This window comes from Balaenoptera musculus, chromosome 1, assembly GCF_009873245.2.
Source record: "Balaenoptera musculus isolate JJ_BM4_2016_0621 chromosome 1, mBalMus1.pri.v3, whole genome shotgun sequence".
In the NCBI taxonomy this organism is placed as follows: Eukaryota; Metazoa; Chordata; class Mammalia; order Artiodactyla; family Balaenopteridae; genus Balaenoptera; species Balaenoptera musculus.
In genome coordinates, this window is record NC_045785.1 from 22,000,092 (window position 1) to 22,534,420 (window position 534,329).

At 42.8% G+C, this 534,329-nt stretch overlaps 16 protein-coding genes, 1 long non-coding RNA gene and 8 other non-coding genes across 57 annotated transcripts; 16 read left to right on the forward strand and 9 right to left on the reverse strand.

The window, feature by feature from the left end:
• Positions 1-22,228: 22,228 nt before the first annotated feature.
• On the reverse strand, positions 22,229-61,096 carry PTAFR (platelet activating factor receptor). Of its 2 annotated transcripts, none has more exons than XM_036842395.1 (2): positions 61,005-61,096; positions 22,229-25,455 (listed from the first exon to the last, which is right to left on the reverse strand). In XM_036842395.1, exon 2 carries the CDS (start codon positions 25,437-25,439, stop codon positions 24,381-24,383), a length of 1,059 nt encoding a protein of 352 aa, XP_036698290.1. In that variant the 5' UTR covers positions 25,440-25,455; positions 61,005-61,096; the 3' UTR covers positions 22,229-24,380. The 2 variants fall into 2 exon arrangements, with proteins under 2 accessions (XP_036698290.1, XP_036698201.1); XM_036842306.1 differs by lacking the exon at positions 61,005-61,096 and adding an exon at positions 47,111-47,181.
• A 4,914-nt stretch (positions 61,097-66,010) lies between these two features.
• Positions 66,011-89,135, reverse strand: DNAJC8 (DnaJ heat shock protein family (Hsp40) member C8). Its single transcript, XM_036826932.1, has 9 exons — positions 89,026-89,135; positions 86,274-86,375; positions 76,391-76,447; positions 73,802-73,868; positions 73,190-73,284; positions 71,580-71,651; positions 68,843-68,934; positions 67,887-67,962; positions 66,011-66,829 (listed from the first exon to the last, which is right to left on the reverse strand). The coding sequence occupies exons 1-9, from the start codon at positions 89,101-89,103 to the stop codon at positions 66,707-66,709; spliced, it is 762 nt and encodes a 253-aa protein (XP_036682827.1). The 5' UTR covers positions 89,104-89,135; the 3' UTR covers positions 66,011-66,706.
• A 2,069-nt stretch (positions 89,136-91,204) lies between these two features.
• On the forward strand, positions 91,205-93,295 carry ATP5IF1 (ATP synthase inhibitory factor subunit 1). Its single transcript, XM_036874612.1, has 3 exons — positions 91,205-91,369; positions 91,464-91,555; positions 93,024-93,295. Exons 1-3 carry the CDS (start codon positions 91,283-91,285, stop codon positions 93,166-93,168), a joined length of 324 nt encoding a protein of 107 aa, XP_036730507.1. The 5' UTR covers positions 91,205-91,282; the 3' UTR covers positions 93,169-93,295.
• Positions 93,296-94,610: 1,315 nt separating this feature from the next.
• Positions 94,611-96,992, forward strand: LOC118899960. The gene is made up of 3 exons (XR_005021015.1): positions 94,611-94,770; positions 94,913-95,096; positions 96,453-96,992. It is a non-coding gene; the product is annotated as an uncharacterized LOC118899960 (long non-coding RNA).
• Positions 96,993-104,794: 7,802 nt separating this feature from the next.
• Positions 104,795-122,922, forward strand: SESN2 (sestrin 2). Its single transcript, XM_036862035.1, is given in 11 exon segments — positions 104,795-105,294; positions 112,087-112,152; positions 114,021-114,218; positions 114,605-114,787; positions 114,899-115,111; positions 115,696-115,846; positions 116,145-116,263; positions 116,620-116,672; positions 116,674-116,808; positions 120,130-120,274; positions 121,052-122,922. Coding segments are annotated over 11 exon segments (1,413 nt in total). The 5' UTR covers positions 104,795-105,231; the 3' UTR covers positions 121,139-122,922.
• Positions 122,923-144,561: 21,639 nt separating this feature from the next.
• On the forward strand, positions 144,562-145,017 carry LOC118894944 (protein S100-A11-like; the record flags this gene model as incomplete). The annotated part of the gene is made up of 1 exon (XM_036851771.1): positions 144,562-145,017. A coding segment is annotated over one exon (387 nt), but the record flags the coding sequence as incomplete, so codon positions are not given.
• A 5,858-nt stretch (positions 145,018-150,875) lies between these two features.
• Positions 150,876-158,121, forward strand: MED18 (mediator complex subunit 18). Of its 4 annotated transcripts, none has more exons than XM_036829892.1 (3): positions 150,876-151,480; positions 152,081-152,223; positions 157,204-158,121. In XM_036829892.1, exons 2-3 carry the CDS (start codon positions 152,151-152,153, stop codon positions 157,755-157,757), a joined length of 627 nt encoding a protein of 208 aa, XP_036685787.1. In that variant the 5' UTR covers positions 150,876-151,480; positions 152,081-152,150; the 3' UTR covers positions 157,758-158,121. The 4 variants fall into 4 exon arrangements, with proteins under 4 accessions (XP_036685787.1, XP_036685794.1, XP_036685801.1 ...); XM_036829899.1 differs by lacking the exon at positions 150,876-151,480 and adding an exon at positions 151,513-151,824 and having other exon boundaries at positions 157,204-158,112; XM_036829906.1 differs by lacking the exon at positions 150,876-151,480 and having other exon boundaries at positions 152,190-152,223; positions 157,163-158,112.
• Positions 158,122-162,768: 4,647 nt separating this feature from the next.
• On the reverse strand, positions 162,769-162,894 carry LOC118887406. Its single transcript, XR_005017991.1, has one exon. It is a non-coding gene; the product is annotated as a small nucleolar RNA SNORA40 (small nucleolar RNA).
• Positions 162,895-167,975: 5,081 nt separating this feature from the next.
• LOC118883289 (protein TEX261-like) lies at positions 167,976-169,411 on the forward strand. The gene has a single exon (XM_036829925.1). The coding sequence runs from the start codon at positions 168,065-168,067 to the stop codon at positions 168,647-168,649; it is 585 nt and encodes a 194-aa protein (XP_036685820.1). The 5' UTR covers positions 167,976-168,064; the 3' UTR covers positions 168,650-169,411.
• A 20,394-nt stretch (positions 169,412-189,805) lies between these two features.
• On the forward strand, positions 189,806-304,687 carry PHACTR4 (phosphatase and actin regulator 4). Of its 10 annotated transcripts, none has more exons than XM_036849467.1 (16): positions 189,865-189,957; positions 230,643-230,697; positions 231,104-231,157; positions 274,196-274,223; positions 275,183-275,353; positions 275,993-276,073; positions 281,947-282,111; positions 282,623-283,018; positions 286,794-287,397; positions 288,784-288,971; positions 290,062-290,215; positions 296,042-296,097; positions 297,318-297,379; positions 298,692-298,829; positions 299,451-299,527; positions 302,380-304,687. In XM_036849467.1, the coding sequence occupies exons 2-16, from the start codon at positions 230,665-230,667 to the stop codon at positions 302,393-302,395; spliced, it is 2,223 nt and encodes a 740-aa protein (XP_036705362.1). In that variant the 5' UTR covers positions 189,865-189,957; positions 230,643-230,664; the 3' UTR covers positions 302,396-304,687. The 10 variants fall into 10 exon arrangements, with proteins under 10 accessions (XP_036705431.1, XP_036705394.1, XP_036705415.1 ...); XM_036849493.1 differs by having other exon boundaries at positions 274,196-274,219; XM_036849536.1 differs by lacking the exon at positions 230,643-230,697 and having other exon boundaries at positions 189,806-189,957.
• Positions 304,688-310,889: 6,202 nt separating this feature from the next.
• On the forward strand, positions 310,890-342,432 carry RCC1 (regulator of chromosome condensation 1). Of its 10 annotated transcripts, XM_036864023.1 has the most exons (13): positions 310,890-310,996; positions 312,009-312,042; positions 313,716-313,782; positions 333,394-333,475; positions 334,034-334,141; positions 334,942-335,129; positions 335,311-335,490; positions 336,319-336,415; positions 336,530-336,652; positions 337,157-337,312; positions 337,563-337,682; positions 338,029-338,181; positions 339,127-339,302. In XM_036864023.1, the coding sequence occupies exons 4-13, from the start codon at positions 333,403-333,405 to the stop codon at positions 339,300-339,302; spliced, it is 1,374 nt and encodes a 457-aa protein (XP_036719918.1). In that variant the 5' UTR covers positions 310,890-310,996; positions 312,009-312,042; positions 313,716-313,782; positions 333,394-333,402. The 10 variants fall into 10 exon arrangements, with proteins under 10 accessions (XP_036719918.1, XP_036719910.1, XP_036719887.1 ...); XM_036864015.1 differs by lacking the exon at positions 310,890-310,996 and having other exon boundaries at positions 311,003-312,042; XM_036863992.1 differs by lacking the exons at positions 310,890-310,996; positions 312,009-312,042 and having other exon boundaries at positions 312,049-313,782; positions 339,127-342,432.
• Positions 311,695-311,898, forward strand: LOC118887173. Its single transcript, XR_005017907.1, has one exon. It is a non-coding gene; the product is annotated as a small nucleolar RNA SNORA73 family (small nucleolar RNA).
• Positions 313,442-313,642, forward strand: LOC118887176. The gene has a single exon (XR_005017908.1). It is a non-coding gene; the product is annotated as a small nucleolar RNA SNORA73 family (small nucleolar RNA).
• A 1,113-nt stretch (positions 342,433-343,545) lies between the features above and the next one.
• LOC118899301 (tRNA selenocysteine 1 associated protein 1) lies at positions 343,546-367,788 on the forward strand. The gene is made up of 9 exons (XM_036860802.1): positions 343,546-343,681; positions 344,201-344,298; positions 349,898-349,997; positions 350,602-350,654; positions 352,709-352,840; positions 354,168-354,287; positions 358,622-358,784; positions 359,005-359,038; positions 366,267-367,788. The coding sequence occupies exons 1-9, from the start codon at positions 343,655-343,657 to the stop codon at positions 366,401-366,403; spliced, it is 864 nt and encodes a 287-aa protein (XP_036716697.1). The 5' UTR covers positions 343,546-343,654; the 3' UTR covers positions 366,404-367,788.
• On the reverse strand, positions 348,505-348,940 carry LOC118899317 (alpha-hemoglobin-stabilizing protein-like). Its single transcript, XM_036860861.1, has one exon. It carries the CDS (start codon positions 348,938-348,940, stop codon positions 348,686-348,688), a length of 255 nt encoding a protein of 84 aa, XP_036716756.1. The 3' UTR covers positions 348,505-348,685.
• A 148-nt stretch (positions 367,789-367,936) lies between the features above and the next one.
• Positions 367,937-368,010, reverse strand: LOC118887444. Its single transcript, XR_005018003.1, has one exon. It is a non-coding gene; the product is annotated as a small nucleolar RNA SNORD99 (small nucleolar RNA).
• A 680-nt stretch (positions 368,011-368,690) lies between these two features.
• Positions 368,691-368,817, reverse strand: LOC118887337. Its single transcript, XR_005017981.1, has one exon. It is a non-coding gene; the product is annotated as a small nucleolar RNA SNORA61 (small nucleolar RNA).
• Positions 368,818-369,045: 228 nt separating this feature from the next.
• On the reverse strand, positions 369,046-369,176 carry LOC118887320. The gene has a single exon (XR_005017972.1). It is a non-coding gene; the product is annotated as a small nucleolar RNA SNORA44 (small nucleolar RNA).
• A 514-nt stretch (positions 369,177-369,690) lies between these two features.
• On the reverse strand, positions 369,691-369,826 carry LOC118887256. The gene has a single exon (XR_005017939.1). It is a non-coding gene; the product is annotated as a small nucleolar RNA SNORA16B/SNORA16A family (small nucleolar RNA).
• Positions 369,827-377,641: 7,815 nt separating this feature from the next.
• LOC118881727 (ras-related protein Rab-42) lies at positions 377,642-379,125 on the forward strand. The gene is made up of 2 exons (XM_036826905.1): positions 377,642-377,880; positions 378,678-379,125. The coding sequence occupies exons 1-2, from the start codon at positions 377,642-377,644 to the stop codon at positions 379,099-379,101; spliced, it is 663 nt and encodes a 220-aa protein (XP_036682800.1). The 3' UTR covers positions 379,102-379,125.
• Positions 379,126-385,054: 5,929 nt separating this feature from the next.
• Positions 385,055-388,120, forward strand: LOC118895004 (ras-related protein Rab-39B-like). The gene is made up of 2 exons (XM_036851899.1): positions 385,055-385,334; positions 387,843-388,120. The coding sequence occupies exons 1-2, from the start codon at positions 385,055-385,057 to the stop codon at positions 388,118-388,120; spliced, it is 558 nt and encodes a 185-aa protein (XP_036707794.1).
• A 684-nt stretch (positions 388,121-388,804) lies between these two features.
• TAF12 (TATA-box binding protein associated factor 12) lies at positions 388,805-416,305 on the reverse strand. 3 transcript variants are annotated; one of them, XM_036835017.1, is made up of 7 exons: positions 416,192-416,288; positions 402,471-402,555; positions 401,514-401,765; positions 399,746-399,823; positions 396,531-396,645; positions 390,745-390,833; positions 388,805-389,282 (listed from the first exon to the last, which is right to left on the reverse strand). In XM_036835017.1, exons 2-7 carry the CDS (start codon positions 402,540-402,542, stop codon positions 389,247-389,249), a joined length of 642 nt encoding a protein of 213 aa, XP_036690912.1. In that variant the 5' UTR covers positions 402,543-402,555; positions 416,192-416,288; the 3' UTR covers positions 388,805-389,246. The 3 variants fall into 3 exon arrangements, with proteins under 3 accessions (XP_036690912.1, XP_036690916.1, XP_036690926.1); XM_036835021.1 differs by lacking the exon at positions 416,192-416,288 and adding an exon at positions 401,924-401,955 and having other exon boundaries at positions 402,471-402,532; XM_036835031.1 differs by lacking the exon at positions 402,471-402,555 and having other exon boundaries at positions 416,192-416,305.
• Positions 416,306-419,822: 3,517 nt separating this feature from the next.
• On the forward strand, positions 419,823-419,956 carry LOC118887390. Its single transcript, XR_005017988.1, has one exon. It is a non-coding gene; the product is annotated as a U11 spliceosomal RNA (small nuclear RNA).
• A 14,838-nt stretch (positions 419,957-434,794) lies between these two features.
• GMEB1 (glucocorticoid modulatory element binding protein 1) lies at positions 434,795-465,299 on the forward strand. 9 transcript variants are annotated; one of them, XM_036872401.1, is made up of 11 exons: positions 434,862-434,878; positions 440,867-441,009; positions 441,199-441,356; positions 447,941-448,053; positions 448,838-448,962; positions 450,000-450,103; positions 452,580-452,737; positions 454,368-454,499; positions 455,859-455,996; positions 459,313-459,435; positions 462,039-465,299. In XM_036872401.1, the coding sequence occupies exons 3-11, from the start codon at positions 441,229-441,231 to the stop codon at positions 462,737-462,739; spliced, it is 1,722 nt and encodes a 573-aa protein (XP_036728296.1). In that variant the 5' UTR covers positions 434,862-434,878; positions 440,867-441,009; positions 441,199-441,228; the 3' UTR covers positions 462,740-465,299. The 9 variants fall into 9 exon arrangements, with proteins under 9 accessions (XP_036728320.1, XP_036728302.1, XP_036728334.1 ...); XM_036872386.1 differs by lacking the exon at positions 434,862-434,878 and adding an exon at positions 437,046-438,252; XM_036872411.1 differs by lacking the exon at positions 434,862-434,878 and adding an exon at positions 437,046-438,252 and having other exon boundaries at positions 441,202-441,356.
• Positions 465,300-475,750: 10,451 nt separating this feature from the next.
• On the forward strand, positions 475,751-506,176 carry YTHDF2 (YTH N6-methyladenosine RNA binding protein 2). The gene is made up of 5 exons (XM_036849950.1): positions 475,751-476,138; positions 476,633-476,657; positions 477,226-477,305; positions 480,195-481,781; positions 505,328-506,176. The coding sequence occupies exons 1-5, from the start codon at positions 476,112-476,114 to the stop codon at positions 505,349-505,351; spliced, it is 1,743 nt and encodes a 580-aa protein (XP_036705845.1). The 5' UTR covers positions 475,751-476,111; the 3' UTR covers positions 505,352-506,176.
• The last annotated feature ends 28,153 nt before the right edge of the window (positions 506,177-534,329 follow it).

The following is a 534,329-nucleotide window of genomic DNA, read 5'->3' on the forward strand; positions in this document are numbered from 1 at the left end:
TATAAGTTCAGGCAAACTGTCAGCCTTTTCAGATCCATTTCCAAAGGCTTCCAAAGGAAGCAGATGAGGTTTCTAGAACTGCACACCCAGAAATGGCACAATCCCAACACTTTCCCCATCTCAGAGGACAGCAGAGTGAAAGGAAGAAAGGGCAGGTTTTGGAGTCAGATTTGGAATTTATTCCCCAGCTGGTTGTATGACCTCGGAACAAACCTCAGTGTCCTGATTCAAAAATGAGCATGTGCGTCTGTGATTTTAAGATACATGAAGTGCCTACAGAACAAAGTGCAGGGATTTAATGGCAAACAGACACAGACAAAGCCCTTGCTCCCCTGGAGCTTACAGACTAGTAGTAGTGGTTGTGTTGGAGAGAACAAGTATTAATCAAATGAGTAGACAAGTAAACAGAAAATTGGAATTGTGTTAGCACTACCTAGGTGAAATGCAGAGTCTATAATGGAATTCACTGACAGTTTACAATGGGAGAATTTGATCTAGTCCAAGAGGTTGAAAAGGGTCCATGGGAAATATAAAAGATGAGTTAGAGGTCTGGCAGACTGCACAGAGTATGCCCTGGTTAAATGATGAGAAAGAACATGGCAAGTTTGAGGAAAATAAAGTAAAAGACCAATAGATTCTTGAAGGGAGGCAGGACTAGAGAAATAGACAGGGAGCAGACCCCACAAAGCCTTAGCTACCATGGGAAGGGTTTTGGTCTCTCTCCTAAGAGCAATGGAAAGCCAGTGAAGTGTTCTGAGTGGGTGAGTTAAATGATCAGATTTGCATTTTGGAAAAATAACCCTGGCAATGGTATGGAGAACAAACTGGAGATAGGTCATAATGGACCCGAGAGACTAGTTTAGGTGGCCAATGCAGAAGTCCAGGCAAGAAGAGTTAACAGTTTAGACAGAGGTGGTGGCTTGGAGTGGAAGGTGAGTAGACTGAGAGAAATCAATGAATTTAAGATCAAGAAGGTAAAACTGAAAACACTCAGTCAAACTCCACTGAAAGGGTTTTGACAAATAATAGGTACCATTCCCATTCAGTGGAGGGTATTTTTGTGTTTGTTTTTTGCTTGGTTTTAATGATTGTTGTTGCTACAAATAAAATTCCATCAAATAAAAAGAAAAAAAGAAAAGACTCAGTCAAAGATTGGATTGGGAGGAGGGAGAGGATAGACATTAAGGATGATTGTCCAGGTTTCTGGCTGCCATAACTGGAGGGAGGGTGGTGCCATTTACTGACTTGGGGCCTGGTTTGGAGTGAAGCTTAGAGACATCTTGAATTTGGAGGGCCATCAAGATAGGCAAGTGGAGATGTCAGGTGAGCATTTAGATAAATTGGTCTGGACTCAGAGGTGTTTGGGCTAGAGATGTGGATATGTAACCATAGTTGGTAATTATGCCTTGGACTCAGTGAGCTTGCCTGGGGAGAGAATATAGAGTGAGGATAGAAGAAGTCTAGAGCTGAAACTTGAGAAACAATATTTAAAGTCAAGTAAAGCAGAGAGGGGTGGGGGAGGGAAGGATTGGGAGTTTGGGATTAGCAAATGCAAGCTACTGTATATAGGACGGATAAACAATGAGGTCCTACTGTATAGCACAGGGAACTATATTTGATATCCTATAATAAACCATAATGGAAAAGAATATGAAAAAGAATATGTATTTGTATAACTGAATCACTTCGCTGTACAGCAGAAATTAACACAACATTGTAAACCAACTATACTTCAGTAAAATGAAAGAAAGAAGAAAGAAAGAAAGAAAGAAAGAAAGAAAGAAAGAAAGAAAGAAAGAAAGAAAGAAAGAAAGAAAGAAAGAAAGAAAGAAAGAAAAGCCATGGGACTTCCCTGGAGGTCCAGTGGTTAAGACTCCATGCTTCCACTGCAGGGGTGTGGGTTCGATCCCTGGTCAGGGAACTAGGAACCTACATGCTGCTTGCATGGCCAAAAAAAAAAAAAGAAAAATAAATAAATAAAGTCAGGCAAAGAAGGCTGAATCTGCAAACGATACAAAAGTGTAACCAGAGAGGTGGTGGACAAAGCAGAGAGAGTAGATACTTATTGTCTTTGCCTTCCAGCATGCACTCTGTGGTAGGCAGAATAACGCCTCCCCCTCACCCCATTTCCCTGGCCCAAAGATGTCCATGTTCTAATTCCTGGACTCTGTGAATATGTTACCTTACATGGTAAAAGGAGCTGCACAGATATGCTTAAATTAAGGATTTTTGAATGGGGAGATTACCCTGGATTATCCAGGTGGACCCAATGAAATCACAAGGGTCCTTATATAAGGGAGGAAGGAGGGTCAGAGTCAGAGAAAGAAACATAACAACAGAACCAGGAGCTGGAGTGATGTGGCCATAAGCCAAGGAGCTAGAAAAAGGAAGGGAAGGGGTTCTCCCCTAGGAACACAACCTGCCATCACCTTGATTTTAGCCCCATGAGACCCATTTCAGACTTCTGACCTCCAGAACTATAAGAGAATAAATTGTGTTGTGTGAAGCCACTGTGTTTGTGGTAACTTGTTACATAGAGCAGGAAATCAATACATGACCCCTCTTCTTTTGACAACAGTACCCCAATTTTGCTTTGGGGAAAGCAGCTCAATTCTAAGCCTATATAGTCCAAAGAAGCTACCTCTAAGCTGGGGCTCCAATGGTGGGGTAGGTGACATAGCCTAAGCCAGTCTCCCATTCCACCCCCTCCCATGCCAGCCACGTTGATCAATCAGGATTGGGCATATGATCTCAGCCAGCCCCATCAGAGCAAATCTCGGGATTTACGCCAGGGCTGCTGGGGGAAAGGGCCTCACTCCTCTTTGCTGAATGTGAAGGAGGAAGCGCGCAGCCCTGGGAGCCACTGGCAGCCATCTCACAACCAGGGGAGAGAGACTGTCTGAGAACCGAGTCCATATGGAATAGTACAGCTGAGAGAGGGAAAAAAAGAGTAACCAGATCCTAACACAGGGCTGCTGTTCACCTGGTACGCACTGGAATGGCTGATTATTGTTGAAATATTTCTGCTGGTAAGTAAATGCTGCCCAGAACCCCCTGGGAATAGGAGTGATTTCGCCACTTCCTCCTAGCCACCCTTCTGCAATCCCTGAACTTCCCCATGATCCAGTAACTAACGAGTTAATGTCAGAACCAGCAGGGGACTTCCAGAACACTCCCTGTTACTTCTATTCTGAGGGTCAATGACAAAGCAAGGCCAGTTGTTAAATATTTTGAATGTCATTCCAGTCCTCATACTATGGTTTGAACCCCTCTATTCAACTGGGTCCAAACATCTACTCCTGGACTATTCTGGAGTTACTGAGACAATACGTTCTTTTGATGTTGTTGTTGAAACCGGTAGAAGTCAAGGTTTCTGTCACTTGATAATCCAAGAGACGCCACACTTTTCCAACCGCTCTCCACTCCCTGCCGTGCGCCACTGCCTTGAGCTCTGGGCTCCTATTAAGCTAGCGCCGCTGTCATCTCCTTTCCATCATGATCATCTACCGGGACCTCATCAACCATGATGAGATGCTCTCTGATATCTACAAGATCCGGAAGGTCACGGGGAGTGGGGTGGGGGGCTGTGTCTGGAGGTGGAGGGGAAGATAGTAGGACAGAGGGTAACACTGATGACTTGCTCATTGATGGAAATGCCTCCGCTGAAGGCCAGGAGGGCGAAGGTACCGAAAGCACAGTAATCACTGGTGTGGATATTGTCATGAACCATCACTTGCAGGAAACCAGCTTCACAAGAGAAGCCTACAAGAAGTACATCAGGGACTTCCCTGGTGGCGCAGTGGTTAAGAATCTGCCTGCCGATGCGGGGGACAGGGGTTCGAGCACTGGACTGGGAAGATCCCACATGCCGCAGAGCGACTAAGTCTGTGCGCCACGACTACTGAGCTTGCGCTCTAGAGCCCACAAGCCACAACTACTGAAGCCCGTGCACCTAGAGCCCGTGCTCTGCAGCAAGAGAAGCCACCGCAATGAGAGGCCTGTGCACCGCAACAAAGAGTAGCCCCCGCTTGCCGCAACTAGAGAGAGCCCGCGCACAGCAATGAAGACCCTACGCAGCCAAAAATAAATAAATAAATTTATTTAAAAAAAAAAAGTATATCAAAGATTATATGAAGTCAATCAAAGGGAAACTTGAAGAACAGAGATCAGAAAGAGTAAAAACCTTTATGACAGGGGCTGCAGAACAAATCAAGCACATCCTTGCTAATTTCAAAAACGATCAGTTCTTTACTGGTGAAAACATGAATCCAGATGGCTTGGTTGCTCTGCTGGACTACCGTGAGGATGGTGTGACCCCATGTGTGATTTTCTTTAAGGAAAGTTTAGGGACGGAAAAATGTGAACAGATCTGGCTGTTACCTTGGATCTATCACCTATCGTCATAACTGGCCGGCTGCTGCTTTTCATCCACACAACACCAGGACTTAGACAAATGGGACTGATGTCGTCTTGAACTCTTCATTTATTTTGACATTGTTTTATTTGGAGTAGAGGCATTGTTTTTGAGGAAAAAAAACACAAAACATGTCATGTAAGTTGTCTAAAAAACAAAATGCAGGGCTTCCCTGGTGGCGCAGCGGTTAAGAATCCGCCTGCCAATGCAGGGGACACGGGTTCGAGCCCTGGTCCGGGAAGATCCCACATGCTGCAGAGCAGCTAGGCCCGGGCGCTACAACTACTGAGCCTGAGCTCTAGGGCCCTCAAGCCACAGCTACTGAGCCCGTGCACCACAACTACTGAAGCCTGTGCGCCTAGAGCCCATGCTCCACAACAAGAGAAGCCACCGCAATGAGAAGCCCGTCGACACAACTAGAGAAAGCCCGCACGCAGCAACGAAGACCCAACACAGCCAAAAATAAATAAGTAAAATAAATAAAATTTTAAAAAAACCAAAATGCATTTAAACTAAACAAAAAACAAACAAAAAAAGAGACCCCACAAACACCAGGAAATGTGAGGTCACAGAAGCCAGGCAATGAGAGTTTTAAGAAGAAAAGAATGGTTAACAGAGTCAAATGCTGCTGAGAAGTGGAAACACTGAAACCTCATAAACATGTAAACCATTTGAGCCCAGGGCAAGTGCTGCCAGAGGTGGCTCCTCTCCCCTCTAGTCTCCTACAGCTCCATCCAGAAATATTCATATAGGTTAGATTTAGCTGCATGTAACAGAAAATCCAAAACAGCAGAGACTTAAACAGGAGAGAATTTTATTTCTCTCTCAAATAGAAGTGGCCCAGAGGTAGGCAATAGAGGGCAGGAATGGTATGCCACCAATATCACGGGCCCAGGCTCCTTGTATCATTCTCTTCTACCATCATGGCAAAGAGCTTCCATTTTCAAGGTCACTTCAAGGCCAAAGACGGCTGTTGGAGCACCAAATTCCAGGTGAGAAGAGAAAGGAGGGACAGGAAGAAGAGGCTCACTTAGCTGAGTCAGCTCCCTTGAAGTAACATTTCCAGAAGTCCTATCAGCTCTTTCACTTACATCTCTAAAGTAAGTCAGAAGGAGAAAGACATGTATCGTATAATATTACTTATATGTGGAATCTAGAAAAATGGTACAGATGAACTTATTTGCAAAGCAGAAATAGAGTCACAGACGTAGAAAACAAACTTATGGTTACCAAGGGGGGCAGGAGGGGTGGGATGAACTGGGAGACTGAAACTGACATATACACAGTACTATATATAACATAGATAACTAATGAGAACCTACTGTATAGAATACTGTGTATACTGCACAGGGAACTCTACTCAATACTCTGTAGTGACCTAAATGGGAAGGAAATCTAAAAAACAGTGGATATATGTATATGTATAACTGACTCACTTTGCTATACAGCAGAAACTAACACAACATTGTAAAGCAAGTATACTCCAAAAAAAAAAAAAAAAAACCTCTTTTACTTACATCTCATTAGCTGGAACTTAGTCACAAGGCTGGCTCCCTGAGGCTGTAAGGAAGTATAGTCTTTTTTTTTTTTTTTAATTTATTTGTTTATTTATTTATGGCTTGTGTTGGGTCTTCGTTTCTGTGAGAGGGCTTTCTCCAGTTGCGGCGAGTGGGGGCCACTCTTCATCGCGGTGCACGGGCCTCTCACTGTCGTGGCCTGTCTTGTTGCAGAGCACAGGCTCCAGACGCGCAGGCTCAGTAGTTGTGGCACACGGGCCTAGCTGCTCCGCGGCATGTGGGATCCTCCCAGACCAGGGCTCGAACCCGTGTCCCCTGCATTGGCAGGCAGATTCTCAACCACTGCGCCACCAGGGAAGCCCCGGAAGTATAGTCTTTAAGCTTGATGCATTGTTACTTCCAATAAAATAGGGGTTCTGGGACTTCCCTGGTGGTACAGTGGTTAAGAATCTGTCTGCCAATGCAGGGGACACGGGTTTGAGCCCTGGTCCGGGAAGATCCCACATGCAGCAGAGCAACTAAGCCCGTGCTCCACCACTACTGAGCCTGTGCTCTAGAGCCCGTGCACCACACCACTGAGCCCACGTGCCACGACTACTGAAGCCCGCGCGCCTAGAGCCACCACACCGCAACGAAGAGTAGCCCCTGCTCGCCACAACTAGAGAAAGCACGTGCAGCAACGAAGACCCAATGCAGCCATAAATAAATAAATAAATAAATAAATTTATTTTTAAAAAATAGGCGTTCTTCTGTTTTGGAGTAGGGAGAGAGTAGATATTAGGTAACCGGCAGTATTGCCGCAATTAACTGCTCACATTCGATGGCCCATGTAATGGTCCTTGACAGGTTACAAAATGGTTTTGTCTCCATTGCCTCCCCCTCACCTTCTAACACATCTCTGCAGTAGTTGTCATCACCTCCATCTTTACAATTGGAGAAAATGAGGCTCAGAGATAGGCATTCAGTTACCTAAGGCCAAACAACTAGTGATGACAGAACTGGGAGACAAATCTAGATCTAACTCCAAGGCCAGGGTTCTTCCGCATTCCCCATCTTGCCTTCCTGAACAATTTTTGGCTGCTGCTGTAGTTAAAATTCATTTGTTGTGAAACATCCATAATGTTGCAGGCTGTGAGATCAAGTATTGCTATAAACAATGAAACAATGAACTGCAGAGAGCAATGATCATCTCCTCCATTTCTAGTCACCCCCTCCCTCTCCCTAGTGCCCACAGGGTACATAATAAGCCTGTACCCTGTGGGCGCTATAAGTTACTGCCCTCCCTGGACAACCCCCAGCCTGGGGCAACATCAGTGCCAGTTGAGGAGATGCGGTAGGGGTATCGGCAGTTAATCTGAGGAGAGACGGGCTTCCTGTCATCCAAGAACAACCAATTTGCATTCCAAGTGTCAAATCATCCTCTTCCTAGGAGAGAGAAAAGAACCAACATTTACTATATCCATTTTACAAATAAGGAAACCAAGGCTGGGGAGGTGAAGTGATTCACCCAGGATTGCACAGCCAGTGACGGAACTGAGATTCAAAAGATTTGTAGCACTTGCTAATTTCTGTGGTGTAAATACTCAGTCAAGCTACCAACATGACGTCTCTGAACACAGAGTTGGGAAGAGATGCTCACAGTAGACCCTCACAAGCCAGGATGACCCAGCTCTAGCACCACTGAATAGCAGACATAACATACTATTGCATTTTTAACACATCTGCCACTTGCTAAAGTGTGAAGGCAGAGACTTTATCTTTTTCTGTCCCCACAGCACATGGCAGAGTGCTACCTATGATGGGCAATCATTAAACGTTGGGGAATGAAAGAAGGAAACCCATTCTCTTTTTTTTTTAATTAATTTTTATTGGAGTATAGTTGATTTAAAATGTGGTGTTAGTTTCTGCTGTGCAGCCAAGTGAATCAGTTATCCATATACATATATCCACTCTTTTTTAGATTCTAGTCCCATATAGGTCATTACAGAGCACTGAGTAGAGTTCCCTGTGCTATACAGTAGGTTCTCATTAGTTATCTATTTTATATATAGTAGTGTGTATATATCAATCCCAATCTCCCAGTTTATCCCTCCCACCACCCTTCCCCACCTTGGTAACCATAAGTTTGTTTTCTACATCTGTGACTCTATTTCTGTTTTGTAAATATGTTCATTTGTGGCATTTTTTTAGATTCCACATATAAACGATATCATGATATTTATCTTTCTCTGACTTACTTCACTCAGTATGACAATCTCTAGGTCCATCCATGTGACTGCAGACGGCATTATTTCATTCTTTTTTATGGCTGAGTACTATTCCATTGTGTATATACATATATATATGCCCACACCCATTTTCTTTTCACGAGGCCATGCTGCCTCAGACGGCCACACGTACCAAAAATATTACATATGTAGAGAATTTTACTGACTAAGCTCTTTCACACACAGTAACTCAGGCAGAGTTTGTTGACTGTGTCTCAATTTCTGCCCTGCCAACCGGTTCATCTGTACCATTTTTCTAGGTTCCACATATATGCGTTAATATACGATATTTGTTTTTCTCTTTCTGACTTACTTCACTCTGAATGACAGTCTCTAGATCCATCAACGTCTCTACAAATGACCCAATTTCGTTCCTTTTTATGGCTGAGTAATATTCCATTGTATATAATGTACCATATCTTCTTTATCCATTCGTCTGTCGATGGGCATTTGGGTTGCTTCCATGACCTGGCTATTGTAAATAGTGCTGCAATGAACACTGGGGTGTATGTGTCTTTTTTTTTTTTTTTAAAGAAATTCACGTTCTTTTATTTATTTATTTATTTATTTATGACTGTGTTGAGTCTTCGTTTCTGTGCGAGGGCTTTCTCTAGTTGCGGCAAGTGGGGACCACTCTTCATCGCGGTGCGCGGGCCTCTCACCATCGCGGCCTCTCTTGTTGCGGAGCACAGGCTCCAGACGCGCAGGCTCAGTAATTGTGGCTCACGGGCCCAGTTGCTCCGTGGCATGTGGGATCTTCCCAGACCAGGGCTCAAACCTGTGTCCCCTGCATTGGCAGGCAGATTCTCAACCACTGCGCCACCAGGGAAGCCCATATGTGTCTTTTTGAATTATGTTTTTCTCTGGGTATATGCCCAGTAGTGGGATTGCTGGATCATATGGTAATTCTATTTTTAGTTTTTTAAGGAACCTCCATACTGTTCTCCATAGTGGCTGTATCAATTTACATTCCCACCACCAGTGCAAGAGGGTTCCCTTTTCTCCACACCCTCTCCAGCATTTGTCGTTTGTAGATTTTCTGATGATGCCCATTCTAACTGGTGTGAGGTGATACCTCACTGTAGTTTTGATTTGCATTTCTCTAATAATTAGTGATGTTGAGCAGCTTTTCATGTGCTTCTTGGCCATCCATATGTCTTCTTGGTAGAAATGTCTATTAAGGTCTTCTGCCCATTTTTGGACTGGGTTGTTTGTTTTTTTAATATTGAGCTGCAGGAGCTGTTTATATATTTTGGAGATTAATCCTTTGTTTGTTGATTCATTTGCAATTATTTTCTCCCATTCTGAGGGTTGTCTTTTCATCTTGTTTATGGTTTCCTTTGCTGTGCAAAAGTTTTTAAGTTTCATTAGGTCCCATTTGTTTATTTTTGTTTTTATTTCCATTACTCTAGGAGGTGGATCAAAAAAGATCTTGCTGTGATTTATGTCAAAGAGTGTTCTTCCTATGTTTTCCTCTAAGAGTTTTATAGTGTCCTGTCTTACATTTAGGTCTCTAATCCATTTTGAGTTTATTTTTGTGTATGGTGTTAGGGAGTGTTCTAATTTCATTCTTTTACATGTAGCTGTCCAGTTTTCCCAGCACCACTTATTGAAGAGACTGTCTTGTCTCCATTGTATATCCTTGCCTCCTTTGTCATAAATTAGTTGACCATAGGTGCGTGGGTTTATCTCTGGGCTTTCTATCTTGTGCCATTGATCTATGTTTCTGTTTTTGTACCAGTACCATGTTGTCTTGATTACTGTAGCTTTGTAGTATAGTCTGAAGTCAGGAAGTTTGATTCCTCCAGCTCCGTTTTTTTCCCTCAAGACTGCTTTGGCTATTTGGGGTCTTTTGTGTCTCCATCCAAATTTTAAGATTTTTTGTTCTAGTTCTGTAAAAAATGCTATTGGTAATTTGATAGGGATCGCATTGAATCTTTTTTTTTTTTTTTTTTTTATGGCTGTGTTGGGTCTTCGTTTCTGTGCGAGGGCTTTCTCTAGTTGTGGCAAGCGGGGGCCACTCTTCATCACGGTGCGCGGGCCTCTCACTATCGCGGCCTCTCTTGTTGCGGAGCACAGGCTCCAGACGCGCAGGCTCAGTAGTTGCGGCTCACGGGCCCAGTTGCTCCGTGGCATGTGGGGTCTTCCCAGACCAGGGCTCGAACCTGTGTCCCCTGCATTGGCAGGCAGATTCTCAACCACTGCGCCACCAGGGAAGCCCGGATTGCATTGAATCTGTAGATTGCTTTGGGTAGTATAGTCATTTTCACAATATTGATTCTTCCAATCCAAGAACATGGTATATTTCTCCATCTGTTTGTATCATCTTTAATTTCTTTCATCAGTGTCTTGTAGTTTTCTGCATACTGGTCTTTTCTCTCCTTAGGTAAGTTTATTCCTAAGTATTTTATTATTTTTGTTGCAATGGTAAATGGGAGTGGTTCCTTAATTTCTCTTTCAGATTTTTCATCATTAGTGTATAGGAATGCAAGTGATTTCTGTGCATCAATTTTGTGTCCTGCAACTTTACCAAACTCATTTTAGTTTCCTGGTGGCATTTTTAGGATTCTCTATGTATAGTATCATGTCATCTGCAAACAGTGACAGTTTTAATTCTTCTTTTACAATTTGTATTCCTTTTATTTCTTTTTCTTCTCTGATTGCTGTGGCTAGGACTTCCAAAACTATGTTGAATAATAGTGGTGAGAGTGGACATCCTTGTCTTGTAATTTTCTTTTTTTGTAGTATCTTTGACTGGTTTTGGTATCAGGGTGATAATGGCCTCATACAATGAGTTTGGGAGTGTTCCTTCCTCTGCAATTTTTTGGAAGAGTTTGAGAAAGATGGGTGTTAGCTCTTCTCTAAATGTTTGATAAAATTCACCTGTGAAGCCATCTGGTCCTGGACTTTTGTTTGTTGGAAGATTTTTAATCACAGTTTCAATTTCATTACTCGTCATTGGTCTGTTCATATTTTCTATTTCTTTCTGGTTCAGTATTGGAAGGTTATACCTTTCTAAGAATTTGTCCATTTCTTCCAGGTTGTCCATTTAATTGGCATAGAGTTGCTTGTAGTAGTCTCTTAGGATACTTTGTATTTCTGCAGTGTCTGTTGTAACTTCTCCTTTTTCATTTCCAATTTTATTGATTTGAGTCCTCTCCCTGTTTTACTTGATGAGTCTGGTTAATGGTTTATCAATTTTGTGTATCTTCTCAAAGAACCAGCTCTTAGTTTTATTGATTTTTGCTATTGTTTTCTTTGTTTCTATTTCATTTATTTCTGCTCTGATCTTTATGATTTCTTTCCTTCTGCTAACTTTGGGCTTTGTTTGTTCTTCTTTCTCTAGTTCCTTTAGGTGTAAAGTTAGATTGTTTATTTGAGATTTTTCTTGTTTCTTGAGGTCAGCTTGTATAGCTATAAACGTCCCTCTTAGAACTGCTTTTGCTGCATCCTATAGGTTTTGGATCGTCGTGTTTTCATTGTCATTTGTCTCTAAGTATCTTTTGATTTCCTCTTTGATTTCTTCAGTGATCTCTTGGTTATTTAGTAACGTATTGTTTACCCTCCATGTGTTTGTGTTTTTTACGTTTTTTTGCATTTAATTCATTTCTAATCTCATAGCACTGTGGTCAGAAAAGATTCTTGATATGATTTCAATTTTCTTAAGTTTACTGTGGCTCGATTTGTGACCCAAGATGTGATCTATCCTGGAGAATGTTCCGTGCACACTTGAGAAGAAAGTGTAATCTGCTGTTTTTGGATGGAATGTCCTATAAATATCAATTAAATCTGCCTGGTCTATTGTGTCATTTAAAGCTTCTGTTTCCTTATTTATTTCCATTTTGGATGATCTGTCCATTGGTGTAAGTGAGGTGTTAAAGTCCCCCACTATTATTGTGTTACTGTCGATTTTCTCTTTTATAGCTATTAGCAGTTGCCTTATGTATTGAGGTGCTCCTATGTTGGGTGCATATATATTTATAATTGTTATATCTTCTTCCTGGATTGATCCCTTGATCATTATGTAGTGTCCTCCTTTGTCTCTTGTAACATTCTTTATTTTAAAGTCTATTTTATCGGATATGAGTATTGTTACTCCAGCTTTCTTTTGATTTCCATGTGCATGGAATATCTTTTTCCATCCCCTCACTTTCAGTCTGGATGTGTCCCTAGGTCTGAAGTGGGTCTCTTGTAGACAGCATATATATGGGTCTTGTTTTTGTATCCATTCAGCCAGTCTATGTCTTTTGGTTGGGGCATTTAATCCATTCACGTTTAAGGTAATTATCGATATGTATGTTCCTATGACCATTTTCTTAATTGTTTTGGGTTTGTTTTTGTAGGTCCTTTTCTTCTCTTGTGTTTCCCACTTAGAGAAGTTCCTTTAGCATTTGTTGTAGAGCTGGTTTGGTGGTGCTGAATTCTCTTAGCTTTTGCTTGTCTGTAAAGCTTTTGATTTCTCCATCAAATCTAAATGAGATCCTTGCCGGGTAGAGTAATCTTGGTTGTAGGTTCTTCCCTTTCATCACTTTAAGTATATCATGCTACTCCCTTCTGGCTTGCAGAGTTTCTGCTGAGAAATCAGCTGTTAACCTTATGGGAGTTCCCTTGTATGTTATTTGTCGTTTTTCCCTTGCTGCTTTCAATAATTTTTCTTTGTCTTTAATTTTTGCCACTTTGATTACTATGTGTCTCGGCGTGTTTCTCCTTGGGTTTATCCTGTATGGGACTCTCTGCGCTTCCTGGACTTGGGTGGCTATTTCCTTTCCCATGTTAGGGAAGTTTTCGACTATAATCTCTTCAAATATTTTCTCGGGTCCTTTCTCTCTCTCTTCTCCTTCTGGGACCCCTATAATGCGAATGTTGTTGTGCTTAATGTTGTCCCAGAGGTCTCTTAGGCTGTCTTCATTTCTTTTCATACTTTTTTCTTTATTCTGTTACATGGCAGTGAATTCCACCATTCTGTCTTCCAGGTCACTTATCCGTTCTTCTGCCTCAGTTATTCTGCTATTGATTCCTAATAGTGTATTTTTCATTTCAGTTATTGTATTGTTCATCTCTGTTTGTTTGTTCTTTAATTCTTCTAGGTCTTTGTTAAACATTTCTGGCATTTTCTCTATCTTTGCCTCCATTCTTTTCCCGAGGTCCTGTATCATCTTCACTATCATTAGTCTGAATTTTTTTTCTGGAAGGTTGCCTATCTCCACTTCATTTAGTTGTTTTTCTGGGGTTTTATCTTGTTCCTTCATCTTGTACATAGCCCTCTGCCTTTTCATCTTGTCTATCTTTCTGTGAATGTGGTTTTTGTTCCACAGGCTGCAGGATTGTAGTTCTTCCTTCTGCTCTCTGCTTTCTGGTGGATGAGGCTATCTAAGAGGCTTATGCAAGTTTCCTGATGGGAGGGACTGGTGGTGGGTAGAGCTGACCGTTGCTCTGGTGGGCAGAGCTCAGTAAAACTTAATCTGCTTGTCTGCTGATGGGTGGGGCTGTGTTCCCTCCCTGTTGGTTGTTTGGCCTGAGGCGACTCAACACTGGAGCCTACTTGGACTCTTTTGTGGGGCTAATGTCAGACTCTGGGAGGGCTAACGCCAAGGAGTACTTCCCAGAACTTCTGCTGCCAGTGTCCTTGTCCCCACGGTGAGCCACAGCCACCCCCCACCTCTGCAGGAGATCCTCCAACACTAGCAAGTAGGTCTGGTTCAGTCTCCCCTGGGGTCACTGCTCCTTCCCCTGGGTCCCGATGCGCACACTACTTTGTGTGTGCCCTCCAAGAGTGGAGTCTCTGTTTCCCCCAGTCCTGTCGAAGTCTTGCAATCAAATCCCACTAGCCTTCAAAGTCTGATTCTCTAGGGATTCCTCCTCCCGTTGCCAGACCCCCAGGTTGGGAACCTGACGTGGGGCTCAGAACCTTCACTACAGTGCGTGGACTTCTGTGGTGTAAGTGTTCTCCAGTTTGTGAGTCACCCACCCAGCAGTTATGGGATTTGCTTTTACTGTGATTGCACCCCTCCTACCATCTCATTGTGGCTTCTCCTTTGTCTTTGGATGTGGGGTGTCTTTTTTGGTGAGTTCCAGTGTCTTCCTGTCGATGAATGTCCAGCAGCTAGTTGTGATTCTGGTGTTCTCGCAAGAGGGAGTGAGAGCACGTCCTTCTGCTCCGCCATCTTGGTTCCTAATCTCAGCCATTTTTTAAAAAATAACTTTTTTGTCTTTTTTTTCCTTTAATAAGTGTATTTATTTATTTATTTTTGGCTGCGTTGGGTCTTTGTTGCCGTGCATGGGCTTTCTCTAGTTGCAGCGAGCGGGGGCTACTCTTCATTGTGGTGCACGGGCTTCTCATTGTGGTGGCTTCTCTTGTTGTGGAGCACGGGCTCTAGGCACGTGGGCTTCAGTAGCTGTGGCATTCGGGCTCAAGAGCGCAGGCTCGGTAGTTGTGGTGCACGGGCTTAGTTGCTCCATGGCATGTGGGATCTTCCCGGACCAGGGCTCGAACCCGTGTCCCCTGCATTGGCAGGCGGATTCTTAACCACAGTGCCACCAGGGAAGCCCTACTGTAGCCATTTTTAAGTGTACAGTTTAGTGACACTTACAGATTATTGTGCACCGATCACCACCATCCATCTCTAAAACTTTTTCGTCTTCCCAAACTGAAACTCCAAAGCCATTAAACACTAACAACTCCCCATTCCCCTCTCGCCCACCCTTTGTAACCACCATTCTACTTTCTGTTTCTATGAGTTTACTGCTCTAGGCACCTCATACAAGTGGAATCATACAGTATATTTTTTTTGACTGGCTTATTTCACTTATTGTAATGTCCTCAAGGTTCATCCACACTGTAGCATGTGTAAGAATTTCTTTCCTTTTTTTTTTTTTAAGGAATTTTTTCTTTTTTTAAATTTTAATTTAATTTATTTATTTATTTATGGCTGCATTGGGTCTTCGTCGCTGTGTGCGGGCTCTCTCCAGTCGCAGCGAGGGGGAGCCACTCTGGAGCATTGTGGTGCACAGGCTTCTCATTGTGATGGCCTCTCCCATCGCAGAGCACGGGCTCTAGGTGCATGAGCTCAGCTGTAGTGGTTCACGGACTCCAGAGCGCAGGCTCAGAAGCTGTGGCGCATGGGCCCAGCTGCTCTCTGGCATGTGGGATCCTCCCGGACCAAGGCTCGAACCCATGTCACCTGCATTGGCAGGCAGACTCCCAACCACTGTGCCACGGGGGAAGCCCAAGAATTTCCTTCCTTTTTATGGCTGAATAATATTCCATGGTATGTATACACTGCATTTTGTTTATCCTTTCATCCCTCAGTGGACACTTGGGTTGCTTCCATCTTTGGCTATTTTAAGTATTGCTGCTATGAACTTTGGTGTTAAAGTCCCTACTTTCAGTTCTTTTGGATATATAACCAGAAGTGGAATTACAGGGTCATATGGTAATTCTGTGTTTAAGTTTTTGAGGAATTACATGCTGTTTTCCACAGCAGCTGCACTGTTTTACATTCCAACCAGCAATACGCAGGATTCCATTTCTCCACAGCGTTGCCAACTCTTGTTATCTTCTGTTTTCATCTCATCATGGTTTTGATTTGCATTTCCCTAACGATTAGTGATAATGAGCATTTTTTCATGTGCTTGTTAGCCATCTGTATATCTTCTATGGAGAAATGCCTATTCAAGTCCTTTAACCCATTTCTTTTTTTTTTTTTTTTTTAAATTTATTTATTTATATTTATTTTTGGCTGTGTTGGGTCTTCGTTTCTGTGCGAGGGCTTTCTCCAGTTGCGGCGAGCGGGGGCCACTCTTCATCGCGGTGCGCGGGTCTCTCACTGTCGTGGCCTCTCCCGTTGCGGAGCACAGGCTCCAGACGCGCAGGCTCAGTAGTTGTGGCTCACGGGCTTAGTCGCTCCGCGGCATGTGGGATCTTCCCAAACCAGGGCTCGAACCTGTGTTCCTTGCGTTGGCAGGCAGATTCTTAACCACTGTGCCACCAGGGAAGCCCTTTAACCCATTTCTTAAATGACTTGTCCGTTTTTTATTGTTGAGTTGTAGGAGCCCTTTATATATTCTGCATATAAATCTCTTATCAGATATATGATTTGCAAATAATTTCTCGCATTCAATGGGTTGCCTTTTAACTCTGTTGATAGTGTCCTTTAATACCCCATCCTTTCTTTTAAGGAACTGATTCATCATTTCCTTCCCAAGGCCCAAATCCCCTGACTCACGCATGTGTCAGGTCTTCTTAAAACACTCTCTGAATGTATTTTATTTTATTTTTGTTTTTTTATTTATTTATTTTTGGCTGCATTGGGTCTTCGTTGCTGCGTGCGGGCTTTCTCTAGTTGTGGTGAGCAGGGGCTACTCTTCGTTGCAGTGCACGGGCTTGTCACTGCGGTGGCTTCTCTTGTTGTGGAGCACAGGCTCTAGGCACGTGGGCTTCAGTAGTTGTGGCTCATGGGCTCTAGAGCACAGGCTCAGTAGTTGTGGTGCACGGACTTAGTTGCCCCGCAGCATGTGGGATCTTCCCGGACCAGAGCTCAAACCCATGTCCCCTGCACTGGCAGGTGGATTCATAACCACTGCACCACCAGGGAAGCTCTCTGAATGTATTTTAGAATGACCTGGGAAGTTAAATAAAAAGAAAGCCAGGCTAATCACACTCTGTTCCTCTTGTTAAAAAACGAAATTTAACTGAGTAGATTATAAAGATCTTATTGGCTTTATTCAATGATTCATGAATCAGGCAGCACCCCATCTAACAGACAGAAAGGAGCTGCACAAAAAGAAAGATTTTTATAGGCAGAAAGGAGCAGGGACAAGGAAGTTTTACTAGAAAAAGCAGATTGTTTGTGGCAAGGTCACCTTCCTTTAGGGGCCAGGGAAGGCAAGCGTATATCAGGCAGATGACCTCACTAGTGCTGATTAGGTAATTTCAGATTGACTGGTTTAAGATTCCATTCCTGGGAGAGGCTGAAACTAATCAAGTTAGGTATTAAGTCTTGGTTTGGTGACTTGGGGTTTAGCATAAGTGACTCCATTTTGGGTCTGTTGTCTTGTTTTTAATACTCTTTTTAATGGTTTCACAATTCTAAGGAAAATTCATATGAATATGCAATATGAACTTCATGAAAAGGTGTCAGGGAGGTGGGAGGAGATGGGGAGAGTGGAAAAGGAGGCTGCATGAACAACACAATCTATCAGGACAGGATGCAGCGTTTACTAAGTACTTATTCTGTGCCAGGCACTGTTCTAAGCAAATTTAAATCCTCAAAACCACCCTATTGGGCTTCCCTGGTGGCGCAGTGGTTGAGAGTCTGCCTGCCGATGCGGGGGACACGGGTTGGAGCCCTGGTCTGGGAGGATCCCACGTGCCGCGGAGCGACTGGGCCCGTGAGCCACAACTGCTGGGCCTGCGCGTCTGGAGCCTGTGCTCCGCAGCGGGAGGGGCCGCGATGGTGAGGTGCCCGCGCACCGCGATGAAGAGTGGCCCCCGCTTGCCGCAACTGGAGGGAGCCCTCGCACAGAGGCGAAGACCCAGCACAGCCAAAAATAAATAAATGAAATTTAAAAAACAAAAAACAAAAAAACCACCCTATTTTGTTGACAGTAAAATTATTCCCATTTTACAAGTGAAGAAACAGAGGCCCTAAGAGGTTAAATCACAGACTAGGTGGAGCCAGAAATTGAACCCTGGCCATGCAGACCCAGCGGCTACTTTACTGATCACAGTGTGACACTTTGTAGGCTTCGGAGTCGGAATTAATCTGCATTCAAACTCAAATGACTAACAAGAACATGATTACAAACCCATTAGTAATCTGAGAGAAATTCAAACTGAAAATAAGTTTTTACTTTACACTTACCAGCAGTTTGAAAGTTGGACATCAAGTGTGGGTGAAGATTTGGGGAAATAGAAACTCTCATGTAATTATGGGTGGGAGTATAGCCTGGTGCAACCATTCCAGAAGAGATTTGGCAGCTCTTCACCCAGTTGAGTATGAGTGTAGCCTGGGACCTAGCACTGTCACCCCTGGGTATACATTCGGGGAAATTCTTACACTGGTCCATAGGGGAATATCTGGAAGGCTCTCCTCACAGCATCATTTGTAGAAAAGGGAGTTGAAGGCAATCTAAGTGTCCATTGCCAGGGGAATAGGTAAGTAAAATGTAGATGCACATGATGGAGGACAAGACAGATGTTTACATCAATGAACCAGATGTATACACTTCAACATGGTTACATCGTAAAAGCAATGCTGAGTGGGAAAAAAAATGAGACACAGAATGAGGTCCATAGCCCAATTTACGTAAATCATGCCTTTTATGTAAATTTTAAATGAATATGCATGAAAAATAACACTACATTTTCCAAGGATACATAAAAGTCAAAGATATGTATTGAACGTGCTAGAGCTACCACGGAGGATGGGACTGGAGAATGGTGATGAAGGAAAATAACATGCATTCAGATGGAAAAATGGATGAGAGAAGCATCTTGCAAAACGGAGGTTAAAAAAAGGATCTATGCATCTCAGTTCTACCAAGTTATTGCTATGTGACCTTGGATAAGTCATTTCCCTCCTTGATACTTGTTTTTCTTATCTGGAAAATAGGAAGATATGAGCCTTCACATCCTATGTCATGAAGGATGTCTGCAGAGGAAGTCAATGTGATAGAATGGAAAGTGCATAGCCCTTGGACATGACCCACCTGATTGCTGTGTGGCCTTGGGGAAGCACTTCACTCTCTCAGCTTCTGTTTTAAATGAGGTGGTCTCAGGCCTCACTGAGAAGGGGACATTTGAGAAAGGTCTTGAAGGCGAGGGAGTGAGTTGTAGGGATATCTGGGGGGAAAAGTAATTCAGGCAGAGGAAAGAGTCAGTTCCAACCATAGGTAAGGACACGACGTTCCTTTCACAGTGCCTGCCACACGGTCTGTGCCCAGCAGCTGTTCACTATTCACTCACCCCCTTCCCCTCCTCTTGCAGAAATGTCAGGATCCAGGTGACCTTCTAGCTTCAGTGACAATGACACTCTGGCTTCGGAAGTTCTTTGTAACACTGCGTTCACATATACCATCCACTGCAGGAGTGCCCTCTCTAACTGACCACAGGAGCCTCAGCCCGGAAAAAAGTCATTGCTGCTGGGGCTTTGGCCTGCATGGGGAGCACAGGAGCCCTCAGACAGCAAGGCGGAGCCTTCACCAACTGCTCTTCCCCTCAAGAGACCCCCACCCCAGCACACATCAAAGCTAAGACAGTACCTAGAGGGGCTTGAGTGAGGGTACAGTCAAACAGGGAGAGGAAAGAAGGGAAGGGACCCATATTTACTGAGGCAGATCTGGGTTTGAATATTATTCTGCTGCTTACTGGCTCATGTACGCTTACAAATCACTGAAGCCCTCTAAGCCTCAATTCCCCCATCTGTAAAATGAGCATGAAAAATATTTCTGTACGGTAGTTGTGAGGACTCAGTGAGATAAGATTTGTGAAAGTGGCAAGCAAATATCTGGGGCTCACCAAAAAGTAGGCCCTTTCTTTCTGTACCAAGTACCTGGGAGGTATCCACTGCCTTATTCAGTCAGCTCAGGTCCTTATTTATTTTATTCATTTCTGTGGGGATTGAATCACCTAACTTTCATGGAGGGTGTGAGGTTACAGTGAGGCAGTAGATAAAAACTGTGGTTAGGGCTTCCCTGGTGGCGCAGTGGTTGAGAATCTGCCTGCCAATGCAGGGGACACGGGTTCGAGCCCTGGTCTGGGAAGATCCCACATGCTGCAGGGCAATTATGCCCATGAGCCACAACTACTGAGCCTGCGCATCTGGAGCCTGTGCTCCGCAATAAGAGAGGCCGCGATAGTGAGAGGCCCGCGCACCGCGATGAAGAGTGGCCCCCGCTTGCCGCAACTAGAGAAAGCCCTAGCACAGAAACGAAGACCCAGCACAGCCAAAACTAAATAAATAAATAAAATTTAAAAAAAAAAAAAAAAAAAAAAAAAAAAAAAAAAAAAAAAACTGTGGTTAGCATAGTTACTGGACCAAAACAGGTACTCCATAAGTATTTGTTGGATACCTAGATGGACAGGTGGATGGATGGATGGATGGATGGATGGATGGATGGATGGATGGATGGATGGATAGATGACTGGGTAGATGCGAGGATGGCTTGCTGATAGGATATCCGGGAAAACATGATTTGTATTACAGAAATACCAAGTCTGCACAAAAACCAAGTGTTTTAACAAGAGGGTTTTATTATATCTGTTTGTGGCCTCAGGTCTTAAGCACAGATATAGCATAGATGAGTAAAAATAGGCATAAATGTGCCTAGTTCTAGTCAGCTGTGACCTACACTTACCACTCTTGTGTCTATGATTCATCTGGATGAGGTAAGGGGCCAGGTCTTGCCTGAGCCAATGTTCTCTAAGTGAGATCACTGGTCGTTCCCTGGGGTCAAGGCTGAGATCAGGGGAAAACACAGGGTGAGGACTTCGTGATGTCCAACATGGGTTCAAAATCCTGACTGGTGATGTTTCATTAAAAGAATTATAACTTAGCTTTTCCGGTAATCCTGTCACCGTTGCAAGAAGGGAGAGACACAAGTGCATTCCACGCTATGTAACTTCTGCAATCACATGGCCCCTCTGAGCCCCATGTTCCTCTTAGTAAGATGAAGGAATTGGACCCTACCAGCTTCAAAATGTTCCGATCCTCTGAAAATCCCTGACATCTTTTTTAAAATATGGATGTAGAACTCCGGAAAAATATATATTAAATTTCTTCCTTGTCTGTCTGTAGAGAGTCTTCTTAAACCCTTTCACAATAAGTGCATGTATATGTCAATGTGTGCTTATGCTACACCCTGGGGAAGCAGGAAGCTTTGGAGATAGACAGCTCATTTCTAGGCGTCATGTGAGAAATGTGGATACACTGATGATTATGATTCAGTTCCTGCAACTATACTTTGATTAAAACAATAAAAGATTCAGTTCCTGCCCCCAGGGTAGGAAAGAATACATTGAAATGGATAAACTTCAGTAGTTATTAAAGTATAAAAAAGTTGCACCCTCCCAGACCTAAAATGCTGCTAGGTCAATTAACCTGTCTGGAGGAATTCAGGAAGGCTGCCTGGAAGAGGTGTTCTGGGCTAGGTCAAAAAGAAGAGAAAGCATCTGAGAAGGTCACAACCAGGCAGAGGTCACAGGGGGAGTAAAGGTGGTTGTATCCAGAGTGGTGAGGCAATCATCAGAGCCGTAGCATGAGCTACAACCTAAAATACTCCGCCACCTCCCCTGGGCCTGGATGGGACTGAGACCCTGACTTGTGTGTTGGGGCAACATTCTGAGAGAAGCAAGGGGGCAATCACAAGATACCAACTCGGAACTGCCTGTCTCTTTATTGAGCACTAACTGAATGCAGACCCCGTGCACTTTATATACATAACAGCCATGTTTCCTAAAGTGTGCTGTGCAACTTGTGGGGCATATGAGGTGACTGTAGACAGGACACCAAGAACATTTTGATTTTCTTTTTTTTCTTTTTTTTTTAAATAAATTTATTTATTTTATTTTATTTATTTATTTTTGGCTGCGTTGGGTCTTCGTTGCTGCGCGTGGGCTTTCTCTAGTTGTGGCCAGCGGGGGCTACTCTTTGTTGCAGTGTGCGGGCTTCTCATTGCAGTGGCTTCTCTTGTTGCGGAGCACAGGCTCTAGGCGTGCAGGCTTCAGTAGTCGTGGCTCGCGGGTTCAGTAGTTGTGGCACGCGGGCTCTAGAGCGCAGGCTCAGTAGTTGTGACGCATGGGCTTAGTTGCTCTGCGGCATGTGGGATCTTCCCGGACCAGGGCTCGAACCCGTGTCCCCTGCATTGGCAAGCGGATTCTTAACCACTGTGCCACCAGGGAAGTCCCTTGATTTTAATATTTATGTTTTGTGTTTATGTTTACCTTCTATGTGTGGCAGGTGGCATTTGTTTTCATTTACAATTTAGTTCTAAAGCATCCTTTTAAACAGGTGAAAGTTTTAAAAAGTGACTCAATTTAGAGAAATATATTTCTTGAGTAAACATACAGATGGTACATGGATATTGCAAAATTTACGAGGGGAGTACACAAACGGCTGGAATTCAAGAAACACTGTGCTTTAGCATACAAGCATTTATCTCATTCAGAACTCTTTTGGTTGCAAGTAATAGATAATCACTCAAATCAGCTTAAGCAAAATAAGAAAATGTATCTTAACAGGGAATCTCACAAGGACCCAAAGGAAGCAGCGCAGATGTTGAGCTTCGAGACGGGCTGGGCCTGGAGGAAGGGAGCCAGCAGGCCCCTGGAAGCACTGCCCCTCCTCTCTCCAGGCCCCTGTGGTCCTCCCTGGTCTCTGCTTTGCTCTGCACATCTCTGTCTTCTCTCTGAGCAGAGCCGTTTTCTCTACTACATTCATGCAGGTGCCTCCCTCAACCCTGGCCCGCTGGCCACACACACACACACACACACACACACATACACACACACACACACACACACACACACAGCTCCAGAGTTTAAATGTGTTCCAGTAAGTGGCCTGCAGAGCCCGAAAGAGCATCCCTGAATCTTGCTACTTATTCCCAAGCGAGAACCTGACTGGCCCCACCAGAGCCAGACGCTCACCTCTCATCCCTTCAGCTCCTATCGGAGGGTTAGGGGGGAACAAATTCTCAGAAGACGGGAGAATCTGGGATGAGCAGTCAGCCTGACCAAGAGGTTTCTGCTCCTCATAACTCTATGAGGCCGGAAATTCAGTTCACAGGCCCTGGGCAGGAAGTGACAAAGCCACAGCTTGAACCTGGGTCTGTGTGACACCGAAGTTCAAGTCCGCTGCACTATCCACCTAGTCACCACCTGCTAAGTCCAGCCCACAGCTGCCATCCCAGACCCAAGCAGGTCTCTGGCCCATTGGGAGGCATTTATCAAAATCAGCCCAGTATGCGGGAAACGAGGATCCCAGCTTTGTGGGGTCACTGGCTGGAAGGGAAGATGATTTCTGGAAACCAGGGAAGGCTCCTCCAAGCCCCTGGGTCTGAGGCTGTCAGGTTCACACTGCAGGTGCTCAGGGTGCGAGAGGAGGCTCAGGCATCTAGAACTCCTCGAGAGAAGTTTTCACCTCTCTTCTGCACCCAGAGCTCAAAGTGCCTGCCTGCCCTTGGGATTCTAGTTGCTCTTCTCAGCTCGTGGCAGCTACGTCAGAGGGGCCTCGCAGAAGGTGAGGTGGGGAGCGGAGCTGACGGGCTCCTTCCGCTCTGGAGGCCTTCCTGCAGGCACTTCTCAGCCTAACCGTCCTTTCCCACGGAAGTCTCTGGGCATCACAGTGGCCTGGAGGGCCCCAATTCGGCTTTGAGGGGACTTTGCCCACCCATAGTGGGTGGCTGTCCTGCAGGAGTTTCTTCATCGGGGTCCCTTGTTGAGACAGAAAGTGGATGTGGGTGTTGTGTCTCTCCCGCTGCCCCAGAGCTGCCCCAGGCCTGAGGTGAGGCCTGTGCGGAAACACACATCTGTCCCAGGAGACAGGCTCCCCATCCTAGCTTTCGGTCTCTGCATGTTTTATCTTCTCTGCTCACCACTCAGTACAGGTTGTTGCATGACTCGGGAGAAGGTTCCACCAAGCCACTTCCCCTAAGAAGTGTCACAAAGACCTTGTGCCTTTAGGTAGAGACTGGGTGGCACCATCCTAGCTCAGAAGTCTGTCCCAAAGACGGTGCCACACGGCGAGGGAAGCATCCCTTTTCCAAAACCCCTTCTCTGACTTTTTAGTGATAAAGGGAGTGGTTGCCCAAAACTTTAGGACTTACGCATTTGGGACTGCTGTCCTGCTAGGGTGAATGGGGTGGCTCAGTGTGAACCCCCAAGGACCGCCCCAGCCCTGACACTCTTTCCAGAACTATCAGACTCAGGCACTCAGGATGAGGTTACCAACCAAGGTTATTATGGCATGTGCCCAAAGGTGGCTGAAAGGGCTCATTCAAGTTCTGGATTTCCCAGCAGTCTGGCTCTGCCAGTATCGACACGTTGGTGAGGTAACCTCCATACCTAATGGGCCACCACTGCCCAGGGAGGAGGTGCCAGGGCCACATCAGACACCCCTTCCTCCCCCAGGTCACTCCATGATGTCCATGGAGGATAGGCCTCTGGGTTCCAACAATCCGGGACTAATCTTTGAGGGAATTGACAGGGACATGTTTGAGCGGCATGACCACTTCGGTGCCTGTCTCCATGGTGGTCCGGGAGCATTTCCGGCTGCTGCGCATACTGTAGAACTTCTCCGTGAGGTGCTTACGGAACTTCTTGGTGAGGAAGCAGTAGATGATGGGGTCTAAGACACAGTTGGTACTAAGGAGGCAGAGAGTGACCTGATGTGCATCATTAATAGCCTGGTGGAAGTTGCTGTTCTGGAAGCCCAGCTCAGCCAGGGTCCAGGGCAGCTGTACAATGTGGTGGGGCACAAAGCAGATGATGAACACAGCCAGGACCGTGCAGACCATCCAGAGTGCCCGGCACTTGACCTCCGCACTGCGCTGCATCTGCACCGGCTGTGTGAGCAGCGTGACGATGATGACCAGGTTGCAAACGAGGATGATGAGGAAGACGAGGAAGAAGCTGAACACGAGGAAGACGTGTATGATGAGGACCGGGATGCTGCCCTTCTTGTAGTGCTCAAAGCAGCGTGTGACGTTGCCCGAGCCAGTCTTGTTGGGCACTGTGTTGGTGGAGTCCAGGATGAAGAAGTAGGATGCAGCGGCCACAATGGCCACCCAGATGATCAGGGACAAAAGGATGCCACGCTTGCGGGTGGTGACCTGAACGGTCTTGATGGGCTGTGTTACAGCCTGGAAGCGGTTATAAGTGATGACGGCCAAAAAGGCCACTGAGCAGTAGGTGTTAATGAAGAAGAAGCAGCCAGCCAGGTTGCACAGGAATTCAGGAAGAATCCAGTTGCCCTCGTTGTAGTAGTAGATGATCCACAGGGGCAGGGTGACCAGGAAGAGCAGGTCAGCCATGGTGAGGTTCACCATGAAGATCTTTATCTCATTGAATTTCTTGGAAGGGTACAGGCGGGCAAAGACCCACAGCACATAGCTGTTGGCGAGGACCCCCAACACAAAGATGATGCTGTAAAAAATTGGGAAGAGGGTGTATCGGAACTCAGAATCCACACGAGAGGAATCATTTGCCTCCATCACTGTGGGCTGGAATGGGCAGCTGGTCATAGGATCCTACCTGTGCCTGGAAGACCACACAGAAATTCTGGTTAATGAAGGGCTAACAAGGGACTATCTTATTTACTCAGTTCCAAGACTCCCATTTTGCACATTTTAAACACTCTAAAGTTGATGGCGTTTTCCAATTAATTGGCAATTTTTTTCTTCCTACATAAAATAATGGTGTGTTTTTTAAATGAATGGCCTCTGACAGTCAATAAAATCAGTGGCAATTCAGTTTCTTTTCTCTTGTTCCATTTAAAAATATACTTTTTTGGGCTTCCCTGGTGGCGCAGTGGTTGGGAGTCTGCCTGCCAATGCAGGGGACATGGGTTCGAGCCCTGGTCTGGGAAGATCCCACATGCCGCGGAGCAACTAAGCCCGTGAGCCACAACTACTGAGCCTGCGCGTCTGGAGCCTGTGCTCCGCAACGGGAAAGGCCGCGACAGTGAGAGGCCCGCGCACCGCGATGAAGAGTGGTCCCCGCTCGCCACAACTGGAGAAAGCCCTCGCACAGAAACGAAGACCCAACACAGCCATAAATAAATAAATAAATAAATTTATAAAAAAAAAATATATATATATATACTTTTTTATTCTCTAGCTTGTTTTGACTTAGAGTTTTAGATAATCTATTCCTGGTGATGAAACAGATGGAAATTTAAATTTTTAAAAAAATTTAAATTCTACGGTTTTTAATTTCTGACAAAACTTGAATATTTTTCTATTGATGAAATTTGAGATAAAAATTTTGATGGTAAAATGTCTTATGTTAAAAAATAATTCACGTGCTCATACGAAATCTAGAAAATACACAGATGTATATTAGAGTCACCCAGAGAATGAAATAGTAGCTATATATTAGAAAGGATGAGTTAGATCTGATTGCACTGCCATGTAAAGTTGTCCCTGGATAATATTGTTAAGTAAAACAAAACAAAACAAAAAAGTTGGTATGACCCCGTTATATACTTGTATATGATATAGAAAATGATCTAGAAGGATACCCCTCAAAGCGATGACAGTGGTGAAACCTCTGGGAAGGTGAGGTGGGCTTGGTTGGAAGTATAATTACTTTACATTTTTTTTTGTTTGTTTAAACTTTTTAGGAGTGTGCATTGCTTTAGTAATTTAAAATTTTTAAGTATAATTTTAAAAGAAAAATATATAGTGGAGAAGCCCAATAGACAATACTTTAACCAAGTAAACAAGAGTAGCATCATCATTAGTAAGACATGTCAACATCATGTACCCCTGGTACGATGTACTGACAAGGACACAACACTACTTCTGTGGTATTCTTGCCAAAAATGCATAATCTCAATTTAGCCATGAGAAAACATCAGACAAAGCCAAATTGTGCAACATTCTACAAAATGACTGATCAATAGTGTCAAGGTCATGAAAGACAAGGAAAGACTGAGGAACTATCATAGATCAGAGGATATAAAGGAGACATAGGACAACTAAGTGCAAAGTAGGATCCTGGATTGTACCCGGGAACAGAAATATTGTTAGGGGAAAACGGGTGAAGTTCAAATAAGGTCTATAATTTAGATAATACTGTATCCATGTTCATTTCCTGGTTTTGATCATTGTACTATGGTTTTATAAATTGAGAATGTTGGGTGAAGGGCATATAATGAACTCTTTGTACTATCTTGCAACTTTTTTGAAGGCCTAAAATTATTTCAAAACAAAAAGGTGTTTGTTTGTTTTAAGTATGGTTGACCCTTGAACAACACAGGTTTGAACTGTGTGGGTCCACTTATACATGGATTTTTTTTTTGATTAATACAATACAATACAATTAATATAATACAGTACAAAAATACAATACTACACGACCCATGGTTGGATGAATCCACAGATATGGAACCCCACAGAAGGAGAGCCAACTGTAAAGTTATAAGCAGATTTTCAACTGCAGGGAGGGTGGCGCCCCTAATTCCTGTGTTGTTCAAGATTCAACTGTACATGAAAGAAGATTAAAAGTAGCCATAATCGCACTACCCAAAGTCTGGTTCATTTTCAACAGTTCTTTGTCCCCATCCACTGTCCAGAAAAACCAGTTCCTCCCTCCTCTCTTGTCCCTCCCACTATGTTGCCATCACGTGAGCCTGGAAGCCCCTCTTATGTTTGTGTTGCAGCTGAGGGGGATGGGATGGCAAGAGACTTGGGATTAAGCAAGGCCCAAGGCTCATCACATATCATAGTAGAGTGAAAAGAGCAGGGAATAGGCAGTGAGAAGCAAGGAAGACAATTAACACTTAAGAGCACCTCTTTTGGAGCCAGGCACCCTGCTCAGTGCTTCCACACGCATTACCTCCTTTGAGTCTCGCACAAGCCCTTTGAGATAGGACGTAAGATCCCCATTTTACAGAATAGGAAATGGAGTATAGAGTGGTTATGTGACTTGTCCAAGGTCACACAGCATTAAGGGATTGAGCCAAGATCTCAAATCTAGCTCTGTCTTCATTTGTTCATTCATACATTCAATCAAAAATATTTCTGAACACCAGCTGCGTGTCAGGCTCACTGCCAAACACAAGAGAGGCAGGGTGAACATGACCGACAGGACCCTGCCCTCAGGGAACTTAGAGTCTCGTGGGGGCGATAGACAAAAACAGTGTAAACAAACATAGCTGCTATACGAAGAAAATAGGGTGCTGACATGGAGGAGAAAACAGAGATCTACTTTTTTTAATATAAATTTATTTATTTATTTATTATTTATTTTTGGCTGCATTGGGTCTTTGTTGCTGCACACGGGCTTTCTCTAGTTGTGGCGAGCGAGGGCTACTCTTCGTTGCAGTGAGCGGGCTTCTCATTGCGGTGGCTTCTCTTGCTGTGGAGTACGGGCTCTAGGCACGTGGGCTTCAGTAGTTGCAGCACATGGGCTCGGTGATTGTGGCTCACGGGCTCTCGAGCGCAGGCTCAGTAGTTGTGGCGCATGGGCTTAGTTGCTTTGTGGCATGTGGGATCTTCCCCCACCAGGGATCAAACCCGTGTACCCTGCATTGGCAGGCGGATTCTTAACCACTGCGCCACCAGGGAAGTCCCAAGATATCTACTTTGAAAGGAGGTGACATTTCCATTGAGGCCTGAAAGAAGAGCCTAGGAAGAGAGTTCCAGGCAGAGGGATCTGCATGAGTCTAGCACTGGGGCAGGAAAGAGATTGGTAGGTTCCAGGAACTGGAAAAAAGGCCACCTGATGGCCCTTGCCCTGACCTCTGGCTGCCACTCCACCCTCATCTCATGCCACCTTCTCACCAGGCTCCAGCCAAAATGGACTTCCCAGGTGGGTCTTCAAACCCACCCAGAACTCTCCTGCTTCAGCCTGTACACATAGCCATGCCACTGCCTTGAACATGCTTCCCTATCCACACCCCACTGCCACCTGGCCAACTCCAACTCATGTTTCAGACCTTAGCTGAATTTCACTTCTTCAGGGAGGTCTTCAGTGACCTCCAGGTCAGGTCAGGTCCCATCTCAAAGCTCCCGGTACTTCTTCTTAAATCTTAGCACAATTGTAATCGTATTCATGTTTGTATGATTGTTTCACACTCTCCCACGTGACTGTGAGCACCGGCAGATCAAGGACCTTGTCTGCCTAATCAGCACTATTCCCAGCACCATGAATCGATAAATAAAAGGAATGGGTAATAAGCCTTGTTAATTACACCCACCCCTTAGGGAGCCCCAGAGCAGTGGAAACACTTGAAGAAGTCTATAGATACTTACAGGTGAGTTTAAAGAAACCACTGGCTGTAATTAGAATTTTTCTCTTGATTGAGAAAAATTTTGTTCTTTGTTCTATTTAGTATATGGTGGTGGTTTGTCTATGTTAATTAAATAAATGTAGGTTCCATTATTCCAAGAAATCATTGCGATTCCTTTAAAAACAAAAAACTCACCCTCAAGTCGCACTGTGAATTACATAGTTGATTTGAATTACATACTTTTATTCTGCTTCCTCAGCAGCAAATTGCTAGCTTCTACTCAGCTGGGATCTTTTCTACTCCTAAAGGTGACCCTGCCATCTGATCCCAAAGGTGTAAGATAATAACCCTCAAAGGGTGGTCCATGTAAACGAGGGATGAGAGAGGAGGTCTATCTCTGAAAATTTTCAGGGAATCCATGAGGTCAAAATGATCATCATAATAATACCAAGACATTATTTGTCTTTTTCACTGAGTTGACTGACATTTGCGCTGACAGTACAAAAGGGTGAGCAAAACTGCTGGCTCCTTAGCACCAATCAAGGCAGGGACACCAAACTACCATAGGAGTCATATCCTTCACAGCTATGCATTCAGTGTAAAAAAATTAAAAAAGAAAAAGCCAATTTCACTTTATTTTTTAATTTTTTTTACAAATTTTTAAATTCTTATTTATTTTTGGCTGCATTAGGTCTTTGTTGCTGGACACAGGCTTTCTCTAGTTGTGGCAAGTGGGGGCTACTCTTCGTTGCAGTGAGCGGGCTTCTCATTGTGGTGGCTTCTCTTGTTGTGGAGCACGGGCTCTAGGCACGTGGGCTTCAGTAGTTGTGGCTCGAGGGCTCTTCCCGGACCAGGGCTCGAACCCGTGTTCCCTGCATTGGCAGGCGGATTCTTAACCACTGCACCACCAGGGAAGCCCAGTACACATCTTTTTAATAATCTGTGTATCGGAATGGGAAATACACATGAAACATCTCTGCTGCAAACTGGAGTAGAGTGGTTGTCTTCAGAAAAAGAACCAATGACATTGTTTGAGTTGTGAGCTGAGCTGTTTTTTGGATCATCATTATCACTTGAAAAAATGACTGGCAAACTATGGCTTTTCAGAGACTTGGGTATCTGGCAGACTTTTTCCCAAAAAGTCACTATATAAAGTGATCCTGTCACTTCAAGGAAAACCAATGATGGGATTTTGCTGCCATGATTAAAATTTGAACTTTCAAGAAAAGATCAAAATTTTTGGAAAATCTGTATCTGCCAGCATGAGCTTGACAGCTTTCCAATATCAAAGAATTTTCTGATGAGATTGGTAGTGATATTAATTAATACAATTTTTTGATATCTTATAATGAAAGGTCAATATCTGGAAGACCTGTATATCGCAGTGAACCAATATTTTTCAAATGAGGAAAGTATGATGTTTCAAAATTACATAGAGGTAAAAGATTCAAAGGGCAAGATAGACCAATACATTGCCTTGTTCACGGATGACAAAAAGTTTGTTGATGTGATTCAGTATACATTGCAACTAACTTTTAAGAAACTACCATTTGTGGAGTTCTGATGTAGAATCAAAGAAGAGTATCACCAATTATTTGAAAAACCCATTAAAATATTCCTCCCTTTACAAATACACATACATCTGTGTGAGGGCAGATTTTCTTCATATACTTTAACCAAAACAACATATCACAATAGACTGAGTGTGGAAGTGAATATGAGAATCCAGCTGTCTTCTATTAAACCCAACATTATAGAGATTGGCAAAAAAAAAATGTAAATCAATGTTACTCTTCTCCCTAAATTGCTTATGTTTTGAAAACTTTAGTTATTTTCCACTAAAAACATTATTTATGTTAACATGAAATGAGTTTATTATTGGGTTTTACATTTAAAAACAAAAATTTTTAGAATGTCTTAGTTTTAATTTTGAAGAGGGTAAATATTGGTAGATATACCCATGTAAACAAAAGTTCTCTGGGGCCCTCAATAATTTTTAAGAATATAAAGAGATCCTGAGACCAGAAAATTTGAAAATCAATGCTCCACAATCTCAGTTCACCACCCCGCCCCGTCCCCCCATTTCCTTTGAGCCTAAGACGCCCATTCATCTGGGACTGGCCTTGTTTCTTTTTCCTGCTGGACCCTCGTGCCTTGCCTTATGGGACCCTGTTCCTGGGGCCTGAGAGGCGGGGGTGGGAAGCAGCCCACAGCTGGGAGGTGTGTGGTGCTCACCTGGGTCTTTGAGGAAGTCACATCCCTATCCACCCCCAACACCCTATCCCCACCCCTAAGTAAGTCCTGTCCTCTTCTTGGGTTTAGGCTCCAGCACAGTGGAGTAGGGACAACTGTCCTCCAGAAACTATCCTTCTCCAGGCAAAGGACTCCACTCAGGACATCCTCCTGGGCCCTGCCCCTTATACCACCCCTGCCCAGGCCTGTTGAGAAAGTCTTCCCATGAGGATCAGGATTTGAATAAGGCTCACAAGGTGCTCACCTGGGTGCAAAATTTAAGGGAGCGCCAAAACCCTCAGTAATCAAGGTAAATAATATTTGGATCATTTGAAGATCATTTGCAATCATTTGAAGAATCAAAATCAGTATTACTGATGCTTCCTTTTGCCCCAGGCTCTAATACGGCCCTGCCTGGCACTATTATGATCCTGTCTTCATTTAAACTTTTGGTATTTTGTTCATCATGGATTTTGGGGGGTTTGGGGGTTTTTTTTGGTATTAATTGACTTTTTTTTTAAAAAATAGTCTCACCATGTGAATGGGGCACACACAGAATAGCCCAGCTCACCCATTCAGTCACTCATTCATGCCTTCACTGGACAAGCTCACTGCTGCCAGCCTGGGCAGAGTCCTGAGACCTCTGAGAACAGACCTCGTCTTTGTCCTTCAGTGGCTCATAGGCCATTTCTCAAGAGAGAGATTCAGAAATAGATAGGTGCTAAGTGTTAGGATGGTGGAGGTTCTAGATGTCAGGGTCATTCTGAGCGGTGCCCGTGACCCAGACTTGACGGTCAGGAACGACTCCTGCTTATGCTGAAGGAAGACAAGGAGTTAGCCAGATGCAGCTGGGAGAGAGGAAGACGTCTGGAAGAACAGGAGAGGATGTGCCTTGTTCTCAGGGAACTTGAGAAGTTTGGTTTGGCTAAAACTTAAAAGGTGGGTGGGGTGGTGGTGAGGAGAGACAGGACCTACAAAGCAAGCATCAGTCAACTGAAGTAGAGTCTTGCATACTAGGCTAAAGGAGTTTGTATTTGATTCTGCTGGAAATGGGGAGTCATTGGAGGATGTGGAGTTTCAGGTTTATGGAATATGACTTTGACGTTGTGTACAGAATGAATTGGAGGGGCCTCAGGTCAGAGGCAGGGAGATAACAAAGAGATAACTGCAACTGTCCAGAGCACCAAAGGGAAGCTTGGAACATGGCAGAGTGGATGGAAATGGATGGCTGTGAGAATGATTTGGGAGATGGAATGGACAGAACTTACAGATGCATGGGATAGTGGTTGAGAGAAAGGGAGGAGACACGGATGGCCAGGTTTTCTGGCCCAGATGACTGGAGCTGGGTGGTGTCTGTCTTCACAGAGATGAAACAGAGGAGGAAGAGTGTGGGGCGTAGAGGATGAACTTCGTGGGGGCCATATCACAGATGGAGTGCCTGAGAAACACCCAGGAGGATCCAGGGTTACACCCTGAAGAGCCCAACATTAAAAGAGAATGGACTTCCCTGGCAATCCAATTGTTAAGACTCTGCGCTTCCCTTTCGATAAAATTCAACACCCATTTATGATAAAAACCCTCCAGAAAGTAGGCATAGAGGGAACCTACCTCAACATAATAAAGGCCAAATATGACAAACCCACAGCCAACATCATTCTCAATGGTGAAAAACTGAAACCATTTCCTCTAAGATCAGGAAGAAGACAAGGATGTCCACTCTCACCACTATTATTCAACATAGTTTTGGAAGTCCTAGCCATGGCAATCAGAGAAGAAAAAGAAATAAAAGGAATCCAAATCAGAAAAGAAGAAGTAAAACTGTCACTGTTTGCAGATGACATGATACTATACATAGAGACTCCTAAAGATGCCACCAGAAAATTACTAAAGCTAATCAATGAATTTGGTAAAGTAGCAGGATACAAAATTAATGCACAGAAGTCTCTTGCATTCCTATACACTAATGATGAAAAATCTGAAAGAGAAATTAAGGAAACACTTCCATTTACCACTGCAACAAAAAGAATAAAATACCTAGGAATAAACTTACCTAAGGAGACAAAAGGCCTGTATGCAGAAAACTATAAGACACTGATGAAAGAAATTAAAGATGATACCAACAGATGGAGAGATATACCGTGTTCTTGGATTGGAAGAATCAACATTGTGAAAATGACTATACTCCCCAAAGCAATCTACAGATTCAATGCAATCCCTATCAAACTACCAATGGCATTTTTCACAGAACTAGAACAAAGTATTTCACAATTTGTATGGAAGCACAAAAGACCCCGAATAGCCAAAACAATCTTGAGAAAGAAAAACGGAGCTGGAGGAATCAGGCTCCCTGACTTCAGACTATACTACAAAGCTACAGTAATCAAGACAATATGGTACTGGCACAAAAACAGAAATATAGATCAATGGAACAGGATAGAAAGCCCAGAGATAAGCCCACGCACATATGGTCACCTTATTTTTGATAAAGGAGGCAAGAATATACAATGGAGAAAAGACAGCCTCTTCAATAAGTAGTGCTGGGAAAACTGGACAGCTGCATGTAAAAGAGTGAAATTAGAACACTCCCTAACACCATACACAAAAATAAACTCAAAATGGATTAAAGACCTAAATGTAAGGCCAGACACTATAAAACTCTTAGAGGAAAACATAGGCAGAACATTCTATGACATAAATCACAGCAAGATCCTTCTTGACCCACCTCCTAGAGAAATGGAAATAAAAACAAAAATAAACAAATGGGACCTAATGAAACTTAAAAGCTTTTGCACAGCAAAGGAAACCATAAGCAAGATGAAAAGACAACCCTCAGAATGGGAGAAAATATTTGCAAATGAAGCAACTGACAACGGGTTAATCTCCAAAATTTACAGGCAGCTCATGCAGCTCAATATCAAAAAAACAAACAACCCAATCCAAAAATGGGCAGAAGACCTAAATAGACATTTCTCCAAAGAAGATATACAGATTGCCAACAAACACGTGAAAGGATGCTCAACATCACTAATCATTAGAGAAATGCAAACCAAAACACAATGAGGTATCACCTCACACCAGTCAGAATGGCCATCATCAAAAAATCTACAAACAATAAATGTTGGAGAGGGTGTGGAGAAAAGGGAACCCTCTTGCACTGTTGGTGGGAATGTAAATTGATACAGCCACTATGGAGAACAGTATGGAGGTTCCTTAAAAATCTAAAAATAGAACTACCATACAACCCAGCAATCCCACTACTGGGCATATATCCTGAGAAAACCATAATTCAAAAAGAGTCATGTCCCACAATGTTCACTGCAGGTAGGAACAGGATGGTCAAGATGTAGGAGGAGGACCAGGGGACCACCACGCAAGACCCGACAGAGGAAAGTTTCAAGAGTGTGGCAGCAAGTGGCCAACGGTGTGAAAAGCCTCAGCGAGATCCAGCACAATGAAGACAGGAAAGCAAACATTGCACAGGGCCACTCAGAAATCTATCTCCCTGATCAGATGGACATAGTTTCCTAAGCATGCGTTCAGGAGTGAATGAGAGGCAAGGAAGTGAAAATGTCAAATTCTCGTTCGAGAAGCTGAGTTAAGCAAATAAAGGCTGTGTGTGGACCTTTGTGTGTATCTTTTTTTTTTTTTTTTTATAAATTTATTTATTTTTGGCTGTGTTGGGTCTTCGTTTCTGTGCGAGGGCTTTCTCTAGTTGTGGCAAGCGGGGGCCACTCTTCATCGCGGTGCGCGGGCCTCTCACTGTCGCGGCCTCTCCCGTTGCGGAGCACAGGCTCCAGACGCGCAGGCTCAGTAGTTGTGGCTCACGGGCCTAGCCGCTCCGCGGCATGTGGGATCTTCCCGGACCGGGGCAAGAACCCGTGTTCCCTGCATTGGCAGGCGGATTCCCAACCACCGCGCCACCAGGGAAGCCCCCCTTTGTGTGTATCTTGATTTAAACAAACTAACTGTAAAAAATATATATATACATTTCTTAGACAACTGGGAGAACTCAAACACAAAGTATTAGATGGAATTAAGAAATCGATGCTGGGAATTCCCTGGCAGTCCAGTGATTAGGACTCGGCACTGGTCGGGGAACAAAGATCCCGCAAGCTGCAAGGCACAGCCAGAAAAAAAAGAAAAGAAATTGATGCTAATTTTGTGAGGCTGTGATCGTGATATACTGGTTATACACTTTTAGATTTTTAATTTCTTATCTATTATACACACATACTGAAGAATTTATAGGTAGGATTACACAATATGTCAGTTTTGCTTTAAAATATTCCAGGAAAAACATGCCGGTGTGCTAATCTCAAGTGAGAAGCAGCTTCCCAGGAACCCAACCTGCGACAATGTGTACTCAGGTCCGTCCTAACCCAGAGCCTCCCCAGTCCACACAGCCCTCACAGGAGGCCCAGCAGAGGTAGGCCTCTTCCTTTCAGATACAGGACCAGAATCAGTGTGGACGTCTTGGGCGGAACCCCTGCCTTTGCCAGTAGCCTCGTCCTTGGCGCCTCCAATACCCACCACCCAGGCCCTTCCTACTTCTGCTGCCTTCTCTCCAGTCACAGGTCCCCAGGTGACTCCCACTCCCTTGGCCCTCATCCCAAACATAATGCCCAGATGTCCCTTTGCATCAATAGAACCCTTGAAATCACCCAAAATGTAACCAGCCTAGTCTCTTCTGGGTCTGGGGGCTCATACATCCACACCTTCATTCATGCTCCCCTCCCTCTCTCTGCCCAGCTGACTACTGATCATCCTTTAAGGCTGCTCAGGCCTCCTTTCCTCCAGGTAGTTTTTCTTAAGCCTCTCCGACTCTTTCACATCCTGCCTCTCCCCCAAGACCTGGTTAAGTGCCCATCCCCTGGGCTCCCAAAGCTCACTGAAATTGCCTGTGTGTGTCCTCCTGCCACTAGGCCTTAGCTTCTTGAGGAATGAGACCATGTCCATTCATTCACCTGACACCCTGCTGAGTGCCCGGCACTGTGTTGGGGACACTGCAGGAATAAAACAGGCAAGATTCTGGCCCTTGAGGAGCTTATAGTCTAGTCATGGAAAACAGACAAAAATAAGTACAGAGATAAATGAACAAGGTAATTTCAAATTGTGATGAATTCAATAAAAGAAATAAAAATAGTGACATGATGAAGATTGGATAGAGGGCTACTTAAAATAGAGTGACCAGGGAAGGCTTCTCAGAGGAGGTGACATATAAATGAAACTAGAGGCAGATCTACCATGAAGCCAAGGAATTAAGCTTTAAGACCCCTTCCTAGGCCTTGTTTCTAACTATATATTTATAATTTGGTATCTCTTAAAGAGGGGCCCACATATTGTATAAGCTTCAGAGTCCTACAAAACCTGTGTCTTCCCCTGGCTAAAATCTAAAGAGTGAGAAGGAATAAGTCAAGCAAAAATCTAGAAGAAGCATATTCCAGGCAAAGGGTATCACGTGCAAAGGGCCTGCAGTGGGAATAAGTTCATCATATTCTGAGCTAAAAATAAATGTGTCACGTTCGGGGAACTGAAGGGTCAGTGTCCCCAGAGAAATGGGAAGAGTAAGATGAGATCTGAGGGCAACAGACCCCAAATCACTCCTACGCCATGGTAAGGAGTTTGGGTTTTATTCTATAGACATCAGAGAGCCGCTGGACTATGTCAAGCACATGAGCAGCAGGATCTGACTCTCTCCAGCTGCTGGGCAGAGAATAGGTGGTAGAGGACAAGAGTGGAAGCAGAGAGACTATGTCAGAGGCAAGAGATGGTGGCGACATGGACCAGAAAGTAGCATTTCCAATTCCTCTCTCCATCCCCAGCACCCAACACAAGCTTGGCCAGAGTAGGAGCTTAACAAACATTTGTCTAGTGAACAAATATCTAGCAACTAACAAGATTGACTCTTTTGTGAGGGCTGCAAGAGGGCTGACCCAAGAAGATGGTAGAGGCCTGATCTCTCCAGTGACAAAAGAGCACCAGTGGCTGCCTGCCCCCCAGAGCAGCCTCCAGACAAGGCAGAGTGAGCCCTCTACAACCTCATTACTCAAAGTGCGGTCCTTGCACCAGCAACATCAACATCACCTGTGAGCTTGTTAGAAATGTAGAACCTGACTCTACCCCAGACCCGCTGTTTCAGCATCTGTATTTTAACAAGATTCCCCGGTGATTCGCGCGCACACTGAATTTTGAGCAGTGCTGTGCCTCCACACACTGTCAGCCACATACTTGCCTGTTCTAACACCTTCCATGGCTCCCCATTGCCCAGGACCAAGTGCAAGCTCCTTCCCCATCTCATCTCCCACCAGCCTCTACTACCACTCGCCCTCTACTCCAGCCACAATGAACTTCTTGCTGCTTCTCTAAAAACGATTTCTCCTCAAACCTCTGTGCCTTTGTACATGCTGTGGCCCCTACTGAGAATGCCTTTTGCCTATTGCTTTACCTAGCAAAATCTTACTCATCTTTGAAGACCTAATCTAAAGAGTGCTTCCTCTGGGATGTCTTCTCTGTTTGCCCCAGGCAGAATGAGTTGCCTCCTTCTCTGGGTTGCCATGGTACTGGGCACATTCCTCAGCATAGCATCTGACACTGTATGTTGTAAATATTGATTTCTGTGGATGTTTCCTCGCCAGGCTGAGAGCTTCTTGAGGGCAGAGACTAGATCTTTTTTATATCTTTATCTTCAGTGTCAGACATTAAAGACTGAATGAACGAATGACCAAGCCCTGACAATTATTCAGAGGAAACTAGTATGAAGGAAAGGTGTCCAGTCTCTCTGGGGGGAAAAGGCAGGGTAGGGAAAAGGCCTCTGGAGTCAGGAAGACCTGGGTTCTTAACTGGCTCTGCCATTTACTTGCTGTGTGACCTTGGGCAAGTGACTTCACCTCTCTGAGCCTCAGCTTCTTCATCTGCAAAATCTTATAAGCCAAACAATGTTTCCAAAGATAAGCATGCAAAGTAGCCACAAATGGCCAGGCCTTCCTCTCACTATTGGCCCAGTCACTTGGAGCCAGGGGAGGGGACTGTGGATCACCAGTGACCCCAGGGACTCTAAACCACATACTGGCTTTCCTGCCAGCTCCAGACAGGGTGTTGGGCTAATGCCAACAAAGCTTTCAGCGCCTCAGGAAGGGAAGGAGCATTCGGAGGGAGAAGGAAGAGGCGACTCAGACCACTCAGCTTAACACGTGGGCAGGGCTCCCTGATGGATCAAGGCCGGGCAGCAGGCCCAGGCCCAGCATTTAGCTGGGGGGTGGGCTAGGGGGGCATAAATATTTATGGAGACAAGAAGAATTCTACCATCTGTATCTCCCACCCTCTGCCCTGCAGAGTATTCAGTCCCAACCCCCACTGACTGCCATTCCCATACTGTCTGCAAACAATCCCAGCCCCTAGGGGACCTAGAGAAAGGGCTCCCATCCTCAGCTGGACAGTCAGAGGGACCACTGAGATCTGGGCAGAAGGAATTATGTGCTGATTACTTCCCCAGTGTGGACTGTGGGTTGGGACGTTGGGTTTACCAGTCAGACTGGCCCCTAACATTTGTGGGGCCATTTGGGGTCAAGAGTACAAATGTCTAAATATTTATAAGCTATAAATCAGTCATATCTAAATTCATGCACATTCCATGAATCAGCAGCTCCTCGCAGCCTGGCAAGCCTGGGAGCATGGGAGGGGCACTGGCTCCAAGTGGGTACTCCCTCCTGGATCCAAGGACTCCGTGCTCTGTGGGGGAGGGCATGACTGGAGGGGAGCCAGAGCCAGCTCACCTAAGCTCAGGGCACTGGACATCATTCACTGATTAAACAAACAGACACCTCTTACCCATGATCATATTTCCTCCTCAAATCAGCCTTGCAAGGTGAGTTTTACATAATGCCCATTTTTCCAGCAAAAAAAGTGAGGTCAGGGAGGGAAACAGACTTGTCCACAGTCACATAGCTGGGAAGTGGCCAGTGAGATTTTGAACTCCAAGGCCCATCCTGTCTCTCCCAGGCCAAGCTGTGGCCCCTGGTGGAAGCAAACCACCCCTTGGCCAACTCATCCACTCACAGACCTGTCCTATTGCCTGAGAACAGGTGCTTCAGAGGCTGCAAGGCCCCGGGGAGAGTTGCCTTCGACCTGGGGCCCTGCTTTTACCTTTGCTCCCCAAAGTGGGGAATTGAACAGGGCAAAGGCAGGGGAGGGACTGCTCTGCATTCATCTAACTCCTGCCAGGCAGCGTTGAAGCTGGAATCAAATCCTGGTTCAAACACTAAACTCACCCCATGACTCTGTGTCTCTGTCTCTTCACTGGTAAAATGAAGATTTAAAAATGGGCCTAAGAGAAAAGGAAATTCAGAAAGTAATCCCATTTACGATACCATCAAAAAGAATAAAATACTTAGGAATAAACTTAACCAAGGAGGCAAAAAACTTGTACACTGAAAACTACAAAATATTGCTGAAAGGAATTAAAGAAGACACAGATAATTGGAAAGACATCCTGCGGTCATGGATTGGAAGACTTAATATTGCTAAAATGTCCATACTACCCGAAGTGATCTACAGATTCAATGCCCTATTAAAATCCCAATGGCATTTTTTATAGACATAGAAAAAATAATCCTAAAATTCATAAGGAATCTCAAAGTACCCCCAGTAGTCAAAACAATCTTGAGAAAGAAGAACAAAGCTGGAGGCCTCACACTTAATGATTTCAAAACATATTACAAAGTACAATAATCAAAAGAGTGTGGTGTTGACATAAAGACAGACATGAAGACCAACGGAACAGAATAGAGAGCCCAGAAATGAATCCCTACGTATATGGTCAAATGATCTTTGACAGAGGTGTCAAGACTACACAATGAGGAAAGGATAGTCTCTTCAACAAATGGTATTTGGAAAACTGGATATCCACATGCAAAAGCATGAAGATGGACCCTTATCTTAAACCACATACAAAAATTAACTCAAAATGGATTAAAGACCTAAACATAAGACTGGAAACTATAAGATTCCTAGAGGAAAACCTAGAGGGAAATCATCATGACATTGGAATGGGCAATGATTACTTGGGTATGATACCAAAAGCACAGGTAACAAAAGGAAAAATAGACATTTGGAACTATATCAAACTTAAAAACTTCTGTGTAGCAAAGGAAACAATCAACAGAGTAAAAGCCAACCTACCAAACTGTAGAAGATATTTGCAAATAACATAAGGAATTAATATTCAGAATATATAAAGAACTCTTACAACTCAATAACAACAAAAAAAATTAAAAATGGGCAAAGGACTTGAAGAAACATTTCTCCAAAGATATACAAACGGCCAACAAGCATATGAAAAGATGGGGAGGGATGGATTGTGAGTTTGGGATTAGCAGATGCAAACTATTACATATAGAATGGATAAACAACAAGGTCCTACTATATAGCACAGGGAACTATATTCAATATCCTGTGATAAATTATAATGGAAAATAATATGGAAAAGAATGTATATATATATATGTATAACTAAATCACTGTACTGTAGAGCAGAAATCAACACAACATTATAAATCAACTATACTTCAATAAACCAAATTTTTTAAAAAATTGCCAAGAGGCAGGGGGGGAAAAAAGCATATGAAAAGATGCTCAACATCACTAATCATCAGGGAAATGCAAATCAAAACCACAATGAGATATCACCCATTAGGATGGCCTCAATCATAAAAGTAGAAAATAACAAGTGTTAGTGAGGATGTGGAGAAATTGGAACATTTATGCACTCACTGTCGGTGGGAATATAAAATGACACAGCCACTATGGAAAACAGTATGGAGGTTCCACAAAAAATTAAAAATAGAACTCCCAAATGATCTAGAAATCTCTCTGGGTATATTTCCAAAAAAAAATTGAAAACAGGATCTTGAAGAAGTATTTGTATACCCAGGTTCACAGCAGCACTAGTTACAATAGCCAGGAGGTAGAAGCAAACTAAATGTCCATCAACAGATGAATGGATAAACAAAATGTGGTATATATGTATAATGAAATACTATGCAGCCTTAAAAAGGAAGGAAATCCTGTCCTATGCTACAACATGGATGAAACTTGAGGATATTAATAAGTGAAATAAACCAATCACAAAAAGACAAATACTGAATGATTCTACTTATATGAGGTTTCTAAAGTAATCAAACTCACAGAAACAGAAAATAGAATGGTGGTTGCCAGGGGCTGGAGGGAGGGAGAAACAGGGAGTTGATGTTCAATGTGTACAGAGATTCAGTCATGCAAGATGAAAAAGTTCCAGACATCTGTGGTATAACAAGTGCATATAGTTAACAATACTTAAAAATTGTTAAGAGGGTAAATCCCTCTTACATGTTTTTTACCACAATAAAAACAATTTTTAATGGGTCTCAGAGATGGCAGATTTGAAAATACATTGTATAATTTTAACTTGGACTCATATGGCTCAGCTTTTTTACTTAATGGTTGTGTGACATTTGGTAAAACTGCTTCCCCTCTTTGGGCCTCATCTATAAAATGAGGACAATAACACATCTACCCTATAGAGCTTTTTGTGAGCACCCAGCGAGATAAAGGATATAAAGTATTTGGGAAAGGACAGTGGTTAACACCAGACTGGCGTCAGACAAACCTCCATTCAAATCCTGTCTCTGTCCTGGCTTCACGACCATGGTCAAGCTTATCATTCTCTGAGCCTCAGGTCCTTCCCCTGTAAATGGAGCTGATATATTTCAAGCACATAGCTCCCAGCATGGTGCGAAGATTCAGTGAATAATGTAGCACAATTTCAGATATTCATGATCAACAGCTCTAAAAAGCTGTATCTACAGGAAATCCAGACAATCAGCTAATTAGATCAGATCAAATGTTTCTCAAAATAGCACCACTGTCATTGCAACCATTCACATCTAGCTCATCCCAAGTTTACCCCAGCTTGAAGCCACCTATATCAGACTTCCAGATATATCATTAACCCTGAAAACTTCTGGGAACCAGTCACATCTTTTAATGGCAGCTAGAGACAGTTGGCAAAATGCTATCAGCCAATTCTTGCCCAAGACAATTTCACCTCCATAAGCCTCTGTTCACTCATCTGTTTAAAAAAAAAAAAAAAAAAAAAAAACGAATCCTAACACTACATCATAGCATTTTTGTAAGGATTAAATGGAAAATGCCTGATCCATAATAAGAGCTCAGTGAATGCTGGTCACTGTTAGTCTTACTTCTCTACCCAAGAAAGGGTTAGAGGCGCCACCTCTGGTTCCCGTAACACATCACATTTCATTATAATGGCTGTTGATTTCTCTTTCCCTTCTGGGCCTGGGAACTCCCTGGGTACAGGTCCTCAGGCATTACACACACACACACACACACACACACACACACAGAGTCACATTGTCCCTCATCCTTCACTTCCAAACCCTCTCACACCAGCCTCAGCCACTCACAGCCCTTAGATTCCCTGGGACCAATAACACACCATAGTTCAGGGACTTCCCTGACAGTCCAGTGGCTGGGACTCCGCGCTTCCACTGCAGGGGGCACAGGTTCAATGCTTGGGGAACTAGGATCCCGCATGCCATGCGGTGCGGCCGAAAAATATAAATAAATAAATAAATAAAATAAAGGTTTAAAACACCATAGTTTAATCATTTCCCTTCTGTGAGTCCTAGTTTTCACATCAATAAAACGGAAATGATATCAACATTGACCTCACAGTATAGCTTTGAGGTTGAAAGCAGTTAAACTTCTAACATGCTCAACAAATGAGTTACCTCCTACTCTGGCCTCCCCTGATGCTTGACATTTGTGCCCTGGCTTGGCCATGCCTCTGTGCTTCTGGTCATATCCTCTAAAAATTCCCCTCATGGAGTGGTTTCATTACCATTTGTCCAGGAAGCAGAAGGATTTGAGGGGCAAATAAAGGCAGCAAGTTTCCTGACCTCTGGGGAATTCTGCACTAGGCTCCGCATGGTTTCCAGTACAAGGAGGCTAGCACCACGCTAGGTACATTTATTGGTGGATGAATGGAGCTCATTGTCTGGGGAGAGGTCAGGGACAGGGTCTAGGGCCCCAGAGATGGGGGGTGGCCTGGGCATCAGAGTTTCCCAACTTTCTTTCTCACTTGGGGCCCACCTGATCCCAGGTTTATATATTATATTGATGAGACTCAGTCTCTGCTCATCTGGCCTAGGACATCCCTGTGGAGTTGGGGGACCCTGAGGCTGGCCTGAGTCTCTCCTTCTGGCTCCAAGATACCCAGATAGTATCTGTCTGTGAGTCACCCTCCCCCACTTCTTGCTTCCTGGAAGTCAGCCAGGGCAGGGAAGAGGGGGCACCCAGGGAGGTGCTTCTTCCTCTGGGCTTCCCCAGCAAGGGCACACCTCTGTTATACCAGGAATCATTCTGACATCTTTAGGGGCTGGCCCAAGGGAAAATGTAGGTTACAGGACACAGGCCCTGTGGTCACACAGAATCAGATCTGCACCTGGCTCTGCTCTTTCCTAGCTGATCTTCAGCCCTTGAAGCCTCTCTTTCTTCATTTGCAAAATGGTGATAATAGAACTTTCCTCACAGGGTGAGTTATAAGTGCAAAATGAAGCAATTGATGCATGTGGTTATTGACCAATAACTGTGAGCTCCTCCCTCCCCCTCAGAAAATGTTTGTTGAATGAATGAATGAATGAATGAATGAGCAAACAAATCAGCAATGTACTAAAGCAGCCACATATCTCCTCCTTTGGAAGCAGCAACCAAGGATGGCTGAAGAGAAATACGAATTACGATCAGGAATTACCATCAGAGGATCTGGGCTCTGTTCTCAGCCAAGCCACCCACCACCTAGAGTGAGTCTCTCCCCAGTTCTAAGCCTTGGGATCTTCATCTGCACACACCCCTCCCCCACCAGACCTCAAACACTATTGTGAAAAGGAAGATGGTTGGGCGTGATAAAGGGTTTGGTAAACAGTAAGGCATTTGGGGAATTGAAACAGACTTTATAAACTGTGAAGAGATCTGCAGAAATTTTTGACATGCTTCTCCCATCAGCCAGCTGAGCTCAGCTCCAAACTTAGACCCTGAAGGTCCCCTCCTGTAGAATTGAGAAGGGGGGAGGGGCTGCCGAGTGATGGTCTTCCCCCCACATAGTCTCCCCCACCACCATCTCATTCACACACACACACACACACACACACACACACAGAGAGAGAGACACACACAAACTGGCTCTGGATTCTCTTTGGCTTAAGACACAGGGAAGAAAGGAGGACCAACCTCTCAGCTGGTTTTGCTGACGATCCTGCTTCTGGGAACTGCTGGGCTGTCCTGGGCCCACCTGCAGTTGGTCATGCCCCAGGCACACGTATAGCCATAGCAGAGCTGGGACCTATACGTGTAGCACGCGTATAGCACACGTATAGCATATAGCCAGAGCAACTCCCCAGTCCGCCCCACACAACCACAGGCACACATGCACGCACAAAGATACACCAGAGGCTTCTCTCTCCTCCCACCATCCTTCCAAGGAACCCAACAGCTGCTAGTCAGAGACGTGGCTGCCCCGGGGGCCCAGCATTTGCCCTTCTGGGAACGGGCTCCACTCCGAAGCCAGACACACTCTCCCAGGACCCATCAGGGAGTGCTCCCAGGCCATAGCTCAGCTGTTGCCCACTCCTGGGTCTATCCATGGGGAGCAGGAGACCAGTATGGGAAAGGAGGGGCTGCCACTGGAAAAGAGAAGCATCCCCTTCTCCTCAACAAGGGTGTGTTCACAGGCTTCGGGTAGGGAAGAGGAGGTTTCTCCACAAAACTCTCCCTATAAAAGGCCAAAAATAGCCCAGCCTCTTGTCACACACACCCCCCCACCAGTCAAGAGAGGAAACTCAGTCCTGGAGGCATATTTTGTTATTAGCACCATAGACTGTGACTTTCTTACCCAAACCTTCATTGGACAGACAGAGAAATTGAGGCCCAGAGAAGAGAAAGGATTTGCCCAAGGTGACAACACTATCGGGGGCAGAGGTGGGACCAGATGCTGGGCCTCTGGCTCACTGTCTATCCTCTTCCAAGTACAACATATAACTTTATCACTCACTATTCAATTCATGTTCCAAGATTATATGACATGCCAAACTCTGTGCGAAGGGTAAGGATAAAACAAGGAACAAACAAATCCCTCCTCCTTGAGGCATTTACAGTAAGAATTATGGTGTCAGTATCAGCAGTAACACATTGGCTCACGTTCATGCAACATCCTACGATTGACAAAGCACTTTCCCACCCAGTCTGTTACTTCATCCTCCCCACAAACTCACAGGTCAGTACTTAAACCCCAATCTGCAAAGAAGGGAAGTGAGGGTCCTGAGCTGTCCAAGGTCCCAGCTTGTAAGCAAGAGCTGATGCCAAAGCCCCAGTGCCCGCCGCAGGCCCAGGGCCATCTCTGCAACTTTGGAGTGGGCTTCTTTCTTTGGCTGGGTTGTCAGTACCTAAAGGCAAGGACATCTCTTTCTTTTGCTTCCCTGGCACCTACACACACACACACACACACACACACACACACACACACACACGCACACTCTAAGCACCTGGAACACTGCTGTGTATTCAGTCAAGAGCTAAATCAGAGCTTCCTGAATGCTTGGGGAGAGACTCTGCTGGTCCCCTCATTCTCTACAGGTGAGCAAGTGTCTGGGCAGCAGTCTCCATTCACCACACCCGCATCTGGACCTGCCAGTGAAGGACAGGGGCTACCAGCCTGTGCTCTGTCCCTAGCACCTGGGACCTGACGGGGGAAGCAGGTTGTGAGCCAAGCACTTTGTACCAGCAACCTGGTTATCCTCTTCATCATCCCCCTGGGAAAACCCAGCATCTAGTGAATTCCTAAGTACGCAGCGCTGTACCAGACCCTTTTCCTCTCCTGATCTTCATGCTGGGGAGACGGCATTATCCTCATTTGACAATTTGGGAAACGGAGGCACAGAGTGGGGATGTGACATGGTCAAGGCCACACAGCTAGTAAAGCAGACGGCTTCCAGCCCCTGAGATCTAGGTAGCCCCCTCTCATCACCATCACCACCTCCCAGTGAGGTCTCTGAGGCCACTTCAGCACTGCCTCGGCCTTAGAGAACCAAAGAAGGGAGCAGATTCCCTGGGAAAGTTTGGTCACGAGGAATTCCTTTTAAGCAAGAGCCTCTGGGCCTGAAGAAGATGCCAAAACATTCCCTTAAAAGCAGAAACACTGGGACTTCCCTGGTGGTGCAGTGGCTAAGAATCTGCCTGCCAGTGCAGGGGACAAGAGTTCAAGCCCTCGTCCGGGAAGATCCCACTTGCCGCGGAGCAAGTAAGCCCGAGCGCCACAACTACTGAGCCTGTGCTCTAGAGCCTGCGAGCCACAGCTACTGAGCCCGCGTGCCACAACTACTGAAGCCCACGCACCTAGAGCCCAAGCTCCGCAACAAGAAGCCACCACAGTGAGAAGCCTGTGGGCTGCAACAAAGAGTAGCCCCCGCTCGCCGCAACTAGAGAAAGCCTGTGCGCAGTAAGGAAGACCCAACGCAGCCAAAAATAAATTAATTAATTATTTTTAAAAATTAAAAACAAAAACAAACACAGAAGCACTTGTTTGCTTAGGCGCAATCTAGGGGTCATGACCTTGGTCTCCCGAGGACATTGTCACACACCTCCTCCTGGCCCGGCCAGGGCTGGGACGCCTCTTACCTGTCCTGGGGCAGCGGCTGCCTCTGCCAGGTCTGGGTGTCTGTCTGCAGCCCCTGCCTCTGTGCTGTCTGGAATTGCAGAAGTGAGGAAACAGAGCACATCACTGCCAAGTCACCCCCAGGAGGAAACGTCATGACCCCAGGGCCCCTCCAGCGGATGCCACAGAAACCTCAGAGTTGGGTCACCCAGGCCCTGGGCGCTGCTCGGAGGTTTCTCGCAGAGAAAGCGTTAGGGTGGGGTGTGGGCAGCGACCACTGAGCCGGGAGCCGGGGAGGAGGAAGAGGAGAAGCAGACAGGGCAAGAGCAAGAGGGGCGAGAGCGTGCATTGGAGACAGCACAAGTGTGAGGGAGAGGGGAGAGCAGACGAGAGCGAGTAAACAGAATAAGAGAGAGAGTCAGGGCAAATGAGAGATGGAGGGAGACAGGCACACAGAGAGAGACAGACGTAAACACAGAGAGAGAGAGCATGAGAGGAATGAGGAGATTTGAGGACAAAAACCAAGGGAGTTACAGAGAAAAAGATGAGACAGTGGGAGCGCCTGTGTGTGTGCGTGTGTGTGTGTGTGTGCGCACGCACGCGCACGAGCATGAGAGAAAAGACAAAAGAAAGAGAAGGAGGAAAGGGAGAGGCAGCTGGAATATAAAGAGGATGAGAAGGGAGGAACTCGGAAGAGCTGCTGTGGTCAGTGCCAGGGCCCGGCTGGGCTCTCCTGGTGACCAAGGAGCACCAAGACTAAGGAACCGATGGGGACAGCGCCCTGCGGGGCTGGGATTGCAGGGGGAGGAAGACTCGTAAGCCCCGGCGCAGGACTTGGGCAGCGAGTGAGTTAGAGGGAATAGGTGAGGGTGAGTAGGTGTGGGCAACTGAGGAGGTGAACGCAGGTGAGTCTGTCAGTGAGCGTGCGTGTGTGTGAGTGTGCGTGTGTGTGTGTGAAAGTCCAGTGGTGGAGGCTTTTTGTGTGAACAAAGGTGAGAGATGGGCCCGAGCTCCCTGCCTCAGTTTCCAGTCTATTTATCCACTCATTCATTTAACCAATAAACGTTTATTGAGCCCTGCAGGCACCGGGCACTGCAGAGGACACTGTCTAAGGAAGCAAGCCCCTCAGCTGAGAGCCAACCCAAAAGCCTCCTACACAGGGTGGGAAACAGGTCTAGACAGGACCGGGGTCCCACAGCCGGGCAGGTGCAAAGCAGAGGTGGTAGTACGGGCTCCTGACGCCCCACGCGGGGTCCGGCCTCAGCTCTGCCCTGGGTGTCTGGACTGGCCCCCTCCTGCTCTTTGGGACCCCACTGCTGTTCCTTATCAAAGCCAAAAATGGACCTCAAAGGACAAACCACCTTTAACATGTGGCTCAGCCCTGAAGAACTAGAGCCAAAAATCCGCCCCCTCCCCCAGCTGTACCCCATCACACACAAGTGGACACACTCAAACCACCTAAGCACACAACCCTTGCACGCTCATGTACACTCAGTACACACCATCATGCAGAGATACTCGGTCATAATTACATCCCCCCACTCACCTGCACACTCACAAGCTCAGGTGTAACATCTGTCACCCCCTCACTCACAACTGCCCAGCGTCACCTCATTCCTCGTGCTCATTCACACACTCTCCTCAGATCCTAAGGTGTGGCCCAGGCCTCCTGGGAGGGACTTTGAAAAGGCCCAGTTTGGTCATCCCTTCTCGTCTCCCTTGGAGACATTTTGAGCCTTGAGCACCTGAGACAGGAGAGAACGTGGTGGTCTGTTCATCACGTTTAACCTTCACACAAGCTATCCACCAGAGCTGAGGTCCTAGCTCTGCTCCCCAACCCAGGTCCTCTTCCCCCAAACTGGCTTCACCTTCTCAGCCATCCCCCCCACCACCACGTTCCAGAGGCACAGAGGGACCTCCAGGATCAACCTTGACCACAGACTGAAGGACACCTGGCTCAACTCCAGGCTCACGCCTGGTTTTCAATAGGCCCTCATGTATGTGCACAGAGCAATCGCAGTTCAGCACTCTTTGAGATTATCAATAATCAGGGCAGGTAGGCGGAGGTTATTATCCACATTTTACAGATGAGGAAACTGAGGTTGACTCCTCTCTCTCACACCTACCTCATTCTGTTACCAATTCTGTCAGTTCTACTTTAAAATACATCCAAATTGGAATCTAATAAAGCCTTTAGATCCAATCTTCAGTTTGTAGGAAATACAGGCAACAGAGGAACAAATTAAAGGGCATTTCAGAGAAGCAATCAGCCAAATCCAGAATGTGAGACCAGGACAATCTACAGGAGAACTGATCCAGTTCCTTCGACAGATCAACCACGGCAGGGGGAGGAATGGGGAGGGGACTTTTAATCTAGGAATCTTTAAGAGATATAAAAATCAAATACAGGGACTTCCCTGGCGGTCCAGTGGTTAAAACTCCATGCTTCCACTGCAGGGGACACGGGTTGCATCCCTGGTCAGGGAACTAAGGTCCTGCATGCCGCGCAGCACAGACAAAAAAAAAAAAAAAAAATCAAATGCAACCTGTGGGTCTTGTTTGGAACCTGGATCAGTCAAATCAACTGTAAAAAGATACATGTATCAGTTAGGGTCCTGGAAAGAGATGGCACACTCAATGTGGGCAATCTGAGGAGGAAGGGATTACTTAAAGAGACGCGGGCAGGTCTAGAGAACCAAAAGGAATAGTGTAGTCGTCCAAGGCTGCCAAGAGTGGGGTGCCCTTTTCATCTGAAGGGCTGAGGAGAGGGGGTAGTTACTGGAACACAAAGAGGGTAGCTATTTGGAAAAGGCTGCCTGACAAGAACTCTGACCTTGCGTAGGCAGTTGTAGCTGGTCGTCAATGACCAGGCAGAGAGGGAACCAGGACATAAATACCCGAATCTCTCTCTTCTTCCACCCTCTGGTTTCTTACCAGTGCCTCCCATTGGCTGAGCCCAACCAGAAGCAAGGGAGATGGATAATGTTGTCCATACAGATCAGCCTCTGGGGGCACAGAGTTGGGTGGAGAAGGGTGGAGGGTGGATCTGGAGGGGAAAACAGAAGATATCCTGGACAGACACATTTGAGAAAATCAGGGAGAATTTAATATGGGCAGGATTTTAGATGGTTCTAAGGGATTTAAAAAATTTTATTAGAGGATAATGGTGGTGTGGTTATATAAGAAAATGTTCATATATATGGAAATAATTAGGGATGAAATTACAGGGAAATGGTTTAAAATATTACAGTAAAATAAGGGGAGAGAGAGAGAGGAGGGGAGGGGAGGGAAGGGAAGGATGAAAGGAACGAAGGAAAGAAAAAGAGAGAGAGAGGCAAAATATTGAATCTAGAGAATGAGTATTTTGTAGGCTGAATAATGGTCCTCAGAAATATCAGGTCCTAATCTCTGGAACCTGTACATGTTACCTTATGTGGCAAAGATTTTGCATGTACAATTAAATTACTGCTCTTGAAATGAGGAGATTATCCCGGAGTATCCAACTGAGCCTTAATGCAATCACCAGCACCTGAGTAAGAGAGGAAAACTTGATACAGACAGAAGAGAAGGCAATGTGGCCACAGAGGCAGAGTGACATGGCCACAAGCCAGGAATACCAGCAGCCACCAGAAGCTGGAAGAGATAAGGAATGGCCTCCACCCTAGAGCCTCTGGAGAGAATGCCAAAAAGAAAAAAAAAAGAAACTGATTTTGGAATTCTGGCCTCCAGAATTGTGAGAGAATAAATGTGTGTTGTTTTAAGCTGCCAAGCTCGTGGTCATTTGTTACAGCAGCTGTAGGAAACTAATACAGGTGCACAGGGATTTATTATACTCTTCCCTCTCTTCTTGTGTGTTTGGAAACTTTCCTAATAAAGTTGTGTTTGTGCGTGCTCAATTCACAACACTATCTATGAAATAGTCTTGCTAAGGAAAAAGAAACAGCATCAGCAAGTTCAACTACCAGTTTACAGGAAATAGAGAAGAGGAACAGATCATAGGGTACCCTCAGCAAACTCAGACAGCAGTGAACGCACAGAACAAGCAACCTGGTTTCTTCAACAAATAAATTATAAGGGAGAAAAAAGATGATGGAAGAACCGATAGATTATGAGAATTAAGAGGCATAGCAACCAAATTGCTATGTGTGAGCCTTTTTTGGATTCTGATTCAAACAAAGTAGACAGAGAGTGAGGGAGAGAGAGAGAGAAGCAAAGACAGAGAAACTTATGAGACAATCAGAAATTTGAACACATCAGATATTCAATTACGTTAAGGAATTAATGTTGATGGTTAGGTTAATGACTTCACTGTTATGTTAAAAAGAATTCTTATCCTTTAGAGAAACATTTACAGATAAAATTATGTATTTGGGATTTGCTTCAAAATAAAATGGGACATACCTCAACTGAAAAAAATGGGTTGATAATTGTTGAAGTTGGCTGATGGTACATGGGAATCCATTATACCATGAAGTGCACTTTTGTATGTATTTGTAATTTTTTATAAGAAAAGGGGTTTTTTGTTGTTTGTTCTTTAAAATAATTCAACACTTGTTTAGATTTTAGAGGTGAGAACAACAGTGAAAAAGAAAATTGTCTCAATGCTATATAATGAATAATTGTGTCTTGAGATGGACTTTTATGATAGCGTCTTATTAGGATGTTAGGTGCTGTATCTCATAAAATGTAAATGGAAGTAAAAACATTGTAATTGGAAAATTCTGTTAAATGAAGGAAAAGAATAACAATAAAGATGCTGACGTCAATGATGTACAAACTAAGTGTGAATAAATTAGTCTCATGAAACTTGAGAGTGTAAAGAAGTGCTCTCAAATTTATAAAATAGTAAATTATTGTCCAAAATGATTATGTCAGTAACTAAAAGAATAAATTAAACTGAGTCACTTTGCTGTACACCTGAAACTAACACAACATTGTAAATTAACTATACTTCAATTTAAAAAATAAAATAAAATAATTTTTTAAAAGAATGAATTAAATATTATAAGCAGGCATTTGACTCTAGCAGTCATTCTCACCAGGGGCTACTTTGCCCTCCAAGGACATTTGTCAATGTCTGGACGCATTTTTGGTTGTCACAAGTGGCAGGGGAGGAGGGGACTGAGGTGCTGCTGACATCTAGTGGGTAGAGACCAGCAAGGCTGCCAACCAACCTACAATGTACAGAACAGTCCCTACAACAAAAATTTATTTGGCTCAACATGTTAATACGGCTGAGGCTGAGAAACTCGGGATTATATCATCTACATTCTAAAGAGTTTATATATTCAAGTAGGCCTAAAAAAAACCTTTTGAGGGAATTCCCTGCAGGCCAGTGGTTAGGACTCCAAGTTCTCACTGCCGAGGACCCGGGTTCAGTCCCTGGTCGGGGAACTAAAATCCCACAAGACATGCAGCCAAAAAATATATTTTGGGAATCTTATCATCAGGAAAATAAGGGATTGCTTATTTAAAGAGTGACCTTGGGACTTCCCTGGTGGTCCAGTGGTAAAGAATCCATCTTCCAATGCAGGGGACACTGGTTCGATCCCTGGTCGGGGAACTAAGATCCCACATGCCGCAGGGCAACTAAGCCTGCGCGCCACAACTACTGAGCTCTCACGCCTCAACTAGAGAGCCCATGTGCAGCAAACTACAGAGCCCACGTGCCCTGGAGCCCACGTGCCACAACTAGAGAGAAGCCCAAGCACCACAACGAAGAGCCCGAGCGCCCCAACGAAAAGATCCCTCGTGCCACAATGAGCCGCATGCTGCAACTAAGACCTGACACAGCCAAAAGAATTAATTGATTTTTTAAAAAGTTATGAAGATTGGAAAGGAAAAGCAAAACTGTCATTTTCACATGCAATATGATTTACAGAAAAATTAAAGCAATTCCATGGACAAATTATTAGAATCAACAAAAGACTTCAGCAAGATTTCTGGATATAAAATCAATAATAAAAATCAATCATGTTCCAGGAATTCCCTAGCGGTACAGTGGTTAGGACTTGGTATTTTCACTGCCATAGCCCGGGTTCAATTCCACAAGCTGCACGGCACAGCCAAACAAACAAACAAACAAAATCAATCATGTTCCTATAAACAAGCAATAAACAGAAAATGTCATTTTCAAGACACAATTTATGATACCAAGAAAACTATCTTGGCCAAAGATACGTGTAAGGTCTTGATGGAGGAAATTATAAAATTATTGAAAAACAACTAAGAACTAGATGAATGGATAGATGTAAAATATTCATGCATGGGACTATCAGTATCATAAAGATGGAAGTTCTTCCCCATTTAATCAATAAATTCAGTGCCAGTTCAATCAAAATCCCAATAGATGTTAATTAACTAGATGGTGGGAATCCTTTTACAATGTTAGGGTTAGGGTTAGGGTTTACTATGATGTACACCTTAAATATCTTACAATTGCATTTGTCAATTATGCCTCAGTAAAGCTGGGGGGAAAATAGCATATGTAAAGCACTCAAAAAAAAAATCCCAATAGAGTTCTGCAAGGAACTTTACAAGCTGATCCTAAAATTCCAAATAAAAAAGCAAAGAGCCAAGACTAGCCAAGAAATTTCTGAAGTACTATGAGAACATACAAACAATAAGGACACATGATAGAATTTCCCCTATCATGTATCGAGTCTTATTATAAAGTTATAGTAGTAAGACAGGGTAGTATTGAGTATTAACAAAGGGACAAGCAGATAGACCAAAGGAATAGAATAGAGATCCCAGAAAGAGAGATCACAAATAGACATCACACATATGGAAACTTGATACATATGACAGAGTTGCCATTACAGATCAATAAAAGAAGACTAGATATTGGTGCAAATCGTTGGCTATCCATTAGGGGAAAAAAATAATAAAATTAGATTCCTACCTCACACCATATCCAGAATTAAATTCCAACTGGCATAAAGACCTAACTATGAAAAGCAAAATATAAAAAGTCTTGGGAGAAAATAGGGGACAATATCTTTATGAGCTAAGGGTCTGGGAAATTTTCTTAAATTAAGACATAGAAATTTTAAATAACAAAGAAAACTTTGATAAATACGACCATATAAAGTTTAAAACTGTGTATATCAAAAGAGACTATAAAAATAGTAAAGATGGGGCTTCCCTGGTGGGGCAGTGGTTAAGAATCCACCTGCCAATGCAGGGGACATGGGTTCGAGCCCTGGTCCAGGAAGATCTCACATGCCGCGGAGCAACTAAGCCCGTGTGCCACAACTACTGAGCCTGTGCTCTAGAGCCCACGAGCCACAATTACTGAGCCCGTGTGCCACAGCTACTAAAGCCCACATGCCTAGAGCCCATGCTCCACAACAAGAGAAGCCACCGCACTGAGAAGCCCGCACACCGCAACGAAGAGTAGCCCCTGCTCGCTGCAACTAGAGAAAGCCTGCGCGCAACAACAAAGAGCCAACACAGCCAAAAATAAATAATAAATAAAATAAATAAGTATATTTTTTAAAAAAATAGTAAAGAGACAAGTCACAGACCAGGAGAAGATATTTGTATCATATATATCAAAGAATTTTCAGGCATAATATAATATAAATTTCTAAAAATCAAAAACAAGACAAGCCCAATAGAAAAATGGGTAAAAGAAGAAGTAGGCAATTTACAAGAAAAAGCCTGAAGGCTAAGAAACCATAAAAATATGGTCAACATTTCAGAAAATCAGGAGTTCAAATTAAAACAACCAACCACCAGATTGGAAAAAATGAAAGTCTGCCAATTCCAAGTATTGGGAAGGATGTAAAAAAAATAGAAACCCTCATTACACTGATAAAAAGAAACTACAAATGGCACCACCATTTTGGAAATTAATTTCATAATAAAGTTGAAAATGTACATTCTTCCTCGTTACATACTGGAAATATTAATATTTGTATGTTTCTCAATGTAATCCTATACATATGTAAAAATGAACAGAGCTACATGTAATAACCTGGACAATAAACATAATGCTAAACTAAAAAAGCAAGTTGCAGAAGGATGCATATAGCATGATATTATTTCCTAAGACTTTAAACATTATTATTATTAGTGGACACAATACATATGCATCAACATATAAAGACAAATTCAGGTTATGACTACCTCTGGGGAGAGAGGGAGGGAGCAGGTTTAGTGAGGATACACAGGAGATTTCTATTATATCTGTAATATTCTAGTTAACTCAGCAGTAGGTGCATAGGAATTTGTAATAACGTATTTTTATATATAACCTAAGTCTGAGATTTGCCTAGATAATTTGGAGAATAAGTCAAGAAAATGCCACACTGTATATCAAGATTTACTATAAAGTTACAGTAATTAAGATAGGATGGGGAATTCCCTGGCGATCCGGTGGTTAGGAGTCTGCACTTTCACTGCGGAGGGCCCAGGTTCAATCCCTGCTCAGGGAACTAAGATTCTGCAAGTCAGCCATGCACGCACGGACAGAAAAAAAGCACAAGGATAGACGAATAGTGCAAACAAACAGAATAGAGAAAGAATCACTGGGGGAGGGGGATTACTACAAAACCAGAGGCCTCAGAACCCATAAGTCACTTGGGCAGCAGGTTCACTATGAGAGCCCTCTTGGGGATGGCCAGCCCTGATGCTTGGCAGCCCTGAATCCTCTTACTCCTCATCATAACCTCAGTTTCTCTCTCTGACTCTCTCTCTCTCTCTCTCTCTCTCTTTCTCATTTACTCATCCTCCCTCAAACTCTGCCTCTTAACAGCTGGGCCCCCTGAGCCTCAGATTCTTCATTTGTAAAGCAGGAATGACACCGCCAACCTCATCATGGCATTACGTCTGTAAAGGACAGTGCCGGGCAGCTAGTCCTCATTCTCCTCCCTCCTCTCCCTCTTCTTCTCCCTCATCCTCTCCCTCCTCTGGTCAGGGTTGAGTCCCACCTGCTCCCCCTCTTCAGCCTGGGCACACCTTCGACAGCAGTGAGAACAGCTCCCCTCCACCAGCTTGTAAGAGGGGTCACCTCATCCTGCACTGGATCCTGAAAGGAAGACTCAGGGGTGTGGTGGGGCCCCCAGGGGTGAGATAAGGGGGAGAAGATCCAGGTCCAGTGGAATCAAGGGCAAGGGTCTCCCTGAGGATTTAGGGCAGGAGTGGACTTAGGTCTTAGGTTGGAAGGAGCCTTAGACCTTCCGGCCCCACTCCTCACCCGGGCAGATAGAGGAGGGGGAGGACATGGGAAGCCCCCAGAGTCTGGGCACTGCACTTGGAACTCTTACTGCTAGACTGCCCTGTGACTGTTGTTAAAAGAGAGGTCAGGGGCTTCCCTGGTGGCGCAGTGGTTGAGAATCTGCCTGCTAATGCAGGGGACACGGGTTCGAGCCCTGGTCTGGGAAGACCCCACATGCCACGGAGCAGCTGGGCCCGTGAGCCACAACTACTGAGCCTGCGCGTCTGGAGCCTGTGCCCCGCAACGGGAGGGGCCGCGATAGTGAAAGGCCCGCGCACCGCGATGAAGAGCGGTCCCCGCACCGCGATGAAGAGTGGCCCCCCGCTTGCCGCAACTAGAGAAAGCCCTCGCACGAACCGAAGACCCAACACAGCCAAAAATAAATAATAAATAAATGAATAAAGTACCTATAAAAAAAAAAAAAAAAAGAGAGGTCAGGAATTCCCTGACAGCCCAGTGGTTAGGACTCCACACTTTCACGGCTGGGGCCCCAGGAACCCGCATACAATCCCTGGTCGGGGAAAAAACATCTCGCAAGCCACAAGGGCAGCCAAAAAAAAGAGAGGTCTCCAAGGGGTAACTCGGGGGGGTTTCCTCCAGACAGCAAAATTGGGTGTTTTGAGAACAAGGATCAGAGGGAGTCTTTTCACTGTGTGTCCTTTTATATCTACTGAACTTTTAACTTGCTCATTTGTTACCTCTTTAAAAAAATTTTTTTTTTATTTTTAATAAATAAAAAAGAAGTGGAGGGACTTTCCTGGTGGTGCAGCAGTTAAGAATCCACCTGCCTCAGAGGGCAGACAGCAGAAGCAAGAAGAACTACAATCCTGCAGCCTGTGGAACAAAAACCACATTCACAGAAAGATAGACAAGATGAAAAGGCAGAGGGCTATGTACCGGATGAAGGAACAAGATAAAACCCCAGAAAAACAACTAAATGAAGGGGAGATAGGCAACCTTCCAGGAAAAAAATTCAGAATAATGATAGTGAAGATGATACAGGACCTCGGAAAAAGAATGGAGGCAAAGATCGAGAAGATGCAAGAAACGTTTAACAAAGACCTAGAAGAATTAAAGAACAAACACCTAGAAGAATTAAAGAACAAACAAACAGAGATGAACAATACAATAACTGAAATGAAAAATACACTATTAGGAATCAATAGCAGAATAACTGAGGCAGAAGAACGGGTAAGTGACCTGGAAGACAGAATGGTGGAATTCACTGCCATGTAACAGAATAAAGAAACAAGAATGAAAAGAAATGAAGACAGCCTAAGAGACCTTTGGCACAACATTAAACACAACAATATTCGCATTATAGGGGTCCCAGAAGGAGAAGAGAGAGAGAAAGGACCAGAGAAAATATTTGAAGAGATTATAGTCGAAAACTTCCCTAACATGTGAAAGGAAATAGCCACCCAAGTCCAGGAAGCACAGAGAGTCCCAGGCAGGATAAACCCAAAGAGAAACACGCCGAGACACATAGTAATCAACTTGACAAAAATTAAAGACAAAAAAAATTATTGAATACAGCAAGGGAAAAACGACAACTAACATACAAGGGAACTCCCATAAGGTTAACAGCTGATTTCTCAGCAGAAACTCTACAAGCCAAAAGGGAGTGGCATGATATATTTAAAGTGATGAAAGGGAAGAACCTACAGCCAAGATTACTCTACCTGGCAAGGATCTCATTCAGATTCAATGGAGAAATCAAAAGCTTTACAGATAAGCAAAAGCTAAGAGAATTCAGCACCACCAAACCAGCTCTACAACAAATGCTAAAGGAACTTCTCTAAGTGGGAAACACAAGAGGAGAAAAGGACCTACAAAAACAAACCCAAAACAGTTAAGAAAATGATAATAGGAACATACATATCAATAATTACCTTAAACGTGAATGGATTAAATTCTTCAACCAAAAGACATGGGCTCGCTGAATGGATACACAAACAGGACCCATATATATGTATGTGTATGTCTACAAGAGACCCACTACAGACCTAGGGACACTTACAGACTGAAAGGGAGGGGATGGAACAAGATATTACATGCAAATGGAAATCAAAAGAAAGCTGGAGTAGCAATACTCATATCAGATAAAATAGACTTTGAAATAAAGAATGTTACAAGAGACAAGGAAGGAAAACCAGACAAAGATACTACAAAAGAAGAAAATTACAGACCAATATCGCTGATGAATATAGATGCAAAAATCCTCAACAAAATACGAGCAAATAGAATCCAACAACACATTAAAAGGATCATACACCATGATCAAGTGGGATTTATCCCAGAGATGCAAGGATTCTTCAATATATGCAAATCAATCAATGTGCTACACCATATTAACAAATTGAAGAATAAAAACCATATGATCATCTCAATAGATGCAGAAAAAGCTTTTGACAAAATTCAACACTGATTTATGATAAAAACTCTCCAGAAAGTGGGCATAGGGGGAACCTACTTCAACATAATAAAGGCCATATACAACAAACCCACAGCAAAAAAAAAAAAAGAATAAAATACCTAGGAATAAACCTACCTAGGGAGACAAAAGACCTGTATGCAGAAAACTATAAGACACTGATGAAAGAAATTAAAGATGATACAAACAGATGGAGAGACATACCATGTTCTTGGATTGGAAGAATCAACATTGTGAAAATGACTATACTACCCAAAGCAATCTACAGATTCAATGCAATCCCTATCAAAGTACCAATGGCATTTTTTACAGAACTAGAACAAAAAAAATCTTAAAATTTGTATGGAGACACAAAAGACCCCGAATAGCCAAAACGATCTTGAGGGAAAAAAACGGAGCTGGAGGAATCAGACTCCCTGACTTCAGACTATACTACAAAGCTACAGTAATCAAGACAATATGGTACTGGCACAAAAACAGAAATATAGATCAATGGAACAGGATAGAAAGCCCAGAGATAAACCCACGCACCTATGGTCAACTAATCTATGATGAAGGAGGCAAGGATATACAGTGGAGAAAAGACAGTCTCTTCAATAAGTGGTGCTGGGAAAACTGGACAGCTACATGTAAAAGAATGAAATTAGAACACCCCCTAACACCATACACAAAAATAAACTAAAAATGGATTCGAGACCTAAATGTAAGACAAGACACTATAAAACTCTTAGAGGAAAACATAGGAAGAACACTCTTTGACATAAATCACAGCAAGATTTTTTTGATCCACCTCCTAGAGTAAAGGAAATAAAAACAAAAATAAACAAACTCGAAAAAAAAAAAAAAGAATCTGCCTGCCAGTGCAGGGGACATGGGTTCGAGCCCTGGTCCGGGAAGATCCCACATGCCACGGAGCAACTAAGCCCGTGCACCACAACTACTGAGCCTGTGCTCTAGAGCCTGTGAGCCACAACTACTGAGCCTGTGTGCCACAACTACTGAAGTCCGTGCGCCTAGAGCCCGTGTGCTGCAACAAGAGAAGCCCCGCAATGAGAAGCCCACACACCCCAACAAAGAGTAGCCCCCGCTGGTCGTAACTAGAGAAAGTCCGCACGCAGCAACAACGACCCAATGCAGCAATAATTAATTAATTTAAAAAGAAAAAAAGAAGTGGAGTCCGAGGTCAGACTTACTTATGTCTAAATCCCGCTGCTGCCTCCTAGCTGTGGCATATCGGGGAAGTTTCTTAACCTCTCTGAGCCTATATCGAAACATAGCTGCAAAATGAGGATAATGGTATCTATCTACTTCATAAAGGTATCACATAATTAAATAATACTTGCAAAATCAGTGAGCGGTATGTCTGACTCACAGTAGGCATGGGATAAATGCTAGCCAGTTATTTTTATCATCAGCTTGTGTGGAGTCCCAGGGCCACCAGGAAGCTGCACTCAGACACCTGGGAAAGGTGGCCCCTTGCATCATTCTCCATGATGTGACCCAGACCCCCAGCTCTGCTCCTGGCTGCCCCCCAGTACACAAACAGGGTCCAGAGGGTGGGAAGTGAGAAGTGGGGATAATGTTGCGGACTGGGCCCCAGCCCCTGCCCCAGCTGAGCAGTACCACCCAAGGATCTTGGGGACCTGTTTCGGGATGTGAGGAGTTTCTATGATATGTATGTGTGACCGCATCGATGTGTGTGTGTGTGGAGAGGTTTGTTTGCCGTGAGTGAGTGGAGGGTCTTTTAAGTCTAGGCTTCTTGTGTCCTGCAGTGGTTCATGTGTTCTGTGCGTCAGTGCTATCGTACATGTTCTATGTCTGTAAGGATGTGCATTTCATCCTGTGAGTTACGATATACATCCTACAAGGGACTATTGTGTCAACTGTGACAGTGTGTGTATTGCATGTAGTGGGTGGGGTCAGCGGATGTCAAGGGTCTGTTATATGACGTGTATTTGTGAGGGGCCGTGAACGGTGTCTGCGGGTGATGAGGGTGTGTTTTCTGTGAAGTGTGTGAGGGAATGCCACGTCTCTTGGTGATTGTGTGTGTTAAATGTCTATGAGGGGTGAAAGGATGTGTGCTGTGTCTGTGACTGATAAAGGGGGTTGTGTGTCCACGAGGGGGTGCTGATGGGGGGAAAATCTGACATAACCCAGCTCTGCGGACCCCTCCGGAGCCTGACCCGCCTCAAGGATTCTGCAGAGCAGCCGGACAAAGCAGCCAAACCTGACCTTCCCACCCAGGCCACCAGCCTCTTACCTGAGAAACTGCAGGGACAGTGGTCAAGGAGGCGACAAGAGGCCGAGGGGGAGGTTGGGCCTGCCGAGAGCATGCTTCCTGCCGTCTTCTCAGGGAGCTCAGGAAGCGAGCAAGGAACAGGAAGGAGGCAGAAGGCGGGCCCAGACCCAGGTGCGTGACTCACTTTACAGCTGCAATCCCCGGTTAGCAGTGGCAGATGAAGGATTAGGGAAGCCCTGCCTGTAGGCTCTGCTGGGTGAGCGCAAGGCCAGGAAGCCAGCTCCTTGGGTGGGGCCCCAGCTCCAAGGTCACCAAGAATACTCACACCCAGCCGGGACACGCTCTCGCTCTCTCTCTCTCTGCACACCAGCTCAGCCAGCAGCACCGGGCTGGTCCATCTAATGCAGAGGCCCTCTGGGAGGAAGGGCCGGGCCTGGGCTGGTAGAGAAGGGAGGAACTGGGTTCCTGGTCTGAGGGGAAGATGGGCCCTGACCTAGGGAGGGCTCAGCCCTGCTTCAGGAGCCCGAGCTTCAGTGGGTGCCGCCCCAATCCTGCGAGCCCCACGATGCTAGAAAATGCCCAAAGCTGCTTTCAGAAGATACCCCTGTCTGAGAGGACGCACAGCCAGTCTTGCCCACAGGAAGTCACGGTCCAGTGGGTGTGACAACCTGCCCACAAGTGCCCCCAGCCAAGGAGGAGACAGCCTGCCCTCAGGGATGCCCAGTCTGTTAGGAAAGAGAAAATTCTGCCTCCTGAAGCCAGCCCCGTGTGAGGGGAGATGCAGCATGCCAGCTCTCCTGACCCCCAGTCTGAGAGGGAAGATAGGTCCTTTTTCTGAGGAGTACCTAGTCTGACCATGGCAAAGCACCAGAGTTCTGTCAAAGCCTAGGACTGTGCCTGGGCTCCGACTGCACATTCTGCACTGACAGTTACTCCTTATCTCCACCTCCACCTCCCACCCCACCTCCCCGAAATATCAGATTGGGCTCAGCAGGAAGCAGAGGTGTCAGGCCACAGAGAGAAGCAAACTGGGCCCTGGCATAGGTGGACATTCTCAAATACCAACTCTAAGAATCTACGAGACCGGGCTTTGACTGCCGCCTCTGGCCTTCAGCTGGAGCCCGCTCGGAGCCTCAGCGTCCTGGGTCAGTGACAGCCCCACATACTCCCTCTGTTAGACCTGGCATGACACCTGGGCACATAATAGGAACTCGGTAAGTGAAAAATCACTTTATTTACCCAAGTTCCTGCCTGGTGTCCCAGAACTGGAAGTCAAATCCTTTCTCCACATCAGACTCCGTCGGAGAACTTGTTAAAAATGAAGGTTTAAAACAAAAGCAGGTTCTCAGATTCTACTTCAAGAGAGATTCTGAATCAGCAGCAGTGCTAGTCATGGGGCCGAGGAAATGAATTTTGAACAAGCACCCAGGTGATTCCAAGGTAGGAAGTCCATGTTGCAGGGCAGGCTTGGAAGGAGCCAGGGACTGGGCAAGGAGAGCCCCATTACCTAAGAGCTCCTTCTAGCCATGCTTACCTGCTCTGAGCCACAGGTGTAGGGCGAGGGTTTTGGCATCTGTAGCAGACCCCAAGCTCTCCCCACCCCCTACCTCCCGGCAGGCTGGTTGTCCCTGCCTGACGTTCCAGTGCTGGTGGGGTTAACCCGGGAGTTCGTTAAAGATCCAGCTGTCTGTCTCCTCCAGCCTGAATCCTGAATCACAATCTTCAGGGAGACCAGAGAATGCTTTTTTGTGGGTTTTTTAAAAATATTTATTTATTATTTATTTTATTTATTTTGGCTGTGCCGGGTCTCAGTTGCAGCGGCATGGCGGGATCTTCATCGTGGCACGCGGGCTTCTTAGTTGCAGCATGCATGTGGGATCTAGTTCTCCGACCAGGGATCAAACCCAGGCCCCCTGTGTTGGGATCGCGGAGTCTTCCCCACTGGACCACCAGGGAAGTCCCGAGAATGTTTTTTAACAAGTTTCCCAGGCGTCCTCCATTTTCTGCTCTTCCACCCAATCTTGGAGCAGGGACCACCCTGCGGGAGGAGGGGACGGAGAGGAGTACCCACTGTGCACCCCGCTGTGCTGGGCAGAGGGTTCTCTGATCTCCTTAACCCTCAGGGCAACAGATTTAAGAGCTGATGGAAGCTGAGGCTCAGAGAAGTTTCAAGACTCCAGTCTGCCTGACACCAAACACAGGCCTGTCGCCTCCACTTGCAAGGTTCGTTCTTTCTACAATAAACAGAATCTTACTTGAGTTCACGGAACAGGGACAGAGGAGCTATTTTTACCCTCATTTTACTAAAAAAGAGGAAGCTAAAGCCCAGAGAGGCAAAATGACTGGCCAGGATTACAAAGCCAGTCAGGGGCAGAGCAGGCGCTTGGCAAGGTGACTCCGAGGCCCTTCTGAGCTCTTTCCTCAGGGCCGCCGGATGTCCCCACTATTCCCAAATCAAATAATGAGGAGCGTGGATGACTTCCAGCAAGGGGACAGATGAAACAGATGTGCTAGGATGAATGTGGGGCTGCAGAAATGGAGAAGGAAATGGAGAGGGTGAACCCTGCTTCCCTGAGGTTCCGGCCAGTACAGGCCCAGACTCAACCACGCCCCCGCCACCACACACACACACACACACACACACACACACACACACTCTCTCACTCACATTCCAACCTCCACTGGGGCCTGTGACAGGGGCTGGAAGGGGGGGCCCGGCTGTGGTGGCCCCAGACTGACACTGAGAGGCCAGCCACAGGGGTGGGATGTTGAGGGGTTTGGGGTGGGATGTCTGGATTGATGCCTTCGGTGGTTACACCTCGTTTTAAAGGGACAATTTCCACTTGACACGTGAGGAAGTTGAGGCCTAAATGCCCGGCTGCTACCCTTACCCATCTGGCTCAGCCCACGGTAGCCCGCAGGCAGCAGTGAGCTGCCCACTGGGAGGTGTGAGAGTGCTGGGATCGGCCCCATTATTCACAGCAAACCACAGGAAGAGGAGTAAAGTGGCTCATCCAGCCTTCCGCTCCTTCTGGGCCCTGCCGCTCCTCCAGCCAGCCTTCCCCGCCCAAGGAGCCCCTTAACCTTGAAGGGGATGAACCAGCTGCCACGGAGACACCCTGGAGGCGTCTTGAGTAACGCAGCTGGTTCAATGCCCAATGTACATTGCCCAACGTACACCTCTCTCGCGGGTCAGGTCATCGCTGAAAAGATGGCTCTGAGCAGGGTTATGGGAATGGGCTGGGACCACTGCTGACTTTCCAAGTGGGTCTGTGGCAATCGTGTGCTAGAAAGGAAACGGGAAGGCGTCAGGCCGTCTGGGAAAAGGGGATGTCATGGCTGAAACCCAAATTCCTTATTATGACTTTCTCATCTCCCTGGTCTCACCTCACCCCACTTCTCTGCTCCAGGCATGACAAAGGGTGTTCAGTTCCAAGAATGCGCTATGCTCTTACTTCCAGGTCTTTGCACACACTGTTCCCTCTGATGGAAACATCTTCCCCTCTAGTCCTACCTCACTTATGCTGGGCGATCTCCCTTTTTTCCTTCCTTGCCAACAAGACTTTACTGGAAACAGTTGGTATCCAGTCCCAAGGGGCAAGTCCTGGTCTAGGGCCTGCCCATTCTCCTTTGCTGTTTTCCCGAATTTACAGTTAGAGGTGGCCACGTCGCGTATTTTGGGGCCAATGACACCTTTGGGGGAAAGTTTTGCTTCATGGATGACTTCTTTCTGCTTGGCAATTGATACAGGGTGTGGTGCAGTCACCACCTTCTGAGACTCTACACCTGGAAGATGACAAGCCCTCCTGAGAGGAGGGAGGAGAAGCCGAGTAAGAGCCTGGTTCCTCGGTGGCACTGCTGAGGTCATGAACAACACCTGAAACTGCCTGCCGCCAGACTTACGCGAGAAAATAGGCCCATTTGTTTACGCTAGTTATTCCCTGCAGCTGAAAACATCCGACTTTGAAAAGGTCACTTCCTCCAGGAAGCACTCCCTGGCTGCTAAGAACAGGATCAAAGGCCCCCTCCTCGGAGCGGTGGACACATCGTGCCTTTCATGATCTTTGCACCGGTTCACCATCCACAGGCCCCAGTAGGATGCGGTCGGCAGCAGGGACCCGTGGTGTTCACCACTTTATCCCAAAGCCAGCGTATCTGTTGAGTGCCTAAGCACACCAGTAGCTGATCACTGGTACAACCTCCTGGAGGACAAAGACAGGGCCTGGCCCTCACGAGCTTGCAGAGCTCTAAGGAAGGGGTGGGTGTGTACACACACACCCTGGAGTGAGGTGGGCGGCACCTCCCTGCCCAGGATGATCAGCATTCCCTCACGACATCCGCATCTGCGGGTGACTAAACAGTTCCCTCTCTCTGCCTCGGTCAGGTTTTAGCTAGAACCCCTCCCACCCACCCCCTGTGGTCTAATCATCTGCAGTTTGGACTCGCTTAGCTGCACTGGGAAGGACAGTAAGACACCCAAGCTTCTGTCCCCTCCCATAGAGAAGCAAGTCAAAGTTGCAGGATCTCTCGATACAAGACATTGTACCTCTGTGATTACTGGACATCTTTACTCATCTACAAAACAATGCAAAAGTCTGGCTTCAAGTCACCCAGGTTCTCCTGTCTTCACATTTTAGGTGTCACCTTTCTATTTTTCACCTTATGTCCCTCCCAAGGGCTGGTCCTGTCTCTCACAGCCAGCACGACACTGGAGTATATACCGTAAGCAGGATGCTTCCATACATTATTTCATTTAATCCTCAAAATAATCAGTATTTTCATTTTGCACAGAAATAATCCTGGCAACACCCACTGAGCACTATGGTAGCTACCTTACATATGCCGCACCTAATCCTCCCTGAAAGCTGCCAGTGATCTATATTCCCATTTGCAGATGGAGAAATTAAGGTTCAGCAAGTAAGGGGTCAGAAGCCAGGTCCATCCAACTCCAAAGCATTTTGCAGATGGGCCAAGCCCAACAAGAGGCTCACCCATGGAAAACTACCTGAGCAACAGTACACCAGTGGTTCGGGTATAAAATTTATTACACATACAGAATATTACCACTAACAAACGCAGACAGGCTAGGACACATGGTACTGGAGGGAGGATGGCTAGCTCTTTGGAAAGTGAACAGGTTTGGGTGACTTGGAGCCTCATGCCACACGGATTGGCCAGTCAGACGGGAAAGCACATGCCAAACACCACGGGACGTCAGGGCATCGAGTGACTGCTCTGTGTGTCCAATGCCTTCCCATCTGATCTGGGGCTTCGAAGGATGCCACACCCAGAAGCAAGCAACTGAAGGAAAGGGGCTTCCTAAGGTGGCCCAGGCTTGTCTCTGAAGTCATGGCAACACCATTTTAAGCAATATGTTTAATTGGATGATTTCCACAAACTATACACGAAGTTTCTAACCATCACAATTCAGTGAAGTACAAAACATTAAGTTACAGGCTGTGGGAAGAGAAGGCAGCACCAATGGTGGCACCTTCCAGATCCCGGTTGGTCTAGGGGTAGGGGTAGGTTTCTTTTTAAACCGAGCCCCTCATTTCAATGTACAAAAGAATTACTCTGATCGATATTAAATTGTATTGAAAACAAAATGGACTAAAAAGCAAATACTACTCTATGTTGGGGTGAAAATGGGAGGAAAGAATGAGTCCTTCAAAGCAGGAGGGGAGACAGGTGAGGGAAGGTTCTGTGGCTGTGACCCCAGGTGGTCACTCACGCTGCTCCATTTTTACTTTTGGTGGTCTCAGGAAGGTCCTGTTCTTCTTCTCTTTCTTTCCTTTTGTATTTGCTTGGAAGTTTCGCCAGCTGTCCACACGACCATCTCGACTTTCCTAAGCACAGAAGAGGTTTGAGGTGAGGAAACCAGTTAGGGAAAGGAAGGGCCTGAGCCTGCTGTGCCGTCCCCCTTGTAGCCCAGCTCGGCCCAGCCCAGTCCTCTGGAAGAATCCAAGAGTAGAACAGAGCAAGAGCTTTTCTGCCCCTTCCATGGGCCCAGGAAAGGGTCATACCACCCCTAGAAGGCAGGATAAGCCACAGGCTGGAAAGGAGGATGAGACGAATAATACTCATCACAACAAAGCCATTGTTTGCTGGGTACCTCTGGGCTAGACACTTACTGCACGCTATTCCTAACCCTCACAAAAAGCTGCGGTGTGTCGTGCCACTGGTATTTCACAAACGAAGGCACCAGGGCTCAGAGGCTGCGTCCTTTTCTCAAAGCCATCTGGCTTGCCAGCAGTACAGCCGCTCTTTCCCCCGGCACCTTCCTTCTGCCCCTTAAAACCTGGATGGAGGCGCAAAGCCAGCACAATGCCTGGCCAGCTGTGCTGGGAGGACCACTGGGATCCCTCCCCCTTACCGAGGGGCCTACTCATTTTCTCTCTCTGCATTCACTCAGTGGGACAGAAACAAAGCCATCATCGCTGGTTAGCCAATCCCTACCCCGAGTCCTAAATCTTACAGAAGATAAGACCAAACGCTGCTCAATTCAGGAAACTGGCTGAGCCCCTGAAGGATATAACCAGGATGTCAAAGAGGAATCAAGCCTTAAGTCTCTCTGCAGGCAGGACACCGGGGTTACAAGAACCTCAGTTTCTACTAACAGACCTCTAAATAGGGCGCTACTCCACGTTTACCCCCTAAATTAGAGGTGTAAACCATTGTTCCTGAGCCCACTTGGCAGCTGTGCCTATCATGCCCTTGCCAAGTTACGGAGCGCAGAGGTGGCTGAGCCAGGACTCAGTCCCCAAAGCCCCCGCTTTTCCCCACATAAGCCATTTCCCCGACTGTCCACCCCAGTCAGTCCTGGGAATGGCCAGGAATCAAGCTTCTATGCTGGGAAGTTTTCTTACTCTGGAATAAGAGTCCCTGGCCACCTTGGAAACTTACCTCAAAATTTTTCTGCCACTCCCTTTCTCGTTTGGCTTTTTCTTGAGCTTCAATCTCTTCTTCCCTTTGTCGCTTCCTAGGAGGAAAACCAGGCCATAGGATTTATATGATACTTGGAGACTGTGTTAACCATACAAGTTAGGCATTTCCCCACAGAAGCAAGCATATAAAGTAAACCAATTCCCTAGAGTTCTCCAAAGATGGCTGTCTGGAAAGGGCTCAAAGCACTGCACAAATGTCATTCTAAAACATGCAGATGAGACTGTGGGGCAAGATACAGATACCCCTGTCACAGAGATAGACAGACAAGGTCTTCAAAGCCCAGCCAACACTAATCGGAGGTTCCAGGGCCAGTCCCTGACAAAACCATCTCAAGAACCCAGGCCACCTTACTTCAGTAGAGTGACCATTACAATAGCAGAGGTTCTTGTTCAAGAGGATCTCTGGACAAAACCCTATCCTAAAACAAGGCCCTTTCACATAACCCCAACTAGCAAAACCTAGTTATTGCTAAACACCAATCAACAATACAAAATACATAAACTAAATTAACCTCAAGATTTCTGATGAGCAAAGGAAATCATACTTTCCGGCAATAAATCTGTTGTAAGTGATTACACTGTACAACACTACATACTCACCAAAGCTGCAGCCACTAGTCACACAAAAGGCTCTGGCCTGAATAACTGCCTACTTCACTCCAGGAAATCAGGAAGAAAACACACAGCACTCTTGATTATAAACTCCCTAAGGACAGGCCTATTCAATATTTCCCAAAAGTCAGAGAGAATTCCTTACCCTAGTGATTCAAAAGTTTGGCTGTTTCAGATAACTATTTTAGACAGTCTCTTAAACGATGTACTGTAACATAATTCCTTCATCAGGAAAATCTCCGAAGACCATCTTCGTTAATCTAGGTATTCAGACATGGCTTAAACGAATATACTAATATATACCTTTCATGCATCTCTTTGGCTTCTCTCTCTTTCCTTTTAATTTCCAGCTCAGCAAAGAGTTTCATGGTCTGTTTGTATACTGCTTGTTTGAACTACAAAAAAATTAAGAAGAAAAGCAAAGTAAATATTTTACCAGCAATTTGAATCAAATATTTTTTAGATGGAGCCCAGGACAAAAGCAGATTAGACCAGCAAGGAAAAAAGACTCTCCAGAGAGAACCACTTCAGGATGCTGGCTCTCTCCTGGGAGATAAATAACACATCCTCCTACGAGCTCTTTCCACTTTCACCATTCAGATGATACAGAGGAGCCTTGCTCTGGTAAAAAGCACCAATAAGAGAAAAAAAAAATTTTACCCACTTATCACAACCATTGAAATTTTGGAGGGCCCTTTCCTCCAAAGAACTTCCAAAAATAACTTTCATTCTTTCTTTTCACGCATATGTTATAATTAACTCTGAGCTAGGCACCAAGAGAGGTCCTGGAGATATGCAGGTGCTATCAGACTAGTCTCAGGAGTCTCCCGACCGTGGCAGAGCTACTAGTTGTCCCCTATCCTCGCCCCATGATGTGTTCTACCTTCTTGTACACTCCCTTATCTTAAAGCACATGGCCACCCAGCACAAAAGCCTGTATTTCCCAGGCTTCTCTGTAGCTAGGCGTGGCCATGTAACTTGTTTTCGCCAATGAGCTATAAGGAAAAGTGATGTAGCAACTTTCTGGAGTGTTCTTAGAGGGAGCACACTTATCCCTCCTGCCCTATTCCTCTATCCTGCTGTTCGTACACGGGTGAGGTGATGACACATCCTGGACTGTGAGATTGGAGGCAACACACTTGTTGGCAGAGCCACAGAAAGGAGGACACTGAGTCCTTGAGGGACACGCAGTCCAGCAGCCATCTTCCCAAAGACTACTACACAGGAGAGAAAGAAGCCACTGACTTGTTCAAACCACTGTCATTTGGGGTCTCAGTTGTATGCAGCTGAGCTTATATTCTGACTCTTACGTTGGCAGAAACAGGTAACACAGCATTAGATAGAAAACAAAACTCTTATCTTTAAAACTTTTTCCCCCAAATATAAAGTATTTTAAATATACAAAGAAATGTAAAAAATAACCCATCATCCAGATTTCATATGATTTATATCCTAAAATCAGAGACACTGGAGCAAGAGTGACATATGGAAGAAAGGGGAAGTAAAGGAATCCCCAAATTACTGTCACTTCTCTTTAATACTGATACCTGCCAGGCACTGCTCAATGAAAGCAATGCTGACAAACTCCAGCCCCTAATAATGACAAACATCAAAGAGGTGAAGGAATCTGTAAAGAATATTTCAATATTTTTAAAAGCTCCTGGATGAACAGTTTCTGGTGATTTTAATTTTTTATATTTTTCTGCTTTTTCCAAATTTTCTATCATTAGCATGTGTTCCTTTATAAGCAGGAAAAAAAGACAACTAAAAAAAGTTAAGGTTCTTAACAACTTAGGAGGAGCAAGGAATATTTATAAGAGGGTCTTCAGAAAAGACTAAAAAGGATAATTAAAGGGAAGGAAAGTAGGGCTGAGGAGAAAAAAACTAAAATACTGGAATGGAGTAAACCCAAAACAAGTGGCTAGTGGAAAAGACGGTCTAACAGTTCTCAAGCAGTGTTACCAAACAGAAGAGGGGACCAGTTGCTGTTAGTAAAATCACTGATGGAAGAAGTTGATAGGAAGTTTCCCTAGTAAGACAGCCGCTCCTCTATAAATCTTTTAAAATAAGCATGTGGATTAAGTTATTTATTGACCTAACTTGAGGCAAGATTAAGATGACTTAAAATTTTTCAGGCTAGTGAGGCAATCAGACACAAATATATAAGTAGAATCTCTCTCTTAACCAATCTCCACTGAAGAACCCATGGGATTAACAGATGCTCGGGGACTTCCCTGGTGGTGCAGTGGTTAAAATCCGCACTCCCAATGCAGGGGGCCCAGGTTCAATCCCTGGTCAGGGAACTAGATCCCACATACATGCCACAACTAAGGAGGCCGCAAGCCGCAACTAAGACCTGGCGCAAATAAAAATTTTTTTAAAAAGCAAAAAACAGATGCTTGCCATTTCCCTGGAAGCACATTATTACCTGCAGCACAGTGGGTACCCGTGGCTGTAGACAGCTGTTTACCAAGAGTCATTTGTGGTTGCTCCCAAAGCTGTCTATCCCAGTTGCAATTACTACTGTACTTATGTGATTTAAACATCACAGAAATTGATGAGTGTGGTTATAAAAATAAATGCTTGTTGGTTCTTCTAAAACTAAGTGGAATGCTTTAGAAAGAGTCAAACACAAGTCCCTAAAAATAACCGCTGTTGAATTAGGTACAGGTGAGACATCTGGAAAAGACTGAAAAAACAATCTAGGATTCTGCTCTTGCTTTGCTTCACAGGTACCTAAGTTTTCAATGTTCTTCAAAAGAAATTAAAAGCAGAAACTATGGATAATGCTCTGTGTATTTTATAAAATAAAGTCAACTGCGAACTCCAATGAGCAGACAAACCCTCAAAGGGAAGGCCATAGCCCTATGTCCAAAAAAACGTGGATTTTTCAAAAAGGAGAATGAATATACATTTTAATATTTTAAGTGAAAATGTTTCTAGCATGTACGCAGCATTCCTTAAGCTTCCCTCTCTTTAACCCACCAATCAGTGAACCCATTCACACAAGATGAGGTGGTTTTTCCCATATTTAACTCACCAGCTCAGGATCATCCTCCTCCACATTTGTAGGCTTTCCTTCCTTCTTTAATTGCTTTTTTCGCTCTTTCACCTAAAAAGAATTTTTTTCCATCAAAAAATGAGCACTCATACTTTGAGAATATCCATTAAGCTGCGTACATAGAATATGTGCACTTTTCTACAGGTATTAACAAAAGCTTTGCATTGAAAAAAGATGAGCCACTCCCCTCCCCTCCAAAACAGCAATGCAATCAAAGAAAACTAGGAACCAGGGGCCCTTTCTCTAACCTCATCTAAAATCCAACACAAGGGGACCAGCTGGGGAGTTGTCCCCAACTTATCAGATCCTAGGCCAGATCCAAAGAGCCTTTGATACACTGAACAGCTTATGCATTTATCTTTCATGGCTTGTGGTTATGTGTTTATAGCAAAACAAAAAGTACATTTGTCAAGTTTTAAAGAAGCTACAGAATTTGCAGCATCAAATATGATTGTTTTCTGGCATTTCTGCAACGGCGTTCTGGATAATTTTCACTGTGAAACCTCCTTAAACCAACGATCTTCACAACACATTAACTGATGTTTTCATCACTTTGGCCACCATTGAGATTCCCCCCAAAAATAAATATATCCATTCACAAAAGAATGACATTACTCCATTAAATTACCATTCAGTCCGGCAAAAAGCCAAGTGCCTTCCAAGCTCAGAAAGGCCCTACTGCCACCCTGTGGTCAGACAGCCTGAAGGTAGCTCCTTTACACGCAAAATACAGAGGAAGGGTAACTATCACAATAATTCAGGGACAAACTGTCGGGTTCTTTTCTGGTTTCTACCAGAATTTGGCCCTCAAATTCCAACACATGACCAGCAAGACACAGTTATGGCAGTCTGTCTCTTCTTTTTACTCATGTCCCTCATCTAAATTGGCCTCATTACTATTATTGGTTATACAGTTGTTACAGATTCCAAAGCTCTTCAAAGAAAAGGTCGCATCCATATTCACTCCCAATTGAAACTGCTCTTATAAAACAGCCTCAAGATTCTTGCCCTAGCAAGTAAAAAATTAAAACAAAGACCTTTCTTACCTCAAGGAAGCTATCTTAACATTTCCCACCACTCGGGAGATTTAGGTAATGGAAAAAAATAAAGACAGCTAAAACTGAATTTATTTCAATTGAGTCCTTCCCAACCCTGTTATTAATACAGACATGTATCTCGTCCTATTTTTTTTTAAATAGTTACTCATATCCCCTTGCCAGCCTTTCTCAAGCCCTTGTTTCAACCCTTTCACAGAGACAAGAATAAAAGTCCAGGGTTAAGCACACCATGGCTGCTCCACTGTTCCACTTTCAGAATGGGGTACTGCGATGAGACAGCAAGAAAAACCCTCTTTCCACAACAAGGGAAAGAGGTAGGAGCAGCGTCCTGAGCTCTAGGAGTGAATGCCAGATTCAGGCACGCACTGTTCATGACCACCACAGCGAAGTGGTGGAGACCACAGGAGCAGTCAGGCCAGTCAGGCCAGTCAGGCATTGCTATGTTAATGTTAACATTTACCCTCCTACAAGGCAAGGCGCCCAAGGCTTACTAATACTTCCTGTAAACACAGCAGCACTATAAATACTTACGGTGTGTTCCACGTATTCTTTTCCTGCCTGAATTACATCCAGGGCCCTCTTCTTTTGTTCCTGATCCAGTAGCAACTTGTAAGCTTTGTCCACAGCTAATGCAAAACATTGAAATTAACTGTTTCTGCAAACACCCTCTCAAAGTCTGAACTATACTCAGGCAGTGTAAATGGACTTGTGCCGTCTAAAAGCATTCCCTACTTTGTTAAATTATTTACTGTTTTTAAACGGATTTAAAAACATACAACTACAGCAATGATTTTCCTTGAGAGCCTTGGAAAAAAATTAAATATATGCTCAAGGTTAAATACACCACATCTAGATTTAACTCAGTGATCAAATTCTTCCAATTATTTTTTATGTTCAAAGGAAAAAAATGATCCTATGCAGTAACAATCTTTGTTGGCACATAAAAGTTTTAACAAACCAAAGTTAAGGTCTATTTCTAAACAGCAACATTCTGCTTTGAATGACAACCGTTCTACTGAAAACCACAGCTTCTTCATGACCAGAAGACAAAACTGTAACATTCTTTTCTTGATCCAGGACTAGGAACAGTTAGTCCCGAGCACTGACAATATGTTTCTCAGAAGCAGGTAAATATACAAATACCTTCAAAAGCCTTTTGTGCTCTGTCAGCATCATCTTGATTTTTGTCAGGATGCACCAATATGGATAACTATAATAAGAGAAAAGATAGCTTTGTCAATAAGAGGAACATTTAGTAACTCTTCGCCTGCACTGTGCCTCTTTACAACCAAAAGCTCTTATTAGGGCAAAAACTGCCAGCCAGAAGCATTTTTAAAAAATTAATAAATATCATAAAATGCCCAGAAGTGTTAGTCCTTAATAAAATTCAAGTACCAACAGGTAACTGCACAGATGGAAAACATTTATTTGAGAACAAATGTAAGCCAAGCATTATGAAGATGTTGTCATAATTTGGGAGGGGGAAGGAAAGAACAAAAAGTACCAAGTTCCTTTTATGTTTCTTATACGGAGCACTAGAGAGGATTAAACAGGTCTGAGATATCATCTCTTTCTTAAAAGAACTTCTAATATAGAACAGTGGCTCTCAGTTCTGGCTGCGTTCCAACCCTGTGAAGATTTTTAGGAATACAGCGGTCTACTTTCCAGCCTGAGACCTTCTGAATCAGTCTCCGGCATCTGTACTTTTTAAACCTCTACTAGACTGGGTATCAGATGATAGTAAGGAATTAGTGTTAATTTGTTAGGTGTGACAAGTAGTTATGCAAGAAAATGTCCTTTTTTTACTTTGGTGGGATAACTGCTTAAGTACTTAGGGGTGAAGTATCATAGTGTCTGTAATTTACAGTTCTGCCAAAAATACATATATAGTTAATGAAGGGAACTGTTGCATATAGATGGTGAATATACGGGCTTTCATTGCTTTATTCTTTCTTTTTAAAATATAACGAAAATTTCTTATAACAAAAAGTTAAAAAGCAAAAACCTCCATAGGTGATCCTTTCAGACAGCCAGGGTTAAGAACCACTGACCTACTATCACCGACAGACAGAAACAGTTTGAACAGAGGGACTGTGCTCGGGGATGACATCAAGTAGGGATCTACTGCTAAATCCAGCATTACTGGAGCCAAAATCCTGCGTTCCAATTTCAACTTAGATCACCTGCTAGCTGTGAGACCTTGAGCAATTCACTTGATCTATCTCCGCCTCAGTTTCCTCCTCTCTAAGTGGGACAATACTGTATACCTATATCTCACTGGGTTGTTGTAAGGATGAAATGAGATAATGAGTAAAGAACTTAGCATACTAACACACACTGGCAACAGCTAGCACATGAAGAGGACATACCATAGGCCAAGACCTACTCTAAGTGCGTTAGGTGTGTTGCCTCATTCAAATCCTTATAAAAACCCCAGGGGCAGCCACCATCATTACATGCATTTTACAAACGAGGTAACAGGGCACAGGAAGGTTGAAAGTAACTTGCCAGCGCTCACACTTCTTGTAAGAGGTACAGTCAAGACAGAAACTCAAGTCATACAGCTCCAGCACGTACACTCTTAACTATTAGGCTCTATTAATGACTAAATAAGAATTCTTATTGAGTTCTTCGTATAGCTACATAAATAGTCTAAAAGTTTTGACTATGAATTTGAATGACTGCTTATTGAATTGGGAAAGATTTCTAATGCATTACATTAGAAAACTTGATATTTTAGAAGAAGGGGAAAAAGTTGAATATAAGTGCAGAGAAGAAGTCAGGAAGCAAAAAAGCTATAAAGTTATATAATGGGAAATGACTGAGTAGGCAAAGATAAAAACACCTTGGCTTAATAGTAGATCAGAAGATGATTATGAGTCAGCAATGTGGAGGCAATGACTGTATTGAAAAAGCAAGCCTAACACTGGATATTAACAAGTCTGTCATGCAGGAGCTGAGAAATATATTCAGCACTGGTCAGGCCCTATTAAAATATGAAGTATATAAAAGATATAAGTTGAGGAAAGTTAAACAAAAAAGACATGAAATATACAGAAAATCCAACTTGCAAAGACATTACAGGGAGTATGATTATTCAACTCATAGAAGAAAAGGCTGGGGGGATTAGCTTTCAAAACTGGAAGGGTGTTTTAAAAGGCTACTATAAAACTCTACAGCTTGAGTTATTAAATATTAGAATGGGCAAGAATCAGAGGTTGTGGATCTCCTTTCCTAGAGAACTTTCTGAAAGCACTCTATATTAAACCAGGTATCTTTTGAGTATTCATATAAGTTTGCAAAAGATAAAATTATTGAGGAATAGAACTTTAAAAATAAAATCACTTAACACTGTTAAATGAACTTAAAAATAAAACACTGTTATGAATCTCCTAGAAGCCAGGGGATTTGATAAGTATGACACCATGTAAGCTCTACTACTCTACCTTGTACTTCTCTCTCTTAATTAAGGAACTGGAGAGATTCTATTTGGATGTAAAATTCATCCTATTCACAGGTAAGCTATGGTCATTAAATTATTTAAGATTTGTATGTCACTGTAAGTTTTTTTTCAGAGTTACATAGCCTTAAAAAAAAAAAAAAGATTAAATTTTGGCCCAAAAGTCATAACAGAATGTCCTCATAATAACCCTCAAGTCCTAAGAGAATCATGTGCTCAATACATTTTTAAAAGGTTCAAACTCCACCTATTACAGGAATATAGTATCATACCTGCCGAAACCTCTTTTTTATTTCTTCATCTGTCACTTCAGGATCTATCTGAAGAACCTGGAAGAATCAAAATCAAAACTGTAAAAGAGATTAAAAGAATTTATAGATTTAAGAGATGCCCAATAATTATACATTTTATAATCAGCATCTAGAACAGTACTCAGCATTCTAGAACAGTACCTAGCATACAGTTCTAAAAAATGTTCAAGAAATATAAATGAGTAAACCAGTAACAGAATAATAGCTATAGTGTTTCAGGGTTCTCAAATTAATTCAGTGGTTTCTTTCACTCCATCAGAAAAGTAATAAATTACCCTACACCCAGGGACGTGTTTACAGACCATGAGAAAAACGTTGCCTTTCTCCTTCATTATTAAGAAAAGTACCCACGCTCTACTTACCTTTGCAAATGTGGAGAAAGTATAGCAACTCAACATGAAAATAATTAGGCTGGCTACCTGATTTTTTTTTTTTTTAATGAGGGAGAACTGTAGATCTTCAAATAAAGCGCCCCCCCCCAGCTGATTTTCATCTCAATCAAGAAATGTCCACTTGGCTCCACGTTATAATTTACATGGCTCAACAGTTCTCCACCCAAAGTGGAAATCTGAGAGCAATGCCAGGGGTTCACTCTAGGAAAGTCTGATTCCAGCTCAGTAGAACTTAGTAGAATTGGGTACAGCCAAATGACAGCAAAATCTGTATTTTTTGAGCAACACTGTTTTAAAGATAAGTTTTATCATTCTTCTCCAACCCTGGGTATCCTGGTGTTGACATTCGTCATCAAGGATTCTGATTCCCTCACCACAAAAACACACATTCATTCAAACATTTACATAGCAGCTACTACCTGCTGAACATGCTGCTATACACTAGAAATGCAAAGATAAATAAGCAGGAGAAACATTTTTTAAAATTACCATATAATAAAAGTTTTTCAAAGAAGGCTTTATTATAAGACATACAATTAAACCAGAGGATTTCAGAGTGTAGTCCATGGATTCAACATAGCACCTAACATTTATGTACTTAGTATTCAAGGTGTGAAGAAGGTGCTGAAGGGCAGAGGGTAAGAAGGTCTGTTAGAAATTCAGAAAAGCAGGCCCCACTTCAGTGTGACTGAATCAGAATCAACATTTCAACAAGATCCCCAGGTGATCTGAATCATATTACAGTTTGAGATGCACTGGTAAGGAATGATGACAGAGGTCAAAAATAAGTGCACTTGAAGTTAATAGAACTGACGATCAGTTATTAAAGGGGGCAAAGAGGAAAAAAAAAAAAAGTAAGAAATCTTGAAAAATACACACCAGGGGCTTCCCTGGTGGTGCAGTGGTTGGGAATCAGCCTGCCAGTGCAGGGGACACGGGTTCGAACCCTGGTCCGGGAAGATCCCACATGCCGCAGAGCAACTAAGCCTGTGAGCCACAACTACTGAGCCTGCACTCTAGAGCCCGCGAGCCAGAACTACTGAGCCGCATGCCACAACTACTGAAGCCCATGCCCCTAGAGCCTGTGCTCCGCAACAAGAGAAGCCACCACAATGAGAAGCCCGCGCACTGCAACGAAGAGTAGCCCCCGCTCGCCACAACTAGAGAAAGCCCGTGTGCAGCAACAAAGACCCAACGTAGCCAAAAATAAAATAAATTTATAAAAAAAAAAAAAATACCAGAGAAATTAAAACTGAAAAGTAATCTGCCAAGCTTAGTCAGATGTTTACAGAGTCTTAGAAAAACTTGACAACAAGTAATGTCAAGATTTATAGCAAGCTTTCAACACATTCAAACAGCCCACCTACAGCAGCAGTTATTGGTAGGCAATGAAGCTGAATCACCCCTGCATTCAATAGACTTTTGAAGGTTACTACAAGAGCATACCCATTCTCAAACGTCAGGCATACAATTGGGGGTGAGGGAAAAGGAAGAAGAACTTTAAAACAAAGACTTTTCAAGAGTGAGTGCGCCCCATCATACCTTCCCAAGGGAGAAAGGAACCGGGGAAAAGTCACTCAAAAGGAAAAATGCAGCCACATAAGATTTACAGACAAAGGGAGGTAACTGTACATACACAAATATTCAGAGGAGAACCCTACCTTTCCTTGGTTCTGGGGAAAAGGAATGTACTAGAGCAAACCAAAGTCCAGCAAACCCAACAAGGTATTCAAAATGAATGTGAAAGGATGGAAATCATCCCACATTCACACACAAAAAAAAGCCTCAATAAAGCTATAGCCTAGAACTAATCATGCCAAATGTAATTCATAAACCTTGACTGGTTCCCAGGTTAAAAAATAAAATAGCTAAAATTGAGATTTTTTTTTAGGACAATTGGAGTCATTGGAGTGTAGACTTCACGCCAGATGATGTTGCTGAACTGCAGTAATGTGGTTTTTCCTAGGTGTGGTAATGGTGTTGTGGTTATGTCGAAATGTGTTCTTGTTTTGAGGAGATGCATGTTAAAGTACTTAGGCATGAAGCATCAATGTCTGCAGCTTACTTTCAGATGATTTGGCAAAAATGAAGAGGGTACGTATAAATATACACAAACACACACACATCAAAAGTTATTTTTCCAAGGGTCATATCATATGTGTACTGATCACTAGCAACATATATTCACTGAGTGCCTTCAAAGCTAGCTAATCCGACTCCTTTTCTATCATTAAGAGCTGGAGGTGCCATATGTAGCCATGAAACACAGTGAAGGCAATGGGCCTATACCTGCGGTCCAAACCCCTTTGAAGCCAGTTTTATACATTCAGTACAAACTTATGGAGCACCTGGGATTGCTAGATCCTGTGCTCACTACTGTTCTCATAGAATTTAAGGTCCACAAGGGAAGGAACAGACAAGTCACAATTCTTACCAAAATGATAAATACCATATAACCAATATGGCTCTAAGGAAGCACACAGGTCTGTTCAGATTCTTGGAAGATTTTTCTGAACTCCCACTGTGTCTCAGGCTTTGGGGATACTGCAAAGAAAACTCCACAGTCTTGGACCTCAGAGAGTTAATAAATCATCACACAGAAACAAAAATGCTTGACTGTGGCATTTATATAAGTTCCTGAACTCAAATAAACCGCCATAGTGTCCTTTAGGATCTTCTGCTTGAAAGAGGAATCCAGTCTTAGGTCACAACTGAACTCTCTGACCTGTTAATAATGTGCAAGTTCCAGAATCCTGTGAGATAAATACCTTTCTTTCCAATGTGCTAAACAAGATAAACAGAAAACGAAGTCTGTGGTGCTGCCTTCTGGGGCTTTAAAGTTAAACAGAAGGACTTCCCTGGTGGTCCAGTGGTAAAGAATCCACCTTACAATGCAGGGGACACAGGTTCGATCCCTGGTCAGGGAACTAAGATCCCACATGCTGCAGGGCAACTAAGCCCGCACGCCACAACTACTGAGCTCGTGCACCTCAACTAGAGCCTGCGTGCCGCAAACTACAGAGCCCACGTGCCCTGGAGCCTGCGCGCCACAACTAGAGAGAGAAAACCTGCACTCCACAACTAGAGAGAAGCCCTCGCGCCGCATCCCGCCTGCTGCAAAAATAAATAAAATAAATAAATAATAAATAAAATCTTTATAAAAAATAAAGTTAGGGCTTCCCTGGTGGCACAGTGGTTGAGAATCTGCCTGCCAATGCAGGGGACACGGGTTCGAGCCCTGGTCTGGGAGGATCCCACATGCCGCGGAGCAACTAGGCCCGTGAGCCACAATTACTGAGCCTGCGCATCTGGAGCCTGTGCTCCGCAACAGGAGAGGCCGCGATAGTGAGAGGCCCGTGCACCGCGATGAAGAGTGGCCCCAGCTTGCCGCAGCTAGAGAAAGCCCTTGCACAGAAACGAAGACCCAACTCAGCCAAAAATAAATAAATAAATAATATAAATAAAGGAATTCCTTTTAAAAAAAAATAATAAAGTTAAACAGAAAAAAGGAACATGAAAAAGGCAGGACTGAGCAGGCGCACAGGTTCATCTAAGCTTATGGAAGGAAGTAGGGGAGGGCCCTTAACCTAAGAACAATTGTAGAATGCATAAGAAAGATGTTTAGAAAATGGCTGAAGGTTAGAAATGCATCCAAATAGTGCAGTGATGGCAGGAAGGCGGGGGAAATGCCCCCTGGATTAGGATTCCTGTAATAAGGCCCATCAGAGTCCCTTTTCTACCTGCTGCTCAGGAAGATGGTATATAGGACAACTACTCACGTTTCAATTTATAGCCAAGAGGACAGCTATTACTGCATCACTTCTCCTTACTAGGAAAAAACCAGTCTGCTTACCTCTGGAGAAAAGTCTGATTCATTTAGATGTCCCAGTAGTTGTTGCACGAAAAAACAGAAGTTACTGATTTCCTAAATTGCTAGGAACACCTAGCTTGGTGGGGAGGATGCTGGACCCTGACTTAGGGTCAAAAACCAACTTTGTAAGAAGACAACTGGCGGGGGCTTGGGGCTAAATTAGGAGTTTGGGATTAACAGATACACACTACCATATATAAAACAGATAAACAACAAGCATCTACTATATGGCACAGGGAACTATATTCAATACCTTGTAATAACCTATAATGGAAAAGAATCTGAAAAAGAATACACACACACACACACGTATATATAGTATAACTAAATCACTTTGCTGTACACCTGAAACTAGCACAACATTGTATACCAACTATACTTCAATTAAAAAAAAAAAAAAGACAATGACAACCATCCTATAAAGTGGCCAGCATATTTGTATGAAAGAGAAAAGACAAAAGTTCTAATGGACAGTCATGGAGTCCTGCTCACTCAAACACAATCTGGCACCTCCCCAGGTTTGTCAACCTTACCATATTCTTTACACATTCAAACACACTTCCGGGGAATTCCCTGGTGGTCCAGTGGTTAGGACTCTGAGCTCTCACTGCGAACTGCCCGGGTTCAATGCCTGGTCAGGGAACTAAGACCCCACATGCCATGCGGCGAAAAAAATAAATAAAATTAAAAAACAAACACACTTCCTATAATCAGGACAGGAGCTATGGGGCAGTGAGTTCCACTTCCAGACCACATTAACTGGTAGGACAGTAAAATCCTAGCATTCATACTGGTCCCAACAATCTGTTACTCCTCATCAACAGATCTCCACAGGAAACACTAATTATCTTAAATAAACAGGTAAGTTATATGATCATGTGTCCCCTTTTCACAGTACATACTATCTCAATTTAAAAATACGACTAGGGACTTCCTTGGTGGTACAGTGGATAAGACTCCATGCTCCCAATGCAGGGGGCCGGGGTTCGATCCCTGGGAACTAGATCCCACATGCATGCTGCAACTAGGATTTTGCATGCCACAACTAAGGAGCCCGCTTGCCTCAACTACAGACCCAGTGCAACCAAATAAATAAATATTAAAAATATATATATATGACTAAACAGAAAGGACATACCATCAAATTCTTTATCACCTTTCAAACATATTATCTCCCCCACGCCCTCCCCAAAATCATATCTAAATACTCTTTAAGCTTTTCATCTTCCTCTTCCCTTTCAAATATGTTAAGTGGGGCCAGGCGAAGTAGACATCTACTTTGGGTGAGGAGTCAAGATAGCCCAGAGCGGAGTGTCAGAGCCCATCTGGGACAAAGAAGACAGTAACCACACGAGGAGTGTCGGCTAGTCATGTGGTGCTGGAGCCCAAACAGGGTGAGAAGAGCATCCACAGAGGGGTAACTTGACATAAAGTGCCAAAGTGGGTTGAGGAGGGCATCTCCATGGACAGGTGGCCTGCCATGGGGTGTCAGAACCTAAGCAGGGTGAGACTGTCAATATGGGAGGGCACAGGGTGCAGGAGCCCAAGCAAGGACATATCCACAAAGCCCAAGCCTAGCATGGGGTGTGGAAGCCTGTGCCTGGTGAGGTGGGTGCCCATGTAGGAGAGCATCCAACGTAACAGGGCAGCCCAACTTGAGGTGTAGGAGCCCAAGTACAACTGGCACAGAGAGTTGGAACGTGAGCAGAGTGAAGAGGACCTCCATGCAGGGGGCGCCTGGAGTGTGGAGTCAGAACGCAATAAAGATGAGGAGGGTGTTCCCAGAGGAAGGCAGCCCAACACAGGGTGTCAAGACCAGAGCAGGTAGGAAGGAAGCATGCCTGCTTGGTGGGGAGGCTGCTGGAGCCCAAGAGGGACGAAGAGAGCTCTTGGGGGTGGAGGGCAGGCACAGGGAGGCAGAGCCAGGTGAGAAACATACCCACACCAAAGGGTGACCCAGCACTGGAGTTTAGAGTTCAGGTGTGGGGAGAAGGGTTTTTGCACAGTGAGGCAACCCGGTGTTGGTGTCAGAGTGAAGCAGGGTGAGGAGGTCATTCATATGAGGGAAGGAATGGCAATGGGAGATCGAGATCAGATTCATACAGGAGGATCAATTAAGTAAATATATATATTAAAGACAGTGGGAGCCAGATTTCTCAGAGATGGGAACTATGAACATGGAAAGAAAAAAAACCCTAGAATAAACGCTGTGATGTTGGATTGAACTTTTATGTAATATATGTATGTGTATGTACACACACACACACACACACACACACACACTCCTTAGCTCTGTCTACCAATAGGGTCTGGGAGTAGTGACATCCCAATGGCAATGGGTATACCTAGCATCCAAATCTTGATTTCTAAATATCATTCTTCATTAAAAGGAATCAGAACTCCTCAAAGAAATGGTTAATTCCAGGCTGGGTCAGGAAAAGTACAAGAGTGCCTAGTAATCAAAGAATGATGAAGACATATCAAAAAGACAGGAAAGGCTTAAAAGTAACCTACTGGTCAAATTTGGGACATTTGAGCATCGAAATAAGTAATATCAAATTATAACCCACTGAATAAAATAGGAAACCCCAAGTCTATACTGACAAATGAATAAACTGAAACTTTGATAAGGACAGTATATTCACACATTCTCAAAGTACCTCCTCATAAAACACTTATCAATTACAAAGGAGAAAAAAGTTAACTTCATGAAGAAACCTAGTAGGCACCTCTTTAAGTGATCAAGTAATATCATTAATAACAGGATAAATCAAAATCATGTACCACTTTACAGGTTACAAAGAGAAAAATGCAGTACCACTTCTATGCGTTTCCTGTCAACACTGCATAAACTGAATCTAATGTGAAGAAACATCAAACAAACTCAAGTTGAGAAAGATGCTACAAAATAACTGGCCTGTAATCTTCAGAAATGCCAAGGTCACGAAAGTCAAGGAAAGACTGAGGAACTATTCCAGATTGAGGGAGACTAATGAGACATGACAACTAAATGTAACAGAGATTCCAGACTGGATCCTTTTGCTATAAAGGACATCATTGAAACAATTAGCTAGTTTGAATGGGGTCTGAGGATCATATAGTAAAATAAATGCATCAACATTTATTTCCTGGTTTTGATTGTTATATTGTGGTTCAGTAGGAGAATGCTGTTCGTTGGAAAATACACTAAAGTATTTCAGGGAGATGGGGTGTCATATTGACAACTTACTTGCAACCTTTCTGCAAATCTGAGATTGTTTTAAAATGAAAAATATTCTTGAAAAATTCTTCAAAAAAACAGAAACAATTGGTGAATCTTGAAAATACTATACTAAGTGAAATAAGCCAGACATAAACAGACAAACATTGTTTGAGGCACGTGGAATAGGCATTCATAGACAAAAAGCAGAATGGAGCTTACCAGGGGTTGGGGGTAGGAGGACTGGAGAGTTATTGTTTTATGGGTTTGAAGTTTCAGTTTGGAATGATGAAAAACTTCTAGAAATGGAGAGGGATGATGATTGCACAACACTGTGAATGTACTTAATGCCACTTAACTGTATGCCTAAAAATGGTTAAAATGGTTAATTTTACGTTATGTATACTTTACCACAATAAAATGAAGTGGAGAAAAGGTTTTTTTTTATAAGTGCTCAATAAGTGTTTTTTATAAGATGTAACAACATTCATTTCAAAGTTATTTATAATTGTGACAATTAGAAACTAGTTTAATTATCGTACAATAAAGGAATTGTTGAAATAATAATTGAGACTTTAAAAAGTGTATATGGGCTTCCCTGGTGGCGCAGTGGTTGAGAATCTGCCTGCCAATGCAAGAGACACGGGTTCAAGCCCTGATCTGGGAAGATCCCCTATGCCGCGGAGCAGTTGGGCCCGTGAGCCACAATTACTGAGCCTGCGCATCTGGAGCCTGTGCTCCGCAACAAGAGAGGCTGCGATAGTGAGAGGCCCGCGCACCGCGATGAAGAGTGGCCCCCGCTTGCCACAACTAGAGAAAGCCCTCGCCCAGAAACGAAGACCCAACACAGCCATAAATAAATAAATAATTAAATAATTAAAAATATTTTAAAAAGTATATAAAAATAGTTTATGTAACAATATAGCATTTAAAATAGCATGGGAATAGATAACTAATAAGAATCTGCTGTATAAAAAATAAATAAATAAAATAAAATTCAAAAAAATAAATAAATAAAATAAAATAGCATGGGGCTTCCCAGGTGGCACAGTGGTTGAGAATCTGCCTGCCAATGCGGGGGACACGGGTTCGAGCCCTGGTCCGGGAAGATCCCACAGGCCGCGGAGCAGCTGGGCCCGTGAGCCACAATTACTGAGCCTGCGCGTCTGGAGCCTGTGCGTCTGGAGCCTGTGCTCCGCAACAAGAGAGGCCGCGATAGTGAGAGGCCAGCGCACCGCGATGAAGAGTGGCCCCCGCTTGCCACAACTAGAGAAAGCCCTCGCACAGAAACGAAGACCCAACACAGCCATAAATAAATAAATAAATAAATAAATAAATAAATAAATAAAAATATTTTTAAAAGTGTATAAAAATAGTTTATGTAACAATATAGCATTTAAAATAGCATGGGAATAGATAACTAATAAGAACCTGCTGTATAAAAAATAAATAAATAAAATAAAATTCAAAAAAATAAATAAATAAAATAAAATAGCATGGGGCTTCCCAGGTGGCGCAGTGGTTTAGAATCCGCCTGCCAATGCAGGGAACACAGGTTTGAGCGCTGGTCTGGGAAGATCCCACATGCCTCGGAGCAACTAAGCCCGTGTGCCACAACTACTGAGCCTGCACTCTAGAGCCGGTGAGCCACAACTACTGAAGCTTGCACGTCTAGAGCCCGCGCACCACAACAAGAGAAGCCACCGCAATGAGAAGCCCGCGCACCCAACGAAGAGTAGCCCCAACTCGCTGCAACTAGAGAAAGCCCACGCGCAGCAACGAAGACCCAACACAGTCAAAAATTTAAATAAATAAAAAAATAAATAATTTATATATTAAAAAAAAACTTTAAAAAAATAAAATAAAATAAAACAGCATGAACTGCATGACCCTCTTTGTTTCTAAATAAAACTAAAAACAGTTGGAGCATAAACAGGTGTTTTCTTAGGTACGATTATACATGATTTTTATTCTTGCTTTTTCTATATTTCTAATTTTTATTAGAAATATGATTTACTTTTATAATCAGGAAACATTTAAAGTTATAAAACTAAGGAAGCTAAAAAGTGTATTTGCTTGTCTATAATCTTGTGAACATTTTTGGGTTGTTAGGTTTTTTTTATTGTGGTAAAACAGAAAAGTTTTAACAAACAAATTAAATCAAAGACCCTAAATTTACCAAGGCTAGCTATTCCTTCACATTTGAAAATAATCCATATATATTGGGTTACTAAAAGATGAGAGCAAGCTCTGCTCACAATAAACCACCAAAGTTCAACTCCAACTATGCATAGTACAAATTAGGTGTGTGCTCCGAGGTAAGCCTGCCTGCAGCTACGTAAAGCTCCCTATCAAGGGCCACAGCAACATCAGATACCTCACCTCAAATGGGTCAAATTGAAGTAGGAGGAACCAGGACGAGGTCAATCTTTCAATCTGATTTTTGGACGTGAGAACTGAATCTCTCTTCTCTATTTGTTTCACCTAAAATAAAGGGGATAAAAACCTCATTAGTAAAGCTCAGTAATGAACTCTGAATTGTCATCTTAACAAGCTACTCACAGACATGTTCAGTAAACATTTATTTGCGTGTCTACACGTTCAAGGTATTTTGCTAAACACTTTGAGAAATAATTACAACAGCTACCATTTACTGAATTTTAATATAATGTAAAAACTTTACAGGTGTTTATTCCCCTCAACAATTCTATATGGTAGGTACCACTATTATCCCCATTTCGCAGATAAGAAAACTGAGAGTTAGGTCAACTGACTTGTAACCAGCCAACCTGTAAACCAGATTTTTTCCCAATCACCCAATTTATAAACCAGAATTTTAAGCCCAACAGTTTGATGCCAGAGCAAGGCAACAAAAAGATTCAAAAATAAATAAATCACAGCCACTGCCTTCAAAGAGCTTCCCCTCTAATGATGAACGATATACTTGTGAATGTTCACATTAATTTACAACTTTTTAAGAAAGGAAAAATACAATTACACTGAAATGTACACTAAAAGCAGCATTAAAAAAGTGTGTGGGGGGGGCTTCCCTGGTGGCGCAGTAGTGGAGAATCTGCCTGCCAATGCAGGGGACACGGGTGTGAGCCCTGGTCTGGGAAGATCCCACATACCGCAGAGCAGCTGGGCCCGTGAGCCACAATTACTGAGCCTGCGCGTCTGGAGCCTGTGCTCCGCAACAAGAGAGGCCGCGATAGTGAGAAGTCCGTGCACCGCGATGAAGAGTGGCCCCCGCTTGCCACAACTAGAGAAAGCCCTCGCACAGAAACGAAGACCCAACACAGCCATAAATAAATAAAATAAATTAAACGTTTAAAAAAAAAAAGTGTGTGGGAGGGGAGCAAATAACTCCGCCTTTCTAACTCTAATAGAAAAATCCCTGACCTGAACACAATGCTAAGGAGAACAAGCACCAGGTAGTCCCAAGAAAACATCCTCGGTGCCACTGTCAGAACTGAAATTTTAGTTGGAACGAATCTCTGGCGTGTTATATATACCATCTTTATTTCTATGGCCAAAATGCATTTGGAAAGGATCTCAGTAACATAAAAAGCTAATCCATTTCAGCATCTTCCCTCTTCACTCTTTTGTAAAATAGCACGCCCCTCCCCCCACTCTCTTTTTCCCAGACTCATTTTTCCTCATAGCACTTATCACTACCTGACAGTATATTGTACATCTATTCATTGTTTATCCTTCTCAATAGAATGAAAGCTCTATGAAGACAGGATTTTTCTCTCTGTTGTTCACTACCATTTCTCCAGGACCTAAACAGTACACTAGACCATATCAGGTGCTCAATAAATATTAGTTAATGATGATTAAAGGGTCCTCCTTTAGACACTTTCTCTCATTAAATTAAACAAACCAGGATTGCTTTTTTTTTTTTTAACTAAGAAAGAGTAATTAAAACAAGTTCCACTATAACTGCTGAGTACTCATGAGAAGCCAGTAAACTGGTAGCAGTGCATTAACACTTTCAAGTGAATCAGACATTTTGAAAGCACAGACTATAAATGGACATACTAATTTGTTTTTAAACTTAATATTTTGGAGAAACTACTATGTAACAAGCACTGTTACAACTACCAGAGATAAAAGATGAATGTGACATGGTGCTTAACTCTCAGTAACTCACAGCCAGGTGGGGAGCAACTCCATTCCTCAAATCCATGCCAACCTAAAGAGGTCCACTTTCAGCCTTGTTTTAACTCTTACAAAGATACTTCTGCTTTATATCTCATGAAACTTCCTTAAACATTAAACCCTTTAACCCTCATTAAAACTCTTGTTTTAATATTACCTTTCGTTCTACAAACGTGGAAATTGAGGACTGCCAAATCAATGGCTTGAAAGAATTCTGTCACAGTCATGTTAACTGCCTTGCACGAATCCAATCCGAGGTCCTCTGACTCCAAAACCCATTCTTTTCTTTCATTTATTTATTCACCCATTTATTCATTCATTCGTTTACTCAACAAATATTTATTAAGCAACTACTATGTACTAGGCTCTGGAGATGCGATAGTAAACGAGGCTCACACCAAACTTACTCCCTCCCAACATGATACCGAGCTGTCATCTGCTCTAAGACCCAGCACAAATTATCTCACCTCCCTAAACCTCAGGTTTGTCATCTGTAAAAGGGAGATAATGCCTACACGGCAAAATGCACAGTGCCTAGCGTTCGCTAATGGCAGAAATAACTACCAGGAAAACTCACTACAGATAACTAAGAGTAGAGAGTGCTTCCGTTGATAATAAAAACGGGGGCCAAGCCGGTTAAGTCGCCCCCAGGAAGGCCCAGCCTCCCGGCCGCTGCCAGCCCCCGACTACGCGGACCTGGGGAACTCTGCGCGCGCCCAAGCACTTCGTTGGCCACGATCGCCGCCTCCACGCAGACGCCGGACCCCCGCCCCTTTCTGTCGTCCAGGGGATCTCCGCGCCGCAATATCAGGAAGAAACGCAAGCACACTCCCGAAGCCCCCACCGCCCCAAAGGCCAGACAGGAGGGGCTGCCCAACGGTCCAGGCCAGAAGGACCACTGCCTTCGCCCGCTGGGAGCGTAGCCCCATTGGGGTCGCCCCGTTGCCGCCATCCCTCACTCTGTGTTCACCTCACTGTAGAAGGTCATAAATGCCTCCTCCGTGCTGCCGCCGCCACCCGAAGCCCCGCTCTCTCCTGGAGCCGCCATTTCCCCGGCCCAGCCACCATGGACTCTTCTGCGCAAGCGCTACCTCCCGTCTTCTTACAGGTCCGCCTCTCCCCCTTGTGGACTCTTAAAGGGCTCGCAACCAGCCAGACACCTCCAATCTAAGTAAACTCTTCTTTAAACTGAGGTTAAATACACGTGACATACAATTAACCATTTTAAAGTGAACAATTCTGTGGCCTTTAGTACATTCACAGTGTTGTGCAACCATCACCCTCTATCTAGTTACAGACAGTTGCATGGCCCCAAAAGGATACCGGCACCTAATCAACATTTCGTACCCATATTTCCCAACCCTGGCAACAACCAATCTGTGTATTGTCCCTATGGACTTACTTATTCTGGACACTTCATATAAATGCAGTCATACAACATGTGACCTTTTGTGTCTGGCTTCATTCACTTAACATAATGTTTTCCAGGTTCATTCAAGGTATAGCATACATCATTACTTCATTATTATTATTATTATTTTTTTTAAATTTCTGAGATACTCTGGTTTCTCTTCAGATCATATAAATCTTCGTCTTTTACTTTCATTATTTTTATGGCTGAATCGTATTCCATCACCTGTGTATACCACAATTTGTTTATTCATTCATCAGCTGATGGACATTTGGGTTGTTTCATTCTTTGGCTACTGTGAAATGGTGCTGCTATGAACATGTGTTGAGTACCAGTTTTCTATTTGAGGGGTACAATTTCCTAGAAAGGAATTGGTAATTCTATATTTAAACATTTTGAGCAAACTGCCAAGCTGTTTTCCCACACCGGCGGAACCATTTTATATTCCTACCAGTGATATAGGAGGTTACAATTTCTCACATCCTCACCAATGCTGTTATTTTCCATTTTTTTTAATTACAGCCATCCTTAGTACCTAGAGGATCTTTTGCACAAAACTCAGCAAGACCTCAACTGGATGCCCAGCCAGAGATAATCAAGAAACAATAGTATCTGAGAACTAGAACCAGTTTCTGAAATGGGAATGGCACTTAAATATCTAGAAACACACAAAATTATTACTAGATAGTGGGCTTATGAGTGATTATTATTTCTAGCCTTCTGCTTTCGTGTTTTCCAAGTTTTCTAAAATGAACATCTGAAAATATGCCCTGCAGCTATTTCCTCCATTTAACTCATACAAACCAGGGCTGGTATTTTCCAACCAAAAGATGATCAATAAAACAGTTCAACAATTTCATGGAAAGCAAGAAGGTATTTTTATAATCATAAGATCTGGCCCAACCCTCTCAACTAAAGGAGAAAAAAGTGGGCCCAGAGGGAGAAAATGACCTAGGCAAAGGCTATAAAACTATTATCTTGTTCGCGTTTGTTACATGGCTTAAGGAAGGTCAAGGCAAAGCCGTCCCTAGACTCCTACCTATGCTCTTTTCCACTTCATTGCACCACATTGCCAAAAGTCCTGTTATCAAGCCCATTTGATAACATATCAATACATTTTGCAAATATTAATTCAGTGCCTACTTGATTGATCAAGGTCCTAGTAACTTCATAGAGCTCAAGGTGCAAGAACAAAACAGGGGGCTATGATAGAATGACGAAGGAGCTCAGAGAAGTTTTCTCTGAGCTGACGTTTAAGCTGAGACTTGAGAGTGAAATGTCAGTGCAACAAAAGAACATTGACCATATACACATACATTTAAAAAAAATTTTTTTCCCAACCCTAAATGACCAAGTCAGGGCATCCTGGACATAGCCGCCCACCCCCACCCCATATTACCCATCTTATTGATGCTAGTAGTCCAGGAAAGGGAAAGCTTCCTTTGGATGCTTAATAATAACAACTTTAGGATTGGAATCGTGAGGTGGGGATGGACGTCACGCCTAATTCTCATAGATCCGAGAGCCGAAATCTAAGCTTCTGCCCCTCTGTCTAGCTTTTCTCCTATCTCCTCCATTATTTTTCTCCAGTCCTTTGACCCTGGAGCCCTTGCTAGGGGTTGGCTACGAATAGGCCCGCCTGTCGGTCAGGATTCGCTGAAAACTACAGGAACCCCGCCTCTCCCTCTCGTGATTCGCTACTCCCAGGTTCATCCTGCCTCTCCAGCGAAACGATTGGCGGCCCGACCTGCAGCGCCGTTAGCTCCTGAGAAGAAGCTGCACCTCCGGTCACTGGAGGGGTGCTGCACTGACAGCAATGGCAGCCACGGCATTGGCGGCGCGGACGCGGTTCGGCGTGTGGAGCGTCTGGGCCATGCAGGGCCGGGGCTTCGGCTCGGAATCGGTACGTCGGCGGCGGTGCCTGTTGCCCCAGCCCTGAGCGTAGATCCCGTCTCTGCCGCCCTCACCTTTACCAATACCCCCGTCGCTCTCCGCAGGCAGACAATCTCGGCTCCAGTGCGGGCGCGGTCCGGGACGCCGGTGGAGCCTTCGGAAAAAAAGAGCAGGCCGAAGAGGAGCGATACTTCCGGTGAGGCCCACGGGACCCCGAATCCAGCCCTAGATCCCTCACGGCCTTCCAGTCCTTCAACTGTCAGTCGCCCCACCCATCCCTCCCTGGCGTCCTGGGGCGCCCCATCCCCCAGTAGAACTCCCGGCCCCTGAACCCATTACACCCAACACTTGAGGACCCGACTGTCGCCACCTGTAGGGCGCTTCCCGTGCGCTGCCGAATCCCAAGGCCTCCACACCCAAGCCGTTTCCACCTGCGGGTCTTCAGAACTCGCCAACCACCGCTCATCTGTTCCTGAATCATTTACCAACCCCCCCCGTGGAGTTTACCCCGCATCATGCCAAACGCCCCCCAGATTCCTCCCAGAGTGTCTAGATCCGACGGTTCCAATACATGCAGACCCCCTGAGCCTGACTCCCTCGGCCCTCACCCACCCATCACCCCAGGCCTTAGCTTTGCTAGCCCCACGTGGATGGATTCCCTGACTCCTCAGACCCTCTCAGCCATTTCTAGATTCCCCCACTACCACCTCTCCAACTGGCCTGAGCGAGTGGGTCGTACGAGCATTTAGCAGCTGCTCATGGCTGGAACCCGGTCCCCCACTCCTCGGAGACTTGGCCTGCTCCACCCAGCCCAGCTTTTAGGAGTATGGCGTGGGCTGGGCCTACCTATCCTGTTTACCAACCTCGAGTTATCTTACAGTGACTTCTATCCACAGTGAGGAGCAGCGTGGAACTAATCTAGCTTCTGCTTCTCCTTGACCTATCTTTTCTCTTCCACCCTCTCTTGCTCACTCTTAAGAATTACCACCATGGCACCTGCCGTACCAGAGAGACAAGGTGCAGCCCTTAGAGACCATCTAATTGGCCTCCTGCATTGTACTGTTATGGAAAACAGAGGCCCATATGTGGCCGAACCAACATTTGAATCATCCCTTCTTGAGACCTAAACTTGGACTGCCAAGTACTGCGAGAGACTGCTTCTTTTTTTTTTTCCCTTCATTTTGGCCTTTACAGTGGGTCTTGCAGTTCTCAGGTAAAGAAAGCCCTAGATTAACTGGGATAGGACACATATATTTGTCCTTTAACTATGCCCCTTCGTATATCCCACCCCCACCTTTTGCTCTTTTTCCCCCCCAAAAGGGATTCTGTTCTCTGGGTTGTTCCTCTAATAAGTCCCCCAGTTAGGGACTTAAGTCGTACCTCTCTGGAGTTTTCTACTGAATCTGAAAGGAATCCATCATTAGCGGTGGAATTTCAGGCACTAGCACCAGGAAAATGGAATCATTTTGGTCATCTCCTAAAAATGACACACCTTAAGATGGAGTATTCTTAAGATGGGGCTTGAGAGGGTAGAAGAGGATGACCAGCCAGACTCCCATGGGATTGGGACTCCTGTTCATTGCCTTAGGTATTTCAGATTATGCTTAGAGATCTCTTTGGGGTGAAGGATTGGGATTAAACCAAGAGCCCCTGTGTCCTTGTAGAGCTCGTGCTAAAGAACAGCTGGCAGCCTTGAAGAAACACCATGAAAATGAGATCTCTCATCACGTGAAGGAGATTGAGCACCTGCAGAAAGAAATTGAGCGGCACAAGCAGTCGATCAAGAAACTAAAACATGATGATGATTAAGTGCACACAGTTCCCTATAGCATGGCTACCTGTTATTGCCCACTTCTATTAAACCAGACATAGTTCTGGTTTAATTAATATCTATCTGTATGCTTCCAACAAATTATAATAAATTGTCATCAGTGAACTATGTCTAATGCCTTCTGTCTGAAGAGGGGTAGGGGGATACACTACTGAACCACTAAAATGAATCAGACAGGGTACCAGCAGTAGGGAACTTGGAGACAAAGCACAGTGTGATAAGTGCTGTGCAACATGGGGGGACCAATGTGACACGGAGAATGGAAAGGCCCCTTTCGCCGTCGGACACTAGTCAAGAGGTGTTCAGAGAAAGCTTAAGGAATAAACCTCAATCCAAAGCGTAAGGTCAAGAGCAGCCTGGAAAACAGGAGTGATTGCTTAAAAAGGTGTAATTCAAGGCACCATCAATAATCACACCATTTTGCATTTATAAAATGGAGTAGACAGCTCTTCATATGAACTAGTTATCCTTGTTCTAATTATCCTTGTGCAGGTTGAGAAGGCTGGAATTAGAAATCATGTGTTGCCTTGGCATCCAGGTGTTTTGACTCCTAATCAAATGTGTTAACAGCCCAGAATCAGAATTATTTCTTAGGTTATATTTTGCTTTGCCGAGTATGCTCTTGATTCAAATTAGACTTTAAGGCCTTGTTTAGCTAAATTATTATACAAACTACTTGTGTAATTCGTCCAGACAAAAAAAACAAAACATCAAGTGACCTATGGGCCATTGGCAAGACATTTTCAATTCTCCAGCTCAGTAGATCATTTGCCCCAGAACTGTGATGAGTCTTTTGTTGTAAGACCCTATTACACAAAAGCCTTTAGGGCCATTGAGTGATAACAGCTTGGATAAGTCATTGACCCCGCCCTTGCAGACCAGACACAATGGCTGTTTCCAAAACTTGTCCATGATGCTGCTGATGAAAAGGCAGCTGAACCTGTTAGCTACCTCCTCACTGTGGGACAGGCTGGGGGTGGTGGGGCATGCCTGGACAATTGGGGACGACCCTGGGTTATTCCACTATTCTTGAATATGCATTGCTGCATATCCTATGTATTCCATTTTCAGATTTCTAAAACATATTCATTAAAAATTATATTTAGGGGACTTCCCTGGTGGCTCAGCGGTTAAGAATCCGCCTGCCAATGCAGGGGACACGGGTTCGATCCCTGGTCCGGGAAGATCCCACATGCCACACAGCAACTAAGCCCGTGCGCCACAACTACTGAGCCCGCGCTCTGGAGCCCATGAGCCACAACTACTGAGCCTGTGTGCCACAGTTACTGAAGCCCGCGTGCCTAGAGCCTGTACTCTGCAACGAGAAGCCACTTCAATGAGAAGCCCATGCACTACAACGAAGAGTAGCCCCCACTCGCTGCAACTAGAGAAAGCCCGAGCGCAGCAACGGAGACCCAAAGCAGCCAAAAATAAATAAATTAAAAAAAAAAAAAGACTGAGGGACAGCATCCGAAAAAGCCTGGCACTGAGAGAGACCCTTGGTTCCTGGGGAACTGACAATACTACAGCCTTTCTATCTGCAGCCTGGAGGTAGCAATGGGGGAGGAGGAGGTAGTGTGGTAAGTTCTATGAATCTTCCCAGGGCTGATTTGGCCGTTTGTAAGCTGAATCAGTCACCGTTTCCTACTTCTTAGTCCTTCCTTCCTCCTTCCTTCTTTCCATCCTCTCTCCCTCCTTTGCTCCTTTCCCTCTTCTTTTTAGGTGCAGTCCTTTATTAGAGCAGAAAACTCCTAAGCCACTTGTACCCTACTTGCAGGAACTGGAAATATTGGAAAGGAACAAAAAGCTTCTGAGCAGGCAAAGGAACAAAGAAGTACAAGATGTACGCCAACACTTCACACGTTGGTGCCACCCGACACAACCTCTCAATTAGCAGATGCCACAGGTACCTCCTTGCTCATCATTCTTTTTATTAGCTTGAGGTAAAATTCACATAACATAAAATGAATCATTAACCATTTAAAGTGTAAAATTCAGTGGCATTTAGTATCTTCACAATGTTGTGCAAACATTGCCTCTATTTAGTTTGAGACATTTTCATCACCCCAAAAGGAAATTCCATACCCATTAAGCTGTCACTCTCCATTTACCCCTCCACCCAGCCCCTGGCAACCACTAGTCTGATTTCTGTCTCCATAGACTTGACTTGCCTGTTCTGAATGTCACATGCAAATGGAATCATACAATATGTGACATTTTGTGTCTAGCTTCTTTCACTTAGAATAAGGTTTTCAAGGTTCATCCATGTAGCATGTTTTAGTACTTCACTCCATTTTTTAAATGGCAGAATAATATTCCATTGTATGGATATACCACACTTTTGACTATCCATTCATCAATTGATAGACATTTGGCTTGTTTCCACCTTTTGGCTGTTGTGAATAGTGCTGCTAAAAACATTCCTGTATGAGTATTTGTTTGGACACCTGTTTTCAATTCTTTTGGATGCATACCTAGGAGTGAAATTGCTGGGTCATAGGGTAATTCTATGTTTAACTTAGTGAGGAACTGCCAAATTGTTTTTCCACGGTGGCATTTTGCATCCCCACCAGCAATGTACAGAGTTCCAGTTTCTCCACATCCTCACTAACACTTGTTATATCTGACTTTTTGACTCTAGCTATCCTAGTGTGTGTAAAGTGGTAGCTCATTGTGGTTTTGATTTGCATTTTCCTGATGACTAATGATATTGGCCAATAGGCCGTTTGTATATCTTCTTTGAATAAACACCCATTCAAGTCCTTTGCCTATTTTGAATTGGATTCTCTTCTTGTTGTTGAGTTTCCAGAATTCTTTATTTTATTTATTTTTTATATAGATTTTATTTATTTATTTATTTATTTATTGGCTGCATTGGGTCTTCCGTTGCTGTGCACAGGCTGTCTCTAGTTGCGGCGGGCGGGGACTACTCTTCGTTGCGGTGTGAGGGCTTCTCATTGCAGTGACTTCTCTTGTTGCAGAGCACAGGCTCTAGGCACGCAGCCTTCAGTAGTTGTGGCACATGGGCTTCAGTAGTTGTGACTCACGGGCTCTAGAGCGCAGGCTCAGTAGTTGTGGCACACAGGCTTAGTTGATCCGTGGCATGTGGGATCTTCCCGGACCAAGGCTCAAACCCGTGTCCCCTGCATTGGCAAGCGGATTTTTAACCACTGCGCCACCAGGGAAGCCCCCAGAATTCCTTATATACTCTGGATACTAGATATATAATTCACAAAAATTTTCTCCCATTCTGTGATTTTAGATGAGGTCCTGAGAGTGGGACCCTCATGACGGGATTAGTGCCCTTATAAGAAGAGACACCAGAGAGCTTGCTTGCTCACTCTCTGCCATCTGTGGACACAGGGAGAAGACAGCCATTTGCAAGCCAGGAAGAGAGCTCTCCCCGGTACATGAACATGCTGGCACCTTATCTTGGACTTCCAGGCTCCAGAACTGTGACAAAATTAATTTCGTTTTTTTAAGCTACCCAGTCTATGATATTTTGTTATGGCAGCCCGGCCTAAGGAAGGCATCAATAACATTCACAGAAATAAACTTCTAAAAGTTTTTACAATTAGCATCAAGAGAAATGTATTTGTTCATAGCCTTTGACTCATGAATTTGCTTCTAGAAATTTAACCTGGGGAACTAATCAGGAATATAATGCAATATTTTGTATGTAAGAGTTTTATCTCATTTTGATATAAAGTAGTGAAAAATGTCCAGCAATAGGTATTAATGAACAAATTATATGAAACATGAACATTCTGCAACCATTAAAAATTATGTTTAAGGGGAATTCCTTGGCAGTCCAGTGGTTAGGGCTTCACACTTTCACTGCCATGGCCCGGGTTCAACTCCTGGTCAAGAAACAGATCCCGCAAGCCCCGCAACGTGGTCAAAAAAAAAAAGAAAGAAAGAAAGAAATGTTTAAGGACACTAATTTGAAAAGATATATGCACCTCTATGTTCATTGCAGCATTGTTTACAATAGCCAAGATATGGAAACAACCTCAGTGCCCGTCAATGGATGAACGAATAAAGATGTTGTATAAATATACAATGGAATACCATAAAAAAAGAAGAAATCTTGTTATTTGCAACAACATGGGTGGACATTGAGGGTATTATGCTAAGTGAAATAAGTCAGATGGAGAAAGACAAATACCATATTATTTCACTTATATGTGGAATATTAAGAAACAAAAATAAATGAACAAACAAAACAAAAACAAACACATAGAGAACAGATTGGTGGTTACCAGAGGGGAAACAGGGTGGAGGAAGGGCCAAATGGGTAAAGGGGGTCAACTGTATGGTGACAGATGGAAACTACACTTTTGGTGGTGAGCATGCTATGGTATATGCAGAAGTCAAATTATAATGTTGTATGCATGAAACATAATGTTATAAACCAATTTTACCTCAATTAAAAAAAAAAAAAGAGGGACTTCCCTGGTGGTGCAGTGGTTGAGAATCCACCTGCTAATGCAGGGGACACAGGTTCAAGACCTGGTCCAGGAAGATCCCACATGCCACGAGCAACAAAGCCTGTGTGCCACAACTACTGAGCCCGTGTGCCACAACTACTGAAGCCTGCGTGCCTAGAGCCTGTGCTCCGCAACAAGAGAAGCCACCACAATGAGAAGCCCTCGCACCACAACGAAGAGTAGCCCCCGCTCGCCACAACTAAAGAAAGCGCACACGCAGCAACGAAGCCCCAACACACCCAAAAATAATTAAGTAAATAAATAAATTTATTTTTAAAAATTACTAAAAACAACATGACCTATCAGTAAAATCACGTTATTATGACCTTTTTAAAAATTAAGGAATATTTAATATTTTGAAAATTATCACGAAATGTAGTAAGTGGAAAAAGCAGGCTACACAACCATACATAATTTATATACTGTAAATATAAGCATAGGTTAAAGAATAAATATATAATAGTAATATATTATATTATATATAATAAATAAATATACACAAAAAAATAAAAGCCAACATGTTAACATTGATTCTCTCTTGGTAGTAGGATTAGAATTTTGAAGGGATTTCCCCCACCACCCCCGCTCTTCAAAAGGATCTTTTTTTTTTTTTAAGTTACAAACGTAATACATCTTGGCTTTTAAACAATTATTAAATAAGTGTAGTGTATTAAGTCTTATAATTTCTCTATTATCCCTTTATCTCAGAGGTAACTGGACCCTAACAGTTTGTTGCAAACTGCACATCCTTCCAGACTTTTGTTGCCTCTGTGTAATCACGAACATATCTATGACATCATTCTAAATGTATCACTGTGCAACTTGGTTTTTTGTTTCTTTGTTTTAACCTAACATTAAATCCAGCACACCTGGGCTTCCCTGCTGGCGCACTGGTTGAGAATCCGCCTGCCCGTGCAAGGGACACGGTTCGTGCCCTGGTCCGGGAAGATTCCACGTGCTGCGGAGCAACTAAGCCCATGCGCCACAACTACTGAGCCTGCGCTATAGAGCCCACAAGCCACAACTACTGAGCCTGCGTGCTGCAACTACTGAAGCCTGCGCCCCTAGAGCCCGTGCTCCTACAAGAGAAGCCATTGCAATGAGAAGCTCGCGCACTGCAATGAAGAGTAGTCCCCGCTCGCCCGCCGCAACTAGAGAAAGCCTGCGTGCAGCAACGAAGACCCAACACAGCCCAAAAAAATAATTAATTAATTAATTAAAGAAATAGAAAAAAAATTTTTTAAGCATATTTATAAAAAAAAAAAAATCCAGCACACCTTTTCATTTCACGTAGAGCACCTACAACAGAGCACGTAGAGCTGTCTCCTTCTGCTTCTTTGTTGCGTTATGTTCCCTTGTGTGGAAGAATCTGTTTATTACTTTAACCAGTCCTTTCTGATGAGCATTTTGGTCGCTTCCAGTTTTACACTTTTACAATAGAACAAAGAACAGGAGTAATACCAGGTTAGGGTAGAAAGCCTGAAAAACATTTTTTAAAAAAGGAGGGGTGGAGGAATATCATTTCGGGTTATTTCTTTTGTATCTTTATACTTTTCTGTATTTTCCAATCTTCTGCAATAATGTGTGTCACATAATTTGGAAGGGAAAAACATGAACTAAAACCAAAAGTTCACTAGAAGAAGAAAAGGAAAGAGGAAAAAAAGAAACGGAAAGCGAATGGGGTAGTCCCCGCCCCCTCCCACAGGGGCGGTATCGGGCGGAGGGAGGGGCGGGCCGCCGCAGTCCTCACCAATCAGAGCCCGGTTGATAAGCGGAGAGAGGAGAATTTGGAGACCCCCCCCCCCCCCGCTCAGCAATCAGCCTGGGGGTTTAGCTTCCCTAACCAGCCTGGAAACCAGCCTGGGCCTATCCTGAGTGCCGCTGCGGGCTGCTATTGGCTGCCAGATAAACCCCGCCCACCTTCCTGCTCATTGGCCGCCGTGGTTTTCATAAGAGAAGCCTGTTGCTGAGCGCAAAGAAGTAAGAGTCGCTGCTTTTGCTAAGGAGAGGCCTTTAGGCTGCAAATGTACTGGGCGCCCTTGGGTCGAAAAAGCAACATTACTAACCAACGTTTATTCAGTACCCGCTAAATGCCAGGCTTCGTGATCCAAATTTTTTAATTTAATGGTGATAACCACCTTTCTTGAACACCCAACAACCTACCAGTCACTGAGCTAGGTACTTTAAAATAAGAACAACAGTAACAATTTAAATGATAATTACAGTTTACTGAACACTTAATCTGCATCAAGCCTTGTTAAGGGATTTGTATGTATCAGCTCTCATCCTCACAATAGTCCCTGTGAAGGTAAACGTTATTGCCCCATTTTACATAACGGGAAGCAAGTTCAGAGAGGTGAAGTGATTTGCCCAGGTTCACACAGCTATAAACTATAAGAATTGGACCCTTCAACTCTAATATCCTGCTCCCAAGTACAACTTTTTTTGGGGGGGGTGGGTAACGAAAGGCTTTTGAGGGTAGGAAGAGGTGGAACAGGTTGGTGGCAAGGCCCTGGGGCATTGCTCCAGTGACAGGCCTCAGGGTGATTGTCTGAGAATGGGATATCTGGAGCCTCTAGGCCTGGAGGAGAGGGGGAAAGAGGGTGAGCAAAACACCAGAGCAAAAACACTTCTTTCTGGAAATGTGAGGCTCCTGGCGCAGTCTGTTGTGGTGCAGGTGGCCCTGGACTGGGGGCCCGGACCCCAAGGTTCTAAATACTGCTCTGTGGCCAACTTCCTGGGGAACCTTGGGCAAATGCCTTCTCTCTAGACCCCAGGATTCCTGCCTGTAAGATGAGAGTAAGCCAAAACAAGGGGAAGTGTTTTCGGGCTGGGGGTCTTTGGGGAGTCTGGTTCCTGGTGGCAGCAGAGGAATCCTCAGCAACCACACAGTCTTTACTTAGCTGTTGCCTGACCTCTTTTCAGGACCTGACGATTCTGTGAACTGAAAAACCACCTTTTTCCCCAGCCCGTTCTGAGCTATAGCGGAGTCCTGCCTGCAGGGTGCGCTGAGGGCTCACAGCCGACAAAACCAAACTGGAGCTCGTCGGGTTTTTTGTTTTACTTATTAAGAGGGGTGAACTTTTTGAAACCTTTTGAAGATTTCTGTCCTCAGGATACAGTCGATGAACCCGAATTATATGTATTGCCCAACATCAGTTCTTTCCACAGTGGCTCTGGAGGGTTAGAGCTAATTTCAATTCCTTTGTTTTCCAGATGAGGAAACAGATTCCAAGAGATGAAAAAAAATTCACTTTTGGGTCACATAGCTAAAACCTAGCACCCTAGTTGCCTGACTCCTGGGCAGTGCTCTTAGAAGGAGAGAGTTGGCTCTGTTTTCAAGAGTCTGTGGCTGTTGTGCCCCCTAATGCACAACTCCTGGGTACAGTTTCAATTTTGGTTGTATAGCTTGACAGCTCAGGACCTGTCAGCCAGAAGGACCTCCCTCAGCACCTAGCCAAATGCCTGCTTAATGAGTAATTAAATGAATGAATGTATGAATAAGCCACAGAGGTTGAGTCTGCTTTGGTTTTATCAAATAAACCAGCTGGAGTTGGGTTTCTTTCCTGAAATTCCCCCAAGGCAGAAATTATATTCTGAGATGGGAGGGGAGTGCGTGGCAAAACAATAAGAGCTCAGAAAATTACATCTGGACTGGTAAATCATAGCCCCAGATCTGGTCAGGGTACAAGAATATTCTACTATAGTAAAGTGATCCCAGAATTGGGGATTAGAAAATTAATTTAGGAAGAATAAATACAGAACAGATGAGAATCCCATTAGGGTTAAAATCTGCGAGAGGGTCTGAAGCTAAAGAAACCTCAGAAACATTTCAAATCCAACCTAGATGTATCTTCAGAACTGGAATGTGATTGAGGAATAAAAAAAGCTTTGGCCAATCAGTGGCCTCAACACAGCTGATGCAAGAGTGGAGAGTATGGCAACAGGAGGTGGATCTTTCCGAGCCAAAAATACAAGGCATGGGGGAGGGGAGGAACAAACCCAGGCAATGTCACCTGGCCATGTCCTCCTGGGCTGAAAGCTTCACCGCTGGACTTCCAGAGCCCAGCACAGTGCCTGGTACACACTAGATGGTCAATAAATGTTTAGTGAATGAAAGAGAGAGGGAAAAAGCCGGAGCCCTAACCAGCAGTTTTGCTCTGAGTGGAGTTAGTTCAGGGATTCATCTTTTCACTGGCTCCTTTTGCTCAGATTCTAAATGCCCTAGCCACCTTCAGATGATAATTTGGCTTTTCATGGAGGCTGTCCTATAAAGAGGGATGTACTGCCCCATCAATTATAGGCCACTTGACAATTATGTTTCTCACTCCCAATTAATATATTGGAATTCTGCTTTATGCATCAGTTCCTTGTGCCAGCCTGCTTCTTACATATTCAGGTCTTTCTCTCATCAGTGGTGCAGTGAGTTTCTGCTTTGGAGTCATCCCTGACTAGGTTTGAATCCTTACTCAACATATTACTAAGCCCTCTGAACTTTGTCAACACACCTCTTTAGCTTCAGTATCCTCATCTGTCAAATGGGGCCATAATGCCTACTTCATGAGATTGTGGTGAGAGTTACATGAGATAACAGATGTATTCTGGACTGTTGTTGGAGCTCAGTAAATGGTAGTATCTGCGTCCCTTCTGAGCTTTCCTTCCAAGGAGTTTGGGTCACAAAATCTCATCCAATTGAGAATATCAGTATCTCTTGCTTTTCACAAATTCACTAGCTTTGTAAGTGAAGCCTTGGGAATGATTTAGTCGCTTCCTTGAAGGTTCTGAAGGGTCATTCTACAAAGGAGAGCAACTCATATTCATTAATTCAAAAGTATTTCCTGAGGAGTCACTACATGCTAGTGGGGGATAGAGAGACACAGTTCCTGCCTTAAAGGAGTTCTGACACAGTCTGGTGCAGTCAAAAGAAGACATTGTATGACCTTGACACAAAGTTTTACTTTTCTGAACTCGAGTTTCCTCACTTTGCAAAAGTGGTCAATAATATATTCCATTGTTAGTTGGAGAGAAGGGGTAAGACATTCAGACACCATAACAAGGCTGCATCAAATTTGAAGGCCAGTGGTACAAAAAGGTAGAAACAATGTGCTGAGGAGTTGAACAGTAGGAGAGATTATTTTCAGCTGAGCTAAAGAAGCAATACTTTCTATAGGAAGTAGGATTTTGAAGCCTTCATTCAGGCCACAGTTACCAATAAAGGCATTGATTGCTGGGTTGGAGTTCAGTGGCCAGAGCTTTGCAGAGAAAGGCTTGAAGATCAAACAAGGAACGTGAAGGTGGCCAGTGATAGGGCTAGAAAGGTAAATTGAGGCAGATCTTGGCAGATATTGAATGTCAATCTAGAGGTTTGACCTTTATTCTGTAGCCGATGAAATACCAGTAAAGCTGATCTAAACATTGACATTACAGAGTAGATTTTGAAAATAAAAGCTGAATCTGACATATTGGGGTGGGGGGTGATTTCGAGGGGAATTCAATTCAAAGGAAGATTTAGTCAACAAGAACATGTTATTGGCAGGACATTGTGCTAGGTGGCATAGGGCAGAAGACAAAGATGTTAAGATGTGGACCCTGTCCTCAAGAAACTTATAATCAGGGGCTTCCCCGGTGGCGCAGTGGTTGAGAATCTGCCTGCCAATGCAGGAGACACGGGTTCGAGCCTTGGTCTGGGAAGATCCCACATGCCGCGGAGAGACTGGGCCCGTGAGCCATAATTACTGAGCCTGCGCGTCTGGAGCCTGTGCTCCGCAACAAGAGAGGCCGCGACAGTGAGAGGCCCGCGCACCGCGATGAAGAGTGGCCCCCGCTTGCCGCAACTAGAGAAAGCCCTCGCACAGAAACGAAGACCCAACACAGCCAAAAATTAATTAATTAATTAATTAATTAAAAAAAAAAAAAGAATTGGGCAGTGGACCTAAAGAAAACTTAAAAAAAAAAAAAAAGAAACTTATAATCAAAAGGGTCAGATAAGACATGTACACAGAAAAATACAACCCAAGGTAGACTGTGATAAGTGTTATAATAGAACCCCAGCCCAAGTGCCTGAGTTCATCAGAGGGTGAGATTAATTTACTTCTCCCAAGAGACTGGAGGCAGATGACCAAGTCAGAGGGTCATCTTTGGAATCCTAAGCCTAGACTCAGCAAGTCTCAGAGGGGATGTCGGAGGTCATCCAGTCCACTTTCGCTCCTGTCGGGATTCTCTGTCCCAAGTAAACAGTAACTTTAAAACTGAAACAAAAAGTGGAGCTCTGAAGAAAGACTGTGAAGAGGCTGTGGGAAGGGAAAAGAAGAAGACGAATTCAGCTTTGAGGTGCTGAGGTGCTGGTAGAAGCGACTTACTTCCAAATGGAGAGTTGAAGGCCAGGAAATGGATGAGATCAGGGAGGGAGAGTGTGCCTGGAGAGAGGAAAGATGAAAACAGTAACTAGGGGAACACCCACGTTCCAGGAGGTGGGAGGAGAAAGAGGAGTCAGAGAAGGAGTGGCCAGAGAGAGGTGAGAAAAAAAAAACAGTACAATACCTTGTCACAAAGTTTTTACAAGAGGGGGATGGAAGACAGGGTGGGAGGCCCCAAGGGAGCAGAAGAGGGGAAACTGCAGCAACAGGGACTGAGGTTAGACCTGCGGTTGCCATGGACATTTCAATGAATGAAGGCTTTTCCAGAGACTCCACAAATAAGCTGGATTCCCTGGGTCTGGTACATTTTAAGATGGAGCCTTCCCGGAGGCCAGAGGAACCGGGCTGTGTGCTCTGATCTCCAAAGATCTGGCGGTCAGCTCTGTAATTAGCACTACCTCTCCTAACCCGAACCAGTCCCTCCAGGAACTGAAAAGCTGAAGAACATACTTGGGAGGGATTTCACACCCGGCTCTCTGGCCCAGCCCGGTGAAGTCCCGTTTCATCATGCAGCTTTAATGACTCTCCGGAATGTCACTCTCGTCTGGTATTGCCAACAATCTGACTAAACCCTGTTGCAAAAGTTTGCAGCATTCGTCCGGGGCGGACTACAGCTCCCAGAGTTCCCGGGCGCTTCCCGGTGCCGATTGGCTGAGCCGTAGGCTCCTGAGGGCGGTGTCGCCCCGCCTCCCCAGGAAACAGGCACCTGATTGGCTGCGGCGCGGGGCTTTTGTGTCCCCGCCCTTCCCCAGGGACCGCGGCGGGCAGAGCGGAGCTGCTGGTGTCAGAGCCCGGAGAGCGCTGGCAGTTCCGCGGTGGGGATGCTGAGGAGCGCTGGGTTTGCGAGCAGCCCTGGCCACTGCGGACTTCCGAGGCGCTCCGGGCCGTGAAAACCCCTGCGCCGCGAGGCTCCCGAGGCCATTCACCATCCAGAAGCCAGACGAGCGGAGAGTCCAGCGCAGCGGCGGCCGTTCCCGGATCCTGGGCTTTCGGAGTGTTCTGGAACCCCGAGAGACACCCCGGGGCTCTAGAACCTCCCAGCGGCCCGCAGTCCCGGCTTCCTGCGCGCGTCGGTCCGAAAGCCCCTCGGGTGCACCGGCGGTCGGCGAGCCGCGGCTGGGTTCTGGCGCACACCATGATCGTTGCGGACCCCGAGTGCCGCGCCGAGCTGAAGGGCTACCTGCCCGGGGCCGGAGAGGTAAGCAGCGGCCGAGCGACGCCACTCTTCCCTTGAACCCAGAGCCGCGTCCGAGCTTCGGGCTGTCGCGAGCTGAGTCTGTGAGCCAACCCCCACCCGGCTCGGGGAGGGGGAGTGGAGCGCGCAAGCCGGATTGGGGTTGCATCAACTGGCAGCCTCGGCTCCCTCCGCCTCCTCCCCCTACCCCCGGGGCTGTAGAGCCCTCCAAGGCTCCTTTGGACTCCTGGCCAACGAGAGGGGAGCCTTCTCGACATTATCTTGGGTTTGGGCCCTAGTCGAGGGAGTCTTCAAGTCCAGGCAAATCCCGGCGCAGCGGCCCGACCACTCCTCCTCCCCGCCCCCTTCCGCAGATCCCTTCCTCTAGGCTGGGGCTAGAGGAACTGTTTCTAGGTAGGATATGTACCCGCTGCAGTGCCCCCGCTCGGGGATTGGAGCACTTGGGGCTGGCCAACGGAGGTCGACCTCGTCCCCCACCCCCACCTGCACCCCCGATTTGGATTGGGGGCGTGGGCGCTTCGGGGCCTTGGCGGGCTGCCGGGTACGCCGCGGCCAGAGCTCGGGGGAGAGGGGGAAAACCCTGGCCGCGACACCAGAAGCCAAGCGCCGATTTGGCTGTGCCCTACTAAGTGGTCTGACGTCCCAGAAGTTTGTTTTAGAGGGACTCTCTTTGCAGTGAGGCTGGGAATACGGCTGGACCCAATCTGACACCCCCTCCCCCATTACCACCGCCACGGACAATGGCCATCTTATTTATCACGCACCTACTGGATGCCAGGCTCCGGCTTTGCCTTTTCGCTGAGTCCTCAGGATTAAACTAGCAAAATATGAGCTATACCATTAATAGTAGCCCCAATTTACGGGATGAGAAAATTGAGGCCCAGGAGGGGCTATAGAGAGGCTTCCTTCACTAACCCAGCAGAATAGCTCATTCTTTGGCTCGGGTGTCTCTAGGATTTCTAAGTGTGCTCGACACAACGGAGAGTTTTGCTTGTTTCTTGAGTTTACAGGCATGGAGCCTGGCGCAAGTGTTCTTACTGGGGTTGGGAGTCAGACAAGTGCTAGTCCTGAACTGTGACCCTGGGAAAAACAGCTGCACTTCTCTGAGCAGCATGGTTTCCGGGGGTCCTCGGTTTTCTGTTAGCTTGTCACCTTTCCCTATCATGGTTTAGGAGCCCCAAGTGGAGGGACGAAAACTGCTCCTGCCACTTCTCAGTTGCGTGACTTTGACCAAGCTACATTATTCTGTTTCCTTCTTTATGAAAAAATGGAAATAATTTTATTTATTGGAGCATCTGGGCACTAGAGCAGGCGTGCTCCGGGTTCATGTTGCAGCCTTCCCACTTACTTTCTGTGTGACCTTGGCCAAGTGATCACTTCTATGATCAGCAACTTCCTCCTGTGGAGATTTGGTCATATTTCCAAAGGACTGTTGGGAGAATTAACTGAGAATACATGCAAAGGCCAACGCACAGTGCCTAGAGCATAGCAACTATGTCCTGTATCAAACACGCTAGCTATTTTTAGATTGTGGCCACAACACATATTTCCCTTTCCCCAGGGTGTCTCACAAGGGGGTGTCCGAGCCCACCCCTCCTGCCTGAGGTGAGAATTGGTCCATCCCTCTTTGGGACAGTGTCTGGGAAGTTATCTGGGGAGAAGAGTGTGTGCCAGGTGGACTGGGAAGGCTCTGAGGGTGTGGCCTTTAGATGGAAGCCAGCTGTCAACAGCAGGCGGGGGTGGGGGGAAGCTGGCAATGTCTGACCCCTTTCTACATATTCTCTCTCAAGAAAAGAGGACCTTGGGAGAATGTCTGTTTTAAGCAGAATCTTTAGAAGACAGTAGGGTGCTGAACTTACAGAGCCGGGTGCCCAAGGCCCAAGGGAAGTTGGACAAGTATGAACAAGGAATGTACAGTCCCCTCAACTCCCATCACTTCGCCACACACGCTTTCACCGGGTCAAGGCCTTCACACGCTTCACTCTAGTACTGGTGGTATGTTCTCAGAGCCCTCTTGGGCTCTAGAATCGCTTCCTGAAACATCACTGCCTCAGGGAAGTCTTTCCTTCCCCACCAGATAATTCCCCTCTGCATACCTGCTTCCTGTTGCCCTTCTCCATTGCAGGAGCTGTTATCCCAATTACAGTATAACAGTTGTGTAATCAGGAATTTCTTGTCTGTCTCCTTTGCTAGACTAGAAACACTCTGTAGGTCCCATCCCCAGCACTGTTCTTAGTACCTAATAGGTGCTCGTAACTATTTGCCCCTTGTTGGCTTAGCTGACCCTTGTGAACTGTGCAAGCTTTGAAGTCAGATCTGAGCTCCAAGAGAAACTCAGTGAGCTGTCTCTGAAGAAGGGATAAGAAGGCGTATTTCCCTCCAGATGGTTGTGAGAAATCGGCCAGATCATGGTGGGCATATGAGTTTATATGCACCACTCACACACCCCTCCCTGCAAGGCTGGAGATCGGAGGCTGCTTGGGCTCTGTCTCCCTCTCAGGTGTAAACCCAGGCAAGTATCTTGAGTTCAGCAGCCCACGGGGAGGGGAGTCTCTGCCCCTTCCCAGCTGGCAGAGTGACTTCAGAAGTCTCCGTAGCTGAGTCCTGGAGGTTGCAGGCTCTGGATAGGATACAAAGAATAAAGGCTGGGGCTACTCCAAGAGGCTGATCTGGGTGGTGGACAGAACCCTTGCAAGCCAGACTGAGCTGAATTCAAATCTCAGGTTGGCCTCTTGTCAGCTGGTGCTTAACCTTTGGAACCTTAATCTTTCCTTGTGTGCAGAAGAGACCCCCACCCCACCCCCAAACTGATGAAGATTAGATGCAACCAGTGTGCTAGTGAAAGGTAATATGAAAGCTGATATGAAAGGTAACTTTTAGTGAGCGCTTAAATCAAGAGCCAGACACTGAGCTCTGAGGTATTATCCTCTCTTTACAACTTGCCTGAAGCCCTCTTAGTTGAGTGGCCACCCAGACGGCTGTCTGACCTCAGTGTTCCTGCTGCCCTGTGTGGTCCCCTCAGTTGGAACTCATTGGTTTTTCCTCTGCCCCATCCTAGCTGTGTTGCCTTGGGTAGGTCACCCGCCCCCTCTGGTTTTCCTTTCTTTATCCGCATAGCCAGGGCGGGGATCTTGCCTTTATCAGGTGTGCTGAACCTGCACTGTCCAGTATGGTAGCCCTTAGCCACATGTGGCTATTGAAATTTAGATAAATTAGATTTTTTAAAATTAAAAATTCAGTTTTTTGTTGCACTAGTCACACTTCAAATGCTCAGCCACTGTGGCTAGGGGCTACCATATTTATTGGACAGCGCAGATAAAGAATATTTCATAATAGCAGAAAGTTTTATTGGACTCACTGTGCTAAACTCTGGGGTAACAACAGAGAACTAGATCCAGTGTGTGCTTTCAAGGTAAGAAACAAGGCAGGATGACAAGGGCTGTGATTGGGGCAGTGGATCCCCTGGGAATGTAGACAGGGAGAAGGAGCTTCTCATTCCTGGTGAACCCCAGAGGCAAAGCCTTGGGGCTTCTGAAACCTTGAGAAGTTTAGAGAATAGGAAGTTTCTGCAGTTGAGGAAACCTGATTTGTATCCTAACTCTGCTACCTCCTTCCTGGTTGAGTGACCGGAAGTGACTTGACCTCTCTGAACCTTATTCCCCATCTGTAAAATGGGAGCTCTGGTAGTAGAACTCCCTTAAAGTGCACATGAAATAAATGCTTCGCCAATGGTAATCAGCATTGTTACCCACCATTATTATTATTGACTTCCTACCCCGGGAAGTAGGGGAGGGCTGATTTGGAGGTGTCATCTCTTGGTGGTGGGCCCCTGCCCTGTCTGCTTCCTCTCAAGTTTTGGGTGTCTAGGTTGGGGAAGCATTCAGGGTACTGGAGCTCTGGATTAGAATCTACTTGGTCTTGCCTTCAGGGCTTTGCACTTTCTGTTACCTCTGACTGGAATGCTGGTTCCCTAGATCTTTATAGGCCCTTTACAGGCCCATCAACTCATTTAGATATTTGATATTTAGATATCAATTTAAAGGTTGTCTCCTCAGTGGCTTTCCCTGTCTACTAGGACTGAAATATTACACACACTCCCCCACCCCATCTATATAATCTATGATTTGAAATCCTATTCATCATTTGTTTGTCTTTCTCCTTTAGATCATAAATTCTGGGAAAGCTAAGATTTTGTCTTTTCACTCCTGTACTCTTGCTGCCTGCAATGTAGTCATCAAAAATATTTGTTGAGTGAACAGATTAATTCTGGTTCCACCTGGAAAGCACTTAACAGAGTGCCTTATAATTGAAAAAGTGATCAATAAATGGTGTGAAACAATGGCCCTCCCTCCCTGGCAAATTATGCTGGGCCCCACCCAATTAAATTAGAATTGCTGGGCCTTGGCATTGGTATTTTTTAAAAAGCTTCTCAAAGGGATTTTAAATGTGCAGTTTGGGTTGAGAGGCCCTTGTTTGAAATAACAATGAGGTTAATGATCTCTGACTTGTTAAGTGCTTGCTGTGACAGAGGTACTGAGCTAAGGCCTATGCAGGCAGTACCTCATTACATCCTCATGACTACCCAGTGACAGTAGGTACTATTACCCCGTAATTTGGTGAGGAAACTGAGGCTCACATAGCTAGCAGATAATAGGTGGTGGAGTTGTCATTTGAGCCCAGGCAGTTTGTGTCAAGAGCCCCTATCTTTTAACAGTATTCTATCGTCACAATCATCATCATCATCTTCATCAGGGCTGATAATGTTGGTAGATCCAGACCTATCATTTAAAGACCCACAGGCATCAGTTTCTTCCCTTGACAGCTCCTGGGGCAGATTTTAGAGTGGGAAGGGATTCCCAAAGCTTTTCGCTGTCCCTCGCTAGTACCCTGGTGGGCCCTCCCTGTCCCACCACCCCCCCCAACTCCCCCAGTTCCTTCCTGCCCTTCCCCACCACACCTGGCTGTGGTTTTCTATCTGTCCTTAGGTCCCCTGAGGGGGAGGCCCAGTTTGTGGAGTCAGCAATCCTTATCTCCCAGACAGAGCTGTTAGGTTTTTTTTCTCTTTGGTGAGGGAGGAGGGAAGGTGAAACGGGAGTGCTTGGGGACTGTGGTGGTTTCTATGCTGGACTTGGACCAGGCTGGCCTGGTAGATCCCAGAACTATGGGCTGAAAGGGGCCTAAGCAGTCAGCCCAGCTACCTTCTTTGTCCAAGATTAAGGCCCAGAGAGTCTAGGTTACTTTCTCAGAGTCACACAGCAAGTTAGTGGCAGCAGAATTGGTACACATGCCTGGGACTTTTGTACCCTTGTTCTTTCCTTTGTGGTCTTTCAGAGCCCCAGAGCTCTGCCTCCCTCAGGGGGTTTTTGGCTATGTGAAAAGGAAGATTCAATTATAATCTTTAGTCCCTGGACACTTGAGGATTAGCAGTAAGTCTACATTTGAATGAGGGGGGGAGAGTTAGAAGGACACCGTCTCTGTCCAGTGAGGGTATGACTCTGGTTTGGATAAACTGTTTCTAAGGCCAGTGCTGAGAGCCCCCTCCCAGGTATCAAAACAAATGGATAAATAAAACTGATGGTTTCCATAGAGGCTCCAATATACCCACGTCAGAATAGCCGCTACCATCAGCGTTTTACCGCCCTGCCCTCCACGCCTCTCTGCTTTCTCTGTTTTCTTCATTCACAGACTAGTGTGAATTACCTGGCTCTGTTCTCCACAGAATGTGATCTGATAGTAGGGAGACCTATATCAGACAATTAGAAGGCAACGTTTTCAGAAGCCAAAAGCATTGGGAATTGGGGGGTCACAGATGAGGATCAGAAGAAAGGTTCTTAGACCCTGGAAGACAGAGTTAGCTCTGCAAAAGGTGTGACCAGTGGGAGCATGGTGGGCCTGAGCCACTAATGGTCTGGAAGGCTACAGGAGGCGGAGGCAGGGTTTTAAGCCAGTGATGAGATTTGCACTTGAGAAAGTGCACTCTGGCTACAGAAAGTTTGCCCTCTTTAGAAACCACCAGGGTCATGTACTCACTAGATCTGCTCCTGGTCCCAGAGGTGGGGTTGGGGGAGGATGTTTTATTTATTCATTCGTTCTGTTAACTTGGTAGAGGATGGATAGGAGAGGACAGGGCTGTGGAGGCAGGGAGACCATTGGTGAGGCTCTGGGTGGTAGTCCACACAAGAGATGGTGGTAGTCTGTCTATAAGGTGGTGATGGCGGGAGGGATGAAGAAATGACCATTTGAGAGAGGCTGAAGCTGCACCATAGGAATTTAGGGGACTTGGTAACCTGGCTTCAGGATACGAACAAGAGGGGTTCTTCTATAGGTTCTCCAGGGCTGCCAAGAAGGTGGCCTCCTGGAAATGTGCAACACAGTGGCTGTATATTTCCCTTGGGGCTATATAGTGGGCTCCTGTGTCCCTTCCCAGTTCCTGAAGAACTCAGCCTGTGGGGTAAGCTCTCTTGGTCGCTTTACCCTTTCTTCACCCACCAAACTGGTATAAATCTCCACCTGACTGCTTCATGCAAGGTGGGCCAGAAAGGTGATTTTAAAAGCTCAGTGTGGGGGACTTCCCTGGTGGTCCAGTGGTGAAGACTCTGCGCCCCCAGTGCAGGGGGCCCGGGTTCGATCCCTGGTCGAGGAGCTAAGATCCTGCATTTTGCATGGTGCAGCCTAAAAAAAAAAAAAAAAAAAAACTTAGTGTGACCCCTCGGATAGGAGGAGAAAACTGGAGATTGAACTGTCTTCTTAGTCCTCGCTTTTACCTCCATCTAACCATGATGTGTTTCCTTCTAGGAGCAGAGGGAGAGCCGGGCTCGGCGAGGCCCTCGAGGGCCCAGCGCCTTCATTCCAGTGGAGGAGGTAAGCTTGGAAGGGGTTAGGAATTGTTGTTGGTCCTTGGGAAGAAAGGACATGGGGCACTGAGTGTGGGGGGAGCTTTGCTGGTCTCTTGAAATTGCAGGTTTGAAACTGCCCCTTCAGGTTCTTGACCCATTTAATCCACAAAACAGCTCTGTGAGGCAGGCATATCAACCCCATCTTGCTGGGAAGAAACAGGCTCAAACAGATAAAGTGATAATAACACAGCTAGGTAATGACCAAACTTGTGATTCCCAGAACAAGACTTGTATTTCCTTAAGAAGATAGAACTATGCATGTTTATCTTCTCATCCTTGACTGTGCGTGTATTAAAGTTTTTTTCAACTTCAAGAGTAATATGTGTTCATTATTTTTAAATTTCCAATGTTTCAGAAAGCTTTAGTCTCTTACAGTCCCACTCCCACAGAGATAATCACTGTAAACCATTTGCCACTGTTTTCCAGACTTTTTTTCATACAGAGCCAAGGTCATAGTTTATAACATGGTTTTGTTGTTGTTGTTTATTTGGGTTTTTGGTGGGGTTTTTTTTTTTGGTTGTTATGTTTTATTTTTTCACTTAATACAACAGAGACACCTTTCATCCACTGAGTCAGGTCATCCATTCATTTATTTAACAGATATCTATTGAATGATTAATGTGTGTCAGGCACTGTTCTAGGTGCTGGGGATACAGCAGAGAGCAAGACAGACAAAAATCCTTGCCATCATGGAACTGACACTCCAGTGTGTGCCTGGTGGTGGGGGAAACTTCAAAACACATGAACAGACAAATTAAAAAATAATAGTTTCCTTCTTTTTCTTTGGCCTTCAGTGAACAAAGACAAATGTTTCCTTGTCCTCCTTGCTCTCCTAAATGTGTAGGCCAAGCAGTTAATGAACTGTTAACAAACGTCTAAACCCTTCAGTTCCTTCCACCCTTTGTAAGTGGAAAGCACACAAGCACCCGCTGATTATTTATGTCGGTAGCCCAGAATTTTAAGCTCAAATATTGTTCTTATCTTTTATTTTTTCATTTATAAATAACCACTCCTCTTCTGTAATAAAGGAAAGAAATAGGCTTTGGGGTTGATCGGGAATTGAATCCTGGTTTTATCATTTACCAGATCTGTAACCTTGAGCACAGAATGAAATCTCTCTGGGTCTTGATTCCCTCATGTGTCAGTGGGGGAAAATAATAGTATTCACCTCACAGGGTAACTGGGAAGAATCAGTGAGATAATGCAGGCAGGGAACGCTCCAAACTCAGACCTGGCGTGGAGAAATCACTCAGGAAATGGGAACTATCTTGCATCCACCTCCAGTGGCTGCATGGATTTGCACTATTAGAATAGAAGCTCTGTGGGGAATTCCCTGGCAGTCCAGCGGTTAGGATCCCGCGCTTTTATTGCCGAGGGCCTGGGTTCAATCCCTGGTTGGGGAACTGAGAGCCTGCAAGGCACCCGGCACAGCCAAAAAAAAGAAAAGAAAAAAGAATAGAAGCTCTACAAAAGCAGGAGAAGCTGTACTTTAATCTCTGTGCCTGAGGCTTCCTATCTAAAATTGGAGAAAACAGGTCTCTAATTTCATAGTTGTGAGGATTAAATGAGTTAATATATGTAAAGTGTTTGAACAGTGCTTGGCACTTAGCGAGCATTATATAAGTATTGACCATTATTATATAAAGTGTCTAATAAGTATTTGTTTAATCATTTAATGAAATATCTTTTCCTCCCCTGTTCTCCTTTTTTTGGACATGGTGGTTGTCTTCAGTTCCTTGCTATTAAAATCCCAATGAATGCAATGAATATGTTGGTCTCTTTGGTGGGGAGGGCAGGAGGGGAAGCCATCCTTTCCTCACCTTTGCTTGGCAGGTCCTTCGGGAGGGAGCCGAGAGCCTTGAGCAACACCTGGGGCTGGAGGCACTGATGTCCTCCGGGCGGGTGGACAACCTGGCAGTGGTGATGGGCCTGCACCCCGACTACTTTACCAGCTTTTGGCGCCTCCACTACCTGCTGCTGCACACGGACGGGCCCTTGGCCAATTCCTGGCGCCACTACATCGCCATCATGGTGAGCCTGTCTGAGCCTGACTTTTGTAGGGGTGGACACATTGGGGGATTCGGTCCTCAGATCTCTTTGCTGGGGGCTTGATTCCACAAACAAGGAGGAGAGGCAGCATAGAGCAAAGCCCTGGCTTTATCTGACCATTCATCGAATTTTAGAGTTTGAAGAGAGGCATATTTAATGCCTGCTTTGCAGATTGGGAAATTGAGGCACAAAGGAGTCAGGTGACCTGCCCGAGCGAGGACAACAAACCAGTGGCAAAGCTGGGGTTAGAACCTAAATTTCCTGCCTCTCAGGCAACAGTGAGGCTTGTGATGTTCCCTCCATGGGGTACCCACCCGAGCAGGGCACAGAAAGAAGAGGGTGATCTGGGCTCTGTCCACCACCTCCAGGCCGCCGCCCGCCACCAGTGTTCCTACCTGGTGGGCTCCCACATGGCTGAGTTTCTGCAGACTGGCGGTGACCCTGAGTGGCTGCTTGGCCTCCACCGTGCCCCTGAGAAGCTGCGCAAGCTCAGCGAGATCAACAAGCTGCTGGCACATCGGCCGTGGCTCATCACCAAGGAGCACATCCAGGTGCAGTGGGCAGAGAGGCAGGTCCCCGAGGGAGCACGGGGGCCGGGCTGGGGCATGGCAGGCAGCCCAGGGCAGGCACTGAGCAGGTCTGGCCTTTCCTTTTCTCTCCAGGCCTTGCTGAAGACAGGCGAGCACAGCTGGTCCCTGGCCGAGCTCATCCAGGCCCTGGTCCTGCTCACCCACTGCCACTCGCTAGCCTCCTTCGTGTTCGGCTGTGGCATCCTCCCTGAGGGGGACCCCGAGGGCAGCCCCGCCCCCCAGGCCCCTTCACCCCCCAGTGAGCAGAGCACACCCCCCAGCAGGGACCCACTGAACCACTCTGGGGTAAGTCACGGGCCTCAGTCTTGGTGGGAGAGGAAGCTGGCATGGCCCCTGGTCCTTGGGTAGAAGACAGCTCCTCCCTATCTGAAGCTGCTTCCCTATCGCACACTGAGAGGCCTTAGAAAAGTTATTTGATTTTGAAACCCAGTTTCCTCGTCTGGGAAATGAGGATAAAGACTCGCACTTCATAAAGGGTTGTGAGGATGAGATGAAATAACCACGTGACTGGCCTCAGCATGGAGCCCCGTGGGCTTAAAGTCACTGACTTTTAGAACTTTAAAAATACAAAGTTTGCCTCTCATTCTATAAAGTGGCCTTATTTGTTTGTATTTTAAAAATACAGATACTTTAAAAAGCCCTTTCCTGTGAGGGAAGTTGATGCTCAGAGAAGCCGTGTCTATTTTCTAGCTCTTAAACATCACTTTGGGAAGCACAGGCCATGTGAGCTGTCCCGTGCAGTGGCTGGCACAGAGGAGGCACGGGGCTTTTACAATCACTCAGGAAGGCCCGGCATGTGGGAAAGACGTGTGGGGTTTCTGGGGCCCAGGGAGGAAGAGTAGATGGTCACCACCAGGTCTCTCCCGCAGGGCTTTGAGGCCGCCCGCGACGTGGAAGCTTTGATGGAGCGCATGAGGCAGCTGCAGGAGAGCCTGCTGCGGGATGAGGGGGCCTCCCAGGAGGAGATGGAGAGCCGCTTCGAGCTGGAGAAGTCAGAGAGCCTGCTGGTGACCCCCTCAGGTACAGGGTCACAGGCGTCCAGGTTCAGGGGCCGCCCCCTCCTTACATCATCTCTGCTGGGAAGCTGGTACCTCCATGCCCTGCACCTCTGCATCCACCTCCCAGCCACCACAGGCCTGACTTACCTCCTCCCCCAGGCCTGGCTCCTGCCGAAGTCTTGGTCCCACTCGATGTGGTGAGGGGCTTTCTCTGGCCCCCTACTCTGCGTTCCCCAGCCCCCTAATGGTGATTAATCAGGAGTGGAGGCCACTGTGCCCCATGCCTCGGCCTCACCATGACCTCTTTCTGACGTCCTCAGCGGACATCCTGGAGCCCTCTCCAAACTCAGACATGCTGTGCTTTGTGGAAGACCCCACTTTCGGATACGAGGACTTCACCCGGCGGGGGACTCAGGCGCCCCCCACCTTCCGCGCCCAGGTAGGCTCTCCCCACTGGTCTTAGTATTGCTTTACAAGCAAGCAGGGGTGGGTGGTTTGTGTAGTTAGAGATTTGGGCACCTTCTCTCCCTCAGGATTCCACGAGGGAGGTGGGAGACCCTGGATGTGCAGGGACCCACTTGTGCCCTAAGCTCAGGGAATCCTGATCACAAGGAGGAAGTCATCACCAAGCGGCATCCTCCTCCGCTTCTCAGGTCCAGACCAAGCGGCGGGTTAGATCTGTGGGGTGGAGAGACACATTATGGAGAGCCGAGGTGTGCTCCAGAGGATGGTGTCTCTCCGGCTAGCCTTGGGCCCCGGACATCCTCCTCACTGACCCCTTCCTGCGTTCCTCAGGATTATACCTGGGAGGACCATGGCTATTCACTGATCCAGCGGCTCTACCCGAGGTGGGCAGCTGCTGGATGAGAAGTTCCAGGCAGCCTATAGCCTCACCTACAACACCATCGCCATGCACAGCGGAGTAGATACCTCCATGCTCCGCAGGGCCATCTGGAATTACATCCACTGCGTCTTTGGCATCAGGTGAGTGCAAGACCAGGGCATGAGTGTATTGCAAGCCCTCAATCTGAGCTCACAATTGTTTCCTTTTTCTGTGTGTTTTTCTTTCCCTTTCTTCCTGCCTATATTGTTTTTCAAAGCAAATGTATTTCTTCGCTGATTATAAAAGATAATAGCCATGCTCATCTTTTGAAACTCTTTAATCCGACCCCCAGAGATAACTAGGGAGATTTTATATATATGTGTGTGTGTATGTATGTGTATGTGTGTGTGTGTGTGTGTGTATATATATATATATATATATATTGAGAGAGAGAGTTATATTTGTATTTTCATTCCAAGTAGCATTTCTTCTCATAACAAATAAAATAACAGAAATGTCAACAGGAGGGGATTTTAAATAATGACATATCCATTCAGTGAAATATTATGCAGCTATTAAAAATTATAATAATGGTTTATTTATATTAACATGGGAAGATGGTCAAACTGTATTGAAAGAAAAGAAAGCTGGCTACCAACCAGAATCTTCTTTTTGTTCCTTTTTTTTTTTTTTTCAACTAAAAGTGTGTACATGCATGGAAAATGTGTGGAAGGCTGTACCCTAAAATGCTACTTGATAATGGTTGTCTCTGTATAGTATATGATGAATTACATTTTCATTCTGTTACCTAAGTATTTTCTGATTTTTTTTGAGTAGGTTTTTTTTTTTAATTGATGGGATCATACTTGATATATTCTGCAACTTGCTTTTTTTACCTAATAATCTATTGTGAACCACCTTCCTTGTTGGTGTGAATAGATCTTTCATGCTTTTTAGCCACTGCATAGTGTTGTTATGGATGAAGTGTAATTATCCAACCATTTCCCTATTGTTGGATATTTAGGCGGTTTGCAGTTTTTCACTATTACAAATACCATGTGCAATGACTAGTTTTATACCTAAGTCCTTTTTTTTTTTTTAATTTATTTATTTAATTTATTTTGGCTGTGTTGGGTCTTTGTTGCTGCACGCGGGCTTTCTCTAGTTGCGGCGAGTGGGGGCTATTCTTCGTTGCGATGTGCTGGCTTCTCATTGTGGTGGCTTCTCTTGTTGTGGAGCACGGGCTCAGTAGTTGCGGCATGTGGGCTAAGTAGTTGGGGCTCGTGGGCTCTAGAGCTCAGGCTCAGTAGTTGTGGCGCACGGGCTTAGTTGCTCCGCGGCATGTGGGATTTTCCCGGACCAGGGCTCGAACCCGTGTCCCCTGCATTGGCAGGCGGATTCTTAACCACTGCGCCACCAGGGAAGCCCTATACCTAAGTCCTTGTAGGTAAACCCTAGATGTGAAATTACTTGTCAAAAATATACACAGAACAATTTTTTTATTTTTAAAAACCTCACTCTGATAATGTTGTGGGAAATTTAAAGAATTAAAGAAAGAAACAATTTCCCAAAATTCTACCACTCCACAACCACATCTACATTCTGAGATGTTTTCCTCCATTGCTTTTTTTCTTTCTTATGTAGTTGCTTTTGTATAGTTGAAATTATAATTGCTGTTTCGTTTTTTAAAATATATGCTTGATGTTTGTAAAGAGCCAGATTTTTAGTAAATTTAGGAAACAGATAACAAAAAGAAGAAAATAAAAATCATCCATAATCCCACCTGCCCTTATTATTGTCAAATATTTCTTTCCTGTCTTTTTTCCATGCACAAATGACCAAAACATATATAATTTTACAAAAATAAGACTTTCTTGTCTACTGTATTTATTTTGCTCAGTTTAATCAAATGAGAGCATATTTTAGAGAACACATGATTATTTTTTCTTGCTTTTCTAGTTTAGCTATTTATTCCAAGCATCAAAAAAAAAAAAAAAAAATCCCCAAAGTTTTAAAAAGGTACATGCTCCTTGTAGAAAAATGTGCATTTCTGTGCGTTACTAGCTGTAAATCATATTTCACTGAGTGGGTTGAGCTGTGCTTAATTGGCCAGCCTCCTTCTGGCCAACCTCCTTGGCAGGTTTCTAAGCCAGGGAAGGCCAAGGATGGACGGGCATCTTAGGGTGTGTGTGGCACAGGCTAGTTCCTGCCCAGCTGCCAGGTCCAGGCTCCTCCGCTCTCCAACATGGCCCTCACTCCTAAACCTTTGTCTACCAAATCTGTCCTCTAGTCTAAAACTGGTCTTCTGGGACTTCCCTGGTGGTCCAGTAGTTAAAACTGTGCTTCCACTGCAGGGGGCACGGGTTCGATCCCTGGTCGGGGAACTAACGGCCCACGTGCCGCGAGACGTGGCCAAAAAAAAAAATTTTTTTTTAATTAAAAAAAAAAAGGAAAAACCAGTCTTCCTCATCCACACTGATCTGTGATGACTCACTGGCTCACTGGACTAGGGAGTGACAAAGTGGCTTCTAGACTTGTCACCAACTTGCTCTTTGACTTTGAACAAGCTAATTGCCTTCCCCAGGCCTTAGTTTGCCCATCTGTAAAATGACTACCGGCTCCTTTTTCTCTTTCCCTCTTCCTTCTCCAGGGTAAATATTTGCATTGATCTCCTGCCCCATCTTCCATGCATGGCCTCAGCTGTAAAGTAGTGACTATGACCTTGGAGTCAAGCAGAGCTGAGTTTGAATCCCATTCCCAGATGTATGCCCTAGGGCAGGTGACTTCCCTTCTCTGAACCTCAGTTTCATCTATAAAATTGAGGCTGATGAAATACAATAAATTGTATACAATAGTTTTGTATACAGTAGTGTACAGTAGTTTTGAGGATGCCGTGAATACATGATCACATGGTCAGTACAGCATGCCCTTTGTACACACCGCCCGTCGCTACTACCGATTGGATGGTTTAGTGAGGCCCTCGGATCGGCCCCGCCGGGGTCGGCCCACGGCCCTGGCGGAGCGCTGAGAAGACGGTCGAACTTGACTATCTAGAGGAAGTAAAAGTCGTAACAAGGTTTCCGTAGGTGAACCTGCGGAAGGATCATTAACGTGGTTCCGAGAGCGCGGCGGCCGGCCCGCCCTGCTCGCGAACGAGCCTCTCTCCACCCGTGCGGCGCGGGACGGGAGAAGAAAGGGGGAAGGGAGGCGACCGGGAGGTCGGCACCTGGCGCGCGCGGACGGGCGCGTGCGTTGCGTGTGCGCGTGCGGGGGGCGCTGCCTCTGTGCATTCCCCTACGAGTCCAGTGGCCTGTGATATATGACATCAGCTGTTTTTCTAAGAGGAACAAAGTTTCTGGTTGCTTCCTCCCTTCTGCCTTTTCTTGCCACTCTCTGTTCCTCCTTCTGCAGGGTGGGGCTGGGGAGAGGAGATACTTGTGGGAGCAGAGGGTAAGTGATGCTCCTGGGGCCTTTCCATCCAGATACGATGACTATGACTACGGGGAGGTGAACCAGCTCCTGGAGCGGAACCTCAAGGTCTATATCAAGACAGTGGCCTGCTATCCAGAGAAGACCACCCGAAGAATGTACAACCACTTCTGGAGGCACTTCCGCCACTCAGAGAAGGTACAGCTCTCAGGGGAGGAGCAGGACGGAAGCAGACAGCCTGGCCCATGGAGGAGGCAAGGGGTGGGGACCCAGTGAGGTGCCCCAGACTAAGTCTGTTCTGCCAGATGGGACACCTGGGTGTATTGTCCTTGGTTCATGTCCTACTCCACTGTGTGGTTTCAGACTCCATTTACTCACCTGTAAAATAGGAGTGTGCTTCACAGGGTCCTCAGTGGCAGCCAGAAGGACCTGGGTTCAAATCATAACCCTATTACTTGGTAGTCATGTGACCTTGGGCAGGTCATTTTGCCTCTCTGAGCTTGTTTTCTTTACAATAGGAATAAAAACTGCCTGCCTTTCAAGGTTGCTGGGAGGATAAAATAAGAAAATGAATGTAAACCTCTGATCCCAAATAGATGTCAGGGGTAGCTGTTGTTTTTAGTTTCGGGGGATGAAGAGATTAGCCGTGATAGGGATAAATGTGCTTGAAATCCTAACACAGTCCTTGCACCAAGTTGCTTAGAGCCTTAGGAAAGGTCAAGGCATCTCTGTAGGAAAGGGAAGGATGAGGGACTTCCCTGACAGTCAGGTGGTTAAGACTCTGCGCTCCCAATGCAGGGGGCACAGGTTCAATCCCTGGTCAGGGAACTAAGATCCTGCATGCCACACAGCATGGTCAAAAAAAAAAAAAAAGAATGGGGAAGGATGAGTGGTCAGGGATAGTGGCAGTCTGGGAGGGAAGGGGATGGCGAGGAGTGACATCAGTTGCCAACAAGCCCTTGTTCTGTGCCCCAGGTCCACGTGAACTTGCTGCTTCTGGAGGCCCGCATGCAAGCCGCCCTGCTCTATGCCCTCCGCGCCATCACCCGCTACATGACCTGACTCGTGTGCAGGACCTGGGCCTGGAGCAGCTGACCCTGGGGGCATCCTTCTCCCTGCAAGGACTTCTCTGTCTGGAGGCAGACCCTAAGCCTGCCTGTCCCACGCCCGCCCACCCTATTCTGGTGGTGGGCCTGCGTGTGATGTGTAGCCCCCGAGCCACACCCTCCTTCTCACTGGAATGGACAGGATCATTGCACTGACTCTGGGATCTCAGCTCTGCCCCTGGGAGCTGGAAGAGGACTAGCAAATCTCCAGGCGCCAAGGCCCTTCTTCCTGCCCCTACCCTCAGAGGCCAAGGGCACAGGAAGGAAAATAAGCTGAGCTCAGACTTGTGTGCCAGCAGGCGGGGGCCCGGGCAGCACAAGTACTTTGGCCTTCCTGGCCTGGGAAGTCCCTGGCTGGCCCCCAAGGGAGAGGGGCAAACACCTCCAGGGACTGACACTCCAAGCGGCTTTGCCTTTCTTCCTGCTTCCTCATTCTCAGACTTCATTACCTCCCACCTGCCATTCATCCATCAATGTGAAAGTCAAGGTCACAGCTGGTTTGTGCATCCGGCTCCCCAAAAGCCTGTTCCGTTAGGCAGCCTGCAGGCCTTTCGTTCCCTGGTTGCCCCAGTCCTAGTTCAGTTCCTTTGACCTCCTTTGTTTGCCATTTTACCCTTTTCTCCCACACCTGGTGGTATGAGGCCCCAGGAGAGAGACCAAGCACATCAAACAAGCAGATTATCTCTAGAGAGTTTGGACTCTCTGTTGGTCACTTTGCCTTTAGAAGAGGAGGGAGTATTATATTATACATTCTCTGTACTTTGGGGGTTTTTTTGTGTTTTTTTTGTTTTTTGTATTTTGGTTTTTTATGGGTGAGGTTCTTCAGGGCCTCAACCCTACAGCCATAGTCAGTGTCTGAGAGAAGGACAGGGAAAAATCTGTCCTCCCCAGAGCTGCACCTGCCCTGCAGAAGCTGGCACCCCACTTTGCTATCTCCCATGGCTCTGCCACAAACATTTGCCAAAAAAGCAAGCCTTTCTAGGTGGTTTAGGTGGCACATGGCTCAGGGGGAGAGTCAGGAGACCCCAGGGTTCTTGTGTGGGCCCTGGCACTGGCCAGGTGACCTCCATTTCCACAGTTGCAGACTGAGGGGTAGTTTCTGAGATATTTGAGCCTTCACTCAGATTCTGAGGCCAGCAGCCAACTGCAATCCTTGCAGGATCTCGAGGGCTTCTGGGGAGCCCCCCACTCTTGTAGTCAGTCTCTTCGGGCTACCTGCCAAGGACCTCCCCACCCCCATCCCAATTTCTGTCCCTTCTTCTCAATTTTAGGTGGGTTGCTTGGAGGCAGAAGCAGCCAAGGACTGATCCCAGGCACTTTCTGTAGCAAACAAGCTGTGAATTATGACTTCCCTTGCTCTTCTTCCGGCAGTAAGTGCCTCCCCTCTGACCAGTTGGGAGGTGACTGAAGAAAGGCAAGGGCCAAGCTGCTGCTGCTTCTGACCCTCCTCTCTGGGGTGGGACAGGAGAGGAGCCTGGTCATTGTGCCACATTTCATACCCGTGCAGGCATGGGCAAGCGACTGGCACCCCCTTCAGGCCTCCAAGCCCTCCCTGCAATGAAGCTGGGCAGGAGAGAAGAGGCCCCGGCATTGGGGTTTGGATTCCAGAGGGGACAAGATGACTGTACACGTCCCCGGGTGGGTGGGGAGGAGTATTCAGTGTTCAAGTGCAGAAATCTTTGCCTTTGCTACCAGTTCTGTATGATGAGAAATAAAAGTTCACTGAGGTTTTGTTTTGTACTTCTTGTTAATGGGCTGTTTTTCCATTTCCTAAGGGTCATGGTTCACCTCTTGGCATAAGCAGGGAGCTGTGATTGCATCATGGACCTGACCTGCCAGCCCTTACCCTGCTAAGCACTTGTGCCCACGACCGCAGAGTTGGGAGTGGTTGGCACTAAAAGTCTACTTTTGTCCCTTGGGTGTCCAGCCCTGCCACTCATCTGTGGCTGGCCTGGCATTGTGGAATAATAATGGCCATCTTATTTTTCTCACTATGCCTGGCCCCAGGCTGGGTACTTGGAGTCATTTCTCTGAATCCGCAGCAAAATCCTGTAAGGGAATTGAGACTCAGAGGTCAAGTGACATTGCTGAGGCCGCATCAGTGGTCAGTGGTGGAACCAGGATTGCAACTGGGGTCAACTTGATCCTGAGGCCTTGGCCTGTGGCAGAGGGAGGATGTTTGAGAATTTCTGGGGGACCCTTTGTTTCTCCTGCCTCATCACATTACTCTTACTTGCTTCTCATCCTTCCCTCCCCGGCACCAAGGAGACAGATCCAGGCATAAGGAGTTAGACGTGACTCCAAGTTGTGCCAGTGCCATTTAGTAGCTGTGTGACCTTGGTCAAGCTTCTTAGCTTCTCTGGGCACTAAGAACTCTAGCAAGCTTATCAGAAAAACCACATCATGACTAAGAGCTAAGACCTCTCCTGCTGGCTTCCCACTTCCTCTAAGTACTGCCGTCATAAAAAGAAAACTGGGTCTCCTCCAGGAAGCCTCCCCTGATTGACTCTCCTATACCCTTTCCCTTCTTCATTTTTGCAGTGTTCCTATACACTCATTCTTCCTTCTGGAGTCATTTGATCGGGTATGAGAGAAAGTAAGTCAGACTTGGAGTACAAAACTTAGATTCTGGTCCTGACTTAGTCATTTATTATCCCTGGGAGGGGGAGGGTTGATTAATTTCACTGTGCCTCAAGTTTGCCAAAAAAAAAACGAGGGCAAAACATTTTCTTTTCCAGGTAGCATCATTGAGTGACTGTTTCCAGATGTTTTCAAAAGTAATCTCTCCATCTTCACAGCAACCCTGTGAGAAAAGAGTGGTGGTCCCATTTTACAGATGTGGAAAAGGAACCTCAAGTGAGAGTCTAGGGAACACTAACATAACAGACAGACCCAGGTTCAAATTCCAACTTTGACATTTAATGTTTGACCGTAAGCAAGTTACCTCAATTCTCCCTCCTCAATTTCCTTATCTATGCAACAGAATTAATACTTAGGGTCACAGGAGAGTTGTGTGGATTAAATAATGCATGAAAAGCACCTAGCACAGTTCAGGTACCTTGAACTAGTGAGCCATTCAGTATTCAGACATGTGCCCAACATCATGAAACTGAGATAGAATTTGAATCCTTGTCAGTCTGACTCCAGAACATCACTCTGGTTTTTTTTTTTGGCCATGCCGCACAGGATGCGGGATCTTAGTTCTCCAACCAGGGATTGAACCCATGCCCCCTGCAGTAGAAGCACAGAGTCTTAACTGCTGGACTGCCAGGGAAGAACCATCCAGAGCATTACTTTTGTCCCCAAACTCCCTATGCCCTCAGTCTGTATTTCTAAAAATCATGTTCAAGCTGATTTGCATGTGGAATTGAAAACTCTTGGCTCCAGTTTGGATCCAGTGAATCTGTTTTAGACTTCTGCAACCTGCAATCCAGGACCTAGGCATGTCTACCCAGGTTGGAGTTAGTAGAAGTTTCTGGTGACTTGATTCTTGGTTGGTTTGACTTTTGAAGCTATGCTTGGATTGAGGGCTGCTGAGAGTGGGTAGAAACAGGAGCTGGGTGAGTCTCCTCCATCAGGTTTCGAACATTCACCAGAGCCCTAGGACAAGTGGAATGGAGAAGTGGCTCACAAACTTTCTCTTCCTGAGGTTGGAGGCGACAGCTGCAATGCTGAAAAGGCCAGAAAAGGTCCTCACTCCCATCCCCACTCCCATGGCTGGAGACCTTGGGCAAGTCACTTGCCATCTCTGGGGAGAAGGTTAAGTACACTCACTGCCTGAATGCTTTACCTTCTCTTAAGTCAGCCCGTGTCATGCCCCTGGTTCTGAGAAAAACCATATCTCAGCTGGTTATAGCAGAAGAATTTCTTTCCCCTCCTGTCTGAATCACCTCTGACCTCAATGTTGGTTCCTGTTCAGGGAAGCCTTGAGCTTCTGCCCCAATTCTGAGTTTCTAAACTCACATTCCAGGGAGGAACCCCTTTTCTTGGCTCATGCCAACATTATCAAGTGTTTACTTTGTCGCAGACACTGCCGGATGCTGGCAGTTCAGCAGTGAATGAGACAGATACAGTCCTGGCCCTCATGGACTTTAAAATCCAGTGTTAAAGACAAACATCATACAAATACTTGTGATGAGTCCTGGACGGGGAAAAAAAAGCACAGGGAGCCATGAGAGCGTGCGGCAGGGGAACCGTTCCCAGAGAAATACCTCGGACATGAAGGATGAGAGAGGACCAGACAAGGATGGGAGGGGAGAAAGGGGTGCAGAGCAAAAAAGATTTCTGGCAGAGGAAACAGCATGGGAGAAAATTTGAAGCAGGAAGGCAGCCTGGCAGGGCAGAGGGAGCAGAGAGAATATGAGGAAGGGTGAGGTAAGAAGAAAGCCTAGGGCAGATCTGGCATATTAAGAATTCTGGACTTTATCCTATTGGCAATGGGAAGTCTTCAAAGGAGATTTTATTTATTACAAAACAGATGTTGTGGACTGAATGTTCATGTCCTTCTCAAATTCATATGTTGAAATCCTAATCCTCAGTGTGATGTTATTTGCAGATGGGGCCTTTGGGAGGTAATTAGGTAATGAGTGTGTACCCCTCATGATGGGATTAGTGCCCTTTTAAGAAGAGACAGGAGAGAGCTTGTTTTCTCTCTCACTTTCGCTCCACTATGTGAGGACATAACGAGGATGAGGGCTCTCATCAGGAACACAACTGGCTGGTACCTTGATGTTGGACTTCCCAGCCTCCAGAACTGTGAGAAATAAATGTTGTTTATGCCACTCAGTCTAAGATATTTTTGTTATAGCGGCCCAAACTAAGGCAATAGATAGCATTTATTAGAAGAAGGAGTGAAGAAAGTAGTAAGACTAATTTAGGACTGCCTACATACCAGGTCCTCCACTAAGTAATTCACAAGCATGATGTCATTTCATCCTCACAACAGCCCTATAGAGCCTAGTATTGTCTCCCTTTTACAGATGGACGTGATGGAATGGAGACTCAAAAATCCCCTCAACCGGACTTCCCTGGTGGCGCAGTGGTTGGGAATCCGCCTGCCAGTGCAGGCAACACAGTTGGAGCCCTGGGCAGGGAGGATCCCACGTGCCGCAGAGCAGCTGGGCCCATGGGCCATGGCTACTGAGCCTGAGCTCTAGAGCCCGTGAGCCACAACTACTGAGCCCGTGAACCATAACTACTGAGCCCGCGTGCCACAACCGCTGAGGTCCCCACCCCACACCGGGAGGCCACGACGGTGCGAGGCCCTCGCACCGCGGCAGGGAGTGGCTCCCCGCTCTCCACTACTAGAGAAAGCCTGCACACAAAAATGAAGACCCAAATGCAGCCAAAAATAAATAAATAAATAAATTTATTAAAAAAGAAAAAAAATCCCCTTAACCAAAAATGTTTCTCTGGTTCCCCACCTCCACCCTGAGTATACATCTTCCTCCTTTGGCCTAAGCTTACCTAGCGCCTCTGTTTTAGGAAGGCGTTTTTTATGTCTAATATTATAACCACTGTGGGGCTCACTCATCTCCCCACTCGACTGCAAACCCCATGAAGGCAGAGGATTTTTGTCTAGCGTGTTCACTGCTTTATCTCCAGAGCCCAGAGCAGGACCTGGCATGTGGTAGGGGCTGAATAAATAAAATAGGTGTGAAATACAGGTTCGTATCCACCAGGAGGCCTGGTCTAGTGCTGGATATGGGCAACAGTGTTCCAGAAATAACAGCCTCCCCATGTTTCGGACTCAGCCTCTGCTCTGGCTAGTTGACTGTTCCGTAGCCAGCTCTCAGACTCGCAGCGTCAATCTGGTGTCGGGGAGAGAGCTTGGACTTTGGAACGAGTCAGACAAGGCTCAAATCTGAGTGCAAGTCCATCTGGAATGAGGCAGAGTGTCAGTAAACAGAACCAAGTACCTATATGACCTTTGATAACTTTCTTTAATTTCCTCATCTATAAATGGGAACATTACCATCAAAAATTATTAGTGTCAAGATCAAATGAGGAACGTTCATAGAGTACCTGTTCAGTTAATCTACTTCCTCCCTTCAACGGAAGACAGGGATTGGGGTCAATGTTATTCTTTCAGATGAATAGGCCTCAATTTCCTCATCTGTGAAATGGGAGTTGTGAAATGCAAGATAATATAGAATACCCACTACCTAGACTGCTCCTCTCCCAGACCTGTGTGGGGGCTAGCTCTTTCTAAACCTTCAATCCTCACCTTTCATATCATCTCGTCAGAGTTCTGACCTGATCCCTGTTTCTCACCTAATTCCACCCTTTTCTCTTCAGCACCTTTCATAATCTTTATTGCTTCTTGCCTGTCTCCTTGTTCGCTGTTGTACCTCCACTGTCTGCCATAGTGTTAGGAGTTAAGTGCTCAATTTATGTGTGTTGATTGCATTAAATACTTATTGATAACTTATTCACCAACCAGGGACTGTTTTCCGCAATCCTAACCACAACCCTGGGACATAGGCAGGCAGGGATTTCACCCATTTTACAGCCGTGGAAGCTGAGGGCTAGCAATATTAATATTGCCCAGGAATCTGCCAAGCAAATTAGCAGGAGTTCTAGACTCTTCGACCTGTGCTCTTTCTACCACCCCTCCAATGAGGAAGGAGCATTGGAGGCCTAGGATTGGAGGCTGTAATATTTAGGTGAGTTACTTCCCTTCCTAAGCCTTAGTCTTCCCAACTCTAAAATGAGTAGAATAATCCTTGCCCTGACTGGTGGTTAAGGTGAGAATCAGTTGAAATAGTGGGCTGAAAGCATTTAAACTGAAAGCACTGTACTCATTTACGGAGGATTTTTGTTTTAATATGCAGAATCAATATTAACTTCAAAGATAAATCACTGTGGGCTGGGGAAGCCAGGGAACTTTCCTAGAAGTGGCAGCATTTCAGCTAGGTCTTAAAGATATGGAAGATTTGGGGAAGATTTGGGGGAAACAAAGCTCAGAGCCAAAGTCATAGACCAACAAAAGCAAGACCCTCCAGGCTCTCTAGGTTTTACTTTCTTCCCTTGGAGGTTGGTATTCTCCTCTAATGTGCATTTCTTTACCCTGTTTATTTTTCCTTTCAAATAAACTCATTAAAGTATAAGTTGCATGCAATAAAATGCATACTTTTCTTTTTTTTTAATTAATTAATTAATTTATTTTTGGCTGTGTTGGGTCTTCGTTTCTGTGCGAAGGCTTTCTCTAGTTGTGGCAAGCGGGGGCACTCTTCATCGCGGTGCGCGGGCCTCTCACTATCGCGGCCTCTCTTGTTGCGGAGCACAGGCTCCAGACGCGCAGGCTCAGTAGTTGTGGCTCACGGGCCTAGTTGCTCCCACGGCATGTGGGATCTTCCCAGACCAGGGCCCGAACCCGTGTCCCCTGCATTAGCAGCAGATTCTCAACCACTTGCGCCACCCAGGGAAGCCAAAATGCATACGTTCTAAATGCACAACAGTTCCTGAGTTTTGACAAAATTACACACCTACGTAATCACCGCCTAAATCAAATTCCCTTTGTGGTGCTTTGCAGTGAGTCCCCCAATCCCCTATCTTGTGTCGCCCAGACACCTACTCTCTGCTTTCTGTCACTACAGGTTAGTTTGTCATTGTTGTTCTTAATCACCCATTTCTTTATTAGTAAATCACAAAGTTTTGCATTCAAAAATTAGAACAAAAACATAAATGCAACAAAATGTATTACTTCACTAGGCTTAGGACAATATTTCATTCTAGGCATTTGCTAATGAATATAGTAGTCATTAGATAATTTGACAATAACTAACTGGAGAAAAGAATTAGTAATAATGGTAATTTGTCCATTTAGTGAAGACAGTTTGAACATTGATTAAAAACTATACCTACAAAGTTACAAGAGGTACGTGGATAACTTGATTGCTTCTTGAGAGATGATGGCTTACATGTAAGGCAATATTTTAAATTTAGTTTAAGTATTTCTAAAGAAAAGACATTTTTAAAAAAAGAATTGGACTTCCCTGGTTGTGCAGTGGTTAAGTATCTGCCTGCCAATTCAGGGGACACCGGGTTCAAGCCCTGGTCCAGGAAGAGTCCACATGTCGCAGAGCAACTAAGCCCGTGAGCCACAACTACTGAGCCCGGGTGCCACAACTACTGAAGCTCGCGTGCCTGGAGCTTGTGCTCTGCAACAAGAGAAGCCACGGGCTTCCCTGGTGGTGCGGTGGTTGAGAATCTGCCTGCCAATGCAGGGGACACGGGTTCGAGCCCTGGTCCGGGAAGATCCCACATGCCGCGGAGCAACTCGGCCCGTGAGCCACAACTACTGAGCCTGCGCGTCTGGAGCCTGTGCTCGGCAACGAGAGGCCGCGATAGTGAGAGGCCCGCGCACCGCGATGAAGAGTGGCCCCCGCTTGCCACAACTAGAGAAAGCCCTCGCACAGAAACGAAGACCCAACACAGCCATACATACATACATACATAAAAAGAATGTAAGCAGACAAGAATAGCATTAAAAAAAATAAAAAATAAAAAATAAATTAAAAAAAAGAAGCCACCACGACGAGAAGCCTGCGCACCACAGCAAAGAGTAGCCCCCACTCGCTGCAACTAGAGAAAGCCCACGTGGAGCAACAAAGACCCAACGCAGCCAAAAATAAAAATAAATAAATAAATAAATTTATTTTTTAAAAAAGGAAGAAATGAGGGAAATGATAAAGTTTTGTTTCAGGGTCTCTTATTGTTGAATAAGAAGACAATCATTATATCAAACAAAGAAAGAGTAAATCATCAGGAGAAGTGTCTGCTCTAAATTTAAGACAGTTAATGATGAAACAATACCTGGCCCATGTTATTGGAGTAAATTACAGCAACTCTTTTTTTAAAAAAATAAGATTTAAGGGACTTCCCTGGTGGTCCAGTGGCTAAGACCCCGTGCTCCCAATGCAGGGGGTCCAGGTTCTATCCCTGGTCGGGGAACTAGATCCCGCATGCCGCAACTAAATGATCCTGCATGCCGCAACTAAAGATTCCACGTGCCGCAACTGACACCCAGCACAGCCAAATAAATAATAGGTAAATAAATAAATAAAATAAATACGATGTTAGTACAGGTAAGTAGATACATAGTTATATCCTAAAGAGAATAAAGGTGAAAAGAGAAAGATGCTGAGGTAAACCCAGAGACTAAAAACTGTAGAAAGAAGTTACAACCTCTCAATTAGGAGAACAAAAGGCAAAAGGTGGTGTTCCCAGAACATTGGGGCTCAGAGGAGGGATGACCACATAACTGGCAGCAACTCTTTTCTTTTTTTTTTTTTTAAACTTTGTTTTTTTATAAATTTATTTATTTATTTATTTATTTTTGGCTGTGTTGGGTCTTCGTTTCTGTGTAAGGGCTTTCTCTAGTTACAGCGAGCGGGGGCCACTCTTCATCGCGGTGCGCGGGCCTCTCACTATCGCGGCCTCTCGTTGCCGAGCACAGGCTCCAGACGCGCAGGCTCAGTAGTTGTGGCTCACGGGCCTAGTTGCTCCGTGGCATGTGGGATCCTCCCGGACCGGGGCACGAACCCGTGTCCCCTGCATTGGCAGGCGGATTCTCAACCACTGCGCCACCAGGGAAGCCCAGCAACTCTTTTTTAATTTTTTACTTTTGTATATTTATTTTATTGAAGTATAGTTGATGTACAACATTGTGTTAATTTCTGCTGTACAGCAAAGTGATTCAGTTATACATACATACCTATATGTATGTACACATTCTTTTTCATATTCTTTTCCTTTACGGTTTATCACAGGATATTGAATATAGTTCCCTGTGCTATACAGTAGGACCTTGTTGTTTTTTTTTTCCGTAAATTTACTTATTTATTTATTTATTTATTTATTTATGGCTGCGTTGGGCCTTCATTGCTACTCGCAGGCTTTCTCTAGTTGCAGCGAGTGGGGGCTACTCTTCCTCGTAGAGGGAGCTACTCTTCCTTGCGGTACGTGGGCTTCTCATTGTGGTGGCTTCTCTTGTTGCAGAGCACGGGCTCTAGGTGTGCGGGCTTCAGTAATCGTGGCACGCTGGCTCAGTAGTTGTGGCTCACGGGCTATGGAGCGCAGGCTCAGTAGCTGTGACGCACGGGCTTAGTTGCCCCGTGGCATGTGGGATCTTCTCGGACCAGGGCTCCAACCCTTGTGCCTTGCATTGGCAGGGGGATTCTTAACCACTGCGCCACCAAGGAAGTCCCAGGACCTTGTTGTTCATCCATTCTATATATAATAGTTTGCATCTGTTAATCCCAAATTCCCAGTCCATCCCTCTCGCACCCCCCTCCCCCTTGGCAACCACAAGTCTGTTCTCTATGTCTGAGGGTCTGTTTCTGTTTCGTAGATAAGTTCATTTGCGTCATATTTTAGGTTCTGCATATAAGTGATATCATATGGTATTTGTCTTTCTCTGACTGTGTTCACTTAGTATGATAGTCTCTAGGTCCATCCATGTTGCTGAATAATGGCATTATTTCATTGTTGTTTATGGCTGAGTAGTACAGCAACTTTTTTTTTTTTAGTTTTTTTTTTAGTTTTTGAATTTTATTTTATTTATCTTTTTATACAGCAGGTTCAATTTTATCCACATCGGTGTATACATGTCAATCCCAATCGCCCAATTCATCACACCACCTTTGTTTTTAGTTTTTAAAATGTGAAAAATCAGCAAATTATATAAGAAAGAAAACCAAATTGTCTTCTCATTGTTCTAATCACATCAAACAGGTGTTAAGTCATCTCCTCAAACATAGCCTTGTATATGTAATTCTCCTGCTTGAATATCTTTGATGGATCTATTTTGCCATTCCTTTTAAAAAGTTTTTCTTTCAAGTACAGATTAGTTGCGCCTGTTCTATAATTTCATATAAGTGGAATTATACAGTATATATTTTTTGTGTATGGTTTCTTTTGTTCAGCCTAATGTTTTTAAAGTTTATTCATGAGTTTTCTATATTGGTAGGTCATTCCTTTTTATAGCTGAGTGCTATTTCATTGTATGAATATACCCCAGGCCTTTCCTCTGTTTATCAGTTGAACATTTGGCTTATTTTCAGTTTGGAGCTACTTATGTTAATCTGCTATGAATATTCAGTTATAAGTCCTTTTGTGGACATATATTTGCATTCCTCTTGGGTAAATACCTAGAAGTGGAATTGCTGGGTTGTATGACAAATGTATGTTTAACTTCACAAAAAACTGCCCAACTGTTTCCTAAAGAGTTTGTACTGTTTCACACTCTCACCAACAGTGTTCAAGGGCACAAGTTGCTCCACATCTTCTTTAACACTTGGTATAATCGGTCTTTTTCATTTTAGTCATTCTAATAGGTCTGTCATGGCATCAAAACTTTTACAGTGAGCCATACTGAGGTAGAATTTGCATACAATAAAATTTACCCATTTTAAATGTACAGCTCATTGAGTTTTGACCAAGGTATACAGTCACCTAACCATCACCAAAATCATGATATGGAATATTTTAATCCCCCCTCAAAAGTTCCTTGAGTTCTTTTAATATCAGTCCCTTCCCCCAATCCCATCCCCTAAGAACCACTGGTTTTGCTTTGCCACTATAGTTTTGATTTTTCTAGAATTTCATATAAAAGGAAGTATTCATGATGTAAGCTTTTGTGGCTGGCTTCTTTCAGTTAGCATAATGCTTTTGAGATTCATCATGTTGTTGTGTGTATCAGTAGTTTATTCCTTTTTATTGCCAAATAGAATATTATTGCATGAATATATCACAATTTGTTTACCTATTCACCAGTTAATGGATATTTGAGTTGTTTGTAGTTTTGGCTATTATGAATAAAGCTACTATTTGTGTGAGCAGAGATTTTTATTTCTCTTAGGTAAAACCATAGGCATGAAATTGTTGGGACATGTGGTAAATGTATATTTATTTATTCATTTATTTATTTATTTTTAATGGTAACAGCCACTATAGAGAACAGTATGGAAGTGCCTTTTTTAAAAATATATTTATTTATTTGGTTGCGCCATGTCTTAGCTGCGGCAGGCAGGCTCCTTAGTTGTGGCATGCGAACTTCTTAGTTGCTGCATGCACATGGGATCTAGTTCCCTGACCAGTGATTGAACCCGGGCCCCCTGTACTGGGAGCATGGAGTCCTACCCACTGCGCCACCAGGGAAGTCCCTGTATATTTAATTTTATAAGAAATTTCTGGGGCTTCCCTGGTGGCACAGTGGTTAAGAATCCGCCTGCCAATGCAGGGCACACAGGTTTGATCCCTGGTCGGGGAAGATCCCACATGCCGCGGAGCAACTAAGCCCGTGCACCACAACTACTGAGCCTGCGCTCTAGAGCCCACGAGACACAACTACTGAGCCCACGTGCCACAACTACTGAAGCCCGCGCACCTAGAGCCCGTGCTCTGCAACAAGAGAAGCCACTGCAATGAGAAGCCCGCGCACCACAGTGAAGAGTAGCCCCCGCTCGCCACAACTAGAGAAAGCCCGCGCCCAGCAACGAAGACCCAACTCCGCCAAAAATAATAAATAAATAAATAAACGTATTAAAAAAAAATCCACCCCTAGAGAGTACTACTGTTATTCTTTTGTAGAATTTATCTTCTAGATCTTCCTTCTATGTCGAAATATGCTAACAAAATGGCAACATAGTAAACAGTCTGTTTTACAATCTGTTTTCCCCCTCCGCAGTGTACTGTAGAGTCTGTTCCTTTAAATCAGTGGTTCTCACCCTGGAATGATTTTGCCGCTCCCCCCGCCACCCCCCGGACACCTGGCGAAGTCTGGAGACATGTTTCAGTTGTCACAAGTGGGCAGGTGCAACTAGCATCTGGTGGATAGAGGCCAGGGATGCTGCCCTACAGTGCACAGGACAGTCCTTTACAACAAAGAATTATCCAGTCCAAAATATCAAGAGTCCCAAGATTGAGAAATCCTGAATTAAATAATGTACATAACGTGTTCAGTTCAACACTTGGCACATATCAACTGCTCAGTAAATGAAAAACAAATAACTTTGGGGAAAATATATTTCCAGGAACAGGAATATGAATTTGGCAGATCCAGATTCCCCATGGTCCTTTTCCCAAATATCTAGCCACAAAGTTGCTACGAAGTGAGGAGACTCACAATGAAGTGGTTTTATCTCCACAAATTCCCCAGAAACCAAAAGGTGAGGAATACGTCCAAGACAGGACACCGGAGGCCTTGGACACTGGACTCCTCTGTTGGGGGGAAGGATGAGATGGCTCACACATTTCCCCTCCCCCACCAGGCAGAGTCTCTCTCGGCTGGAGTTCCAGCTGCTGTCTGGGTTGGTGCAAAGACCTCTGGGATGTCCCAGATCCAGAATTTACAGCCCATAGGCTCCTCCCAGTTTGCAGGAGTGCTGGGAAGACACATTCCAGGTCAGCAGGAATTAAGTGGGGCACCCCCCCACCAGGGAGGTGTCACGTGGTCTGATTACACAGGTAGGGTAAACTGAAGAGGGGCAAACCACAGTCCAGGGGAAAGCGGGGCCAAAGCAGAATTTGATTCAATTCAACAGAGCCAAGCATTTAGCAACGTTCACTGTACTCCTACTGTGTGCCAGGCACTGTCTTTCTCCAGTATGGGACGCTGTTTGGAATAGTGGTTAGGAGCATACATAGCCTATTTAGAAAAGCACATTTGAGTCCCAGATCTGCTAGCACTAGGTAGTTGCACTTTATAAGGCACATGATGACACACATAGTATATGTTCAGTAAATTATGTATGAGTGTTTCAGGTCTCACAAAAAGCTGTGAGGTAAGGACCGCCATCATCCCTATTTTACAAAAGAATAAATCAAAGCTCAAAGAGGGGAAGGGCTTTTCCTAATGCCACAGAACTGATTAAGTGGCAGAGGATTGCTGTGACAGACTTTTAGGAAATAAAAGGATGAATAAGATGTAGTCCTTTTCTTCAAGAAGCTTAGAGTCTCATAGGGAGCTAAAGACAAGTAAAAGTCTAATTCCAAGCAAAGAGACGATAAGAGAAGTGCTAATAAAGAGCATTCAGGTGGGGTAGGGCAGGGCGGAGGTCAATTCCAGGTGGAGGCAATCAGGAAGGCTTCATGGAGGAAATGGTAATTGAGTTGGTGTTCTTTGAAGATAAGTAGGCTTAAAAGTAGACAGCCAGACTCTTCCTTCAAAGTGAGGTCCTGAGATGTGTAACTACTGGGTTGGGCCACAGGATGCGTGCCTTTGGGAGCAGGAACAGGTGGTCTGGCTGAGAACATTAATAAATTGCGGCAAGACTACTTGTTTGATGGAAATGGACAGAGGTATGGTCAAAATAGTTAAAAACTGGAAGCGCATGGCATCAACTGATCAGAATGGATACTGAGTTGTAAACAACCCCCATGGCCACACTGTTGGGGACAAACTGAATACCATGCTAAATATCCTGGAAAGGATGTCCGCATTTACCTACCCAGCCTCCTTTATACTTTTTGGAAACGGCACATTCCTATTATGCTTTAGAGATTCACTTATCCTACTCTGATATCTATATAGTTCTGGTAGGCCCAACGCCACCTTTATATCTCCAGACGTGGGCACACAATGAAGTCTGGTCTAGCCAATTAGAGCGCAACAGTGACTGGTACAAAGATGGACATATAACCCAAGCTGGGTCAATGAGAATCCTCCCCAGCACATTTTTCGGAACTCTTGGGAAAAAAGGAGCTGTGTTTCACTAGGGAAGCTAGGAGAAAGGAAAGGAAAGAGGGAGCCAGACAGACACGGAGGTAGAGTTAGAGAGAAAGAGAGAGAAATTCTTTATGAATGTTTTTGAGTCTCTAGATCCAGAGATGCCTGAAGTCTTCACCTAATCCTCTTCAGTTACATGAGGCTGGTTTTTTGGCCCTTGCAACTAGAACTCTGACTGATACAATTATAAGAGGTCTCAAATGTCATTCTCAGGAGTTCTATATAGACTCTAGAGAGACATGAAAGGGAGGGGAAACAGCCAGCAAGAAAGTAAAAGAAGGCGATGTAACAACTACTGAAGGAAGCTCCCTAGAGGGTAAAGAGACTCCAAGTGTGGGAAAGGAGAGGGAGTGCGTACCAATCCCTCTTCTCAGGGAAAGAGGGCACCTGAGTTCTTGCCTTGAGTTAGACAGAGAATCCAGGAAATTAGTTTGCCATCATCCATTGCTTTCTTTCTGAGCCAGAACTTAAATACTGCTATGAATCCGATTTTAAGCGTGCCAAGACAAACCAGAAAGGCCTCGGTATGTTGCAGAACTTAAAATGTCATTCAGCCATTAAAATCATGTTATGAACGAATGTGTATGATCATGGAAGATGTATTCAGTGTTTCATTAAGTGATAAATCATACAAAACAGTATGTATAATACAATATGATCTCATTTTTTTTGTTTTGTTTAAAATATTTTCATAAGTTTGTAAGAAATAGACCTGAAAGACATTGTAACGGAGTATTGTTACCTACCCCAAATCTCTTTCTTCTTTCTTCTTTGTTCATTGAACTCCAAGTTTGTCCAGGTATTCACCTCTTAGGGAACGTGTCCCCATCCAGAACTGAGCTGAAGACTTAACTCTAAGCCAGTCAAGATAATGCTAGTGATAGTTTTAGGGGCAGCCATGTATCTGATCTTGTTCTGGCCAATAAGACAGGAAGGAGAGTCTGCTGGAGGGCTTCTGGGAAAGGTTTCAGAAAGAAAGAAACAAAGAAAGAAAGAAAGGAAGGAAGAAAAGGAGAAAAAGGGAGAAAGAGAAAGAAAGAAAGAAAGAAAGAAAAAAGAAAGAAAGAAAGAAAGAAAGAAAGAAAGAAAGAAAGAAAGAAAGAAAAGAAAGAAAGAAAGGAAGGAAGAAAGAAGAGAAGAGAACGTGGAAAAATTGGAACCCCCATATACAGCTGCTAGGAATGTAAAATGATGCAGCCACGTTGGAAAAGAGTCAGGCAATTCCTCAAAAGGTAAAACACAGAGTTGCCATATGACCCAACAATTCTACTTTTTGGTATATACCCAAGAGAGATGAAAACATCTGTCTACACAAAAAGTTATACACAAATGTTCACAGCAGCATTATGTATAATAGCCAAAAACAACCCAAATGTCCATCAACTGATGAAAGGATAAAGAAAATCCATATAATGGAAGATTATTCAGCAATATAAAGGAATAAAGTACTGATAAATTTTACATGAATGAACCTTGAAAACATTACACTAAGTGAAAAAAGTCAGTCACAAAAGACCACATTTTTTATGATTCCGTTTACATGAAACATCCAGAATAGGCAAATCTATAGGGACAGAAAGTAGATTTGTTGTTGCCTAGGGTGGGGACTGGAGAGTATATTGAGGGGGAAATAGTGAATGATGGCTAATAGGTGCTACATTTCCTTTTGGGGTGATAAAATATTCTAAAATTGACTGTGGTGATGGTTGCAAAAATCTATGAATATACTAAAAACCATTGACTTGTTTATTTTAAATGGGTGAATTTAAAATAAAGCTCTCAATAAAGCTGCTATTTAAAAAAGAGAGAAAGAGATACTTAAAGGAATTCTTTCTTTGTTCCACTACAATCTTTTGGAGCTAGACATTATGTCTGGATGCAGTGCTTGGAACTGTGGAGCTAAAAACAGAAATCGATACAAATGTTGAGAGTGGTGGAATTATTTATTAAGTTCTTACAATGTACCTGGTACTGTACTTAACATTTTATATGCGTAATATCGTTTGTTTCTCACAAAAATATCTGTAAGATGAGTAAAAACTGAGGGCAGAGAGGAAGAGTAACCTACTCTAAGACAGAGCTGATAAAAGGTGGAGGCATGATTTGAATATAGGGCCCAGGATTTTTTTTTTTTTTTTAGTATTTATTTATTTATTTAGGCTGCGCCGGGTCTTAGTTGCAGCATGTGGGATCTTTAGTTGTGGCATGGGGGCTCATAGTTGCAGGCATGTGGACTTCTTAGTTGTGGCATGCATGCGGGATCTATTTCCCTGACCAGGGATTGAACCCAGGGCCCCTGCATTGGGAGCTCGGAGTCTTACCCAACGGACCACCAGGGAATTCCCTCACATGCAGTTTTAAGATACAGTACAAAGAGGTCCTATGTACCCTTTACCTGGTTTTTTCTCCCAATAATAACATTTTGCAAAACAATAGGAACACTATCACAACATTGATACAGTCAAGACACAGACTATTCCATCACCACAAGGATTCCTCACATTGCCTTTTTATAGCCACACACAGTTCCCTCCTGCCTCTATCCCCTCCTTAACCCCTGACATTAGTAATCTGATCTCCATTTCTATAATTTTGTCATTTCAAGAGTGTTATACAAATGAATTGTACCAAGTGTAACCTTTTTTTTGGCTGCGTGGCATGCGGGATCTTAGTTCCCTGATCAGGGATTGAACCCATGCCCCCTGCACTGGGAGCGTGGAGTCTTAACCACTGGACTGCCAGGGAAGTCCCAAATGTAACTTTTTGAGTTTGGCTTTTTCTGCTTAGCATAATTCTCTGGAAGTCCATCCAGGTCATTGTGTGTATCAATATTTTATTTCCTTTCATTGTTGAGTAGTACTCCAAGCTGAGTGGTATTCCATAGGTACACCATGGTTTAACTATTCACCTACTTAAGGACATCTGGGTTGTTTCCAGTTTTTAACTACTACCAATAGAGCTGCTCTAAACATTCATGTACAGGTTTTTGTCTTAACAGAAGTTTTCACTTCTCTGGGATAAATGCACAGGTTTGCAATTGCTGGGTTGTATAGTGATTGTGTAATTAGTTTTTAAGAAACTGCCAAACTGTTTTCCAGAGTTCAGAGGCCAGGATTTTAATTACAGTATTCTATTGCCTGTAAATGAACTTCAGTAATAGTACCTTTTTTTAAAACCCCACAAGTTATTTTTAATTAAAAAATATTCACTGGGCCTTTACACACTGGAACACATGCAGCAAAGACTGCTGAGCTGCTGGCCTGGGAGAGGCTGAAGCGCTTAGTCTTTTCTCCAGCACGTAGTCTCTGGGGGCCCCCAGGTGCCAGGGTCAGTAAAACATGCTCTGGGCTCACCAAGTCCACTGGAAGGCCCTGCTCTGCCCTGGTGTGGTTGGAATTTGCCCTTTTCTGAATCAGGGCCCTTTTGAGTGTAAGTAACAGAAATCTGCTAAGCTTTAGGCTCAAAAGGGGAGTCAATTATGAAGATACAGGAAGTGCAGCTGAGCAGTGCAAAGGACTGGAGGTAGGAAATAGAAAGTTCCTTAGATCCAATCAGCCAGTCTAGGGGCCAGTCCCATGGTGCAAGCGTGACTGCAGGCAAACAAAATCATTAAGATCTCCGGCTCAGGAGTCCGTTGACTTGGGATGAAATCGTGATTCTACCACTTACAAGCTGTGTGACCTTGGGCAAGTTATTTAACCTCTCAGTACCTCAGTCTTCTTATCTTAAATTGGGGTAATAATAGCATCTAAATTATTGGGTTGATATGGGGATTAAAGGAGTTAATCTCTGTAAAATACTTTAAAATAGTGCCTGGCCTGTAGCCAGTGCTAAGGTTAGTTATTATATTATTATTATTCCAGTATTAAAGGCTCTTAAACTATAGCACAATGTCTGGCAAGAGTTCAATAAATGTTAGCTCTTAGTATTTTTTTTTTTAATTTTTAATTTATTTATTTATTTATTTATGGCTGTGTTGGGTCTTCGTTTCTGTGCTAGGGCTTTCTCCAGTTGCAGCAAGTGGGGGCCACTCTTCATCGCTGTGTGCGGGCCTCTCATTATCGCGGCCTCTCTTGTTGCGGAGCACAGGCTCCAGACGCGCAGGCTCAGTGATTGTGGCTCACGGGCCTAGTTGCTCCACGGCATGTGGGATCTTCCCAGACCAGGGCCCGAACCCATGTCCCCTGCATTGGCAGGCAGATTCTCAACCACTGCGCCACCAGGGAAGCCCTTAGTATTATTTTTGAACAATTTTACTGAGGTACAATTCACATACCATACGAGTGTACAATTCAATGGTTTTCAGTATGTTCACAGAGTTGTGCAATAGTCACCACAATAAACTTTAGAACATTTTCACTACTCTCCCCCCACAAAAAACCCTGCATCATCTCAGCCATCACCCCCCAAGCCTCACATCCTCCCAGTCCGAAGCAACCACTGATATAATTTCTGTCCCTCTAGATGTGCCTATTCTGATTATTTCATATAAATGGAACCATACAATATGTAGTCCTTTGTGATCAGCTTCTTTCACTTAGCATAATGTTTTCAAGGTTCATCCACATTGTAGCATGTATCAATACTTTGTTCCTTTTTATTGTCAAATAGTATTCCATTGTGTGGGTATATACCACAAGTATTCATTTTTATAATTAGTAAGACAACCACAGCCTTGGATTAGTTTCCTAATGCAATTGTAACAAATGACCACAAATTTAGTGACTTAAAACAACAGAAATGTACTCTTTTACAGCTCTGGGAGCCAGAAGTCAGAAATGATGAGTCTTATGGGGCTAAAATCAAGGTTTGGCAGAGCTGATTTCTTTTGGAGGCTCCAGGGAAAAATTCATTCCTTGCCTCTTCCAGCTTCTGGGGGCAGCTTGAATTCTTTGACTTGCTGTCACATCACTCCAATCTCTGCTTTTGTCATCACGTTGCCTACTCCTCTTTTGCAGTCAAATATTCCTCTATCTCCCTCTCATAAGGATACTTGTGATTACATTTAAGGCATACCTGGATAATCTCTCCATCTCAGTATCCTTAACTTAATCACATCTACAAAGTCTCTTTGGCTATATATGGTAACATTCACAGGTTCCAGAGATTAGGATCTGCATGTCTTTGGGGACCAATTTTCGACCTACCACACCCCTTGGTTAAAAATGTCTCTTTCTCTTCTAATATTAGGAAATAAATCCAGTAATCAATAGAATAGAAATGATACAACTGCCCTTGGGCATGTATCTGTGAGAGTGATACCGATTGCTTTTTCACCACTTCTGGCTGAGTGGAAAAGTGCCACTACAGTGTAAACCCTTAGCTCCGGAGGGGCAATTTCAGTTTGAAGTGGAGACAGAGGCAGATTTGGGCACAGGATCCTAATAACAACTTATGGAGTGTTTTCCATGTTTCAGGAAATTTACACCTTTTATCTTGAAAAGACAATTCTGTGAGGTGGGCATTACATAGAATAAGTACATTGAAACCTAGCGAGGGTAAGCCATCTGTCCAAGGTCACAAGGACAATAGGCAACAGGGTCAGAATCTGAACTCAGGTCTGCATAATGTGGACACCAAAAGCTCAGACCCTGGCCAAAATGTCAAGCTGCCTCTTGAGAAATAGGGGTTCCCCAGCCTCTAACACATTCCCCTCTTCATGACATTGGCCCTGGGTGGTTGTTAGACCAGAATAACAACCAGGAGATGTTGTCTACAACTCAAGCACCCCAGTTCAGTCATCTGTGACGCCTCAGGGACCAGAGTTCACAGTCTGTGCTTGACACCATCATCAGGGCTTTGACAAGCAACATGTTTGTCAGACACGATGTCCTTTCAAGGCTCAACCAAACAGCCCCAGCCTGTCTGCACTGACCAGCAGAACAGGCCCCCGGCTGAGTCACTGCCCAGGTTGTTTCACAACCTGTTTATGCACCGAGGCCTCAGAGGCAGGGAAGGTCACCGTGGATGGCTAGGGTCTTCTTGAGCTCCTGAACAGAATGGTGGCTCCCACTGACAGGGGCAAGGAGAGCTTGGCTCAGCCTGTGCACCCACAGTCCTCACCCAGAGGTTTCTTCAGTGTCTTCTAGGCTCACTCTTTGACCTTAGGTACAATCCTGAACCAAGGGAAGTTTCAACAAGCCTCAGTTCCTCATCTGTAAAATGGGAAATGTACACATGTTTAAATTATTGTGCACTCGACGTGCACCATATAATTTAATATTTATAGCAAACCAGTGAGATGCTATTATTTCATTTTACAAATGCAGGTACTGAGCATCAGAGATGTTACAACCCACAGCTAGTTAGTGCAGGGTCAAGAATAGACCCCAGGGACTTCCCTGGTGGTCCGAGTCGATGAGATTTCGCCTTCCAATGCAGGGGGTGCAGGTTCCATCCCTGGTCGAGGAGCTAAGATCCCACATGCCTCGAAGCCAAAAAACCAAAACATAAAATAGAAGCAATACTGTAACAAACTCAATAAAGACTTTAAAAAAGACATATGTACATCAAAAACTATATATATTTAAAATAAAAATGAAGAATCGACCCCAAATCTGTAGGACTAGAGAGCTTGGGTTCAGAAGGAAATAGCAAGAGTAAAGTCTGGCCACTGTTCAGGGATTGACATTCTATGCTGACTCATTTAGGCAAGTCCCTTCTGCTCGCTGGGCCTTGGTTTCCCCATCCATTCTGTGGGGTCGGGGAGAGGGAGCTGATCACTTTTTCTGTTTTGGCTGCACCACTCGGCTTACAGGATCTTAGTTCCCTGACCAGGGATCGAACCTGGGCCCTGGCAGTGAAAGCACTGAATCCTAACCACTGGGAATTCCTGGAGTTGATCACTTTTAAGTCTATGATCCTATGCTTTCATGTCAGCAGGTCTTTCCCTAAATCACCCTTTGGGCATGGTCTCTTTCCTGAACAGCCCATTCTGGGGGAAGAACAGACAACAGTGGTGAAGGAGTCTTCCAACTTGGAGATTTCTCAGAAAGTCTCAGCTCTTGCTTACAATTTTTTCATGACTTCCATTGAGCCGTGTCCACATCGGTAAAATTGGGATGACCACAGTACCAGCAATCCAGTCACAGTACATACCACTGTGCTAGGTGTGTCATGTACATGTCTCTTTATCTTCATAGTGGCCATAGGAGAGGATGTCACTGCTTGAGGTCATCGGCTTATAGGAGGTGGAGTTGGCATCTCAGCCTAGGTGGGGTATGTCTGCCTCTTTCTCCTTTGCCGCACTGCCCCTCCTCTTGCCTCTTACGCCTGATGGTGGGAGACTGGACTGAAATGAATGAAAAATACTTGGTGAACTTTACACTGCTGTGCACATGTGAACTATTAGGAGTCATTACTAGTTTTCTTTTTCCCACTGTAGTGGGGACTGGGACCTGAGTCTTCCACCATTTTTGCATCCACAGGGAATGCCAAGGTGGGACTTTCTATGGGTTCTTGGTGCGTAATTGCTGACTAATACAAGTCTATTCACGAAGGACAAATGGGGGAATCAATCAAGGATACTGACCAAGAAGGAAGGACAACAATGTCCTTGGGAATTAGCTCCCTGATTGACTTGGTCATTACCAAGGACCCTGTGCCCACTTCCTCCTTCACCTGTTCTCAGCTTTTCTCTGCCATCATGATTTTTGTCATTGCCACAGCCTCTATCTCCCTCTCATGAGGATACTTGTGATTACATTTAAGGCATACCTTAAATGTAATCACTCTTTCCCCCAAGGGAATGGGAAGACAGAACCCTAAGAGCAAGTAGAAAAGCCAGTGACACACAATTCCTTATCAGTTCACCTATTCTGACCTCCATTCTCACTTCCTTCCCACCTGTGGGGGCGTGTCATAGGGGTCACACACCTGTCTTGTCACCCCTGACGGCCTCATCCTCCAGCAGGGCTTCTCCTGGATTTCTGTTGTTCTTACTGGGTGTAACATTCTATTCACTCTTCTTTGCTTCCTCATGGGGTTAATTCTCTCTCCTACTCTGTTTTTTGATTTACCAAAATTTACTGTGTACAAACCCTGTGGTTAGAGTTGCTGTGACTTTCCAATTTCTCAAAATGGAGAAAGTAACTTTTTCCTAAATATTTGAACTTTTTTCTAAAATATTAGAACTTCTCACAATAAGTAGGAAATGCTCTTGTAACCAGAAAAAAAACGAAATTTTGTTCATTATTTTAATCAATTTTATTGAGATAGATATACATACAATTCGAATGCACCCATTTAAATGTACAGCCTGATGCGTTTTGACAAATATACACACCTCAGTAACCGCCACCACAGTTAAGATATAGAATATTTCCATATTCCAAAAAAGTTCCCTTGTATCTCTTTGCAATCAATCCTTCCCATTCCTTAATCCAGGCAAGCAGAGATCTCATTTATTTCACTATAGATTAGTTTTGTCTGCTTCAGGATATCTTATAAATGGAATCACAATTATATATTCTTTTGTGCCTGGCTTCTTTCACTCAGAATGTTTTTAGATTTGTCTATCAGTACTTTGTTCTTTTTTTTTTAATTGCTGAATACTATTGTGTTGTATGAATATATCCCAATTTGTTTATCCATTTACCTATTGATGGACGTTTGGTTTGTTTAAAGCTTTTTTTCTTTTTAAGTAACACACGCTCATCAAAAATTGGGGAGTTCGCGCCTCGCCGCTCTTCGCTCGCAGCCCCGTGTTTCGCTCCTCTCCAAACGTGGCAAAAATATCCAGCCCTACAGAGACTGAACGGTGCATCGAGCCTCTGATTGCTGTTTTCCAAAGGCATGCTGGAAGGGACGGTAACAACAGCAAACTCTCCAAGGCCGAGTTCCTTATCTTCATGAGTACAGAGCTGGGTGCCTTCACAAAGAACCAGAAGGACCCTGGTGACCTTGACCGCATGATGAAGAAGCTGGACCTCGACTCTGATGGACAGCTAGATTTCCAAGAATTTCTTAATCTTATTGGCGGCCTGGCCCTAGCTTGCCATGACTCCTTTATTAAGTCTACCTCTTCCCAGAAGTAAATCGGAGGAGCCTTTGGGCCTGGCCTCCAGCCTCACTCCCTTTCCTTCAGCCTCCCAATTATCATCTGCCCCTCACAGCGAACACATACCCTGAGCCCAGTGCACCCACCACCCCATGCAGGCCACTCCTGGTAGTAATAAAACATATTGTTTTTTAAAGCAAAAAAAAAAAAAAAAAAATTGGGAAAACAGGGACAAATGGAGGGAAAAATAATCTCTGGTCTCATTAACCAAAACCAATTATTCTTAGCATTAGAGTGTTTTTGTTTTTTTCCTCTGTGCATGGATGCTTTGGAGACTATATAGTTAAAATCATATCACACGTAGGATTTTGTAACTGCCTTTTTTTAGTTGACAACATAAGTATTTTTCACATTATTTCTTTTGTAACCATTTTTCATGGTATGTAATGTTTTATCACTAAAATGTAGGCTCTGTCGGGGTATGGATTTAGGTTGTCTTGCATATACTCATATTCTGAGAGCCCAGTACAATGCCCACCCGGCTTGTGGTACACCCATAATAAGTATTGACTAAACTGTATGCCACAGCTTGCCTTGCTATGTCCATATAGAGACATGTCAATTCTCCTTAAAATTTTCAATTGTCCCCTTTTTAATGTTTATGCCCTGCCTCCTCAACCAAACTATTTGAAGGCATTGTCTGAAAATATTTATTACACGCTCAGCACGTTGTGTGTGCCATCTGTACTCTTCACAGCAATCCTGTCAAGTGGATCATCTCCCTGTTTTACAGATTAAGAAACAAACTTAGAGAAATTAAGTGACTGGCTCAAGGCCACACACCAGTATGCAGCTGAGTCCAGATATGACCCATGTTTATTTGTTTTTAACCCATGTTTAATAGAGTCCGAATCCCACAATCATAATCGGAATAGTTAAAATTATTATTGATACTTGCTATTTGCCAAGTGTATCAGTCCATTCTCATGACAACCTTAAAGGGAAGTACTAGTTTCTCCCCATTGGAGAAATGAGAACATGAGCCTCACAGCGGCAAAGTACGTTGCCCAAGCTTACATGGCTAGACCGTGATAGGATTTTAACCCAAGTAGCCTGACGCCAAGGCCCATCTTAAATGCTAAGCACTAGTGTGTTAACCCAGGCCCTTTTGCTTCTCCATGGAGCTCCCTTGGACTTCTTTATCTCCTCTGGGCTGTACACAGAGTGTTCCCCCAGGAAAGGTTTGAGTTGATAGTGTATATGATGGCATATGATCCTCTGACCTAAAGAAGGGGTTAATGATGATGAATCTTAGGGGACCAGAAACAAAACCTTTTACTTCCAAAGATACCACACGACAGACTCACAATTCTCGCAGCTATGAGACTGGAAGAACACCACCTGCTTCAGAAGGCTGGTGTGAGGAGTAAATGAGTGATCCGGATTCACAGAAAGTGCTTACCCCAGAGCCCGGTACGGTACCCAGTAAGCCCACGCTAAAAGTGAGCTGTTCAAGGGCCTCTGTCTAGGAAATTCGAGACCCAGTGGGTTAATTATCCTCAGATAGAAAACAACACTGACTTCCCCAGACAGACCTGAGAGGGGAGAAACCCAAACAGACAGTTACAGTTCAGCTAAAATAGAGCTAATCTTTAATCTTTTATGGATATGTGTAATACATTAACTATTATAACCTATCCCCTTGAGGCACCTCGACACCTGGTCAACCAGAGGCTGGGGTTGGGTTGGCTGGCTAAGTGGGAAGGAGCAAGTAAATAGTCCAATTACCCTTTTGCAACAGACTTTCTTAGGTCTCCGCCTTGAGATTAAGAGGATGAAATGGCTGATGCTGCCTGTCGTATGAGGGTGGGGTAGGAAGGTGAACCCTTGAGTCAGCAGCCAATGAAGAATACTAGGCACTAAATAACCTGGGGTGTTTTACATGTCTCTCTGCAAACCAAACTCCTTAAGAGCCAGAATTGTATTATTTATTATTTGTCATTGGGTGTTTGCTCATGATGGTTACTATTAATAATGGTGTTGGGGTTTTCATAATAGGAAAAAAACCCAAAGGTGAAGAATTACTAAGGCTAGGTGTCTCTATGAATTATGAAATTGTAAGTTTCAACTACCATATTTTTTCGACTCTAAGATGTACTTTGTGTCCATGTTTATCAGGCTTTGTCTTATAATACATATGTACATGTATACGGAGGTGTTTCTCAACTGCCTGGAACTCTGTTTTTAAGTAAATGCTGTGGCTTAAGAGTAGCTAGTGTTCAAGAATCGAGGCGATTTAACAGTTCAATCTCCCACTCCAGGCAAGAATTCTTTCTACCATAATCTCTGCTTCAATATTTCCACTGGAAAGGAGTTTACTTCTCATCTAAGCAGTCCTTTCCATTACTAGACATCATCACAATGACCAATTGTTCCTTACATGGAGCCAAAATCTGTCTCCCTATGACTTCTACCCAGAATTTCTAGTCCTGTCCTCTGGAACTACACAAAATTAGTTAAATTTTTCTTAGGATGCAGAGTGACTTAGGACTGTAAGCAAAATCTCTGGAGGCAGACAGATCTGGGTTTCTGTTCCCTCAAGTACCATTGTTGTGAGGTTTAAATGAGATAAATATGTACAAAGTATCTGGCACCTGATGCTCAATAAATGTAAACTATTCCTCTCCCCTCCTCTTCCCCTGGCTTTGTTGTAATTTTATATACTTTAAGATAGATGTTATGTTCCACACTTCCAAGTCTTTTCCAAATTAAATATTTCCCAGTTCCTAAACCATTCTCCTCATGATAACTCTGATTCATTGCATACCAACAACATACAGTATGTGCCAGGCACTGCCGAAGGCCTAAGAGTTTAAATAACTTGCCTAGGGCCACATAAGCAGTAGCCAGGATTCAAACCTAGATCTGTCTGGCTCTAAAGCCATACCTTCAAATCTAGATCCCATAGCAGTGCTGTTCAATAGAATGTAATGTGAGCCACATATGCAGTTTTTCATATACTAGCCCCATTTTAAAAAATAATGAGAAACAGGTGAAATTAAATTTAATAATATTTAATATTTTATTAAACCCTAGCTATCAAAATATCATTTCAACCTGTAATCAATATATAAAATTATCAAGATATTTCACATTTTTTTCATAGTAAGTCTTCAAAATCCAGTGTGTATCTTACACTGATAGCTTATCTCAGTTTGAACAAGCCACATTTCAAGTGCTCGTGGCTGTAAACTGGTAAGCAGGCAGTGTGTCACCTAGTCAAATGTGTTGTGAAGAAAAATACAGCAGGGTATGGGGGAAGACAGGGCAGATAGTGGATTACAATTTGAAATACGTGATCACGGAAGGCCCCCCTAATAAAGATTTGAACACAGACCAAAAGGAAACAAGGGAGTGAATCCTGCAGTTTAGTGGAAAGGAGAGCTCCAGGCAGACTGCACAACAATTAAGATGGGAGCATCCTTGACATGTTCTAGTAAGAGCGGAGTAGATGGGGCGGGGGCAGGCACAGATGCAGATGGTCAGAGAGGTAACAGGTGATGAGGGCGGATCGTGTAGGCATAATGAGGGCTTTGGCTTTTACTCCGAGTGGAGGAATAGCATGAACTTATGAGGATGCTGGAGACAATTAGGTTGAAAAGAAACAGTTATACCTTTTCCAAAGGGCTATGCATATAGGAAGCAGCCATTCCTGGGGAAACACTAGTTTGTAACACTAAGGTTGATATCCTAGCATTGCAGATAACACAGGGGTAGATCTATTTAATTTCTATCAGGCCATTCTAGAAAGCTGAGTGTGCGCTACAATCCATGCTGATGGTCTGCAGTTCTGATGAACACTGGCCAAGAGTTAGTCTTACTCCTTTGAGCCCAGCCTAGTGATGGGTTAGGAAACAATGTATGGACTTCTCTCCTCCTTTGTTGCCACTAATTGTAATAATTGGGGAACTTAACTGTGGAGAAAGAGCCCATGAATTCAGAAGGTAGCATGGTAAAGAGATAGGTTTCTGAATGAAAGAACTGAATTTGAATCTGAGTTCTGCCATTTGCTGGCCATTTGGCTTTGGGCAAGTCTCTCTTTTTTTTTTTTAATTAATTAATTAATTTATTTATTTATTTTTGGCTGTGTTGGGTCTTCGCTTCTGTGCAAGGGCTTTCTCCAGTTGCGGAGAGCGGGAGCCACTCTTCATCACGGTGCGCGGGCCTCTCACTGTCGCGGCCTCTCCTGCTGCGGAGCACAGGCTCCAGGTGCGCAGGCTCAGCAATCGTGGCTCACGGGCCCAGCCGCTCCGTGGCATGTGGGATCTTCCCAGACCAGGGCTCGAACCCGCGTCCCCTGCATTAGCAGGCAGACTCCCAACCACTGCGCCACCAGGGAAGCCCCTGGGCAAGTCTCTTTACCTCTCTGAACCTCTTTTTCCTCCTCTGTAAAGTGGAGATGGTAATATCTACCTTTTAGCAGTATTCTACATATTTACACACATATAAAGTTGTGTATATTAACTGTTCAATAATTGGTAGTTATTGTGATGTGTTCAACAAAATTTCTGAACACCCACTACATGTAAAATACATTGTTATAGAATGTTTGTGTCCCCCTGCCAAATCCTTACGTTGAAACCCTACTCCCCAATGTGACAGTATTAGGAGGTAGGGCCTTTGGGAGTGGTTAGGGTTAGATGAGGTCAAGAGGGAAGTGCCCTCGTAAATGGGATTAGTGTTCTTATAAGAGTCCTGAGGGAGTTTGCTTTGCTCTGGTTTTCACCATGTGAGGATACAAGATGTTGGCAACCTGCAACCCAAAAAAGGGCTCTCACCAGAACCCAACCATGTTGGCACCCCAATCTCAGACTTCCAGCCTCCAGAACTGTGAAAAATAAATTTCTGTTGTTTATAAGCCACCTTGTTTATGATATTTTGTTATAGCAGCCTGAGCTAAGATACACATATATATTAAGAAAATACATGATTCCTCCCTTCAAGGTGTTTATAATCTATCTACGGAGATGAGACATGCACAAAATATATTCAATAAGATAGAATATGCTTGCTCAAATGAGAAATATAAAGTGGAATAATAATAGCTACCATTTATTGATTGCCTACAATAAGCCAGGAACTATGCTAAGTGTTTCATAAATATCTCATTTTATTTTTGCAACCTCCCTCTTAGAAAGTACTATTTTTAACTCTATTTTATAAAAAAGGAAGCTGAGGCTCAGAGAGGGGAAGTGCATTGCCCAAGGTTGCACAGCTGGGTAGTGGCAAAAGACAGAAGTGAGTTCCATCCTAAGCTCCAGGCCTCACATCCTTATCACAGAAACCCATCCCTATAACTCCTAAGCCTTGTCCAAGTTTTACCATATTGTTTGCCCATTTCTTACCCATTATTATTTTTTTAATTTAATTTAATGCTACTTTTCAAATGCCAGCTATAATTTGGGCAAATGTTATAGGAATGTTTTCAAGATTGTGAATGAGTGGGAGACAGTGTGGGTTACAGCAGGGGAACTGGAGTTAGAAGGGGCTGTATAGTGTAGAAATTAAGAGCATGGGTTCTGAAGTCAGCGGCTTAAATTTGTATCCCAGCCTCTCAACTCCCTCTGGTGTTATTTTACATTTTGTTGCCTAAGTTTCGCCATCTATAAAATTACCGTAATTATACTTGGGTCATAGGGCTGCTATGAAGATCAACTTTAAATTTCTGACACTTTGTTCATTAAGGATTTTTTTTTTTGCATTAAATGTGTAAAATATTGTGCATTAAAAATTTTTTATTTGTTACTGAGTTTTTTGGTGCCCCCTTAAATTTTTTCGGTCCAGGACAGTGCCTCAATCACCTCACTCTAGCTCACTCTTTGCCTGCATTTTATATGCTTGAACATAAGCAGCGTTCAATAAATATTCATTGAATTTACTTACCTCCCAATATTTTTAAATTGAGGTAAAATAAACACAGAACAGTGAACAAATACTAAATGTATTACTGAGCTCCTCAATTGTTCAGAACAGTCTGCTAAGCAGTAAAAGGTGTCTTTCCTTTTTATCTTCACGTACCCAACCAAAAGAAGTTTTGTTTTACAACAATCTCTTCTCTTTTTCTGCAGCTCTCTTCCCCAAGCTCTTTTTTCTCCCTGTCAGTTCAAGAGATTTCCTGGACAAAAACATCTCCAGGTCGTCACACCAGAAAAAAATATTTTCCTGGAGGACGGCCTATGACGTCAAGTCTCCCTGTAACTCCCACACGAACGCTCTAAAGAAAGCCGCCACCTTTCCCGAAGCATCGCAGTTTGTGCATGCGCCTCTGCTTGCCGGACAGCAGAGGGGATTTTTATGCCCTCTCGGCACCCTTACGTCGCGGAGTGGTGGTGTTGGCGGTTCGAGCGACGAAAGCTTTTTGCCGGAAGTGGGAAGAGGAGAGGGAAGTCTCGCCTTCTCCCGGGGTCTTCAAGTTTAGGGCTGGGGGCTAATTGTCGCTAAAAAGCTCAGAGGTGCTCGGGTGGATACAATTCCTCGCTTTGTGAGAAGAGGCTAGAACGCGCGCTGAGGTGTGTTTTTGGTGTAAGTGGGCACGCGTTGATGCTGGCTTAAGAGGACCTAAACCATCAATCAAAAGAACTTCCGCCTGGCCAGCTTTAAAAGGCGTTTGATTCAGAGAGGTGGAACGCATAGATTTTAGTCTGGTCTGGGTTCTGCCACCGACCTACTGTGTGTCCTTGGGCTCCTCCCCAAGTCTCAATATCCTCATCTATAAATTGAACGGTAGACAAGATTCTTTAAGTCACCTTTCAATCCGTCTATTATTGCAGGTCCATTTTGTCGTCTGAGCAACAAAGCCTTGGGGGTTAAATATCGTTGGCCCCGTTTTAGAAGGAAGACATTGAGTTCCAGGGTGAGAGACTTAGTTATTGCACAGAAAACGGTTAGAGATTTTAGACCTTGAGACTAAAAGATTATGCTGTAACTCCATGATCAGGTCTCCTTTGTGTATTTCTGTATCATCAGTTCCTGAAACTGGCCTATAGCAGTTACTCAAAAAGTTTTGAATGGATGGATGAATGAATCTTTTCATGTCAAGGCCAATGACCCAAGCAGATCTGGCGTCTCTCCACCTCTCTGATGTATTAACAAGTATAACTCTTCTCTAGGTGTATCCTGTGCTTTACTTGACGGGGGACTCCGAGTCCGGTTCTGTCGTTTTCAACTTAAACAGGTAACATGGAGGCACCTCCAGTCACCATGATGCCTGTCACCGGGGGCACCATTAACATGATGGAGTACCTGCTGCAGGGTGAGTGAACCAGGGAGCTTGTTTTCCTCTTTTCTGTTCAGCTTCCGCGGAGATTGAGAAGCTGTTCTACAAAGGCAGCCTACATAATTTCTGGCACCTTTTTTTTTTTCAATTTACCCTTAATTATGGTCACAAATACATAACATTAAATTTACCATATTAAACATTTTTAAGCATACAGTTCAGTAGTGTTAAGTATTTCACGTTGTTGTATAGCCGATCTCTGGAACTTTTTCATCTTGCAGAATTGAAATTCTGTTCCCGTTAAACACTAATTCCTCCTTTCCCCTCCCTGCAGCCCTTGGCAACAACCTTTCTACTTTCTGTTTCTAATTTTGACACTTTAGATAACCTCATATGAGTGGAACATCACAGTATTTGTCGTTTTATCACTGGCTGATTTCACTTAGTATAATGTCCTCTATGTTAACCCATATTGTAGCATGTGACAGGATCTCCTTTTTTTTAAAAATTTATTTATTTATTTATTTATTTTTTATTGATTGATTGATTGCTATGTTGGGTCTTCGTTTCTGTGCTAGGGCTTTCTCCAGTTGCAGCAAGCGGGGGCCACTCTTCATCGCGGTGCGCGGGCCTCTCACTATCGCGGCCTCTCTTGTTCCGGAGCACAGGCTCCAGACGCGCAGGCTCAGTAGTTGTGGCTCACGGGCCTAGTTGCTCCGCGGCATGTGGGATCTTCCCAGACCAGGGCTCGAACCCGTGTCCCCTGCATTAGCAGGCAGATTCTCAACCACTGCGCCACCAGGGAAGCCCCAGGATCTCCTTTTTAAAGGCTGAATAATGTTCCATTGTATGTATGTACCACATTTTCTTTATCCATTCATCTGTCAGACATTTGGGTTGTTTCCACCTCTTGGTTACCGTGGATAATGCTCAGTGAACATGGGTGTGCAAATATCTCTTCAAGATCCTGCTTCGAATTCTCTCAGATAAATACCCAGAAGTGAGATTAATGGATCATATGGTAATTCTATGATACTGTTACTAGCTTCATTTTATAGATCAGGAAATAGAAGTGAAGTAACTTTCCCAGATGAGAAGACTCAAGACCCAGAGAGGGTAATGATTTTCAGGAGGTCATACAATGTTTAGTGCAAGAGTTTAGACTTTAATTCAGATCATCCATTTAGTAACTTACTGTGAACAAAATAGGGTTGTTAATTTTCACTCCTCAAGCTGCGCCTCCTTCCGTCTTTCCCATCTCAGTTAGTGCCACTGTCATTCACCAGTTGCTTGAGCCATGCATTCAGGAGTCAATGTCCATTTTTTACTTTACCCCCACATGTAGTCCATTTCTAATCCTATTCATTTTTACTTCCAAAATATGTGTGAAATAAGTCTTTTCTAAACCTGCAGTACCACACCCTGGTTTATCATCCTTTGCCTGAACTATTTTAGTAACCCTGTACTTATTACATTTCTTCCACTTTTTTTTTCATTGCTTCCACTTTTGATTGTCTTTCTCTTCTCACACAACAGCTAGTAGTCTTTTAAAAAATTGTTTTAGTATTAAAAATATTCAAACATAAAGAAAGTAGAGACTAATATAATGAACACTCCATTTCTGTCATCTAGATTTCAGTTCCTGTCATTTTGCCATATTTGCTTTCTCTTTTTTTTTTTTTGCTGTTTTTAAAGACAGTTTCAGGGACTTCCCTGGTTGTCCAGTGGTTAAGACTCCACGCTTCCACTTCAGGGGGTGCGGGTTCAATCCCTGGTTGGGGAACTAAGCTCCCACATGCCTTGCAGCCAAACAATTTTTTTAAAAAAAACAACAGTTTCAGATCTCATAACATTTTACCCCAAAACATTTTCAGTATGCATCTCTAAAAAATAAAAAACAAGGATATTTTCCTTCATAATCCCAATACCATCATTATTATCTAAAAAATCAATAATGTATTTTTAATATCATCTAATGTCTAGTCCATATTCAAAAGTTTCCCCCATCTTGCCCTCAAAATGTGTTTTGTATCCAGGATATAATCACGTTTCATGCATTACATTTGATAACTGTGTCTCTTAAGCATCTTTTAACTTGGACCAGTCTCCCCTCATTCCCACTTTTTTTCCCATGACAGTGTCTTGTTGAAGAGTCTATACCAGTTTAACTGGAATGATCTTTTTAAAATGTAAATTCAGTCATCTCTTTCCCTGTTGTGCGGAGCTAATAGCTTCCCAATGGCCTTAGAATAGAATACAGCCTTTAGCATGAGCTGTACATAAGACCTGTGTGCTTTGGCCCATCCCAAATCCTCAGTTCATTATCATCTTCCATCTTGCTTACCACACTTCAGCCACACTGATATCCCTTCATTTCTTTGCATTCCCCAGGCCCTTTCCTACCTCTGGGCCTTTGCACTTGATTCCTCTGCCCTTATACTTTGTTCCAGCCCTTCAAAGTGCCATTTTATTTTTATCCCTCAGTCCTCAGCTCGGTTGTCCTTCCCTTTGAGAGACCTTCTCTGACTACTCCAAGCCCTCAGAGAGGTCTCCTCTTCTCCACCCCCATCAGTTCCTCTCTCCCATCTCCCTTTTATTTCCCTGTATTTCTGTTAAATTGTTTACTTATTTATTTTTTGTTTCCCCCACTAAACTGTAATCTCTGTGAGGGCTGGACCCCTACTTCCTAGCATGGTGCCTGGCATAGTATTCAGTAAGTATATGTTGAAGGAACCAGCACTTACAAAGCTCCTTAAATGTTTGAAGTATGAAAAAACACATGTCTGACACTGTCCTGAATGTAGGACACAACGTATCCAAAGCAGGACCCATTCCCTGCTCCCATCGTCATCTGTCCTATGATTACAGGGACCTGATCTGTTGCTTTCCCTCCAACACTACCCATTTCCAAAAATGTAGTCATTTGAGTCCCACTGTCAATACTTACCATAGTTACAGTAGTATATTTTTATTTACTTTAACAGATTTAGTCAATAATGAATATGTTCCTAGCATTGGAGTAAGTATCAGCAGTAGAGGAAGAAAGATGTTAAAAAGTCAATACATAATTGATATATTGAAAGATGACTAAAAAATTGAGGTGCTAATGCTAAAAAGTAAAGCAGGGAAGTGGAAAGAGATTGGAGGGAGATAATGCTATTTTATTTAGGGCAATGAGAAAAGACATCTCTGATAAAGTGACATTTGAGCAAAGATCTGAACAAAGTGATGGGGTGAGATATGCAGGTATCTGAGAGAAGAACATTCTAAGCATAGGGACTAAGGGAAGGGGCTCTGAAGAGAAATACATTGTCAAACACTTGGCATTTTTAGAAAACAGCAGGAAAATCACTGTGGTTGGAGAGAGTGATCTGGGAGATAGTAGAAGGAAATGATCAACATCAGGTAGCAGAGACCACAATTTATAGGGCCTTGTAGACCGTGGTAAAGAATTTGGGATTTATTCTGAGTGACGTGGGAAGCCATTGGAGGGTTCTGAGCAGAGAAGTGTCATTATCTGCCTTATGTCCTAAAAACCAGCTGGCTGTTGTATGGAGGAGAGAAGAAAAAAGCAAGGATAGAAGCAGGGTACTGCAAAGACCAAGCAAGAAATGAAGGAGACTTGGACTAGGTGGAAATGATTGAGTGAACTGGATTCTGCTTATATTTTAAAAATGCAGAGTGGATGTAGGATGTGGGAGAAAGAAAGGAGTCAGAGCTGATTATGTGGTGTTTGGTTGGGCAGCTGGAAGCAGAGAGTTGCCATTTACTGTGATGGGGAAAACTGCAGGAGGAGTAAGATTGTGGAGGAAAAATCAACAGGTTGATATTGAACATGTTAAGATGAAGATGTCTTAGGCATCCAAGTGGAGAAGTTAGGTAGACAGTTGGATGTATGAGTCTGTAGTTCATGAGATATAAATATGGTAGTCCTCAGAGCATAAATGATACTTAAAACCATAGGGCTGAATTAGGTCACTGAGGGAGGAAGAGATTGTTGATAGAGACGAAGACCAGGATTGAGTCTTAGGATCCTCCAATATTTTGGGAAGATGAAGACCCAGCAAAGGTGACTTATAAGGAATGGTTAGTGAGTTAGGTGAAGAACCAAGAGAGATTTGTGTCCCAGGGGCCAAGGGAAGAATAGATTTCAAAATGGGTATAATATAACAACCATGTGAAATGCTGCCAGGAGGAAGAATGAGAACAAAGGACAGTGTATTTCTCTGAAGCAGTTCATTCTCTTTTACTTAAATATATTACATAAAAAGGAAATGTTATATTTTTTCTATCAATGGAAAACTTTTGTTTTCTGAGACTAGAAGATAATTTTTTAAAAATTTATTTTATTTATTTTTGGCTGCATTGGGTCTTCGTTGCTGCGCGGGCTTTCTCTAGTTGCAGCGAGCAGGGGCTACTCTTCGTTGCTGTGCGCAGGCTTCTCACTGCGGTGGCTTCTCTTGTTGCGGAGCACGGGCTCTAGGCGCGCGGGCTTCAGTAGTTGTGGCACGTGGGCTCGGTAGTTGTGGCTCGTGGGCTCTAGAGCGCAGGCTCAGTAGTTGTGGCACACGGGCTTAGTTGCTCCACGGCATGTGGGATCTTCCCGGACCAGGGCTCGAACCCGTGTCCTCTGCATTGGCAGGCAGATTCTTAACCACTGAGCCACCAGGGAAGCCCCTAGAAGATAATTTTTTAAATAAATGACAAAACAGTATTATTATTCTAGGTAGATACTGTTGCCTGTTAAAGCCCAAAGCCTGCTGGAGATTAGCATTGTTAGAGAAGGCCTAACTATTCTAGTACCAAATAAGACAATGCAAAAAATTGAAAAGGGATTAACTTGTTATATAACATCTTGGCAGTATAACCCCTCTAAAATCTCATATACTGGGCCTGTGCTTTACAAAACACTGCACTAAACTGTTCTGATTTTTCATTTAAGTTTTTTTAATCTTTTGCTATTTCCATTACCCAGAATGAAAGATGGGACTCAATGGTACTTTTTTCCTTCTTCAGGAAGTGTTTTAGATCACAGCTTGGAAAGCCTCATCCACCGCCTTCGTGGTTTGTGTGACAACATGGAACCTGAGACTTTCCTTGACCATGAGATGGTATTCCTCCTTAAGGGCCAGCAGGCCAGTCCGTTTGTTCTAAGGGCTCGACGCTCTATGGATAGGGCAGGGGCACCCTGGCATTTGCGCTACCTGGGACAGCCAGAAATGGGAGACAAGAACCGCCATGCCCTGGTGCGTAACTGCGTGGACATTGCAACATCTGAGAACCTTACTGACTTCCTGATGGAAATGGGCTTCCGCATGGACCATGAGTTTGTTGCCAGGGGACACCTGTTCCGTAAGGGCATCATGAAGATCGTGGTGTACAAGATCTTCCGCATCTTGACACCAGGGAACACAGACAACACTGAGGCCTTGTCACTTTCCTACCTTGTGGAACTAAGTGTTGTTGCCCCAGCTGGGCAGGACGTGGTGTCTGATGACATGAGGAACTTTGCAGAGCAGCTGAAACCTCTGGTTCACCTAGAGAAAATAGACCCCAAAAGGCTCATGTGACAAGGCAGTCTGTCCACCACTGGGGCTTGTCCTCAGCTGTTACAAAAAACGAAGATGTTATAATTGCCCTATTTCACCACTGCCAGCCAGGCATTCTTCCCTCAGGAAGGAGGACAATGAGAACTTAGTTGGTTCTTTGCACTGTTTTCCTCATATGGCCAGTTCACTTTTGTGACAGCCTTTCTAAATTAAAGGCTAAGGATGACATGGAGAATCTAGATAATCCCTCTGCATAAAGAGGGGAAACTGGAATAAAATAGCTTTGGGGAATAAAAATCTTTTAATTGTTTTGCCATTTGTGTGTAAGGTTTGTAAAACAGAGACTGAGTTTGTATTGTGCAGTAATAAAGGCTATAAAGAGAAATGTCTATCATTCTGATTCTTTACCCCATTACCCTGCTAATTTGGGATGGACTCATTATCAACTGGAGCAAAAATATGACAGTTTTTTGTTTTAATTTTGATAGAGATGATAGTTTTTACCTTTCATAAAAGTAGCACATATTTGTTATTGAAAAAAATTTAAATTCAGACAAAAATAAGAAAAATAACCTGTTATTCAAAGAGATGTACTATTTTTATTTTGTTTTATATCCTTCTAGTCTTTATTTTTGGAAATTTATGTATATGAGATATACTTATTTTGGAAAAATATTGTATATATACTGGTTTGTAATCTCCTTTTTTTGTTTAATTTATCATTAACTTCTTTCCAGGACATTAGGCTACAATGTTTTTTGGGGTTTTTAAAAAATTAATTAATTAACTATTTATTTATTTATTTGGTTGCTCCTGGTCTTAGTTTCAGCAGGCATGCTGCTTAGTCACAGTTCCAGGGCTCCTTAGTTGCGGCACGTGGGCTCCTTAGTTGCAGCAAGCGGGCTCCTTAGTTGTGGCATGTGAACTGTTAGTTGCGGCATGCATGTGGGATCTAGTTCCCTGACCAGGGATTGAACCTGGGCCCCTTGCAATGGGAACATGGAGTTTTATCCACTCTGCCACCAGGGAAGTCCCTCTTCTGTTAAAAAAACATTTTTTTTGTTATTATTATGTGTCAGTGCTATCCTAAGTGCTTTAGGTATGTTTACTAATTTAATCCTCGCAACAGACCCATGTTTTACAGGGAAACTGAGGTGCAGAGAGAGTAATTAGCTTTCCCTGAGCTATACAGCTACAAATTAGCAGAGCTTGTATTTAAATACTGATAATTGTAACTGCTATTTTTATCCTATCGTTTGGATTTTCCATAACTTAATTGATTCCCCTACTTAAGGAATTTTAGTTTGATCCCAATTTTTTGCTTTTATAAACTGTCCTGTGATGCTAGTGTTTTTAATTAAATTTCTGTTGTTATCCATGATGATTCTTTAGGATAAATTCTAGGGAACTGCTGAGTCAAAGAGTGTGCCTTGTTTTAAGTCTTCCACCATGCATTGCCAGATGCCTTCCAGAAATGTCCCAGTTTTCCAACACAGTTGCCAAAAGTGGGTGTGACGGTGAAAACTTATTTTTCCCATTTGATGATATATGGTGACTGGTTTTAATTTTCTTTTAAAAATACTCATCAGGGCTTCCCTGGTGGCGCAGTGGTTGAGAATCTGCCTGCCAATGCAGGGGACGCGGGTTCGAGCCCTGGTCTGGGAAGATCCCACATGCCGCGGAGCAGCTGGGCCCGTGAGCCACAATTACTGAGCCTGCGCGTCTGGAGCCTGTGCTCCGCAACAAGAGAGGCCGCGATAGTGAGAGGCCCGCGCACCGCGATGAAGAGTGGGCCCCGCTTGCCACAACTAGAGAAAACCCTAGCACAGAAACGAAGACCCAGCACAGCCATAAATAAATAAATAAATAAATATTTTAAAAAATAAAATAAAAATAAATTTTAAAAATAAATATAAAAATAAAAATACTCATCAGTGAGGTTTAAATTTTTATATGTTTATTGGACATTTTTTTCTTATGTGAATTCCCTTTTCTTCATTGTTTGTCTTTATTTGTAAACAGCTTTTATATAATTTCCCATTTATCATTTGACTTTTAATGGATTTTTTAAAATAACAGTTCTGAGTGGGATAAATGTTGATCATTTTAATACTTATAGAGTTGTTTTTTTTTTTAAATTTTTGGCTGTGTTGGGTCTTCGTTGCTGCACTCGGGCTTTCTCTAGTTGCGGCGAGTGGGGGCTACTCTTCGTTGCGACGCACGAGCTTCTCATTGCGGAGCGTGGGCTCTAGGCGCGTGGGCTTCAGTAGTTGTGGCACACGGGCTTAGTTGCTCTGCGGCATGTGGGATCTTCCCGGACCAGGGCTTGAACCCGTGTCCTCTGCATTGGCAGGCGGATTCTAAACCACTGTGCCACCAGGGAAGCCCACTTGTAGAGTTTTTAATACACTGGAGAGAATTTGGCCTTTTAAAAATTGTTGGTCACTCAAAATTTTCATTTTCTTCTGGAACCTCCACTGAGATAATACCCCAGTTGAGGTATTACATTGGATAGATCATAATTCTTTTTGGACTTCGGTTTGCCACTCGAAAGATCGTATGAATACTCTGTTAAGAGGTTTTGGGCAAGTAACAGAAAACCTATCCAAAGCTGCCTTAAATGGTAAGGATGGTGTTATCTCATTTAAGGGTAAGTTCAAAGATAGGGTAGCTTCCAAGTTGGTTAGCTGGTTATTTCTCTGGCTCTGGGATCCTTTTCTTGGCTTTCCCTTGCATATTTTCAAGATAGCTTTTACCTCCTTCAGTTGCAGATTTCATGAGTAAATCTTGTTCCTCCTTTCATAGCATATTAGCAGGATGATTCAAGCAAGGCCCCTTTCTTATTTTGTAGTCTTCCACTTTATTCCTAAACTCTACTCTCATTCTATCCTATAGGCACCCATTCTGATATGTTCAATGTATGTCTGTGATGCTTGTCTTGTAAAATATGTAGAGTTATGTAAGTATGTTCAATCCACATAAATGATATTATGCCGTAAATGTTCCATTTCGGGACTTCCCTGCTGGCTCAGCGGTTAAGAATCCGCCTGCCAATGCACGGGACACGGGTTCAAGCCCTGGTCCGGGAAGATCCACATGCTCTGGAGCAACTAAGCCCGCAAGCCACAACTACTGAGCCCGCGTGCCACAACTACTGAAGCCCGCGCACCTAGAGCTGGTGCTCCACAACAAGAGAAGCCATGGCAATGAGAAGCCCGTGCACCACAACGAAGAGTAGCCCCTGCTCACCACAACTAGAGAAAGCCTGCGCGCAGCAACAAAGACCCAACGCAGCCAAAAATAAATAAATGTTCTTTTTCTTACTTTTTAAAATTATTATTGCTTTTGTGATATTCTCTTGTTGCTATACATAAACCTAACTTACAACTTTGAACTTGCATATGCTTTCATGTTAACAGTAATATTAGTACTTAAATAGTGCTTAACTCTGTTTCAGATGGTTTAAACGTTTTAACTCATATACTTCTCCCAACAACCCTATGAGGTAGATATTATTACTACCATTTTGTAGATAAGAATGAGGCGCAGATTACTCAAAATTTTACTTCTGTTGTAAGTGGTGGAGCCTGAATTTCAATTCCAGGGGTCTAGCTCCAGGCTCCAGGTACATAACCACTGTGCATCCACCATGTTTTACTCATTCACTCTTTTGATGATAGAACTCTAGATTGCCTTCAACTCTCTATTACTATTAAAAATGCAAAAATAGGGACTTCCCTGGCGGTCCAGTGATTAAGACTCCACGCTTCCGGGCTTCCCTGGTGGCGCAGTGGTTGAGAATCTGCCTGCCAATGCAGGGGACACGGGTTCGAGCCCTGGTCTGGGAAGATCCCACATGCCGCGGAGCAACTGGGCCCGTGAGCCACAACTACTGAGCCTGCGCGTCTGGAGCCTGTGCTCCGCAACAAGAGAGGCCACGATAGTGAGAGGCCCGCGCACCACGATGAATAGTGGCCCCCGCTTGCTGCAACTAGAGAAAGCCCTAGCACAGAAACGAAGACCCAACATAGCAATCAATCAATCAATAAATCTTAAAAAAAAAGATAGTGGCTAGTACAGCTGTTATAAAACAAAAAACAAAAAAACTCCACGCTTCCACTGCAGGGCGCATGGGTTCGATCCCTGGTCAGAGAACTAAGGATCCCGCATGACATGCTACACAGCGAAAAAAAAAAAAAAGCAAAAATAAGCACGTTTGTATATTGACGTAAATATTCCTCTTAACTATGCAATTGGGCGTGCTCAATTTGCCAAAAATGTCCAGGTTACTTTTCAGAATGGCTGTGCTAATTCCTATCACCAGTACACAAGAACTCATAGCCACCAATCTTCGGTGTTAGCATCTTTCTCATTTTTGCCAGTTTTCTTTTTCTTTTTTTATGTTTTTATATATGGCAAATTATTTAGGTCAATAAATTTTTAAGGAATTTCACACGTTCTGATTCCTTCCACTGCCGATCACCTTAGTTCCTCCAGTGTTTGAGTCATACTCTTCAAGATAGCCCTTTCAAAAAGAATTTTTGCTCAGTCCACAGTTGTTATGTCAGTCAGTCAGTCTCCCATTCTTTTAGTTGGGCTTCTTTGATCTCCAATGGAATATGGACATACTTCAAAATTCCCCACCTGTGATCTTTGGGATCCAATTTCCTCAAGCAATTTACTTCTGGACCATGTTTAGGGTCAGAGGAAATGGATCTGCCTGCTTCTGAATTTTAGACACCCTCTAAACATGCATTAAGTTCAAATCATATTCACTCCTAAGCTATCATAGCTTAGAACAGTACAGATCGTTGGGATATGCCAATACCTTTTTAAAGTCCAGACACTGTGTTCTCAAGATAAAAGCCTAAAAAAAGGAAGTCATCTTTGTTTCATGTCAACCTTAGAGTACTAAATCAGCGTAGCTGATTATTTCCCTCATATCTTAAGCTTTTAAATTAACAATTCTATAGTCCTGGAAGCAACTTTTGTGTTTATCAATACCCCCACCACTTGAATCTGTTTCAGGTACCATGTTCCTTCTTATCTGTATCAAAACTCATACTGAACAATGAGTTCTAGGTTGCAAAAGAGGATTTATTTTTGCACCCATCTATAAGTCTTTGTCTACAGATTAACAAAAACAAACGTAAGTGCTATTAATTTTTGCCAGTCTGGTGGAAGTAAAGTGGCAGCTCTTGGCTGTCTTGATTTGCATTTCTCTGATTATAATTAAATTTGAGCCTTTTTTTTCTTTTTTTTTTTTTTGTATGCTTAGTATGTGAAACTAAGGTATTTGTATATCCTTTGCTTATTTTCCTATTTGATTTCCTGTCTTGTTGATTTGTAGGAATTCTTTGTATATTCTAGACATTCTTTTATTTGTTTTAAACACTGCAAATATTTTCTCCCAGTGCCTATTTATATCCTTTGCCTACTTTTTTTAAATTTGATTTCCTGTCTTCTTAGTTTGTAGGAATCGCGTGTATATTCTAGACATTATTCCTTGTCTGTTTTAAACATTGCAAATACCTTCTCCCAGTCTGCAACCTTCATGTTAACTTTGTGATGTCATTAATTAAGCAGATGTCCTAAATTTTGACCTTAGAATTTGGAGTCTTGTTTAGGAAATCTTTATTTACACCTGGGTAACAGATTTTCCTGTATTTTCTAATAGTAGCTTTATAGTTTTAACTTTCACATTTATGTCTTTAATCCATCTGGAGTCCACTTTTAACATAGTTTCAAGTAAAAATTCAGCTTTGTTCTCTATACAGGGAATTCGTTTTTCTATAACTGTCAGAAAAACAATCTTTCCAGTGTTTTGTGATGCCACCTTTATCACATATTAAGTTCCCATGTATATACTTTATTTATAAGCTCTCCATTCTATTCCATTGATCCTTTTCTTTGTTTCAGTGCCAGCAACACAATATTTTTATTACTGTGGCTTCGTGGTAGAGCCAGTTCTACTAGTAGGGCAGGTCTCCCTACTTTTATTTCCCTCTGAAAATAGACTTAGCTTTCATAGACCTTTATTCTTTCATATTCATTTTAGAGTGGGTTTTAGTTTCTCAACATTACTACTGGAATTTTTATTGGAATTTCATTGAACACATATAGATTAATTTGGGGGAGAACTGACATCTTTGCATGGAACACTCCCTCACCAGAATTCAATGTGGCAGGCTTCCTTCACCTCTTTCAGGTCTTTGCTGAAACATCAGGAAAGCCTTCCCTGACCATCCTAAATTAAGTAGCACCCTCACTCCTCATCACTCTTTCTTTCTCTTATTTAATCTTTTTCATAGCATTTATTACTATCCAACTTTAGATTATTTAATCACTGCTTCTCTGCTAAAGATGTAAGATTCGTGAGGATAGGTGCCCTGTTTTGTTCTCTGCTGCACCCCTAGTACCCAGAACAATGCCTGGTGTATGGTAGCCACTCTGAATATTTGTTAAACAAATGAATAAAATCTTTACACTACTGAAGTTATCTGAATTATGACATTTATTCAGGCCTTCTAATGTCCCTGAATGGAGTTTAGTTTTTTTCCTTGATAAACTTCTTAGGCATTGCTTTGTGGTAAGGGAAGTTTGCCTGCCATTCCAGTAAACAATAAATGTTGCCTGCCATCCAGGCATCAGGCACTACAGCCACCTCCCCACACCCACAACAGTGCACCCTGAGGAGAATTCAGGATAGAGGAAAATAGGAAATATTCTGTGCTCTGTATACTGGCCCTAGAGAGTTAAGCTGCATATCTAAGGAAAAATTTCAGTGAGCCCAGAATCTTGCATCTTCCCATATGTAGAAAAGCTCTAAAATCACTAACTTGAGATGTTCGTTTTTTGTGATTAGCAGTAATCTTTTAATGTTCGTCTACACGGTTTTTCAGCAAAAACTCTCCTATATATCCTGGCTCCTCCCTTACCTCTTCGGAGTAGTTCCTCAGAGCTATCTGAGAGGCTGTCTCCCAGGCTCTAGTCCTCAGGTCCCGAATAAAACTTAACTTGCAACTTTTAGGTCGTACGTTTTTCTTCAGTCCACAGTTTTTAGGCCAATTACTATAGACCAGGAGTTGGCAAACTACACCTGTGCATGTCAGCCTGTGCTCTGGTTTTGTAAGTAAAATTTTATTGGAACATCCACATTCATTCATTTAATACTGTCTATGGCTGCTTTTGTTCAACAGTGATGGAGTTGAATGGCTGCAACAGAGACCACATGACCTGCCAAACAGAAACTGTTTACTGTTTGCTCTTTACAGAAAGAGTTTGCAGATCTTTGCTATAGACTTTAGTTTAGTTGCTACCATAGATTGTGTTATATTTTTTATTACATTTTTAAGGTGGTTATTCCTTATAGAGAAGAACACTATTGAATTTTGTAAGATGATTTCTGTTCTTGCAAACTTGATAATAACTCTTTTATAGTTCTGATAGTTTGCCTGTTGATTATATTGTGTTTTCCATATAGGCTATCATATCATTGGCAAGAATGGCAAGCAAAAGAGTACATACATCTTTCACTTTTTCTCATCTAAAAGAATTGGCCAGACTCTCCAAGACTCTAGATAACACTAATAATGAGCATCCACGACTTAGTCCTGACCTTAATGTTACTGCATCAAGTTTCTCTAAGTATGAAAAAAATCATAATTTTTACCCTTTGGTCCATCAACGTGGTGAATTATATTGACAGATTTTCTGCTGTTGGGCCATCCTAGTACTCCTGGGATAACTCCTATGCATCATGATTTTATCCTTTAAATGCCCTGTTGGATTTGAGTACCTATTATTTTGTTTAGGGTATTTGCTCTGTGGACTACCTTAATTGCCATCCAGAGATCTATGCAATGTGACTACTCCCTATTTTTCCAACCTCTCTGCTGGAACTACAAGCTAAGCACTATGCTAGACACTGGGTTACAGCAGAGGCTAAGATACAGTCCCTGTCTTTAATAGCTCCCATTATAATGGCAGAAACAGACATTTATACAGTTTGTGTAGTCACCAAAGGTATGCAAACAAAGGGCTCCTTCCCAAAACAAATGAATCTTTAGCACTGAACAAGAAGGTCTGCTTCCTTTTTCTTGGATGTAACTCAATACTCTTGCTTATGCATTATCTTCCTTAATACCCTTTCACTTTTGCCTTTTCCACTCATCTCTGGCTATCTGACACCTACACAACCAAAAAGCAAGATCAAATAATGGAAAGCATGTAACACAGTGCTTAAGGGCTCAGATTTGAGAGACAAATAGGTTCCAGTTCTAGCTATGCCATTTACTAGCTATGTGACCTTGGACATATTGCATCACCTTCCAGAGAATCCATTTCCTCGTCTGTCAAATTTAGAATAATAATAATACATTCATCACAAAGAGGATATAATGAACTGACCTTTGTGAAGGCTTTCAACACAGGGCCTGACAAACCGCCAGGATTTTCCCTTTCTATCCTTCTGTGATCATTCCTGGAACACAAGAAGGTCACGAAGTCTCTTTCCTGTGACTTCTGAAATTTGATGGTAGCTAAATAGCATCACTTGTTTTACATTTCATCATGTTCCCTATACAGTAATTCTTTGTATATCTTGGCTTCTAGTGCTACCATTTAAGAGCTATTTGTATATTGGGCAAGTTATTTAAACTCTCAGAATATCTATTTTCTCATCTATAAGACAAGCATAATTACAAGAGTATTTCATAGAGTTGTCATATGAATTAAATGATCAATATGCATAAAGGCCTAGCACAGTGCTTGGCACATAAGTGCTTAACACTTGATAGCTATTTTCAATTTTAGTATTATTAATAAGGCTATGTGCTTCTTAAGGGGAGAAATTGTGTTTTGTAATATAGTATAATGGCTAAGAGCACAGACTCTGGAGTCTTCAGTTCAAATCTGAACACCACAAGTATGTTGCTCAAGCTGGGTAAATCTCTCTAGGCCTCAGTCTTCTTATCTGCAAAATGGGGATGATTGAAAAAAAAACCACAACAGTTCCTGGAGGTTGTTGTAGAGATTAAAGGAGATAATACACTTATTTGGCATTTAGCAGAGTGCCTGACATAAATACTGATTTATTGAGCAATTATCGTGTGCCAGGTTATGTGCTAAATGTTTTATTTAGCCTTGTTCTAAATATTTTTTTCTGTGAACCCCATAACCCCTGCTTAGTACTACTCATATACTAACCTTTCAAATATTTATTGAATGAATGAGTGAGTGAATTAGTGAATGCTGACTTGTAGACCATAAGAATCTTGCCTGCATTAGCTGGTTTGTCCCAGGTTAACACTCCTCATTCCTCTGCGATGAGTTAGTGTATAAGCCATGAGGTTCAGCATCTGTAAAAAGCAGGAGAGCATGGAAAGGGAGTAGATTTTAGACCCTGACTCTTTTACTCTAGAGAAATCACTCATCCTTTAGTGCTTGGATTTATTTCTCAGAACTGGTAAAATGAATTATAAAATGTTGCTGTAGGCAAAAGTGATAAAATTTACATTTAAGGTCATGGAGAACATAGAGAAAGGAACACCTCTTTGGAGGAAATAAAAATCTGTTTATTTATTTTTACAGTTGCAGGAAATGCAACTGTTCTTGAGGGCAGTTAGCCTAAGGAAGTAATTAAGGATTGTGCACAAAGGTGTAGTATAAGGCATCTTATACTACATCACCATGTTAGTGATGTGTATAAATCAAAACATGGAAATAATCTAGATGTCTCATAAAAGGAAGTGGAATAATTAAATGATACTTCATCCACATAATGGCTGCATGGATATCGTGCAGCCATTCAAAAAAAAGAAAATGTGTGGAAAATGAATTTAGCAACATGGAAAAATGTGCCAGTTCGTTAACTTATTGACTTTGTGACCTTAGGCAAATTACTTCTCTGCTTCAGTCTCATCATTAAATGGGAGTACTAATATCGCCTTCCTTATAGAATTATCATGAGGGCTAAATGAATTATTACATGTAAAACTACTTGGAATTGTACCTGACCCATAGTAAACATTATGTAGATATGAGCTATAATTATTATGTGGGGGAAAAAAAAGTTTAAAAACAACGTGTATGGTATGCTATATATATATATCTATATATCTATATATATAGATATATATATATATATATTTATTTTTTTCCCCCACACCTTGCAGGATCTTAGTTCCCCAACCAGGTATCGAAAATGTGTCCCAGGGGCGGGAACGCGGCGGCGGTGGCGGCGGCTCCGTGTCGCCGGAGCCCGAGCGCGCAGGCCCGTCCCGGCTGTCGGGGGGGCGGGCGGCCGGGGCGAGCGCGCCACGTGGTTCATGTATGTGCTGAGCTGGCTGTCGCTCTTCATCCAGGTGGCCTTCATCACGCTGGCCATCGCAGCCAGACTCTATTACCTGGCAGAATTGATAGAAGAATACACAGTGGCCACCAGCAGGGTCATAGAATATGCGGTCTGGTTCTCCACAGCTGTGCTGATTGGCCTCTACGTTTTTGAGTGCTTCCCCACCTACATGATCGGCGTGGGCCTCTTCCTGGCCTACCTGGTCTACTTTGGCCTCCTCCAGACCTTCCCCTTCATCATGCTCACCTCGCCTAACTTCATCCTGTCGTGCGGGCTAGTGGTGGTGAATCATTACCTAGCTTTTCAGTTTTTTGCAGAGGAATATTATCCTTTCTTAGAGGTCCTGCCCTATTTCACTTTCTGTCTGTGGATAATCCCGTTTGCGTTCTTTGTGTCACTGTCGGCTGGGGAGAACGTCCTGCCTGCCACCATGCAGCCTGGAGATGATGTGGTCTCCGATTACTTCATCAAAGGCAAGCGGGGCAAACGCTTAGGGATCCTGGTTGTCTTCTCCTTCATCAAAGAGGCCATTCTACCCAGTCGGCAGAAGATATACTGACCTTCTGCGGAGGGGATGCTGGGGCAAGATCAGGAGAGTCAGGCCCCTGGGCCTCTGCACTAGGTGGGGGCCAGGAACTGGAAGGCACCTTCCCCCAGCCCTGGCCCTCCTTCCCTCGACTCCCCCGGAAGCCCCCATCCCCACCGTCCTCAGGAGGCTCAGCTTGGCTCAGATCGGATGCTGCCAGAGGCTGAGACCTCAGAGGGCGCCAGGGAGGATGCGGTGCCTGCTTAGCCAGGAGGCCATGGTCCATCTGGGTGTGCAGAAGCTGAGCTCCTGTGGCCCTCCTGCCCCCTCCTGTGATGGGTCAGGAGTTCTGGCTCAGCCAGGGCAGGCAAGGGGCCGTGAAGCTGGAGAGCAGACAGGGATAATGGCTATGGCCGTGGGGAGGGGCCGTGGCTTAGCACTTGCAAGAGAAAGTTTTCGCTGTTGAACTGTGATTTCTGTCCAAGTGCTGATTCCCGTTTGAATAAAGATTCTAGGTGGCCCTGTTTGCCTTAATACCCTGAAAAAAAAAAAGAAAAGAAAGAAAGAAACTGTGTCCCCTGCAGTGGAAGCACGGAGTCCTAACCACTGGACCACCAGGGAATTCCCTGGTGTGCTATTTTTTATAAAACATGTTCTATAGAGAAAATGGTGTGAGGGTAAATACTTCAAAATGTTAATGGTCTTTGCTTGGTGTTGGAAATAAGCTGTACTTTTTATTGTTTCTGCCTTTTTTTTTTTAAACCATGAATGTATATTTCTTATGTAACTGAAAAGTAATAATAGTTAAAAAAAAAACCAGTAAGAGATCATTGCTTTCATAGGGGAGTAATGGGTATCTGGAATTTTCCACCCTGTCTGTGCTCTGCTTTTTTTTTTTTTTTTAATGAATTTATTTTTTTATTTTTGGCTGCATTGGGTGTTCGTTGCTGCGTGCACTTTTTCTGGTTGCGGCCAGCGGGTGGGGCTACTCTTCCTTGCGGTGCGCGGGCTTCTCTTTGAGGTGGCTTCTCTTGTGGAGCACCAGCTCTAGGCATGCAGGCTCAGTAGTTGTGGCACTCAGGCTCAGTAGTTGTGGCTCGCAGGCTCAGTAGTTGTGGTGCACGGGCTTAGTTGCTCCACAGTATGTGGGATCTTCCCGGACCAGGGCTCGAACCCGTGTCCCCTGCATTGGCAGGCGGATTCTTAACCACTGCACCACCAGGGAGGCCCCAAACCACTTGACTTTAAATTGGTTCATATGAAATATTTTTCTAGCTCCTAACTTATTAAAATTGTGATACCAAGTTCTTGTTTTAGATACAGTGAAATGGGTATTCTACTGTTTCCTTGGCATTATAAATTAGTGAAAACCTACTGGAAAACAGTTTGGAAGTAACTATCAAGAACCATCAAATCCTCATACCCTTTGATCCAACATTCCCACTTCTGGTAATCCAGGCTGAGGAAATAAGCAAAAATTTGGGGAAAAGTACATATAGTTCATAATAAAACATTTAAAACAACCTAAATGTTCAGCAAAAGAGAAGTGGTTAAGTAAATTCTGCCATATCCATTTGATGACATATTATGCAGCCATTAAAAATATTATTATGAGGACTCTACAGCAACATGAAAATATGCTTATGACATAAGTTAAATTAGGTTAGCATGTTACAAATGATATGTACACTATTACTACTATTTTTAAAACTGTATATTAAGGAAAGATAAGGAAAATGCACCAAAATGAGAGCAGTTGTATTGTAAGCTATGGGTAATTTTCTTTTTTGTTTTAGTAGTCTAATTGGAGCTGTGTTGGGTCTTTGTTGCGGTGTGTGGGCTCCTCATTGCGGTGGCTTCTATTGTTGTAGAGCACAGGCTCTAGGCCCGTGGGCTTCAGTAGTTGTGGCTCGTGGGCTCAGTAGTTGTGGCTCGCGGGCTCTAGAGCGCAGGCTCAGTAGTTGTGGCGCATGGGCTTAGTTGCTCTGTGGCATGTGGGATCTTCCCAGACCAGGGCTCGAACCTGTGTCCCCTGCATTGGCAGGCAGATTCTTAACCACTGTGCCACCAGGGAAGCCCTAATTGGACTTTACTGCTTTTATCTTTTAAAAATTAGTTTATTTTAAATGGATAAAATCCTTGGGAATTCCCTGGCAGTCCAGCAGTTACGACTCCACACTTTCACTGCTGAGGGCATGGGTTCAGTCCCTGGTGGGGGAGCTAAGATCCCGCAAGCTGCGCTGCCAAAAATAAAATAAAAGGATAAAATCCATGTAAAAGCTATATAAGAAAGTTAGTCTTAACTTCATCTTCCCCTGTACCCTATTTATTCACCAACTTCTGATTATTTCAAACATTGAATTTATCTTTACAGAAGATGAAGATTTGCTACTGATGAGGATATTCAGAAGAATGTGTTATAGACCCTGAAGAAATTTCTAAATAGGGTACCCCAAAAATGTTCTGGAGAGTGGAAAAATCCCTGGAATAAGTGCACCTGCTCCGCACGGTAATGACAACTTGAAGTAAACAACATTCATTTGTACGTATAAGGTGTGTCCTGTTTTTAAAGAACCAGGCATAAGACTGTTTGTGGCCCCCAGACTGACCTTAAACTGGGACCACTCCTGAAATTCAGTCCTATATTAGATGTACCTGATAAGATAGGTGGCCTACAGTAATAATCTATGTTAACCATTTATTAAGCACATACTGTGTTCTGGGCACTGTGCTAAAAAAAACGCAAAAACTGTCGCATCTTAAACTCTTTCAACAATCTTTGAGACAGGACATTATATCTTCATTTTACTGGTAAGGAAACTGAGACTCATGGAGAAACATGGCCAAGGTCACAGCTGTGAGAGGTAGAACTAGATTTTAACCTAGGTTGTCTGACTCAGGCATATCTTCTCAAGGCTCACTTGCTGTGCAGTCCTGCTCTTATTACTTGCATAAGTTTATTGGGGTGGGGATGGAGGGCTATAGTGATGAGGAAGAAGAGAAAAGCTTGCATAGGGAAGACAGCCTGATGTCTGTGTATGACATTAGTCCCAACGCGAGCCTTGAGGACATGTCTGTATCAGATTCATGTAGAGAAAGGGGTTGTAGGTTAAAGCTTTTTCCTGTTCCATTCCAGTTCTCATGCAGAGCTACTCTGGGGTCCAGAGGACAAATATGTGACAAAGTAGAGAAGGGTCTCTTCTACTCTTTTTTTTTCAGTATAGTTGATTTACAATATTGTGTTAGTTTCAGGTGTACAGCAAAGTGATTCAGTCTATATATATATATATATATATATATATGTATTCTTTTTCAGATTCTTTTCCCTGTATATAGCAAAGAGATTCAGTCATATATATATATATATTCTTTTTCAGATTCTTTTCCATTATAGGTTATTACAAAATATTGAGTATATTTCTCTGTGCTGTACAGTAGGTCCTCAATGGTTACCTATTTTATATATAGTAGTATGTATATATTAATCACAGTCTCCTAATTTATTCTCCCCCCTTTCCCCTTTAGTAACCATAAATTTGTTTTCTATGTCTCTGGGTCTATTTCTTTTTTTTATATAAGCTCATTTGTATCGTTTTTTTTTGTTAGATTCCACATATAAGTGCTATCATATGATATTTGTCTTCCTCTGTCTGGCTTACTTCACTTAGTATGATAATCTCTAGGTCCATCCATGTTGCTGCAAATGGCATTATTTCATTCTTTTTATGGCTGAGTAATATTCATATATATATATATCACATCATCTTCTACTCTTTGAAATACACTCCACTTTGTTACAACTTAGATTTTGAGGGATTGTTCTGTTACTTTGAGGCAGACACAAAAGAGGTTACAAGAGCAGCAGAGTTCTTGAATGCAACGGTCTTCAGTGTGTCTCTCTCTTGAGTCATAGTGCTCCAATCTGGATAGGTGGCATCCAGATGCTATGTCTGGAGCACAGTTGTCATCCTAGAATGTTCCTTACAGCCTCTTGGGAATTCTCTTTGCTTCTCTCCTGTGTTGACTCTCCTGTTTCCTGAATCCCATAACTTTCTTTCTCTTTTCTAAAAAAAAATGTAGATATAACTGACATATAACATTGTATTAATTCAGGTGTACAACATAATGATTCAATATATGTATACATTCAAAATGATCACAGTTAAGTCTAGTTAACATCCATCACTGCACAATTTTTTTCCCTTGTGATGAGAACTTTTACCATCTACTCCATAACTTTCTCTATCTTTTTTTGCCCTCTAGTTTTGGTGGCCATGTCTTATGAAAGAATGCACTAGAAATAAAGTCTTCTCTTGTTGCAGAGCACAGGCTCTAGGCATGCGGGCTTCAGTAGTTGTGGCATGCAGCCTCAGTAGTTGTGGCACACGGGCTTAGTTGCTCCACGGCATGTGGGATCTTCCCGGAGCAGGGCTCGAACCCGTGTCCCCTGCATTGGCAGGCAGATTCTTAACCACTGTGCCATCAGTGAAGTCCGAAGTAAAGTTTTTTAACACCTTGTATATCTTTTTTTTTTTTTTTTTGGCCAGGCCATGCAACTTGCAGGATCTTAGTTCCCCGACCAGGGATTGAACCAAGGCCTACAGCAGTGAAAGCTCCAAGTCCTAACTACCGGACCACTAGGGAATTCCCAGCACCTTGTATATCTGATTGTGTCTTATCCATATGTTTTAATGATGGTATTGATGGTTTAACAGGGTATAGGATCCTAGGTTGAAAATCATCATCTTTCAGAATTTTGAAGGTATTCTTCCCTTCTCTTCTACTTCTAGGTCTGAAGGTCTGAAGCCATTCTGATCCCTGAGCCTCTATCTGGGACCTGTTTCTTATCTTCTTAGAAGATTATAGAATCTTGTCTTTGTCAACAGTGTTCTGATATTTCACAGTGTGTGGGTCTTAATGTGGGTCTATTCTCATTTATTGTCCTGGGTACTCCTTATTTTATGATTTCCTCAACTCTTTTTTATATATTCTCTCTTTAGGAAACTTTTATCCAGCTGTTGCACTTCCTTGACTGGTTCTCTAATTTTCTCGTCTTTTCTCCTCCTAGTTTCCATATCTGTGTCTTTTTGCTATACTTCTAGGGGATTTCCTCAACTTTATCTTCCATTCTTTCTATTGGGCTCTCGCTTCTGCTTTCATGGTTTTTTCATTTCAAAGAACTTTTTTTCCCTTCTGAATATTCTTTATTATTGTTTATTGCTATTTTTTCATATATTCAGATATCTTTTCTTCTAGTTGAGGCTATGCATGATAGTTTTAAAAATTTTATTTTCTCTGCATTGTCTCAGTTTCTTCCAGGTTTCTTTCTTCTCTTTGTTTTCATCTCTTTCTTTCCTGTTAGAGGAAATCCTTGTGTCCCATAGTCCTTGACTTTCTGCTCATGAATAAAAGTGGGGGACTAAAAGCTGATTGGAAACTCTGTGCATGAAGGGGAGAATCATTGACCATGAGGTCATTTGTCCATGAACCAATGACCATGAGGGACCATTAGCTGGAAGACCTCAGTGCCATTATCTTTACATCTTTCATATTGGGCTTCATTTTCCCCAAAGAAGAAGATACATCTTCCCAGGAGGTAAAGGTTGGCTACCAGAATTCCGGGAGCAGAGTGTGGAAAAAGTCTACTGATTGCCTCTTTTTCAGTATGATGCTCTTCACTGTTCCTGGTGACCTGTATTACTCCAGAGATTGTTTTACTCTCTCAAGAGAATAAACCTACATACTTCTGCTGAGGTGGAGGAGGGGCAGTCACCTAGAGGGTACGGTGAGGGAAGCCAACTGACCTTCAACTAGTCCTTCTTATTTTAGCTGTTCTTCACCCCCACCTCCAGGGATACCACTGGTTAATTCTTGAACATATCCAGGCTGCTTCTCAGCTTTCTCCAGTTTCTGGTGCAGGATTCCGCATTCTTGGGTCTGCCGGGCCTATTAACACTCATTCATTTGCTTTCTCACCTGCAAAATTCTGTTGTATTTATTACCCCCTCTCCCTTTCCTTATGCTTTAAAATAATCCTTTACTGAAGTTTTAGTGCGATGGGACTGGGAGGGGAGGAAGTGGAAAGGAAAATTACATGCATGAGAAATTATATTCACTGTCTTTATCCAGAACTCTTTAATTTTTTTGTTTTGTTTTTATGGAATTATACCACATTCTACTACTTACACACAGGCAATTTACTTGGATTTCTCTGTGCTTCATCAGAAAAATGGGAGAAATGATGGTATCTACTTTATACTATTGTGAAGATTAAGCAAAATACCATACTTAATTGTTTTTAAGAAACAAATTCTTTCCAGATTTTTATATCTCTGGAGTCAGAATGTTAACACAGGTCCAAGTATCTTGTAAACATTCAGTAAACAATTATCTTAGGTTCAGTGAAATATGGTAATACATGTAACACACTTCACAGAGGGCCTGAAACAAGGTGTGCAATAAATGTGGAAGGCAGGATTATTATTATGCACACTAAACCATACTTAATATTCCAAAACCTGCTTGTCCTACTTAATACAATCTTGTGTCCATTCTTCTGCATTAGTAGAAAGAGATCTACCTTACTCTCTTTGAAGTTATATGATATTCCATAGAATCGATGTTCCATTTAATCACTCTTCCATGGATGGACATTTTTTTAAAAATTTTTTCCAGAAATACCAACAGTAAGCACTCTAGTAATATATCCTTATAGACATGTGTTAGTATTTCTGTATGATAAAGACCTAGAAGTGGAATCACTCTATCACACTCATATGGAAAGTGTCTAATAGGAATTTCCAGAGTAAAAGAGGCATGTGAGTGATTAATCAGGATCCTGATTTAAGTAGGCATCTGTAATTGTGGAAAGCACATGAGACTTAAAGACAAAAGACCTAAATCCCTTTAGTTAGAGTGGTAGCTCTACCACTTATCTGGGGAAATATTGTTTGTCCTTTCATTTATTCAAAAATACGTACTGAATTCTTCCTGCCCTGTGCCAGACACAGTGTTAGAGACTAGGAATACAGAGATGAGTAAGACACAGTCCTTGCCCTCAAGAAATTTACAGTAATCGGTGGGGAGATGGACAAAGAAACAGATGCCACTTGCTCTCTGTGTGACCTTGGGAAGTTGCTTAACCTCCTGAATGTCTGTATCTTTTTCTGTAAAATGGGTGATAGTCCTTATACCATAGGGGTTTTGTGAAGATTACATGAAATAAAGTATAAGTGCCCTGTACAGTTCCTGGCACAGAGTGTGCACTCAATAAATGGAAGCTATCATTATTGTTTTAGTAATATGATAATTGTAATAAATAATTTGTTATAGTTGCTGTGATAGAAGCTGCTATGTGTTCTACCTCTTTGAACTCATTTCTACAGTATTAAATGAATTGTTAAGAGACAGTAACATAGCATATTCAAAGTGGCACTAGGTAGAGACTTCCCTGGCGATCCAGTGGTTAAGACCCCATGCTTCCAATGCAGGGGGCTTGAGTTCTATCCTTGGTCAGGGAACTAAGATCCCACATGCTGCCAAAAAACCAAACAAACAAAAGTGGCACTAGGTAAATATTAGTTTCATTTTTTGCCTTTTATGTTGGGACAAAGGGTAAATAAGCAGATGGAAACGCAAACATCCATATGTTTGAACACAACAATGATCTTCCCAGTCCATGTGTCACAGAGCCAATTCTGGGCACTTCCTTAGCTACATAGATTTCACTTCTGGCTGTATCTGAACGTCTGGAATGAGGCTGCATACCTCCCTGCCCACAGCCGCAAATAATCACGGAGACAGGATGTTCATATGTCCCACAGCTGATGGCTGCCTGCTGCAAGGGATTTTTTTCTCCCAGTTTACAAAGCACAGCACAGCTTGTACCCCCATCCTTACTGGGGGTCACTTATTTGCTTGACACTGACTTTTATGAAATTGTTTCTTTTCTTTCGCACACAGATGTAAAACAAGAATTAAAGGAGGGACTTCCCTGGTGGCGCAGTGGTTGAGAATCCGCCTGCCAATGCAGCGGACATGGGTTTGAGCCCTGGTCCGGGAAGATCCCGCATGCCGCGGAGCAACTAAGCCTGTGCGCCACAACTACTGAGCGTGAGCTCTAGAGCCCGTGAGCCACAACTACTGAGCCCGCATGCCACAACTACTGAAGCCCGCGCGCCTAGAGCCCATGCTCCACAACAAGAGAAGCCACCACAATGAGAAGCCCGCGCACCCCAACGAAGAGTAGCCCCAGCTCGCCACAACTACAGAAAGCCCACATGCAGGAACAAAGACCCAACGCAGCCAAAAATAAATAAATTAATTAATTAATTTTAAAAAAAAGAATTAAAAGAGGTATATCTTGATACCAAAAATTCTCAGCTTTAGCTACAATTAAATTTAAAGATAATTCTAGAGGCAAATTTAAGCACAAGGAAGTGCTAGAAAAGAGCAGTATAAATATTTGGGGTGGACTCTCTATTTAGAGGTTAACTAGTGTTTAATGACTAGATACATTGTTTTGTTTTATTTTTTCCCCCTGTTTCTTTACTCCCCTAGAGGGTTTTTAAAGCACCTATATTTATTTCTCCTGTCTGGATATGTACCTAGCTATGCAGATCATACCACATCCCCCTGGATTTTTACAAGCTGACTCTCCTTGCAGAGGTGGTGTGGTGCAATGGTCTAGAGCCCAAGTTTTGGAGTCAGGCAGACCTGGGTTTGAATTATAGCTCTTCCATTTACTAGCGCTGGGATCTCAGGCAAAAATTTCTTAAACTCAGTTTCCTCAGCTGTAAATGGGCAATATTAATATCAATGCTATGATATTAGCTTTATAGAATGAACATGGGTTAAAAGAGATAATACAGGTAAACTCCTCTACACAGTCTCACAGTGTGGGCTTTTAGTTTTTAGTTATGATCATTTTTAATTTCATTAAGGTGCCTCATGCAATGCTTGGCACATAGTTAACACTCAAAACTTGGCAGCTATTATGATAAGTTACCTATGGTTTCTAACTGCCAGGATTATGGCTTTGTTATTTAACTTTTTTTGGTTTTTTTGGCTGTGTTGGGTCTTTGTTGCTGCGCGCGGGCTTTCTCTAGTTGTGGCGAGTGGGGGCTACTCTTTGTTGTGGTGCGTGGGCTTCTCATTGCGGTGGCTTCTCTTGTTTCGGAGCTCAGGCTCTAGGCGCGTGAGCTTCAGTAGTTGTGGCACGCGGGCTCAGTAGTTGTGGCTCACAGGCTCTAGAGCGCAGGCTCAGTAGTTGTGGCGCACGGGCTTAGTTGCTCCGCGGCATGTGGGATCTTCCCAGACCAGGGCTCGAACCCTTGTCCCCTGCATTGGCAGGCGGATTCTTAACCACTGTGCCACCAGGGAAGCCCTGTTATTTACCTTTTAAAATTTGTTAGTGACTGGGACTTCCCTGGCGGTCCAGTGGTTAAGACTCTGTACTTCCACTACAGGGGGCATGGGTTCGAACCCTGGTCAGGGAACTAAGATCCCACATGCCACACGGCCACAAAAACAAAACAAACAAAACAAACAAAAAACCTATAAATTTGTTAGTGATTAACATGATCTTTAGCCTAGTACCTGGAAACTTTTCTCATCATCTCTGTGACTCTGACAATGCCTGGCACCATTCCTAGCACACAGTAGGCACTCAGTACATCGCTGTTGAACCATATTCAGTTGAACTGAACATCTATTCAGACATTAGGACAGGAGCTGTGTCACTAAATAGCTGTCATTCCAAAACAGACAGCTAAACCTGCCACAGACATGCTTGCATATTTTGTAAGCCATTATTTCAACTTCCTGCATTGCAGGCATCTCAGTTAATATTCCAGTCCACTCACATGATCCTTTGAAGGAAAATAAAAACTAATAGAAATATCTAGTTTAGCAGCTAAGAGAATGAGCTTTGGTCTAGGTAGATGCAGGCTTACATCCTGGCTCCAGCACCGTCTAGTGGGTCAGCTACTTCGTCTCTCTTAGAGCCTCAGTTTTCTCATCTGTGAAAAGGGGATAATCATAGCACCAATTTCATCAGGTTATGGTGAGACTAGTGCCTTCCATGTGCTGTTCTCTCTTCCTGGAACAGTGTTCCCCTGAGTTTCACCCCTGCCTTTTCGGCTTGACTGTCACTTCTTCCAGAAAGCCTTCCCTGCCACCCATGATAGGTTGGGTTCACTGTTGTACTCTCACTACAGTGTCTGCCAATTACCCTTTGTAATTACTTCTTCAGCTACTCAATTCCTTTCCGGATTGTGAGCTTCCACAGGATAGGGATGGTGTCTGTCTCATTCATTCCTGTGTCTCCAGTGCCTAACAGTCCCTTGATACATAATATTTTGGGTGGACTATATTTGTTAACTGAATGAAATAATGAGATAATAATGCACATAAACACAGAGCCTAACATTTAGCAAGCTCTCAATAAATGACCTATATAATTATCAACAACACAGTATTGATGCTGAGTTTATTCACCTTGAGAAAACTAATATAGTGAGAAAAGCAGCAAATTGGAGATAGGTGTTGTGAATCTAGTTCTGTATCTCGTTTGCCATATGTCCTTGGGCAAATCTTATTTCTTCTCATTTTTCCACTATTAAAATAAACATAAGAAATTCACCCTGGCATCCTGCTTAGCTTGGTCTTTGTAAAGTCTGCCCTTTGCCAGACCACACCTGACAGGCTATCCTATGTATGCCCAGAGTTTCTAGATAGGGATCCTATAATGCCCTAGTACTCCTCTGCTTTCTCAGCTGCTCACTGTTGACCCGTGACCCTAATCCATCTGACCCTGTCTAGCCCCTCAGTTTGTTGGCTACCAGCTACCTGTTGGCTGCCTCCCAGCTTCCAGCCTTGAACTACATTCATCCTCACGATAAGTCCAAAATCCTTAAGGTGCTAACTGGAGCTTCATCTTCTTCCCACCTTTCCCTTCACTGTCCTCCAGCCACCAGACTTTCCTGAAGTGCCCTGGAGGCACTAATCTCCCTGAATCAAGGCTTTTAGACCCGCCAGTTCCTCTGCTGGGAGCATCGTCCCCACTCTATTAGGCTAACCCCTACTCAACCTTCATGTTTCAGCTTCAATATCACTTCTTCAGGGAGCATTACGTGGCTCCCTTGAAAGAAATTAGATTTCTCTGTTATATGCCATCTTCCTTGTAGATCTGGTGTGATACATAGTCAGAGCTTCACATTATAAAACAGAAGTTAAGAATCGACTTACATGTGAAATTTCTGTTTTTAATGCTGGCAAGTAACTTAAAAATTGTAACACACTGAGGGCCAACCAAAATATCTGTAGGTTAGTGACCACCTGTGGCCTGCCTATTTGCAACCTGAGCTGTTCAACCTTTGGCTATACTTGGTAACTATTCCTGTGTTAATCATCACTCTATTTATTAACTGTCCACTCCGTGCCAGGCACTGTGGTTGGTGCTTTACATAGATGAGTTCATGTAATATCCAAAACCACATGTGAGGCCAATAGAGTTCAGAGAGGTTAAGACACTTGCCCAAGGTCACAGGTTGTAAGTGGTGGAGCCAGGTATTAAAGGCCTTTTCTTGACACACAGTAGTTTCTTGCACTACTGTGTGTCGAGAAACAATTTGTCAGGGACTTCCCTGGTGGCGCAGTGGTTAAGAATCCACCTGCCATTGCAGGGGACACGGGTTCGAGCCCTGGTCTGGGAAGATCCCACATGCCGCGGAGCAACTAAGCCCATGTGCCACAACTACTGAGCCTGCGCTCTAGAGCCCATGAGCCACAACTACTGACGCATGCGCGCCTAAAGCCTGTGCTCCGCAACAAAAGAAGCCACCGCAATGAGAAGCCCGTGCACCGCAACGAAGAGTAGCCCCCGCTCGCTGCAACTAGAGAAAGCCCGCGTGCAGCAACGAAGACCCAACGCAGCCAAAAATAAATAAATAAATTTATTTTTTTAAAGTAATTATTTAAAAAAACCCGATTTGTCAGTTTAGAATGGGAGAGGCTTCTGCAGGTTTGCCTAACAACAACTCTTAATATTGGTTGTGTGCTCACTAAGTGCCAGGCAGTGTGCTACACCCTTTATAAATTTATTTTATAGTAGCGGGGGCTACTCTTCGTTGCGGTGTGCGGGCTTCTCATTGCAGTGGCTTCTCTTGTTGTGGAGCACGGGCTTTAGGCACGCGGGCTTCAGTAGTTGTGGCACGCGGGCTTTAGAGCACAGGCTCAGTAGTTGTGGCACACGGGCTTAGTTGCTCCACAGCATGTGGGATCTTCCCGGACCAGGGCTCGAACCCATGTCCCCTGCATCGGCAGGCAGATTCTTAACCACTGCACCACCAGGGAAGCCCCAGCTACACACTTTAAATGATCTGATTCAATCCTCACATCTATTCAAAGGAGCTACTGTTATCTCCACTTCATAGATGAGGAACCTGAGGTATAGACTGGTATCTGATTTACCCAAGAGTCAGGATTCAAACCCAGACAATCTGAGACCACAGTCCCCACACTTAGGAACTCCTATCACCAGTTTGTGTTTGTGGCAGAGTAGTGGTCTGACGGGCAAAGAGAAAAATGTATAAGTCCCTGTTTCCCCAATCCAGAGTCCCACAGAGGACTCATTTGAGAGAGGGATCCCCGTGGGTTATTTCCATGAACCTGCTGTTGACAGATGTGGCCTGCAGGTGGCAACAACATCCACAGCCTCAATTCTGCAATGTTCAAGCAAGGGTAAGAAAGCTTTATATAGTCAGACTCACTCATCTGCATCTTACTGAATGATTGGCCCAGTTAATTCTTTGCCAGTTAATTGGACTTGGTTCTCAGCCCAGTAAGGACTGCCAGCATTTGGGAGCCCTTCACAGTTTGTGAAAGAAAAGATCTCAGGATTTGAAACTATGGTGAAGTCATTCAGTCCAGCAACCATCGTGGTGATTTTAAACTGTGTTAGGTGGAACTGGGTTTCAGTAATCCCCAACACGTATTGAGATCTTAGCTTTTTTTTTTTCCCTTAATATTTATTTATTTATTTATTTGGCTGCATCAGGTCTTAGTTGAGGCACTCAGGATCTTTCGTTGGGCATGTGGGATCTAGTTCCCTAACCAGGGATTGAACCCAGGCCCCCTGCATTGGGAGTGCAGAGTCTTAGCCACTGCACCACCAGGGAAGTCCTGAGATCTTAGCTTTTTTTTTAAATTCCCTATTTTGTTTTTGTTTTTAAGGTACAGTAATGTGTACATTTAAGGAAAAATTCAATAGCACAAAAGGGTATACAGTTTAGAGTCAGTTTCTCTATCACGTTCAAATCACTTGATTTTCCCACCCCAGAGAAAAGCGTGTGTATTCTTCCAGATATAGAATATGGTTATAAGAGAATATGCGTCTATCCTTTGAAAAAAATAAATGAGGGCTTCCCTGGTGGCGCAGTGGTTGAGAGTCTGCCTGCCAATGCAGGGGACACGGATTCAAGCCCTGGTCTGGGAAGATCCCACATGCCGCAGAGCAGCTGAGCCCGTGAGCCACAGTTACTGAGCCTGCGCGTCTGGAGCCTGTGCTCCGCAACAAGTGAAGCCGCGGTGGTGAGAGGCCCGCGCACCGCGATGAAGAGTGGCCCCCGCTTGCCACAACTAGAGAGAAAAGCCCTCACACAGAAATGAGGACCCAACACAGCCATAAATAAATAAATAAAATAAAATTTTAAAAAAAAAGAAAAAAGAAAAAAATAAATGATAACCTAAAACTATAAAGTTCCAGAAGAAAACTTAGGGGGAACATTTGTGATCACCGGTTAGGCAAAGATTTCTCAGATATGACATGATTCACAAGGGGGAAAAAAAAGGACAAATTGGACTTTATCAAAATTTTAAAATTCTGCTCTGTGAAAGATATTGTTAAGAGAGTGAAAAGACAAACCACAGACTGGGGGAAAACATTTGCAAATTGCATATCTGATAAAGATCTTGTACCTAGAATAGAATGAAGAACTCTCACAACTCAATAATAAGAAAATAACCCAGTAAAAGAATGGGCACGGGACTTCCCTGGTGGTCCAGTGGTTAAGAATCCACCTTCCAATGCAGGGGACGTGGGTTTGATCCCTGGTCAGGGAACTAAGATTCCCACGTGCCTCAGGGCAACTAAGCACGCGCACTCTAGAGCCGTTGCACCGCAACCAGAGAGAAGTCCGCGCGCTGCAACAAAGATCCCGCGTGCCACAACTAAGACCCAATGCAGCCAAATAAATAAATTTTAATAAAAAGGGCACAAGACTAATAAAAATACTTCACTAAAGAAGATGTACAGATAGGGATTTCCCTGGTGATCCTGCCTGGCATGCTGCAAGGCCAAAAAAAAAAAAAAAAAAAAAGAGGCTGAATATTGTTATGCATTAGGGAAATGCAGATTTTGCTGAGATACCACTACACACATGCTGGAATGGCTGAAAACAAATACTAACAATTTTCCAAAAAACTGACAATTCCAAATGCTGATAAGCATGCAGAGCAAGTGGCGCTCTCAATTCTTGCTGGTGGAAATGCAAAATGGTGTGAACATTTTGTTAAAGAGTTTGGTTGTTTTTTTAATAATGTTGGACATACATTTACCATACAACTCAGCAATCCCATGCCTAGTTCTTTACCTGAAAGAAATAAAAACCTATGTTTACACAAAAATCTGTATACAAATGTTTATAGGAGCTTTATTCACAGTCAACAAAAACTGAAAACCATCCCAATGCCCTAAAACTGGTAAATGGAAAAACAAACCATGGTACATCACTGCAATGGAATACTATTCAGCAGTAGAAAGGAACGAAATACTGAGACATGAGACAACATGGATGAATCGCACATGCATTATTCTAAGTGAAAGTAGCCAGACTCAGAAAGCTATTTGTTTTTTATTCCATTTATATGACTTTCTGGAAAAACCCAAATTATAGGAACAGAAAACAGATCAGTAGATGCTATGGGTTGGGTGAGGAGGAGGGGCTGACTACAAAAGATAGCACAAGGGAATATTCCGGGGTGATGGAACAGTTCTTACCTAAATTATTATGGTGGTGGTTACACAGGTATATGCAGTTATCTCATAGAGCTGAACACCAAAAAGAATGAAATTTACAGGGTTCAATCCCTGGTTGGGGTACTAAGATCCCATAAGCCGTGCGGCGCCACCAAAAAACCCCACAAACAAAACCCAATACTTCACTTCCCCACCAAAGCCATTGATTTCAGGTTGACATAATAGCAGTTGTTGATATAAATAAATTGTTTTTCCTTATAAAAAAAAGTATTTTGCACACTGCTCTGCTCCATGCTTGCTTTTTTTTTAATAGAGAACTATTTCAAGAAGCAGATAAAACGAGGTTTATGTACATCCAAGTACCTTTCACAACTTTGTCAAATCTTAACCTTTTGCCTTATTTCCTTACGGTTTTTTTTAAGAAAAAAAAGAGAGATGTGTTAAGCCCCAATGTATCCGTCCTTTCACCCAATCTTTCCTTCCTCCTCAAGAAGTAATCACCTACTTGAATATTTTATTTCCACACATGATTAATATTTTTACCAATGTATTATATGAACCTTTAAACAGTACATAGTGTTTGTTTGGCACATTGTAACATTTTATATACATGGTATCAAGCTGTATCTATCCTTCTCCAGCTTTCCACCCCCCTCAACATTTTGTTTATCCATGTTGAAACCAGTAGCTTGAGTTTTATTCATTTTAACTGTTTTGAATTATTCTATCTTATGAATATATCACAATAATTTGCCCATTATCAAGTAGATGGATATTTAGATTGTCTCCATTTTGGTCCCCATTTCAAACAGTGCTACAATGAACATTCCTGACTTATAGCCTGTGTCAATGTTATTGTTGAAAACTTGGAAGTTTAAAAAAAAATAGAAAGATGAAAACTAATATTACCTACCATAACAGTTATTATTATTATTTTTTGAGTATTAAACCAGGTACAGTACTGGGTACTTTATGGGTTACTTTAATTCTCACACCAACCTATATATTAGGTACTATTATGTTTCCTATGGCACAACGAGAAAACTGAATTTTTTTTTTTTTTTTTTTTTTAGTAAAAGGTGAAAAATTTATTCCATCTGAAGAGAAACAGGAGTGTGGAGACTGAATCTTAACAAGTTTAAATAACTTAGCCAATTGCACACAGAAAGGGACAGAACAACTCTCTATTACCAAAGCCTGTGCTGTTAAATTAACATTATGTTCCAGTAGTTCCCCAAAGCCCCAAATCCAGAAATATTAATAGTTAGAAATAGTCTTTACGGTTAATTGGTCTCTCAGAAGACAAGAGAGGCCACCTTCCAGCTAAAAATTAATCAGGAGTATCATACATATGCAGAAAATTATACATACCCCACTGATTAATTTTTACAAACTGAATATACTCATGTAACCAGCACCCAGATCAAAAACCAGAGTATTACCAGCATTTAGAAAATGTCCTTTCACCCTCTTCCAGACACTGTTCTTCCACTTGGAAGGATAGCTGCTATCCCAACTTTCAACAGACTATTTTTGCCTGCTTTGTGTTTTATTTATGTGAAATCATACAGTATACACTACTTGGTCTGGCTTCTTTCACTTAATATTATTTGTGAGAATCATCCATATGGTTGAGTATAGTGTGTTATAGGGCACAAAAGGCATATGGCACAATGTACATTTTGCAAAGAATTATGAGCACCACTGAGATTGTAGCCAGCCATTACTGAAGACTAGGTGATAGACTGGATCGAATGTAGAGCATGGGCAAATCTGAGTCTTGCAAGGGATGGTGTGGGACCTCTTTTGCCTTCTGTCATCTCAGCCTTACCTTACATTCTAGATGAAGCTGCAGAAAACAGTACAGTGAGGGCTTCAACTCTCCTGGCTCTTTCTGCGATCTGTCCTGGAGCTTTCCCTAAACCAGGACGTAGGACCCTGGTGGGAACCTACCAGGAAGTGGGAGGGGAGTTGATGCCCCTGGGCCATCCTAAGCAATGGGGGATGGGAGTCAATGGATAAATGCTTCTTCGTGGCAGTCCTCAGGTGGACCATGCTGAGAAGCATTCTAGGGAATCCTCAGATGGCTTTGGTAGGATCTAGCCCCAGGTACCCACAGCAGTGAACACCTTGGTAATGCATCTTTTCTGTTGGCCTTTCTTCCTTCACTATTTTACCCTGTACTTTCACATTAAATCCCTGGGATCACATTCCAAGTAAATTACCTGCAACTAGTAGTTGTCTTGGTTCTGTTTTCTGGGGGGAGTCCTAATTAAGACATATGTAAAATACCTGGTTCATGGCAGATGTTCAAGAAAAAGTAGCAGTTGTTTGTTTTTTGTTTGTTTGTTTGGGGTTTTTTTGGCTGCATTGGGTCTTAGTTACAGCACGTGGGATCTTTCATCGCAGCATGTGGGCTTCTCACTAGTTGTGGCGGGCAGTCTCTAGAGTGCAAGGGCTCAGTAGTTGCACAGCACGGGCTTAGTTGCGCCGCGGTATGTGAGATCTTAGTTCCCAGACCAGAGCTCGAACCCGCTTCCCCTGCATTGGAAGGCGGGTTCTTAACCACTGGACAACCAGGGAAGTCCCAGCAGTTTTATTATTACTACTTTACTGCTACTACTACTGTTACCACCATTATTAGTTACCTGGATTTCACAATTGCCATCCCTATTAGTCCCCTTCCTCATGGATGATATTGAAGCTTCACAGTTAGAACTTCTATGCAGTGATTTTTGCTTTTATCCTAGGGTACTAGGAAGCCATTGAAGAATTTTCTTTCTTTTTTGAAAACAATTTTTTAAAATTATTTATTTATTTATTTATTTATTTATTTATTTATTTATTTAGGCTGCACCAGGTCTTAGTTTCAGCACACTGGATCTTTGTTGCAGCATGCGGGATCTTTTAGCTGCAGCAGGCGAACTCTTAGTTGTGGCATGCGGGATCTAGTTCCCTGACCACGGATGGAACCCGGGCCCCTTGCATTGGGAGCTTGGAGTCTTAATCACTGGACAATTTTTTGACTATATTATTTTTCAGGTTTAGTGGAGTATAATTGGCAAACAATAAACAGCATATATTTAAAGTGTGTAGTTTGATGAGTTTTGATTTTTTTGATTTTTTGTTTTTTGCCGCGCTGCGGCAAAAACCATAAGCACAAACTTTGAAACCATAAGCACGATCAAGATAATTAACACAATTAATTACTGTGTTATTGTGTGAATGAAAAATATTACTTGCCATATCAGTAAACAAAGGATGTTGCAGCCATCAAACCATCACATTTCAGCCTCCTGGACGGTGAGCCCCAGGGAACTCAAGATAGAAACAGGATGCCCGCCATCTAGCACCCTGAGGAAACTCAGGATGAGAAAGCACAGGATGCTGGCCCCAGGTACCCGAGGTGCATACCAAAGGAATGATTTCAGTGAGCCCAGACTCTTTCATCTCCCCATATATAGAAAAGTGCTAAATTCCTTAACTTAAGACATCTGGTTTTCTTTAATTAACCGTAATCTTTTGATGTTCCTACTACCTGGTCTTTGTTGCAAAAACTCCTATATATCCTGGCTCTCCCCTTGCCTCTTCAGAGCAGCCTCTCAGGGTTATCTGAGATGTTGTGTCCCGGGCTTAAGTCCTCAGTTTTGTACACCAAATAAAACATAACTCTCAACTTTTAGGTTGTGTATTTCTTTTTTCAGTTGACACCTGTCACCCCAAAAGTTTCCTTATCCCCTTTATTTATTATTATTATTTTTACTTTTGGGAATCTTAGTTCCCCAGCTGGGGATGGAACCCACACCCCCTGTAGTGGAAGCACAGAGTCTTAACCACTGGACCGCCAGGGAAGTTCCTCCTCATCTCCTTTATTATCCCTCCCTGTCATGCTTCTGCCTCGTTGGTCCCCAGGCAACCACTTGATCTGCTTTTGTCACGATAATTCCTAGAATTTATGTAAATGCAGTCACACAGGATATACTCTTTTATGTCTGACTTCTTTCTTTTTTTTAATATATCTATTTATTTATTTATATTTGCCTGCGTTGGGTCTTCGTTGCTGCGCACAGGCTTTCTCTAGTTGCGGCGGGCAGGGGCTACTCTGTTGTGGTGCTCGGGCTTCTCATTGTGGTGGTGCGCGGGCTTTAGTAGTTGTGGCATGTGGGCTCCGTAGTTGTGGCTCACGGGCTCTAGAGTGCAGGCTCAGTAGTTGTGGCACATGGGCTTAGTTGCTCCACGGCATGTTGGATCTTCCCGGACCAGGGCTCGAACCCGTGTCCCCTGCATTGGCAAGCTCATTCTTAACCACTGTGCCACCAGGGAAGTCCCTGTCTGACTCCTTTCACTCGGCATAATTATTTTAAGATTCATCATGATGTTACATGTATTAGTAGCTCATTCCTTTTTATTACCGAAGAGTATTCCATTGTGGAAATATCCATTTGCATTGTGAAGAACATTTGAGTTGTTTCCAGTCTTTGGCTAGTAGCAAAGCTGCTATGAAAGTTCATGTTCAAGTCTTTGTGCAGATGTATGCTTTCATTTGTCTTGGGTAAATACCTATAGTCAGTAAATGGTTGGGCCATATATTAGGTAGGTATATAATATTTAATTATAGTAGGTATATATTTAATTATGGTAGGTATATATTTAATTTTTAAAGAAACTGCCAAACTGTTTCCCAGAGTGGTTGTAGCATCTTACAATCCAGCCAGCAGTGAGAATTCCCATTGCTCTACATTCTCGCTAACACTTGATACTGCCAGTCTATTTTATGTTAGCCAATCCATTGGGTGTGTAATGTTATCTTATTGTGGTTTTAATTTGCATTTCCTTAACATCTTTTTTTTTAAATAAATTCATTTATTTTATTTTTGGCTGCATTGGGTCTTTGTTGCTGTGCGCGGGCTTTCTCTAGTTGCGGCAAGCGGGGGCTACTCTTCGTTGTGGTGCGTGGGCTTCTCATTGCGGTGGCTTCTCTTGTCGCGGAGCACAGGCTCTAGGTGCACAGGCTTCAGTAGTTGTGGCTCATGGGCTCTAGAGAGCAGGCTCAGTAGTTGTGGCGCACGGCCCTAGTTGCTCCGCGGCATGTGGGATCTTCCAGGGCCAGGGCTTGAACCCATGTCCCCTGCGTTGGCAGGCAGATTCTTAACCACTGCGCCACCAGGGAAGCCTTAACATCTTTTATGTGTTTATTTGCCATACATTTACTGTCTTTGGTAAAGTGTCTCTGTTCAATTTATTTATTTATTTTTAACTAGGTTGTTTGTCTTGAGTTGAAAGAGTTCTTTGTGTGTTCTAGATACTAGTCCTTTGTTGGCTATAGGTTTTGCTGCTGTTTCATCCAGGTCTGCAGCTTGCCTTTTCATTTTCATAACCGTGTTTGAAAGAGCAAAAGTGTTAATTCTGATGATGTGCAGCTTATCAGTTTTTCTCCTTTATGGATTGTGTGTTTGAAAGTCACATGGATTTTCTCCTGTGTTTTCCTCTAAAAGTTTTGTAGCTTTAGGTTTTACACTTAGGTCTAACTTGGGTTGTGACACAATGTGTTTGGCACTTAGAAAGATCCTCTGGCAGCGGGAAGGAAGGTGTTTGGAGTGACTGCCTGGAGGCCTGAAACTAGAGAAACTTGGAAAGGTGATGGTGCCTCCCCTTGGAAAGGTGGTAGTGGAAAAACTGGTAAGGAACTGGGATGTAAAATGACTGGACTTAATAGGCTGAAGGAGATAAAAATGATTCCTGGGTTTCTTCCTTACGCACAAAATTGAGAGTAACTTGCTTCTAAGTTTACTGCACTTCAGTAACTAGCCCTCAATAGTTTTTTCCTTTGCGGAGATTATAACTGAACTTTAGCCAGACAGGGACTGGACACAGATTTCTATCACAGCACACCTTCATCAGCTCCCTCCTTAGGCACTCCCTGGAGCCCAGCATTGAACTCTCTCCTCCCAAGTCCAAAGACCTTTGCCCTCCTCCATACCAGGAAAGGTGCCCAAGCTCTTTTACAAGAAGGGGCGGCGCATGCCCAGAGAGGCCGTGTGGGGCCGCCCGCCCAGAACTAAGGGCGAGACGTTCCCGCCATTTTGTCCGGCCCGCGGCACAGCTGGCCCCTCCTGGAACTACAAGTCCCATGAGCCCCGCGGCGGCACTTCCTACCCCTCACTGACCCGCCGGCTCCCTTTACCGCCCCCCGCCCCTCCGCGGGGGCCGAAGTCTCTGGCTGCAGCCTGGCGGCCGGCAGGCCAGGTAGGATTTCCGGGGGTAAACCACTGTGGAGGCTGAGGAGGCGGCGGCGACGCCTCGGGTGAGTTCGGCAAGCAAGGGAAAGTGAGCGGAAAGTGCACGGAGTCGGGCTGCGGGCGCCTGGTAGGCTCGGGCCACGCTTTCAGCTCCGCGAGAGGGCGGCGGTGCGGGCCGGGGTAACGGCCGGGCCGTGGTCGCTTCGAGCCAGGGCGGGGCGGGGGGTGGCCGCCGCCTGCTCCTCCGCCCTCCCACAACCGTCCGCCTTGGCTTCTCCGCCTGCGGCGCGCCTCGCTCAGGCTCGCCCTCTCCGCCCACCGCGACTTGGCTGGGCCCTTTTGTCTCGGCTGCTTTGCGCCCCTTTGTGCCCGGGCTTGGAGTCGCCTCCTCGGGAGAGCCCGCCGGGCCAGTCCCTGACAGGGGCCGGTCCCTGGGGATCCGGTTACGGTAACCAGATCGGGTCAAAGTCCACTTTTCAAACCTGTCTTCCCTCATACCTCTGCATCCCAGCTGGGCAGATCGGAGGCTTCGGAGCCAAGGCGAGGCGGACGGGGTTTCTATTGAAACCTCGAGGTTATTGTCCAACTCTTAAACGTCAGTCCCGGTTGGCTTCAGGGCACTAATCTCCAGGCATTTTTCTGGAGGGGGGATGGGCCTATGGGAAAGAAGTGAGCCCCCCTCCCCAGGAAACCGGGAAGGGATCGAATTTGCTTCGAAGTCCGTATGGGTCGCGGCTGTGATCGAGTAATCAGAACCGGTGCGGATGGTCAGAATGGTAGTTCACACACCGCTAGAATCTCGGAGGAGAGAAAGTGATTTATAGGGCAGCGAGCAGCCTTTTCATCCATTGCACGCAGAAAAAGACCACAGTACTTTATCCAGCCGCCCAGTTCCACACCCTCTATTCCCCTCAAATCCATTTTCACTTCTGCTGAAAACGCAGAGTTGAAAGCAAATGTCCATTAATAGAAGGATCTGCTTTATAAAGAAACCAGAAACCTAGTGGCTTCTAGAAAGCTACAGAAGTAATCGAAATGAAGCCCGTTTGAGGGAGGAGAGGTAGTAGATCCTTACTGCAACTGGTGAATTGTGTGGGTTTGATCACATTTTGTGAGTGGTAACTTTGTGTATGTCCCGTTGGAAGACTAGGTTCAGCTTAAGGTAAAGCTTTTAAAATAAAAGCCATTGCAGATACTCCTTTTGAAAAATAGGTTAGTCTTTCAAGTCTCTGAAATGAGGACAACCAGGACCCCTTTACATGAATCAGGGAAGGTTATTGAAGTTATATAGGTAAAATTCCCACCCTAGTCAAGTAGGCAGATAAACCCCTTTGTACTTTATTACTTTGTTTGGTATCTCTTAGTGGAAGTGATTTACTCTGAGAATCCCTGATTGTGTTAGTAATATTGTGTAGGGATGACAGTGCTACCGGTGCTTTTTTTTTTTTTTTTTTTTTTTTTTTTGTGGTCTCCCTGCCTGGCTTGAGGGATCTTAGTTCCCCGATCAGGAATTGAACCCGTGCCCCCTGCAGTGGAAGTGTGGAGTCCTAACCACTGGACCACCAGGGAATTCCCACAGTGCTATTTTTGGAAACTGTTCATATATGTTATATAATTGAATTTTCACTGTGCAGTTCTGTGAGGTGGTGGTTCTCTGATTTTACAGCTGTAAAATGTTAAATTGACAGCCTCTGAAATGTTAACTGACTTGCCGGGGGTCACACAGTTAACCTGGATAGGAAATAGTAGAGTAAACTGTATTCCAAATCCGGGACTCTATCCGTTACCTCACGCCTATTGCAGTTATTTATCATAACACTACCAACAGCTTGTGATTCACTGAAATTTAAATATTGGAGAAAAATATTGGAAATATTTTCAGTCAGAGCACCTGATTTATAAGGAACTGGAGTTTCTAGGACCACAAACAATTGCCGTACTGAGCATTTGTTCCATCACCTTGTCTTATGGCATGCTGTGATTACCTTGTGCCTAGGCAGAATGGCAATTTTATGGAGCCCTGGAGGTGGGGAAGGGTGGTGAGTTATTGGGCTGTGGTTTTGACTAATGGTTATTGAAAGTTTTATTTACTAAAAGGGTTTAACTAATCTTTGCTTAAAGGTATATTAAGAAATATATTGGAGAACGTATATACGATATACGGCAGCATCAGCTGCTGAAAATAACAGAAGAAGGAACTGATATTCAGACATTTTTCTAGCCAGAGAGTCAAAACTCAAGAAAATGCTTTCTTAGTTTTTGCTTTCAATAAAAACTTTTGATCAGTTTCAAACTTGCAGTTTAAGCCTTGGGTTTATGTCAGTACATGCCATGAATGTGACATCAGAAATAAAAACCTACTTCACCTCCCTTACTTAAATTCTTCTTAGGTAAAATGCATTACATGCCAGTGGAATTGAGTCAATACAATTAGTATAGCCTTTCTAACTAGTAGAAGCCTGTTTTAAATCTCTCTTTTATTATGCCATCATAATGGGAAGGAGCTTTTTTCCTTTGTGTTTTTTGCTGTTGGTCTGCTGTATTTTCAAATCAATTCAGTCAACAAATATTTATTGAAAACCTGTTGTGTTTTTTTTTAAGAAGGGAAGTTATTTTATTAATTTATTTGTTTATGGCTGCGTTGGGGCTTTCTCTAGTTGTGTTGAGCGGGGGCTACTCTTCGTTGCCGTGCACAAGCTACTCATTGCAGTGGCTTCTCTTGTTGCAGAGCACAGGCTCTAGGCACACTGGTTTCAGTAGTTGTGGCACGCAGGCTTCAGTAGCTGTGGCTCGCGGGCCCTAGAGCGCAGGCTCAGTAGTTGTGGCGCGCACGGGCTTAGTTGCTCCGCGGCATGTGGAATCTTCCCGGACCAGGGCTCGGACCTGTGTACCCTGCGTTGGCAGGCGGATTCTTAACCACAGAGCCACCAGGCAAACCCCACCTGTTGTGTTTTAAGCACCTTTGTAGTCCCTGAGAACAAAGCAGTGAGAACAAAAGTCTTTTTTCTCTGGGGCTTACAAACTGATTAGTTTTGAAAGGGAGGAGTAAGACTGTAAATAAGTACTAAATAAATCCCCTCTTATTTACTGTGCAATTTTGATCAGTAACCTCTTTGAACTTTAGTTTTCTCATCTTTAACATGGGTGTAATGATTCCTGCTCTACCTAGCTTGTGGAATTGTTTCCAGAATCGAGTAGGATAAAAATTTGGTTGCATTGTACCCTTCACATTCCTGTGGTAAGTTATTGTTACTACTATTAGAAAAGGAAAAGGAACATTGGGGAAAGGTTATTTATAAAGAAAGACAAGGCTTCCCTGGTGGCACAGTGGTTAAGAATCCGCCTGCCAATGCAGGGGACACGGGTTCGAGCCCTGGTCCGGGAAGATCCCACATGCCACGGAGCAACTAGGCTCGTGCGCCACAACTACTGAGCCTGCGCTCTAGAGCCCGCGAGCCACAACTACTGAGCCTGCGTGCCACAACTACTGAAGCCCGCGCGCCTAGAGCCCGTGCTCTGCAACAAGAGAAGCCACAACAATGAGGGGTCTGCGCACTGCAGCGAAGAGTGGCCCCCGCTCGCCGCTACTAGAGAAAGCCCGCGCACAGCAACGAAGACCTAACACAGCCAAAAATAAAAAACAAGCAAATAAATAAATTAATTAAAAAAAAAAGAAAGACAAAGAGAATAGTTGGATTCTCTGTTCTGAGAGAATCTGATGTCCCATTGTTAAACCTTCTGTGAGTGTTAGTCACATCTTCACATGGGCTATCATAGCCCTTCATGTAGACCTTTTAAAATAGCACTTATCAAATAAGACCATTATTATTCTATATTGTCACAGTTAACTGCCTTAATGTCAGGGACCATGCCCTAGTCTACATCCTTACTGCTTGGCACACAGCTCCAGGTATTTCATTGGAACTTTATAAATGTTTGGTGAATGAGTGAATGAGTAACAAAAGTGGGCAGGAGCAGTTGAGTGCCAAAATTGTTCAGCAGATTTTTTTGTTTTGTCCATCATGTGCTAGGACCTGGGTTATGTTCTGGCGGTACAAAGATGTGAAGGTATATAGCTCCCGCCTTAAAGCTTACAACATTACAACACCTAGTAGTCTGGTGAGTATTAAATAGGGGTGTGTTATACTATAGGTAAGGGACTGAATGATTCTGTTTTGGTAGACAGTGAAGGAAGGCATTACAGAGGGAGTGATTTTGGAGCTTGTTCTTGAGGGATTAATAAGAACAGTTACTATTAAGGTTATTCCAGCCAGAGGGGGCAGTTTGAGCATAGGAATGGAGACGCTGAAGTATAAGGTGTGTGTCTGGTGTGGCTAGAGGATATTGCAGTGGGTTTTTACATTTTTTTGGTTCAGGTACCCCCTCTAGAAAATTTGAGAATAGCAATAGATTTTCACCCCAGAAAACTGCATATAAGGAGACATATGCTGGGACTTCCCTGGTGGTCCAGTGGTTAAGGCTCTGCACTCCCAATGCATGGGGCCCGGGTTCGATCCCTGGTCAGGGAACTAGATCCCGCATGCTGCAACTAAAGATCCCGCATGCCGCAACTAAAGATCACACATGCCGCAACTAAAAGATCTCACATGCCGCAACTAAGACTGGTGCAGCCGAACAAATAAATGCATAATTAAATATTTTTTAAGAAATGAAACATATGCATATCATTCTAGAAAGTTATGGAATACTTAGGGATCTCTGGACCAGTGGGGCTGAGAAGTTGAAAAGTGTTAATGGCCGGTGAAAGGAAAGATCGATGGCTGTGTGCTGAGAAGGATTCAAAATGCTTGTTAAAGACTTCAGGCTATGGGAATTCCCTGGCGGTCCAGTGGTTAGCAGTCGGCACTTTCACTGCTGTGGCCTGGGTTCAGTCTCTTGTCGGGGAACTAAGATCCTGCAAGCTGTGTGGTGGCACGGCCAAAAGAAGACTTCAGGCTTTATGATTAAGGAATTGCTAAACCATCAGAAGTTTTTAAGCAGGAAATTGACATAAGCTGATCTGTTTTGACGGGTAATTGCTTGCTGTCTTCAGGGTGGGTTAGAGGGTTTAGGAGCATATTTAGAGTAAGTGCTAAATAGGCAGGATTAAGGACCTTTTTTTGGTTTTGTTTTGATTTTAAAGAATGGGAGGTGGGCTTCCCTGGTGGTACAGTGGTTGAGAGTCTGCCTGCCAATGCAGGGGACGCGGGTTCGGGCCCTGGTCTGGGAGGATCCCACGTGCCGCGGAGCGGCTGGGCCCGTGAGCCACAATTGCTGGGCCTGCACGTCTGGAGCCTGTGCTCCGCAACAAGAGAGGCCGCGGTAGTGAGAGGCCCGTGCACCGCGATGAAGAGTGGCCCCCGCTTGCCACAACTAGAGAAGGCCCTCGCACGAAACGAAGACCCAACACAGCCAAAAATAAATAAATAAATAAATAAATAAATAAAGTAGCTATTAATTAAAAAAAAAAAAGAATGGGAGAGATTTGACATGTTTGAAGGTAAAGGAAAAGGAGCCAGCAGAGAGCCAGATATTGAAGATCTGCGCAAAAGAAAAGGAAGATAATAGAGAAACATTGGGAGGAAATAAAACCAAAGCTCATAGAGAGGTGAGCCTTGAAAAGGAAGCATGGAGAAAGGATGGGAGAAGATATATTTGAAGTGACGGAGGTGGAAGTTGAAATTGGAGTAAGTTACCAACAGCCTATTTTGCACCCAGACACTGATCTAGGTACTTTTCTATGTGCTATTTCATTTAATTTTACAAAAATTCTGTAGATTGGGTGGGCATTCCCATTTGACAGCTGAAGGAGGTATGGCTCAGAGAGATTAAATTTCCCAAAGGCACCTTTAAGTAATTGAAGTGATCTGGAACCCAGATATATTTTGACTTCAAAGTTTAGAATAATAATTTCTGCCTTGTAGGGTCTGTTAATGCCTGATGACTTCTTTTTTTAAAATCTTTCTTTCTGAATGAATGAGTTAAGTTATCTGCAGAATGATCAAAGGATAGAGTGGGCTGGAGGACTTTAGAGAATGTTAAAAGTTTGGAATAGCAGTCATGGAAAAGGTAAGGGAACCCACCAGAGATGAGCAAAAGGGCTGCTGAACCTCAGTTAGGGCCCCACCGAGTTCAGAAAAATTAGCCAGTCGGCCATCCATTCTGTCTCCTCCATTCTCAGACATTTCTTGAATACAGTAGTTGATGTGGGCCTTAGAAAAAGACAAACTGTGTTGTGATGGGAGGCTCGGAGCGAGTCAGAAGTTTTATGCTTCAGTTTTCTCATCTCTAAAAGGGTCTGGTTTAGTTGATTTCTCAAATTCTAGGATTTTTATGGTATTCCGAGGAGTTTAGGAGAGGAAATGTGTTTAGTGACTGATTTTTAGGGAAGAGATGGTTGAAACCATACAGCTTTCAGATTCAAGCTTGGTTTTCAGTTTAACTTCTCTATTGTGTTTAAAGCACCAGGTGTTGGTTTTGACAATCTGAAAGTTCTGACATAGTTACTCAATATAATGTATTTACTACCTTTGGAGTCTGAAAACCTGCGTTCTAGTTCCAGCTCCATCACTTCTTAGCTGTGACTATCCAAGTCAGCTGAGCTCCTTGAACTTTAAGTTTCCTCATTTATAAAACAGAGTTAGTAACCATTTCTTCAAAAGTGTCAGATGGGATAATGTATGTGAGAAGTCTTTGTAAACTGTATAGTGTTTAGTAAATATGAGAAAAGATATGATTATACCTGGCAAAGAAAAAGGGATTAGTACTGTGATCAGTGCTGTACAAGGGAGCTAGAACTGGTTTGAAGCGCATCCTTCACTTCCAGGGTACTGAGTGGTAAGGGAAACCTCTCAGGGTGTGTACTATCAGTGCACTGAATTTAGAAATTTGTTTGTAGTATATGATGTTGCTGGGTGTTTTTTCAGGTATACATTAAAATCAAATCTTATCTTGAATCAAATCTGTGACTTAAAAAAAAAAACCTCCATTGTTAAAGATTCTCTGCATTTATTCTCTCAAATGTGAACTTGTTAGCCAAATTTCCAGGAGTATTTTTAAAATAGTTGTTGACTGTATTTTATTTAAGGGTAGATAACAATTTTATGATTATCTCACAGAACTTAAGTACATTGCTTCATTTGTTTGTTTCCTTTGTGGATGGCTAATTCTGATGGAACTCAACAAAATCTCTTACAGAGAACTGTCTTAGCCCGCCTTGACCCTGCAGATATCTAGCAGATAACCAATGTACTTGATTCTATCTACCCAGATACCTGTTCTCTTCTTTGCACTTAGGTTGGAAATACAGTGTCAAAAACTGGCTAAAAAGGTTAATGATTCATCCTTACCTTGAGTGATCCCAGAGCACTTTGCCCATTGTCTCTGCAGGGCACTTTTCCCTCTGTAGCTTATTTACTTCTTTATTCTGCCCACTAAACAGTGCCTGTTTATGAAAATAAACTGAACTAAGGGAAATACCCTGGCGGTCCAGTGGTCAGGACTTGGTGCTTTCACTGCAGTAGGCCCAGGTTCGATCCCTGGTCCAGGAACTAAGATCTGGCAAGCCACACAGCGCAGCCAAATAAAAAAAAAAAAAATTAAAGAACAACTGAACCAAGGATTCCTATGTTGTTGGCTTCAATTTATTTAACCATTGTGAATAATACTGCCACACAGGTCTCTGTACATGTAACTTTTTTTAAAAAAATGAAATTACTGCCATATTCAATATCCTGTGATAAGCCATAATGGAAAAGGATATGAAAAAGAATGTATATATATGTATAACTGAGTCACTTTTCTGTACAGCAGTAATTAACACCACGTTGTAATTCAACTATGTCAATAAAAAATAAATTTAAAAAAATGAAATTACTGGATCAGCAGGTATGAACATTTACATAGTGCTTGATTTTTAAAATATTTTATTTATTTTTTTCATTTCATTTTATTTATTTATTTTATTTTTTTTTGGCCACGCTGCACAGCTTGCGGCACAGCTTGTGGGAGTTCCCCGTCCAGGGATTGAACCTGGGCCACAGTAGTAAAAGCCCGGAATCCTAACCACTAGGCCAGCAGGGAACTCCTTTATTTTACTTCTTTAAAAAAATTTTTTTTTATTAAAATAGAGTTGATTTAAAATATCGCGTGTCAGATGTACAGCATATATATCCTTTTTCAGATTCTTTTCCCTTATAGGTTATTACATAATATTGAGTATAGTTCCCTGTGCTATACAGTAGGTCCTTGTTTTTTTTAAAATTTAGTTATTTATTTATTTATTTTTGGCTGCGTTGGGTCTTCGTTGCTGCACGCAGGTTTTCTCTAGTTTGCGGCGAGCGGGGACTACTCTTCCTTGTGGTGTGCGGGCTTCTCATTGTGGTGGCTTCTCTTGTTGCGATGCACAGACTCTAGGCACACGGGCTTCAGTAGCTGTGGCACTTGGGCTCAGTAGTTGTGGTTCACAGGCTCTAGAGCGCAGGCTCAGTAGTTGTGGCGCACGGGCTTAGTTGCTCCTTGGCATGTGGGATCTTCCCGGACCAGGGCTCAAACCCATGTCCCCTGCACTGGCAAGCGGATTCTCAACCACTGCACCACCAGGGAAGTCCATGAGATATTCATTTTTATTTTTGTTTTGTTTTGTACAGAAATCTAAATATTTCATGCCATAGCTCTTCACTGGTTCCTTTGTAATTTCTTCCATCATTAGAAAATTGTTTCTCCATAGGTGGAGCAAATATTAATTTCTCAACTTCTGTTTCTCCCATTCTTTTTTCTTTTTTTTGAAAAATTAATTTTGAGGTGTGGGAAAATATGTTTTTTTTTAATTTTTGAATTTTATTTTATTTATTTTTTTATACAGCAGGTTCTTATTAGTCATCCATTTTATACACATCAGTGTATACATGTCAATCCCAATCTCCCAATTCATCCCACCACCACCCCCACCCCCCTGCCACTTTCCCCCCCTTGGTGTCCATACGTTTGTTCTCTGCATCTGTGACTCAATTTCTGCCCTGCAAACTGGTTCATCTGTACCATTTTTCTAGGTTCCACATATATGCATTAATATACGATATTTGTTTTTCTCTTTCTGACTTACTTCACTCTGTATGACAGTCTCTAGATCCATCCATGTCTCAGCAAATGACCCAATATCGTTCCTTTTTATGGCTGAGTAATATTCCATTGTATATAATGTACTACATCTTCTTTATCCATTCGTCTGTCGATGGACATTTAGGTTGCTTCCATGACCTGGCTAATGTAAACAGTGCTGCAATGAACATTGGGGTGCATGTGTCTTTTTGAATTATGGTTTTCTCAGGGTATATGCCCAGTAGTGGGATTGCTGGGTCATATGGTAGTTCTAGTTTTAGTTTTTTAAGGCACCTCCATACTGTTCTCCATAATGGCTGTATCAATCTACATTCCCACCACCAGTGCAAGAGGGTTCCTTTTCTCCACACCCTCTCCAGCATTTATTGTTTGTAGATTTTTTGATGATGGCCATTCTGACCAGCGTGAAGTTAATTTTTTTCTTAATGCTATCCAGTTATTTCTTTTTTTTTTTTAATATTTATTTATTTATTTGGTTGCTCTGGGCCTTAGTTTCAGCATGCGGGATCTAGTTCCCTGACCAGGGATCGAACCCGGGCCCCCTGCCTTGGGAGCACAGAGTCTTAACCACTGGACCACCAGGGAAGTCCCATATCCAGTTATTTCTAGTAGCATTGTTTCATGAGGACATTTTAAGCTTTGGAGGACACTAAATTGAAGTGTTCTTTTTAAACTTGCACTACTAATATCCACCTAGGTCATTAGAAATTAAAAATCTTTATAAGGGATCAAGGATATTTAAAAAAAAGTATGAAGTATTTTTCTCACATTCGTGTTGATGATGTATTTTATTCTTATTTACCTCGGAATGGGTTTCATAGAAAATGGTAGTTCTTTGGGTGGGTTGATTGTCTATTAATCAAGGTTAAAAAGTAGAGCCCTGAAATACTTCTTCCCCTCCTCCTGTGGGTGACAGGTAGAAAGGGGGAGAGTTCCTAAGGAGGGTAGCCTTTCCTGTCTTCCCCTCCCTCATGGATAAACCCCTTTTAAAAATACTGCCAGTAGAAACTAACACACCATTGTAAAGCAGTTATACTCCAATAAAGATGTTAAAAAAAAAATACTGCCAGTAGATACCAAAGAATAACTGGATAGAACCAGTCAGAATGTATGAAGAGTACTTTCCACTTCCTTTTACTTTCACACACTCATCTTTGCCTCTGAATTTAAATTTGAGGGAGAGCATTAGGATTCAGGATATGGGTGCATCTTTGCTGTAAGTATTAAAAAAAGACACAATTTTTAAAAAATAAATTTATTTATATTTATTTATTTGGCTGCGTTGGGTTTCAGTTGCGGCACGTGGGATCTTTGTTGCAGCATGCAGGATCTGTCACTGTGGCGCGCGGGCTTCAGAACATGCAGGCTCAGTAGTTGCGGCATGTGGGCTCCAGAGCACACAGGCTTAGTTGCCCTGTGGCCTGTGGGATCTTATTTCCTGGACCAGGGATTGAACCCGCGTCCCCTACATCGGAAGGCAGATTCTTAACCACTGGACCACCAGGGAGGTCCCACGATGTTTTTTACCTATTGGTGATACCATTAAGATTGGCTATTTTACAAACAGTCTTTTACATATTCTATGTGCTTACATAAAATCCCAGAGATAATTGGCTTCTGGGATATCTTTGTATAATTGGGAGAGGGGCTTTGTCCTTCCACTGTAGCCACAGACCACTAAGACCGTTCTGTTAAACGAATATGCATTTGCATATTATGGCATAAGATAAGTAAGAAGTCTGCTTCTCTGCAGCTGCATTAATGATTGCAAACTTTTTCAAACTGTAAAATTTACCATTTTATCCTTTCTTAAGTGTATAATTCAGTGGTATTAAGTACATTCACAGTGTTGTGCAGCCATCACCAATATCCATTTCCAAAACTTTTTCAGCATCCCGAACTCTGTACCCATTAAATAACTCTCCATTGTCCTCCCCTCTCAACCCCTGGTAACCTCTATTCTGCTTTTTGTCTTCTATGAATTTGCCTATTCTAGGTGCCACATATAAGTTGAATCATAATATTTGACCTTTTGTGTCTGTGTTTATTTCTTTATATTTTTAAAACTGTCTCCTCTTTGTGCTTACATTTGTTTTATTTTGTAGAAAATCAGAAGCTTCTCTCTAGCCTCTTAACTCTCTGGAGAAGAGCAAGCATTTAACTATCTTCAGGGTGCTTATGTTAAGAATTATTAATAAAAAGTTTAGAGGATTTGGTAACTAAAATATTTTAGTATGTGCTAGTGCTTTTGGAGGGCAGAACAGAAAGGAAAATATTAAGGGGCAGTTGTTGAGCAACTTCTTCTTTTTAATTAAAAGAGATTAAAAGGGTTAACCTACTGGGTCTTCCCTGGTGGTCCAGTGGGTAGGACTCCGTGCTCCCAATGCAGGGGGCCTGGGGTTCGATCCCTGGTCGGGGAACTAGATCCCTCATGCATGCTGCAACTAAGGGGTCCGCATGCCGCAATGAAGATCCCGAATGCTGCAACTAAGACCCAGCGCAGCCAAAATAAATTTTAAAAAAAAAGGGTTAACCTATTAAGCATCAATTATGCCACATTAAATTCCTATAAATAGTGATCCTAAATATTATTTCATGAAGAAGTATTCATACTTGATATCGTATGATCCAGGTATACATGAAACTTCTTTAAAATTTTTTTTGAAGTATAGTTGATTTACAATACTGTGTTAATTTCTTCTGTACAGCAAAGTGACTCAGTCATACACATATATATTCTTTTTCATATTCTTTTCCTTATGGTTTATCATAAGATATTGAATATAGTTTCCTATACAGTAGGACCTTGATGTAGTCCATCCTATATATAATAGTTTGCATTTGCTAATCCCAAACTTCCAATCTTTCCCTCCCCCACTCCCTCTCCCCCTTGGCAACCACAAGTCTGTTCTCTGTGTCTGTGAGTCTGTTTTTGTTTTGTAGATACGTTCATTTGTGTTGTATTTTAGATTCCACATATAAGTGATATCATATGGTATTTGTCTTTCTCCTTCTGACTTACTTTGTTTAGTATGATAATCTCTAGGTCCATCCATGTTGCTGCAAATGGCATTATTTCATTCTTTCTAATGGCTGAGTAATATTTCATTGTATATATGTACCACATCTTCTTTATCTGTTCATCTGTCGATGGACATTTAGGTTGTTTCCATGTGTTGGCTGTTGTAAATAGTGCTGCCATGAACATAGGAGGTGCATGTATCTTATGAAACTATTTTTTAAAATTCATTTGTCGGTCTTTCCATTGACCATTTTTACTTGATTTCTAACACTGTATAGATATATTTAACCAAACTTCATCTATTAAAGGGAAACTTTTCTTGCCTAAAACACAACTTTAGTCTCAAGTATTCCAGGTGAAGAAATAAGATGATTAATTCTGATTCTGCAAATCTTAAAAATAATTTTTTTTTTTTTTGGTGATGCTGTTCAGGATCTTAGTTCCCTGACCGGGGATCAGACCCATGCTCCCTGCAGTGGAAGTGTGGAGTGCTAACCACTGGACCGCCAGGGAAGTCCCTAAAAATAATTTTTGATTGTAAAGGAAATATACAGTAATAATTCAGATAGTATATAAGTACATAAAATAAAAAGCAAAAGTCCTTATCACCCTACTCTCTTGCTCTTATTCCCACTCCTGTCCCCTCCAAACTTCCACTGAGAACCCTTTTGGTGATTAGCCTTATAATCCTACCTTTCGTTATGCAACTTGTTTCTTTTTTTCATTCAACAATATGTTGAGTATATCCTTTAATGTCAGGACATAGTAGATGTTTGAATGTCTTCATGGTATTCAATGTATGAAGGTTTCATTCTTTAGCCATTTTCCTGTTGACAGACATTTGAGGTATCTCGAGTTTTTGCCATTATAAATAATGCTGCCACAATATCTTTTTGAGTCTAGTATATCTGTACTTAGACGTGGAATTGCCGGGTCAAAGGTTTACAAACTTGATTGGTACTGCCAAAGTGTCCTCCAAAAAGACACATCAAATTACCTGTTAATTTATGAGAATACTTTTCTATGCATTAGTATTATTTTTTTCTTGAAGTTTTGAATTTTATTTTGTTTTTTTTTAATTTTTTTATTTATTATTTATTTATTTTTTTTTTTTGGGCTGTGTGGGGTCTTCGTTTCTGTGTGAGGGCTTTCTCCAGTTGCGGCGAGTGGGGGCCACTCTTCATCGCGGTGCGCGGGCCTCTCACTATCGCGGCCTCTCTTGTTGCGGAGCACAGGCTCCAGACGCTCAGGTGCAGTAGTTGTGGCTCACGGGCCCAGTTGCTCCGCGGCATGTGGGATCTTCCCAGACCAGGGCTCGAAGCCGTGTCCCCTGCATTGGCAGGCAGATTCTCAACCACTGCGCCACCAGGGAAGCCCCTTATTTGTTTTTTTATACAGCAGGTTCTTATTAGTCATCCATTTTTTTTTCCTTTTTTTTTTTAATTAATTAATTAATTTATTTATTTATGGCTGTGTTGGGTCCTCGCTTCTCTGCGAGGGCCTTCCCCAGCTGCGGCAAGTGGGGGCCACTCTTCATTGCGGTGCGCAGGCCTCTTCACCATCGCGGCCCCTCCCGCTGCGGAGCACAGGCTCCAGACGCGCAGGCTCAGCAATTGTGGCTCACGGGCCTAGCTGCTCCGCGGCATGTGGGATCCTCCCAGACCAGGGCCCGAACCCGCGTCCCCCGCACTGGCAGGCAGACTCTCAACCACTGCGCCACCAGGGAAGCCCAGTCATCCATTTTATACATACTAGTGTATATATGTCAATCCCAATCTCCCAATTCATCCCACCACCACCACCACCCACTGCCGCTTTTGTTTCTTGAATACCACCAATACTGGATATTTTATTCTTTTTTTTTTCCAGCTTTATTGAGATATGATTGACAAATAAATAGTGTATGTATTTAGGGTGTACAGTGTGATATTTTGATGTACATATACTTTGTGAAATGGTTACCACATCAAGCTAATTAACATATCCATCACCTCACACAGTTACCAGCGTGCACACGTGTGTGTTGAAAACATTTGAGATCTACTCTCAGCAAATTTCAAGTATACAATACATTATTATTAACTGTAGTCATCACGCTGTACCTTAGGTCTCCAGAACTTACTTATCTTATACCCTTTGATCAATATCTTTCCTTTTCTCCTTCCTCTCCCCCACAAACTGAATAGTTTAAATCTTCAAATTTTTAGCCATTCTGATAGGCAAGAAAAATAAAAATAAAACTCACTTTACGTTGGTATTTTCCTTATTAGTAATCAGGTTGAACATATTTTCATCTTTATTAACCATTTGTATTTCTTCAGTGAATTCCCTCTCATCATTCCCATTTATTTGTTCATGTGTCTTCATCACATAATTATTTTAAAAGTCAAGTTGACAACAAATATGAATTTCATTTCTTTACATTTTCAGTTTGGGGATAAAATTATTTTTGGAGATTTTATAAATAGTATTTTCATGATAGTTAATGTTCACTGCCAAAATTGTTTTTTAAGAAGATTTGATATATCACTGAATACTGTAGCTTTTAAAAATATGTTTTGTTCTGGGGGATTTTCTCAAAATGTGATATACATAATGCCAGTGCTACATTTTTCTGGGTATAGATTTTGTCATGGCTAGTGGTGATGAATTGCCCTTGCTGAGATCTGTCCTTTATAACTCGCTAATGATATTTCCTGAGGGTACTTTTGGTTATCAGTAAGCCACACCTCTGTTTCAAAGCTGATTCATACTGCTTAGTGTGAATGGACTTAGACAGAAGGACTGTTTAACTAGGAGGAGGAGGTTACAGTTTTTGTTTTCTTTTTTTTTTTATAAATTTATTTCTTTGTTTATTTTTGCTGCATTGGGTCTTCATCGCTGCACGTGGGCTTTCTCTAGTTGCAGCGAGCGGGGGCTACTCTTCATTGCGGTGCGCGGGCTTCTTGTTGCGGAGCATGGGCTCTAGGGTGTGCAGGCTTCAGTAGTTGTGGCACTCAGGCTCAGTAGTTGTGGCTCGCAGGCTCTAGAGCGCAGGCTCAGTAGTTGTGGCCCGCGGGCTTAGTTGCTCCGCGGCATGTGGAATCTTCCCAGACCAGGGCTCGAACCCTTGTCCCCTGCATCAGGAGGCGGATTCTTAACCACTGCACCACCAGGGAAGTCCCTACAGTTTTTCTTAAAAAGGGAAATTACCCCCATTTTTATGTCTTTACCCTTAAGTAATATGTAAGATGTTCATTATTTGTGCTTAAAATTAAGTAATCTTTTTGCAAGTGTAACTTTTATTGAACAGACCTTTTAAAAGACATTTGTAAAACTTTTACTGAGAGCATGATTGTAAATCTCTATTTTAAAATTTTCAATATTTTTTATTTCTGCTAAAATCCCATTTACATTTTTAACTTATCTGTAAATCTCTTTATAATGTTTCATTTTTCTGGTAAGGCAAAAACAAATGAAGTTCTTTGTGAACCAACTCTATTTGTAGCTGCCAAATTTCTATGTAGTATTAACAAAAATAGTTCAGAAATGGCAAAGAAAGTTATTTTAAGAAACTAGAAGTTTTCCAATTTCCAGTCAAACAGGTAGATTCTGTGGTGACAGACAATAATGGTACATGTAGATTACAGTGTTAATTCCTTACATTAAGGTAGTAGCATCTGTCTGAGTAATTATAGATCACTCTGGAAGAGCAGTTGATACACTGTTTCTTAATTTTGTTTATTTCTGTAATGGTGTGCTTTCCGGTCAAGTCCAAGGAATAAATGGAAATGATACTTTAAATTGTCCCTTCTCTGCCAATGTAAGTTGGTTTCATCATCTTGATAATATTTCTAGATATTATGTATTCTGGTCAAGCTTAGACTCATGACAGCTAAAATCTGCTTTGAGTTTTGATTTGGAACTAAAATCAAGGAGTGGGGTGAGCTTTAGCATTATGTGGAAGTCCAGCCCTATTTCTCATATGTGTTTAAACAGGAAAGGGGGGGGAACCCTTTTCTTTGCTACCTGTATTTACATTATTGCACGTATATTATATTAATACCTATTTGTTAACATGACCATCTCTTTTTCTTTACTGGTGTTGCTTTTTAAGTTTAAAGACCATAAACTTACTTCTCTTTGTACACTGTCTGGCACGGTACTTGGCATCTATCAATAATTGGTTCTTAATAACCACTTGCTTAGCTGAACAGTTATTAAGTACTTACTGTATGCAGGCACAGATCATTTTTTACTGTTTTTTTTTTTTAACAAATACTATTTCATGATATTCTCACAACTCTTTGAGGTCAGGTATTATTAATCCCACTTGAAGCCAAAAGGACAAGGAGATTAAATTCTGCAGTATTATCTTTTGTGACCAAAATGACTAATCAGTTTTGTGTGAGTGAATGATATTTGAAACTTATTTATGCTGATTTGTTCAATGGAAAATAATCTGAGTTCTCTTAACCATCTACCCAGTAAATGTTTGTTCTTTAGTTTTTGCCTGAGTAATTACATTCACTTGTTGTGCTTTCTCAGGAGGAAGAAGGTTATTTTGCAGAGCACGGGTCTAGCATTATGGAAGTGCCATAAAAAGGAATAAAAAAGGCAGAAAGATAATCTTTTCATTCTTGATGGTTCACATATTGGTAGACTCATTTATATCTGTATTTACAACTTGTGGCTATCTTGGACACTCAAAGTGAAACAAAGAATGAAGGCTGTTACTAGGGTGATTGAGATAAAGAACCATTTTTGCTTTTAATATCAGAAATTATTAGTCTACAGTGCACGCTTATGTGTTTCTCTCACTAGATTGACCTAGCCATGGTTATTAAAGTTGAGGAACCTGGTACATATGAACGGTTTTGCTAAAGCTGGGAAGGGGATAGTTGTATTTCACGATTTTCATGCACTAATGTTAATACCATTGAGACTATGGCTACCATTAGCAACAGCAGCATTAAATATCTATTAGGTAAACTATAGACCAAGGCTTTTAGTTTTGCAGATATAAAATAAAACTAAGATTACTTTTCTTATTATTTGCCCTAGATTTTATGGACATTGTCACAGATACCACTTAAATGTAAACCAGATTGACAAATGTTTCATATACCTCTAAAATTTTATTTTAAAATCTGCTTGATATTAAAAAAAAAAAGATGGTTTTGGCTAGGAAGTAGAAACATTATAGTCGATTGTCCTTTGTAAATCCACTTTTATTTATGTTGTGTGGCCCAGCACATCCTTGTATTGATGAATGGCTGATGTTTAGCTTAAAGCAGTGTTCATGCAAAACAAGATTTTTAGCATTTGATGAAGTAATTTAACTGATTTGTTGTTTGGCTAGTTTCATTTGTAATCAGTGCTTTCATAGAATAAAAAAATCCACCAATATATTTCTTACCCTTTTCTGAATTTGCAGAACCAGAAGGGGACTTTGGAGGGATTTGTTAGAAGAATTTGGAGATGGTGACGGGGTGTGGAATAGTATTGGGAAGAGGATGAAGAGCATACAAGGATTCGTGAAAGGAGAGGTGGTGTCTTGGGATTTGACTGCCTTTCCTTCCTTCTTGTCCTGCCATTTTTTATGGCGGGAGCAACTTTCCAGTTTTTGCAAATTGAAATGAACCCATTCACGTATCAGGGGTTTGCCATATTTTCTAGAAATGTCCTGCTGTTAGTATCCATTTGTTTGTAATCTCCTAGTTGAATTTTTATATGATCTTAAAACCACTTGGCGGGATTCCCTGGTGGAGCAGTGGTTAAGAATCTGCCTGCCAATGCAGGGGACACGGGTTCGAACCCGTGGAGCAACTAAGCCCGCGTGCCTAGAGCCTCTGCTCCGCAACAAGAGAAGCCACCACAATGAGAAGCCGAGCACCGCAACGAAGAATAGCCCCTGATCGATGTGACTAGAGAAAGCCTGCGTGCAGCAACGAAGATCCAACGTAGCCAAAAATAAATAAATAAATAAATTTATTAAAAAAAAAAAAAACCACTTGGCAGTTTAGCTGGTGAAGAATCTTCTAAGACATATTAGACTAGTGGCTGTGCTTTTTTTGTTGCTTTAAATAATTCTAATTATCTTACAATTTTAGATAGAGGAAACCTGTATTGATCAGGGCTTTTAACATACGAATCTCTTGCATAAGGGAATTCCTCAGCTCTTTGGTTTAGCTATTTTAAAAAAACAGACTGATCAGGCAACATCGTGTATGGTTTAAATGCAAACTCAGAAGTCAGGCTGCCTGGATTAAAAAATCCTGGCTTCACTCTTTATTAGGTAATTGACCTTGGATAAGCTACTTAACCTTCCACATACTCTAAGTTCATCTTAAAATGGGGATGGTAATATCTACCTTATGGTTATGTTGAAGATTAAGGTCATATAGCAGGCAAGTAACCTATTCAAGGCCTGAGAGGTACCAGTTCAAGTACCTTTGACTTTTTTTTTTTTTTTTTAGTTGACAAGTTTTCTTTACTTGTTTTTGTCAGTTTGACTTTTAAATGCTTTTTCCCGGTTTCCTCGTAGTTAGATAAACTATACTACTTTACTTTATTTCCTTTATTATTTTTATTTTTAAAAATTATTTATTTATTTATTTTGGCTGTGCTGGGTCTTAGTTGCAGCATGCGGGATCTTTAGTTGCGGCATGTGAGCTCTTAGTTGCGGCATGCATATGGCATCTAGTTCCCCAACCAGGGATCAAACCCCGGCCCCCTGCATTGGGAACGTGGAGTCTTACCCTCTGGACCAACAGGGAAGTCCCGGAAAAAGGGTTTATAATGGACCCTGAGACTACATAATTTCCTCTAGCAGGATATATACATTTTGGGAGATTGTTTGCTGTTCCCGTCAAGCCAGGACTGGAAGCAAGAAGACAGTGAAACAATATTTTACAAATGCTAAAAGAAAACACCTGTCAACTTAGTGTTGTATACCCACTAAAATCATATTTCAGAAATAAGTCTAGGGACTTACCCTAGTGGTCCAGTGGTTAAGACTCCACGCTCCCAATGCAGGGGGCCCAGGTTTGATCCCTGGTCAAGGAACTAGATCCCGCATGCTGCAACTAAAGGAGCCCGCATGCCACAACGAAGATCCTGCACGCAGCAACAAAGATCCCACGTGCCGAAACTAAGACCCGGCACAGCCAAATAGATAAATAAAATAAATAAATATTTTTTAAAAATAAGTATAAAAGAAGGAAAATTTCAAACAAAGAAACTGAGAAAATATATTGCCACAGAACCTCACCAAAGGAACTTCTAGAGGATGTACTTCAGGTAGCAGGAAGAATGCTTCTTGGAAACAAGGTCAGAGATGCAAAGAGGAATGATGAGCAAAGGATATGATGTCCGCTGGGGAAAATATTAAGAAGGATTGACTTAATAGAACAATAATAACATATTATTTGTGGATGTAAAAATGGAAAGTACTCAAATATAAGTAGGGAAGGGGTTTGAAGTAAAAGCATTCCAAGAGTTCTTGTTTAATTAAGAAGGAGAGTAAAGATATTAACTTTAGACTTCAGGTAAAGTATTCATTTTTGCCTTTCAGGGGTGACAATAAAAAAGTAGAAATAGAAAGAATTAAAATAAATAGAAATTAGTAGAAAAATGAATGAGAAAAAAATCCAACAGAAGGCAAAAGAAAAAGAAAACTGGAAAGTGGAAGAAATAAAAAATGGAAAATAAAATGGTAGAAAGGGATACAAATATCTCTTATTCACAATAAAAATAAATTAGGGCTTCCCTGGTGGCGCAGTGGTTGAGAATCTGCCTGCCAATGCAGGGGACACGGCTTCGAGCCCTGGTCTGGGAAGATCCCACATGCCGCGGAGCAACTGGGCCCGTGAGCCACAACTACTGAGCCTGCGTGTCTGGAGCCTGTGCTCCGCAACAAGAGAGGCCGCGATAGTGAAAGGCCTGCGCACCGCGATGAAGAGTGGACCCCGCTCGCCGCAACTGGAGAAAGCCCTCGCACAGAAACGAAGACCCAACACAGCCAAAAATAAAAAAAGATATATAAAAAAAAAAAAATTAAACAACTTAAACCATTAAAAAAATAAATAAATAAATAAATAAATTAGATCAGGTTTCCCCTAAAACTCTCTGTTTAAAAGACAAAGATGGTCCAGTTAGAGAAGTAATAAAGAAGTCCTAAACAAATGGGAGACACATATGATATTCATGGATTGAAAGTCAGTATTATAAAGATGACAGTTCTCCCCAGTTTGTATTTTAGGTTGAATGTAATTCTAATAAAAGTTCCAAGAAGTTTTTTTCATGGAACTTGACACATTGATGGAGCAGCCAAGATACTTCTGAAGACAAGATGGAGAAACTTGCCCTGCCTGATTACAGGACTTATTGTAAAACCGTAATCGTTAGACAAGGTGGTTTTGGTCCTGCCATCAAGAAATAGATCTGTAGAATAGAATAGAGCACTGGGAAAGAGACCTTTGAGTATAGGGAAACTTGGATATGTGACAAAGGTGGCATTACAGGGCTTCCCTGGTGGCGCAGTGGTTAAGAATCTCCCTGTCATGCAAGGGTTATGGGTTCGAGCCCTGGTCTGGGAAGATCCTATGTGCTGTGGAGCAACTAAGCCCGTGTGCCACAGCTACTGAGCCTGCGCTCTAGAGCTCGCGAGCCACAACTACTGAGCCCACGTGCCACAACTACTGAAGCCCGCGTGCCTAGAGTCCGTGCTCCACAACAAGAGAAGCCACCGCAATGAGAAGCCCGCGCACCGCAACAAAGAGTAGCCCCCGCTCGACGCAACTACAGAAAGCCCACGCGCAGCAACGAAGACCCAACACAGCCAAAAATAAATAAATAAATAAATAAATAAATAAAAATAAATAAATAATAATAATAAAAAAATATTTAGTCATTATAGCCATTATTCATATTAGGAGTTTTAAATGCAGAGTATTTCAGATGAGATAAATTACAGCTCCTCCTCAGCTTGATAAAGAATATCTGTGGCTTCAGATAGATTTAATACAGAGACATCTGGAGAGGACACCATGGTAAGAGCAAAAGAGTACGTGAGACTCTGATATTGGAATCAGAAGTTAAAAGGTCAGGAGTTACTGAAACAGATCTCTTGTTTGGCTTAGACAGATGTGGTTACATAGTTCCCTTTGCCTCAGGATCCTCAAAGACCCTAGCTTTTAAGGCAAGTTTTATTTATGATGTTAAAAGTAATAGGATCTGCACCATTCCCTCAGGATACTCTGCAGCCTTTTTGTCTGCACAAAATAGTGACACTTGTGCTTTAAGTTTTTAAAAAAATGTCTTTATCATGTCTTGGAACTAATAAGGCTAATACAGTAATAAATATGACACTATTTTTCCTTTAGTCCCAAGAGACTGGAAAAGTTAAGTTGCCATTTTATTGAAATGATGATACAAAATAGCTAATGCATGTGCCACCACTTTCTGTAAGTGCTCTACATGTATTGCCGGAGTTCTTGTTATTTTTTATATTGAACATAAAGAACATGAGATTTTTTTTTTTAATTTTTTTAAAATAATTATTTATTTATTTATTTTTGGCTGCGTTTGGTCTTCATTGCTGCACGCGGGCTTTCTCTAGTGGCGAGCAGGGGCTTCTCTTCGTTGTGGTGCGTGGGCTTCTCGTTGCGGTGGCTTCTCTTGTTTCCGAGCTCAGGCTCTAGGCGCGCAGGCTTCAGTAGTTGTGGCTCGCGGGCTCTAGAGCGCAGGCTCAGTAGTTGTGGCACAAGGGCTTAGTAGCTCCACGGCACGTGGGATCTTCCAGGACCAGGGCTTGAACCTGTATCCCCTGCATTGGCAGGCAGATTATTATTATTATTTTTTTAACATCTTTATTGGAGTATGATTGCTTTACAATGGTGTGTTAGCTTCTGCTTTATAAAAAGTGAATCAGTTATACATATACATATATCTCCATGTCTCTTCACTCTTGCGTCTCCCTCCCTCCTACCCTCCCTATCCCACCCCTCTAGGTGGTCACAAAGCACCGAGCTGATCTCCCTGTGCTATGCGGCTGCTTCCCACCAGCTACCACTAGCTATCTATTTTACGTTTGGTAGTGTATATATGTCCATGCCACTCTCTCACTTTGTCCCAGCTTACACTTCCCCCTCCCCATATCCTCAAATCCATTCTCTAGTAGGTCTGCGTCTTTATTCCCGTCTTGCCCCTAGGTTTTTCGTGACCTTTTTTTCTTTTTTTTTTTAGATTCCATATATATGTGTTAGCACACTGTATTTGTTTTTCTCTTTCTGACTTATTTCACTCTGTATGGCAGACTCTAGGTCCATCCACCTCACTACAAATAACTCAATTTCGTTTCTTTTTATGGCTGAGAAATATTCCATTGTATATATGTGCCACATCTTCTTTATCCATTCATCTGTTGATGGACACTTAGGTTGCTTCCATGTCCTGGCTATTGTAAATAGAGCTGCGATGAACATTGTGGTACATGACTCTTTTTGAATTATGGTTTTTTCAGGGTATATGCCCAGTACTGGGATTGCTGGGTCGTATGGTAGTTCTATTTTTAGTTTTTTAAGGAACCTCCATACTGTTTTCCATAGTGGTTGTATCAATTTACATTCCCACCACCAGTGCAAGAGGGTTCCCTTTTCTCCACACCCTCTCCAGCATTTATTGTTTGTAGATTTTTTGATGATGGCCATTCTGACCAGTGTGAGACGGTATCTCATTGTAGTTTTGATTTGCATTTCTCTAATGATTAATGATGTTGAGCATTCTTTCATGTGTTTGTTGGCAATCTGTATATCTTCTTTGGAGAAATGTCTATTTAGGTCTTCTGCCCATTTTTGGATTGGGTGGTTTATTTTTTTGTTATTGAGCTGCATGAGCTGCTTGTAAATTTTGGAGATTAATCCTTTGTCAGTTGCTTCATTTGCAAATATTTTCTCCCATTCTGAGGGTTGTCTTTTGGTCTTGTTTATGGTTTCCTTTGCTGTGCAAAAGCTTTTACGTTTCATTAGGTCCCATTTGTTTATTTTTGTTTTTATTTCCATTTCTCTAGGAGGTGGGTCAAAAAGGATCTTGCTGTGATTTATGTCATAGAGTGTTCTGCCTGTGTTTTCCTCTAATAAGAGTTTTATAGTGTCTAGCCTTACATTTAGGTCTTTAATCCATTTTGAGTTTATTTTTGTGTATGGTGTTAGGGAGTATTCTAATTTCATTCTTTTACATGTAGCTGTCCAGTTTTCCCAGCACCACTTATTGAAGAGGCTGTCTTTTCTCCATTGTATATTCTTGCCTCCTTTATCAAAGATAAGGTGACCATATGTGTGTGGGTTTATCTCTGGGCTTTCTATCCTGTTCCATTGATCTATATTTCTGTTTTTGTGCCAGTACCATATTGTCTTGATTACTGTAGCTTTGTAGTATAGTCTGAAGTCAGGGAGCCTGATTCCTCCAGCTCCGTTTTTCTTTCTCAAGATTGCTTTGGCTATTCGGGGTCTTTTGTGTTTCTATACAAATTGTGAAATTTTTTGTTCTAGTTCTGTGAAAAATTGGCAGGCAGATTCTTAACCACTGCGCCACCAGGGAAGTTCAAAACATGAGGTTTTATCTGTTTTGTTTATTCTTCCAGTTTTATTGAGATATAATTGATATACAGCACTGTATTAAGTGTTAGGCGTACCGTATAATGATTTGACTTAAATACATCATGAAATGATTACCTCAGTAAGTTTAGTGAACATCCATCATCTCATGTGGATACAAAAGTAAAGCAAAAGAAAAAAATCTTTTTCCTTGTGATGAGAACTCTTAGGATTTACTCTTAACAACTTTCATATATAACATAGAGCAGTGTTAACAATATTTATCACGTTTTATGTCACATCCCTAGTACTTATTTATCTTACAACTAGAAGTTTGTACCTTTTGACTGCCTGCAACCAGACCCCCCACCCCCTACCCCAGCCTCTGGTAACCACAAATCTGATCTCTTTTTCTGTGTTTGTTTGTTTATTTTTTGAAGTATAATTGACCTACAACACTATGTTTCTGTTACACAACATAGTGATTTGATATTTCTATACATTTCAAAACGATCACCACAATAAGTCTAGTTACTGTCTGTCACCATACGAAGATATTACATAATTATATTGACTGTATTCCCCAATGGTACATTTCATACCCATAACTCATTTGTTTTATAGCTGGAAATTTTTACCTCTTAATCTTCCTCACCTATTTCTCTCCTCCCCACACCTCCCTCCCTTCTGGCAACCACCTGTTTGTTCTCTGTATCTATGACTCTGTCTGTTTTGTTCTGTTTGTTCCTTTATTTTGCTTTTTAGATTCCTCATATAAGTGAACTCATATAGTATTTATCTTTCTCTGTCTGACTTATTTCACTTCTCATTAAAGTCTCTTGTCCCAACCACGTTGTGACAAATGGCAAGATTTCATTATTTTTTATAGGTGATTAATATTCCAGTGTGTGAGTGTGTGTGTGTGTGTGTGTGTGTGTACCACATCTTCTTTATCCATTCATCTATTGATGGGTGCTTAGGTTGCTTCCATATCTTGGCTGTTGTAAATAATGTTGCAACGAACATAGGGGTGTATATATCTTTTCTAATTAGTGTTTTTGTTTTCTTTGGTTAAATACCCAGGAGTAGGAATTGCTGGATCACATGGTAGCTCTGTTTTTAATTTTTTGAGGAATCTCCATACTGTTTTTCATAGTGGCTGCACCAACTTACATTCCCACCAATAGTGTATGAGGGTTCCCTTTTCTCCATATCCTTGCCAACACTTGTTATTTGTTGTCTTTTTGTTAATAGCCATTCTGACAGGTATAAAGTGCTGTCTCATTGTGATTTTGATTTGCATTTCCCTGATGATTAGTGATGTTGAACATCTTTTCATGTACTTGTTGGCCGTCTATATGTCTTCTTTGGAGAAATATCTATTGAGATCCTCTGCCCATTTTTTAATCGAGTTGTTTTTTTGATGTTGAGTTGTATGAGTTCTTTGTATATTTTGGATATTAATCTCTTATAGAATATTTTGTTTGCAAATATCTTCTCATTCAGTAGGCAGCATTTTCATTTTGTTGATAGTTTCCTTCGCTGTGCAAAAGCTTTTTAGTTTGATAAAAAACATATTACTACGACCGATGTTAAGGAGTGTACTGCCTGTGTTTTCTTCTAGAATTTTTATGGATTCAAGTCTTACATTTAAGTCTCTAATCTGTTTTGAATTTATTTTTGTGCCTGGTGTGAGAAAGTAGTCCAGTTTGATTCTTTTGCATATAGCTGTCCAGTTTTCCCAGCACCATTATTGAAGAGGCTGTCTTTTCCCTATTGTGTATTCTTGCCTCCTTTGGCATAGATTAATTTCCCAATAAGCGTGGGTTCATTTCTGGGCTCTCAGTTTTGTTCCATTGATACATGTGTCTGTTTTTCTGCCAGTGCCATACTGCTTTGATTAGCTTTGTATTATAGTTTGAAATCAGGGAGTGTGATACCTCCAGCTTTGTTCTTCTTTCTCAAGACAATTTTGGCTATTCGGGGTCTTTTGTTTCCATACAAATTTTAGAATTATTTGTTCCAGTTCTGTGAAAAATGCCATGGGTATTTTGGTAGAGATTGCACTGAATCTGTAGATTGTCTTGAGTAGTATGGTCATTTTAACAGTATTAATTTTTCCAATCCATGAGCATGGTGTATCTTTCCATCTGTTTGTGTTGTCTTCAGTTTTTCATCAGGGTCTTATAGTATTTCAAGTATAGGTCTTTTACCTCCTTAGTTAGATTTATTCGTAGGATTTTATTCTTTTTGATGCTACTGTAAATGGGATTGTTTTCTTAATTTCTCTTTCTGATATTTCATTGTTAGTGTAAAATGCAACAGATTTCTGTATATTTTGTATCCTGCAACTTTACTGAATTTGCTGGTGAGTTCTGGTAGTTTTTTGTTGGTGTCTTTAGTATTTTCTATGTATAATATCATGTCATCTGCAAACAGGGACAGTTTTACTTCTTCCTTTCCAATTTGGATTCCTTTTATTCTATTTCTTGTCTGATTGCTGTGGCTAGGACTTCCAATCTATGTTGAATAAAAGTGGTGAGAGTGGGCATCCTTGTCTTGTTCCTGATCTTAGAGGAAATGCTTTCAGCTTTTCACTGTTAAGTATGATGTTAGCTGTGGGCTTGTCAAAACTGGCCTTTATTATGTTGAGGTATGTTCCTTCTACATCCACTTTGTGGAGAGTTTTTATCATAAGCAGATGTTGAATTTTGTCAAAAACTTTTTCTGCATCTATTGAGATGATCATGTGATTTTTGTTCTTCAATTTGTTAATGTGATGCATCGCATTGATTGATTTGCAGGCATTGAACCATCCTGCATTCTGGGATAAATTCCACTTTGATCATGGTATATGATCCTTTTAATGTATTGTTGAATTTGGTTTGCTGATATTTTTGAGGATTTTTGCATCTATGTTCATCAGTGATATTGGCCTGTAATTTTATTTTTTTGTGATATCTTTGTCTGGTTTTGGTATCAGGATGTTGCTGCCCTCATAGAATGAATTTGGAAGCATTTCTTCCTCAGCAACTGTTTGAAATAGTTTGAGAAGGGTAGGTATTAACTCTTCTCTAAACGTTTGGTAGAGTTTGCCTGTGAAACCTTCTGGTCCTGGACTTTTGTTTGTTGGGAATTTTTAAAAATCACTGACTCAGTTTCATTACTAGTAAGTGGTCTGTTCATATTTTCTATTTCTTTCTGATAATCTGTCTTGGGAGATTGTACATTTCTAGGAATTTGTCCATTTCTTCTATGTTGTCCATTTATGGTACATAATTGTTTGTGATAATATCTTATTGCCCCAGTTATCGAAGGCAGGTGAGGAACAGGAATCGGGAATCAAAGAGTTTGGTTTTTAAAATATAACATGTTTGAGAGACTTACTAGATTTCTAAGTAAAAGTATTGTGTAGACTGTGAATATACCAGTCTGAAGTTCAAGGGAGAGATTCAATCTAGAAATATGAATTTGGGAGTCATCAGTATATATATAGTATTTAAATCTATAGAAGTGGATAAGATGACTAGTCAGGGTTCATATTTGGGGTGTTACTACATCTCTAGGAGGATTTAGAAATTTAGGGTGCTGGTTTTGGGTATCATAATAACTGAGGAGGCAATGGGCACTTAATGTGCTGGGGTAAAGGATACTAAGTGAGGATTGCTAAATGTCCTGCAATGTATGGGACATTACTCAATAAAGAATTGTCTCAGCCAAAATGCCAGTGATATTCTAGGGAAGGAGAGAGTGAAGATAGTAAAGAAATGAGATTCAGGGGCCAAATCTGGAGCTCTGCAATGTTTAGAGGTCAGGAAGAAGAGGTTCCTGCAAGAGACTACCTCAGTTGAAGTAGGAAGAAAACAAGGACTTTAAGAGTTGCATAGACCCCAGTTTAGGGAACACTTTAACAATTAATTACTGGAGCTGTGGTACCTAGATTAGAGAGGAATAAGTCCAGAGGCAGTGAGACTATTTTGGATTCTATTGTGTCTTCAGGCAGTGGAGATGAATAGATGGATATGAAATATGTTTTGGAAATATCTCATGTGATGTGGAGGATGAGATTTCTGGTTTGGGCAACTAGGTGGGTGGTGGTAAGGTAGGAAATTGCAGGAAGGGGGAGGAGTAAGGATGAGTGGGAGGTAGATAATGAATTGTTTTGTGCATGTTGAACGGAGGTTTGTGGATATCTAAGTGGAGATGTTTAGTGAATTGGGTGTGTGTGTGTGCGTATATGTATATTCGGAGCTCATTCATTCAAAATATATTTGTTATTGAGCACTTACTATTTTCCAGGTACTATTCTAGGTGTTATAGGGATATAGCAGTGAACAAAAATAGGCAAAATACTTGTCCTGAAAGAGCTTGTATTTTAGTGAGAGGAGATGATAAACATAATTTTAAAAGTAAATTATACAATATATAGAAGATAAGTGCTCTTTGAAATATAAAACTGGGAAAAGAGATAAAGCAGGGGTAGAACGGGGTGATGCTGTGATTGCGATTTAAAGTAGGATGATAGGGACTTCCCTGGTGGTCCAGTGGTTAAGAATCTGCCTTCCAATGCAGGGGACGCGGGTTCGATCCCTGGTCAGGGAACTAAGATCCCACATGCCGCGGGGCAGCTAAGCCCACGTGCCCCAACTACTGAGGCCGCGTGCCCCAACTAGAGAAGCTGCGCGCTGCAACTCCTGAGCCGCGCTCTCTGGAGCCCGCAGCACCACAACTAGAGAGAAGCCCACGTACCACAACGAGAGATCCCGCATGCTGCAAGGAAGATCCTGTGTGCCGCAACTAAGACCTGAAGCAGCCAAATAAATAAATAAATATTTTTAAAAAAAAGTAGGATGTTAAAGGAAGGCTTCACTAAGAAGGCAACACTTGAGCAAAGAACTAAAGGAATTGAGGAATGAATATCTGGGGAATGAGCATTCCAGAGTGAATAGCAAGTGTAAAGACCTTGAGCATGCCTGGCAGATTCAAGGAACAGCATGGAGGCTCACTTGCCTGAAGTTTTAGCGAGGGAAGGAGAGCGTAGTTGAGCATGATGGGGGTATGTGAGCATGGTCATCTATTGAAAGTACTTTGGGACTTCCCTCGTGGTCCAGTGGTTAAGAATCCACCTTCCAATGCAGGGGACGTGGGTTCGATCCCTTGTCGGGGAACTAAGATCCCACATGCCGCGGGGCAACTAAGCCTGCTTGCCACAACTAGAGAGAAGCCGTGCACCGCAACTACTGAGCCCGCATGCTCTAGAGCCTGCGCACTACAACTACTGAGCCTGCGTGCCACAACTAGAGAGCCCACGCGCCACAACTAAAGAGAAGCCTGCGACGAAGAGCCTGCACACTGCAACGAAGACCCAGTGTGGTCAAAAAATAAAAAATAAATAAATTTAAAAATTAAAAAAAAAAAAAAAGAAAGTACTTTGGCTTTTACCCTGAGCTTTTGAGAGGGATCTGGACTGAGCATATGTATAGGTTTGGGCATCTTCTGCACATAGACAGTTTTAGAAGCCATGGGAATATTTCTATCTTGCACAGGCATTCATTTAGATGGAGACACAAAGTAGTCTCATTTTCTGCAAAGACTACACAGGATTCTTCAGCAAGATACCCTTCTGTTTGTGATTCTCTGAGGACAGGGGTGTGTTTGTTTGTTTTATTTTATCTTTGCCGGGTCTTAGTTGCGGCATGGGGACTCCTTAGTTGCGGCATGCGTGCAGGATCTAGTTCCCCAACCGGGGATCGAACCTGGGCCCCCTGCATTGGGAGCGTGGAGTCTTACCCACTGGGCCACGAGGGAAGTCCCAGGGGTGTTTTTTGTTTGTTTGTTTTTTATTTATGTTCTTGGCTGTGTTGGGTCTTAGTTGCAGCATGTGGGATATCTTTTGTTGCAGCATGCGGGCTTCTCTCTAGTTGTGATGCAGGTGTTTCTCTCTAGTTGTGGAGTACGGGTTTTCTCTCTCTAGTTGTGGCATGCAGGCTCCATGGCGTGTGGGCTGTAGTGGTGTGCAGGCTCCAGAGCGCATGGAGTTTGCGGCACGTGGACTCTCTCGTTGAGGTGCGCGAGCTCAGTGGTTGTGGCACACGTGGGCTTAGTTGCCCTGCGGCATGTGGAATCTTAGTTACCCCACCAGGGATCGAACCACTGTTACCTGCATTGGAAGGCGGATTCTTTACCACTAAACCACCAGGGACGTCCCCCCAGGGGTGTTTTAATTGAAACTTTACATCAGCTAACCCAGGATCATCATCCCTATTATCCAGTGATAATGTGATTAACAGTTGAGGTACTACTGATTCTCCCTTCTCAATCTGCCTGTAAATCCTGTTACTTTCATTAACCATTTCAGATTTTCAATTTTTCGTTATTATTGCCATTTCACTTGTTTATCAGATATTTATCCAGTGCCAAGTACATACGAAAAAAAAGTGCTAACCTCAGCTCTGTTGGCATGAGAGGTTGGATGGAGCTTTGTTTACACAAATGAACACACTGTATTGAGGTTTCCAATGACTGTTGCCCATATTAGTGACATATTTTCTAATTTCTTTTGTACTTGTTCTTAGAAGGTTAACACTCTACTAATTTGACTTCCCAGCTAGTTTTAGTGGTTGCTCTGGGGATTACAATTCACATTTTACCTTAAAACAATCTAGTTTAGATTAATACCAACTTAATTCCAGTAGTGTACAAAAAAATTTCTCCAGTGTAGCTTGGCTCCTTCTCCCCTTCTTGGTGCTTTATTCTCATATAAATTATATATTTATATATTATAAGCCCATTAACATGGTTTTATAGTTATTGCTTTATGCATTGTTTTTTAAATTATATAGGAGAAGAAATAAAAAATACATTTATACTGTCTTCTTCTTTTGGGAGGGGTGTGCCACCTGGCATGCGGGATCTTAGTTCCCTGACCAGGGATTGAACCTCTGCCCCATGAAGTGGAAGCACAGAGTTTTAACTGCTGGACCACCAGGGAAGTCCCTATACTGTCTTCTTTATTTTTATATTTATCTATGTAGTTACCTTACTGGTACTCTATTTCTTCCTGTGGATTCTAGTTACTGTCTGGTTTCTCTTTATGTCAGCATAAACGTCTCCCTTTAGTATTTCTTGTAGGCATGTCTGCTAGTAATGAATGCTTTAAGTTTTTGTTTATCTGGGAATGTCATAATTTCTCCTTTGTTTTAGAAGCATAGTTTTGCTGGATATAGAATTCTCAGTTGACAGTCTTTTTCTTTCAGCACTTGAACATAAGTGTGGATCACTTTGTGTTTATCCTACATAGACTTTATTTAGTTTCTTGGATGTGTTTTTCATCATATTTGGGCACTTATTGGCCATTATTTCTTCATCCTCCCATTTGCTTGTTTGTATGCTTGGTGGTTTGTATACTTGATAATTTGTTCTCTGAGGCTCTGTTCATTTTTCTTCATGCTTTTTTCTTTCTGTTCCTCATATTGGATAATCTCAATTAACCTATCTTAGAGTTTGCTGATTCTTCTGCCTGCTCAAATCTGCTGTAGAGCCTATCTAGAAAAATCTATTTCTTTCTTTTTTAAATATAATTTCTGTCTCTGTTGAGATTCTCTATTTAATGAGGCATCATTCTCATACTTTAATTCTTTTTTTTTAAATTTATTTTAATTTACTTTTGGCCGCATTGAGTCTTTGTTGCTGCATGTGGGCTATCTCTAGTTGTGGCGAGCAGGGGCTACTCTTTGTTGTGGTGCGCGGGCTTCTCATTGAGGTGGCTTCTCTTGTTGCAGAGCACGGACTCTAGGCGCACGGGCTTCAGTAGTTGTGGCTCGCGGGCTCTAGAGTGCAGGCTTAGTAGTTGTAGCCCATGGGCTTAGTTGCTCCACCACAGCATGTGGGATCTTCCCGGACTAGGGCTCGAACCTGTGTCCCCTGCAGTGGCAGGGAGATACTTAACCACTGCACCACCAGGGAAGTCCCTCATACTTTAATTCTTTAGGCATGGTTCCCTTTAGTTCTTTGAATTTTTGCTTGTGTGTTCTTAGTTCCCAGACCAGGGATCAAACCTAGGCCCTCTGCAGTGAAAGCGCAGAGTCCTAACCACTGGACCACCAGGGAATTCCCTTCTTTGTAATATTTATAATAGCTTATTTAAAGTCTTTGTCTAGGGCTTCCCTGGTGGCGCAGTGGTTAAGAATCCGCCTGCCAATGCAGGGGACACGGGGTCGAGCCCTGGTCCGGGAAGATCCCACATGCCATGGAGCAACTAAGCCTGTGTGCCACAACTACTGAGCCCGTGTGCCACAACTACTGAAGCCCGCGCTCCTAGAGCCCGTGCTCTGCAACAAGAGAAGCCACCACAATGAGAAGCCCACACACCACAACGAAGAGTAGCCCCTGCTCGCCGCAACTAGAGAAAGCCCACGCGCAGCAACGAAGACCCCAACGCAGCCAAAAATAAATAAATTAAATAAATTTATTTTAAAAAAAAAGTCTTTGTCTATTAAGTCCAACATCTAGGCTTCCTCAGATACAGTTTTATTGATTGCTTTCTTCCTCCTATATATGCACCACACTTTCCTGTTGGTGTGTCTCATTTTTGTATAGAAAAATGAGCATTTAAAATAATGTGGCAAGTCTGCAAATCAGATTCCCCTCCTTCCTGTGGGTTTCTCATTGCTGTTCGTTGAGTGACTTCCCTGGACTAAACCTGTAGAGCCTGTATGCTTTACATACATGTTGAAGTGCCTGTATGCTTTGTTTTGTGCAGACGTTGAAGTGTCTGCTTTGTTTTGTGCAGACGTTGAAGTCTCAGCTTAGTGGTTAGCTAATGATTAGACAGAAATTTCCTTAAATGCCTTGAACCAATAAGTTTTCTAGCCTTTGCCAAGGGTACTCTGTGTATATTGCAGTATGCCATCAATGTTCCTGCAAGCAATTTACAACTTTGCCTTAGCCATCACTTTCTGCTTGCACAGAACCTCAAGGTCAGCCAGAGGTGAGAGATTAGGGCCTTCTTAAGCCTTTCCCTGAGCCCATAAATGCATGTGTCCTTCTAGATATCCAGGAATATGTCAGCTTTTCAAAGCCCCTTATAGACGTCTCATTCCTGAACATTCAAATTTTTTGGTCAGTGTCCTGTTAGCCCTAACTGGTATCATCACTGCCTTAGGCAGTTGGGATGTTCAACAGTTGCCACTGATTATTTTTGAAAAATGTGCTAAGGATAAGGTTGTTCACACCAAACAAGCTCTGAGTCAGGTCAAATAAAGTAACTCTGAGAATGGAACTTCTTGGTGCTATCATATCAGATAGTAACAGTTCTCTGGGGATGGGGCTTTTGGGGAGCTCCAAATTGGTTCTGCCCCCTCCAGTGGTTGCTAGGGTGCTGGTTTTAATAACTAATGTTGTGAGGCTCTTGGTTTTCAAGGCTGCCACAAAGCTAGGGGAGGAGAGGGAGATGGGAATCAGGCAAGTTAAAATGCCATAAAACTCACTGTACTTACCAAGATTCAGGCATTTTCTTTTTTCTTTTTTTTAATTGTAGTAAAATATACATAATATAAAGTTTACCATTTTAACATTTTTTAAGGGTACAGTTCAGTGCCATTAAATACATTCACATTGTTGTGCAGCTGTTACTACCATCCATTTACAGAACTTTTTCATCTTCCCAAACTGAAACTCTACCCATTAAACAACTCCTCTCCCCACCCCTGGCAACCGCCATCCTACTCTCTGCTGCTATGAATTTGGCTAGTCTGGGTACTTCATGGAAGTGCAATCATACAATATTTATCCTTTTGTGTCTGGCTTATTTCAGTTAGCATAATCATCCATGTTGTAGTATATGTCAGAATTTCATTCCTTATTAAGGCTGAATAATACATACCACATTTTATTTACCTATTCATCCACTGATGGATATTTGGATTGTTTCCACCTTTTGGCTATTGTCAATAAGGCTGCTATGAACATAGGTGTACAAATATCTGTTTGATTTCCTGCTTTCAATTCTTTGGGGTATATACCCAGGAGTAGACTTGCTGGATCATGTGGTAATTGTTTTTAATTTAAAAATTTTTTGAGGAAGTACCATTCTGTTTTCCCAGCAGCTGCATTATTTTATATTCCCACCACTAATGCACAAGTGTTCTAATTTCTCCACATCCTCCTAACACTTGTTGTTTTCTGTTTTTAATTTTGATAATGTCAAGTTTATCTATTTTTTTCTTTTGGTGTCATAACTAAGAAACCATTGCCTAATCCAAGGTCATAAATTTATGCCTATGTTTTCTTCTAAGAGCTTTCTAGTTTTAGCTCCTACATTTAGGTCTTCTATCTATTTTGAGTTATTTTTTTCAAAGTACTTTTTAAATTAAATTAAATTTTATTTACTTTATTTTTTGGCCACACCATGCAGCATGTGGGATCATAGTTCCCTGACCAGGGATCAAACCCATGCCCCCTGCAGTGGAAGTGTGGAGTCTTAACCACTGGACCACCAGGGAAGTCCTATTTTGAGTTAATTTTTGTATTTTCTATTTCATTAATTTCCACTCTAATCCTTATTATTTCCTTCCTTTTGATTTATTTTGTTTTTCTTCTATTATAGTAAACTATTGTGTTGTTGATTTCAGATCTTTCTTCTTTTTTAATGTAGTATTTACAGCTATAAATTTCCCTCTAAGCTCTGCTTTAGCTGCATCCCATAAGTTTTGGTATTTTGCATCTTCATTTTCATTCGTCTCATCTACTTCTTTATATATGTTGAGAGAGTAGCTGGAGGGCCTCTCTTCCTGGGGAATACTTAGAAGAGGAAGATTAGTACTTTATCTCCTGCTGCTGCAACTGGTCTCAGGGTTACAACTAATAATTGTTACCTCTTTCCACTCTCCCTTTCAGATTCCCCTTGCCCTCAGCTACCATCTCTGCCAGTCTCAATGGCTTTACTTAGTGGTATGACCCAAACCCTCATTCCTGAGGGATCTGAACCACTGGTTACCATGCTTTTCTCAGGTTAGAGTTTCCAACTTGTCTGTTTACTGTACTGTCAGAATTGGGAAAGGGAATACCAGTAGGCACCAAAGTGGATCATCTGAATTTTAAATATATTTTCATTGTGGTGTGGAATAACAACCCTCTTTCTGATAATGAGGATTAGTTACCCCTACCAAGATGATAGTTCCTCTTCTTGCCTGATGATCCCTGGATACGAGGACTCCACAATGCCCAGGTGACAGCTATAGCTTATAGCCTCTTGGGACTCTTGTCTCCTGTGGAAGTGTTCCTTTTTTGGTGACCAAGATCTTTAACTCTGCAGAACCCAGAGTTGCAGAGATAGGAAACAAAAATTCCCCAGGTGGATCTTTGGGATTGATAATAAACAGGGTATGCTATTTCTACCCCCCCACCCCATTTCTCACATCCATGTATTTTTCCTGTTTTGAAGACCAGTAGCATATAAAGGTCTTTGATTTGGTGTATATATTACACCCTGGAAGATGGTACTCTTTTGTCATAAAATATGTCATTGAGTTGGTGCTTCAGCTATGCTTTCATCAGGCCATTCCAGTGCTCTTTTAGGTTAGCAGCTTCTAGATGTTGTTGTATATATACCAACAGTAGATCCCATGGTCCTGGGCCCTCTCTTGCACTTACTTTACTGCAGAGTGGGTCCCTTGTCATGAAATGATGTTATGTGGGATGATGCTTACTGGTAGGTTAAACATTTCCTTAACTCTCATGTACTGTTCACTGCAGCCCTGAGGGCAGGAAAGGCAAACGTACAGCCAGAATATGTCCCTATTTCTTTCTTTTTTTTTTTAAATTAATTTATTTATTTGGCTGCTCCAGGTCTTAGTTACAGCATGCAGGATCTTTGTTGCAGCATGAGGGATCTAGTTCCCCGACCAGGGATCAAACCCGGACCCTCTGCATTGGGAGCGTGGAGTCTTAACAGCTGGACCACCTGGGAAGTCCCCCTGTTTCTTTCAGAATAAATTGTTCACCTTTTCAGGGTGGAAGGGGCCAAATACAGTCAACTTGCCATCCAAAGGCTGGTTGGTTTCCTTGAAAGATGTCATACTGGAAGCTTTGTGTTTGTCTCTGTTGCTGGCCATTCGGGCTTTTTGTGGCATCAGTAGCTAGAGCATACTTGGTAAGTAGGACTTCATACTGTTGTCTATGCATAGAGTATATCTCTGCCACATGACCACCTTCTTTCAGATGCTCATTTTTCTAGCACTGGGGAGGCCATGACAAAAGATGGCTGATGTAAACTGGTTGAGTCATTGTCTACTTGGTTGTTTTGTGCTTCTTTCATGGTAGATGTTCTCTGGTGACTGTTAACATGTGATATGAAGATCTTCAAATGTGTCTATTCTTGTATCCTCCCACGTGCCTCTACCTTAAGACCTCCTTCCCCTAATTTTCTTTTTTTTTTCCCCCCTAATTTTCTAATCGTTCTCCTTTTATGCCCCCTGACCAGCACATCAGGACATTTACCTGTGAGTCCACATATATTTTAACCTCAAACCAATTCTTTGTCTACACAAAATAGACAGTCTGCCTAAAGCTCTGCCCATTGGGCACTGTCCTTCATTGCCACCCCCAAGTGAGGCTGTAGTGCAACCACTGTCCATTTTTGACTTGGACCCAGTTACAGCCATCTGTGAAGAAGGTGAGGGTTTATCCTTTGTCAACTGGCTGTGAGGGCCCCCCAGTATGGCCAAAGGTATATGCTAATGAAGGGGCACTTTGAAACAATGGTCTACTCATTGATATGAGGGTTTGGACTATCTGCTCATGCTCGTGACTTCTGGTCCTACTTGTGCTAGATACTGGATGTATCACCTTCATCTTAATGCTGAATTATTGCTGGGTCCACCCAACCCTATGACTTGGTATGTCTCATAGAACCTAGGTCATGGTGGGTGATTCTGGATAAATGGTCACTTTGTGTCACATAATCAGGTGTTCTATATCTGCTAGGACCCAGTAGCATGCCAGGAGTTGTTTTGCAAAAGGCATACAATTTTCCACTGAAAATGGAATGGCCTTGCTCCAGATCCCAGGGGTCTGCATAGTGATTCTCCCACTGGGGCTTGCCATAATACCATAGCATTTGCCAGATTGTTTGCCTCACCATCCAGACCTGCAGAGTCCTTTACTGTTCTGGAAACTGGTAACTTTTTGTGTCACCTGATATAAAAGCCAGAGCAGTATTCTCGGGTGTCATGCTTCCCTCTTAATGGTGGGAGGTGCAAGATGCAGTTGGTTACTTGGATGCCTTTACTTGAATGGCATGTTTTATCAAGCCCCTGACTACTGGGCCTATAAAAATTTTACTGATGAATGGGTGCCTGAATCTCTGTAGCATTTATCTTTCACCCTCTGGAGTCCATGTGTTCTGTCAAGACCTTCAGTGTGCTATCCACCTGTTCATCTGGCCCAATTAGCATGATGTTATTAATATAGTAGGTCAGTGTGATATTCTACAAGAAGTCCGTATTATCATAGGACTATATTACATGAGACAGTGGCAAAATTGACATGGTCCTGTAAAAGTATGCTATAATCCATTCCATGTGAATGTGAATTGTTTCTGATCCTACTTTCTTGAAGGCATAAGAGAAAAAGAACTTATTCCTTCAATCTTTGACTGTGTACTATGCTCCTGGGGCTATGTTAATCGGCTCTAGCAAAGATACCACATCTGGCATGGCAGCTGCAGTTGTGGCTACTATTAGATTGAGTTTGTGGTAATCTACCTTCCTCCAGGATTTATCTGGTTTCTGCCGGGACCACACTGGTAAATCCTGCATCCTCTGGGGGTGTAGCACTAATTTCTGCCATCTCCCCTCCCTTGCCCCCAGAATACAATATTGTTTTCTTTTGTGTTTATTATCTTGGAAGGTGGGATGGGGCACCCACCTTTAGAGGCTTCCTTCCACTTGGCCTTCCCCAGTATAACTCCTATCCCATAGGCCAAGGACTCACTAACTTCCAGGTATGTCTATTTCAATTATACATTCAGGGTCCAGGGAAATGACCACCAGGAGGGTTCACACACCCAGTGGGCCCATCGTGAACTGGATCTTGGCCAGGGCTCAGTTTATTTCCTGGTCCTCATAAGTCCATGATTATACTTCCAGACTCCAGGTGTCAATGTCAACCTGTCCTTAAAATGTTAGCATTCCCGTTTACGCAGTTTACAGTTACCTGAGTAAATGACCGTAGACAGAGCTGACTACATAATTTGCATGCCGAATACACCTGGATTGAGAGTGGGCGAGAGAAATTGCCCACCAAAAGTATGTGGCACTCCTAGCCCAGGCAGGGAAAGGATGGCCAGGTGGGACCAGAGGGAGTGGCCAAGAGGCCGCTCCTGGGAAGACAGGAAGAGGTGGACTGTGTGTGAGCTGAGGCTTCAAGCCCCCAGCACATGCTTCATTTTCCCCCTCAGATTTCACTTATGGAGCAGAAATTCATAGATAAAATTATTAAGAATTTTAAGACAGTGACTGCAGAGCATTAAACTTCAAGCGCAGGGACCTTCTGGGTATGGAGTCCATGAGACCTATAGTATATGGGTCTCTTAGGCCATAGGTTTCTCAGGGAATTGTTATACTTGCTTTGATGTTGCAGGTTCTTTTCTCTTGGGTACCTGGCCTCCTTCAGTCAAAGGGGTCAGGATCTGAAACTGGCTCAGGTTCAGACACTGGGCATGGATTCTGATATTTTTTTATTGAGGGGACTGACCTCAGCATCCAGATCTTCCATCCCTGATTTCTTTTGATGTTACAGATAGAGAAGTGCTTTTATTAGCTGCTTGTCTATTTTGCTTCATAAATACACCATGCTTTATTAACTATCTCCACAAATCTTTGAGTCAGATTCCTTTGACTGCCACTCTGACTCTGCTGATGTTTATAGTGTCTCCATCTGGCTTCAATCATTAAGTACCATGGCCTGGTCTCCTTTGTTTTAGGGTTGTATCATCACCGTTGCTATCAGTGGCATTAGTTTTTTTTTTTGTTTTATAAACCTTTTTTTTTTTGGTTGTGTTGGGTCTTCGTTGCTGTGCACGCGGGCTTTCTCCAGTTGCGGTGAGTGGGGGCTGCTCTTCGTTACAGTGTGCTGGCTTCTCATTGCGGTGGCTTCTCTCGTTGCAGAGCATGGGCTCTAGGCGCGCGGGCTTCAGTAGTTGTGGCACGCAGGCTCAGTAGTTGTGGCTCGGGGGCTACAGAGCACAGGCTCAGTAGTTGTGGCGCACGGGCTTAGGTGCTCTGTGGCATGTGGGATCTTCCCAGACCAGGGATCGAACCTGTGTCCCCTGCATTGGCAGGCGGATTCTTAATCACTGCACCACCAGGGAAGTCCCAGTGGCATTAGTTTTATAACCAATTCTCTATGGAGAACAGCTTTTAAACTTCTTAATGATGCTGGTGCCCCTCTCACTAGCACGTTCCTTATAGTATCCTCCCAGCCATTTCAAGGAACATAATACTTTTTTCTGACCACTTCAGCAAGCCAACTTCACTAAGTGAGCCTTTTAATCCCTTCCTCCCCTGTCTGCCACTGCAGTTTTGTCATTGCTACTTATCATGGGCCGTGACTTTTCCAGCTTTTAGGAACCATCCTAGTGATAAGTTCATACCGTATTCTGAGGTTTTTGCCAGGGTGTTAAATCCTGTATCTTCGGAGAGTGATCAATAACTTTATGTTCTGGTTCTGATGTTCAAGCACCCTCAGAGTTCACATTTGCTCTCACTTAGCCCCTGCCAGTACATGCTGGCTAAGTCTTGCAGCTCCCTTGGGTTATAATTCCTTTGTGACCTTATCAGGCACAAAATATCTGGGCTGGGTTATGCTGTGACCTACTACAAGTTAGGAGGCATGGAGGTGGCAGATCCTGAGGGGACATTGTTTACTGAGCAGGGTGGGGAGGCCTCTGCATTATCTTCAAGTGCGGGAAGAGTGCTAGCTCTTACAGAGATGGTGGGCCACTTTCGCAGTTTCAAGGGCACTATCGCGTTCAAGATTTTGGAGGGGCATCAACTCAGTTGTCTCCATCTCATGTATTAGGGTCTCATTCTTTCCCAGTCAGGGCCCTGACGTTGGCATAGCATACCTCCCTTGGCTGAGAGTTAACCTTCCTTGGTGCTCGGCTACTCTGTTGATTAACTCTTGGGCCTGGTCTCCAGCTTTTTCTCTCCTCCTGCTGCCACAGAAAAGAGCGTCTTTAGAAATTACCAGGAGGCCCTGGGATGTTCATATTTGACTTTCTTTTTAAAAATTATTTATTGATACTTACTTATTTATTTAGGCTGTGCCACACAGCTTGTGGGATTTTAGTTCCCAACCAGGGATTGAACCCCGGCCCTTGGCAGTGAAAGCATGGAGTCCTGACCGCTGGACTGCCAGGGAATCCCCCATATTTGACTTTCAGTTGACTGTTAATCACTCTTAGCTTTTTGTTATCTTCTTCTAGAGCATCAGTTCAGTCTAGTAATAGCCATTCAATTCCATTGTCATTATAGTTATTTCCCCCTTACTCTTCAAGTGCCTCATAAATCCAATCAACTAGAGCATTCTGTCCATAGATAGATCATCATTATTCACCACTAGTGAAAGTTTAAGAATTGGACCAGCACCTTGTGCCAGGGATTATCTGGTTACCTACCACCACCAGTGGGGTCCTCAGTGCCATCTAGTCTGTGAGCGATTCAACTCCAAAACCCCTTCACAGTCCTAATTTTCTCAGATCACTGCCAGCCCCAACTGTTAGTAGGTTATATTCTCTGAAAAGCAGACTCTGAATTGGAGTTTAGTATTCAAATTGTTAACTAAGGAGTGCCCTTGGGATCAAAACTATGAAAGAGATAAAAAAGCAAGATTGGGCAGATTCGATCCTTGTTTTGATTAAGGGTGAGGGAGGTTGAATATCTATACTTATTCAACTTTTTTCAAAATTTTTTTGTTTTATTTTAATACTTGAGCATTCTTAACTTACTGAACTACTTTCTACTTTCCTCAGGCAAAACCAATTCCTTCATTCTATGATATCCTCATATGCTTTCCCAGATGTTTATGTGAGTTTTGTGTTTTGTTTGTTTGGGTTTTTTTTGCATAAAAATTTGGCTTTTTGCTGCTCTCTCTCCTTCCCTCCCTTCTTCCCTCTCCCCCTCCCCACCCTCCCTTTTCCCTTTGTCCCCCCTCCCTAAAAAATAAAAAAAAAATTTTTTTAACTTGCCTTTTTCCTTACACTCTGGTAAATTCAAGATGGAGATTGGAAAGGGAACTTATTATATCTGTACCTCAACCCCCTTAAAATAAATCCCAGTTGGCAATGTTCTCACTTAATAAGTTGTACATCTCTATAATGTTCTAGTTTTAAACTATAATCAGTGTTACTGAATTGGGTCTATTTTTTAAGAAATATAAAAGGTGATGGATTTTATGTTTTAAGTGTATCATTTACTTTTTTTCTCTTTTTAGAAACTATATACCACCTCCCTAAACTGGTTAATAGTGGCATGGAAGATCCATTTGGTGAGTATCACCTACATTTTTCTTAGTAAATGATATTTGTGTTTTATCCTTACCTCCATTAAAGCTTTGAGAATAAATTGATTTTTTTCATGTTTAGTGTGCTAAGCTCTCTAGTTTATCAGTTCTCAAACTTTTTGGCCTCAGGATCCCTTTATACTCTTAAGTATAATTGAGGGCCCCAAAGAGCTTTGTTTGTATGATTTATATCTATTGATATTTACTATATTACAAATTAAAATAGACATTTAAAAATATTAATTCATTTCAAAATAACATTAATAAACCCCTTATATGTTACATAAATAAAATTTTTTAATGAAAAATAACTCCCCAAATAAAAAAGAGTAACAAGAAGAGTGGCATTGTTTTACATTTTGCAGATCTCTTTAATATCTGGTTTAATAGAAGACAGCTGGAGTCACATATCTGCTTCTGCATTTAATGTTTTGTTATCACATACCCTGTAGACTCTGGAGAATTGACTGTTTGGAGCTAATGAGAGTGAAAAGGCAAATAACACTTTTGTAATATGAAAAGTAATTCTGACATTGCTGTGAGGCATCTCTAGTAGTTCCTAGACCACACTTTGAGACCTAATGCTCTAGAATGTTAGTTACTTCAAATACAGCAAAGAACCAGTTGACAAGTTAAAATAATAAGTTTTAAATTCTGTAACAACATGGTTAAGGGAGTATAAATCTAGATACACAAAGGTTTGGTATCTACCTTTTTGACTAAAAAGTCAGTCACTGTGTGTTGAACTCCATTTTCCTACTGACTGCAATTTCAAAGAGAGATATGGTCTAGGATAGTTAGTAGGCGATTTTGAACACTTGTGCCTTGGGGTGTTTATTGAAGCTTTATGAAAACTATTGATGTTTCTTTAGTATCCGCAGAGTTATATCCGTGCTTTAAAAAGTTTCTCTGTAGGAGAGAAATGGAATTTCTACCATGTTTTAAAATTCTCTAAGATGAGACATCTTAGCTGCTTTCCAGGCTTTTATTTTATTTTTTATCATTGTGTTCTGAATTCACAGCATTTTATTTATTTATTTATTTATTTATTTTTGGCTGTGTTGGGTCTTCATTGCTGCGCACAGGCTTTCTCTAGTTGCGGCGAGTGGGGGCTAGTTGCGGTGCATAGGCTTCTCATTGTGGTGGCTTCTCTTGTGGAGCACGGGCTCTAGGCACGTGGGCTTCAGTAGTTGTGGTGCATGGGCTTAGTTGCTCTGCGGCATGTGGGATCTTCCCGGACCAGGGATCGAAGTCATGCCCCCTGCATTGGCAGGTGGATTCTTAACCACTGCGCCACCAAGGAAGTCCCAAGAGGCAGGTTTTGATTCGAGCATTTTGTGCTTCTTTACCAAATGGGGAAAAGTCTGAATCTCATTTTATGGCAGTGTAACTTGAAGTAGTAGTGTAAAAAGGTTCCAAATTTATATTCTACTCACACACAGTTACTGTAGATGACTGAAATTAGGCTCTTTGGGCACCTGGTACAAGTAAGTAATCAGATAGCTCAGATTAATAGCTTGTTGTCTTGCTTTGAAAAGACTGTTGTTGAAAACCTTGCCAGATCAGAATTTCTCCTCTGATTTTAATGACCCTAAATGGCTTCTTTAGGAGTTTGGCTTTTTCACCCTGTAGTGTACATTGCATCTAGCTCATCAGTGAAATCCTTATTTTGAACACTAGAGGGCAGTCAGTACTTTATTCATAAATGTGCAGTTTCTTTACAGATTAATTCTTAAGGGCGTTATTTATGAACAATTTGGTGAATCGAGTTGATATAGTTGCCTGGTGACAAATTCTAAAGAACATGTCCATATGATAAACTAGTGTAACGTACAACAACTCCAAAGGCTTTTATGGGAAACATTTTTTTTCCGCTGAGTGACCTTACCTCACCTAACTTAAACATAACTTAAATAGAATTTAATCTAATTAATTAAACTTATTATTAAACTAATTAAATTCAACTTAAATTAAATTTAAATATAATTTAAATTTACTAGAGAATACCAAAGGGAAGTTGCTATGGAAGTCATAGTTGGCTAGTATAGTAGTCAGTTTGAATATAAATTAATATGTGCTTTGATCACTAATATGAGAAAAGGTTTGTCTTCTGTGCTAGTGAGAGGATTTTTTTTCCTCTTATACTTTTATTTATTATTATTTATTATTTATTTTTGGCTGCATTGGGTCTTTGTTGCTGTGTGCGGGCCTTCTCATTGCGGGTGGCTTCTCTGTTGCGGAGCACGGGCTCTAGGCGCGCGGGCTTCAGTAGTTGCAGCACGGCAGGGCTCAGTAGTTGTGGGCTCGGGGGCTTAGAGTGCAGCTCAGTAGTTGTGGCGCACGGGCTTAGTTGCTCCGCAGCATGTGGGATCTTCCCAGGCCAGGGCTTCAAACCCGTTGTCCTCTGCACTGGCAGGCGGATTCTTAACCACTGCGCCACCAGGGAAGCCCTTATACTTTATTTTTATTTTTTTAATTTAATTTGGTTATATTCCCTGTGTTGTACAATATATCCTTGTAGCTTATTTTATGCATAATAGTTTGTAGGGTTTTTTTTTTTAATTGCTCACAAAACACACATATGATAAGAATCTGGTTTATTGAGTTATGGTCCACTCAGTGCCATTTGACAAGGAAAAGAATTCTGAATGTAAAATGAATTTGTTTCTAAGAAGATGGAGCCCCTGGAAGATGGTTGAGAATTTTGTTACAGTTAGGTTAACTAACAGTTATGTAGATACATTGGAAAAGAATTATTTGTTGCATTCTGAAAATTAAAGTGAGAGATTTTTACCCATCACGTTCTAGTGGGACAGACCTAAGGCCTCTAAGGACCTTTCGTACATGGACAGATGTTTACACATTTTATTATATAATATTTTAAAATCACATTTGTAATGCCACACTGATCTCATCAGAAAAGTCTTTAAATATTGGGAAGTTGGCAGGCTCACTCTAGTGGATATGTTTTCCAAAATTCGAATTTTCTCTTGAAAGCTTGACGTATATCACTGGCAACAAGTACTGTCGGTTTTATTTGTAGTGACAGGTCCATCATTTTTGAGAAAATATCTGTGAATAATCTAAGCTTGACAACATAGTTTGTCATTCAATCTTTTCCAGTAAAAGTGGTATTTCATGAAAGTGGCTAGTTGCAGTCAGGCTTGCAACTCAATACGCAGGTGACCTTTCCTTGAAGGTAACCATTGTACTTACCCAGTTCATCATGCAAACTAGTTAAACAGACACATAGGGGCTTGAGATTTATAAAAACTAATAATAGTTTTTACGGCTTTATCCAAGGATATCTTAAATTGCATTATTTTAACTGTAATTATGTAGTGGTGGAAGATTATGCATCCTGCTACAGTTTGTTGCTGCGCCTTGATTTGTGTGAAGGTACCAGCAGTTTTGCTCACCATTGCTTTTGTACCCTCAGTACCAGTGTCAACACGGTGAAAAAGGCAACTAATTCTTTAGTATTATTAAGTATATCATTGTACCTCTTGGGTTCTGAAAGGATCTTGGGGATACCCAGACATCAGTGGACCATACCTGCTTCAGTTTCCTAATTTTCAGAGTCTCTTCTGTGGAAGTCATGGACAGAGTCAAGACTTAGTCCTGGAAATTGTTTGGGCAGGGCTTCAATCTTGGACGCTTGGCAGAAGTATGGTCAGAGGGAGTGAGCTGCTCTGTGGTCTCTCCTAAGTTGATCATGACCTACCTGAAGCTTTTAGGAATACATTAAAGAACACTTCTGTGGGTGAAATGCGTGTTCTGAGCTCATTAGGCAGCTCAGTAATTTGAGAAGAAATTCACCAGCATTTAGTCAAGATGAGCTCACCTGGGCACTATCTTCTTATCTTTAAAAAGAGAGTAAATGGCAGCAGAGATCTTGGTGACAATAGCCTTCAGTATGTCTCTTGAGTCACACTGCTCCAATATGGACAGGTGTCCCCCTGTGTGTGGTACAGAGCTGTCATCCTGGGGTATTCTTATTCACCTGGGAACTCTGCTTCTCTCCTGTGTTGGCTGTTTTGTTTCCTAAATCCCATGTCTTCTTTCTTTTTTTTTTTAATATTTATTTATTTATTTATTTTTGGCTCCGTCGGGTCTTATTTGTGGCACTCGGGCTTAGTTGCCCCATAGCATGTGGGATCTTAGTTCCCCGACCAGGGATCAAACCCGCGTCCCCTGCTTTGGGAGGTGGATTCCTAACCACTGGGCCACCAGGGAACTCCCTCTTCTTCTTTCTTGATTGCCAATAGCTGCTTGATGATGGACTCCTGAAATAGTTCTCTAATTTTCATCTCTTTTTTTCTTTAGCTCTACCTCCTGAAAGATTTCTTCATCTTTATATTCTATTAAATTTTTCTTTTCTACTATTATGTTTTTTAATTTCTAGGAGTTCTTTTTTTAAGATTTTTTTTTTTTTGATGTGGACCATTTTTAAAGTCTTTATTGAATTTGTTACAATATTGCTTCTGCTTTATGTTTTGGTTTTTTAGCCTTAAGGCATGTGGGATCTTAGCTCCCTGACCATGGATCGAACCCACACCCCCTGCATTGGAAGGCGAAGTCTTAACCACTGGACCGCCAGGGAAGTCCCTAGGAGGTCTTTCTTATTCTCTGAATATTTCTTTCATAATATTCTTTATTGTTTCAACAGATTTACTTTGCCCTGCATAGGCTCTTTTCCCCCAAAGTTGTTTCCCTTTGTTTGTTTTGATCTCTCTTATGTAAGGGTTTTCCTCTGAAGTCTAGTAATAATTAGCTGTCTGCTTGTGATTAAGAGTGGTGAGCTTTAAATTAGAAGCTTTAAATGCATAGGCTGGTTGCCTTTGGGCCTTACTATAGTGTGAGCTTCTTGTCCCTATTGTTGAGGAACATGTCTGTTATCAGTATCAGGGTTCAAGGGGCGGAGTCTTCTCATCACTGGATGGTAAAGGGTGATGAAGACTGGGAGGGTTGCTGCATTCAGTATTCATTATGTTCACTCAATTCCCCTCAGTTTTTCATGCTCTGTTCCCACCGTCAACCGCCTTTTGAGTCGTTCAGTCCAGAGACCATTTGTTTTATCCCTTCCAGAAAACAGGCCTCCAGAATTCTGCCAGGGTTGGTATGGGACAGACATTCAAGGTCATGGAGTGGGGAAGGTGGTAAAGGAATCAAACAGCTTTTACCCTGATTCTCCTTATTTTATTCCCTTTCCTTTCAAAGTGACCTGGTAGAATACAGTGAAAGTATTCATTGTTAATTTATATTGGTATAAGCTACTAGTTTTTTTTTTAAAGTAAGGGCTACGCTGTACATAAAGTGCTGGGGGAAGGCAGGGTCCAGAGAAAATATGTATACATTTTAAGCTACCGTGATGCTTCATACCCCGCTACTTTTAAAAATGGCTTATTCCTGCTTCTGCCTTTCTTCCTCCCTTCTCAGATGTTTATGGGTTAACAGCCATTCTCTCCGTAGCACGCCCAGGAAAAGGGACTGAAACCCTGGCATATGAAACTTCTTCTAAAAGGTTTTTTGGGGTAGGAGAGGATCTGTATACACTAAATTGCCTTCTCAAAATGTTTTAAATTTTCTAACAACCTCATTAAGTTTCTGTATACCCTCCCTTCCACAGAAGAGAGCACAGTTTGTTGAAAAAAAATTTTTTGGTTGTGTTTGATGAAATAATTATTTAATGAGATAGATTGTTGGTGTGAAGCCTGAATTTAAAGCTAGGTGCAAAGGCTTTATTCATATGCATGGTATTCTGGGAACAGATTAAACAGATTTAACAAGGTAATATCTCCTTTAGATTAGAATTTGTATCACATAGGAAATATGAGAATCAGTTTGTTGAAGTGGAAAACAGAAGCCATATCCAAAACAAATAAAGTCAATTGTTTTCTTCCTATTCTGAATCTGAATTTATAAATCATTATTATGTTTTAAAGGGGGTTTTCCTAACCTTTCAAGGACATTTGTTAAGGAACCATGCTCAAGACTAATGCATTTCACTTATAAGTTCACGGGAAAATTTTTTGTGATGTTATCATGTTGTTAGCACTTGAAGCTCAAAATATGCCAATAACACAGCCCTTCCCTCCCTTCTCTTTAAGAATGAAGGCAAAATATGAACTTAATTAGTTTTGAGATTCTTAAGGTGTAGGAGATAAATTCCTCTGGAATTAAACAATGCCAAAAATGATGTTACTTCTATTTTTTTCCCTGTGGTGTTCAGTAGAAATTTAATATAGCATTATTATACATATATTAAATATCTTCTGTCATCTTATTTCCTGATAAGAGTATAACTTATGAGGGGCAAGATCTTTTTACTGTTATATCCTACTGCTCAATAGTAGGCAATATTTGTATGTATTTCTTATAGTGGTTTTAAATTTTCTGCATAAGATAGAATTAACAATCTTAAGGGAAACAAAGTGCATAGAACACCAGTTTATAGTAGAACACTATGAACTTTAATAACACAGATGCCCTATAATTATTTTTTTCTGTCAATAGAAAAAGATGAGCCATCTTTGTAGTCATGCAAGCCTGAAAAGTAGTGATGCTGACATTCTGGACCGTCTCACCACTTTTCATCACTTCTGATTGCTACTTACTCCCTAGAAAATCATAGAAAGTATGATAGGTGGACTAAATGTGTAGATGATTTTCCATCTGAATTTATTTCTGCATACTGAGCCCTTCATCAGTGTGTCTTGGACAGGGATTTCCCTGGTGGTCCAGTGGGTAAGACTCGTGCTCCCAATGCAGGGGGCTGGAGTTCAAGCCCTGGTCAGGGAACTAGATCCTGCACGCATGCCGCAACTAAGAGTCCGCATGCCACAACTAAGAGTCCGCATGCCGCAGCTAAGACCCAGCACAGCCAAAATAAATAAATTTTTTTTTTTTTTAATGTGTCTTGGACACTACATAGGCAATGATTATAAGAATGAAAATTAAAAGGGAGGGATAGTGGGAATTCCCTGGTGGTCCAGTGGTTAGGACTCTGAGCTTTTACTACCATAGGCCTGAGTTCAATCCCTGGTCAGGGAACTAAGTAAGATACCCACTAGCTGCGCAGCACGGCAAAAAAAAAAAGGAAGGATAGACGGTTTTCACTTATCATTTTGTATCTTCCTGTATGGTTTGCATTTTCATCTATATACATGTATTACTTTTGGTTTTTTAAATATAAAAAAGGATTTTATCTGGATTATCGGGTTATAGGCATTTTAGTTCCTTCTTTGTATTCCTCAGTGTCAAAAATTAAAATATGTAAAATAATTTCTTAAAGGAGGTAAAAGAGAATAAAAGGGTATGTTAAAGGATATTGAAGACTATCATGGTCATTCTACATTCACAGCTTACCTGCTACATCTAAAATTGCCACTTTACATCTCTACATAATAATGTGTCCTTTTAAATATATATATATGTTTTATTCTTCCTATGAACTGTCAATAGATTCAGCCTACCCTACCAAACTCCATCATAGTTGACTTGTTCCTCATCCATTCATTTGTTCAGTAAACACTAAGCAAAATCAGCAAAGCAGCGTATCCTACCAGTTAAGCCCTCAGGCTCTGGAGTAAGCAAACTTGAGTTCAGATCCCAGTTCTCTCACTTCTTGGCTGTGTCCTTTTGGGCAAGACAGTTACTCTCTAATCTTCAGTTTATCCCTAAAGTACAGATATGAATTTTACCTTTCCCACAAGGTTGCTATAAGAATTAAATGGGGACTTCCCTGGTGGCACAGTGGTTAAGAATCTGCCTGCTTGGGACTTCCCTGGTGGCACAGTGGTTGAGAATCCGCCTGCAAATGCAGGGGACACGGGTTCGAGCCCTGGTCTGGGAAGATCCCACATGCCGCGGAGCAGCTAAGCCCATGCACCACAACTACTGAGCCTGCACTCTAGAGCCCACGTGCCACAACTACTGAAGCCCGCATGCCTAGAGCCCGAGCTCTGCAACAAGAGAAGCCACCGCAATGAGAAGTCCATGCACCACAACGAAGAGTAACCCCTGCTCACCGCAACTAGAGAAAGCCCGCGTGCAGTAACGAAGACCCAACAACAAAGACCCAATGCAGCCAAAAATAAATAAATAAATAAATAAATAAATAAAATTTTAAAAAGGAAAAAAAAAGAATGTGCCTGCCATGCAGGGGACACGGGTTTGAGCCCTGGTCTGGGAAGATCCCACGTACTGCGGAGCAACTAAGCCTGTGTGCCACAAATACTGAGCCTATGCTCTAGAGCCCGCGAGCCACAACTACTGAAGCCCGCACGCCTAGAGCCCGTGCTCCATAACAAGAGAAGCCACCGCAATGAGAACACACCGCAACGAAGAGTAGCCCCTGCTCGCCACAACTAAAGCCCGCGTGCAGCAATGAAGACCCGATGCAGCCATAAATAAATAAATAAATTTATTTTTTAAAAAAAGAATTAAATGAATTAGTACTTATAATGTGCTTAGCATTGTAACCACATAGTGAACATACAGTAGCTGTAATATTCTTATTAATTATAATCACTAATAAGATGTAATCTCTGGGGCTTCCCTGGTGGCGCAGTGGTTGAGAGTCTGCCTGCCAACGCAGGGGACACGGGTTCGAGCCCTGGTCTGGGAGGATCCCACATGCCACGGAGCAACTAGGCCCGTGAGCCACAATTACTGAGCCTGCGCGTCTGGAGCCTGTGCTCCGCAACATGAGAGGCCGCGATAATGAGAGGCCCGCGCACCTTGATGAAGAGTGGCCCCCACTTGCCGCAACTGGAGAAAGCCCTCGCACAGAAACGAAGACCCAACACAGCCATAAATTAATTAATTAATTAATTAATTTAAAAAAAAGTCTCCACCGAGAAGATGTAATCTCTGTTCTTATGGAGCTTTCGGTCTGTGTTAAGCAGTTACAAGGTGCTCCTTAGAATTCCTTTTCAACATAAGTCAGGTTAATTGAGATACAGTTTATATACAATAAAATTTACCCTTTTAAAGTATATTATAGTTCTTTTTTTTGACAAACACGTAAAATCATGTAACTACCACCGCAATCAAGATGTAGAGTAATAAAGACACAGACCTACTAGAGAATGGACTTGAGGATATGGGGAGGGGGAAGGGTAAGATGTGACAAAGTGAGAGAGTGGCATGGACATATATACACTACCAAACGTAAAATAGATAGCTAGTGGGAAGCAACCGCATAGCGCAGGGAGATCAACTCTGTGCTTTGTGACTGCCTGGGGGGGTGGGATGGGGAGGGTGGGAGGGAGGGAGATGCAGGAGGGAGGAGATGTGGGAACATATGTATACGTATGACTGATTCACTTTGTTATAGAGCAGAAACTAACACACCATTGTAAAGCAATTATACTCCAATAAAGATGTTAAAAAAAAAAAAAAAAGATGTAGAGTACTTCCTTCCATACCAAAAGTTCCCTGCTTACCTTTTGTAATCAGAATTATACAATATGTAGCCTTTTGTCTGGTTTTTCACCTAGCATAAAGCTGTCAAGATTCATACATGTTGTTGCATGTATCAGTAGTTCATTCCTTTCATGCCTTTTTTTTTCATATTTTTTTTTGTTTTATTTTTTCGTAGATCTTTATTGGAGTATAATTGCTTCACAATACTGTGTTAGTTTCTGTTGCACAACAAAGCGAATCAGCCATATGCATACACATGTCCCCATATCCCCTCCCTCTTGAGCCTCCCTCCCATCCTCCCTATCCTACCCCTCTCGGTCAACACAAAGCACCGAGCTGATCTCCCTGTGCTGTGCTGCTGCTTTCTACCAGCCAACTATTCTACATTCGGTAGTGTGTATATGTCGATGCTACTCTCACTTCGCCCCAGCTTCCCCCTCCCACCCCATTTCCTCAAGTCCATTCTCTATGTCTACCTCTTTATTCCTGCCCTGCAACTAGGTTCATCAGTACCTTTTTTTTTTTTTTTTAGATTCCATATATATGTGTTAGCATACGGTATTTGTTTTTCTCTTTCTGACTTACTTCACTCTGTATGACAGACTCTAGGTCCATCCACCTTACTACAGATAACTCAGTTTCGTTTCTTTTTATGGCTGAGTAATATTCCATTGTATATATGTGCCACATCTTTATCCATTCATCTGTTGATGAACATTTAGGTTGGTACCATGTCCTGGCTATTGCAAATACTGCTGCAATGTACATTGTGGTACATGTCTCTCTTTTTTTTTTTAATTTATTTATTTATTGATTTTTGGTTGTGTTGGGTCTTCATTGCTATGCACAAGCTTTCTCTAGTTGCAGTGAGTGGGGGCTACTCTTCGTTGTGGTGCGCAGGCTTCTCATTGCAGTGGCTTCTCTTGCTGCAGAACACTGGCTCTAGGTGCGTGGGCTTCATTAGTTGTGGCACGCGGGCTCAGTAGTTGTGGCTCACGGGCTCTAGAGCGCAGGCTCAGTAGCTGTGGTGCACGGACTTAGTTGCTCCGCAGCATGTGGGATCTTCCCGGACCAGGCAGGGCTCAAACCTGTGTCCCCTGCATTGGCAGGCAGATTCTTAACCACTGTGCCACCAGGGAAGCCCTACATGTCTCTTTTTGAATTATGGTTTTCTCAGGGTATATGCCCAGTAGTGGGATTGCTGGGTCATATGGTAGTTCTATTTTTAGTTTTTTAAGGAACCTCCATACTGTTTTCCATAGTGGTTGTATCAATTTACATTCCCACTAACAGTGCAGGAGGGTTCCCTTTTCACCATACCCTTTCCAGCATTTATTGTTTCTAGATTTTTTGATAATGGCCATTCTGACCAGCGTGAAGTGATACCTCACTGTAGTTTTGATTTGCATTTCTCTAATAATTAGTGATGTTGAGCATCTTTTCATGTGCCTCTTGGCCATCTGTATGTCTTCTTTGGTGAAATGTCTATTTAGGTCTTCCACCCATTTTTAAATTGGATTGTTTGTTTTTTTGATATTGAGCTCCATGAGCTGTTTGTATATTTTGGAGATTAATCCTTTGTCTGTTGTTTCATTTGCAAATATTTTCTCCCATCCTGAGAGTTGTCTTTTTGTCTTGTTTATGGTTTCCTTTGCTGTGCAAAAGCTTTTAAGTTTAATTTTCCAGAATGTCATAAAGTTGGAATCATACAGTAGCTTTTTCATACGTAGCTTTTTCAGATTGACTTCTATCACTTAGTAGTATGCATTTAAGGTTCCTCCATGTCTTTTCGTGGTTTGATAGCTCTTTTCTTTTTAGCACTGAAAAATATTCCATTGTTTGGATGTATCATGGCTTATTTATCCTTTACCTACTGAAGAGCATCTTGGTTGCTACCAAATTATGGCAGTTATGAATAAAGTTGCTATAAACATCTGTGTGTAGGTTTTGTGTGGATGTAAGTTTTCAATTATTTGGGTAAATACCAAGGGGTACAGTTGTTGGAATGTATGGTAAGGGTATGTTTAGTTTTTTAAGAAACTGCCAGATTGTCTTCCTGAGTGGCTGTACTATTTGGTGTTCCCATCAGCAATGAATGAGAGCTCCTATTGCTCCAGTATTTGGTGCTGTCAGTGTTTTGGATTTTGGCCATTCTAATAGGTAGGTGTATAGCGGTATCTCATTGTGGTTTTAATATGCAGTTTCCTCATGACTAATAATATTGAGTAACTTTTCATGTGTTTATTTGCCATCCATATCTTTTCTCTGATGAAATGTCTGTTCAGATCTTGATCTTTTTAAAAATTGGCTTATTTTCTTATTATTGAGTTGTGAGAGTTTTTTACATGGTCCACATACAAGTTCTTTGTAAGTGTTACTACACAAATGTTTTTTTCCCAGCCTGTGGTTTGTCTTATTAGCAGACGTTTTTAATTGATGAAGTCCAATTTTTTCTTTTTTGGTTAGTGTTCCTTATCTTCTAAGAAATCTTTGTTTAACTCAAGGTCAGAAAGGTATTTTTGTTTTTCCTTCAGGATGTTTTATCTTTTTAGGTTTTACATTTAGGTCAATGATTCTTTTCGAGTTAACTTTTGGATATGATATGAAGTTGAAAATATTCTCCTTTGTCCACTGAATACTTTGACACCTTTATTAGTAAATTCCTGATTAAATAGGTAATTTTCTAGGGAAATATAATTTACTAAAGTGACTCAAGACATGAAAATCCCATATAGACTAACAGGCATGGTCGAAATGAAATGTTAAAATGTATCTAAGCCCAGTGAGTTGTTTTTTGTTTGTTTTTCTTTTTTTTTTTGGCTGTGTCGGGTCTTAGTTGCAGCACACGGGATCTTTGTTGAGGCATGCGCTATCTTTTGTTGCAGCACGTGGGCTCTTCATTGTGGTGCATAGGCCTCTCTCTAGTTGTGGCAGCGGGTTTTCTCTCTCTAGTTGTGGCGCGCAGGCTCCAGGGTGCATGGGCTCTGTAGGTTGTGGCACGTGGGCTGTCTCGTTGAGGTGCATGAGCTCAGTAGTTGTGGCACGTGGGCTTATTTACTCTGCGGCATGTGGGATCTTAGTTCCCCGACCAGGGATCAAACCCGTGTCCCCTGAATTGAAAGGCGGATTCTTTACCGCTGGACCACTAGGGAAGTCCCCCAGTGAGTCTTATGGACAGTTTCATTAATAGTTTGAAGAAGCAGATAATTACAATGCTATATCACACACTGTAGAGAAAAAGAAAGTACACCCATTTATTTTATAAAATTAGCAAAATCTTGATAACTGAGAGCTGACAAAGATAGTGCAAAAAGAAAATTGAAATTTGTCCTATCTCACTTAATGAATATAGTTGTAGAAAGTCTGTATAAAGTACTTGCAGATTAAATTCAACAAGTCATTATTACATTTTTTTCTGATTTCAAAAACAATACATATTTCCTCCAGAAAATATAAAGTGGTGTAAAGTAGAAAAATTTAAGTCACACTTGATCTTTCCACCCTGTGGTAACTACGGATAATATTTTGATATATTTACTTCCATGTTTTTTTCCAGAGCAGTTATCTATATAGTTATAGATAACTATATTACTATAGCTATATACTTATTTTAACATACTGATTAGAACTGCTTTTTTCCCCATTGGATATGTCAGATCTCTCAGTATATTAAAAGAATATAACCAAGAGGAATTCTTTCAAGATCTAAGTATTATATTAAGGAAACTATAAATAATAACACATTAGTACATTGATAAGTCAAAAAAACAGGAGGAAAGCGATATGCTTATCTCTACTGATCACAAAAATTTTTGATAAAATTCAACTATTCCACTCAAAGCTTTTATTACACTAAGAATAGGATAATTTATTTTTATTCTAAAATATTTAAATAATAACAAGCACCTATATTTCTACTCAATTGATTTTAAAATTGGTAACATGAGGACATATTTATAAAAGTTACATATAATCTCCTTTGACCACTACTCTCCAGTGACAACCCATAACATGAATGTTGTGTATCTCCTTTTAGTTCATTTTTTTTCTTTTATACTATGCTTACATAATCCTTTAATATGATAAAGAACAGCTATCTGAAACCAAGAGATACTAGCACACTTACCAGTGAAATATTGAAGAAATGTCCACTAGAGCAAGAACAAGACAAGAATGCCCACTGTTACTTTATTTAACATTATTTTGGGGGTTCTTAGTGCAGTAAGATGAGCAATCATTAGAGGTATGTTTCCAATAACGAACAAAATAAGTACATAGCTGTTGGCTAATATTATTCTCTCTTCAGAAAAATATTCCCAAAAGAATCAACTGAAAAATAATTCAGTAACATGGCTGATAAATGCAAACTAAATGTTCAAAAATGAATCGTTAAAATTCTATATATATTAGAATAAATTATATCTTAAAAACTAAGGGGATTAAAAGTATTTACAACAACCAAAATTATAAAATACCTATGAATGATCTTAATAAGAAAAGTATATAACTTATAAAACTAGAAATTTGCTATCATAGATAAGTAAATAAAGGCGTTACATCAAGAAATAAGAAAATTTATTAGTGTCCATCTACCCATTTACCTAAAGAAATAACCTTGATAAAGAGCAGTGTGCACAGCACAATGTATTGGCATATTCAGATTTAAAAGTGTGTATTATTTTTATTAAAGAAAAGAAAACTTTAAAGTTTTTGAGATTTTTATGGTTTAATAGTAAGTGATGAGTGGGACTTCCTTGCCAGTCCAGTGGTTAAGACTCTGCACTGTTGCAGGGGGCACGGGTTCAATCCCTGGTCGGGGAACTAAGATCCCGCAAGCCCCATGGCATGGCCAAAATAAAAATATAAATAAATGTTTTTCCTCAACTTTACTTCAAATTCAGGTTAAGTATGATCAGTGGGACTTAAAAGTTGGTAATAAAACTTGTATGAACATTTCCCATTAGGCAGGGGACCATTAGTTTCAAAACAACCTCAGTGGATGGCTTCTTGGGCCTCTAGAGTTCTATCATACTAAAAATAGCCTTTCATGATAGAGCTTTGACTTGATTCAAAGGCAGGGTAGGTTTTACAAGATTGCAACATGAAACATCAGTGGAGTCCAAAACACGCACAGGTGTGCACACACGTACACACCCCGTAATGGAGGCTTCCATTAAAAGAGGGGGATAGTAGTATAATGGACTACCTTGTGGAATGATGTTGATGGCCTTCAGTTCCTCATTGAAGATTTGTGTGTGTGTGTGTGTGTGTTTAATATTTATTTATTCTGGCTGCGTCGGATCTTAGTTGCGGCATGCAGGATCTTCGTTGTGGCATACAGGCTCTTAGTCGTGGTATGCAGGCTTCTTGGTTGCGGCATGCAGATTCTTAGCTGTGGCATGCAAACTCTTTAGTTGCATCAGGCGTGCAAGATCTAGTTCCCCGACCAGGTATCGAACCCAGGCCCCCTCCATTGGGAGTGTGGAGTCTTACCCAGTGGACCACCAGGGAAGTCCCAAAGATCTGTGTTTTGTTTTTTCCTCATCAAACTAGCGTGTGTATCTCTTGGTAGCCAGAGTGATATCATATCAGATTGCAGTCTGTAGCTACAGCTTTCTTTTTTTTCACTGCATGAGAATATTAAATAAATACTACATTTTATTTGACTATTTAAACATTATAAAATTTCAGATTTAGGTTTCTTTTGATGATTGTGTATCTTCTGTTTTTCTTCTTTGATCTCCCAAAAGAATTTAAATGGTGTAAAGCAGATGGGTCTAGCAGCTTTATTTGGTCCATTTTACACCCCGCCCCCCACCCCAGGTCAGTCTTTTCCCTCTTCAGTATAGAGCTGGATAATCAAAGGGCTTGAATAGCAAGAACCCGTAAGAATTATGTCTTAAATAGTAAAAGAGAAAAGTGGCACCAAAGAAAAGACATTCTTGCTGGGGTGAAGTGCTTTGGTGTGTGCTTGTTACTTCTAGTTATAATCTCATAATGCCTCCAGGGCCAGTAGCTTAACATTGGTTACAGTGAAGTCCAGTTGGTTTTGCTTGATAATTTATTGTCATACTCACTACATACCCTAACCAATCAAAAGGTAAAAAAGCGGATGGATGGGTGATTGACTGGCTGAATGATTCATTAATTCATTTAATAAATTTTCCTAGGCACATTGCCCTAGCTGCCATGAAGGACAAAAAAAACAAACCAAAAAAAAGAATAAGATATACTTTCACCAAATGACCCAACAATCCCACTACTGGGTATATACCCAGAGAAAACCATAATTTAAAAAAACACACGCACCCCAATGTTCATAGCAGCATACAATAGCTAGGACATGGAAGCAACCTAAATGTCCATCAACAGAGGAATGGATAAAGAAGATGTGGTGCATATATACATGGAATATTACTCAGCCATAAAAAGTAATGAAATTGGTTCATTTATAGAGACGTGGATGGACCTAGAGAGTGTCATACAGAGTGAAGTAAGTCAGAAAGAGAAAAGCAAATATCGTATAATAAGGCATATGTGCGGAATCTAGAAAAATGGTATAGGTGATCTTATTTGCAAAGCAGAAGTAGAGACATAGACGTAGAGAACAAATGTATGGATACCAAGGGAGAAAGGGGTGGGGACGCAGGAGTTGGGAGACTGGGATTGACAAATATACATTATTGATGCTATGTATAAAATAGACAACTGATGGGAACATACTGTATAGCACAAGGAACTCTACCTAATGCACTGTGGTAACCTAAATGGGAGGGAAGTCCAAAAGGGAGGGGATATCTGTATGTGTGGCTGATTCATTTTGTTGTGCAGTGGAGGCTAACAGAATATTGTAAAGCAGCCATACTCCAATAAAAATTAATTTTAAAAAAAGAATAAGATATAGATATAGGGCTTCCCTGGTGGCACAGTGGTTGAGAGTCTGCCTGCCAATGCAGGGGACACAGGTTTGAGCCCTGGTCTGGGAAGATCCCACATGCCGCGGAGCAACTAGGCCCGTGAGCCACAATTGCTGAGCCTGCGCGTCTGGAGCCTGTGCTCCGCAACAAAGAGAGGCCGCGATAGTGAGAGGCCCGCGCACCGCGATGAAGAGTGGCCCCCGCTTGCCGCAACTAGAGAAAGCCCTCGCACAGAAACGAAGACCCAACACAGCCGAAAATTAATTAATTAATTAATTAATTTTAAAAAAAATACTTGAAAGGTTTAAAAAAAAAAAAGATATAGATATAGTTTCATCACTCAAAGAGGAGATTAAAAACTATTAATGCTAGGCAGAATGAATAAGTGTTTTTATACAGATAAAAATAATTGTGTTATTGGAATTTCATGCCATGTTATTCAACATGACTTGTACTTAAGGAAATTATTAAAACAAAACTTGCTTTATAGCATCTATATTGCCTTTTCTATATCTGTGTTGTTTGAACAGTTTAATACTGATGACTTTAAGTAGAGTTTTTTTGTTTTAATTGTTTTTGTTTCGTATCTAACAGGAAAATTTGGTGAACATGGAGAAACAGGAAAAACTAGGGGCTCCTAAGTACCTTAGGGAGTATGGATAGACAGTACCTGGTGGTGAAGCACACTTGTACATTGCTAATAATGATTGCTCCCGGTAGCGTACATGTGGGTTAAAGGTGTAAACCTGTGCTTCAGTAATTTGGGTTTCTCATGCAGTATTGGGACTGAAGTATTTTTGTTCTAGATTTGGTTCGAGGGGTAGTAGAAATGTCTGTATCCCATATAACCAACTTTTCTTGATTCTAGACCTTTCACGTATTTTCTAAGTAATTCCTTTAAAAATTGATTTTGAGATAAGAAATATCATTCTTTTTGGTAGTCATACTGGAAATATCAGGGGTAAGCTAAGAGAACAAATTGTTGGTGTTTTTAATTTTAACATTGTCATTTTGGGCAATTCACGTAACTGTCTGTACCTGAATTTTACTTTTGTTAAAGTACTACCTCCTGAAGTTTTTATATTAAAAATAAATGTTCTTATCTAAACACCTAGGAAGTATTGTGTGAATTCAAAGTCCATTTTGTAGTACAGACTATCTTGTAGTAGTTGGGAGTGGAGATTCACATCCAGATTACTTAGATATGAACTTTACCTTTGCCGTTGATTAGCTATGAACTCCTTGGACAGGTTTACCCCTGGGTGACTTAGTTTCCTCAACTACTAAATGGGGATAATAAATGGTATCCTTCTTATAGCCTTGTTGTAAGAATTAGACAAAACAAAACACTTAGAATAGTCCCTGGCATTATAATACATGGTCGATTAATGTTAGCTGTTATTATCCATAGAGAATGGGGAGAAGGAATGCATAGGAAGTTGAACTTAATTTACCTTTTCTAAGCTTTAGCTTTCTTTTTCATCAGATCTTTTGTTAGAGATGTTCATATGTAACAGTAAATCATTTTGAGTTTAGTATTATTTTCTTTTTGTTTGATTTTTTTGATGGAAACTTTTACCATTTAATGAAATGATCAGAAACCAGAAAACAGGAATGAAGGGGAGAAGAAGCAGAGACCAGAAATCAGCTTTGAGTGATTAAAAACGGGCGATGCTACTTTAGTCCTTTTGTTTCTCTTAGGAACTAGAAGAAAAGTAGAGCTATTTTTTTAAATCAGTTTTTTATAAGTCTAAAAGCAACAGTAATTAAAAGATTATGTCACTGTAAGCATCTATGGAAGTGAATTTATAGTAACATGCAACCCATAGCTAAGTTAGCAAGATAATCTCAATTATATCTGTCTTTTTCTTTCCTGTTTGTCATGAAACTGTTCAGTGATTTATTATAGTATGTTCAGTACCTACAGGCCTGGCATGTTTCCCAACACAAATACTCCATAACCTGAAAGGGACACTTAACAAGCTAAACTAGTGAAAGATCTTACTTTCCCTTTGCCTCCCTCCATTTAAAAAATATTTACTGAATGCCTTCTGTGTGCTGAGAAGTATGTTACTAGCTGAGGATATAAAGACAATTTCTGTTCAAAGAATGTAGGAGAGACAAATAAGTAAGTAGATAATTTTAACAAAAGTGATTTATACCCCTATATGTAGAGGTATATACAGGGTGACTTCGGAGTACCGAAGGGGTACATAATTCAGTCTTAAGTATAGAAAGGTAGATGTTCAAGGAGGGATTCCGAGAGGAAGTGAAACATAAACTGAATTTTGAAGGAGTGGGAGTCAGCCAGATTAAGGAATGGAGGGAGAGGACATTTTAGGCAGCTAGAAGAGCAGATGCATAGATAGATAGACCTGGGCAAATATATCATCGTTTAAGAATTCCAAGTGGTTTGGAATAGGACTAAAGACAGCAGGCATGGGAGAGTGGTGAGAGAAAAGGTTAGACAGAAAGATAGGCATTAGTGCAGCAACATGGATGGACCTAGAGATTGTCATACTGAGTGAAGTAAGACACAGAGAAAGACAAGTATTTGATATCGCTTATATGTGGAATCTAAAAAAATGGTACAAATGAACTTATTTACAAAGCAGAAATAGAGTCACAGATGTAGAAAACAAACTTATGGTTACCAAGAGGGAAGGGGGGGAGGGATAAATTGGGAGATTGGGATTGACATATACACACTGCTGTATATAAAATAACTAATAAGAACCTACTGTATAACACTGGGAACTCTACTCACTACTCTGTAGTGGCCTATATGGGAAAAGAATCTAAAACAGAGTGGATATATGTATATGTATAACTGATTCACTTTGCTATATACCTGAAACTAACACAACATTGTAAATCAACTATACTCCAGTAAAAATTTTTTTAAAAAAAGAAAGAAAGAAAAATAGACATTGGGCCAGGTCTTGAAGGATTTTTAATAAGCTGTGAAGAGCCCTGTCAGATTTGTGTTTTTGTAAAGGTCATGGTGGTACCACTGTTGAGAATAGATCAGAAAGGGACAAAACTGGAGTCAGGTAAGAAGGAAATTATTACTGTCCCAAACACACATAAAAGGATGTAACATTTGAAAGCTGTGATCTACAAATAAATTCTGTCAAACTGAGATTTATAAAATTGTTTAAGGATATAGAAGACTTTTTGTCCCAAGTGAATAAATCCCAGAAGAATCATTTTAGCCCTTTATCTTTTTTTCTTTTCATTCACTACAAATCAACACAACAAACTTGGTTGTCAGCAATTTGGATTTTAGGATAGGTGGTATTCTGAAGGCTCTTGGTGCCTAAACCTGGGAACAAGATGAGAATGGGTAAAGTGTTTAATAGCTAATTGGATCCTGTTTGATTTGGGGCTTTTTCAACAAAGGAACTTATTTTTAGGCTGAAGAAACAGTAATCAGATTTGCATCTTGGATGGTTTTATTTGGTGACTACATTTTTATAGACCCGGTAGCACTAATAAAGATTAGCTTTTCAGAAAGGTTAAATTAGGATTGGGCTCATTGCTTTAACATAGACAGATGAGCAAAGGGACAGGTTGTTCATATTTTCTCTGACCTCATACATTGTTTTCCTAAAGTGTTAATGTGTTTCACTGTTACTTTTTTTTTTTTTTACAAGATTTAGAAGCAAAGGTATGTATAATCCAAAACACTATTTCTCTTTGAATTTAGAAATTATATACATAATCTTTTTTTTCTCCTGTACCTCACCTCCTAGGTTCTGTGGTTGTGAAAGTTTGAGAGTTTTGAGGGAAGAGAATGGTATAAAAGAGATGGGTATTTCTTACATGAAAAACGAAGAATAAAGTACATTTGAATTACTGACTGGAGCAAGTTTGATAGAAACACCATTTATATGGTCATCCTTTGTTCTTTTGTGGAATTACTGTTGACTCATAGTGTAACCAGGTGTTCATTACTCAGAATTTTTATTTAGTAGAAGATGCAGTCTGTATTCTGCACGTGTACCGGAAAAGAATGTTTAAGGAGATTTCTTGTTAGAAATTTCTGAATAATTTTTACAAATGTTATAGCTATCATCAGACTTATTGTATTTCCACTGGATATGTGGCTGAGTGTTGGTAGTATTTGGATTTCTTTCTCACTGTCTGAAAGTGAAACTGAGAACCAAATGAGTTAGAAAGAGTTATGAAAGAGAGAGAAGGAAGGAGAGACGTGGCAGTGACTAGTAGTCATCTCTGAGTCATCAGCAATGAATGCCACTTTACTGGAGAACATTCAGTGTTTCAAAGCCCTGTGACGGGCAGCTCCTTGATTTCAGACTGGTTAGTTTCTACACATCATTGATACCTCCAGGTTCTTTAGTAGACAGAGGCCACTTGGGACTTAGTTTTTATGAATATCATGTGGTTTTATTAAATATTTTTCTTTAAGATTAAGATTTCTCAATCACTTTCATTGTAACTACATGAAAAAATACTATTTGGGGTAGATAGAATGTTAAATGGACAGACAGTAAGATGGAGGTGGTTAATTTTCAATTGGTAACAAATGGATATAATTCTCAGTAGATCTTTAAATTGAAATAAAACCATCCTTCCTTGAGCTTTGAGTTGTTATTAATAGTCAAAGACTTTACTTAAGTGTTACTAGGAAAAGAAACAGTAATTCAACTGTTAAAGTAAGAGTATCAAAGATTGTGAGTATAAATAGCTCAATAGTTTGTGACTGAATAAAAGGAAACTTTTTTTTTTTACTGTCAATGTTCCTTCGTAGTATACTGCCTCTAGTAGTTGGTGTTTAGTCATTGGTGCCATGGAAAATAGATACCACATGCTGATGAAATACTCTGCTTTGCATTGTTACTGGAAGACTTGTAAGTGTGCTTTAAAAATACTTTGCGTTTGGCCTATCTGATAGAACTTTGTGCAGTGATGGAAATGTTCTAGATCTGCACCGTCCAGTGTGGTGGCCATGTGTGAAATGTGGCTAGTACAACTGAGAAACTGAATTGCAAATTGTGTTTAGTATAAATGTATTAAATATTAATATAGATATAAATAATCATACGTAACTAGTGACCACAGTATTAGACAGCACATCTTTAAATATTTGAGAACTGAGCAGCCCATTTGATAACCCTTACTTCACTGACCAGTCATTAAAATATACTATAGTTGTAATTAATATTTACTTTTAGTACGTTAATTGAGGAATGTGTTGTTTATTTCAGGTCTTTGTTTATATGTCATCTTCCCAATGAGGCCCTTCTGCTTGCACAGTTTATAATTTAGCACCCTCTTTCTCAGCCCGTCGTATTTCCTTTCCCTGAATAATTTTTTTTCTATAGCACTTATCACCATCTAACATACTAGAAAGAAGGCATAGATTTTTCCCTCTTTGTATCCAGTCAGTGTTTCCAACACCTAGAACAATAACTGATACTTTGGAGGTGCTCAGGACATTTTTGTGGAACGAATAAATGAGGATTGTGGTTTCCCAATAGTAATACCCCAATTCATTAAGCACTTATTTTGCATTCTATGGCAAGCATTGAGTTGGATTAGCTATATAAAGTGCACCATGACCACTGTTCTCTTCCATAATAAAACATTTCTTGGAACCATTATTTGAAACAGAACACTGAATTGGTTGTCGTTAGTTTGACTCTGCTGTAGAATTTCAGAACCTGAAGGGAGCTTGGCAATAATTTGATTCAGGTGCCTGATGTCACATAGTGGATTAAAATTTGATAAATGTCATTTGTATCCTCTTCTCATTTCCCTTTTTCCCTCATCCACACAACCTGTGAATCTTCTTGCTCAGTTTTTTTTCCCACTTCTTCTCATCTCCATTCAGCTAATTCTTTTTTTTAAATTAAGATTTTAACAAATTAATTAATTTATTTATTTTTGTCTGCGTTGGGTCTTCGTTGTGGTGCATGGGCTTCTCATTGCCGTGGCTTCTCTTGTTGCAGAGCACGGGCTTTAGGTGTGTAGGCTTCAGTAGTTGTGGTGTGCGGGCTCAGTAGTTGTTGCTCGCGGGCTGTAGAGCGCAGGCTCAGTAGTTGTGGTTCACGGGCTTAGTTGCTCCACGGCATGTGGGATATTCCTGGACCAGGGCTCGAACCCGTGTCCCCTGCGTTGGCAGGCGGATTCTTAACCACTGAGCCACCAGGGAAGTCCCCCATTCAGCTAATTCTCATTTTCATCTAGGTCTACCTTTTCCACTGACTCTACTGTACTCTGAGGAACTACCTAATCCCTTAACCCAATCAGAGAGAAACCTTTCGTCTTTCTTAACTGAAACTTTCCTGTTTACTATAATTTTTATAACTAACTCCTCAGTTCTAGAAACATCTCCTGGCCACTAGAGCATCCTTAAGAATTTATTGTCTTCGAAACAAAAACTTTAAGAGAAAGCAAAAAGAATTTCTGTAGCTCCAATTTCCTAGCCTGAGGTCTCTTATTCCATGGATCTGAAAGCAGTCCTGCTGGCATAATTTCAGTTTCTTTCTCCCATAAACACAGTCCAACATACTGTAAGTTTGTAAACGTATACATTACTTCATGCCTGCCATATGTATAGCTACTGTGATGTAAAGGCATAGCAGAACTTCCCCATTTTTTCCTAAGGAACGGTGGTACTTAAATGTAAGCATTCGGTGGGGGGGGAGTCATTTATATGAAGAATCTAAGTGAGGTGAGAAGGATCCAAATATATTAAGCACTTTCAGTCATCAGACTATAATTTAGAGATTTCTCTTATTTAATCCTCACAAAAACTCTGAGTAATTATCTCTATCTCATATAAGTTAAGTAACTTGTTCAGAGTCACCTAATCAGCAAATGGAAAAGCTGAAATTTTACAGTTATGTATATGTAACTCCAAAGCCTCGAAAGCTTTCCTCCGTTGGTAAGCCATGCTTCCTTCTGGAAGTGGGGGTAGGCAGGGGACAAGAGTTACAGTATTTGATGTAGAATAGGCGGCGCGTGTGTTCATTTTTTGCCTCCAATGAGCCAGCCACAGAAAGAAACCAGTGTCACTGGGAGTAAGAGGGATGAGTATCTGGTGGTACAGGGGCTCCCCCTTAACTTTAATCTCTGTCTTTCAGCCTGTTCTTCCGGCTAGTTCACATGGAGTAGAAGTGCTTTCTGCTGAGGATCTTGAGCCTAGCAGTCGTGATTATATGAGGGTTTATGTAAACATTCACTTGACACATTTGTCTTCTTTGAAAGTTATTACGACTTGCAAAGCAGTAAATTCTCAAAAACCATCATAAGCATGCCATTTTTTCACACAGAATTGAGAGTTTCACAGTAGTTCTCAAGATTGTTTGGAATGATAAACTAGTCTGTGGTCTTGACATTTCTTCCAGCCTTCGTCTGTGGCACTTTTCGCCTTAACTGTCTTTTGCTACCAGATTCTGTGAGCAAAGCTTAAAGTTGAGGAATGCTGTTTCTTCCCTTGTCCTCAAGGTTAATAAATACTTTTTGCATGTCCACCATGCACTGAGTCCTGCCAGGCACTAAGGGCTTAAGTGTAAACACATCATGGTTCCTGCCCAGCAGAGAAGTCGGAAGATCATTGCAGTTTAGGGTGATAATCCGGCACCATCAGTCATGATCAGCTCTTTACCTCTCCAGTCTTATCTCTTGCTGCCCTTACCTTTTTCTCACCTCTGTTATTCCTTCTGTGACTGACTCTCTCAGATTTTAGAAGTCACTTAATTCAAGATATTTTCTCTCATTTCTCAGGAGAAAGCTAGATGCCCCCAGCCCCATCAATATGTGTTTGCGTAGCACCTAGGTACTTATCATGCTCTATTGTCGATCCTACTTATTTGAACTGTAATCACCTTAAGGACAAAAACTATTCTGTTTAGTTCCAGCGCATTGCTGGGCACATAATCAGTGACCAGGAAATCTTTGTCTGAATTCTGCTTGAGTGACTAAGAAAAGGCTCTTAATAGTGGAAGCAACATTTGAGCCAATTCTTAAAGGATGGGTAGGCGTTCCCTAGATGGATCTGGGAAAGAAATTCCAGGCCAAGGGAGTGGTTTGTACAAATAGATGAGACAATGAAGAGTTTACAAGTGACTAGCAAGGCATTCTAATTTCCACATGGAATATGAGACATAGGTTATTAATTGTAGGATGTTATCTCCTATTCAGAGCCAGCCAGACTAGATTAGAGTTAGATGGTGGAATAAAGAATAGAAAGCTGCTCCCACCCTCAATTATATATAAAGAAGTTGAAAATTAGTCTTTTACTTGAATATGTATCTGTGTGACCTGTTAATAATTTCTGTTGGTCAGCCTTTCCTAGAGGAAAGTGACTCTCTTCCCAACCTCTCACTAGAGCTCACCTCCTTGAGACATCTCAAACTTAAAGTGGTATGCTGAATTAAGCTGACGGAGATGTAATTGAAATAGCGAAGAGCTTACTCTCCTAGGTAAGCCAATTTATATTGGTACCTCAGCATAAAAGTACATTTAAATGGAAGCATTATACTTTTGTGATTGATCTTGTAAACTGTTTATTGACAATATAAAACATGTTCTCACCTTAGTGTCTGATGTTCTGGCCAACAAAAAGTTTTGGAATTGTAAGTGTCACTAAAGGTTTTGAATGTTCAGCAGTGTTTGTTTAGAAACAGTTCTTCGATAAAATGAGACTGGTTGGGGGCTTCAATTGCTATCTAAATCTAAGCTGTAACTTAGATTCCTTTGCATATTAAACTTTATAAGGCCTTTTTTGCTCTTTCCCTAAATAAAATAGGAAGAGATTCACAAATTTTAATCGGTTACTTGCCCCATTCCTTGAGGCAATAAGCAGTGGAAGAAAAGTACTCTAAAAAGAGAGTATCTTATTAGGTGACACTTAAGAGAGAGTTGTCTACTTCTTATAAAGTTGAAGTGAGAGTTACCTTTGCATTTCTAAACTGTAGTGCATGGAAAACTAGAATGAACATAAGGCCTTATTGTTAAATTTTAAAGCCATCAGTGGGCCAATACTTTCCCCTCTCCCTGCTTGTCTGCTTTTGTCAGCACAAAGTAAATATTGATTGTTAAAATGAAACTGAAACATGTTGGTTAGGGAACATGTGTTGGTTTGGTCCATAGGCGACAGAATTAGAATCTCTGAGAGATTTGTCATTGTTGTAGAGTGTGAACTTCCCTGGGAAATGAATATATCTTTAGGAAATAAATATTGCCTTGGCCATTTATACAAGAGCCAAAGTGAGTCCTGGAGTTAGAATCAGGAGACTTGGGTTTTAGTCCTGTCTCTGAGCAAAGCATTTAACCTCTTGAACCCTCAATTTCCTTCTTCTCTAAAGAATAGGAGATTGAGCCAAATGATCACGAAGAATCCTTTTTCTAATCTTTGAGTTTATTGCTGCTTTCAAATACCCAAGATCAGCAGTGAGCCAAGTCAAGTTGGACATTTAAATTTGGCAGGTGGTAAACAGCAGCCATATGGGGATCCTTAAATCTATCTGTTCTACTCTTGTATAATTCTGTCAACATGAACTAGATTCTATAATACTGTTTCTGGGCTCTGTGTGTGTGTGTGTGTATGTGTATGTGTGTTTAATGTGCCTGGTTTGAACTAATTCATGATAATACCCACATCTGGGCTGTTCCATCTGCTTAATGTTTCTGTGCACCAACCTGATTGTGTTCAGACTTCCTCCCTGGACTGCTTCTTCCAGTTTGCTCTCTGGATTCATGGTACAGAAATGTCATCCTCTTCCGTTTCTGACTAAGCTCCTTGTAATGACTGGGTTTTCTGCCATGTACCATTGTCTGGCTGCCCCTGACCTGCCCTCTCCTTTTTTGACTTTTTTTTTTTTACTGTAACAGCTGTGATAGGTATTGCTTGCATTTATTGAGAGCTTTCCATGTGCCAGGCACATTACAAAGTGCTTTATTTCTGTTCATGTCATTTAATGCCTTGTACCGGTAAGTATTGTTATGCCCGCTTTACAAATGAGGAAACTGAGGCTCAGGGAGGTGAAATAACTTGCCTAGTGTTAACACCTAGTCATAGATCTGGAATTAAAATTTTAGTCTGCCTCCAAAGCTCATCTTCTTAAACGATATGCTGTATTGTCTGCATGATGATGATAACTACAGTATGCTGAGCACCTACTAGGTGCTGGGCAATGCATTTGCCACCTTTTGCGTCCCCATTTTACAGTAGTGGGTGGTGCTCTTGCACATGATCTGCTTTTAGGCTAATAAATGTAAGGGCCAGCTTAGAAGGAATTTGACATTCTTAGATTGGAACATTCTTTTAATGTAAAGTTTTGCTGTTTTTTTCCTTTTATTCTTTCCTATTTTAATGGTCAATATCATAATTTTTTTTACTACTACCAGTACTAACAACTGAGTTTTGCCCAAGTGTACACTTTTTTTTTTCTTACTGATGCCTTAGCATTGTCGTTTTCTTATTCCTTACCTTCGCTATTTTTTTAACCAAAAGCAGATAATAGAGATAAGATAATGGGGAAAGAGGAACAGGTGCTAAGGAAAGGCAAAGGAAAAATCCAGATACTAGAAACCTTTCCAGAATCTCAGTTTGGAGAACAAAGTTTTAAACTAAAAGCTCGGTTTTAGGGGTAGCTGTCATTTGTTAATGGAATATTAGGGTTTTGACAAACACAGGATTTGACCTCAGTAGCCTTATTCTCATCTGATAATAGGGTAAATAATATATTCTTCACAATGCCTGTTTATTTGTGCTGATAATTAAAGGACATAGACAGTATAAAACTCCTTAATATAGTGCTCAAAATTGTTAGTTCCCCCTTTACCTTCAGATGTTAAATTCATCAAGCTATAGCCTTAATATTTATCTATATGGCTGTATATAAATTAGTTATAGCTGAATAAAAAAGAAAAATCAGCATGCAGGCTGGCCCTTCCATTGCTGCATGTGGTTAGCTGATACTGCCTGTGTATTATATGCAGCACGTAGGGCCACTCCCTATAGTTTTGTATTCCTCAAGATCATTATTGAACTTTAGCAGAAAGAGAAATATTGCATAATACCTTACAAATATTTATTTCAAGTTTACTATTTTAGTAAGCAAATTTTTCAGAAATATTTCTTTTTATTTTTAGAAAAGGTATATTTAATTCTAAAATATTGTTCCTAATGTTATTAATTCCCAGTACACAGATCTCATTCTGCTCTGAGTATGCCACTCACAGGTACAAAATACAGTTTTAGAGCAAGCAGTGAAATGTCAGAATGGTCTGATTTTGAGGTAAGCCTGTATCTAAAATGTACCTTTGAATGGACTTCTGCTCCCATCAGCCTGCTTACGCATAACCCTGATGTTTTTTGTGTGATTAAATTTACAAATTCTTTCGTAGACTCTTGAGCAGCCTCCCTTTCTTTGTGACTATGAGTCTGGAAAGTTGTAACCCAGCTCAGTGTCAGAAAAAGTAGGTGTGGACTTTGAGGGCTGTACCACTCAGCAGCTAGAATGTGGTTGGCAGTCTCCTCCCCTTCCTGCACTTGAGCTCTTCACAGTGTGCACTCTGGAATGACAGGCATTCCTATCTGAAGAGAGCCAGCATGAAGACATATTTGTGAGAAACACCAGTGCCTTGTCCAGGATACAGGGAAACAGAAACTCCTGCAGATGAACTGACTTCCTGCCATTTCCTGATGTCTGGCGGTGACACTGAGAGAGGAGTGCATGTCCCCTCCTTATGTGGATTTATCGTTTAAGAAAAGTTCGCTTTGATCGGGGACAATTTGTTGTTGTGAGACACATCAGACAACATAATCATGGGGCAAGCTGACATCTCCAGACCGGTAAATCCAGATGGAGTTGGTGAGTAATAGAAGGCAAAGAAACAAAATCTTGACAGAGGCAAGGCAGATCTGTAGGTGAAGTTGACTATTTTATAGGAATTTGAATGTGAGGATTTTGATTTTTTAACTTTGGGATGTTTATCACTTTGTGAAGAATAAATGAAAAAATAAGTTAATTTTTCATTCAGTTATATTAATTTACCACTCATAGTTGCGTTTTACTGGATCCTTTTGGACTTTTTAAAGATAATATTGCTAGTAAACCATCTGTTAACTTCTTGCCCTTGCAGAACATAAGTGCTACAGGAACTCATGTTTAGAAATCAGTGGTGTTTTACTGCTCTTTTGCAGGACTTGGGCAGCTGATATATACATGTGGTATAGAATTAGAATTGTTGACTTCTATAAACAGGACCTGTTTTGTTTTGTTTTGTTTTGTTGGCTGCGGCATGCGGGATCTTAGTTCCCCGACCAGTTCCACCAGGCCCCATGAAGTGAAGCACAGAGTCCTAACCACTGGACCACCAGGCAATTCCCGACAGGACCGTTTTTGAGATTTGACTTAATTTTTTAGACTCAGTTATACATTTTCCAAATAAGTCTCAGGCTTTTTCCATTGTGCTGGTGTTTCCGTTTCTCATAAGGCAATACTTGGTGTAAACATTTCTGAAGGCAGTGCTTTGCATTTGAAGTGTTATTGTCTCAGAGATAGCTGGAGACCAGGCTGATAAGTGTAGCCGGAGTTTCAAAGCATATAAGTGAAATGGAAGTCCACTGTCACTAAAAAGACTCATTTTCCCAACCTTGTGCAGTTTTGTATAAAATGAAGATGGAAAGGTGGGAAAGATAGATTTAAGTGGATATTCATTAAAGGCTTCCTAAATATAAACAAAGTGGGTGAAAGCCTGTGAATCATTTCTTGACATTATACTTTTTTTTTTTTTTTTAAGATTTATACCTTCTTATACCTTCTCTTTGTTTATGAAGCAGCAGAAAACATGTTCAGTCCCAGGATGCTTTTTTTTCCCCCAGAAATGAAAAATGTTAGTGAGTTTAAAGAAAACCATAAAATGTGGGAACACAGGTAACACGCCCAAACGTGTCTCATGATTTAATGTAATTTCATTTCTAAAAGTATGTTTTCCCCTGAGAACTTGCCAGATGAAATTCCTACAAAGTACTTTTCATGTTTTATTGATACTGAGGCACATGGATCGCAAAGTGAGTCATTCAGCCACAGATTTTTAAGACTGAAATCAGAACTTGACTTACTTTACTTTGATCACCAGGGCTGAGTCCATATCAATTCAGTAGCTCAGTTGTTTTGTTTTTTTTCCCTTAATGAAATCGTTTACATTGTGTTGGCCGAAAAATTAGTACGATGTTACAGAAAAACCCGAATGAACTTTTTGGCCAACCCAATGGCTAGAAAAGGGTATAGAGGAAAATATAAAGGACCCTCTGGGGCCTCTACTCAGCTTAAGAGATGAAATTAAAAACAGAGTTGTATCCCACCCCACCCCTCTCTCTATGCCTACATTCCCTTATGATGGCATTTTGCTTGTTTGCTCCCAGAGGTAACCATTCTCCTGAATTTGGTAAATTCCCTTTTGGGCCACTAAATTCTCCTGTGGTTTCTACTACAAAGGTGGTTCTACGTTAACAAGTCAGGATGTAAATCATGCTAGGCATTTATCTATGAGATGGAAATGAAAGGTCTTTGAAAAGCAAGAAATGGGTAAGCAGGTACAACGTACTAATGAGTGGTGATATTTATGAAGAATGCCCATTTAACATCTATATACTAGACAAAAAATTTCATCTCAACAGATAAAGTTTCAAATTTTTTCTGCTGATTAAAAAAAAGTAGGACTCATCATTCATCAATTTTTCTTTCTACCAATAACCCTAATAAAAGTCCTATGAAGTGGGGAGTTCCCTGGTGGCCTAGTGGTTAGGATTCTGGGCTTCCACTGCCACGTCTCAGGTTCAATCCCTGGTCTGGGAACTGAGATCCCGCAAGCCGTGCAGCGCGGCCAAAAAAAAAAAAAAAATTTACTGAGATAAAACTTTCAAATAATACTTTGTAGTTCTCAATCAACATAAAAAGCTGTTTCTGTGTTCACTAGAATCCTTTACTATGTATCATATTAAAACAAACAGCTAAAAAAAAAACCAGCTAATTTAGCGCATGTCCTTAAATTAGGCACAAGACCAAAGATATTTATTTATTTATTTAGCTGAGCTGGGTCTTAGTTGCAGCACACGGGATCTTTAGTTGCAGCATGAGAACCCTCAGTTGCGGCATGCATGTGGGATCTAGTTCCCTGACCAGGGATCGAATCCAGCCCCCTGCATTGGGAGCATGGAGTCTTAGCCACTGGACCACCAGAGAAGTCCCAAGAATTTTAGTGAACTCTACCCAACCATTTAGGCTGGAACTTTCCTTCTCTCTCTACCTTTCCATTCCCCCTCTCTAGCTCTTTCCCCCCCCCCCCATCATATACCTTTCACTTAATAATTAACCTCTTTTTTCCCCACTTTTCCTTTGTATAAGAATATATTGCTTTAAAAGATGTCATATTGTAATACAGGAGTTCCCAATCCCCGGGCCGCATACCGGTATCCCCATCACTCATATTACTGCCTGAACCATCCCCCACGCACCCCCCCATCCATGGAAAAATTGTCTTCCACGAAACTGGTCCCTGGTGGCAAAAAGGTTGGGGACCACTGTTGTAATATTTCCTCTTTCCTTCATTCCTTTTCCGTCAGTATTCGATTCATTTTACTCTGAAATTTGTTGTTATGTGTTCTCCCACATGAGAATAGGAGTGGTTTTGGGAAAGGTGCTTTAGAAATAATTTTATTATTTGGAGGCAAAGTTAGTAAGGAGATTGCTGGATGAATAAATTTTAATATAGCTATAGAACAGTATTAACATAGAAATAAATAATAGATGGATTAATTAAAAATAAACTTCTTCATGAGACTTGAAAGAAGAACACTTGGCATTATTTGGTCACCAGAATTAGCAGAGACATTTCTCATACCTATCTAGATCTAAAAATAAATGCTAGTGGCGTGCCTTCTGCCTGGGTACTGTGAATTTTGCTGACACAAAGGATGTTCTCTACCTGGTGTTGGACAGATCCTCGGAACTTCACATCTTTCCTGCATTAACCGGCATGAGCAGCTGTCAACCTCCTGGGGTGGAGGGAGGGGACTGCCTAGAAATTTGGGGACCAAACTCAATTAGGTGGCCTTTACTTGGTCCTACCCAAAGGATTCCAATAAAAAATATATATATATATTTAAAAAAATAAAAAAATAAAAAATAAAAAAATAAAATAAATAAAAATAAATGCTTCTGAGAAAGAAGGAACAGGTATACTTTCTTCATATAATCCAGGAATCAAGAGAAAGTGTTAGGGCTCTGTCATGAACTCCTTAAAGGATTTTCTGTTGAATACCAATCAAAAATTATTATTCCCTCTTTCTGCTTCAGTAGATTTTCTGAATGGCCTATTGTCACAACAGTGTATTCCCTCTTTCTACTTGCAAGTTAATTTTGATAGGTTTAAAGTTTTTTTCCATGAGAGAATATATTTTCTGGCACCTCACCTTAAAACCTTTCTCTCAACTTAGAACTTTTATCAGAAAAGTATACATATCAAATTGCCAGAGTAAAGCAGCATCACTTCTTGACGCAGTTACGGTCGAAGATCTATTTTCCCAGAGTTGGAACCTCAGACCTAATTGTACCTGCAGGTACAGAGAGAGACCTTCTCCCTGGCTATCTTCTTGAGTGCTTTGCCCAGTTCTATTTCCCAAAGGTCAGAACTATGCAGTATTTCCAAGGGAAGTTATGGGCCTGCTCTAGACAAAGCCTGCTTTTGTTCATTAGTGTCAGGTTTTGCTTTCTGTAATTTTGTTGCAGTTTTCTAAAACAGTTTTTTAAATTCAATAATAATCCTCTTTCAGAAGGCAAAAATGAGTATAAGTACAATAGTGTAAGTATCATAAATTAGTGTTCTCCATTTACAGAGTTCTAATGCTGTTAAAATGATTGTATAAAAGCAATATCTGTTTCAAGCTAGATGGGCATAAAAGATAATTAAACAGAACCATTAGATTATAAAAGTAATTGGCCACAATATATTTAAGTCAAACCATTATGCTGTATACCTTAAACTTAAAAAAAAAAAGATAATTGGTACCTCTTGATAATGGAGTATGTATCTCGTTGTACAAAGCTATGTATTTTTAAGTTTCGGACAATAACTGATTATTAAAAGTTTTGGGGGTAAAATGAGAGAATTTTATACACTTTAAATCTACACATTTTTTAAGACCCGACAAGGTATAAGAAATAAGTGTGGAACTAAGACAGTCCCAGTAATTTTGTTGCTTATTACTAAGCCTAGTGAAGGGGAGTGGGTAGTGAAGGCTATCTTGAAAACTAAGTTATCTGTCAACTACAATTGCCTGTGCCCTACCTTGCCTTCCATCGTGAATGACTAATTGGTTGTAAATCAGATTCTCAAATGAACTAAGTTTACCGGTTAACCCTGTTTTATCCCTTATCTCTAGCAAGTAATGTAGGTATAACATGTATCTGTAGCAAATAGTTTATCTGAAGATGAAAAGTGCTAAGTAATTTTTTTAAAATACTATACATTTATTTTAAAATCACCTCAGAAATTCATCTGGAACAACTAAACTTGAACTAAAAAACATTGAATTAAATGTTGACCAGGAAAAAAACTGAGGGTTGAAGAAAGAAACTGCTAGAACTCTGCATAATATGTGATATAAGAAACAAGCCTCTGAAATGTGAGGTGCTACAACTTGGAGGAGGGAGTAAGTAGTTCAAACACCGGGGCATAGTTTCAGGGTACTTCTCACACTGGAAACTCCAAACTGTAATTAGTTATCTTCCTCTCCTAACCTCCACCCCCTACAAAAAACACCAAGACCTCCAACTCTGTGACTTGCTTTCCTAGTGGCCTGTGGCTGCATGACTTCTTTGGAACACACAATCCTAAAACTATAGCCAGCATTCTACACCCTGTTTTCTGGCAAACAAAGGGAAACAAGGAGGGAAAAGCCACCTTGTTTTGGTTCTCATGGAAAACAGAAAGGGACCATAAGGACATTTTAAATTCCATACTGAGTTTAAATAGAAACAATGGGGTATCCAAATGTGACTCCAAGCCTGTATTTCTTCTGTCAAATTGGAAATAGGGGCTTCCCTGGTGGCGCAGTGGTTAAGAATCAGCCTGCCAGTGCAGGGGACACGGGTTTGAGCCCTGGTCCGGGAAGATCCCACAACTAAGCCTGTTCACCACAACTACTGAGCCTGCGCTCTAGAGCCTGCAAGCCACAACTACTGAGCCTGCATGCCACAACTACTGAAGCCGCGTGCCTAGAGCCTGTACTCTGCAACAAGAGAAGCCACCGCAAGGAGAAGCCCGCACACTGCAACGAAGAGTAGCCCCCGCTTGCCGCAACTAGAGAAAGCCCGCGCGCAGCAACAAAGACCCAGTGCAGCCAAAAATTAATTAATTAATTAATTAATTTTTAAAAATTGGAAATGGGAGGGAGATGGTCATAAAATCAGAATTGTTGAGAACAAATATTTGGTTGATGTGCAGATTTGCTTATGAACAGTTTCAAATTCACTTCCCTAAGCCCTTTATTTATGAGTGCAGAAAAAATATTTGAGGTGTAATTGTATCATTAAAAATAAAAAAGATCGTTTCTCAATACCTGAGTATACTTTTTCTTGTATAATTTATTCATCCATCAGTTTTTCTTTCTATTGGAGTTTTCTAAGTGATGCAATTGAATTTTCTTAAAGTCAGACAAAAATTCACAGTAAGAAGCCTGAATAGTTTCAATGGATCCAAGAATGCTATGGAGATTAGTGGCTTCAATTAGATCTAATCAGCCACTGCTATCAAGAATTTATGCATACTTTAAAACCCTTTATTCCACAGCTGAAAAGTTTACACCTGGTGAATTTAGATTACTGTTAAATTTGGTCTCTAGCTCCTTTAGCACAAGATTGTACTCATGGTGAACAAGGGTGGTATTCTTAAAAGAATGCAGGACTAGAAACTGTTGTTTGGGTGATCCATATCTACTTACTTAAACATGTGTCACTACTCCAAGAAAATGTCCTTGAATGGTTTAATTTGCTTAATACTTCAGACTGATTTTTATGTAGGAAATAATTCTTTTTTTTTTTTTTTTAACTTATTTTTGGCTGCATTGGGTCTTCGTTGCTGAGCGCGAGCTTTCTCTAGTTGTGGCGAGCGGGGTCTTCTCTTCATTGCAGTGCATGGGCTTCTCACTGCGGTGGCTTCTCTTGTCACGAAGCATGGGCTCTAGGCACACGGGCTTCAGTAGTTGTGTCACGCGGGCTCAGTAGCTGTGCCTTGCGGGCTCTAGAGCGCAGGCTCAGTAGTTGTGGCGCACGGGCTTAGTCGCTCCACGGCATGTGGGATCTTCCTGGACCGGGGCTCGAACCTGTGTCCTCTGCATTGGCAGGTGGATTCTTAACCACTGTGCCACCAGAGAAGCCTGGAAATAATTCATTTTTATAGGAACCTAATGTTTAGAAAGAATTGTTTTCTTTCGTGTACTTATATATATGCTGGACTTTGTTTATTAACTGTCATGATTTGAAAGCTCCCACTTTCAAAGTAAATTTGTTTTTATTCCAATTATAAAAGCCATACGTGTTCACTGTAAAACACACACACACACACACACACACACACACACACAAAATATAAGAACCTAGAAGAAGCACAGATATCCTGTAGTCCTATCATCAAATTATATTTACATTTTCATTTAGTTCTTTCCATTCTCCTTTTTTTTTTGAATTTTTGAATTTTATTTTATTTATTTTTTTATACAGCAGGTTCTTATTAGTTATCTATTTTGTACATATTAGTGTATATATGTCAATCCCAATCTCCCAATTCATCCCACCACCAACACCCCACCCCCCTGCCCACCACTTTCCCCCCTTGGTGTCCATACGTTTGTTCTCTACATCTGTGTCTCTTTTTCTGCCCTGGAAACTGGTTCATCTATACCATTTTTCTAGGTTCCACATATATGCGTTAATATACGATATTTGTTTTTCTGACTTACTTCACTCTATATGACAGTCTCTAGATCCATCCACGTCTCTACAAATGACCCAGTTTCGTTCCTTTTTATGTCTGAGTAATATTCCATTGTATATATGTACCACATCTTCTTTATCCATTCATCTGTCGATGGGCATTTAGGTTGCTTGCATGACCTGGCTATTGTAAATAGTGCTGCAATGAACATTGGGGTGCATGTGTCTTTGAATTATGGTCTTCTCAGGGTATATGCCCAGTAGTGGGATTGCTGGGTCATATGGTAATTCTATTTTTAGTTTTTTAAGGAACTTCCATACTGTTCTCCATAGTGGCTGTATCACTTTACATTCCAACCAACAGTGCAAGAGGGTTCCCTTTTCTCCACACCCTCTCCAGCATTTGTTGTTTGTAGATTTTCTAATGATGCCCATTCTAACTGGTGTGAAGTGATGCCTCATGGTAGTTTTGATTTGCAGTTCTCTAATAATTAGTGATGTTGAGCAGCTTTTCATGTGCTTCTTGGCCATCTGTATGTCATCTTTGGAGAAATGTCTATTTAGGTCTTCTGCCCATTTTTTGATTGGGTTGTTTGTTCTTTTAATATCAACCTGCATGAGCTGTTTATATATTTTGGAGATTAATCCTTTGTCCGTTGATTCATTTGCAAATATTTTCTCCCATTATGAGGGTTGTCTTTTCGTCTTGTTTGTAGTTTCCTTTGCTTTGCAAAAGCTTTTAAGTTTCATTAGGTCCCATTTGTTTATTTTTGTTTCTATTTCCATAACTCTAGGAGGTGGATCAAAAAAGATCTTGCTGTGATTTATGTCAAAGAGTGTTCTTCCTATGTTTTCCTCTAAGAATTTTATAATGTCCAGTCTTACGTTTAGGTCTCTAACCCATTTTGAGCTTATTTTTGTGTATGGTGTTAAGGAGTGTCCTAATTTCATTCTTTTACATGTAGCTGTCCAGTTTTCCCAGCACCACTTATTGAAGAGATTGTCTTTTCTCCATTGTATATCCTTGCCTCCTTTGTCATAGATTAGTTGACCATAGGTACGTGGGTTTATCTCTGGACTTTCTATCCTGTTCCATTGATCTATATTTCTGTTTTTGTGCCAGTACCACATTGTCTTGATTACTGTAGCTTTGTGGTATAGTCTGAAGTCAGGGAGTCTGATTCCTCCAGCTCCGTTTTTTTCCCTCAAGACTACTTGGGCTATTCGGGGTCTTTTGTCTCTCCATACAAATTTTAAGATTTTTTGTTCTAGTTCTGTAAAAAAATGCCACTGGTAATTTGATAGGGATTGCATTGAATCTGTAGATTGCTTTGGGTAGTATAGTCATTTTCACAATATTGATTCTTCCAATCCAAGAACATGGTATATCTCTCCATCTGTTTGTGTCATCTTTGATTTCTTTCATCAGTGTCTTATAGTTTTCTGAGTACAGGTCTTTTACCTCCTTAGGTAGGTTTATTCCTAGGTATTTTATTCTTTTTGTTGCAATGGTGAATGGGATTGTTTCCTTAATTTTTCTTTCTGATCTTTCATTCTTAGTGTATAGGAATGCAAGAGATTTCTGTGCATTAATTTTGTATCCTGCAACTTTACCAAATTCATTGATCAGCTCTAGTAGTCTTCTGCTGGCATCTTTAGGATTCTCTATGTATAATATCATGTCATCTGCAAACAGTGACATTTTGACTTCTTCTTTTCCAATTTGTATTCCTTTTATTTCTTTTTCTTCTCTGATTGCCGTGGCTAGGACTTCCAAAACTATGTTGAATAATAGTGGTGAGAGTGGACATCCTTGTCTTGCTCCTGATCTTAGAGGAAATGCTTTCAGTTTTTCACCATTGGGAATGATGTTTGCTGTGGGTTTGTCGTATATGGCCTTTACTATGTTGAGGTAGGTTCCCTCTGTGCCCACTTTCTGGAGAGTTTTTATCATAAAAGAGTGTTCAATTTTGTCAAAAGCTTTTTCTGCATCTATTGAGATGATCATATGGTTTTTATTCTTCAACTTGTTAATATGGTGTATCACATTGATTGATTCATGTATATTGAAGAATCCTTGCATCCCTGGGATAAATTCCACTTGATCATGGTGTATGGTCCTTTTAATGTGTTGTTGGATTCTGTTTGCTAGTATTTTGTTGAGGATTTTTGCATCTATATTCATCAGTGATATTGGTCTGTAATTTTCTTTTTTTGTAGTATCTTTGTCTGGTTTTAGTATCAGGGTGATGGTGACCTCATAGAATGAGTTTGGGAGTGTTCCTTCCTCTGCAATTTTTTAGAAGACTTTGAGAAGGATGGGTGTTAACTCTTCTCTAAATGTTTGATAGAATTCACCTGTGAAGCCATCTGGTCCTGGACTTTTGTTTGTTGGAAGATTTTTAATTACAGTTTCAATTTCATTACTTGTGATTGGTCTGTTCATATTTTCTATTTCTTCCTGGTTCAGTCTTGGAAGGTTATACCTTTCTAAGAATTTGTCTGTTTCTTCCAGGTTGTCCATTTTATTGGCATAGAGTTGCTTGTAGTAGTCTCTTAGGATGCTTGGTATTTCTGAAGTGTCCATTGTAACTTCTCCTATTTCATTTCTAATTTTACTGATTTGAGCCCTCTCCCTGCTTTTCTTGATGAGTCTGGCTAAAGGTTTATCAATTTTGTTTATCTTCTTAAAGAACCAGCCTTTAGTTTTCTTCACTTTGCTATATTGTTTTCTTTGTTTCTATTTCATTTATTTCTGCTCTGATCTTTATGATTTCTTTCCTTCTACTAACTTTGGGTTTTGTTTGTTCTTCTATCTCTAGTTCCTTTAGGCGTAAGGTTAGATTGTTTATTTGAGAGTTTTCTTGTTTCTTGAAGTAGGCTTGTATTGCTATAAACTTCCCTCTTAGAACCGCTTTTGCTGCATCCCATAGGTTTTGGATCGTCGTGTTTTCATTGTCATTTGTCTCTAGGTATTTTTTGATTTCCTCATTGATTTCTTCAGTGATCTCTTGCTTATTTAGCAACGTATTGTTTAGCCTCCATGTGTTTGTGTTTTTTACTTTTTTTCCCCTGTAATTGATTTCTGATCTCATAGCATTGTGGTCAGAAAAGGTGCTTGATATGATTTCAATTTTCTTAAATTTACCAAGGCTTGATTCGTGACCCAAGATGTGATCTGTCCTGGAGAATATTCCGTGTGCACTTGAGAAGAAAATGTAATCTGCTCTTTTTGGATGGAATGTCCTATAAATATCGATTAAATCTATCTGGTCTATGGTGTCATTTAAAACTTGTGTTTCCTTATTAATTTTCTGTCTGGATGATCTGTCCATTGGTGTAAGTGAAGTGTTAAAGTCTCCCACTATTATTGTGTTACTGTCGATTTCCTCTTTTCTAGCTGTTAGCAGTTGCCTTGTGTATTGAGGTGCTCCTATGTTGTGTGCATATATATTTATAATTATTATATCTTCTTCTTGGATTGATCCCTTGATCATTATGTTGTGTCCTTCCTTGTCTCTTGTAACATTCTTTATTTTAAAGTCTGTTTTATCTGATATGAGTATTGCTACTCCAGCTTTCTTTTGATTTCCATTTGCATGGAATATCTTTTTCCATCCCCTCACTTTCAGTCTGTATGTGTCCCTAGATCAGAAGTGGGTCTCTTGTAGACAGCATATATATGGGTCTTGTTTTTGTATCCATTCAGCGAGCCTGTGTCTTTTGGTTGGAGCATTTAATCCATTCACGTTTAAGGTAATTATTGATATGTATGTTCCTATTACCATTTTCTTAATGTTATGGGTTTGTTTTTGTAGGTCCTTTTCTTCTCTTGTGTTTCCCCCTTAGAGAAGTTCCTTTAGCATTTGTTGTAGAGCTGGTTTGGTGGTGCTGAATTCTGTTAGCTTTTGCTTGTCTGTAAAACTTTTGATTTCTCTGTCGAATCTGAATGATATCCTTGCTGGGTAGAGTAATCTTGGTTGTAGGTTCTTAACTTTCATCACTTTAAATATATCATACCACTCTCTTCTGGTTTATAGAGTTTCTGCTGAGAAATCAGCTGTTAACCTTATGGGAGTTCCCTTGTATGTTATTTGTCGTTTTTCCCTTGCTGCTTTTAATAATTTTTCTTTAGCTTTAATTTTTGTCAATTTGATTACTGTGTGTCTTGGCGTGTTTCTCCTTGGGTTTATCCTGCCTGGGACTCTCTGCACTTCCTGGACTTGGGTGGCTATTTCCTTTCCCATGTTAGGGAAGTTTTCAACTATAATCTCTTCACATATTTTCTCAGGTCCTTTCTCTCATCTCCTTCTGGGACACCTATAATGCGAATGTTGTTATGTTTAATATTGTCCCAGAGGTCTCTTAGGCTGTCTTCATTTCTTTTCTTTCTTTTTTCTTTATTCTATTCCACAGCAGTGAATTCCACCATTCTGTCTTCCAGGTCACTTATCCGTTCTTCTGCCTCAGTTATTTTGCTATTGATTCCTTCTAGTGTATTTTTCATTTCAGTTATTGTATTGTTCTTCTCTGTTTGTTTGTTCCTTAATTTTCTAGGTGTTTGTTCTTTAATTCTTCTAGGTCTTTGTTAAACATTTCTTGCATCTTCTCGATCTTTGCCTCCATTCTTTATCCGAGGTCCTGGATCATCTTCACTATCATTATTCTGAATTCTTTTTCTGGAAAGTTGCCTATCTCCCCTTCATTTAGTTGTTTTTCTGGGGTTTTATGTTGTTCCGTCATCTGGTACAAAGTCCTCTGCCTTTTCATTTTGTCTAACTTTCTGTGAATATCCCATTCTCCTTTTTAATGTATATTATAGTTTTGGTAATGCAGTGCATGTAACTTCCTACTCTATTTTTAACCTATATTTGAAAAAATATGTGCATGGCCCTGGCCCCTATTCTAGTTCTAAATAATACCTAGTTAGGGACTTCCCTGGTGATCCAGTGTTTAAGGATCTGCATTCCAATGCAAGGGACATGGGTTCAGTCCCTGGTTGGGGAACAAAGATCCCACATGCCACAGGGCATCTAAGCCCGCATGCTGTAGAGCCCACACGCCACAACTAGAGATAGCCCCCGCGCTGCAACAAAAGATCCCACATGCCGCAACAAAGATCCCACGTGCCGCAACTAAGACCCAACATAGCCATATAAATAAATAAATAAATATTTTTAAAAAAAATAATAGGGACTTCCCTGGTGGTCCAGTGGTTGAGACTTTGCCTTTCAATGCAGGGGGTACGTGTTCCATCCTTGGTCAGGGAGCTAAGATCCCACATGCCTCTTGGCCAAAAAACCAAAACATAAAACAGAAGCCATATTGTAACAAATTCAATAAAGACTTCAAAAATGGTCCACATCAAAAAATAAATAGAGACTTCCCTCGTGGCGCAGTGGTTAAGAATCCGCCTGCCAATGCAGGGGATACGGGTTCGATCCCTGGTCCGGGAAGATCCCACATGCCACGGAGCAACTAAGCCCGTGCGCCACAGCTACTGAAGCGACCTGCATGCCGCAACTACTGAACCTGCATGCTGCAACTACTGAAGCCCAAGTACTTAGAGCCCATGCTCCGCAACAAGAGAAGCCACCACAATGAGAAGCCCATGCACCGCAACAAAGAGTAGCCCCCGCTTGCTGCAACTAGAGAAAGCCCGCACATAGCAATGAAGACCCAACGCAGCCAAAAATAAAGAAAGAAAGAAAGAAGGGAAGAAGGGAAGAAAGGAAGGGAGGGAGGGAAGAAGGAAGGAAGGAAAGAAAGAAGGAAGAAAGAATTAGGTTACGTGCAGAGAATGTCTGCCTCTGTCTCTTTTAACATGCAAAAGTTTTCCAGATAGTAATCTGGAATTGCATTTAACAAGCTGACTAATCATAAGAATTGCCTGGGAAATTTTTTAAAAACAGATTTCTAGGTCCCAGCTCGTGGAGATTCTGTGTTTTGAAAAGGCAACTGAGCTGATTCCAAGTATTTGGAACATATTTGGGTGCCATGGAAATAATGTTCTGTTTGTCGTGAAAGTGAGGAGGGGAGAAGGGGAAGGAAAGGAGAATGTGAGAATATAAGAATAGGAATGAATGAATTTGGGATGATAACTGGGTCAGGACTGGGTGTGGCTGAACCTCACTGCAAGAGGCATACCAGTTTCTAAAAGTTTTATGGACATGAAGATTAAACACATTTTCATAAAGCATCCAAAAAAAAAAGTACTGCTCTCTTTGCTTTTTGTATTCAGTGCCTTGATGGCGGATGCATTCATTTTTATTGTAAGCTTTTGGTATTTTCCACACACACTGTGACATAATATAAACTGAACTTATTTTGAGTTCATATGCTAGCAGGCATAAATATGCTTGAAAGGATATCATGATTTTCTTGTTTTGAATGTATAAGAGAAAGAGGACACATAAATATGTTGTTCAATATAATGAAGAACTAAAAGGGTTGAATTAAATCCTACTTTAGAAGGTGATTAGATATCCAAGAAGATAGTGGAAGCAGGCTAGATTGGATATATTTCATTTTAGGACTTTACAGACAGGAACTTTTCTGTGAATATGTTACCACCTAACATTCCTAAAGTTTTTGGCTATTTTTCTTTGTAAAAGTATCACATAGCACTAATAACCTTTACTTTCATACTGTTAGTTTGGGGTTTTGTTTGTTTTGGTTTGGGTTTTGGTTTTTTATATTATCTTCCCTATTACTTTTAACCAAACAGGCATTTTCCTGTGTGTCTTTTGGAACTCAGTGAATTTCACTCAGTGGGTGGGTTACCAAGAGATTTAAAATTTCAGTCCTTCCTTGTCTCTGTAGGGAAGGCTACTATTTGAGAATGAACAGCTTATGTTACTTAGCTCCATTTCTGAAAGCGTTATCCTTAACATATGTTAAATATCAATGTTATGATATCGTGAATGCTCTGAAATGTGTCCAGGTCTCATTGACATTCCATAATTGGTAGAATACTGTCTTAGTTAAAGCACTCACTCCTAAAAACAGTACCATGTGTTCACCCTAGTGCCACTCTTGGCGGTCCATCCCAGGGTGCCATTGAGGGGAAATTGTTAGGACAGGAGTTATTCTAAGTCTCTAGCAACTAAACTTTAAAAATATGATCCAATGTTATAACCATGTTCTACTGCATTTCATGTAAAGAATTAAAGTAGTTGAGACGCAAGGTGCCCTCAAGTAAAGAAAAGAGTCACTCTCCTCTGTCATCTTCATCTGTTGCACTTCAGGAACCAGACCCCTGTTTTGCCTATGTCATCTTAGGCATAGCAAAGTAATGCATCAGCAGCCATTGCTGCAGTCGCTCTGATAATTACTGTTGTGTAAATCTTACCTTTATCAACGGACTTCCCTAGACTCAGCATCTATCAACTGAAAAAAGATTGAATTTGTCAAGTGTTTCTTTAAAAGAATTAATGCTTGTTGATTGTGTATTTTCTCTTATGAAAAAATATCTATTGAATTAAAAGAGATTTTTTTTTTTAGTGTATATATTTTCCCCTTTTGTCCCCCCCACCTCCAAATGCATTATTTGCTTCAAATGTGAAATTGTTTACAATAAACATGTTAACTTATTACATGTGATTATACAGTATGTGGTCCTTGATGTATTTCTATAAAGTAAAGGTCCCAATTTAATTCCAGGATTGTTATTCCACATGACTCTTTTTTTTCTTCTCCTCTAGACTTCTCCAAAGAACGCTGGGACAGTAGGTGGAGTGCAAAGTTGTATTGTGTTGCCTTCCTGCTTTTTTTGTTGCCTTCCTGCATTTTTTTATTATTCTTGGCCGAGTCTTGGCTGCTCCTTTCTCTGCCACTAAAGCTCACTCACTAAACCCTGCATGTGTGGTCATTATGAGGGACTCATGGCCTTTCATTTCAATCCTGCACATTTATCATGTCAGTTATGTTTCTTGTCAAATCTTTAGAATCAGGATTGTCCCTAAAGCAATATTGTAATTAGCAAACTGAAATCTCATCTCTACTTTCAAGAAAGTTTTCCTTTATTTTGAAGCACTGTCTAATACCCCTGCCCCACCCCGCCCCCCAAGCCCCTTCCAATACTCCAAAACTACCTAAGGTCTTTTTTGCGAAGGGAGAAAATAATCTGATAACATATACAAGTAAGGTGTTAATACTTAAGTGTTACCCCCCTCCCTGAGCTATTTATATCCTGGAAAAGGAGGGCAGCGAGAGGGCAGTGTTTAACAGAGAATAATGACTCACTCACCGATGGTAGAATTCTCTGCTTCAATGACACAAGAGATAGTGGTGTTAGCTGGGACAGGCCTTCCCCCATGCCAAGAGGATGAGCATAGCAACAGCAATAGCCTACATTGGGGCAAGATCTCATGCACATTGGGAAGATATCCACATTTGTGCGTGTGTGTGCCTTTAAGAGATTTGAGCTGGTTATGATCATCTCATTGAATTTTTGTCCTAAAATGATGTCAGCTCCGTTTGGTTCCTTTTCCTCCTTAGTAGTTTATCTGTTATGGATTTTGACGTTTGGTGTCCATGTGATGTCAAGGAGTCTGTCTGCATGATTATTTTATCATTGCTCTGATCCTTTCCAACTACCACAGGAAGAGAGGGGAAGGGACATTTTCAAGATTGTGCTGAAATAATAAATTGGCTGTTCTCTTCCCTTTCTCCCTCTCACCATGCAACAGAAGAAGCAGGTCAGCCCATTGCAGACCCAGGCATGGTCATGGACAGTGTGGAAGCAGGAGACACAACACCTCCTACCAAAAGGAAGAGCAAGTTCTCAGGCTTTGGCAAGATCTTCAAGCCCTGGAAATGGCGGAAAAAAAAAAGCGATAAATTCAAAGAGACATCAGAAGGTGAGATGTTAAGATTTAAATATATGTTCTGAGTTAGAGAGTTCCCCATTGGAAGTACCTAACTTTTTCATTCTCTTCCCAAGTTTCTATAACCCCCTGTTTGAAAAGGGAATTGAATCTTTTAATTAAAAAGACAAGTGGTCACTGACTAAGCCATATATACTATATCCTCATTCCTAGGTTGGTATTTTGATGGGGTTAATGTTTATCAATTGAGTGGTGAATGGAGCTCCTGAACTACAGCAGATATAAGATGCCTCTTTTTTTCTATTCTGGCCGCTTCCTCCCAGAAGAAGTTCATCCATAAATATCTTATTATTGCAATTTCCATTAAAAAAGGAGGGAATTCTCTGGCGGTCCGGTGGGTTAGGACTCCTCGCTCTCATTGCCAAGGGCCCAGGTGGCAGGCCAAAAATTAAAAAAAAGGAAAAGCTAAACTTATGAAAGGATAGTTCTTTTTGGAATTGATATTTTCCCAATAGCACAGGTTGTGAATGAAATTAAGTTTTTAAATTCAAAGTTAGTTTTTGTGTTCTTTTCTTTCCTAAGAATAGAAAATTGAATCACTTTATTCTTTTACCTAAGGAGGTGAATTTTATCTGCCACATTTCTGAGTGTTGTTTTCCAATTTAATGTTAGTTTTAGAGCGAAAAATATCTATGCGAAAACCGAGAGAGGAGCTGGTTAAAAGAGGGGTTCTGCTGGAAGACTCTGAGCAGGGTGAGTTTGCAAATAGCACATGCCTGTCTCTGTACACTTGGTCTTTGGTTCTGACAAAGTATTTGAATTTTCTCTCTTTATTATTGCTGTTGTTGAGAGGGAAGGGGGCTTAAAAAAACTGTTCATGCATCTAGAATATATATTTTTATAACTTCTGTTAGAAAAGAAAAAGGCAATGTGGTAGAAAAGTCTGCAAAAGCATTGAACAGACAGTTCACTGAAGAGTACATACAAATGCCCAATAAACAAAAAGGTGGGTTTTTTTACTTCATTAGTAATTAAGGGATACAAATTAAAACCAAAATAAAATAGCTCTACGTATAAACTAGAAAACCTAAAATTAATCAGATGACCAAGAACAAGAGTTGATGAGGGTATGAAATAAGTGGAATTCACATACACCTATTGGTGGAAGTGTTAAAGTGGAAGAATCACCTTGAAAAAAAGTTTAGCATAATCTATGAAAGCTGGAGATATGTAAACCTTTGTGCAGTCTTTGGTATATACCCAACAAAAATATGTATACATGTGTATCAGGAGATATGTATAAATACACTCATAGCAGCAATATTTATTAACAGTAGAGCAAAATTGGAAACAACCCAAATGTCCATCAATAGTAAAATATATACATAATTTGTGACACATTGATAAAATGAAATATTATACAGCAATGCAAACTACACCTACATGCTTTAATATGAATGTCATAAGTAATACTGAGCAATTGAAGTCAGTCATGAAAGAATATATATTGTATCATTTCTATAAGTGTGAAGAAAAAATAATGTTTGGAAAAAAAAAAAATGAGTTTAGTGAACTATGTTAAGGAGAAAACTGGCCACCTCACAAAGAAAGGCCTAATGGCAGCAATGACTCTTACAAGATAGGAAATAATTAAAAGTTAAACTTGAGTTGAGATTGAGCTGAGGAATAAAAAGTTCTTGCCTTTTTACTAATTTTTGCTTACAGATTCACTCCAAACATGCTTTTAAAAGATACTTTCTCTCAGTAAATGATCTAAAAAAGTGATTGTTTAGAAAAGTGGGTTGATTCTCCTGATTATCAAAAGAAAATGGAAACTAACTTTTTGGACTAAAGCTCTGGAGGTTTTAATGAATAAACTGTTGAAATAAATGCCTTCAAAACAGAAAAAAAAAGAAAAAGGAAAACCTGTTTGGAGATGCATGCTTATGTGGTTAAACTATAATAACACAAAGCAAGGATTATCTTAAGAGTTAGGAGAGTGATTGATTGCTTTGTGGGGGAAGGAAAGGGCTGTAACTAGGGAGAGAGAGAGGCTTCAGAGCTCTGAAAACATTTTATTTCCTAATGTCCATGATGATCACACAAGTGTTTTCTTTGTAATATGTCTTTGAAATTTACATTTCTATTTTGTACATTTTTCTCTACTGGTATTAAACTTGACAATGAAAAATACTAAATAATGATAAGATATTTCTATGGAATTCCGTGGCATACCATCTATATTTGATTTATTTTAAGAAGGCATTTTTTGTATAATTTTTAAAGATTACTTTCCATTTACAGTTATTACAAAATATTGGCTATATTCCCCGTGTTGTACAATACATCCTTGAGCCTATCTTACACCCAGTAGTTTGTACCTCCCACTCCCCCACCCCTTTATTGCATATAAATGGGCATATATTTTTTGTGGGAATGAAAATATCTAATGAAGAAAAAAATATTAAAACATAAATGAGAATAATTGATTTTTTTGTTTAAGGAATCTCAGCTTAGGGGGTAAACCCCTTCCAATAATTACCACCTAATTTTCTGTATTAAAGTCCATTTTCTTGCTGAGGAATAAAAAAAGCTTCCTTCACCCTTCCTTCCAAGTACCTACCTTATCTGGCTGCGGTCTTTAACTCTGGAATTGCAGTTGAGTGGTTGGTGAAGGATCCTTAGGGCAACCATTCTCTGTCTCTTTGTACATCCTCAGCTTTGTGCTAGCTGCAGTACTGTCATTTCCTTTTTTTTTTTTTTTTAAATACCAAATTTGTCTCCAGGCCCATATTGCTGCCCTAATCTTTCTCGTTTGTCTGTCATAAAGATTATGTTTTGGTATTTCAGCACTCACTGCTGGTTTAATAATGTCAGGACTTTCTCTAATGTGTGACTTTTATGAAGCAGCTTATCAGAAGAGTAAGGCTGTAGTACACTGGTTGCATTTCATTTCTCTTTACATTAGAGTTACTTAGCGTGAGACAAAATATGAAAGCCAAGTTTTAAAAATATATCCTTTGGTTGGTGGAAGAAAGGAACCAAACCGATGAAATACTATACTGTTTAGGTTTTGAACCATTTGAATGTATTGCTTATTTGCAAAGTTTAATTAAATTATGTATTTATTGTCTCAACTATATAAAAGCTTAAGTAGAAAAAACAAGCTTGAAGGAAAAATACTAAAATATTATTAGCATTGGTTATTTCTGGATGTTGGAATGGGAATGTAGGGGATTTTTTTCTTTCTATTTTTCTAAATTTTCTAAATTTTCATGAGTCTATTTGTTTTTTACAGTAGGACATAAAAACTTCTAGGTATTTAGGTGGGTAACTGCAGTTATAATGCCTCTGTTGCAACGCCTTTGGCCATTGTTTTTTGATAATAGCCATTCCTCACCCCATGCCCTCTCCTACCTCTCACCTTTCTTGCTCACTCACCAAACCCCATACATTACTTCTTTCTTGTTTTTCACCTTCATTCAGTCTTTTTTGCCATATGCTTCCTATTGGCTCTTGATCCAAGTTGTTTTCAGCTTAGAAGCAAGCTCAGAGGTCCAATTGCTAAGTGAATTGTAGCCATTGGACAAGATGTCCCTCTGCCAACCAGAGAACTGACCTAAACTGTACTCTGTAAGAAGAAACTAAGAGGACTCCCCTGGCGGCACAAGGTTGAGAATCCGCCTGCCAATGCAGGGGACATGGGTTCGATCCCTGGCCCAGAAAGATCCCACTTGCTGCGGAGCAGCTAAGCCCTTGAGCCACAGCTACTGAGCCTGCACTCTAGAGCCCACAAGACAAGAGTACTGAGCCTGCGTGCCACAACTACTGAAGCCCGCGTGCCTAGAGCCCATGCTCCACAACAAGAGAAGCCACCGCAATGAGAAGCCCGCGTGCCGCAACTAAGAGTAGCCCCCGCTAGCTGCAACTAGAGAAAGCCCGCATGCAGCAACGAAGACCCAACACAGACAAAAATAAATAAATAAATTTTTTTTAAAAAAAAGAAGAAACTAAGAGATGGGCCTCACAGCCTGGCTTACATATCTCCAGTTTAGGCTAAAAGCAGTATTTGAACCTTGCAGTTCTTTTCATACTCAGAGATGGCTTTTGGCTTGATTATGGTTCTGACTTGACTATATTATAAAATATGTAATGGATTTTCTGAGTTGGGGGTTGAGAGGCACCCATAGATGTTGAGGCCAGATTCTAATTCTATTCTATTCTGTTAGCATTTAGCACAAACCCTTTGCATTAAACATAAGAAGTTTGGGACTTCCCTGGTGGCACAGTGGTTAAGAATCCACCTGCCAATGCAGGGGACACGGGTTCGAGCCCTGGTCCAGGAAGATCCCACATGCCATGGAGCAACTGAGCCCGTGCACCACGACTACTGAGCCTGCACTCCAAAGCCCGCAAGCCACAACTATTGAGTCCACGTGCCACAACTACTGAAGCCCACATGTCACAACTACTGAAGCCCATGCGCCTAGAGCTCGTGCTCAGCAACAAGAGAAGCCACTGCAATGAGAAGCCCGCGCACCACAATGAAGAGTAGCCCCAGCTCGCTGCAACTAGAGAAAGCCCGTGCACGGCAACAAAGACCCAACACAGCTAAAAATAAATAAATGAATTTATTTTTTAAAAAATATATGTATATATAAGAAGTTTTACTTCAAAGTAGACAATCCTGATTAAGTAACTTGCAAGATGACTGATCACTTTTGCTGGTATGTGCTGAGTAGAAACTAATTAGTAATGTGTCTTTACCTTTCACTGTATGTTTTTTGAAAGTAGGGGCTTTGGGCTTCCCTGGTGGCGCGGTGGTTAAGAATCCGCCTGTCAATGCAGGGGACATGGGTTCGAGCCCTGGTCCAGGAAGATTCCACATGCCACTGAGCAACTGAGCCCGTGCACCACAACTACTGAGCCTGCGCTCTAGAGCCCGCAAGCCACAACTACTGAGCCCGCGTGCCACAACTACAGAAGCCTGTGTGCCTAGAGCCCGTGCTTCGCAGCAGGAGAAGCCCCTGCAATGAGAAACCTGAGCACCTCAACAAAAGAGTAGCCCCCGCTCGCCACAACTAGAGAAAGCCCGTGCGCAGCAACAAAGACCCAATGCTGCCAAAAATAAATAAATAAAATAAATTTTTTTTAAAAAAGAAAGGGGCTTTGAAATGATTCATAGCTTTATGTTCTAGAAAGTCCTGTTTTTGTTAAAGGTGCGCTATATTAACATAAGCAGTAACTTACAACATTTGCATAGTTGTCATCTTGCCCCTTCCTCTGTTTTAAAATTTAAAAAATAGTTGTCAGAATACTTTCACTTTAGAAGTACATTTTTCATTCAGTGCTCGTTTGCCTTAGACTTCTACTACTTTTAGCCCAAGCTCCACCTCTTTCTGAGACTGTATGAAGAATGATACTGTCTAATCTCTTAGTAGGAAGTGGTGGGTTGGAGTGAGGGAGTCTGGTCTATGAGAACTCAAGGAACTAACTCAAGAGACACTAAAATGAAGAGTGTCTCCCTATGGAAAACAAAGAGAGTAACTAGAGAGCAAATAGTTCCAGTTCCCATGACACTAGGAGGTGAGACAGTTTTCAGTCTCTAACCTCAGTGTTTCAGTTCTCTCCTCCAAAGGAAACCTCAGCAGTAACTGGGAACACTTGTCAAATTCCTCCATAAAAGGATCTTGCCTAAAAGTTTAATAGTGATGAGTGGTCATCCCAAAGCCTGCAGCCTAGTGGTCATTCCTGCAGTTTAGCTTATAGGGATTCATCATGTGTACCGTGTTTTACCTTTGATGTGTCTATCAGTTCTCCCCCTTGCTGTCCACTCCTAATGCCCTCAGGCACCCTCTGCTATGTCTCAGCTACATTCTGCTCATTATTAGTTTTCCTATTCCAATCACTGCCTAATCCATCCTTCTCACAGCTCTCAGAATTAACTTTCTAAAAGACAGAGCAGATCGTATCTCTCTCCTACTTTAATTCTTTGGCTTCCTGTTTCCTACAGGATTCAGTCCAGGCTCTTTTACATGGTGCTTGGTACCCTTCATAGCCTGGCTCTTGCTTGCCTTTCCATTCCTATTAACTTTTTCTTATGTGTCCTGTTCTCCTGCCAGGACAAACTAATTGTCAGTTCCTAAACATGTCGAATAATTTCACACCTTCATACATGCTATTCCTTCTTCCTACATGGTCTTTCCTCATCTTGTCATCGAGTGGCAGGCTCCTACTCCTCCTTTAAGACTCAGTTTAGCTACCACTTTCTGTGAAGCTTTTCTAACCCCATTCCCACCCCCAAGAAAATTGTTTCTTCGTTTGTACCATAGCACTTCACTCATAATAGCTCTTAACATTTAGCATTGTAATTATTTGTGTGAAATAAATCTGTCTTATTCATGTAGCAAGGCACCCGGCACATAATAGACAATCAAATGTTTATTGGAAAAAGAATTACTTATTTTCATTACTACTATAAAATCTAAATAATTTAGATCTAAATAATAAGCTAAAACAGGAAGAGGGTTGGATAAAGGGGATAAGAAAGGTTAGAAATTGCCAACTCTTCTCCCTACCTGACCACACCCAGTCCATCAGTTTGCTCTTTCTTTTGGACCTTGCAGGTGGTGAGGACCCAAGGAAGCTGAGCCATGCCACGTTAAAGAATGGCCATACCACCCCCATAGGGAGCACCAGATCTTCTAGTCCAGTCCAAGTAGAGGAAGAACCAAGAAGAATAGCAAATCTTAAGAAGCCTATTCCAGAAGAGGACCCAAAGAAGCGACTAGGTAATTAACTCTGAATTTTTTAGTTTAAGAGCCATGGATCAGTCATTCTAATTTACTTCAGAGGTTTACAAGAGCCAGGCGAGAAATAAAATCCAGAGGGACTTCTGTTCTCCTCTAGCAGTTCCTCACCTAGTTGCCACTTTAAGTAGAATTTCTCCCCTCATTCTTGTATTCACAAAATACCTAAATGTGTGATTCTCAAGGACGGAAGAGGATGTTAAATATCAGATAACTGTAGGACTTTTTCAAGCTGCACATTCCTCCTCCTCCACCCAAGGGACTCTGTGTCCAGTTGCCTGGCTCTTGTATGAAGAATCACTACCATAACAAGCCTCTCTTATGATTGAGAAAGTGTCATATACCTTAAGTATGTTGAGGTTGGAAAACTTTGTCCGTAAACCAATCTATACATTAAATAATGGATGGAGTTGACCATAAGCTATGGGTGTGTTAGCTTTTTTCAGTCTGTCTTGTAACTCTTTCCTTTTAAATCACATCTGTTATTACACAGGCTCAACTGGAAGCCAGCCTAATTCTGAAGCAGAGTCCATTCCTGAGAATGTACCCAAACAGCCTTTACTTCCCCCTAAAAGACACTTGTCCTCTTCTCACGAAGCAAATGAAGGGCACGCAAAGGATGCCACTTCCTCTGGCAGCACGGCAAGACCACTCTCCTCCACGTCCACCACTGCCATCACCACAGCACCTGCTGCCACCACGGCTGCCACGAACCCAGCAAAAACTGTTAATTCCTCTGTCCCCCCTTCCCAAGCACCCAGGACTCTGCCTGCTTCTCCTGCCAGCACTAACACTACTGCTACCCCAAGCCTCACTCATACAGTCCCTGCCAAGCAGCCCCCTATCCCTCCCCCTAAACCAGCTCACAGAAATAGCAACCCCGTCATTGGTAAGTAAGTCTTTAGATTTCCATTGTTTGGGGTTTGGTTTGGTTTTAGACTGTTGTTTTATTGGATAGCTGGTACAATATTGATTTGGTCTGTGAGAGAGTTCTCCATAGCTTGTCCCTCTGAATGCCCTCAATATAGAAAAAAGCCTTGAAAATGAGGCAGATGGCTATAAATGGAAACAGAGTGGTGTCAAATATCACTAAAATTAGGTTCAAGTTTTGGGGGATTAATATTTACTTTCCTAAAACAATGTTTCTGAACTACTGTTTGTAGTTGGGGGACTGTACATGTGAAGACCACAATGGGTTTGACCTGCTTGGAGAAAAGGGTTTTTTTTTTAACCTACTTTAAACTGCCAATGCCTTCCTTCAGCATAAATCCAGTAGATAAAAAGGTGATTGTATAGGTGCCAGTGTAACTTGCGATTCAGTGTCTGGCGTAGTACATTCATGGGGAACTATAAAGATATTTAAATTATCCTGATAAAATCATGTTTTGTCTCAGGAGAGTTAAGAATGCTACTCTTAATAAAATAAATGGTGGAAGAATGAAAGCAGGGAAGATAACCAGTAACTTTTTATTGGTTTAGTAAATTTTTTATATTTACCTGAATATATTATATTATATTTAGGTCAGTTTTCCTTATATAAATTTAGAGGAATTTTTAAGAAAGGGAAGAGAGGAAAAAAGGTAGTTTTTCAAGAAAAATGATACTAGGCTTAGTACTGCTTAAAGTTTTTGTTAATGATTGGAGAAACAAAAAGTGTGCTCATCAGATGGCTAATTAACCAAATTGTATGGAGTGACTAGAACCTTGAAAAACAGGCTTAGAATTCATTGTGACTATAGCAGGTTGGAGGAGCTTGATAAAAACAGGATGAAGGTTATTATTATTATTATCACTACCTTGGATGGATAGTGCTGTGTTGACTTATCTCTGAGGACTGAGGAGCTTTCATATACTTACTTTCAAAACCTCCTTGTGAAGTTTTATCTATTTTATCTATTATATAGTTAGGGCAATAAGAATGTGAAGAAGTTGTGATTGACTCAGGTTGCAGTTAGTGAAAGATAGAAACCAAACACAGCCTTTTCAACTCTGGAGTACAGACCTCTGTCCTGTATACTTGTGTTCTCAAACTGTTGTCTAGACAGGGGTTCTCATCATGGTCACCTGGAGGGCTTGTTAAAACACAGAGTGCTGGGCTCTGCCCTTAGAGTTTCTAATTCAGGAAGTCTGGGGTAGTGCCTGAGAATTTGCATTTCTGATGAGTTCCCAGATGATGCTGATTCTCCGTGTATGGGGCCACACATCGGGAACCACTGCTCTAAACCAGTAGTACTCCACCCTTTTCAGGGTAAGACAACATTAAAAAATGATAATATGTGTACTGTATCCTGGGCTAAACTGCAGAGGCCACTCTTGGCCTCAGATGAATAGCCCAAAGCAATAGGCCCTGTGACTGAGGGACCAACATCAGTCCACAAGTGGTCCTCGGCAGAAAAAGAAAAATAGGATAGTTCACAGAGTTTTTATTAAGGTTAAGTAGACTTGATTTAAAGAACTATCCTTTAGGGAGTTCCCTGCTGGCCTAATAGTTAGGATTCCGAGCTTTCACTGCCGTGGCCTGGGTTTAATCCCTGGTCGAGGAACTGAGATCCCACAAGCTGTACAACACAGCCCAAAAAAAAAAAAAAAAAAAAAAAGGGACTATCCTTTATTCTGAAATTATGGACCTTCCTAATTCTTTGGTGTTAAAAGACCATTTCTTCCATGCAGGGGTTATGTTCATAAGTGGTTTACTGAATATCAAGCCTTAGTTGAGGGAATTCACTGGCAGTCCAGTGGTTAGGGTGCCATGTTTCCACTGCTGGGAACCTGGGTTCAATCCCTGGCTGGGAACTAAGATCCCACAAGCCACGCGGCTTGGCCAGAAAAAAAAAGAAGCCTTAGTTGAAAATAATAAAAATTGACAACCTGAGATTGGTTGAGAATCTTTTTAATAGTATTGGTCCACGAAACCCAAACATTTGGAAACCAATGTTTAGACATTGCTATGTCTACTAACGGGCATAATAGTATTAGGACTAATTAGTAGTGTTGGGACTAAGGAAGGACCACCATAAATAACTGAACAGATGAAGGGAATTTGTAACCCCTCCAACGAACATTTTGGCATCTTTCCCACGGAACTACAGCCAAATGCCATTGGGTATTTGTACCAGAGGGTATGTGTACCAGAGGTCATTTCCTTTACTTTTCAGGTATATGTTTTCCTTAAATTACCAAAGGTAGTTTACTTTATCAATTCAAATGTTAAAATACTCAAATTTGGTCTCGTCAGGGGTGGGTTTTGTTGTAGACGGAATAGCTAACCACTACTTTTAGACAGACAGCAAAAATCCAGTCTACCAAAAAATATCTTTTATTGATCCTGAAATTCACATTTTTCGAATCCTTTTTTATATGTGTATGCAGTATTTTTCTAGAAGGACCTTTTAAAATTTTACTTATAAAGAGTGACATTAAAGCATTATCAGATTAGCTAGACTTTTACTTTGAATGCTGCCAATGGAATGGGATTTAGTGCAGTTAAATTTTTAATTTAGGGAATCTTGAAGTGTTGCTCTCTAGGTAAGACATATAAAACCCTTGAAAACAAGTGAGGGGTTTGGGTAGAGGGTTGGAGGTTGGTAACCGAGAGAACTACTATTTAATTATTTTGCAAGGTTGACCTTTTGTGATGCGTTGATCCACTTCTTAAAAGCCATTTGGAGCTCTCCAAAGGGACTTTGTGGAATCAACACCTGAGACGTTGTGGGCTTTGGGGGATCACATAGGGATATATACTGTCATGATACAGGGTAGGGTCCTCTCATCTAGTAAACATGTATTGAGGACCCACTATGTGCCAGGCACTGTGCCCCACCCTGTGAATATGCTGATAGAGACAACGGGTGCCCTGTTGTCAAGGAGCCCATAGCGTAGTGAAGAGTGGAGATGGCAGATTGGACATAAAGGACAAGAAGGGGTGTGGACATTAATAAAAAACAAAGTCAGTGGGATCCAGACGATGGAGCCTCATAATGAGTCCTGGGAACTAGCTGAGTCCTTACCAGTTTGTAGTATGATCTTGGGCAAGTCACGTAACTTCTGTGGCCTCAGTTTTTGCTTCTGTAAAATGGTAAAGATGATCTCTTGTATAAGAAGAATATGAAGTCAAGGACAGAAAAGCACCTTGCTTTCTTCAAAGGCCTCTGCGTTTGCTATAAAAATCCAAGATATCATTGATAGTTTAATAATAAAGTGCTGAGATAGCTAGATATCATTATTTATCAGTATATGGTAACAATGCCTGATAGTGTTTTTTTTTTGTTTCAATCTACATGTTTAAATTTTTTAATGGAGTACTGTTAGACAAAAGAACTTATTAGCCACATTTTTTTTGGTTTTTTTCATATTAACTTTATCTACACCAAGATCAAGTCATAAAAAGTTGTCATGTCTATTATCATAGTAAAGAAGTGAGAAGTTTCTCATCAGAGTATTAAGGTAGTGGTCTTCCTACGCCTCTGTACATTTATTAGGCCTTCTAGATATTTAAATATTAATTTTGTTTCCGGATGAGATAGCTAGGGAATGGCAAAGCCATGAAATGGTATAATTTGCCCGAAAGATTAAGACTGAGCTCAACTCTAATTCTAGGCCCTGGGCTGGCCCCTCAAAGCACTGTAAAGACATCTTAAATTGAGGTGTTGCTTTCTCTTTTCCAGCTGAACTATCCCAAGCAATAAACAGTGGTACGTTGTTATCAAAGCTGTCCCCACCTTTACCGCCTAAGAGAGGCATTCCATCAACCTTGGTACCCACCTCAGAGTCTGCTGCTGCCACTGCCACCACCACAAAAGCACCAAGTGATCAGAAAGAGAAGAGCACATGCTCTGTGGGCTCCGAACCCCTGCCGATGATCCCCCCTACCGCCCCATCCCCCCCACTGCCTACTCATATACCTCCAGAACCCCCTCGGTCCCCTCCACTCCCTACTAAGACTTTTCAAGTTGTGCCAGAAATTGAGTTTCCACCTTCCTTAGACCTACCCCAGGAGGTTCCCCAGCAGGAAAGTCAGAAAAGGGAAGTACCCAAGAGGATGTTGGACCACAGCTTTGGGGAGCCCCATGTACCCTCTAGGCTTCCCCCAGTCCCACTGCATATCCGAATCCAGCAGGCCCTGACCAGCCCACTCCCCGTCACTCCTCCCTTGGAAGGCTCTCATAGAGCTCATTCATTGCTCTTCGAGAACAGTGACAACTTTTCTGAGGACAGCAGTACCCTGGGTCGGACCAGGTCACTTCCCATCACTATTGAAATGCTGAAAGTGTGAGTGCCTTTAAAGCTTGCTTCTTGTTCCCTCTTTACTCTAGCTAGCCCTTCTTGGAAAAACTTACTTATAGAGAGAAAATGTGAATAAATTTAAATTAAGAAGAATACTCAACAAATAGGACATGTTCTTGAATTTGAACTTTTACTCTCCTGATTTCTATAACATTGTTTCCATGGCAGAAATTTCCATGATGATACAAAAATTATAAACTTCTGTACTTGAAAATTAAAATCACTATGTATTTTTATATGATATACGGGAAGCAGTGTAACATGGTGCTTAAGAACATTGACCTTGGAGTAAGATAGCTGTGGGTTCAAATCCCAGCTCTGCCTCTTATTTACTAGCGTGCAGTAGTGTATGTTACTTAATCTTCCTGCTCTTTAGTTGTCTAACCTGTAAACAGAAACAATACCTACCTCATAGGCTTGCGAGAATGAAATTAGACAAATCTGAAAGCTCCAGTGCCTGGCACAGAACCTGGTAGTAGGGAAGGACAGAGAGAAGCCTAGAGAAAAAGAAGGGAGCTCTGAAAGATAGCTCAGTATTCCAGCCCCACAGACTGAAACTGCTCATCTTTTCTCTCCCTCATCTGTCCCCAAACACTCAATCTGTTCACAGTAGCATTGGTACTTATACCTATTTTGTCTGTCTTTTTAAAATTCAGACGAATTGTGACTGAAGATTAACACTTCTTGGCAAGTTGGAAATTTGTCTTAATAACTAAAAGAATTGTTATAGAGCTGTTGCAGTATCCTACTTTTTGGTTTTTTTGCCATAATCTTTTGTACTTCCTGGTATTATTTATTTCGCATCCTGGAAAGAGACAGTTTAGGAATTTGAAGTAGACTAAGTCATAGTTTTATGCCTCCAGAGTGTAAAGCAAAGAAGTTAGTTTTCATCCTTACTTCTCTTTGCTTCCTTGGTTTAGGAAATGGGTTAAATATTTTTATTGAGTATCTTCCATGAGCCAAGTACTGTGTTAGATGCTGTGTAATCTTCTCATTCAATCAGACCAAAGCAAACTTGCATCTTATATATTGATCATCAGGGCCCTATGTGCAAGACACTAGTGCATTCTAGAATTTGTCTATTTAATTCTCACAACAAGCCAACAAGGTAGGTATCATTCACATTTACAGAAAAATTAAATAACTTACAAGCTAGTAGATAAGTTGTAGATCTGGGATTTGAACCCGGAGCCCTTTAGATTAATAGCTGCTAAAAAGTTTCTTAGCAAGAATGTAAAAATTAAGGGAAATAACTATACATTATTTCATTCATGGACTTTTTCATGGTTATTCAGTAGTTTGCCTTGCAAATCAGTTATTCTTTATGCCTCTGAAAGGAAAATGTAAAATGTAATTATGTTAATTTGTTAGTCCAGACGATGAAGAAGAGGAGGAGCAGATCCACATATTTGCATTCGATGCAGATGTAGCATCTACCTCAGTCGTTCCTAAACTACCGCAGTGTCTGCAGGAGGAAGAAGAAGGGAAAGAGAGTGACTCTGATTCAGAAGGTCCTATTCAATACCGAGATGAAGAGGATGAAGATGAAAGCCATCATAGTAAGAAAAGGAGGGAAAGGGAAGGAGAAAATTCTCTTACAGATAAAGCTGTGTGCTGGTCTTAGCAAGTGTAAGATGCATGGAAGCAGGCACCCTCGCCCATCGAGTCGTCTGGCTGACTGCTCTTGGAAGGCTCTGTGAAAGACTCTTGTCCCTGCTGTTCCCGTTGTTATAACAAGCCAGTGAGAGGGAGCCCAGTAGGTTGAGTCAATCAGTTTTGTATGTGTTTGGTTTTGATTTAAAAATTATTTACCTTGGGCTTCCCTGGTGGCGCAGTGGTTGAGAATCTGCCTGCCAATGCAGGGGACACGGGTTCGAGCCCTGGTCTGGGAAGATCCCACATGCCACGGAGCAACTGGGCCCGTGAGCCACAACTACTGAGCCTGTGCGTCTGGAGCCTGAGCTCCGCAACAATAGAGGCCACGATAGTGAGAGGCCACGCACTGCGATAAAGAGTGGCCCCCACTCGCCGCAACTAGGGAAAGCCCTCGCACAGAAACGAAGACCCAGCACAGCCAAAAATAAATTAATTAATTAATTAGTTTTTTAAAAAAATTATTTACCTTGATGGTATTAAAGAATGTGGAGTAAAGGAAAGTTGGTATTTGGGCTTTGTGGAAAAGACAAAAGTGATGCTCTCCTTCAGCCTAGTGAGCTTCCTGTGTTCATGGGGCAAAGAAAAAAAACATGTTCATGTACACACATCTGCGAATAATAGAATCCTGATTCCTAAAAGTGGAAAACAGCTTTAAGAGTAGGAGCCTTATGAGGTGTGTTAGTGCAAATGCCTCTGTGTTGTAATTCAGAGGCTGTCCCCTGCTTAGATCATCTCTCCTCTAGCAACGCTTACTAAGAAGAAAAATGTAGACAGAGAACTGGTAGAAGTGAAAAGATATTTTTAGCCCGTCTGAGGCCATCTGCTAAAAAGAGTTTTAGATGTCCTCAGTTTTACCCCCACCTCACTGTTAGGTGGATCATCAGAGGCCAGCTAGAAAGCTGGGATGATGATATTGTTTGTTCAGACTCTTACCTAGCTCCAGGTGAGGTTGAGCTTTAAGCTTCTACATGTTTTTCTTTCCCTTGTACAAAGGTGCTCTGGCCAACAAAGTGAAGAGGAAAGACACACTGGCAATGAAGTTGAACCACAGACCCAGTGAACCCGAAATGAACATGAATTCTTGGCCTCGAAAAAGCAAAGAGGAGTGGAATGAAATACGGCACCAGATTGCGAACACGCTGATCCGGTAGGCCTTTTCTTAGAATAGATTGATTTGATTTGATTATGCCAGTATATGTCTTAGAGACGTACTTTGTGGTGGAGCATGCAGGTATCTTTTTTTTTTAATTTTAGAAATAGCATAATTTTTAAAAATACATATTGTACACAGATGGGTATCTTCTAAGAGTTTGGAAATTAAGGAACTAGATGGCTCTCAGAGCTTTAAACCATGAGATAGATCTCACAGCTTTACACCATAAGATAAACATAAGTATGGGTTTTTTTTTAAGTTTCTAAGGATTTAGGTGGCTCCCAGGACAGCAAGCCTCTTCTGGCTTGCTCAACCATGAGGTGCCAGCCCAGTTAAAAATCACACACATAATTTCCATTGTATCTATTTCACATGTTCCATGTAACTGCCTCCTTTCAATGTGTTACTATATTTTTCAAGTCAGCTGGAACCAAAAGCATAGAGAGACTGAATGCAGGCCAGCTTCCTGCATATGTACTACACGTAGAGTCCAGGTATACAGACAAGTGTTTGCCCACCTCAGATGTTCCTCTCGGAAAGTGGAACTCCTGGCATATTCCTTAAAAACAATTAAATAAGGATGCCTGTTAATTAAAATATATTCTCCTCTCCTACCTCAGACACCTGGCTTTGCTGATGGCAGTTTTAATGCAGAACTGTGGCCCTCTGAGTGTCAGCAAGAGTCCATCAAGATTAGGAATTAGTTAAGAATGGGGATTTTTTTTTTCTTTTACTTTTATTGAGATATATTTGACATACAGCACTGTATGAGTTTAAGGTATAGAGCATAATGATTTGACTTGCATACACCATGAACTGATGACCACAGTAAGCTTAATGAACATCCATCGTCTCCTATAGATACAAAATAAAAGAAACAGAAAAAAAAATATTTTCCTTGTGATGAGAACTCTTAGGCTTTACTCTTTTAACAACTTTGATATACAACATACGTGTTAATTATATTAATCATGTTGTACATTACATCCCTAGTATGTATCTATTTTATAACTGGAAGTTTGTACCTTTTGACCACCTTCATCCAGTTCCCCCTGTCCACCCCCTGCCTCTGGTAACCACAAATCTGATCTCTTTTTCTATGAGTTTGTTTGTTTGGTTTTTGGAGTATAATAGACCTACAATACTATATTAGTTCCTGGTACACAACATAGTGGTTTGATATTTCTATACATTGCAAAATGATCACCACAATAAGTCTAGTTACCATCTGTCACCATACAAAGATATTACATTATTATTGACTATATTCCCACACTGTATATTTCATCCAAGAATGGGGATCTTTTATAATAGATTCCTTTTTGCTTTATTGCAATGCTAGTTGCTCATCTTTGAGTGTTTTTTCCCAGGTCATAATCGTCTTAGAAGAGCTTGTTGGACACTAGCAATGAATAGTCTAAAATTAAAATGTAGAAATACAAGAGATTAACATTTACAATAGCAATTTACAATACCATCAGAAATCTTTAAATACCTGTGGATAAACCTGACAAAAGATTGTGTAAGACCTATGCGCTGAAAAGTATAAAATAATGCTGAAAAAAGTAAAGAAGACCTAAATATATGGAGACAAATAACATATTCATGGATCAGAAGTCTCAGTATTATCAAGACATCAGTAGATTTAATGCAGTTCCAATCAAAGTACCCCCAGCAGGCTTTAACTGACAAACTGATTCTAAAATTGTTACGGAAATATAAAGCAACTGTCAAAAAGAACAGGATTGGAGGACTAACACTGTCTTATTTTAAGACATATTATAAAGCTAAAGTAACCTAAACAGTATGGTATTGACGTAAAGGTAGGATAGACAAAGAAATCAATGGAACAGAAGAGAGAGCCCAGAAATAGACCCACCCATATATGTGCAACTCATTTATGACAAAGGTACAAAGACAATTTCATTGAGAAGGGATGGTCTTTTCAACAAATGGTCCTGGCACAAAAATAACTTCAATTCATGCAGTGTATCATATAAAAAATTAACTCAAAATGGATCACAGACTTAAATATGAGAGCTAAAACTAAAATTTCTAGAATATGGGTTAAAGAAAGATTTCTTAGATATGATCTCAGAGCATGATTCTTAAGAGAAAAACATTGGTAAATTACACTTCATCAAAATTAAAATTTTTTGTTCTGTGAAAGACAGTTTAAAAAAAAAATGTAGGGCTTCCCTGGTGGCGCAGTGGTTAAGAGTCCGCCTGCCAGTGCGGGGGACACGGGTTCGAGCCCTGGTCTGGGAAGATCCCACATGCCGCGGAGCAACTAAGCCCGTGTGCCACAACTACTGAGCCTGCGCATCTGGAGCCTGTGCTCCGCAAGGGGAGAGGCCGCAACAGTGAGAGGCCCGCGCACCGTGATGAAGAGTGGCCCCCACTCGCCACAACTGGAGAAAGCCCTCGCACAGAAACGAAGACCCAACACAGCCAAAAATAAATAATAAATAAATTAATTAATTAATTTAAAAAAAAATGTAAAAATAAGCCACAGACTGGGAGAAAAATATTTGCAAACCATGTATCTGATAAAGGTCTTATATCTAGAATATATGAAGAACTCTCCAAACTCAGTAAGAAACAACCCACTTTTTAAAAGGTGGGAGAAGCAAGGACTTCCTTTTTGATCCAGTGGGTAAGACTCTGCCCTCCCAATGCAGGGGGCCCGGCATGTGGAAGATCCCACATGCGGCACACTAACTAAGCCCGTGTGCCACAACTACTGAGCCTGTGCTCTAGAGCCGCATGCCACAGCTACCGAAGCCCACGCCCTAGAGCTGGTGCTCCACAGCAAGAGAAGCCACTGCAATAAGAAACCCGCATACCACAATGAAGAGTAGCCCCCGCTCGCCGCAACTAGAGAAAGCCTGCGCACAGCAACGAAGACCCAACTCAGCCAAAAATAAATAAATAAATAAATTTATTTTTTAAAATAAAATAAAATTAAATAATAAAAGACTGATAATATTAAGAGTTGCTGAGGATGAGGCCCAGCTGGATTCTCACACAGTGGTGGTAAAATAGACTGGGAGTGTAAAATAGACTACTTTGGAAAACAATTTGTAAGTTTCTTTAAAAAAATCAACATATGATCCAGCCATTCCATTATTTCTGATAGTCCACGTGAAATAGAAACAACCTAAATGTCCATCAAAACATAAATGGATGAACACGAGCATAGTCCTGTGATGGAATACTACAGAGCAGTAAACAGGAATGAGCTATTTATAATGCCACTACTTGGGTGGATCTCAGTAATTATCCTGAGTGAAAGAAGCTAGACCAAAAAAAGAGTACATACTGTATGATTTTATATAAAATTTTAGAAAATGAAAATTAATTTATAGTTACATAAAACAGATCATTGGTTGCCTGGGGGCAGGGAGGTTGAGAGTAAATAAAGCAGATGAGTGTTTTCGTGGAGGCAGGGAGGTAGAGATTACAAAGGAATTGAAATTTTGTCAGGGAGGTTGTAGTGGGTAGAGTTGTATGTTCCAAAATAAATCCTAATCTCTGGTACCTTTGAATGTGACCTTATTTGGACAGAGGGTCTGTGTAGATATAATCAACTTAAGATGAAATCACACTGGATTAGGTAGGCTCTAATCCAATGACTGGTGTCCTCATAAGAGGAGGGAAATTGGGACAGAGAGACACAGGCACACACACAGAGAACGCTGTGTGAATAAGGCAGATACTGGAATTATGCATCTACAAGCCAAAGAACGCCAAGGACTGCTGGCAACCACCAGAATCTAGGAGAGGGGCATGGAACAAATTCTCCCTCTGAACCTTCAGAAGGAACCAACCTTTCTAACACCTTGATTGTGGACCTCTGGACTCCAGAACTGTGAGAGAATAAATGTCTGTTATAAGCCATCCACTTTGTAGTAATTTGTTACAGCAGCCCTAGGAAATCAGTCCAAGGGTGATAGACATGTTCCTTACCATGATTGTGGCGATGATTTTTTTATTTTTTTTAAGATTTTTACCCTGAGGAACTAAATCATTTAATGAACTCTTTTTATTTTTTAATATATTTATTTATTTTATTTTTGGCTGTGTTGGGTCATCATTGCTGCGCGCGGGCTTTCTTTAGTTGTGGCGAGCAGGGGCTACTCTTCATTGTGGTGTGCAGGCTTCTCATTGCCGTGGCTTCTCTTTGTTGCAGAGCACGAGCTCTAGGCACGCGGGCTTCAGTAGTTGTGGCACACGGGCTCCGTAGTTGTGGCTCACGGGCTCTAGAGTGCAGGCTCAGTAGTTGTGGTACACGGGCTTAGTTGCTCCGCGGTATGTGGGATCTTCCCAGACCAGGGCTCAAACCCGTGTCCCCTACATTGACAGGCAGATTCCTAACCTCTGCGCCACCAGGGAAGTCCCAGTGATGATTTTATAGGGACATACATATGTCAAAATATCAAATCATGCAATTTATTGTATGTCACTTATACCTTCGTAAAGCTGTGCTGGTGTTTTTTTTAATGAACATTGAAAAAAGAAAAGCTTTGAAATACATAAAGTTGTAAATTGTATATAAAATGGGGCTGGGAGTTTTCTATGCAACTGAAGAGTTACTAGCACATAGTTCAAATACTGTCAGAGCTATACGTTAAAAGTAAGAAATGAAGAACTTTCTGATTCTAGAAATGACAAGTTGTCATTAGTGAATAACATCTCAGAACTGGGAATGAGATGAGAAACTTCATCAAATATTTCAGAGAGGACTGAAATTAAAATCATAGGTTTTACAGAATATAACTCCAAAAGAGACAACCTTAAATTCCAGTGGTTCCTAAAACACTGGTTTAAAAATCAAAAGAGAGGCTTCCCTGGTGGCACAGTGGTTAAGAATCCACCTCCCAACGCAGGAGACACGGGTTCAAGCCCTGGTCTGGGAAGATCCCACATGCCACGGAGCGACTAAGCCCATGTGCCACAACTGCTGAGCCCATGTGCCACAACTGCTGAAGCCTGCGCACCCTAGAGCCCACACTCTGCAACAAGAGAAGCCACCGCAATGAGAAGCCTGTGCACCACAACAAAGAGTAGCCCCCACTCGCCGCAACTAGAAAAAGCCCACGTGCAGCAACGAAGACCCAACGCAGCCAAAGATAAATAAATAAATTATTAAATAAATAAATCAAAATCAAAATCAAAATCAGAAGAAGACTTCCTTGGCGGTCCAGTGGTTAAGACTCCACATTTCCAATGCAGGGGGCGCAGGTTCAGTCCCTGGTTGGTGAAGTAAGATCCCACATGCCGCACAGCCAAAAAAAAATAAAACAAAATAAATAAAATAAAAATAAAAAGAGGAACATCAGAGTCATATGGGAAGCATTATGCATATATATGTGTATACACACACACAAACACACACACACACACACACATATATATATATATATATACAGTCTCAGTCCTCATTCTGGTTTCCTAAATGAGAATTTTTATTAATATCTTTGAGGATCTGTGTTAACCCATATGCTGAAGGAGCAAATCTGTTTGCTTGCCACCAGAACAGTCCAAATCTTCATTTTACACATGAGTAACTCAAGGTCTAACTGAGCTTTTTTGTGGTGATAGGGCTTGCTGGCATCAAAGCTAGAACTAGAATCCTGGCCTCCTGTTTGCCTGTACAGTTCCTTTTTATGTTGTAATATCTGTATTAACACTTTCAGTGTGAAAAGTGTTTCATAAACACTTTTCATAAGGTGTTTCAAAAGTGTTTCATAATCAGATCTTTATAAACAGGACCGGGAGATTTAACATAGACAATATTCTTATTTATCTCCTTTTTAGACGACTGAGTCAAAGACCAACACCAGAAGAACTAGAGCAACGAAACATACTACAACGTGAGTCCAGCTCTGGAAATGAAGTCTTATAGATTTTCTTTGTGTGTTTCTGACTTTAATATACATGACAGAAAAGAGAAGCATTTTTCAACAAGGGCCAAGGAGAGAGTATTCTAGCCAAGGAAGGAGTAGTCATACTTTTTACCCCTGAAGGAACATAGTTCCCCCCAAGCTTCCTTTACAAGATATCATTATGATATTGTTTAGTGTACTGGGATACTCCAGAAAATTGTACTTTAATTTTCTCATAGTATCCTGCACCTACCTTGGGCATTTGAGAGGTTTTGACAGCGTGTGCTGCCCAACTTTTCTCTGTCTTAAGAGAGGTAAGGTAGTGGTTGTGTATTTGGAGTGGACCTTCCTATTCCTAGTGGAATCTGAGAGCTGGGACCCCAGAGCAAGTCCCAAATGCAGCAGTTGTTCTGCCTTTTTCATCTCTTAAGGCTTTCATACCTCCGAAGTCAGAAAATAGGACCATGTATTTAATTTGCTTTCTGTTTATGTAAATGACTAACTGAAATAGCATTCTAATCCAGTACAGATTTATTTTTCCCGACTATAGGGTGAAATTTGTCCTTAAATACCTCCACACTGAAGAGGATTAGGCTTCATAGGGTTACAAGTGTGGGAGCCTTTATAGACATATCATGTGAAACCTAGTGTGAGCTCCATTCTCCATTGTTAGTGGTTACTCTTGAGCAAAGATCTGCGAAGTTTTTCTTACAGGGCACATAGTAAATATTTTCAACTTTGCAGGCCAAAAAGCAAAAGGAAGCTATTATGTAGGTACTTATCAGACCATTCAAAATGTAACCATTTAAAAATGTAAAGGCCATTCTTAGCTCATGGGCAGGAAAAGTACAGGCAGCTGGCCAGATTTGATACCATAGTTGGCTGACCCATGCTCTTAAGTATTTGACTACACCAGTTGACAAGAAAATTGTCTTGATTAGCCAGTCCCAAAGTAAGTATTTTATTCTGACTTGGAGCCTGTAAGAAATACCTGTGTATGGGACTTCCCTGGCAGTCCAGTGGTTAAGACTCCAGGCTTCCACTGCAGGGGGCCCGGGTTCAATCCCTGGTCGGGGAACTAAGATCCCACATGTCATGGGGTGCAGCCAAAAAAAAAAAAAGAAATATCTGTGTGTAATTACTGAAACGTTTGATATGCAGATTGCCATTTTGAAGTAATATTCTTTGTTTGTGACTGTAAACTGTAGCTAAAAATGAAGCTGATCGTCAGGCAGAAAAACGAGAGATTAAACGTCGGCTCACTAGAAAGGTACACTGTCTCAGTCTGTCCACTTACTGTGTGTCTTGTATTTGAATGACCTATTTGACTGGAAAGAAATAAATTTGACTTGAATTGCCATAGATTGCTATGAAAATAGAACACATGATGAAAATACAGAAAACAACACATCATTATAAGAACTTTTTTTTCCCCATTTTTACTGTTTAAAGAAAGCCTGGCACAAGAAGGTGCTCAATAAATGTTTGCACAAGTTTTGACCTTTTATTTGGTAGACCTGGGATTTTGGTGTAGACTATAAAAGCTGTTGATGTGTGGAAACGGTAACAGGAGGAGTGTGTAGAATGCAATTTTGCAAGGCAAACTGGTGGTTTTCTAATCAGAGAAAGAACTGAACTTTACCCTTAGTAACACCTGAAAAGTATGAAAAACCAAATAGGATTTTCTCATTGGTCCCAAATCAGTTAGGGTAGAATCTTTTCTATACCAGACTTGTGTTAGCCCTTAAACTCTGGGATTAAGCCCTTTTTCCTTTCCCTCCCTCCATAATAGTTGGTAATTACCTCCTGTAGATTCTTGGAGTTGGTCTGAGTTCTCTAGACATTTCTTAAAAGGTATAAGAATCCCCAAGAGAGCAAGGAATCTAGGCATTTTCCTCCTGATTTTTCCCACTTCTCCCCTTCCCCAGGACCAGAGGAATTATCCTTGATAGATTGGGGGTGGCTAGAGGCCATCACTGGACTTAATGCCTTCAGATTGAGCAAGTTACCTGATTGTTCAACCTTAAATCATGATTTGTTACAGAATCTGATATCTTGGGCATTATTCATGGTGAAAGGAAATTCACCCTTAATATTACCCATTAATAGATATTGCTTTCATATTAAATGTATTCACTTTCTAATGTATTAGATATGAATTTGTAGCCCTGACCCTTTTGCTACCCAAAATGTGGTCCACGGAGCAGAAGCATTGGCATCACCTGGGAGTTTGTAAGAGATGCAGAATCTCAGGCCCCACCCCAGATCTGCTTAGTCAGAATCTACACTTTAACCACATCCCCAAATGGTTTGTATGCATGTTGAAGTTTGAGAAGCACTGGTTATACTGGTTTATAGCAATGGTTCTCTGTCTTGGCTATGCACTGTGGAGCTTAAAGAAACAAACAGTCTCCTGATACCCGGAATCTCTGAAGATGGACCCAAGGATCAGTCATGTTTAAAGGTCCCCAGCCGATTCCGATGTGCATTGAAAGGTTGAAGCTCTGGATTAGAGGCAGTTTGAATGCATGATTGATGCCTAACTCCTGGCATAGTGAACTGAGAGCCTCCATTTCTTTCAGCTCAGTCAAAGGCCAACTGTGGCTGAACTACTTGCCAGGAAGATTCTGAGGTTTAATGAATACGTGGAGGTAACAGATGCTCACGATTATGACCGGCGAGCTGACAAACCTTGGACCAAACTGACCCCTGCTGACAAGGTGTCTGTCGTTTGTCTCTCTTTCTTTATTTGAAGGGTACAAGACATTAACTAGAAGGGGGAACCATAAACAAAATTTCTACTTCTTGTATAATGTTAAATATCTAAGGTACAAAATACCAAGATGCACCAACCAAAACTTTATACTAATGACTTCACCACCACCACCAAAACTGAAACAGAAGAAAATCCCTGCTACATCACAGAGTACAAAAATCTGGAAATACAACACATTTTTAAACAGTGGTTATGTTTGGTTGGAGGGAGTTTGGATGGTATATTTTAGTAATTACCCATATTTCACTTTTATAACAGGAAAAGCATTTTTACGTGCTGTGGAAACTATAAAAAGTACAATATTTCTTTGGAGGTCTTCAAGTGTTTCGATTTAACTGGAGAGTTCAGGTTTATTATGAGATAAGGGTGTCAGGAAAGGCGATATGCATCAGGCTCAGAGCTTCACTCAATGTGTTGACCTGGCTTCCTCCCTCCCTCTGGGTTGCCTGCCGGGGGTCACAGTCACTCACAGAGTTAGTTAAGCACAGTAGAGACTAGATGGCAGATACACTGCTGTACTCTAGCAGACAGAAGATGCTGAAGCGTTTTTGTTTCTACTCTGCAGGCCGCCATAAGAAAAGAATTAAATGAATTTAAAAGCTCAGAGATGGAAGTTCATGAGGAGAGCAAACATTTTACACGGTAAGACCCAAATACTGTGAGCTAAGTAGAGCTCCACCGAAAAGCAAATGTAGCAGAGTTGTTCAGCTAGGAAGAACTCTAATGACATAGTTAAAAGAACAACACTCAGTGTTAATTGCAAGAAGACTATGTTAAGAGAAACGGATGAGAACTAAGAGGCATAGTTCATGCCTTACTGAGTATGGCATTTTATGTATATTATCTTATTTAATCCTTGCATCAAACATACCAGGTGTGTTCATATCCCCATTTTCTTGATGAGGAAGTAGACTCAAAAAAGTTAAGTAATGTGCTTGACTTGCACAACCAGGATGTGCGGAAAGGAATGAATGACTAAAAGCCACTGGGTGCTCTCTTCTCTGCACTTCACTGTCCCAGGTTATGGATGAGGAACTGTTGCTGAGCTAGACAACAGCCTGCCCTCTCTGGTTTCAGTCCTTTCTAGCACAGTTGGTCTTACCAATTTAGTGTATAAACATCATGAAACAAGCCAAGAAGCATTTTGATTTGGAATTACTGTTGTGATTAAGGACCCAGCCCACACCTAAAGACTCAGCGAGCCACAAATGGAATCAGTGAAAGCATCTAGGTGACTCTCAGAACATTTATAAAAGGAGGCTAAATGAAAGAAGTTATAATGACAATTACAGTTTGCTGTAAAAAAAAAGGAAGAAGCAAAATTGGAAAATAAAATACTGTTAAACATTTTTTCGATCACAGTACAGACAAATGGTTATTTTAACTACAGAATTTTTCTGTACTGAACTCTGACAGGATTAGAGAAGGCAGATTCTTTGAACAACAGTAACACCATTCAGGGTGCTGTAATATGAACTCAAATAACAAACCATACTTGCCAGCAGGGAGATTATAGTCTAATCCAGGAAGAGACCTATGTACCACTGTGTACAATCAATATGATAAATGCCTCAGTCATTCTGAGGCCTGAATCTATCAGGTTTCATATCCCAACTCCACCATTTCCTGGCTATGTCAGTGTTAGCTTTTTTTTTTTAAATAAATTTATTTATTTGTTTGTTTGTTTGTTTGTTTATGGCTGCGTTGGGTCTTCGTTGCTGCACGCGGGCTTTCTCTAGTTGCATTGAGTGGGGGCTACTCTTCGTCGTGGTGCACGGGCTTCTTATTGCAGTGGCTTCTCTTGTTGCAGAGCACGGGCTCTAGGCGCACGAGCTTCAGTAGTTGTGGCACGTGGGCTCAGTAGTTGTGGCACGCAGGCTCAGTAGTTGTGGCTCTCAGGCTCTAGAGCGTAGGCTCAGTAGTTGTGGCGCATGAGCTTAGTGCTCTGCGGCATGTGGGATCTTCTGGGACCAGGGCTCGAACCCGTGTCCCCTGCATTGGCAGGCAGATTCTTAACCACTGCGCCACCAGGGAAGTCCAGTGTTAGCTATTTTTATTATTAGTAGTATTAGTAGTAAAGTACCATATTGAGCAACAATACAAGAAAGTCATAGAGAAGGTGACATTTAGGCTGCATCTTAAATTATGTAAAATAATTTATTTGGACAGGAAGGAAGGAAGGAACATTGTAAGCAGAACTACCAGCTATAGCAAGACTTTGGGAGGCAGGAAAATGCGTGTTCTGAGTAATAGAACATGTAGCTGGAGCAGAGGATGGATGGGGGCAGCATGGTGAAGGAGAGACTAGCAAGGTGCGTTACAGTCGTGTTCTGAAGAGCTTTGACTCATTCTAGGATACTGGAACCATTGGAGTTCCGTGTATTTGGGAAAAAGCCCTGGTGGAACTGTGGAAGGTGATTTGGAAGAATGACGAGACCAGCAGCAGGGAGACCAATTAGGAAGCAACTAAAATAGAGTAAGCATGCTGCTAGCTCAAACCAGGGGAGATAGGTTTGAAAGACATTTCAAGCATAGAATCAACAAGATTTGGCAATCTGTTGATTCCAGGGATGAACTAAAGGAAGTAATCAAAATGACTCCTTAGATTTCCAATGTGATTTTTGAAGACTGTTTAGTTAATAAGGAGTTCAGGCGAACAGTTTAGGACATTTATTCAGTGAATATTCAGCACCCACTACCTGATAGATACAGTTCTAGGTGCTTGGGATATAGCAGAGAACAAGATAAAGTCCCTGTCCTCAAGGAGCTTTTATTCTAAAAGAGGAAGGCAGTCAGTGAACAAACTAGAAAGTCAATTATACATGTTGAGTCTGATGATCCTGTGACACATGGAGGGGGAGCTGCCTAGAAGACAGTTGGATATTCAGCCTAGAGTCCAGGGAGAAAAGCAAGGTATAAAGATTCAAATTTATGAAAAAAGATAGTAGTTCTTAAGGAGAAAAGTGTTTTGTATTTAAAGCGTGGACAGAGGAAAATGAACCAGGAAAACATTGAGGAAAAGCAATTGAAAAAGAGGGAAAACTAGGGAAAAGATAGTGTTACGGAAGTCAAAAGAAGAGAGTTTCAAGAAGGAAGGAAGAGGATCAGGCGTATCAGATGCTACAGAAATGTCAGGTAGGATTAGAGTGGAGGAGAAGTAACTTTTTAAAATTGGAACATTCATTTCATTACTTTTAAGATAATACAGTTGACCTGTGAACAAGGCAGGAGTTGGGGCTCCCACAACCCTCTGAACAGTTGAAGATCCACGTATAATTTATAGCTCCCCTCCATATATGTGGCACCTCGGTATCCATGGTTCCACTTCCTACACAGGCTATTCAGTCATGTAGTTCTGTGGTATTTACTATTGAAAAAACTCCACGTACAATTGGACTCGCACAGTTCTAACCCTTGTTGTTCAAGGGTCAATTGTAATAGCAGAGAAATCTATGATATCTGGTAACTCGGCTCTTTTTGATCATCTGTTTTAGCTACCACCGTCCATGATGCTGAAGTTTGAGAGAGGATCTAAGCAACCCCCTAAAACAGGGCTGCCTTGCTGCTTCAGTCTCCAGAGCGACATGGAGGGAACTTCAGCACTTCTCAGCGCAGCCAGAATTGAGTCCTCTGGGATATAGTTCTGGGGTGAACAGCACTTCTGTGAATGTAGCATTTCACTGGAATGGATTCTCATGTGCTGCCTTGGGCAAAGCTGAACACTTTGTCAGTGCTTTTGAACCTTTTAATACTGCAGCATACCTGAGGGCTCTTCCCTCACCAGCCACCAATGTTCTGAGTCACTTGCAGGTTCCAGGGTTTATTGGCTGCACCTCACCCTCACCCAGGATGACTGCCTGTGCTGAGGCACAGTTTGCACCATTAGCCTTACCTGCCCTGTCCTGTTGTGAGACCCACCTGTGTAGGCACTAAATTCTAGCCATCACATCCAGTTGGTGATGGGGGAAACCTTCTGGAGGCCCCCAACCTTCTGGAAAAAGGGGCCCCCACCTCCAGGGGAAGCCTTCATACCACACTGGCATGTCAGCTGAAAGCACTGCACTATACCTCTTGTAACACAGCAGTACAGTCCTCTTCAGGCAGTCCAGCCCAAGAGAAGCTCAGGATCTGACATGTTCTTCCTTTTGGCACAAGTCATTCTGACTTTTATCTGTAAAAAAAAGAAAGAAATCTTGAAGAAATGATGGGAACTTATGTTTTTCCTGTCTGTTAAACAGTCTGAGCTGCAACCAGATTCCAAGTTGGGAAAATGAGAAAGCATATATGTTTTCTGTATATAAAAACAAAACCAAAAAAGGCCTTTACATTGAGGCTAACTTGGCAGAAAACTGACTCATGGCTTAAATTGTATAGGCTATTGTACTTTTGTTGTACCAAATGATACTCTAAATCATTCTAACCAAGAGATGTATTTTCCCCCATAAAGCAGAGTTGCAGCAACTCTGTGGGAGCACTTGTGTGCTGTCAGCCCCACACTTCCAGCCAGAATCACAGCAAGGTCCTGGGGATGTGGAGTGCTAGATAGAAAAAGGTCTTTGGAGAAGCAGTTAGGAGGGGCAAGATCATGACCCACTGCTCCTCTCTTTTCCTCAGTACTGTTTGCCTTCTCCTGCTGCACTCTTTGTCTTAACTCCCAACATTGATCTTCCTGCTGACCCTCTCTGGGAGCTTCCACCTCACTCACCCCTCCTCTTCCAAGCTGTAGCCGGTGCAGTTGGTGCCTGGGCATTGACTCAGGCCCCACTCCTTTTTGTATGTGTAATATATATTAATATGATTTCCTAAAACAGAAGATTCAGTTGCTTTCTTTGAATTTTTACTGAAAACCATACAGCCTTACTATTTCCCTCTAATTCCTATACACTCTAAGTGGAAGGGAAAAAAATAGTTTCTACTTAACCGATGAATGTGGCTTTTTCCCTTTAATGTTCAGAAAATTGTGGCTGTTTTATAGATTTCTTCTGATTTCTTCTGCAGTCCATGTTGTTCTGTATGTGATCTTTCAGTGGATTTTTCTCTTTTCCTCCTTTCATGTCCATGTAAGATTTGCTGAACAATCAGAATATCAGGTTAAAACAAAGCTAAAGTGACCTTAAAAGGTAGTATCTTCCCTCCATATGGGGTATAGGGAGGTATTTGGATTTCTCAGTAAACGTCAAGTGCTTTATGGCTGTGGAGATACACTGGGCCCACATCTCCTTCAAATTCATTAACATTTGGTATGACCAAGGGAAGATAAGTGACAATTCTACAAAGTTGTTAGAGGTCTGTCTATAAGGTGGCCACACATTAAGTGTTAACTTCTTCTAACCTTTCTATCTTGTTGTTTTGGAAACTATTTGGCTTATGCCAGCATCCTCTGTGGCTTCAGATGACATTTTTCAAACCCCTTTCACTGCCTTCCTTTCCCTTAATGTGCCAAGCTTGAAACAGGATTTGATTTCCTGAGCTACTTGTCTGGCTTTCTATGTGCCACCAAGGAATCTAGTTCATCTTTCATCTCATTCGTGTTCTTTTGAATCAAGATACTTTGGGAGTCAAGTCTTTTCAGGTGTTTATATAAATATATATATAAAGAGGATTTTGTGTTCTCTTTCCGTGTAAGTAACAATTCACAATCATAATGTAAAGAAGAAATAAAAGCCTGTTGTATTGTACTTCAAGATGCTTCCCTGATGTACAGAATCTCCTTGTAAAATAAATAATTGCATTGTATATCAGTCTTCCTATCAATATTAATTATTAATGTATTTTAGAATTAAAAAAACAAATGATACTATTCTGGTGTGTACTGTTTATTTTTTATGTTCTACCTCACTCCAAATGATTTAAGGTTGCTTAAAAATGCTCCCTAAGGGACTTCCCTGGCAGTCCAGTGGTTTAGACTCCGTGCTCCCAATGCAGGGAGCATGGTTCAATCCCTGGCGTGGGAACTAAGATCCTGCAAGCTGCACAGCGTAGCAAAAAAAAAAAAAAAATCCCTAAAATATTGCTAGACACCCTAAATGAGAAGTAGATGAGGGGGAAAAATTATAGTAAGAACATTAAATGTAACCAGAGATGAAGGTCAGTGATGTTTGTGTCTGTCTGTACAGAATTGTGGAAAAAGAATAAGCTGCAGAGAGGAAAGCCACCTGTGAACCCCACACTGTGTATGTAGCAGGTGCAGCTCTAGGTTTTATTAATCCCACCTAGACTGGGAGGTAAGTGAAAGTACACTCATTTTACCAGTGAAGAACTTGAGAGGTGAAGTTACCTCCCCAAAGTCAAAGAAAATTATGTAATCACTCTTTACATATATTCAAGGAAAAGCAATTGCATCCTAATCAGTTGTCCCTGCAAGGACTTACTGTGTCTGGACCACAATATAATTAGACCTCAGGCTGACATCACAATAGGACAGATCGTAGCTTATGTACTCCTCTCTGGCAAGCAGCCCAGTTTCAATCGAGGTGGCCCCACCAATGACTCACTTTGTACTTGTCACTTCAGAGACTGGCCTTGATTATTGTAGCACCCTTTACCAAGGGTTAACAGAAACCATGAGTCAGAACTGCTCGTGCCATTGGGCTCCACCTGCTCCCATATTTTCCTTCTACTAGCCCTCCAAAGAGGCCTCAAACTGCCATTACCCTTTTGAGGTCACGCATTGTCTCTAGAAGGGTATTTCGAAGGTACACATTGCCCAGTGTTTGCTGAAACAGTGAATGAATTTAGGGTCCATAAGGATTTTGATTACTGTACCCCAGGAGAGAGAGGACTACAATTGCAGAGAAGGGGTTTGGAAAACCACCATCAGAAAGGGCAAGTCCAGTGGATATTGAATCGGAGGGGATGGGATAGGAAGTCTACTTACAGAAGTTGAGAATGTGCAATAAAGAAAAGCCAGGTGCTGAAACCAAAACACAGCCTAAACCACTGTTTCAATTCCATCTGTAAGAGGCGTGAAGGGAAGAGAAGGAAACACCAGCAGCCTGGACCGCTTGCTCCATCTTTCTCCTCTGTGGGTACCATTAATTTCTTCCCCCAAGAATTTTTGCCTCCTTCATAAAGCATAGAGGTCATATGACAGGAACAAACACCCTCAACTTCTCTGCATCTGGTACTGAGGAGACACACACACACACACCATTAATTCATTCATTTGATCAGCGTTTATCTCCTTCCTGCCCCACCAAGAAAAACAATCTTCCCCTGTCTCTATCACCTACTTTTCCCATACTCCCTTCACATAATCTATTCTAACATTAAACAACTTAAATTCCTGTACAGTCCAAGCAGTTGAACTAAATGAGTGACAGGAAAAAGAAGCAATGCAGATGTAAACTGAACAGTTTTCTTGACATTCGTGTAGGACCTCTGGTCCATACATGCTGTTTTCCATTTCTAAAGCCATGTTCACTCAACTCATTAAAATATAAACTAAATCCAAAATAAAATGGCTTTCCCTGAGGTTACCAGTGTCTTCTTGGTTAACTGCCACATCCAAGGCCTGTTTTCAGCTCAAAACGTATCCGACTACTCTGCAGCATGTGATGCTCTGGGCCATGTTCTAATCCTCAAAACTTCTTCTTTGGCTTCTCAGACACCACTCAGTCTCCTGGTTCTCCTCTGATCATGCTTCCTCTGTCCCCCGGCTTCTTTCCTGACCACCGTTTAAATGTTGGGTTTTCATGTCCTCTCATCACTCTCCGTGCTCTTCCAACATGACTTCAGTCACCACTCTTATTCTGACAACTTCTACATCTTTATTTACAACTCGGATTTCTTGCTTGGAGTCCAACCCTATATCCAATTACCCTGTAGACATATATACACTCACATGTTCCCAAGGTATGCACCTCCAGGTTTCCTTTTCAAGGGGGTGCTGAGAGAGGGGTCGGAATGAGTGAGACTTCAGCAGCGTTTGCAGCAGTTCACAATTCAATAAACAATGAGGTTAACAACAACAAAAAAAACTTATATTCACCTCCTATGTGGACCTTACTCGCTACCCCTACCACCTACTTTCTCAGTTATCAGAGTTAGAGACCACAACATGTTCAGCATCCCAGAATGAAACTTTGGTATTATCTGCAAGTTTCTCTCTTACCTCGCAGGTCCAGTGGGACAATAAAGTCTGTATATTCTCTACCTCAGAAGTGTCTCTCGGGGACTTCCCTGGTGGCGCAGTGGTTTAGAATCTGCCTGCCAGTGCAGGGGACACAGGTTCGAGCCCTGGCCTGGGAAGATCCCACATGCCACGGAGCAACTGAGCCCGTGCACCACAACTACTGAGCCTGCGCTCTAGAGCCCGCAAGCCACAACTACTGAAGCCCGTTGGCCTAGAGCCCGTGCTCTGCAACAAAGAGAAGCCACCGCAGTGAGAAGCCCGTGCACCGCAACGAAGAGTAGCCCCTGCTCGCCACAACTAGAGAAAGCCCGCGTGCAGCAACGAAGACCCAACACAGCCAAAAATAAATAAATAAATGAATAAATAAATTTTTTTTAAAAAGTGTCTCAATTCCTTTGTCTCCTCTTGCCATGTTTACCATTCAAGTTCAAAGCCAACATAATTTAATGGGACTTTATAACCTCCAGTCTCTCCAATCTATTCTCCGACATTGCCACTAGAGTTACCTTTCTAAAATGCAGAGATAGGGACTTCCCTGGTGGTCCAGTGGTTAAGACTCCGCGCTTCCACTGCAGGGGCACAGGTTCAATCCCTGGTCTGGGAACTAAGATCCCACATGCCGTGCGGCCACAGCCAAAAAAAGATAAAATGCAAAGATAGAGCAATCCTTTACTTCAAAACTATTGACCCCTAGTTACCTGCAGGATAAAATTTAAACTTTGTCTGGACCACAAGATACTTTGTATTCAGCTCTTGCCTATTTCTCAGGCTCCTGAAAAGCCCAGGCAGTTCTCCCTTTGATGTTCCTAATCAAGCTGACCTCTCACCCTTCCCGGGAGACCACAGGCCTGCTAGTTCCTCACTTGGAATGCTGTCATCATCCACACTCCACCCTTTTACTATTCCTTCAAGTTTTAGCTCAAATTTTAACTCCCCAGGAAAACCCTCTCAGCCTTTAGCCAACTGTTCAGTTGCTCTGTCCTCAGAATACATTATTCATGCCACACAGCGCTTATCAAGTAGAAGTATAATTTGCTGTCATGTCTATTTCCCCCACTGTGAGTGCTCAAGGACAGAAAAAGTGGTTCATCTCAATCCCCAGTGACTAGCACAATGCCTAGCAAATTAAGTCATATTCACTAAGTAAGTGTTGAATGAGTGAATGAAAGGCAACTGAATACTTGTAATATCACCAGAAAAGTAGCAGAATTATTTGTCTCTCTTCCTCTAACCTATTGGTTCTCAAACATTTTTGTTTTGTGACCCCTTCATAATTTAAAAAATTACTCAGAACCCCACAAAACTTTCTATCTGTTGGTAATATCTATTGATACTTATTGTACTAAGATTAAAACTGAGAAAATTTTAAAATATTTATGATACATTTCAAAATAATAATCCATTACAGGTTAATTAACAATATATTTGTATGAAAAATAACTATTTTCCAAAAATAGAGAAGAGTGGCATTGTTTTACATTCTTTGCAAATCTCTTTACTGTCTGGTTTAATTGAAGGCAACTCAGTTCTCATATCTGCTCTTGCATTCAACCTGTTACTATATGGTGTTTTGGTTTAAGTAAATGAAGAAAATCCAGTCCCACACAAGATATATAGTTGGTAAAGATGTCAGCCATTCTTTCAAATGAAATAGTATTCCATGAAAAAACGTGGCTTTTTTCAGCTCACAACTCAAACAATGGCATAAGTGCTTTTCCTGCAGATCAGCTTTTCACATGCAGCATAAATGCTCTATGTGTACTTCTCACTTTGTCACATAGAATATTAAAAAAACAGATACTCAGGACTTCCCTGGTGGTGCAGTGGTTAAGAATCCGGCTACCAATGCAGGGGACACGGGTTCGAGCCCTGGTCCGGGAAGATCCCACATGCCTCGGAGCAACTAAGCCCGTGTGCCACAACTACTGAGCCTGCGCTCTAGAGCCCGTGAGCCACAGCTACTGAGCCCACACGCCTAGAGCCTGTGCTTCGCAACAAGAGAAGCCACCGCAATGAGAAGCCCGCACACCACAATGAAGAGTAGCCCCTGCTCGCCACAACTAGAGAAAGCCCGTGCATAGCAACGAAGACCCAACGCAGCCAAATAAATAAATAAATAATAAAAGACAGATACTCAAAAGGCAAGAATTAGTAAAATTAATGATTTTTACTTCTTCATCAAGGACGTCCTTTGATGAAACTGACTTTTTTTTTAATTGTAAATTTGTGTTGATGAAGAATACAATGACCACCAGTACAGTTTGGTGACAGGGCTTTGAAACAAACTAAGACACCAGCAGTTTAACCCACAATTTCATTTTACATCAGTGTGGAGTCAACATAGTGAAGGAGGCAGAAAAAGTCTAAGTATTATTATGAAATAGTTTTGACCTCATGAACCCCCAAAAGAGTTTCAGGGACCCCAGAGTTGGCCAACTACACTTAGAGAATCACTGCTCTGGGTAATAGGGCTTCCCTGGTGGCGCAGTGGTTAAGAATCCGCCTGCCAAGTCAGGGGACACGGGTTCAAGTCCTGGTCCAGGAAGATCCCACATGCCACAGAGCAACTAAGCCTGCGCTCTAGAGCCCATGAGCCACAACTACTGAAGCCCGTGAACCTAGAGCCCGTGCTCCACAACAAGAGAAGCCACCACAGTGAGAAGCCCGTGCACCGCAATGAAGAGTAGACCCCACTCGCCACAACTAGAGAAAGCCTGCGTGCAGCAAGGAAGACCCAACACAGCCAAATATAAATGAAAGAAAGAAAATACATGGTATTAAAAAAAAATTTTTTTTTAAACTGGGTAATAATACCAATGTCTTAGAATTGCTGTGATGGTAAATAATGTATTTAAAGCACCCAGAACAAAATCTTATAGGAGGAACACCATAAATGTTTCTACTCGTTATAGCAGAGCTGTGATGGCTCTACGTCAATTATCTAACATTTATTCGAAATTCTATCACATTTGCAACCTTTCACATGTAACATTTATCTTCAGGATTCTTTGCTTGCCTTCTTTATAATAGGTGTCTATATGTGTTAAAATACACGTAACATAAAATTTACCAGTTTAACCATTTTTTAAGTGTACAGTTTAGTACTTCCGACTTATTTACCAACGCCATTTATCAAATGTTTATTTCACACGTAACAGGGTAGATTCAATCCCTTTTGAGACTCTGCATTTCTCTAGATGCCTTTTTCTTTTTCTGTTTTTATTTTTTCCAGACAAGGCTTAAATGCCTTTTCTATTCAGAACACTTACCAATCCAAAGGTGTTCTGTGTTTTTTTTAATAAATTATTTTATTTTATTTATTTATTGTTGGCTGTGTTCGGTCTTCGTTGCTGCGCATGGGCTTTCTCTAGTTGCGGCGAGCGGGGGCTGCTCTATCATTGTGGTGCGCGGGCTTCTCATTTCGGTGGCTTCTTGTTGCGGAGCACGGGCTCTAGGCGCGGGGGCTTCAGTAGTTGTGGCGCACGGGCTTAGTCGCTCCGCGGCATGTGGGATCTTCCCGGACCGGGGCTCGAACCCGTGTCCCCCTGCGTTGGCAGACGGATTCTTAACCATTGCGCCACCAGGGAAGCCCAAATCCAAAGGTTTTTTTGACGACTTTATTTAACGGCTTATCCTCCAGATTGGTGAACTGATCATAGAGTCGTAAATACCCGATCCAGCACGTACCCGTCAGCCTAAATACTTCAAAACCTCCCTTTCTGTAACTTGCACTTTCAAGGTCCCGCGCGAAGTCTCTAGTATCGCGAGATGCCTCTACGCCAGGTAGGGGTGGGGCTTAACCTGCAGTGGAGTCCCAGCACCCTTAGCGAATTTCTAACTCCCTAACTGCGCATGACGCGGCGCAGGCGCAATAGACATTTCTTGACTTCCGAGGGCTTCAGAAGGTATAAATACTGATGCCTTGAAACCGTTCGGTCTTTTCGGGGAAGCTTATTGCCATGCGTTGTGGGTACTAGGTGAGTGTGATTAGATGCTTGCTTCGTCGGCGCTTTGTCTGGTACTGGGTCCGCCACTCAGCCTTTTCTGTGGGGGTCATACTATTTAGAATGATTCCGAATCTTCGGCGTCCATGCTAACTACGCTTAACTCGCAAAAATGGGGCCGGGTCGGGTGTGGGCGAGGGAGGCCTAGCTGGCCGCGGATCTTGGCCGTAAGCAAGGGTCGCTAGCGCGGGAATTCCCAGGCCTGCAGGGCGCGACCCTCCGTGCCCACAAGCTAAGTGTGCAGCGCCCGCCCTCATTATTGCCTGTTGCGCCATTATGCTGCTTCTTGGGAGGCGCGTTAGCGTCTTCAGTGGAGTTGAATGTAGGCCATTTTGTTCCCGATTCGGATTATTCTTATTTCTGCTGCCATTTATTTTTTCTTTTGGGGCAATTGTTTTATATCAGACGACCGGGTTAAAAGTAGGAGCCTTTATTGGGGTTATGACGGCTGTTTGTTATTTGCTGTTTCTTTGGCAGCAAGCTAATCGCCTGTTGGGATTCCTAGATGTCTTTGGAGTACCTGGTTGAAAATTCAGATTATTGATGTGTCTGCTGGTTAGTTTTGAGCGCAACTCTTGTTGACGCTCTGGAGTGATTGGGATCTACTCCCTTATAGGTAGCCCTGCGAAGTAGTTATCAACTTGGTGAAGTTAATTTCTAAAGTGTAGTGACCAACGTGGATACCCCGGGCGGTCACTCTCCCCGGGCTCTGTCCTGGTGGCGTAGGGGAGCATAGGGCTCTGCCCCATGATGTACAGTCCCTTTCCACAACGTTGGAGATGAAGCCGGGCCTCGAGTCCGCGCCTGCATATTCCTACAGCTTCTCAGAGTCCTGTGGACAATGACTGAGGAGACAAACCATGCAGGAAACAACTCTCTAGAGCAGCCTGTCTGAATCTAGGTTGATCCGAAGTGAATGAAAAACTTGTTTTAAGCAGTTTGGGTGTAGTACTGGATTAAAGCTCTTACCTGCCTTGTTTTGCAGCATTCGTTTGGGATTTCAAATAATTTGATTCGGGGTAAGTAAATCTACGAATTCCTTTTGGCCTGTCATTGTTTGCCTGCCAACATTTTGCATAAGATATTTGATCCTTCTGAACTCAGTTCCCTTTTATGCTGCCATTCCATGCATCTAGATATTTTGCTCCTTTTTTTTTGTAGGCATGTTGACAGTTTCTTAGGTATATGCTCATGTTCCAGGAAGATGGCTTTTTAAAATTTATCTTCACATCTTTAATACTCAACGATAGAGGAGAGATTTCTGTTTTGCAAATGGAACAATTTTGAATGACTTAACCAAAGACAGCAAAGCTGTCATGTGAGCCATGTAATGTGTGTACCCTCTCGATCTTTCCAGGGGAACTAAGGGTTTGGTCTCTTGTACAGTTCCTTTCTGTGATATGGGGGTTAAGTTGCGCCAGCATATGCGGAGCATATGTCTACAATGACAGTAACTATGATAGATAAAAGCATAACTTTTGGAAGTTATTAGAAACAGTTGTTAATCCTGGTGGACTTTAACTTTCCTCAAGTCATGTAGTATGGGATGCGGGGAAATGAAATGTCTTGAAAACGGGTACAGTAAGTCCTCTACATACAAACCTTAAGATGCGGACGTGTGTACACATGTCCAATCACGTAAGTTAATTCAGGTGTCTGGTGTACATTGTCACATGCGTGCATCCTCTACAAGTGGTTGTGCTTTAGCATACTTTACAGTACTGTATGCAGTACAGGAGGACAGTATCTGTATTTTAAGCCCAGGATGTCTGGAAACAAGCATAAAAGCAGTGACGTAGGTGGCACTGCTGATAAACGAAAGAGTTTCATGATGCAGGAAGTGGTAAGGGGGTTTTCTTTATGTGAGGAGGTACTGTTCGTTTTTGAGGCAGAGGACCCGAACGTAGAACGGTACACGAAAGTTGAAGCAACCATTCAGAATGCAATCCAGTGCTACTGTGTCATCTGACGAGGAAAAAAGCTAGTACCCAGATAGCACTGGATCGTTTTTTCAAGAGGGTAGATAGAATTGAATCCAGCAAGGGACCAGAACCTGTGCCATCAACGTCAGGCATGAGTGAAATTGCAGCTTGCCCTCCATCTCCTATTGCTGATGATCCTTCAGCTCTACCATCTCCCACCTCCAGTCAGTAACTCATGGCCTATTCACTTGAGGCCAGCCCCTGTATGCTAGCTGTTGTACTTTTCAAGGTACTGTAAAACTTAAAATGTTTCTTATATTTTTTTGTGTTTGTTTTTTATGTATTTGTGTGAAAAATATTATAAACCTATTACAGTACAGTACCATATAGTCGATTGTGTTAGTTGGGTACCTAGGCTAACTTTGTTGTACTTTGTCCGCTCTCAGAACAGAACTTGTTCATATGGGAACTTACAGTAACTGTTCAGTCAGACATTCCAACGTGGATACCCCGGGAGGTCACTCCCCGGGCTCTGTCCTGGTGGCGTAGGGGAGCATAGGGCTCTGCCCCATGATGTACAGTCCCTTTCCACAACGTTGGAGATGAAGCTGGGCCTCGTCCGCGCCTGCATATTCCTACAGCTTCTCAGAGTCCTGTGGACAATGACTGAGGAGACAAACCATGCAGTGAGACATCTAGTAAACCAGAATTGAAAAGTAAAATAAGATTGTTATGTATGAATCTAATTCTTTTTTGTCCTTTTCATTCAGGAGAGAAGAGGAGCCTTGCCTGACTTGTGCAGTTAACAATGCTTTGTTTGGCAGGGAGATTAGTAAAGTGAGTAATACACTATTTTTGGAAGATAAGCCTGGGCAATTTGAAAATGTTAATTAAGTTTTGGCACAATGTTTAACCCTGGAACTGCACCTTAAAAACCATCAGTAACAGTGTTCTGTTGCCCAGGTGCCTTTTGAAATTTAGAAGGAATTCCAGAAGACACTTGAGTGTGGCAGGTCTGTGGACAGTACAGTGACCTGGGAGTCCCAAGAGACCCTTTCAGGTTTCCTATGAGGTGGAAACTTGATGTACTGATACTAAGATCTTGGCCATTCTCAAGTAAACTGGATTTTCTTAAAAGTGGAAAGCAGATGCCCATGAGAATCTACATGTCTTAATAAAGAGATCCATGTCAGTTTCTAATGTACTCGTGCATTATAATAAAGGTGACTATATACATAATTGTGTGGTTCTTTTCTTTGGCCACACCATGTGGCTTGCAGGATCTTAAGTCCCCCAAGCCGGGATCAAACCCGGTCCCCCTGCAGTGAAAACACCAGGGAATTCCCTATGTGGTTCTTCCTATGCAAATATGACTGCTAAATGAGTATTCTATAAATGAAGCTGCTTGTTCAAGCAGTTAATACCTGATTGATTCTGCACTAATTAAAGGCCCTGAGCTCTTGTGTTTAATATTGGCATTTGTGTACTACTACTTGGGAAAATGCATGTTTCCTAACCAGTTGTAAATAGGTAACTTAAGGTATGGTCTTACAGACTTATACATTAGGCCACTGGACATGGCTGTTGAATGAGAGGTCTTGATGCTGATGAGACCTAACCATTGTACAAGATTTGGTGCAAATGTTAAGTTAAAAGCAGCTGTTGGGGTAGTTAATCCTCTGCTTCTGTGTCAAAGGGCTATGCTTGAGTCACAATAGGACTTTGTCAAGCCTGTGTACAGGCTGCCAGCATTATAGGGAAGTCATAAGACTGAAGGATGGTGACTAGCGGGGAACCATCTAGAAGGTAGAGTCTATATCTTGGGTGGGGCTATTAAGTGAATTTTACAAGATGGGGTGGTAGAATAATCCATTTAGAACATTGGGGTCAGATTTAAGGGGGGGATTTGGGGGTTTGGTGGGTTGTGGCGCAAACACAATGTCCAGATGTACAGTTTTACAGCGTTGAGGGCCAAGAGGGTAAACGAATAGGAGCTAGTTTGTGGCCATGATTTTTGGAGAACCTGGGTTGCTTTACCTAAACAAGTAGCAACACTTAACAGTGCTTACCTGGGCCAGGCTCTTGTAAGCACTTGGCATGTGTTAATCACAACCCTGAAGTAGGTATTAATCTGTCTGCTTTGATAGGAAAACCCAGGAGGAGAAAGGCTAAATAATTGCCCAAATCTACAACTGGGAAGTGGACTGGTCCTGTATCCCCAGGGTTAGCCCTGTGTCCAGCTCACATCTTGGCATCATTCCCACATAAACATTCTTTGGATGGTAGGTGCACAGTAAAGTCTGAACAATGTTTTCAGTGTAAATTCTCAGGGTAGGGCTGGGTGCTAGGTGGGGAATATATCCATTTCTCCTGGTGTCCAAGTGTAGCTGAAGCAAAGGTGTCAGCAAGTATTCTAGGTCACACCCTTTGTTGAAATTCAGGTTGCAACATACCTACCTGTAGACTTTACAAACAGGTTATTCTCGCTTTTTTCTCCATGTAGGCCTTAGTAGTCGTAGCAGTGGTTGCTAAACTGAGACTGCCTGGATTTGAATCCTGATACCACTTGTAGTCCCTGTGACCTTGTGCAAGCTACTTAACCTCTCTGCCTCAGTTTCCTTATGCATAGAATGGGGACAATAAAAGTACCTCTTGGAGTTGTAGTGAGAATTTTGAGTTAATATTTGTAAAAAAGCTTACAGTCTCATAAGTACAGTGAGCTTGTGAGAAAATTCTCTGACTTAAAAGCAAACAACTAGGGATATAGTATCCATTAAAGTTTTGTTTAATAAAGTCTGCCACCACAGATAAATGATGTACTAAACCAGGCTTATCTCACTCAAAACCCTACTTATTCAGGAGAGAAAAGGGGAGATGCAGGGATTAGTATTGCCCAAGATCACCTAACTAGTAATAGAACCAGGATTTGAACCTAACTCCAAAACCGTATCATGATATACTATTACCTTTGAACAAGGCAGTGTGGTAAGATACGTACATTATTTCGTCTAATATTCTATGCGCCCCTGTAAAGTAGGTACCCTTTGTGGCCATTTTGCAGAGGAGACTGAATTTGGAGTTGAGGAACTTGCACGAGTTATATAGCCAGTAAGTTGCAGAGCATGCATCTGAGCAAGGCAATTGACTGCAGAACCTGTGCTCAACCCACATCATATCTTGCCTTGAGAAAATTAGCTATTAACACTTTGTATTCAGCTAATTAGTACCCACTACACCATAAAAACTCAGTTTCAGTTGTAACAAATTATAAACCTACTATGTGCCTATGTCTGCTTGACTGGATAATACTAAGATAGACATGAGTGCAGTTTCCTGGGGAGCGGGAGCCCTTCCTGGCTGTTACTTCTGTCTTTCACCACTTTCTGTCTTTATGCATGTCTTTCCCTCTGATGGATGGGATCTTAGTTCCCCAACCAACCAGGAATCAAATCTGGGCCCCCTGCAGTGGAGTCTTAACCACTGGACAGCCAGGGGAGTCCCAGAACCTGTGTCTTTATGATGGTATCTGACATTTGATGAGGATTTACTATGTGCTAGGCATTCTTTAATCCTTACAACAGCCCTATGCAGGGCAGGGATGTTTTTTATATCCGTGTTATAGAAAAGGAAGACAATCAGGGTTAGATTATTTGCCCAAGGTCACACATCTTTAGATGAAGGTCTGCATCTTTAGAGCCTGAACTCAACCACCCTTCACACCTCCCCTTCCCTAAGCACCCAGAATGGCCTCTCTCAAAGGTAGGATGGGCACCTTGAGCATTCCATCATGATAATGTTATTAGCATTCTGATGTGCTTATTTTTTAGTTGATGTGCATCTAACCTGCTAGTTGAGTTATCCTCAAAGAATGGGACCATATATGTATGCTCAGGACCTAGTACTGGGCCTGGCACATAGCAAACGCTGGTTGATGACTTTATTGTTCTTCTGTGTTCTATTTCATTGATTTCTGTTTTGATCTTTATTATGTTCTTTCTTTTGTTTATTTTGGGTTTAGTTTGCTCTTCTTTTCCTAGTTCCCTAAGGCAGAAGCTGATTAATTTGAGACCTTTTCTTCATTTCTAGTATAGGCATTTAGTGTTATTAGTTCTCCCAAATACTCCTCTAACAATATTCCACAAGTAAAAAACAAAACAAACAAAAATATTCCAGAAGTTCTGTGTTTTCATTTTAATTCAGTTCAGAATACTTTGAAATTCCCTTTTGATTTCTTCTTTGACCTGTGGGCTATGTAAAAGTGTGTTTTTATTGTTTTTATTTTTATTTATTTATTTATTTAGGCCACACCAGGTGGCTTGCAGGATCTTAGTTCCCCGACCTGGTATTGAACCCGGGCCACAGCAGTGAAAGTGCTGAGTCCTAACCAGTGGACTGCCAGGGAATTCCCAAAAGTGTGTTTTTAAATATTTGGGAGTTTTCCAAAGACCTTTCTGTTATTTGTTTCTACTTTCATTCCATTGTGGCCTAAGTGTATGTTTACTTTGTATGATTGAATCATCTTAAATTTAACAAGACTTTTTCTATAACCTAGTATAGCCTATCTTGGGAATGTTTCATGTGCCCTTAAAAGGCATGCATATGTTACTGTTGTCTGAAAAAATCAAGGTGGAGTGTGAAGAAAGGTGAAGTGTTCCTTAAATGTCCATCAGTTCAAATTGATTGAAAGTGTTGTTCAAGTCTATTCTATCCTTGCTGGTTTTCTTCCTACCTGTCCTATCAATAATATTGAGAGTGGGTTATTGAAATCTGCAGCTATAGTTGTCGATTTGTCTATTTCTTCTAGAAGTTTGATCAGTTTTTACTTCACGTATTTTGAAGCTCTGTTATTAGTTGCATATACTGAGGATTGTGTATTTTGATTGACTCCTTTACCATTGTGAAATTACCTTCTTTATTTCAATAATACTCTGCTCTGAAATCTACTTTGCTATTAATATAGCTGCTCCAGCTTTCTTTTGACTAGTGTTACCAGAGTATGTCTTTTTCTGTCTTTTTACTTTTAACCTGTTTTTTCTATCTTTTTACTTTTAATCTTGAACAACACGGGAGTGCTACTGAAAATCCCCATATAACTTCACAGTTGGCCCTCCACATCTGTGATTCTGCAACCACGGATTTAACCAACCTTAGATCGTCTAGGACTGTAGTACGTAGTACGTATTTATTGAAAAAAATCTAAGTGGACCTGCACAGTTCAAACCTGTGTTGTTCAAAGGTCAACTGTATTTATGTTTAACGTGTATATCTTGTAGGCAGTGTGTGGTTAGGTCTTGCTTTTTCTGTTTATTATGACAATCTCTGCTTTTTATTTGGAGTGTTCAGACCACATTTTTTGTTTTAAAGCTTTTTTTTTTGCATTTATATATTTGGCTGCATCGGGTCTTAGCTGTGGCATGCGGGATCTTTAGCTGCAACGTGCAAACTCTTAGTTGCGGCATGCACGTGGGGTCTATTTCCCTATCCAGGGATCGAACCCGGCCCCCTACGTTGGAAGTGCGGAGTCTTAGCCACTGGACCACCAGGGAAGTCCCAAGACCACATTTATTTTTAATCACAGATCTGTAGGTTTATAGTTTATAGGTTTATAGTTTGAACATTTTTTAGCCATTATTTCTTCATGTATTTTCTGTCCCCAGTTCCTCCTTATTTTCAGGGTCTCCAATTACCTGTAGAGTAGGCTACTTCATAAAGTTATTCCATAGTTCACTAATACTATTTTCACTTAAAAATTTTTTTTCTATGTTTCATTTTGGATAGTTTCTTTTGCTGTGCATCAAGTTCACTAGTCGTTGCTTTTCCAATACCTAATCTATTGTTAATGCCATCCAGTGTATTTGTAATCTTAGATATTGTCGAGAAGCTCACTTTAGGTCTTTTTATATCTTCCATGTCTCCACTTAACTTTTGGACGTATGCCATACAGTTATTTATTTTTTTAATGTAAGTCTTTTTTTTTTTTAATGTTTTTAGTTCTTTATTTATTTTTGGCTGCGTTGGGTCTTCGTTGCTGCGCACAGGCTTTCTCTAGTTGCGGCGAGCGGGGGCTACTCTTCGTTGCGGTGCGTGGGATTCTCATTGTGGTGGCTTCTCTTGTTGCAGAGCATAGGCTCTAGGCTCCTGGGCCTCAGTAGTTGTGGCATGTGGGCTCAGTAGTCATGGCGCACGGGCTTAGTTGCTCTGCGGCATGTGGGATCTTCCCGGACCAGGGATCGAACCCACGTTCCCTGCATTGGCAGGTGGATTCTTAACCACTGCGCCACCAGGGAAGCCCTGCCCTACAGTAATAATAACGTTTAATATCGTTCACTTCTAGTTCTATCATCTGTGTCATTTCTCGGTTGGATTCAATTGCTTGTTCTCCTTACTATGGTTTGTGTTCAATAAATAAAATACAACAATAATAGAGTATGAAAAAAATTAATATTTGCATTCAAAGAAGGAAGAGATAAGTGGGGCTGAGGAAGGCTTCATGGAGATGGCAACTGAATTGAGCCTTAAAATATACATGTCAAGAATTCAGCTAGGCAGGAAAGAAGGCACCTGGTAAGAGAGGTGAGAAAGGTAAGAAAGCAGGAATGAGCATGGGCATGTTCAGAGTACAGTGCAGACGCCAAGGGGGAAATAGGAAACCAACAGCTTGGGGCATTTGCCACCTGGTGCTCCTAGCACAGCACTGAAGAAATATCTGAGTCTTTAAAGATTTTTAAGCAGGGCAAAGTCTCACAGCCATGATTTAGGGAGATTAACCTGGGGATCTTGGTGGAATGAAATGAAGGGGAAAGGATGAGGGGTGGGAGCAGAGGCCAGGTGGGTGGTGCTTTAGACCAGAGGGGCAGAAATAAAAGATGGAGAGGAGAGGGAAGAATCAGAAAAGATGTTAAAGTTTGAATCTGTACTTCTCAGAGAACCTTAACCTTGGCTTGAAGGATGAAGGGGGGGGGGGGGTGGGGGGTGGTCTAGATCCAAGGAAAATGAGTTTTATTTGGGGTATTGAGTCTTCTGGGTAGAGCCGTAGGACTAAAACTTGGGGTGGAGGTCAGAACCAGACCAGGTGGGCTGCCCTCTCAGTTAAAAGGTGATGGTTCGGCCCTAAACAAGATTTCTGATCTCCTTCTACCACTTGTATGATGACCCCAGAGAAAACTTGCTTAACCTCTTTGAACCTCATTTTTTTCATTTTCCAACTGTCGAGGGTTTTGTGAGGAACAAATGAAGTAATGGACAGATGTGTTTCTGTAGTTGAAGTAAGAGGTTTTACAAAATACGTGACGATAGTTTTATAATTACATCAAGCCATGTGAATGAGTAAGATCTTGGAGGAAGACAGCAGAGACAGATCAGAGATCCCAGGGTTAAAACTTGGAGGAATTTCACAGTGTAACATCCAAAAGAGGAGTCCGTGATGGAAGCAGAAGTAAACTTGAGGAGGTGAGAAACCTTAAAGATGGGGAGTGCTTTGGGGTGGGCTCTGTGTAGAAGAAACTCAGTTGGTAAACACTCATCAAAAGTGTCTATCTAGAGTTCAGGTATGATAGAATGACCTTCAGAGTCAATCAACATGAAATGGAGAAAATATCCTTCTGCAGAGGCCACTCCTTTGACCTGGGAAACCCCCAGACACAAAAGGCCTGCAAGGTCACCACAGGGAACTTGAAATCCTGAAGAACTGTTTGTATCCCGTCCTGAAGAAGGAGTGTGTTAACAAGACAGCGTAGTCGGCTTGGCGCCTGTTTTCCATCAGTAGCTCCCAACCTCAGTTCACAGCCTCATCTTTCTTATCTGGCCTCCCTCCCCCACTCTTGGTTTCCCCTTCCCCCAAGTCCATTCTCTGCATTCTCCATTTTGTTCTAAAACAAAAATCTGCTCCTGTCACTCACGTGCGTAAATCCGTTCCATAGTTCCCCATTTCCCCAGGGAAGAGGCTGCCTCCTTAGACAAGACCCTGAATCCATGGTCTGTCTCTCCCTCTCCAGTTCCTCTGCATGGCACCCTCTGCCCAAGTCAGACCTTCGCAGTTTCCCACAACCACCACAGGCTCCCATCGCTCCCTGTCAGTGCACGGGATGCTTCTCCTAGGATGCCCTGCCCTCTTAGGCTTAACCTGGAAAGCCTTTGTTAAGCCCCGGCTGAGCCAGGTAACCTTGTGCGTACGGTGGTCACAGCCCTGGGTAGTTGCTGATAGTCCGATTTCTCATCTTTCTCTGATGGAGAGCCTCTTGAGAGCAGGGAGGATCAGAATCTCTTTTGTCCGTACAGTCCCTTCCACACCAGATTCTCCCAAACAAACCTTGATTTCAAGTAGTCTTTCTGGTTGTCAGTCCGCTTGTCCCAATTTGGGGTCTTCAAAATACACACCCACTGTACCCTTGCCAGGGCGGAGAGAGCCTGGTTAGGAGCGCCTTAGCCAGAGCGCGCCACTTGCACTTCCCGGGGCGGCCGCCAGGGGCCGCCGGGCTCTTTGTTTTCTTTTCTGGCCCGGGGTCGGGGCCGGAGGCCTGCAGAGCGCATGCTCTGGGGCAGTTCGCGGCCGGGCCGGGGAGCCGAGGAGTTCCTTGTGGCCGACCTGCAGCGAGGTAGGTTGCGCCCGTCTCGCGCGGAGGGTCGGGGCGGAGGGCGGCGCGCGGGGCGGGCACAGTCTGGGCACCGGCGGTCTGCGGCGGCTCGGGGCCGTTGCCTGCGCGTGCCCGTGTCGCGCGGCGCCAGCCCCACGTGAAGCCGAGTGGCTGAGAGGTGCGGGCGCGCGAGTCTCCGGCCCCGCGGGGCCCCCCGGAGCCTGCCGGGCCCCGCCTCGCCCGAGCGAGGGCCGCGCGGCCCCTCTGCAGCCGCGCCTCGCACGCCTGGCCCGCGCCGCCCGCGGGGGCGGGAGATTCAAACGGCCCGAGCGCGGCCGGCCAGGGTGCGCGCGGCCGCGGTGACCTCGCCGCCAGCGGTGCTCCGACCAGCGCGCCTCCCGAGCAGGGGCGGCAGCCCTGGCGGGGCCGCGTTTCCGGAGCGGGAAAGTGATTAAGTCCAGCACTGGTTTGGAGAATGCGGTTTGCAGAGTGGGGCGGAACCCTGCCCGGCGAGGGTCTGCTTTTAGGAGGGTAGGGTGCTGAGGGTCTACGCAGGGAGCGAAATCTCAGCGTCAACAGGCACCGTCACGACGACTGTTGACCGGTTGGAGAGGTGTGCTGGGAACTCCGCACCAACTCATCTGTCAACACATTATTTACTGGCTGTCTACTCTGTGCCGCGCGTGCAGGGCTGGGGAACATGGTGAAAGGGCCCCGTGTGGCCTTGACGGAGCTCGCGGTCTCCCTGGGGAGGCCCATGTGGGGCCACACTTACGGTCCAGGGCGATCCCCGAAGTGTGCCCGTGGAGCTGGGGCGCTGCTGCTGGCGGATATTAACAGAGGTGCTCCAACCAAGTGTGACTTGGGTGCCCCAGCAGAAGCTGAGTGTACGGAGTGTGGAGGGGAACTCGGAGGTTCACCCAAGCCTGTGCAGGAGGGTTAGGTATGGCTTTCCAGCCGAGGTGACTCTTGGCCCGGGTTTTGAAGGAACAATGGAGTTATCCAGACAGACTGAGGGTGGGCGGGGTTAGGGTGATCCAGGCAGGGAACACAGCACATGCAAAAGCACGAAGGTGTAGGTGAGTGTTGTCATCAGGGGTACCACGGTGTTTGATTGGAGCACAGGGTACAAGGAGGGGAAGAGCAAGATATTCTTGCAGGGGCTGGGTCTCAAAAGGTCTGGAGTGCAAGACCAAGGAACACTGGGTGGGGTGGAGAAGGCAGCGATGGTTTCACCCAAGAAGGGCATCAGAATGGAGTCTGGAAAGGTGAACTAGGAGTTCTCCATGCTCCTGTTGCGAAGACATCCCAAGAGCAGCAATAGTGTTCAGCTCTGCAACTTCCTAGTTGGGTACTCTTGGGCCACCCACCCAATCCCCATGGGCCTTGTTTCCCTTACCTGTAAGGTGAAGATAAGAGGCTTGTGGTGAGGATTACTAATATCCTATTATTTCCATAAAGCTGTGGTTGTAACATCTGGTGGAAGATGTGGCCCCTTTCCCCTGGGAAAAATGAACGCACTTAAGCTGAGGCTCAGCTCCCTACGTAAGTGGGATCCCCCAGTAAGGAGCTCCTGGGTGAAGTCTACCAGCTCTGTGCCTGACACGAGGCAGGAGCTCAGCAAATGTTTGTTGACAGATGAGCCTCTCTCCTCCCTTCCCTCCTGGGGACTTTTTTTTTTTTTTTGAATTTTTGAATTTTATTTTATTTATTTTGTTTTACAGCAGGTTCTTATTAGTTCTCTATTTTATACATATTAGTGTATACATGTCAATCCCAATCTCCCAATTCATCCCCCCCCCACCACTCCTCCCACCACTTTCCCCCCTTGGTGTCCATACGTTTGTTCTCTACATCTGTGTCTCTATTTCTGCCCTGCAAACCGGTTCATCTGTACCATTTTTCTAGGTTCCACATATATGCGTTAATATCCGATACTTGTTTTTCTCTTTCTGCCTTACTTCACTCTATATGGTAGTCTCTAGATCCATCCATGTGTCTACAAATGACCCAATTTCGTTCCTTTTTATGGCTGAGTAATATTCCATTGTGTATATGTACCACATCTTCTTTATCCATTTGTCTGTAGATGGGCATTTAGGTTGCTTCCATAACCTGGCTATTTTAAATAGTGCTGCAGTGAACATTGGGGTGCATGTGTCTTTTTGAATTATGGTTTTCTCTGGGTATATGCCCAGTAGTGGGATTGCTGGGTCATATGGTAATTACATGTTTAGTTTTTTAAGGAACCTCCATTCCATTCTCCATAGTGGCTGTATCAATTTACATTCCCACCAACAGTGCAAGAGGGTTCCCTTTTCTCCACACCCTCTCCAGCATTTGTTGTTTGTAGATTTTCTTATGATGCTCATTTTAACTGGTGTGAGGTGATACCTCATTGTAGTTTTGATTTGCCGTTCTCTAATAATTAGTGATGTTGAGCAGCTTTTCATGTGCTTCTTGGCCATCTGTGTGTCTTCTTTGGAGAAATGTCTATTTAGGTCTTCTGCCCATTTTTTGATTGGGTTGTTTGTTTTTTTAACATTGAGCTGCATGAGCTGTTTATATATTTTGGAGATTAATCCTTTGTCCGTTAATTCGTTTGCAAGTATTTTCTCCCATTCTGAGGGTTGTCTTTTCGTCTTGTTTGTAGTTTGCTTTGCAAAAGCTTTTAAGTTTCATTAGGTCCCATTTGTTTATTTTTGTTTTTATTTCCATAACTCTAGGAGGTGGGTCAAAAAAGATCTTGCTGTGATTTATGTCAAAGAGTGTTCTTCCTATGTTTTCCTCTAAGAGTTTTATAATGTCCAGTCTTACATTTAGGTCTCTAACCCATTTTGAGCTTATTTTTGTGTATGGTGTTAGGGAGTGTTCTAATTTCATTCTTTTACATGTAGCTGTCCAGTTTTCCCAGCACCACTTATTGAAGAGATTGTCTTTTCTCCATTGTATATCCTTGCCTCCTTTGTCATAGATTAATTGACCATAGGTGTGTGGGTTTATCTCTGGGCTTTCTATCCTGTTCCATTGATCTATATTTCTGTTTTTGTGCCAGTACCATATTGTCTTGATTACTGTAGCTTTGTAGTATAGTCTGAAGTCAGGGAGTCTGATTCCTCCAGCTCCGTTTTATTCGCTCAAGACTGCTTGGGTTATTTGGGGTCTTTTGTGTCTCCATACAAATTTTAAGATTTTTTGTTCTAGTTCTGTAAAAAAATGCCACTGGTAATTTGATAGGGATTGCATTGAATCTGTAGATTGCTTTGGGTAGTATAGTCATTTTCACAATATTGATTCTTCCAATCCAAGAACATGGTATATCTCTCCATCTGTTTGTGTCATCTTTGATTTCTTTCATCAGTGTCTTATAGTTTTCTGAGTACAGGTCTTTTACCTCCTTAGGTAGGTTTATTCCTAGGTATTTTATTCTTTTTATTGCAATGGTGAATGGGATTGTTTCCTTAATTTTTCTTTCTGATCTTTCATTCTTAGTGTATAGGAATGCAAGAGATTTCTGTGCATTAATTTTGTATCCTGCAACTTTACCAAATTCATTGATCAGCTCTAGTAGTCTTCTGCTGGCATCTTTAGGATTCTCTATGTATAATATCATGTCATCTGCAAACAGTGACATTTTGACTTCTTCTTTTCCAATTTGTATTCCTTTTATTTCTTTTTCTTCTCTGATTGCCGTGGCTAGGACTTCCAAAACTATGTTGAATAATAGTGGTGAGAGTGGACATCCTTGTCTTGCTCCTGATCTTAGAGGAAATGCTTTCAGTTTTTCACCATTGGGAATGATGTTTGCTGTGGGTTTGTCGTATATGGCCTTTACTATGTTGAGGTAGGTTCCCTCTGTGCCCACTTTCTGGAGAGTTTTTAATCATAAAAGAGTGTTCAATTTTGTCAAAAGCTTTTTCTGCATCTATTGAGATGATTATATGGTTTTTCTTCTTCAACTTGTTAATATGGTGTATCACATTGATTTGTGTATATTGAAGAATCCTTGCATCCCTGGGATAAATCCCACTTGATCTGGTGTGTGATCCTTTTAATGTGTTGTTGGATTCTGTTTGCTAGTATTTTGTTGAGGATTTTTGCATCTATACTCATCAGTGATATTAGTCTATAATTTTCTTTTTTTGTAGTATCTTTGTCTGGTTTTGGTATCAGGGTGATGGTGGCCTCATAGAATGAGTTTGGGAGTGTTCCTTCCTCTGCAATTTTTTGGAAGAGTTTGAGAAGGATGGGTGTTAGCACTTCTCTAAATGTTTGATAGAATTCACCTGTGAAGCCATTTGGTCCTGGGCTTTTGTTTGTTGGAAGATTTTTAATCACAGTTTCAATTTCATTGCTTGTGATTGGTCTGTTCATATTTTCTATTTCTTTCTCGTTCAGTCTTGGAAGGTTATACCTTTCTAAGAATTTGTCCATTTCTTCCAGGTTGTCCATTTTACTGGCATAGAGTTGCTTGTAGTAGTCTCTTAGGATGCTTTGTATTTCTGCGGTGTCTGTTGTAACTTCTCCTTTTTCATTTCTAATTTTATTGATTTGAGTCCTCTCCCTCTTTTTCTTGATGAATCTGACTAAAGGTTTATCAATTTTGTTTTATCTTCTCAAAGAACCAGCCTTTAGTTTTATTCATTTTGCTGTTGTTTTCTTTGTTTCTATTTCATTTATTTCTGCTCTGATCTTTATGATTTCTTTCCTTCTACTAACTTTAGCTTTTGTTTGTTCTTCTTTCTCTAGTTCCTTTAGCTGTAAGGTTAGATTGTTCATTTGAGATTTTTCTTGTTTCTTGAGGTAGGCTTGTGTTGCTATAAACTTCCCTCTTAGAACTGCTTTTGCTGCATCCCATTGGTTTTGGTTCATCGTGTTTTCATTGTCATTTGTCTCTAGGTATTTTTTGATTTCCTCTTTGATTTCTTCAGTGATCTTTTGGTTATTTAGTAACGTATTGTTTAGTCTCCATGTGTTTGTGTTTTTTACATTTTTTTCCCTGTAATTGATTTCTAATCTCATAGCGTTGTGGTCAGAAAAGATGCTTGGTATGATTTCAATTTTCTTAAATGTACCGAGGCTTGATTTGTGATGCAAGATGTGATCTATCCTGAAGAATGTTCCGTGTGCACTTGAGAAGAAAGTGTAATCTGTTTTTGGATGGAATGTCCTATAAATATCAATTAAATCTATCTTGTCTATTGTGTCATTTAAAGCTTGTGTTTCCTTATTAATTTTCTGTTTGGATGATCTGTCCATGGGTGTGAAGTGTTAAAGTCCCCAACTATTATTGTGTTACTGTCGATTTCCTCTTTTATAGCTGTTAGCAGTTGCCTTATGTATTGAGGTGCTCCTATGTTGGGTGCATATATATTTATAATTGTCATATCTTCTTCTTGGATTGATCCCTTGATCATTATGTAGTGTCCTTCCTCGTCTCTTGTAACATGCTTTATTTTAAAGTCTATTTTATGTGATATGAGTATTGCTACTCCAGCTTTGTTTTGATTTCCATTTGCATGGAATATCTTTTTCCATCCCTCCTGGGGACTTTTCTCACAAAGAGATTCTTTAGCCCTTGCGTCTAGTGGGCAAGTGTCTGCCTCCTGACGTTGGGGTGGGTGGGGACAGCTGCTGTGATCAGAGAGGGCTCTGTCTCCCTTTGCAGAGATGAGGTCACAGCAGGTCACAGCAGGAACACCCTGGCCCTGGTAGACTGTCTAGTCTGCTGTGCCTTCATTCACCAAATGAGGAAACTGAGGCCCAGAGAGAAGTGGGGAGGGGGGATGCTCTAGTCATAGTGGGGAGTGGTTGGGAGACCTGGGCTGTCATCCCACCTCTGTGTGGCCTGGGGCACCTTCCCCTGAGCCTCTACTTTCTTATCTGTAAAGCCAGGATGATCACACCTCCAAGGGCAGGTGTGAACATTCTAGGAGAGGCTGGCACACCTTAGGTGCCTATTGGTGGAAGTTGTCTCTGTATCTGACTTATTGGATTGTAACTCACTCTTCTCCCAGACTGTAAACTCCTTGAAGATGGAAGCTGTGTTTGTCTGTTGGGGAGTGCAGGGTAGGGACAAAAGACTACTACTTATTCCCAGCCCAGACACTCAGTGTCTGGCTAAGAAAACACACCCAGAGCAGTGAGAGAGGGAGTCTGTCAAAGGACTGTTGTGTACAGTAGAGGATATGCAGGTGGGTCATGGGTCCAGGGCTCCACCTTTTAGAAGGTGCCCTCTCATCTCCCGCCCTGCCTCGGGGATTGCTCACAGCAGCACCCTGCAGTCCCTAGAGTCCTCTGTTTGAGAGATGAAGACTGTCAGGCTCAAAGGGAGCTCAGGTCTGTTGGACTTGAAAGCCAGTGCTCTCTCCACCACAGCATGGAGTTGTACCCGTCGTCCTTCCATACATCTTTCAGCAGATTTGTCACCCACGTGGCCCATCCTCCCAGGCCCTAGCTGCCTCCGAGCTCCTCTCTGCTCTCACTATCCCGTCCCCCTCAGCAGGCTGCTGCCCTCTGCTCCTTGCCTTTGGCCAAGCTCATAGGGGGTCCTGGGGAGGCCTGTCCAGGCTGCCTCGACCCCTGCCTGGATCATGGCCTGCCTTTAGCCAGCCATTCTTGTTTTGTTCTTGTTTTTAATTATCAGATATATCTGGATTCTATTCCTGGCTGTCCTTTCTGATGGTATGAACTTAAGCAAGTAAATTGACTTCTCCGAGCCTCAGTTCCCTCAACTGTGAAATAGGAGTGACAGTGCCTTCTTCAGCTTGTTGTGAGAAGTTAAAGGTTGTTGGCACATAGAAAGTAGGCATGGCCAGTGTCCCAGAGAGACTCATTTTAAGGAGCAGATTGATATGGTAGATAGACATGTAAATTTAAATAATCATGATCTAAAAGTCTGTCCTAATTTCTCTGCGAGAATGATTCCTTTAGGATTGAGAGAGGGATCAGAGGTGGTTTACCAATGGAGGTGACTTTGAGTAGAACTTCTTCTAGTAGGATAGGGATGGGATGGTATAGAGATGCACATGGTATGGAGAGAATAGTAGGCAGTCTAAGATTGTGTGAGAAGAGAAGGGACAATGTGACAGATAAGGTAGGAGGCCAAAAGTAGTGTTAGTATCAGACCCTGGAGGTCTTTAGTACCAGGCTAAGAAATGTGGGCAGAGGGAGCCACTGAGGAGTCTGAGCAAGGAAGCAGCTTGTTTCAGGTTTGAGGTTTAAAAAGATCATGAATGGCTTGTAGAGTGGGATTGGGATGGGGATGGGCAGTAGGGAGATGAGAGACAAGCTGCTGTCTTTTCTGGGGGAGAGAGTATGAGGGAGAGTTCTCAGACAGGCTGAGGGACTGGGGAGTGTGGGGAGGAAGTAGGTAGGGGCACCAGTTCTGGGGTCTGAGTGACTTGGTACTTGGTACAGATCTTGATTTCCTCGTCCAGTCTTGGGTAAGACACTTTACCTTTTTGAGCCTCAGTTTCCTCGTCTGTAAAGTGGAATCAGTGTGGTTAGCTTGCAGTGAGATGCCCAAGAATATTAGCCCAAAACACAGGTGTAAGGAGATATTGCCTGGGTCTGTTCCAACCCACACTAACACTTTTTTTTTTTGGTTAATGACCCATGACACCAAATACCTCATATAGCCTTTATTTTTTTCCACTCCAGGCCTTGCCCACAGGTCAACCCAACATCAGCACCAATGTGCTGATATATTCTGTTCCCTTTTTTTTCACTTCTGGTTGTAAGTACTTTTCCCTGCTACTACACAGTCTCCCTACCCAGCACAGCTAACTGCTGCAGGTCATTCTGATGAACTGACGGGAAATATGCCCTTGGAGGGACAGGGCCCTGGACACAGTGAACTGGCTGGCAACCTGGCCAGGGGTACAAGAAACAGTGGATACCTGTTACGTCCCACACTCCTTAACCCATCCAGCTCTGCCTACTTAACATCCCTTCTTGGTCCGCTCCCACGCACTTCAGACTTAACAAAAACGCCTGGTGAGGTGGACCTCTCAGTCTCTCCTCTCCTGTTTGTCCCACAGTGTTCTCGGTAACTGGAAGTCGACCATCTACCTAGTCACTTAAGCCAAAGCCTGGGGGTCCTTGTGTTTGGCCAAGTTCATGGGGGATCAGGGAGGCTGGGTTTTTTGTTTGTTTGTTTGTTTGTTTTTTTTTTAATTTATTTATCAGTAATAGTGGCTCACGGGCTTAGTTGCTCCGTGGCATGTGGGATCTTCCCAGACCAGGGCCCGAACCCGTGTCTCCTGCACTGGCAGGCAGATTCTCAACCACTGCGCCACCAGGGAAGCCCGAGGCTGGGTTTTTTAGGATGAAAAAGTCATTCTGGGTTCCTCCCTCACCCTCATTCCCCACATCTAATCTGCCAGCAAAGCAAGCCTGTCTCCTAAATTGATCTGTTTTGTCTACTTTTCTCTCTTGCCTCAGACCAAATCAAGTCACTGACTTCTCTCATTTGGATGCCTGCAATCGCCTCCTCTTCCAAACCATTGCATTTTCTCTACAGTAGCCAGAACAATCGTTAAGAAGACATTTTTCTTAAAACTCTTCTGTTTTCCCTACTAGGCCTTGTATGATCCAGCGCCTGCTCCCCTTGTGCCATGTGATCCACCACTGTCCAACTACAGCCCTGCTGGCCTCCCCAGGTTCCTGAGCACATCACGTGATTTTGTCCGGGTCTTCCCCTGCTAGCTTTCTCTTGCTAGTATTTCAAGTCTTAGCCCAAATGTTACCTATCTGGCCTATATCTCCTCCCCCGTCCCATTTTTTCTCTCTCTTTTTTTTTTTTTTTTACTGTGGTAAAATACACATAACATAAAATTGACCATTTTAACCATTTTTAATTGTATATAGTTCAGTGGCATTAAGTATGTTTACATTGTTCTGCCTTGCCTATCCTTCACACAGCACCATCTGTAATAATACTCTGTGTGTGTGTGTGTGTGTGTCTTTCCCACTAGAATTAAGCTCCACAAGAACAGGGAGAGGGTTAGTTTCCTTTTTCCTTGCTACACCTGGCAGTGGTAATAGGCATTCATGGAATGAATGAGTACATGCTGCCATGTATTGAGTACTTACTGTGTGCTTGGCACTCCAAAGTCCTTTACAAACATTTCATTCAGTCTTTTTTTTTTTTTTTGGCTGTGCTGGGTCTTCATTGCTGGGCGCGGGCTTTCTCTGATTGCGGTGAGCGGGGGTTAGTCTTTGTTGCGGTGCGCGGGCTTTTCATTGCGGTGGCTTCTCTTGTTGCGGAGCATGGGCTCTAAGCACACGGGCTTCAGTAGTTGTTGCACGTGGGCTCAGTAGCTGTGGCTCGCAGGCTTTAGAGCACAGGCTCAGTAGTTGTGGCGCACGGGCTTAGTTGCTCCACGGCATGTGGGATCTTCCCGGACCAGGGATTAAACCCGTGCCCCTGCATTGGCAGGCGGATTCTTAACCACTGCACCACCAGGGAAGTGCTTCATTCAGCCTTGACAGCAGCCCTGGAAGTGGTTATTGCATCCCTTTTTACAGTTGAGGGTACAGCTCAGAGAGGTTAAAGCTGCCAGAGAGGGACTTCCCTGGTGGCGTAGTGGTTAAGAATCTGCCTGCCAATGCAGGGCACATGGGTTCGAACCCTGGTCTGGGAAGATCCCACATGCCGCGGAGCAACTAAGCCCATAGACCACAATTACTGAAGCCTGTGCGCCTAGAGCCCGTGCTCTGCAACAAGAGAAGCCACTGCACTGAGAAGCCCGCGCACCGCAACAAAGAGTAGCCCCCGCTCGCCGCAACTAGAGAAAGCCCGTGCGCAGCAACGAAGACCCAACGCAGACAAAAGTAAATAAATAAAATAAATTAATTAAAAAAAAAAAAAGCTGCCAGAGAGGTCAACCATGGTCACAGAAGCAGGACTGAACAAACCACAGCTCTGGCAGATGAATCCAATTTCCTCTATCCTAAGGAATGTGCATTTCTAGTGTGGGAAAAGGGGTTTCAAAGAGGCTGCTTGGAAGGGAGGAGTTCAACCCTGGGAAAATAGAAGTTGGGTGAAACACAGAAATGCCTCAACAGAGTCAAAACTGGGCCAGTCACAACCTGCAGAGGCTCAACCTACACGGCCTTGGTGGATTGTAGGCATTTGGCTATTTCGCCACCTTCGGTGCTTTGTTCTCTTCCCCCAGGATAGTCAGCAGAAATGGCCTGGAAATTCCAGGCCACTCACCTTGTGTTCATATACCATGGAATGGGGAGCTGGAGAGGCTGAGGCTCTAGGACCCACTGGAAGGAAGGAAGAGAGGGAGGGAAGAAGAATGGGGTGCTGTTTAGGCCCACAGAGGAGCCTGAGAAGGGCACCTGGAGTTCTCTTTCCATTTGTAGCCTTGGGTAGAGTCTCCATCCCTTTTCTGTAGAATGGAGGAGAGGTGGGTTAGATTAGATGAGAGCTGTGCCTGAGCATCACCTGGGACAGACCCTAGATGTTATAACACCAGCATTGATTTATTGAGCACTTAATATGTATTACTTTTACAGTATTAACTCAATTAGTCATACATGTCACAACAGGGTGTGGGTACTATTATTATCCCCATTTTACTGAGGAGGAAACTGAATCATGAAGAGATTAAATAACTTTGCCCAAGGTCAAACAGCTAGAAAGCAGCTGAGTACATATTCTGGCTCCTCTTAACCACTACTTGCTCTACCACTTTTGCATCTGGGTAGCTGCAAATTGCCCTCGTTAGAGTTTGGGAGCCTAAGGCTTAGACAACTGAACTGTCTTTCATAACCTTAAAGACCAGGGCTCAATAAAGATTTATTTCCAAAGCTGCTTATGTGGAGGAAAAAGGCTTTCGACACAATTTGGGCTGGATTGGAATTGAGATAGCTGGGGAGAAAGTCTGTTCTCAGAGGCCTTGAGGAGGCAAGGCAGCAGCAGTTAGTTTAAGGAGTGAGGGGCCTCAGGGCTGAGGCTTTCAGCTGTCTGGGATCGTGCTAGGTGCAACAACCCTTCTTGTCACCCATAGGTGATTTCCTTTCCCCCTTTTGTAACACTGGCTGTTTGTGTGAGTGTGTATACAGTGTTTATCTCTTGTTGGACTGCTTAGAGGAAAGCCAGGTTCCTCCCAGGAGTGGTGGCATTTTGGATCAAAGGGCACAGATGGTTTGGTTTGCTTTTATTTAATGAGAACAGCTTTGTGTGTGTGGTCTGATTATGACAGTAATGTATAACCAAAGTTACTAGTGGTTATGTCGGGGTTAGGAGGAGTTGTGAGGGATACTTCACTTAATGTTCTTCAGTGTTTTAATTTTTTATAATAAAATTTTAAAAATACATGTAATGTTTCTTGTAGCTTATATAATATAGGTAAGGTACAAAGAAAGAAGTAAAAGTTGTCCATAATCCCATTTTCCAGAGGTTACCATTATCAATATTGAATGTATTTCCTTCCACACATTTTTATATGTGTATGCTTTTTCTTTTCCACAAATAGGATGATGGGCTGTTTTTCAATCTGTTTATATTACTTGGCAATGATTCAGTAAATAAATCTCTGAAAGCATCACTTTCAATGGCTTCGTCCTGTTTTATCATCAATATACCACATATTATCTAGCCGGTCCCCTGCTCCTGAGTGTATGGGTTGTTCCATTTTTTGTTGTTTTTTTTAATGTTATGAAGAATACAGTAGAGAATATTTATGGATCTTAATCTTTGGGTGTATTTATTATTTGGTTCTTCTCAGATAAATTCTGAGAAGTGGAATTGCTGGGCATTTCCTCTCACTTTTTTTTAGGGTTTTTGATTAATATTACCTAATTAGAGCAGGAAAATGATTGCCATTTCTGACATGGAGTATTTGCCTGGGTTTTTCAGGACAGGAAGATGCCACCCAAGCGTATAACTAAGAGAAGGTCATCCCCCGAAGATGCCCTCCCCAAAAGCAAGAAGGTGAAGGGTAAGTTGGCCTTGGCCTCTACTTCAGTATGGGTGGCCTCTTGGCACCCCCAGAATCTGGAACTGGGCTCCTTTCTCCCTGAGATTTGAAGCTGAGGGTCCTGGAAGTCCAGGAATTCCACCCAGCTGGAGAGTCTCCTGTAGCTCACTGAATCCCACCCTCTGGGAATCATGAAGGGGCAGAGACTTGCCTAAAAGCACTCAGATACTGGCAAAAAACTAGACCCTAGGGCTTTGCCCCAGGCAGTAGTGCATCATGGTTAAGACCATTGACCTCCAGACTGGGTTCAAGTCCTGGCTCTGCCACTTTCTAGCTACATGTAGCTTTGGGCAAATCACTAACCTCACTGAGCTTGGACTACTACCCCATTCATAAAATGGGCAACCTCACTGGGCTGTCGTGAGGAAAATGAGATCATGTCCTGGTAGCACTGGAGGGAGGTGGCTGTGGTCTCCTCTCTCCTGGGACCCTGGAGGGAGTCAGGGAGGAGAGAGAGCCACCCCCAATCTGGGACGGGGGAGTATGGACCCACACTCAGACACTGTCTGTCTTTTGCAGACCCTCGTAACCAGGCAGTGAGGGCCGTTGCCTCCCGCCGTGTTCCAGGCGCCCGCTCCTGCCAAGGTGCCTGCGGGCCGAGCCCTCCCGACCAGAAAGCCCGACCAGGTGGCTGCTTGCCCAGCGCACCCTCTGCGCAGCCGCAGCAGTCCTGGCAGCCTGGCCACACCCCCAGGGGGAGGGGCTGGACGCCATTGGCTGTCCGGGGCCGCGGGCGGTCGCCATTGGCCAGCAGATGGCCCTGTGCCGCACACCGGTTGGCGTGTTCCTCTCTGCAAAAGCCTGTGTGGGCTCTTACTCCTACCCGTTCCTTTTCAGCTGCCTGTCTGCTCCCACATAGGAGCAGAGTGGGGGTCAGTGTACCTGTGTCCAGGGGCTAAGTCACAGTCTGAGGATGCACTGCAAACTCTACTAATTATTCTATGACCTTCTCTGAGACTGTTCCCTTTTCTATAAAGTGGGATCCTAAGAACGGAAGGTCTGTAGCATAATGTGAGGGGCTGCAAAGCAATCTAACACTAGTAAGCAGTCGGTAAAGGGGTAGACATTATTATGCCCTGTTAGTATGGTTCCGGACCAAGAACAGCCTATCAGGAAAACTAGCTTGTGTCCCCACTGTTCTTTAACCCTCTCCACCAAGATTCATTATTGAGTGTCTCGTTTCCATTTCCTTCCACTCACATTGATAATGTGCTCAGTTTTTAATCTGCACAAAAACCCTATGAGGTAAGTGCTTTTGTTATCCTCGTTTCACAGATGAGGAAACTTAGGCTTGGAGAGGTCAGACTAATGGTCTGTGGCAGGGCAGGGGCTTGAACCCAGGTCTGTGTGATCCCAGAGCCTGTGCAGTGACCTCTCCTCTCTCCCGTCATCCTACACACTCAGGGGCTGTCTTCTTCACCCCTCAGTCTCACATAGGTCCCACAACACAGAACCGGGTTTGGTGCTGACACTGGGCCAGGGCGACGTGGGCCAGCTGGGGCTGGGCGAGAATGTGATGGAGAGGAAGAAGCCAGCCCTGGTGCCCTTTCCAGAGGACATCGTGCAGGCTGAGGCTGGGGGCATGCACACTGTGTGTCTAAGCAAAAGTGGCCAGGTAGGTTGGGGGTGGCACAGGATGGGACAGGGCCTGGGGTTAGTAGGGGGCTTGGGGAAGGAGCTTTGAACCACACACATTACTCTGTGGAGATGGAGCTGGCTAGACGAGCAGGGATTGGCCTAAACAAGAACGGACTGAGAGGCCAGGCCTTGCACTAACGGGGGCATCCTGGGCACAGGTCTACTCCTTCGGCTGCAATGATGAGGGTGCCCTGGGAAGGGACACATCAGTGGAGGGCTCAGAGATGGTCCCTGGGAAAGTGGAACTGCAAGAGAAGGTGATACAGGTGTCAGCAGGAGACAGTCACACGGCAGCCCTCACCGAGGATGGCCGTGTCTTCCTCTGGGGCTCCTTCCGGGTAAGACTGGGTCTGGAAGACGGCATGGGGGCTGGTGGGCAGAATTAACTGGTGGGGCCCCAAAGATAACCCATCACGAGGCCCCTGTTGTACTTACTGGTGGGGAAATCAAGGCCCTGGGCAGAGCTTGGGCCCAGACCCAGGTTTCTGGCTTCTTCATCCAGGCCTGTCCACACCACTGCTGTTCCCTGGACTCTGATGTTATGATGTGTGCGTCTTGGGAAAGGGGTGGGTCAGGGATGCCTTTGGGCTGAGGCTAAGCCAGGAAGCCTACTGACCCATCTCCCTGCCTTCAACCTCCCCCCTCCCCTTCCCAGCCCTCTTCCACACTTCTCAGGGGTTTGGGGGCACATCTCAGAACTTCCAGGACAGGAGAGTGTGGTTTAAAAAGCAGATACAGCATTAAAGTTGTTTTGGTACTTTAGTATTCGATTTATTTTGAAATGTCAAAAATAAAGGAATCTGATGTTTCCTCATTGGGGCTGATTTTAAATTTTTTTGTTGATAATTTCAAACACATAAAAATAATCAGAATACTATATTGAACTCTGTGTGCTTGCCCCAACAATTATCAGCTTGTGACCAAACTTATTTCATCTTCACTCCCTTCCGTTCCCCAACTCCTTTGTTATTTTAATGCAAATCACAGACCACGTATGATTTCATTCGTAAGTATTGCACTATGTGGCCTGGCTCCTGCCCACTTCTCCATCTCCATCTGGCACCAGTGCCCTTCACCAGACAGCTCTGTGGCTGACTGCAAAGCTGGATCTGGCTGGTATGAGGCAGGAAGAACTGGCTGAAAACTCTTCCGCCCCTCCCTTCCAGGACAATAATGGTGTGATCGGGCTCTTGGAACCCATGAAAAAGAGCATGGTGCCTGTGCAGGTGCAGCTGAGTATGCCCGTGGTGAAGGTGGCCTCAGGTGAGTCTGCAGGTACTCACTCTGGGCAGGAGTTGGAGAACCTTTTTGGGGGGCTGGCCCAGCCTTGGGCTTTACAGACAAGCCCTGTAGCCCTTGCCTTCCTCTCACCCTCAGGGAACGACCACTTGGTGATGCTGACAGTTGATGGCGACCTCTATACTTTGGGCTGCGGGGAGCAGGGCCAACTGGGCCGCGTGCCTGAATTATTTGCTAATCGTGGTGGCCGGCAGGGCCTCGGTAGGTGGCTTAGGTCCCTCTGGCGGGGCAAGTTGGCAAGCCACCCCCGGTGAAGGTCAGAGGCAGAAGGGATTCTCTATGTTCAGGCTTGCATCAGGTGGACCTGCAGTGGTAGTTAAGGACTCAGATTCTAGAGCCAGACTACCCCAGGTTTGAATCCTGGCCCTATCAGCTACTGGCTGTGGGCCCCTGGACATGGTTTCTCATCTCTAAACCCACCTACCTCTAAACCTACCTCACTGGGTTGTTGTGAAGTTAAATGAGTTTACATAAAAGACTGTCTGGCACATGGTAAGTTCCAGGTAAATGTTACCTCTATGGCTGTGGGAGTCTGAGTGAGGCACTTGGACTCTCCTGGCCTCAGTTTCCTCTTCTGTATAATAGGGACAAGAGTCCCTGCCTAGTCTTCCTGCGAGGGCTTTAGCAGTGAAGGAGAAACAGATGGGGCAGAGAGGAGAGGCCGTGTGTGTCTGCCACTGACCCTGGCCTGCTCTCTGCCTGCAGAACGACTCCTGGTCCCCAAGTGTGTGATGCTGAAATCCAGGGGAAGCCGGGGCCATGTCAGATTCCAGGATGCCTTCTGTGGTGCCTACTTCACCTTTGCCATCTCCTCTGAGGGCCATGTGTATGGCTTTGGCCTCTCCAACTACCATCAGCTAGGTGAGTCCCAAGCCCATCGTCCAGGGTCGCCCAGAGTGACCTGGGCTCCAGTCCTGCCTCCACCACTCATTCGTTGTGTACCCTTGGTGGGGTCATCTAACCCCTCAGAGCCTCAGTTTTCTCATCTGTAAAATGAGAATATAAATACCCTGGTGTGGTGTGGGGTGGGGGCCACACTGGGAGGGGAAGAAGAAGGCAGCTCCTTGGACACCCTCACCCCTGACAGCTCTGTCCTGGCCTCTTCCCCCAGGAACCCCAGGCACAGAATCTTGCTTTGTACCTCAGAACCTGACGTCCTTCAAGAACTCCACGAAGTCCTGGGTGGGCTTCTCTGGTGGCCAGCACCATACAGTCTGCATGGATTCAGAAGGTAGGGCCTCCTGGTCCATCTCTGGGTCGGAGGTGGAGTGTTCCCTAGGCACAGGCCTGGCCACACGCCGGAGATGACGGTGCTCGGAACCTGGGCCTGCTCCGTGGACTGGGCTGGCTGTGGGTCCACGAGGGTTGCCCCCGTCCCCCAGCGTCCTGGTGTTCTTCCACGTGTGAGTTCAATGGGGGCCGGGGGGGGCTCTCCCAGGCCTCCCCCAAAACTGAAAGGGACACTGCAGACCTCACCACCCTGGGAATGGGGGACCAGCTCCCACAGATATAGGCGCTCACCTGGCCTACCTGGAGCATGCTCTCTGCTACCCCTCGTCTCTCTCCCTCCTCCACAGGCAGAGCATACAGCCTGGGCCGGGCTGAGTATGGGCGGCTGGGCCTTGGGGAAGGTGCCGAGGAGAAGAGCATACCCACCCTCATCTCCAGGCTGCCCGCCGTCTCCTCGGTGGCTTGTGGGGCCTCTGTGGGGTATGCTGTGACCAAGGATGGTGAGTGAGGCTGCCCACGGTCGGTCTGGTTGGAGTCGGGGGGTCGTGGTTCTTACCGAAGTGCACAGTAGGCTCTGACGTCCACCATCAGATGGAGCTGAGGTGTGGAGAACAGTGTTTGTGATGACGTTGCTTTTGGCCTGATTGTCAGAAGCTCTGGCTTTGATGACAAAATGGGTAAACACATTATTTTAATAGAGGTGACTTGTTCTGTAGAGGAGAAAAACAGCAAAGGGAGATATATCACTGAGGCCCAGACAAGCAGTAGGATTTGAACCCATGTCTCCAGACTCCTAACTCAGGCTTCTCTTTACATTTTATACCATGGTGACCCTTTTTATTTACAACCTAGTAGGTGCCGGCTTCCCAGGGAGTTGTACTTAGAATTTTACTAGAGAAAGAAGGCTTAGTAGTTGGGGTCCTGGCAAGCAGAACAGAGGAGGGTGTGGACAAGTGGTCACCAAAGCCTGAGTGGAACAGCCACGGAGGCCTTGAGAAATCGGGCTGGCAGAGGTGCTTGACCTGGGATTATCTGGGAAGAGTTCCTGAGGAAGTGGAGCTTGTACTGCACCGTGAAGGTTCAGTCCTTTATGATAAGCAAAGGAGGGCATCCAGAGCAGTCTCAAAGGCAGGTGGTCCTGGGAATGGAGGTGATATAGGGGTTTGGGGAATGGCCAGTCATTGTCGGGCCTTGAATGCCACGCCTAGGAGCAGGGAGAAGTTTTTGGCAATGTGTAAGGACTGCGGTCTCTGGTTGACAAAGCTCTTTTTTGTCCATCATCTCCTTGGCTCCTCCCAGCTTCCCTGAACGCCCGGAGGCTGGGACATTGCCAGGCTGCCACAGGCCAAGGCCAAAATCCACCCTCATGTGCCAGGCTTCTCACACTACAGAAAGGTGGGGCTTGGGATCCTGGAGACAGCTGCCTGTATTTCTGTCCTTTGTAGGTCGTGTTTTTGCCTGGGGCATGGGCACCAACTACCAGCTGGGCACAGGACAGGAAGAGGATGCCTGGAGCCCCGTGGAGATGACAGGCAAACAGTTGGAGAACCGTGTGGTCTTATCTGTGTCCAGCGGGGGCCAGCACACAGTCTTACTAGTCAAGGACAAGGAACAGAGCTGATGAAGCCTCTGAGGGCCTGGTTTCCGGCCCCCCCCCCCCACCTCCCTCCTGGAACAAGGAAGCCGTGATGTCTACATATTCCAGCAGGCCTCTTCCAGCTCCAAGTACTCTGTCATCTCCTGCCTTTTTCCCATCAGCAGAAAAGAATCCTTCTCTTTTTTTTCCCTCATTTTCTGGAATCATCCTGGGACCTACAGGATGAGGGTGGGATAGATGGAAGAGGGGAGGGGGTTTTAATCAGAAGGAACATTGCTGACCCCACAGCTATGTGGTTAGACCTTTCCCCCTCATCCCTACTTCCCATGGTCCTGGCTGACCCTGGTTTTGCCTATCAAAAACCAAAACTTCCTCCCCTGCGTGTTTGGTGCCCATACTCTGAGAAGTCGGGGCTCCATCAAGCCCTGCTCTAGTCGTGTGCCACTCTTCCTGTCCTTCACAACCCACAGACAGACAGGTGGTGCAGTCCTGAGACCCAGCTGCCATGGACCTATAACTGGAGAAGGGGCAGGGCTACCCAGCCATGGGCAACCCCAAGCCAAATATTTGGCCCTGAACAGGTGCCCATGGGGCAAAAAGAAAAACAGTGATCCTCCGATTGATCAAGAAAAAAGCCAATCAGCCTTTCTCCCAGAAGCACAAAGCATTCTGCCCTTCAGGCCTTGTCTGCCGAGTCTCACCCATCCAACCTGCCTCACCTGCAGCCAAGGGCCTGAAATCCAGAAAAGAAGCTATGCCTGCAGGGCAGGACCTCGAGGAGAGGGGAAGGAGGGCTTTATAAGCAAACTTACAGCAATATTGAGAGTGAAGGGAGGGCGGGGAAGAGGGTTGGAGGGGCAGAGACTGGTCCCCAGAAAGGGAAGCAGTAGCTTGTACAGTGGCTGAAAAAATAGAAGAGTATTGATTTTTTTTTTTTTTAATGTATTTTGGAGGGGAGAGTGAAATCTTTTAACACTTTGAATAAATTTAAGAGTTTTATAAAACAGGCCACTTGTTTTCTACATGCTCCCTGCTTTTTTAAGGGAGCACCTGCTGTGTTGGGACGGGCAGAATAACCCCATGCCTGTAGCCCTGGTGAAGACTAGGACTTCAGTGATGTTGAGAGGTCATGGTGTGTGCCAGTCAGCTGGGGGGTTTTTTTTGCTGTTTTTTTGTTTTTTGTTTGGAACAGTGGCTGTTCTAGACAAATCAAAAAAAAGAGTTGATTGATTTTTGTTAGGTATTTATGTTTCAGGAATCACTGGATTTTAAAAAAATTATACTGTATAATATGTGAGACATGGGATGGATCTTTTAATATCCTAATCCCAAACCAAGATTTTTGAGTACAGTACATCTCTAGAAATACTAAGTTTAATGATGTACTGTATCATTTCAAAAGCTAGTGTAACCGATTAAACATGATTAACTGCACAGTAACAACTTAATGCATAATGATGTAGATTTTCACAGGCATTTGAGCAACCAAATCATATAGAGCTGACCTGTCCAGTATGGTGGTCAGTACCTACATGTGGCTATTTACATTTAATTTAAATCTGTAAAAATGTAAAATGAACTTTCTCGGTTGCACTAGCCACATTTCAAGTCCTCAGTAGTCAGAAGTGTCTAGTGCCTATGGTTTTGGGCTATGCAAATACAGAAATTTATAGAACATTTCCATAACTGCAGAAAGTTACAGTAGACAGTGCTGATATAGGAGGTTTGTATATTACAGCAGGAAAGTTTTACTAGTACCAGGAGGATTCTTCGATGTCAGTGACTCTTGGAAAAATGAATATGATGTAAAATAACTTAAAATGTATTCTGTGATTGTTTTTTTTCCTTGAACTTTTAGTTTTGACGCATGTACTATCCTGATTAGAAATTGACTTCTTAGAAGGGAAAAATCACACTTTTGATTTTAGTATTTTCTTTGTGAAGAAGCACTTGTGTGTCTGCTCTTCCCACCCCCACTCCCCCCAGAAAAGTCCAGTTGGATTAGATTTACTGAAGTTTTCCCTTTTGACAATATAGCAGGTTGAAAGTACCCTATCCTTAATAACAGCTCTTGTGGATTGGGACTTAAAGGGGCCAGGCATTGTGCTGAGCACTTTGCATACAATAATAGCTCATTTGATCACCTTGTGAAGTGGGAATCGCTGTCCCTCAGGAAAAAGTCCCTGAGAGTTCAAGTATCTAGCTTGAGGCCAAGCTACCAAGTGCACAGACTAGGCTAGAATTTAAATCAGCCTCCACCCGAACCCAGAACCTCAGTTTCTTTTCCTTGTATTGAACATAAGAGTTATAAAGCTCTCTGTAGGTGCTTTACATACGTTAGAACAGTGTCAGGCACGTAGCAAAGGCCCCACAAGCCTTTGCTCTTATGACCGTTGAACATTTTAAAGTTCCCTGTAGTTAATAATTGCCTTGTTTTTCACATGCTTAGTTTTTTGGTGTGAGTATCATTTATTCGATGTTCATATCTCTATCAGAAGTGTAAATCTCCTTTGCTGTGTTCAAACACATCAGGTATTCTCAGTTTTACCTTTTTTCCCATCCTCCTCCAACCTGAATTGGTTACCCCAAAACAAATGTAATGTAATCACCCCATATGGCTCAGCTATAAATGATATTTGCAAAGTCATAATAATGTAAATGTTCAGTGTTGTGACAAATTATAATCAGAAGATGGAGAAGTGTGTATGTATGAGGGGCAGTCCCTAAAATATCTGAAACTACAAATGAATAGAAAGTATATTATTTAGAAATACACAGATTTTAGGGAAAAGATTTGGAAGTGGTTGCCTCAAGGGACTGGAAGTTGGAAATAGGGATAGATGGGGTGAGGGACAGCTGTTTATCGTTTGACATAAATTCAAATTTTTTTTTTTCAGTGCCTACCATATCCCAGACATGGTTGTGGGAATTTGATTAGAAAGCGCGAACAAGGAATCCTGTCTCATAAAGCTTACATTCTAAATTAAAAATAAACATTTAAAAATCTTCCATAAGTAAAATAAATTTTAAAAATGGTAAGCAAAGAGCACAGCACAGGGGCTGGCAAATAGTACTAAATAAAAGAGTTACCAGTTATAATTCGAAGGCCTCCAACTGCCATGTTGGAGAACTTACTGGAAGCCAGGCATGAGGGCAAGTGCTTTCCCGACTTCTCATTTTATCCTCACAACAAACATGGTATGAGGTAAGCACTGTTATTATCCACATTAGTCTCAGAGAGTTTAAATAACCTGCCAAAATAATTAGTGAGAGGGGTCTGGGATTTGGGCTCCCGTTTGTTCAAATCTATAGCCAAAGCACCTAACCACTACACTACTGTGGCAGTGAATAGGATAAAGCTGGAGTTTGGCAACTTGTGGTTGGATCCAAGACTTTAGACTCATGAATGCTTGACTTTGGGGCCCAACATCCCAAGTTTGGGGTGTATAAGCTGGTAAGGAAGGGCCGAAGTGGCCTACCAGCCCAGAGGGAGCCCCGGAAATGGATTCTCAGGCACTTGCGATGACCTTAACTGTTGGAGATGACAATTACCACCTACAGAAGCTTCACATTCTGAGAAATGGGTATTAAAGTGAGGCTAAAGCCTGGGACACTCCCAGATTAGGAGTCAAATGGTCAGGATTATCTAGAAATCGTGTTTACTTGAGGGCCTTCTATAGCAGGTCACTGTTCTGGGACAGGTTAGAACTGGCAGTTTGGATTAGTGTAGGGGATGTGGACGCAAGAAAGGGACAAGACGGGGATTGATTTGATTGGTTGAGAAGACAGGGTTGCCTCAATTTACACTCACTTTAACTCTACCCTCCCCGCACCCTAGGGCTATACACGGGAATGATGAAAGAATCCCATTGCAGCGTCAACAGAAATGTCTTGCAAACTGGGAAATGCGGGGTGAAGGGGTGGCTGGGGCGGGCCAGTCGGTAATTTGCCTGAAGTCACACAGAGTTAGTGGGACTGAATCGTCCAGGTTCCCAAAGGGGATCTTTAACTTGTTAAAAAAAATGTGCTTATACTTGCAATTTTTTACAACGAGCGTAAAATTACTTCTGTAATTTTATATGTACGTGTGTGTTTAAATAAAATCAGAAAGAAACCCGAGAAAGCCCCCACCCGCGCCACCCACCGTCCAACGCCAGGCAGCGTCTGCCCCGCCCCATCCCGCAGGCTCCAGTCTGGAGACCCGCCCGCAGGGATCCGGCAAGACCCCGAGCGGCACGTGGGCGGGGCCCTGGGCGCCGAGTTGCGGAGCGTGCGCAGAAGGCGTCGGAGGCGCATGCTCCTTGGAGGTTCCGGCTCGGCGGTCCGGCGTCCGCGCCAGCCTCGGTGGCCAGCAAAGTCCAGGCTGGGCCTTGGGCATGGCGGCCAGCCTGTGGATGGGCGACGTGAGTGAGGGCGGCCGTCCGGGTCTGCGGAGCAGGAATCTTAGTGTCACGAGGGAGAAAGGGACTGAGGAGGAGGGTCCTCGGATCCCAAAAGGGTGGAAGTGAATGGGCAGGGGAGTTCTCTTAGGTGACTCCGAAGCGGGTCCCAGCATCTAGGTGAAGGGGCTGATTCGGAGGGGGAGGGGTCCTGGGTTCACGCCAGGGAAAGAGGGGGGGTCTTTGGGCGGATAGAATGAGAGGAATCCCAAGGATTGAAGAGCGCCCGTGGTTGTAGGACTGGAGGGATGGGGTTCCTAAATCCAAAGGGGAGACTTCCTCAAAGGAGTAAATTTGAAGGGAAGGAAGGCAGGGGACTGGGAACGCAGGCTTCAGACCACTCCGCAGACGAAAGCCTCTTCACCCCACCCCACTCCCGCCCGCAGCGAGCAGCCAACCCCGGGCTGAGGGGGAGGGGCTCCGGATGCGGGAATGAGGAGCCTGGATGCTGGCCTGAGCCGCTCTGCTCTTGTGTTTACGCAGCTGGAACCCTACATGGATGAGAACTTCATCTCCAGAGCCTTTGCCACCATGGGGGAGACCGTGATGAGCGTCAAAATTATCCGAAACCGCCTCACTGGGTATGTTCTCTCCTTCCGTCTGAGCCTCAGGTCTCCTCAGTAGATCGTGCTGCAAGTGTCATTCAGGAGAAGGTAAACATCGCAGAGAGTCGGGGCTTCTCACGCCTAATAATGTTATTGTAATGGTATAAGCATTTGGGGGCTTGTTAAGAGGACGTATAGCGTATTGCTGACTCGAGCCAGACTGGTTTTGAAAGCTGTCTGCTGTGTGACCTTGATCAAGTTATTTAACCTCTTCCTCTTCTTCACCTTGCCTATAAAAATGGAGATAATAAAAGTATCTACCTCATAGAGTTCTGGTGAGGATTAAGTGCTATTAATTCACATTCAACGTTTAGAACAGTGTCTGGCATATGGTATATGCTTGGTAAATATAAACAGATTATGATCTGCTAGGTAATAAGCACTTTAAAAATCACAAAAACCTCTGAGCTAAGTACTGTTATTAGAGAAGCTTAACAACTGTCTTAAAGTTACACAGCTTTTAAATGAGAAGCCAGGACTGTAATTCAGCTCTGTTCTCAAAGCTCATGAGTGCCCTTAACTCTTATGTGAATAAGACACTACCTATGTGCTGCTGTTCTAGATTCCCTGGGTACATGGCTGAAACAAGCCAGACGTAGTCCCTCCTCTCGTGGAGTTTACTACATGCTAATGGGGGAATGAGGTAATAAATAAGTATACAAAACGAAATGCAGAAAATACTTTCAGATAGAAGTGCTCTATTGCCTCCAGTTTCTTCTTTCTTTCTTAGGAGCTTAGGTTTCCTTAGGGTTCTAGTTAGAAATAACAGGATTCCTTTATCAATTTGACAGTGTTTATTGAGCGTCTACTCTGTGCCAAGTACTAAAGCAGCTTGCTAAAATGTCGAATAGTTGAAAAATACAGGTGAGAGATACGAAGTGTGGCCAGGTCTTTGGCTGTTTGGTGAACAGGTACTTTGTGTATTCAGAACCCCGGTACCCAGGGACGGATTTTCTGACTGGTAGAGCATGCTGGCCTAAATGTTTTTCTTCTTGTTCCTGTAGACAGAAAACCCCGATAATCAGCTACTGGCATGAAAATACATTCTGTAATACTTTCTTCTTTTTAAAACAGTGATATAGGTTCTCACATTTTAATCTTTATTAAGAATTGGAATTATCCTTTCATACCATTGATTACTAAACTCTAGCTGATTTTTTATGGTGGCATTTACAGACACATTACATGTGCATTCTGTCTCATATGACAAAGACTTTGAAGCGGCGTATAAGAATGCTGTAAAATAAATAAACGTAAATTAAAAACCAGGAACTGAGAAAATACGGGAAAAAGATAAGACCCAAGAAAAAATAATATGCAGCAGAGCATAGTGCTTAAGAATATAGTGATTGGGGACTTCCCTGGTGGCGCAGTGGATAGGAATCCGCCTGCCAATGCAGGGGACATGGGTTGGATCCCTGGTCTGGGAAGATCCCACATGCCGCGGAGCAACTAAACCTGTGCGCCACAACTACTGAGCCCACATGCCTAGAGCCCGTGTTCCGCAACAAGACAAGCCCCCTCTCGACGCAACTAGAGAAAGCCAGTGTGCAACAACGAAGACCCAACACAGCCAAGAATAAATAAAATAAAAGCTTAAAAAAAAAAAGAAAAAAAAAAGAAAGGATATAGTGATTGGTTGCACAACAATGTGAATGTACTTAATACCACAGAACTGTATACTTAAAAATGGTTAAAATGGTACATTTTATGTTTTGTATACCCAACGACAATTTTTAAAATTCAACAAAGAAAAAAAGAGAATGCAGTCACATGTGGAGCAGCCACATCTCTCATCACTGGTGGGACTATAAAATGGTATGACCCCTGGGGACAAGTGTCTGGCAGTTTTCTTTTTTCTTTTTCTTTCTCTTTTTTTTTTTTTCGGCCATGCTGCACGGCTTGCAGGATCTTAGTTCCCCAACCGGGGATTGAACCCAGGCCTTGGCAGTGAAAACATCGAGTCCTAACCACTGGACCACCAGGGAATTCCCTGGCAGTTTCTTAAATACACCTACCACCATATGGCACAACAAGTCTAGTCCTAGGTATTTTATATATATATATATTTAAAATATCTATTTATTTATTTGGCTGCGCTGGGTCTTAGTTGCCGTGTGTGAGATCTTCATCGTGGCATGCGGGCTCTTTTTTTTTTTTCTTTCATTTCCCTGACCAGGGATTGAACCTGGGTCCCCTGCATTGGGAGTGGGGAATCTTAACCACTGGCCCACCGGGGAAGTCCCTAGTCCTAGGTATTTACCCAAGAGAAATGAAAACATGCGTCTACCAGAAAAAGGACTTGAAAAAGGATGTGCATAGCACATTGGACAATGGCCCCAAACTGCAGTCCAGGTATCCATGAATAGGTAAGTAGGTAAATAAATACTGGTATATTCATACAATAAAATACCACTTAGCAATAAAAAGGGACAGACTGCTAATATAGTGACAACATGAATGAATCTTAAAAACATTATGCTAAATTAAAGAAGCCTTACTGCATTTACATAAAGTTCTAAAATACACAAAATTAATCTGGTGGAAATAACTCAGCATCTTGAAGAATTTGTGCATTTCACTGCATGTAAATTTAACCTTAAGAGGAAAAAACTAAACAATCATTGAACTCTAGTTAATAATAAGCATGTTAAAGTAATTGAGGGAAGTATACTAATATCTGCAACTTACTTTGAAATGTGTCAGAAAATAAGGATGGTAAATGGGTAGGGGCATGGATGGATGGACAGTTATGTGATAAAGTAAGTATAATAAAATGTTAATTGTAGGTGGTGGGTATATATATAGGGTGTTTGCTATGCAATTCTTTCCATTTTTATATTTGGAATTCTTCAAAATAAAATGTTCTGAAAAGAATGTAGTCAGACTATCCTGAACTCAAATCCAGCCTTTGGCACATACCAGCTGTGTGGTTTAAGGCATATTGTATAATCCTAAATCTCAGTCTCCACATCTAAATAGGAGCAATGGTTTCATTCCCTCACAGAGTTATGTGAGGATTAGATGAGATGGTGCATGTGAAGTGGCTAGCACAGTGCTTGGACCATAGTGAGTGCTCAGTAATGCTCAGCTCTTACTGGTGGTGGTCTTTACATCTGTGAGCCTTAAGATTCTAGCACACACAAGACAGAAGGCACAGAGTTGGCCCACCATTCTTCTAAGCGTCAACATTTATGGAGCTTATAGACTGTGTTCTGAGATCCTTGGGCTCAGGTATTGCCCTTTCCCATACCTTTTGGCTTGGTGTCCATAAGGTTATTTGAACTGAATATCATAGTTCCAGAAAAGTCTGGTTTATTTCACTGGTGATAGCTTTAAGGAGGCAGTTGAGGAAAATTAACTGTTTTCAGTATAAATCTCTTAGGAGGAAGGGATGTCAGAGGATCTAGCCACATCCTCCTACTTATGTCTCTTAGTGATGCTTTAAAAAATAGAACACCAGGAATCTCACAGACATCCCCCAATTAGGTAAGGTCCATGGATTTACTTTGTCCAAATAGATTTTAAGTTTCTAAAGAATAGGAACCATGTTCTTCAACTCTGTATCAGCCTGGCCAGTGGTAGGTGATCCAAAAAACCTTTTAAATTATGAAAAATTTAAAACAAATGTAGAAAGAAGAGTACAATGAACTCTCATACAGCCACCCCCTAATTTCTTTTTTTTTTTTTTTTGTTAATTTATTTATTTACTTTATTTTTGGCTGCCTTGGGTCTTCCTTGCTGCACGCTGGCTTTCTCTAGTTGCGGCGAGTGGGGGCTAATCTTCGTTGTGGTGCGCGGGCTTCTCATTGCGGTGGCTTCTCTTGTTGCGGAGCTCGGGCTCTAGGCGCGCAGGCTTCAGTAGCTGTGGCATGTGGGCTCCATAGTTGTGGTTCATGCGCTCTAGTCGTTGTGGCGCATGGGCTTAGTTGCTCCGCGGCATGTGGGATCTTCCCAGACCAGGGCTCGAACCCATGTCCCGTGCATTGGCAGGCAGGTTCTTAACCACTGTGCAGGGAAGTCCCTCAACACCTAATTTCAAATATGTTGCCATATTTTTCTTACCTACCTCTCTATAAAGATAGATTTAGATAGGTAGATATTTTTTTTTGCTGAACCATATGAAAGTAAATTACAAGCATTATGACATATCACTGCTAAGTTTTTTTTTTTTTTTTTTTAACCATCAAAACAAGTACTGGCCTTTATTGAGGTGTCAGGGTGCAGTAACACCATGAAGGAGCAGAGCCTGAGGCCTTGAAGAACACAGAGGCAGCATTTAAGGGTCTCAGACAAGCCTGGGTCTCCCGGCGAGGAGAAAGGCAGCCTGTGATCGGGTGCTCACAAGGGCTTCAGGAAGTTCCTATATTTGTCCAGGAAAGAGGCAGACAGTATCCAGCTGTTGCCGAAGTTCCTGCACAGCCTCGTGCTGCTCTTGCTGCTCCCCCACCATCTGCTGCCTGTAATAGTTGATGTAGAAGTTCGCCCAGTCATTCACCACAGTCACCATGGCTTCTTCAGGGACAGCAGGATCAGAGAAGACCTGCTGATTTAGCAGAATGTTAAATTCCTTTATTCCTGTAGCAATGAGATCCTTATTGGTTTGAAGAAGGGCCATCTGCCTACTATGTGTTGGGTACCGGGGATAGAATAGGAGTAAAATATAGGCCCTGGCCTCACAGCAAAGAAGCCACCCGAGGCCCAGAAAGGGACACTGAGTTGCCCAAAGCCACACAGCTGAAAATTCTGTGGTGGTACCGGGTCTCAACACGATTCCCTAGGGACGCCCTCTTCCCTTCTCCCCATAACTGTAAGTCGTGGGTCACAGCAAAGCAGGTATTTTCAGGGCTTGGCGGGCCAGAGGGCTCCCGCGGCCCCAGACAAGATGCTGAAAGAACCAGGACCGGGGACCAGCCCCGAGGGGTCGAGGGGGGTCGAGGCGGGGCCGGGAGGTCGGAAAGGAACCATCTGGTTCCTGGGCTGGCTGGAGGAGTACCCGGAGGCAGGAGCTGCTGCTAAATATTTGAATATACATTGCCAATAACTGGACATTCTGTTACATATCAACAATGCTCATATCACACTAACAAAATTAATGATTCCCTAATACCACATAATGGCCAGTCTACATTTAAATTTTTATGATTGTCCCCAGAATACCTTTATAGCTCTTTTTTTGTTTTTTAATGAATTAGAATCCAGTCAGAGATCAGATCCTGTATTGCATTTAGTTCTTTTGTCTCTTTTTAATGTAGAAAAGCCCACTTCTTTCTTTTCTCAGAACATTGACTTTTTAAAGACATAAGATTGCCTTACATAAGGTTCTACTACATTCTGGATTCTGGTCCTGCATTCTGGATTTGTTTGTTTCCTTGTGGTGGTGTTTTACTGGTTCTGTTCCTAATATTTCCTATAAACTGGACGTTAGATCTAAAGGTTTGATTGGATTGTGTAGTAAACATTAATAGTATGGGCTCTGATTAGAAAAGGATTTTTTCCTCCCTTCAGGCCCAGACTCAGTCTCTCATCTGGGTATCACATCTTTAACCATTCCCTTTTTCTGTTTTCTTTCCAGAATCCCAGCTGGCTACTGCTTTGTAGAATTCGCAGATTTGGCCACAGCTGAGAAGTGTTTGCATAAAATCAACGGGAAACCCCTTCCAGGAGCCACACCTGTAAGGACACTGAGATAATGATGATGTTGCCATTTTTATTGTTATTGATAACTCATTTATTGAATCCCAACTGTATATTTTATTTAATCCTGTAACAACCCTAAACAGTAGGCATTGTTATCTTTGACAGACCAGGAAACTGAATCACAGGGAAATGGAATAACTTGCCCAAGGCAACACAGGTAGTAAGTGGCAGAGCCAGGATGCAAACTGAAGATTGGTTGCCTCTAAAATCCATTCCCTTTCCACTCTGCACCGCTGCCTCCATAACGGAAGACTTGAAACTCTAGACCTCTTGCTTGAGAAAATAGAACAGGCTGGCAGCAGTGAGGACACGTTTCAAGAGAGTTACATTCTGCTCTTCCCACAGTTACTTAGCTTACAGCTGCACCACGCTGGCACACCTGGGCTCATAGAACCATGGAGCTGGCAGTGCCCTTAGTGGTCATCCATGCAACCCCCTCCTTTTATACAGGAGAAAAAGCTGAGGCTTAGAGAGGGGGAGATATTTTGGCCAAGGTAATTTATTTCAGTTTTTTTCAAATATTGTTTGACTCTTGAAACACCTTTCTCTGTTTTAGTTTGTTTGTTTTTAAATTTCCAGGCAAAACGTTTTAAACTGAACTATGCCACTTATGGGAAACAGCCAGATAACAGGTAAGTACAGAGTAGCCACAAGGCAGCTTCAAGTCCCAGGAAATATCTGGATAGAGACAAGATGTGTCACTGTGCCGGTCACTCCCACAGAGGAGGATGGGGAGCCGAGTTTGGCCCCGCTTTGCCTCCCTCCTAAGGTCGACCCCCCCCATCCCTATTGGTGGACGCTTCCAGTTTGCTTCCTGTCAAGGCCCATGTCTTCTCTATATTTGGTCCCTCCCCTAGTCCCATGACTGCCCACAGTATTGACATTTTATTCAGTAAGAATCGACCTGTTGTAGCAACATAAATTGATTGAGCATTCCAAATTGCTGTCTGAAAGCTTTAAAACGATGTATCAAAAGCTTTAGATAGAGTTGTACCCTTTGAACCTGTAATTCTGCTTTTCAGAGTTTATTCATTGATGTGTGTAAAGGTTAGCCTTGAAAGTGTTCATTGATAGCATATGATATCACAGTGGAATCTAAAAAAAGGATACAAATGAACTTATTTACAAAACAGAAGTAGAGCCATAGACTTAGAAAGCTAACTTATGGTTCCCAGGGGATAAGGGGAGGGAGGGATAAATTGGGAGATTGGGATTGACATATACACACTACTATTTATAGATAGATAACTAATAAAAACCTACTGTATAGCATAGGGAACTCAATACTCTGTAATGGCCTATATAGGGAAAGAACCTAAAAAAAGCGTGGATATATGTATATGTATAACTGATTCACTTCGCTGTACACCAGAAACTAGCACAACATTGTAAATCAACTATACTCCATTAAAAATTTTAAAAGAAAGTATTCATTGAAATGTTACATATAATGGGCAAAATTGGGAGAAAACCCAAGTAATCTAATAATAGGGAAGGGGTTTAAATTACAATATGTTCATTATTTGGAATGCTGTGTATCTATTAATGTGTCATGTTATAGCAGAATACTCATATGTTAAGATGTTGGTGAGATGCTAAAAGTGAAAAAAATGCTAGAAACAAAACGAGTCGTATCCAATTTTTGTAAATTCAAAAGAAGAAGCCAAAGAAAAAAGACAAAAGTATATATCAAAGTGTTCTTAGTGATTACCTTTGAGTGGTTGGGTTATTGGTAATTTTATTTTTCTTTTTCCTTTTGTGTATTCTGACTTTAACTTGAAATAAAATAATAATGAGTTTGCTTTTTTTTTTCGTAAAGAATTGTTCTAGAACAGGGGTTGGCAAACTGTGGCCTAATTTTGTTATCACCTGCAAGCTAAAGATGGTTTTTACTTTTTTTTTTTTTGGCTGTGCCGTGCGGCTTGTGGGATCCTAGTTCCCCAACCAGGGATTGAACCTGGGCCCTCGGCAGTGAGAGTGTGGAGTCCTAACCACTGGACCGCCAGGGAACTCCCTTTACAGATTTACTTACGTATGCATGCATGCCATGCCATGCCATGCCACGTGGCATGCGGGATCTTAGTTCCCTGACCAGGGATCGAACCCATGCCCCTCTGTGGTGGAAGCGTGGAGTCTTAAGCACTGGACCACCAGGGAAGTCCCCCCTTTACATTTTTAAAGCGTTGTGAAACAGACAAAGAAAGAGCAATAGAGACCAGAGGTGTCCCCAAAGAGCCTAAAATATTTACTATATGGCCTTCATACAAAAAGTTTGCTGACCCCTGTCCTAAAAGTTCAGGGATTTCATGTTAGCACATCTTTAGGAGAGAAGGTTCAGTTCTCATTTTCCCTCTGCCTATCACCATTTGAATTGAAAATACGCGGTGAATACAGAATCTCTAGTTTTATCTTTTGAGCACCTCTGACGTGTGCCCCCGTCTGCACTCATGTAATGCTTGAAGCCAGACAGGCGTTATACAGTGGGTGAGCGACTTGGGGCAGGCGACTCCTTCCGTAACTCTTCTGCCAGGACTGCCAAATGAAACAGATTAGGACCTGGTCAAGGACCCATCAGATGTGTTGTTTCCTAAGGCGGCCCAGAAAAGATTTACCTAGAATGGGCCAAGAGAGCTCATCAGAACAAAAGTTTTGGTCTTTGTCTCTGAATTTTGTTCTCTCTTCTCAGCCCCGAGTACTCCCTCTTTGTGGGGGACCTGACCCCAGATGTGGATGATGGCATGCTGTATGAATTCTTCGTCAAAGTCTACCCCTCCTGTCGGGGAGGCAAGGTGGTTTTGGACCAGACAGGAGTGTCTAAGTAAGGCCTTCGTTTTATTGATGCCTACCCTGTTGGTTGCAGCATTTATCTCATAGATGGAGGTGTGGTCACGAGGCCATGTTGCATTGTGGTTAAGAGCACAGGCTCTGGAGCTAAACTGCCTGGTGTGAATCCCAGCCTCAGTACTGCCCAGGGATTATGCAGCAGACAAGTTACTGAACCTCTGACCCTGTTTCCTCATCTGTGAAATGGGACTGATTAATAGTTTCTGCATCTCTCATGGGGTGGTTTAAGGATTGAATGATGTAATATAAATGAATCAATAGGAAATGCTTTATAGGTGTTTCTTCTTTTATTTATTATTGTTACTTTAAAAGTGGAAAGACCTCAGGAAAGGTTTATATGTATATATATTCTTTTTCATATTCTTTTCCATTACGGTTTATTACAAGATATTTATATAGTTTCCTGTGCTGTACAGTAGGACCTTGTTTATCTATTTTATATATAGTAGTTTGTATCTGCTAATCTCAAACTCCCAATTTTTCCCTCCCCCACCCCCTTTCACCTTTGGTAACCATAAGTTTGTTTTCTGTGTTTGTGAGTCTGTTTCTGTTTTGTAAATAAGCTCATCTGTATCATATTTTAGATTCCACATATAAGTGAGATCATACTATATTTGTCAGGAAAAGTTCTTTCTTGATCTGAGTAGTAGTTATGAGCTTGGGCTTTGAATTTGAATCCTGCTTCTACTATGACTTTGGGAAAGCTATTAGACCTCTCGGAACTTTGGTTCTGTCTTCAGTAGGATGTGGATACTCCCTTCATCAAGTTGTTGGACAGTTTAATGAGATAACCCTGGGAAAATGCTCAGCACAATGCCTGGGAAATAATAAATGGTCATTAAATGTTAGTTATCATTCATTTACCCCCCAAGTGGAATATGAGTTCAGGAGAGCAGGAACCTCGTCTGCTTGTGACTGCTGAGTCCCAGTGCCTCGTGTAATACCTAGCATACTTGGTAAATATTTGCTGAATGACCTTCTATGACTGTTACTACTGCTGCTACTACCATAATGATAATAATAATACTTTCAAGTAGATTGGGAGGTAAGCTACTATTTGGGAAGAAGCCCTATCAGGACAGTATGGAAGAGACTGATGAACTGAAAGTGGGAATTCTGCAGATCTTGGGATCCTCCAGTGCTTGAATCTCGCGTGGCTCTGTGGCACCCCTCTGCTCATGGGGCTCTCAGCCCTGCACATGTGGTTTGATGGATTCTCTCCCTTCTCAGCCCCTTTTTCATTCTTAGGCTTTACCTCCATCACATTTGTGATCTAAATAGTGTGTGTTTTTCTTCTGCAGGGGCTATGGTTTTGTGAAATTCACAGATGAGCTGGAACAGAAGCGAGCCCTGACAGAGTGCCAGGGAGCAGTTGGACTGGGGTCTAAACCAGTGCGTCTGAGTGTGGCAATCCCTAAAGCGTGAGTCCCGCGCTGGTGTGGGGGCCAGGGAGGGCTTCTGGACTGACCCCCACCCACACACGCCTCGTCTGTTGTTGATAATCAGGGCGTCCACGTGCTGAATGGGAGGCTGCCAGGAGATTCAGTTCAGGCCACAATTAATGAGTGCCTGATATTTGCCAGGCTGGGTGCTAGAGATGAGCTAGCATAACCCTGCCCCTCCAGAAGCTCATAGCTGGGGAGAGAGCTATGACTGGGGGAGGCAGATGCATTCAGACGTCGCTGGTAGCGATGCTGGAAGAGCAGTTTGGGTCTGCAAACTTAATGTCCCTGCTCTTTGCCCAGTATTGCTGCTGTTAAAAATTTATCCATACAGGGGCTTCCCTGGTGGCGCAGTGGTTGAGAATCTGCCTGCCAATGCAGGGGACATGGGTTCGAGCCCTGGTCTGGGAAGATACCACATGCCGCGGAGCAACTAGGCCCATGAGCCACAACTACTGAGCCTGCGCGTCTGGAGCCTGTGCTCCGCAACAAGAGAGGCCGTGATAGTGAGAGGCCTGCGCACAGCGATGAAGAGTGGCCCCCGCTTGCCGGAACTAGAGAAAGCCCTCGCACAGAAACGAAGACCCAACACAGCCATAAATAAATAAATTAATTAATTAATTAAAAAAAAATTTATCCATACAGTTTATAAGAATTGAGCAGAAAGAAGAAAGTTACACTTTTTAGCCAACTTTAGCCTTTTTTATATCAATGAAACCTACAGACCTCTTATGAGTGTCCCTTGCTATGGGAGTGGCTAAGAATTCATGATATAGGGAATTCCCACAAGCTGCGTGGTGCAGCCAAAAAAAAAAAAAAATTAATGATACAAACACAAGAGAATATGTACATCACTATTATACCTGTCACTCTGCAGAAAACCCTTCTTTCCTTACAACTCCAAGCAGGTTTTTTACTCCAATGTAAGACAGTTTTTCTCTGCATAGAATCTTCCATCCTTTGGCTCAAGCAATGGTTCTCAACTAAGGGTCATTGGAACACCTGAAGACAAATTTGGTTATCACAACTGGGAGAGAGGTGCTGCTGGCATCTAATGAGTACAGGCCAGGGATGCTACTAAACATCCTACAGTGCACAGGACAGCCCCTGTGACAAAGAACAATCTGCCCCCGCCATCCAAATGTCAATTTTGCCAAAGCTGAGAAACTCCGTGTTAAAAGTAGAAAAGTGGCTGCACTCTTAGGGCAGAACTTCCAAATGGCCATGTTTTTTAAAGCAGCAAAAGATTTGGAGGCTCTTTGCGGTTTAACAGTGTTTAATACATGGAAGATCAGCTTGAGTGAGTCCCATCCTCCAAATATTATTTGTTTTGAGCCATATTTTTTAAAATATTTATTTATTTATTTATTGACTGCATCAGGTCTTAGTTGCAGCACACGGGATCTCTAGTTGTGGCATGCAGGCTCAGTAGTTGCGGCATGTGAGCTCTGTATTTGTGGCACACAGGCTCAGTAGTTGCGGTGTGCGGGCTTAGTTGCCCTGCGGCATGTGGGATCCTAGTGCCCCAACCAGGAATCGAACTGGCCTCCCCTGCATTGCAAGACCAGTTCTTAACCAGTGGACCACCAGGGAAGTCCCTGAGCTCTATTGTATATATAAAAACATTAAAGAAAATATTTAAAAGAAAGGAATGTTCTCATTACTCTAAAATTACTGCTTATAATTTCTGGGTTCCTTTCCAGGCTTCTCCATTAGCTTCTGTGATGTATAAATATAGATACAGATGTAGATATAAATACACACACACTACATATATTTGGGTCAATTTACATGTGGTAGATTCATTTCTTTATTCATTTTTTTAAAAATATTTTATTTATTTATTTATTCATTCATTTGGCTGCATCTAATCTTAGTTGCGGCACATGGGCTCTTCATTGCGGCACGCAGGCTTCACTCTAGTTGTGGCCCATGGGCTCCCGAGCATGCGGGCTCAGTAGTTGCAGCACACAGGCTCTAGAGCGCAAGGGCTTAGTTGCCTTGTGGCATGTGGGATCTTAGTTCCCCGACCAGGGATCAAATCCACGTCCCCTGCATTGGATGGTGGATTCTTAACCACTGGACCACCAGGGAAGTCTCTCTTTATTCATTTTTAAATTACAATAACAATGCTCACTCTTTTTCTTCCCCAGTTTACTCATTATACACACTTTGCCATTGAGTTGCACAGTCGTCGTCATTGTACTATTTTTAATAGCTGCAAGATATTGTTTTGATTGTATATTCTGTCTAGCAGTTCCTCTGATGTTTACTATTTTGGTTGTTTCTGCTGTGTCACCATTTATTCAGTCAGCCATAACGAGTCCCTACAACTGCAGCCCCGCCCTAGACTTTGAAGTTGTAGCTATAAACAAGAGAAAGTCCCTTCTGCAGGGAGGTTATGTTCTGTTACATCTGTTTCTTCACTGAACATTGTCAGTATTTGATGCCTGCCTGTGGGGAGGGGCCCTCAAGCACTGGGAATTGAAGGTGATAAGAGTTCCCTTTGAGAGTTAGCCTGTAAGAGCTGAGTGTGGAGAAACAGAAGAGAAGTATGCAGACCCAGGCCAGAGAGACTGTACCTCCAGTGACCTGAACATGTCAGAAGGGAGGTGGACTCCTTGGACACATGGCCAGGGTGGGGGGTGGCACGGAGGCAAACGTTAGCAGTTTCCAGCCTGGCAGTGGGCAGGGAGAGGGAATCTGTGCCGTCGAACTTCATCGAGCCACCCCATCAGGAGGTGATGCTAAGGCGGTCACGTGGTCTAACTGAGCTGAGTCCTTCTCACCAAGCAGACATTAAACTCACAAGGAACTTGGGAAGAGCTCATCACACGTGGTTTTTTAAGTTTTTGAAAGCAGTGGATCCTTTGCAGGTTTGACATTCTGTCTTTGGTTAGCAGTGGCTGGGATAGCCGTGGAATCAGAGAAGAAAGCTTTCTGCTGACCCTGGGCCTCAGCCCTGATTGGTGAATGCAGGAAGTGGGGGACGGGCAAGGGGTCTTGAGTCTCTCAGGGCAGGAGCTGTATGTAGTGGTGTGGTGGTAGGAGTGTGAGCCTTGGAGTTAAATTTGGCTTCATTTCTCTGTGTAGTCTTGGGTAAATCACTTAACTTTTCAGAGGCTCAGTGTTCTCATCTGTAAAATGGGAATAATAAATAATAGCTCTATCACAGAGCTTTGCAGGACTTAAAATAGGAGACTATGTATGAAAAATAATGGGCACAGGGACGTCCCTGGTGGTCCAATGGTAAAGAATCCCCCTTACAATGCAGGGGACACAGGTTCGATCCCTGGTCAGGGAACTAAGATCCCACATGCCGCGGGGCAACTAAGCCCGTGCGCCACAACTACTGAGCTCACGTGCAGCAACTAGAGCCCGCGTGCAACAAACTACGGAGTCCACGCGCTCTGCAACCCGCGCACCACAACTTCAGAGCCCACGTGCCCTAGAACCTGTGTGCCACAACTAGAGAAGAGAAAACCCACACACCACAACTAGAGAGAAGCCCACGCACCACAACAAAGAGCCCGCGTGCCGCAACGGAAGATCCTGCACGCCTCAACGAAGATCCCGTGTGCCGCAACTAAGACCCAACGCAGCCAAAAATAAATTAATAAATAAATCTTTAAAAAAAAATAATGGGCACGAATCTCAAGTACCTACTCGATAAATGGTAGCTTTGACTACAGTTCCAGGCTACTTAAACGCTTCTCTTGTGTTTTTGTGGAGAAAAGGTGATAAGATATTTTGTAATTTAAAATGCTTCTTGGAGCATTATAAATCCAGATCCTCCAGGCCATGTTCACCTGAGCCTTTGTGGCTGGCAGAAAAACAGCCCTCCAAGATCTTGAGAAGGGGAAAAGTCAGTACTAACAAGGTTTGACAAGAGAGACAAACCTAACCATTGAAAACTGCCATTTTTTTTTGTTTGTTTTTGGCCGTGCTGCATAGCCCACGGGATTCCAGTTCCCCGACCAGGGATCGAACCCAGGCCCTTGGCAGTGAAAGTGTGCAGTCCCAACCACTCGACCACCAGGGAAATCCCGAAAGTTCCTATCTTTAAAGCTGGGCTCTGGGACCAGACTGCCTGGGTTTGAATCTATTATTCGCTGTGTGACTTTGGACAAATGATGTAACCTCTCTGTACCTCAGTTTTCTCATCTGTAAAATAGGAATAATGGTATATTTAACTGCATAGCACTATTGTGGGGATTAAATGAGTTAATCTGCGTAGAACACTCAGAACAGTCCCTGGTCACATAGTGTTATGGAAATGTTTGCTTATTTGTTTATTTCTTTCTTCATTTAAGGAGCCGTGTGAAGCCAGTGGAATATAGTCAAATGTACAGTTACAGCTACAACCAGTATTACCAGCAGTACCAGAACTACTATGCCCAGTGGGGCTATGACCAGAACACAGGCAGCTACAGCTACAGTTATCCCCAGTATGGCTATACCCAGAGCACCATGCAGGTACCCGTGATTTGGCCGGTCTGGCCCTCTTGGGTTACATCATCCTGTAGAGACCTGGGTGATTCTCCAAGATGGGATGGGTAAGGACGGGAGCTTGGGCTTCAGAAAAAAACAGAAGGAAAGATGAAGCAGCTTAGTTCCTCTTATTAAAAATAAACCGTCCTAGTCATGGGCCAGGATTTCACCATGCTTCTCACCCACCTCTCTGGTCTCTTGGCAGACATATGAAGAAGTCGGAGATGATGCATTGGAAGGTAAGAAAGGAGTCCCTTCACTCAGTGGGTAAGATGTGAGTATTACCCGAGGGGGTAGTGCAGATCTCAAAGCACCCTGGGGAGCAACTGACGGGGGTGGGGGAGCCCTGACAGGATATAGGTCTGTAGCAAAGACACCATTGCCTTATATTTGTTTCACAGTTTGTAAAATTCATTTTTTTCATTTCATGTTTTAATTTTTTCCCATATATCTTTAAATTACATGTTTTTCTCACTTTCAAGTAATAGTTATTGAAAGTTTGAAAAATACAGTAAAGTGTTATGAAGAAACTGAAAATCACCCCCAATTTTGCTACATAGTAATAGCCATTATTACTTTTTTTAATTAAAAGTTTATTATGATTTTTACTGAATTTAAAGAAGAAAAAAGAAAGGAAATCGAGAGGAATTGCTAATCTTCAGACAAATGTTTTTTTCAAATGAGATATTCGTACTTCTTAAAGGAGTCTCTAAGGTTTGAAAAATTATAAAAAACAAGATTTTTTTTCAACATGTTTCTGAACAGATGTTAGGTTTAAGGTTTAAAGAAGTAAAATAACAGTTGTCATAAAATCAGACATTGATTTCTAAGTAAATAAAACTTTATGTAAGATAGATTTTAAACTTTGAGTCTTTTTCTGTTTTAAGAATTATTCTTTAAGAGAAGGTCAGGGGCTTCCCTGGTGGCGCAATGGTTAAGAATCCGCCTGCCAGTGCAGGGGACACAGGTTCGAGCCCTAGTCCAGGAAGATCCCACATGCCACGGAGTAACTAAGCCCGTGCGCCACAACTACTGAGCCTGAGCTCTAGAGCCCGTGAGCCACAACTACTGAAGTCTGCGCGTCACAACTACAGAAGCCTGTGTGCCTAGAGCCCGTGCTCCGCAGCAAGAGAAGCCACTGCAGTGAGAAGCCCGTGCACTGCAAAGAGTAGCCCCCGCTCGCCACAACTAGAGAAGGCCCGTGCACAGCAACAAAGACCCAACACAGCCAAAAATAATAAATAAATGAAATAAATAAATTTATAAAAAAAAAAAGAGAGAAGGTCATAGGGAAAGTGATCTGTAAGCAAAATATCCTTTAAAGGAAACATCTGCAGGCAAAAAACAAACTTGTCTACTTCGTAGCATTTTTTTTTTCAAATTTAATTTTTATTTTCAAATTGGGAGGTAAGCTTATTTAAATATTAATGGGAAAATTGCTAAGAGGAACAAGAGCGCAATTATATATTTAGAGGGATTCATACAAATGATTAAACTGTTGACCAGCAGAAGAAACATCTATTGGATAAAGCAAATCTGTTAGTGGGAGGGGCAGCTATTATCATATTAATATCTATTGGGAGAAATGCCATATAATTCATTAAAATGTTTTTAAAAACTATACCTATAGGAATATTGTATATACTTCATAGCATTTTAAAGCACTTTCACTTATGTGTTGTCCTCTAATTCTGGCAGCAGTGACCCTAGGGGTGGACTGGGCAGGACATTGAGCTCCAGTTGACGGATGGGGAGCTGGCGATCCTTGCTGTCTTCTCAGGGTCACACAGTGAGTTAGAAGCAAGGTTGAACCTGGGGTCCCTGTCTTTCTATCCTCAGTCTCTCACCGTTTCCTGCAGGAAGCACTGCATTGCCTCCTTTTTAAAGAAATTATCCTGATTGTAATATTTGTGTATAACTCCTTAGAATTTTTCTATTTCTTTCTCATCCATTAATAGTATAATAATAGCCAACATATTTTGTGCCAGGCACTGCTGCCTGTCAACTCTTTGATGAGTAGGTACTGTTATAAACCCCATTCTACAGAAAAGAAAACTGAAGCTTAGATAGTTAATAATAGCTAACAGGTTGTACTATATGCAGGGCATTGTTCTAAGCACTTTACATGTATTAACTCATTTGACCTTCACTAGGGCTTTGAGGTAAGTACCACAGTTATCTTGATTTTACAGAAGAGAAAACAGGTGGAGAAGTTAAATTACTTGTTCAAGGTCAGCATAGTTGCAACATGGTAGCAAGAGGTGTTACTGTCTTGGAACCCCTGCAGTCTTGCCCCAGACTTCATGCTCTTTACCACAGAGTTGTAATGCCTCCCTTTTTTTTTTTCTTGGCCACCTCGCATGGCTTGTGGGATCTTACTTCCCCCACCAGGTGTTGAACCCGTACCTTTGGCAGTGAAAGCGTGGAGTCCTAACCACTGGACCACTAGGGAATTCCCTAACACCTCCCATTTCAACCTAATAGCCACACAGTGATGGGGCACCGCAGGGATTGTCATCCTTCGTCTATCCCTTGGCTCAACAGGCCATCCTCCAGGCCCAGTCTTCAGAGTGAGGAAGGGTGCTTTATTGTACATGTGTCCATAGAGTTCAGCACACCCAAATGCCTGCCCTTGGGGATTCTCTGGTGGTCCAGTGGTTAGGACTCGGGGCTTTCACTGCCATGGCCTGGGTTCTGTCCCTGGTCAGGGAACTAAGACCCAGCAAGCCATGTGGCACAGCCAAAACAACCCCAAACAAACAGACAAATGAAAAACAACAAGAAAACAAATGCCTGCCCTTGATGGAGCCCTTTGCTGGTCCGTTCCCATATGCTGATACCTCCACTGGAGCTGCTGTGCGTGCTCAAAGCTTCAACTCATGATTTAGATTAAAATTACAAGAGAAATATCCCTCTGGTGGAACGGGCACAGTACTTATGTGAAAAGATTCACCACTGACTTGTTGATTCAGCACTCACTGGTTGATTCTTAAGAGTAGCTGAGAAAACTGGAAACAATTTACAAAAGAAGGGACTTCCCTGGTGGCACAGTGGTTAAGAATCCGCCTGCCAATGCAGGGGACACGGGTTCAAGCCCTGGTCCGGGAAGATCCCACATGCCACGGAGCAGCTAAGCCTGTGCGCCACAACTACTGAAGCCCGCATGCCTGGAGCATGTGCTGTGCAACAAGAGAAGCCACTGCAATGAGAAGCCTGCGCACCGCAACGAAGAGTAGTCCACGCTCGCCTCAACTAGAGAAAGTCTGCTCGCAGCAATGAAGACCCAATGCAGCCAAAAATAAATAAATATATAAAAAAGCGGAAAAAATATACAAAAGAAGCACAAATGGCCTATAAACCACAAGAAAAAAGAATCTAAACATACATTATTTGTGTCAGTCAAGGTTCTCCAGAGAAACAGAGCCAATAGGATATACGTATTTATAATCTGAAAGGTGGGCCAGCAAGCTGGAAACTCAGACAGAATTTCTGTATTACTGCCTAGAGGTAGAATTCCTTCTTTGGGAAACCTTGAGTTTAAGGCCTTAAGGCCTTTAATTGATTGGCTAAGGCCCACCCATGTTATTGAGAGTAATCTTTACTCAAAGTCAGTTGATTTGTTGATGTTAATCACATCTACAAAATATCTTCATCTAGACTGGGCACCAGTAACCTAAGCAAGTTGACACATAAAATGTAACCATCACACTGCTAATACTAGTAATCAAATACAAATTAAAATATACTATGTTTCTGTAAAGAATTCTTACAATGTTCATATCCATTGAATCAATTTTACCTGAAAGATTTTATCCCAAAATGATATCAGTACAGATAAATATCTAATAATAGGGGATTTGTTAAACAAATACAGTAAGGTTTTTGTTTGTTTTAATAAATTTATTTATTTTTGGCTGCATTGGGTCTTAGTTGCTGCGCGTGGGCCTTCTCTAGTTGCAGAGAGAGGGGACTACTCTTGGTTGCGGTGTGTGGGCTTCTCATTGCAGTGGCTTCTTGTTACAGAGCACGGGCTGTAGGTGCACGGGCTTCAGTAGTTGTGGCACGCGGGCTCTAGAGCACAGGCTCAGTAGTTGTGGCACACAGGCTTAGTTGCTCCGCGGCATGTGGGATCTTCCTGGACCAGGGCTCGAAGCCGTGTCCCCTGCGTTGGCAGGCGGATTCTTAACCACTGCACCAACAGGGAAGTCCGGTAAGGTTTTTCTTAAGATTTTTTGTTTGTTTTATTAAATTATGTCTTTCTCTAAGAATATTGACATAGGAAAATGTTCTCAATGGAAAAAGTCCTGAAATAGGATATACAGGAAGATCCCAGTTAGGGTTTTTTGTTTTTTATTTTGGGGGATATAATTCACATAACATAAAATTCACCCTTTTAAAGTGTACAATTCAGTAGTTTTTAGAATAGTCAAAAATCTTGGAGCCATTACCACTAATTCCAGAAGAAACCCTGTGAAACCACTAGCAGTCACTCTCCAGTATCCTGTCCCTGGCAACCACTCATCTACTTTGGATTTACCAATCATGGACATTTTAAATAAATGGAATCATGTATGATGTGTGGTCCTTTGTGAATGGCTTCTTTCACTTAACTTCTTTCACTTAGTGTTTTCAAGATTCATCTATGTTGTAGCATGTCATTCATTTCTTTTTATGGTTGAATAATATTCCATTGTATGGATATCCATTTTGTTGATGGACATTTGGATTGTTTCCACTTTTGGTATTATGAATAATGCTGCTATGAACATGCGTGTATAAGTTTTTGTGTGGATATAGAAAAGTCTTCAGTACTCTTGGGTATATACCTAGGAGTGCATTGCTGGATCATGTAGTAAACTCTTTTTAACCATTTGAGAAATGGCCAAACTTTTCCAAAAGGGCTTGGAGCCTTTCCATTCCCAGTAGCATATGAGGATTCCGGTTTCTCCACATCCTCACCAACAGTCATTATTTTTCATTTTAGCTCTCTTAGTGGCTTTGAAGTGGTATCTCATTGTGGTTAGATTTGCACTTCTCTGACGGCTAATGATGTTGAGCGTACTTTTGTGTGTTTGTCGGCCATGTGTATATCTTTTTTTGAGAAATGTCTATTCAAGTCTTTTGCCCATTTTTAAATTGGGTTGTCTTTTTGTTGAGTTGTAAAAATTCTTTCTATTTTATTCTAGTAGCCTTTATCTTTGAAGATTGTTTAGGCTATTTTGGGTGCCTTGCATTTCCATACAAATTTTATGATCAGCTTGTCAATTTCTGCAAAAAAAAAAAGGCAGTTGCGATTTTGATAGGGATTGCATTGAATCTATAGATCACTTTGGGGAGTATTGCCATCTTAACAGTACAGATCTTCCTCGACTTAAGTTAACATTAAGTCAAAAATGCATTTAATACACCTAACCTACCGAACGTCATAGTTTAGCCTAGCTTAAACAGGCTCAGAACACTTAACATTAACCTACAGTTGGGCAAAATCATCTAACACAAACCCTATTTTATGATAAACTGTTGATTTTCTCAATTTATTGAATACTGTAATCCTAGTGAAAAACAGAACAGTTTCAGTGTATTACTTGTTTACCCTCATGATCATGTTGCTGCCCAGCGTCACAAGAATATTGTACTACATATCGCTAGCCCGGGAAAAGATCAAAATTCAGTTTCTACTGAATGTGTGTCACTTTTTTACCATCGTAAAGTTGAAAAATCGTGAGTTAAACCATCATTAAGTCGAGGGCCATCTGTATTTGTCTTCCAGTCGAAGTACGTGGGATTTCTTTATTAAGGTCTTTAATTTCTCCAGTTAATTTTAAAATGTTTTAATGAATGGGTGTGTACATTTTATTTTTAAAATTAATTTATTTATGGCCACACCCTAGGCATGCGGAACTTCCCCAACCAGGGATCGAACTCATGCCCCCTGCTTTGGAAGCACGGAGTCTTAACCACCAGGGAAGGCCTGGGTGTGTGCATTTTAAACCAACAATACTAAAAGGAAAATATAAAATGTTATCAGTCATAGTAACTGAGGATTCTTTTAAACTTTTTGAATTGTGAAATATAAGTACATGAAAAGTAGATAAAACATGTATAGTTTGATACGTAATGATGAAATGCCCATGAAACCTTCATTCAGGTCAAGTGGAAACATTGCCAACATTCCCCCAGTCACAACCCCCAACCCCGCTAAGGAAAACTACTTAATGTATTGGCTTTTGTAGGGACAAAACTTCTTCTCTTTATAGTTTTATCACATAGATATGCATCCCTAAACAGCAGGGTTTGGTTTTGCCTGTTTTTGAACTTCAGTGCTGTTGTACTGTATGTACTGTCTTGCTTCTTTCATTCAATAGTCAGCATTTTATTTGTGAGACTCATCCAAGTTGGATGCAGCTGAGGTTCATTTTCAATGCTAGGTAATATTCCCTCCTAAGAATAGTTTACTTGTTAGGGGTTTTAAAAAAAGAGAAAACTATTATGTATTTTGTCATGATTTCTGGTGAACGAATACCACTATTGCAATCAAGAAAGACAAGTTTAGGGCTTCCCTGGTGGCGCAGTGGTTGAGAATCTGCCTGCCAATGCAGGGGACACGGGTTCGAGCCCTGGTCTGGGAGGATCCCACATGCCACGGAGCAGCTGGGCCCGTGAGCCACAACTACTGAGCCTGAGCGTCTGGAGCCTCTGCTCCGCAACAAGAGAGGCCGCGATAGTGACAGGCCCGCGCACCGCGATGAAGAGTGGCCCCCACTCGCCGCAACTGGAGAAAGCCCTCACACAGAAACGAAGACCCAACACAGCCAAAAATAAACATAATAAATAAATAATAAATAAAAATTTAAAAAAAAAAAAAAAAGAAAAGTTTAAAAATACAGGACTTGGTGTTTCAGCTCCTGTATTTGACCATAGCTCTTTCATTAGACAGTCATTGTTCTTGATTATTTTGTTGATCAGATTTTCCAAACCCAAATTGAAAAACAGGACCACACCAGAAAATCCGGGGCATGTGACAGCTAGAGATATGTGTAGTGTTTAATAAATGTGGAGTAACAGCCGCCATTATTTGAGTTCTAATTACATGTGTTACATTCTCCAAGTACAGTTGACCCTTGATCAGCTCACAGTTAGGGGCGCCTACCAACGTCACAGTCAAAAATCCACATGTAACCTAGTCAGCCCTCCCTATCCTGTTACTCCACATCTTCAGATTCAACCAACTGTGGATTGTGTAGTACTGTAGCATTTACTCTTGAAAAAATCCACATACAAGTGGACCCACGTGGTTCACACTCATGCTATTCAAGTGTGAACTGTACATTACCATTTTCATCCTCACAGAAACCCTGCAAGGCAGTGCTGTCAGCCCACGTGAGGAAGGAGGGTACTGAGTCTCTTGTGGCTGCTGAGTGCTTCTCCCCTCTGTGCCCCCTGAACCCATCCTTGCTTCTCTTCCAGACCCCATGCCACAGCTGGATGTGACTGAGGCCAACAAGGAGTTCATGGAGCAGAGCGAGGAGCTGTATGACGCGCTGATGGACTGTCACTGGCAGCCCCTGGACACGGTGTCTTCCGAGATCCCTGCCGTGATGTAGCCAGGATGAGGCACAAGCCACAGTGGACTCCGGGAGGGAGCCAAGAGACTCCTTTTTTAAAAAAAGATTACTTCGAGAACTTTTACCTTTTTTGAAATGTTTGGTAAGATTTTAGTCATCAACTGTTTCCCGAAATTATGACTATTTCCTGGGATACTGCTGCCTTCATTTGAGCCATTTGAGTTTGAAAATGAAGGGACCAGTTGTTAGAAGAGGGTTGAATGAGGTTCCAATTTTCTTTGAACAATAATCATTTATCCAGGTAGGGTTGTCTACACTCCAGGAGATAAGGATTAACCACCAAAGTTAACAGTTACTAAACCAACTTCTTAGCTGACAGGCACATTAATCCTTAAGGTTCTCTTGAGGTCAGAGTGCATGGATTGCCTGCTGGAATGGTGCCAAATGGTGGGCAATTATTTGCTTTCAGGTATTCCCTTCCCCCAACAAACCTGCTTCCAGTCTGGTGGCTAGGTAGAGTTCATTATTCAGACTGGGAGGAAGTGGCCCATTGAGAGAGGTGTTGGGGCCAGCTTAATCTAGACCAAAAGGCCTGGATTGTTTTAGGTACAAGCCTGTGCCATCTATGTGCCAAGCCCACCTGTTAGTAGGTATTAATCCATTTATATATAGGAACCGGTAATTCAGAAAGATAACCTGACCATGAGGTCAGCCATCACCAAACCAGATCTTGGTGCCAGCCTTACACATCTCTGTACTTATTTTCCAAATAAATTAGGAGATCCCATTTAACTTACCACAAGGACCCTCCTGAAAAGCCTTACCTATAGCTTTGTGCTAGGAAACTGGGGGTGTGTGTGGAGTATACTGCCTTCAAAGATCATTAAGTACCAGTCCTGCGCTCAGCCTGAATTCTCACTCAGCAAGAGTAATATAATTGCAATTATAGAACTGGTCGTTTTGTTCCTTTCTGAGATCAACCTTTTCTTCAGAAATTAGACTATAATTCATTCTGGGTCTTACGGGAGTATTTAAATAGGGAATAACCAACAATTTGAGGGACATCAAGAAAATTGACACAAACATACATCCAGGAATCTTTTTTTTAAAGATTTATTGATTGATTGCTATGTTGGGTCTTCAGTTTCTGTGCTAGGGCTTTCTCTAGTGGCGGCAAGCGGGGGCCACTCTTCATCGCGGTGCACAGGCCTCTCACTATCGCGGCCTCTCTTGCTGCGGAGCACAGGCTCCAGACGCGCAGGCTCAGTAGTTGGGGCCCACGGGCCCAGCCGTTCCGCGGCATGTGGGATCCTCCCAGACCAGGGCTCGAACCCGTGTCCCCTGCATTAGCAGGCAGATTCTCAACCACTGCGCCACCAGGGAAGCCCTAGGAATCTTTTATTGGTCACTTGTATGCCAGGTACCAGCATCAGAAAAAAAGGTGTTTCCACCTAAAAGAGCCCCTTGTCTCTTTATTTGCCTCTTCCTGTAGTGTTTCTCTCCTGAAAAAGAAGTGTACGCCAGTGTGTTAATAATGCCCCAATTAATCAATGCCACCCAGGTTTTCCTAAGGGCTGGTCTCAGTCCCATATCCGCATTTATCATCCATAGATGTCCACTCAGATTAGGTTTCATCCTGGACCAGTCACAGCCTGAAAAAATACCTTGAGCTAGAATAGAACCACTCTCCCAGGAGAGGGGTGGGTAAGACTCCAAGGTTACCAAAACCAATGAGCATGAGCTCAAGCCATTATTGCATTCACAGTAGTCAGCCCTTGCTGTAAAGACACAGGGCTGTCCCTTCTGCCACATTCTACTCTGAAGGTGTGTTCTTGGCATTTAGCATAGGCAAATCTAGCAGACCAGTTCACACTGTAAACATTTATTTTTTGTCCTCCTGTTATGAAAAGCCAACAAATACAGCACACAAGGCCAGATGTAAATGATATATTAAAAAGAGAAGACTTTTACACACAGACCTGAGTAGCCTTATTATCTATTGGCTACACTGCTTAGGGTGATGACAGTGAAATACTAATGGACGCTGCAAGAAAGTTGTGAGAAAGCTTCTGGCATTCAACTCACCCAACTCTGTAGATCCACAATCACAGAAGACGACAGCTTTACTGGTAACAGATCTTAGGAGGGGAAAAAAAGAACACTCGATCAGGAGGCAAGAAAGCTATGGATAAATCCCTCCCAAATACAGAAATATTAGTCAGCAATCACTATACCAACTGCCCAGAGTTTCACATACAGCCTCCCTTTAAGCCTAAGATTATCCCATTTTACAGGGGAGGAGGCAACAAGTTCCAAGAGAATTCAACCTTGTTTGAAACTAGCCCACATGCTATATAAGCAGACACCATGAGCACAGCTTCAGTACTACTATTCCTCCTTTTACGACCACCAAGACCAGGGTTCAGATCTGATGGGAAAGGGAACCGGAGGGTCAGGCTGTCTTCAACATCCAACTTTACCTTATTCTAAAGCATGGCTCCAGCAACAAGCTGGTATTTTCAGATACTTCAGTATCAGGCACTGCCAGTAAAACCTGGGGGCAACCTGCAGAAAAAAAGTGTGGAAGCTCTAAACCAAAAAGTTGATCCATACACGGAAGTTGACTTTTTTGATGGAAACACATGGACTCAGGTGGAAGGCTTCCAGCCCAGGTCCTGAGATACTATAGGAAAGGCGAGTGGCAGCTGCAGGTATTATGCTGACCTGCGCTGTCAAAGTCTCTCCAAGTTGCTCTTGCATGCAGTTGGAGATCCCATGGCCACAACAAGCCATAGCCCTTGGAAACATGCTGTACTGACCCACTAGGTAGCTCCCAAATTACGTCTCTACAGAAAACCTACCAGGTCCTGAGGCTGCTGTGTTCCATCACTGTCATGACCCCAGTCTTCACTCACCAGAAAGGTCAACTTCAGTCATCCTGGAATCTTCAATCTGGCCCAGCTAAAAGGAGAACACAATTGTCCTGAATGATCTTAATTGTTCCCTTCATTTGGTCTTCAGAACTACGGTTTTTGACTAGCCTTTGGTCCTAAGTACTGATGCCATAAGCTTTTCAGGGCAATGACCCAAAGCATGACCAAGATCTGCACCACCTGCCACGGGATTTTGCCGGTACAGATACCTAACCCACCCCCATCTACCCCTCCATGCTGGTTCTTGGCCTCTGCAAGCTACTTCTCAAAAGCCTTATTCTGGTAACTCTGTATGCAAGACCCCATCAGTGGAACATTTCTGCTGGCCTCTGGAAATGTGTCAATTCTAATAAAGGTCTCTGGCTATACCTGAGAAATGGCAGGTACAATGGGAACTGTCTTTTCCTGAAATGTTGCAGATCAGTTACAGCAAACAGAACAGCGACCGTCAAGGAAAACTGTCACTCTAGGCTCCTTTTTTGACCACAGCAGCTATGTGGAAGCAGCTACAGCTTCGATAAGGGCCACAGGGTAATCCAGATCACAGGGCAGGCCCAACACTGTGCAGCCCTCAGACTCACCTAAATCCTGTGCATCAGGACTTACCACCAATTCATCTACTGGGACACTCTGGAGACTAAAAAAGGAGAACAGACATCCTATAGGTCCCAATCACCACTTTGTTTTACTATGTGCCAGTGTTTTGTCTCGTTTATCTTCACTGGACCATTTTATCATCCCCATTTTTTATAAGATTTAGACTAATTAAGTTACTTGCCGAAAGTTGTCTTATCAATGGAAAAAGCGACAAACCTGGGATTCAAAATAATATCTGAATGACTAAAGCCCGTCCTCCAGAAAACCTTGTCCTTATGCCCACCATGGTGACTTCCTTAACATGTGCTGTGCAGCCAGATAATTTAGATGAAGGCACGGAAGTCACTTGCCCAAGATCACCGAGCAGCTAGCTGTCACAGGCATAATCAAGGTCTGGCTGACCCCATCACGTGGTCTCCCCCCAAATTAAGCCACTTCAGTCCCAGAACTGCCGTGCACCCGGCCGCCTGCCCGCGTTACTCACCCGTCACACCGGAGCACAAGGCCCTGCGGGCCGAGGCGGGAGCAGGGCGCGGCCCTCACAGGGTCCGGCTCCTTTCACTGCGCATGCGGCCAACGTGGCCTTCCGGACCTCGGTCCGACCAGGTCGGCAGGCCAGGGTCCTCCACACTGCGCTCAACATCCCGCAGCCTCGGGAAGCAGCTCCGGCGAGTGTGGCGCCGGTGGCGCCGAGGCTAAGGCCGGGTACGGCGGAGGATGGGCGTGGACCACAGCAGAGAACCCGAAGAGCCAAGAAAACAAGGACGTGGTAACCGGGAAAAAGGGTAGCTGCGTGCCGAGAAGGGGTTTATATAGGCCCCTCCCCTCGCGGCCGCGCCTGACAGTTGGAGCTGCGCGCCGCGCAGGCTGCTGGGAGTTGTAGTTCGTTCGCCGCCAGCGCTGGCCGCGTGTCTGGCTCCCAGCCCCAAGCGCGTGCGGGGCGAGGCCCTTTTCACTCAGATGGAGAAACCTTTTGGTTTCTTCCGGACCGGAAGAGGTTCCTCCGCCTTCCTTCAGCATTCAGTGAATGTCCAATATCGGGGACTGGGTTCACAGATACCGCTGTGCCATCTGGAGTTCAGTCAGGGGAAGACTTTCAACATTGGGAAGTTAACCGTTAACCCTGTGAGCTGAGAAAGTGCTGCGTTCAGACCGCCGTGGGCACGTGGAGGAGCAGTAACTGAGTTGATTTCGGGGAGGAGCTCTGTGAGGTCTTCTTGGAGAGGGATCTTGGGGAGGGCTTCCTTCCCAAAAGTTAAGAGGCGACTGATTACAGTACTCATGAGATGAATGCATTATTTGTTCAAGCCTCATCTCTTCGATTGATAGATAAAAAATTGTATTGGGGCTTCCCTGGTGGCGCAGTGGTTGAGAATCTGCCTGCCGATGCAGGGGACGCGGGTTCGAGCCCTGGTCTGGGAGGATCCCACATGCCGCGGAGCAACTAGGCCCGTGAGCCATAATTACTGAGCCTGCGCGTCTGGAGCCTGTGCTCCGCAACAAGAGAGGCCGCGATAGTGAGAGGCCCGCGCACCGCGATGAAGAGTGGCCCCCACTTGCCGCAACTGGAGAAGGCTCTCGCACAGAAACGAAGACCCAACACAGCCATAAAAAAATAAATAAATAAATAAACCCAAAGTTTAAAAACAAAAACAAAACTTGAGGCAGGGCCTGTGCTCTGGGCTCCCTCTGCCTCAAAAAAAAAAAAAAAAAAATTTTATTGAGGGCTTCCCTGGTGGCACAGTGGTTAAGAATCCACCTGCTAATGCAGGGGTCACGGGTTCGATCCCTGGTCCGGGAAGATCCCACATGCCATGAAGCCTAGAAAAAAGCCCACGCGCAGCAACGAAGACCCAATGCAAGCATAAATAAATAAATTAATTTTTAAAAAATTTTTATTGAGTGCTTGCTAAGTACACTGTTCCATTATCTCAGCTAGTTTTCATTAACCCTGTGTGTGGGTATTATAATTATGCCTTTTTCACAGATAAGGAAACTGAGGAATGGATCACACAGCTAGCAAGCGAGGTAAGGACTGGAATGCGGAAGTCCACCTCAAACAGCACACTCATAATCACTGTGCCATGTGCACGTTTTGCCCATAGAACGACTAAGCGTCAATATAAAAACAAGTAGTAATTGTCAAGAATTAAGCACCTATTCTGTGCTTAATCTATTAATCAGTTTTCATCCTTACATACACTTTAAAAAGTTTTTATCCTTACCTACACTTTAAGAAGTGTTACTATTATTCCCATTTTGTGGAGAAGGCGACAGACTCTATGAAGGTTAAGAAATTTTCTGATGACTCCCACATGTGTTTCTTTAGCTCCGCTTTTCTTCTGAGCTCCAGACTTGATATCCTGCTGCTTCCGTGACATCTACACTTGGATGGCTATTTATTAATAGGCTTCTCAGAATACAGTCTTTCCTCCTCTAGACCTGCTTTTCCCCATATCAGTAAGTCCTTAGGGTGACCCAGGACCCCTCTTCTTCTAACATCCCACTTCCAATGCATCAGCAAATCCTGTGTTCACCTTTAAGATGCGTCAAGAATCTGACTATTTCTGGACTTCCCTGGTGGTCCAGTGGTTAAGAATCCGCCTGCCAATGCAGGGGACACCGGTTTGGGAGGATCCCACATGCCACGGAGCAACTAAGCCCGTGAGCCACAACTACTGAGACCGTGTGCCACAACTACTGAAGCCCGCGCACCTAGAGCCCGAGCTCCGAAACAAGTGAAGCCACTGAAATGAGAAGCCCGTGCTCACCGCAACTAGAGAAAGCCCGCACACAGCAACGAAGACTCAACACAGCCATAAATAAATAAATAAATAAATGAGAAAAAATGAAACTGTAAGTCTCTAAAATAATGAGACTAAGGCTCATTTAGCTCTTATATTTAGATCTATGATACATTTTGAGTTAATTTTTGTGTATCATGTGAGGTAGGAATCAAGGTTTGTTTGGTTTTTTATTTATTGCATATTGCCTATCCAATTGTTCCACCTTCAATTTTGTAAAAGATCATCTTTTTCCATATAATTGCTTCGGCATCTTTGTTAAAAATCAGTTGACCATATGTGTAGGCCTGTTTCTGTATTCACTACTATACTCTCCTGGTTACTGTAGCTTTTTGCTTTGTTCTTCTTTTCCAAAATTGTTTTAGCTATTCAGTCCTTTGCATTTCCATATAAATTTTAGTATCAGCTAATTTACAATTTTTAAAAAGCCTACTGGGATTTGATTTGTATTGCATTGAATCTATAGATTAATTTGGGAAGAATTGACATCTTAACCATATTGAATCTTCTATACAGATGGCTAATAGGCACATGAAAAGAAGCTCAACATTACTAGTTATTAGAGAAATGCAAATCAAAATAAGGTATCACCTCACACCAGAATGGCCATCATTAAAAAGTCTAAAAATAACAAATGCTGGAGAGGTTGTGGAGAAAAGGGAAACTCCTACAGCGTTGATGGGAATATAAGTTGGTGCAGCCACCATGGAAAACAGTATAGAGGTTCCTTAAAAAGCTAGAGTTGCCACATGATCCAGCAATCCCACTCCTGGGCATATATCCAGAGAAAACTGTAATTTGAAAAGACACATGCACCCAATGTTCATAGGAGCACTATTTACAGTAGCCAAGACATGGAAGCAAGCTAAATGTCCATCAACAGATTAGTGGATAAAGAAGATGTGGTCCAGGGACTTCCCTGGTGGCACAGTGGTTAAGAATCCGCCTGCCAATGCCGGGGACACAGGTTTGATCCCTGGTCTGGGAAGATCCCACATGCCACGGAGCAACTAAGCCATGCACCACAACTACTGAGCCTGCACTCTCGAGCCCTCAAGCCACAATTACTGAGCCCATGTGCTGCAACTACTGAAGCCCACGCGCCTAGAGCCTGTGCTCCGCAACAAGAGAAGCCACCACAATGAGAACCCGCGACCGCAACGAAGAGTAGCCCCCGCTCGCCGCAACTGGAGAAAACCCGCGCGCAGCCAAAATAAATAAATAAATTAATTAATTAATTTTTTAAAACTAAAAAAAACGAAGATGTGGTCCATATATACAATGGAATACTACTCAGCCATAAAGAATGAAATACTGCCATTGTGCGGTTTATTATGTATCAATTATATAATAAGATGTAAAAAACGAAAAAAGTAAGCAAGAGAAAATTCAGATCATGTAATTCACCTGTCCCCAAATCACTGACTTCTCAACACATTTGGAATAAAAGTTGAAGTCCCCATGATGGCCTCTGAAGCCACAGATGATTGCTCTCATTGCTCACCACTTGCTCCCCATTCATTCAGCTCCCTCTCTCTGGCCTCTGTGCTCTTGGAGCATCCCTTGCCTCCTCCAACCTCAGGGCCTTCACTCTTGCTGTTCTTCCTGCCTGGAACTGTCCTCCCTGTATATCACAGACAACCACGCTGCTCACTCCCTCTCTTCCCCTGGTTTTCTGTTCAAATGCCACCTCCTCGGACCACCCTATTTTTTTTTTTTTTTGAAGATTTTTTTTTTTTTGATGTGGACCATTTTTAAAGTCTTTATTGAACTGGTTACAATATTGCTTCTGTTTTATGCTTTGGGTTTTTTTTCGCTGCAGGGACTGTGGGATCTTATCTCCCCAACCAGGGATCAAACCTGCGCCCCCTACATTGGAAGGCAAAGTCTTAACCACTGGACCACCAGGGAAATCCCCGGACCACCCTATTTTGATATAGCACCCTGCCACCCTTCAAGCTATGGCTGGTTACTTATAACACTTATTGCTCCCTGTCATCACATCTTATATGAGTATATTTTCTGTCTTCCCCATTACAAGTGAGCTCTCCAAGAAAAGGAATTGGGTCTTTTTTTCCCACTGCTGTATAAGTGCCAAGTATGTAAAAGATGGCCAGGACTTATTGAAATAATTACTACGTGAATGAATTAATTAATGAATAAAACTTGGCCAAGGCCACATAGCTAGTAAGCATCATTTGGAACTAAAACTAAGTTCTAATGCAAATGTGCACCTGCTATGATACACAGTAACCCCAGAACTACCCTGTGAGGTGGGTGCCATGATTTGCCTCACTTAGCAGAAGGGGAAGCAGGGTTGGAGAAGGGAAATGACTTGCCCCCTGGGTCACATAGGGAGTCCATGGCAAAGTCAGCTGACATCTGGATTCCAGCACCAGGTGCAGTCAGGGACAGGCACATGACCCCAGCCCACAGCAGGAACGTCTAGGAGAGGAAGTTCAAGGAGTCTGATGCTGACGGTGCACTCTGCCCACATGCTGACTGCAAAGGCTTCTGGGACGTCTGGGTTCAAACTGCCTTTCAAGCTGTTTCATGCCTCTGCCTTTGCCCAGCTGCCCCAGCATGGAGTGCACTTCCTCCCTGACCTCCCCGGCTCCCACTTGTTCTTGGAGACCCAGCTTCAGCTTCACCTTCTCCAAGAGGTCTTCCCTGACCCCGTAGCTCCCTCAGTCCAGCTCCGTTGTGGTATTTGAATGAATAAATGAGTGAATGAATGAACGAATAGCATTTATCCACTTTTATTCATTCATTCATTCAACCATAAATATTTACCAAGTTCTACTTTGTGCCAAGCACTGAGGATACAGCCACTGGTCCTTGTCCTCAAGAGGCCTGAGCCTAGAAGGGAGACAGACATCACAGTGGACAAAAGGGCCTGTGACCTCACTGGCCAGTGAAGTAGGGGTTAGTTACCCTTTGACGAGCAGAAGAGGAGTGTCCCTGGCAGAGGGCTGAGAAGAGGCAAGATGTTCAGCATGGCTGGAGCACCAGTGGTGGGTAAAGAAAGGCGGGGGTGGAATGGGGGGAGGAAGATCTGCGCAGCCCTGACGCAAAAACTGTTTTTCCAGCTGAACAGAGCAAGGTGATAAGAACATCCCGATGGAAGAATCAGTGGGGCAGGTGGGAGTGGGGCAGACCCTCCTGGTTTGGGCAGAGCTGGCAGGGCGGATTCCTTCCCCAACACACATACCCTAGCTGATGCCCCCTCTCTCTCCTCCTGGAGGTGAGGGCAAGCAGAGACGTGGGCCCCTTCAGGCTAGTGCAGGTGACCAAAAGCCAGGATTACTAGGAGACCTAACAAAATGGCTTCTCACAGATTTGCTTAGAGTTTGCCACAAGAAAACCTGGGCCTTCCCAGGTCCCCAAACTGTCCAGCCAGAAACAGACTTGGCAGCTAGTCTGTCTTCCGTGCTGAGTGATCTTGGGCTGGTTACTTAACTTCTCTGAGCCTCAGTTTTCTCATCTGTAAAAAACACTGGGCAGGGACTTCCCTGGTGGTCCAGTAGTTAAGAATCCGCCTTCCAACGCAGGGGACATAGGTTTGATCCCTGGTCGGGGAATTAAGATCCCACGTGCCGCGGGCAACTAAGCCTGCGCACTCTAGAGCCTGTGCGCCGCAACTAGAGAGAAGCCCGCGTGCCACAATGAAGACCCAATGCAGCCAAATAAATAAATAAATAAATATTAAACAACAACAACAACACTGGGCAGACTAACACCTACTCACAAGGTTGTATAAGGAGGAAATGTGATGATACGATGGTTTGCGTTAGTGAGAACTGCTTCCCACTGCCAATTTGCCAAAACAAGTTAAACTGGTAACATCCACCCACAGTGGGATAGTGGGATTAGACCAACAGACAAGCTGTTTGGGACCAACCAGAACTCCAGCCTTTATGTCTTGGGTGTCAAGAAGGCCAGACTGGAAAGAGTGGAGTACATCTTGAATGCAGATGTACCTGCTTTACCCTTGCCCCTAATCCAAGTGGGACCTGACCACTTAGCCCTGGTCCTTTGGGAACTTGCTTTGCGGTCCCCTTTCGTGACATCAAGGGGTAATGAAGAGTGAGACACATCTGGATGTGAGGCCCAGCCCTACTGTGACCTGAGACAGGCCACACGTCTGAGCTTCAGTCTCCTCAGCTCTAAAATGGGCACACTCTGGCCTTCTCAAAGGGTTGCTGTCCCAGAGCATAAGGAACTGACCATCTCACCTCATTAATGTTGGCTGTCCAGCCCACAAGCAAACTGCTCTCCCTCTGGAATTGCAGTGGTCTGTCTGCTGCCTGTGTGCAAGTCCCTCTCTGGGCCCTGGGGCCCCGCACAGGCAGGAGGGGAGGAAGCAGTGGGTGCTGTTGAACACTGACCCTGAACACTGAATGGGAGGCCCCAGGCCAGGGCCAGTGGGGCTCCAGGAAAGGGGCACCTGGGTGGGGAAAGAGCACCTATAAAACCACTTTCTCCAGGGGTGTCTCCAGGTCCAGCAGCAGCAGGGGCCCAGCTGGGGGACTAATAGAGAGTGGGGCTGCAGAGAGAAGCCGCCCCAACGGAAGAATAAAGTGGATGCTCTGGCGCTGCTGGTCCCAGGCCAGTGCACGTTTGGTTATCGGTCCTCCCTAGTCCTTCTCCCCACATTATCTAGTTTAATCTCTTCATCCCTGAAGTAAGGGTTATCATCTCCATTTTACAGAGGAGGAAACTGAGGCTCGGAGCAAGGAAGTGACTTGTCCAGGTGTTTCCACTGGGCCCGGTGGTTTCCTCGGGGTCCGGCCCCACCCCCCGGTGCTGAAGACGCCCCAGGTTCTCCAGTCCCGGGTCTGGGTGGCTCAGCGGCCGCCCCGAGGCGGGGGCGGGGCCCTGAGACTGGCCAGGGGCGGGGCCGCATAGTTGGTGGCTGGGTCCCGGGAGGCCAGACGCCCGACATGGAGGCGGGGGGCTGCCGCTACCAGTTTCGGATCGCGCTGCTGGGGGACGCGGCCGTGGGCAAGACGTCGCTGCTGCGGCGCTACGTGGCGGGCGCGCCCGGGATCCCGGAACCCGAGCCGGAGCTCGAGTCGGTGCCCACGGTGGGCGTCGAGTTCTACAGCCGCACTCTGCAGCTGCGGGCCGGGCCGCGCGTGAAGCTGCAGCTCTGGGACACGGCGGGCCAAGAGCGCTTCAGGTGCGCGGTGGGTGGGAGGTGGGGAGGGGGGTGGGGACGAGAAGGGGCTGGCATGAGGGGCCTCTGACTGGGGCGGGGTCAGTCCTGGTCCACCTGGCCGTGGGGATCCCTCAGAGGGGTCAGCCTCAGTGGCCCAAGGAGAGATCTGGGGGTCTCTGCCCTGGCCTGGGTCCTTCACTCTTGAGTCCTTCATCCTACAAATAACAGCAGGTTGGGACTTCCCTGGCGGTCCAGTGGTTAAGACGCCGCGCTCCCAATGCAGGGGGCACGGGTTCGATCCCTGGTCGGGGAACTAAGATCCCACATGACTCCTGGCGCTGCCAAAAAAACCATAACAACAAAAAACAAACAAACAAAAATAAAGACCTGGCGCCCGCCCCAGAGGGATGTTCGATATTGAAACTTGGAGGCATGAATGACCTGGGTGCTGAGAGAGCCCACAGGAGGGCAGAGAGGGAGGTGTAAAGGAGATGTGAAAGGAAGAGAGATTGGTGTTGGCCATGAAGGATGTGTAGGAGTTTGCCAGGCAGAGAATGGGGAAGAAAAGACCTGCTATCAGGAAAACATGAGGCTTCCTCCAGGAATGGAGGAATGGTCAGGAGTGTATGGGAATCAAACTTCTGCCTAACTGGGGAGCACACAGTCACTTGGGAGAGACAGACACAGGGAAAGAGAAGCACAGGGCAGTGTGAAATGAGCTTTGGGGGTGTGAGGCAGTCAGTGTACGGAGGGGGTGGTCCTGCTTCGGGTGTCTTGAAGGCCTAAGCCTCTCCCAACTTACTCCCTCCCACCGTCAGGTGCATCACCAGGTCCTTTTACCGGAATGTGGTCGGTGTCCTGCTGGTCTTTGATGTGACAAACAGGAAGTCCTTTGAACACATCCGAGACTGGCACCAGGAGGTCATGGCCACTCAGGGCCCCGACAAGGCGATCTTCCTGCTGGTTGGCCACAAGAGTGACCTGCAGAGCACCCGTTGTGTCTCAGCCCAGGAGGCAGAGGAGCTGGCTGCTTCCCTGGGCATGGCCTTCATGGAGACCTCCGCCAAAAATAACTGCAACGTGGACCTGGCCTTCAACACCCTCACTGATGCCATCCAGCAGGCCCTGCAGCAGGGGGACATCAAACTGGAGGAGGACTGGGGGGGTGTCCGGCTCATCCAGAACACCCAAATCCCCAGGCCCGCCAGCAGGACACAGCACCCGGGCCCATGCAAGTGTTGACTCTGGGAGGGAAAGGGTTAAAGCAGTGTGGACCTCATAAGTGCTGGTGAGATGGGGAGGGTTAGTATCTCTCTGGAGGGCAAATGGCAGAATCTATCCTGAGGGTTAATATAAACAGTATCCTGGTACAGTCTTGTCTCCTGGATTTGGGGGTCTCAAGAGCTCAGCCCCTTTCTACTAGAAAGATCTAAGAGACCAGGTGTGCAGCTTCCTGTCCTTGAGCCTGTTTCCTCCATGGTCAGAGGAACTCATAGAAGACCCCACCTCACAGGGGGTTGTGGGCACGAATGAGATAATGAATGGGCTACGCTCAGCCAGAGCCTCCCACACAATGAGAATCGAATGGCAAGAACTGTCATCACCGCTCTTTCCTCTCTTGGCCGGGATGTGGCCATTTCTGGCAGCGTCCCTGGGCTCGGATGCTGAACCACTCAGCGTTTGGACGCTGCTGCACAGGCAAGGACAGGTGCGGGGAATTTCAGGCTGAGCCAGCCTTGGAGCCTCCTTAGGTCCTCAGGTTTGGATGAGAAAGTGTGCCCTCAAACCCAGGTTGCTGGCCAGGGACTGGATCTGGATCTGAGAGGCAGGGATGAATATGAACAGTTCCTCTGTTGGGCACACGGTGGACACTGTGATTAGCCACCAAGATCTCCCCTCAGGGCTGAAGAACCCATAGCCTCCTCCCCACTGCCCCTCCCAGCTGCTGGGAGTGCTGCCTGGTGGTGGAGCTCAGTTTAATCTCTCGGGAACTGCCCACCCATCCGGGGCAGCCCACAATCCAGCGTCAATCTATTGGGTCTATTGGGGGGCGGGGGCACTGTTCAAAGGCCTGGGCCTCTTGTCTCAACTCTAGACAACTCTGAAGGAAAAACCCAGCTTCATCACTCTCCATGAGGTCACTTGAGGCCACTGTTATGACAGCATCCCAGCTAAATTCTCATGCTCAATCCTTTCTTCCCTTCCTCCCCGCAAGCAGGTATTGACCTCAAGAATCCCCTCGTAAAAGTCTGCACACTGATTTCCCACTCAGAATCTGCCTCCTGGGGAACTTAAGCTGCAGCAGAAACTGCTAGGCACAAAATGTCCAGCAGCAATGCAGGAAGGCTTTATGGAAGGAAGGATCTCAGCAGCTGTAGAGGGGGTATCTTGGGGGTGTCATTGTGCCAGCAGGCATGGGCAGGGCATGGGCAGTTGCCACAGCAAAAAGAGCACAACCACTTAACTCCCTTTGCGACCCGGGGCCAGTTACTCCACCTTCTTGAGTCTCAGGTTCCCCATCAGTAACCTGTGTCTGCCTCCTCTTTTTTTTTTTTAAAGATGGGCTTGTCTGTCTGTCCGGTAGTTTGGATTTTTTTTTTTTTTTGTATGAATGGCTGGATTTTATTTATTTATTTATTTATTTATTTTTTTGTCTGTGTTGGGTCTTCGTTTCTATGCGAGGGCTTTCTCTAGTTGTGGCAAGCGGGGGCCACTCTTCATCGCGGTGCGCGGGCTTTTCACTGTTGCGGCCTCTCTTGTTGCGGGGCACAGGCTCCAGACGCGCAGGCTCAGTAGTTGTGGCTCACGGGCCTAGTTGCTCCGCGGCATGTGGGATCTTCCCAGACCAAGGCTCGAACCCGTGTCCCCTGCATTAGCAGGCAGATTCTCAACCACTGCGCCACCAGGGAAGCCCCCTGCCTCCTCTTTTCAAAGCATCACTCATCCTTCTGACAGTCTTGCAAGGTCTGCACGATTATCCTCATTTCGCAGCTGAGAAAGCTTGGGCCAAGAGAGGGGAATGATTTGCTTTAGAGTACTTTATCATTCCTTCAAAATTGCTTTAAAATGAGCATCGGGAATTCCCTGGCGGTCCAGTGGTTAGGACTCTGGGCTTTCACTGCTGAGGGCCCCAGTTCAATCCCTGGTCGGGAAACTAAGATTCCGCAAGCTGCATGTGCGGTCAAAAAATAAATAAATAAAATAAAAGAGCATCTACTCTGATCTGGGCTCTGGGAGTACAGCAGTGAACATGACAGAAAAGCAGTCCTAGGGCTGACATTCTAGTGGAAGAGAAAAAACTAGTAAGTGGAACTAAATGATTTCCAGTTGTAAGTGCTGTGAAGACCACAGATCTGGAAGATGGGCCTGAGGGTGATGGGGGCCTCCTTTAGAGCAGGTGGTCAAGGAAGGCCTCTCTCAGGAGATGGCCTTTGACCTGAGACCTGGAGGAGGAGGAGGAAGAGCTGAGCTAAGAGCAGAGATCTAGGCAGAAGGAACAGCATCCAGCATTGATTGGGCACTTCTTATAGTATTATTATTCCATTTTACTGATGTTGAGACTGAGGCCCAGAGAAGCTAAGTGAAACCAGTAAGTGAGGGAGGAGCCCTGAGGCAAGGAAGAGCTGGGCTCTTTCTAGGAATTTACTGGAGATCTGAGTGCTAGAATGAAGTGAAGAAGCTGGGAATGACCCTCAACTCGGTCTGTGTTTTCTCATCTCCCAGAGCTTCCCCGGACAGGAGTATAGGTCTACTAAACTGAAGCTTGTTTGGGAGATGAGCAGCTGGTCCTGGGGACGGTGGTGGGGATTTGGCTGTCAGGTGCTTTAAAAAAAAAAAAAAATCCCCAAGTCCCTGGAGAAAGAAAGAAAAAACTGAGCTTCTCCCCTCTCAGAATCCTGGCCGACTGTGGAAGAACCAGCCTGAAGGCCCTGCCCACCCAGGACAAGGTCCACCAACAAGGAAGAGATGTTGCCCATTGTCTCCAGCTGCCTCCCTTGAGGAATGTTCAGCAGACTGTAGTCACACATCTCTCTCAGCCTCAGTTTCCCATCTATAAAATGGGGATAATAATAGTTTTTGTCTCACAAGGTTGTTGTGAAGATTAATGTATTATGTGAATTCCTACAATATGTATGGGCTCACAGGCTGTGACCTATTTCTATTGCTTATTATATTATTATTATTACTATTACTATTATTATTATTCCTATGACTTATTATTAACCGTGAAGCAACCTTGTAAGGTCAGGCTGATCTTGTCCATTTCAAAGACAGGAACCTAAAGTCCAGGAGGGGAAACTGATGTGGCTCAGTCGGTAAACCCCGGGCCGGCTCAGTGTTCCAACAGCCTTGTCCACCACCCCGGGCCAGGCCCAGAAGGTCCTACCTTATGCTTTAAGACTGTGATCCCACACTCACAAGCACCATCAGTGTGGCAAAACCTCTGGAGACTGTAAATGGCTTTAATGAGAGTGATTCTGACCCAGCAGTAGGAAGCAGCCCTGCCCAGCCCACTAGCTAGAGGAAAGGCACAGAATAGGACTGGAGACTGGGGAAGCGGCCGAGAGGGGCATGCCGTCCTGAGGGCTGCCCACTGTTCAGAAGCAGGCGCCCTCTCTCCTGGGAGCAGGCCCCGCACCCAGTTTGCCATCACTGTCATGGTTCAGGCCCCGCGGTCTTTAGTGTAGATTGTGCCGCCCCTCTTGAGGGTCTCAGGCCTGTAGGGTGTGATTTAGCATCCACATTGCCCCAGGGGGTCTTTTTAAAATACAGATTTGACCTGCCTGCCCCCCTCCTAGAATCCTTCCCTGGCTCCCCATGCCTACAGGGTAAAATCCAAACCCTTTCCCCGCAGTCCAATCTGATCTGGTCCTACAGCATCTCCACCCACTTTGCCCAGGTTGCCGACCACCTGCAGCCCTGGGCTTTGCACATGCTGTTTCCTTTGCAGAGAAGGCCCCTACACATTCCTCTCTCCCTGTATTATCTGATCTGCCTGCAACACTCAGAAAAATATCACCTCCTAACCATTGCATTATCCCAGCTGCCAAAAACAGGGCAAGCTTTGCAGTCAAAACTGGTTTTGAATCTCAGCCGTACTATGTACAGTTGTGGGACCCTGGGGAACTCACTTCATCTCTGTAAGCCTCAGTGGACTCATCTGTAAGTTGGGGATAATAACACCTAACTCAAAGGTTTTAGAAAGGATTAGATGACAAATCAAAGGCAATACTTGTCACACCCTTGTCACACACAGGAATTCACAAGATGGAAGTCCCCTTCTTCCCCTGAGGGTTTTACTATTAATCACTTTTAGGGAACAGAGACTACCAAAGTACACACTTTGGGGAAATAACAAGGATTCCAGACTCTAACAAAGTTCTTAAAAGATCCTGACCCCCTTCCTGAGATATGGGCTGGGCTCTGCTTTCTTACCAAGAGTGGAGTTCCAGAATCGTCCCTTCAGGTCTATCCCCAGGTTATTCTGAGCAAACAAAGCTCGTTCTCCAAGGCAGCACCCTGGCCAAATCCTCCAACCATAGCGGCATGGACAAGGTCAGGCTACCTGGCCTCCAAGGCTTTCCATAAGCTGCTTCCTCAGCCTGAAAACCTTGCAACCCAGGCTTGAATCCATCCCCTTTGCCCTTTAGAAGGAACAGAGCCAAAAGTCTGCCACCCATGGGACCCTTTCTGACAAGCTTGCCTGCTCTGGGAGCCACTGAAACCTAGTGGATGAAGAGGGAAGACCTATCCTACCCACCCTGCACAGCCTGGAACGGAAGCAATCTAGGTGGGAACCCACATCTATCCTCTGCCTCTGAGCCTCAGTCCCTTCATGGTAAAATAAGAATGAGTCCTACCTCACAGGTTTGTTAGAGGATTAAATATGACAATGTGTGTTAAGTGCCTAATAAATGTTAAGTTCCTTCTGCCAACAAGCCCCCTCTGTGTCTTTCATGTGTCCTTCCCGTGCCTGGAATGACCTTCCTCCATATCTGTCAAAACTCTGTTCACCCTTCAAGGCTTAGTCCAACCTAACCTATTGGTTCCTTCTCTGAGCCTTCAGGGCACTTACTTGAGTTGGCTCTCTTTGCAGATTTCAGGCACTGTTGTACTTTTTTGCCCCACTAGAGGGTAGCTCTTCAAGGCCAGGGCTGATTCCCTTGGGGAGGCTGCCTTGGGCAGGGGAACACGGGGCTTTTTAATACCATTAGGGAAAATTTAAAACATAACCAAGAGTAAAGAAACTAACGCAGACATAGAGAACGGACGTGTGGACACGGTGGGGGAAGGGTAGGGTGGGATGAACTGGGAGATTAGGCTTGACATAAATACACTACCACGTGTAAAATAGTGGGAACCTGCTGTATAGCACAGGGAGCTCAGCTTGGTGCTCTGTGATGACCTAGATGGGTGGGATGGGCGGGGGAGGGAGGTCCAAGAGGGAGGAGATATATGTATACATATAGCTGATTCACTTCACTGTACAGCAGAAACTAACACAACATTGTAAAGCAACTATACTCCAATTAAAAAAAAAACTAGTATAAAGTAGTATGAAGAACTTCTTGTACTCATAACTCAGCTTCAACAAACACCAGCAGGAATGGCCAATCTTGTTTTACTCTCCCTTCTCTTTATAAATGTTATTCTTAGGCTCCTGGCCCTGGAGGGGGAACTGGTGCTCGGTCTGTGGTTGACAGGTGTGGGAGGATTTCTCCAGGGCCCCTGGCTGGGACATGTCCCATGGAAATCCCAGTGTTGGGAGAGGCAAGCCTCACACTGCACAACCCTCCCTCCTGTAGGTACAGACCTAGGGCTGGGACTCAGGCCAGCAGAGAGAAGGAAGGACATCCTCGCATATGGGGGCTGTGGCCTGCTGCCCACGGTCTTCTGAGCTACACCTGCGGACTTCTCAGGATCGGTATAGGACCAGGGCCTCTATTTTGGGGAAGTCCTGCTTCTGTCTTGAAGGGACTCAGTTCTGCATGGTGGTTTCAAATGGCACTCTGTCCCGGAGGCTTCACTAAGCCTGGGTCTGGGCATATCCTGGGGAGCCTAGACCCAAAAGCCCCTGACTGCCTTTGGGTTCTGGTTCTACGTCTCTCACTGCAAGTCTGAGCCAGCCCCAGACCACGTGGTTTATGCCTCGGTTCTGGGCTCGCTTCTCCTCCTGGCTGGTCTCCTGCACCACATGGACCCTCTCTGGCAGTACCAGTTCCACATCCTCCTCCTAGGAGACTCAAATGTGGACAAACCATCCTTGTTGAGAAACTACGTGGAGGGCATCTTTGTCGAGGGTGTCGCCCAGGCAGTGGCGGTGGACTTCTCCGTGCCCTTCATGGAGGCAGAGCCTGGGGGTCCAGCTGGCCAGGAAAGGTCACCACCCACCCCTCAGGGGGAGAGCCCACCCATCAGGAAGAGAAGCGGCCTTGGTGGCCGTGACAAAGATGAACTCTGGACCAAGAGCACAGGTCTGAGTCCTGGCCTACCCTGTGACCACGGGCAGGCCACATGATCTCTCCAGACCTCGATATCCTTACCTGTAAAATAAGAGGCTAGGCTGGGTGACTCCGGGGGCCTTTCCTAACTATAGGGAACTGTGAGAGCTTAGTCCAGCTCTGTCCTCCTCCTCCCTGCTTCACCTCATGCAAGAGGGACCCTCTTTAGGATGCCTTCCTCATCCCAGATGGCTTCTTCTGTGTCCTCAAAACTCACCCCCGTTTTTGTGACCACCTCCTACACCTGCCTTTTGGTTCATTCTTTCTCAGGAAAACCTCAAGCCTTATTCCTTTACCTTTAGTCCAAATTAACTGCAGCCAACTTCTTGGCTGGTCCCCCTCCTGCCTGCTTCCAATTCCACTGGCAGCCAGAGCAAGGTTTTTAACATGCAGATATAATCACGTCAATCCTCCATCTAAAACTTTACTGGCTCCCCATTACCTGTGCAGTGGTTTTCAAACGTTTTGTTTATATGCCTGCTTTTAGCATCAGAATCTTGTCAGATGGGATCTTTCTCACAGCCCTGAAATCCTCCACAATTAAAAGAGAGATTGCTCAGGCTGAAGAGAGGTGGGACGCCCAGAGCCAGCCTTCTGGGCCTCCCACACTATGTACCAACTCCCCCCACTCCCCACAAGACACACACATGGCGGCCTCCAAAGCATGAGCACCGGACCCCATCACTAGGCCTGAGGGCTGTCCACCCCCAAGCTTACTGTGCTCATCTCCGGCTGTTCTCTCCTCATGTGGCACCTTGTGCTTTAGCCACAGTGATGCAGTGACTTCTTTATACCTCCGGACCTTTGCATGCGCTGTCACTCCCACCTCTATCCCCACAGGACTTGGGGAGATAGTTTAGAGCACAGTTAAGAGTGCAGGTTCTGGAGTCAGAGGGACTTGGTTGAAATCTCAGCACCATCACTACTTCCTGTGTGATCTTTTTTTTTTTTTTTTTAAACAAAGGCAACTTTTTTTTTTCTAATTTATTTATTTTATTTATTTATTTTTGGCTGTGTTGGGTCTTCGTTGCTGCACGCGGGCTTTCTCTAGTTGTGGCGAGCGGGGGCTACTCTTCGGTGCGGCGCGCAGGCTTCTCATTGTCATGGCTTCTCTTGTTGTGGAGCACGGGCTCTAGGTGCGCGGGCTTCAGTAGTTGTGGCACGTGGGCTCAGTAGTTGTGGCGCACGGGCTTAGTTGCTCCGTGGCATGTGGGATCTTCCCAGACCAGGGCTCTGGGCAGGGAAGAATCTGCCTGCTGTGTTGGCAGGCGGATTCTTAACCACTGTGCCACCAGGGAAGTCCTACCTGTGTGATCTTGAGTAAACTACTTAAACTCTAAATTTTAGTTTCCTCATTGGAAAATGGGATTAAATGAGATATTGCAAACAAAGTGCTTGACAAACACTTGTTTCTTCAGGTCTGTTGGGAAAACAAGCTTATCCACAGAAGGTGCTTAGCATAAAACACGGCACCTAATAAGCACTCTTACCAAGACCCTCCCGACACTGGAGGGCACGAATTCACCAGCCCTGCCACCCCTTGGGCTCCTCAGCATGTATTAAGTCCTATGTGTGCTCAGACTGTGCTGGGCTTCGGGAATCAGGTGGGCCTGGTTACTTAGCAAGGTAGAGGGCGTCGTGCCCAGGGCGAGGGGCTGAGCTGCCCCAGGCACCGAGTCAGAAGACTCCCGACAGATCACCGGTGACACCCCGCTCTCCAGTACCCCCACCTCCAGTCACCACTTAAACAGCTGTCAGATTTCCCCCTTCTCTCCATTTCGTCACAAATACTTCAGTCCAGGCAACAACCTTCTCAGGAACCTCTGCTTCCACAAATGCCCTCTCTTCCGCCTCCACTGTCTGGCCAGAGTGAGCTTTTCAAAACATCAACCTGACCGCATCATGCTTCTGCTTAAAATCCTTCAATGGCTCCTGCTACTTTTGGGTAAAGGCCACTCTTTGCTGGGGCCTACAAAAGGCACTGCAGGACCTGGCCCGTCTCGCCTCATCACACGGCAACGGGGCTGGCATACGTGCAGCTCTCTCTCCTTGAAAGTGATCCCCACGCCTTCCCCTGGGTTCCTCAAATTACAGCTCTACTGCTCAGACGCCCTCCCCAGCCCTGGGAGTCTCTTCTTTGCAGCCCTGGTCATGGAAGCAGTTTTCCTTTCACTCAGTGGCAGGTCGCTCCCTGTTTTCATTCATCATTGCAGGCCATGCCTGGCATGGGCAGGGGCAGAGCTTATAAATACTCGCTGAATGAACAAGCCTCTCAGTATACATACAGGACAAGACGACTAGCTGGCTGAAGCCATTCACCTGTCACGCAGCTGATCAAGAACTGAGGTCTTTTGACTCTACCCAGCTCTTTCCATTAAACTGCCCTGATTCCCCTGTCCCCTTCTGTCCTCAATGGAGGATTCAAAACTAATTCTGGATTCCTTCTTGGCTGCCGAGGCCAATGACTCGCTCCTACTGCAGGAACTTGGCAGGAGGCCTTTTGCGGCTTGGTAATCACCAACAGAACATCCTTTGAGAGCGTCCCCCAGCGGCATCGGGAGGTTCTGGAGAAAGCAAAACCCTCCAACATCCTCTTCCTGGTGGTAGGCCACAAGAGTGACCTGGTGGTTGAGGGAGAGGTGATGCCGGGGGGAGGGGAGAAGCTGGCTGCCTCCTGGGGCGCTCACTACGTTGAGACCTCAGCCGAAAGCAACAGTGACATCAGCACAGCTTTCAAGCTGCTCACTCAAGAGATCTAAGAGCTGTGAAGAGAGGGATCGTGGAGCCAAACCCAGGGTGGGAGGGAGTGAAAAGCAGGGTCCCACCACAGACCAAGCCTCAGGAGGCAGAGGCCCAAAGCACGGCAAGGTGGATGTATCCATGCTGGTGGCCCCTGGGCGGAACAGCTACACCCCCTGAAGCCCACAGAACCCTCACAATCCACAAGGGCTCTGCCAGGAACAGAACAGGATGATGCTAGGTGCCACTGAAGGTCATGACCCTGAGGTCTCAAGGGGCCTGGTTTCCTCCGCACGATGGTAAAAATACTAGGATCAGGGACACCAACAACTGAGAACAGACAGAAACCTGCACAGAAAGGCCTTTCCCCAGGTCTACTGCCATCCTTTCTTAGCGTCAAGGATGAACTCCAGAAGTTCCAGAAGAGCAGGTCAAAAAAGGATTTCCCCAAATCAGGATGCCTCTTCAGTTTGGGGCTCATGAGAGAAGGTCGCCCTGCTCAATTCTTATGGCAGACAATCTGGACTAAAAGTCCTACTGATGGTAAGGCCTTCCTTGGAGTAAAATAATGGAAAAATTCCTGGGTTTTTTCCTGCATCACAGAAATGAATAATGGTGCTGCCATCTGCTGACTAGAGAGCTACATCCAGCCTTGCTTACCCTCCTCTGGCATTTCAAAGTCTGTAAGCCATGCACCCTGTGTCTTTCGATTAATAACTTCTTTATTCTGGAAAAGCAAATGAAAGTCATATTCATATAAACACTGACATTACAAAGTACAGGGAAAAGGGGGAGGGAGAAGGAAACAAAAACCTCTACAAATTCTGCTAATACTCTCTCACCAAACAAGACCATAATGCTTTTCCCCAATTCAATCACTTATATAATAAACCACAAATAAAATCTTCTCTGGAAGATACACTGCTCCTCTTTGAGATGGCAGGAAAAAGGGACCGGAAGTTGGGGTAGGAGGCTTTATTCTTTTGGCAGATCCTCTCAGTCATTATAGATATTGCTGCACTGTTAATAAAAAATATATGCTTCTCTGTAAAGCATTAAAAAAAAAAATCCAAGGATGAGATGGCTGAGGTCTCAGCTCAAGTATCTCCAAATACATTGTTGTCCATTCCCTGACCTTTCCGTGTGCTATTTCTTGGTTGTTTTCCGGATCAATGCCATTCTCTGAAAGGAGAGAGAAATAAGCAATTACACAGGTTAGAGTCAGGAACTTTCCAGGACATCCATGTGTGGCTACCAGGTAGCACGGTCTACACCATAGGCTGGACTCCTCAGGAACCTACAGGCACAGGGCAGCTCAGCAGACTCCTTCTAACTCAAGCACAGTCTGCGGGGCCCTAAGAGAAGTTTCCATAGGCCAGTGGACCCATTTCATTGACCAAAAGACCCCAAAAGCCCTATACCAGCAGGATGGTAAAAACAGTTAAAAGCAGAAGGTGACAGCTCCTGCCTTTTGGGGATTTAAGGGACAGGCCATCAAAACATGTGCTTTCTAGGCTTTCCCCCTTCCCCTAATCTCCTTCTCTGATGATGGAGAAAATAAGGAAGAGGGCTCTGTTTTGAGCCTGTTGCCAACACGTAAAGGGAGCTGACATTCCTCACTTGATAACCTGCAATGAAGGAAACTGACCCTAACAATTTCCACCATAACCCATCAGGGAAACATTCAGATCATGGGTTTCAAATCTTACTATTACCAGCCACTGGCCAAATTAATGACTTGCTTTGCTCACTCTTTTTGACTAAGAGATTGTTTGAACATTATGATATTGGTTGATTGATAAATAAATAAATAGGGCTGAAAAGTGGATAATTTGAGAGCAGAGCCAAATGACCGTCTACTGCCTGGAGGGACTTCCTTCTGAACAACATTGCAGTCCTTTGATTCCGGCTATTGGTGGTCTCCTTGTAGGGCTTCCTCTATGAGCTCTGTAAACATACCCACTCCAGAGATCCCAGGCTATGGAAAAGCGAGGTACACTCAGCCAGAACTGCCCGACTGTGGCCATCAAGCTTGGAAAAAGCCCACTTTTCAAATCAGAGTAGCCAGTTAAATTAAGACTTGTCAAATGGAGGCCAACATTGCTATGAGACTGACCAGTGACTGGGACAGCTTGTTCCCCAGCAGAAGTGGAGACAGGTTCTCTTACTGACCCCTCAGTTCTGCAGTAAGAGGGACGGAGAACAAAGGTTAAGCTGGGGCAGAGGCCAGACGCCTGGCAGAGCAGCCTGGGTGCTACCTCCTAGCACAAGTACAGCATATTTCTACTTTCCTTAAACTGCCCTCTAGTCGGAGGGTCCTAGATGATGTTCAAATCAGCAACAATGAAGGAAGATTTCTTTAAAGAGATGTGGAGGGGGCGAGTTCCATACAGGTTAGAAGAACCTAGAATCAGCAGCTTCAAGTGGCACCCACCAGCGTTGAGAGAAAAAGCTGAGACCCCATCGGCAGCAACAGAGCACCTAGGAAAAATCTGGCTGCTGTCCCGTGCAGCCCTGCTGCCTCTTGCCCTCTCTGACATTTGGGGGAAATGACAAGCACAGTGATGGTAGCTGTGTGCGTTCTCTCTGAGACACAGCTCAAGGGATCAGCTGTGGCTGGCCCGGGACTCTGAAGCCTTCTCACCTGTTTGTGAGCTTCTGTGGTGCAAGCTTTTTTGTAGGGTCGTATTTCTTCAGAGCCAAACCCTGGGATCCACATGTTCCACTGGCGTTCTGTAAGGAAGAAGCCCACACAGAGGTAAGGGGACCAGGAAGGTAGTGTCAAGGTGCAGTGTGACCCTCAGACAAGGGTCAGGGAGGACTAATCTGGGCAATCAACTGTACTAATTAACAGTAACTCTGCAGAGGGGCTCTATGGGACACAAATGGGGGAATCACATATGGTGCCTCCAAGGTTTTAAAGGACACTATTTGACCTTCTTGCAAAGAAATAAGAGGTAAATGAGTCAAAACTTTGAGTGTGGAGCCCTAAGGTTTCCATGCAGCTCTTCAGGAAAGGAAAGTTATTTGTTTCTTCAATCGTCTTACCCCTGTGCTCAAGGTAACCCCTCTCAAACCGAAAGGAGGAGTAGGAACAGAAAGGCATTCTTTGCAATCTGTAGTTAAGAGCCAAGCCCCAGTTCTGCTGCTTCACTGTGGAGCAATATGACGTTGGTCTCAGTTTCTTCACCTTTTATATGGTAGTAACAACAGAAATAACCACCTGATAGGATGGTTGAGAGGCTTCAATGGCATAATGCAATCCCAGAGCCTGGGATAAATACATAGAGATACAGATACAGACACAGGTATGTCCATGCCACAGCTCCATGTCCTTGTGCCACTGGATATGACCATCCCTGTAAGACTGTCACTACAAGTTATCAGAGGGCAGAGATTTGGTTTTTCCACTTTTTCAGTAACTGGCATAGCCACATGGCCCCCAAATCCACATATAAAAGAGTCCTGGACTTCCCTAGTGGCACAGTGGTTAAGAATCCGCCTGCCAATGCACGGGACACGGGTTCGAGCCCTGGTCCGGCAAGATCCCACATGCCGCAGAGCAACTAAGCCCATGCGCCACAACTACTGAGCCTGTGCTCTAGAGCCCATGAGCCTCAACTACTGAGCCTACATGCCACAACTACTGAAGCCCGCGCGCCTAGAGCCCGTGCTCCACAACAAGAGAAGCCACCGTAATGAGAAGTCTGAGCACCGCAACAAAGAGTAGCCCCCGCTCGCCGCAACTACAAAAAGCCCACGCGCAGCAACGAAGACTCAACACAGCCCCCCCCCAAAAAAAAAAGTGTACTGCACTTTAAGTACATCCAATATAAAAAAAAAATAATTATACTTACACAAGATTATTTAGGGAATAAATCTCTACTCAAAAGGAGTTACATGGGGACTCCTTTATCATGCTCCCTTAAAGCACTGAAAACATTTGTTCTGCAAATTTGATTTGCCCCAGGCAGGCACTTACTTAAAATCAAATTGAATACTAGTGGTTTTATAGTTATACTTTGTGTCTAATGCATAGCAAATATTGTGTGAATGAATGATTCACGGTTGGTTCTAGAATTATTTTATATACAGCTCTCTTCCAATATTTCTTTGAAAATAAAAATGAAACTTTCTGCTAATAATAGTTGTTGTCAGTACTTGAAAGTGACACTAAGATTATTCTCTGGAAATTACACTTTACAATCAACACAAAGTGGATCAGGATATGGATATGCAAAGCCACTTTAAAGAGAGTAGCTACCAGGCATGAATGCAAACATGTAAGTACGTGTAACTATATATTTAAATAAGTGTGTACAGCTGACCTTTGAACAAGGCAGGGGTCAGGGGCGCCAACCCTCCCTGCACTTGAAAATCTGCGTATAACTTATAGTCAGCCCTCCAACCATGCTGTTCCTCCATAAATGCAGTTCCTCCATATTCACAGATTCAACCAACCGTGGATTAGGTAGTACTGCAGACTTTACTACTGAAAAAAATCACCTATAAGTGGACCATGGGCAGTTCAAACTCGTGTTGTTTGAGGGTTAACTGTATTTATATTTTATGTAATATTAATAGAATAGCAACAACATTTAGTGAATAAAATGTGTAATAAAATGGCTGGGACAAAGCAGCATTGTGCAAAGCATTCTATGTTCATTATCTCATTTAACTTTCACATTTATGAAGAAAGATCCTGTCTCAACAAATGATCTTCACTTCAGACAAATCAAATGGAACATATGTCAGGTGTAATCACAATATAAATATTCATGCACTGTATAGCATTTATGGTAATATATATGATAACATATGTGTATGTGTAATATGTGTGTATTTGCATATACATGTTTATAATAGATTCTGATTAAAATATATTGTGGGGACTTCCCTAGTAGTCCAGCGGTTAAGACTCCGCACTCCCAATGCAGGGGGCCCGGGTTCAATCCCTGGTCAGGGAACTAGAGCCCGCATGCCACAACTCAGAGCCTGCATGCCGCAACAAAAAGATACCACACGCTGCAACTAAGACCCGGCACAGACAAATAAATAAATAAATATTTTTAAAAAAAGAAACGTTATTAAAAATATATATATATTGTAGAAGTGTTAAAAAAAAAATATATATATATATACATATTGAACACATATTCAAGTAAAATAGGTTAGGAGATACATAAGTTAATCAGTTTAGTAACCCTGAACATCTACATTCAATTAAACCTAAAGATAATGAACTAGTATGAATATATACTCTACAAATAAATATGCTTAATCAAAAAAAAAAACAGAAATAAAGAAAGACCATGTCAATCAGAAGGGGAGGTTATTCAACTATTCAAGTATAGAAAATAGCCGGGTCAGAAGCAAACACTGGCAGTGCCCATCCCAGCCCGTCCAGAAGAGAGCCATCAAGAGTTTACAGCCTCGCTGGCAAGCTTATCCTTGCTGGGTGCGGGGCAGGGAAGTTGTGGGCAGCAGGCCTAGATGGTTAACACCAGGTTCCCTAACTCCCCAAACCCTGATCCCGGGCCTCCAAGCAACCTTCTGATTATGATTCAGGTTCCATTAGGCCCACTACAGAAGCTATTCTGGTCATGCAGACTTTCGAGTATCCATGTCTGTGATAATTCTTACCCTTAATGAAGAAACATATTCCAATTTTATTTTCAACAATTAAAATACAGAATATTTTTAAAAATAGGAATATTAAACTTTGAAAGTAATATAATCTGCTGTGGGATTTTTTTTTTTTGGTATGGTAAAATATACATAAAATTTACATTTTAACCATTTTTAAGTGTACAGTTCAGTGGCATTAAGCACATTCACACAACCATTACCACTATCCATCTCTAAAACTTCATCAGTCCAAACCAAAACTCTGTACACATTAAACAGTAACGCCCATTCCCCCATCCTCCTAGTCCCTGGTAACTACCATTCTACTTTTTGTCTCTATGCATTTGTGTTGTGGTGGTTTTAAAACATGTCTGTCATCAAGAAGTGGAGTCTGTATTCCCTCCCCTTGAACCTGGACACGTCTTTGTGATTGCCTCAAAGAACAGGAATCAGCAGAAGTAATGCTGTGTGACCTCGGAGACTGAGTTACCAAAGGCCATGCTGTTTCTGCCAAATGGTTATGGGACACTTGTTCTAGGAGCCCGCAGCTGCCATGCAGAAGTCCAGCTATCCTGGGACTGCATATGAGGAGACCAGGTAGAGAAACCACGGAGACAGACAGAGAGAAACTTGTGGAGTCCCTGCTTTTTGAGTGTTCCAGGCCAGGCATCAGACGTGGACATGATGAAGCTCTGTTACAGGTTAAACTGTGTCCTCCAGAAAGGTGTATTGAAGTCCTAACCCCCAGTACTTCAGAATATACTGGAAATAGGGTTGTTGGCAGACATAAGTAGTTAAGATGAGGTCATACTGGAGGAGGGTAGGCCCTTAATCCAGCATGACTGGTGTCCTGTGAGGAGAGACACAGACACACAGGGGAGAAGCCCACGTGAAGACCGAGACACAGGCTGGAGCGATGCAGCTACAAGCCAGAGAATGCCAAGGACTGCTGGCCACCACCAGAAGCTAGGAAGCAGCAAGGGAGGATTCTTCAACAGAGGCACTGGAGAGAGCTTAGCCTTGTTCTTCTGGCTTCCAGAACTAAGAGGATAAATCTGTGTTTTTGTTTTCTTGTTTTTTTTTTAAAAATAAATTTATTTATTTATTTTTGGCTGCGTTAGGTCTTCGTTGCTGCACACAGGCTTTCTCTAGCTGCGGTGAGCGGGGGCTACTCTGTTGCGGCGCATGGGCTTCATCATTGCGGTGGTTTCTCTTGTTGCGGAGCACGGGCTCTAGGCGCACGGGTTTCAGTAGTTGTGGCACGTGGGCTCAGCAGTTGTGGCACACGGGTTTAGTTGCTCCGTGGCATGTGGGATCTTCCCAGACCAGGAATCGAACCCACGTCCCCACCATTGGCAGGCGGATTCTCAACCACTGCACCACCAGGGAAGCCCCCAGTCTGTGTTGCTTTAAGCTATCTAGTTTGTGGTACCGTTACGGCAGCCCTAGGAGACTAATACGCCTTCCTTCAAAACACTCTCAGCCCCAGCCACCACCTGACTTCAATCACATGAGAGATCCTTAGCAAAGCTGCCCAGCTAAGCCCAGTCCACCCCCAGGCCCATGAACAAAACGAACAACTGTTACTGTTTTAAGCCATGTTTGTTACACAATAATAAATAATTGAAATAGCTGTCTTTTGCTATTAATACCAGCAATGTTTACCAGAAGTGTGTTATTTATTCCACCTCCACTACCAGCGCCTCCCGGAGCAGTATCTCCCTGACACTGGGAAGGAAGCCTTTCAGCCATGGGCTGATCTGCACTCAATCCCTTAATATCTTCTGCCTCATTCCCTTGGCCTGACTGTCTTTGTAGTCACAGACTGTCCCCTTTCTTTTGATCACGCTACAACCAATGCAGGGGGGTAGCTTATTCATTTCCAAGTGATTACAATTATCAATGTTAGATGAGGGCTTCTCTGGTGGTGCAATGGTTAAGAATCTGCCTGCCAGTGCAGGGGACACAGGTTCAAGCCCTGGTCTGGGAAGATCCCACATGCCGCAGAGCAACTAAGCCCGTGTGCCACAGCTACTGAGCCTGAGCTCTAGAGCCCATGAGCCATAACTACTGAACTCACGCGCCACAACTACTGAAGTATGTGCGCCTAGAGCCTGTGCTCCACAACAAGAGAAGCCACCGCAATGAGAAGCCCACACACCGCAACAAAGAGTAGCCCCCGCTTGCTGCAACTAGAGAAAGCCTGCACGCAGCAACAAAGACCCAACACAGCCAAAAATAAATAAATAATTAAAATATATATATATATCTTAACAACAGCAACAAAAAAATGTTAGATGAGTATCTCCCAGAAAAACCGAAGCTCAAATTTAGCGTCTATTAAGTAGAACAGCAGAATACAAAATTATATGTACATTATAGATATAATGTTCTTGAGAAAAATACATCAATAAGCTAAAAACTGGAAGGAAAATACCATTATATGTATGGTAGAGATATAATAGCTACATTTACTAAGCTCTTACTTTGTGCCAGTCACTTTACGAACATAACCCATAATCCTCACAACGACCCTGTAAGGAGGGTATTATGATCCCCGCTACACAAATGAGGAAACCAGCTCTAAGAGAAAGTAACTAGGAAGGATGAGGTGGTACAGTTAGAAAGTGGCACACCCAAGGCCAGGGTTCATTCCCCCTACCATGCATGGATTTCTCTTTGCTGTTTAATGCTACTATTGCATGATTACATAAATCCCAGAGCCCAGAAGTCTGATCCCGGCATGAAGGTTCCTGGAGGAGCAACGGTGTGGCTACCTCAGGGAGAAACGAGACCACATACCTAGATGCAGCTGGACATCTTTCACCTCCAGGGTGCTGGACTTGCGATGCCGAGCAAGCTGGCACGCTGCTGTCACCACGCTCTCGATAAAATCATCAGCAATCTGCAGCAGCATCTGGGGGAAAAAAAGTGGGGGAGAGTAACCATGACACTGGCAGGGCAGGCTCCTGTTGCTGGGACAACTGTATCTGCTTGAATCACATATTCAGTCAGGCTTTCTAACAGAAGGCCTGGAATCAGCATTTGAGCGAAGGTGGGGAAGAGGAGTAAGGACCACAAGAGAAACACATTCACTCATTAACCAGGTTGAGAGAAACTCACACCTTTCTGAGGATGTACTTTCCATACTTTCTACCTAGCAGCTATCAACCGGCCCAACCCCTACCCCCTCCACACCTTCTAATGAATTAGGTAGGAAAATAAAAGTGAATCATTAAATCCTCACTCCCTCATATTCCCTTAAAGCATTTTTATTTCCATTATCTCACCTAGTCCTTATAATCATCCTGTGAAAAAAATGGGGCATAGGTTTTACCCTAACTCTATAGAGGAGGATGCTAAGATTCAGGGAGATTAACTTGTTCATGGCCATGTAACTATTAAGCAGCAAAACCAGGATTCAACCTCAAGGTTCTGAGTCCAAATCCTGGATTTTTTCCAGTTCATTATCAATTATTTCTAGACTGTGTGAAGAGCAAAATCAGAATTCTGAAGTTAAAAATCTACATTAAAAAAACTGAAATTTTGATCAGTGAATACCTTCCTCATGGCTTCCTCTGCTGACCAAAAAAATAAAATAAAATAAAATTACAACTATAGTTATAAACATTCCTTGTTCTGCTGGACTATCAATGCATTGTCATCTTTCCTATGGAACCAAATGGATACCACCTAAAGGAAAGATTTCTAATTAAACATGGCAGATCAACTCTAAAAATGACCTCCTCTCCTTCCCTACACCCATTAAAATAACAAGAAAGGAAAAAAAAAAAAGACATATAAATCCACAAAGACAACAAGAATAGGAGAGAAAACCTTAATGGACAAGATATTCCAATAAACTTTTAAAGTAAATTTTTGTTAAGAGGTAACAAAGGAAGAATGGGAACTGACCTAGCAGACAGAAGGTATAACACAAATGCACGCAGAGGGGACGCCAATGAGAACGAACTGATTTGCCCTTCGCAACTCCTAAGAGATCCAAGATTTGGAGGTGTGATTAACCACAGAAGACTGGACTGAGGTATGGAGCTAAAAACTGGACAACTGTTACATGTCTGTACAGAGTAGTCCCCCAACCCCCACACTTCAAAAGCAGCCAAGTGACTTCTCACACGTACCTGACCCAGAACACAGTAGGTTTACTCCCCAGAAAAACTGAACAGGAGTGGCTACAGATGAGAGTACACCAGACACAGCAGAGACAAGGGAAAGACACAGCCCCTTTCTTTCTCTTGCCTTGCTTCCAGAATGTTAGAAGCTAGAGATAAACCCTCCAGATAGGAGACTAAAGGATTTTTCTCTGCATATACCAAATGATTCCAGAGAAGAGACTTACAGATACTGATTAGGGAATCCCCCATTAAGAAGGCTGACTATGGACAAATTATTCTGAAGCGAAGCCAGTGGTATGCTGGAGCCAGATTAGATGAGGTCATGAAGGCCAATTATATGCATTTCTTCCAATCCTGCATTCAGTGACAAAATGTTGATAGCTTAAAATAGGGCATAGTGAGAATATTTACACCACAGAAATCAGGAAATGCTGAAAGTCAGAGTCTTTTTCTCCACAGAGCTGGTTGTTAAACATTTACCAATACATGACTGGGCAAAGACCATCAGTCAATAAGTTCTGCTTCAAATCAGGTTTTTAGTGGCTCATTCTTTAAGAACGGATAGCCAGGATCACCAGACATTTGAAGAAAGTCTCCAACACTAAAAAGAAAATAAACAAACCAAAGGGGAAAAAAGGGACCCAGAGGAAACAAGACAATGCAGGGAAAAGAAGAAAATGTCAAACAACGTAATTAATATCCTTAGAGAGAAAAATAAGATACTACAACCGTAAAATAAGAACAGAATGGCTTAGGGAAAAAAAAGTCAACAAGAAAAAGTTCATGGAAATTAAAATTTTTATTATAAAAGAAAGTTAAAATTTAGAACATAAACTAAGGAAAATCTCCCCAGCAAGTAGAATTTAGAATTACAAAGAAATGAAAAAAGAGAAAAGATAAAAAACCTAAGAGGATCAATGCAGAAGATCCAACATCCAACCAACTGTCATTCTACACAGAAAGAAAAAAAGCAGAGAAGAAATTATCAAAAAACTAAGATTAAAAAAATGGAACCTTCATACACAGCTGGTGGGACTGTAAAAGGATGGAATGCTTTGTAAAAACAGGAAGTTCCTCAAAGGAAAAACACAGAGTTACCATATGACTCACCAATTCCAGTCCTAGGTAGATATCCAAGAGAAATGAAAATGTATGCCCACAGAAAAATTTGTACATGAATTAAGAAAAAGAAAGAGGGGCTTCCCTGGTGGTGCAGTGGTTAGGAATCCGCCTGCCAATGCAGGGGACACGGGTTCGAGCCCTGGTCCGGTAAGATCCCACATGCCATGGAGCAACTAAGCCCATGTGCCACAACTACTGAGCTTGCGCTCTAGAGCCCGCAAGCCACAACTACTGAGCCCGCCTGCCACAACTACCGAAGCCCGTGCGCCTAGAGCCCATGCTCCGCAACGAGAAGCCTGCGCACCGCAACGAAGAGTAGCCCCCGCTCACCGCAACTAAAGAAAATCCTGTGTGAGGACCCAATGCAGCCAAAAATTAAAAAAAAAAAAAGAATATTACTTAGAAATACAGAGGAATGTTCTAGAAACAATTAAAACTGTTGAAAGTGACTGCCTGTGAGCAGCAGCCTATGCCCTTTTTGACAGGCAAAAGTAGCAGTGCTGTTAGGTATAAAGTGCTAGGCATTCTCCTAGGTGATTTGTATAAGTTATTCATGGGACCCTGACAATAACCCTGTAGATAAATAATATCATACCTTACCAACACAGGAGGAAGCTGAGTCTCAGAAAAGTTAACTGACCCACCCACAGAGCCAAGTCTCAAATTCAGACTTGTCTGCCTCTAAAATCTGTGCTCTTAACGGCTATTCTATACTATTTCTCAGGGACACAGTCTCTGGGGTACCCAATCCCACCTTACCTCCTCCACATCTTCATCCAATTGCTCATTAGGATCCACTTCTCTTACTAAGTCTTGTAATTTCTTCTTGGTCAATACCTAAAGTTAATTGGGAAAACATTTTTTTCAGCCAAGTAGCAAAGAAACAAACACCTCATTACCCTATAATGAAAGGCTATCAATTTGTTGGGTTTGGTTTCTACTTTCCAAAGAATTATCAGTCTGGCTTACTTGGTGCTATTACTACAAGACTATAGTCTCAAGACAGAAATAGCCTAGGGAAAGGCAAAAAGAGCAATATGGAAGAGAGGCCAACATCTGTCAGATAGTTTCAGTAAACTCTACATTAATTTGCAATTTTCTGACCACCACAAGCTGTACAGTGCCTCTGCTGCCTTTGGACAAGCTCTTCTACCCTTCTTCCTACCTGCTCAGCTCACAGTGCCTCCTTTCTGAAGCTCTCCCAGCCCACCCAGGTAAAAGCAACCACTTCCTCCTTTGGCCTCCACTGTACCCTGTGTACCCTTCTATCATTGTGTACATTTATAAACTTGCCTGTTTCTGACTTAATAGGCTGAGGGCTCCTTGAGGGCAGGGAACATGTGTTCATCCCTGTATAACTAAATATCGATATTTGTGAAAGTATGTACAACTATGATCCCTCTTTCATAAAGGAAATGTTATACCACATATATATGCCACTAAAGAAGGATCAAAAGACATACACTAAAATGCTAACCATAGTTATTTTGGGGTGGTGGTAGAATTTTGGGCTATTATTCTTTCTCTTTTTCTAAAGTTTCGTGATAAGCATTGCATGACATTGGAAATAAGGAAAAAATAATAATTTTTAAAATAAATATTTGTTAATAGTGTCTCAGATCTATCCATTCAACCATCACTTAATTCAAGCCTTTGCCACATACCTTGATTCAACTGCAAAAGTCTTAGACTTGGTGTTCCTCCCAGTGTGACCCCCTTCCTACCTTTCTTGTCCCCTTACTGTCAAGTTAATCCTCCTAAGATATACGACTTTTATTATGTTACTTTTAAGCTTATTAAATATTTGCAAAGATTGTTTATTGACTAAAAGTTCCAACGGAAACTGACTAGCGTAGGCCTAGTATGTTCTGCGGTAATCCTACCTATACAATTTTATCTCCTGCTCTTCTCCAACACCACACCCATCATGGGTTGGTCTCCTGAATACCTGCCCAACACTTCCCATTCACCGTTGCTAGTTCCTCCCCCATTCTCTTGAACTGTTGTCTCCTCATCCTATTCTACCCAGCCTACAAGGCCCAAGTCAAGAGAGTATACTTATTTCTTATGGCTCTGGAGGACAGAATCAGGATCATGGGTAGAAAGAGGGGGTCAGATTTTAGAATCACTGCAGAAAATAAAGGCAGCAGCTAGATGAACTAGGAGAAAAGACTGGAGGCAAGAGTACTTTCATTACAGGAATAATGAATAATGAATCCATTAATTATTTAACTATTTTATTTTATTTAACAAGTATATAGCATATATATTTATATATAAATATATAAAAACCTGTCACAGGCAAGGTGTTGTGTCAGTGCGTGTATATATGGATGTATGTATAGGTATATGCATGCACACACATAAATACTACAAAGTAAAAACTGATAAATGTACATGATATTTCAATAAAGAACTTGAGAAGTCTGAGAGGAAGAGGCAGCAGCTGAGATGGACATCTCTCAGAGTATTACTGCTTCAAAGAACAGATAAGAGGTGCCCACAGAGAACAAAAAGCGGATGATACCTGATTGTTTTCAGGGCTGAGACGCCCTCCCGTCCCAGGAGTGCCTGGGATCTTTACCACTGTAGTGCTATTGGCCATGGAGCCTTGTGGAGGGGTGCTAGCTGGTTCCGGTTTTATTGATGAGAAATTGGACAGGTTGATTAGGGCTGAGGGGCCAAACTGGTTCATAATCTGCCGCGCTTTGGACTTCAGCTCATAGAGCTTATCGAGATCCTGTTTCTTTTTGGAGCTATGAGGACCAAGGCCAATCAACTGTAGAAGAAAAACAAGAGAATTAGCTCTGGAAGTACATGTAATAAAGGATGAGTTTTAAAAGTAAAATTCTATGAGGTCTGTCAGACTTTGAAGGGTCTTCATTTGATACCTGCACATTGAAAATGGAGGGAATGAAGAACGTTCATTGCTCTCACCTGATATTTAGAAACCATCTCTTCTCCAAAAGCTGAATAAAATAGTCCACACAAGTGAAATAAAGAAGAAAGTAAATGAAATGAGGAATCTTATGTACAAAAATAAACTAGAATGAGCAAGACATTTTTGAAGACTTTGTAAAAATAGAATACTTGGTTAAGTACTACATGCATTATTTTTGAACATCAAATAATGCTAAACTCAAATAAATCATGGCACAATCACATACTTGAAACCTAGTCACAAAACTTCAGAAAACAGATTAGTTCATTTTGGCGTTTCAAAACATGCTTAAGTCTATGTCAGGGCCTAATAAACACAGTTTTTAGCAATTGTTAAAAGTAAGCTCTTCACTGTCATCAAGGGCAAATTTTCTCTGAGTGTTAGCAATCTTTAAATACATGCAGAGTCTCTAGGCTGGAGTAGCCAAGACTTCTAAATTTTAGAGCCATCAGGCTGACTCCGTGGACATCAGCTTTGGTGTCATCAAGATCAGAAGCACATTCAGGAAGTTCCACCCACAGTGACCTCAAGGAGCTTACTTACAGCTATCTGAGTGTCTAGATCTTTAATTACATCAGCAACGGCTGTGAGCCCGGTGAAATGAGAGGCAGCCATTTTCAAAAGCTACCTGTAAATGAACAACTGGCATCAAGCACCACCCTTGCCACAGAACCATTTCAGTTGCATGGCCTGCACATCTTCAACAACCAGAATGCAGGCAAACTGACTGTGGAGAACATTTCCTTATTCCAACTGGGCACCAAGAAAAACATCTCCATTTCTTTCATATACAACTTTTAAAATTAATTAATGATGACAATAGTAACATTAAGATTCTCTTACAATAAAATGAATGTACTCTTGTTAGAGATAAGCTAGCAGCATATGAAATACTTTATTGGCCAAAATTGTGGTATTTGAACCTGCAAGAATCATGGCAATGTTTTCAGAACTTGATAAAGCTTAGCAACCTGAATGAATACCTATTGCTGAGTTCCTCTCCAACAAATTGTCTAACTCTCTAATACAAGAAATCATCTTCTCCTGGTTTACCCTTAATAAAAGCAACTAACTATGCACTGGTTAAGTGATCAAGAGAAACTTGTTGGCCAAGAGCCAGCTGAGGGGGGCAGCACAGCATCAGGACTACTTTTTTTTTTAATGATTTCCTAACTCCCCTCCACCCAGCTTCCTCCTTAACTCTTTTTTTTTTTTTAATTAATTAATTTTTTTTTTTGGTTGTGTTGGGTCTTCGTTTCTGTGCGAGGGCTTTCTCTAGTTGTGGCAAGCGGGGGCCACTCTTCATTGCGGTGCGCAGGCCTCTCACTATCGTGGTCTCTCTTGTTGCGGAGCACAGGCTCCAGACGCGCAGGCTCAGTAGTTGTGGCTCACGGGCCTAGTTGCTCCGCGGCATGTGGGATCTTCCCAGACCAGGGCTCGAAGCCGTGTCCCCTGCATTAGCAGGCAGATTCTCAACCACTGCACCACCAGGGAAGCCCCCAGGACTACTTTTTTAAAACCATATGTGGTCCACGTCTCCTTTTCCCTTACCCACAAATCTTACCAATGGAAGAAATGGGAAAGGAAAAGATTGTTAACATGGTAACAGTTGTCCTAATGTTATAAAAGCAAACTATTTTCCCAGATCAAGTCCTATGAAAAAGCCTATTAAAGATTATCAGTATGAACATAAGCCACCGCAATGAGAAGCCCACGCACTGCAATGAAGAGTAGCCCCCGCTCGCCACAACTAGAGAAAGCCCGCGAGCACCAACAAAGACCCAACACGGCCAAAAATAAATAAATAAATTTACAAAAAATAAATAAAATAAAATTTAAACAGTTGATCAATCTGGAATGGGGGGAGTAATACACTCCTCCTTTCACACACTCCTCCATTCCAGATGGAACAGATATTTAAATTTTAAATATAAAATCATATACTAGATAAAATATAGACTATCTTTATTTTTTATTTATTATTTTTTAAAATTTATTTTTGGCTACGTTGGGTCTTCGTTGCTGCACGCAGCCTTTCTCTTGTTGCAGAGCACGGGCCCTAGGGCACGCGGGCTTCAGTAGTTGTGGCACGTGGGCTCAGTAGTTGTGGCTTGCGGGCTCTAGAGCGCAGGCTCAGCATTGTGGTGCACGGGCTTAGTTGCTCCGCGGCATGTGGGGTTTTCCTGGACCAGGGATCAAACCCATGTCCCCTGCATTGGCAGGTGGATTCTTAACCACTGTACCACCAGGGAAGTCCTTATTTTTTATTTTTTTTAAAGATTTATTTAGTATTTATTTATTTTATTTATTTTTGGCTGCATCGGGTCTTAGTTGTGGCACACGGGATCTTCGTTGAGGCATGTGAGATATTTTGTTGTGGTGTGTGGGCTTCTCTCTAGTTGTGGCGTGTGGGTTTTCTCTTCTCTAGTTGTGGTGCGCAGGCTCCAGGGCGCATGGGCTCTGTAGTTTGCGGCACGCGGGCTCTAGTTGAGGCGTATGAGCTCAGTAGTTGTGGAATGCGGGCTTAGTTGTCCTGCATCATGTGGGATCTTCGTTCCCTGCCCAGGGATCAAACCCGTGTCCCCTGCATCGTAAGGTGGATTCTTTACCACTGGACCACCAGGGAAGTCCCTAGAATATCTTTAAAAAATATTCAGAAACCTAAACTTAACACTTTATACAAAAATTAACTCAAAATGGATCACAGACTTAAATGTAAAATGTACAACTATAAAACTTTTAGGAAAAAACAGGAGAAAAAAAAAAAAAAACAGGAGAAAATCTTTGGGCTCTAGCTAGGCAAAGAGTTCTTAGACATGACACCAAAAGCATGATCAATAAAAGGAAAAACTGATAAATTGGCCCTCATCAAATTTTAAGTTTCCTCTGTGAAAGCCCACGTAGAAAGGATGAAAAGACAAGCTACAGACTAGAAGAAACTACATATCCAAAAAAAGACAAACTACATATCCAACAAAAGACTAGTATCTAGAATGCATTAAGAACTCTCAAAAATCAATAGTTCAAAAAAAAACAAACTACATATCCAACAAAAGACTAGTATCTAGAATGCATTAAGAACTCTCAAAAATCAATAGTTCAAAAAAAAATTAATTCAATTAGAAAGTGGACAAAAGACACACCAGGCATTTCACCAAGGAGGATACACAGATAGCAAATAAGCAAATTGAAAGACATTCAATCAAAAACATTAGTCATTAAAGAAAAGCAAATTAAAACTACAATGAGATATAACTACACAACTATCAGAATAGCTAAAATAAAAAATAGTGACAACACCAAATGCTGACGAGGATGCAGAGAAATTGGATCACTCACACACTGCTAGTGGGAATGTAAATGGTATAGCTACTCTGTAAAACAGTTTGCAGTTTCTTAAAAATCTAAGCATGTACTGTCACAGAGGAGCCTAAAAAGACATGAAGACTAAATGGAAAAACTAAGATCTGAATAAACTATGGACTTCAGTTAATAATAATGTATCAGGGACTTTCCTGGTGGCCCAGTGGTTAAGAATCCACCTTCCAATGCAGGGGACCTGGGTTTCGATCTGTGGTCGGGGAAGTAGGATCCCACATGCTGCAGGGCAACTAAGCCCACGCGTCACAACTACTGAGCCCGGGGCTTCCCTGGTGGCGCAGTGGTTAAGAATCCGCCCACCAATGCGAGGGACACAGGTTCAAGCCCTGGTCCGGGAAGATCCCACATGCCGCGGAGCAACTAAGCCCGTGCGCCACAACTACTGAGCCTGCGCTCTAGAGCCCGCAAGCCACAACTACTGAGCCCACGTGCCACAACTACCGAAGCCTGCGTGCCTAGAGCCCGTGATCTGCAACAAGAGAAGCCACTGCAATGAGAAGCCCACGCACCGCAACGAAGAGTAGCCCCCGCTTGACACAACTAGAGAAAGCCCGCGTGCAGCAATGAAGACCCAGTGCAGCCAAAAATAAATAAATAAAATAAATTTAAAAAACAAAAAAAACTACTGAGCCCACGCACCACAACTAGAGAGCTCGTGCGCCGCAACTACTGAGCCTGTGTGCTCTGGAGCTCGCGTGCCACAACTAAAGAGAAGTCTGTGCGCACAATGAAAGATCCTGCGTGCCACAACAAAAAATCCCACGTGCCACAACTAAGACCTGACGCAGCCAAAAATAAAATAAATAAATAAATATTAAAAATAATAATGATAATAATGTATCAAACGTGGTTAATTAGTTGTAATGAATATACTATACTAATGTAACATGTTAATAATGGAGAAACTGGGTACAGGGTATATGGGAACCCTGTACTATCTTCCCAAATTTCCTGTAAATCTAACACTGCTATCTCAGCAGGGTCTCCTAAATAAATAAATGAATGAATGAATGAATGAATGAATAAATGGATTTTAAAAACTGCTCTAGGAAAGAGTTTATTAAAAAAAATGAAAAAAGGAAAAAAAAGACCAAATCACGAATACACAAAACAACAGGAATGACTCTTAAAATATTTAGGTGAAAAAAAAGCCAGTCTCAAAAGAATACATACTATATGATTCCATTTATATGAAATTTTAATATCTAATGATCTAAAAACAAATCTCTAGTGACAGATGGGGCAGAGATTGACTGCACAGGGGCAGGTTGGAAGTTTCTGAGGTGATATAAACATTCTATATCTTAAGTGGGGGAATGCTTACACAGCTGCTACATTTATCAAAACTCACAGAACTATATGTTTACAATGTATACATTTTATTGTATGCAAATTATACCTCAATAAAGTGGATTTGGGAAAAAAAAAAACAAAAACACGCAACTACTGTATGACCCAGCAACTGCAATCCTAGGCATTTATCCTAGAGAAATGAAAACTTATGTTTACACAAAAACCTGTACACGAATGCTCATAGCTTTATTTGCAATAATCAAAAACTGTAATCAATTCAGACGTCCCTTAATAGGTAAATCATTAAACAAACTGTGGGGCTTCCCTGGTGGCGCAGTGGTTGAGAGTCTGCCTGCTAATGCAGGGGACGCAGGTTCAAGCCCTGGTCTGGGAAGATCCCACATGCCGCAGAGCAACTAAGCCTGTGCACCACAACTACTGAGCCTGCGCTCTACAGCCTGCAAGCCACAACTACTGAAGCCCGCGAGCCACAGCTACTGAAGCCCACGCGTCTAGAGCTGGTGCTCCACAACAAGAGAAGCCACTGCAATGAGAAGCCCGCGCACCGCAACAAAGAACCCTCTCGCTGCAACTAGAGAAAACCCGTGTGCAGCAACGAAGACCCAACACAGCCAAAAATAATAAATAAATAAATAAATAAATAAAAGAGCCCATGTTGTATGATTCCAGTTATGTAACATTTTTGTTTTTTTTGTTTTTTTAAAAATTAATTAACTAATTAATTAATTAGGTTGCACCAGGTCTTAGTTGCGGCAGGTGGGCTCCTTAGTTGTGGCTCACCGGCTCCTTAGTTGCAGCACGTGGGCTCCATAGTTGTGGCAGGCAGGCTCCTTAGTTGTGGCATGTGAACTCTTAGTTGCGACATGCATGTGGGATCTAATTCCCTAACCAGGGATCGAACCCGGGCCCCCTGCATTGGGAGCGTGAAGTCTTATCCACTGCGCCACCAGGGAAGTCCCCTATATAACATTTTTGAAATGGCAAATTTTACAAACAGAAGACAGATTAGTGAGGTTGTCAGGGATTGGGTAGGAGGGAGGGAGGTGTGGTTATAACAGGCAATATGAGGGGCCCTTGTGATGGAATTGTTCAATATCTTGATAGTGATGATGGATAAATGAACCTATAAAAAGTGATGAAATTGTATAGGACTTAGTACTCATACACATATAAGCAAACAAGTGCAAGTAAAACTGGGGAAATCTGAATAAGATTGTTGGGTTAAATCAATGTTGATATCCTGATTCTCAAATTACACAACAGTTTTGTAAAATGTTACCATTGGGGAAAACTGGTGGTGCAAAGTGTACAAGGGATCTCTGTATTATTTCTTATAACTTCATATAAATCTACAATTATCTCAATTTTTAAAAATTGGAAAAACAATATTCTCAAGAATAATTAATATCCTTCTAAGGATGACTTTATAAAGCTCAGGAGCCATAAAAGAAAAGACTAATATGTTCAATTACACAAACATAAAAATGTCTGTATGGCAACAAACATAACAAAGTTAAAGAACAAAAGACAAGCTAGCAAAAATATATGCGAGATATATCAAAGGACTAATTTCTTTTATATATAAAAATAACTACAAATCAGTAAGTACCAACTACCCAAAAGAAATATTGTGAAGAAATATGACAGTACAAGAAAAAGAAATTCAAATGGTTCTTAAAATAATGAAGTGATCCTTATTCTCATTCATAATAAAAATGCAAATTAAAACTACAAGGTACTATTTATTCCCCATTTGGCAATGATGAAAAAGTTTTATAGGGACTTCCCTGGTGGTCCAGTGGCTAAGACTCCACGCTCCCAATGCAGGGGGCCTGGGTTCGATCCCTGGTCAGGGAACTAGATCCCACATGCCGCAACTAAGAGTTTTTCTTTTTTTTAACATCTTTATTGGAGTATAATTGCTTTAAAATGGTGGTTGCAACTAAGAGTTTGCATGCTGCAACAAAGATCCCACATGCCGCAACTAAGACCTGGCACAGCCAAATAAATAAATAAAAAAAATAAAAAAAAAAAGAAAGAGTTTTATACATACTGTGTTTGAAAATTTTATGGAGAAATAATCATTTCATAAGTTGCTGGAGTTGGGGAATATAAATTAGTTAGAGGCCTCTATAAAGAGCTACTTGGCTGTACCTACCAAAATAAGAAAAGCATATATTGTTTTAATCCCATAGTTCTATTTTTAGCAACTTATATTATAATTGAACTTGTATGTGAATAGAATACTATGCATACAAGGAATTTCAACCTAAATGTCCATCAAAAGTGATATAGTTAAATAAACTAGAATATAACTATATAATGTAATAGACTGAAAAAGAATGAGACTCATGAAAATATTATGCTAAGTGAAAGAAACCAGTCACAAAAGACTACATATTGTAGGATTCCATTTACATGAAATGTCCAGAAAAATCTATAGAGACAAAAAGTAGATTAGTGGTTGCTAGGGCTGAGGAGTGGGGGAGAGGAATAGGGACTGACTTCTAATGTTTATGGAGTTTCTTTTAGGAGTGACAAAAATAATCTAGAATAGATTGTGGTGATGGTTGCACAATCCTGTTTATAGCAAAAAACCACTGAATTGTATACTTTAAAATGATGAATTGTATAATATGTGAATGTCTCAATAAACCTGTTTCTAAAAAACGAGGAAGCTCATGAAATGACCTTCAAGATACACTGTTCATTGAAAATGCAAGGTTCAGAATAGTGAGGATAGGGATTTCCCTGGTGGCGCAGTGCTTAAGAATCTGCCTGGAGCTTCCCTGGTGGTGCAGTGGTTGAGAATCTGCCTGCCATTACAGGGGTCATGGGTTCGAGCCCTGGTCTGGTAAGATCCCACATGCCGTGGAGCAACTAAGCCCGTGTGCCACAATTACTGAGTCCACACGCCACAACTACTGAGCCTGTGTGCCACAACTACTGAAGCCCATGTGCCTAGAGACCGTGCTCCGCAACAAGAGAAGCCACCGCAATGAGAAGCCCACGCACCGCAAGGAAGAGTAGCCCCCGCTCGCTGCAACTAGAGAAAGCCCGCGCGCAGCAACGAAGACCCAATGCAGCCAAAAATAAATAAATTAAATAAATAAATTTTAAAAAAAAGAATAGTGAGCATAGTTTGTTATCACTTATTTAAAAAGACACAGGGCTTCCCTGGTGGCGCAGTGGTTAAGAATCCGCCTGCCAATGCAGGGGACAGGGGTTCGAGCCCTGGTCCAGGAAGATACCACATGCCGTGGGGCAACTAAGCCTGTGTGCCACAACTACTGAGCCTGCGCTATAGACCCCGCGAACCACAACTACTGAAGCCTGCGGGCTTAGAACCCGGGCTCTGCAGCAAGAGAAGCCACCGCAATGGGAAGCCCGGGCACCCCAACAAAGACCCAACGCAGCCAAAAATAAATAAATAAATATTTTTAAAAAGACACATAATTACAAATGTATAAATTATTCCTGGAAAGATACATAAGAAGCTGATAACAATGGTTGTCTTGAGGGGGATAGCAGAATGGTAGTACCTGGGTGGTCCATGGGACCAAGGTGCGAGACTTATCTTTCATTGTATACCCCAGATTCTGTAATATATGCATAAGTAACCTATGAAAAAAATTAAAATAAACTACTATCTGGTTTGTTTCCACTGAAGAAATAGGTAATACTGACCCCTGTTTTTAAAATATAACAAAAAATATAGCAGTAGCAACAAAAATAAACCTTGACCTTTATCTCACACCTTATACAAAATATCAATAAATTAAAAACTGATCACAGACTTAAATGTGAAAATGTAAAACTATAAAACTTTTAGAAAACATAGGAGAAAATCTCCCTGACTTTGGGTCAGGCAGAGTTCTTAGATACAACACCAAAAGCACAATCCACAAAAGAAAGAAATTGATAAAGTGGACTTAATCACAATGTAAAACTTCTGCTCTGCAAATGAAAACAAAGACAAGTCTGAGACTAAGAGAGAATATTTACAAATCACGTATCTGACAACTTGTATCCAGGATATATAAAAGACTCTCAAAATTCAATAAGAAAACAACTCAATTAAAAAAATGGGTAGGGGTTTCCCTGGTGGCGCAGTGGTTGAGAATCTGCCTGCCAATTCAGGGGACACGGGTTCGAGCCCTGGTCTGGGAAGATCCCACATGCCGTGGAGCAACTAGGCCTGTGAGCCACAATTACTGAGCCTGCGCATCTGGAGCCTGTGCCCCGCAACAAGAGAGGCCGCGATAGTGAGAGGCCCGCACACCGCGATGAAGAGTGGCCCCCACTTGCCGCAACTAGAGAATCCCTCACACAGAAGCAAAGACCCAACACAGCCATAAATAAATAAATTAATTAATTTTAAAAAATTTTTTAAAAAAAGGGTAAAAGATCTGAACTGATCCTTCAACAAAGATACACAGATGGAAAATAAACACATGAAAAGATGCCCAATATCATTATTCATTAGGGAAATGCAAAATAAAACCACAATGAGATATCACTAAGTATCTATTAAAATAACTAAAATTAAAAATAAAATAAACAGACAAGTGCTAAAGAGGATGTGGAGCAACTCAAACCCTCATACATTTATGATGCGACTGTAAAATGGTGCACTCTTTGGTAAATGGTTTGGCAGTTTATTATAAAATTAAATAGACACTTATCATATGACCCAGCAATCCACTCCTAGGTATTTACCCTAGAGAAATGAAAACTTACAGTCACACAAAAATCAGTATGTGAATGTCTATAGCAACGTTATCCATAATTGCCAAAAACTGAAAACAATCTTTCAACTGGTTAATGGATAAACAAACTATGGGTATATCCATACAATGGAATACTACTCAGCAACAGAAAGGAAGAACTACTAATACACACAACATGGATAATCTCAAATGCATTAAGCTAAGTGAAAGAGGCAAGACTCCAAAGGCTACCTGTATGAGTCCATTTACATGACCCTCCAGAAAAGGCAAAGCTATATGGATGCAGAGCAGATCAGTGATTGCCAGGGTTTTGGGATTGGGGAGGGTGTGACTACAAAAGAGCAGCATGAAGGAAAATTTGGAGGGTGGTGGAACTGCTAGGTGACTTGAGTGTTATGGGGCTTACATGACTGTACACACTTGTCACAACTCATAGAACTGTACCCTCAGAAAGGTGAATTTTATGGTGTGTAAATTTAAAAATAAGTTTAAAAAAATCACAACATGATCAAAATGGTCCAAATTACCTGTTTACTGACAACTTTCATTAGCCCAATTGTAGACGATGCTGGTCAAGCACAAGGGAATGAAGTGACCATAAATAACCTGAATTCCATTATGTAATATACCATGGTTGCCTTCGGGCTACTCAAATTTCTAACTCTCATTTCCTTAGAATGCCAAGAGGTAGGAATGTACTACTGAGTAAAAACAGAGGCATTAACTGTGGGACAGTTTGAGAGAACAATTATAAAAGGAAACTCTTTCCTAGCTCCTACTATGTGTAATTCATGTGCTATGGGATTCAAGAAGTCAGGAAAGTCCACACCCCAGTGATCTACAGTAGAAAATACTTAAATGATTTTATCAAAACAAGATAGCTTGGCTGGGAGTTCAATTAAATAACCAAGACTATCCTCCCTCCCCCTACCCATCACACTTAAACTGTAGTTGATAGGCTGAGGATGACAAGCCCTAATTGCTTTCCCTTTTAACAACCTTGTACCTCAAACAGAAATCCAGTTGCAACTCTATTATTATTATTGTATCAAGAGGATCTGATTTTTCAGAGAGTAGGAAAACGGGGGAGAACTTGCAGTAGAAGACTGTGGTCTTCTCTGGGAATCTGTTCCATTAACAGATTTTTTTTTAAGTGAAGAGAATAGGGGACTAGAAGACTGGATTGTCTTCTTTTATTTTGGCTACCGCATGGCTTGTGGGATCTCGGTTCCCCAGCAAGGGATTGAACCCGGGCCACGGCAGTGAAAGCACCAAATCCCAACCACTAGACCACCAGGGAACTCCCTGGATTGTCTTTAAAACCCTTTTACCTCTGAAATGTTTAGGAATTTATTATTTAAACAAATACTGGAGTAAAGGGGACAACCAGCCTGACAGCATAAAAGCCCTAACACTATGGTACATGACTTAACGATTTGGGTTTTCTACCTGGCTGTTTCTTTCCTCACTGGCTTGTAGATGTATCTAAACAAGTTCATGCTTCCCAGCCTAAATAAACCAAAAAGAATCAATTATATTGCAGTCTGTGAGACCTGAGAGCAACAGAAATGTGGGATTTTTTTCCCACTAGTTTGACCCTGTTTAGGCAACTTTGACTTAACAGAAAAGTAGTACAGTACAGTGGTTCAAGGGATGGACTCTGGTGGCAGTGTCTGGGTTCAAGTACCAACTCTGCCACTTATTAGCTTTATGTCCTCAAGCAAGTTACCTAAACTCTTTATGCCTCAATTTCCTCATCTGAAAAATGGAGTTAATCATAAGGTGTACCTCATTGTTGTGACAATTCACTGAGTTTATGTATCTAAAGCACTTATAAGAATGTGTGGCACATACTAAGTACAATTAAAAATGTTTGCTAGTATTTTATATATGCTCTCCTCTTTTAAATCTTAGTGATAAAAGTTAGTATATTAAACCTAAAAGGTTGCACCCATCCTGCTATGCACTGGTGGCATCCTGTAACTATTCTTATTACTACAGACATTAAAAAAAGAAAAGTGGATTAAAAAACAAAAAGTAGTGGCAAATGGTCAGCAGGAGGCTGATGAGAGGTACTGTGGCACAGGGAAGACCCAAGTCAGTTGGGCTAGGTGTCATCCTAGCTCTGCCACTGAGTTATATGAGCTGCCTTTGACCAGAGTTTCTACATCTATAATTAGAAGAACCAGGCAAACTCTAAAGTCTCCTCCAGCTCTAACGATTAGTGTAAGATTTAAAATTAAGTCCATATGTACAGATTTCAAAGTTTGTCTTCTGCCTCCAAAACACCTGTGTCACAGTGCAGGCTATAAACACTGCTGATGTACTACCTCCAAAGTACTTTGGGGCTTTCCACAAACACCTTTGGTCAAAAGTAGTATGTTCTATGTTCACATCAACTTTAACACAATGATTTTCTGATCAGGTACTTACTTAGAAATCCTATTCTAATAATTCAATCAGTGTTAGAGCCACAGATGAGTGAAATAAGTAGTACAATTTGCAAATGTAGATGAGGATGATAACTCAGGAATAAACTACTATTAATTAAACCATCAAGTATTTTGAAATGGTGGTATGGCCATGCTTTACCTCATAATTTGGTGTAAGTTTTGACCACTTGCATTTAGTATAGGCACTTGCAAACAGTTTAGGCAAACCCACTGGGAACAAAGTTATTGCAGTTTCCCCAATCATCTAGTTCATGTTACAATAATTGTAAAGTTAATCCAATTTAAGCCCCTGTTCTTCAAATTGGTCTTTCTTGGCCTCCTAAATTTAAAATTAAATATGTCTTACTCCAATGTGAGGGAAAGTTCTATTCAGGTCCCATTTTTCTATCTTGAATATCTATGCTTCTTTAAAACACAGGAATTTAGTTCTCCTCAAATACTACACTACATAAATACCCTAATAAGTTACAGTACTTGATAGTAAGAGGAGTCTTGAGGAGGGGAGTGCTTTCATTCAATGCCATGCTTTGTATAACTATTACCTCTATCTTGCTGATGAGCAAGCTGAGACATGGCGAGGAATCCACTTAGAAAAACAGAAAAAAGTTTTAGTCAAACACAACTGGGTTTGACTATCGCTGGGCCACTTAGTAGCATGGGATTTCAGGCAAGGCACTTAACCCTTCTGCACTGATTTCCTTGTATGTACAATGGGACTAACAATAACTAACTTGTGGGGCTGTAAGTGATAATTAAATGATCTAATATTTGAAAAGTGCTTATGATGATATCTGGTTAGTCTAAGTTTTTTTTGTTGTTGTTGGAGTAGAATTGCTTTACAATGCTGTGTTAGTTTCTGCTGTACAATGAAGTGAATCAGTATTTGTATACCTATATCCCCTCCCTCTTGGACCTCCCTCCCACCTCCCCCCCCCCCATAGTCTGAGTAAGTTTCAGTAAAAGTATTACTGAAGAATGAAAGTGACTGGTCCAAGTTTCTCCACCATCCTTATCTAAAAGCAGCCATCTTCCCTAAATGCTTATGCTAAAAATAAAGGGTACATTTTACTTATTTGTGACTTTCTAAATGACTTACTATATTGTTGAGGGGGAAGGAGCTTCATTTAAAGGTTTCCTAACTCGTAAGTGACATTCATTGTATCAATGTCAATACAGTTAACAAGACCCAAAATAAAATACCAGAATTTGTAAAAACTTCCCTCTTGAGTTTGAAGTTAGAGCAAAGATTCTAGAAGCATGTTTTCAAGGAATATTAACCAAGCATCTCCTATCTGCTATGCAGAGCAGGGTACTGTATCAAAATCATGATCTAATCAATCATTGCCTCACTGTAATCCTGAACCTTCTTTGGACTTTAGCCTCCTTATATGTAAAATACGAGTTTAAAAAAGATTATCTTTCCGGGTCCTTCCATCTCTGCCATCCTCTTTTTTTGAGATGCAGAGATCTGTGCTCAGAGTTGGGTGGAATGGGATTTAAAGCACTTATCAAGTATATAGCTGAGTTCAAACTGCTTCAACTTCCCAGCAGAGCTTCGCCAGAACGAAGCAGAAAACGAAGATGCTTGCAAGTGGGCTTCCTAGACTGTATCCGACACAAGATAAGCCTGCCAAAAGCCAAGTAGGCAGCGCGAAGGAGTCGTCTTTCCCTGAATACATCCTTTACCACTCTTGGTTCACCCAATATGAGAGAAAAAAAAAAAGGATCACTATATTTTTTCCGAACTCTCTCCCTTTCCCTTGGAGGCTGATCTCCTCACATCCATGGCCCCTTATACTCTCCGCTTTTAGGAGCTAGTGTCCTCACAGCCCCGTTCCCTCAGGTACTTCGGAGTCTCCAAACCCCGATCCCGTCCCCACAGAAGCCCGTCTTCACTGCCCGCTCCTGTTCTTCCCAAACCCAAGTGTTCTCTTACTGCTCCTGCCTCTCAGGAACCTAAGTCTTCGCCGCCCTGTTTCTGAATCCTTAGAAACCTGGGTCTTCACTGTCCCGCTCCTACCGCTTAGCAGCCCAAGTCCTCACGGCTCCGCTTTTACCTCTCAGGAGCCCGTGGCTTCACGCCCCGTTCTCTTCCGACCCTCTCCTCTTAGGAGCGCGGGTCCTCACAATCCTGTTCCTCTCAGCCCACTTTCCCTCGGGTGCCGGCTAACTCCGTCCCCTTTCCCTAAGTCCCGCCTGGAGCCCAGGTCCCCACAGCCGCGTCTTCTCCGAGCCCCGAGCCCCTCAGTCGCGTCCCAAGAGCCCGATTCCTAACACAGCCCCGTCTCCTCCACAACCTGGCTCTTGAAACACTGACCACTGTGGGTCTGGGTCCTGACTCCCTCCTCCCGCTCTTCTTCCTTAACTGCCAGGGCCCAAGACTCACAGGCAGCAGCGTCTATCTCCCCATGATATGCGGAGACTGCCCCACTGAAGCGCTCGTCTCAGCAGCCGGTCCGACTGCTCGGCCCTCCCCGAGTACTTCCGGCACCGCTCCCCGCCTCCAACCCGGAAACGCGCGGCTCTTCCGGCCGGCGGGCGCGCGCCTGGCTTGCACAGGCGCAGACTGCCCTCCGACACGTGGTCGAGACGCAGCGCCGTCGGTCAGCTCTGGCGGTTGCCCTTTTTCCTGTTTGATAGTGTGAGCAAGCTCTGCGCCTTCTACCCGGCGTTACGAACCCTGCGCTAGCTATTTCTCCCCGAAATAGCCTGTTGTATATATTGCTAGCATGACCGGTAACACGCCCTCGGATGGCCTAGAGGTCGCCATTTTTGGTTAGTGTCTTTGTCGTGATATGAGGACGGTAATATCTCCTGGGACCAACATTCCATAGATATCCTATTGGACCCCAACAGGAAAAACCTGGGGACAAGAGAGACCGGTTGTGGTTGTGACTTGGCAGTTAATAATAACAATTGAGCAATTACTGTCTATCAGGAAATTTTCTATACACCTTACCTCCGGTAAGTCAGTCATTTAATGATTTAAAGGAAACCTGTGAGAGGGACTTCCCTGGTCGTCCAGTGGCTAAGACTCCGCGCTTCCACTGCAGGGGGCCTGGGTTCAATCCCTGGTCGGGGAATTAAGATCCTGCATGCCGCGCGGCGCAGTCAGTTAATAAATAAATAAATAAATGAAACCTGTGAGAGACTAAGCAAGTTCTAACTAATAAGTGCAAACTCTCAACTTGAACTCAGAATTCTCACTCTGACCATTAAACTGATGCTTTCGGTTGACTGTCAATGGTGAGAACTGCTATTTACCCTATGCTAGATGCTAGGGTTGTAAAGAAGTCCCGATTCCAGCCTGAGTCCCTTCTGGACCCCGGGTCCTCACACTAAGATGGACAAGAACCCAAGAGCCCACAGACATAAAGGAATGTACAAAGGGCTGGGACAGCTTAGAGTGAGCAGCAGTGTCAGCAGGAAAAGCTGCCTCCTACCTGGATTGGTGTAGCAACTTGCTCTCCCTGTCTTTATATCCTGCCATCCTCATCCCACCAAATTCCCAATCCACTCTTAACCCTGCCACAGATCCAAATTCACAGATTCCAGGCCCCTTCACCACTAGGCTCCAAGTTATCTTCCTAGTCTTATTTCTCTGCCACTGCTCTCTTCATTATCCTAAGGGTCTGGCATACCATTTTTGTTTTTGCACTCCATCTTTTTAAGACCCAGTTTACTTTTTTGCTTTTATTTTTTATACAATTTTTAAAAGGTACTCTCCATTTACAGTTATTACAAAATATTGGCTATGTATTTCCCATGTTGTACAATACATCCTTGTAGCCTATCTCTTACACCCAACAGTTTGTATGTCCCACTTCCCCACCCCTAAATTGCCCCTCCCCCCTCCCCACTGGTAACCACTAGTTCTCTAAATCTGTGAATCTGCTTTTTCATTATATTCACTAGTTTGCTGTATTTTTTAGATTCCCCATATAAGTGACATCATACAGTATTTGTCTTTGTCTGACTTATTTCACTTAGCATAATACCCTACAAGTTCATCCATGTTGCTGCAAATGGCAAAATTTCATTCTTTTATATATAAATATAAATATATATCTTTTTTATCCATTCATCTGTTGATGGACACTTAAGTTACTTTCATATGTTGGCAATTGTAAATAATGCTGCTATGAACATTGTGGCGCATGTATATTTTCACATTATTCTTGTTTTTTTTAGATGTATACCGAGGGATGGAATTGCTGGGTCGTATGATAGTTCTGTTTTTAGTTTTTTGAGAAACCTCCATACCGTTTTCCACAGTGCACCACTACAGGTGGTAGGCAAGATAAACACAAAACTGTTAATAGTTGTTTGGGAAAAGCATTCTCACATTTCTGTACAATTAGCACATAGTTTTTATATTAAAAATTAAGTATACATGAATGATTCCATTTTTATGCCTTTCTGGAAAAGGCAAAACTACAGGGCCAGAAAAGAGGTTGCCAGGATTGGGAATGGGGGGAGGAGTTGACTAGAAAAGGGGACAAAGGAACTTTTTGGGGTGATAGAAATGTTTTGATTGATTGTGGTAACAGATACATGTCTGTTCAAGTTTGTTAAAACTCACAGAACTGTATGGTAAAAAAAGGTGAACTTACGGGCTTCCCTGGTGGCTCAGTGGTTAAGAATCCGCCTGCCAATGCAGGGAACACGGGTTCCAGCCCTGGTCTGGGAAGATCCCACATGCTGCGGAGCAGCTAAGCCCGTGGGCCACAACTACTGAGCCTGCACTCTAGAGCCCGTGAGCCACAACTACTGAACCTGCACTCTAGAGCCCGTGAGCCACAACTACTGAGCCCACGCGCCTAGAGCCCGTGCTCCGCAAGAAGAGAAGCCACCGCAATGAGAAGCCTGCGCACCGCAAGGAAGAGTAGCCCCTGCTCACTGCAACTGGAGAAACCCAGCGTGCAGCAACGAAGACCCAACGTAGCCAAAAAAAAAAAAAAAAAAAGGTGAATTTACTGTATATAAATTATACCTCAAGAAACCTGACTTTAAGAAATGAAATAGAGAAAATATAGAAAGCACGGACTATATTTTTAAAATAATTTTAATTGCACAAGTAATAAAATGCACAATAATAAAATAATCTTTATGCTTTTTAAAAATGAGAACATTATAGGTAAATCTAAAGTTTTGTGTGTCTCTGCCCTCATCCAGATTCCCTCCCTCCTTTCCAGAGGTAATTGATATGTGTTAATAATACAAACATGTAGCCATTGAAAATAAAGCACTGGGTTTTGTGTGCACACGTATGCTCTTTATTACGGTATCATGCGGTACCGTATTCAACACCTTTTTCATTCAATTTTTTTATACCTGTTGATAAAGCGCAGTATTACTTTGTTTCCGTTAATGGTGTCGTGCTGTACCTTATTCTGCAACTTTTATCAGTCAGTGTTTTTTGATGTCTAATTCACTCCTTGGAAGTACAGCAGATGGCATTCCACTTTATGAACCCACCACATTCTGCTCTTTCGTTGTTGTGTAGGTGAAGATTAATTAGCTCCCAGTTTTTTGCTCTTACAGGGATCCGGTGCCTCCAGTGCTCACGTGCTGGGGCAGCTTCAGGGTGGACGGCTAGAAGTGGCACAAGTTTGTGCATTTTCAATTTTAACGGGGTGGGATTTGTGCCTTCCCCAGATAGGTACCCAGAGCTGCGGGGAAGCCGGTCTTGCAGAGCCCCAGACCAGCTGTAAGTCGTCACGGTTCCCTCCCACAAGCCCCTCCTCCCCGCCCCTCCCTCTGCACCCGCCGGCACCTTCCCAGCAAGCATTGCGCATATTTGCATATAACTCAAGTCTTAGCTTTTACTTTTAAATGAAAACCCCAAAATAAATGATAGAGTCTCCTTATGAAGCCTTCTCTCCGGCTCAGAAGTTCCTGCAGTTACACCCTCAACTTCGGGAACTCTGAGTAGAAAATTGCATCGACTTTGTTTTCACCTTTATCAAAAAAGGGATTTGCCAACACTGCCACCCTGCTCTTATCAGTGGAACGATAAAAAGGGCTTCTGTCGTGAGTGACACACGTGGGGCAGCTCGTTTGTTCTTCGTGCGGAATCGACATCAAGAGATTTCGGAAGCATAATTTTTTGACTACCGGGCAGCTGGTGATCGTTGGTCCTGGCGCCCCTAGTTTTCCAGTTGGAAAAAGTAGAATGTTTTGTGTCGGTAGTTAAAACGATGATGTTGAAGTTTTCTTGTGTTTTGAACGGGGGTGGTGTGTATGAGTTTTGTATATAAATTCGCAAACGCTGTTCAGTATTAAGAGCTTTGTGATTAATTTTTTTTTACGGTGTATAATGTTTGTTTTTCAGAAGTGTGTGTTAGGGGTGTGAATTGTTTGCGAAAACTGCCTTCACAAGTAAGTGGTTTAGGTTTTTTTTTTTTTGAAATAACAGCAGCGGGTATTTTTTTTTTCACATGTTACGCAGTTGAGACGTAAACAACGGAAGTGATATGTTTATTCGTGAGTGCACTGCTCTATGCTGGAAGAAAGACTCTCCGTACTCTTTGCAGTTGCTTGTCTGCAGAAGTAATGGAATTATCATGCAGAACATATTTTGTTAAAATTTCTCCCGCTGAGAAATTGGGGTTGTTGTATATACATAAACAATAATATGTATAAAACAGGTAACTAATAAGAACCTGCTGTATAAAAAAAAATGCTTTCCTTTCCACCACATGTACGTATCGCTTTGTAAAGGTGTGCTGATGTTCTTTTATAGCTTTTGTCGTCTAAAAACGTAGAGGCAATACTTTAAAACACCGGTGAAATAGCGCTTTCTTATTGCTGATAGCAACAGCCTTTCTGGAGAGCAATTGGGGAAGAGACATAAAAATCTAAAACCTTCAAAAAAATTCGTGTCTAAGAATACATCCTCACATGTAAGATTATGTATGTTTAATAGGAGATTTAGGGAATTCCTCAAGAGTTCAAGGGTTAGGACGGTTCGCTCCCACTGCAGGGGGCGCAGTTTAGATCCCTGGTCCGGGAACAGAGATCCTGCCGCCCAATGGAGCCAAAAGAAAAGAAAAATTTAGCTCCAAGGATTCATTAATTCTAACAATAAATGTATTGTGTACTCAGATATACAGTGGTCCCTTCATATCTGTGCAGGACGGGGAAGTTGGTTCCAGATTCCCCCGTTGGATCCCAAAATCCTCACATATTCAAGTGCCTTATATTAAATGGCCTAGGGACTTCCTTCATGGCGCAGTGGTTAAGAACCCGCCTGCCAACGCAGGGGACAGTGGTTCGAGCCCTGGGCCAGGAAGATCCCACATTGCCGCAGAGCAAGTAAGCTCGTGTGCCACAACTACTGAGCCTGCGCTCTAGAGCCTGCGAGCCACAACTGCTGAGCCCGCGCGCCCAGCCTGTGCTCAGCAACAAGAGAAGCCACCGCACTGAGAATCCTGCACACCACAACAAAGAGTAGCCCCCGCTCGCCGCAACTAGAGAAAAGCCTGCGCACAGTGAGACCCAATGCAGCCAAAAACAAAACAAAACAAAAAACGGCCTAGTGTTTGCATGTAACCTATGCACATCCTCCAGTTATATTTTAAATCATCTCTAGATTACTTATAATACCTAATACAAGGTAAATGCTATGTAAAATAGTTGAAGGGAGGGGGCAGATTCAAGTTTTGCTTTCTGGAATTTTGGAACTTTCTGGATTTTTTTAAAATTTTTAATCCATGGTTGGTTGCATCTGTGGATGCGAAACCTGGGGCTACAGAGGGCTGGCTGTATTATTTTGCTCACTTAACGAATGAGAAAACAGAAGCTCTGAGAGGCCGAGATCACAGAGCCAGAAAGTAGCAGTCAAGAGGTGAGCCCAGGTCTGAGAGGAATCCTTTGCTCTCACAGCACAGAATACCCAAGGAGAATGTCAACTAGAGGGGAATCTGTTAGAGAAGGAAGATTTATTAGGAGAGTGAAGCTTTTTTCGTTTTATTTATCCGTATTTTCCAGTTTCTAAGGAAATATGGAGTACATGAAAAGATTAGAGAAATAATGAGGACACATAGTCACTGGAATACAAATGATGAAAAATAAAATCAGACTCACAAAGAAGCCAGTCACAGAAGACTATATATTATATGATTCCTTTTACACAAGATGTCCAGAAGAGGCAAATCTATAGAGACAGAAAGTAGGGTTAGAGATTGCCTGGGACTAGAGTTGAGAGCAGGGACTGACTACAAATGGGCATGAGGGATCTTTTTGGGGTGAAGGAAACGTTCTAAAAGTAAATTATGTTGCACAACTCTATAAATTTACTAAAATCATTGAATTGTACACTTAAAATGGATAAGTTTTTTGATATGTAAATTATATTTTAATAAAGCTGTAAAAAAAATCAAGGGCTAAAAGGAGAAAAGTTCACTCAGCTAGGAGCCTGAGAATATATAATCAGTTTATGGAATAAGTTCCCTACTTTAGAAACTTTTTTTTTTAAATTTATTTATTTATTTATTTATTTTTGGCTGCGTTTGGTCTTCGTTGCTGCGCGCGGGCTTTCTCTAGTTGCAGCGAGCAAGGGCTACTCTTCCTTGCGGTGATCGGGCTTCTCATTGCGGTGACTTCTCGTTGCGGAACATGGACTCTAGGGTGTGCGAGCTTCGGTAGTTGTGGTACACGGGCTCAGTAGTTTTGGCGCATGGGCTTAGTTGCTCTGCGGCAATGTGGGATCTTCCTGGACCAGGGCTCGAACCACTGTCCCCTGCGTTGGCAGGCGGATTCTTAACCACTGCACCATGAGGGAAGTCCCTAGAAACTTGACTTCAGTAGATTTCTTGTATTTTGAGCTTCTGTGTGTTAGCTGAAAACTTTCCACTCACTCATTAAAACCCTTTAATGGCACCTAACTAGCTTGGGTTAACATCCTGTAAATTTTGAGTGACCCACCACCTTCTCTGTTCTCAGGGCTCAAGCCACACTGGTCTTCTTTCGGTTTCTCCGAAGCCACTACTCTCCTCGACTCAGGGCCTCCAGAAATTTCTCTCCTCCATCTGGAAATACTCTTTCTCAACAGCCTGTCTTCCTCTCCCCTTCTCCCAAATTGGCTAACTCCTCCTCATTCTTCATATGTCAGTTCAAATGTCACTTCCTCAGAGAGGGCCTCCTTGACCCCCCCAACCCTCACTAGGTTAGCTCCCCTACACTCTATTACACTCTTTCATAGCACCATATACTTCTCTGCAGAACATTATCATGATCGTTATTAATGCATTAGTTGCAAAGTTAATTGTTCAATATCTATATTCCCCAGCCAGATGTCACGTATGTGAGGGCAGGGAACTTATTTATGTCTTATAGACCACTTGAGTCCATGGTTTCTGGTGTAGTACCTGGCACATAATAGACATTCAATACATATTTGCAGAGCATTTCACAATCCATGAAGTTCTTGTGTATATACAATTACATTGGCCACTATTTACTAAGCACCTACTATGTCCTAGGATATAGGAGTAAACAAGATAGCGTGTTTCTCAGAACTCTAATGGAAAACTGATGAATTCATAAAAGTGCTAACAAAAGATCAAGATGAAAAAAAAATTAATTACATGGGACTGAGTGAACTGATGAGGATGATTATAATTTTTGTGACTTTCTGTTTGAATAAAAAATAAAATCCCACAAGGACTCAGAGGCAAAAAATATACAAATCAATTTTCACTGCAAAGTAAAGGAGCTGTTACAGTGGAGGATTACTGGACTGAATGTCAATATTACGACATGGTATGAGTGTGTTTCGTGTTTGGTAATTGCAATCATTGTTGCTTTTGTTGTGGTCATCCATTTACAATGCTTGGTGTCAGTTTATTTATCTCCTGTAAAAATAAAATACAGTGTGTGTGTGTGTGAAAAAAAAAAAAAAAGTGTGTTTCTGTCCATTCTAGAGAGTTGACTGTACTCTCCTATGTAGGACAAAACAGTCTTCTAATTTTACAGGTAATGAAGATTTCACCACTTGCAAGAAAGTAGCAGACCCTTCTGAAATTAAAATAGAATTACTTCAAATAATATCAGAGACTCCCAACAGGATAGGTTTACTGCAGGCGGGTGGGGGAAGGGGAGGTGGTTCAGGGAGATGGATTTTGAGAGGCTATGAAGCTTCGGTATTTTGAAGGATGGAGGGGAAGAGGGTGTCAATTTGTCAGAAGAGAAGAGGAAGTTTCCATCCTTCAGATGGGCAGATGCCAGCATGGCTCCTCTCTTGAAACCAACCAAATCTGGTTCCTGAGATCCCCTATCGGTCCATATCTCGGATGTTGGGATCAGTGACCACTGATAAGAAATGAAGGTCACACAAAAACTGTAGTCTATACACTAACTGAAAAGGAAATTAAGAAAATAATTCCATTTACAATAATATCAAAAAGAATAAAATACTTAGGAATAAATTTAACCAAGGAGGTGAAATGTAGCCAAGGAGGAGTGTAACTTGTACATTAAAACTACAAAACATTGCTGAAAGAAATTAAAGAAGGCAGAAACAAATGGAAAGACATTCCATGTTCACAGGTTGAAAGACTTAATCTTTTTAAGATGCCAGTACTAGCCAAAACAAACTGTGGATTCAGCGCAATCCCTATAAAAATCCCAATGACACTTTTTACAGAAATATTTAGAAAAACCCATCCTAAAATTCATTTGGATTCTCAAGGGACTCTGAATACCCAAAACACTCTTGAAAAAGAACAAAGTTGGAGGACTAAACTTCCCGATTTCAAAACTTACTACAAAGCAAACTAAGTAAAAATTTTGTGGTATTGGTATAAAAACAGACATATAGACCAATGGAATACAATAGAGAGTCCAGAAATAAATTGTGGCATCAAATGATTTTTGATAAAAGTGCCAAGACCATTCAATGGGGAAAGGACAGTTTTTTCAGCAAATAGTGTTGGGAAAACTGGATATCCACATGCAAAAGAATGAGGTTGAAATTTTACCTTAAACCACATACAAAAAATAGATCAAAGATGTAAAACTTAAGAGCTAAAACTATAAGGTGCTTAGAAGAAAACAGGGGAAAGGTTTTATGACATTGGGTTTGGTAATGATTTCTTAAATATGACACGAAAAGCACAGGCAACAAAAGAAAACATAAGTAAACTGGACTTCATCAGAATTTACAACTTTTGTGTATCAGTAACCACTAACAATAACCACTATAGAATGGGAGAAATTATTTGCTCTGTCCCAGACCAATTTTTTCCTCTTCTATGGTGTCACCTCCTGCCCATGCCAGAGGATGAAACTCTAGGGCTGCCAGAACCAGGCCTTGAGTGGAATCTGCAGCAGGCCTGCTGTGGTGGGACCAGCTGAAGAGTTCATGCCTGATCTGGAGGAGCAGTGGGCTCCCCTACCAGCCTGCTGTGGCCTTCCCAGTACGTGGGCCCAGGGCCCAGTGTGACCAGAACAGCCAATTTGGAAGAGGAGGCGTAAATCCTTTTATTTGATATCTCTGGATTTGTAAATGTTGATAACCAATTAAAAACAAAAACAAAAACAAAATAAAACAAAAAAAAAACTTCAGGCATCCTCTGGACTCTACATTATCCATCTGTGAAGAGGTATGGCCTATGGGTCCCCAGAGTGGGCAGCCTCTGGTCTCTCTTCCCAGGTATCTATTTCCAGCCTGGAACACTGTCTCCAGCTGCCTGGCCAGCTACTAATTCTGCAATTTCAACATGTCCACAACTGAATTCATAATTTTTATCCCTATTTCCCCTTAGATTCCCATCCCCCATCAAACCTGCTTCTCCTCTTGTCTCCTCCACCTCAGTGAATGGCACCTCCATCACTTAGTCACCTCCAAAAGACCCCTCTAAGACCACCTCCTGAATCCCCACCGTCATCACCTGTTCTGTTATATTATAGCCAGAACCTCCTAATTGGTCTTTTGACTTCCTGTCATGCTGCCTTCTTTTTTTTTTTTTTTAAATATTTATTTATTTTGGCTGTGCCAGGTCTTAGTTGCAGCATGCGGATCTTCGTTGCAGCATGCGGTGTCTTTTAGTTGCAGCATGTGGGCTTTCTTAGTTGCGGCATTCAGACTCCTAGCTGCAGCACGCATGCGGGATCTAGTTCCCCGACCAGGGATCGAACCCTGGCCCCCTGCGTTGGGAGTGCAGAGTCTTACCCACTGGACCACTGGGGAAATCCCCTGTCATGCTGCCATCTCGTCTTCATTCTTTTTTTAAACATTTATTTTATTTATTTTTATTTTTGGCTGCGTTGGGTCTTCGTTGCTGTGCGCGGGCTTTCTCTAGTTGCGGCGAGCGGGGGCTACTCTTTGTTGCGGTGCGCGGGCTTCTCACTGCGGTGGCTTCTCTTGTTGCGGAGCATGGGCTCTAGGCGAGCGGGCTTCAGTAGTTGTGGCATGTGGGCTCAGTAGTTGTGGCTCGCAGGGTCTAGAGCTCAGGCTCAGTAGTTGTGGCGCACGGGCTTAGTTGCTCCGAGGCATGTGGGAATCTTCCTGAACCAGGGTTCGAACCCATGTCCCCTTCATTGGCAGGCAGATTCTTAACCACTGCACCACCAGGGAAGCCCTCATCTTCATTCTTAACTCCTCCAATGGCCTTCCTTTCCCTTAGAATTAACCTTGTGCTCCTCATTGTGGTCTACAAGATCCTGCATGAGCTGGCACTGGGATCTTCTTTTTACTCCTTTTCTTTCTGTCACTCTGCTCCAGCCTGACTGGCCTTCTCCAAGTTCCTCCAACACATGGATTTCACAGCCTTTGCCTGTGCTGTTTCCCCATAGAATCCTGGAATGTTCTGCTTCCAGATCTTCAGCTGGCTCCTTCTCATCCTCCATGCCTTAGCTTCTGAGCCAGGCCTTTCCTGTTCTCACTGTGTCTAGTTATGTCCCCTCCCCAGTCACTCTCTCTCTCACATCTCCTTTATAGCCCTGACACCTGGCATATCCTGTCCCTTGTCTATATCCACTCCCCTCCTCCCTCCGCCACTTCCCTTCTCTTTCTACCCACCCCCCCCAATGTATACACTCTGCAATAGAATTTCTATGAGAACAGAGACAAAATCTATTTTATTCACACGGGACTCCCAGCCCCTGGAACATTGCCTGGTACATAGAGAGCACTCAAAAATCTCTGTTTACTAAAGACTGCCTGCACTTTTGTGTCTACCTCCCCACCCCTCGCAGCTCACCCCACCCTCTGTATCACATTCTCGGAAGCCAGAAGCCACTAATAGATGCGGACTGAATCTGGAAAGGAGGAAGTTCCGCCCGTAGGTGAAAAAAAAAAAAAAACTGGGTTGAATCCAGATACAGTCAAGTGAATCACCTCCTCCCCACACCAGCCCCATCCACCCCTACTGTCCGCCACCACCACCAAAGCAAAAGGCTGACTTGCTGGTTTTGGAGCCAGAGAGGACAAGATTCAAGTCCTGCTGGCTCTGTGACCTTGAATCAGTCTCTGTCTTGGCCTCAGTTTCCTCATCTGTAAAAGGAACACGATAATGGTACCTCATTCACAGGGAGGTTGGGAAGAGTAAATGTGGTAATCCACACTCACAGAGGGACTGGGAATCATATCTGGAATGGAATAAGCACTCAAGAAATGCCAGCTGGTATTATTATTATTATTATTATTATTATTATTTTTAAATTTTATTTATTTATTTGTTTATTTATTTATGGCTGTGTTGGGTCTTCGTTTCTGTGCGAGGGCTTTCTCTAGTTGTGGCAAGCGGGGGCCACTCTTCATCGCAGTGCGCGGGCCTCTCACTATCGTGGTCTCTCTTGTTGCGGAGCACAGGCTCCAGAAGCGCAGGCTCAGTAATTGTGGCTCACGGGCCTAGTTGCTCCACGGCATGTGGGATCTTCCCAGACCAGGGCTCGAACCCGTGTCCCCTGCATTGGCAGGCAGATTCTCAACCACTGAGCCACCAGGGAAGCCCTGGTATTATTATTAATACTCCAACTGGCACCACCCACCTGCCTTTTAGAACAGAGCCCAGTCAGCTGCCTCCATTGGCTACAGGACCTTAGATAAGGCCCTCTCTGGGCCTCAGTCTCCCCATCTGTGACGGGGACTATTAGTAGCTATACTTCTGAGTACATGCTCTCTACCAGGCGCTTGGCATATGCACTGTTATGCCCACTAGAGTGTAAGCTCCCTCAGCTCATGACCAGCTTCCTGCCCAGGGACATCATAGGCACGCCCAAAACCTCGCTTTTCACTGTCTCTTATTTCCTTTAAATTATCTTATTTTATTTTATTCATTTTTAATTTTTAAAATTGTGGTTAAAATATACTTAACATAAAATTTATCATTTTAACCATTTTTAAGTGTACAGTTCAGCGGCATTAAGTACATTCACATTGTTGTGCAATCATCACCACCATCCATTTCTAGAACTTTTTCATCATCCTCAGTTGAAACTCCCATTAAACACTAACAAATTCCCAAACCCCCCTTCCCTTGGCCCCTGGTAACCACTATTTTACTTTCTGTCTCTATGAAGTTGACTATTTTAGTTACTTCAAATAAGTGGACAGAGCCTGGAATTTGGACAGACCCATTGGGAGTGGCAGCTCTGCAACTTCTTAGACTTGTAACCTGAGGCTGTGCCACTTAATTTCACTGAGTCTGTTTTGCCTCTTCTGAGAAATGGGGATAACACTCCCTACCTGGAAAGGAAATTCCCTGCCTGGAATTTTATCTATGGAAAAGCTCCTAGCACACTGCAGATACAGAGAAAGGGCTTAAGCAATGTTAGTTTCTTTTCCCTTCAATCCTATGAGCAGCTAGTCTCAAGAAATCATAATGGTTAGGCCATAGCATAGACTGAGGTCAAGAGCTCAGATTCTGGTTCTACCACATACCAACTATGTGACCTCAGTTTTCCTATCTGTAAAATGGGGACACTGCTAGTACCTACCTTGTGGGGATTCCATAAGTTAATAACAAGTGTTTAAAATGGCCTGGGGGTCTTCCCTGGTGGCGCGGTGGTTAAGAATCCACCTGCCAGACGTAGAGAATGGACTTGAGGACACGGGGAGGGGGAAGTGTAACCCTGGGACGAAGTAAGAGAGTGGCATGGACATATATACACTACCAAATGTAAAATAGATAGCTAGTGGGAAGCAGCCGCATAGCACAGTGAGATCAGCTCGGTGATTTGTGACCACCTAGAGGGGTGGGATAGGGAGGGTGGGAGGGAGACGCAAGAGGGAGGAGATATGGGGATATATGTATACGTATAGCTGACTCACTTTGTTATACAGCAGAAACTAACACACCATTGTAAAGCAATTATACTCTAATAAAGATGTTAAAAAATAATAATAATGAACTTTGCTTTGCAATCAAATCTCAAAAAAAAAAAAAGAATCCGCCTGCCAATGCAGGGGACACAGGTTCGAGCCCTGGTCCAGGAATATCCTACATGCCGTGGAGCAACTAAGCCCGTGCGCCACAACAACTGAGCCCGTGTGCCACAACTACTGAAGCCCATGCGCCTAGAGCCCGTGCTCTGCAATGAGAAGCCACCGCAGTGAGAAGCCCGCGCACTGCAACAAAGAGTAGCCCCTGCTTGCCGCAACTAGAGAAAGCCTGCACGCAGCAATGAAGACCCAACACAGCCAAAAATAAAATAAGTTAAATAAATTAAAATAAATAAATAAATTAAATGGCCTGGCACTTAGTAAGCTTTAGCTGTTATTATTCATGCTGCTGTTGCTGTTACTTGGCTTGAAATAAACATAGTTAAGAGCCAGCAGAGCTGTGGTTCTTCCACCTGGCTGTCCATTAGAGTCATCGAGGGACACTTTAGAAAATTTTCATGGCCAGGCTCTAGCCTCACAGATTCCACTTGAATTTATCTGGGGTGGGACTCTGGTATGAGCATTTTATAAGATCTCCCCAAGTGATTCTATGTGCGACCAGGGATAGGAGGGCCACAACGGTGGGGTACTAGGAGCATGGGCTCTGGAGTGCAACTGCCTAAGTTCAAATACAACACAGCCAACAAATAGATATGTGAATGTGGGAAAGTTTTTTTTTTTTTTTTCTTTTTTGGCTGCGTAGCTTGCACAGCATCTTAGTTTCCCGACCAGGGATTGAACCTGGGCCCTCGGCAGTGAAAGAACAGAGTCCTAACCACTGGAGTGCCAGGGAATTCTCTGACTGTGGGAATGTTCTTAACCTCTCACGTTACACTGGGTTAATAACAGGACCTGGGAGGTTATATGGATCTAACGTGCTTAGAGCAAGCTCTCAGCAGGTCTGGGTACCACTGTCCCTCAGTTTCCCTGCTGTTTTCAAACTGATTGCAGCCACTGTGGGCCTTGTCCAGTTCATACCCACAGTCTCCCCAAGGGGGCCTGAAAGCCTTGAACATCCCACCCGGGGGCCTCTCCTAACCCTGCCAGCTACCCCCAAAGTTATTTTTGGCCCTTCCACTGTTCAGCTTTTTTAGTCACCCAAAATGAACAGAATTATCTCCCAAACAAAATTGTCTGCTCAGAAATCAGAGAGACCCCAAGAATGCTAGAGGGGAGGATAGAACCAGACTGGCCATTCAAGTATGTCTCATATTGAAAGAAGAAGGAAAGGGAATTCCCCTGGCGGTCCAGTGGTTAGGACTCTGCACTCTCATGCTGTCACTGCCAAGGGAGGGTGTGGGTTCAATCCCCATCAGGGAACTAAGATTCTGCAAGCTGCTCAGCCCAGCCAAAAAAAAGGGAGAGGGAGGGGGATGGGGTGGGGTGAGGGTGAGGTGGGGTGTGGGAAGAGGAGAAGAAAAATTATTCTCTTCAATGTTTAGGAAACAGTGTTTAAGGGGAAAAGAAGAATAATATGGATTGCACATTCAAAACAATTCTTCAAGCTAAAGGAAAAAAATGCATAGAAAAAAGATTGGAAGGAAATATACCACATGTTAAATACGTGGGGTTTTTTTTCCTGCTTCTCCATCCTTTAATGCATTTTACAATTTTCTGCAGTGAACAGGTAATTACAGGAAAAACAATTAAGTGAAAAAATAAAAAAGGAAAGCCTTCACATGACTTTTTCACCTCATAAAATAATCATCTTTTGCCTTATGTCTTAGTTCCTTCTTTTCTGTCAAAAAATTTTTTTTGTCAAAAAATTTTAGGGCTCCCCTGGTGGCGCAGTGGTTAAGGATCCGCATGCCAATGCAGGGGACACGGGTTCGAGCCCTGGTTCGGGAAAATCCCACATGCCGCGGAGCAACTAAGGCCGTGTGCCACAACTACTGAGCCTGCGCTCTAGAGCCAGTGAGCCACAACTACTGAGCCCACGTGCCACAACTACTGAAGCCCGTGCGCCTAGAGCCCGTGCTCTGCAACAAGAGAAGCCACCGCAATGAGAAGCCCGTGCGCAGCAACGAAGACCCAACGTAGCCAAAAAAAAAAAAAAAAAAAAAAAAATTTAAAGAATTTTCTCCACTCACTGTTTCTGCTACTTCTCCCACTTACCATTTGATCCACTCCAATCTGGCCTCCTCCCTAACCTCAGAGGTGACCCACCCTGGAAGGATCAGCAATATCCTCTTAGCTGCTAAGTCCAATGACTTCTCCTTTTTCCTTGCCTGATCTCTCTGCAGTATCTGGCATTGTTGGTGCCATCTTCTTCTTTTTTTAAAAAAATATTTATTTATTTATTTAGGCTGCTCCAGGTCTTAGTTGCGGCATGTGGGATCTTTAGTTGCAGAGTGTGGGCTCTTTTAGTTGCAGCATGGGACTTAGTTGCAGCATGCAGACTCTTAGTTGTGGCATGAGGACTTCTTAGTTGCGGCACACATGCAGGATCTTGTTTTCCGACCAGGGATCAAACGTTGGCCCCCTGCACTAGGAACCCGGAGGCTTACCCACTGGACCACCAGAGAAGTCCCGCCATCCATCCCCTTCTGGAAGCGCCCTGCCTGCTCTCTGGGCTTCTTTTCTTTTCTCTGTCCAGGGAGCTAAGCATTCTTACAACTTCTGGTTGGTTCCTTCAGGTTCCTCAAGGCTTAATGTTCCCCAGGTTTGGGCCCCGCATTCCCTGCACACTCTTCCTGGGTGACCCATCCACTCTTGGCCTCTGTGGCCCATCTACATTGACAGGTCCCAAAATCCAGTCCTGGACTCTTGCCTCACACCAGTCAATCTAACTTCCTCTGGATGTTTTCATTTAGATGTCCCTCAAACACTGCAGACTCAACAAGTCCAAATGGACTCATTATTTCTACTTTCCCTCAATCCCCAACAAACTCTTCCTGCTTTGTTCCTTCACTTGGGGTCATCCTTGTCCCTTTCTCTCACTCCCCGCATTTGCTTGGTCACTAAGACCTGTTGGTTCCAATTTGGAACTGTGTCTGGAGCACAGCCATGAACTCTGCCCTGCATGAGTCCCTCTCTCTCTTGTGGGGATGATCCTAGCAAGATAATCCTAGTCTCCCTCACATAGTTTCCTTTTCCTGGTCTTTCTCCTCTCCAGTCTGTATCTCATAATTTTTCTGATCATTCATTCATTTGATCCACAAACATTTGCTGTGCACCAAACTCTACAGGTTGACACAAAATAGATAAATAACCCAGGGGATTTCACATTGTGGGGATTGCTATGAAGGTAAGCTGGGGGGTTGAGAGAAAATGACTAGGACATGGATGGGAGTTGTCTCAGACATGGCGCCCTGAATAGTCCCCCAAATGAACCTGACAAGTGCCCTGGTGGAACTGGGAGCAACAATGATAGGGAAGAAGGTGGCTGGGGACCCCACTTTAAGGTTGGGAGCCAGTGAAGGTCTGTGAGGAAGGAAAGATGAGAGTGAGCTCTGAAGACTTGAGGGAGGAGCTTCCCAGCTAGGGGGAAGAGCCAGTGACAAGGCCCTGAGAAGAGTTCCAGGCACAAAGAGAGCATCCAGAGCACAGTGAGTGAGGGGCAGAGGAGGGCAGGATGGAGATCACACATGGTGGCCCTAGTGAGGGGTCTGGATTTTATTCTAAGTGCAATGGGAAGCTACTGAAGGGTTTTTAACAGGGAAGTCACATAATTTGACATTATTTCTTTAAAGGGTTACTCCCTTTAGGTGCCTAGGGCAGACAACATTTGCAGGTGGGTGGATAGGGTTACTGAGTACTAGAAAATTACTTCAGTGGTCCAGGTAAGTCCTGTGGGCTGGGGCTGGGTGTTAGCACTACAGCTGAACAGGACTTAAACCTCCCTTGGGTCCCCACTCCTTGTAGGATATCTCCTTACCCCTTATGAGAACCATCTGGTTCCAGGCCCCCTCTTCAGCCCAATTTCCCTGTATTTCTTTGTACATGTTCTTTTTGGAATGCTCTTCCCCACTTTTCCCTTTGATGAACTCCTACTCATTGTCTGAGACCAGGCATAAATGCCCCCTCCTCTGTGAAGCCTTTCAGGAATCCTCCAGGGACAGTCTTTTGCAATTTTTCTGTGCTTTGTTTATATCTCTATGATAACACCTATCTCACTGTACTGTCTTGTATGTTTACAATTCTGTCTCTGAAGAAGGTAGACTGAGAACTTCTGGAAGGCAGGGACAGGATTTTGGTCAATGTTCAATGAGTGCATGATGCATAATCAAAAGATATAGATGATCTTGCTGTGAAATAGTTCACAAAGGTCAAGAGTCCATTCATGACCAGCCCCTATTATATTCAAAATCACCTACTAATGTGTAAGTTCTTGATCATAAGAACAGATATGAACATGGATACTAAGTCTCCTTGTTTGATCCTGGAAACAGCCCTCAGAGGTGGGCACAGTGGGAAAATCATCTCTATTTTACAGATGAGGAAATCAAGGCTTAAGGGAGTTGTGACTTGGCGAAGATCCCTGGGCTGCGATAACCAAGCCTAGAATCCAGGTTGTCTGACCCCCACATCCTATTCTATTGTTTGACTCCTGGGCTGCCTACCTGTTCTTGAATCAAGAACCTGTAAAACTTCCTGTCACCTCGTCATGACAGAGGGGACAGAGTTCAGAGATGTGACTCGTAGGAAGGGGCAAGATGGGGAAGCAATTCTCTCTCCCCTTCCAAAACAGTGCCTGCATACCACTACCTCATTCGTTCTTAATAACGGTAGCAACATCTGAGTGGTTATGACCATGTACTCTGCAGAAAGAAGGGCCTGAGTTTACATCCCGGCTATACCATTTACAAGTTTTGTGACCTTGAGGGATTAGTTAACTTCTCTTGGCCTCCTGTATTTTATCTGTAAAACGGGAGTGAAAAGAAGCTATTTAGTAGAGCTGCCAAGAAGATTATATGAGACAAAGGCATCTTCCCTAAGGTCTGGCCATAGAAAGGTCTTAATACTTGCTAATTACTATTACTGGCCCCAGGAACTTTCCTACGCATTTTCAAGGATCATTTCTTTTAACACTTAACAACAACCTACGTCCTAGGCGTAATAGGGGCTTAGAGCTGTTCAGTAACCCCCAAAGAATTTATAACTTGAACCCAGAACAAACCTCACAACCAGAAAAGGCTTGACAAACATGCATGGGTGAGAACGCAAAGGAGTTTTCTTACTGACTCTATACTGAACCAGACCTTTGATTTCAAAATGATAGTTGTATCATCACTTCTGAAGGTCTGATGAACGTAAGCTTCATAACCGGGTTTCAGGAAGTAAGAGGGGCAGAGTCCTCCAAGGGGAGTCCTGCCTTTGAGAGACATGCCTTTGCCCCCGATTGCGAATGAGGTGAGTCTTTAATTTAGGCCTCGTTTTCCTCACCCATAAAGTGGGGTTGCAAGAGTTATCAGGGTCCCTGGCGTCCCTCCCAACACTAATTTTCCAGGGCAGGAGATTCCTGCTCTGATAAAGGCCCCAAACCCTCCGGCTGAAGTTCATCCTCCGCGGGGCCGGCAATAGGGACGCGTCCCCTTTAAGGAGCCAACTCGCCGGCGGCGGCGGCCGGAAGTGTTGAAGCCGGGCCTGGCGGCGGCGGTGGCGGTAGCGGCCGTGGCGGCGTCTGCGCATGCTCCGTCGCCCGCCCGCCCTGGCCGCTCGCCGCCCGCCCGCCCGACGGAGACGGTGAGGAGGGGGAGGGGTGGGCGCGCGGGCGCGGGCGCGGGGTGGGGTGGGGGCGGGGGGGCGGGGCGCGGGGGCCGCGCGGCGGCCGGCGAGGGCGGGCGGGCGCGCAGGGGGCGGGGGGCTCCTGCCTCCGCGGGCGCCTCCCCACGCCCTGTGCGTGCCGCCGCCGCCGCCGGGGAGCGAGCGGACGGTCGCGGCGCCGCGGGGGGGTGGGGGGGACGCTGCCGCTGGGTCCGCCCGAGCAGCCGGGCCGCCCCCAGCGCGGCCGGCCGTGGCGCCCGGGTCCGGACCCCGGCCGAGAGCGGCTGGGGGCCGGCGAGCCTGGCATTGGGGGGCCCCGGAGCCTCGGACCGAGGGGCCCGGAAGTCCTCGGCCGAGGGACCAGGAGGGGCCGGAGCGACTCCGGACTGAGAGGCCCGGACGCCCAGGACACTGGGGAGGGGTCCGGGGATCCAGGGGTATCCCCATAGGCGGGATCCGGGGAGCACCAGGCCCTTTGATGAGGAGCTGGGGAGAGGCCTGGGTCGAGCTGGGGAGAGGCCTGGGTCGCGCTCAGGCTAGGGGATAGTGGTGAAAGTGGGGCGAAGGGTGAAGGAAGCCCGCTGCCCGCCCGGGAGTATCCCTCGGAGCCTTGGGGTGGGAAGCAAGAGCAGAGAGTGGGTTTTGCTGAAGAAGGGAGGGTCCACGCTTCACCCGGGGGCGCGTTAGAGGCCTCGGCCATTCAGTCCAGGGGGAAAGAAGCAGGTGCTTCCCCGAAGGTGTGGTGACAGGTCCGGTAGTGGGAGCAGGGGACAAGGAAGAAGAGCTCCAAGGGAAAATGAGCAGGCCCCTACCTTCCCCTAGATGAGGGGGCGGTAGGAAGACACCTCAGAGCCTCCAGAGGAAGGAATGAGAAGGGTCCAGATCTGTGAGGGAATAACAGAGAGCTGGGAGTACCTCCTGATATTATAGGTGGAGAGCAGGCTGATCTGGTCTGTCGGGGATGGGGAAACCCGTGTTTTTGAGGACCGGAGAGAAGATAATTGATGGGAAGAAGGCTAGAGTACCCTTGCTTTCTAAAATGACAGGGGAATTGGCCTGCTGTCTTCTAATTAAGGGGCAGGAGAGGTGAGGGCAGACTCTTACTTGAAGGTCCTGGAGTGTGAGCCACCCAGACTAAGGCACGTCAAGTCTTGACCTAGGGATCAAGGGAAGGCTTGGCCGTCTAAGGAGCAGGAGGAGGCCTGCATTCTCTTCTCAAGATGCGAGAAATTCAAAAACACTTACTAACAGACACAGCAGGGGCCTTAACTGGTGTCTGTTTAGGAGAACCAAGAAGTGTCATTTTCCTCCTTAACCTGGAGGATTAGGGAAAGGGAGGATCAGATAATTCTAGTCTCACAGAGGATTCTTTTCTCTCTTTGGGGGACTTCTTCATTAAATGGACTGACTCCCCTAATTTGTCAGCCTTTTATCAGTTATGTGTATTTAAATTAGTCTACTGACTTGATGACTTTTGTCATTAGTTGTTAGTCAACTACTTATTCATATTTACTTCAACAAACATATTGAATAGCCAACTTGTACTCAACTTCATTGGGTTAGTTTGGGCTGTATTTTGGTCTTGTCCTAAGCAGAAGTCTCCTCAACTATAGCACGGTGACCCTTCAAAAAACCCTTTTACTGGTCAAGCAGATTTGGAAAAGAATACAATAAAATTCCTAGTAATGAAAACTGAAATGATTGAAATTTAAAACTTAATTTAAAAAAAGAATAAACAATAGATTTGACACACTTGAAGAGAAAAATCATGAAAGGGAAGATAGATGTGAAAAAACAAAACATTCACGCACCCACAAAAAACCCTTTTATGCTACTGCTTCCCTAAACACCTACGTAGTGGTCACCAATATGTGACTTATCCCAAACTTCATTTGCTCTGGCTCTTTTCCTCACAGTGGTCCTATGTAGTGATCTTATTGGCTTCATTACATCTGGTAGCACCCTGGATCACCTAGTAAAAACGTGAGGAGGAATAAAGAAGGAAAAAAAAATCCAGGAGTTTTGGCCTCATGTAATAATAAAGTTTTAACTTGGAAATTTCTTAAAAATAGACCACACAGTCTACAAAAATTACAATGAAGTATGGAATAAATACATTTTGGAGTTAGAAATTTCAGGATATCTAGTATTTCTGTTAGTCCATTTCAGCTACCAACTCTGATGTTGCTATGATCATGTGACACTTGTGCTTACGTCTTGCCATGTTTTAAACAATTTTCAGGACACAAAGTGAATTTAATCCACAGTAAGTCAGATTATCATTTGTTTAGTTTTTTGAGAGTTTATGTGAGTAGTCGTGCTTACTTTCAAGGTGTCTTATTTGTCTTTGAAAATAGCTACAAATAATTCTTCCTTTTCACATAAGTTTGACATATTTTCTTCATGTGTGTTCTCCTAGAATTACAGAGTGTTGTGCGATTCCACAATGAATACTCTAAGGCCCCTTCCATGAAATACCCAAAGGGGCAACTCACTCATCTTGCCTTAGGAGTTTTGGTTGCTATAAACAAGAGCTACTTTTCAGTTTACACTCAGCTCAAAGAGATGACCTTGCAATTAGCCAGTGTAGTCTGTAGAGCTGGTTCGGGTTACTTGCTAGGAATATGGTATTTAGGATAATAAGAGATATTCAACCCAAACTTGCTTCTCTAAAGAATGTAAGAATTGCCATGTTGGATCAGACTTGTCTCTGACTGACACTGAGAGATATGTCGTGGATAATTATAATTATCTTCTCTGATAAACTCTCAGAAGGTTAGAGAAGCAGCCAGAACCTTCCTCTTGAGTTCCGAGGTGTGTGGGGGGTAAGGAGTAAACTATGAGTTCTTATTGAGGAAAGTATTAATCAAGAAGTTAGTCTACCACTTACTCAGAGTATTGTAGAGAGGACTCAACCTTAGGGTAGAAGGTTGAACTAGAAGCATCCTAATTCCGCTTCTCTAACCTATTAATTTACCTATGCTATTAATTTTTTAACATTTAAACCATTTTTTTGGAATAATAAATTCCCTACGATTGTTACATGCTGAAGTATTACATCTTTTAAATTCATTAAATATATAACAGAATAGTGCTTTACAACAAACAAATGTCCGACAGATGTTAGCTGTCATTATTTTAATTCACCCTACATTTTTATGGTTCAAACTTTGACGATATCTACTGGTTCAATTATTCTAGGATTTGATGGCATTTTATACTTCATCATATCCCTTTTGGTTTTTTCTAGACTCAAGGGTCCTAATCATTTAGCCTCTCTTGCTGGCAGCCAGCCACACCAATCCATTGATTCTCTAATCGCCACCCCGGGCAGTTTTAAACCTTCAATTTACGTAAGTTTAGATTGTATATTGTAGTATCTTGCAATTACTTTTTTCCTGTACTGTGTGACAGTGTCACACATCTCTTTCCCTTCTGTAGCTCCTTAAGAGCAGATAACATCCCTTTTCATATCCAGGGAGGCTAAGTCTGTGTCTGATGTGGAGTAGGGACTCAGTACATATTGAACTGGCCATAATGATGGGCAATAAGCAAGGCAGCTTAGCCTGAGCTGTCTAAGTAAATTTATATCCCCTCAGTTGAAGACGAGAAAATTCTAGAAGTCTTTTAGGGTAAAGTGAGTTTACTCATTGCACAAAAATTTATTACATACATGCTATGTGCCAGATTTTCTTAGGAAGTTTTAGGTAGGCAGTTTTGTAAATAGAAGTCTGATATTTGAAAACTATTTATTACACTCGGGAGTCCTGGGCACTAAGCTAGCACAGGGGAGCCTGTTGAAAAAGAAAAGCTATCCTTTCTCTGCCAGGATGTAGTCTGAGGGGGAGAGGCTGACAAAGGGGGTTGATGGTTGTGACAGGGCTGCTGCAGGCGCTGAGGAAGCAAGAAGACCCTCTCAGATCTAGTCAGGGGTGTCACAGATGGCCTCTCTGAGGAAGCGATGTTTTAAATAAGTCATAAAAGTTTAGCAGTGACTTGCCAAAAAGGAAAGAGAAGAGAATTCCCGGTAGAGCAAACAAGTGTGAAGGCTCAGGTGAGGAAATATGGCTTAGTTGAGAAATTGGAAAAAATGCAATGGCAGGAGCCCACAATGTGAGAGGAAGAACTGTGAGAAATGAGGCTAGCAGGGTGGGCAAGGGACAGAGTTGGTGGGTTTTGTAAGCCATGTTAGGGTCTTTGCACCTTAATAGCCGCAAAGGGAATGCACTGAAGGATTTTTAAGTGGGGGAAATGGCCTTTAGTGAGATGACTTTGTCTGCTCTGTAGATAATGAATTGGAGATCAAGACCAGAGATTAGGGTACTGATGAGAAGCAGCTGGAAAAATCCAGGTAACAGTGTGGTGGCTCAGAATATGATGATGGCAGCACAGATGGAGAGTGGGGGTTGGTTAAAAGAGATATATAGGTGATAGAATGGATAGGATTTGGTGGTTGGTTGGATTTAGAAAGAGAAGAGGAGTCAAAAATAGCTCCTTAGTTTCTGGCTTGAGAAAATGGGTGGAGGGTAGCACCATTTATTGAGGCAGGAAACATAGGAGCAGGTTTGAGAGGGAACAGGCTTTCAGTTTAAGGTGCCTACAAGATATTTTAAGAGGCTTTTAGATATAGGAGGTGTTGAATCCAGGAAAAAAGTTTGAATGTGAGAATCATAAAGGGCAGAAGTCTAAGTCACATATGAGGAATTTTAACTAGGTCAAACACAAACAAAAATTGATTGAACCAATGTATGTCAGTGCCTATGATGAGCAAGGCTGTGGGAGACAAGATTTTTATTTTTTATTTATTTTTTTTATTTTTAATTAAAAAAAATTTTTTTGGCTGTGCCATGGCATGAAAGAAGCAAGATTTTTAGATAAGCAGCACCTGTCCTCACAGAGAGTATAGTGTAGTCATGGAGGTAGATGTCTGTTCAGTTAACTGCAGTGCAAGGCACAGTGTGATAAGCACTAGAGGAGAGCTGCAAGCAAGTATTGGGGGACCTCAGAAAAGAAAATGGTTTGGCAGTGGCTTTGTGGAGGAGTGAGCTTTGAGCTGGACCTTGAAGGGAGAAGGAGATGAGGGAGAAAGGAGTTTTGGGCTTATGGAATAACAAAGGTAGAGAAACCTGAAAGTACATATTACACGTTCAGAAATCTGTGGGAGGTTGGTGTGGCTGGATCTTAAGATTCTTGGGATACTATAGTTGCAGATGAAACTGGGAAAATTTGGGGGCCAAATGAGGGAGATTTTGAGTGCCATGTTAAATGTGTGCATTATAGGCAAACAATTACTGTGGCAGAGCTGAAATGTGGATTCTGTCCTCTGAGTACTAGTTACATATTCAAACTTGCATCCATTGTCTGTCTAAGCACAGTTCAGCACAGTCCTAATCATCTTCAAGTACTCACATATCTAAGTAAATAGAGTGTTCTTATCCATATTCTCTTATGTGACTCTATCTTTTCAGCTGTGAAGACTAACAGCTGCAGAATAACTTGGGGCCCTCTGAGTTTTCATTAAGATTGAGATAATGCTTTGAGTTACTTTAGAGTCAAGGAGTTTGTGGTACTGGACAGTGGTTTCCCCAACAGCTCTGCAGGGGAGATGTCAGGCAAGACCCTATCTCCATTCAATATGAGGCAAAGAGGTATTAAGACGTTCCTGGAGGTCATGCAATTGGATTCAGCATTTATTAAAAAACCACACGATGCGAACCATCTTTCTTTTTCCCATACAACTTAGTTTAGTTAGCAGATACTTATTAGTATCTGCTTATTAGTATCTACTCACAAAGGACAGAGCACTTGATGAGGTATAATGGCTGGTTGCAAAGAAAATAGATGATTCTTACTTCCTAGGAGCTTAGTTTGGGATGGAACTAGTGGTGTGCTGTAAACCAGCTCTCTAGAAGAAAAAATATCCTGATTTGTAATGTTTGTCAATTTCTGTGGTGTATATTCTCCCAGCAACTGATTTCAAGCTACCAACTTGATGTCACTAAACTTGGAGTTGGGAAGCGATGTGCACAGTTGGTTCTCAGGAGCTGGTAGAGCTGGCTCTAGCATACCACTGGGTGAATCACACATACTAAGAAAACCTACAATAACAAGTGAGTACTAAGGCATTTCTGGAAAGATCAGAGCCTATGTCAGCCCCTTCTCACAGTTCCCATCTTTTTCAGAGGACCATGATCTGCAGGGTGCCCTGGGAATTAATAGTTATTATCTTGGTGTTCCTTTCCTATGGTTGCCATCTTTTCAAACCAGACAGAGTTACTGGTGCTACTTGTTTCTGACAGCAGCTCCAGCTATCTGACTTCATGTGAAAGATGGCTAATGCGGAAGTGAGTGTCCCAGTGGGGGATGTGGTTGTGGTACCCACTGAAGGAAATGAAGGGGAGAATGCTGAAGATACCAAAACCCAAGTGATCTTGCAGTTACAGCCTGTACAACAAGGGTAAGTGACTAGAGATTTGAATATTTTGAAAAATTTGGGAGGTTCAAAGAGTGAGGAAATTATAACTTTAAGGTGATTTAGCACAATGGAACATTCAACATAAAACTCTTAGAGCTAAGTTTTCATCTCTGTAATGTATTGTGTGCTATATTTGTCATTCAGTACTTATTACAACAGTTTGCTGTTTCCTTGTCTCTCTCCGTCTTCTCTACTGTGAGTTCCTTGGGGGTAAGTTACATGGTTCCCTCAGCTTACTTATCCACACTGTTTAGCACAAGGCCTTGGTACATGTTTACCAAAAGACAGTGTAGTTAGAGTCAGAGGAGAATAGGCAACTGTAAAAGTATTCCTACCAGAAGTTCTCTGGACCCTCGTGGATGGGCACATTACTAAGCTTAGTCTATCAAAAAAATATTTATCAACGACCTACCATTACACAACATATTTCAAAGGTGTTGAAAGAAATATAGCACATGGTTCCAACCATCATGGAGCTTGTAGTCTAGTTGTGCAAGGCAAAAATACATGTTTGTAAATAAAGAGATCACTTACATGGCAAAACCTAAGAAGTTCAGAGTGGCATGGTTAGGATGTGCTTTTGAATTCAGAGGATCACTATGAATTTGAAAGAAGAGATAAGATTTTTCGGTGGTCTTGAAAGTTAAATGGGAACTAGATCTACAGAGAGAAGCGGGGGGGTAGTTATTTAAAAAAAAATTTTTTTTTTATTTTTAAAGTTTTTTTTTTTCGTTTTGTCAAATACAGTTTTTTTTGTTTTTTTGTTTTTTTTGGCTTTGCCGCGTGGCACGTGGGATCTTAGTTCCCTGACTAGGGGAGGAACCCATGCCCCCTGCATTAGAAGCATGGAGTCTTAACCACTGGACTGCCAGGGAAGTCCCAGGGGGGTAGTTATTTTATTTTGGAGAATGTATAAAAGATTCTTCAAGGATCAGAAGTGTTCTTGGGCAAACATATACAGTTGGCCCTCTGTATCTGTAGGTTCCGCATCCACAGATTCAACCAACCTTGGATAAAAAATATTAAAAAAAGAAAAAAATCCAGAAAGTTTGAATAAGCAAAATTGAATTTGCCACATGAAAGCAACTATTTACATAACATTTACATTGTATTAGATATTATAAGTGATCTAGAGATGATTTAAAGTATGTGGGAGGGACTTCCCTGGTGGCTCAGTGGTTAAGAATCTACCTGCCAATGCAGGGGACACAGGTTCGCTCCCTGGTCCGAGAAGATCCCACATGCTGTGGAGCAGCTAAGCCCGTGCGCCACAACTACTGAGCCTGCACTCTAGAGGCTGCGAGCCACAACTACTGAAGCCCATGTGCCCTAGAGCTTGCGTGCTGCAACTACTTAGCCTGTGCTCTAGAGCTCGCGAGCCACAACTACTGAGCCCATGCGCCACAACTACTGAAGCCCGCTTGCTCTAGGGCCTGCGTGCCACAGCTACCTAGCCTGTGTGTGGCAACTACTGAAGCCCACGTGCCTAGAGCCCGTGCTCTGCAACAAGAGAAGCCACCGCAATGAGAAGCCTGTGCACCGCAATGAAGAGTAGCCCCTGCTCGCCACAACTAGAGAAAGCCTGTGCACAGCAATGAAGACCTAACACAGCCAAAAATAAAAAAAATTTTTTTAAATAAAAAAGTAAATAAATAAAGTATATGGGAGGATGTGAGTAGGTTATATACAAATATTCAGTACTATGCCATTTTATAAGGGACTTGGACATCTGTGGATTTTGGTATTTGCAGGGGTGTCCTAGAAGCAATCCCCCACTGATACCAAGGGACGGCTGTAATCCAATTCCAGTCTACTAAGTAATGTACCTTGCCTTAAAAATTTCTGGAGAAAAACAGTTAACCTATCTTGGTAATTTAAAAAGCTTTTTAGTATAGGAAATTTCAAATATACCCCAAAATAAAGAAAATATAATGAACCCCCATGTAAGCATCCATCACCCAGCTTCAACAGTTATCAACACATGGCCAGTCCTTTTTTTTTTTTTTCTCATGGCTAGTCTTATTTCATCTCTACATCCACCCACTCCTGAATTTTTTTGAAGCAAATCCCAGACATTAGTATGTATCTGTAAAAGATAAGGACTTTTTCTTTTTCTTTTTTAAAATATAAACATAGTTTGCTGACATTTCTGAATATTGTTAAGCATAAAGGAAATATTCTAAGGTCTATAAGGGTAAGTTGATATAAATAATGCCTAACATATAGCCTATAGAGTGGTTTAAATTTTTATTGGCACCAACAGATTATGCATGCTTACTCAAACTCATTTGTTTGGGAATTTTGTTTGATACACATACACATACTTGTAGTTGTTACCTTTTGAGGTAGGGTAACATCAGGAAGAATTAAAGGGCAGGTTCTTTAGTTCTCCGCAGCTTTATTTTCTTATGGAGTCATCATTTCTTCTGTCTTTCCTAAAGTACTCCAGTTGTCACTTGGCCTGTCCCTAGTAGAGACAGAAAAAACATCTCTGCTACTTAGAGACTTAATTCTTTTGAAGATTTGGTTCCACTTATTTTTCTGTTTGTCTTTTTTATTTTCCAAATGATATTGCCTTTTCTAGAAACCTCTCATTGCTTGCTTAGGTAGAGGGATCTTTGTACAACATATATTGACTCCCCACTCCACTGTTTACACTGAATTTTAGTGCATGAGCTAGTGAATAAACATTTTGAGGTATTGCATTTTTTTTTTTTTTGAGGTATTGCATTTTGAGATGCCTGTCGGTTGATTTTTTAGTTGTATTATTTTATTATTTGAATATTTTATTGCATTTTAGCCTCATTTTATAAAAATGAGCAGGGTACAAAAAACAGTGATTCTAGTGATAAGAAATACTGGTCTCATAATTTTAATACACTTGAGACAAAGATGGAAATCATCAGGTGTCAGTCTTCAGCCTCATCACACTTAACCTGCTTGGCTACAGTTCAAGTATGAAGGAGAGAAACAATCAAAGAGTATGTATGAATTGCTGGGAATAAATTGGTAAAGATTATATTCAAAAGGCAAGAAGTAATTAGGGATTTTATATAAGTATTTTTAGATTTCGGTATATAATTCCTCTTGCCCATCTTTTTAGCTTTTACATATATGACATTTTATACTTTCTCAAATATTCATCATATACACATTTTCAGGAATACATTGTGAAGCAAAAGTCGAGTGTCTGGTAACAGTCTCTTAATATGAATACATAGAACCTGACGCATTGTGTAAGATGATACTTTCATAATAATACTAGATTGGTTTTTTTCTTTTTATATATTTATTTTTGGCTGTGTTGAGTCTTCATTACTGCGCGCAGGCTTTCTCTAGTTGCGGCGAGCGGGGGCTACTCTTTGTTTTGGTGCGCAGGCTTCTCATTTCAGTGGCTTCTCTTGTTGTGGAGCATGGGCTCTAGGCGCGTGGGCTTCAGTAGTTGTGGCATGGAGGCTCAGTAGTTGCACGGGCTTAGTTGCTTCACGACATGTAGGATCTTTCCGGACCAGGGATCGAACCCGTGTCCCCTGTATTGGCAGGCGGATTCTTAACCACTGTGCCACCAGGGAAGTCCCTAGATTGGTTTTAAAATATGTCCACATTCAACTTTTTTTAAAAACATAGATACTGAGGTACTCAGGTACTAAGATACTAAGAAGACTTTTAATTCTGGGAGTTTTTCAACAGAGAAGGCTTGTTCAGCCTATGCTTTCTCTTTAAAAACAAAAAAAGATGGTTATTAACGTTTTCAAATAAAACCTTTAAAACATACTTAAAAAGTCCTCAGGAGGAGTGAAGGTACTAAGATTCCATCACCATTCTTGGCTTTCCAATTCATTTTGGATTCATAACAGAGTTTTTAACAATGAGATCAGGGACTGGTGATTTTAATATTACATAAATTTACTCAGTGTGCTGAGTGGAATAGTTCAATTTGAGGAGTAGTGACCTTACTTTCCTTATCATGCTCATATCCCTCCCTAGTAGTAAGTTTAAGGCCTTAGGAAGCTGTATAAACTCTTTCAGATCAGTAGGGTACGCCTTAGTTTATGTAATGATTCCACATTCAATTAATCAGAATATCTTTCCTTATCATTCAAGATAAAAAGAACTTAACTCTGTGGATTTTCAGTTTTCAGTGAATTAGAATACAATGATGTAGACTTAACTTTAAAACTCTAGTAAACATAATTTTACCTCACTTCGATGATTCATAAGGCATGTCGGTATCTCATAACGCCTTAACATTTTAAACATATTTTATAATTTTTTTACCATAATTGTAGTAGGTATAGAGAATTAGGCTAAATCCATCACTATCCTGAGTTGCTTTAGAAAGATTTTCCCTGATAAAATCTTGTTTGCCCATAAAAATATAGACTATTCCCTGACTTCCCACCCCAAGTGCAATTTTCCGGTTGTTGAAATTATGTATAGACAAGAATTTATTCTTTTAAAGGATTTTGCACATACTGGTCAAGTTAGAATGAGCTTACCAAATTTACTTGAAGCAGTGGTTTGTTTTTTTTTTTGGCCACGCTGCAGCTTGCCAGATCTTAGTTCCCTGGCCAGGGATCGAACCTGGGCCCCTGGCAGTGAGAGCGCCATGTCCTAACCACTGGACAACCACGGAATTCCAGAAGCAGCAGTCTCTCATGTGTATCACACTCCTCATTCATTTACCGGTCATTTATTGTGTGCTGTGCCATGTTCCAGTTAGCACACGACATGCCAGGTATACAAAATGAATAAAATGTAATCTCTGCTCTCAGGGACTTTTTTTTTTTTTTTTGCACGTGGCTTGCGGGATCTCAGCTCCCTAACCAGGGATTGAACCCGGGCCATGGTAGTGAAAGCCTGGAATCCTAACCACTAGGCCAGGGAACTCCTTCTCAGGGACCTTTTAGACTATGCCCAAGGAGAAAGAGAGACAGGTAAACAAGTATATAGTATGAAGTGTTATAGTTGTTGTGACAAAAGCCTAAAGTACAGTTGCATCACAAAGGAGGAAGTGGGTGATTATACTGGAGGATTGAGATGGAAGGAAAAGCATCATATAGGCTACTCATTAAAAAACAAAAGATGGGGAAGGATGTTCTGGGAAGAGGGAGAAGAGCAAAAATAGACGGTGTAAAAGAAGATGGCAGTTTTGGGAACTACAAATAGTTTGGTATGATTGGGGCTTGGATTTGGTGAGAGATGAAACCAGGGGCCAGATCTTGGAGGGACTTAAATATCATATTAAGGATTTGGGGCTTTATTTTAGCAGCAAGGAGAGGATTCTTGAAGGGTTTTGAGGAGGGCGTATTCAGGCTGCATCATCTCTAGTCTGAACTGGTCTCCTTGCATCTACCTGATCTTCTATATTCCTTCCAGAGTGACATGATCACTCTGGAAGGAATATAGAAGATCAGGTAGATGCAAGGAGACCAGTTCAGACTAGAGATGATGCAGCCTGAATTAAGGCGGTAGTGGTGGAAATAGACAGGGAGGATGGCTGGTGTTAAGGAGATGCATCTGGCAGGACTTGGTGACTGACTATGTGGGAGTTGAGGAGGAGGAAAAGGGAGAAATTCAGTGTAATTCCCAGGCTTCTGTTTTAGGCTACTGTGTGCTGGGTGGTGCCATTACAAGGATGGGGAATATAGGAAGAAGAGTAGTTTGGGAGGTGGGAGAGGAAAGAGAACTTGGTTATTTTAGACATAATGAATTCAATAAAGTCCTATGGAATATCCAAATGTATTTATTTATTTAGCAGTTAATCGTGTCCTGGTGTGAAATTCAGAAGGGAGGTCTGTGCTAGAGGTGTCACCATGCGGATGGCTAATCACTGATGCAAAGGAGATTATTCAGGCAGTGCTTTAGGGAAACAAGTGCAATAATTAACACGTTAGGTTTATTATGGAAATTGAACAAAGGATGTCAGTGTATCGTGTTAGGTGTTCTGAGCCCATTTCTTAGAAGGTAGAAACATTTTGGAGAGAGATTTTCCTTAAGTGGTACCTCTAGTTACTGCTAGTTACTTTGGGCATAATGGCTCTCTTACTTTTTTTTTTTTTTTTTAACTAGGTTCTGCTCATGTCTATAGTTTGATTATGGTGACTTAAAAAATGCTAAAGTGTAAAAATGACTAAAGTTCCTAGATTCCAACAAGGGACATCAACTTCTGTGGTCAGTAGGTTCTTCCTGGTTTGAACTAACAGTATTACTTTTTAGTCTTATTTGGATAAATCTATAATGTGACTTAATCTTATACTTGAAGCAGCACTTTATGTCATGAGCTTTTAAAGTTAGGGAAAAGTCTGGTGTAAAATAGTAGCAAGTGGCGCTGTAAATACAGTAGCAAGAGGAACTTTCCTTTGGGGTGAGGAAAGTTGTTGATTCATTTCCATGGTAGTAGCTGCTAAGCAGTCCCGGGCAGCTTAGAATTTAAATACACTGGGGCACTAGTCAAAGCACTAACATCGAGTTGTAGAGTATATTATTTTATTCCTTTTGAGAGAGATTAAAACAAATTTCTTAACCCCATGCTGTGAATATTAATTTTTTCATGATTTATGTAGTTTGTTTATCGATGGACACTTTTACAACAGGATTTATGAAGCCGGATCCGAGAACAACAGGGCAGTTGTGGCAGTAGAAACTCACACGATACACAAAATTGAAGAAGGGATTGGTAAGTCTTTTTGTTGTTCTAGTACTTTTTTTTTTTTGGCCATACCTCAAGGTATGCGGAACCCGTGCCCCCTGCAGTGGAGGTGGGGAGTCTTAACCACTGGACCACCAGGGAAACCCTGTTCTAGTACTTTCGACCTTAGGTTCCTTGGTTGAGATTTCTTGCCTTTTGTGCCTTATTTTTCCCCCCTACCCAGTGTGCCCTACCAGTGCTGTAGCCATCAATTTGATGATGGCACATCTAGAGACACCGCTGCCTAAGATGCTAGGGCTGTCCATTGATGTTTAATGTGAATTTGCTAGGGTTGCTGAAAAGATTTTTCATCAATAGAAATCCCTCAAAGAAATTGGAGCCTCAAGGTTGATCTCTGTCATTAGGGAAGTTGCTGATGAGGTGTTGATTGGAAGGCAGTCAGTGGAAAGAAACTGAAGTTAGACAAACCTGAGTTTGAATCCCACGTTCTCACTTCTTAGCTGTGTGTCCTTGGGAAAGTCCCTTCACCTTTCTGAGTCCTACACAGGGACGTAGGAAACAATCACTGCCTCACAGGATTGTTTTAAGAACTAAAAAAGATTAAGCCTATAAAAGCACACAGCACAGCGTCTGGCACATAGTGGGAGCTTGGTAAGAGAGCTGTTATGCCAAACTTCTTCCAGAAGATTCCTAAACAGTACCAACCAGTGTGAACTGTTAGCCCCTCAGAGGAACCAGGAGACTAGAGATTCTGAATTAAGCTTTGGGGAAGAGTGTTTGATAAATAAATGATATTTTTTCCATTTTCAAGATGCAAGCACTATAGAAGCAAATGAGGATATGGAAATTGCTTACCCCATAACTTGTGGGGAGAGCAAAGCCATTCTCCTTTGGAAGAAGTTTGTATGCCCAGGAATAAATGTAAAGTGTGTCAAGGTAATTGTCTTCTCTCCTTGCTGGGGCCTATTTTGGGTCTCCTTGTTTTCAAAGGGTATGGTTTTAGTGCTTCTTCTCTCTCTTCCACCGTGTCAATGTTTTTAATTTTGTGGTGTCCCTTTGTGTCACAGTAAAAAAAAAAAAAATAGGGACTGTGGAGTGAAATTGACCTGGATTCAAGTCCCACCAGAATATAAGTCCTTTGAGAGCTGAGAATTTGTCTATCTTGTTCACCATTGTATCCCCAGTACCTAGAATAGGGCTTGTCATATTTATCAGTAAATATTTGTTGAATGAATGGAGTCCCATCTCTATCACTGACTAGCTAGGTGACCTTGATCAAGTTATTTAATATTTCAGAGCCTCATATGTTAAAATACAAATAATTATACACACATACGCACACAGTAAGGTTGCTAGAAGATGAAGTGAGATCATATATGTAAAATGCCTTACACTGGTGTGTAATTTGGTAGAGTTTATTAAAAATTATTACTGATAAAAATAAGTAATCTTCATGAGAGCACAATGTGGAAATAATTGCTTATTCTGTCTCCACTGGTAGCCACAGCTGACCCATAGATAGTAGTCACCATCAGTGGCATCATCCTAGAATCATTAAGAATTACAGAGCTTCGAGGCTTTGTAGTGCTGTTGGTTTCTACCATCCTTATTCTTTCTACCAGATCCTGAATCTTGTCATTAGGGCTGGATAGATTACTTCAGTTTAAATAGCCTTTGCAACATTGGACCCATCTGCTTGATTCAGGGCATAAATGGATTTTAGATCCTAATCAGTATATTAATCTCTGACCCTCCTCGTGTCTTCTGTAGCTTCGTACCAGGACAGGGCACTGTGTCCAGAGAAGGATCATCTTCTCTAGCACAATAGGGCGGGAGGATGGAGAATACAAGGCTATGACTAAAGATGTCATTTGGGTATTTTTTGTACATAACAAGTAGAGTTATGTCTTTCTTTCCCTCTTGGCCTGCCTAAATTAACATTGGATTATTTTGGACTTTACTTTTTACATTAGTTCAATGATCAGTTGATCAGCCCCAAGCATTTTGTTCATCTGGCTGGCAAGTCCACCCTGAAGGACTGGAAGAGAGCTATTCGTCTGGGTGGAATCATGCTCAGGTGAGCTCTAATAGCAAGTTCATACCTTTCAACTGACTGTGGGGCACTTAATCATGGTGGAATCCAGAGAATCCAGTCTTCTTAACTTGAATTTTTATTCTGCCTGAAGGATTGGCTTAAACAATCCATGTATTATTTGACCTTCATCAACTTGTTCTTAAAATCCCTGTGAGAGAAGAAAAATTGAATTAAATTCACTCTTCCCAGCATCTAGGACAAATTCTTCTGATGTCAGAATGTTGGGCAAGATCTTCTCTGGGAAGGGAAGCTCAGGAGTAGATGACAGTCCAGCTTGAGATCACTCAGCATAGGCAGAGCTAAGCCTGGTGCTAAGAAAGCTTGACAACGACGGAGATGTGGGCTGATGGACAAATCCTGGGATAATCTGGTAGAGTAGAAGGGTGCTGTTCGTAAGTAACAATTATGCACAGCGAATGCAATCCTTACCGTCATTGTACCATAGAAATAAACTTTATTTGTTTTGTTTTTAAATATTTATTTATTTATTGAAGCTGCGCCCGGTCTTAGTTGCGGCATGCAGACTCTTAGTTGCGGCATGCAGACTCTTAGTTGCGGCGTGCATATGGGATCTAGTTCCCAAATCAGGGATCGAACCCGGGCCCCCTGCATTGGCAGCGTGGAGTCTTACCCACTGCACCACCAGGGAAGTCCCAGAAATAAACTTTAGAATGTACAGTATCCCCACTCCCATCTCTTTATGCAGCAAGTTTATCATTGTAATCCACCCCACTCCTCGGTGAAATTAACATTAGTTGGTATTTCTTGAGCACTCGACTATTGATAGAAAATTTTAAAATGTGGTTAAGAATTAAAAGTTCCCCGCAGAACATGTATCAAGAGCCTTAAAAACCTCTTACCTTTTGTCTTTAATTTTTTTAAGGAATCTGTCTTAAGAGAAATCTATAGTGCTTGTAGAGATTCAAGTATAAAAGTGTTCATTACAACATAATTTATGATGGTGAAAATTACAGTCTGCTTTAATATACAATCAAGGTGTATCTAAAGTAAATTACGGCTCATCTAAATATATATGAGTTTATACTATGGGATATTATGAGGTCATTAAAATATTTCTAAAGAGTTTTTACATGGAAAATGCTTATGATGTAATGTAAGGAAGAAAACAAAATGTAATATCAATTAATTTAGTTGTTTTAAAAAACACACATATATAAGTAAATTTAGTAGAAGAAAATATGCTGAAATGTTGATATTATCTCTGTGTTGGATATTTTTTTAAAGAGCAGCTGTTTTCTTTATAGTTTTCTGTACTTTCCACAGAGAATGTTTTTTTCTTTATGTATGATTTTTATAGTCAGAGGCATAATTAAAAAAAAAATTCATTCCAGATGATTTGTATGCATTAATCAGTAGTTGAACGAAATTGGGGGTGAATACCTTTAACTTTCTTTTTTTTTTTGTTCTTGGCTTGTTTTATTTGCCCAGAAAAACAAGTGTATGCCAACTTTCCCCAAATGTAAAAGACTCAGAGTGTCTAAAAAATCTTTAGTGAAAGCCAAGTAACATTATAACATAGAGTTTACTGTAATTAAAATACCTCATGGCTTTGCTCATGGCCTATAATAACGTCTTGTGAATCTAGTTATAAGGACATTTTATAGTGGGGGTTTAGTATAATCAACTTTGCTCTGTATTTATAGGAGAGTTATCTCTTCTTTTTTTTTTAAAGGAAAGAAATGTGCTGAAGTTTTATGTCTCCAGAAGTGGCAACAGATCTTGCTGGTCTACAAGTACTAATACATCAGAATCTAATCACAAAATTCTAATCCCTCTGTGGCATTTCTCATTTGTGCTGGGATATGAGTTAGTCTTTTCCCCTTTTGGGCTTCGTTTCAATGAGATTCTATGGGGAAATTTAGCTATTGTCAGGAGTATATGTCTAAAACTTTGTGATAACGGGAAATAAAAGAGAGTACTCATAATGAGTAGGCTAAGGAGGGAAGAGGAGTACTTGTAAATGTGGGCAGGACCAATGAACATTTTATAGCCCCAATTAGAATTTCTGCAACCTAATGACTTTTAAATTATTTAATTATTTATTTGTTTATGGCTGTGTTGGGTCTTCGTTTCTGTGCTAGGGCTTTCTCTAGTTGCGGCAAGTGGGGGCCACTCTTCATCGCGGTGCGCGGGCCTCTCATTATCGCGACCTCTCTTGTTGCGGAGCACAGGCTCCAGACGCGCAGCCTCAGTAATTGTGGCTCACGGGCCTAGTCGCTCCGCGGCATGTGGGATCTTCCCAGACCAGGGCTCGAACCCGTGTCCTCTGCATTGGCAGGCAGATTCTCAACCACTGCGCCATCAGGGAAGCCCCTAATGACTTTTAATACTATTAGGTTTCATTAACATGTAGAAGGGACTCAGCAACTTTGTCTCTATTTGTCCCTTCAAGATGAAGTGCAGGCTGAATTGGTACTTCTTGTCTCTCTTTGCACAGGAAAATGATGGACTCCGGACAGATTGATTTTTACCAACATGACAAGGTTTGCTCCAATACCTGCAGAAGCACCAAATTTGATCTTCTGATCAGCAGTGCAAGAGCTCCAGTGCCAGGACAGCAGACAAGTGTGGTGCAGACACCCACTTCGGCTGATGGTAGGGGGTAGGAAACCACCTGAAAACCCACTGTGTTTTTCAGTAGCACTTTTCCCCTCATTTCTCCTTTGTGTTTCTTTTTTCAATTCTCGAGAGCGTTAATGTAAGGTATGGTAATCTTGGGTGGGAGTCCATGCTTTAGAAAGAACTCTCTTTGTTTTCTCCCAAATGATTCCTATTGGCCAGACCTCCTTCCTTGTTTCTTTATTACAGTGCATGGTAAACGTTAGAAAGGTGATCCATATAATGCTTATTTAACAGTCTCACTTTGGTGCCACTTGACATATCTTTGAAATCAGATTGTTTTAAAAATCCTTTGCTCTTTTAGTGGTCAAGGCAGGCGGGTGGATTAGAACGGAGAACGGTTTTCAGCTGTTGAACTGAGATGTATCAAAGACAGTGTGTCATTGGCTGGGCTGGACTCTGGAGACTGCTGTAAGGATCAAAGAGCTCTGTCTGTAAGGAATTCAGATAAGCAAGCTGAGGCTTCTTCACAAATGAGATAGGATGGGCACACACTTAACTTCAGTATTGTTGAGCTTGGGACAAGGGCTCTCTAGGAAAGATATAGCCATATGAGGTTATTATTAAGGATTTCATTCAGCTGGAGACTTAGCACAGCTAAAATTCTTAGATAGAATATGTCTAAACTACTTCCAGGAGACTTATAAATATGCCTGACAGAGACACAAGAACGCTAAAGGATGTAAGGGAAGTATTGTGCTTTAAAAATGACTTCTCAAGGTTTCTTTTGGTCAGTCCTAATGTTCTGTGAGTAACCACTGGGTGAGTAGAAGCCAAATTTCTTGGAACCTAAGTTCCTTTCAGGAAAGTGTAAAATATCTAGCAGTTTGAATATTTGGTGGTGTGACACTTTCACTTGAAAAGTGAAAAATGCTGTGAAATTATCTACTTCCTTTTCATTATGCTGAAACTTCTTTACTTGATCATCCATATTGATATTACTTGTTTGCTTGATTATTGATATCCTCCAGTGTGGAGAGTCCACACTTGTCTATATTTCTGTCTGGATCAGTTTGATTCTTCTCAATTCTTTTTGTTTAAAACCTTAATATAAAATTGATAGCAGTAGTTTTTTCCTCTGTGAATCTGCTATTCATGGATCTCTTATCTGATTTATTTTGGTCTCATTTCTCTTGCTTTCTCTTACATAGCCTGATAAATAAGTTACAGCAACTTCATGTATTCTAGATGGTTAGTATCAAACATGCTTGTAGTAGGGCTCTTGACTGTAATTTTCTTTTAAATTATTTCAAGTCCTCCTCATCCTCACCAAGTCTGGGGCCTGCAGCCTGGCAGTCGTGCCCACCTTCTGTCTCTTTCGAAAACATAACTGCTCAGAAAGCAGATTGCTCTTTTGTGATTTTGTAAGTTATCTTTCACTTTCTATTCAGGGTAAGAAGAAAGCATTTTCTTTTGCAAGGCAGGTTTTATTTAGGAAATCCAATATTCATCCTGGATTACCTAGGATTCTAGTTTTTAATATAGGGACGTGCAGGCAAAAGGTTAGAAAGTTAAATAACAGGATCTCTTTGGCTGTCTGAGATAGAGGATAGTTGTGACTTTTTCATAAAATTCACGGGCCTTCCCTCTAATGGACTGCTTTTAGGTAGCATCACACAGATTGCCATCTCAGAAGAGAGCATGGAAGAGGCAGGGCTGGAATGGAACTCGGCTCTCACTGCTGCTGTCACCATGGCCACAGAGGAGGGCATGAAGAAAGACTCAGAGGAAATTTCAGGTACTTTCTATGGGGCTCAGATTTCTTGCAAGGTTTTGTGACTCTTATCACCATTATAATTATGGACACAGAAGGCCTCTTCGTTACTTGTGCTGGTTTTTCTTATGCATATTAATACTAATTACAGCTGCAAACATCTTATTTTAATCCAAGCAATAGCCCTGTAAAGTCAGATTTTATGAAGAAATTGAGACTCAGAAAGGGTCAGCACCCTGCCTAAGACCAGTCACACAACTAGTAATTCAGCTGTTTAACTGAATTCATCTGTTTAACTCTGAAGTCCATGCTTTTTATCCTGTCACACTGACTCCAACTTTGGCACATTTGTTAGAAAAACCAAGCTGCAAGATGTTAGAAGAAAAAATTAGGTAGCAGGTGGTGTAGAGGATGGTGATTAACGATGATTCACTTAGAGGGGACAGGAGAAGCTTCACATCATCCTTCATTCATTAATTTATTTAACAAATATTTATTGCTGCCTGTTTTTAGCTGGTACTGTTGCTAGATCTAGATAGATGAAAAGACATAGCTTCTGCCCTCAGGGAGCTTATAACCCCACCTATTCAACTGTTTTATTGTGTTTTTTTTTTTTTTTTTTTAAATTTATTTATTTATTTATTTTGGCTGCGCCGGGTCTTAGTTACGGCACGTGGGATCTTCGTTGCGGCATGTGGACTTCTTAGTTGCAGCATGCGAACTCTTAGTTGCAGCATGCATGCGGGATCTAGTTCCCCGACCAGGATTAAACCCAGGCCCCCCTGCATTGGGAGCGTGGAGTCTTACCCACTGGACCACCAGGGAAGTCCCTTTATTTTGTTTTTTTAAGTATAGGATTAGAGGGAGTATATCTTTAACTTAATTTAATTTCTTTATTACTTAACATTTAAAATATTATGTATTATTTAATTTTAAATTAAATTATTTAAATAAATGCTTTAATATTTATTAAATATTTCATTTAATATTTTTATTGGAGGAAGATACCCGTTCCCTGTAGCCAGAGGCATGACAAATTGAGGCAATTATCACAAGTCCCTATTTTGCTGCAGAGTTCAAATAATTAGATACCAACTCAGGGAGGCAGCTAGTGTTCCAAAGGCTTCTTTTCTTTTCCCAGAAATAGCCCAATAAGAAATCATTTTGAGGGGGGTTCCCTGGTGGCCTAGTGGTTAGGATTTTGGGCTTTCACTGCTGTGGCCCGGTTTCAATCCCTGGTCAGGGAACAGATCCTACAAGCTGTGCAGCATGGAAAAAAAAATCATTTTGAATCGAAATAATTTTGAATTTAACATTGTAGAGATATGCCTAAGTATATGTAGCGTCCCTTGTTTACCCTCTGTCTTATCCCTCTTTTGCCAGAGGACACTTTGATGTTCTGGAAAGGAATAGCTGATGTAGGACTGATGGAAGAGGTTGTCTGCAATATACAGAAGGAAATAGAGGAGCTACTCAGGGGAGTTCAGCAGCGGCTTATCCAGGCTCCCTTCCAAGTCACAGGTAAACACACTAATCCTAACAATAGCAGTCATTGTAGGCAGATCATGTTAGCCTCATGAAACACTGAGGTATAGGTATTATTATCCTCATTTTACAGGTTAGGAAACTAAGGCTCATAAAAAGTTACTATCCAAAGTTCATAGCTAGGGTTTTTTTTTTTTTTTGAATTGTAAAATTTTTTTTTTTATTGAGGTATAGTTGATTAACAATATTGCGTTAGTTTCAGGTGTACAGCGAAGTGATTCAGTTATATATATGTGTGTGTGTGTGTTTTTAAATTTCTTTTTATTTAATTTATTTTATTTTTGGCTGCGTTGGGTCTTCGTTACTGTGCGCGGGCGTTCTCTAGCTGCGGCGAGTGGGGGCTACTCTTTGTTGCGGTGCGCGGGCTTCTCATTGTGGTGGCTTCTCTCGTTGCGGAGCACGGGCTCTAGGTGTGCGGGCTTCAGTAGTTGTGGCACGTGGGCTTCAGTAGTTGTGGCTCGCGGGCTCTAGAGCGCAGGCTCAGTAGTCATGGCGCACGGGCTTAGTTGCTCCGCACCATGTGGGATCTTCCCGGACCAGGGCTTGAACCCGTGTCCCCTGCATTGGCAGGCGGGTTCTTAACTACTGTGCCACCAGGGAAGCCCCTATGTGTGTGTATTTTTTCAAATTATTTTCCATTATAGGTTATTAGAAGATATTGAATATAGTTCCCTGTGCTATACAGTAGATCCTTGTTGCTTATGCATTTTATACATAGTAGTGTGTATCTGTTAATCCCATACTCCTAATTTATCCCTTCCTCACTTCCCCTTTGGTAACCATAAGTTTTTTTTCTATGTCTGTGAGTCTGTTTCTGTTTTGTAAATAAATTCATTTGTATTACTTTTTGCTTCCACATGTAAGTGTTATTTGTCTTTCTCTTACTTAGTATGTTATTCTCTAGGTCCATCCACCTTGCTGCAAATGGCAATATTTCATTCTGTTTTTATAGCTAAGAAATATTCCTTTGGATATATATACCACATCTTCTCTGTCCATTCATCTGTTGATGGACACTTAGGTTGCTTCCATGTCTTGGTTACTGTGAATTGTAAATTGCTGCTATGAACATTGGAGTGCGTGTATCTTTTCAAATTAGAGTTTTCATCTTTTCTGGATATATGCCCAGGAGTGGGATTACTGGATCATATATGGTAGCTCTATTTTTAGCATAACTAGGTTTTGAACTCAGGTCTGGCATTGCTTTTTCCACAGGTAATTTTTGCCTTGTAAATGGTGCCAGAAAGCAATCTCTTTCTCTCTCTCTCTCTCTCTCTCTCTCTCTCTCGATATAGATACAAAGTAGATATATAGAGTCTGAAAATTGGAGAAATCCACCTGGTTTTAGACAGTTCTCATATTCTGTTAGTTTAAGGCTTCCAGAACTATCGTCTGCATTCCAGGCAGAGGGAACAAAGATCTTGAAGTTACAATGAACTTGGTGGGTTCAAAGAATTAGAGAAGCACTGACGTGGCTCCAGAGGACTAATTAATGGAGAGAGTGGTAGGTGATGAGGTTGGACAGGAGCAGAGGGGACAGTTTAGATAAGCTTTCGTCAGAACTTTGGGTTTTATTTTAAGGTGATGGTAAGCCATCATAGTGATTTTGAGCAGGGGAGTGAAGTGATCAGATATATTTATATTTTTTTAATATAGTTTTTTTATTTTTATATCTTTAATGGAATCAAACTCATTAATATTTTCAAGATTATTTCTTCACTTGCTTGTAATTGAGGGAATTATCACGTTTGACAATTTCTAATGACCCCATGACAGTCTTAACTAATTTTTAAAATTTTTATTTTATTTATTTATTTATTTTTGGCTGCGTTGGGTCTTCGTTGTTGCGCGCGGGGTTTCTCTAGTTGCGGCAAGCAGGGGCTACTCTTCGCTGCAGTGTGTGGGCTTCTCATTGTGGTGACTTCTCTTGTTGCAGAGCACAGGCTCTAGGTACACGGGCTTAGTTGCTCTGCAGCGTGTGGGATCTTCCCAGACCAGGGATCGAACCTGTGTCCCCTGCATTGGCAGGCAGATTCTTAACCACTGTACCACGAGGGAAGTCCCTCAGATTTATTTATACTTTTAAAAGATCACTGTGGTTGCTGTGGGGAGAATAGATTATATGGGGCAAGAGTAGAAACAAGAAGACCAGTTGGGAAACTCTTGAAGGAATTAGTCCAGGCAAGAGATGATGGTAGCGTGGATTAGAGTGGGTAGTGGTAGACCTGGGAAGAAGTGATCGTATTGGGCTTATATTTTGAATGTGGAACTGACAAGTCTTGCTGATGGATTGGATGTAGGGTGAAAAAGAAAGAAATCCAGGATGACTCATATATTTTTGGTCTGAGCTGTGAGTGGTGGTAAAATTTCCTGAGATGAAGACCACTGGGAGAAGAAATCAGAATGGGTTTTTGACTTGTTTAATTGAGATGCTTATGAGGGCTTCAAATGGAGAAGCCATTTGGCTCAACAGAAGTATTAATCTGTAATGCAGGAAAGAGGTCTGGGCTGGAGATCTACATGTGGAAATTCTTAGCATGTCCATGATACTCAAAACCATGGAACTGGATGAGACAACTGTGGAAGAGAGTTGTAGGTGGAAAAGTGGTCTGAGTTAAGGAAGTAATGACCAGTTACTGACAGCTCTTTCAAGAAGTTTTGTTTAAAGGGGAACAGAGGGACTTCCCCTGGAGGTCCAGTGGTTAGGGCTCCATGCTTCCACTGCAGGGGGCACGGGTTCAATCCCTGGTCAGGGAACTAAGATCCTACAGGCCGCGCGGCGCGGCCAAAAAAATAAAAAAATAAAGGGGAACAGAGATAATACTATTAATAATATGGCATGTCAGTTCCCATGTTTGGCACTTAAAATATGATGTTTCTAATCTTCATATCTATCTTGCAGAGTAAGTATTATTAGTCGCATTTGTTTCAGATGAGAAAACCGAGGACGGAAATGACTTACCCAAGGTCACACAGATAGGCAACATCAAAACCAAGGTTCAAACTTAGCTCTGTCTAGTAGAATGACCATATTTTCTAAACCAAGTCAGAACCTATAACCAGATGCAAGATTATTTTCCTTATTTTTGTATTTATTTATATGGAAACATGTATAAAGATATAACAATTAAATAATAATTAGTTACACATGTGATAAATCTTTGTTAAAATTTTTTGAAAATGTTATTAGTATTCTAATTTCTGGATTGTTTTATATTTATAAGCAGCACAATAGGGAGTTGGTGGAACATTTCTGTTTTAACTGGACAGACATGTCTTTTGTTTTAAATAGATGCTGCTGTTCTCAACAATGTAGCACATACGTTTGGCCTAATGGACACAGTCAAGAAGGTTTTGGACAACAGAAGGAACCAAGTAGAGCAGGGAGAAGAGCAATTTCTCTATACTCTGACAGGTATGTATAACTTCTCTCTTTTCTTAGGCGATATTATACGAATATCCTTGAGTCTTGCCATTTCTTTGTTGACTTCTGTTGGGACTAGATTGGCTTGCTTCTTCTTTCTTTCCTTCCTTCCTCCCTTCCTCCCTCCTTCCGTCCCTTCCCTCCCTCCCTCCTTCCCTCTGTCCTTTCTTCCTTCTCTCTCTGTCTCTCTTTCTGTCTCTCTCTTTCTTTCTTTCAACTCACATAGTATCAGATTTGGCTTTTTCTTTGTACATAGTCCTAGGTGAGGTGGAGTGGTGGGAAGCAGAGGAAACACAAAGGAAAAGAAAAGAAAGCCAGCAACATGATCCTCCTTCTATATCTTTGGAGGATTAAGATGTCTGCTAGATCACTCCATTAGTCCAGTAATATAAGTGGCAGAAGAAGAAAATTGGCCTTTGTCTTTTTTACATTATTAATACTGAGTCTTTTGATATACATTTAGCACTTTCATTATTTCTGGTAATCAGAAATTATGAGCACATGGATAATTTAACTCTTTTTAATAAGTACTTTGTGCTGGTCTCCAAGGTAGGTTTTAGAAATAAAATGTTGAATAAGGTAGCCTCAGTCTCTTGAGGGCTTTCAAGGAACTCAAGGGAAAGCAGACTTAGAAATAAGTGCAAAAAGTAGTCAGTTTTGTAACAGAGGCATATAGCAGGTATAGTGGTGGAACAAAGGGAGTTATCATTTATACCCAGAAAAGAATCAAGAGAAGCTTTTGGAGGAGGTAAGGCAGTGAAAGATGCAAAACAAGTTGGAGGTACGGATTATCAGTCTTAAATGACGTAGAATATATTATAATAGTCGGTCATGAAGACAAGAGGCAAGAAAGATCATTTGGTAAGAGAAGAACAATTTAGGTTGTTTTAAACTTACTTTTATGCCCAGTTTATATTTTAAATTCGGTTTACCAGGTATTCTCAGAGATGCCCTTTTTCATTTGATCTTTCTAGGAATATTATAGGCTGTTTCCTTATTTTACAGATAACCCAGTAAAGGCACAGAGAGGATAAATGATTTGCCTGGGACCACATCACTCCTTGACAGTGAAGCCCAGAGTAGAACTCTGTCTTCTTATTCATAGTCCAATGCTGTCTTCCACCTTGAAACTTTACACCATCTGAAAAATGGTTTTTGTTAGAAATGTAGGCTTCTGGTCCCTTGTCCATATCATTTTAGTTATAACCACAGTATACATAAAGTTGTGTTTTCTGCTTTTTTCACTGTGACATATTAATATTTTTCCAAGTTGCTACCAGTATTTTACCTAGACATTCTTCTAGGGATGAATTTAAATTTTCAAAATTTTCTTCAGTAGCTTATTTTGTTGCAGTGAACTTGTATGAATATAACTTTTCTTCTTATGTTCTTTTAAACTACTTCACAATATCAATACCATTTAAGCTTGAGGTTAAATGGTATTGATAATTTGTTTATGGAGTCTTGTGACCTATTGTCAAATTTCCAAGAAGATTATACCAATTTACATCACAAGTTTGAGCTCACCAACAATGGGCGTTGTTTTTTTATAATACACCCTGATTTAACTTTTTAAAAATTATAGATTTGGTATCTTGTTTAGGTTCACATTTCTTTGATTACTACTAAAGTTGGAAAAAATGCATTATCTTATAACCGTAAAAGGCAGTGTTTTAAAATTTTTGAATGTGTTCTTTATCACTACCTACTCCTTTTATTCCAAACAAGGAGTTGACTTGCTCTGGGTGTTCCACAGTGAGCAAGGTGCTCTACAGGTGTAACTGGTTATTTATTGGATGCTTATCAGGTGCTAAGCAATAGAGAAGTTCTGGTGTAGAACCAGACTCACCAGTGGTCATCAAGGTTGGATTGGACCCTTGGGAGAGGGATAGTGATAGGTGTATTGGGGTCGAAAAGCCACCAAGTTGACTATCAGAAGACTTTTGTTTTGGCCCATGCTCTGTAACCGTAAGCAAGTTGCTTTATCTCTCTGGCTCTATGTCAAAATGAATGTGTTAGAACTCTTAAGACCTCCTTCAGTTCTGTAATTCTTAGGGACTTCCTCTATAACTTTCTGTAGACTTCTCTGGGGGCTAATGGTAGACTAAAGCCATCTGGGTCACCAGCAAGTGATCCTGCCTTGAAGGACAGTTTGGGAATCACTGCTTTTCAGAGTGGCCATTGTAGCTCCTTTGTGGGTCCATGGCAGTTGCAAAGGGATTATGCAGATATTATTTTCATCTGTAGACCCAGGCAGAGCATATATAAGCTGCTAGACCAACTGGAGACTTCTTCGGTTTGCATTTTGGTGACAAGTGACAAAATGCCACAGGAGCTTCTAGAGTTGAGCTGTAGTAGGATCACAGCACGAAAAGATTCTGAATTATTGACCTGCCTATAATCACACAATGACATGTAGTAACTGGAGGGATTTTAAAGACCATCCAGTCTAGTTTCTTCCTGAAAACAATGAAATGACTTGCCTGAGGCTACATAGTAGCAAAACCAGGGCAAGACCCCAGGTCTCCTCACTCCCAGTTTACTGTTCCCAAGATTATACTTCTCTCCACACGAAGTCTGTCTTTTTTCCATAGACTTGGAACGCCAGTTGGAAGAGCAGAAGAAGCAAGCTCAGGATCCCAGGCTGAAATCCCAGACGGTTCAAAATGTGGTATTGATGCCTGTGAGCACCCCTAAGCCTCCCAAAAGGCCCCGGCTCCAGTGGCCAGCCTCTACCACCGTCCTGAGCCCTTCTCCTCCTGTCCAGCAGCCTCAGTTCACAGTCATCTCACCCATCACCATCACCCCCGTGGGTCAGTCATTTTCCATGGGCAATATTCCAGTGGCCACCCTCAGCCAGGGCTCCAGTCCTGTGACTGTCCACACACTGCCTTCTGGCCCTCAGCTCTTCCGTTATGCCACAGTGGTCTCATCTGCCAAGAGCAGCTCACCAGACACAGTGACCATCCACCCTTCATCTAGCCTGGCGCTGCTAAGCTCCACCGCCATGCAGGATGGGACTACCCTGGGCAACATGACCACCATGGTGAGCCCTGTGGAGTTGGTGGCCATGGAGTCTGGCCTGACCTCAGCCATCCAGGCTGTTGAAAGCACCTCAGAGGATGGGCAGACCATCATTGAGATTGACCCAGCCCCAGACCCAGAGGCTGAGGATGCTGAGGGCAAAGCAGTCATTTTGGAGACAGAACTGAGGACTGAGGAGAAAGTCATGGCTGAGATGGAAGAACACCAGCATCAAGTCCACAATGTGGAGATTGTGGTCTTAGAGGATTAAGTGGGGGTCTCGGGGCCAGGAGATATGTTTTGGTTTGGAATTTTAATTATTTGTTTATTTTTATCATTGTCCCACTCATTTCCACATAGGATCCTTTTTTTTAAAAAACAAAATCTTGTTGTTGTAACTGAACAGGTTGGGTCCCTTCTACCCCCTCATTGAAAAATGGACAAAACAAGCTGCCCTTCCGGAAGTTGAGAGTAGGTCACTCAATGTCCTAATCCTCTTACACCAAGAAAGTTATTTCTTTTAGGGGAGGCATCAAGATAACCAGAAACCCTATCCAGAAAGCCCTTTCCAGGCTAGTCTGTCTGTGTACACATGTGGTTTTGTTCTCATAAAGGTGCATTGACCAAACCAGGGAACACAAATCTGACCCTGGAAGGCAACCCACTCACACGTGGATGCAGAAGGAGACTTTATTTTGTATCCTGGAAGGGGCCCTCAGAGGCCAATGCAAAAGTCTGAAACAAAAGTAAGTTGCACTCTGCTTGGAGGGGAAGGTAGTGTACCAGCAGCAGCTTAAAAAGGGAAGTGCTTTGGCCAGGATGGGGCAAGGAAGTTATCTTACTTCCAGAAGTGCAACTGATGCCTCTTAATATCTCTGAGGGTTACTATCATGGGTGCCGTTTTGAGGCAAGGCCAGTGTTAAGAAGAAGGGTACATTTCCACCAAGCAAGTGGCGTCAGAGGCCTGTGGCTTGGCAGAAATAGATATCCAGAGACGTCACAGCTGTGCTTTGGGGTTCAGGTTCACCTTGCCCCCCACTTTGTCAAAACACTTACCCTCCTAGTCCATTCATTTGCAAACTGTGTGATGTGTAAATTGCTGTGATTCTTGGACTGTGGCTGTTCTCGGGGTGGGGCTCCAAGGCCATCATTTTTATTGCATGACTCCAGGAGCAGGAGAGTTCCTCATCCAGACCAGCTGCCCTTTTTTGTGGGGCCCTTTTTTGGCTTTGGAACCAAAAGCAGCCACTCATTTGGTGCTTCCTCTGTTCTACCCTCCGTCCCTCAGTGGTTAATGGTGTCTGTCTCCTGGATCCCACGCTCTTCAGATTTTTGGCTGATTCAGAGAACAGTGACAGGTGCCTGCCTGCCTTCATCCCCTTTTAGATTCATATGTACCATTGATACCACAGATGTTTCTGTGAGATATTGAGCTCATAAAAAAACCTTAGGTTTGGCAGGGAAGACTCAACACCCCACCCCATCCTGCGGCACCGAGTAGATGTCACCTCCTGAGCGAGCTGGACTCCCTGGGAAAGAAGCATTGTCTGCAACATTATATTATAGGAAATGTACCAGGAATGTAATAATAATATCTTTGGGGGGGGGGGGTTATTTTGTTTTCTCTTTTTTTTTTATGTTTTTGTATATTTAGAGATGGGCCCATTTTCCGTGCTGTGATTCCTTCTCTTTGACCATCTTCAGTGTCTGGGGCAAGAGCGGAGCCTGTTTTTTGTTTCTTTGATTGCATTGTTTACTGCACTAGGAAAAATATAGGGAAACTGCAGACAATTTAAAAGAAAAATAGGTCAAAAAAGAAAGCATACATTTCAGGAGTGGGAGAGTCTTTTTTTTTTTAATTAAATACAAAACTTTGACCTGTAGTTTCCTTTTTTTTTGAAGGCACCCACCTGAAGCTATGTTTCTTCCAACAGATGTTGGAAACCCTGTTGTTAAGCAAGTGAAAACTGCGTCCTGCCATCCCTCAGATAGCTGTGTATAGCTAGAGAAGCCCTCTAACTTGAAAGGGTCAATCTTAAAAGCCTTATGGGTGAGATTTCTGAACCCCATACAGTTGTGGTTTTCAGCTTTAAGATTGGGGTTTTATTTTTCTTTTCAAAATATTTAATAGACATAGCAGTCAGTTTAGAACAAACCTTTGGCCCTTTATATATCTTTAGTGAGGGAAGTGGCTTTTATTTCTTGCTTCTTTAGGTTTTCTGTTGGTACATAAACAAAAACAAAATTTCTGCCTAAGCCTAAAACTGCTACTTGAACCTAGAAAGGCACATGTCACCCCTATTGCGGTTTTTAGGGACACTTTTATCTTTCCCAGAGACAAGAGGCTCAAATCAGGACAGAGGAGGAGCCCTGGAGAACACCTGCTCACCAGCTCAGGTTCCTTTCTTTCCTCCGTCAGAGCTGTTGGTAGTGTTTTAAAGTAGTGTGAGCGTCATGCTTCCGAAGTCAAGAGATCACCTCCTAAAGACAGAGCCTGTTTACTTTCACTATCTGAATATTCCAACTGGTGGAAATACATGAGCTTTGTTGTTTTCCTGGTCTTCCAGTAGCCTGTCATTATTGCTAGATGCTATGTACCCATTCTTGAGTGTGGGTTTCCTCACAGCCCTGGTCTAGATCTCAGACGGGGTGAGGCACATGCAAGCCACTGGTATGTACACAAGCAGTTGCAATGAATCATTCCTCAGGCTGAGTTGGCAGTAGCCATCTAATCTTTCTGTTCATTCATTAAATAAACATTTGTAAGTACCATCTATGTGCCAGGCTTTGTGCTAGGCACTGGCAGTACAGAGATGAAGGCTCAGTCCATGCACCCAAGGGATTCATTCTCCAGAGGTTGTCTGGAGTTAAGAACTATATTTCAATATAATAATTGGTTTCCTTTGTAATGCTATGTATTTTATTTCATGCATTGATAAACATTGTTCCGAGTGTTGGTCCGTAGGTTTCAGAAGGCTACCAAGGGTACAAAATGGTTAAGCCTTTCTCTAGTGAGATACTGAAACAAATCATCATATTGGGGTAAGTGCAGTGATAGAGCTATTGGCTGGGAGAAGAGGGAACAAGGGGTCAAGCATCTAACCCAGTTTGGAGGCAGGGGTCAGCAAATATGGGAGTACTTCCTGGAGAAGATACATACCTAACCTGATTTAGGAGAGACCATTTTTGGCTACTTTTTTTGCATTCCATTTTCAAGTAGTTGGACTTACTTACACAAGAGGGGAACAAAATCCTAAGTCTCTCGTTGCTTCTGTTTCCAGAGCTAGGCAGAGTCAGCAGCTCAGGCAGTCTCTTCTGAGAGCACCGCACTGGCGAAAGCCCAGTCATGTGTCAGTTTCTCTGAGCTTCCATCAGATGAATCCAGGGCAGGACTGGAGTTTAGCTGGTAGAAGGTAAATGTCCCAAACCTTCCTGTCATGTGGTTTCCCCAAAGGCCTCAGAGTCAACTGTTCAGCTGTGTTGCCTTGGCCATGTCCCTGTCTGACCCCCGCCTTCCTGTTCTCTTCCCCTTTTCAATTTCCAGGTTCCATCCCTGCCCCCCTCCCCAAATTAAAACAAAACAAAACTCCCTGGCATTCTGAAGTAAAAAAGGTACAATAGATTTGAATATTTAAGATTTAAAGCTACTTCAGGTGAAGTTTCTTTCATGCTTCTGTCCATATTTGGGAAGGAGGACCAGAGTTAATCCAAATACCTTGGAAATTAATATTCAGTTTAGGTGGTCTGAGACACCCTTTAGTGGTGGCATTTTAATCCATTTCATGAAAGCATTAAAGGTAAGTCTGTATGGTGGGAAGTACTGGTAACACTTGATGATAAAGATAGTAAAATCAAGCATGAAATATGGAACTACTAGTTCATTGAGTTATAATTGGTCCACCACTATCAAGGAGGTAGCAAGGACAAAGAAAAGGTTGAATTCTCAGAATAGGTATGAGGTTGTGATTCACTTTGGGTAATACTCCTGAGGAAATAGTCCTCTCTGAGACAAAAAATCAGATTCTAGGCTAGCCCCTGCATTTTCAGTCAACTTAACCTAGTACAACTGATCACAGATGCCTCACACCTTGGATGCCTCCTCCCTGGGACATTCTTGTGTAGTCTGTAATGTACTACAATAACAACCAAGGTTGTTGCACTAAACAAGGGATCGGTTCTGCTAGATTGGAACTCTCTGCCCCTGGAATTTCTCTTCTTAGCTTTAATTCAGTCATTTCTAGGTTTCCTTCCCAATCCTGGAACACCTTTCTTAGTCCTGAGCTATGCAATTTCACTTCCCCTAGAAGGTTCTACTTTCCTTGAACATCCTTATCGTACTCCTGCTTCTCTAGCCCTTGCTTTGGGGAACCAAATGTGACTTAGTTCCCAAATTCTGCCATGTTAGTAACTCTACCTTTCTGCTATGCCAGTAACTCAACTCTTGAGACAATCATTTCTTCCCAAGGAACCCCCAAGACCCAAACCTCAGCATACATCCATAGACTGTAGTCTTCACTGCCTAGAACAGCCTTCTTAACTTCATCCATCACCTGAATTGAAGCACCTTTGAGATGTGCTTGTAAGTTCCCCAGAACACACAGATTCTAAAACCTATCTTTTACACCTGATTGATTCTCTACCTATGGTCCATGGCCCAGGCTAAGACATGCCTGTTTCCTGGATAAATTATTTCAGCCCAGTATGATTCCTACTACCTCTTCTGTTATTTCTTATGAGCCTCCCAACCTGAAGACTCCTGGTGCTCTCTCAACCTAAAGTAGGCCACACCCTACTTTGAAATTGCCTCTGGGTTCTCCTCCTGCATCTATGGTTTCCAATTCTGTACCTTTACTAGTATTTGGCTTATAATATGGTATATATGGGTTGATTTCTCTAGTTTGAGAACAAGAGCGGACATTATTATTGGATCACATATGAAGGAAAATGTGAGGCTGGGTAATGACCCAGAAGGAAAGATGGGTTCCTCATTGGGCTTTGAAGGAGCTTCTGTAAGAGGTGGTGTGGGGGATGTTACCTGCATTTCAAAGCATAAGCGTTTTTTAAAAAATTAATTAATTAATTTAGGCTGCACTGGGTCTTTGATGCGGCACGTGGGCTTCTCTAGTTGTGGTACGTGGGATCTTAGTTCCCCGACCAGGGGTCGAACCCGGGCCCCCTGCATTGGGAGCACGGAGTCTTAACCACTGGACCACCAGGGAAGTCCCCTCAAAGTATAAGTTTTTTTTTTAAAAACTTCTCTGCTGTTTTCTCTAAAGAAATCTATGTATTGTAGAGCAAATTGGAAGCCCACAGCTCTGATTCAGCCTTAAGATTTACTTTGTTTGGCCCACATTTTAGTTTTATTTTAACTTTTTATTGAAGTATAAATGCATACAGGAAAGTGCACAGATCACTGTACAATTTGATAAACTGAACATACCCATGAAATCAGCTTTCAGATAAAGGGAAAAAAAAAAAAAGTCACCAGCACCTCACCCAGACAGGGTAACCTCTATCTAGCTCTCTAACATCATATCTTAGTTTTACCTATTTTGAACTCTTTAGGGACTGGCTTTTTTTCTCTCAACATTACGTTGTAAGATTCACCCATAATGTTGTGTGAAGTGTAGTTGATTGCTTCCCATTGCTGTGTAGAGACTGTTATTATTTACTATGCCACAGCTGATCCATTCTAATAATGGGCACTTGGGTAGCTTCCGGTTTGGGGCTATTATAAATAATGCCTCTGAACATTTTTTTTTTTTGGGCCACGCCGTGCAGCTTGCGGGATCTCAGTTCCCCGACCGGGGGTTGAACCTGGGCCCCCGGCAGTGAAAACACCAAACCCTAACCACTGGACCGCCAGGGAATGCCCACCTCTGAACATTCTTGTACATGTCTTTTGACAAACATATATATACATTATGCCTACGACAGTTCACATGAAAATTCAAGATAAAGTTTTTCTTAAAACAAAAAAACCCCCACAAAGCCCAGAAGATCTGACAACACTGGGTCCACATTTCCTCACAGCAACACCTGACTGGAACTGAGGCCTGTCTTAGATGGGCCATGGCTTCTTCACGTACTGTCACTCCCTATTACAAACCCAGATCTACTTATTTTTGGTAGCTTATTTTTTTCATTCAATAATCTCAAGCACACTCTTCCCCCCAGATAACTGCAAAGCTTATTACCTCATTTCCTTCAAGTCTCTATCCACATGTTACCTTATCAGAGAGGACCTCCCTGACCACTCACCCTATGAAAAGTGGCAACTTCCTCCTGCACTATGCTTCCTATTTTCCTTTACCCTGCTTTATTTTTCTTTCTTTTACTTATCACCTGACATACATGTATCTTTTTCTCCCCCAAGTAGAATCGAAGCTCCGTGAGAGCAGGGACCATTCTCGTCTCTTAGTCACTGCTGTTTCTACAGTCCCTGGAACAGTGCCTGGCATGTAGCAGAAACTGGATAGATATTTGATGCATGAATAATAATAAGAACAATAATAACCAATACTTATTGAAGGGTAACTATGTACCAAGCATTTTTCTAAGCACTTTACATATGTTAATCCATTTGATCCTCAGGACAATCCTATGTGGTGAATAGCATTATTTACTTCATTTTACAGTGAGGAAACTAACATTTATATTCTACTCTAAACAACAGATACATTTGAAACGTTGTATACGGATCAAATTTATTAAACAGAGTCTTTAAATGTACTAGAGAAGCTTAATACCTACAAGGAAACTTTCAACAAACCATTTTATTATGATGATGTTTTGCTGATAACATGTTTAGTCGCTCCTTAGGTTGTTTTGTTTACAGTCCAGTTCACCATCTCTCCACAGTACTGCAGAGGGAGTGGTAGAGGGAGGGAACTTCCAGTTACCGGAGAAAGGATTTTAGAACCCAGATCATCTGTCCTGTCCATCAGTCACAGGAAGTACTGATTTATCACTTTGTTAAAAGTGGTCTTGTCTTGTTTTAAATGACGTTGATGTCAGGGTCCCTGGTTAGAACTCCTTCATTTGTTTGCTAAGCTCCTACTGTGCAGAGCCCAACCCCATGTGCTTTGTTACACAGGGAACCTATTCCATAGAACATTGAAAATATTGTAAAACCTTTGCCCACTGAGCAAAAAGATATTCCCCTGCTCCAGGAACAAAAATGGAACCACTATGCCTCAGAAATGCTAAGTTAACATTTCCATGACTGAGACATTCTGGTTAGCCTTTCTGAGCAAACTGGACAGGGCTTCTCATATTCTTGCCTCTCATATTCTGTAGCTGCCACCCAAGGACCGAAAGGGAAGGATTTATCTATAAAACATTGTCACAAATAGTTTAGATGCACATTCACTGGTTTAACTATTTTTTCTTGGCACAGACTTAAAATTGAACCAGTGCTTTCTGGGGCTCCCTGGCTTCATTTCCCCTTGGCACTATCTCCAGAAATCTTGTTTACACTCCATTTTTTTTCTCTCTGGCCTATTGTCTTAGATTGAGACTGTAAGCTGTTTCCTAGCACAGTGCTGCTCAGACTTTTAGATCCCATGGATCAATAAAAGAGATTAAAAAAAAAAAAAGGTCTTAGGACCCAACATGGGGTTCTCTACATTATAGTTTACCAAATAAGGATATTTTTTAAAATGGCTAATTTTTACTGGCATCATTTAGGAAGAAAGGGCATATTCCCATCAAAAAGTTAGGAGGGAAATAATCTCAGAATAAAGAACAGTCTTCTGCATTGAGTAAGTTTAGCTTTATGAAAAGCTCATTACATTATCATTACCTTTCTTATTTCTTGGGGGACTGGTGAAAATTTCAGCTTTCACCTCTAGACTCTGAGTGGAAACTTCAAGGCTCCTTTCCTGCTGGCTCTTTCTTGGTTCTTGTTCTTTTCTGCCCTTGACGACATCTCCAACAGGGTCCCTTGTATATACACAGCTGCGGATTCCTAGTGTCCTTAGGCCACCTGGCCCAGCTGTAGGTCTTTTCTTCCTTTAGCTTTGTTCTCACGTTGCTCTTTTCAAAACTCCATTCAGCAAGTCATAAAACACACCTGCAAGTTAAAAGCCAACCATCAATTTATCTTGGGATTTCCACAGTGCCTTTCCTTTAACATTCAATTAAGCTAGTTAAATCTGCACATTTGACTTTTTAACCCCACCAGGTTCTCATTAATAAAATGGGGATTGACATTACTATGGAGAGTTCTGAAAATGAATGAGATAAATTAATTCAACAAACATTTACTTAGAATTGGATTATAAAGATTAATAATAAAAAAAGTTCTTTGTCCTCTAAGCAGTCATAGATTTATTAAAGAGGCAATATATAAGCTGAGAGTTGGTTCTCTTAATCTGGGGTCCATGGGACGGATGGGCTCGGGGAAGGGAGTGCTTAATGAGATTGTAGGCAAAAATTTGGGTGTATGTTCCTTTTTCTGAGAAGTTTCATTATTCTCATTAGATTTTCAACTGAGTCCAAGACTTCTAAAAGGAAAATACTGATGTAAACATAGTTTTTTTTTTTTTTAATAAATTTATTTTTGGCTGTGTTGGGTCTTCGTTGCTGCACGTGGGCTTTCTCTAGTTGCAGCAAGCAGGGGCTACTCTTCGTTGTGGTGCGCAGGCTTCTCACTCTGGTGGCTTCTCTTGTTGTGGAGCACGGGCTCTAGGCACGCAGCTTTCAGTAGTTGTGGCGCATGGGTCTAGTTTAGTTGCTCCGTGGCATGTGGGATCTTGCCGGACCAGGGCTCGAACCCATGTCCCCTGCATTGGCAGGCGGATTCTTAACCACTGCGCCACCTGGGAAGCCCAAACAGATAGTTTTAATACACTAAGTTACCATAAGGAAATGTGACCAATATTATGGGTGAACAAAGAATAGAACACCTTCTTTCTGCTCAAGGGAAAAAATATGGCTTCATTGATCAGGGTCTCGAGGGACAGATAGGAATTGGGGAGGGGAAATGGCAAGGACATTTGAGGCAGAAAGAACTGCATGTGCAAAGTCATGGGTTCCAGAACAAAAATGTGTATTTGAGAAAAATGCAATGTGGCTGGAGCATTGAGTGCATGGTGAGAAATATACAGGGCTAGGGAGTGACAAGCTTTGAAAGCTGTGTGGACTACAGAGAACCAGCAGAAATCTTTAAAAATAGGTTTTTACACTGTCAGTTGTGTGAAGTATACAAACATTTCTCAAAGGAGTTCCCTTCCATTCCTGCCTTACTAAAGGAGTGACTTGGGCAGCGAGGTCTGCTGTTCCTGAAGGCTGGAAAAGTTTGAGAACCAGAGCTCTAGGGCCCAGCCCAGGCCATAGCAAAATTCTGAAGAGTATGTAAAATCTGTCCTCCTTTCCTGCTTCTTTTCACTCTCTTATCCCCACTGCCCCCTTCATATATCCAGAAGGATCTCCTTGGTTTCTACCTTCCAGAGGTCTAAAATGGTTGAACTAGAAGGAACCTCAGAAGTTATTTTGGTCCAACTTCCCTATTTTACAGTCTTGGAAATAGACTCTGAGTAGGAAGTGATTTCCTCTCCGTGTCTCCCCTTCCATCTCTGGTTTGGTGCTGGGCCTGTTGCTCTCCTCCTTCTCATCTTCGTTTTGTTTTGCTTGGCTGCGTCGCTAACCAGGGATCAAACCTGTGCCCCCCACAGTGGAATGGAAGCGTGGAGTCTTAACCACTGGACCGCCAGGGAAGTCCCATCATCCTTGTCTTCTGAGGAAATCCCAGGGACTCCTTTGGTTTCAACTAACATCCCCATACTAGAGACTCCAAGATTTGTATTTCCAGCTTGATTTTACTCTCTAAGCCCCAAACCTTTTAATTGCCTACAGAACATTCCTATCTGATGTTTTATGTTCTTCTGAAACCCAACATGTCCAAAGATAAATTGATGATCACAAAATCTCCTCTAGGATTCCCCACATTAGAAAATGGCACCTCACCCACCGAATCGCTCAAATCAAACTACTAGATATTATGTTGATATCTCCTCCTTTAATGCCCTCCCCACAATGCAATCAATCACTAAGACCTCTCATTTTGCCTCCTAAAATGTCCATTTTGTCCACTTCACTCTGTCTTCATCATCACTATATTAGACCATTATCTTTTGCTTGGACTTGCTGCAATATTCTTCTAACTCCTAATCTACTGTTTTCTACCTGACTCTACTTCCCACACTGCAATCAGAGTGAACCTAAAACATAAATCTGAGAATGCTATGCTTCTATTAACCCTTTACTAACTGATCATCGTTTGTAGCTAACAAGTAAAGGCCCTATTTTTCTCTTTTCTGCCCAATTCTTGAGTCTCATCTGGTGCCACCCTCTCTCTCATTATGCACCAGTCATGTTGGCCTTTTTTTCAGTTCTTCACCAGTACCAAGATCCTTCCCCGCCTGGGGCCTTTGCACATATTGTCTCTCACATCCCTTCCCTCCTTGTCTGGTCAATTTCTGGTCATATTTCTGGTTCTAGCTGAAGCTCAGGACTTCAGGGAAAACTTCTTGGTCCTCTGACTAAGTGAGGTCCGTCTGTGCTTTCTCATTGCACTCTAACAACTGTGAGTGAATAACTATTTTTTTTTAAAATTAATTAATTAATTAATTTTTGGCTGCGTTGGGTCTTCATTGCTGTGTGCCAGCTTTCTCTAGTTGCAGCGAGCGGGGGCTACTCTTCATTGCGGTGTGCGGACGTATTGCAGTGGATTCTCTTGTTGTGGAGCACGGGCTCCAGGTGCACAGGCTTCAGTAGTTGTGGCACGTGGGCTCAGTAGTTGTGGCACACGGGCTTAGTTGCTCCGTGGCATGTGGGATCTTCCCGGACTAGGGCTCAAACCCGTGTCCCCTGCATTGGCAGGCAGATTCTTAACCACTGTACCAACAGGGAAGCCCAGAAGTGAACTCTTTTTTTTTTTTTTTTTTAATTTTTAATTTATTATTTATTTATTATTTTTATTTTTGGCTGTGTTGGGTCTTCGTTTCTGTGTGAGGGCTTTCTCCAGTTGCGGCGAGTGGGGGCCACTCTTCATCGCGGTGCGCGGGCCTCTTACTATCACGGCCTCTCTTGTTGCGGAGCACAGGCTCCAGACGCTCAGGCTCAGTAGTTGTGGCTCACGGGCCCAGTTGCTCTGCGGCATGTGGGATCTTCCCACACCAGGGCTCGAACCCGTGTCCCCTGCATTGGCAGGCAGATTCTCAACCACTGCGCCACCAGGGAAGCCCCAGAAGTGAACTCTTAAGACTTTCTCTCCAGCACATTGCCTGGCCTTCAATAAATACTTGTTAGAAGAGGGATTGAGTGCTTTATGCACCGAGTGGCAGAGGTGAAACTAGAACCCAAACTCATTTCTGATACAGTATTCTTTTCTCAAACCATGAGGGGTCTGCCCCCTAAGATGATATCCCACACTCCAGACTTCCTCTTCCCAGTGATTAAATGTATCAGTCTTGTGTGTTCTGTTCAGGGGCCTATTAAAGACAACCTGGTGAACTAATCCAGGTTTAGAGACTACCCTTCCCCCAGGATGTCTGCGTTTTAACTGGGAAATCTTGTAGGACAGAAAGTAATCCCAAAGGAACTAATCATAATTTCAGGCACTATAAAAATATTATTGGAAGGAGGGAATTTTCAGTATCATCCCTTAATGGGATTATAGGAAAGAAGTTTACAATGTATCAGATTTACTTTCATGTTTGTGTTTTTTGATTTTTGTTTTTTTGAACTTTATCTTTGCAGCAAACCTGTTAGGTAGATTTTATTATCCCCTTTATCAAATGAGGGAATCTCTGAAAGGTTTAGTAATTTACCTAATGTCGCCAATCTGTTGGGGAGGCCAGTGTTTAGTCACTCCCCCTCCCCGATTATGACTCCTGGTCTAATCCTCTTTTTACCATACCACTGCTGCCTTCAAGGGTAAGTGTAGGCAACTGCTTACAGTTTACACAGAAATCTGGGCCATGGGGTTAACCGGTTAACTTATATTAAAAAAAAAAAAAAAAGGATTACTATGTTTCTTCTCTTCCCTTGGTGGAATCTACGCTCTGAACCTGGACTCTGCCAGAAGTCTGTCACATTTGGTGCCTGACCTTATTCATTCCAACCATAAATGTGATTATGGGCAGAAAAAATGCGTTGAGCACTTTAAGCAAAATTATGATGCAAAATCCAAGATGCTGTGTTATCATTTATTTTACTACTGAGTCCACCCAAGCCTCCTGTATCCAGGGAGGGGATGGTATCAGGTTGACACTTGAGTGCATTATTTATCTGTTTACTACTATTTGCAATAACAAAAGCTATTAGGAGATGGACTGTCCTGGGATCAAATATCCCTGCAGGAGTCAGGTTTGCCTCTGATTAAAAATGCTTCTGCCCATCCATCCTTTAGATTTCCTCAGGATTCTGGTTCCTGAATACAGGATTTCTCTTGGGGGTGGAGGGACACTATTACGTTCCTCTCAGTGTCAGGCAAACCTTACTATTTAATAGCTTTGTGACCTTGGGCACATGACTTAACCTCTCTGTTTCCTCAGTTATAAAACGGATTGACTGACAGCTACTTTGAAGATGCTGAAAGCCTTTAATGTTTGAAAGCACCTAACAACAAAGCCTAGTCTACAGCAGGTATTCAAATAGCATTTATTTCCTTTCTTCCCCAGGTAAGGACTCGTTGAAAGAACACGTAAAATTTTGTGTGGATGTGTGAAGTGTGTTTTTCTTGGAAATAAAGTCCACAGTTTAACAGATTATCATGGGGGCCAGCGACATCCCTAAAAAAGAATTGCAGATTCTCCTTCCTGCAACGCCAAAGGGTGAATCTCTTTCTCAGGGGACCGAATGTTTTCTGGATATTTTTGTTCTCTGGGCCCTCTTTCTGTAGCTTGCTAACAGAGGAGGATAACCAGGTGAGGGGGTGTCTTTCTCAGGGCAGGGCCCCCTTGAACTTTCCCTGGGGGGTCTGTGACTCCTGTTCGTGTTCCCCCCCATATGGGGGTGGGGTGCCATCTGCAACTGGGAAGCAGGTTTATTTTAAGGCCTCTCAGCCTTCGGGGTTCGCTTCTTCACTGAAAAACCAGCTTTTGTGGGTTCCCCCAAGCTAGAGCTACTCCCTTCCCTCCAGCTGTTAGTCAAAACCTCGTGGTGCGACCCTGGCCGACCCACCCTCCTAGGCCCCAATCCCAAGGCGGTGGGGGCGGGGAGGCCGCGCGCGCCGCTTCCGCTCCTCCAGCCCACCAGAGGGCGCTGCGGCCCCACCTCTGCCTTCCCGGAGTGCTTCGCGCCGGGCCCCTTCAGCGTGGGTGAGCGAATGTGAGAGTCAGCGTCGCGCCGTGCGCGCCGTCCGCCTCCGCTGCTCGGCGCCCTTATTTCGGCTGCGAGGGGCGGGCGCGCGCGTAAAGGCATAGAGACGGGCGTTGAGCTCTTGGGCTAGAGCGTCGCCGAGTCGGAGCCGGAGCCCGAGCCGCGCGCTGTGTCTCCGCTGCGTCCGCCGAGGCCCCCGAGTGTCAGGGACAAAAGCCGCCGCCGCGCCGCCTGCTCCCGTCGCCGGGGCTCATCCGCTGCCGCCGCCACCCTGAGGAGAGTCCGCCGCCGTCGCCACCCGTGAGGATCCAAGAGCCATGTCGGCCAGCAGCCTCTTGGAGCAGGTACAGGCCCGGCCCGCATGCCTCGGCCATTGTGTGAGGCGAGAGGGAGCCCGACTAGGCCCGGGCCCGCCGCCCCAGGTCGGGCCGAGCCGAGGCGGCGCCTTCAGCGGGCCTCATTTTGAGGCTCTCAGGCCGGCCGCGCCCAGCGCCTCGCCCTCGGCCCGCTCTCCCCGCTCCTCACTGGGCCTCGGAGACCGCCGGCCGCGCCGCGTCCCCTCCTCTCGGCGGGCCTCGTTTTTCTCTTGTTTCCTTCCCCTTCTTTGAAGCCCTGGTCCCCTCGCGTTGTTTGTGGCGCGGCCCCCTCTTCCCCCTGGGCCCCACCAGCGTCGCGCTTCCCCCGCCTCCCATCTTCAGCCTCCTCCTCACCCCATTCCTGACGCCTCTTCTTAGGCCTGCGCCTTTATTCCCTTATCGGTCCCGGCTTTAATTTGTCTGTCCTTTTCCGTTTTTTTTTCGGACGATGTGCTGCTCGGCGACGTTTCCTTCCCCCGCAGAGACCAAAAGGTCAAGGAAACAAAGGTGAGACTAGCTCCGCCGGTGGCCCCGGGCGGGCGGGGGACCCCGCGTGGGGGGGGGCGGGGTCTCCGGGAAGCGCCCCGGGGAGAGGACCTTTCGGAAGCCGCTCCGTTTGCAGGTGCCTCACAGTTAAGTATTTGACCCTTTCGGTGTGTTCCTGCAGCTGGCGAACAGCTTTTTAGTGAACAAGGAGTAATTCATTAGGGGTGGGGGTGGATTCGGTTTTGAAATGTCCCAGGTCCTTAGTTTCCTGTAGGTCTTAGAAGGCCTTTGTTTTTCATCCTCGTGGATCACACTCTGGAAGTGCTCACATGTGATGGGGGAGGGGAAGCGGGAGGGAATAGAAATCTAGAGGAGCCAATAAAATGACCTTTTTAGATCAACTTGCTCTGGGTGGAGGAAGACATTTTTACGAATGTTGCTCAGCATTCACTCTCATCTTTATCCTTTCGAAACCCAAACTTATTTGCTCTGTGTAGTACGGTTTTTCTCTGGTTAGGAGGTATTTGATTAATTTGGGAGGTGGATTGTACGATTGAGACACTCCTAATTTGAATTTTTTTTCCTTTAGTACAAAATGGATCTGTACATCAAAAGGATGGATTAAATGATGATGATTTTGAACCTTACTTGAGTCCACAGGCAAGGCCCGTGAGTAGTTAACCATTTTCGTGCTTGATCAGAGGATGCAGTATACCATTATTATTTCTCTGCTCTATCAGTAAATCTCATTTTCAGGGGATGACTTTCTTAATATCAGTCAATATGTTATAAAACCATTTGCTACAAATGTCATAGGCTGTTAAGGTTCTTATCTGTGTTGTGAGCAAACATACCATTCTCTGAGGCTAGTACTGATAACATTTTACAATGTACTAACAGCAACACTTGTTTGAGTAGTTCTTCCTCCTTAGCAAGACTATAACAGTGCAAAACTTAAGAATACTTTCCGGTGTTAAATATTTTCACCCCCAAAACATTTTTCTTTTAGGAAAATTGGATTCATATGTGATGGGAAAAACTAACAAAGTCACCTGAACTTTATTCAGTGCTGCAGAACTGAGTATCTTCGTTTTGTCTAGTCACTAGTTAGTGGGTTCTTAGGTTATCAGAACTATTTTGGAGCTGGGTACTCTTTCAACTTGAGCTCTATCTACATCTGTAAAGAGTAATTTTGTATATATCTGGCTTCTTAGGGGAGCTGTAGAATTTACAAAACGGAGTTGAAGGAAGATAAAATACTGTTGAGAACAGAGATCAAGAATGATGGAATTCCAGTTTTTGCAATGTAATCTGTCTTCTTATGTGAAGATTAGTTGCATGTAGGTCCATATATGAACATGAACTGTGCACAGAGACTCCTTTGATTCAGCAGTTCTTTTGTGTTACTATCTTGGATCCCAAAGACAGTCACAAAGTTGTAGCTAATAAGTATAACTCACCAGACTAATAAACCAAAAGGAAAATTGACAATAACTCATCCAGAATATCCTAAAAGATGAAAAAGTTTGTGGAACGTTTATGTAAATTCTGAACAGATGGTGTATGATATACATAACAGTCTTGAATAACTTGACATTAGTGCGTGCGCATGTTTGGGCCTAATGCTTACATAAAACTTTTTGATCCCTTGTGTAGAATTTTCTACATTGAAAGTGTAGAAACCACTTAAGCAAGTGATTGGAAAAAAGTTTTTGCAGAAGACAACCAGTTAATCAGGAAAAGTAGGGAAGGAAGTAGAGGAATGAACTATTAATGGGTTCTTGCTCTTGAGGTAGTTTGCTTACATAATCATTATAACAAGGAGAGTGGGAGCATTTGGAAACATAATTCTAGGTAGTTCTTGTGAAACATTGTGTAATTCAGATTTTTGAGCTCAGGGGCATGTGGGAACCTGCCAGTTCAGGTGTAGGCATTCAGCTTTATAGTGGCATAACCTGTGATATTAAGTGTGTTTGTATTTTATTTGTTAAGTAAGCTAAAGCTTAAATATTTTTGAAAAATTTGGGGGGGAAATATAAACTTTGGTTGAATAGACATAATCTGAGACTCTCTGTCGTTTGTCAAGGCTATTTCATCTACTTTTTAACCAGTTTTTAATTTTTTGAATTTTATTTACTTTTTTATACAGCAGGTTCTTATTAGTTTAACCAGTTTTTCATGATCTTATATTGGAATAATTCTTCAGGCTTAATCTATTAAGGGTGGACTGAATTTCTTATTCATAATGGATTTGGGGCTGTTAAAATTATAACAGTCTTCGAGAAATAGACTTCTCTTAAACTTGAGGGTATATGTGAAAGATTTAGGTTTTTAAAAGAAAATTTAGAATTGGCAGAGAGAAGCACCACCGTTTATCAAACTATATTAGTTGAAATATTTAATCTTCAGGAGGTGTGTTTTAGTGGCTAGGGAGAAGTACTATTGGCTTTGGTAATGCAAACTTAAGGCCTGACATAGTTATGGTCATCCAAGTCTCTTAAGAACAAAACTCCCTATTGACTAGTTAGTGGATTCTTAGATACCAGAGCCGTTTTGAAGTTAAAGTAGTCTATTTTTGAGTTGGGCTGAGTCTATATCTATAGAAACCAATTCTATGTATCTCTGGCTTCTCATTTAAGGGAGTACTTTGTGAGTTATAGAATTTATAAAAAAGAACTGTCAGCATAAATGAAAGTAAGAATGTTTCTGCAATGTAATCTATCTTCTAATGTGAAGATTAGTTGCGTATAACTTTATTTCTGGTTGTCATTCTGAAGGATGATTCCTTTTTTAAAGATATGGACTGTACTGTGTCTTTAGAATTATATTCCTGTTCTTAATGAAAAAGTTAGGTGTGCATTTTAGCTTACGGCCTTAACTTTTATAGGTGAAGCAAAACAGGTAGCAACATTTTTTTTGGTTTTGAATCCTCTGGAAGTCACTGTGCATTTTCTTTCCAGGTTATAATTAAATAGTGGCATCTCTTCATGTTCCCAGATGGTTTGCCAGGAGGCTTTACTATAAACCAGGTGTACTGAACCTTGATTTTTGGTTTATGGTTGAGGAATGGCTGCACAGATTTTTGGGATAGAACTTGAAATGTCCAGTTATTTTTGTTTTATCTATCATATAGTAAGTTTTAATAGGAAACTCTTGTGAATGCTTTTTTCTTTCTGCCAATATTCCCACTCCTTCAGTCCAGAGATAGTGGTTTTAATGAAGGCATCATCTCAGTACATCTATAGAGGAAGACTTAAACTTAGTGAGATGATGGGTTTTCCCTTTTCTGAATTGTAGCACCAAAAGGTAAGGCTGGTATTCACTGTATGTCAGTTTAATTTTAAATGTTTAAACAGTTCAGTTATTAAACCAAAATATTATCTAAGTCTATAAAAATAGCAAGTTTATGGGAAGAGACCATCTGAAAAGGTCACTCTCCTTTTTTATGGTAATGACTGAAATATTCGAATTGTGTGAATAATTGGGAGAGGAAATGTCCTGGTCGTTTTATGTATTTTTGTGTTTAGTTTTAATTTACCCTTTTTTCTTCTTCCACAGAATAATGCATATACTGCCATGTCAGATTCCTACTTACCCAGTTACTACAGTCCCTCCATTGGCTTCTCCTATTCTTTGGGTGAAGCTGCTTGGTCTACCGGGGGTGACACAGCCATGCCCTATCTAACTTCTTATGGACAGCTGAGCAACGGAGAGCCTCACTTCCTACCAGATGCAATGTTCGGACAACCAGGAGCCCTGGGTAGCACTCCATTTCTTGGTCAGCATGGTTTTAATTTCTTTCCCAGTGGGATTGACTTCTCAGCTTGGGGAAATAACAGTTCTCAGGGACAGTCTACTCAGAGCTCTGGATATAGTAGCAATTATGCTTATGCACCTAGCTCCTTAGGTGGAGCCATGATTGATGGACAGTCAGCTTTTGCCAGTGAGACCCTCAATAAGGCTCCTGGCATGAATACTATAGACCAGGGGATGGCAGCCCTGAAGTTGGGTAGCACAGAAGTTGCAAGCAATGTTCCAAAAGTTGTAGGCTCTGCTGTTGGTAGCGGGTCCATTACTAGTAACATCGTGGCTTCCAATAGTTTGCCTCCAGCTACCATTGCTCCTCCAAAACCAGCATCTTGGGCTGATATTGCTAGCAAGCCTGCGAAACAGCAACCCAAGTTGAAGACCAAGAATGGCATTGCAGGGTCAAGTCTTCCACCACCTCCAATAAAACATAACATGGATATTGGAACTTGGGATAACAAGGGTCCTGTGGCAAAAACCCCCTCACAGGCTTTGGTTCAGAACATAGGTCAGCAGCCAACCCAGGGGTCTCCGCAGCCTGTAGGTCAGCAGGCTAACAATAGCCCACCAGTGGCTCAGGCATCAGTAGGGCAACAGACACAGCCATTGCCCCCACCACCACCACAGCCTGCCCAGCTCTCAGTGCAGCAACAGGCAGCTCAGCCAACCCGCTGGGTAGCACCTCGGAACCGTGGCAGTGGGTTCGGTCATAATGGGGTGGATGGTAATGGAGTAGGACAGTCTCAGGCTGGATCTGGATCTACTCCTTCAGAACCTCACCCAGTGTTGGAGAAGCTGCGGTCCATTAATAACTATAACCCCAAGGATTTTGACTGGAATCTGAAACATGGCCGGGTTTTCATCATTAAGAGCTACTCTGAGGACGATATCCACCGTTCCATTAAGTATAATATCTGGTGCAGCACAGAGCATGGGAACAAGAGACTGGATGCTGCTTATCGCTCCATGAACGGGAAGGGCCCCGTTTACTTACTTTTCAGTGTCAACGGCAGTGGACACTTCTGTGGCGTTGCAGAAATGAAATCTGCTGTGGACTACAACACATGTGCAGGTGTTTGGTCCCAGGACAAATGGAAGGGTCGTTTTGATGTCAGGTGGATTTTTGTGAAGGACGTTCCCAATAGCCAGTTGCGACACATTCGCCTAGAGAACAACGAGAATAAACCAGTGACCAACTCCAGGGACACTCAGGAAGTGCCTCTGGAAAAGGCTAAGCAGGTGTTGAAAATCATAGCCAGCTACAAGCACACCACTTCCATTTTTGATGACTTCTCACACTATGAGAAACGCCAGGAGGAAGAAGAAAGTGTTAAAAAGGTAACCAGCTTACCCTTCTTAAGACTGTAAGGGAAGGGGAAGGAACTCGAGAGAACAGGAGAGGTATTATACCGGTAACCATTAATAAAAGCTTTGTAAATAACATAAGTATCACTTAACAGTTCAAGCCTTAATGGAGGATAATTGGTCTTATTATTTGAACCTTAGTGTGAAAGAATATGGGAACATTAATGGAGGACAGAAATGTGGACTTAAGTTAAAGGAAAGCAGAAACAACCGTAGAGAAACTGGCTTACCATGATGCAGAAAGAGGTGAAGAATGAGTCTGAAGAAAATGCAAAGGGAGTAATTGAAGTGATAGAAACGTAGAAATGAAAGTAGGAAAAGATTGAGGCTGTAATGTGGCAGAGAAAAAGATGATTCTGTTGGAATTAACTTTTGGCCTTGCTGGGGTACTGTGGTTATTTACAAGAGTTGGTGTGTCACCAAGCCCTGACATTTCTTTTCTGCCTGCCTGCTGACAACTGGCAGTGTTAAGAGGATGTTTTTCAGACCTTTCTTCCTTGCTTCTGTCTTTTGTAGTGTTCTGCTTAATCACTTTTTTCAAAATCTTTTTCCCATTAGAAAAGGTAATTATATAAAACTTGGAAAGCAGATCATCCGAAAAAGCTGGCCTCTTGCTCTTAACATTTGGTTGTATTCCTAAAGATTCACTTTCTCGTTTCCTCTGTAACAAGTGGGAATCTTGGACACAGTGATAGGGAATAGTTCCAAAGTAAAGAGTTGAATTTATTTGAAAGGGTTGGTAATGCTTGATCCCATGTATTGAGCGTAAACTCTAGGACCATAAGAAAATGATAAAATACTGGTTGGCGCAGATCATATTATCCAGAAGTTAGACATATTGAAGTATAGGAAGTAGGTGAAAAGATAATGACAAGGAGAAAATGTTTTTAAAACATATGTATATATTAATGATAGAATCCTGAGTGGTTAGCTTCAGATGCAAAATAAACAAAACCTAACAGACTTAATGTAAATACATTTTCCTTGAATTTGTCATTAATTCATAGGGATCTTATGTAATTGATCTAGGACCTGAGGCACTTGTTATGCCTCTATAAAGACTTACTCCTTTGAGCAGTGGGAGGAGGACTGCTCAAAGGAGTAAGTTTGCTCTGGTAGATTCTCGACCTCCATAACACAGAATCAGAGGTCCATAGTTGTCTAACTAAAGCAGGATGTTTATTTTATTTTTGGCTACATTGGGTCTTCGTTGCTGCTTGCGGGCTTCCTCTAGTTGCAGTGAGTGGGCTTTTCATTGCAGTGGCTTCTCTTGTTGCGGAGCCTGGGCTCTAGGCGCGCGGGCTCTAGGGCACAGGCTCAGTAGTTGTGGCACACGGGCTTAGTTGCTCCGCTTCATGTGGAATCTTCCCAGACCAGGGCTCGAACCCGTGTCCCTTCCGTTGGCAGGCGGATTCTTAACCCCTGAGCCACCAGGGAAGCCCAGTATGGTTGACTCTTTTATCTTCCAGTGTATAGAGATATACTTGTCAGTGATGCTGAAAGTATTGGGGAGATAGAGCCAGATTACTGGAAATTTGGCTGTTAGAAAAAACTTGGTACTGTTTAGTTCTTTAAACTCTTCCCTTTCCCAGAGTTTGTTTAACTTAAAATCCTCCAGAATCTATAGAAAAAAGATATTTGATTATTTTTGCCAAACATCTGAAAGGCTCTAAAGATGTCTTCACAGGCTTCTGTTTCTAGAGGAACAAGGAAGGAGGCTGTGGCCTTTTAGGCATCATGTAGTGGCATAGCAGATTATTAACGTGTGTGAGGGGCACCCAGGTGCTTGGTTTAACTACTTGAAATATGCATAATATTTGTTGCATATTAAGAATCTGCTTACTTTCATCTGCAAAGTTCTGTCCTACATCTTGTGATTTAAAAGCAGGAAGGCAAAGGTAGGAATATTTTTTGGAATGTGCAGCATAGCCGCTAGGATAAATTTGTATTTGTTAGAACTAGTGGGGAAGCTTGTGTTTAAAAGTGAAGTAGCAAGTCTGAGGATTGTTAATTTGTGTGCACTTTTAATCAAGTATATATTTGTATTAAATTCACTTGAGTGGTTCAGTGAATGATAAAACTTCATAAGTAGGTGTAAGGTTCATTGACTAGCCTTGTGTGTTCAGTGAGTGTAATAATAATCAAGGTTTAGGGTCTTTGTTAAGCTAACTAATGGCTCTTTCTTAAAACAGTTCTGTAAAGACTTTTGATGAATGAGTATCCTAATTTTTCTGAGGCTGGTGAACAAACCACCAAAAGTAAAAACTTAAAAGCTTCAATTATACTTGTGTCAGATTACTTTTTAGTTTACTTTCTTTAAGAAGAGCTTGCTGGGGTTTCTGGAAGGTCCCTATGATTGCCTCCAAACCCAGCTACCCTTTCAGTCAGTATTGCCTTACTCCTGTGTTGCCCACTGTTACCCTTTAACATCCTTACATAACTGACTGTAAACTGTTCTTCCAGTTTTTATTAGGCTTCCAAGACAAAACAAGTTTCATGATAATGGGACTGATAGCTCATTGAAGCATTGACTCCCTTAAGTGGGGTGTTTGTATATGTGCCTTGGTATTATTTACAAGATTGAAAAAATCTTCCAGCCAAATGGAAACTCAGTCAGTAGGGAAATACTTATCATCCTGAGAATGATGTCACAGCTGTTCTAAAGTTCCGTGATTGGGCATGTTGCTTGGCAGAACACACTGAAGCAGAACTACAGCCATTTTTGCCTTGTTCTGTCACATGATCTAATTCAATACCATAGAACCTTCAAGATCTGTCTGGCTTGGATATTTTGGATCTGTCTGGCTTGACACTTAGAGCAAATTTTAGTGACTTCGTTTACTTTGTTGTATACTTCAGATACTATTTTGTAAACTGCTTTCTGCATTTATTTAGAACTTTCCTCTACTTGTTATTTCTTCTGTGACATCACTTTTTAAAATTTTATTTTATTTTTGTTTGCGTTGGGTTTGTGTTGCTGTGTGCGGGCTTTTCTCTGGTTGCTGCGAGCGGGGGCTACTCTTCCTTGTGGTGCGCAGGCTTCTCATTGCAGTGGTTTCTCTTGTTGAGGAGCATGGGCTCTAGGTTCGTGGGCTTCAGTAGTTGTGGCTCATGGGCTCTAGAGCGCAGCCTCAGTAGTTGTGGTGCACGGACTTAGTTGCTCCGTGGCATGTGGGATCTTCCCGGACTAGGGCTCGAACCCGTGTCCCCTGCATTGACAGGTGGATTCTTAACCACTGAGCCACCAGGGAAGCCCTGTGACATCACTTTTATTTAAAAAATTTTTGAATTTATTTTTTTATACAGCAGGTTCTTATTAGTTATCTATTTTATACATATTAGTGTATATAGCTGTGACATCACTTTTGATGGCTTCATAGTATTCTATCAAAAATTTATTGTAATTTACCAGTCCCCATTACTGAATATGTCAGCTTCTTTATAATTTTTTTTCCAGCTAAAGTAACACTGTTGTAAACATCCTAAGATATAAATATTGATTCATACCTATCCTTAAGTGCTGCGTCAAAGGATATATGTTTTTGAAGGTCTTGCCGGTGCTATATATTGCCATATGAGCTTTTTTCTTAAAATTTTGTTGTTGTTGTTGAGTATTACTGTCAGCTATTCAGAAGATGATGGCAGTTAGTTAATCTTTTCCTCTGTCTCAACTTTGAAATAGTGGGGCATAAAGGGAGAGTTACTCCCTGCATTAGTGATTTTTTTTTTTAAAATAAACTTCATAAAATAGTTGGTTTAGTTTTTTTTTTTTTCCCCCCAATATTTATTTATTTGGTTGCACCCGGTCTTAGTTGCAGCAGGCAGGCTCCTTAGTTGTGGCTCCAGGGCTCCTTAGTTTGCTGCACGTGGGCTCCTCATTTGTGGCATGCGAACTCTTAGTTGCAGCATGCATGTGGGTCTAGTTCCCTGACCAGCGATTGAACCCGGGCCCCCCGCGTTAGGAGTGCGGAGTCCTATCCACTGTGCCACCAGGGAAGTTCCTAGTTGGTTTAGTTTTGTCTTATCTTTCTAGCTTTTTAACTCTAGGTAAAAATAAGATAGTCTAGTAGGGGAGACTGAGGGCTGTGTAATTCTCTTAAAGTCTAGCCCAACATTAGACTCAATCAGGCACTTGGGTAAAGATTTTTCTGAATAACTGGAAAGCTAAGGGGAGATTTAGGAGAGACAGACCTAGAGAAAATATTACTATAGTGACAACAGCTTAAGGTGTATGTTTTTAAAAATTTCATTGCTATTAAGTGAGAATAGCAGGATTTCTTTACCTTTAGGATTATTCTGATTTTCAAGCAGAAGACCTAAAAATGGTGACTTGGAGTGTGTTTGGACATACTGAAAATTTATTATGGTGTTTAAGAATTGAGATGAAGTTATTTATCTTTTCTTTGAACAGCTTTACTGTGTGCTAGACACTACAGAGAAACCACGAATGTATTGTCAGGCAGCCTTATATAAGTGACAAATAACAATACAAAATGAAAAGTGTTTTCTCAAGGTATGCACAAGGTGCCAGTTTGGAAGCTTGAAGATTGCCTAACCCAGCTTGGGCTGTGGGTTGCTTGATCATAGAAGAATCCTGGAAGAAGTGATCTCTTGAGCTGAGCCTTGGAAGATGTATAGAAGATAGCCAGAGGTGTTTTGAGAAGAGTGAACATGGTTCAGAACAGCCCAAATCTGTATAGATAATAACACTGTAGAGATAATAGGTTGGAATAGGAATTCCTGTACAGTTCAAGAAAAGTCTAATTGGAGTTTGTGGAATGGGTTTCCAGGAAGGGAAGTTTGGAGATTAGATTAGGAAAAGGGAGTTAAATGAAATGTTTATGCAGTTAGTTGGATATAGAAGGAATCTACTGAGAGAGATACAAAGTTGGCTTAAAAAAAAGTACTAGAGTTTAAGAGAATGAGGAGTAAGGTCTAATTTGAGTTAGGATGGTGGAGGTCCTTGATGTAACCTTCAGTGAAAGGCAATGGGAAACTTGTAGAAGTAAAGGTGAACCAGTACTTTCTAATAATAGGTATCATTACTGTATATATATAGCTCATTTCTTCCTGCAATGTGCTTTTATACATGTTATCTTATTTCTCATAGTAGTGTTTAGCTTAGTAGAGATGATTTATAAGGGGAATATGATAGCTGTTATCAAATGATTCTTCATGCTAGTGACAGCACTGGAACCAATAGGTAAAGGTTATAGGGAGGGAGATTTTTGTAAATAAAGGGGGAACTTTCTAAAAATGGAGTCTTAGTCACAGGAGGGTTTCAAGAAGAGACTAAAAGAACTTTTATTAGGTAAATTGTAGAGAAGATTCACACATGAGGTAGTTTAGATCAGAGAAACCGAGGAGTAAAAGAGGATTAGGTGGCCCAAGATAACATTTGAGGTTCATGGAGAGGAATTGATGGTACAAAACAGGTCTTTTTAGTAAGACCTTATTTTTGTTTGTGTTTTATAATTTCTGACCTAAATACTAATTACATATAAAACATAAGAAAGGACTTGAGAACAGAAGGAGATAGATGACAGATAGGATTTGTGGATTCTCAGTGAATCTTAGTATAGATCAGGTGTTTGGGTAGTTATTAATATATTTACTGTGTATTAATGAAAAAAATTATTACCTAAAATGTAATAAAGACTTAGCAAAGGAACATAGAAGTGATTACTTGAGAAATGTTTCCTTTAAAAAAAAAAAAAATCTAGTTTTCCTGTAGTGTTGGCACAAGTAATATTTCTCTTTATATAAGGAAGTTTTTTTTCCCTTACAGCCATCTTTTTCCTCCTAACCCTTTAATTTGGGCATTTAGTCCCTTGTTTACAAATGTTTGAGGTAATCATCTTGGCTCCATTTTCAACTTTAGAAAAAAATTTTAAATATCCAAGTTTTAGTGATACAAAAATCAGAAAAGAAAGAAACATCACTTTAGCCAAATATATTGTTTTCTTACTATTAAATCTTTAGGAAATGACCATGCAGTACTGTTCTTTCCATTTAACATTACTTCACTCCACCACTGTTTTAAATTGCTTCTTCAGAACTAGTGAGTGAGCATCCTGTTTTAATCAGGATGGCAAACCTGAACGTTTTGTAAAATTCTAAGGCCATCTATGTCTTCTTCTGTCTTGCAGATAAATTTACTTGTTTTTCTGCCAGTAGGGTTGAGGGAATTCTATTTGTATTACTCACCACCTTCCTTGCTTTGTGGATAAAATGCCTTTCTGTAGCCTTGTTAAAGGAGAACCAAAAGAGAATAGGTGATACTGAATTTGGATCTCTTTGAAGCATGCCCTTTGTTTGTATCCATCTTTCAACAAATGTTTGTGTTTTTTTTTCTTTAATTTATTTTATTTTATTTTATTTTTGGCTGCATTGGGTCTTTGTTGCTGCACGCGGACTTTTCTCTGGTTGTGGCGAGCGGGGGCTACTACTCTTCATTGTGGTGCACAGGCTTCTCATTGTGGTGGCTTCTCTTGTTGGGAACACGCGCTCTAGGCATGCGGGCTTTAGTAGTTGTGGCCCACGGGCTCAGTAGTTGTGGCTCGCGGGCTCTAGAGCACGGGCTTCAGTAGTTGTGGCTCGCTGGCTCTAGAGCACAGGCTTAGTAGTTGTGGCCCATGGGCTTTAGTTGCTCCGCGGCATGTGGGATCTTCCCGGACCAGGGCTTGAACCCGTGTCTCATGCATTGGCAGGCGGACCACCAGGGAAGCCCCCAAATGTTTGTGTTAATTGCTAGGATAGAACAGATAAACAAGGCACCATCTTTGGCTTAGGACCAGACAGTGTTGTTAGGCGGACAACAAAATGGATAAAATATGAGATAAAGGCTGTAATAGAGGGATGAAGAAATATTTTGGCTTTCTGGAGAAGTGATAAATTTGGGGAAATTAAGAAAGTCTTCATGGGGGAACAACATTTGATCTATTATCAAATAGAATGAGTAATTGGGTAATCAGCACTTAAATGATAGCACAGTGCTTGGCACATGGTATACATAAAAGTTTAGCTATCTCATCTAATGTATCGTTCTCATATTTTAGATGAGGAAGCAGGCTCAAAGAGGTTATTTATACAAGGTCTCATAGCTAACAAGTGGTGGAGTTGGTATTTCAATGTCCAAGTCCAATAATGTGCTAGAGCTAGCTAAATGTGAGCTAGTTGTTTAGCTTTCAAGAATTTTAGCAAGCTAGTTGTTAAACACAGTCGTTATTAAACAAATTGCGTAAACTTAAAAATTAAATACATTGTATTAAAAGGTATTTTAAATGCCTTTCTATTTACATTGAATTACATTGTAAACTACAGTTAGAAATATGTTATAGTTAAACTATATAAACTTAGAATACCATTATGATTACCATTAAACCATAATATTTAAATTCATCACTCTTGAAGTTATTATGTCTGTATCAATATATAATATTGTGCTATTACACGTCTTCTCAGCCCCACTGTATTCCTGTATTCCATTGGTAGTTTGAGGTCAGCCATGTTATTGACACCGCGGAAATTGGCAGATGCTATATACAAATCAGGACTTGATTTTTGTTGATTGTCTAGACTTAAAGGGATGGAGAAAATATTAATACAGATTTGCCACAAAGCATGTGGGATCTTAGTTCCCCGACCAGGGATTGAACCCGTGCCCCCTGCAGTGGAAGAGCAGAGTTCTAACCACTCAGGGAATTCCCTTAACGCAGATTAAACTTAAGTGTGTCATGTCTCTATCCCTGACATATTTTGAATAAAACAAAATTTGAGGAATTAGTCTTCCAGAATTTGAAAATTATTATCCAGTTTAGCAAGGAAGTTGCTCAAATTGACAAGCCAGTGAAGTTCTGACATATGTTTTTGTTATTTCACTTTTGTCTTTAAGTCATTAGTATCAATAAATGAAAATATGTTGGAACTCCACCCAAAGCCACAGTCTCTGTCTAGTCCCAAAGCCCATGGACCACTGTGTGATATGTGGAGTTTGCCAGATAGAAAACTGGGTCTTGTGAAATGAGAAGTTTAATATGGAAAGAATAAGTGATAAAACTGGAGAGGTTGGTTGGGCCTAGTATAAGAAGGGCTTTGGATTTTTATCCTGTACTTATGTTTTTAGATTGTAAGGGAGGATAGTCAGTGTAGAGTGACAGTTTAGAGGATGGGAAGGATGAAATACTTACTGAGCACTGACTTTGTTAGGTACTTTCATAGTTTTACTTTAATCCCCACACCAACTCCGGGAGGCAGTATCCCATATTTATAGGTAGGAAAATGGAAGCTCAGGTTAGAAACTTACCTAAAGTCATCTATTAAATGAGGAGAGAGAGGTGTAAGTGACTCAAAGACCAAATGAGAGTTTTTTACTATAGTTGGGAGAAAGACAGTGAGAGCCTGTATCATGATAGTGGGAATGGGGAAGTTACAGTTGAAAAATGCGGTAGAAATATTTACTGATTAGTTATTTAAAAAAAACTTAGAGAATATGGGATGAGCAACAGGTTAGGGTTTGGAGATGTGTTGGCTTTTGGAAATAGTATTTGGGGTGCTTGTAGGACAGAAAGGTGATAGTAGGATCTGGAGCTCAGGAGAGATCTGTTGATAGAAATTTGGGAGCTTCCAGCTCTCAGTATAGGTAAAGGCATGGACGAGTTTAAGATTCTTCAAGAATATTGGTAATAAAAATAATGGCTGAAATTATTGCTCATTTTGTAGTGTCTAATATGCACCTGTCCTGAGTACTTTTTTTTTTTTTTTAAATGACTACATTTATTTATTTATTTTTTGGCTGTGTTGGGTCTTTGTTTCTGTGTGAGGGCTTTTCTCTAGTTGCGGCGAGTGGGGGCCACTCTTCATCGCGGTGTGTGGGCCTCTCACTATCGCGACCTCTCTTGTTGCGGAGCTCAGGCTCCAGACGCGCAGGCTCAGTAGTTGTGGCTCACGGGCCCAGTTGCTCCGCGGCATGTGGGATCTTCCCAGACTAGGGCTCGAACCCGTGTCCCCTGCATTGGCCGGCAGATTCTCAACCACTGCGCCACCAGGGAAGCCCCTGAATACATTTAAAAAAAAATAAATTTATTTGTTTTTGGCTGCGTTGGTTCTGCATTGCTGTGTGCTGGCTTTCTCTAGTTGTGGTGAGCAGGGGCTACTCCTTGTTCTGCGCGGGCCTCTCATTGTGGTGGCTTCTTGTTGCAGAGCATGGGCTCTAGGCTCATGGGCTTCAGTAGTTGTGGCACGTGGGCTCAGTAGTTGTGGCTCACAGGCTGTAGAGCGCAGGCTCAGTTGTGGCACACGGGCTTTAGTTGCCCTGAGGCATGTGGGATCTTCCCGGGACAGGGATCGAACCCGTGTTCCCTGCATTGGCAGGTGGATTCTTAACCACTGTGCTACCAGGGAAGTCCCCGAATACATATTTTTATGTAAGTTTTCATTTAATTCTATCATTGTGAGGTATGTATAGCTATCTTAGTTTTACAGATGAAGGCGCTGAAGCACAGAAAAAAGTACATTCTTTGGCACAGTTGCCCAAACTAAGAAAGCAGAGCTGGTGTTCTACTTCGGTGCGGTTCCAGAGCCAACGTGCATTGAGAGAAGAGGGCCAAAGAAAGAACCCCCAGCAATAACACAATTTAAAGGATGGATTAAAGAGGGACCAAATGAAAGGGTTTGAGAGGGAGTAGTTGGAGCTTTAGAAAGAGAACAAGGAAAGGGCTATATCTTGAGTAGAATTTCAAGCAGTGGGGTATAATCAACTTATTCAGAGACTGTAGAGAGGTAGCAGATGACTGCAAATGCCAACAACTATCTGAATAAAAGTAACATGAGAGTGCTTTGTTAGGGGTTTGAAGGTTTTGGTCTCCACACATCATTCAACAGACTGTGCATTTGTTGTTTCTATAGTGTTCCAGCCCTTCACAACCTGTGAAGTTTTCTAAGCTGTCTGTTCCAAGTCTTTAAGAGATTTAATGAAGTAAGACCAGCTTCTGTTTAGTTAGTACGGGCTGTTTTGGTGAATTAGACCATATAACAATGTCTGAAATGCAGTTGGGTGTTAAAAATGTCAGTATTCTGTTTTTGCTATGGCTAAAGATTGATCCAGAGAGGACTGCCGTTTTTCCAAACTTAAACATTTTGGGACAAGGGGTAGTTAGCGATTCTAGAATCATTTAGTATTTACTCTGAATAGTTTAAATCAAGAATTACTCAGATGTGAACCATTCTGCTTACCTGCCAGAAGTAAAGGTTAGTCCTGTGACAGTTTTCAAGCTTTCAGTTTCAAAAGTGGAATTTTTTTTTTTCTCCTCAAAACAAAACCTTACTCAGAACCCCATGAATGGCTAATTTCACATGCTCAGCTCTCTGTTTTTCCCTGGGTGATCTTCGAAGCATCTCCTCTATGAAGCATAATTTGGAACCCACTGGATGACAGGAATTTTTCAAAAAATGGAGTAATGGTGCATGGAGGTGGAGTCGGGGGTGGGGGGATCTATTTTGAAATTGAAGAAATGTAAGGAATCTGCAGCTTCAGCATCTCATTTAGGTGTATTGGTTATTTAGTCTTGGAGGAAGGGAGGGATTAGAAAAACATCTCACAGCAGCTGGGGATGCTACAGCATTGGCTTTGACTGCTTTAGTTTAAGGAACTGTATGATAAAGGACTGACTCCTGCACTATATAGGAGTTTCATGTAGAGAAGGAGAAAAAGCTCTGTTCCCTGAATTAGGGAAAACAAAAGATCTCTTTCTTCACCATTGAAATCTGCAAGTCTGCAAATGAGGAAGGAGAGTGTGGTAGGCTCAGATCATCCTTTCTGCCTTTCTCCACAGAAGCAGGTAATTCAATTTAAATTTGCATCCTGCTGCCACCTCCTCCAGAGCAAATTTTTCTAGTTATAACAACTAGACAGTATAGACTAACAACTAGCTCAGTAGTGTGCCCTAATGCTTTTCATCCCTTGCTGAGTAAGCAATTCCTAATTGAACTGATTTAACTCCAGTTAGCCATAGGGAGGAGATATAAGTGAAACAGTATAGGATAGTGGGTATTGAAGTGCTTATTTTACAGGATGAGACCAAGTACAGAAGAAAAGAATAGCAAGACCAGAGTTGAGTCATTTTTATGGAAGACTGGCTTTGAGTTGGGTCTAGAAGGATGTATATAGGAAAAGATTGTGGAAAGAAAGATGAAGGAAGAAAATGGCTAAACCTTCAAGTTTAAGCTGTTGGGTATGTGGGGAGCGGGAAGAGGCAGGCAGTTGCTCTTTCCAACTCATTTGCATTTACTGCTGTTGTAATACCTGGTGGTTCTTATGAGATATTTAATACTCTGCTACATGTGTCAGAGCTAAAAATTTGGACAGATCACTTGTGTAATATGTGAAGCCATTTAGAAAAGGTAGACTTATATGTAAGCTTTTGACTTCATGTGGACCTTTTCAGGGTATAGATAGCATATAGAGCTTTTAAACTGTTTGCATGTTAAAAAGAATTTGCAATGTGCAAATTTTATATTAGCATTTGCAAATTTTCCGTTTGCATTTGTTTTTCATTGTAATAACCAAATTATAAAAGTGTGGAGAAAATGAAAGAAAACTCGCTCATAGTTCCTCTACCCTGACAAAACCACTCATCATTTTGGCTTATTTTCCGACACAAGTTAGTGGTTTATACAATTATAATCATATTCTATGTAGTATTTTATCCTGCTTTTCCCCCTTAATACTTCAGGTATTTACCGATATTCAGCCATTTTTTGCGCTTGTGCATAAGGCACTTTCCATATCTTACCTCTGATCCCTTGTAACAATCCTGTAGAATAAGATTATCTTCTTTTTTCTTCTTTTTTTTTTTTTTGGCCCCACTGCTTGGCTTGCGGGATCTTAGTTCCCTGACGAACTCGGGTCCCCTGCAGTGGAAGTTTCCAAGTCCTAACCACGGGACCGCCAGGGAGTCCCCAAGATTATCTTCATTTTTCAGTTAGGGAACTGAGATTCAAAAAGGAATAATTTTGTTAAGATCACTAGCTAGGTTGTAGAAGAGCTGGAATTCGTTTTGCCCCAAAGCTTTTCTGTTCTTAGGCCTTGCTGCATCTTCACATTTATCATTTAAAATAACTAACTGCAATGTTCTATTATCTACTAATACCTGTAGTCAGTCAGCTCTTCGTTGGGTATATGAGGAGAGCATAATTGGTTGAAACTTAAACCTTTATTTAAGCACTTAGGTTTAAAACTCCCTCATCACAAGCATCAAGAGGGAGCAAATTGGATCTACTCTACCTAACCTTGTGAGAGTTGCTGCTAATGACAGGCAGCAAGAGTAAGGGAGAACACAAATGGTTCTGAATAATTACTCTGGAAGGTTATAAAATTGAGTGGGAAGGTTTTAGGCTACCTAACTCTTTTTGTACACAAACTGCAAGATTACCTCATTTTAGTGGCAGAACTAGAACCCTAGACAAGTTCTTGGGTAATTCAAAATTATTTATGACAAATGTTACCTTACTTGCAGTCCATAAGCCTGCAAAGGGGTGGGGAGGGGAGCAGGGTGGACGTGGTGTGAGAGCTTCAGAGTATAAATTCCAAAAAAATGGTAACAACAATTTAAAGCAAACTTTGAGTCACCTGGAAAGTATTTACAAAAATACTGATAACTAGGTCTACCCCCAGATTTACCAAACTGAAATTTTATTTAGTAAGCTGCCTAGGTATTTCTTAAAAGGATTAGAAGCAGTTGAAGAGAAGTTTCCCAGTTTGTACAGGTTACCATCTGAGAGTACTTACATTGCAGATTCTTGTCCTTCCTCACCTACTGAGTGGGCACCTTTGGAGTTGAGGCCTTGGAATCTGCATTTTATCAGCTCTATAGGTGATTCTCTTGTATTTAAATTATAAATGTCATTAGGTAGTGTTTTGTATGTCCCCCACCTCAAATTCCTCATGCTTATTTTTCCTGTAAGTTTCTTCCTTTGCTCTGTAGTCCTCCTTCCAGTCTCTGCCTGCTAGTCTCAAGGCTTCATCTTTTTTTTTTTTGAGATGTTGAGTTCATTTTTATTAAATATTAATCAGAACCATATGGAACTGCCATATTTCTGGGTCAAAAAAGACTTCATCTTTAGAAGCAATGTTAGAATTCACATGTGTCTGAAAAGTCTGGCTGTACCTTTTTATACTGTGGCCTACCTTAAGGCTGAAAGGGTCTTTTGAGTAGTAGTTTTCATCAGCTATCAATATTATGAGCCTCTAGTGAACTGCCTGTATTGTTTGTTCATTAAAAGGTGCTGATGTCTTTGGCTGAATATCCTCCGTGTTACTTGTTATAATCTACTCCTCAGAGACATTATGGCTACTTCTAAGAGGCTGTAATGTTTTAAGTTTTACATTATTTTATTGTATCTTCCTTTTTGTGAGCACATTGTTTAGAGTTGTTAGATAATTTTAAGCAATAAGATTTAGTGGCCACTATCCATCCTGAAGTTGCCCGAAGATGTTAACTGATTTTTTTTTTTAATTTATATATTTTATTTTATTTATTTTTGGCTGCATTGGGTCTTTGTTGCTGTGCGCGGGTTTTCTCTAGTTGTGAGTGGGGGCTACTCTTCGTTGCGGTGCGCGGACCTCTCATTGCAGTGGCTTCTCTTGTGGAGCACGGGCTCTAGGCGCGTGGGCTTCAGTAGTTGTGGCTTGCGAGCTCTAGAGCGCAGGCTCAGTAGTTGTGGCTCACGGGCTTAGTTGCTCCGCGGCATGTGGGATCTTCCCAGATTAGGGCCCGAACCCGTGTCCCCTGCATTGGCAGGCGGATTTTTAACCACTGTGCCACCAGGGAAGCCTGTTAACTGATTTTTAAGGGTAATTAGTTTTTTGGGATGTGGGAAGGGATTCTATTATTCTATTAAGTATATTACGTATGATGGGCCTTTAAAAAAATTTAGGTGTGGGTATACACTAGGTTGATATTATTAATAAGCATGAATCCTAGATTCTGTTTTCTTGTTAGCATAGTATTAAAAAGGCTAGGAGCTCAGAAGATGGTGTCATATCTGCCACTATCAGTGATTTGAGCAAGTAAACTTCTGAGCCTCAGTATTTTATGAAAATGGGGGAAAAAACTTACTGGGTTGTTAGGATTAAATGTATATATACGAGTGAAGTACTTGCATACAGGTCTTTTATGAGTGATTATTGTGATCCATAATCTCAGGCATATAAATGTGAATGTACACATAAATACACCTTCGTTTATTTTACATCAGTTATCACATTCTTCAGTAACTTTTGGCATGGTACTTAATAATGCTACTGAGTTTCCATTTTGGGGTCCCACCCTTGGAATAGACTGAGGAGGGCACAAGACTGAAAGGGAGATCAGTTAAAAGGAGTCTGTGGCAAAGTCCTATTGAGAGGTTACAGTAGCTTGGACTAGAGAGGTATTAATGGAGGTGTTGAGGATGGTTCGACTGGAAATTTTTGAAGGTGGAACTGGAGTTTATATCATTTATCAGATAGCTGGAAAGCATATTTAGTGATTGCTTCATTCTTTCTGAACTTACTGTCAAACGCTGGGGGGGGGGGGAATTTGACTGACAGGCTATTAAAAAACCTTATTTGCTTAACTGTATTCTGAAGTGCTTTCAGAAATTGATTTTATTGTGAAATTAGTTTTTGTTCAAATGTAGCTCTTCCTGGAGAGCCAAGGAGTGATTCAAAGAATAACTGAAAATATTTTAATGTATCTGTCTTACCCTTTGTTCTGTTACTAGTTAAGACTTATGATTCAGGGCCTGAAAATAGTAGATTATCCAGGCTTTTACTTCTGACCTTGTTAGTGAAATGTATATAGGAGTTCAGCTACTAACAGTCTTGGAAAAGAATTTGATGGTAGGAAAGGTTATTAGTTAAATGCATTTACTTCATCCTGGTGCTCCTATGCCAGTTCCCAGAAATTTATTTCAAGTAAGTGTCCATTTCTGCACCTAGAAAATCTTAAAAGGGAGGGAATATATATATATATTTATATATATATATATAACTCATATATTCATAGCATCAGAGACTATTAAGATTGATCAGGGAGTTCCCTGGCAGTTCAGTGGTTAGGACTCCGTGCTTTCACTGACGTGGCTCCGGGTTCAATCCCTGGTCAGGGAACTAAGATCTCACAGGCCTTGCAGCACAGCCCGCCCCCGCCCCGCCAAAAAAAGATTGATTTCATAAGCCATGTAAAGCATTGAAAGTCATATTAGTATAATCCTCTTTTTTCATGTTAACCTATGTAAGCATTGTCTTATTTTCAGCCAGGGACCCTGAAATTTGTGTTCTTTTCTATCAGGGACCATGGGGATATAAGAAAACTTACTTGAGGGCTATTAAGTAAATTTTATTTGAGGGGTAGACATCAGACTTTAAAGTTAATAAAATTATATCCGACAAATATATGTGTGCCTGTTGTATTTTATGGCCCACTTCAAAGTGGGGAGAGGGGTGGTAGTAGAAATGAGAAAGGATATTAAGCTAAATAGAGGAAAAATTAAGCAGATTAATATCGTAGGAAGAGATTTCAAATGTGCAGACTTTAAGTAACATTGCCACCTTGTGGCTTTTAGGATATTTCCTCTAGAGATGAACTTTTGCATTTTACAGTTATAGATGTAAGGTGAGGAGGGACTAAGATGTGATGGATGAATGGTGAGTATTAACCTCTAGTTGTTTAAGTGACAGACCAGATATTGAGGCCTAGAAACTTCTTCCTCTGGTTTATACGTTCTTAGTTAATATCTTTATTTTTATTTTGTAAAAATTTTTTTCTTTAGTCTTTTCATTGAACAATGAACAATGAGATTTTGGACTGATTTAAAGATTAGGATGAACGTCCTAGTGAGAATTTTGTGATGAGGTGTGAATTCAGTAAAATCTTGCTCTGCTGTTTTCCTTTATTCTTTATTACCATCACAGTATCCTCAAGCTTTAGGAATGCTTCTTCCCTTCCTTTTAGCATTTGGTCTGTTTTTTGGTTAACTGGGACTTTATGATTAATTTTGTGTTTGTGTTTGAGGATCTTATGCAGAAGCTTAACCTAGACTAGCCAGTCCAGCCTGTTGCTACCACAGATCTCACTGTAGCTACCTTGCACATGGCACTAGGTTAAAAAAGGTGGTGGGTAGGCTGCAACATGACACCACCACCACGGGGAAAGCCAGTTTGCTGCACCACATCCCCTGCTACGGTGGGTTAGTAGCATCTTCATGTATAAAAGCTGGAGTGTCCAACAAGAGACAAATGCATGTTGTGTTTATGGCAGTTCCAGCTGGGACTTGGACCCGTTGGAGGTCCCAGCTTGCTTTTATGTGTTCTGCTGCTCTTTCCTTTTATTGTGTATCTTGTCATCATTCTTCTGTCCCCCACCCTCCCAACCCCAGCTTTTTCTTTATTAAATATTACCAAGGTAGGACTGGTTAATTAGAAATGTTAATAAATACATCTGACAAGTGAAATCTTTTGACCATAAATTGTCAAAGCAATTTAGTGGAATTCCCAGTGGTAATAGGAAATAGTCACAAAAGTGAAGGAAGAGACCTGCTGTAAGAGAAGTCTTTTATGGAAACCTAAAAGGTTTCAATGTCCCAAAGTGGTTAAAATAACGGTCCTTGTGTTAGAATCTTCTCTGTGTCATTTTTTCCCTCATTTTAAAAGACTTGTAAAAAGCTGATAGGCAGATTTTTTTCTTTTTCTTTTGCTAAAATACCCTCATGTTTGATGATTTTAGTGTAGGTATGAGGAAGTAAACACATTTCAAAGTTTCATGAATTGTTAAACATAACTTTTTATTTATTTTTATTTTTGGGTACGTTGGGTCTTCGTTGCTGCAAGCGGGCTTTCTCTAGTTGCGGCAAGCAGGGGCTACTCTTTGTTGCAGTGTGCGGGCTTCTCATTGCGGTGGCTTCTCTTCTTGCGGAGCACCGGCTCTAGGCGCACTGACTTCGGTGGTTGCAGCATGCGGGCTTAGTAGTTGCAGCATGGGGGCCCTAGAGCTCTTGGGCTTCAGTAGTTGTGGTGTGCGGGCTCAGTAGTTCTGGCTTGCGAGTTCTAGAGCGCAGGCTCAGTAGTTGTGGCACACGGGCTTAGTTGCTCCGCGGCATGTGGGATCTTCCTGAACCAGGGATCGAACCTGTGTCTCCTGCATTGGCAGGCGGATTCTTAACCATTGTGCCACCGGGTAAGTCCCAAACATACCTTTTTTTTTTTTTTTTTTTTTTAAGGTTATGTAGTTTTTATTGAAATGTGTTTTCACCCTTCAGTGGTATCTTTTTTTTTTTTTTTAACTTTGGGTTTGTTTGTTTGTTTGTTTATTTATGGCTGTGTTGGGTCTTCGTTTCTGTGCGAGGGCTTTCTCTAGTTGCGGCAAGCGGGGGCCACTCTTCATCGTGGTGCGCGGGCCTCTCATTATCGCGACCTCTCTTGTTGCGGAGCACAGACTCCAGACGCGCAGGCTCAGTAATTGTGGCTCACGGGCCCAGTTGCTCCGCGGCACGTGGGATCTTCCCAGACCAGGGCCCGAACCCATGTCCCCCGCATTGGCAGGCAGACTCCCAACCACCGCTCCACCAGGGAAGCCCAACATAACTTTTTAATGCAGCCAATTTTTGCAGAAGAATTAAATGAATTATCCCCCAATTTATTAACTTTTTACTTTGAAATAATTTCAAACTGGGAGAAATTTAAAGAATAGTGCAAAGAACTCCCACATACTCTTCACCCAGATTTACCAGTGTAATATCTTGCTACATTTGCTGTATCATTCTCTTTGGAGATGTGTGTGAAATTTTTTTCTGAACCATTTGAGAGTAAGTTCCAAGACATCATGACCTTTTCTCCTAAATATTTTGCTGTGTAGTTCCTAAGAATAAGAACATGCATTTATGAGCACAATGCAGTTTTCAAAATCAGGAAATTTAACACACAATACGATTATCTAATCTACAGATCTTATATTTTTACCAGTTGTCTTAATGTCCTTGGTAGCAATTTTTTGGGGGCGGGGGGGGTCCAGGGTCCAGTCCAGGATCTTTCAGTTTTATGTCTTTTTAGTCTCTTAATCTGCAGTTATACACACATACTCACACACCAACATCCCACCCATTCACTCCTTTTGTTTATGATATGACATTTCTGAAGAGTATATGCTATTTATTTTTGTAGGTGTCACTGTTTGAGGTTTCCTTTTCTCATTGTGTACATTCAGATTATGCTTTTCTGGCAGGGATACTACATAAGTGACTTTGTGTCCTCAGTGCATCACAGTAGGAGGTATAAGATGGTCTGTTTATGCCGTTATTAGTAATGTTTACTTTGATCACTTATTTAAGGTATTCACCTGGTTCTCCACTTAAAGGTACTATTTTCCTTTTAATAAGTGGGAAAATAGTTTGAGACTCTATAAATATCTTGTTCCTCATCAAATTTTCACTCTTTAGATTTAGCATCCATTGCCAGTTCTTGCCCAATTAAGATATTACTGTGATAGTTGTTTACTTATCATTAAGGCTGTGTAATGCTCAGATTGGGCGATGGCAGGCCCTTCAAGCAGGATCCTCTGATTCATTCCTGTTTTCAACCATTTTTTTTTTTTTTTTTTTTGGCTGTGCTGCGTGGCTTTTGGGATCTTAGTTCCCTGACCAGGGGTTGAACTTGTGCCCCCTGCAGTGGAAGCTCAGAGTCCTAACCACTGGACCTCTGGGGAATTCCCCCAAGTGTTTTTTTTGTTTGGTTTTTATTTTTTTTTAATATTTATTTATTTGGTTGTGCTGGGTCTTAGTTTTGGCACGTGGGCTCCTTAGTTGCAGCTCGCTGGCTCCTTAGTTGAGGCTTGTGGGTTCCTTAGTTGTGACATGCAGTTCTTGACCAGGGATCGAACCTGGGCCCCTTGCATTGGGAGCGTAGAGTCTTATCCACTGCATCACCAGGGAAGTCCCTTTTTTTTTTTTCTTTTTTAATAAAAATGTTTAAAATAGTATTTAAAATCCTGTGAATTGTTTACAGTTTTATTATTGGTGCCAAATTCATTTTACTTTTCAAGATGGTATGATGTGAATGCTTAAGTATCTTTATAATCTCTGAGAAGATGGATATTATCTTTATTATTTGTAAATATATAAGCTTATTTTTTGTGCACACATCAAAATTGTATCTGGAAATAGAAGAGCAATTTAATCAGCTTGCTGAATTGTATCAATGTGTTATTTTCTTGATGTTGATCAGGAGATTAAGGCAGCTAATGCCATTTGTTGTTTGCATGTAATTTCCATAATTTAAAGTAAGCTTCTGTCACACAGGTTTATATTAGGACACAGGTGGTATTTGCCCTCTTGGTATAATTGTGTAGCTAAGATTCAGGAATAGTTTTTTTTTTTTTAATGAATTTATTTAATTTTTGGCTGCATTGGGTCTTCGCTGCTGCGCGCAGGCTTTCTCTAGTTGCTTCGAGCGGGGTCTACTCTTCGTTGTGGTGCACGGGCTTCTCATTGCGGTGGCTTCTCTTGTTGCGGAGCACGGGCTCTAGGCGCACGGGCTTCGGTAGTTGTGGCTGGGGGGCTCTAGAGCGCAGGCTCAGTAGCCGTGGTGCACCAGCTTAGTTGCTCTGCGGCATGTGGGATCTTCCCGGACCAGGGCTTGAACCTGTGTCCCCTGCATTGGCAGGCGGATTCTTAACCACTGCACCACCAGGGAAGCCCCAGGAATAGTTTTATGTTACGTTTGAGGCAAAATTGAACACAGGTGGATTTAGTATCACATTATAGAGGAACAAACTTTGTGTTTAAAAAATGAGATGACTTAATAAGTGCAATTTCACAGTGCTATTTTGAATTTCTTTTGACTAAATATTTTAAATGCTGTTTTTAAGCATCGTGATGAACTTATAAGTGTGTGTTTGTTTGTTTGTTTTGCCGAGCTGCGCGGCATGTGGGGAACTAAGGTCCCCTGACCAGGAATAGAACCAGTGCCCCCCTGCAGTGGAAGCGTGGAGCCCTAACCACCAGACTGCCAGGGAATTCCCATAAGTGTGTTTCTTAGGGAAAAATGGATTTGGCAAAGTCTAGGTTTTCTAATTTAATGGTACAATTTGGAGCATGTAAGTTTATTTGTATTCCTGGGATTACATTACATTAAAATGAGATAATAGGCAGAATTTTTTCTCCGTTTTTTTTTTTGTTTTTCTACCAGTCCGTTTTATTTTTTGATGTATTTCAAAGAAATTGTCATTATCAGTATACTTCACCCCTAAACATTTCAGCATGCGTATCATTAACTAGAGCTCAGTATTTGTTTTATGCATTTTTTGAGTTAAATAAAATGCACAAATTTTAAGTGTATATTTGCTGAGTGCTGACAAATGTACCCATCTGTGTAACCCAAACCCCAATCAAGATATAGAACATTACCATCCTAGAAATTTCCACCCCCACCCCACCACAGGCAACTACTGTTCTAATTTTGTCCCCACCGTAGATTCATTTTCCCTGTTATAAAACTTCACAGAATTGGAATCATACAGTGTGTATTCTTTTGTCTGAGGCTTCTTTCATTCATCATAATGTCTTTGAGAACTGCTTCTCTTACAGATCTTCAATTCCTTCCTTCCTTCCATCTGTCCGTCCGTCCGTCTTTGTTGCTGCACACGGGCTTTCTCTAGTATGGCACGCGGGGGCTACTCTTCATTGTGGTGCACAGGCTTCTCATTTTGGTGGCTTCTCTTGTTGTGGAGCACGGGCTCTAGGCTCGTGAGCTTCAGTAGTTGTGGCGCACGGGCTTAGTTGCTCCGTGGCATGTGGGATCTTCCCAGACCAGGGCTTGAACCTGTGTCCCCTGCATTGACAGGCGGATTCTTAACCACTGCACCACCAGGGAAGCCCTAGATCTTCAATTCTTGAATCCAGAGCAAGGAGGGTGCTCCCAGACCCATAAAAAACCCAGATCTGTATGTGCTAAAATTGAATAATCTGCAAGACATATTAAGCGAGGGGAAAAAAAGCAAAGTGAAGTGTGTTTTGTATGCTACTTGTGAAAAGAAAAAAAGATGTAGTAAGCTTTTATATGCTTAAAATAACTCAGGAAGGACACAAGAAACTGGTAACAGAAGTTGCCTCTAGGGATTTCTCCCATTTTTATTGAGATATAATTGACATACAGCATTGTTAAAGGTGTACTACAACATAATGATTTGATATATATGTTTATTGAGAAATGCTTACCATAATAAGTTTAGTTAACATCCATCACCATTTTTTTTCTTGTGATGAGAACCAGAATTTTACATAAGAGTCAACTGTAGCCTGTTATCCACTGCTAAACTCATAAATAAGTTTGTGAGTGAGCTTAGCTAAAGAACTGTTCTTTGCTTTCTAGGAGCTTTTTGTTGAGTTGGGACTAATTTTATATGAAATGAGTCAATACAATTTGATTTTCAATTGTGGATGCAGATTTAGAAGCACATTGAAAACTGCAGTGGTTGAGGAAGTCTCAAAGAAGGAAGGGGTTTTGAACTGTACCCCAGGGCCAGAAGGCCAGGCATTCTTGGCTTTTAAAAGCATAAGAATGAGATTTAATCAAGAAACACGAAGAAAAGAGTCCATATTTCCTGAAACTAAAGGTAGATGATTAGCAATAGAAGAGAGGTTAGATAAATAGTATCCATCCAAATTAAGAAAGACTGAACGAGGTAGATGAGTTTATGATTGATAGGAGAACCTACTCCTATCACAGCACAGGGGGAACTGTATATTCAGTATCTTGTAATAACCTGTAACGGAAAGGAATCTGAAAAAGAATATGTATATGTATGTATAACTGAATCACTTTGCTGTATACCTGAAACTAACACAACATTGTAAATCAACTATACTTCAATTTAAAAAAAAAAGATTGATATGAGAATCTAGGTGCTTTTGAAAGTTTCATTTTGGTCCATGCCAGAGGGTTTTTGGTTTTTTTTTTAGTTGTGGTTTTCCTATTATAAACAATATATTCATTATCAAAACTTTGGGAGAGTTATAGAAAGGGAGAGTCAGTACTGCAGCCCAGGAACATCAAAACTTTTGAGGTCCCTTTTATGTTGGATTGAATTTCTTTTTCATATTCTTGAATTGAGTTTGATTTCCAGAAACAGTGTGTGGGTGAATTGTTTTATTAAATTAATTTTATAAAGGTTGAAATTTCAAAATGACTTATTTTGAAAATATCCCAGATCCTTGTATGTTGGTGAGTTTATCTCTGAATTCCAGATATGTGAAGTGGGACATCACAAAAAGATAACTGTTCCTTCTGAATAATTTACTGTTTTTATATCCATGGAGTAGTTTAGTGGTAGTAGTCAGTTCATCACAAAGCCTCACTTAACTTTGTTGACTTTTACGTAAATATTTGTAATGACATGGTGTAGGTAAAGAGCCATATAGCCATGGGTTTGAATCTTGGTTCTTAGGTAACCTTGGTCAGGTAACTTTTTTGAGCTTTAGTTTTCTTATCTCTAAAGCAGGAATAGTATAGTCCTTGTAGGGTGGTTATGAAGATCATTATGTACAGTGCCTGCAACATGGAAGCCCATAAGTAGTAGTTGCTGTTCTTTTTTAATAGGAATCATGTTTAACTTCAGAACCATAGTTACCATAAGGTGAATGGGAGCAAATGACTCTACTCATGTAGCTTGATGAATCGAGTCTAAGTTCAGGTCTGTGTGCTTGCTCCTAACCAATTAATGCTTTTCCTTTTTTTGTTTTTGGTTTTGCTTTTAAGAGGCATGTGGATTGAGTCATATTTTTAAAAATCCCAATAAGTGAGGTAGTGTGTGAAATGGAATGCTGTTTAGGGTACATTTAGGAAAGGCTCATAAGCAATGATTCTTAATAAGGAAGGAGCATTTAGATCTATTTCAGGGAAAATGTAAGTATTGCATTCAGTTTTCAAAATCCACTTCTGAGTGGATTTTAAACTCTCCCTTGGGGAAAAGGATGATTTTCTTGCCTGCTGTGGACTAAGAGCTTTTTATATGTCGACTCATTAATTCTCCCACAGCCCAGAGACATAGCCTCACTTTATTTAAAAAAAAGGAAATTAAGGCCTGCGAATATGTTTAAGGCCTTGGGACTAATATGGGATGACTCTAGTACTGTTAGGGCTTAATGCTGCTTCCCTGCTGCAGGCCATTGATAGATTTGAGTTACTTAGGCCCATATTTTGGGGGACTGACACATATTAGCCTAAACCAACTATAATAGGAAAACAAATGTGTTTAGTCAATTAAGAATTTTAAAGTCAAAGAAAAATAATTTTATATTAATTGGAGTGCTTGAGTGCAAGTACTTTGGTTTAAAATATAAGAAGTAAAAGTCAGTTTTTATTTGTGGGGAATATTCTATTTAGCACAAATAATTAAATTTCTGTTGAGTTATTCTATGAAGTTTTAATTCTTAAACATGTTCAGATAAGTTTTAACTAACCATTTCAATTTTTTTTTAACTTATAGGAACGTCAAGGTCGTGGGAAATAAGAGGCAGTTCTGCACAGACTGCAGCAACGGTTGCATCTGCATATCCTAAGAGGAAAAAAATTGACCTTCAAGAGAATTAGGACTTTTTTCTTAATTTCATTGACTTCAGAGACGATTGCAGACTTGCAGTTTAAGTATTGGAATTTCACAAAAGACATAGGACTTAACTGGAAAATGAAAAAAAAAAGAAAAAGAAAAAACTAAACAAAAAATCCCTCTAGGTAGTTTAGGTGAAAAATGTCCCTTTTATTTTGGCTTTGGTTGTGATTTCAGAGCATAATGCTTTGTTTTTTTGTCTTTTTACTATGTTTTTCGGATTTTAAAGTCCGTAAGTGCATACAGTTTTCTCTAATTTTTAAACCCTTTCCTCCCCCCATTTTGACATTTGCACTTGGAGAACACTTGAGTTTTGAAGGTTTTGGGCATCCACCCCAGAAAGTGGGAATTTGTTTTTTCCCTTCCGAACTGGAAGAACATTTTTATGAAGAATTTTTGTCTTGGAGAATTTAACAGTGTTACCCAAGGTTGTGTCTTTAAGGGTGGTTCATTTTCTCTGACCCTTTGTTATTCAAAGTAAAATACTAGGAGTCCTAAGAAATGTTCTGTTCTTGTACATTATACTGATTAAGTCAGGATTAATTTGATTTCAAAGCTAAGAACAGTGGTAAAAACTTGTTTACAGAAATGCATTTTGGAAGAGAAAAATATTGTAAAACGTGTAGTGAATGTTTCTTCAGTTTCTTGTTCAGCCAATGAGGAAAGGGCATTGCCTTTCTTTTTACCATTAATCACTTCTCAATAAACATGAGATCCTGTTGAGCATCACTTCTAGTACCATTTATTAGTATTATTTGAATCTGCTATATTTTATGAAAGCTTTGGAGTATAAGGAGTTTAAAGAGCTGAGACAGCAACCATTTTTAGAAAGTTCACTGAGATGGAATAGTTCAGGCTTGCTTTTGTACCCAGGGTTGGATAACCATGACCTCTGCAAAGGAAGGTGGGCCAATATTCATAATGCTTTATTTCTGGATATTTCCCTGAGAAGGTAGAGCCACTGCTATGCTAAATTGTTCAACAAATATTTGATCGTGAGTGCTTATTAGGTGCCAGGCACTGTGCTAATAACCTTGAGGAAACCTGGCCACATATCTTACGTGCAGAGTAGGTAGAGCCCAGTATCAAGGTTTTAAGTGTTTAATCTGAAATATGACTTATTTAGGCAGGATTCCATGTGGTCCAAGAATAAGAAATTCCAATGGGCTTGAATCTTTGTGAACCATATAACCATAATGGTAATTGATTCATCCTTGTTTATTTCCTAAGGTTTGGAGCTTCTCTGCCTTAAAGATTTTTAGCCCTTAAGATGTCCCAATTTTGGAGATTTAGTTAAATGTGTAAAAACTTCTGTAGTAAGAAGGGGTTCTGAAAATGGATTATAATACTGTTGGACCCTGTTTTGCCCACAGATTACTTATTCATCCTGTTCTACACAGCCCAGGCTACTAAATCAAGGGTGCGATAAAATTAATAAATGTTGATTTTGTAATTAGCATTATTGTTGACACTTTGAGTTGAGAACTTTTCTCTGCCTATCTGAGGCACCGCACAATATACCTAGATATTCCTATTTGCTAAGCTTTTTGAAGTATATTCCCCCCAAACTGGGGAGTCCTTTGTGCTTTCATTGGTTTGAAGATGCCCAATTTTGAATTGGAAATGTAGCATTTATTGCTTTCAATTTTAGCTGAGACTTCTGTGACTTCTACAGGACTCCCATGGGCTTAATGGAGGTTTAGTATTTCACCTTTGAAAGAGAAAAAATATCTGGAGAAAAGCAAATTCAAAATCAGTTTTACCTAGATTTTCCTACCTTGTATTCAAGTTGGATATGAGATTATTCAATATGTTTTTTGCAGTTTGAAATGTTAGTGCCTCAGTATTTAAGCCAGTCCTTCCCAGTCTTTATTTTTACATCACATAGAAAATACTGGTATGGCTTTGAGGACAAGCTGAAAGGAATTTGGAGCCCTTAACAAGGCTGCTCACCCAGCTGTCCCTGAGTGAGTGTTGAGGGAGGCAGGGTGTTGAATTTGTGTATTTTTTAAAAAACCATATTGGCCTTGTAATGTAGTATAAAAAATTAGATTATATTCACTCTTAAAGAGTTGGTCCAGAAGTTGGTTTGGTGAAGATCCCAAAATGCAACTCAACTAGTTTTCTTATTTGCTAACAACAACTTTGCCCGTGGAAATTGTTGACTTTTGACTATTTGCCCTTAATGCTTTGTTCTGTCATTTGTGAATGTAAGACTTTGGGTAGCCATGCTTGTTTACTGTTCTCCTTTATTGAATATGAGGGGAAACTGAACAATCTCACAACGTGCCATCAGTGTTAAATTCAAAGCATTTTTTAAACCTTTAATATCAACAAAATGTATAAGTCTCATATTCACTGGATTTAATATTAGTTACACTTGATTGGCTACCTTCCCCCAACATGTTCCATTTAAAAAAAAACTTATTTTGCAGAAATGGTGTGAAGAGTTCTTATACACCCTTCACTCAGCTTCCCCCAAATGTTAACATTTTACATACCATGGAATGGTTTTCAAAAACAGTAAATATTGATACAGTACTATTAACTAGTCTATAGACCATATTTGGATTGTGCCGGTTGTTCAAGGCGTGTCTCTTTTCTAGCTCAGTATCCAGTCCAGGATCCCACAGTATGGTTAGTTGTCTCTAGTCTGTAGACTGCAAGTTCTTCAGTCTTCATCTTTTATGATTTTGACACTTTTGGAGAGTACTGACCAGTTGTTTATGGAGTGCCCCTCGAGTTGAATTTGTCTAATACTTTCTCACTATTAGATTGAAATTATTTTTTTGTAAGAATACTGCAAAAATCATATGCCCTTCTTAGTGCATTATATCAGGGTACATGATGTCCATATGTATTATTACTGGTGATGTTAACTTTGATCACGTTAAGGTAGTATTTGCTGTATTTCTCCACTGTAAAGTTATTGTTTCCCTTTGTAATGAATAAGTAACTTGTGGAGGGATATAATTTTAAACTATCAATCTTTGGTTCACTAATTTTGACGTCTTTGAATTGTTATTCCCCGGAACAGGTACTGCTGTGGCGTTTGCCTGATGTTAATTCATTATGTCTATTATTTCTTCTACATTAATACTAGTTAGAATTCTGCTATAAGGAGGAGCTGTCCCTTCTCCCCATTTTATTTATTCAGTGATATCAGTATGGACTCAGTATTTTATTTCATAGGTCAATGCTATCATTTAATTTCTTGCTCACATTGTCCCAGCTTTGGCCATTGGGACCTCCTTTAAGTTGGCTCCTGTGTCTTTTTGACATGCCCCCAATGTTTTTTGGAGCCCTTCTATAAGATGTTCTTGGCTAGTCTTGTATTTTCAGTGCACCAGCCCCATTTTTCCAAAGGAACAAAGGTTCCTTTTGTTGGAGAATATTTAGAGACCAATCGTTGATTTTTTTTTTAAAGCAGCATTTTAAATTGCAACAGATTATTAAAGTGGAGTTTTTATTACTCCTGTAGGTGAAGAATTATTTAGCCTAATCAAAACACCTAACTACTTCATCTCTTCCTCCACTTTTGTAGAGCTTTTATACCAGTCTTCTCGAGTTGTGGAGAGGGCTTTTCACCTGGCATAATACTTCACCTAGAGTGAGGTCCAATGATTGTAGGTTGGTTTGCACCCTTCCGTAATTTCTATCTTTAGCCTTGTAAATAGAGACCGAAAATGTTGGGAAGTCCTGGTTTCCAACCCATCTAAACTGTTTTAGGGGTTCAGAGCTTTTTCTACCTGTGAAAAAATAAATGGTCATATACTGAAGTTTTCTGTTTTTCATGAGGGAGCAGATAGCACTTGAATATTGCCGCTTTTATTTGAAAAACATTTTTTTTTGGAAAAGTAATCTTGTGTCATGAATGTAGGACCCTTCCCTCCGAAAATGAAAGAGTAAAAGTGTCCCTAGGATTCAGATATGATAAAGCCAGTTTACAATCATTTTTGTTTTTTGCCTTGGGTAGTATTGCTACTTACGACTGTATCACTCACTGCTAGTGGTGTCTGGGCAGCTGGTGGAACTCCTTACCCCTGAGAAGCCATTCTTTGAAACTATTTGAGCTGCAGGGTTTTTTGCACGTGGAAAGCTGACATGGCTGTGGGGTAAGCCATCCATAGCGAGACTAAGTGGGTTGGAGAAGGTCCCACAAACCTGCTTCCAGGTTTCCTGGTCTGGCTCTGTAGCCCCGCCTACTGTAGAGTTTAGGGCAGCCCCGCCTGCCCTGCTCCGTCCAGCCGCTGGGCTCGGTGACTGGACGTGATGGTGACTGGACGGCGCGAGCACGTCGGCGGCCATGCATAGTGGCCACTGCATCGTGACCCGCAGGGAGGCAAACCTCTGTCCTGCTAACCTGATTCCATACTCCCGCGACCCCGCCAACTCTAGCCCTCTGCAGCCTGGGGGGCCGCTCAGCATACCCATTCATTTTGTGTGCTTTTCCCCTGCCCTATTTTACCGCGAGAAATGTGGGTTTAAGACGGTGTCGCCATTGCCTTTGCACGTGCGCAAAAGCCTCTCTCAGTGCCAAACCCTTTACCTTCATAGGTGAGCTAGGTCTCCTAAGGGACGGGGAACTGGAATTTCATGCTATCCTGCTCGCAGGGCAAAGATGACATTAGTGCCATGCATGGCTTGTTGCTTTCTTCTACCTTTTAAAATAATGATCGACCGCGTGGCTGGCTGAAGTTTGTAAAACTGTTACTGTGGCCCCACCTGCTGGCCATAGGCAACGTTCACGTGCTCAAAAAAGAAAGTTACTTTGGAGTTGCCTTTTAAGGGGAAGCTCCCTGAAGAAACTCCCAATTTTGCTGCTTTGTCCAGTTTTTCGTGTTAGTGTATTCATCTGCTTTTCCCATCTATTCATTCAGTCTGTATTTTGTGAGCCCCTGTTGGTGCTATTGGGCACTGGGGGAAAGGGAAATGAATAATATTCTTGTCCTCAGAATTTAGTTTAAGGGTTACACTATAATACGGTGTAGAGTTGGGGAAATACACACAGGGTAGGAAGAGAAGAGGGGCATCTACCCAGCAGATTGCTATTTCAATATTGGATCTTCCTTCCTAGCTTTTTCTTACTCAGTGGAAACCACGAGCTCCTTGCCTCTTTATCTTCCTTTGCAGTTTCCACTCTCACTCCTAGGTACTCTGCTCCATCATTGAGATGTCTGATTGGGCAAGTCAGGGAATTACTCTGTGCACATACTTCCTCATTGGAAAGAGGAAATGACCTCTGAAGCCACTTGATGTATGATTTTTGCAGGGATTTAAATTCATTTTAACTACTAGTGCTTTTCTAATTAAAACAACCAGTCCAGACGGTTACATATAGAATAAAAAAATATATATATCTTGGTATAACACTTTGCTATCTATCCTTCTAAACCTTTTAAAAAATTGCTTTATGATACATGTAAATTCAGTATATAGTATATAGCATGTGTGTATTCCTGAATGTAACCCATATAATTTTAAGTTATTTTACAAAAATGGAATAATACAAGACCATCTACAGTGTCCCCTCCTCCCCCCATCACAATTCCATGAATTTCTATTTTGGTCTGCTTGAGAAGGACCCAGGTCTTCTCTAACAACTTAATATGGCTGGCCTTCTAGGATCCTGGAGTGAGCAGTGCCCCAAGGGCCTAGGTCTCTGTCATCAACAGCTACCTGGCAGAACCCTGACCGTTTCATCTTGTTCTTCTTAAGCACTGGGACCCAAACTTTTCCAGACTTCTGTTTCCCCAAAGCCTTTCAATGTGAAGAGTTAGGCACTCTGTTTTAGAGGCATGTCATTCCAAATCAAGGCATTTTGCTGCAGAAGTACAGGACATGTCCTGGGCGTGCGGGAAGAGTAAGCTGGCCAGGAGTGGACAGGGAGCGCTGCTAAATGCCAGGCAGAATTCTAGGCACCGCGGCGATAGCAGAAAGCTAAGAGCTCCTGCCTTCAATGGGACTTCAATTCTGGTGGAGAGACAGACACATTTGTCAGGTGTGATGAGTACTATAGAGAAAAGTAACACAAGATAAATGAGGCTGGAAGAGTCACGCTAACAAATTCGGAGAGGTGAGTGATGAAGACAAGCTGGGTAAGGCTTTGAGAGGGAAGCACTCACTTTTGAGAAAAGTGTATTATCACCTTTTCATTTTACTTCACCATACTGCACCTCTCTTCTTTCCCAGATTAAATCCATGCTCCATCGTAATCCCCCTCCCACCTTGTCTTCACCATCATCCCCTTGCCCCTTTCTCTTGCTTCATCTATTTTAATTGACAAACCACAATCCTGGTTACATATAACTCTGCACCTACCTGCACCTCTGCAGTTTAGAGTGGTTGGAGAACACATTCAACCAGTGTCTTAAACTCATGATCAGCAACCTCAGGAGGGGGATCATCAACATTTGCCCCATTTGTTCACTTTCCTCCTCACAAGACAACCATTTCATACCTTCTTCCTTTCCTCAAACCTCCAACACCTCGTATTCCACCTTTACTCTCGATGACTTTACTTGACTGAGAAAAAATAAAGCAATCAGAACGAGACATCACCTATTCCTTCCACTACATCTACTTACCTCACATAATTGTAGATCGATGTTTCTTAAAGCCTGGTCTCTGGGCCAGCCGTATCAGTACCACCGGAGAACTTGTCAGAAATGCAAATTCTTGGATCCCACTTAAGACCTACTGAACCAAATTCTGAGGGTGGGGTCCAGCAATCTGTGCTTTAATAAGTGCTCCAGGTGATTCTGATGAAGCTTAGTTTGCGAACTAATGCCCTTGGGACTATGCATGTTTCTGTCTAGAAAGAGTCCCTTCATTTGTGCACCAGACCTTAGTCTCTCAGCAACTCAGGAACATGGCTCCATCAAACCTCCCTCTTCCACACCCCAATTTTACCTCTATTGGATCATTCCCATCAGCGTAAAAATGTGCCGCTGTTTCTCCCATTTCTTCCTTCAGTTACCACCCATTTCTCTATTCCTCTTTGCAGCAAGACCCCAAAGAGGAAGCTGTTACTCCCTGGCTCCATTTCTTCTTCATTCTCTCTAAACCACTCCAATCAGGCTTTCATCCTCTGCATTCCGGTGGAACTGATCTTGTCAGGGTCACTAGTGACCTCACATTGTTAATTCTCAGCCTTTATTTAACCTATAAATGGCATGTAATCTCCTTGATATACTTTCTTCACTTGGATTCGAGCACAGCATACCTCCTGATTTTCCTCCTATTTTACTGGTTGTTCCTGCGTAGTCTCCTTGGTTGGTTCCTCCTCTGCTTTTTGTCCTCTTGATGCCAGAGTGATCCAGGGCTTAGTCCTCAACCCTCTACACTCACTAAATTTCATCCAGTACTGTGGCTTTAAACACCATCCATGTGCCAACAACTCCCAAATGTAGAGTCAGGCCAGGTCTGTCTCCTGAACTCTGGTATATTCAGTTGCCAGCTCAGCCTCTCCACTGATGGCTCACCAACATCTCAAACCCAACACTTACAAACCTAAACTCCTTCCTTCCTCATCTGCCCCATCTCATGTAATAAATTCATCTCTCCCATTTCCCAGGCCAAATCCTGAGAGTAATGTTTGACTCCCTATCTCACATCATATTTGGCAGCAAATCTTACTGGTTGACCACTTCTTGCCGTATCTATGGTCAAGTCACCATCCTCTCTCACCTAGATGACTGCACCAATCTCTTAGCTGGTCTCTACTTGCACTTTTGCTTCTTACAGTCAATCCTCCACACAGCAATAAAGGGATCCTGTGAAAATGTACATCAGATCATGTCATTTCTGAGCTCAGACTTTCTCCTGACTCCCATCTCACTCAGAGTAAAGGCCAGAGCCTTTGACGCCTCACCAATCGTTATGCCATCTGACCCTCCCATTTCCACTTTCATCTCACTGTTCTTATCTGCTCCACTCACCTTGTCCTCCCCGCTACCCTTCAAATGAGCCAGGTTCCTGTCAGAGGGTCTGCACCCTAGCTGGCTCTTCCACCTGGAATACCCTTCCCTCATACGTCTGCAAGGCCCGCTCACCCCTGTTTCATCAGGGGTTACCTTAACAGTGGTCTCCCCTGACTCTCCTATTCCCATTCGTTCTCCCATCTCCTGCGCTGCCTGCCTCCCTTGCTCTGGGAGTAGGCAGCGGTGGACCTGAGATTCCACTCACCGCACATCTGTCTCTCTCTACTCTGAGGTGGGCAGTCAAGAAAGCTAATAAAAAGCTGTCACACAATTTAAAAAAATTGAATGAATCGGCAATTCGTGGTTAACAGAGTTTTAAAGATATAGTTTCTATTCTCCAATTCCAACTCCTGCTTCCCTAGAGTGATAGAACACTGACCTGGGAGTCAGAAGCCTTGGATCAATCCTAGGCCTGGCTCTATCACTAAGGAGCTCTGTGACCTGTGGCAAGCAAGTCATTAGGCTTGCTCAGCCCAGGAAGTGAGGGAACTGGGACTAAATGATCTATGAGGTTGCCCCTCCAATCCTGTCAACCCTACTTCCAAAATACATCCCAACACTGTCAGTGTTTCTCATCCCCACTGCCACCGCCTCCTGTCCATGCTGTTTTTATTTCCTGCCTGGGCTACTGCATCAGCCTCCTTTCTATCTCCTCCTTTCACTCTTGTCCTTTAATCCACCTTCCACATAGCTGCCTAAGTGAATGTACAAGTATGAATCAGGGCATGCCCATTTCTCTCTTGAGCCCTCCAGCAGCTTCCTGCTGCACTTAGAATCAGCCCTGTGCTCCTTACCCTGGCCTACAGGGCCCCTCGCCATCTGGCTCTGTGCTCCCTCCACCTCATCTGGTTTCATCCACAGTGGTTTCCAACCCCTCAAATATGCCAAGCTCATTCCTGCCTTGGCAGTCCTTTGTTTTGCTTGCACGTTCTTCCTCCTTGTGTTCTCCTGGTGGATTTCCTCTCATTTTTTTAGGACTCAGCTTCAGTGTCATTTCCTGAGTGTGAGCTTCCTTTCCTGATCACCTTATCTAAAGCCAATTCTCCCTTGTTATTTTAAAAGTCAGCTCCCTACTTATTTTCTGTTTTCATCATAACATTTATCACAATGTAACATTATTTTAAACCATGCAATATTCACACAATGGAATACCATACAACTGTAAAAAAGATAGAAATCTATGTATTGATATAGAACGATTTCTTAAGATATATTGTTAAGTGAAAAAGATCCCAAGGTGCAGTGCAGAGTGTATAGAATACCACCATCTGTATAATAAGGCTGGGGGGTGGGCGGGGAGAATATATTTGCTTGTATATTCGTATGTTATCTCTGGATGGGTACAGAAGAAACCGGTAACATTGCTGGCCTCTATGGAGGGGACTAGGTGGCTAGGGGCAGGAGTGGGGGGCTTTTCACTGTGCACCTTTTTGTATTTTGAATCATATAGTGTACCACCTATTAAAAATAAATAAGTAAATATTAAAAGTTGTGTACTTGCTTTGTTTCCTATCTCCTCAAAGAGAACATAAACATCATGAGAGTGTATACCATGTCCTTTCTTGTTGCCTATTATGTCCTCAGCACTTAACACAATGCCTGGCACCTAATAGTGCTCAATAAGTAATTACGGGATGAATGAATGAAGGCCTCTTCCTGCTCTAACACTGTGATTCTTTTTTTAACACTGTGATTCTAATCTTAGGGCTTCAAGAATATAAGACATGATATGGGGATATAGGTACATGTATAGCTGATTCACTTTGTTATAAAGCAGAAACTAACACACCACTGTAAAGCAATTATACTCCAATAAAGATGTTAAAAAAATAAATAAATAAAATTAAAAAAAAAAAAAAAAGAGAATCTAGGACTGGCCATCTAGAGGCACCAAAAGAAAATTGTTTTGCAGTGTGGTATACTGTTTTTCTTTGTTGTGTTCAATAAGCTTTAAAAAAAAAAAAGTGAGGGGGAGTGTGTGGCGGGTGAAATATGGAGGACCTGCCTGCCACAGACGTGCTTCCCAAGCGAGAGCCCAAGTTCCAGAAGAGGACAATGTCCTGCTTAGACCATGACCCAATCATGGCCTCTGCGGGTGGCAGCTTGAGGGACAGGCAAAGCAGCCCCCTTTCCTGAGGCCTCAAAACGTTCAGGATCACAGCTCCTACCACACTCTAGTTCTAAGATTGTCTTCTTCCCTAGATTGTAAAGTTTTTGAGGCCAGGGACTGCGTCTGTCTTGCTCACCGGTATACTTAGAGCCTGGCATAGAAGTGACCAAAGAATGAACTGAAAGACAAAATTTGTGTTGAAAGCCCGAAATCAGGAGCTGTCATACCCCATGTAGCCAGGAGGTGGCACCAAAGGAGCATTTTCTGAGATGTAGTTCTGCACAAGCCTACAGTCTGGGGGGCAGAGCCCTATTTTGACCAGGGGAGGGGGTAGCTGATTTTCGACAAATTTACTAAGCAGCTCTACTAGGCACTAAGGGTTGTAAGAAGAGATATAGCTGGGCCAGCGAGACAGAAGCCTCACACAGAAATCAACACTGTACAGGAAGACAAGTGCTATTCTGACCCTTAGGAGCCCTGAGAAGGGAGGATTAAGTTTGAGTCATTTAGGAAAAGTTCACGGAGGAAGTGACATCTGAACTGGGCCTTGAAAATGAGGAGGATTTATGCAGTTGGAGTACATTCTAGGTAGAGGGAATGGATTCATGGGAAATTGGGAGACTGGTGAATTGCCAAGAATGGCTGGGTTATCCCAGTTCGGTGGGAGATAAAGGGGTAAAGAAAACATTCTGCTCTGAGAGTTTACATTTTTGGTGAAAGGACAAAAGACTTATGGAATTAATGCAACGCATAGCAGCTCAAGAAATAGTCAATGGATTGAGATTTATACGTCAGGTAAGTAGTAGAGGCTCAATAAGTATGTTGTTGAATGAATGAATCATGGGACTGTGGTGATTTCTTTGCTAAATCGCATGTCCTTGCTGATGCTTTAAGACTGTGTTTGCTAAGATTCTTTCCTCCTGTGTCTGAAGCTCTTCACAGACAGCTTTTCTTTCCCTCAAAGACAAGAAAAGCCTGACCCGAAAGGGGAAAGGATTGCAATTAACCTGTGAGGTCCCTGGTGTCCAGAGCCTTCCTTATTAGAGGATTCCCAAGTCTTGTCCCTGGAACATAGTCTCCTTCCTTAGGGCTGAGAAAATAGTAATCATCACTTATATTTTTATAGCAGCTGATGTCATCCATCGCATCCATATTGATAAACCCACTGAATTTCAATCCTCATTCTTAATTCAGAGGACTTCTCTCTCGAAACATTCTCCTTCCTACTTGTGCGACCCCATCCTCTCCAGTTTACCACGTGCCTCTCTCCTCTTCTTGGTTTCTTCTGCCGGCTTCTTCCATTCCTCTCTGTACCCATTTAAGGTTGAGTTCCAGGCCCTAGCCTCCTCTTGCTTTATCCTCTCCCTGGGTGATCTCATTCTTCCCCGTGGTTTCAACTACCATCTAGATGTCAACCGTCCTCGGAGCTGTCGTCGTAGCTCTCCTCTGAGCTCTAGCCCACACATCCAACAGACCACTTGCCTTTTTCGTTTGGATGTTCCTTGGGCATCTTAATCTCAGCATGCATAAAAACTCCTCATCTCCCCCACCTATTCATTCCTCTATCATGGTGAATGGCCACATCACCCAGCCTGTCAAGTCAGCCAGAAGCCTGTGTGTGTGTGAATCATCCTTGACTCAAGTCCTGAACATTCCGCCTCCTCACTCTCTCCTGAATCTTTCCACTGCCTTCCATTCACATCACTACCATCACCTCCAGCTGCCCCCTCTGCAGGCCATTCTCTCCTCAGTAGCCAAAGTGACATTTTAAACATGCAAATAAGATCATGCCACGACTCAACATTCTTCAAACCCTCGCAATTCTTTGCTGTCCTTATCGTTGTTGTTTTTCCCCCGTTTCCTTCATATAAAATCCTTGCCCTTTAACCATGACCTTCAAGACCCTGCATGCTCTGGCTGATGCCCACCTCTCAGGCTCCATCTCATGCTGGACTTCCCTCCACTCCACTTCAGCCAGTAGGAATTTCATTTAAGCATTCATTCAATCATTCATTCAGGCAACCAGGTATTTATAGAGTGCCTCACTGGTGCCAGGAGTGGTACTAGGAGACTGGGTGGGAACAAGGTGAATGTCTCTGCCCTCATGACCCCTCCCGAGCTTCCTCTTCCTGCTTCAGGCTCTTTTCACACACTGCTCCCTCTGCCACCACTCTCTCCTCACACTCACATGCTCTGCTCCTCTCAACTACTAACCCTGGCTCATCATTCAGGTCAAAATTAAACATCATTTCCTCTCTGAAGCTCTCCTGGGGCTTGCAGGCTCAGTTAGGACCCCTGTTAATAGACCCCAGGGTTCTGACCTTGCCTTCTTTATGCATGCCTGTTTCCCCTGCTAGACCAGAGGCTCCGTGAGAATAAAAACCAATTCTGCTGTGTTCACCAGTGCCTGGCACTATGCCTGGCTCATGTCATGATCTCAACACATATGAAGGAAAGGCCACGGCCATTTCATTTGGATCTGCTCTTTTATTATTTATTTATTTACTTATTTATTGGCTGCACGGCTTGTGGAATCTTAGTTCCCCAACCAGGGATCAAACCTGAGCCCTCGGCAGTGAGAGTGCGGAGCCCTAACCACTGGACCACCAGGGAATGCCCTGGATCTGCTCTTTTAGAGTATTTGAGGATGACGTCTTAAATGTTCACAGACCGGGCCACCCTAATTACAGCCTTGCACAATCCAGTCTACCAGGCTCCAATGCTATACTTTAAAAGAGGCCATTGACCCCGACATCACCCTGGTTCAAGAAAGCAAACATCCAGGCTGCACAGAGATTTGCTGCTATAGCGTTTCATGCAGTCAGCTTGTCCTACAGAAAGGCAGTCAGGGGTGTCAGACAAAGAACAAGGGCTTTCCACTGGGATTCTAGCTTCCAGTCTTGGCCACTTGCTAGTTGTGTGAACACGTCATTCAACGTTTCTGCCCCTCAGCTTTCCCACCTGCGGGAAAGATGGGCATAATCATATGTGCACTTCTGGGCTGATGGGAGGAGTTCATGAGCTGTCACAGAGGACCTCCAGGCCATTAATGTCAGCTTCCTTCCTAACCGCGAGGCAGTGCAAGTTAGTGGTTAGCAGTCTGGGTTCTGGGTCAGACAGACCAGGGTCTGAGTCCTGGCTTTGTCACTTCTTAGTAAGCTGAACTTGGGGAAGTCACGTGACATCTCTGAGTCTCAGTGTGCTTACGTGGAAAATGGGGACAAGTCGTACCTGCATCCAGGGTTGTTGTAAGTGCTTATGTGAAGCTCATGTGTGTAAAGGGCTCAGCCTGGTACATCGTAGGTGCTCAATAGATGTGCACAGAATCATGATGGAGATGGTCAAGGGGACAGAGAAAGTGGGTCCGCAGTTCTGATCCTCATTGGTGAGGTCACTTGGGAACTATTTATCGAGGATCTAATTTGTGGAGCGTCCTGTGTGGGGTACCATTTGAAATGGACCCCTCACCCCAAGTCTAGAATCAGACAGAAAACATAAATAAGAAAGCTTTCATGGGACTTCCCTGGGGTCCAGTGGTTAAGACTTCGCCTTCCAGGGACTTCCCTGGTGGTGCAGTTGTTAAGAATCCACCTGCCAATGCAGGGGACACGGGTTTGATCCCTGGTCTGGGAAGATCCCACATGCAGAGCCCGTGCGCCACAACTACTGAGCCTGCGCTCTGGAGCCCGTGCTCCCCAACAAGAGAAGCCACTGCAATGAGAAGCCCGTGCACTGTAACGAAGTGTAGCCTCTGCTCTCCACAACTAGAGAAAGCCCGCGCGCAGCAACGAAGACCCAACGCAGCCAAAAATAAAATACATACATACATACATACATACATACTAAAAAAAAAAAAGACTTCTCCTTCCAATGCAGAGGGTGCGGGTTCGATCCCTGGTCGGGGAGCTAAGATCCCACGTGTCTCGTGGCCAAAAAACCAAAACATAAAACGGAAGCATTATTGTAACAAATTCAATAAAGACTTTAAAACTGGTCCACGTCAAAAAAAATCTTAAAAAAAAAGGGAAAGCTTTCATGTGCAAAGTGATAAAGGTTATTAAAAAAAAATCGAGACTCAAAAACTTGTTGAATGAAAGAAGCTAGAAGCAAAAGAGTCCATACCACATGATTCTATTTTTGTGAAGTTCCAGAACTGGTGATGGAGAGCAGAAGCATGATTCCCACTGGGGTACTGGCTGGGAAAGGCATGAGGGAGCTTTCTGGAAATGTTCTGTCTTGATCTGGGTAGTGGATGCCTGGGCATATGCAAAATATGTAAAAATTCATCCAGCGGTACACTTAAGATTTGTGGAAATCTCTTTTTTTTTTTAAAAAATTTTATTTATTTTATTTATTTATTTGGCTGCCCCAGGTCTTAGCTGAGGCACGCGGGCTCTTCGTTGCCATGTGCGGGATCTTCAGTTGCGGCATGCGTAATCTAGTTCCCTGACCAGGGAATCGAACCCGGGTCTGCTGCATTGAGAGCGTGGAGTCTTAACCACTGGACCAGCAGGGAAGTCCCAAGATTTGTGGAAATCTTACATACGGTAAACTGCATGTAAATTATATTTTAAAAAATTGCACCAAAGGAGTTTAGAGAAGGGAGTGATGTCTTCCAGCTAAGTGGACAAGGCAGGCTGCATGGCCTGGAGAAGGATCTGCAAGGGGGGAAACGGCCACTTTCTCTCTCGGTGGCTCAGTAACACAGCATCTAAACAAAGCACTTAAATGGAGTCAGGAATCGTCAGTAAGTGGTTTTGGAGATTATATGCTCTCTGTTTACATTGAAAAAAAAAAAGTTTGGGATTATATAATTGCAAAAGTCATAGTCAGGGAGGTAATTATCAAGTGTAACACGAGTGTTCTATTTTTGGCCTCATTGCTGGCTCTTCTGGCCCTTCATTCGCTTTGGCTAATGTGATTGAGAGTTGTTTTGCTGGTTCTCTTCTATCAGAGGCGGCTGGATGATGGGAGGGAACAGATAGGGGAACACAGAGGGGAATGATAAATCACATCTCTGTTGGGCTTCCCTGTTCACAAAGCACCTGTGTGCACAGCGTCTCACTTGATGACAGCAATCTAGGAGGGAGGTAGGGTATCAGTCACGGTTATTGATTGCAAGCAACAGAAACCAATTCTGGGCAGCTTCAGCAGAGGACCAGTGTATTGGAAGGTTATCAAATAGCTCACAGAATCAAAGGAAAACTGGAGAACTAGGGTCAGAAAACAGGTGGGAATCAAGGGAGGCTCATTCAAGCCTGTGTATTTGAGGGTGTCTTTGCTTCAGCAGCTTAACTATCGCAGTTACATTTGGGAATGATTGAGACAGATTTTCAAGGAAGCGGTAGCGTGGACATGGTAAGTAATTTGACCAGCAGAGAAGGGAGTTTCCACGAGGGAACCACTGGACGAGCAAAGGCAGGGAAGTAGGAAAGAACGGTGAAGGTGTGCTTGGGGGACCCAGTTTGTTGCAAGGGAGCAGTGAGTTAAAGCTGGGAAGGGAGGTGGAAGCTGTGCCGTGCAGAGCCTTGCGTGTCTGGGAGATGAGCTGGTACTTGAAACAGCGGACAGTAAGGATCCTTGGAGGTTTTTGAGCAAAGGAACAAGAGTTTCTATTTCCACTTTAGGAAGAATAGCCCAGTACCCACAAGAGGACCGTGTGAAGCAGGGAGCCTGGACCTAGGCCAGTTGACATAGTAAGTAACACTGTCACCTCCACCCAAGAGACAGAGGACGAGGACCCAGAGAGGGCTTTGGTACCTGGGTCACTGGGAACCACGGAGAAGGCAGTTTCAGGAGTGTGGTCAGGCCAGTGTTAGGGACTGAGTGAGCGTGAGGATGTGGGCTTTCAGGCGGATGAGAACACAGGCCCCAAGTCCAAGCTCTCTACCACCTGCCCCAGCCCACCACTGCCTGCGGCTCCTCTGGGCCTCCCAGTTAGGAGGCTAACTTCCCCTGCCTCAGAGCTGAGTCCTTCTGCATTTTGCTCTTCCCTTCTGTTCCCCCAGCTTGACAGAGAATCTTTTTTTAAAAATTTTTATTTATTTATTTATTTATTTATTTATTTTTGGCTGTGTTGGGTCTTCGTTTCTGTGCGAGGGCTTTCTCCAGTTGCGGCGAGCGGGGGCCACTCTTCATCACGGTGCGCGGGCCTCTCATTGTCGTGGCTTCTCTTGTTGCGGAGCACAGGCTCCAGACGCACAGGTTCAGTAGTTGTGCCTCACAGGCTTAGTTGCTCCGCGGCATGTGGGATCGATCCTCCCAGACCAGGGCTCGAACCCGTGTCCCCTGCATTGGCAGGCATACTCTTAACCACTGCGCCACCAGGGAAGCCCTTGACAGAGAATCTTAGCATCTGAAGAGACCTTAGATGGACAAGCAGAGGCTTGGGGAAGGGAAGGGACGAGCCAAGACATGGCCAGGAAGAGGCAGAGCCAGTAGTGAAACTCCATCTCCTCTGCCCTGTTCAGGGCCCTGACTAGACACGTCTCTGCTGAGATGCCGTCCCTGACGGAGCCCTGTCATCCGGTTATTTCATACTCGTGGTGGCATGTATTCAGTTTGCATTGCATATTCCGTGGGTGATTTAAAACTCCTCATTTCGTGTGTCTTCCAGTGAGACCCTACAGAGGCCTATTTCCTCGTCCTTGGCATCTCCTCCAGAACAAGTCCAGGACTCTTCATGAGGGGCTCCTGGGCCCTGGGGTTGAGGCCCTCTCTGCCTCTCAGGCTGGGGAGATTGCTGAGCACAGACCCTGCAGCCTTCAGTCTGACCCCCAAAGACAGTGCCTGGTGTGAGACCATTAAACTAGCAGGAGCCCTGACGGAAGGCTTGAGCCGTCCTTCCACTCCTTGGAAGTCCCTCTAGAGTCCCCTTCACCTTCCAGGGGAAGTCTAGCACTGCCCGCAGGCTGTACAGGCCTGGGATGAAGGAGTGTCCCTCCAGAGTATCCTTAGGAGCCCAGGACACATTTTATGTTAATTCTTCGGCTTGTGATTCCAAGACCATGTGAGTAGTGTAAAGTCAAACTATAAACATGAATTTGGGGAATTCCCTGGTGGACTAGTGGTTAGGACTCCGCGCGTTCACTGCCGAGGGCCCAGGTTCAATCCCTGGTTGGGGAACTAAGATCCCACAAGTCATGTGGCATGTCCCAAAAAAACCAAAAACCAAACAAACAAACCTGAGCTTGGATTATAAATTCCCAGGGAAATACCCACCTTCCTACTCTAACTCAAGCCAAGACATACACATCTCCTTGTTCCCCTGTGCCAGAGGAGAGATTTTTCCTCATCTCCTCTTCCACCGAGGGCGTAGTCCTTGGAGGGTCCTCCTTATCCTGTATCATTAGAACCTGGACCCAGCTACCCCTTGCTATCTCTTAACTCATCTCCCCACCCTGGGAATCTTTTTTTTTTTTTTCCTAATATTTATTTGGCTGCTCCAGGTCTTAGTTGTGGCACGCAGGATCTTCACTGCGGCATGCATGCTCCTTTAGTTGCAGCATGCGGGATCTAGTTCCCTGACCAGGGATCAAACCTGGGCCCCCTGCATTGGGAACGTGCAGTCTTAACCACTGGACCACCAGGGAAGTCCCCCTACCCTGGGTATCTTCCCCTACTATTCTTCAACTTCACCCTGGATGAATCTTAGTAAAGCGTGGCTCTGGTCATGCTCAAGAACCTTCAGTGGCTCCCCATGGATTAGAAATGTAACCCATCATTAACTAAGTAGCATTTCAGGCCTCGACAGCAGGGCCTCAACCCACCTTCACGGTCTCATCCCCCCGTTACTCCCAGCACAGAGGCCAGCAGGCAGGCAGAGCAGTAACTCAGGGGGCGCCAGGGAAAAGTGCCTGCCACTTGTGGCTGGGCACTTGGGGCCACTTGCCTGGCAAAACGATGCCCCCTTCCCACCCTCTGTCACTCACATTCTCCTCAGACTTTGCCCATTTTATTCATAACATAGCAGGGGTGGAAAAAATTGCTATTTTTAAAAAGCTGCCTGAAATGGTAAATTTTATGTTATGTATAGTCAACGAGAAAAAAAAAAAGCTGCCAGATTTCATTTCTTCTTGGTGGAAGACTACCTTGTTTATTTATTCATTTATTTAACACTTTACCCACATTTACTTTTTGCTTTTAGTTGCTCACAGAAAATTAGGATACCTTAAGCAGTTTAACAGCAATTTTTGTAAGCAAAGTTACATTCCATCTCTAAGTCAAGTTGGTCAAAGCTCCAGTATTTACAAAACATGACAGACAAGATGCTACACAAAACCATTGCATCTGAAGATCTTTTCCTTTGTTCTCAAAGATCACTGGAAAAGAAAGCATGGTCTGCTGAAGACTACCTTTTCTGGGACAATATTCCTACTTGGCCTCCCATGGTGCCAAGCAAGTCTCAGGATGAATGGGGAGAGAGAGGCTGAGACCAAAAGGGCTAAATACTTTGCACCAGGAGATAAAGGGTGAGTCTTCTGGCTGGTTGTTTTGTTGTTGCTGTTGTTTGCTTTTGTTTGGTTATAGATGCTGTTCTGGTTCTTTCTCTGGAGGACCCAAGAAATGGGTGTGGGGCACAGTTTGGACACAGAAAAGAAAGGGCAGGGACGGAAGGGCTTAATCTGAGCAGGGAAGGCCCCACTAACGTGGCAGGGGCTGGAGGGGAGGCTGAGGGACCAGATGGGCATGGCTGAGAAGCCTGAAGATGCCCCTCATTTGAGTTTTCTGGTAGGACATCAGTTTCCAGTTTTCATTGACTGAATTGCAATTTCCTCATGACTTACACAAGCCGTCAGCAAGGCTTGTTAGCGCCACAACTAGCCTGGGGCTGGTGTTGCCTTGCGGGATGAAGGGAAGAACAGAGGCTCTCTCTGGGTGGAGGCGATTGGGAGGGTGGCAGCAGCCTGAAAAAGTGATTACAAGGCAGCCTGGAATGATCAGGAAGCAACCAGAGCAGCTGTGCTGATTACACGGAAACAAGACACGTGACTATGGTTTTGTTTCAGAGAGCCCGGTTTTGATTCCTGGTTGTACCTTACAAGCTGTGTGACCTTGAGCAATTTAACTAACCTCCTTGAGCCTCCATTTTACTCTTTGTTAAATGAGAATAACAGTCCCTACCTCACAGGGCTGTCATGGGGATTAAATGAGATACAGCAGTCCCCCCTCAACCGTGGTTTCATTTTCTGAGGTTTCAGTTACCCACGGTCAATCATGGTCTAAAAATATTAAATGGAAAATTCCAGAAATAAACAATTCATAAGTCGTAAATTGTGCACTGTTTTGAGTTGCATGATGAAATCTCGTGCGGTCCGGCTCGGTCCTACCCGTGAATCGTCCCTTTGTCCAGCGCATCCTGCCCGTTACTCACTCAGTAGCTGCCTCGGTTATCAGATTGACTGTCGAGGGTCCTGGTGCTTGTGTTAAGTAACCCTTATTTTACTTAATAATGGCCCCAAAGCTCAAGAGTAGCGACGCTGGCAATTCAGATATGCTGAAGAGAAGACATAAAGTGCTTCTTTTAAGTGAAAGTTGAAAGTTCTAAACTTAAGGAAAGAAAAAAAAATCGTATGCTGAGGTTGCTAAGACCTACAGTAAGAACGAATCTTCTATCCATGAAATTGTGAAGAAGGAAAAAGCAATTTGTGCTACCTTTTTAAAAATTTTTTTATTTTATTTTATGTATTTATTTGGCTGTGCTGGGTCTTAGTTGCGGCATGCGAACTCTTTTTTTAATTTTATTTATTTATTTATTTATTTTATTTATTTTTGGCTGTGTTGGGTCTTCGTTTCCGTGCGAGGGCTTTCTCTAGTTGCGGCAAGCGGGGGCCACTCTTCATCGCGGTGCGCGGGCCTCTCATTATCGCGGCCTCTCTTGTTGTGGAGCACAGGCTCCAGACGCGCAGGCTCAGCAATTGTGGCCCACGGGTCTAGTCGCTCCGCGGCATGTGGGATCCTCCCAGACCAGGGCTCGAACCCGTGTCGCCTGCATTGGCAGGCAGACTCCCAACCACTGTGCCACCAGGGAAGCCCCCTGTGCCACCTTTTTTTAAAAAAAATGTTATTTATTTATTTGGCTGAGCCGGGTGTTAGCTGTGGCACGTGGGATCTTCGTTGCCGCATGTGGCATGCTGGCTCTTTTAGTTGCGGCACGCTTGCGGGCTCTAGTTCCCTGACCAGGGATCATATCTGGCCTCCCTGCACTGGGAGCGTGGAGTCTTAACCACTGGACCACCAGGGAAGTCCCCAAAATTGTGCTACCTTTGCTGTTGCACCTCAAACTGCAAAAGTTGTGGTCACAATGCATGATAAGTGTTTAGTTAAGATGAAAAAAAGCATTAAATTTGTACAATAAGATATTTTGAGAGAGATAGACCACATTCACCTAAATTTATTACAAAATATCATTATAATTGTTCTATTATTGTTGTTAATTTTTTTTTGTTTTTTTGAATTTTATTTATTTTTTTATACAGCAGGTCCTTATTAGTCATCAATTTTATACACATCAGTGTATACATGTCAATCCCAATCGCCCAATTCATCACACCACCCCCACCCCCCAGCGGCTTTCCCCCGTTGGTGTCCATACGTTTGTTCTCTACATGTGTGTCTCAACTTCTGCCCTGCAAAGCGGTTCATCTGTACCATTTTTCTAGGTTCCACATACATGAGTTAATGTTGTTAATTTTTTAAAAAAATATTTATTTATTTAATTTATTTCCCTTATTTTTTTTGGCTGTGTCGGGTCTTAGTTGCGGCACACAGGATCTTTGTTGACGCATGCGGGATCTTTTCTTCCTTATGGCACGCAGTCTCTTTGCGGCATGCTGGCTTCCTTCTAGTTGCAGCGCTTGGGCTTCTCTCTAGTTGTGGCGTGCGGGTTTTCTCTCTCTAGTTGTGGCGCGCAGGCACCAGGGCATGTGGGCTCTGTAGTTTGCGGCACGTGGGCTCTAGTTGAGGTGTGCGAGCTCAGTAGTTGTGGCGTGCGGGCTTAGTTGCCCCGCAGCATGTGGGATCTTAGTTCCCTGACCAGTTCCCTGACTGGGTTCCAGTTCCCTGATTGAACCTGCGTCCCCTGCACTGGAAGGCGGATTCTTAACCACTGTGCCACCAGGGAAGTCCCACTATGCCTAATTCATAAATTAAACTTTATCATAGGTATGTATATATAGGAAAAAACATAGTATATATCTGGTTTGGTACTATCCTCAGTTTCAAGCATCCACTGGGGGTATTGGAACGTACCTCCCAAGGGCAAGCGGGGACTGCTGTGCCGTATGTATAATGCGTGTCACGTAGACTTCAATTCAGCCATATGAAATTACTGTTTTGTGTTCAGATATGGTTAAGAGAAGTAAATTCATATGGTTTGACCTAATAAGGACCCAACAAACACAGGACATTATTTTTATTGTTGTTGGTATTGTTATTATTATTAAGTACCTCCTCTCCAGAAATATTGGCAAGAAGACTGGAGTTCCTGCAGTTGTTCAGAAGGAGAGATGGAACTATTTGGTTCTGATATTAAAGGGAAGGGGAGGGCTTCCCTGTTGGCGCAGTGGTTAAGAATCCACCTGCCAATGCAGGGGACACAGGTTCGAGCCCTGCTCCGGGAAGATCCCACATGACACGGAGCAACTAAGCCCGAGCACCACAACTACTGAGCCTGCGCTCTAGAGCCCGCGAGCCACAACTACTGAAGCCCACGCGCCTACAGCCCCCGCTCCACAGCAAGAGAAGCCACCACAATGAGAAACCTGCACACCACAATGAAGAGTAGCCCCCGCTCGCTGCAACTAGAGAAAGCCTGCGCGCAGCAACGAAGACCCAACACAGCCAGAAATAAATAAAATGTACTAAAAAAAAAAAAAAGTGAAGGGGAACCAGGCAGATGGGAAAACGGGACTCTCAGGTGACAACTGTTACCATCTTGATAACAATTTCTCTCACTTGGACCATTCACTAAATGTACCTTGGCCTCTAACTCTCGGTTCTTCTAACCTGTGTTTCCCTTTCAAACCCCCAGCCCCTCTGCAGATTCTACCTGGACCATAATCTGACGAGGGGGCTGGTGGAAGCAGGTGAGGAGGAGTCTGGGCTGCGGAGAGGAACCGGGGCGGGGTCCGGGTGGGCTCTCCAGGAGACAGGCGGGAGAGGCCTGGCTTCCTCTGGCCGCAGCTCTCCCTGACAGCAGGGCCGGTGGGCATAAAGGGCTGGGGGCTTCAGGAGGGCACTGGAGCCTGCAGAGAGAGGAGGCCTTTTCCGGGATGCAGGTCTGGGTACGGAGCTGGGAGGGGAAAAAATGGAAATGAACACCCCCCCTTGTTAACTTTCCTGGCCTTGAGGGCGAGCCGGAGGTGGCTCTGGGGCTGACAGGCAAAGGGCCAGGAGCTGGCTCTCTGGAGAGAGCAGGACAGTCGGGTCCCTCTCACCCTCACTGTGGACAGAGAGAAGGGACAGATGGGCAACTTGCGAGGCTCCTTGGGAGCTCTGTGTTCGTTTTCGCAGACACCTGAAGAGCAAGATGAGTCTTGTTTCCAAGTGCAGTGGAGGAAGGGCACCCGGCCTACGTCCTCCTGGCCCCTCTCCACGTCCCCTGCTGGTGTCTCGGCCACTTCAGCAGGACTGGCAGCGGGAGTTGTACTGATTTCTAAGAAAAGGAAAATAGCTTTGTTGGATCTTTTCTGCTTATTATAAAAGATTTAGACAGCTGCATAAAGATTATCTATCTATCATCTATCTATCTATCATCATTTATCTATAAAGTAAACAAGATCATGGCATCATTCCATCATCCAGATATAGCCCCCATTAGCATTTTGGTGGCAAGCTTTTCACACTTTGTTTTCTTACGCTTTCATATCCAGGTGACCCAGAAGTCAGCTGGGGTCTTAAGATGAAGATAAGGTGGGCTTGAACCCTTCCTCCCATGCCCACTGGAAATTCCAATTCCCGCCTCAGAACTGAGTTACCCCAGGGAGCCTACATGAGCCCAGTCACATCTGGCTCCTACCTTGCCAACTCCACCGAAATTATTTTTATTTATTTATTTATTTTTAATGTATTTATTTTTGGCTGCATTGGGTCCTCATTGCTGCACCCGGGCTTTCTCTAGTTGCGGCGAGTGGGGGCTATTCTTCGTTGCAATGTGCCGGCTTCTCATTGCAGTGGCTTCTCCTGTTGCGGAGCACAGGCTCTAGGCGCACCAGCTCAGTAGTTGTGTCTCGCGGGCTTAGTTGCTCCCCCGCATGTGGGATCTTCCTGGACCAGGGCTTGAACCCATGTCCCCTGCATTGGCAGGTGGATCCTTAACCACTGCGCCACCAGGGAAGCCCTCCACCGGAATTCTTAGTCTCTGCTCTGTATCCTTTTGGCTGTTCTCGTGTGTAACCCCTGGGGCAACAGGACCAGATGGTGACTGAGACCTGGAATTTAGCTCCTTTCCTCCATTTCTAGAAACATTCCCTTCATAAGAAGCCAGGTGTACACATATTGCAAACGTTACTAAGGTAGGAGGGACAATGATGGGGAATACAACCATTTAAAATTGAATGTTGGGAACTTCCCTGGTGCCCAGTGGCTAGGACTCTGTGCTCCCAATGCAGGGGGCCTGAGTTCAATCCCTGGTCAGGGAACTAGATCCCGCATGCATGCCACAACTAAGAGTTCACATGTCGCAACTTAAGATCCTGCATGCTGCAACCAAAGATTCCGCATAGATCCCACATGCCGCAATGAAGATCCTGCGTGCTGCAGCTAAGACCCGGCGCAGACAAGTAAATAAATAAATAAATATTTAAAAAAATACAAATAAAATTGAATGTTGACAAGCTGTTAAGAAAAGTCCTTGGATCCTCTGTCAGGGTGCCCATCCCACCCTCCTTCCTTTCCTTGTTCCGTCCACCCCATTTCATGTTGTTCTTTTTTTTTTTTTAAATAAATTTGTTTATTTATTTATTTATTTTTGGCTGCGTTGGGTCTTTGTTGCTGCGCGTGGGCTTTCTCTAGTTGCAGCGAGTGGGGGCTACTCTTCGTTGCAGTGCACGGGCTTCTCATTGTGGTGGCTTCTCTTGTTATGGAGCATGGGCTCTAGGCGCGCGGGCTCAGTAGTTGCGGCACGCGGGCCCTAGAGCGAAGGCTCAGGAGTTGTGGCGCACGGGCTTAGTTGCTCCGCGACATGTGGGATATTCCTGGACCAGGGCTTGAACCCGTGTCCCCTGCACTGGCAGGTGGATTCTTAACCACTGCGCCACCTGGGAAGTCCCTCCCTCATGTTGTTCTTAATTCATCTCTCTCACAGGCTGGTCTGAGAGTTAATGCCCTTGGGTGCACACTTTCCCCCTCAAGTGGTTTATCAAAGTGTGATCTTAAAGAGAGACAATTCTCTCCCCAAGGAACCTGCTGCCATCTGTTAAGATGACAATTCTTTCCATCCTGCTAAACACATCTCTTTTTTTTTTTAAACAAAAATGAGCTCATTCTATACATCCTCTATGACAACGGAACTGATAGTTTTTCCTCCATTTTACAAAAGAGGAAACGGAAATGAGTCTTGGCTCTTGCCTAAAAGCTGCTCTGCCCAGCTCTTCACCTGGCCTGGACTTCAGGGCAGGGAGAGCTATGCCCTGGGGTTGTACACACTTGTAAACATCTCTAATTAATGTGCTTAATATTGTGTTTCTTTTTTAAAATATTTATTTATTTATATTTGGTTGCACCGGGTCCTAGTTGCAGCAGGCGGGCTCCTTAGTTGTGGCATGTGAACTCTTAGCTGTGGCATGCATGTGGTATCTAGTTCCCTGACCAGGGATTGAACCCAGGCCCCCTGCGTTGGGAGTGTGGAGTCTTAACCACTGTGCCACCAGGGAAGTCCCTTGTGTTTCTTATTACTTTCATCTTCCCTCCAGAATGTAATCTCAGTAAGGCCACAGGCTGTCCATTTTGCTCACTGCTCTATCTTCAGAACTAAGCACAGAATAGGCTGTTTCTTCAGAGAAACGGAGTCAATAGGATGTGTATATGTAGAGACAAATAGTTATTTTAAGGAATTAGCTCAGGTGATTATGAGGGCTGGCAAGTCGAAACCCTTGGGTTGGGCTGGCAGGCTGGAGACCCAGGGAAGAGCAGTTCAAGTCTGAAGTCTGTCAAGCTGGAGAATTCCTTTTTGCTTGGGGGAGGTTAGTCTTTTGTTCAATTCAGTCCTTCAACTGATTGGATGAGACCCACTCACATTATGGAGGGCAATCTGCTTTACCCAAAGTCTACCAATTTAAATGTTAATCTCATCCAAAAACACCCTCAGAGAGTGGCATGGACATATATACACTACCAAACGTAAAATAGATAGCTAGTGGGAAGCAACCGCATAGCACAGGGAGATCAGCTCGGTGCTTTGTGACCACTTGGAGGGGTGGGATGGGGAGGGTGGGAGGGAGGGAGATGCAAGAGGGAGGAGATATGGGGGTATGTGTATATGTATAGCTGATTCACTTTGTTATAAAGCAGAAACTAACACACCGTTGTAAAGCAATTATACTCCAATAAAGATGTTAAAAAAAAACCAAAAAACAAAAAACAAAAACACCCTCAGAGAAACATCTGGAATAAAGTTTGACCAAATATCTTTTCACTGCGCCCAGCCTAGTTGACACATAAAATTAACCATCACGATAGACACATGATAACTATTTGTTGAATGAGTGGCAGAGTGAATGAGTGAATGAACGAATGAACTTCAGGAGGGTGAGAGTCTTGCCAGGGTCACACAGCTGGCAAAAAGAAGGCCCAGGTCTTCAGAACTCAATGCAGGCAGCTGTTCTTTCCACCCTACCACAAGGCGTCTTGGAATGGTGACCAGAGCCAGCCTTGTGTGGTTCCTAGGGCTGTTGTCAGAGCACAGAAGACATTCTCCTGCAAGCATTTTACATTCCACAAAGGTCTTTGCTCGTGTCTGGCATCATCACAAAATGCTCCTGTCTGACATTATTACAAAATGTCTCTTTTGATAGAAATTGTCACTACCTATGTGACCTGAAGCAACCAAGAACTTATTCTTTTACAAAAAGGAGAGCCTCACCTAAAACCTTCTCCCGCAGGCATGAATAAGCTAAGAGCTGGACACTCGGGTGTGAAGATCTGACCCTAACCCACTAACCTACTCATCAAATCCTTGCCTGCTTCCCTTTGTGCTCCCTACTCTCCAGCCAAACTAAGCTACTTCCTGTTCAAGGTACAGACCCTGCAGTTAATTCTCTCTGCTGTGTTTCACCCGGTGTTGTTATCACACCTGGAATGTACCTCCCCCTCCTCTACATTTTGTCCATCTATTTATTCAACAAAAATTTCTTAAGCACCTACAACAGGGCATGTAGTGGGACTTAGCACCGGGGACACAGTGATGAACAGAGAGATAAGGTGTCTGCCCTTCTGGAGTGCACATGCTAGTATTGGGAAAACAGACACAACTCCAGCCAGCAAGTTGAAGAAGATAATTTCAGGTGGTGATAAGCGCTGGGAAGAAAACCAGGAAGTAATAACTGTTTGCAAGAGACTGATGTGAAAGATAGTGATGTAGGGGAGGAATGTAATTTAGATTGGAGCTCAGGGCTGGTGTTTGAGGTGAGACCCCAGCCACGTGGGGAGTGGGGGAAGAACATTCTAGGTAGAAGGAACAGTAAGTGTAAAGAAAAATCTTGTACCTATTATGTAGTTTCTGTCAGACAGGTGCTAGGCTCTGGGAATACAAAGATAAATAGGGCATGGTCCTTTTCCCTAAAGAGTTCCTTATTTGGAGGGAAGACAGAAATGACAGCTGACACCCTTCGGGAGATCTATCTGGACCAGCAACCAATGACCTCACCCCTGGCCACCATATTTGTACTCTGCGGCCATGGCTGATTGGTCGGGGGGGGGGGAGGTCACCTGACTTAAGCAGGACCAATCAGGTTTCCTTCCCTCAGGACCACTGAATAGGAGTTCAGACACTACCCTTGCTTGTAGCTGGCACTAGAACCTTTATGAACTCAATATGTCTTGCGCAGCTATTGTCAGGGTGACTAACCCTCCCGATTTTCCCAGGACTGAGAGGTTGCCGTGGAAAAACTAAGAGAGTCCCGGGATAGTTGGTTGCCCTATTTGCTGGGTGCCAGGCTGAGTGTTAAACCTGAGAATTTAGGAGCTGCGGGTGGTCAGACCCATCACTTTGGCTGGAGCCGCAGAAGAGGCTGGTCTGTAGATAGAGAAGAATGGGGCGAGGTGAGAAACAGAGATTGAGTTCCTGGGATTCTATTCTTGGTCCCAGGGTCTTTCCAGAGCCAGTCTACATCCCTGACTATGGATTCTCTGACACCCCGTTCCCAGACAATAAATCTCCTTTGTCGGCTTAAGTTAGCTGCAGTGGGTTTCTGTTACTTGCAACCACAGAGACAATGGCTGTAAACAACTATAACCCAGGAGGTGTATGCTTAACAGAGGTGTCTGCAGTCCGGGGTACAGTGAGGATGTGGCCTGCCTACCCAATGGCTACATCCCCAGGAAAGCCTTTCCCAGCTCAATCTATGGTCTCTGTCTCTCAACTCCCAACACCTCCATCTGACCCTTGCTCATAACACTTACTCCTCCCTTATAATGTCACCTTCTAGCCTGTAAAGATTCAGGTACTTTGAGAAGTCTTGGTACTTCTCCCCAAACATAGTGTCTAATGTGGCTTTTATATGGAAAGTGCTTGGTTCAGTTATTATATGCAATAAAGGGTCTTACACAGCCAGGGGTGTGTGAATATTCTTATTGGGTAATAATAATATCTTGCACTTGTGCAGTCCTGCAGTATATAAAGCTTTTTTTTTTTTTTTTGGCCGAGCCGTGTGTCATGCGGGATCTTAGTTATTTGAACCTGGGCCCTCGCAGTGAGGGCACAGAGTCTTACCACTGGACCACCAGGAAATTCTCTATAAAGCATTTTCAAGTTCATTAGCTGATGGGCATACAACTCTTCAAAATTTGAATATTAGTATTAATAATAGCAGCTGCTATTTATTTTGTGCATACTCTATGTGCTAGGTGGGGAAAAAAAACCTTGAGGCTTAGAGAGAATAACTGATTTGCCCAAGATCCCCAAATTTATATGTCACTGATCTGGTCATAGAACCTTATTTTCAGGCTACAAATCCATGCTCTCTCTGCCCTGCCAGAATCTCTGGGGCAGAGTGCAGCTGCTGACCCCTCCTCTGGACAACCTGTGGTCTGATTCAAGTCCTTTGGGCTAGCCGTGGCTCTGCCTTGACCCTCTCCAGTAGGGCAGGCCTCAGGTCACTCAGTTTGCCAGTCTGGCCAAGCCAGGAGAATTCGGCTCCCTGGAGCCGCTGTGGTTGCCACGGCACCTTCCCTGGGCTCCTCTCAGTGTAAACCTGAGGGCTAGCTGTTTTGAAGCAAATGGGGGAAAACAGAGAAATTCTCCCACGAATGTGGGCAACTAGCAAACAGCCTGCCTCTCCTTGGAGTTCTTTTTGATGCCTCACAGGTGGGTCTTAGGGCCATGAAGTTCAACTCCTCCATTTAACAGGTGAGGAAACTGAGGCCCAGGGTGCTTAGTGTTTCACAGAGAGGTTTTGTGCCGTGGCTAGGAGGGTCTCTGGAGTCAGAGAGACCTGGGTTGCAATCCAGCTCCTGCATGACATTGGGCAAGTTCCTGAACTGCTCTGAGCCTTGGATTCCTCGTCTGTAAACTGAGGATCATGACACTTCTTCCCTGAAAGAGTTAGGTGAAGGGTTAAATCATATCATATAC

What these genes read in the sequence shown, in the direction of transcription:
- PTAFR (XM_036842395.1), bottom strand. Translation starts at nt 25,439, where the DNA reads ATGACCAGCTGCCCATTCCAGCCCACAGTGATGGAGGCAAATGATTCC.
- DNAJC8 (XM_036826932.1), bottom strand. Translation starts at nt 89,103, where the DNA reads ATGGCGGCTCCAGGAGAGAGCGGGGCTTCGGGTGGCGGCGGCAGCACG. An exon ending in AGCACAAAAGGCTTTTGAAG is followed by an intron (nt 73,285 to 73,801) that starts GTATTTGTATAT and finishes GTTTTGCATTAG; the next exon opens with CTGTGGACAAAGCTTACAAG. An exon ending in AGTGGCAGAAAAATTTTGAG is followed by an intron (nt 66,830 to 67,886) that starts GTAAGTTTCCAA and finishes TTCTGTGCTTAG; the next exon opens with GAAAGTCGAGATGGTCGTGT.
- ATP5IF1 (XM_036874612.1), top strand. Translation starts at nt 91,283, where the DNA reads ATGGCAGCCACGGCATTGGCGGCGCGGACGCGGTTCGGCGTGTGGAGC. An exon ending in GGGGCTTCGGCTCGGAATCG is followed by an intron (nt 91,370 to 91,463) that starts GTACGTCGGCGG and finishes CGCTCTCCGCAG; the next exon opens with GCAGACAATCTCGGCTCCAG. An exon ending in GAAGAGGAGCGATACTTCCG is followed by an intron (nt 91,556 to 93,023) that starts GTGAGGCCCACG and finishes GTGTCCTTGTAG; the next exon opens with AGCTCGTGCTAAAGAACAGC.
- MED18 (XM_036829892.1), top strand. Translation starts at nt 152,151, where the DNA reads ATGGAGGCACCTCCAGTCACCATGATGCCTGTCACCGGGGGCACCATT. An exon ending in GATGGAGTACCTGCTGCAGG is followed by an intron (nt 152,224 to 157,203) that starts GTGAGTGAACCA and finishes TTCCTTCTTCAG; the next exon opens with GAAGTGTTTTAGATCACAGC.
- LOC118883289 (XM_036829925.1), top strand. Translation starts at nt 168,065, where the DNA reads ATGTATGTGCTGAGCTGGCTGTCGCTCTTCATCCAGGTGGCCTTCATC.
- PHACTR4 (XM_036849467.1), top strand. Translation starts at nt 230,665, where the DNA reads ATGATATCCTCATATGCTTTCCCAGATGTTTAT. An exon ending in ATGCTTTCCCAGATGTTTAT is followed by an intron (nt 230,698 to 231,103) that starts GTGAGTTTTGTG and finishes TTCTCTTTTTAG; the next exon opens with AAACTATATACCACCTCCCT. An exon ending in ACTATTGAAATGCTGAAAGT is followed by an intron (nt 287,398 to 288,783) that starts GTGAGTGCCTTT and finishes TTAATTTGTTAG; the next exon opens with TCCAGACGATGAAGAAGAGG.
- RCC1 (XM_036863992.1), top strand. Translation starts at nt 313,678, where the DNA reads ATGTATGAATCTAATTCTTTTTTGTCCTTTTCATTCAGGAGAGAAGAG. An exon ending in TTGGCAGGGAGATTAGTAAA is followed by an intron (nt 313,783 to 333,393) that starts GTGAGTAATACA and finishes TGGGTTTTTCAG; the next exon opens with GACAGGAAGATGCCACCCAA. An exon ending in GTCTAAGCAAAAGTGGCCAG is followed by an intron (nt 335,130 to 335,310) that starts GTAGGTTGGGGG and finishes TCCTGGGCACAG; the next exon opens with GTCTACTCCTTCGGCTGCAA.
- LOC118899301 (XM_036860802.1), top strand. Translation starts at nt 343,655, where the DNA reads ATGGCGGCCAGCCTGTGGATGGGCGAC. An exon ending in CCCTTCCAGGAGCCACACCT is followed by an intron (nt 349,998 to 350,601) that starts GTAAGGACACTG and finishes TTAAATTTCCAG; the next exon opens with GCAAAACGTTTTAAACTGAA. An exon ending in ATACCCAGAGCACCATGCAG is followed by an intron (nt 358,785 to 359,004) that starts GTACCCGTGATT and finishes GTCTCTTGGCAG; the next exon opens with ACATATGAAGAAGTCGGAGA.
- LOC118899317 (XM_036860861.1), bottom strand. Translation starts at nt 348,940, where the DNA reads ATGGCCCTTCTTCAAACCAATAAGGATCTCATTGCTACAGGAATAAAG.
- LOC118881727 (XM_036826905.1), top strand. Translation starts at nt 377,642, where the DNA reads ATGGAGGCGGGGGGCTGCCGCTACCAGTTTCGGATCGCGCTGCTGGGG. An exon ending in GCGGGCCAAGAGCGCTTCAG is followed by an intron (nt 377,881 to 378,677) that starts GTGCGCGGTGGG and finishes TCCCACCGTCAG; the next exon opens with GTGCATCACCAGGTCCTTTT.
- LOC118895004 (XM_036851899.1), top strand. Translation starts at nt 385,055, where the DNA reads ATGGACCCTCTCTGGCAGTACCAGTTCCACATCCTCCTCCTAGGAGAC. An exon ending in ACTCTGGACCAAGAGCACAG is followed by an intron (nt 385,335 to 387,842) that starts GTCTGAGTCCTG and finishes CTCCTACTGCAG; the next exon opens with GAACTTGGCAGGAGGCCTTT.
- TAF12 (XM_036835017.1), bottom strand. Translation starts at nt 402,542, where the DNA reads ATGGCTGCCTCTCATTTCACCGGGCTCACAGCCGTTGCTGATGTAATT. An exon ending in TGGATGAAGATGTGGAGGAG is followed by an intron (nt 396,646 to 399,745) that starts GTAAGGTGGGAT and finishes TTTTTCCCCCAG; the next exon opens with ATGCTGCTGCAGATTGCTGA. An exon ending in AGATGTCCAGCTGCATCTAG is followed by an intron (nt 390,834 to 396,530) that starts GTATGTGGTCTC and finishes TCTTCCTTACAG; the next exon opens with AACGCCAGTGGAACATGTGG.
- GMEB1 (XM_036872425.1), top strand. Translation starts at nt 441,229, where the DNA reads ATGGCTAATGCGGAAGTGAGTGTCCCAGTGGGGGATGTGGTTGTGGTA. An exon ending in TAAATGTAAAGTGTGTCAAG is followed by an intron (nt 448,963 to 449,999) that starts GTAATTGTCTTC and finishes TTTTTACATTAG; the next exon opens with TTCAATGATCAGTTGATCAG. An exon ending in GGCTCCCTTCCAAGTCACAG is followed by an intron (nt 455,997 to 459,312) that starts GTAAACACACTA and finishes TGTTTTAAATAG; the next exon opens with ATGCTGCTGTTCTCAACAAT.
- YTHDF2 (XM_036849950.1), top strand. Translation starts at nt 476,112, where the DNA reads ATGTCGGCCAGCAGCCTCTTGGAGCAG. An exon ending in AAAAGGTCAAGGAAACAAAG is followed by an intron (nt 476,658 to 477,225) that starts GTGAGACTAGCT and finishes TTTTTCCTTTAG; the next exon opens with TACAAAATGGATCTGTACAT. An exon ending in TGAGTCCACAGGCAAGGCCC is followed by an intron (nt 477,306 to 480,194) that starts GTGAGTAGTTAA and finishes CTTCTTCCACAG; the next exon opens with AATAATGCATATACTGCCAT.